Below are 561,815 nucleotides of genomic sequence, written 5' to 3'. Positions count from 1 at the left end.
GGCCTTTTCGAGTGCTTCCACTTTCCTTTCCGAATATTAAGTCACTCGTCATAGTAATCAGCTGAAAAATGTAGCTCTAATCCTAAGTGGCTCGGTGGTCTTGGCCAGCTGAGTGGCGGCTTGAAGGCCGGACAAGTTGAGTAAAATATTGGCATTAACTTGGCTTGGAGTCCGGCCAAAAGCGCAGTGAGTCGAAAACTTGAACGGGAGTCCGGGGCCTCAGTTTGGGGATATCTTGCTTATTAAGTTGGCCATCTAACCGCAGTCAGGAGATCGGAAATGACACCGGGGACGAGGATTGGGATGGGAATGGGGAGTGAGGATTGGAATTGGGATGTGGAAACTGCCCACAAGGAAAACGGATGGTATCCAAGGTCATTATCCTCTTGTTTGACTGCCTCATCATCATCGAGTTAATCAAAATGCCATTGGCAGTACGGCAAAAATTGTACGCAGCAGCAGCGAAGAGAGCGAAAAAAATTAGCTTGAAAATTATTATAGCATTTTGTGGTTGTTCCTCTCACCGCAGAATCAAATCGGCTTAAAAACACGCTGAAGAATTCCCTTTCATGTCGACGCGTCTTCATGCTTTTTCTTTCATTACTCTGCACTTGTTTTCATTTGCTTTTTTTGGTTTTATTTGTTTTTTGTGTATTTCTGCTAGCCGACTGTGTTCACTCGATGGAATTCTAAAGTTACTTGACCGCAACAAAGCGTTAAATTGTGCCGAGTTGTTTTCACCACTTATTTATATCAAATTTGTTCTTAATCAGCTGAAAGCGTAGCCAACTTTGCCCGCCCCAATGACGAGCAGTTTATTTTTGAGCCACGCTACAATTGAGTCCACAGTTGCCTGCGAGGCAGCATATTTTAAATCTTTTCCAAGGGAGACTCACAGCTCATCATAAGTATCAGCATAAAAGTTCATTGAATAAGAACTGTTTAGTCACCTGAATTAGACGCTCTCAGGAAATTTATAAATCAGCAATCTATCCCTTAGAAAGTTACTAACAACATTTATTAACCTGTGATGTTTAGTCTGGAAAGAATACAAAATAATTGAAATCTATTGAAACCCTTAAAGACCTTAATCGATATACAAACTCCTCCACTATGCAAAGTAGTTGTTATTCAAAGGTAAACAATTGGCATTTGGGTGAACTGCCACGTAAAATATTCTGCTCATTTCTGGAACTGATTACAATTGAATTGCCGAGGAGAATCCTGGCTAATCAATGTTTGCGCCGCACAAAAGCTTCAATTGCTTAACATGCCGCTCGCATTATCCTTACAGCTGGATATCCTTTGACCATCTTGAGCTGGAGATTGTTGAGCCAGAGGAAACATTCGGACGGCATAACAATAACAGGACGAGGTGGAAACCCTATCCCATCAAGGGATACGTGCGTGGCATGAGCACCTGGTTCCAGGATGCGGCATTACGTGCCGGACAGCCCCAATCGCCTCCGATTTCTCCTCCATAATCCTTTCGCGCCCCCAAGTAGACTTTGTAAAACTAAGAATGCTCAGAGCTGCTCAAGTGTCACTTGCCTTCAACATCTCGATTCGATTCGTTTGTGGCCAGGAAACTTACAGGAGGAGAAAAGGTAGATAGAAACTAGGTCAACTGGGCGGTTCCCCGCCCCCTTTGGGATGTCCCCATGGGCTTGTGAAAAATATAAAGCACTAAGCTTTTATGAAGCAATTAAGCCCGGTTAATAAAATCAACCTTCTGCTGACGACAAAAACAAAGGCAGATAAGAGTAGGCAAAATGGGTATCCGTTCCCGGCAATTAGCCTTGAGTGTGTTGCATAATGTATGTGTCCAATGAACTGCCAAGGGGACTAATAGGCACTGACAACGAGAATGGATGATGTGAGGTGGGAAGTCGGGTCTGAAACCTGAAGAAAGTTAGCTAAACCCTAGCTAAAAAGGAAGAGCCTAAGCTACAAAATAAATGGGTATTAATTTATATCATTTCGCTTATGATAGAATATAGTATCTGCTTAAAAGATTTAAAAAATATATATTCATGGGTTTGTTAATTAAACTAAAATATAAAAATGTTTAATAATAATATGTTGGTTTTATGTATATGAAGTAAAGGAAATCGAGATCCTTTCTAATCTTCGTTTCTTGGAATATTATTTTTGTTCAATGATTGTCAGCTGTTCTTATGAAATATTTTTAGGACAATCCTATTTTCGTAGTGTAATTTTTTTTGCGTCTGTGCCTAATTGAGAATGAATATTTTATTGGCGGGCCATAACAATACAGCTACCCAGAGATGCGAGGGCAATATCTACGTGAGCCAACTTCCAAGCGGCAGGAGGAGTATGAGTTTTATGGCATCGGATATAGGAGACTCCCGACTCCCCCAATCCCCGGAATACCCCGCTTCTCACCAGGCTGAAAGAACAGAGGGAAAGTGATAGCCTAGACCCACATAGTGAGCAGACATCAAAAGTCAATCAATGTAATGTCAAAGCTACGTGGCCATCTGCCCAGCTTGGAGTCCCATGAACCAAGGGAAAGATGGAAAAGAGGAAGGAGGGAGCGTGAATGAGGCGACTCGAATTTTCCCCGCGGGGGAAAATCCCAGGGTGGTGCACAGCTTGACGGGAATATATTGCACTCGCCGCCCAGTTGGATGCCTTCACCTGGCCACGCCCACACCCAGAAAAAGTGGCAGCAACTTTACGGCTTAAAGCCAACTCGCTTGGACCAAGCGAACCCAACCCAACCCAAAGAGCACTTTGCAGATAAATGTAGATACGTGCCTGCATGCGGAGATCTCGATCCCATTGTTCTGCACAAAAGACTCGAAAAACAATCAGTGGAAAGTAAGCGTAAATAACACAACAGCAAATATTAAAATGCACTCAAAGACTCACGTTTTTTGCTTAAAAGTTTCATTGCTTCATGGAAGTTTTTCATTTAATTTAGTAGTTGAGATAACTGGGAGTAGATTTAAAGTTAGTAAAAGCTCTTAAATTAAATTCAAACATTGTTATGAATGAATAATTACTTAAACCAGTGCTTGGAAACTTTCCTTAATATTTTAATAATAATTATCCAAAACTTTGAGCTCTTAAACTGTTTAAGCCTTTTAAACACATTTTGTATTTTCAGTTTATTAAATAAACAACTTTTCTGAACTGTTAATCCTTGACTAATGCAAAATATGCATAGACGATAATAGCTTTATAATTATGCACTCCTTTGGCTTCTAGTTTCGCTGCTTCCTTGTTATTAAAATTTAATTAAAATGCCATAAAAAGGCAACAGCTGGTTGAGATAGCTTGGATAACAGGAAGCTGCAAAGTGAGCCGAGATTCTGATAGGAACAAACTGATGCTCCTGGTAAATAGCTGGCTTTAGTAACTCTAGTGGCAAACTATCCAGGATGGGATGCCTTGCCATGACTATGAAGTGAGCTCACAGACATTTAACTTTGACATCGCTGCACTTCATTTGGCACACACTAAAAAAACGAATTTTATCTGTGCATCACTTGAGATATATTAAACTGGGAAAGTCTTGTGGAAAGTGTTTAAAGGGCAGAAATGACTACCTTCTCTAATAAAACTTCAAATGTAATGTAAGTTATTAAATATTTTCAAGCAATTTCGTTTAGTGACAGTATGCTTGTGCTCCATTAAATGTCTCTCCTCTTAATATAATTTACCACAAATTATACTCCCACCAAGGGGAACTGAAGTGGAACCCTCGTCCTTGTGTATGTCCCCTATTGTCCTGCGAGTTCGTGGTGCAGGGTAATGCGAGCTCGAGTCATTTAATTAATGCGGAGCATTAAACGCGATTATGGGGAATAAATGGAGAGAAGAACCGGTAAAAGCGATTACCCTGCAGGATCCGGAAATGGCTAAAACAACTCACTTAATCGTAAACCGACTAAGAGAAGCTCTGCAGGTGTTAAATGAATCGATCCACTTTGCAGGAGTTATTAGCCAAGTTTCCAGTTAAACTTTTCCAAACTTTATTCACTCCCACAAAAAAAAAAAACCTGACGAGCTGGTTGTGTAAATCGAATCAATTTTGGCTACTCACGCATAATGCGAACAGAGGGCAAACAAACAAACAACAAAGACAAACAAACAATGGCTAACAAGCAACATGTGGGATTTGAAAAATGTGTTCAGTCGCGGTAAATTATTCAAATTCCGCCTGTTCATAAGCCTCGAAAGCGATAAGAGATAAACAGAATCGCTGGAGTGCTCTTCCTCCAGAAAAGTGCGAGAAAAATGTGTGCCAAACAAAAAGGATATAAAGTAAACAAGACACAAGTGAAAAACTTCAGATTGCAAATAATAAAGGGAAAAAATACTGCCAGTCATCCCGACATTTTCTGCTGCAGGTAATTGAAGAGGAATGAAAGCAGCCGGGGTGGAAAAAAAGTAAGCGAAATATGCTTTATTGATTGGATAAATATTTAATGCACTTTTGCGTTTCGCTGGAGAAAAACTTCGGTGGCAGTGGGAAATTTGCGTGTGAAATGGCTTATTACGGTCACGTTCCTCCTATAAAAGTTGAAAGCGGGGAACAACGAAGGTTTCCCTCTCCGCTCACAGGACTCTGTATCCTGTTCCACCTGTTCCTCACCATGAAATTTCACTCCTGACTCCTGCGATAGTTAATTCTGGGAAAAAAACACAGTAAGATAATTCCAGGCAAATGGCTCGGAATTTATTGAAGCCGTTGAAGACCCTCGATTTTCCCGGCAAAGCCAACTTTTGTGGCAGGCGAATTAGCTGCCAAAGTTCGAGGGCAACTGTGTATGAAAATACACCTGGAAATAGTTGGGTAAATTGTACACTGAAAAATTAATGGCTTGGTATTGCCAATTTAGATCTATGAAATATTCAAATACAATTTCGATGCACGCACTTTCACGGTAGAAAATTCATAGTTTTATCGATTCTATTTACTGTCAGTGTGATTTTGGATTTTATTCCACATTTCGACCATGAACTTTTAGGTTTAGGACATGTAAAATTAACATAAAATAACCATAATAATTTGTCTGGAAATATAACACAACATTGTACAGCATGTTTTCATAATAATAATAGGTATGCTAGCTAGTTTTTCAGTGAATCTAGGTAGCTTGTAAACTTTTCTCCCGGGAGACCATTAAAGAGCATAGTTTCCGGTAAGCGTTACGAGGTGTTGGCCTAATGAAGAGCCTCTGCTGAATGGCTGCTCCAGTTTATCAGCTTACAACTAGTTTCGCAGCGATCTGTAAGGCATCCCCCCATCTTGTTAACAAACTACCTAATTTCAACTACCGAAAAGGGGAGGAGATGTTTGGCGAAGGACTGCGATGACGTTTAACATCATTAACAATGTCCTTTCATGTTTTGCTGGTCGTGGTCAAGGTAAAACAAACAGTCCGAGAGCAACTGGACTTTCAGGGCCAAAAGGTGGACGAAAGCCATACGAACATGTGTTTGCTGAATTTTCCTGGCGTGAGGAGCCTTCCCTTCCGACGGTTATTTACCCTCGCCGTCGTTGGGGGCCACTTATTTGTCTGTTTGCCGTTCTGCCCGTCCCGGTACGAAATGTAAAAACTGTGTAAAAATCACGTTCATCACATAAACACACACTTCCAGCCACATTACGCACGAAAAGCGGACCTCAGCCGTTGGACGGGCATAATTAATTGCCCCCCGTCCGCAAACATTTTACAGAAGCCGTCTGGCCAACGAAAAACCCCATGAATTTCTCAGGACCCTCGCTTCGGTTTGCCCAAAAATAGCCTGGCAGGATTTAAGGCCATGTCTACATGGCCATCTCGATTTTACCAAAGGGGTCAGGTGTCAACTTGAACTGTCTGCTCGAGGATTCAATTTACCAGTGGTTATTGGCAACCGAATGTTGCTCTGAGCTGAAATTGATTGTCATTATTACATTTCATTGAAAACCGCACTAAATCAATACATTCCAGAAATTTCCCGTGGCGAGAAAGCATATTTGACTAGATGTCACTGCCGAAAATAGATGATTAAACAGAGTACAGAGATAATTAAGTCAATTTATAAATGTCCAATTTGGCTAGACAACTCGAGTGCTGATTAGATGATAATATTTATGCAAAAAAATAGGAAATGCTATGATAGCAAATAATCTACTATAAATATTGAAACTATTTTTTTAAGAGAGATAATAAACTTTAATTAAATTGTGGTATGTAATTAAATATTAATTAAATCAAATAAATACCTTTAGCAACATTGTAATCTTGTTATCTGTAACATTATTTTTTTAAGGTATTAATTGGATTCACAATCCTTTGGTTTTGTATTTTGTATCCAATTTCATGCAGAAATAAACATTGTTGAATGAATTCTCTGACATGCCTTGAATTCAGACACTTGTCTAATTGATGGAAAGTCAGGAACAAATTAAATTCAATCTTTCAGTTTCTTAATTACCAAAAGCCACTGAAGCGTGGCATATAAACTTTGATTGAGCTTGCCAAGAGGTCATAAACAGACAATAGACCATCCGAACTGCATTCAATTAGGAGTAGGAACTTGTTGATTTCCCATCGCACGAGTGCAATTGTCATAATTAAGAGTGAGTGATGGATGAGTCGGCAAATGGGCCAATTTCAGTTGGAATCGTTGAAGGGGATGCGAGCATTGGGTTGTCTTTAGCCACTATTGGATCTCAGACTGGAGATTGCGTGTCTGGAATTTTCGTTAATAGTTTTCAATTGCGTGTTCTTGGCCAAACAGCATTCCTCATGCCAGTGGAAACGGAAGTTCCCAAGTCACTCCAGTTCCTTCGCTGAAGAGACGGGTTGCGACTTCTTGGCTTTGCCGATGAATTGCACAAATTAAGGCTGAAAGTTATTTTAAATGGAAATGCTAAAAATGTGGTTCATGCCTCCAGTTCTTCCTCGGCTTTTTAGCCTTTTGTTGTCGCTGTCTTTCCGTTTTCCTGGCATCTACACTGGTTTTTGTTCTTGGCCAAGATACGGAACAGATTATATGGATAATTTCAATTTGTCTGGCTTAGAAGTGCAGCGAGTGGAACCACTTCGGCGGAATTCATTAAAGTTCCGAGCGCTTGAGATGCACTCAAATCCACTTAAACTGAAACTGAGCAATTTAAGTAGCAGCAGGGTAACTACTTAATTGTAATCCTAAATCAAAGCTAATTGGCGATTCAGGGAAATCAGCGGACTTATTAAAATGTTTGCTTTTCCCCCTGCGACTACTTTTAGCATTATTTACTTCGCACCTTCGGAAATCCAATACTTCATAAAATCGTAATGGTTATCATGCTCTTTTTCCGCCCAACTAATTGGGTTATCAAATAACGCCACAATAATCTCATAAATTTCAACCTTACGTCAGCCCCCCTCAAAACGGAGAAACTAATAAAAGGATTCCGGACTCTTATCTGTGGGCGAAAGCAAACCACAGGTTTCGCAATTTTACGGTCAGTTTCACCATCATTTTCGAGGCTGCTAATATATTCAAATCAGAATGTGTGTGCATAAAACACTAATTATAATTGCTTAAAGGAGTGAAAAGTGGGCGGTATGAATAAAATTCGCGAATTTAATTTTAATGGGAGCTTAATGTAATTCATTTTTCGCATAATGACATTTTCTGCTCTGCTCGCTTGCTGCTTGGCATTGTAATGGAATTTGCATTGTGTGGCATCTGTCTCATTTGTGCCCATGGGGCGTATGCGTAATTTCGTTTTTAACCAAGCACCCAGTTGGACAAAAAACATGCTTCCCTCGAAATACACGAATATAATTCCGTTAAAAATGAGAGAAACGCAGACTGGACAGTAAAATGCTTAAGAGTTTTACTCGAAAAGGCTTTAGTTTGAGTAAACTTGTGCCGGAAACTCTGCATCCATTAGTTACTTATTTTCTGCTCTCGCTCGAGGGTAAATATTTACCATTAATAAAACACTTTTGCATCTTTGCAGGCGGCACGTTCTGGGTTCCTGGCTTCAGTTCACCTCCATTGAGCAGCAGCTCCGAGCTTTCCACTTCCGTTTTTTGCATGCTGGCCGGGCAGATAGCCCTGGCTATAGCACACACACCCAAACACACGCAGATCGGGCGGGAAAAGATATAGCTAGAGCCGCAGCTACGAACACATCGTATTTCTTGGCCAAATGTATGCAGGCCGGGCGACACAATTTGCCAAAACCATCAGCAGCATGGCGTGCAGCATACAGAAGCAACCTCAGGCGCCGCAATCTGTGGATCCTGCCTCCACGGGATCCGAGCCACTGGGTCGTGGAGGGGGAGGTGGAAAGGGAGGAGGTGGTGGCCCCAGTGGAGCTGGCACTGTTCCCTCCACACCGAAAACCACGAAGACCTCGCAACCGAGGGGCTCCCTGCCAACGGATGTGAACCAGCCACCGCTGGAATTTCAATGGCCACCGCCCGTTCCCGTTTCGATACACACGAGCAACCTGCGGCTGAACATGATGAACCAGGATCCCAAGGACCTGCACACGGCCAGGGCCATTATCGAGGAGCTGCGCTCCAAGGTGCGCTTCCAGACCGAGCACATCATGAAGTGGCGGAAGGCCTACGCCATGCAGGTGGGTGCTTTAAAAATAGTTCATGTACTTAATCTGGTATAAAATTGATCATAAAACAAGAATTACAAATATGAAGTTACCAATTAGTTATTTGTTATTGCAAGACTTTAATTAAATTAAATTAAATTAAATTCATTTTTTACTATTAATATATATTATAATTTATTATTACCAACCCTCTGTTATATTTTTTCCAAAGGTGCAGCAACATTATCGCTATCAGAAGGAGAAATCCGACCAGATGAACTCGCTCACCTCCCAACTTCTGCTGCTGGAATCCCGTCTAAAAAGGAAGCAGAAACAAATAGCCAGCTTGTTGAATCACCGCGAGATGACCATCCAAAGGCAGCAGAAGATCATAGACACTCTATCCTCTCGCCTGGTGGATCACGGCCTGGAGACCATAGAAGCCAGCTATGCCAACGAGCTGGACTCCCTGAATGACTCCGATTCGGCTGTGGTTCTGGAGGACATCGATTCGGATAGTCCGATGACCTTGGGAACGCGGAGAAAGAGCAGTGGAGCTGGCGGATTGGGTGGAGTTCTCGGCAGCGATGGCATCACCATAGTGCGCTCCATATCCGATGCAATCGAAACGAATCACAATAAATATGGAGCGGCCAGGAGGAACAACTGCTTTCTGCGACGACCCGACATCCTGGAAACGGTTTACTCCGTCGAAGAGGATCCCGAACCCACTACGGATGTGGCCGAGAAGCGGGACAAGTTCAAGAACCGCTCGGACAAGGCCCTCAGCTCCAGTTCCACCGAGGGTCAGATAGACGCCGCCAGTCCCTCGGCCTCCGACAAAGCCAAAGACTCCTCGCCCGTCGACGGCGGATCCACCATGCAGCGTCGCCAGTTGGGAGCCCTCAAGAGATCGCCAAGCCACGACTCACCCTGCACCACGCTCAGCGTGAAGGTGCCCCAGCTGCAGCCACCCTCTCCTCCGCCGCCGTCGAACTCTGGACAGCAGGAGCCGCCCAACGGAAAGAACCAGGTAAATTCAAAGCCACTTTTTTTTTTTTTTTTGGTTGGCAATTTTTAGCCGAAAAAACTATAAAATAGTTAAAAATCATTATAATTCAATGGGGAAGCACTTGTTTTACATTTTTCTTAACCCTTAAAAATGGTGCATACCAGTTTTAAAAAGTTAAAAAATAAATATTTTTCTCATATTTTTGAAAATCTTTTTTTTTCAAGGGGCAAGATTTTGTTTCACATTTTTGGAGCACAAAAATATGTTGCATACCAAATACAAAATTTTTTCTCTTATATTTTTTGAACAGTTGAAAAAAGGTTTTCATAAAAAAATTGTGATTTTTCTTTTTAAATATATTAATTTTATTTTATTTTTATTTTGTGATTGGTTCTAGGTAACCAACTACAATCGGGTGATGCTGAACCACCGTTCGGTGACGAAGCCGAAGGACGTGAAGTACAAGCGGATCAACAAGGCGAAGTCGAAGAGCCTGGAGGAGTTGCGGGGCCGGCTCAAGAACCTGGTGGAGCGACCGCCCGGACTGGACGGGGGATACTCCGGCGGAATGATGCCGCAGGCGGCGCAGTCGTATGCGTGACATTTGCAGCAGCCGGACGGGGAATCCCAGAGGTCAGCAGAGGAGGAGGAAGGGAAGGGTCGGCAGGAGGCGGAGGCGGAGGCGGGGGCGGAGATGGAAGTTTCAAAAGCTTCTGTTCCAGTAGCTCGTGTGCGAAGGGAGAGCGCGGAGGCAATGACCTCGACCTCTGCCGCTCCAGAGCCGCCGGGTGGCAGACACGGCTTTCCCAAGAGGTCGTTGACCTTGCCGCGAATCCTGGTGCCCCGCCAATCGACGCCGGGATTGGCCAGCTCGAGCAGCGGAGGGGGCGGCGGTGGCAGTGGGCGTGGCGGCTTCTAGCAATTAAAGAAATTTTTCATACGCAATTGTGATAAAAAGTAAAAACGTTTTTGTTCCCCCCCGTCTCTGTAATGTCTAATTTCAGTTTGCTTTAACATGATTCTCTTTTGTAACATTTGTTTCCTTGACAGTTATCCTGAGCTTAGTTTGGTAAACTTTGCATTTACTTAAGTTTAGTTTTAGTTTTACAAACGGAACTGCATTTTAACTTAACCTTAAACATAATTTCACAAACCAATAAATCATTTTTTAAACTTATTCTCTGTCTATGATTTTCTTTACACCAAACAAGAAGCGTATGAAAAATTTCGCAGCAAGTGGTTAAAACCGTAAGTCACACAGATATATTTACATATGAACGGAAAGCGAACTCGAGGACAATATTTCCAAATCCCAAAAGTTGAATGGTGAGTAGCTCCAGTCAGTCCCAGAATCGTGGGTGAAAATAGGCTAGAATGGATATTACTAAATTTACTCAAGGTATTACTAACTACAGATAAGGATACATATATATGCATAAGCAGAGTGTTACTAATTAATATTATATATTTTCCGCAACGTTTAAGAGCTTCTCTCAACTGTTCCGCATGTAAAAAAGTATTCCAGTTTTCGGCATGCTTTCAAAAACTATACAACCAAAAAACTAGAACATACTTGTATTTCTCTATCGATATTCTATTTAGCTGTAAGCTCTACTCCATGGACTGTCTTCTAGATAACAGAATTTACAATTGATCATAAACAAATATGAGTATATTTTCTTACTAACTATTACTAGCTATTTTTAAAATATTTAATAACTTAAACTAGGGTAAGGAAAGAAAAAATCATTTTATTTTTGCATTTTATGAGGATTATTTTGTATTTTGTTATCGACTATTGGGGTCCATGAGACTCCAATGTCCTAAATGTCAGATGTACCTTGAAACTCGTAATATTACTGTAAAGATATATACCAAACATCAGCGTTAATTTAGAAAATGAGCTAGAACTTACTTTGGTGTGAACTTTGACAATGGCTGCTATCAGGTCTCAATTATGGAAATACAAATACTCAAAAGCCAAATCAGTACAATGCTTGGACAACTGCAACATAACAAAGCTATATATTCGGAAATACATATATCAAATTATATCAATATGCAACTCGGTGTTTCAGTGAATGTCCTATAGCAACAAAGTGTACCTACATACGTGTGTGTTATTTAAAATGCAGATTAAAATTGTTAGAAAGAAATCTTTATCAGAGTAGTCCCTTAAGAATATCCATACGTAATGTCAAAGAAAGCTATACAGTCAGATATAAGTAATTGGTTTGACAAGCCTCTTAAATTCCTGGGTCAATTTGGTCGTTAATTTAATTACTTTAAGCTGATTGCAGCAAATGCAAATTTGCCGACAATCGTGGGTAAAGCGTGTTATTCTGAATATAAATGTAATGAAACTTATCCATAAGAACCTTTTGCAGTTTCTAGAAAAGAAAATAGCTTAATTATAAAAGCGTCTATCAACATGCCAAACGCTAATCTTTTGTAAATAAATTTAATTTGTAATATTTTATTTTACCGAATCATCTTATCCATTAATTTACATATCCGAAATATCGGTTGCTTTTTAAAGGCTTAATAACCACATTAAAAATTAGATAAATGCATTATTTGTACAAATTATAAAAATAAATTACTGGTCTTTGGATCATATTCGTTTGAGTTGTAAGCCAATTTACAAATGCTGAAAGGAATATAAAGTCTCAATCAATATAGCGATTCTACTGAGCGTAAAACGGAAATGCTGTAAATGTAAATTAAGATTAGACTAAGACTCGTACTTTATAAATCTAATTGTTAAAGTTATTTGTGTGTTTGCAAATTGTAATCATCATTCGGAAAGGCGGCATCTTTTTTTCTAGCTACCTTAAATAGGTAATCGTAAACGAACGAACATTAATGGCCATTAATTTGCTCACTCTACGAAATTCGAATATACAATACTTGAGATATTTTCTACTTGCGCTTAATAAAACAAACTAAACCTAAACCCCAAGCCGGTGTGGATTGTTTGGATTGTTTGGGCGTGGGTCTTTCAACTGGGGGATCTGTCATTCAGTCTCCATCGAGCAGCGAACACGAAAACATGGCGAGTTCGGAGCGCAGTTCGAGGCTTCTTATCGGCATCGTTTGCTGGGGCCTGGTGCTTATCTGCCTGGTGAGTGGGTTCAAATTGAGTAGATAGCGCACTAATTGATTGCTTTCGATTGCCAGACCCTGGCTGATTCCGCCCAAATACCAGAAAGATCCAATCCCCTCACTGGCAACACAATTCAGGCGGTGGAGAGGCTCTACAATCAGGTTCTCTACTCCACCATCGAAGATGCCCGGCGCAGACTTCCTTATCTGAATGCCAGCGAAACCATCGATCGGCAGTATTTCGAGGAACTCGATTTGATATCGGGAAACGAGGATTACTACAGCACTGCATACTATATCTTCGCCTGGATCAACAGCGATTTAATGTCCCGAAAGAATCCCGACAAACTTCTCGTGGAAGTTCTGCCGGGGGAAAAGATCGCTATCCGCAACTTTTTCGACAAGGTCAAGACGCATTTGACCAAATACCTGAGACTAAGTCGACAGGACAGGTCGGAATTGGTCTCCAATATCACACGGTGGGCCACCGAAACTGAGGATAGTGTAGTCATGTACTACCTCGAATTTCCACAGAACCTTAAGGGCCAACTTCCTGAACTTCATCTCATGGAATACACAAAGTTGGCCCAGGCCTTAATCCAGGGCGTGGCCAGGGGAATCTGGACGATGCTATAGTCTAACTCTTAATATATCATAAAGCAACAATATATGACATGATTTTAAACAAATAGAGATAAATAAAAAATTTCCTATTACCATTACCATAAGTATAAACGATAAAATAGGTTTTTATTCTTGATGTGTACGGACTAAATCAGGCGACTATATCGGATAGCTTGCACAAGAGAGATCGAAAAAATTATCACGCCGTTGATTTGATCATATCGACTTGATTTGGGAGAAACATGAATTTTAAATTAAATTTTATTAAATTCGGTTGACTATCTCATTTTAAAGTACCAGGCGAACAAAATGCATTAGGAGATGGCTTCTCTTTTTATACCCTTGCAGAGCAAAGGGTATTATAATTTTGGCCAGAAGTTTGCAACGCAGTGAAGGAGACACCTCAGACCCCATAAAGTATATATATTCTTGATCAGCATCACGATCTGAGTCGAAATACGTCTGTACGTCTGTCCGTCTGTCCGTCTGTCTGTCTGTCCGTCTGTCCTCCTGTCCGTTTCTGCCTAAACTAGTCTCTCAGTTTTAAAGCTATCTTGCTGAAACTTTCCCAAAAGATGTGTAGTTATTGCACGCAGTATATAAGTCGGAACGAGCCGGATCGGCCGACTATATCGGATAGCTCCCATACAAGAGGTCAAAAAAATAAAGGATAAAAAATTATTACGCCGTTGTTTTTGATCAGATCGACTTGAATTCTTTAAGATGGCGTTTTCTAACGGTTATTAAATTTCGGATTAAATTTGATCAAAATCGAATAACCCTATCATATAGCTGCCATAGGAAAGATCAAAAAATATATATAGAAATAATGGCAAAATAATCATAACGTTGTTGTTTTTTATTCCACGAGCATGATTTTTACAACATCGACTTTATGAACTACCCTTGAACCGAGAAAAATTTCATCAAAATCGGACGACTATATCATATAGCTGCCATATGAACAATAGTCGAAAATATGGAAAATTAATAGAAAAGTCGTCATAGCTTCGATGTTGTTAGCCTTTATGTATTTTGTTCGATATGTTTGATGACTGCAAGGGTATATAAGCTTCGGCTTGCCGAAGCTAGCTTCCTTTCTTGTTTTTTTTTAATTTTCCAATTGTACCCAACTAATGCATTCTGTTCACCTGTTATTTTTAATCTAGGTGTCACAAATTATCTGGTTGAAATAAATTATAGTGGCCGTAAAAATATTCATTTATCATTATTGGTATGAATACTGTTGGTATGAATAATATTGATATGAAAATTATTGATATTAATATTATTGATATGAATATTATTTGAACAGAATGCATTAGGAGGTGGTTTTTCCTTTTTTTTTAATTTTCCATGTTTTAATTCCAATAAATTATAGTGGTAGTAAAAATATTTACATGTCATTTTTGTTATGAATATTATTGGTGTGAATAAATAATCGATAATTACACTTAGCAGCCAAGCAATCGTTTCTCTCGAGAAATGTGATCAATATCAGGTGTTAAATGCGTCTTCCCGGAATTAAAGTCTACTGGGCCGTTTTGTTTTTCCCTACAACTTTATAGAAAAGTATAAATGTAATCTAGATGAGCGGAGCTGGCTACAGTTCCGAGACAATGGCTAACAGAATAACTTGGACGTTTCTTTTCGTACTTGCTGCCTTGCAGTCATCGGTGAGATCCTTTCGGTCGCAAATATTATTTTATAGTAATTTCAATTACTAAAGCTTTAATTTTTATTAACAGTACGGCACTCCACCAGTAAACAGACTGCCGTTACGGGTTGAACCGGGCGACGAACTTTTTCAGATGGAAACCGAAAACCTGGAAAAGTTAAAAAACGTTTTACAACTGGTGATCGACGAAGCGGAACTTACTTTACCACCAGACTCTCAAGGAAGCATTTTACCGAAGCTCAAGGAAATGGTTAGTAGCATGAATTCCGTGGATGTCGGTAATTTTACCAAGCGGAGAAATTATGCGGATGCCCTCAAGGAAATGAAGAATATTCTTGAAATGTCAAAGAGCAAAGAGTTAGAATCTGAAGCCGATAAGGTAACCGTAAACTTATATTTTAAGCACGGAGTTGGCTTAAAGGTGATTCTGGAAAGCTGGTTACTGCTTGAACTGGGCGACGAACTTTTTCAGATGGAAACCGAAAATATGGAAGCGTTAAAAAACGTTTTAAAACTGGTGATCGAAAAAGCGGAACTTACTTTACCACCAGACTCTCAAGGAAACATTCTCCCGAAGCTCAAGGAAATGGTTAGTAAAATGGATTCCGTGGATGTCGATAATTTTGCCAAGCGGAGAAATTATGTGGATGCCCTCAAGGAAATGAAGAATATTCTTGAAATGTCAAAGAGCAAAGAGTTAGAATCTGAAGCCGATAAGGCAATCGTAAAATTATATATTAAGCACGCAGTTGGCTTGAAGGTGATTCTGGAAAAAAATGTGGAAACTACATTGAAAGTAATCGAGAAGAAGATGGAAAGCCATATGAGCACGTGGTCTCAAAGTCGATTGGACACAAATTCGGAACTAGTTAAGCAGTTCAACGAGTTCAAAAACGAGAAGGATGTCTATAGGAAATTGCGTAAAATAAAAACAACTTTAGTTTTGTTTGGTAAGAGCACTACGCTCTAATCTGTTCTTTGATTGTAAACACACAAGTACATAAGTAGTTCTTACTTTTTCTTATCAAAATAATAATCATGTTTTAATTGAAATAAATTATAGTGGTAGTAATATTATTGGTATGAATATTATTGGTATGAATATTATTGGTATGAATATTATTGGTATGAATATTATTGGTATGAATATTATTGGTACGAATATTTAATCGGTAATTATACTTAATTAAAAGTAAAAAGTTATCGCGCCGTTGTTTTTGATCATATCGACTTGATTTTGGAGAATTTTTTTTTTTTTTTTTTTTTTTTTTTTTTTTTTTTTTTTTTTTTTTTTTTTTTTTTGGTTTAAAATTTTTTTTTGGGGGTTTTTTTTTTTTTTTATTCTTCCTATATTCCCCAAAGAATGCCAAACATTTTTTAAGGAAAATTTTCACATCGAAAAAATGCCAACTAAGCATTCTGTTCACCTGTTATTTTTAATCTAGGGGTCACAAATTATCTGGTTGAAATCGTTTGGCCAAGCCGAACATATTCAAACAAAGCTTATTTTGAAGTACCAGGCGAACAGAATGCCATAGTGGGTGGATACTCTTGTTGTAAAAATGTGCAAGACATCAGCAAGAGCAACAACACATTTTGTAAGGTTACAAAACAAGAATCAATAGTTCATTTTTAATTTTTTCGAAAAAATGGGCTTGCTGAAAATGGACCAATTATCACTAAATCTAAGTCCATAATTTTTTTATTTTTATCCGATTTTGCAGTGGCAGGCCTCTTAAAGTAATATTTTTTCATTGAATTTTTATAAATAAGTAATTTGATTAAATTTTATAAAAATCAGACGACTATATCATATAGCTGTCATAAGAACAATCGGTAAAAATATGGAAAAACGACAACTGCACTTACAAAACTCAGAAAATAACGTTTTTGGAAGAAGCTGACACTGACACATATCTTATAAAGATATAAACGTGACTTAGAAGTATACGACTTTGTAATTCGAAAATATATGTATTTGCAACCAAAAATTATATTGCTAAGGGGAAGCACTTGACTAAAACGCTCTTATCACGCTCAACGAATTCTATAGACTGATTACAGCCTTCTGCCGATCCCACGATCACTCACTATTTATTATGGAGGCGTTTTATTTTTTTTTTAACTTTTTATAAAACTTCTCGCTATATAAGGAACCGAGATGAGAGGAAATGGCTACAGTTTTGAGACAATGGCTAACAGAATAACTTGGACTTTCCTATTCGCATTTGCTGCCTTGCAAACATCGGTGAGATCCTTTTGGCTTAGAATATTTCAGAAATTTCAGGTACTAAACCTTTATTTGTTTTTACAGTTCGCAGCTCCACCAGTGAACAGATGGCAGTTACAGTTTGAGATGGCCAACGAACTTTTTCAGATGGTAACCGAAGCCATGGAAGAATTGAAAATCGTTTTTCAAGTGGTCATCGACGAAGCGGAACTTATTTTACCGCCGGACTCCCAAGGAAGCATTCTGCCGGAGCTCAAGGAATTTGTTAGGAGAATGGATTCCCTAGATTTTGATGATTCATTCGAGCTGAGCAGTCTGGAGGATGCCCTCGAGGAAATGGAGAATATTCTTGAATTGTCAGAAAGCAGAGAATTCGAATCTGAAGCGGATGAAGTCATCGTCCAGTTATTCATACAGCATGGAGTTGAAGACTTGGAGGTGATTCTGGAGAAAAATTTGGAAAATACATTGAAAGTAATCGAAAAGAAGATGGAAAGCTATATGAGCACATGGTCTGAAAGTCGATTGGCCAGAAATTCGGAACTAGTTAAGCAGTTTAACGAGTTCAAAAACGAGAAGGATGTCTATGAGAAATTGGATAAAATATCTAACCTTAGTTTTGCCTAGAAAGAGTATTAGGTTCCAATCTGTTCGTTGCTGCTTAACACACATCTACATAAGCAGTACTTACTTTTTCTAATCAAAATATTAGTCATGTTTTAATTCCAATAAATTATAGTGGTAGTAAAAATATTTACTTGTCATTATTGGTATGAATATTATTGGTATGAATATTATTGGTATGTATATTATTGGTATGAATATTATTGAATATATAATCGGTAATTATTCTAAGCCCCCGATCAATCGTTTCTCTTGAAATATAGATCAATATCATGTGTTAAATGCGTCTTCTCGGAATTACAGTCTACTGGGCCGTTTTTATTTTTCCCTACAACTTTATAGAAAAGTATAAAAGTAATCCAGATGAGCGGAGCTAGCTACAGTTACGAGACAATGGCTAACAGAATAACTTGGACGTTTCTTTTCGCACTTGCTGCCTTGCAGTCATCGGTGAGAACCTTTTGGTTGTAAATATTATAGTTATTTCAGGTACCAAAGCTTTATTTTTTTTACAGTACGGCGATCCACTAGCAAACAGGCGGCCGTTACTACTTGAACTGGCCGAGGAACTTTTTCAGATTTTAGCCCAAACCATGGAAAACTACAAAAAAGTTTTTCAACTGGTCATCGACGAAGCGGAAGTTATTTTTCCACCAGGCTCTCAAGGAAGCATTCTCCCGGGGCTCAAGGAATTGGTTAGGAGAATAAATTCATTGGATATCGATGATTTTATCGAGCTGAAAAATCTGGGGGATGCCCTCAAGGAAATGAAGAATATTCTTGAATTGTCAGAGCCCAAAGAAATCGATATTGCAGCCGATAAGGTAATCGTGAATTTATATATAAAGCATTTATATGTAAAGGTGATTCTGGAGAAAAATTTGGAAACTACACTAAAAACAATCGAGAAGAAGATGGAAGGCGATATGAGCACATGGTCTGAAAGTCGAATGGCTAGAAATTCGGAACTAGTTAAGCTGTTTAATGAGTTCAAAAACGAGAAGGATGTCTATGAGAAGTTGGAGAAAATAAAACAAACTTTAGTTTGTATTTTTATTAGGTTCCATTCTGATCGTTGCTTCTAAGCACACATGTACATAAGCAGTTCTTACTTTGATTTCAAAATATTAGTCATGTTTTAATTCTAATAAATTATAGTGGTAGTAAAAATATTTACTTATCATTATTGGTATGAATACTGATGGTATGAATATATAATAATCGGTAATCGGTAATTATACTTGACAGCCGAGCAATTGTTTCTCTCGAAAAATAGATCAATATCAGGTTTTAAATGCGTCTTCTTGGAATTGCAGTCTACTGAATTATTTATCTTTGAGCCGTTTTGGTTTTTCCTTACAACTTTTTAGAAAAGTATAAAAGGAATCCAGATTAGCGGAGCTAGCTAGTTTCGAGACAATGGCTAACAGAATAACTTGGACGTTTCTATTCGCATTTGCTGCCTTGCAGTCATCGGTGAGATCCTTTTGGTTGTAAATGCTCTAGCTATTTAAGATACTAAAGCTTCAAATTATAATATTTTACAGTACGCAGCTTCAACAGTAAACAGACGGCATTTAGTGCTTAAAGTGCTCGACGAACTTTCTCAGATGTTAACCGCAAACAAGGAAAAGTACAAAAACGTTTTTCAACTGGTCATCGACGAAGCGGAACTTACTTTACCAACAGAATCTCAAGGAAGCATTCTCCCGAAGCTCAAGGAATTGATAAGGAGAATAGATTCAGTGGATAACGATGATTTTATCGAGCTGAGAAATCTGGGGGATGCCCTCGAGGAAATTAAGAAAACTCTTGAATTGTCAGAGAGCAAAGAGTTCGAATCTGCAGCCGATAAGGTAATTGTGAAATTATATATAAAGCACGGAGTTGACTTAAAGGTGATTCTGGACAAAAATTTGGAAACTACACTGAAGGTAATCGAGAAGAAGATGGAAAGCGATATGGGCACATGGTCTGAAAGTCGGTTGGCCAGAAATTCGGAACTAGTTAAGCTGTTTAATGAGTTCAAAAACGAGAAGGACATCGATAAGAAATCGGAAAAAATTTATAATATATTGGACAAAATATATAATATATAATTTAATTTTGCTTAGATAAAGTATTCGCAGTTCAAGTTTACTTACTTATCAAAACAATGTGCATGTTTTAATTCAAAAAAAATTACAGTGCTAAAAGTCGTAAAAGTATTTATTTTTCCATTATTGGTATGAAGCCCAAAGCCCATTTGCATGTCTTGCATTTTATGATTCGATTTACTGATCAACCAAATTATAGATTTTTTCATTAATATAGTTAAAAGTTTCATCGTATTGCCTTAATACATTTTTTGACTTTCGAAGTGATACATCCATTTTGGTTTGGTCACTAACCTGTCCCACAAATTCCGTCTCAAGTTCCTCAAGACGGTCCCGCAGTTCCGTTAATCCTCGTCGAAGGACTCCCATCTGCCGCAGGACATGTTTCTTGTGGCAACGACTTCCTGGTTGGCGACACTTCTCCACAAACTTGGCGATATCCAAACCCAGTTGCTCCAGTCCTTTTGCCCATTCGTTTATTTCCTCGTCGAATTGTTGGGCGAAGGATATGCTGGTATTTTCATCCTGCTGCCTCATCAGGTGTCCGAATTTCCGCAGGCTGTCGCCCTTCATCAATACTGAAGCCAACTGGAGCTGAGAACTAAGTACTCGACTGAATAATTACAAAATAGGCGGGCTTCACCTACCGACAATGCAAATACAAAGACGAATATTCCGGAGGGCATCGTTTGTCTTATCACGCTCACCACAGGCCAAGGACTGATTATAGTCTGCTGTCGATCTCACGATCACTCACAATTTATTACCCAGACTTGATTTTATTTGCAAGTTAGTGCACCGCATGACGTAAGAGATGTGGGGTTATTACTTTGTACGTAATTAAGCGGTCAAAGGTAAGATAATTGAGCCAGTATGTTGTTAAGTCATTGGTAAGTTAGTTTGCTTTCAGAATTCCCAGTAATTGATTTTGTTTGACTAAATTGTAAAGCAAACATGTTTGTGTTTTAAAAAAAAACTTTAAAGTTTCCCGTTTATTTCAATAAATTAAATAATTTTCAAATCATAAACGAGTAGCTGTTATTACAAATAATATTTACACCTACACTTGAGTGAGTATTGATTACAATAATCTCATATGAGCCGCAACTAGTTATAATGCAAACCGGACCTAGACAGCCAAATGCGGAAAGTGGAAATCCAGTCACTTTTATATATTTACAACTGCGTTTCGAATTTAAGAGATGGCTCTTTTCATGAAAAGCTTTGGTTAAAAGTTGCGGAAAGAGGATCCGAAACCATCTCGGGAGTCGTAGACATCCCGCTCGATCTGCGGAGGTCCTCTGCCATCGGAAGTGATGCTATAGGACTCAGATCGATAAAAGTTGTTTGAGGAGCTCCCAAAACCATTGGGTCCACTTGGACCAACTGAAAGATTGGGTCCACCCGCAATCAATGGTATTATGGAGTTACTCGGTTGCATAGGTACCTTAAAAATTTTTTATATTAGCTGGTATATATTAGAAATGTTGCAAAACTTACTGGTCTGGGAACCCAAGAAGGCCTATTCGGATTGTTGAACTGTGGTTCAGGAAAGGGCACAGAACTCCTCAATCGGGAATCTGGTGAACTCGGAAAGGGCCTACTGTTGAAGTTGCTATCTCCACGAAATGGGTTCCTTGCAACTGGATCGAAGCGCGTTTTGAAGGAATCGCTCTGGGTCACCGTCTAAAAATGTAAAACGGTGAATTCATGAGTAAAACTATTTCTTAGTCACTCTTACAGGGAACCTGGTATTAAATGTAGGTGCTGCATATTGCCATGATTGATCTTCTTCATTATCGTCACCGGTCACGGGTTCAACTTCTCCACTAGATTTCTAAAACGATAAGACACATATTTGATTATATTTTATTTATTTTCTTATAACCAAGTTAAGAAAAGTTTCAAGTTCAGCTCACCTCTAGAAACTCAACTGAATCGTCACCTCCATAGGTGGTCCCGTTTCCATTTTCCGAAGCTCTATTGGAAATCGGTTCATTATTTGACTTCCTGCCCACGGGCTTAAAAAAATGTGTGGGAATATTGGATGTATCGCGTGTAGTTCTTCCCTGAAATCAAGAAGTGTTACATAAACGGAATGCTTTTATTTCTAACTAACTCACCTTAGTCTCTGGCAATGTGTGGCAGAGCTGAAAGATTGTGGAAGCATTGAAGTACAAATTCGAGACCTTGCAAATTTTTACTCACCCCCTGGGCGATTAACAGACAACCCACTAGAGCGAAATGGAGCGACAACATCTCGCAGATCCGACAGCTACTTGCGTCTCGAACTTCCGACGATCGACAGAACTATGAGTTGACTACTCGGAATGCGCTGCAATTAAATGCCCCGACGATCTCAACCCGTTCGACTGGAAAACATCAAGGTGAGAGAGCCGGGGCCCCGGGTTATCAGCCCGGGGAATACACGACAGGGAAGTCAGATCAAATCAATAAGTCAATTTTCCTATACGATTATGAGCAAATTCGCAATTATCATTTTTCCGAATCTAAAACCCTGTAATCGTGTAAACACCGCGAGGAAAATGATTACAAAGTCTAAACAGACGTAAGAGAAGCCTACGCGTTTAAACAAAAAATATGCGTTCAAATTCTAAACCATAATGAATAATTTAGTTTTTTTCCTTTTAAACTTAAATTTCTTTATAAGAAAATATAAAGCTTAAATAGTTTTCACTTTTGCTCAATATATAAAATCATATTAACGAGAAAATATAATTCAAAGAGTATTTAATAGTATGTTAAAAAGTAAACTTCAAGTACAAAAATAGTTATGTTCAACAATTGACTTTCTAGACTAGGTTAGGTAGTTTTTCACAGTGTATAGAGTATTAGTACCGTCCATATCCGTAGGACGAACCGTAGGGCGAACCGTAGGGTGAACCGTAACCACCACCAGGTCGCGGATAGCTGGGTACAGTGATCACTGGTCGGCGGGGAATGACGTAGACTGGCGGGTAGCCAAAACCAGGAGGCTTCAGCGGCACATCCTCCTTTTCTTTTTCATCCTCGCCAGAAGCCTCCTTGGGCTTCTCCTCACTGGAATCCTCCTCGTGGTTGTGAGTGTTGCCATAACCAGGATGTCCAGGAAACGGGGGATAACCTCGTGGCTGAGGGAACACAGGTGGCTGGTAGGGAGAGTAGGGCGGTCTGAAGATCGGATACGAGGGATAGCCACTCTGCACGGGGGATTCCTTATCCGCTTCCTTGGGAGTGGAGTGAGCTTCCGTGGGAAGGCCAGGCTTGGGTACCGCTGGTGTCAACTGCAATCCAGGATGGGGATAGGGGTACTGCGGGTATGGGTGGGGATATGGATGAGGATGGGGATGGGGATGTGGGTGTGGATGTGGATGTGGGTGGTGCTTCTCGGGCTTGGGAGTCGTCGTCGTAGTTGTAGTTGTGGTGGTGGTCGTAGTGGTTGTAGGTTCCGTAGTGGTGGTTGTAGGTTCCGGGGTGGTAGTCGTAGTGGTTGTAGGCTCCGTAGTGGTGGTCGTAGTGGTTGTAGGTTCCGGAGTGGTGGACTCTGGCAGAGCAGATCCATCGTTGTTCTGGCGCAAGCCATCGTCCAGGTTATCCAAGCCATCATCCGGCGGAGCAAGGGTGCCCTTGCCTTCCTGCTCGATATTGGGTTCTGTAGTAGTTTCCGGTTTGGGAGTTGTTGTTGTCACTTTTTTGTGGGGATACTGAGGATACTGAGGCTGATAGTGACCATAGCTATGTGGTTTCTGGGGATACTGAGGCTGATAATGACCGTAGCCATGTGGATTCTGTGGCTGATACTGGGGTGGAAGGTGGGGCTCCGGCAGGTGTGGATCAGCACCGATCTCCTCTTCGCTGTAAACCGAGGCATCGATTTGTTTCTTAGCCTCCTCCAGAGACAACTGGGCGTAGCTCAGCGCCAGAAGCTGAAAATTATAATATTTAATAAGTAAATCATATATACAGAAGTACTTTATGGTCTGAACAAGATCTTCCACCCACCTGGCTGATTAGCAATAGTCTAATGAACATCTCCAGCGATTAACTGCAAGCAGCAAGGGCCAAGTGAGAACTGATTGGTGTTTGCCGGCCGTCGCTGATTTATATAGCCTCAGAATCGCCCACAATTATGGAAATCGGTAATTATACTAAGCCGCAGAGCAATCGTATCTCTCGAAAAACCCGATCGACATCAGGTGTTGAATGCGTCTTCCCGGAATTTCCCTGCATGCGTTCGTTAAATTAAAGATCGTCATCTATCAGTTGGTCTCAGTTGTCTCGCAATGACAATTGGTTCTGCCCGGTGAAATGAGGCAGCGGGTCTCGAAATCAATTTTGAACTGCTCTAATCGATTGAACCTGCGCAGCGACTATATAAGGTGGCTTTGCCCAGTCGGCGCTTCTGGTTTCGACGAAGTAACGAACATACATGTGTCAGTTGTTGATATGGCGAAACTCGAACTGAAACTGGTGAGGTTCAAAGGGGAACTTCCTCTTTCGTTTTTTGCACATAATCGTGTTTTATTCTTTTCGTTTTAGGTTGGAGTTGTTGTTTTCTTGGTAGCCGCTCTAGAAGCTCAGGAAACCCCTGCAAGTGAGTCAGTTACTACACCGAACTCACAAACAGTGGGAGAAACTCAACCGGTGACACCAGGCAACACCACTTTGGGACCCACAGGAGAAGGTTTAGCAGTAACTGGAACAACTTTGAATGGCACAGATATTACTGGTGCCCCTGATAATTCAACGGTTCCCTCAACAATCGGAAATAATACTGAAAACGGAGGAGATCCATTTGTCAAGCCGGGAAAACATAGACCCGGCTTACGACATGTAAAAGCCCACGATGGCTTCCACAATTTGAGGACCGAAAAATATTGGGCTCACTGGAATGACGCCTTCACTACATCACTTCCTAATATTTAAAAATAATTAAACTTTTTATTATATTATAAATAAAACACACACTATAACTTTATGCTTGTTATTTATATTTTTAAAGTGTAAAAAATCTAACACCAAACAAGTCAGAAGTATAAATATGACGAATTTAATTATATGCCAGTTAATTGTTCAAGACTTCTGTCCCCACAATGCGGTTGGTTTGTTGCTGTTGGGTAAGAAATATTATTAATTGTTTAGGAAAATTTATATATCATATTTTTTATTTTTAGTTCTTCCTCCTTTTCGTCCATTTAGTAATCTCGATGCCAAAAGTGCGTCACATAGTTGCTCACGATGGTTTCCACAACATCAAGAAGGAAAGTCACTGGAGAAATTTGCCAGCACGTGGGAGATCCCACCATAAGCGGAACCACTCCAATTAATATTAAACAAGGTCGGATTCGCACGCGATTAAACCGTTGCAAAAATCATTTATCACTTCTAACAAGATCTCAGTTCTCGGCGAACAATGCGATGCGGAACCTTGTCCATCTATATCTTATGGATTAGATGCATTACTTTTACTTACATGCTGAGAAACTTTCTGTTCATTAAAACTTATTAGTCAAATCAAATTGCCAGCTCAGTGTTCTTAATAACTAATGAGTAGAAATTACTTACCACAATAATATAAGCACTGAACTTTAAAAATAGTTATTTAGCAAGTATTTAAGAAACCCGTTCATTTAATAATGCATCGTAAAAATACCTTAACCAATCAGTTACTTTTCCATGAAATCGGGTCTCGGCTAAAAGTAATTGAATTGTTGTTTCAATTTATCAACGACAGTCATGGGATCAATACTTAGGCATTTTGAGATCCTCGTATTCCTTGTATTTCTACTTGTTTACGTGGACTCCAAAGGAAACCAAAATCACACAGAGAACGACAGAGCTCGCCATCTCCGTCCCCACAACCTCCATCGAAATCCAGATCAGGGTGATAAGTAAGTACCGGTGCCTCGAAAATATTTTTATATGTATCTTCTAATTATTTTCTTAAGCTCCGATACAAACTCGGAGTTAAGTGCCAGGACAGGAGACAACAAAAAAATTGAGAAAGACTTAAATCCAAAAAGAGAAAAACGGCACTCAAGGAGTAAATTTGGGTTAATAAAAGAAGTTGAGACAGTTGCCAAAATGATTCGGACGGCGAAACAACATCACAGTTTGTATGTTATTCCCATTTTTCTTCGATTCCTCACAATAATAAGAAATCATTTCAATTTTAGAACTCCAGAACAGAAAGCCAAACTGACTCCACACATGAAAAAAGTTGTCTTGCAATTCCGAACCATTTTCACAGACATATTTAAAAATGAGCCGGACTATATGGCCGCCTTGAATATGGTAACAAATGAGGTTCTAAGAAAGGTAAAGGCTAGAACCTTAAACAAAAAACATCATCCCTCTTTGCGAACTGATAAACATAAAAAAAAATCGCTTTAAATGTACTTTTTTCAAAGTTCGCAGATCATTAAACTTCCAATAATTTAAGAGTTTGATAAAGAGTTTCTTGATTTCGTAATAAAATTTGTTAAGCTACATGTAAAGGGTTATTAATCCTTGGTCACTCATTCTCTTATTTGCCATATGGATGGGTTTAATTTCATTTTCATAGAGTAAATTATTACTGGCCAATAAATTTGTACGATCGGCTAGGTTAGGCAGCAGCCATAACTTTAATTTCGACTATCTTGCTTTCACTTAATACACATAGACGTCGGCTAACTTAATCACACACAACGGACTTGCTGGAATAGCGGACTTAGTTCTTCCACTTGTTGTTCTCGTAGTCCCACTTGGAGGTCAAACCGGTGACGGGGTTCATTTCCAGGTCGATGATACGCTTCAGCTGGGCCTTCTGGTGCTCCTCGTCGAAGGTGACGGGCAGCTCGTCGTAAACTAAAAGGAATTATAACTTTTTATCAAGGTGAAATCATTATTAAGTATTAATCGAAGGCTCACCGAAAAGGTTCATCAGCACAGCCACCCAGATGGCGGCAGCGCTGAAGAGCAGGGCAACTCCAAGGTGGAGCTTCCACTCGCCGGTACCGGCCTGGACCTCGGCAATGGTCTGGCAGAAGCTGGCGCGGTACAGGGCCTTGATCTCCTCCTTGCTGAGCTTCTTCCAGTCACCCTGCTCCTTGGTGCGGAGAGCGTTGATCTCGTTGGTGGGCTCACGGAAGCGCACGGCGGGCAGGGGGTAATCCACGCGGTCGGCGTAGCAGGCGGTGCCGTTCCAGCCGTAACCGACGATCTCACGCTTGCCAATCTTGTCCAGAGTGTGGACGGCGGCCACGCTGCCCACCTGGGCGCTCTTGGGCAGCTGGGAGGCCAGCTGGCGGAGCACAGCGCTGTTGATTAGTCGCAGGGCCATTTTCACAAGAGATCTGTAAGGAAAGAGAACAAGGTTAGTCATGGTGGTCTGTAATAGAGTCCCAATAAAAGTCATTTTCTCTTCGAGTATGCGTAAGCTGTTATCATAAGTTCGGAAGCTTCAGTGTTTATATATATGAACTTCATTTTTTAGGTTGAGTTTTTCAAGTTGTCTGCAACGAACTACCATTGATCATTTATAACTCTTTGAAGATTTCGATTTAACAAATTGATACATTTTCAACAGAGGCACCACTGTACATTTGCAGCCAATTTCTCACGGGGTTTCAAGTGCGATATATAGAACCATTGGTTGGAGGTTATGTAACAGCTGAAATGCTCTGTGATAAGTGATAAAAGTCATTTCCATAATGCACCGGTTGAGAGGCCTCTCTAGTTTGCTTTCAGCTATACATTGTCCACGATTTCGTGCCGTAGGTGGAATTATTTTCGCATAATTATCTCATTTTTCATTGCTTCCACAGCCGTTGTGTAATCGATGGGCGGTTTAATCTCCCGGAAAACTGTTTTTTTTTTTACCGGTGGCAATGGGTTTTTCTATTATATCAGATAATGTGCATCGCCTTTATCACTGAGAATAGTACCCTGCTTACTATTATTTGCTAATTTCCGCAATTTAAACAATTTATGCTGCACTTTTACCTACTTTGACTCGCTGTTTAATGTTACCAGATATTAGAGAGCAGTAAAACAACAAAAATTGTTGTCCATCCCTCGAAAACTTTTTCACCAATCAAAATTAACGTGGTTGATGTCTTTGCTCTAACATAAATGTTAATAATAGGAAACCTAGCAAATAAACCTGTTCGCCTAGCGAGCACACTCTCCACCTATAGCGAGCACACACTCCTAAAACATTATATCAAAACTTGGCGGGATATTCAAAAGTCCTATTGTTTGGAATTTGCTAAAATGTTAACTCAATAATCACGCATCCATCATAACTGGTAAGTAAGAAAACCACAAATCTTTTTTGATATAATATTTTATTTTGATTTGATGTCATATCTCATAAATGCACACATTTAAATTAGACAGAGACACATAATTTGCTTTATCATATTATATAGTTTTGCTGCTTGTATTGGTAGTAAATGTGTATATCTTTCGATAAGGAATTTCTTGGGGTTCTCGGTAATTTTGCTATTTTCTCAAGGATGGGGCATTACGTATTCACTTTCGCGTATTCCTGTTTTAAAGCGCGGCTTGGCATAATAAATATTTAAATGGTATTTTGCTTTATTGGGCTTTATAAATATGCAATATGTTTGTAACAATATTTAATGATAATTACGCAAATAATTAAACTAAAGTGAAAGCTTTGTCCTTCAACTATACATCTTGTAAATTGGTAGTAGCAAAAACTTATAGCTACATTTACAGTAGAGTTAGATATTAGTTGCAATTTAATTTATATGATCTGCCGGTCGTGGGCTAGGATAAAGGGTATAAAAAGTCTAAACCGCCGGGCAGATTTGCACTTAAGCATAGGGATTTAGTTTGTTCTATATATACAATAATTAATTCTCTTGTTTTACGTTCTTTAACATTTCATGTTAGTAAAGGTTTCTTCTCTCAAGTTTTGGGGTTTAGGAAATCGCAGCCGGAACCAAGATTTTTTTTGGGGGTTTTAGTGCTTTAGTTTCAGTTTTTCGTGGCTTGGACAATTTGCATTTTTAACAAGTGCGCTAAAAAGTGCAATTTACTCTAGATGACGGGGAGTGGTTAGAAATGTTTATGGGATGTTGGTGCAAATGGAAAACTCTTGGAACTGCTTTTGAACCTCGCAGCGAAAGTAGTGCAAGTAGTTTCATTTGTGCAGGGAGAAGTGATTGTGGTGAGAGCAGCAAGTTTGAGGCCCTCGGCCTGCGAATTTCCGTAGTAAGTCCATCTAAATTTGGCATGTTTGAAGTGGTTGTTTATGTAGCTGATCACTCGGCACCGGCAGAACTATCTGGTGTGATATTGGAGTCCAGACTGGCGCAATCGGATTCCTGATCCTGAGCCTCCGAGTAATTTGCAGCCTCTTGAAGGCGCATCAGCATGTTGAGCTGTTGCGAAAAGGATTCCTGATTAGTTAATGCAATTAAATCGAAATATATTCAGTAACCCACCAAGGGATCCTGCTGTTCCCCGTTGGTCAAGGCAACGCCCTCGAGTCCCACATCCTCGGCATTTATCTGCCGCAATGGTGGCACCGAATCCGGACCATAAGGCCAGGGATATGAGTTCCTGATGAAGGCAGAGGGATCGTTCCAGGCGCCTCCCCTTCTTCCGTAGAGCTGCACTCCTTCGCGCACCGCCTCCACCAAATACGGCGACAAGTGGTAGTTCCAAATGTCCGTGAACCACACCTGAGAGTCCTTCAGATCCAGAGGACAGGCGAGGAACAGCCGCGGACCAATGGTCACATCACTGGAGCTGTGCACCTCCAAGAAGCGATTGATGTGCTGCCAAACGGAGGGCAACCAGGCCAAAACTGCGGCCAATTCGGGCTGAGGATGCTGGGTTTGCAGCTCCAACTGGAAGAGTCGTCGTCGAAGAAAGCGACCCAGGAAACCTTTTACGGGTTCCATGTGATTGGCGGTGAGAACCTGTCACACAAGAAGATTTTAATAAATTGTATTATATTTTAGAAGGGTTATGAAGTACTTACCCATCGGAAATTGTGGTGCAGTTGCAGGTTGGTGGTGTTGCAAGTGGCCTGCGACATGGTGCCAATAATGCAGGGCAACTTGTTGGCAGGACCTGCACTCAGAAGACAGGAGAAGACATCCCCCAAAGCGGAGGCATGATGCAGGTTGTCCAGAATAATCACAGAGGGAAGCTCCGAGGCGCCATTGGCAATGGCCGCCTGCTCGGCAATGTGTCCTAGATACTGACGCAGATCCTTCGAGGATTTGTGGTCCACGCTAAAGGAAATAATAAAAAAATTAATAAATGTATTTGAAACAGATTTTATTGTATTCAGAACTCACTTAAACGTGGCAATAGCCTCCGACGGATTTCCCCTGGCAGCTCGAGCTACTAGAAACTCAGCCAATCGGCGGGCCAAGTAGGATTTCCCAGTGCCACTTGGTCCACAGAGGATCAAGCGACGGTGCTCCGTGAGCAGACTTATATACCGATGGACAATGCTGCGCGGGATGAGGCTATCAAAGGCCAGACTTCCCACTCCCTGGAGGCAAATGTATAAAGTTCTCACACTGCCAACGATGTAACCACAGGGCAACAGCTCTGGGAAACCCATTTCAGGACCCCTTTTGGCCTCTCCCAAATGATAGGAGGTAATGGAGTCCGTGTTCAGACCCAAGTTAGTGCCAGGATCAATGCGAGCCACATAGTCTTTAAAGGTCTTTCGCACCACGTAATCCAGATTCTGCCAGGTGGTCTTGCCAGAAATATAAGTGCAGGCGATGACGAACTCATTGCAACTGGCACTGGCATAATTGGGCTTCCTTTCGCTCTGGGATTGCGCATCCGCCTCGTGGCCATTGGCATAGAAGCCATCCAGTTCCTGCAGCTCCTCGCAGTACTTGGCAAAGGCCTCCGGTTGCCCCAGATAGCAGGCAATGGCTATCTTCTTGCCATCGCACACATCCGCGAGTTCCTCAGTGGCACTGGCCATGTGAGCGGGACTCGCCAAGGGAGCAGATTCCAAGGCTGGAGGAGGTGGTGTCAGATCTATGTGGGTGCTGGGACTCAGGGGAGCCACGCCCACTCCATTTGGAGCTGGCGGTGGTGGAGGTTCGGGAGCAGGAGCTGGTGGCAGGCACTCCTCCTCCAGTTCAAGTTCCTCGCTGAGGCGAGCAGGGAGTTCCATGGGCGGGCGATTGCTGCCATCCGCCAGGGAATACCTTCTGGAGACTTCGGAACTTCCGGCCACCGACCCATTCGGGCTGATGGCCTGGCCCAAACTGGCCTCCGAACCAGCCAGCGATCGAGTGGTCACCAGCTTTTGGAGCCTCTCGTTGTTGTGCTTCAGCGACATCATCTCCGCTCGCATCTTATTCATCATCTCCTTGAGGCTCTCCAGTTGGGAAGCTGAGCTTAAGGCCTCCAATCGAATGTCCGTCAGGACGAGATCCTTTTCGCGCAGCTGCTTCTTGAGCTCCTCCACCTGCAGATCCTCCTGTTCGATGGCATCGATGGGCTTGGCGTTCTCGATGAGAGTCACCGCCTTGGCGGGACTGCTCTGCTTGCTGTTTGGCAGCGGAGGAGCAGGTTGGGTGGCCAAGGAGGCCAAGCCCAAGGGTTCACCATGACCATTGGTCAGGGGCACCTTGCCCACCGCCAATTCCTGGTGCGACTGATTGTGGTGATGGTGGTGATGACCGACATGACGACTCGTCTTCGAAATCTTGGCGTTGCGGGAGAAGGCCTTGGTGAAGCTGCTCCGCAACCAGCCCTTCTTCTTGTTGGCCTTGTTCTTGTCCTGCGCCGCCGAGCAACCCGAACTGATGGAGTTCAGGGAGCACATGGAATCGGTGCTGTGTTGCCGCTGCATTCCAAGGGTCATATTTCCATTCGGATTATTTGGATTTATGGGTCGTGGGGCTCCGGATTGCGGTGGCTTTTGGTCCATTCCCGGCTGACCTTGACCCGCCTGATTCTGACCCTGGGTCTGGACACCCATGCTCTGCATGTGCGCCGTGGTCAGTCCCGCCTGGATGGACTGCTTCCTCAGCAGCTCGATGGTCTGCCGCATGTCCGTCAGCTCGCCATCCTTGCGCTCCGCCGTCGCCGTCAATTGCTGCAATCGGTTGGTCATGTTGGACAGCGATTGCTCGAAGGCGGTCACCACATGGGCCTTGAAGTAAACAAAAGAAAATGGAGAGAAGGTTAGATGGGGGTTCTGGCCAGGTCTGCACAATCTATCATCGCTCGTTTTGAGCACATCTCGTTCGTGCCGCGAATTCTGAGGACGGGTGCTTGACTGCTTGGCATGCAAGACGTTGCAACCGCCACTTGCAACCCACCGGCCCATCGGCCCGTCGGCCGCATGACTCACGGACACTGAGCCGGCTTCTAAGCCCGGCTTTAAGAACTTTTAGAGAACTTGTGTCCCTTCTTCTTGGGAGTACGTGCACTCAGAGAACGTGTAACCAATGTTGGCTAGCTATTTGTAACTTCATCATGGGAAACAAAGTCTAGACACTTAGTAAAGTATACTTTATCAATTTGATAACATAAAATAATATATTATGAAATATGAAAATATGATGAACAGAAATATACCAAAACATTCATGAGAATACAAATTTATCTTTGCATAGGCACAAATAATTTTCTTATAAAAAAGTTATCCAACAATTTGACCATTTTTAATGAGTGTTTTTACGTATTTAAAAAAGTTATTATTTAATTTATAGAAATAAAAACCTTTACATTTATTTCTCTGCCTATACAACCCATTCCATTCTTTTTTTGGGCTTTGTTGTGCCAGCACTTTGCCATCGTTGGTTATTTTTTATGAGCCAACGTGACTGGGCGCAGAAAAAGAGAGAACACCGGGTAAATGGTATATTATCTATATATATAATACTATATAACTGCATCAAGTTGATGAGTGCCATTAGAGAAATTCAGAAAAGAAAATGTGGTGACTCACAGCGGATGTTGTAATTGCCGAGGAAGTAATGAGGAAATCTAAGCGCTTGAGACCATCAATTCGAGCGCCAACTTCCCTTCGCTCGCAGAATGATGCACCCCCAAGTAATATGGCCTTTTTATTATTATTAAATTGGGCGACATGCCGGGAATTTCAAGTGCACCAGACTAATTAAATTATGAATTTGCAAACGTGATCACAACAAGTGTTAAGCCCTCCCGCACACACATTACAATCAACACGATTTGCATTTAAAAACCACGTAGTAAACCTCGAAGGGGTAACCCTTTCAACTTTCTCCGCATCTGAATATGCAGAAAAGGGCTTCATTTGACTGGCAAATCACGTAAGCGGCAAGCATAAAAATTGATTACGGTGCGTATGAGTAACGTGACAAACAGGATAAGTCGGCACCTGCAGGATAACTTTCTGCTTTGTTTGTGTCCCGCAATTCTCGGCAATTATATCGCAAAAACGAGCCATTTTCTTGTGAGTGGATTATAAACTGAAAAGCACTTTCAAGTAATTCAATTTAAGAGGAAGGAATGAAGTCACTCAGCTTCGCCTAATAAAAACCTAACCGGAATCGACCTTGAACTGAGAAAACCTCTACGAATGTGCTCATCTACCGATGACGGATTTCCATCTAGAATAAAAAACCTCCTCCTATAAAGCGTGCCAACGCTTTTGCATAAATGAGTGGAAAATTAAAAAGCGAAACGTGCTAGATGGTTATCAATAAACAAGTGGGGAAAATCGAGGGAGAGCCAGAAATACAGATTTGCGCAATTCTCGCAATTCTCGCAATTATAATTAGTTATAGTGTGTATGTGTCTCCATGTTTGTTATTAAATTTTCAAATGGGTGTGTGATTAGCTACCGGCAGCTAATAATTTCGATGAGGTCATTCCGATGTCCAGCGAACTAACTAACCGCATGCCAATGCTAATGTTGGTTTTATGGTATTAAGCGGGCTTCTATTTTCCGGAGCTGAGGCAACTGCGATAAGTATTTAATTTTATTTTAATTATACACCCGATAGCAATCGGTAGCAACCGTAAATGGTGCAAACATTTTGCTACAAAAATCTGTTTAAATATAGAGCGGTTTAAGATTAAAGACAAGAGTTATTTTCCACCCACAAATGGTGGATGCAATTTCAATTACAATTTCGCTTTTGTTTTTATAATGATTTTAGTTGTATCGTTTTACTTCATGGACTTTGGTGGATGAAAAACCAATTTAGAATCAAGTTTAGCAGTTCATTTCATCAGAAGAAAATGAAGAGAACATGCTTTACAAAGGAATTGATTTATGTTTTTGAAAAGAGGCATGAAAAGGTCAAGGAAAAATGCTGCCAGACTTAAATAAATTACTTTGCCCTTAAGTAAATGTTGTTCAAGGGAATACATTTTGTAAAATGTTATTCATTAGCAATTTTTCTTTTTAAATTTGCTGTTATGACTCATCCGTCTTTTTACATTCAAGACCAATCTTTATAGCAGCCAAATCAGCAAAAAAAAAGACAAACGACTTCAATGAACTGACGATTTGAAAAGAAAAAGCGAGCGTCAAACACTAAATGCAAAGGAAAATGGCAAATTGAGAAGGGAAACAGAAGCAGCAACTTGACAAAAAAAAAAACAGCAACATCGAAATTAAAATGAAGGCGAAGCACCGACATCAATGCTGATTTTTCCCCGAAAACCCCCACGCAATGCTTCTCAAACTGCGAAAAGGGGGCTTGGTGTTGCTGCTGTAGTTGATGTTGTTCATGTTGCTGCTGCTGTAGTTGATGTTGCTGCTGTTTGTGCTGCTGCTGTTGCTGCTCTTGTTGCTGCAGTTCATTTGCACGTTGAAGGCAACGAAGCGTAAAACGGTTATGCATCAGCTGCGAGCGACACGCAGTCAGAAAAAAAACGATAAGAAAAACCCCCCTCTTGGAATAGAAGGGGATAAAAAGGCACTCCGTCCAAGGGGCCATATGCTAAATGGCTGAGGCAACAACAACAGCAGCAGCAGAACCAGAAACAAAATTGCCAACTTTAATTTGACTGTCAATGTTGCCGGGGGAGTGTTGCTGGTTGCCAGTGATGCATTGCTGAATTTATCGCTGGCAATTTGCAGACACAATACAAAGTTCAAGTTCAATGGCAGCCAGCAAGAGTTTTACCCACCGAAAAACCGACTGGAAAACAAGCGTTTAAACAGCGGAATTACTGCTGATAGTTACTGTGTGATAATAAACTGATAATGCTGGTTAATTGATAAGACCGCTGGCCTTCGATTAAATGCGCTTTGATAGTGGGTGGCATAAGTAGGTCGCTGCGTAAAATTCAATAAATTCAACCGGCCACCGAAACTGTCGGTGGTGCATAAATAAATCATGCTGCAACAGCAACATTAACATCGAGTGCTGCTGCCCACTTGACAATTGTTGCAGACATCGCAGACATCGGGCGACCATGTGTTGTCCCTTGTAGCGACTGATTTTCGGTGTGTGTTGGTGTCGACAACATGCCGTAGGCGTGTGCACTTTGACCTTTCCAGTGATTTATGCCCCGCACAGCAACACCAACAACCAGCTGCCGGCAACAACCAGCAACTTGCAACAGCAGCAACTGCAACTGCAACACTTGACATTTGCTGGGTTTACACAAAAGAAGCGAGGCAAACTGTAGCAGTTGTCACATGGCTTCCTGATTTATTATTCAACTAGGTGGGCGTGGCAGCATCTCTCCTCCGTATTTGCATTGGAATATTTGATGATTGATGACGCTGGTTATTTTCACCCGGCCTTCGAAAGAAGTGAAAGTTTCCCAAGGATTGGGCGGATGCCCGGGCAGTAATGACTAATTGAAGAAGGCCTGGCAAGGTCGAATGTCAATTGGATCTCGGAAGTTTTCGGCCGGGTCTGATGGCTTTAACCTCACTGAAATATGGACATATTTACGGCCAAGCTGATTGAATTTCCAGATAGTGAAAAATTAATGAAGATGGAAGCTGAAGACTCTAACCTGCGTGACTTTGCCATGATTGAAAAGGCCCCCTTGCGTTTGATTGCCGGTTGAGCTTACAAAAGGTTGACTTGCACTATCTAAGGAGAATTAGCCACTTCAATTAGATAAGATAGCGTGTGCTAAATAAAACTATTTTTAAACGCCGTTTGCGTTTTGCTTAGCCGTTCGAAAATGAATGAAGAGAACTTCACAAAATTAAGTAAAATTTGGTGTTCCCTAATCAGGAATAATTTCCTTTTTGGGACTCCTTTCAACCAACTCCAAATTCGATTCCCCATTCGACTCTTCTTTTCACTGCCGAATATAATTCCTTTCTCGGACCCAATCGAATTCTGAGGCCTGCCACATAATAAAATGATTAACAAACTAATCCGTTCTGATTGTTTGTGGCGCACACACAAAGAAAGATTCAGAACACCAAGGATTCTCGAAGCCGCGAGCAGAGACAAAATAGCAAATCATCATTAAAAATCTTGGACAGCTGTGGGGAGATCGGAGTGGAAGTGGAAGTGGCAGCAAACCCACAACGAAGTTATCCACACACAGTCCGGTCGATTCGAGTCCACTTTGATCCGCCGCTGCAGCTCCAACTTGATTTTTTTCCTCTGCAGAATGGAAGACTCTTGTCCCAGTGGCTGGTGAAAGATCAAGATTGCTGGCTCCATTATTTGTACAATTGCCGAGTCGCTCCCTCTCGCCAAGTCGCACAAGCCAAGCCGAAAAAATAATGCTACCCAGATAAATATTCCATTTGGCTAATGGTATCCGCCACAAACTTACGCCAACCCCATCGCAATTTTCGTTTTAGTCGTGTGTGAACTTACCTGCAAAGAGAGAAAAAGAGATTGCAAAATTAGTTGGCTGCAAATAGCATTGCTGAGATTGGATGTGTTAGAGGAAATATTTTTAAAGATTTAAGATTAAGCGGGAGATTATAAGAAAACCAAAGAGATTTATTAAACAAGTTTTTAGAAACACTGATGGCATATTTTACTCTTATTTAATTCCAAGCATAATAAAGTATTATTTTGTTTGGAACCCAATACTTTGTTTATTATTTATTTAATGGGAGTTCCCTTCTCCATCTCTGTAATGCCTCGCCAATCAAAAGATAATAATGTTATGGCTTGTTTATTGACTACAATCGGATCAGCCCAAACGGCCATTTCCCAATCGATTCGTTTGAATTCACTCCTCAGATTCTCCTCTGTTCTGAGTATCTCTCCCCCAATTCCCCTATCAAATGCTCCCAGACAATCACAACAATGAGTGGCTTTGGCTGCCCATGACACGATCAATGGGCATTGAAGAGCCCAGCCAGCGTTCCCCTTCACTTTCTTGTATTTTTGTTTTCGAACTCGTATTTTATTGATTTCTTGCAAGACCGGAAGCCACAAGAGGCACGTCCACCGGGATACAATGAAGATGCAGCGATGACGATGACGACGATGATAACAATATAATATTTGTGCGGGGCATTTAAATCAACATCAACATCGCTGCTAAAAGTTTCGAGCTTGTTTACATTTCCCCTCTTTGTTGCTGTTGCTTATCAAACAAGAGACAAGCCAAAGAATCGGACTTCGGGTTCTGGTTTCTTCTTTTTTAGCTCGATTCTGTTTGACCATTGTTGTTTGTTTTGATTCTGGGCCTGAGTCGAATTGAGTTTGCTCTGCCAGTCGCTGATTTCCTCGGGGAGACGTGTACACTATATATATATATATATATACAGTCGACAGTCGACACTGAGTCGTCCTTTTCCCCAACAGCTTCATCATGGTCACGTCTTTGTTTTCGAACCTTCTCCCTCGTTTTTCTCTGCTTTTCCAGCTTGTCTTGCGGTTGCAAACAAGTTTTGGTGTTCTGTTTTTTTTCTCTTTGTTTTGGCTGTTGGTCTTTTGGGAGCCCTGCCGAAGAACTACTTGTAGAAAACTGGTTTTGGGCCTCAGCCACCTGTGACAGGTCGAATGGCCACTTAAACAAAAAACGAAGTACAACCGATCCGAGCAAATGAACAGACTACAAAACCGAAACACGTGCCCAGTCCGGAATAATTTGCTGACTTGCCTAGTGAAATAAATAAATATTTATAATTTAATTACAAATTGAACGGGGCGAACTCAGGTGCAGCGGCGTCGGTGAAAACCGGAGAATTATTTGGGAATCGTGTTGAGAAAAAACACACTGACTGTCCGAGAAAAACCAACTTAAAGACACTCCGACAGTCAGTCAGTCAGTTGGTTAGTTAGTTAGTTAACCAGTTTCTTTGTTGGCTGTGTGCCGCAGTGGCAATTATAATCTGAGAAAGATATATAAAGATATTTCATGTGCACCCAGTCACTCGCCACAATCGCCGGCTGCCATCTCGTTTATCAGAGAGCAACTGTTTTAATAAGCGATCCCCGATAGATAAAAGCCAGCAAGCCAACAAGTTATTTAAGGCCAGCTGGAGTTGGCAATTTGTTGGGGTTTTGTCAGCCAAAAGATTTATTAATTATGCATGGCGCAGCTCTTTGAAAGTGGCACAAACGGTTGACGAACTGTCCTTGCCACATAATAAAGTATGAACTGGTTGAAAAATTCTATAAAAAAGTGTTGATACAAAGTGGGAAATATCAATTTAACGGAATTATGAAGGGGAAAAGCCAAACACACTCTGTAAAATTTCCTATATCAGGTGATCTCTAAAAATAAATACCCAATTAAATTAATTCAATTTACATTAATCAATTACAAATTTGCCCTTTCCCCTGTGAAATAATCAAAATCACATCAATCATGTTACAGTCTAGTTATTCCGTATTTCGTTCACGATCACAATGACCAATTGCCAAATATGTAAATTCCAAAAAATAATAACAAAATACCTCAATGAATTAAATCAATTAATGGCAATCAACTGCTGGCATTCGACCCATTGACTCCGCAATAAAAATTCTGATATCACCTCCGAACTGACCATTTGGGATCAGTGCTGCTCAAACTGTCAGCGCCGCTTGTTCACACGCCATCTGACAATTTCACTTTCTTGGCCAGCTCGGGTTACCACTGGCAGCTGCTAGAGCCGCTCATAAATAAACATGAAATGAACATGAAAAACGCCTTAAAAACAGACGACGGCGTCACTGGGGCTAAGCTTAAAAACCGCTTTAAAAACGCGCCAAATCGAATATCAGCAAAAAACTACTAAGCCAAAAACACAAAAAAAATCGAGAAAAAAAAAACTGGCGAGGAAAATACATAAAACGAGTAAAAAACAAACGTACTCAGCGTGCGGCATTAATGGCAACTTTATTTGTTTTGAAAGTTGACATTGATTGGACCCGCAATTGGCGACGAAGTCTCTGGGTTTTGTTGTCTTTAGTTCTTTGGATTGTCTGCCCGAATGAATGAGTAGGGTATGGATTGATATAAATGGGTATATTTCCTCGGGCCTCTTAATTCATTTAACATTTGCGGAATTAATTGCGGTCAGTGAGCACCTGGCTTTTAGGCATTAAAAGGTACTCAATTCACAACTGTTGATTGCCGGCATTTTTGAGGTAAAAACAGAATAAAATAAGTTTACTTATATAAGATTTATTACTGTCAATGGACTTTTTGGAATATGATCTGTATCATTGGTGAGATAAAAATAAAGGTAACTTCCAAAGATATTCCCACTTCTCCAGAGTGCAGATGTCAGAAACAATATTGATGATATCCAATTCAGGTTTAAATCGATTTTATTTCCTTTCCCACTGCAGGGCATTCCGATGCCCGACAGACCCCATCGATGGCTGATTTCTTTCGTGGACATATCAATTGCATGTTCCCCGAAATCAGGTCATCGGTTTTGGTCATCAGCAGCAGGGGCCACCGCTGCAGAAACTATAGATGTGACTGCTGTCTTTATGGCCTTAAGTCCAGTGCTGCTACAACTGTAATCCATGGAACGTGAACCTAATGCAAGCGACTTTGTCTGGCCCGCTGGTTTAATATGCCCAAAGGCCTTTGCAGCTCCGTGTAGCTAGCTTCTCATGCAAGTTTGATTAAATCAATCAGCGCACAAAAGCATCTAACGGCGACTGACAGTTGTTGCAACTGCGAATGGAACTCGGTTTCTGGCCAGATATTCTACTATACGGCCTCTTTAGTTACAAGTTGCAGGTTGAGTTCTTCTTGTCCACAGCCCGATGCTCCGGCATTGCTTGGCCATATTCGATGAGCTGCATTCGCAATGCCAAAGCCGGATGAGGAATTCCAGGTGAAGACATCAGCAAGAACAGAACACGCACGACATTTAATTTATAACCGCAAACGACAAGCCGCACAGAATTTGTTGAATCTTAAGTTGCATTGCAGCCTATCAAGTGGTTGTTGAAGGAAGCAAGGCTTTTTCATTTAAATCCTTTGCTTTTTAATGAACAAGTTTTGTATCAGAAACTTTCTTGACGATTTAAAACCTAAAAACACACAAATGCCAAAAAAATTTATTTTTTGCCATAATAAAAGCTAGTATTTTGTCGAGAACTAAGAATTTTTTAGTGAGAATATAAAAAGCTATATATCGAACAACTCGTAATAAAATTTCTGATCGACTGGCATTTATAGCAACAAATATTTTTTTTTTTCAAATTTTCATAAGAAATGTCATGGTACCCCTTACAAAAAATTCAAAAAATGACCAAAAAATTATTTTTATGGAATCAGTCAAAAGGTGACAGAGATTGATTGCTTAGGTTATCAGCTGCACAAAACTGTGTTTCGCTTAGCTGTGGGTTCGTTTTTGGCCGAGTTCCAACAAAAAATCTTTAAAAAAAAAGGTATATTTTTTCTCTTTTTTAAATCATAGTGAAAACACAATCTACATCACCTGTTCAAGTTCCTCCCGTGGCGAAGTGGCCAAGGTCAGGGATCCGCAGACCACGCCTCCCACTCCGTTTCCACTGATGGGTGGACACGACTGTCGCTTGAAGTCCCTCCTGATGGCCAGTTCGTACCAGGGAATCATTGGCTTGCTCCTCAAAGTGGTCTGGCACCCAATCTTAAAGTCCAACGGGTCCATGTACTCCGGTGCCATTCGGTTTAGATCATCAACGGCTGCCTCCGCGGATGCATAGATATTCCCTGCAGACTGGTTGCCATTCCTGTGCCGCCAGTGACCTCCGGTGGCCATGTCCAGCATTGAACCCGTGGGGACATCCAAGCTGCGATGCAACCCGGCTCCCATGCTCTTGACCCTCATGTGACCCAGGGTGTGATATCTCCTGTCCACCGCATTCGGGAGCATCGGCATAGCACTGGGCATCACCAGCAGTTCGTCCTGGTCGATGGTGGCCAGACTCTGGCTGGTGCAGGACCTCTCCAGCAGCTCGGCACTGCTGCTCCTCTGGGTCACGATGGGCAGCTCGTAGAGATTGAGCCGTGGACTCGTCGGCGGTCGCATGGGCGTGGCATAGATCTTTGGCTTGGCATACAGACTTTCTCTACGAACAGGAGCAGGGGGTGGCAATCCTGTCGGGGATCTGGGCGTCTCGTTCAGGGACAAGGTCATCGGTCGCCGGTGGCCATTCGAACCCACCGAATTGTGACGCAAAGTGGGAGGTCTCAACCTCGGACAATCCCTTTCCTGCATATCGAAACTCATCCTGGGTGAAGGCGAATAGCATCCTCGATCGGAACTATCGTAGGAGCTTCGTATTCCACTATCCAATCGCCTTTTTGGACTCTCGGGTGCTGTATAGAGGAATATGGGTTCCTCCTCGCCAGCTGTATTGTAATCCGGGGTTTTTGGAGTGGCGCTACTTTGCAGGGAATCCAAGGAGAACCGGGAGTTCTTCTTCACATTCTGGTAATCACAGGGCATGCTGCCTCCTCCCGAGGAACTCGAGGCATCCGAAAGGGGTCGAAAAGCCGAGGGATTGGTGTAGATGGGTTCCAGATCTCCAATGGTTGGAGTTCTCACTGGTTTCGCCCTGGCATAAATCTCCTCCGGTTGACCGCCTGGCAAACTGTAGTTGCTCCTCAAAGAAATGGTCCTTTGCCTTCGGGGTTTCTGCAGAATCGGAGGAGGTTGCGCTCCATTCTCCGACTCCGCTCTTATGGAGCGGGATCGGGTTAATCCTCGAGCTCGTATGGTGGCATAACCATCGTATATAGGCACCGATATCGGCGAAGGAGGCGGTCGATTGGCGGCACTGGCTGCCGACATTTTTGATTACACTTTCGATATAATTCTTCTTTAATTCTAAGAGTATTCCTCATAGGGTTTTCATATTGTGGAGTCTCTGTGTTCTGTGTTTGTTCACTTTAAACATTGATTAATTGCTGCGGCATTTAAATTGAGGTTTATCATTTATAATCGGAGAAGTAGTAGAGTTTGCCCCACAAACTCGCGCACTCGATTGTTCATTTGTTCATTGCCGGGAGACTCCCCATTGGGACTTAAGAGATAAGACTGCATCAATCATTTTTAATTGAAGCCGGGATTCATAAATTGAAGCCCTCCGTCCAATGAACTCGGGCTGCCCCGCCCCAAAAACCCTAATAACTCCCCATCATTGTTTAAGCTACACTCGTGCGTGCCCCTCAAATTCGGTTCGTTTCGACGGCCAAGTTGTCTCATTAGCGCCTAATTAGCACCTATTTCACATGACGCACGTTGCGTCGGCTTTTTGACGGACATTCTCCAAAGAAAAATGGAATAAAAGCGAAACTATCGCACCTCAGTGCATTTTAATGGAGCGGCATAATGGCGGGAGTCTAATGGATTCGATGACTTGAAGGTGAAGCCAGGGATTGTGATGAAACTTAGAGTGGGTGTTGGATGGAATGGGGAAATGTGGGTTCGAATGAAATGGAAAGTTGTGAAACTAAGAGGCTATGCTTTATAAAATATTGCTTTGTAAATCAAAGCAGAGCATCCAATAAATTTTTGTTTACCACATCGCAAAGACAGTTATTATTCTGTATAATCTTTGGTAAATAAAAAGAAATATCAATTAATTCATATTTCCCATTAAAAATTCATCTCATATTTCACTTTCAGCTGAGACTCCGTCTGGGTTTTTTATGAGTTATATCATCTGGCTGACACATTCGACTGACACAAACGGGCACTTAAACATATCTATAAGCATGTGGCATCCCGAGATCCATCTGAGTTGCCAAATACCCCATCCCAACTTAACCCATACCATTTCCATTTCCATTCCCATTCCCATTCCCCATTTCGAATCCGATTCCTATTGGCGGGACTGGCTGTCAATTGGTTTGTCGGTTCTGTTCGGTTCGTTGACACTTGGGAACCACGAAGGAGGAGTTCTGGTTCCTTGTGGCGATCGGGATGGGGACGGGGATGGGGATACGTATAGCACCACCACTCGATGACTGCCGGACTTTTGCCAAGCGTCTGGTTAGCTGACAAACGGCAACAATAACAAGGAAATGCAATAAACAACCATTTTCTAATGTCATCAACATACGAACGACGTTTCAATGTTTCTGCTTTATTGTTGTTGATTTTCTCTCTTTTCTATATTTTTTTTAGGTTTTTTTTTTTTTTTTGTTTGCAGCTGTGACTGGATGGGGAAGTGACTGGGGAACGAGAAGTGGGAACTGTGACTGCTTTGGACAGTTGCTGTTGTTTTTAGCGCTGCGTGAATTGGCTGTAATTGTTTTGATTGCAGTTCATGGTGTGCCACACTCGGACTTCTCGCTCAGCTCGGGGCTTCTAATAAAGAGCAACTTTAATTGCGGCTTTCGAGTGGAGTGAATTGAAGTGGCGATGCGACGGAATGTATATCATTTCGGAATTGCTCCATGTGGATGAAGAAATTAAGTATAAATTAACGCTTTCCAGAGATCAAAGTAACACTCTGCAGAGGAATTAACACCAAGAATTTAGTAAACATACTACCAGAAATGTGGTCAAACCAGTCGTGTTAAATTTGTGGTTTGGAAAACCGTAAGTCGGACAAATGGAAAGTTCATGTTTTTCATTACCAATTTTATGATTCTGGCTTAAATCTTTCTTACACACTTTCAAATAAATAAATAAACTTCCTCTCTTTTTATGTCAGTATCTGAGATTTGTAATCTAAGAACTGATTTCATACAAAGAAGGGAATTTTTCCAAAATTGATTGCCTAGAAAGTATCAATGCAATCAATCAAAGCTTTCAATTTCGATCCTACAAAAGATTACAATGTGAATCACCCTTTACACACCCAGACATAATGCTGCAGTGACTTTGCGACAAAGTATATTATTTATGGCCTATGCAAAAACAACGAAGAATAAAAAAAACAGAGAAAGAAAAACTCTACAGTGAGTCACCCTGCGGCTAAAGTTTGAGCACAACTGATCGCAGTTGGGGATGCACTGACCGAGTGAGAAAATTCAATCAGCCCAAACACGAATCGTGCAAATTAATTCGAACAAAGCGGGTATAAATCAAATTTTGTCAAAATTCAATAACTTTCAGCCCCCACAGGGCATCAAAAATGTTTGCTATTTTTTTGTGTTTGCCTCCCTCGAAATTTGACTTTTGTGGGTCATGTGGGCGTCTAATTGTTTGCATTTTTGCATTTTTCTCTCCGTTTTGCCTTTGTCTATTGAAATTTATGCAATTGCAGCTTGCATTGGCATTTAATGGTTCATTTGCTATCTATTGTTATGCTGAAAACTAAATAAAAATTGAACTTTGTGGCTGGGTAAATGGCACGGGTTCAGTTCAACTGGTTTTTTAAGGCGGAGGCGTTCGGTTTTTATTTTTCCTTTGGTTTATCTGTAACGCACCTTTGACAGCATTGACAACTTTCGCCGAAATGCAAAACGCGGCTTGGGAGGCATTTCCAACTTATCGCGAGTGTCTGTCGCAGTCTGTCTAGATTTTTCCGCTTTTCCTGTGGGCAGGCAGCTGCGAAAGGGCTCTGAAGTGCTCTGAAAAGTCTAGACAACGAGGCTGCCGAGTCTGTCTTATCAGTCGGCTAAAATCTCTAAAGGAAATTGCCTTAGACTTCAACGCGAATAACTATGTATGTATACTATATACACAAGCAAAGAAATAGCGCTTAAACGTAAGCAGCTGACTGACAACTTTTAAACCGGGAGGGTAATTTGATTAATGTGTTTAGGAAATGGAACCAAGTTTATAAGATTGCAAAATAAAACGTTGACGATTAAAGCGTGAATAGCCGGCGGCATCGAGAGATCAGCTCAACACATGTTCTCATCCGAAGATCTTGGGGGTCGCTTGAAAAACTATTTTTACTGATGATGTTGACATTGGGGCTCCCATTGATCGATTTTTTTATTCATTTAACAACGCAATTTGGTGGCGCAAAAAAACTCGTTGGCTAATTGTGTCAGGCACAAAGTATCCAAAATATTCTGAGCGTTCAATGGCGAAAACCGCTCGAACAAAAGGCCAAAACAAAAGTGCGCAAAAAACCAAAAGCTGACTTCGCCTGTCAACTGCATAGTTAAGTAGCTCGGTGCTGTTGGGGCGGCAATTTTGACAGGTGGAGGTGTGTGGTTGAAAATAATTTTTTGGCTCACTCGAGAGCTATTCACTTTGGGGCTTTATTTGCCTCCATTCGGCTGATCAAGAAGTTCAGCGAGTCATTAGATCATTCAAGGCGTGCTGAAGTAACAAAACGTGACAATGGGAGACTGTAAAGATTATTAATTAGGAACCAGCAATTTAATGCCCGGCTTTAAAGTGTTTTATGGCTCCCATTTCAAATTTATGAAAATTAGCGCTAGAAAAATATGTGTCTGTTGACAGCAGCGGCGCCTAAATTGCCAAAGTTGTTTCCTCCGAAAATCGGCTTGCCTCGGGCTTATCAACCGAAAGTTATCGCCGCGACTCAGCTCCGATCGTAAAATTATAAAATTTATGTATTTATGCAAAAAAACAAAACAAAATATAGCACAAAAAAAGAGGCATGAAAAGGGAGCGCCAGCGATCTACACAAATAAAAGTTTTTATAGATTTTTTTGTTTTTATTAAAACTTTACCCTGACGTATATCGGCCTGCATTAATTAGGCACGAAACCTGCTGTGTGAGAGGGTCAAGAAATAAAAGAAGGGGCTAAGCCAGCGTTAAAAGCCGCAATTTAAACACTGCTAAAAAATAAGAACTTTAAAATGGGATTTTACTAATGCGTTGTAATATTTACTGATTGTTACTCGGGTTTTAAAAGTTACACTTATCTCATGAGGTAAATGTAACAAAACTATGTTAATTGAATATGCCAACAAACAATTACTTTACTGGTTCTCTACAGAATGTAAATTCCAATAAAAATTAATTGTTGATAAATAATGGATGTAAGTAAAATATTTTCCGTGCATTCTGAGCCAGCTGTCTGGTTTTATTTTTTTAGCGGGTGGATTTAGCTGAAAACCGGTTTGCCAGCCTTAAGTTTCTTAATCGAGAAGGCCCAGAAGACCGAGTCAAGACGATCGCCACTTCCTCACTCGACGCACTTGACAACCGCATAAGCACTTTTGTGGAAATTATAAACAATTGAGGCTAATTTAGGTTTTCTTTTTCTTCTTCTCGAGTCGCAAACGCTGATGTGAGATGTGCAACATCGTGGGCTATATAACAACATTAGCCATGTAACTCGAGAGGATTGCTCGAATGGGGAAATGAGTTTTTGCGTCAGAGTGCTTTATATATAGACTTAATGCATTTCATTAAGAGTCACTTGAGGCGCGAGATGCTGCAATTGCATTCGAGTTTGCCATTCGTTGGGGGTGGAAATCGCCAGCCGTTGCATAACGAAGGTCGATTCGATGAATAAAAGCTATATTCTTTTTTTTATCGAAGTCTCAGTCTATATACACAGCTGATTGCTTCGGCAAAACGCTTGTCTATGTTTAAAGGAATTATCTTTATACATGATGAAGGCTGAGCTGGGATAATATCCGCATGGAGATAAAAAGACTGCAATCTTGAATTAGCCATGCAGTGTTTAAGTATTTAAAGGTGTTTGCAGAGATAATCGGATTTTGGAAAGCGTATGAGTCTACAAAGTTGATGGCTCTAAGTGAAAAATAACTGCAAGCTAATATCCGCTTTTGAGATAATGGCGATTTAAAGTGCTTATCATTTGCAGATAACAAGTTTGAAATAATTATATAAAATGATTGCTGTGGATTTTCGCGGAGTTTTGTTTAATAAAAATTCCTAGAGACACATATAGTTAGTTTTACTGTTGGAAATCATTTCCACTCTGGTTGATATCTTTCATCTTCGGATGAAGGCTCTGTAATTCGCTACAATGCAGGTGCCACCACAGAATTTTCCTGCAGCAGCCGGGGCTTTTGTAATATTGTCCATTGGGCTGCATGTTCGGCAGGCATAAACAAAGTCGAACCCCTTAACCCCGAGCCATTAATACAAGTACACCGAAAAATGCAGAGCCCAAAAAATACAAGAGAGAGGAAAACTTTTTCATTATTATTATTAGCGCTGAAGATGGGGGCCTCAGATATGATGGAGGCTATATTATAAGTGGGGGAAAGGGGGGCCCAAAAACTCATCAGCATAATCAACGGGGGAAAAGGGCGGCCAATGTTGCATGCAACATGAACAGAGAGACAGAGACCTATTACCGACCAACTGACTGACAGACAGACTGACGAGTGGTTGTCGTCATTGTTTTGTGTGCATACAACAATTCCTACAATTCCAGATACCCAGATACTCCCATTGCAGTTGTCCGTCAAGTGGAGATGGCCACAGATGTGGGAAAAGACCCCTTTGAGTCTTATAATTACGAACGAGACGAGTCGAGTGGAACTCCAGTTTCGCAGGACGGGCAGCCGAAAATTTGGATTTGGATTCAGGCGCAGCCTTATCGCCATGCAAACCAATAAATTTCCAATTGCATTTCATTAGGTTGAGGCTTTAAGCATTCGGCCCAGACTGGCCAAGACCGTCTGATAAATTGAATGCTGACGTGATTTGTGTACCAGAGACTCACTCGATTCCCATTTTCAAGGGGCTATCGTTTTGATTAGATTTCTTGACGCTCGCTGCTGTTTTTTATTATTTCGATTTTTTTTGGATTTTCTTTCGCTACTTTATGATTCCACAATGGACTCCTGTTTGTGTTTCTCTGTTTTCTGTTTTGGATCTTATGCAAATTTTCCAGTTTTGTTTGAAAGCAAAGCCGGGGGAAGTCGGGCTCCAGATGCTTTCTTTGCGATTAACAAGGTCCGGACATATTGATGGATGTCTTCAGATACGCCATCTGCCTATCCTATTTACCACTCACATGGTTATTTGGGTGTTACTGTTGACTCGGTAAATCAAGTGGGGAGAGTCAATTGAATGGCTGGCAATCGGAAAAAACGTATTGGTCGAGGCAACTCATATGTTAAATCGCTTTCGGGAGGAAATTATACCTTGCAAATCTCTAAGTTCTTCCCCTGCTTGATCGTTTCAATTTACTAAATTGATCAGAACTCATCTACCTCGCAGAGAACAAGTATAATTCCGGCAGAATGATAATTAAATTTTCAAGAACCGAAGGGAGCGTCTTCTGTGGAAACTCAAGCACTAAATGGAAGCCGCAGATAAGAAGCAAAGGGCTGGGGAGTTGCTCTTTCCGAGAATCATAGTGAAGTGGATCTGGAGCAGGCGGGCCAGAGTTTGATGCTCGCTCAATGGGTTCAGTGTTTGTCAACTGCAATTAGAAATGCGACGGGGGAATGGTTGCATCTGGCAGCTGCCACAATATTAGTTGCAGCTGATTAATGATTGAGTCGCGTTCCAAGTTCCCTATGAAGGTGCCACTCCTCTCACTTAACCCAACAAAAAGTAGACAAAGGGCGACTTTAATGCCTGTTTATTGAGTGCCGGCCAGTGGCAAGGACGGCTGCATCCTGCCGGCAGCTGCCACACGGCAACATGTTGCCAAAGGTGCAGCTCCAATTAGCAGCACACGCCGTCCGGGAAAAGGTGCAACGATAGGGTAAATACTCGTCATTTTCTGAATAAGAGGGGTTTGAGCAGCATTTACGTAATTATTATATTAGCCAGATGACTTTTAGAGTCCATCTTGAAAATCAGCTAAGTCTGCACTGTGTTTACTGGACATTCAAATGTGATAAAAGTTTATTGAAGATGGAACCGAAAAGAGTTACTTCTCATAAACTTAAGTATGCAAAGGTAATCTTTATAATACTGAGCAGAAAAAAACATTTATTTTTAAAGCATTATTCATAATTATAAAAGAGTGTTATTAAATATGTTTAAATGCTTCGTTTTCATATAATATCTTTCAACATTTCTTTGAATTTTTCCCGCTTGTTATGCTCCCTTAGTTTGTTTCGTTTTCCCATGACAATTTTCTTTTTTAATAGTTTCCTGTAGACAATCATTTCTTGTTTCGTTTGGATAATTATCATTTCTCCGGGCTCTGTCTTCAGGCCACAATATTTTTCGGCAATTTAGAAAGACAAAGAAGAAGCCTCGGGAGAACCTTAACCCTTTAAAGCCGACTTTATTGATCGCTGTCGGGCAAAACAGGTAGCGCCTCAACGGGACTCTATGCCACTTAAGCATGCCACACATGCGCCCTGAAGTCCCGATATCTGGGATTTCGAGGGTCATTAGCCCAAAACGACTGGAAAACAGTGGCAGGCAAATCGATGCGGGTCACAAGTTCCCTCGTAAAATTCGCCCATTAATTAAGTACACTACTCCACGATTTATATCTCCCTTCCCCCCATTTTTTAAGTGTTTCTGGGCTGGCCCTGTGTGCCGAGTACATATAGCAATGTTTACCGGGCTGATCAAATATTTACATGGCATTTACATCAAACACGGGGAAATGCAAATCACTCGACAGGGCGACAGACTGTTTGGCGGCATTTAAAGTCGGTATAGTTGCAAAGCTTTTGACATCGTTTTCCTCTTCCTCAACTCAACTCAACGCAAGACAACTCAACTCTCGGCAAACAAAATTGGAGTAGACACCGCCATTTCAAGAGAGTCAATCACAGAAAAGTGAGCGAAATTACGGCCTTAATATCGGTGAGGTGAAGTCGGCTCTTCAGGGAAGGCAGGAAAAGTGGGGAAAAAGGAAAGGCTGGCGATCTTGGGATACTTTCCTGATAGCTGCGAACATGTGTATCTCGGATTGCCCATCGACCGTTTGGCCGGAAATTGTTATGGACTTGTGCGCGATCGGCGATCCGAGGCGGCTAATTGAACTGGAAAACTTGAGCAGTTTTCCTTCGACGATTTTCACACTTTCTCGCCAGGCGAGCAGTTCAAAGAGAAACGGCTATTAGAAATCAAAAACAACTTCAAAGTTGACGTCGCCTGTCGGTGTGCGAAAAATTACAAATTAAAAACTAATTTTCCTCCTTCCACTCCACAAGGTTCCACCTCTGATTTTCAGGCATGACTAAATTTGATTAGCTGCGCATGAAAATTAAGCGCAGCAGGAGCCACGTTGCAAAAATCAATCTTCATCAAGGATGCTGGCAAAAGTTCGCTGCGAGAACTGCATAATTAATTGCAATATTCTTTCAATTAAAGTTTTTTTTTTCGGGGCCATCAGCCTACGTTTTCTTTGTATGTTTTTTGGGGGAAAGTCAGGCCTCATAAATTCACTTTTATTAAGGGGGGAATTCCCCTTCTGGGACTTCCTCCAATAAGAATTTATCACGAACACTTCAAAGCGAAGGATATGGGGATGAATTGTGTGATGGGAACCGTGGCATTTTCCTTTCTCTTCCTGCTTCCCCGATTTTAATTGATCGCTTTTCACACACGCAACGCGAAAAGCGAAATCGTGAGGGAGGGTGACACCTCTTTGGAATTCGGAATTTGGAACAGCTGCCCCGGAAAACAGAGAACCCATATGAGAGGGGAAATTCGGGAGTTTTCCCGTGGATTTATATACGCCAGTACAGCCAGAGCTAATTCGCTTGTTTTTGTTTGGCTTGCGAGTTGTTGAGCCGATGTCATTAGCGGAAAATCAATGAAAACAAAGGCATATTTGTTTGGATGAAATTCGGCAACATCGTAAAGCATTTCCCACCAGCGTTTTGAAATGCAATTCATGGGCAGGAAAAAAAAAAATAAAGTATGAAAACTACTCCACTTCCAGTGGGAATAAATTCTCGCTACGTAACAACTGCAGCAACTGAACAACTGCGACCGAAAACGAAACCTAATAAAACTCCACAATGCAGCAGACAAAGTCTTTTATTATCCCCGTACTTTCGGTTCCCCCTTTTTGACATGTTTGTGCAATTTGTGTGTAGGCTACTGTTCCCTGTACAATTGCAGGGGACATGGACGTTGTTTAAAGGGTGATTTACGGTTCGGTTTGAGGATCATAAAGTGATATTGCATGTTATAGAGAGGGTGGTTGTACTAATGGAAAAGATGCTATCGAAAAGGTAAACGGATTTTATGCGCGACAAACATGCAAATGATCGGTCATTAAAGATCATAAAACCTAGTTTAATGTATAAAGTAACTAATGAGTTATCAGATAAATTTAATAAAAATATTTTACTAAATTAAAGAACCCCCCTTTTAGTTACTCCTCCCATGTTCAAACTTTAAGAGGGGATGTTCAACCTTTTCATCACTTGCACATGTAGAACCGAACTCAACAATTTGCCCAACTCAGTTCGACATGCTCCATTAAACGTTTTGGCCATTGTTGCACATCTCCCTGCACCTACGAAAGTCTCCATGGAGCCCCGTTTAATTTGTAGCTATTTTGGTGGATAAAAAAGAAAACAAACAAGCCAACGGAATGGGGGGAAAATTGGCAGAGTGGGCCAGCTGATATGGCAGTTTTTCCTGGTGCCCATAAAGTACTCCGCTGATTTTGCAATTATTTGCGAGGCTCGAGTGACGCGGTGTAACTCTATAGTAACACTCTCTCTCTGTAAACCAGATACCCTGGGATTGGATTTGTGGTACCCTGGAAATGGGATACCCCGGCAATGAACAATACAATATATGGTTTATATGGTATACAGCTTCCGCTTATTTAATTGGTGCGGCAACGTGTCTGTTTATTTGCTTATCAGTTTTTATCTCGTTCGCTGCGGTTGTTAATTTAAGCAATTGTAGGTGAACTCTTTCGTGTTATCTTTCTGTGTCAGCAGTTTTGTGCCGAAGAACTTTTGCTGACCGGTTTGAAACACACATTTTTTTGTTATTCACTAGTTTCAAGGCGTATTTTGTTTTGTTTTTTCGCACGTCACAAACACGTTTCTCATTTGGCTTTGGCTTTAGCATATATTAATAACTCTGCTCAATGAACCTTTTTAGCTCGCGTAATTCGTAATTCTGTTGTATTTCTTACAAATCTTCACTTCACGCAACACTTCGGTAATCAGTTGGGTAAACAGCCGCCAGCGATCACGCACTAGCAGATACACCCGCTCAAATCAACCCGTCAGATACTCGAATTCGAACTCTCAGATACGCGCTCGTTTTTCACTACAAGTGCTGCTCCCTTGGCAGTCGCATGGAAACTAAAACCCGCCGATGTTGTGCGAGATCAGTTGTGCGAGAGAGAGACACAAAGAGGGAGAGAGAGGGAGAGGGAGAGGGAGAGAGCAACGCGATCAGCATGTTGCTGGTTGCGGCGGCAACATGTTGCTAGTTGCTGGCTTAAAATTACACCCTGTAACTCGCGACTTTTGTGCGTGTGGCTCGACTTCAAATGCGGAACTGAATATGACACACACGACTCCAAAAGTCCTTTGGCATCGAATCCTGCCGCAACGTCGACTGCGCAGCAGCAGCAGCTGCGAAATGACGCCGCCTTGTCGGCGACAAAACAAATAACAGAATCCAAGGGGAAAAACAAAACTGGGGGGTGGATGCTCTAAAATGTTGGGAACAAACGGGTCTCTCCGTTTTCCAGGGACGCTGCAGCAGGACATCACGCGATGAGGAAGTCAGATCCCAAAATTATACAGTCCTCAAACGTGTGAAAAAACTCTATATCTATAATTAAGTTGGGTTCAAATTGGATAATGGTAACAACCAGAGGATATAATTTCACACAAGGGAAATGTGTAATAATTTGAAATAAAAAGGGGTTTAATAATTACATAGAAGTGTTTGATATGTTAATAATACAAGGAGATTTCTATTGCTCCAGCATTCGATTTTTGAAAAACAATTAGTTACTTAATAAGTAAAGTAATTGTGTTTTTTTTTTGCCTATTAAAAATAAAACTTTAGTTATTGATTACCATATAAAATTTAATTCATATCAAAGTATGAAGTAAATTTCTCGTAATTTAAAATGGATTCAAAGTCCCCAAACAAATATATACATTTCAGTATTTAACCTTTAAGTTAAGGCACTCTAGCCCGCAAATAAATACTTATTTACTTTTGCAGACATGCGAAACTTCCTAATCCGCCGCTCAATTCGCAGGGGACTCGGCAAGCCAGGATGGCCTGATCCAGGACATCCTGCAGGACCGCCGCAGACCAAAGTCAGGCGCCAATGTGGCGCACTGCCGGCGGATACGTATGTTTTTGTGGCCCCAGTCGCAACGCTCTGCCCCATCGACTGCTCCTTATTTAGATGTGCGCAAAAACTATGCAGAGCGCAAAAAAAAAGAAAAAAATTACAGAGACAGCTTCCTTGGCGGCCAGGACGAGGAACAACAAAGTGCAAAAAATTGCAAATTTGTGTTTTGTGGCCGGTCGTAAGGCCAAAGTGAAGGACAACCCGGTGGGGACACACAGAGCCGCCGGAGTCGTTTATTTTTGGCGCGAGACTTCGAGGCGCCACAGAAAAGAGCTGTCTGCACACACTTTTCCACATTTCTACTTCTCGATGGAGGCCAAGTCACAAGGACTGGGGCATAATAAAGTTGTAAAAACTTTTCTGGGTGGCTTGCTTAACGAGTCTAGCTGGGCGACAGCTAAAAAATGATTGATTATCTCCAATCGCGATGAAGCCGGGTTATTGGCTTCGCAACTCCCCTACATTTGTCGCCGACTTTTGGCTGAGGCCAGCATAAATTACCGACTTGGCATTAGTTAAGCCGTTTTCATCTAAGCCATTGGCATAAAGCTGAATTGGTTTAATAGTAAATAGCGGACTGGAATTGATTTCACGCTCCATTGGCGACGGCTGCATATATACGAGTGTATATACACATAAACATAAATGATGGATGCTTTGGAAAAATAATTCAAATAAATGGGAAATATATAGGGCAGTTCAAAAACAGAACTCATACAAATAAAAACAAATGGTTTTTAAACATCCCGCACTTACAGCATATCAAAACCTATTTAAATTGCAAAAACTATATATGTACATACCCAATCTTTGTTTTTAGAAATCATAGTCATTAAATGGAATTGTTAACTTACCTGAAAGAAAAAGAGCAATGCATTAGTTTTATTAGTTAAAGTGGTCACTTAAAGGTAAAGCTATAAGGAACTAAATTACTTGTGAGCATGAACCTGAAGACGCTGTCTTATTTTTTACTTGAGACAATCAACAATATGTTTGCTGCCCCCATTAAGCAATTTAGATGATTGCTCAGCCTGCAGCTTAGGGTCACTTAAAGGGTAAACGAGTCGAAGAAGAAAAATATATATGATTTTTGGCTGAACTAATAAAAGAACTTAATATATAACGACCTTAAAAAAAAACGATATTAATACTATATAATTTACTGAACTGATAAAGCATTTTAAAATGTTTATTATTAATTTTACCCTCCTAAACTTTCAAGTGCTTCCTATTTCAGGCAGAAAGCAATTAAGTAGCAGTTGAACAAATTTAAGAAAATCTTTTTCTAGAAGTGTTCTACATTCTGTCTATACCCCCAACTATCCGTATCTCAAAGTAATTCAGAAAGATAGAGTCATCTGGCTTTGCTTTGCGATTTGGCGCGAGTTTTTTTGGCGCTTGAGGCGATCACCCTAATGTTTTATAGTTATGCTTCTTTGTCTTATCTCTCGGGCGGAGAGGGAGAATAGTTCGAGGGGGCTCGATGGCTGGGGGTCTCTATCACGCCTTTAATGCTATTCCATTGGCACGCATGGAGTCCGCTGTCCCCCCTTTTTGCCCCCGGTCACTTAGGTCAATTCCGAGTGCGTGATAAATGGGAGCGTTGCGTGGCGTTTCCCCTTCAGTTTTCTAGTTTTCTAGTTGTCTAGTCTGCTGTTTTTGTTGTGGTTTAGTATTTATGGTCAATGATAAGATTGCTCAATTGGGGTTTTTCTACACCCAAAAGGGCGGCAGGGGGCACGAGCTGAACTGAATGGAGTTCGACTCAGCCGAAAGCTGTTTAAAGTTGATGTAGGTTGGAAGTTTTATAAGCTGCTTGGGTTTTATGCGAGCGTCTGAATAAAGCGTATTATGAACTACCATAAAGCTTAGCCAGATAAGAAAGACGGGGAGCCGAAAAGGTGACTCATAAAAAAGGATGTTCGCTTGGGGGCTTTGCTCAAATTAAAGTAGTGAACAAATAGTGTAAGCCAATTGGAAAGAAAAAAACCAAATAAACAAAATCATGGCCTTGAATTTAATCAGCTATTTATCTACCATTTTTTTAGGGCTCCTTTTAAAATGAAAATTGCAAAACTAAACATTGCAATATTTTTCCCTAAAAATGAGCCACTGAATTCAGAGCCCTTTGAAATACGAGAAAAATGTTCCAAAATTAAAGAGCACAATGCGAAAATATTCGCAATCCTCCTGGAACTACCCACACTTGAGCTCACATCTCGAGAGCATTGCGAAAAGTTCGCAAACTGCATTGTCAGACTTTCAGTTCCCTTTCCACATCTCAATTTCCTCGAACAAATGCGAAAAACCGAACCAACTGCCAATGTGTGGAAGCTTCAGTTTTCCCAACTACCGCAAAGTGAAATTTCATGACGTTCAGCCTCCACAACGGGCGTCTGTCAATAAAAAATACTCGTAATAAAAATAAAAAAATAAAAATAGTGAGCCAATGGCAAATAATATGCGGCAAAACTGCTGACAGACTGGCGAGGAACGTGAAATCGTCGGGGAATATATATAATAGATCGATAGACAGACCGACTGAGGAAGTGCGGGAGCGACATATCGGCATTTATGCCATTATAACCCCTGGCAGAAATTTAATTAACGCAGGAAACTTTGGCCAAGACAATGGCGGGGAAAGCCAAAAGAAACGACATCAAAGTCAATGGGCAATTAAAAAGTTTTTAATCCACAAGGAAAAAAAAGGGGATGAAATGCCAAGGAAGTGGCCAAACTGTAGTTAAAAATCCCAGAACAACTTGGAATTGTAAGCATTTAAAAAGTTTTTTTTTAATGCAAAAGCAGTTGAGTATTTGTTAAACTAAGTGAATTGAGCAAAAGGGGAGTTAAAAAACAAACAAGAGAAATAATACAGAGGGACTCAAACTAAATAAAGCAATTTATATAAACGATAAAGATTAAACTATAATTTACTTAAGAATCATAGAAATGGTACATACAGATATAATAATTTATAGTTTTGCTTGAGGAGCAAATAAATAATCACAATTTGTCATTTTCGCATCTTAGGTGTGATTGCAACGAGGGAAATCTCTGACCAGGCGACACTTATTCTAGTTCAAGTTTTCGCATTATGGCAACCCACTCGCAGATAAATCATGCTCTCGGCGACCCATTTTCCGGCCCACAATCTCTCCCCGCCCAACCTCCTAATCCAGTTAACCAGATCCAGACCGCATATCACACCATATCAGCTGGGAGAGATTCCAGTCGCATAGCATAGCTCCATTGCAATTATTCTGGGTCTCCACATTGTCTGCACTTTTATGGCAGCTGGGCAGCGGAAAGTTATTCGAACCACTTGAAGAAATGCCACTGCGAACGGTGGGGAAATTGGTAAAAGTTGCAATCAGCCTTGAGTTGTTGTCCATCAAATCGCCATCGAATCCATCAGCCGATTTCTGGCAATTTACACGTACGCCTCGACCTTGGCCCCAGACTTTCCCACACCTCGTCACTTCAAATGGCCACGGAAAGTGTGGAAAATAAAAGATTTATGTTGTCTGCCTGTCTGGCCCCGATAAATTCGGTGGAGATGGTGTGAAAGGTGTGGGTGGTTCGGTGGCTCAGTGGTTGGGTGGTTGGGGGTTACCCTCGAAACTCCATAAAATACTTTATAGCCTTCGACAATGTAGACGAGACGAGCATAAAGTGTACAATGACTCCTAAAGGTCCCCGTCCAACGGAATGCAATTTAAACTTTGTTTTATTTTGTAATGAAAATTGTTGGCAAGAAAATTTGTAAATGAAATCAATTTCAGACCCATATGGTAGGTGGTGTATATATGGTATATAAAAAACGAGTCACCCGAAAGTAGGCAAAGTTGGTCCCCATCTCGTCAAGTACTTTTGTCTGCCGCGGAAGTTTATCAGACTTTTGCGTGACTTCTGTTGACAACATATACACACAGCGTTTTATAGACAGTCGCAGTCTAAGTCTTAAAGTCCCTACACTTCGGAAAAACTGTAGCAATATTTTAATAAATAAAAAATACTATGAAGCACATAATAACTTAGGATTGATTTACACGGGAACTTAAGTGCAATTGAATAGTAAAGTTGTGTAGAGAATATTTCAAAAGCTTTTCAAGTCGTTTGAATTTGTGAATAAAGTTCCTATTTAATTTCAGATTTGAGCTACATTTCCCCCAGTGCACCTCGCATCTCGAATGGGAATATGATGGGGGAAGGCAACTTGGCGGAAAAAGTTGAATGCAAGCCGACTGCCTGATAAGCGAAGCGAATGAATCTCACAAAGCGGCAGCGGCAAGGCATTTGGCACACAATTCCGTGAGGAAAGCGGCGGAGCATAGTTGCCACATTTTTTGTGGCATCGCCCCTGGAAGCCTGAAGGTAGGCCATGAAAATGCGCAAAATGCTGCAACAGCTGCGCGAGGCAAATAAATTGTGGCCCAAAGTACAGGGAATAACCACTTAAATTAATGGCCGGGCACAATGCAGACGATGAGGTTGAACTATAAAAGATGGTGGGCCAGATTAGGAGGGCAAATATTTCCCTTTTCTCCGTAAATTATTCAGGTGAAATTAAATGCCCCGCTGGGCTTTCATTGCAGTTTCTTTTTAACATATTCCTCAGCATGCTTCTAGGATTGTTATGGAAATCAGAAAGGAATTACTCGAGCTTTCTAATTTGGCTGTTAGAAAAGGTTACTTTAAATTGGTATTAATTTTTAAGTATTTGTGGCAGCAAAATCCCTCGAACTATTACAATAAATTAAACATGATTGAAGTTAAAAATGTTTGAAGGAATAAAACATGATGCCAAAAGTTTTTGATTCTGTCGCTGGAACTCCTTCACCCAAAAGCGTGATTTTCCCCCAAAAGTGACGGCGGTAAACTTTCAGGCAGAAAGCGCAGCCATGCAGAAGGATTCGAATGCACTCCCAATTCATTTTCGCCTTAACTAAGCACTTCCATGACGGCATACTCACATTGGTTGACAGCTGGCTGCTCAGACTGAGCACCTGATCCCGTGCATCCTGCAGTTCGCGCTTCAGCCTCCGGATCTCGTGCGCCTGCCTTTCCTCCGCGTTTCCGTACAAGGAGCTGCCCCCGGACAACAAGGAGGCGGCACTGCCGTGAACTGAAACGAAAGCGGAAACGGAAACGGGGAAGGAAGAATCGGGAGAAGTTGCATTAATCCGCTTTTAAGCCTGCACTTAAAAAGAGCGTACAAAAAATAGAGGCGAAATTGGTTTCCTATGGCTTTTATGTCTTTAATGCTATGCGAACCTCAAAAGTTGGTTCCAAATTAGCTATTGATTGCAAGATATTAAAAAGGTATTTTGAAATATTATTTGCATATTGATAATATTGATTTATCATTAATTTTATATTCAATGTTTTTTCTTTAGTTGAACATATGAAAAGAAGTTATATATTTAAAAAAAAAAATTGGATTCGATAAAATCAAATAATATGTATCTTTAATTTCTTGAGTTTAAGTTAAAGTTTAAAGTTATCATTTAATTATATCATTATATTCTCCTATTTCAAACTTCTCAGTTAAATTTTTTTCTAGTGTGCTGTGCAATTCCTCACCTTCGTCATTTTTCTTGGGATATGTGAGCCGATGTCCGACCATCGCGCCGCCTGTTCCTCCGCCAGGGCCCGCGAGTCCTGCGACTGAAGTGGCTCCATGGGTGGGCGATAGAACCGAGGCGGCACCTGCTGCTGCTGCTGAATTGAAGGGTCCCCGGGTGAGGGGCGTCGGGGAGGTGGGCTGGCTCCATGCCACGCCCCCCACATTGACGCCCACCCCCGGATTGCCCTGCGCCGCCTGCGATTGAGCCGCCATGGCAGCTGCCATTTGGGCGGTGAGAACGCCGTTTGTGCCGACGGGCAAGCAATAGTACGGCTCGATTTCCACCTCGCCTCCGCGACTCAGCATCGAGGGATACATTTTCTCGGATTTCGTGGATCTGAAATGGAATCTCATTAGTCTCGTGTGGTGCTTCTAATCCGGCAGATTCCCGCCTGACATTGAATGAGTGCGTAAATGATTCAAAAGCAGATGTGTTTGCAATTACGAGCCATTGAAATGGGAAGAGATGCGATTATTAAAGAAAATATGTCATACTCAAACAAAGCAATCACAGCCAATAAAACAAAAACGAATTTCTTTTGAAATGCAATCTATTTTATACCTTTAAGCCTTTGAAGAACTCATATTTCCCTTTAACTCCCAATCTAAATTCGTAATCGATGTAACTCAATTTGCCTCACTTTTGTGATGAGTAAATGTGGTCAGACAGTTGCAAATTTCCGTTGCGTTTGTCCAGCTTATGAGGCCACTTTCATTATGAAAATTGAACACTTCTGTGCTCGTCAAAAACGCCCACATTTCCTTTTAATTCAGTTACAAATTGAATGGGGAAAACCATCCCACTCTATCTGTTTTGGAATGATAAAAGTCCTGGGTGAAGCCGTCGTTGCGTTGGTTTTAAGTCCCTGGACAAATTGTCATAAAATGCAGAGATTTCCAGAAGCCCTCACAATGACCGCTCCCCACAAATAGAAATCGGACTCAGGATACAGGACACAGAATGTCAGGATGTGGGTCCTTCGTCCTGGCCTGTCCACTGGCGCTGCTCTGATAACTGTGACATTAATGGCATTTTGCATGCAAATCTAATATTACGTATAAGTCATGTGTGCGCCTGTCGGAGTGAGTGGCTCTGTTGTTTGCCTTCGGTGGCGAGCGACGTCGCCCTTCTCCGGGGGCTATTTGCCACAAACTTCGGCTGTGGGTATGGCACTGGAAAATTTGATAACAAGCCACCGAACTGGTTTCGGGGCTTTCCACATCCCTTGGCTCAATCCTTTCCACACTTCCCGTTGCATAATTGATGTCGATGTCGAGGCATCGAAAGGAAAAGCCTGGCACATTTAACCGGAGAAAGCAGAATGTGGAAACCAGAGTAGAAGGCGCACTGAGTAAATATTTGGGCAATTTAAAGCAATAGTCCCTATTTGTCTTCCAATTATCTGACTAGTGAATTATGCTTAGTCGTTATGTTAATTTAAATTAAATTTAAAACAGATTTTCTTGATATTTTACTTTAAAACCATTTAATTTTCTCTTAGTTAAACTTATCTAATTTTGGTAGCTCCTCTTTTTCCCCATTTTCCCACTTGGTTAACTATTTTTTCGTGTTCCTCTGTGGAACACTTTTTAATGAAGCACTTGACCGCCGAGAACAGACTGCAGTTGAAAACTCCCTGACGTGGCAAACAAAAAAGCGAACTCCATTCCAACTGCACCCCTGCCAAGAGTTCACGAAACCTATTGACATGTCAAATAATAATCTGGCCATCCACAACACCTCCGAGCTAGCAGGCTGCTCTTTGTTTTCCTACGTTTTCCATTTGCCATTTGGGTTTTTATATTTTCTGACGTTCCTCCCAACTCGTTTGGCCAAAGAGCTTTCACATTGTCCGTGGGCGACAACCTGCCCAAAACAGCATCAGAACATCACGAAAGTTTCCTCTTTAAATTCCTGGGCGTGTCGCCCTTGCCCAGGTTGTTGGTTTTAAGTGAATCTTTAAAACATGCACGACGACACATGAAAATGGAAGCATATGTCCTGGCGACAGGCTGGAGGTGACTTCGCTTGGCTTTTTCCCAGGGAAAACAGAATACCGAAAGTTGTTTGCATACTTAAAGAAGAGCAAACGAGTAAAATACAGCTGACAGGCAAAAAGTACGGGGACGTGTATGGTAATCGAGTGGGAAATGAGAATAGCGAAGGGACTAGTAAAGTACCCTATAAATTTTAGTTAAGTAAAAATAAGATGAAGATCTAATTCTATTAAAATATATTATAGTTATTTATGTAAAGTTTTCTTCAAAAATGCATGGGTTAAAAACAAAGTATCTTATCATTCGATCACAAACTTCCCAACTTAAGCATCACTTTAAAAATATGCAATTCCATAAAGAATACATTTTGAAGGAGACAAAAACTCATATACAAACAAATGCGATTTTGGTTGATAAGCATGCAAAATGCAAGTTGGTGGCAGAAAATTAGTGAAACAGAGGATGATTGCTGTCAAAGTTTTTATGGCTTAGATGCAAAAATATTGTGCTGAAAGTTTTTGGTCACCTTGGATATGTCCGTTCTTTCAAGTAGCTTTTCAAGGTTAACCAAAATCACACAGGAAGAGAGAAAAAATAGATATAGAGATTCATGCAGGAGGGGAAAAGATAAAAAACGTGGTAGTTGAATGAGTACCAACCTTATGCTGTTGCTTCGATTCATTCGAGGACTTTGCACGTAGGGCGACTCATTTCCCGACATTTGACCCGCCATTTGACCCGGAGGTCCTGATCGATTGTGGATCATCTTGTGACCATGTCGGGTCATCGCCGGTGAGCCGATCTGCAGCTGCTCCCCGGACTCTCCGTCGGACAAGCGACTTCCAGCCGTATTGCTGTGCTTCAGCCACATGGCGTATGAGCTATATTCCGGCTTGACCTCCGCGTAGGTTTGCGTATCCGAAAGAGAACCATCGTGACGAGCTCCTACGCGGTTAGATATCCTAAAATTTAAAAGTTAAATATTATAAGAATATAGGTAATAGGTACAAAATATTATTTTAAAATTAAATCCCATTTGTTATGACCTCTTTGCGTAAAATCCCATTAAAAGTTATTTAGTAAATTTGAAGTAAACCATAATTTTTACAAAGAGCTTTTTAGATTGTTTTACTCAGAAAAATATGTTAAACAGAAATGCAATTTTTGTTGCTGTAGAATGTTAAACATTTTTTAGCTATCATTTTTGTTTAGTTTAAATTGATAAACTTCGTTACCTGTGCTGAAAAACATGCAAATCGCTGCCGGGTTTTGGCAAACTATGTGATCCTGTGGCCAGACGCTCTCTAATGGATTGGCTCAGTTGGGTGGCCGTTGGTCCGGTCAACGAAAAGCTACGATGTTGGGTATTTGGGGGTAGCTCTGTAAAGTAAGCAATATATATAAATAACTCAGAGGACACACATATACTTTTGTACTCACTATTCATATCATTGGGCAGAGTTTGAGTACCGCCGGCGACCTTGCGACCGCTGGCGGTCCTCGGAACCGCCGAAACGTGAGCGGTACGTCCACATGGGAGACCATTAACTGCCGCTCCACCGGCGGCCATCATCATGGCAATGTTCTGCTGCTCGGCAGTGGAGGCAATGCTTCCATTGGCCCGCTTCACATAGCCAAAGCTGGGCGGCACTCCTTTGGTTCGCGACGAGGAGGAGGGGGATCCCTGTTTGGAGGAGCTCCCACTCCCACCGCCGCCGCCGCCCAAACTTCGTCTCGATGGCGATGACTTCTCCGACTTTTCCCCCTTCTGCCCGTTGAGCGGTTCCGGCATCTTGCTCCAGTTGTCCCGTCCATTTCGTGATCCTGGCCTGTGATGGGGACTTCCATCCATTTTACCGACTCCTCCGTTATTGTTGTTGTTATTATTGTTGTTGTTGTTGTGGGCGTGAGCGTGGGTGGTGGTGGAGCCGCCGCTGGAGCTCGCCTGACTCGCCGCTGAGCTGCCGTTCGCGGCGGTTCCAATGCTGTCCAAGGAGCCGCGACTATTGCGAATACTAAAAGAATAAAATAAAAGATTTTAGTAAAAGCAAATTAATTTTTTGGTAATCAATAGATAATAAATTATTCAGTTTATAAAAGGAAACTATTTGTATCCACTTATGAACAAGGAGCTTTCGAATATTGCATTAATAATTGAGCTTCCGTATATCCAATTAGCAGACTCTTTTAATTGTACCATTACTGCATTTATAACTTGTTTTAATATGACAGGAACATTAACTTTTAAATAACAACCTTAATTGAGCATATATTTAAATAAACATGTTCAAGACAAATGGTTTTTTATTCCTTGATAAATAAAAATAGCAACCGTTAATTATAAGGCGCTAATTACCCAGCAGCAACTTAAATCAAAGTTGTTGACGGCAAACACATTGCGTATACGCCACATTGGCCCCTTGTTGAATTTATTTTTCGCCATAAATTTGAAGAATAATTTATGCAAGTCAACCAGCGTTGAAATGGCTTTTATCTATATACTATGTAGATAATATTTATATAATGTGCACATCAGAATTCCATTCAAGAGTGAAATTGTCAAACAATGGCCAAATCAGCAGGCAAACAAACGCAATTCAAACGATGAAAAGTCGGGAAATCACACAAAGGCAAGGGCGAACAAAAGATTTGAGAGCTAGATGGCTGACAGACAATCCACAGATACAATTGGCAAGTGGCTAACGAAAGAGGTGTCAGGACGAGAAGGACGAGGACCGTCTCAACGAACGGCTACAATTTTCAATTAAAATGACAAAAGATATTTCCCCCCATCGCACTCAAGAATCAGCCAGAAAATTGCAGGTTTAAGCTGCTCTGCCGCTTTGGGGCAACATCATCTCTCCTTGGCTCGCATATTTCAAAGCTAATTGGCCGTGTCCGTGCCTCAATAAATAATGTTGTTTATTTATGAGAAAAGCAGCTTGTTGGCCAAATAGCTTCTGCATTGTTAAGAACACTAAAAAAGAATGCAAGTTGTTTCTTGATTTAATGTTGTTTTTGCTATTGGCATCAAAATAAACGATATCAACTTAAACCAGCTACCAATTAAGATGGATTTGATAGCACAACAAAGCGAAAAACTATTAAACTAATTAGTGTTTTATTTCACAGCCCTTCTTTAGTCAACTAAAGTGCTGAAATCCTGAATTGTATACTATGATTTAGGGCGGCATAAAGTGAATGAAACAGAAGGGGAAAGGAAAAAAACAGCTGGTTGGGTCATAAAAACCAACTACACCCTCGCAAGCAATTACAGTTTAGATATGCCTCGAACTGGGGGGGAAAAAACAACATTTTCCCTGAAAGTGAGACGTCCATTTTCGGTTGCGAGGGTTGAGTTTGCGGACCCTCCGTAGAATGCGTGACTGTCTCTGCGAATTTGTGGCGCATGTGGGGGTTAAATGTGGGCGGGATGGGTTGGTATGGCCAGTGAAAGTGGCATCAGAAGTGACACATAAAGCTCATAAATTGTCGCGCACTCAATATGCATAAGCTGCAAGGGAAAAGCCGGGGGAAAAGGTAGCTGAAAGGGAAAATCAATAACGATTGCCGTATCAGTGTGTGTGGCTGGTCAAATGACCCACGATGCCTTCTGAACGGCAAGTGGGTGAAATCGATAGACCCACAAGAAGGAGGCAAACTCAATTTCACTTAATGCAAGCGCTTCCACAAATAAATTAATTGAAATCAATTGTTCGACAGCCACAGAACAATATTGACTTAGGCTTTTTACACCTTTTCCATATTTATTTATTGAGTTTCATTAATGGTTTTATTTAAATTGGGGTACGATATGTTCGTTAAAGTAAATAATTCGCATTCGATGCCAACTGTAAGCCAGTAGGAGTGCTTCACTCTTTTCGGCTTAAATTCCACTTTCAATTGAATGCGTGGTGCCATGGCAAATGCGAAACAAATGACGCAGAGCCACAGGATTCTTTTTCTTTCCTTTTCTTTTTTATTCCCCAGTCAAGGATCTGCAAAAAAGTGCGCATAAATTTTTTGCGGGTAGTCGAAGGAAAAAATAAAACTGAACACACACAGAAAACGGTCACCAATTCCAGAACAGACGTCAAAAGCAGGGAATTCGAAAGGAGCAAACGGAAAGCGGATTTATAGCCATTATGTGAAATTGAAGAAACGGAAAATTCGGTGCAGAAAACTCATTTTGGACAGCCGAAGTTTTTTTGCACTCACTGTGTGCTTATATATAATGAAAATGTTTTTAATTTATTTAAAACTGAGTTCGGGCAATCAATAGGATTAAAGGACATGCAGGAGTGGAAACGAATATCTAACAAATAAAAAGTATGGGGGTTCAACAAAAAGGAAAACAAATTTGTTTATGAAAGATTTTCCTTTGACAGTTTTTTTTAGCTGATGAAGTGCGTAATATTTTCCAATTCCTGTGTTTTCACATAAAGAAAATCGATCAGGGAATATTGTTGGTTCATGTTCGCTTTGATGAAACAAAAAGCACGATGCCTTTTCCTGTCATAGCATTCATGTTTGCCCGTCAGCCACTAATGTTTAAAATGAAAACGTCATCGTTCATTGCTCTTGGCCCGCAAATCCTGGTGCATCCTTTCATTTCGCCTCGTCCTTGTGCCTCGCTGTATCGATGTCAGTGCAAAATGTTGTAGTTTTTGAGCCCCACACATATGGCCACTCAGGCCATATATATTGCCAAAAAATAAATGCCTCCCTCGGGCGTGAGTGCAAAAATGAAATTCCATGCATGTCTGCACCGAGCTTGCTTCCACCATTTTTCGGCCATTTCATTTCGCTGGAGTTTCCTAATTTCGTGCACAAAATGTGCTTTGCATGGGAGTGGAGTGAAACCGACCAGGGCGGCCAGAAACAAAGTGAAAAGCCATAAACAAGCGGTTCTCTCTGCGCTTTACCATAGTCTGTCCTGTCGGTCTATTTAAATTCGGCGCTGGTGTTCGTGTAATTTTTAATTTAGTCGCGCTAATTTATTCGCTGACCAAAAGCACGTGTTCAATTTAAATGAGAAGGCCACCGGCACCACTGTTAGTAAAGAGGGTTTGTTTTTCAGAGGTGGAAACACATTGGCGTAATTGCTGCTTTTAATTGACAGGCGACGCTTAAATTCGCTGAGTGGTATGGCATTTTATGTAGATAATTAGGCGTGGAATTCAGGTCCTTGACAAGAATTAGTGACCCTAATTCACGAAGGCGTCTATGAGTATTTGTGTGTGTGCAGGGGAAAGTGACTAATGATGATGGCTAGGACTCTGAGAAAAGAAGAAAAAGTGGTAATGACTTCTACGCAGAAATGCTAATGGAAAAGCTGATGTCAATGAAAGTTTATTTAAATAAAAACCGGTGAAAAGAAGTCAGATTAAATCCCTTACCGCTGATTAAATTCTGTTCTGTAGCTGAGATCAAGTAACGAACTTAAGCTTATTTCGCTGATAGCCACTTTAGATAGCTTTTACTGCCATTAAATATGCAAAGCTCTATTTCCCTTTGAGTCCTGCAATCCGTTCGCAAGGCTTTTCATTTATTAAAACTGTCGGCAAAGCAACAAGCGTTAGCGACAAAGTATTCCGACTTATCGGGCCGGGAAAATAGCGAACAATGAGAACGAACAGTCCGCCTGCGATTCTCCTTCCTTCCTCGCACACAGGATAACATCCTGTGAATGGAATTCTGACAGCTTTACGGGCGCTACAAGCGCATTAATAAAAGTGTCGAACATGTGGGCCGGAATGCGAATGGTTTGGGGGGCGAGAGATGAGTTGGCACGCAACCTTCGGCCGAGCTCCTCCCAGCCCGCTCCTACTATATAGTATGTTTCTATTCCGCGATGGCCTTGCAAATGGCAGCAAACAAGGCGAAAAGGCGCCTAAAAGCAGGCAACACTCGAAACAAGGCAGAAGCGCGGACTGTGTCAAGGATATAATGCAGGATTTACCACCCAATGGCAAGCACTCAGTATCAAAAAGTTTCATAGGGATAAGGTTTATGTTCTAAGATATAATACTAATTATAATAAATGTACGAGTATACTTCAAATGGATTCACAGCTTATACATAAATATTTAATTGGGTTTTGATGGTTGGATGATATTCTTACGTACTTTGAGGATTTCCTTATTCTTCTTTTATAACACACATTATTCTACAAATACTTATTTATTTTATTACCTATCAGTCCTAAGTTTTTTTTTTATTCACTCATTTCACCCTTTCAATCCACGATTACTGGGTAGCAAAAAGAATTGCACACTCGTACGAGCAGGCCCACATCAATTATGCAACCGACAGGAGGCATTTCCCCAAAGCAATTGTTTGCCTTTTGCGATACTCGACCGACTGTGGGTCATAAATTATGGCAGCAAAAGAAAATGGGTTCAGTTGGAGAGACGAAACAGCCTTCAAGTGCAAAAAAAAAACCTTGGTTAACACTCAAAAGGAAAACTTTTTCCACAAGTTTTTTTTTGCGAAATACAAATTCTTGTCCAGTAACTTTAAAGTTCAAGAGATTCCTCAAAGCGAAGCGACAGACGGATGCAAATTAAATTAAGCACGAAACTTTGTTAATATGCTAAACAAAAACTTAATACCTAAGTTTGGTCCTGGAGAGTCCTGTGCTGGGTTTTACTGCGGAATAAGGGAGTTTCTGGTTGCACATTTTAATTAAAAAAGCTACAAATTACAGACAAACAGGAGACAAAGCAAAACGAGCAGGGAAACATGATAAAAACCGGAAATTAGAGAGACAGTAACCTTCGTCCAAGTCGACTCCTTCTTTTGAGTTTAACAATTGGTAAAGGGAGTAGAATAAATAGAAAAATTCTAAAAGGAATGGAGAGAGATAAACAATGCTACTGAATTTAAAGTATATGGTATTTTGTTTCTCCTAAAAAACTAACTTTGTTAATTTTAACTAAAGTTCCTTGCAACCCCTCAAGCTTTAATTATAGAACATAATGACCGCTTCGCCCATTTTCCCCTCAATTTCACCTTTCGAACTACATAGTTTGCTCATTAATAAACTCATTTGTTAAGTTAGTTAGTTTGTTTGCTTCGCCTGTCAGTCGGATCCTTCAGGCAGAATGACACGCAAATGACACGCCCTCTCCGATCGCCCATTTCCTTGGGCGTCTTGTAATTTCGTGTTGCTAATCACATTTCGCCATCGATTTTCCATACAAAGGACACACCTTCCCGCCACCCCGGCCACATAATTGACTGGCGAAATATGTGCGAGTCAGGATAAGCAGGAATATAGCAAGTGGCAAACGGGTGATCCTAGAAGGAGGTAGGATACCTTTGGCAAAGGCACACTGGTAAGTATATTGCAATTTTCCCTATGGCCCTAAATCATGCAAAGTGTGTTTTCGTTGCGGTATTGTTGTTGGTTCGCCACTTGACAGTTTCCACTGCGGCAAAGTTCTGGCATTCTGGCGTCCTGGCGTCCTGGCGTTTTTAGGCCAACTCGTTTAGCCCATTTTATGGGGTCGTTCGGAATATCCTGTCCTGCCTCGTCCTGTTCCGCCGTCCCGATTCCTGTGTCCTTTCCCATTCCCCGTTCACCCCGCTCCCTTTTCTCGGCGCAATAGTGTGAATCTCTCTCGGCTGTCCGATATAAAAGTTTTATATATGCCAGCCAGGCATTTGAGGCGTTTTTATTAGCCTCCGACTGTCTTACATAAATTTAACATTAAATTAAGTGCCGTTTCACCTTGCTCGGGGGTTGGAATGACGAGGAAAACAAAATTAAAGCAAACTTGGCACGAGGTTCATTGCACTTTCATGAAGTCGAAAGGGGAGAGTGAATCATGGGTTAAGCTTTAAAAAAGGATAGGGATTTGAGTCCCTCTGATGTGTTTTGTTTTTGCTAGGGAAAATTTAACCAGAAAGAGAGAGTGTAAGTATCTAGTTGCGAAGTCCTTGAGCAGGAAGAAAAATGATACAGAATAAAAAGCTTTCACAGAAATAGAAAGTAATAAATAAATAGAACCACTATGGTTAGATTACAGATGTAAGATATATATTTTGTATGGATTTTAAATTACTATCAATCAACAAGTGTTTTTTTTTTAATTCCTAGAAATACTTCTCATTTATATGCCGTAATTTTAAAAAGTGTATGCAATAGTATATCAAGTATTTACTTTCTTTTAGAAAAGTTATGCTCTTCTCAAAAGCCACTCCCCAATTGCCCAGCTTATGTTGAATTAACTGACTCCAGTTGAGTCCTGCAACTGATTCGGGATTGAAACCACCTATCCCTTTGCACCACATGGCGCCAGGACGAGCTTAGTGCGCTTAACCCTCTGCGGTTACTAGGGGGTTCTTTGGACCCCAGCCAGGCGTGAGTCGAAAGCCGCTTAGCTCATTGTAAATTCCAGCTAAGGACGAGCACAAAAACAATTTGGATAAACCATTCTTGGGGGATGAGAGGTGAGCTTCTTCGATGTATACACACTGCCTGTTGCTGTTGTTGTCCCCTAAAGGTTAGTCTTTATATATCCCCCTAGTTTTTGCCTTTTTAAGATTTATGGACAGTGAAATGAAACGTCTGGTATTTGAAGTAATTGTGGAAATTGACGGACAGAGCGAGTAAATTGATTAGAATGACATGTGGGAAAATGTAAGCCAGCTCTGCCCATCGTGTTTGTTTACCTTTGCCGGGGAGCCCTTTTTTATGACCCTCTTTGCATACGACTTCCCCAAACAGAAGGACAAACACAAGAACATACACACTCATACACACACATACCAACACACATGAGGAGTAAGTAAACAAAGGCAGGACTTCCATTTGAAGTCCGAGGGTTTAATGCCCCGGGGCAGTCATTGACACTCCACCATTCGCTGCCGAGGGTTCAATCGAGATTGGGGCATGTTAATTAAACAAAATGTACCTTTATCTGATGTCCGCAAATATTGGAAAAGTTTTCACTCCATAAACATTGATATCCGCATGCCGAAAAGTATGCAAGTACCCGCAACTCATGGGAATTCGTTTTGTTTTCGCAGCACTTGAATTTTTATTGCACTTTACTATTTCAGTAGAATTAATATTAACTATTATTCACTACACTTCTCTAAACTTGATTATTTCTACTTTTGGCTGCAAGTTACTTAAGTTTATTTTTCCAACTTCTTCTAGGAAATCAAAATTGTTGTTTTTAAAGCACCAATTATTCTACAAACTTAAGATGTTCTTTTATTTATTTATAAAATATTTGTTGTATTTAATATTTATTTAATAAACTTAAATATTTGAACGAACGCACGAGGTTTTTCCGCTTTTGCCGCAGCATTTTCATGGGGCGACCGCAAAGTCCGAGTGTTCAAATGCGTTTCTGGGGTTGCTCTTCAGTTCTGCCACGGAAAACTCAAAGTTCGAAAAGCAGGGAAAATTCGAACAACCGTTTTAAGAGAGCCAAAAAAGAGAGCAAGCGGGAATAAGAGAACTTTGTCTTCCTGCCTGTCGGCGTTTTGTGTTGAAAGTAAAAGGTTTCCTGACATGCAACGCCAGTCGAATTCAAGACACCTGCCCACCTGACTGCCACTTCTGTATGACTACACATACCTGTCTGTCTGTCTGTTTACCACCACGAAGTTTGGCATTCGGCGCTTTGGGCGTATTTTTTCAGCTCTCTTGGCCACGCACTTGTTTAATAGTTAAGCAGCCCCGCACCACAATAATTTGCCAAGGCTCGCAAAAAAAAACGGAGGAAAGGCGGCAATCGGTGGAAAAGTTTGCCGAAATGGAAGTTCGGTTAAAGTTGGCAACATGATTCCCAAGCTGTCATTTCGCGATTGAAATTTATAGAGCTTTGTTGAGAAAATCGTTAAATGAAGATAAAGAAATTGCTGACTATACACAACAGTTTTTTATCAGAGAACTTGGCTTTTAAATTTATAAGTTATGTTCCGAGGTTGTAAGTTTTAAGTTTTAAATGCAACTAAAGTTTTTTTTTATAAATATCAATAGCTCAAAAATTTTTTTTTTAATTTAACTGTTTGTATTTATGAACTTATAAAACAGTTCTTAAGTTCCTCTATAAATTTACAGCTACTAAAAGTCAACAGGAAATGAACCACTAATAAAACTGTCATATTCCTTTCTCTTTGGGCGACATTTATTCGGGTTTATGGTTCTCTAGTACGAACATATAAAAAGCGGTCTTACATTTTCCTTTTTCCTTAGCTGCGCTTTTTTTTCTTTCAGTTTAATCCTGAGTCCTGAGTCCCGAGTCCTGAGTCCTGAGTCCCAAGTCCTGAGTCCTGCCATATGATATGAATCATGGCCAGGAGCAGAGTAAGGGAATTTCCGACAACCGAGTGGGTTGGTCGCGGTGGTAGTTTTTTCCACCCACTTCGACCCACTCTTAGCCAAGCTGTCTGCCAAAGCAACAAATGTCTTTCAGCCACAGTTTGGCAGAGAGGAAAATTACAGCTGTGCGCTGAAGCTTAAGAGAAAAGTCAAGTTCGAAAACAAATTCGCCTTCTCTCACTCTTATTTCCGAGTCCAAAAAACTGAAACTTGTTTCGCACTGTTTGGGCGTTCGTCAGCCCGGTTTAAACTCCAAAAATAATTGAGCCAAGGGCGGGCTGGTTATTCTGTTGCAATGTAAGACAACAACAAATTAAAAAAAAAACTGCAAAAAATATTCACAAGTGTTTGGTGAATGAAAAGCGAAACTTGATTGGCTGGCAAGTTGCTGAAATCTTGTGGTCGACGATGGAAATTCATTAATTGACAGCGATATCCAAGCACCATATGCACGCATAGAACTTTTTATGGCTTTTCATTATTTTGCCGAAGCTCATTAATCTTGTGAAATGGAGGGGGACTTCAATCAGTCAGTAAATCACTGATTTCCACTGTGAAAATAATAATTATTGTAGGTGGAAAAAGAAAGAGTAGTTGCTATCCAAATGCCAAAGAATCCTACTGATAGAAAGAAATAAAAAACTTAAAGTAGCAAGTGTTTCGAAAATCGTTTATTAAAATACTTAAAGGCTGAAGTTTCTCTGAGGTTTTATAAAATAATAATGACTACTAGACAATCTGTCAATTAAAATTTAATAAAAATGCTTTCAAAAACAAAACAACGAACGTTAAATCTAAGTAAGAAAAATGGCTTGCAGCTTTGGCAAAGCTATTGGAAAACGATTAAGCCAAAATCCAAGTCTCAGACGCTGTTAGCCAGGTCCAAACCGCAACCATACAAAAACACACAAATATATGTGCGAATGTTAGTTTGAGGCATGTGGAAAGGTCAGTTATGGCTTAAAGGCTCACGATTGCTTTGCCACACGCTTTGAGTTGCTTTTAATTGTTTAGCACATGCCGTGGGTGGGTTCGAATGGAAAAATAGTTGACTTTAAGCCACAGCGAATGCAGTTTTATCTCCTTGGTTCTCTGGCGTATGGAAAAATGCAGCTGGTTTTGATTGGCTAAGCCTGACAACTGTTGCAATTTATTTGTCAAGCAAGCAATGTGGTAAATTGCATTTTGCATAATTCAATTGAACAAAGAAAACACAATGAAATCAAAATGAATATATGCTTTTTTGTTTTGTATTTTTTATATACATATTTAACCTCAGAAAGTATATATTCTATTTAGATAATAGTTAAACTGTTATCAGCTTTTTAAATTTCTTTTCAAATTCTGTCCACATCTACTTTGTACTAAAATAAAGGTTGGTATATTTGCTCAGCCAGTTTCGGAACCACATGGCGTGTAGAATATATGTAAAATAAATTTGTAAAATATTTGTATACAACTATTTACATGGGTAAAATATGGGAGTCCTGTTTCCGGTCGTAAGGCTTCAAAGCGATGTCGGAAAACGTAAGTATATGATATAGTTGTTCTGCAATATATACTACCCGTTAAAGTAACAAATCGTTCCGTAAAGTCCTAGCAAAATGTCTTTAAGATTGATAAACTACTTGGCGTAGAAACAGACAATAAAGGTGACAGGTTAACAGCGCATTATCGAATCGGATGGGGATGACGATTGAGAATATATATACGCTTTAAGGGGTCGGAGAGGTCTTCCGGTGTTAATGCCATCATTATAATTATTAAATTTTAGATGAATGCATACAAAATTTGTTTAGTCTTGATAACATAATTGGGAAATAGCCCATGATGATAACGCAGTTTCATCCAGAGTATTATAAATATAGTGGCGTTAATGCTTAACGTATGAGTTTCGATCTATCCGTAGAAAGTGCAAAATCAAAAGAATAATCATGAATTTCGCAATTCAATTGAGGTAAATATTTCTTGAAAGTTGGAAATCCTGTTGCTAAGCGTCCCTTTATATTTACAGCTGCCTTCTGGTTGTTTTGGGATGCCTTCTGGGATTAGGACAAGCAAATCAGAACATAGAAACTGATGATGAAATGGCGAAAATATTTCGCCGCGTTTTAGGAATCCATAATGTGCGTAATGTGCCAACTCGAAGAGGAATGCGATCAAAAATTGTAATAGTAGACTAGAATCTTTTTTATCCCACATGGCAAGTTTTTTTTAGCCACTTAAATAAATAAAATATGTTCTAATGCGTCACACGAGCGTTAATGTGAAAGGACGTCCAAACAAATTGAATACCCCAAAAATGTTCGGTTCATTTAACCCATCTCGACACCAAACCCCAAACAAGGGTTATCCAAAAAAAAAAAAAAAAAAAATAAGAGGCATAACAAATTGGGCCCAAATAAAGCGTATCAAAACGAGGCTGCCGTGGGTCAGTTTGCCATTGAACACTCGAGTGGACAGCAGACAGGTGGAATTGCCCGGTCAGGATACATTTTTAGTCCCCGGCCCTTGGTTCACTGAGTTCCGGATTGAATTAATAAAAACAATTTCCAGGCATTATTTCCTGGTGGTGTGGCGTTGAGTGCGAAATTTATTTTCAATTTGTGCGTGGCGCTGTGGTTATGAAAATTAACAAAATGAGTAAAATAACCTTTAAGCAGCGAATTTAGAGATGAGGGAATTTATTTTAAAACCAGCAGAATGAATTCAGATTTCACTGGGCAAAATATTAAAGGTGTCGCTTAATGTAAAAGGTCTTTTAATATTTCATTCTCCTAAAATTCTTTTAGTAAGTAAAAATGGCACGCTCGTGCCATAAATCAAATGAATTGAAAAATGCTTTATTAAATGAAAGAAGGTGGCTGGGATTTCCAAGGTCCAACAAGGCTGTTGCAGGATACCAAGGATGCCGCCATATGTGCGTCCAGTTGGCCAACTTCCCATTCCCATCCGGAACATCCTGTCTGGCTGGAACCTAACCGTCTGCATCCTTTGCCGCACATTTTACTCCTCTACCCGCCATATCCCTGTTGCATTTTGATTTACTTGCATGGCTAGACAACGCATGTTGAGGCGTCATAAGACCGGGGCTCACTTGTTGGGCTTCGGAAATTATGTCCTGCAGGTGTCTGGGCCGCAACTGATTAGCTCCTGCCCCCGAGGACTCGCCGAGTGTCCTGTGGCAGTGCCACTGACACTAATGCGACAGGTTGCCAGCCAGCGTGCATTAAAATTCAATTACAAAATATTTTCCAACTGCACTACGTGACCGAGGCTCAAAAGTCGCTCCAGGGTAACTTTCTATTTATGTTCTCGGGTTGGTCGGGGGTTCGATGCCTTTGAACTTCGCAACAGCTGTTCCCATTTACAAGGGATCAGTTCTGGTCATGGCATTGCATTAATTTCTCAGATCAAACGCGCTGACAGAACCGCAAGCTAATGAAAATGGGGAAAAGCCTCAGACAGTCCCATTTTCTCATTTAAGTTCCCATCCACAGTCCATAAGCGCTTTTTAATGAAACGCGTTGATGTGTGGGCAAAGCTCATTTCTGAAGTTATTGGTGGAATAGGAAAAATAAACTCACAGAATTTAATTTTATGCTGGAACAGCTGCCCTTGTTGTGATGGGTTTTTTCTTCAAAATCCCAAGATTATATAATCTAATGAATAGCCTAATTTATTTTGTTTTCAGATATGCTAAACAATTATTCGCAAAACGTTATCTCTATTGATTCTTGAAATACAAAATTCTGAATAACAACGTTTCTTCTTAATTTGCAAACAAGGAAATAATAATGTAACAAATATGCATGCTTTGCCTTGAGTACTGATAACATTCAGTGATTTCTTCAGAACGTTAACTGACCTTGATAATCAAAGATGCTGTATATTTATACATTACAATTCTTAAACGGGAAAAATAAAACAAAAACAAAGTAATTTTCATGGAATTCAAGGAAAATCTGTCATGATAACGCAGTTGCATACAGAATGCTATAAATACAGAGGAGTCCAGAGCTTTACATTTGAGTTACAATCGAACATTTGAATTGAGCAGCAGAAAATATGAAGTCCGCAATTCAATTGAGGTAAATATTTCTCAAAGGAATGAGATCGTGCTCCTACAATTTCCTTTAATATTTTCAGCTGCCTCTTGGTCGTTTTTGGATGCCTTTTGGGATCTGGACATGCTCAAAGTAACGCTGAATTCACGGCTAAGGCTCGCCAAATGTTGGCAATCTATGGCAACCCAAAGACCCCTGTCACCACCAAACAACGTAATTTGCCCCAATTGGTCGAGTTCTACGAGAAATACTCCAGTCGCCTGCAACTAACAAATGAGGAGCGGTCTACTTTAAATACTGCAGTAAGGAGATACAGGGCTCAAGAAGCAATGACCATCGATGGTGTTCCGGCTCAGGGAGGATTTTGGTCAATCTTAATCCCTTCCGTTATTGAGCTTCTCGTAACTGGATTAACCAAAGCTTTGGGTAACTGAAAAAGCCAAAGGGTGAAATTCAAGACCTCTGCCTAAAGAATATCTTTTCAACATAAACATTACTTAAACTGTACCTTGAATGTGAATATATATTCTTGAAATAGAACATTCTTTGCGATTTTATTTTCTCATAATTTTGCGCACCAGCAAATAATAATATAACAATAATTACTAAGCATACAAACAGGAAATCTAAGTGACACATTGATATAGCTATATCGAATCGGATGCTGATGCTAAGGGGTCGAAAAGGTCTGGGGCTTTTTTTCGCATTAAAGATATCATTATCATTATTTATTTTTTGACGAGTGCCTATTTTAACCTTTATAGCCTTGATAACATCATTCCCTGGGAAGTAAAAAAATCCCATGATAATGCTGCTTTCTGCAGAGTGCTATAAAACAGAGGCGGTCAAGTCTTCACTTATGAGTTTCAATCTATTCGTAGACAGAGCACCATAAGAAGATAAACATGAATTCCGCAATTCAATTGAGGTAAATATTTTTCGGAAGTGTGAAGTCCTGCAGCTAAGAATCCATTCAATATTTACAGCTGCCTTCTGGTGGTTTTGGGATGCCTCCTGGGAACAGGACATGCTCAAAGTAACGCCGAATTCACGGAACAAGCTCGCCAAATGTTGGCGATCTATGCCAATCCAAAGGCTCATATCACCACTAAACAGCGCAATTTGCCCGAATTGGCAGACTTCTACGAGAAATACTCCAGTCGCCTAGAACTCACAGATGAGGAGCGTTCATCCATAGACACTGCCGTAAAAAAATACAGGGAACAAGAAGCATTGCAAGAAGATGGTGTGCCACCTCAAGGAGGATTTTGGATGTTCATATTGCCTGTCGTTATCGATCTTATTATGGGAGCGGCCAACAAAGCTTTGGCCGATTGAAAAAGTCGGTGGAACTCAAGAACTTTGCTAAAAAATGTCATTTCTTAATGTTGGTAATATGAATGTAAATATAACATAAAAAGAAAATAAACCAAAACTCGAACTTGACAATAAGAAAATCTACTACAATACCTATATATTAATCTCTTTCGATTCTTGAAATAGAACATTCCTTGTAATAACGTGTTCTCCTTATTTTGCATTCAAGGAATTCAAGAAAACTATGTCTTGATAACGCGATTGCATCCAGCATGCTATAAATACAGAGGCGCTTAACACTTTACTTATGAGTTTCAATCAAAGAGTACACAGTGCAACATCAGCAGAAAAAAGATGAATTTCGCATTACGATTGAGGTAAACAGATGTCGAAGTTCGAAACCGAGTTGCTAAGAGCCGTTTAATATTTTTAGCTACCTTCTGCTTGTTTTGGGATGCGTTTTGGAATCAGGACGTGCTCAAAGTAACGCCGAATATACGGCTAAGGCTCATCAAATGTTGGCAATCTACGACAATCCATCGACCGATATAAACATTAAAATACGTCATTTGCCCGAATTGGTTACGTTCTACGAGAAGTTTTCAAAGCAATTTCGACTTACAAGAGGGGAAAATGTGGGTTTAGCCAATTTGGTCAGGCGCTACAAGGCTTATTCAGTATCGGGAGCTGATGAAGGACCTTGGGCTCTAATCCTTCCCTTTAGTGAGTTGGTTGTGGAAGGCATAAAGTCTGCCAGAATATGAGGTAAAGCATTAAAACCGTGTAAAAAAACAAATGAACCAAATTTAGAATAATACAATGTAAAACAAAATATTGAAGGAATATCTCGAACTTGAAATATTTTGGGAACAATAAAGAGAGTGTCTTGTTGTCTGCAGTTCCCTAACCTTTTTTTTGTTTTTGTGGCAGAGGGTCAAGTGTTATTGCCATGGAAATGGGGATTTTCTGCCCGTTTGTGAATCAATATCCTTTGCAAGGAGCATTTCCTGTTGACAGGTGAGCATTGTCGATTGTCAGCCTGCCGTTGACAATTTGTAAATGACATCTGACATGCGGAAACAGAAGTGCGATCCTGGGACCCGGCAGTCGACATCGAGTGGATTTTATGCAAATTGGCAAATTTGAGCCCAGATCCCGGCTCTCCTTTGTCAAGTGGCTGCTCCTGTGTATCCTGCGGGAAGTTGTTAAGGTCGTCAAGTGGCTGCCATCGCAATTAACTGCTTCACATGCCGATGAGAGGCCCTCGACTGACTGACGATTGTTGTTGTCTGCCCCTGACACCAAAAGTGTGTCCAAATTGTGCGTGGTGCTCACAAAAAAAAAAATTATAAAAAAAAAGCCAGCTGGGTGAAATGACACCCAAAACCATACAAAGTGCACTGAGGCCTGAAGTCAAAGTCGTAGCCGACCAGGAAATTCGACCATTTAAATTCCGCTTTATTGCCCACCACTGGGCGACAAAAGAACACGACACATTTAAAAAGAACCCAACAGGCGGGTTCCATCTTCTTGGAAACAACCAGCGATTCCAACAACACAAGGCGATACTCGAACAACGGCGATTTCTGGTTGACTCATTGGTGTCATCAGCGGAGCCAACATTGCCTTAAGACGCAACTTTCAGATGAGTCACGGCAAGTGGCAAGAAAGTGACTGCTGATTGAGAGGGCCAAATAACCAAGGAAGGCTTATTAAAATGTGGTTGGTGTGGGTGAAGAAATAACCCAGAATGTTTTCACTTAGATATAAACAAAAATGTAAATCAATTTAAATTTGTATCTAAATTATTTATTAAACCTCCCAAATGTAAAATGAGTTGAACTTATGCTTAGAGAAAAACATAAATTATTTTTTAACTAAGTAGGTACTCGTATTTAAGGTCAATGGCCAAGGTTTAAAACAATTGTATAAAATATCCTAGGCATTTAAAATACTTTCCTATCCTATATAATTATCCAGTTATATTTCTATGAATTATTTCAGATTTTATACTTGGCTTTAGTATCTTTAAAATCTCTTTCACTCACCGTTCTTCAATGGTTGTGGGCAACTGGGTGCGAGCCCGCATCATGCTGAGGAAGTGCTTTCCATGGGAGATGCCTCCGCCGGAGGAACTGGCTCCACTGAGACCACTGCTGCCCTCCGAGAGGTAGCCATTGTCGATGTCGTGGAACCGAGACGAGCCAGGGGAGTTACCCACTCTCAGGGCATCCCCGTCGCTGCAGTAACCCTGGCCAATGTCCGATTCGCAGAAGTCCAAGTACGACTGATGTGGGTGGTGGCCACCGCGTGCTCCCCTCGTGGGCAGGGTCACATGGGAGTTGTAGCCCCTCAGCAGCGGTCTCATGGGCAGAATGGTGCTGCCACTGGAGGCGGATGGCGGTGGTGGTGGCAGCTGCTCCTCCTTGGACTCGTAAATGGTGCCCACGATCTTCGAGGGAATCGTGTGGAACTTGTTCGGGGAGGCAGTGGGTGTATTCGGAGCCGAGTTGACCAGCGGTCTCGGCAATCCCTGCCGCTGATGGTGCGGTGGTGAGGCCAGTATATGTGGTCCCGCGTTGTACTCCAGCTTTCGAGGAGCACTCAACGCGGACTTGGGTGGCAGGAGGCGACTGCTGCCGTAGATTCCCGAGCTGTGCTGCGGAGTACTAGGCTCACTCAGATACCCGTGCGATGATATGTGACCCACTGGCTGTGGATGTGACTGCGGATGTGGCTGACTATTCGAGTAGTAGGGAGGTGGTGGGATATGTGCGTTGCCCGGTGGTGGCTCAACCACCGGTGGTTGCGATATGTTCGAGGATATGTCGCTGGTTTCCCGCTTCAGCAGCTGTTGATTTGGTTGCCCATCTGGAGTCGATGGAGGATGACCAACTCCTGCTCCCAAGGAGGGCAACTTACTCGTTCCCTTGATGGCGGCAATGGGTTTGGGCAGACCTCCACCACCACTGGGACTCTGGAGCAGCTGCGGCGCCTTCAAAGAGCTCTTCGAATCCGACTTCGAGTGCAGCGATGACTTGGATGCGGTCTTCGGAGTGTTCTTCTCCACTCCACCAATTCCACGAACCAGAGAGGATTTTCCGGTTCTGCCCATCGTTGAGCTGCGCGACTCGTTGCCGGATTCCTCCTTGTTCAAGGACCTCGCCGGACTCTTCTCCTTCTTGTCCAGCTTGGTGGCCTTGTTGGCCTGCTCCTTCTTCTGCTGGGCGGCCAGCAGCTTCGACTGCTTCGTCTTGGGCTGCGGCTTCTGGGAACTCACGCTGATGCTGGGCGGCTTCAGCTGGGAGCCGTGGCCATCGTTCAGACTCAAACTGGAGTCGGATCGCTCCGAGCGGGCGGAACTGAAGCCCGAGGAGGAGGAGGTCCGCTTCGACTGGATCTGCGACTTGCTAGCCACCGAGGCCGCGTTCACCGCATTCTGCTGCTTCTCCTTGTTGAAGAGCTTCAGCTTGTCCAGCATCGAGTGCTTCTGCGGAGCGGTTTGCGGACTGCTCGGCGACGGAATGCCACTCTTCACGCTCGGCGGTCGAAGGCTATAACAAAATCAATATAAATAAATTAGTAAAAAATATTTACTTAAATAAATAAAAAATTATTTAGAAGCAGTAAATTACAGGTTTTATTAAATGTTTTTTTTTTTTTTACACATAACATCTTTAAACTGTTTAAATATGTAATACTAAAAATTAAAAAATTAAATTAGTGATTTGCTGGTATGGTATATAAAAATATAAAAATAAATTCGAACAATAAAATTATTGGTTTTTATTTTTCAATACCAAAATAACCTAAAAAAAAATTATAATTTTATTTACTTTAGTTAGATATTAAAAGATTTGTTTCAGTAATTATATGTTGTTTATGTTATACTATATTGCATTATTCTTTATACTAGTAATTAAAATATTTCCCCTTTTAAAGAAGATTTTCTGGTCTGCCCTAGTAAAGGAGCGACATATTGTAAATCTTACCTGTTATTGTTACCGCTTTTGAGGCTCTGGATCGTGTGATTGCTGGTGGGCGGACTGTTTGGACGGCTCGAGTTGAAATCACTTCCGCTCTTCCCCAGGCCCGGTATCGCTGAAAATGAAAACCAGATCGAAGGTTACCGATTGCTTTAAGGAACTGTGCCAACCCACTCGAATTTACGATTTTCGGCGCCCACTTAACAGAGAGAGTCAGCCTATAAATCAATGCAAAAGGGCAATGCGGACGTTAAAGTTAATTAATTGCTTTGCGTGAGGCTGATAACAGATTGGGAGGAGACTCTGCTCTGCTCTGAGATTTATGTTGGCGCAGAGAACAGCCAAATATTTGGTGTATAAATCATTCAGGAGAGTGAAAATGTTCTATAAATACAATCAAGACTGTGAGTCGAGCGCCACAAGCGACACTGATTAACAAATTGTGCCATAAATGCATTATAAAATGTTGATTACAAGACGAATCACTTGTTAGCACTTTTAAAATAATAATACTGATAAGGTTTCAATTTCTCAGCTTTAATCATTGAAATTTGAATAAGAGGTAAAGAAATTGAATATTCAATTTGAACAAAAGAATTTCGTAATTGAGTGACTTTGCATTCCTTGATTTTCAAGTACTCTCCAGCCTCCTAATTAAATGAAGAATTCAGTTACCTTTTCCACAAATCAACGTCACCTTTTTGGAAAAAACAAGTACGGAATTCTAACCCCAAACGATTCCCCAGGGAGTCCTGAATGCGGAGGAAGGATCTCTTCTCCAGGGACAAAATCTCGGTCACATTTCCATCCAGCGGACTCATTTTAAAGGGTAAAGCTAAGTGCAGTGGCAGCTTTTCCCATTTGAGGGTTGTTTGTTGAGACCCGAGACCGAAATTTGTTTATTCCCGGTAAACAACGGGGAGTCCCTCACCTCCCCCGAAAAACGCACCCCCTTCTGGCTGAGGGCTTAAAATATTTTTTAATAAATTTCCCAAACCCAAAAGGGATACTCACATGGCGTGTGATTCGGTGTGGGTGGCAGTGGACGCACTTTGTCTGGCGGACAGCGACGTTGCACCATCACGGTGGCAGGAAGCGGAATGGCAGTGCCGCCATTGACCTTTGCATAGGCGGGGGCAATTTGTCTGTAACGAAATAAAAGGAATAAAAATATTAAAACTACATATAATGGCAAATATATGATATGAATTTACTGCGAATTACAAGTTCATGTTTTATAAAAAAAATCATTTGTGGCTTCAATGCCAGACGCCCACGCCTCCCTCTCCCTTGTAAATATTTATAGGCAGTCTGCAATTGCAGATTGGCGGCACTGCAGTAACCGTATCTGTAAGATACTTTTAAAAATAATTTCTCGCTTATAAATTAATGAACGTGTCGCATTTTGTTGCCGCCAAGCCCCTTGGTGCAATAAAAACACAAGAAGAGAAAAAAGCAACGACTTTAAAACTCAGCGGTGCAGTAAATTTTTTATGAGTCGTGCTCATAAATTTGCATATCGCGTTGATTGTCAAACGACAAAGATACTTTTGTTTGCAGTCCTGTAAAAAGCGTAGTTAAGTAGCCCATTGAAAATAGTTGATTGGCTGCCATGTCCGAGTCTATAATTGTCGAACAATCAAATTAAAATTTAATTTTATGCCGTACACAAGCTGCATTTGATGGTCATTCATTAGTAGTTAGAAAGGTATGCATTCTGTTAAAAAAAGGAATCTTACAATTGCACCAACAAGCACTTAAAACGATGCTGATAGAAACCAGTATACATTAATAAATATTTTAAGGCCTTTCCTTTTTCTTTTACCATTTTTAAATTACCCAGGCAATCTTAACAATTTTCCGGAGCTTTTCATTTAAGTTAGCGCAATTAGTCATAAGTCTGATTAAGCAGGCAAATTAAGAAAGAAGTACAAAAACGAATAAAAATACAAAACGTACTAACTTTTAATAAGTCGCGCACATAAAGTTCTGGACGGGATGCCGCGCCAAATGGCAGACAAAGCTTGAGATACAAATGTATCTTACGGCTGCCGCTACTCACAATTGTTGTTGGCCATTAATAAGTCAGCCAGAAAAAGGCGGAGAGCGGGTAACAATTGTATTAAATGAATAAAAAGGCAGACAATAAAAACAAAGCTGACAGACAAATGAAGTTGCCGCCGCTTCTACTGCAAATTAAATACGCATGCCGCTTTGCAAAAGGACTTTTCCTCCTTCGTCAAGATAATTTTCCTTGGCGCTGCGCAGACAAACAGCAAACGAAACTTGGCACAATCTTACCAAATTACATTCATATTATTTTATTTGCATTTTATATTGTTCGGCAAGACGTCTGCGGAGTTTCGTTGGCCTTTGTCGGCGCAGTTTTGAAGAGGATGTCGATTTTTTAACATATGAAGCACTCCTTCGAGCTCATTTCTCTTTGAGTTGTAGGTGTATTGCATATGAATAAAAATATGTATAATTTTTGGGAAACACCCGAAAGATTTAATTTAACATAAAAATATCACTGCCCTTGGTCATAAAATAAAATTATTGAAACTTCAAGTCTTTATGTTTAACTTATAAAGTCTTTTAATTTTTTTTTTTTATTTTTAAATTTTTTTTAGAGTGGTAATAAAGGTAAATAAAATATTATTTTAATAACTCAAAAGTGAACTTCGTATCTTTATTCTTAATGATGGATTTGTATATTTTGTTTGACATCCTATACCCACACAAAACTGCTTTAGAACCCCCGAGAACTAGTGTTCAGCTTGTCACGAGTGGGGAATGCAATCCGTATCCGTATCTTTTGCCTGCAATCTCCTCTTTCAGGTGTCGCATGTCAAGAGTGATGCGCCGGGCGCCTCCGAGATCTCTTTATTCGCTTTATTTTCTGCATGTTGTTCCCCTCTTTTTTTCTGCACAAATTGAATTTACGTCTTTAGTACGCATTTTTGATTTGTTGCCGGAGATGCGGAGATTTGCACAGATGCAGAACGAGTGAGGCGGCAGAAACAGCTGCCAAATGTCTTTGACCTTTGCTGGCAGACTGAATGAGCCACGGATGGTGTGTGTATGCTGTGTGTGTGTTTCTCATAATAGCTGCCACTGTGCATGGCTGTATGGCTGATTCCCCCCTCTTGCCACTCGGTGGCATTCACCTGTGTGTCATTATTCCCCATCGCACAGCTCCTCTATTCCAGGCAGCCAGAAACAGAAGCCCACGCAGTTTTGGACCAGTCACTAAACATTTCCGCATGGCGGTGGAAACACTGATGCCATCTGTATTTATACATATGAAGTCCTTGTTCCTTCCCTGCTCCCCCCTAAAAAACTTCTCGTCCTGGCTGGCCATTAGTTTGCATTGCATTTCGCTGCTGCTTTTGTGTACAATGTATCACTTGAGTTGCATTTGTCATGGCAACAGCTTCTGAAAGCCAGACGCTCATTGGAAAGCCAAGCACTGCACTTGAAAAATAAAGGTGAGGTCGAAACAAAAAGAAAAAGTTCAGTTTTCAAAAAGTGGTAAAAAACACTACATCGAAATTTAAGATCGTTATATGATAACTATTCTAATAAGAATTATTAAATTGCTTTATATTAATTTGTTATAATAAATTTGAAGCCATTTTAAAACTTAAAATTCTTACCCTTTTTCTACTATTCAAATAATTAAAAAGTAAAATAATATTAAATATTTACAATATCATATTTATAATGTCAATAGGAACTATCTATTATTTTCAGTTTACTACTTCTTGTTTAATAACAATGAAATAATGTTTTTTGTTCTGTAAGCCATTTTATTTCCCCTGTAACCAATACAATGTTTCCAATACCTCCCTGTTTTTCCTCGCAGTGCAATTAATACGAGAGTGAGGCGACGTGTATGGACATAAGAAGGCTCCGTTGGCTTCGCCTGCTGTGACCATTTTGGGAATCTGCCAGTTGCCTTTTATGCAGCATCTTTCGCTTTTATTATTGCCCAGCACACACGACGGTATTGCATGGAGTCTGCCCGTTATGGTTAGAACTCAAAATCCGGCTTGGCCCTTTGGCATTTGAGTTATTCAACAGTGCGGAGAAGCCTTACTTTGTGCACCTCTTAAAACTCCTCACGTTAGATCGCCTTGGCCAATTTTCACATCAATCCTAACCCGAAAACCTCTTGAACCATTCGAGTTGCCGGCTGAAGTTGCGGTTGCCGTTAAGCGCAGAGAATTTTCATAAATTCGCCACAGCAATTCGGCTGGCTACTGCCAAAGCCAAAGCGAAAGAACCGCTATCCAAAACCAAAACCGCATCCATCGGATACATTTGAGCACCACCACCACAACCGCCAGAATTTTTCGACTGCCCGTCAGCCGAAATCAACAGCCAAGGCCTGTTCGCAATTTATGCGATTTTTGCCTGGCCAAGAAGGCACCGCAACTGGCGGCACTCGAGAATAAGTTACTCCGTCTTAGGAGTGCTTTATTTATACTCTTTGTATCTGGCTTTTCCCTCTCTGCAAACGGACTTTTGAGTAGGTGTTGAATGGCTGGTAATAAGCATAATTATAGCCGATTGATATGGGAAAGGAGTGGCCGACTAACAGAGTGCAGAATCGAATTAAAGAGCTATTCACCAGTGGAGTCGATGGAGTATGTTTACGCCTTGTCGATTGGACATGTTTATTTGGCTCAGCTTCTAATGAAATCACAAACAAATCGAAGCAGCGCACTTTCCAGAAAGGAAACTTTATAGGATTATAAAGACCTCAGCAGGAAGTTTTGTACTTTTAGTTTACCTATTACTATAAAGTAATCTTTAAAAAGTACTTGGGCAAACTCCACGTAGTTATTCGCTTCGCTGATGAAAGTCTTCGGGGATATCTCACTCTTTTATTCGGCTCATAATCAACACGGGCTTTGTTCATAACTAAAAGCCATGTCACAATGTCCCCGCCCTTAGAAATGCTGGTAATGCGATACGCCGGAGAACGTGTTCATTCTCAAAAGTCGTGTACCATCATCTACATAGTGCCCCGCTCCCCTTGGGGATTCCCCTGCCCCAGAGTTTCTGGCCAAAAAGAAACACAACTACAGCGTATTGTGTTCGCTGGTTCTGCTCCTCCGTTTTTCAAGTGCAGACATAAAGTCACGATTTTCAGTTATTAGACGGAGCGCAACTTCTCCCGGCTTGTGTGACTTCTTCGGCGACGCATTTTCTCGTTTTCCCAGCTGCAGATGCAACTGCTGCCACTGCTTCCACTTCTTCGGCTGCCACAAGAAACAATTAATAGCGTCTGCTAAGATACACCTACCCACTCCCGATCGGCGAGCTCAAAGATGCTTCTCAGCCTGCTAATGGCTGTCGTCATCGTTGGCCTGCCACCTTTTGTTGCCCGGTTGACAACTTTAAATATGCAGCAGGTTGGCTTATGCCGTAAACAAGCCGCAAATGGAGAGTGGCCAAGCAAACAAACAGTGCAAATGAAAAAGAAAGAAAAAAAACAAGGCAACAGCCCCCTCATCAAATAAACTTGTATGGCATAAAGGGCAGAAGGGGAGGCTCGTGGAGAGACCCTCTTTGGCAGCTTCCACACTTGGCCAACTCGAGTGGCAACTTCCACTTCTTTGTGCCGGAGCATCCAACCCAGTCTGTAGCCTACATAAGTACGGTTTTACGGTCTTACGGTGGCAGTGAGCCCACCGAATCACAATATTAAAAGAACATTTTATTTAGGACGTCTTTAAATGGTAATTCATGCGAGTTTCTTTTGGCACAATTTAATTTCTTTCCTAATAAAGCTAACCAAGTATTTTAAGAAAAGATTCGTATTTATTTAGATTTTAGAAAAAATAATTTTAAATTTGTAAAACCATTGCATTAATGTTTCTTATGCCATCCTAAATACACTAATTAATTTGGTTTCTAAAATTCACTTTTATCTTTGGGATATATATACTTTTAGGACATTTTCCGCCACTCTAATGAAGATATTATATTTATAGCGTTACCAAACATTACATAAAATAGACATTTTCTTCACACCCAGCGCGAAATGCAGCTGACAACATTTTGTGTTTTATATTTTTGTTTGACGAGCGCAACACACACATGCCTCGTGCGGGGGTTGTTCAAACAAATAGGATTTTCCAAGGGTTGCATCCAGACTTCTGATAAAGTAGCACACAGGCGCTACGCACTCCGAGATTCCCAAGCATTTCCATTCGCTCTCTCCTTTTCAATTATGCAACTTTGGCTAATGTTTTATTTATTGACTTTGAAAGGAGGAGGGCATGTCACACCATTTCCATCATAACTGAAAGGTTTTTGGACACGGTGGTTGATTTTCGGCATGCGTTTCCTTTTTGAAGATTATTTTCGAGGGGTTGGTAATGCAGTGCTCGCATATCAAAAATGCACTTTGAAATATTCGAAAAATATGGAGATAGGGCAGGCAGCTGAACTCAGGCGATCGCTGGATTATGCAATGAATTTCTATTCGGAAAGAGGGCAATAAACTACGAGCTCCAGCTGAATTTAAATTCCGTCTGGCTGTCGGCCAGAATTTCATTGAGCTCCAAGTGTTTTTCGTACTACGATCTTCACTTCGAGACAGTTGCGTGTCATCTTCTGTGTCGCTTTCGGCACCTCCAGACATATGTATATATCAGAAAGGCCAAAAGAAAACCACAAAGATATAGTATAAGTCGGAGCAGACTGCGAAGTCATTAATTATGAATCTGGAGTGAGCTGGGAAAATTTGCACTTGCCCACAAACATCTTGGGAACCACAAAATGTCATTTCCATTAGCTCCCGGAAAAGTTTCTGCCTTCTAAAAATATCTCGCTAGCTTGAGAAATTATCGTAAATTTGGTGGAACTTTGTTTTCATTTTGAGAAGTATATATAGACCAGAAGTCGGGGATGATTGACTTGATTTATTGTGCTGACACTTGGCTCAATTCAAATGCCTTGCGTACGCATGATGACACTCATTAGTGGCCAGAAATGTAAACCGACGTTTTTCTGAAGAAGAATATATAGGATAAAGTTCGATTCGTTACCTTCTGACATCCGGTGAGTTGGGTAGACTGCGACATTTCCGTGAACTTTTCCCTCCACTCGCCGATGAGGATGATGCATTACCCATGATTATTGGATTGGTGATTAGCAATAACTAATTTTTAATTAAATTTGGCATTTGGATGCTACTTTGGCACTGAATTAGCTGCGGTTTTATTTCCTGATTTTTCACATTACACTTGGAAGTTTTTTATCATTTTTATACATTTATTTTGTATAGATTTCATATGAAAATATTTATTTATAACTTCAAAGACATTTAGGTTGATATTTTAATGAATGTCTTTTTAATAGACTCATTTCTTTATTTTTATGGCTTATATGTTGTATACTTTATGGCTTTTGTAAAAAAATTTATGAGGCCTCTCAAAAATTCTGTCAGTTTATATGAAGATCTTTTAGAAGTATTTCTGGCTCTCCAGTTCGTTAAATTCTATACACTCAGTTCTTTTTATACCCAACTGTATTTCCTTCCACATTTTCACATTTAATTACATAAACACACCATTTTCACACTAATTATAAGCTCAGATATCCGAGCAGACTGTTTACTTTGTGTAATTAGTTTGCAATTAAGTGGGGGATGCTCGAATACAGGGACAAATGGACTCGATTCAGACGAATGTCTGGTCGCAACGCCCCCAAGTCAAATAGAGGGCGAAAAGGGAAAAAGTAATCCATTTTGGGATGACCAAAGCGAAATATTTGCGCAGCACTTTGATCTTAACCCAAAAAGAAATGGTGGTTGAAGCACAAGCTTAATGCAATTAAATGAACATATTTGCAACTTCCGTGCAAGACAAACAAAACCGACATTCGTTTTTGATGTATGACTGCCGATGCGGCTAATCGAAAGGAACCAGAACCAGAAAATATATAAATGGGGTAGATTTATAAGGCTTTAAGATTGAGCAGATTCCCTGTTCTTTTTGCCGGTGCTTGGCATAAAAATCAATAACTTCAATTACAAGGATGGAAAGCTGGAACAAAAAGACTATTGCGTGTAAATAATACGCACGTGTGCGTGACACGTGAATGGGTGGCTGCATTTCCCACCCACTGAGAATCTTGCTCCTTTTTTTTTTTTAGGAATTTTTCAAGTGCCTGCTAAATGCTCTCAAAGTGGTCATATTTTTCGCAGCACCCCAAGTTTGGCGAGGGTGCGAAGTTCATGCTTAATCAATTTGTCGTAAAATGTAATGGCCAAAAAGGGCTGAATTCCATTCGATAAATGTAACGAGGGCTGCGACACGTGTTCGGGGATTGTCAGTTACTTCTCCTTCGTCTTTGACTTATGGATACATTTTTTATCGAAAAGTTTGCGGCGGTTGCGTAATCACTCTGTCACAGCAACAATTACGACAATCAAATCAGAACGAGAGCAGCAAAACCCGGAGTAGGCCAGACCGAAAAGCACTCAAGTCAACTCAACTCAACTCCCAACTGACTGCATAATTTCCATAAATTGTTGCAAATTGCTGTTTGTTGTTTGTCACTCAAGTCCTGACTGGCAAAGATGTGGAACAGGAAGCGTCTATACAAATCCATACTGAATGCCACTGAATGGGTGTCTTGGTAGGCAGAATAAATTTCTGGAGTGAAGGCGATGTGCTCCCAAGGCTTTTGACCCAAGAAGACTTGCATTTAAGTGGATAGGGAAAATGTTACATGGAGTTAATCACCTTTTTATAAATAGTTGGTAAAGAAATTATAACTAAATAAATATGGATATATATTAGCTAATCCTATATATTTTTTAAAGTTAACTAATCCAATTTCGAGCAAAAAAATCCCTTGCGCAACGTTGACACTTCCATTACATCACCCATAATATAATTTCCACTTGAGTAACCGATTCCCATCTCCATCTGCCACCCTCCATAATCAGCGATAACTAATCGTTCGATTTGAGGAAAATCACGTTCCAAACTTGAACCGCAACTTTTTGACACACTTAAAATGCCGACGGCCGACAGTCGGGGAAACTTTCCAGAAGAGGAAGGCTAAACTGATGTTCTTATCAGAGCGTTGCACTTTTCGCACACTGCATAAAAAGTGGCAAACAAACGACTTTGCAGGTTCTTATCTATGCCGACACATTGGAGGGCCCGAGGGGCGCTCCAAGGAATTATTAAAATCGGTTTCTGAAAATGCATTTTGCATAGTGCCTCGAGGGGAGGCAGAACTGGAAATTGACGTTTAGTCACGTACAACGGTGCCCACAAGTTGGCCAAAGGAAAATAATTTAATATGCGGCAAAGAAGTGGCAAAAAGTTGTTAAGAGACACGCATACATATTATGGGATGTATGTAAAAACACAGGAAAAAATTAAAAGATCTCTGGTTTATACTAAAAAAAATTCAATATTTAAAATAGAAACAAGAAAAATATTTTTAAAAATTTATTTGATGCTGTCAGCCTTTACAGATAAATTTACATTTACATTTAGTTACATTTTATTATAGAATATATAACCTTTATCTTTTCAGTGTAAAGATAAATTGGTAGCCAGAGGAAGTGATATCGTCACGAAACCGATTTCCTCAAAGTGGACGAGAAATGGGAATAATTGGTGAGTTAGTTTTTGGCATACCCCTACGATAGAATGCAATTTCGAAAAGAAATTCACACAGAAAATTAATGGGTGTCCGAAACGGTTTAACTTCGCCATTGTTGTTACTTATCCCCAAACCGAACCCAGTTTGTAGACCATTTGGCTTGTCTTTTGTCCTGGAGCGTCTCGAAACATAAATCTAACAATGCAAACGTTCAATCACTCCAGTGGAACTCCCTCTATGCTCGTCGGATTTTTAGAAACTCCAACGTGGCGCTACGAGCACATGCAGTGCATATAAAAACCGAACTTCGTCTTTGGCTTTAACAAATAAATTCTGGCGAGATTTATGGCAAAAAAGTCCGCCCCCAAGCCGCCACAATCCCCTCTTAACTGACATAAAAAAATACTTCCATCTAAATATAAACAAAAGGCAAAGGCATAAAAACGAAGGGGCACAAATGTGGGAGTGGGAAACAAATTTAAAACGTGCAAATGCACGTGCTGCTCCAAATTTTCGAAAAACCCAGATGAGAGGTAAGTAGAATGGGGATTTATTTTTGGGGGAGGTGGTTTTGAGGGGGAAATGGGGGTTGCCTTTTGCGCTCCAGCGAACAGCGGGGACCAAAACAAAAATAGACAAGTTTATGGAGCAGAAATCAACTTGAAAGAGTCTTTTAGCTTCCGCTTAAAAATACAAAGTGGAAAAGCGAATGGAAAACAAAGGGAAAAGCGTCAACGAAGGCGGAGATTACGGAATGTCACAACTTTGCGATACCCTTGCGTTTTTAGTTTACGACCACTGCACTTTTGTGGACAGGAAATAAATCTCTTTTACTGCCTTTCAAAGTAGGTGAAGAAAATTAAAAGCCCAAGAGATACAAAACACTTAAGATTTTACAGTCACTTCTATATAAGGGACCACTTTACCAGTGACCAAAAACAAAGAAGAGTTTACTAATTTGCATGGATTTTCAAACGCATTTTAACTACTTTATATTATTACTATGTGATTAAATATTTAGTGGCTAAGTAACAACAATTCATTGTAGCCTTTGTGAGTTCCATCTTACTCTATTTTATAAAATCTACTGGGCATCTTAAAGGAAACCCGAAGACAAAAGCGTTTTTCTTTTTATATGTCAAAGCAAATCAACAATTTGTCACGGCATTTTGCATTGAATGGCTGCAATAGGAATGACGGGAAGCAGGCCAAAGTTGGGAAGGGTGAACAGATTTATACGTATTCCACTGTTTTTGGGCAACTCGAAATGACATTTGTTTTCCGACTATTTTACCCTTTCCAACCCAAACCAATTAACTGCTTGAAAGGGCCGCCAGAAGATCAATGCTCGAGGTGTGGCCCACATCTTGAATGTAAATCGGAGAGATACATGCATATACATAAATATTTCATAATCGTTCGAGGGTCTTTTGAAGTTGCAATTGACATTTCCGTGAGCTGTCGGGAATCTTGATTCTCCGCTCGACTGGCCAATTGACGAGGCGACAAGAAACGCATAAAGATAATCAATATTGCTGATTGAGAGCCTTGGGTGGTCTTTTGACTTATGGCGACTGAGGAATGTAGAGGTTTCAAGCCCGAAAACCCACATGTAAGGCTTACAAATTGTCCAGCAATTTGCATAAAATTTGAATAGTGTGTTGCGAAAGGAAAGGCGAAGAATTTGAATTTGTTTTAAAGGGAGTAATTTGCCAGCTTATAAAGGAGCTTAAATATTCAATAGTAATGAAACCATTAGTAGAGTTAAATAACTTTCCCCTATCTCATTCCTGAAACAACTTCATAATTCCTGCCACCAGTTCGACATAGAAACTCGCATAATTGTCATCAGTTTAACCCGCTGCTTCGCAATCTCCCCGCGGCCATTATCATTACCATAATTAAATCATTAGCGTAACGCTGCCATCAGCTAATAGTACAATCTTCTCCCTCAACTGTCAGCTACCTCGAGTAATTCACACGCTTGGCCCCGAGTTATTGTGCCCCTATCATTAGCCAATGTTTTGGGTTCGAAAGGAGTGGAGAGCTCCTCGGGCTTCCACAATTGATTTTACTCGTTTGGTAATTTGACAGCTTGCCTTGTGATATCTCGAATTTCTGGCGGTGCTTTGGACTCGATTGTGATTTGGATTTTGATTTCGATTCGGCTTCTGCGAGGGTTGCTCATGGCAATCGCCGAGTTCAATGCTCCCCCACAGAAGGATTTTGACAGCTCCTGTTACCCGCTTGTCAGATTGTCAGTTTGTCAGATGTCAAAGACAGAACAGAAGCGCTGGAAAATTGAAAATCCCCGACTTTGCTGCCTCGTTTAGAGCATCTTTGGCTGACTGTGTTTGCCCAACTCTTGGCAACCATAATTAGCTGAATACCCAAATATGGCAACACATCTCCTTATACGCGAAAGCATAATCCTTTCGCTCCCAGCTGCTGCCACTTGAATAAAATTGAATTAGAGGGGAGAGAAGTGGAGGAAAACATGGTTCAAGAAGCTCTTTCTGAAGAGCCAACCGATTCGAGCCGGTGATTAATTGAAGACACGCGTCGTAAGCCCCGAAAAAGAAACCGGTTAACAACCAGTCAGTCATTAGACTTTGGGCCTGCAACTTCTGCAGCATCTGTGATCCCATCCGATGACAATGAAGATTAGCACCCCTTGAGATCCCAATTTCGGTTTCGGTTTGGCTCTCTATCTTTTGTCTGCCACTAATTACCGTTGGGTTCTAAATTATAGCCAACTCCCATTTTCTTTGAGCAGCCTGACAACTTTGGAGGCAGCCAAATGGAAAGGCGGTAAATTAGGGTGAAATTGACTGATAAGAACGCGGATAAAATGTGCCCTTTTCTAAACGATTTCGTGGTTAAAAATGGGTTTGAATTTCCTACTCAGAAATCTAACCCTAACAAACACGTTTATGAAAGCTTTTAAACTATGATAATAACTAAAGGTATGGAATTGTTACGGGTTGCATTACAATATCTCATTGGAAAAATAGTAATTGAGATCAAAGAATGTTCAGTAAACAAGGCACTTCTTAGTTCTAATTTATTTGTTGCTTTTAGTGGAATACCATAAGCTTTAGTTTTATATTTCACACGATGATAGTGTTAATTAGTCGGGTTTAACACAGTCTCATTAACATTATTAAAGGTGTATTTTTCCGTTTTTTAATACGTATAACTTTTTATTCCCAGAGCTCCAGCCACATCAAAAAACTTTTCCCCTGATTTAAATAACGCATGTCCCTTATCTAGGATATATAAAACATTTTGAGCGCCGGTCCGTGGAGACAAAACCGTCTGGACTGGCAATTTTTGGATAATGTTTGGTTTGTTTTTGCTTGGTCATTGTCTGTCCCTTAAGCCTTTTAATTTGTGTGCGACGCGATAAGGCGTTAATTATGGAGGGTGCTAAAGGAATCAGGATAATGCTGATGGTGGGACTTAAAAGCCATAAAGTATGCAACAGCCTGTTGAAATTTTATTCGACCAACTTAATGCAAATACTTTTTAAAATTCCAAGTAAATCCACCGAAGATATATCACTTTGCACATTTGCTTCAATTTGGCACTTCTGAACAATGCTGGTCGTTTATAAATTTTATTCACACACTCTTTGATTTGCCGCCATTTATTCTTGCGAGTGGCACGCGTCGTTTAAAAACCGGCGAAACAAAACAAAACAATCCAAAAACCCGCACGCGAAACTTCCGTCTCGAGGCAACAAAATCGAGCGACCAAAGCGAACTGTTTGTGGATGCTTCGAAAAACTCGCTTTTGCCGGGGTTTTGGTAGTATAGATATAATGTAGTCTCATCGGGTCTGTCAGTTCGTTAGCAGTTTTGCCGGGGGTTTTCCTTCTAGTCGGGTGGAAAACACACGAACGTGTTTCAAACATACTGGCCCAACAATATTTTATCAACCCTCACAATATTTTGTCCTTTTATATCACCACAGCTGAACAAGGGTCATTATTTTTACATTTATATTTTTTGATTAGAACTATTCCGTTTTCAAACGTATTTTGAATTTTGACGAAATTATATCACCTATTTTTATTTTCTAGGAAGGCAATAATTCTTAATAAAGTTTTATTTTATAAATTTTAAAAATTGTATATTTTGCACATTCTTTAAAATTATAAAATTTGAAAGGATGTTTGCCAGCCAGCCAGCAACTTACAACTTTACATGGCAACATGTTCGAAGTTCGATCTGAAATTGGTTGGATTGCTACACCGAAAAAAAATAATGACTATGAGTAGTTAAAATTTTATATTTGCCTATATTTTTTAGAAAGTATTTTTTCTAAACAAAATTTAATAAGTCAAGAAAAAGTTATTTATATATTATAAACTCTGCCAATCATATAATGTTGTACATATTTGGTTTTGGTTTTCAAATCTTATTTACCATAGTGCACTGAATGAGTGGAGACGTTTGTCTTGTTTGCTTGTTGGTTTGCTGCATTTGGCTGGTCTAAAAATACTTGGCACTTGCACTTCTGCGGAGGAGGAGGAAATGTGCAGAGGGGGCCACTCCGAAGTTCAATGCACATGCCCCAGCTGCTGGGGGTCAACCGAGTGGCGAACGAGACCAATTAAGCTCCAAGTTATTGTTAGCTGGCAAACAAATCGCCGCAATTTAACAAAGTAAGCAATTATAGCAAATAGTATCGTGTCACATAAACTGTCGCAGGAATCGCAGCCAGAGGGGCCTCGCAGAAAGTAAAATTGTTTAATCATTGAGCTTAATTTCAATCGGGAAACTCGTTTGACACTAAGCCGATCAGGCACACACTCAACTTGTTCGCTCTAATTTACGACGCCTTCTTTTAGTGGGTTTCTTGTTTACCCTAACTGATGGGAAAAAATATAACAAACTAATTCTAAAACTATAAGAAAATCTCTTTAAACTGATTATATTTTGTGCTATAATTTACAGACAACATAATGTATAATTAGTATGCTGCGAAACCTCTTCTTTTATCTTACTTTTCTTAAATCTAAAGAAATTTTATTTTTACTGTTTATTATGCAGAGCATACAATCTTCGTTTTTACCTCGTTCAAGAAAAATTGACACTTTTTTCAACCTTTTTTTTGTGGTAGGCTTGAAGTTTATGGCCAATGCACGCTGGACAGCGTGTCGAAATATGATTGCAATTACTGGCATGTGCGATGTAGCCCCGAAATCGCAATGATTGAACGCCAAACGAGTTTCGGATTGAAAGTGCTCGGCGTTTGTAACTATAATTGAAGCTGGGTTTAGGTGTGTTCACTAGAAGTGGGCGGCGAAGAAAGTTGCAGCCTGCGATTAAGTTGTTGCAGACAGCTGAAAAAAAGTGCAAGCTCTTGAGCTGACTGGTTTCGGGCCAAAGCTGATTTTCAAATTGAATTTATTGTCGAGATATTGTCTTGGAAAGCCATTCAAGTTCATGTAAGTGTCAGGAATAAATTGAGGTAAATACGGTTGTGTGATTTAGATGGAGAGTGTTAATTGAATCGAAGATAAGGGATATACTTTTTTTTGGAAGAATAAAAGCATTTAACTAGAATGTAATGTTTATATGAAAAACTGTATTTTGTGAATTTTAAGTTAAGGAACTTTCTCCAAAAGTTCTTTTATCTAACCTTCACTTTTACCAAAGTTCCTTTAACTCTATCTCAACTTTCTCCCCTAAACTTGTTACAACTACAATCAGTTTTAAAAAACAACTCACCCCTTCTCCCCCGAAATAAAAAAAAAAAACCAAAACTAGACCCAATAAATCTTTGTTTGGACAAATCCAAAAAGCATGAAAGCCTCTCGCCCGAGTTGCCACACACAACACACGGATAAAACCAGATGTAGCTCCAGACTGACTGCTCCACAAGGCACTGGAAAACCCCTCCCTCTCCTCCCCCTTCTAATGCCATTAAGCCCCTGCTCCAAAAAACACTAAGCATGCATTTTATTGCCTTTTGTCGGACTCCGGTGGAACATTCCGGGCGGAGAAGGCAGCTCAGCTCAGCCGGGCACTTTATCATTTCAATGGCAAACGGCGGACACTGCAATGTTTACTTTTCATTTTATATAGTCTGTCCCCGGATTCCGCCCCCTTATTGCCACCCCCCACCTCCCCCCGTTGCTCACTTGCCCGTCTATCCAATTGTTGAACGCTGCGTCTATGCAAATATTTTTATTTGCCTTCTGGTTATGGCTGTCCAGCTAGGACAAGCCGCAAAAAATCTGATAGAAAAAGTTTGCATGTCCGAGGAGCATCAAAAAATTTCACCCATTCAAAGTTAAACTAGGTTTTCTATAAGACAAACTTTAAAAAAAAAAGAAAACTATTTTAACTTGTGGCATTTCAATTTTATAAAGATTTTTATCTGATTGTTTTATCCAATCCTTTATAAAATATATTTTAAATTTTTAATAAACACTTATTAAAAACCAAAATGCCCTTTGATTGAGGGGTATCATAAATACAGCAAACACAGCTGACAGCATCTCATTTTTCCTTTTTAAAGGAGACTGGGTTCTATATTTTGCACTCGCTGGCACTTTTCACCGGGCTAGTTTTTCATCATCATTCGGAATAATTCTTAAGCCTTAGTCATCAGCTTAATCAAGTACTTCAAATAGTTAATGCTCCCGTGGGAGTTAATTACCCCAGTATTTAGCATATAATTATGGAGTTCACCTGTTTTCATCTCGGTCTGTCCATGTCTTATTTTTCCGGCCCAACTCCCCGGGAAAAGGTCCCCGGAGGGCAGGACAAACTTCATGCTCCGCCCATTGGCAATTCAATTTTCCTTTACGACCAACAACAACAACAAAAACAGTGGGAGGGGAAAAACTGTTGGAAAAAGTAATCATCGTTGCAATTGTTTCACATTTTTCACAGGGCGGCGCAGAGGGGAAGACGAATGCCGGCTTTGATGATGACGACTGAGGTGAGATGGAAGTCCTTTTTGGGCCACCCACTTCTACTTCTACTTCTACTCATCATCGGGATGCCTGTAGTCGACATTTTCCCGCTTCCCAATTTTCCTTTTCTTATGACTAATGGCTAGCAACTGAAATCGAATTGTGGGTCTCGATTGGAGCTTCAACGAGCTTAAAGAGTTGTAGAATCTGAGAGCAACCCTTAGCAACCCCATTTTCCTGGTATTTTTCTACATTTTTAATAATACACCCGAACGCAGTCACTTCAAAAAAGGCGGAAAACTCGAGAAAAACGGGAATATATTTAAGCCCGCTTGAACATGAAAAGCCAGACGAGTTTAAGGAGGATGAGCTGCGGTTCTGCGGACATCGTCCGCTGAAACAAAAGCGAAATTGTCAACTCCTGACGAAAAGGAAAGGGAAACGCATGTCAAAATTTGCGTGGGTTGTCCGCGGACAATGGCAAATTTTTCCGAAAGAAGGATGCATCGATGGGGAAAAGGGAGTTTCTGCGAAAAGGGATGAAAAATCCACAATTAGGGATTTCAAGGGCGGTTGCGTTCGCAAAAAAATTGCGGCTTAACTGGAGATAAAAAGGGCGGAAGCATTGAGCAAACTAATAATAATATTTGAAGCTAATCGAAAATATTCCAAGGATGGTAAACAAAATCATAGCTTTTTAAGGGCTTACTTTACTTTTGCTTTTATTGTCAAAAAATCAGAATTAAAAAAAAAGGGATTAAAATAGCTTACAAAAATGAAGTTTGGCAAAACGCTTGATACTTTGATGGTTCCCGAATGGCGGTATCAGTACATGAACTACAATGTAACTTTAAATTCTTTATGTTTCGTCCATTAATTTATTTATAATTTTATTGCATTCTTAAGGAGCTGAAGGCCATGATAAAGAACGCTGTGGAAAGAGCACCCGATGGAAGTCAGTCAAATAATGCTGTTCTAATTGCTTACTACTCGGATTTCAAGAAACTCTTTTTCCAAACCTGCAACAGGGAACTGACCAAAGTAAACGACTTTTTTGCCCACAAACAGGCTGAGGGGCATCGCAAGTTGGCCACTCTGAATTTCCAGCTATCACTTGTGACCCGTCGACGTAATCAACAGGATTCAGGATCTTTGACTTCTAAGGAATCCACAACTTCAAGAGCTCGCCGGCCGGAGGATAACCGCAAAATGCCGTCGATCAAAAAACTCCGTCTTGCCATGAGCGAGTTTTACCTTAGGTACTTATACTATTTATTATTTTTTCATATATCCTTCTTCAATAATAAGTTGGAGAATTATTTATTGCTTTAAATTTTATCCCAACTTAGCCTCATAATGCTGCAACATTACCAAACACTAAACATAACTGCTTTTCGCAAAATCTGCAAGAAGTACGACAAGAATTTAAAGTCAGAATCCGGATTTGATTGGTATGAGCGTTTTGTAGAGAGAGCACCTTTTGCCAGTAACACTCAACTGGATCGGATGATAGTGACAGTAGAGGATCTATATACTATTTATCTGGCCAATGGAGATCGATCAGCAGCGATGACAAAGTTGAGAGTGCCGCCTTTGGGTCAGCCAACTGCACCAATTCACGTTTTTTGTGCAGGACTCTTTTTGGGTCTCTTTTTCGTTGGTGCAATATTTTGTCTGATTTTATGTAAGTATATATTATTATTTATTAAAAAAAACATATTTCTTGATTTAATTTTTCAACTACAATACTAGATTTCACCCTAAACCAGACCCCAGAATTTCGTTACACATTTGCTCGACTTTATAGAGGACCCATTTCAAGCGTGACTTTTGTCTGCTTGTTGGCTCTTAATATAAAAATCTACGAAAAAGTGGGAATCGATCATGTCTTGATATTCGAAGTGGAGCGAAGAAATGCCATGGGTGCAATAAGATCCTTGGAAGTAACCAGCTTCTTGGGATATTTGTGCACTTTGAGCATTTTGCTATATTTGCTTCATGACGATTTCTCTATAAGTGAACCATATTATATTCCTCTGGCTCAGTGTGTAATTGTGCTTGTCCTCTTCCTCAACCCAATACACATTTTGATGTATTCCTCGAGAATCTGGTTAATGGCTACTATAGGAAGAATCCTTTTGACCCCGTTGTTCTTTGTGAATTTCGTGGACTTCTGGCTGGCAGATCAGTGGACCTCGCTGACAATCACATTGGTGGATCACTATTACCTTAGCCGATTTTATGTGAAATATCTTTTGGGTCGAACTGATGCCTTTGAGTTCGAGCCTGATTATGTAGTTCCTGTCATTCGGTGTTTGCCTGCGTGGATACGACTTTGCCAGAGTTTTAGGCGATTTAGAGACAGTGGATCGAAGTCAACGGATTATTTGATCAATGCATTAAAGTACTTTCTGATCATTGCGGAAGTAGTCATTCACACAATCAAAATGAAAACAAATTGTAAGTTAATGCTAGGTAACCTTATCAAGCAAATAACTTGTTGTATTATTTCTTAGCAGCAAAGTACGATAATATTTTTGAAAATTCCTGGACTTGGGCTTGTTTAACGATATGCATTGTCTCTTCAATTTACTCCCTATTTTGGGATGTGCTAATGGATTTTGGTTTGTTTAGAGTTTGGAAAGGCAAGAAAATGTTTTTGCGCGAAAATCTAGTTTATCCAAAGGTAAATATAATTGTATTTACATCAAAGAAACAAGAAAAAAATGAGATATTTTTCAGTGGTTCTACTTCTTTGTGATTGTGGAAAATACACTCCTACGATTTACCTGGATCTTGGAATTGGTTTTGGTTTATCAGGGGTTAATAACTCCTCATAATGGCCAAACAATAATTTGTTTTTGCGAGATATTACGACGCTTCTTTTGGAATTTATTACGCCTGGAGAATGAGCATCTATATAATTGTGGACAGTTCAGGGCTACAAGGGATATATTTATAACCAGATTGGATCCACAAGAGGAGAGGTTCTTGGAGGATATGATGGATGATCGGGAATTAAGAAAGGAAAGGCTAAATAAGAAATATTTCTAAAATGCATTTTTACATTCTAAAGGAATTGTGTTTTTCTTAAATAGAAATATACTCTTTAATATTGATTTAAATTAAAATATCAAAAGGTGTTTTCTGAATTGTATGCCTATTTTGAACACATTTTACCATCAAGTGGAAAGTTCTGGACACCCACTTCTCCACCTGCGAATGTCTTTATTGAATTGGCCACAACTCCTTTCCCAACTTCTCGCTCCGCTTCGTTTGCCAACAATTGACAGTCAATGAAGCGCTAACACCAGACCTAAACTCCGGTTGCCAAGGATGTGCTCACCCTTTGCACTCCTGCCACACAAATTGAATAAAATTAATCTCACATTTACGAAATTAAAACCACAAATGGAATTATAAATTCAGGACAGAGGAGCAGACCATGTGGAAAAAACCAAGCCCGCAGGACAACAAAAGTTAAGCCAGACGAGGCTGAGGACAACAAGGACTTGACAATTTGCCAGTGGCCGAGTGCAGTTTAGCTGGAGCAGCGAGGAAGCAGGCAGGACAGGATGTCCTGGGGGATTGCGAAGGCTCCTTGTTCATGGTCACGCATAAATGCATGCGAATTAGAGAGCCACAGGAACATACGCACGTGGGCGGATTTATACGATTTAAGGGGGATGAATTCAAGGGGGGTTTCCAACATCCATGGGAATTTCCTCCCCATTAAAGGAGCTCCCAAGTCTTCGGGGGTTACTTTCTAGCCAATTCCAGAAGGAAAGCTCGGTTACAACTGCTATAAATACATTTCGGCGGGGGCAACATATTGTTGGCATGTCTGCCAAAGCAATTTGCAGTTATAAATGGTGGGAGTCCTGCACTTTGGGGTTGTATCGTCATCAGCTGTTGCTGAAATCTTCAGAATATTTAAGACGATTCTGGCTACAAATTCAAGAGCTGCTCGCTTTTAATTATGTGCGTCAGCGCAACATGTTGCTTTTACCAGCAGGTTGTCCCCAGCAAATCACAGTCAGAGCTTTCAAAAAAATAGAGAACCTGTGAAGTGGCATGAAATTGGAATTCCCCAAAGCAAACCGCCCAACCTCTGGACAAAAAAAAATTCAGTAGCTGCTGCCGTTGTTAAAATGCTTTTGAATTTTGCATTTGAAAAATTCCAGCCAACGAATGTCGCTAATGGTACACAGAAGAAAAATATCTATCAAATTGGGGATTTAAATTTTAACTAATTATTAAATGAATAGAATATATTAAAACATGTAATATACATATTTTATTTGTTCTTTATAAAATGAAGAATGTTGGTTAGATTAAACCCAAATAAAATTATATTTGTTTGCTCAAAGGTGTTTGTAAAGTTTCTGACTTTCTAGAACTTTCATTTAGGTGTACCTTTTTTGGAGTTTTTGGGGTTGCTATTTTGTCCCCGTTCCGGGTGGCTGGCGGGGCAGCCCCTCGTCCAGGCTTCACTGTAGGTCGACAGACCGCAGACAGTATAAACAACGCTCTGGAGGGTTAGGCTGCCCGGCTCCCAAGTGAAAGTTTTATGGCGCAACTTTAAATGAACCGCTGCCCTGGGTGTCCTTTCGGTGTCGCCTACCACGAACTAGGCGCAAGGACGACCATAAAAATCCTTTGTAATTTATTTGTCTGCTCCAGCGAAGGCGAACGCAAAACATTTCCGTAACGCATTTAAATTTCATAGTCAGTGAAAGTCATCAACACATTGGCCCGTGCCCCATGTTAAACGACCGTTTCGAAGGATGGGGAAGTGGTGGGGAAGGGGGGAAGTGGGGAATGGGGAGATGGGGGCGCCACACAAAAGCTTCCGCTTCCTGTCTGCAACTCCGAAGGATTTCCCCGAGGGTTGCAAACACGGCGTTCTGAAGCGAAAACCCCAAAAAGCGGAGTCAAAACCGAAGACCTCCCAACAGACATTGGGCAAATAAAGTTTTCTAATTTTGCCATCTTCTTGCTTTGAATTTTGCGCAGAGAGCACTTTACGGAGTTTTTCCCCCTGGCTGAGATTCTCCTCTCTTTAAACTTGTAGCACGCCAATTTTGTTTGCCTTTCTGGAGTTTTTCCCCCATTTTCCGATGACATCTGTTGTTGAAAGTGTGAGGCGGAACCCCCGAAAAAAAAAAAAGCCAAGCCAGGACCCAACTGCCTGTAATTTCCGGCAAACAAACCAATAAATCATATTAAACCGGCTTGGAATTCTCGGAAGGCGCAGAAAGAAATGCGTACCGGATGTCTTATGACGTCTAAGCGAAATTCAAAAGGAAATCTCTGACATCGGATATGCAATGCTTTTGGTTAAACTAAGGGGAGGAATTCGGAATCGATGGGGCGTTAGAAAATGGTGGAATAAAGTTTGGATGGAGCCAGCTGAGTTTAAATAACTGCTGGTGGCAGGGATGGATTTCCAATGAAATTTGGTGTAATTTGTAAGTAATGAACTCTAATAGTTGGTGATTTCGTCAACCACGAACTTCGGAATATTAGCTTTGTGTAAAAGGTATTAATTATCAATTAAAATACAATTTAATCTGCTCCCATAAAATAAATACATTATCTAAATACCGACCATTACTAACAACTTCATCTTCTAATTTTATAAGAATGAACCTGTAAACTTTAGAATAATTTCAAGAGTGAAACCTAAGGTTAATGTCCGTACTAAAAGTATAAGAGTGGAAACGACCATCCACAGCGGAGACGCAAGCCACGGCCGATTAAAAGCTGGTTGCTACGTACCTCCAAGACCCCTTCGACAGTGGGCGCTACCCAAAGGAACACATTTTACATATACTATGTAAAAAAAGTTTTCTACAGCTGTAGAAAGTGGAACGTAACTTTACCCATTTAAGTCCAACTTCAAAGTGGCATACATCCAAAAGATTATAAATGGATTCTAAAATGAACTGGATTTAAAATTTTCCTTTTCCCCGTGGTCGAAATTTTGAACCCTATTTATGTCCGATTTTTCTAAGTTTCCAACGAAGTGCAGGATAGTGACCCATATGGGGACCACCAGAATCCATAACTTCGACAATTTTTCTCCGATTTCAAAGTGGCATATCTCTAAATGATTGTAATCGAATTCCAAAACGAGCTGCATTTAAAATTTTCAGTTTCCAGGTGGTCGAAACTTTGACCCCTGTTACCCCCTTTTGAGGCTTTTATCACTTACCGGTTCACCATTTCATTGCCGTTCTCCACTGACTGGGCCAATTGTTGCGGTGTCTGCTGCTGTTGCTGCTGCTCCTGCTGATTCTTGTCCTGAAGCGTGGATCCCGGGGTCCTGAGGCCGCCGCCCACTCCGATTCCGAGGACCGAGCCGCCGGTGAGAGTCGAGGAGGAGCCCACCCCCGCCGCCGCCGCCGCAACCGACTCCGATGGACTTGGTCTGCTTGGCCTGCTGCTTGAAGCGACTCAAGGCGAAGAAAAGGGCGAGGACGGCTTTCAGGCGACCGGCACAGATGTCATTGGTGGTGATGTTCTCCAAGCCGCCGACCGACTGACTGCGCAGCACATGCAGACACGAGTTGACGTTGTCAAACTAGAGAGGGAAATCGGGGGAGAAGAGCGGGAAATGGAAATCAAAATCAAAGCACGGAAAATGCCAACACTTAAAGCTATTTAAGTACAGCGATGATTCATTGGCGGAGCTCTTTGAGCTGCCTAATATAAATGTAAATCCCCGAGCTGCTTTAATCGCCGGGCGCCTTCAGTGTCGTGATTTTGACATGACTCTCAAATGAGGCTCCCCAAACACCCCGCTTAACAAATGCGTTTTTTATGGCTAATTTGCCCAGGCGTTTTTAACTGCTTCACGCACACGACCAGGCCAGAAAAACCCTTCGAATCAAACCAAAGCCGAACGAAACAAAAAATTGACATTAAGATAAAGTGTTCAGACATCAACTGCCCCTCTTCAGCACCCTTTCTCATTTGTCACCACCAGCAGGAGGATCTAAGATGACAGGTAGCACGACTTCCAAATGCCCTCGGCTGGGATTAGAGAACCCAAAGGTTGGGGTAATCTTAAAACGTTTAAAGTGGAAAACGTTCTAGTATTAAACCACCAAAGTGCTTTTTAAAAGTAATTTTCTTTATGGAAATAATTCTATTGGATTTTTTTGATAAGGGATATTTAATGGGATATTAGAATTCATATAATATTTAATACATAATGTATGTCAAGCAAAGACCCAATGGAAAGATTTTTCAAGGTGTTAAAACCACATACAAAATTCATTACATTTAAAGAAATTTATGTTATTTTCCTTTGACTTACTTCTACAACAAAACGTGGGAAACTAAAAGATAATGCTCTGATTTCTTGTAAACTAAGAAGAAACTTTTCCTGCTTGTAAATGGCATTTCCACACTGGCAACACGATTAACCACTTTGCCGAGATACCCACAATCTGGGAAAATAATGTCAACAATGCTTCCGAAAAGCTCCCCGAATTTGTCCCTTGTATATTGCCGTCGAGAACTATATTTCATATTTCACATGTTCCCCCGGCTTTTTCGTAGCGGTCGCCGCAATTTAAAAGTCACAAAAAGTACAACATATAGTTAAATGGAACTGGGAGGCAAATGTCGAAAATCAAACTTGACAACTGACATGACGGCAGACAAATGACAAACGTCTGCGACTGTGTGCACTCAATTTGCTGGTCTAGTCGAGAAGTTAGATCAGAGAATCGAGAGATGTGAATCGAGAACCCAGAACCGATGCAGAAGCGAAGGGTCCAAAGTTATCTATCCAAATGACACTGGAGTTAAGCTGGCGAAACTTTAAAGGGCTGCCAAACTTATATGGCAAACTTTGTAATAACTTTGCGAGAGACAAAATGGCAGCAACTTTGCGCCCAATGACTTTGGCAAACAATTGAAAAACTCCAATCGCAGATAAGTTCAAGTTCAATGCCGCGTCCGAACGCGTATCTAACAGATACTTTCCACTGGGACTCGCTCCCTGGCTGCTGTCAACATTAATATTTCGCCAAAGTCTCTTAGCCGGCTCACTTTGCTCAATTTGTTGCATTATAAATTGAGTCAATAAATTTACATTAATTTTTGCTCTCCTTACTTTCTGGTCGAGCAAAAAGGAGGCCATTTGTGGAAAGAGGAGACCAGGAGCTCCTGCTTATAATTTGTATCTGTTGCCCGTTATCGATTGCCGTGTATTTATCTACTGATAGATAGGTTCTGTCAAATGCCGCCGAGGAAGAAAGTTTTGCTGTTCTCCGAACAAACTTCAAACTACAATGATTTTGTTTTAATTGGTAAGAGTTTGAGCTTAAGTTTTTAGATCTCCTGTGCAGCACAATCGTTACAAAGTTTCTAATGAGTTTAAGTGAGTTTACAGATAATCTCGCTAATGCGTTGTGTTATCAAGCTTTTGATTTTTTACTTTGCAAACTATATTTGTTCATGAAAACCATTCACATGCACCTGTGCTTTCCTGCGTTCAATCAAACTGTCTAACTGCGATTGAGTCAACAGATCGGACCATTTGTTAGGGGGCATGTTAATGGGGAAACTCCTCCATTAGCTCGCCTTGACAACATCATTTCTCTCCGTGGAGTTCCCCCTTCAATCCCCCTTTCAACCGATTGGAGGGGCAACTACTATCGCTCGATCAATCACGCGCCGCGTTGACAGCTGCAAGTGTCAAACAGAGCGGTGCACTTATTTACTATGCTCCACAATGAACACCGCCCACAGTGGCCACAAAGCCACGGTAGCCTAGAGCACTAAGAAAAAAATTGCTAAATAAAGTGGGTATTATTACAAAAAGGAATTTCTACATTCTTTAAAGGAGAAGAATAAGGAGTAGTTTAACTAGTTTTTATTGACTGAATTGATTGATTGAATGAGGTATTATTATAGTTTCAACTAAGCTAAAGTTTTAGTTTTCAAATCAAGAACCTTTGTTTCTAGCTTAGTTGCTCTCACTTTTTTCAAGTGTAGATACTGCGAAGTCAAATCAAGAACTCGGGTGTGTGTGGCACAGTTAAAACCCATTGAATCGCGTAGTTCGCGGCTAGCAAAGTGCATTGAAACCCCGACTTACGTAATATGCAACAAAAGTCAAATAAACCACAATAGATGGCAGGCGGGGGATGAGGGGAATGTGGGGCAGAAAGTGCAACGCGATGCGGCAGCTGTTGCCTCTCCAAAGAAGACGCCAAACCACAACTTCGATGCAACAAAATCGCGAAACCGATGCGATACTCAAGCAAAGTCTGTGGAAGCCGCAGAGCAAGGAGCCCCACTCAAAAGCTCGTGAGGCAAACGGGTTGAACAACAATATATTGGGAAATGTAATGCTCATGCCGCTCCCTCCTTGCGATCCCACTCCTTTTTCCCGAAAAAAAGAAAACTCGAACGAAATAAATGCAAATAATATTGTTCACATTGAAGTTGTCAATTGCACTGGTGCGCGCGAGTCTTATCAATGACCTCTTCCGAAATTGTACAGTGGGTTGAAAACTATTTGAAGCAGATAAAAACATTTGTAGCGAGATAATAAAAAAATAAGGGTCAATAAAATTATAATTTTAGTTGATTAATTTCTTATACCTTTTACAGAAAACATGATAGATAATTAATTATATTTTTTTAAGTGCATGCACTTCAATTATTTGAAAAATTATAATGATATCACCAATTTGTACCATTTTTTAAATTCCATATTTATAATAATATAAATTATCTTTTATATTACAATAAATATAATGTATTTTCCTATACCCTTTGCCCATGCATTTTAAGCACTGTCAAGATTTGATGGGACCTTTGAACTCGCCTTCTGTGCAACCGAAAATAAAGACAACAAACTGGCCAAGTGACGCTCGTTGTCACAGGATGCAGCGTCATTAAAGCCAAAATGGGTGAAAAAGGAGGTCGAAGGAAAATGTCCTGGAGGAAGGAGCTGCAGCAGCCATTATTGACATTCTTCGATTTTTCTATCTTTGTGTTTGTGTGCCAGGCGCAGAGAATTTCTGAATTGCACTCGACGCATTGTTGGTGGCCATGGCCAGTGAATCGGTCGGTGAATCGGTGGGTCTGTCCTTAACTCCTCGCCAGTTTTCCTCGCCAGCTTCACTCATTTAATGCGAATTTATCGCAGAATGCAGTGCTCCTCTTCTCTTCCCTTTCCCATCATTTTGCTGAAGGATCCGCCAAAGGATTAAGAGTGGTCAACAAAGACGACGCAAATGAAAAGGCAAACGGAATCGAACGGTCGACAGAGGCGGGGGTTGTGGGGTAGAGTCCTTTGTTAATGGCGCTAAAGAGTTGGCCAGAACCGAATCGGACATGTTGGGCCACCGCCAAAGTCAACTTATGCCAGCGCTCCGCTATGACATTTAATTTAATATATATGTACACTCCATTCCATTTGATTTATACACACTTTAAAACGCACTGCTATAAATCAACGTAGGCGTCTGACTCTCTTCCCAAAAAGCCCGTGGCCAAGCCCCTTTTTTTAATTAACCGCCGGCGAAAGGAATTATACAACAAAAAAACCGAGCGTGTGTGTGTGTTTTTGTCTGCGATTTCGGCCACAATCCCCATATGGTTATATCTGTGAATTTGTCAGGTGGAAGAGCCGAAAATTGAATTGTTTAATGGGCAGTCGCCCGAAAAATTTGCTATTAATTTTACACGGCTAATATATAAATCAACATTATTGTCATGTCACAGAGCTTCAGTTCAATTTTTTATTTTGAAAGCAATAACGAATTATTGGAAGCTTAGCAAAATTATTGAGAATTCTTAATTGTTTTAGAAACCATTAAATTTTTATTATTAATAGTGGCAATGAATGAACTTTAAAGTACTTAATTTTCGGACCTCTGTTCAATCTCTTTGTAGATTAAAAGCTCCTCAAACCGATTAGCAACTAATTAAAAGCTCAAAGTCTCACACTTGAATCCATTTTGCAGGCAAGATCCTTGTGCTGCAAAGCAGACTCCTTGGCATTCGGAAATCAATAACCAAAATCCACACAAATTCTTCGAATCACTCAAAATGAGAAAATTCCAAGGCAATGATAAGCAGACAGACAATTGCATTCAGACACTCGACGCTCGATTGGGAATTTGGGAATGCGGAAGGGCAGCGGCAAATGGCAAAACAATTTCAATAATTTCAAGTGTCCTTCGTGGCCGACAGGACTCACTCACACCGACAGCCCCACACCTCCAAGGATTCGAGAGCGATTTCGGACAATTGTCGCCAAAGTCACGACTTTCGTAGTTGGCGATAAGAAATTGCTAAATAAAATAAAAATCAAACGAAATTGTTTTTGGGGGAAGCAGGGGAGTATTACTCGATGGCTAAGACTGAACTGTAAATTCAATTCACGAATGACTGCAAGTGCAACACGCGTACTGCACAAACGATTCTTATTTTTTTTTTTTTTTTGGCTGCCTGAGATGGCCAAAGGCCAAAGCGAAATGCGATTTGATTGAAGTGAAGAAATGTAATTGAAATTGCCGGACATATGTGTGCAGAAGACAGGAAGACAGGAGGAGGCCCAGAAGAGTCGGAGTTCGCAGATACCATTGAGCCAGTTTAATTTGCCAAGTGCAATCGAGTGAAAGTTAAAACGGCAATCGCCGCTGCAATGCGACTAGAAACTCTTAGACGAAGTGTAAGGGAATTTAATTTTATAAGGGGTCTCAAATTTGCTTACTTAAGTAATTCAGATTGAAGAGTCAAGAGAGATTTATTCTATTTATCTTATAAAAGAAGAAGTATTACTTTACTAAGGCAATTTATGTCAAAACCTGATTACATTTTACTCAATTTTACAAGCTTATTTTAGCGCAACAAGAAAGATAAATCGGAACCATTGTTAAACTTACAATATCCTGCCCGAAGTAATAAGTGTTCCGGGGAAACTTAATTCCTGTTCATATCAATAAAGTTAATAAGAAACTTGTATGGTTTTCCAAAGACTCTGGGGGGAGAGTACCTCCCCCAATTTCCACCATTTCCTCACCACTCCAATGAATATCCCCAGCAGCCACATCGTTACTTTCCTCTGTGTTGAAATATTTAGTAAGATTTCAGCGTATTCGCAGCATTTGTAGCAACTTTTCAGCGAGCAAACGAAATCACTTTCAGGGCTTCTCCAGCTTCTATGTTTCCCCAACTCCAAACTTCTCCGGGAAAATCCACCCACTCACCGAAAAATCGTTTCTATAGCGACCTTTGGCAAAGTGCGTGTGCTTCGGCGCATTAAATTGATTGCGATAAAAATTTTTCCAAGTTGAGGCGCGGCCAATTTGAGTTTAAGTTTTGCCCCCACACACTTGGCTTGGCTTCCTTTTACATTTTTTTTTTTTTTTTTTTTTGTTGTTGAAACTGTAGCAGAGGAAAATGAAATTATTGATAAAGCCGGGGGAGCCGCTTAAAAGGCGTCTTAATAAAACTGCAGCCATGGGATGACGATAGCTATCGGTGGCTCAGGAAATGCCGAGGAAGGAAGTCTGGATGGAAAACTAGTGGAAAATGCAGGTAAGCACACACACTACCCCTCACACACACACACTAACACTCGCACACACACGGTCACAATTTAAATATGTATTATGATTATTTACTGCCAGTGCAAGTTAAATAAAAATACAGTGGAGAATAAAAATAAAAATGTGCATAAAGTGGGTCTGAACTCGAGATGATGATAAGCCGGGCTTTCGGGGGGAGAAAGGGGGGGGGAAAAGGGAAATGAAAGGGGGAGGGAAAAAGGGAAAGGGGAGTGGGTGGGGGAAAAGCATAAGCAGGCAAATTGCACACGCAAGCCCCGCAATTTCCGCCCGTAGATTCGAGTCCCTGTTCACGGGTTCAAAGTCTCCCCCTCCGCTTCCTCCTCCTCCTCCCCCCCCTTCATCTTCATCCTCCTTCCTTCTTGGCCAAGATTAGCCTCGGCGATATGGTATGCTAAGGTGCCGCTCCATTCTGCTCCACGTTTCGTTTCACTTCGGGCTGCTTTCAATAGGCGTCCGAAGAAAGTGCAGCGAGGCTAAGAGCATTCGCAGCGAACGTGTTTCCCAATTGCACTTCAAGAAATGGGAGAAATGTGGAAGGAGGCAAGTACTTCCTAACAAACAACATGATTCATTTTTAGGTGTCAAATTTTAGAAATAAATAAATGACTGAAGAAATCAATTTTATACAAATTAAAATCACATTATCACACTCTACTGCTTTATATAAATTTAAATGTTTCATAGGTAGATCTAAAATTGAATAAAAAAGGTGTTTAGTCCATTTTTTGACTTTAATGTATATTGTTCTTAAAATATTATAAATTAGTAATATAATGATTAATTAAAAAAGGGTTACAACTAAAATCTTTTTTCATTTATAAATATATATATAGGTTCTTTTTTTGTAACGTTTATCAAAACTTTAGCTTTAACCGTAAGTTATATTTTTTCTAGTGTATTAAGCGCTTTGTAAAGCATTTGCTATTGGCACACAATTGGGTGAATTCTGTTTTTTTTTCTGCGATGTCGGGTCGCAACACCATCGCCATAGCTACGCCTTAAGTTATGCTGTGCAAGTACCGCCAACCGCCCCACCGACCTCCCATTTTGGCTTCCTGCCCAACAACCCAACAACCGAACAACCCAACAATCCTAACCACCCAACAACCCAGTACCAACATTCAACATCAACATCCAACAGCCAACACGGATGCCGCTCTAAGCTGTTTTCATTTTTATCCTTCGCGCGGCGATGCGAATGTTTAGATTGCGAGAAATTGCAAGTTGCATCAAAATATTTACACCGGCTGACACGGAATGCAAGCTAATATTATGGCAAAACGCGGGGTTAGCTGGTATAAAAACTAAATTCCCCGCAAAACAGCGCACTCAAATTGGCTGCAACGTGGCGCACACGGGATTGAATGCATAAAATTCTGTTAAATTAATTAGAAATATCAATATGCGTCCAGAGTTTGTTTCACGCATCGATGGGCGTATAGAGAATAGAAAATATTTGCCCAGTTCGCAGCATTTTCCAACTCACTAATTGGCCGGCGTTATCAGTGAGCACAAAATATGGCCATAAATATGTATGAAACGGTGCACAAAAATCATATAATTAATAACCAGTCATTTGTTTCGCCGCTGACATTCCACACCCAAAAACGTTCAATGCAAACATTTTAAGTTTAAATTTCATTTTGTTCAGAACGGCAGCGGCAGCTGCAATTTGCAATGTTTGCATAATAGTCAAAGATTCGTTTGTTTTACAAATTTACTGAAATTACTGATATAAAATTAATACAAATACCGTGTCGGTGGTTACGTCATCGAGCCTACTCACCTGCAATGAAAGAGAAGAAGGATTCCTGGTCAGAATGGTTGAATATGGCCGAGTGTTAAGCTTTAAAGAGCGAATATTTTCGAAATGCGAAACAAATGACAATGGAAAAAACATGGAATATATGCTGAGAGCGTGAGCTGCTTTCATATCGATGATAAATCGTGACAACCATTGAAATAAAAACGAGAATATGATGACAAATGAAACATGATTGCTTCACATTTCGATGAGTTTTATGCCGGTTGCCAAGTTGAGCTGCTTACACTTTGAAATTAAACGTTCAATTATTGATAAGTCTGACAAATAACAGAGTAATAATTTTGTGTTATGTTTCATTTAAAATGCGCATATTCAAGGAGATATCTGCACTTCAAACATTATTAAAATGCATACATTTTCTACTTAGATCTCCCCATTGTCTCCCAGTTTTTGCAAAATCGCTTATAATATATTTTCAGCTTGCCGCAAGTGTTATTCAAAAGAGCTTCGATGGAAAAAATTGCTGAAAAATACGTCAATATATTTTTTGCTCCATTTTTACTGCAATGCATTTATCAATTACTTCTTTTTGCTCCGCACACATTTTATTTCGATATTTCATCCGGTTCGGTTTGTCTTTTTACCCAATGGAGAGAGACTCATAAGTTTACGTTCGATTTTGGCGTTTGTTGTAAAACGAAATTGATATTTTATGGCCATGCTCATCTGCAGCAACAACGTGGCAAAAAGGGGTAACAAAAAAGCGGTGGCAAGAAGCATACGATTTTCAAAGTTTATGGCGCGTGTATCTGCTAGATACGTTTCCCTACCGCTTTTTCTCTGTTATTTACATGAATATTTTGTGCGGAGATTTGCTAGTTTTTCTTTTTTTTTTTGTTGTTGTTGTTATTTATGCATGGGGCATTGTTTGAGCCGCACACGAAAATCGCACAAAACTCAATCGACACATGGCCAACTGAAAATGCGCGTTTAGATGCTGCCGATTTGATTTAAAGCCCGTTGCAGTTTGTAAATGGTTTGGCCTTTTGACTTTGTTTAGTCCATGGTTCGGCAATTTTTAATTAGAAAAAACGGCTGCAGGATTACAGCACAAAAAAGGTGTAAAACAAATAGATTCTTTCAGCCGTATTTTGTTTGTATTTCAGGACAACATAACAACTAATTAAAAACAGAAACATAAAAGGGAATATTGTATTTCATTTTCCATTTACTATTATGCCTATATAAATAATATAACTGACAAAATAAATGACGAAAAACCATTGTTTCTGCTTTATCTTAAAGGTTCTTGAACTTGTTTGTCTAATTTCACACCTTCAAATTGGCTTTTTTCCTGTATTTCTTAATGACTTACCAGATGACTACCGGTTACCCTTGAGCTACCTCAAAATCTTTACGAAAATCTCGAAACCTTCTCCAGAAGCCTCTAAGACAGAACACGTGCCATTTGTCAGAGAGCCCAGACTCATTTGATTAGCATGTGACAGGAGGACAGGCGGGCAATGTACTTGTACATGATAATCAACTTCTGGCAGCTTCAAATTGTGTCTTTTTCTTAGGAGAAAGATGTATTTATGAGGCCCATAAATAAAATGGCACAGCCAGCATGCCTTTGGCCAATGAGAAATGTGGATGTGGCGACGTGTTGGGCATACAATCTACCCAAAAATTCAAAATTTGTTTTAGCCCGAACATCGTGGCTCACGTAGGAGAGCCCCGAAATAAATGGACTGAGGCAGGTATAAAAATCCGAGTGGGGTATTCAAACAAAATTTGATATTTCCATCAAATGATATTTGGCTGCACAGTCAAATCGCACATCCGTTCCCAGCATTTTGCATTTTGCTGTGCTAAAACTGCAGCCGAGCGTGAATCTCGCTGGCTCCATTGAAAAAAAAAAGATATATACACATATATATTTTTGCGATTCCACCAAAAGCAACGCGGACATCGAATTGTAAACAAATAAATGGACTGTGCAAGCAAATGAAATATTGAAACTAAACAAGCTGGAACAGGTGTCAACGTCATCGTTTGGAGGTTTCAGTTGACGATTGTACTATTTGCATTTCATTTACGTTTCCCTTTTGTTTACCCGGGTTCCTCTCACTCTCCAGATTTTTCGTTTTGTTCGCTTTGTTATTTTTTCCATTTCGCAGGTGCCCAGGCCAATTTCGGAACCCAGAAATCAATCAACATTCGAATCGCTCACTTATTTATCAATTGTTGTCGGCGGTTTGGCTCTATTGTTTTTCGGCTCTTTTGTGCCTTGAACTTGACACTTGCCACTTGGCCAACAGAGTGGGCAAAGCCGTTAGGCCCCCTTGACCAAAATGGGTCCAATAATGCTGAAAACGTTTCTAATTTCATGCTAATGACAGAGTGCCAATGCAAACGGAAGTCGTGATTTGGGAAAGCTCAAATTGTAGCTTATGGCCGGAGAAAATGTTTCGGCTCGAACCAGATGGGAACATAGATAATTATGGCTAATTGGGTAAATAGGCGCGTCGAATCGGTCAACAAATGCAGCTACAAATCAACTACGCGTGGACAATTTGAGTTAATTAGGTGTGGGTCGAATGAAAGTTTACTTGCTAATTTATAGGCACAAGTATTTAGACAAATCGACTGCCAAATTGTCATTAGATAACTTAAATTGTTAAGGGTGTTAACCATAATTTCAGATTAAATATACTTAAAGATTATTAGGTAGTTTATTTGCAGAAAATGTGTTTATTTATGTGTGAAACTGAACTAAAAGTAATGTGGAAAATTTGTGCCACTTTTAAATACAATGTTGCTGCTGCACAACCATTGATTTTTAAGCCCAGAAAATATTTAAATGATCGATCTTTTGCAACGTTTTGCGCTAAGGTAATACCAGCAATTTAAAAAAAATCAGGTCAGCAATCAAAGGTTGCCATAACACCGAACACCGAACAATCGTTAGAACTCCGAGGCAAAGGCGTTTGTAATATTTGCATTTATGGCAGGCAAATCGAGCGAGATTCAGATACCAAGTTTTCGAGGTGTGTCACACCCAATCATATTTTTTTTTATTTTTTTTCCGTACTTTGTACTTTGGAACTGGCTCCAATGAGCGGCAGCCAGAAAAATATGACATATATGAACACGCGGCGAGATGTCAGCGTCGGCGTTTAAATAATTGCTCTGTCAAAATGCGTTAGGCGTTGGCAAAAGCCAAACTCCTCCGGCGAACCTCCTCCATTTTCGCTATCTGAGTGCGCACAATATTTAATTATAGGCTACATTTAACACAAACTCCCCTTGTTGCTGTTATTTGTTATGCATAATGAACTTACGCATGCAAAATTAATAAAATTTACCACGCAACACGAACGCAGAATATTTTATTTCGCTTGATAGAATTTGATATTTTGGCAGCGCGAAAAAAATACTTTTGCGTGTATGTAAAAAATAATTTTAAATGTAATTTTCATAATTTCAGTTTTTAATACCCATAACTGTATGATTGTGCTGACAACTTAATTATGTATTGATATGCGGTTTTAATGTTTACCGAGGCGTAATGTTTTCTGTTGAAAATTGTTATAGAAAAATTGCACACGAGATTAAATTTAATCAGTAAAAAAGGTGATTAGGTGAAACTCTGTTAATTAGTTTGGTGTTCGCTTTTGAAAAGTGCTGATTAAAAATTAAGCAAATATTTCTACAGAATATAGATTATTGTATTCAAATTGAACTTTAACTGTTACCTCGAAAACAAAAGCTTCTGCTAGCAAATGAAAACATTTGTTAACAAGGCAGAGGAGATCAATGGAAATCAGAGGTTGCATATTATTGAGACCTTTTCCAGGAAGTCGTGTTAACGAATTGCATCTCCCATTCAGGCCATCACGCACAGCTATCTTTTGCAGGTAATACCGAATAGCTGAACTGACATTGGGCTAGGAAGCACGAAATTCCCAGGTTCCCTGGCTGAACTGGCTAGACTGGACACATCCTTGAAGCTTACATTTCTCGGCTGTCAACTGTTTAACTTGGCTTAAACCATCGCCCCACCGATTCCCCCGCATGGTTTTTTGCATATTTGACTTTGACACTTTGCAGTTGCTATTGTGATGTTGTTGCTCTCGCTCCTGTTAACATGTCCAACTGTTCGTCGTCGTCGTTGTTCAGTCCGTCGGTCTATATGTCGGTCCGACTGTCCGACTGTTTGCCAGTCGACTATAGCTCTCTGCGTCCGTTCCTCTTGAACACGCAACGTGCAATTGTCAGTGTCAAGCGTTGTGGCAACTGCAAAAATATATGCATTCAGCAGTCAGCAAATATATATATCTGTAGGGGAAAATAAATGTACAGATGCGAGATATATGTGCAGTGCATGAGTAGGCAGCAATGTGCCAGCTACTGCAGTTGAATTTGCTACGTAATTCAGCACCTTGGTTAAAAGTATATTCAACTTTAATATAGAACATATTTAAATGTAAGAACTTAAAGGGTACCCACTTGACTCGAAAAATATATACATACATTTCAAAATGTACAATATATTTTATAAAGAGCATTCCCCACTTCGTTGTTATTCAAACAAACCATCAATTTGACAACTTTTTAGTGCCACCATCAGTCAGTTCGGAGATAAACTCAACAAATTGAGTGATGGTTCTCAGACCGAATGAGTTATTTTCCTTTTTTTCCCCACCCATCGCTCCGAACAATTGCATCTTTCCGGCCGACACAATAGCATAAAGTTGGCAATTCAATTTAAAGGCCACGACTTTATGGTTCATGGCCAATGCGAATTGCCGGTGGCATCCCGTTTTGCCTGGCCTAATATGCCATTTAACAAGCAAAGCTCTCCAAATGACTAGAGGGCATGGAAAAATCGTTGTACACGCGTTTTCTGGCCATGTTTGACAACTGCCGAAAATGCAATTAACATTTGTGCCCGGCAGTTGTCAACAGTTTCGCAGACAAACACATTCGCATGCGAACACACGCCTCAAGTCAAGGACGGTGTCTCTGAAAATTTATTAAGGGATAATTAGAGATATTAAACAATATCTTATTTGTACAAGGTTGAAACATTAAAGTTACATTTTGAGGAAATACTAGAACCTTGGCAATTGTTTGATGATTCTTTATTAAATTTATAAAATTCTTTCCTGCAAAAATATCGAGAGCTAAGAATGCCTTTAACAAAATTAAGGTGAATTTTGTTCTGTTTTCGGTTTGAAAAAACCTGAAATATCTCCTCCGATATGGGGGAGTGAATCCCCAGCCCCCTTGCCACCTAATTGGGACTGAGCCACTGCCGCGGGCAAAGGTTGTCATGCACAAACAGAGCCAGAGACAATTGCACCGCTAGAACGGCACACAAATGAATGCCCTTTGGCACCTGTCGACATCAACCTGGTTGTCGAAAATGTTGCATAGTTTAGTCGCTCTCTGCGAAATTAGCCAATGGCCCGGTGCCCGCCTCCCAATAACCCCGGAACCCCAGAACCCCGAGCTCCGGATTTGAATTGCACTGGGCCGGGGCGAAGCAACAAATTTACCTGCATTATTTGCGAGGCGGAGGAGGAAGCTCCCAGTGGAATGGAATGGAATGGCTGCTGCCGACCTGGCCGACATTAATGCATAATTTTGCCAAACTATTTTGAGGTTTGTTTGCCTGGCAGGCGAACCGCATGCAGCAGCAGCATCAGTAGCTGCCACCTTTTGCTCTCATCTCACCCACTCCCAGCCAGGCCAATTTATTTGTCATGTCAATATTAACGTCGTGTATCCAGGAAGACGGCACAAATACATGCACTCAGAAATAACTTTTAAATGTTCCATAAACATATATTAAAATATTATGAAGTTAGAAAAATAGTAGGTAATATTATTAAGGAAACCAAACCAACTTAAATGGGAGAGATAGACATAGTTTCTTTAACGGAAATACACAAATATTTTCGTTGAAAAATTATCACGAACTAAACTAATTATTAGTTATTTAAAATATTTAATTATTAGTATTCGTTTTAAGCTCACAGAGCATATTTTCTCTCAGTGTTCATAGAACATGTGGAAGCTGCAATCTGCAACTTGCTGCTTCAAACCGAAACATAATTTACTGTGCCTCTGGTTGAATTTCGTTTGGGATGCGGTTTTTGTTGCTGTCAACTTGCCGAGCTGACAAATATTTGCCAAAATCCAGGCAACCAACTACTCAGCAATTGTGAATTTAATTAGATTTTATTGGATGGGGAAGTTGTTCCGGGCCAGAGGTGAAAATTGTTGACTAATGCAGTAAAACGAAACCATTCTCCAAAGTGTCAGAGTAGTGGACTCGTAACTAATAGTCCCAAAAGACAGATGTTGGTTCTTCGATTGAGTTTCATCGAAAACATATATTACAAGCCTTATTCGTAGAATCGATTTATTTACGGTTTCGAATTGCCAATCTGTATTAGTTTACTGCGAACAAACGAATTCAATTAGCCTGAACAAACGCGGCGCAGCTAGGCCTCAAATTATAGTCTTATGATTTCCTGTCAATCTCAATGAATGTTCCTAACTGCACTGCATACGAGTATTCCATTTGAATCAGCGTCTAGAAATGATTTGAGCAAACAAGTAATAACCATCACAGTGAACTGATTTGTTGGCCAATGAAGCGTGGCTAATTGCCAGCACTTGGACTCCTCAAAGTGAAAACTTGTCGACTGCTAATGAAGTCATAAACAAGATTGCAGACTATGCAAATCGGCGAGGAACCTATTCCCATGTTGGACCTGACATAACAATGGCAAGAAGGCGCCTTTTCGGCCGGGCTAAAATCGTTTCGAAGGCGCAGCCTGTTGCCATTTTCAACCTTTTTACTTCTTGCGATTTTTCAACGCCTTTGCCCCAAGATTTATGGTCGCACAATGCGTGACCAACTGGCGGTGGGACAAAAAAAAAGTAAGGAGTGGTCGCTCTTAGGCGGGGCAGACTGTGCGGCGAGTGGGGCACGCACCTTTCTTCCTTGTTAATTTCGTACGAAATAAGAGTTGTCGTGTTAAAAATGTGTTCAATCAATATTTTGATTGCGTGCAATTCATTTTCACTGCAACCGAAGTAAGAAAGAAAACTGAGAAAGAAAGGCAGATTCTTATAAACGAAATAAATTAATCAGGCAATAAGAAATGCAACTTGAAATTGAGTTTGCACGGAACATTAACTTAAGTTTAGTTTTTTAAAATTCAATGTACAATACAATGTTTTTCTCATTGTCTTAGTCATTCTTTTTGGGCAGCCGGCCAAATTAAAAAGAAACCATAGTGTCGACCAATCCCCCAGCATTTCTAATTACTCAGTTCCCGTAGTTGAGTATTCTTGGAATTGTAAAATGTGTCACACAATTCGCGGATAGAATCGCGTGGGTGTCCGCTTGGATTTTGTCAAATCTCCGGGGAATACTTTATGCTAAAGAGGCGAAAACCGAGACCACAATCTTCAGCTGCAGCTGCAACTGCAGATGCAGATTCAGATTCAGATACAGATTGAGATTCAGATGGATTTGAAATGGAAGTGGTAGTGGCCATGCAACCGGAGGCGGTTGCACATGTGGGTGGCTTGACTGTGTGTCATCAACAGCATTGTAATCTGCGGCACGATCATCATCGTCATTGAGATTTATGTTTGTGTTTATGCTGCTGCCGCTCGACATTTCCGCTGCGCTTCTTCAATCAAAAGACGAAGTGCGAAAAAGAAAATAAAATAAAATAAATTCTGCACGTACCAAAATAAAAAGACAAAAAAAAAATAAAACAAGAGCATTGTATCTGGTCAGAGTGACAATGTGAACCAAAGTGGCAAACAATAAAAATGCAAGCCAGGGCGATAAATGATAAGGCACGTCGAGAAACGAGCTGATTGCAACTCAACTTGGCTCTCCATCTTGAGCTTGAGATTGAGTTTGGGTTCGAGTTGAAGTTGAAGTTGAAGCTGAAGTCAGTACGGCTTAATGAATGGGAGTCTGAACCACTTTAAGTGGCAGGGATTGCAGGGAAATGACGTGCTGCAGCAATTGTCCATCTTGAGCTGATTGAGTGGACGGCTATCTATTCAGCGGAGATCCTTTGAGCGACTCCATAGCCGGGTAAATCATTCACGTGCAATTAATTAAGCCATTACGCTCTGTTCAGGTGAGATCGAGGAGCTCTATTGCCAATAAGGCAAGCTAAGCGAAATTATATTGGCAGTATAGAATACAAATGCTTGATAAAAGGGAGCTTTAGATATTTTGCAGCAAAATATACATTTTGCAGACAACTGCCTTCATTAGACAACCTAAAAGTGTAGCTTTTAAAATCTCTCAAATATAACCTTCAACCAAAATTCTCTTAGATTTTATTCTTTAATATCTATGAAACGCTTTCAAAAAGTTACCGCCCTTTAGCAAATTTTTGCGTTATCTGATCTTCGTGCCACCGTTGAAAAACGTCTACGTTTATATTTTATTCTTCCTAGTTATTATTAAACGTATTTTGATTGCCGGTTAGCTGGGCTACCTAAAAAGTTATTTCCTCGCTAGAGTCCTATATAATTAATGTGAATTTCGCCCACGAAGTTTGCCAATGTTTTGCCCCCCGGCGTACCAGCAACCAAAAAAAAAAAAAAAAACCCGAGCAAAACTGCTGCTGACTGAAGTTCGCCGACCATCGAGGGCCCTCTAACAAGCCCAGCGAAAACCCGAAACATAATAACCGCAAGCCACAATAAATGAAATCAAATAATTTGTTTACTTTTGTCAAGAAATTTGTTGTGGCCACACAGAAAACACCACAGGGTAATCGGAATTCTGATCGAATAGTTGATGGTCTATGATACATATAAACCAAGATTTCTTTAAATTTATTTAATGATTCTTTAGTCTTTGTAACTTATAAAGGGAGGATATTGAATATAGTTTGGAATTTCCTACGCAAATTTAAAAGACAACTTGTTTGCAGATAAAAGCCAATTAAATGTTTGTTAATTTTTATAAACAAGTTAATAATGGAGTTCCTTTATTTGAATTATAGCATTTCATTATCACATTTTCTTAATTCCCCAAATGTTTCTGAACTAGTTTTGTATATAGCCCAATATACCATAAATACTCTGAATTACAGGGTACTTCCGATTTTGGTTCACACACTGCCCAAAGCAAAGGCGAGACATTCGAAGTCGTGCTAATTTGTAGCGCCCATTTCCGTTCTTTATGTGTCGGCGGGGCCTCCGCGGATCCTTTGGTTCCCCCTTTTTGGATTTTGTTTTTTTTTTTTTTTTATTGGCAACCTCCGATTTGCGCTGTGCGGTCCACGAAAGTTTTTCTTTATTGATGCCCCGCAATTAGCACGCCGCAAAGCCGGGCCAACCGCTCTGTGTGTCGTAAACAAAGCTTAACGCCCTTTAACCAGACGATATACTTGGCCAACAAAGTACACAAACCGCAAATAAAGCAGCGACCTTGACTGCAGACCCACGGATGAGGTGACCAGCCATGTGGATGTGGATGACCACTGGCCACCAACTGCAACTGAGTCACTTCTGAATACTGCTAACCGGTTTAAAATTTAACATTTGGTCGGAACCGGCGGTAGGTTCTTTGAACCTTCTCTTCTGAGTTCGTTGATGGATTTATTTTGTGTTTAATGCGGCCGATTGTCGAGTAACGCGTGCCGTTTTTTCCAAAAATTTATTTCAAGGGAAGCGCGCCAGTTGACATAACTAATGGGCTGCGCTAATGATGGGATATTAAAAGAATGTTCTCGGGGTAGCAGTATCTCTGTGAAATCTCCATGAAATATGTGACGGTTTTCATGGCCTAATAAAGTTTTTGGGAACGACATAGTGATATGTCAAAAGAGTTGGGAACTTAAGGCTTCCTAGAAGGGTTTTATAAACGGTTATTCAGATGTTTGGTAAAAATTAATAGAAAAGGAATAAACTTTGCAAAGCTGCATATTTAATATCAAAAATATTTAAAATGTAGTTCAGTTTAATTATGATAAGTGCATTGCTTTCAGGTAAATAAGGAAATATTTCACAATTAATACTTGTACCCGACTATCAACTTAGTTTTTACATCCCAAAAAGACTATGAATGTCATTTGGTTTAAGGCTGGCATAAAATCTGCATTAGCCTCACCCACTGACCTCCTCGACCGCCCACTAATTTAGGTCTAGTGCCTTTCCGCCTAATTGGCAAACGCAATTTATGGCACCGAAAAACACTTTCCACACCTTGGAGGCCGCCACATGGCAGCAATAATTGGGAACAATCGGGCTCCGAGCAATGTTTGTCGTGTGCAAATTGGACAAATGTGTTGCGGAAGTTGTTAGGGAGTTGGCCAGAAGGGGGGAAAGGCGTCTAAATACGAGACAGAGAACTTCATTTGCCATTCCATCGAGTGGCAAATCGGAAACAGACAAAACCAACTGACACGACCGTGTTTCAAGCAAGTTTCGCCTTTGGCATTAATGGGTAACTAACTTGACAATCCGCATCGACGATTAGCAAGAGCTTTTATTTTCCTTGTCTACGCTTTGATGGCAATTTAAATTTCTTTTTGCCTAGAATAGATGGGATGGGAATAAAACAACAGGGGAAAAGTTGGTTTAAAGCAATGTGCTTGGACATTTAAGAATGAGAAAGTTTTTGTGGCAATCATAGAATTTTTTTTTAGATTAAGCAAATAAAATTAAAATACTTTAGTCAAAGTTGTTGTATTTTCATTTTAAAGAACTTCCGTTATTTTGAAAAGAAGAATCATGATTTTATTGCATTACAGTCGAAACTCATTAGTAAGTGATCCACCGAAAAGCTGCTCCTGTATTTAACCCAACTTCTCCGTAATTTCATTTTGGTATGCCGGATCACACTTGTTTGTTGTCATATGTGCTTTGGAAGTCTCAATTAATCCAATTCCTCAGCCAGTTTGGGGCACACATGACGCACACAATGACTCACCATCGAGAGCAACTTCAACTCTGCCACTTTGCAACTTCATTGGCCCCGCGGGCCAAAGTCCACGGAGCGTTGCAACAGCCGTTTGTCTCGTGGCTGTGCGGCTTTAAAATTTATCCGGCTAGACGACGGGCCAAGACCAAAACAAAAAGCCTAATTCCGTCTGGGCCACCAGCTGTCAGCTGTGCCGCACACACATGGCCACCTTTCCTAGTTCTGCCACTAAACAGAGATGAAAATTAAATTTAATACTTGCCGCTAACCCGCCCAAATCTTGTTAAATTAATAAACTTCCCCCAAGTCAGTTTGACAGTTCGGTGCAAGCAGCCAGTCGGGCTTCATTTAACGCTCAATTTGGTGGCTTAGGCTTAGAGGCTTAAGCTAGAAGTCTTAGCCTTCCGCGGATGATGAATCGCCGGCGGTGACCAAGGCTCATCGCAGTGTCAGTGATAAATAAAAGCTCATTAGTTGGCCCAATCTTTTGGCCAACTCCCACCCCAAAAAAAATATTCAGAGAAGAAGAAACTGGCAATCGGGCAATCTTGACAGATAGCCAGCCATTGACTTTTCGGTTTTCCCAGAAAGCCCAGCGGGTAGCTCTATAAAATCACGTTAACTGCACACGAAATCTGGCCAAAAAGCCACCCAAGAGTCGCCCTCGCCGGGGGATTAGTTCACCGAAATTTAATAAGCCCTCGTGCTAACAAAGGTCAATAGCAATAATTATGTAATTTGTAGCAAGAATGGGCATTTTATTGTCAACCTCTGAAGATCGACCGCCATCAAAGCCATTGGCATCGACAATGAGGGGCAATAGAATGACAATAAACTTCGCCAACAATACAGAGAAATGGGAATGAAAAGGTAATTTTATGTATGGAGAGTACGTTAAGAGCGATATTCGAAGCAGTGGCTTGGGATTTAGATTGAAAAGGGGGTACAAATATAGAAAAAGTAAGATGAATTGTATATTTAATTGTTGTTGTTTGATCAATATTAAAGGAAAATAGTTAGGTAATTCTTTAAATATTTCTTTGGTATTATAAGCATATCATACAACTTTAATAATTTAGATGGTAATCTCACGGTTTAAAATTTCACCATCATACAAAGACCTTATCCATATTCCCCGATCACAATTAACAACCATGAAATCCTAATTGACCTACTGACTTCTTTCCTTTTATTACATATTCCTACAACCTTTTGTGGTACCTCCATTCACACCGATTGCAGCTGAACCCCCGTGGCCAAAACTACGCCACTGATCCGTCGCAGCTGTGCCCCGATTTTAGCCGGAATAGATGGGCACGTAGCCGAAGTTTAGCCGCACACGCCTGGCCACAAAAGGCCAAAAATTACCTACATGTGGATGTAGGTGAAAAGGTGAGCCAAAAGGAGGCATCGAGTCAGTCGCGGGGGAAAAATGGAAGGGCAAGGAAAAACGGAAAAAGGTTCACAATGGGGAGGGAAAGTCATAAAAATGACGTGGCTAACAGGACGCAGATCGAGGACGATAGGCTAACAAGGGGCGTGGCCATCGCGCCTGCCAACGAACGGTTTTCCCTATTTCCCCCTTTTTTTTTCCTTCACCTTTTGACAGTTGTGTCATGATAATTAGTTTTGGCCAGGCCTATTCCAATTGCCTCTTTCATTTTCATTTCAACTGACAACCCACGGGGGTGTCATGCGTGTGTGTGGTGACTTCTTTTTTATGACTCCTCGCATTGTTTATGTTGATTTGATGTTAATTTAACGTAAAATTGATAAGTATCTTGGAAATAAAATGAAGAGTGGGGGGAGGGGGGATGCGGGGGGTCAAACATTTTCATTTACCTCTTCAACTTTATTTTTTTGGCTGCTGTTGTGTTAGCTACTTGAGGTTACTTGACCTGCATACGTCGGTGGCACGAAGTGTTTTTCGTTTCTCTCGTTTGTTTTTAAGTTTCTTTACTTCTGCTTTTTTTCCGACTTTAATTGGAGCAAGGAGAAAAAGACACTTGAACGAAATTTTAAATTTTTTAATTGATATAATCTATTGCGGAATTCGCACACACAAACTTATGTACAGTATGCACATTTAAGGCAATAAACGCTAGCAATTAAACAAATGAAATTTTCTTTCCCAAGCTTGAGAAATCATCGACGAAATTTGCATGATATCAGCACGTACACTGGCGAAAAACTCCGGGTTAGTGACTTTATTTATTGGTTTTAATGGTCACTTAGCACTTCTAATTAGCCAATCAGACGCTTTTAATTAGCAATCAATTTATTCACTCGTTTTTGCTTAAATCCCGCGTAAATGTTTGCTTCTATTTTGGAAGAGAGTTAAAAACGCGACACTTTCCTGTTGTAAAAAAAACCACAACTGACTTGAGCAACAGTTGGTTGACTACTGACTCGTAACCGGCAAAAGATCTCCGATCGGGCCATCGATTCCTCGGCTCACTTCGGCTCGAGTTCAGTTTTAACGTTTTGATTGTTTTGGATCGCATCATCTGTTTTTGCCTTTGTTTTGTTTGCCCATTGATCGCCCAGCTGTGCGACTCAAAAGTCCCCAGATACATTTTGCAGACAGGTTTTGTGCTCGTATGTTGCCAGACTACAGATCGCTGGGAAATGTTGCTAAGGTTGGAAATGTTTACTGAAGGTGATGCCGGTTTGGCGGGGTTTTTATGAACAAGCGGATAACTCAGATAGTAATTCAACTACTTAAAAAAAAAATACCTAAAAGAATATTTAAAATACCCTTCTTAAATAAAAATCTATTTAATTTGTTTCACTCCGGTGCAGACGTAATAATTTTCTAGGGCCCAGGGAAATATTTGTATCTCTTTTGTTTTTCTGCAACTTTCTTACGTTATTTATAACTAAATTAAAATACAGCATATAGACTTATTTAAACGTTCATAGTAAGTATTCTGGAAGTAAGATGAAGTGAGAACGGAACCACACATTTATTGAGTAACATATGACTCCCTTCAACCTTGGCAACATGTTGCTCAAATACAATCTACCAATGGACTGTATTTGTTTTTGTTGCCAGGGCCAGACATAAACACATTTCAGTTCTTCAATTTTGATTTCTGTTTTTATTTGACAGTTGTGGGGATGTGCGGCTGAGGGAGGGCAATCGACTGTCTGCTATATCGTTCTGGTTGCAATGAGTAAACAATTTTTAAATGGAATTTTCAATAAGTCATCAAAGAGGTACGCAGACCATACATCCATTCCGCAGCATCGCGTTGCCTTTGTCTTGACGGATCACCTCTTGTTTTTATTTTATTTTTATTTTTTGTTCTCTTGAATGGGCTCGTAAACTTCGACTGTCCCACATGCCAGACTTGCCGAGATAAACCCAACGATCTCGGGCGTAATTCACTGAATGAACAGCAATGAGTTCAATAGTTTCATAAATTTTAATTGCAAAAACGTGCAAGAACCACAGAACCATAGAACCCGGCAAGCCGACTGCCAAAATCGAAAAGTAGGCCAAGCTGTGCAGTCTGTTCTCTTCAGTTGTGATTTACATGGCACAGCGAACTCGCGAGTCAACAGGCAATTAAAGAAACCACAACCACTGCCGAATGAATGGCAAAAGTGGCAATCGATAAATCTAAATGATGATCACGAACTGCTCGCATCGCCAAAAATAAGCGAGACTGGAATATGGATTGCTTTTGGATTATTTAAATACTCTACTGGAATTATGAATAAAAATGTTAATAGACCTGCAGGAAATTTCAACTGTTCTTATATGTACTTCTTAAATGTACAACATATTCATTCAAACATATTTATTTTTTCAGGTTTAATTATACCCTTGCAGAGCAGAGGGTATTATAATTTCAGTCAGAAGTTTGCAACGCAGTGAAGGAGACACCTCAGACCCCATAAAGTATATATATTCTTGATCAGCATCACCATCTGAATCGAAATATGTATGTACGTCTGTCCGTCTGTCCGTCTGTCTGTCTGTCTGTCTGTCTGTCTGTCCGTCTGTCCTCCTGTCGGTTTCTATGTAAACTAGTCTCTCAGTTTTGAAGCTATCTTGCTGAAACTTTCCCAAAAGTTGTGTGGTTATTGCACGCAGTATATAAGTCGGAACGAGCCGGATCGGCCGACTATATCGGATAGCTCCCATACGAGAGAATGGAATAAAAAATTGTTACTCCGTTGTTTTTGATCAGATCGACTTGATTCCTTCCAGATGTCGTTTTCTAACTGCTATTGAATTTCGGATTAAATTTGATCAAAATCGGATAACTCTATCATATAGCTGCCATAGAAGAGATCGAAAAATATATATAGAATTAATGGAAATAAATTGATAGCATCATTGTTTTTTATCCCACGAGCATGATTTTTTGAGTATCAAGTTTTTTTAACTAGCCTTGATTTATAAAAAAAATTTCATAAAAATCGGACAACTATATCATATAGCTGCCATAGGAAAGATCGAAAAATCTATATAGAATTAACGGAAATAAAATGATAACATCGTTATTTCTCATCAGAAACCCATGATTTTTGGAATATGGAGTTTTCTAACGACTCTTGAATAGCCAATAAAATTTCATCATTTCATCATCAATCGGACAACTATATCATATAGCTGCCATATGAACAATAATCAAAAATATGGAAAACTAATAGAAAAGTCGTCGTAGCTTCGATGTTGCTTAGCCTTTGTGTATTCTGTTCGAAATATTTGATGACTGCAAGGGTATATAAGCTTCGGCTTGCCGAAGCTAGCTTCCTTTCTTGTTTTTAAATGAATTTTAAAAATCTCTCAAATTAATTCATTGTTTTAACTTATAAGACCCAGTTCTGAATAAAAAGTATGTAAAAATACACAAAATTATTTATTCACTGTAATTTTCCCATTGCAATTGCGACATGCTGAGATCCCATATCTTTTCAGAGATCGTGAAGATCTCCTTGTGACCCCAACCTCGCCAATCTTAAATCATGTGGGTGGCTTAGGCCACCAAATCCGAACCGATGATAAATTGCAATGAACTTCTCGCTGTGGCCTCCAAAAAAATGATGTCAACAAGCAGTTTGCTGCCCATAAATTTAAGGAAAAATAAGACCACAGTGGAAAAAATCGGGGAAAGAGAAGAAATATGCCGGGTGGGTCAACCTGTAGCCAAAGAGCAAAGACTGCCAAGTGAATATGGGGGCTTTTGGAAGTCTGCATCCCGTCTAAATTTAGACAGAACATATTGCCGAGCACTCGAAATGAGGTCGACGCTATGTTCCGCCTTTTGAAGTTGTTTTTCGAGGAGGCAACCGAGTGCAATTAGAGGAGCATCAGCAGCGACCAAAACAACGATTCTGGGGCCCCGTGTCTAATTAAGTGCGTGAATCTTGGCAAGGGTTGCTCAAAAAACGAGTGCCCGAAATAGAAATGTATTTCCACACATTACAAATTTTGGACTTGGTCCAAACTCCGAGCAGTTTAGCCAGCCAATTGAAGTGTAATTCACTTCCGCTTTTGTTTGTTGGCCAACCCACCGACCAACCAACCAAACAACCAAACAGTTGGCAAACGCCATGGACCAAAACCATAACCGCAGCGAAAACAAAATCCAGACGAACCGAGGACCGAAGACCATGTCCATGTAGATGTCAACTGGCCCAGCAGGCGACAAACGGCAAACATCTGTCCGAGGGCCGGTTGGTTTATCAGTGGAGCTAATGCCAGTCGGACCAGTCGGACCAGTCGGGGTCCTTAGTCCGATTTTGGCCCTGGATTTGCACTCCCCCGAATGACAATTACCGGGGTACGACCACAGTTAAGTACCAGACAGAATCCCCTCATTTCCCCCTGCGAGCTGCTGAAAGAGCCAAACAAAGTTCTCGGAACTCAGAGACAGAGGAACACACACGACCGAAGGGATTTACATTTGTAATTAGAAAGCTTTGGCGAAACTTTGACGAACGAACAGCCAAAAAAAAAAACAAACAGAAAACAGAAAATCCATCGAAACGCACTCGAAATGTTGCCTTTGATACCCTTGGAAAAACAAAACACAAAACAGACCATTTTACACAAGCAAATAAAAACAGTATTAAAAAATTCAAAATAAATTCAAGTCAACTCATGCTGCGTTCTTTATAGTTGTTTGTTCTAGAGATATTTTTCAATCATTTAAATAACTATTGTACTTAATTTTTTAAATTATATATTTTATCAAATGATGCATTACAGTTTAACTCATGAATCACAGACTAACTTCTATGCCCAATCAACCTTTTAAATAGTTAAACAGTACGTTCCCAAGAGACATGTGTTCCCCCCATCCAAATGCAATTTCATAACTTTCGGTTGCCAACTTGTGCATTGCAGTTAATGTCTCCAATTTGCTGGAAGAGCACTTCAAACCGAAGAAACAAACTAATGAAATAATGTTGTGGTCTCACAGTTTTCCCAACGACGTGGCTCAATTTCCCAAGCCCCCGGCTTACATGGCGTATGATAAACAAACTTTCGCAGCGAATCAAGTGCACTTGTCCTCCGTTGACCAATAGAAACTTGGCTTATTGGAGCCGCTTTAGGAAGGCTTACAGTTGAAACGCTTCTAAGTGAAAAGAATTGCCATTTAAGTGGTGGGGTAACTAAAGTTTGGTGCGGAAACTGTACTTGAAAGTTTGCACTGGATCACGTGCCGCGACTAATTTATGCAACAGAAGGCGCAGCCATTGATTGGTTGCCACACCCCCGACCGCACTTTTCTGCCCCACTTTTACCCACAACTCCTCCCAATCTTTTCTTCTCGTACAACTTAATTTGTGTGCCGGAATTTATGGATGGTGCACGTGCAAAAAAGGCGCTGGTTGGGCCTCCCAGAAACTTTTTACCGCCTGATTTGTGGTTACAAAACTTTTTTGTTTTTCTTTATTTTATTTTGTACCCCCATCTCTACTGCCACGCAATTGTGAATTGCAAAACATAGAAAAGAGCACAGTTGAATTTCATTTATTTGTTTAGCCCGCAAAGCTGCAAAGGATTGTGCAAGCTGAAGTCGACTAAATTTATCCAATTGAAATGTATACAGAAAAAAGCTTAGACCCCCGACTCAAATTTGTGCCATTGTTAACTTTAATGTTGCCATAAAAGAACTATGCATTGTTTACCATGGAAACGGAGCAGGAAAAGCCAAAAGAGCTGGATGGTCGAGATGGTCGAGATGGTATGTGGGCTACGAGAGGAATTTCCCTAAAAATAAATCAAAGTCTGCTGCATTAATGAACTTCAATTCGAGGCCAGATGCTGCATCCTCGGTGCAAACATGGAAAAAGGGGTGGCATCCGAAGACCCCATCCTTGGTTGCCTGCCACCTAAGCAGATTTCATTTTAGATAAAGCAAACGTAAGCTTTTCCATTGAACTCCGAACACTGAAAATGTCCGACAGGTGAAGAGATGGAAAAGCCAAACGAAGGAGGTTTACGAACAGGGCTTGTGCACGAAATTTTTATGCATTTGCATTTATCTTAAGTGGGCTTCACTGTGTAAACTGATTGGAGCAGTAATTTTTTAAAAGAGATTTAAAATTGGCTGGATGTTCTAGAGAAGAACAAAAAAATTCTATTGGCAAATGAAGTTCATTAAAAATATTTACCACAATTTAAAGAAAATTCAGAACAAATTCTCTGCTCACTGCAAATCTCTTAATCTACTCAAATTTCCCATCCTGAATCTGCAGCTCATCAAACCACCTCCAAGTTTAAAGTTTTCCTCTTATTTTTCCATATTTTTGCATAACATTTACTCAACTTCTTAAGCACTTAAATCCGCTTAAGTCTGAAAAGAAAACCTCAGCCTCTATTGTTGCTCTTCAATTAGAGCATTTATCAAAAACAACAGGCCAGCCAGGATAACTTCTTCGAAAGGCAAATCAGTCAAGCGCATCAAATTGTGCTATTGTTTTAGTTTAATTACATAATAATTGCCTTGTGCGTTGTTATTCATGTTTGTCTTCTGCTAATAACTGCAAGCAGCTTATGGAAAAACCCACAACAACTCCGGCAAAACGTAATCAATGCAGGACGAATGGCCTTACAAATTGGCTACAACAGGCTTTTCTTGGCCTGCAAAAGACAGGACGAAAGGACAAAGAACCAAGACGGGCAATTATATAAGACACAGCATGTGCTTATTTTGATTTAATTTCCCATTTAAGACTCCTGCCTGTACGTTATTTACATACTTGATTGGGAAAATTTCCATGTACTCGTACGCTGGGAAAAGGAAAGCTATTTGCCATTTTACCTTTTTGGCTTGCAGCTTCCACATGCTCCCTTTGTTTAGTTTGAGAGTGGAAATCAAATTAGTAGCGTAGTAAAATTCATTTGAGTAAATTTGCACAAATTGCTCTTTGTTCCGGCAATGACTCAGCTGAATGGCAAGACTTTAAAGACAATGATAAGGATACTTTAAATTTGCTGACGTGTTCCTGAACGAAAATTCCAGCCATTTGGCTTTAAGTAAATATAATTATTGGTTTGATTTAAGTTTCTTCTCCATAGGTATGTTGAAATTAAGTGCTTTAATGCTTGCTTTCTTTAGGTAATGAAATATTTTACAAAGGGGTAAACTATTGTTTTCATTAACACACGAAAAACAAAGAAAGTCTGACTACATGCTTTTGGAAAACTTTAACTACTCAGTTAACTCCTTCGTCTTAATAAGAGTGCAGTTCAAACTGCATTCAAGTGTTCGAAAACTTTAAGCCACTTTTTCAACTCTTTCTGTTTAAACTCAATTCTGTTGGCCTTTAATTTGGCTGCCTGAGAACTTTGGCTTTCAGTTTTTTTCGCCTACGCGTTGGCAAGTGCCTTCGCTAAAGTTGACTTTGAACACTTTTACGTTTCGCTGATTTTTCAAGAGTTTCGTTTCCATTTTTTGCCTGCGGTTGCAGCCACATTTGACTTTGGTCCTTCGGCTCCTTCGGCTGTTTCAGCTGCTGGCTGCTGCCTTCGTCGTCACTCATTAGAAAAACGTTGCAAAGTCGAAAAAAAAATGTGCACTACGTGTTGCAGGGCAGCAAAGGAAAAAGAAACGGCAATGAAAACCCTCATGTAAAGTTTGCACTGGCAAAAAGTAGCTCGCAAAATCGCAAAAAAAAAAAAAGGTAAAGATGGTGGGAAAAAGACCAAGAAAAGTTTATTACAAAGTTTGGACTGAAACACGCGCCAAAAGAAAGGAAAGCGCAAACTAAAGTTTAATATTTGATTTAAAAGTTGATAAAATTTACTTTAGTCTGCACTCAATGCACTCAGCACGGTGTTATTTGTTTTTATTGAATTTGTTCAAATGTGTCTTGGCCAGATTTCCCCCGCTTTTCCTCATCCCTTCCCATTTCTTGCCCTTTTTCCGAGGTTTTCATTTTTTGGCTGAGCTGCAGTTGGTTTGCGTCCCTGCTATCACGTGGATTTCCCATTTCGCCATGCAAATATGAAAAACAAATGGGGAAATGAACGAGGAGTGCAGTGAAGAGAGAAGTCGCCGGTTTGCAACAAAAAAGCGCTGCCCTGAAAATGGGAAAATTTTCAAATGCATTGTTTGCCGGCTTTGAAATGGAAAACACGAAAAGTGAGATGAAAAGAGACGGAGAATGGGCATTGTTATGAGCCAGGATATGAAAGCAGTGGCAGGACTCACAAGGGGGTTATAAAACAGGTACAAGCCACGGGTGGCACTAGTTTGGGTAATAGATAAAGTTGTAAAGGTAATACTCTGTGGGGAACCAGAGAGACAATGAGCTAAAATTAAATGGCACACAAGGCGAAATTATTGAAGAGGGACCCATTATTAAATTTAGTAATGAAGTAACATTATACTGACATTTATTGGGGATATCATGTTAAACATTTAAGTGTGTTGAAATATTATATATGTAAAGTATAAAGCTTAGCATGAGAAATGTAAAATAAAATGCAAAACTAATTTGTAATGTTTTCTATCCTCTCAATAAACACGAAATGCTTTTCCTTACACTGCTGTGGAACTCTGTTATTGATACAGAAATCCAAACAAGGAACTCTATCAACATGCAGACTCTTTAAAAAGTATCCAATGCATAAATCGCTAAACAAATGCGGCAACATTTCAGCAGAGGCGGATTTAATTTGTGAATTTCATTCTAGCATGCAAATATAGTATATATTTTCCTGTTTTCCTGTTCCGCCCGCAGTTATTTGCATTTCCATTCAGAGCGTAGAGCATTCGTTCGCAGTGCAATCATAAACTTGCACCTAAACGTATAAACGCTCCCCTGCCATTGAAAAACACACAAATTTCGCATGCTACCTACTAATTTTGGTTATACTCCTATTTTTTTATATTCCATGGCGTCTATATTTGAGCGGCAAATTGGCAAATTGAGTTTGTTAGTCCAAGCCCCCGTGCTCGTCAACTGAACACATATCTGTAGATATATAGATATTTTTTGGGGAAAATGTGCAATGCATTGCATGGCTTCGAGCTTCTTCATCTCAAATAAACCCAATTTGGCGCCCATGTCACATACGTCAACGCGAGGCGGAGCCACGCCCACTATGGGCCAAGTTTCGCTGGCAATTTGTCAGCTATTTTTTCGCCGCTTCTTTTTGGTTTCGCTGTTCCGTTTTTGTTGTTTTTGTTTTTCCCCGATTCTTATATTTTCCTTTGCTGCATCACGTGCCACAACGGCGCACGTTTAGCTGAGCTTATCATTTTCTCAAAGACTTTGTCTCTTGGCATCTCTAACTCGCAGTCCCCGACGACTATTTAATATGCAAAACGTCAACTAACCGAAAACTGACAAAGTTGAAATAAATTTTTATTTCATGGACCCGCTTTCAGTCTCTGTTTATATATCGGCAATGAACTTGCCGCAGAATCAGCGCAAAAGCGACAGAAATATGCCAAAAAAAAAAAAAAAAAAAAAAAAAGAAAGAACCTCGGGGAGCCTTTTGGTTTCTAAGCTTGAAAAGGGCCTAGCGAAAGCATTTTTTGGCAATCTTCTCACGTAGCAGACAGAAAAGTAAATGAAAAAAAAAAAAAAAAAAAAAAAAAACGTGAAACACACGACAGTATTCACCGTTGAAGAATCCTTGCGGTGTCGCAAAGCCAAACTTTTTAATTTTAATTTTAATTTCATAAATGCAGTGAAGTGCAGCTTCGAAATCGCTGTCATCATCCCAATTCAATCAGAGGAGAACTTCCCACCTGGCGCCAAATTGCTTAGTGCGGCGGAAATCATCATTTTCCAACTGGTAACTAAATTGCGGAGTTGCCGTCGTCGCCGCCGCAGCACGGATGAAAAAAGTTTGTCATACGCCCCGTGGTACGGCCAACACGGCGTATGACGGATCCACCTTTCAAATGCACGCCACACTCGAACGTTCGTGTGTTTTTCGCGTATGTTGAATATTTTCACGTCGAGCCGGCATTTGCATATGCCGGATAATGGTCTGGCTTTGGCCGCTATTCCTCTCTTCCTCGCTCTGTTTTTCCATTTTCACTGCGATCCTTTTTCTTTTTGTCGTGTAAAAAACAATTAACGCAAAAAAAGGGGAGTGACTCAGGAGGCTTTCGGATGAAATAATCAACGCTTAGATTTTTTCACGTTTTCAAGGGTATTTCACCGGTGCGGTAAATGAGCAAATGCCAAAAAAAAATCAAGCTAGTCATCGTCTAATGGAAGTTTTTCTTGCCTGGGAGTGGGAAGGCTGCCATTTAATTCAAATAAATCGAGTTGGTTTGAAAGGGTTTTTCTTCAAGCAGAAGGTCAAATGAAATCGATTTAATTAGAAATGCCTAATCAAAACGCCTTTAAATTATTTATAGATTTGTTAAAACATTATGTTCTAATCAGGGTAAAAAAAACTTACCATTTGCTGTTGATTTTTCGGCTTCTTGACCAAATCGGGCACCTTGAAGCTGGTGACCGCCTCAATAACCTCGGCCAATAAAAGTCCATCCCGACAATCGGCGGAGAGATCTGTGACTTTTCTTTTCGATTTGGCACGTTCCAAATAATAGTTTGCCCAGTCTGTGTAAATCTGGAAAAGAGATTAAAATACATATATGAATTTAAATGTTTACTAAGCGGCTACCTAATGGTCCATTCAACTTGTAATTAAGAGCCAAGGGAGCCCAGCTGTCTCTTTTGAGCTGCAGAAACTGCAGTTTTCTACGCAATTTGGTTATCAGGAAATCATTAGCCATCCTGCTTGTTGGCCAAAAGCAACATATGCACAAGGAGTTGAGCAAACAAATTAAAATTGAAGACATTTCCGCCCAAAGAGCCCTTGGAAGTCGTTAAGAAAAGCTGTGCAACAATTTTGGCTAAACGAAAAATCCTTTTTATTTCTATGGCAGCCCTAGTGGCCTTATCCTTATCCTATTTCCATCTCCCATCCTTGGCAGTGTCCTGTTAGTTTCATTTGTTATCTTGCGACGTCCTTGGCCTTCCTTCATCCGACTGTCTTTTCGGATTGGGTTACATAAATTTAACTACTATGACTACAAGTTTGGTGATGTATGGTCGAAATGTATAATATAGTGTGCGGGGTATTTGGATTTTTAGATGCCCTAGGTCATTTAAACTTGGTAAAACGTTGGAGAAGTGAATCTTATTTATAGGATTATTAGTTAAATATTATTACTTAAATGGATATATTAGTGGAGATTTAATATGGTTCTCAGATTTTCTACTATATATTGAAGCTACTTTCATACATTGTCTTTACTCTCAACTTTTGATCTTGAGGGTATTTGAACTTTCCTTTTTGTCTCTGGCAAGGGCAATATTAGCTCTCCAGACATTGGCTGCTGCCCTCACGTCGTTAGCCACATCCTTACATAGTTTTATTGTGCCCCCTGTCGAGGGGTAATCCTAATGTGGCCCCCATCTCCACATGATTTCCTGCATATGCATGCGACACATTTTATGTTCGCCTTGCTTGGCAATAAAAATATCTTGCATTGTACTTTTGCTATCTCTTGCCAGCCTTCTGTTCTGTTTGTCTAGCTGCCATTCTGTTATTGTCCTTCGGCTGTGGTCCTCTCTACTGTTTAGCCATATTCCATTTCCGACCAAGTTACGAGCGGGCTTTACATCTCAAAGGGCCAGACACACAACAAACACAATGGACTTTCAGCTTGCTTATGCAAGTTTTCCACTTTTTCCCAGTTGTTTTCTTTAGGCTCAGGATTTGGCTTTGGCTTTGCCATTGGCTTTCTGAACAATAAACTGAAAACTTGTTAGTGGAAAATGGCCGAGCGAATGTCAGTGTCACTGGCTTATAGCACATAAAATGCAAGGACTCCCCTTGGTGTCTGCATATAAGAGATACTTTTGTTTATGAAGCAACATTTTTCCCTTTTCCACACGCGCTGCGTAACTTAAATTAAGTTAGCTTTGCCGGGCATACAAAAAGCTACTTTTTCACTAATTAATTTAGTTCCATTAGTTGTCTCGTCCTTTATACAAACCTCTGCATAGTCACGCGTCAGGATGCCGTTGATATTATCGCAGGATCCTTGGTAGCTCACGCAGCGACCCAACATTTTTTCCAGTTAAAAGGTCCACTGATTGATGGAGTTGATTATTTTTTTTTATTTACACTTTTTTACACATTTTGTTTGCATTTATAGAGGGACTCATTTGTCAAACGGAATGGGAAATGGCTTTAAATATTGATTTAAATATTAAATTCAGTTAAAGCTTTTGATTTATATAATTTTGTTATGTTACATTGAAGAAAATAGATTAATTCAATTGTGTCCCTTAGCCAAAAGATCTAAGCTACCTTTACTACTGTACTACCACAATACCCTCATGTTAGCAAACCCATTTTTTATCCTCGGGTACTTATCACACATTATGCACCTTTCAGCAACAGCCATGTTTATGGGCAAGTCCTTTCAACACTTTTATTTCCTCCAGCCCGTTTCATAAATATTAAATTACTTCCAACGGTTGGCCGCAAGCAACTAAGCTCTGAATGTGTGTTCTTCGCTGTAAAATGGCGTTTATTTTTTTGCCATCCCCATTAAAATGTCAATTATGATAAAGTTTTATTGAAACACCGAGCGGCGAGCACATTAAGCCTTATCAGCGGAGCCAGAAAGGAACCAAAAGCTCTCGTAATAATAATAATAAAAAACATTAGGCAACATTTTCACTTTCACCCTTTTCAAAAACATTTACCGCCTTCTGCATATACCTGATAATTTTGGGGTGCTTTGCTTTCTCGAGAAAGCGGTTAGTGGAATTTAGAAGGGGTTATAAATTTTAAATTATATTTTTCTTGATTTAGAAAAAGATTTTTAAAAATCTTATACTTTGGCTGGCCCAACAGTAAAAAGTTCTTCTACTAAAACTTTTTGAAATTTATAACTAAATAAAAAGTATGTTCTATTACAAATCCTTTTAAGAATATCCTATTTAAGGGGTATTTTAGGTTCGATTAATTTTATTGATGCCATTGTACTTTCTTTATTATGTATTTTTTGAAGTTCCGTGTTGAAAATCACACGCCCACTTGGATAAACTAATTGAAAATGAAAGTGGCACCCGAAGCTGACAGAAACAGCAGCAGCACCGCCCTCATTTTACCGCCAACAGGTTGGTTGGTTGGTTGGTTGGTTGGTCCTGGAACCCGCGTTCCGAAAATGGGTTTTTGGGTCCGGCCTGTAAACCCCCCTTACCAACATCCCACCCCCTCCAGCTTTTCCGCTTTTCCGAGAGGCAGAGCTTATGCATAATTGGGGCTGACACCCTTGTCAGCGACAATTCAGATTTGTGTAGGCCAAGCAATTTTGTTAGCCTGATAAATTTTAGTTTGGCCTGAAAAGGGGTTGACAAATCGACCAGGAAATCAATTTCGCTCCGGGTATGAGGGGTATGAAAAAGGTCAAACAGCCATTTAGGAAATGAAAAACCAGACACGCCCACCTTTTGGGGTTCTCTTATCTAGTGTGTGAACGCTTTTCGGGGAAATTCAGAGTGTGGGTGTGAGTTCGGTTGAACTTTGGCCTCGAGTACTTTACTTTACTTTCTGCGAAATGTCAGTGAAATGTCAGAATAAAAGTAATGCTGATAAAAATTTTATAGCTTGTCAGAGATGTGCAAAAAACAAAATATAACCGCCCCCGAGGGGTTGCTGTCGCTTTCCCTGCTCCTTCTGTTCTTTATCAAAAAATGTCGCGACTCTGGTACTTTAGTTTATTGGAATTTGCATGGCAGTAGCGAAAGCGACAGGTTTTTTTTTTCTTTTTTGAGGGGCGTGGTGGGAATTTGGCCGCAAATTTATGTTAAATCGAACGCCTGTAAATGGCGTCTGCTGGCTGTTAAATAACTCCATTGATGTGTGACTTGGGACGGAGTTACTTTGGCTTATCTTTCAGTTAACAGTCGCTTTAAGCTGCTTTAAGGATTGGCCAAAAGCCGACGAATGTGAATTCAGGTGTGTAAGCTTCTAGCACGGCTTCCTAAAATTGATTTTTTACAGTGCGTTCTATAAATATTTTCACTTCATTGTGTTATTAAAATATATTTCAAACATTTTTTATAACTTTATAAAGTGTCTGTTTGGGTAAACTTGTTATGAATACAATTTCAACAGTTTTTAATTAAAGCTGAAATGATTTTCTACCTTACAGTTACGAACCGCACTGTAAATGGGCTTTCAATATTAAGCGTCTCAAATTCGATGCTCCTGGAAAATCGAACAGGCTGAATGGCCTCCAATGACAACCTGTTGTCAATCTCTTTGATAATGGAGCTCCCAAATCCCAATTTGCCTTACCCACTGCATTCCACCCAGGAACATGGGAAAAAGCCAACCCGAAGTTACGGCTTTGTAGTCACCATCCCCATCTAACCTCATTAAATTCGATTGTATTATCGGCTTTTATCGCATTTGACCCAACAGTTTCAGGCATCTCCACTTCCACTTCCACCTGGAACTCAATTTGCTCAAACTCGATGAAAGCCTCTGAAGAAGAAATCAAATCACAGGCGATTGACATTTGAAAGTAAAGTCAAAACAATCTCGGACACCTTTTGCCCGGCGACTTTGATTTGCCAGGAGACAGGAAGAAAGGAAGTTCGGGGAAATCTGCCTGAAATATCAAGCAAGTGGAGTGACTGATTGGGCAAATGTGTTGATGTGTCCAATCAACTGGGGTTCATATCAATGGCAAGTCCGTTGACATTGCCAAGAGTTGGGGGCGGAATGGGAGCACGAAATATGACATCATTTAAGATGGGTCAATCGCATGAGAGGGCCATAAAACTGCCTTTAAACGATGCACACATCTCAAATGCTTTAAAGTGGGTTTACAGATTACAACCTATAAAAGACATTAAATTCACGTTTTTTTTTTTACGAACTATAAAAAGTCTTTGACGTAATAGTTCCCATTTATATAGCTACTTAAAAAAGATAACCCATAAAATATTAATACTCTCATCAGAATTGTGTTTATTAAAAATAAAATTGCAACTTCAAAAGACCTGCATAAATGCTCGCAAAGTTATGGATCTACTCACAGTAAAAACATGCATAACAGACATTTTGTTTTAATAAAATGCGCAATAAATTCCAATTCTAGTGCCAATTACTTTTCGCAGACAGTTTTTTCAATTACAAAGGAACCATTTTAAATAAATAGGCAATTCAAATGTTTTATGACACTCAAATGGCCGGCAAAATTCTCCTAAAAGGCTCTTTTTTCATTTTCACAAACACATTTCCCACCACACTTTATCGTCTGCAAAGGCCAATAAACTAAACCCTTGTCTTCGCCATATAAACCTCTCCCCCTTTGCCATCCAAACATTTGTGTAGGTGTGTCAAGTGAATAAAAAGCCCAAAATGATTATGGGCAATTTCCAATGCCCACGCAGAAAATGTCATGAAAGAAGCTTCCGAAGAACTGGCTATGTTTTTCTATTTGTTTTTCTATGTTGCTCTCTCATTCATTAATTGATAACAATTCGTGACACAATTAATGGAAAGCTTGCCTCAATTCTTTTATTACCCATAACAACTAGGCGCAACTCAAGGCAAAACAAATAAACAAGAACAAAAGCTGCAAAAAAAATCATCGGAGGCATTTTTGCTGATAGGCAAAAACAAAATGAGAAATGAAAAAGTAAAAGTTGAGACAGAAATGCTTGTCAACTGTCACATAAATAAAATATGTATATAAATACATTTTTAGGCAAAGGCAAGCGGAAATTCCCTCTTCTTCGTTTAGTGACATCAGGAAAATAAGAATAAGAAAAGAAGGTGAGGGATGGCTTTCCGCATTTAATAATGACAACTCATCAAAAATGTATATGACCCAGTTGCCAGAATTTCCACACCCGCATCGAATCAACAAACTAAAAGATGCCAAAAATAAAGGAACAACTTTTACAAATAAAACAGAGCTGATACCGAAAAAAAAAAAACAAAAATGTATATATCATCCGGCAAGTTGGCGAAACTTTCGGTTGACTGTGTTCCGAAGTGCCGGCGGCACTTTTATGGCAATTGGATAAGGTCCTTGGGTGGGGATTCCACTTCCAGCTGGGGCTAAGTGCCGAATTAGCGATTCACGGGGGCGGCGGTCCTAAAAGGTCCCATCGGTGGAGTATTTACGGGTCAGACGGGGGCCAAAAATAACATACTGAGTACCAAACATGGCCAATCGAAATTTATATTGATTATTAATAAGTGTTTTATGCATTTTTTATCATTCAATGAGTGAAAACAACAAAGTGAATTTAAAAATACTTTAAACAAGCTAAGAAATAGGAAGTACAAATTTAATTAAAGCATTTATTAGTTAAGTAGACTCTAAATGCTGAATTCTAATTTGCCTAATAGCAGCAGATAACAACAAAATTTGCCTATCCATTAATGTTATCTCCGAAAATCAACTAAACCTGCCTACTAACATTATTGAGCCAATTATCGTGATTCACACGTCGGCAACTCTTGCATAAACCGAGCATTTTCCTGATAGTTTTCCCGACCATTAGGCTGTTTGCCCTGCCTTCTCTAGTGGAAATCGAATGAAAGCTGCTTTATACAGACATTAAACTAATTGCCTGACGCATCAGCTGCTTGCCTAATTTTGCATAAAATTTGTACGGCAAGAAGAAAAAAATGCCAGTGACCAGGGACCAGTGACCAGAAGCCTCAATGGTTGACCACAGGCAGAATGAGAAGCCCGAAATGACCGCATATTGGACCGCAGGATACACAGGATACACACGAGAGGACTAAAAACAGGCAACTGCGGCAAAGTCAATGGCCATTCGGGCAATTGGGCACAGATGCGAGTTTCAATGGCTCGAATTAAGTGCGAGTGTGAGTGACACGTGGGTCGAGTTGACACAAACTCGGCAGCCTCCATAAAGCAAAACATAACAATGGAAATCGATATGTAGAGGCACCTAAAAATAGAACCCCCAAAAAAAAGTAAAAACCCAATTTGGCAAGTGACCCAAAAAAAAGTTGCAGCCAAAAACGAAGAAAACGTTTTTAATTATGTTTTCAATTAATTATGCGCCGGCATATTGTGGCACCCTTAAAAAACGTAAGAAAACAAAAGGAAAAACTTTTTGGCGTTAATTTAATTACCTCTAAAATGCGAAGTGAGGGACAGGAATGGGCTTAACTGCTTATTATTATGCCACACGAATGGCAGGGCCGTGTTAACAGCTGTTAAGGCCATGGCGTGTTTGGGCCAAGTTAACAGCCATGAGTCACCTGCAATTGACGTCGATGGGGTGAGAAAATCAAGCCTCCTTCAAGGAGCTTCGGGCCAACATTACGCATACGCAACGAGCAACGGGCCAACCGAAAAATCGTCGGCAAATGAAGGCACCCAACAAGGTGAAAAAGTTGCTCGGGGTGGCAAACAATCAAAGTTTGCCACAGGCAAAGCAACAAAAAAAATTGTTTCGCAAAGGGTGCCTCCTTTTAACAGCTTGTTTTTACGTTCGAATTTAAAGCAGCTTGCGGAAAGGGGGAAATCAAAGTACACAGCGTGATAAAGGATTGCCAGTTTTGGGGGAAGGCTAAGTGGAAAAGGAAAATGAGCGGGGCTAAAAAGAAATTGTTGCCTAATGGCTTCATTGGTGATGGGCTAAAAGGGTTTGGGTTTCTGTAAAGAGTTCGTTGGAGCTTGTAATGCGCATTTTGAAGCTGCGTGGGGGATTATTAGAATTAGAAATTAGAAATAGAAAAATAAAATTTAAAAAAAAATTTTAGCCTTGGAAATAATGTGGTTCTCAAATAAGGGTCGAAATTATATGTAATGGAATAAAAAGTGTTTATTAATTATACAATTTCTATTCAAGCTTATGTCGTTGCTAACAATTATTAACTAGTTTCCATTATAATGATCTTAATTTAAATCCAAATTAATTTTACTCATTATTGAAAAATGTACTATTTAATATCCGCATCGACCTATTCCATTAATGGCCATAAGTAGCAGTGGGAAACTATTTAATTTAAAATTTATTAACCACATCAATTACCACCCATTTTGTTCATTATAATGTGTATTCAATTAAATTGTTTGATAAACAATAAGCCCTCGGCACTCCGAAAATTGATTTATTGTTGGTCGCACTATCATTTAACTGAACATGATGATTTCCTTTTGGCGGGAAAGAGGCATTTTCCGCCCCCGCCAACCACGAATTGGGCTTTTTTTATTTACACTTAATTAACTGAGTTTTCCGGAGCACATAAATTTCACTTGATTAAACCATTTGGTGCACTATTTTCTCAGAATGCGCTTTAAACAAAAAACGAACAAAGGGGCAATTAACTTATTAAAATAAGCCAAAGGGGGGAAAACTCTAGGCACGCTTTTCAATTCTATTTTCAACCGAACCGAAGCGAATAGAACTTTTTCCCAACCGATACGCGGCGCGATCAACAACGAACTGAGAAACTGAGAAATAGGAACTGAGAATCCGAGAGATATGGGAGCATCTCTTCCAGTTGGGGAATCTATTTTTGGTAGAATGCCGGCAACATTTCCGATTTGGCCTGCAACATTTCGTTGAAACATACGAAAATAAGTGCAGGCAAAGCGGAAATGTTACTGCCTGTCGGATTAAGCGATCTCCGAATGGAAAATCTGTGCACACTCACCGAAAATTCAATTACTCAAACCATTTCGGTAAAAATCTCAAATTTAAATTACTGAATAAACAATAAGATTTGGGAAAAGTGAGCGATGAAAAGGCAGCAATGCCAAATGCAGCAGCTCGGAAAACAATGGAATGAAAATATTCATGAGGCATGGAAAAACAGGGCAAAACGGGGTTGCTGGTGAGTTCCTGTAACACAATATCACTCAAGATGAAAAGTTTTCAGTTTCAGTGGTGCAACTGAAGGTGCGGAGCAAATGGTGGCCAATGCAAATAAGTCAAGTCAAAATTAATTTACATTTTACAACGGCAGCGCAGCAACAACATGTTGACTCAGGGCCAATGGTTAAGCAAAAAATGTGAAAAGGAATCCCTTGCATACTTTCTGGGGATGTTCCGAACGGAAAATTGATAGGGTGGCCAAAAGGAAAGACGTGAAAGTCAAGACGGAAAGTCAGCAAAGGACGGTAGCTCCTTTTCCTTCTATCCAGCCAAGACACTTTAAAAGTTTTCCAACTTAAACCTGCTATTTAATTTTCTGTTTAGTCAACTGTCAAGCCGGTGTAAAATTAGCACTGCAGTCCGCACATGGAAAAACTACAAGTTGGTTGCCAGTCATGCAACAGTTTTTCCTTCACTCAACCACAAAACATGCCAAGTCACAAGAGAAGGTAAAAGGAGTATATTTGAAGTCCTGGATAAGAAAAGTAGCTTACAAGGGTTTTGATTTGAGTGTCAGATTAAAAAATAAATATAATATTAAATTAAATAGAAAATATATAAAGGTATAATTATAGCAGTCAAGATCTGTAGGTATTTTTTATTTATTTTATTGACTCCAACATTCAACTAATACTTCTACAAAAAAGGTTTCCCAACTAAAGCTGTTGCAAAAAAGAATGTGACTTTTTTCCCTCTACAAAACATCACTAACAACAACATTAGCATTTTGCCAATTTGTCACCACTTTTTTTATTTTTTTTCTAAAACCACCACTTGTCAACTTGCCGCAGACCACTTCTGATTAACCGAGGCTGAAGTTTATCGATGCAACCGATTTAATGGGAAGCCACTCGTGATGCCCCCCCGTTGTGCCCCGCAAAAGCGTTGCTGCCACCTTGACGGCACTTCGTATACATCAAAAGCAATTGTTAAACGGAGACCCCTCTCCATTCAGCGCCACTGAACCCAGACAATGCATCAACAATATCTAAATATATGCAGCTTGTCCACTCTTTTAGACGGAACACACACACACACACATACTATACACCCTGTGGAAGTGCCCCACCAACTTTATGCCAGTGCCACACGCTATTTTTACAAACAATTTTGCCAAGTTGACAAGGATTGGGGAGCAGACGTCTAGGATGGAGCACACGACATTGAACTACAACACGGAACAGGCAGTTCGGATCGGGAATCGGGAGCTCATGGATTCAGAGGGATTCGAGGGATCCGAAGGGAAAGGAGTCCTCGAAACAACATGGCAACTAAGTGGCCCCTTCAAGTGGCTGGATGTAGATGTCCCTCCGGCTTGTTAGTTGTTTTGCAAATTTCCTTCTCCTCTCGACCAAAGTCAATACAGCAAATTTTTGCTGACTGCTGACGTTGGCACTGATGAAGACTAATTGCAGTTAATGTGGCGTGAAAACGGCGTCATCTATCGGTCTTAAAGTGTTGCAAGTTATGAACCTATATGGAAACCACCACAAACACCACCATTCAAATGCAGACATAAACAAAAGGGAAAAGGCGAAGAGTTTACGCCTAATTAAGTAAACTACTCATGTTAATTAACACAAAAGACAAACAAAAGGCGCGGCATTTGGGGTATCAGAAATCGGAGCTATTTATAGGATCCTGACAAGAGCCACTTCAAAACCAAAATTCTTTCAAAAAGCAAACAGTCGGCGGGATTCGAGGGGAAAGTCAACAAACTTGAGAGTGGGCAAATCGTTTCTAAAACAAATTATCTGTCCCGTATAAAGTTCAAGGTTTGAAATAGCTAATGAGAAAGTATAAGAATTTTGGTTTTCTGGGAAAACTTTCTAAGAGGTATTTATAAATTTATAAAATAAATATAGAAACTATCCTACACATCAAATAAATCTTTAAAACTATATGAATTCTATATATGAATGATTTTGTATTGCAACTTTTATTTATTCTATAATTAATCATTAAGAGACTCCCCCTTCCTCTATCTTTTGTGAGTCAATGACTGGGTATTCCCCAATGGCAAATAAGGTGCCCGTTCATTCGGCTACTCGTATTTATAGAAATAACACAACTCGAGGCAACAACATGTGCCACACACTCCCAACTAGGCGTGTCTGTGCATCTTTGACAAAATAAATTGCGTCAAGTTCAACGCCGCCAAATGTCGAAGTTAAAATAGGGAAACTCTCTGCTAAAAATAAATTATAAATAAAATAGCGACAAGTTGCGAGCAGGCCAAGCAGCAGGGAAAAAACTGTCAACGTGCTTCATAATTAATTGCAACACTGCACCGACTGGAGGGCAACTTCCTTCGTTATTAAAGAAGCAGCGCGTGCGAGGGTCTCAAAAAAAAAAAAAAAAAAAAAAAAAAAAAGCTGGGAAAACTTTGACTGATCACATGCGGAAGGAACGGATGCGGAAAATATAACCCGAGATGAGGGAGAGAATTTCCAGCCATCTGAGTTCATGGAGCCATAATTTATGGTCTCTCATTAGGAGTTGTTATAATTTCATAATTTCTCAAAAGAAAGGGTTCAGCGCATGTGACAACGCGCCATAATTAATTCTGCTGCTAAGTCTTTAAACTTAATCGTAAAATAGTGCTTTCGAGGAACTCTTCAAAATATTGTGTCACACTTTTACGCGGATCGTTGCGAAACAAGTTTATGGGCAAACAACTTAAGGCCTCTTTAAGAACCACTCACCCTTTGGGCCGTCATCGTAAATTACGAATAAACCACAAATCACACATTATTACAGCATATTAAACCATTCCGAGAACATCAATAAAACATAAAGAAGGAGGACAAGAACAAGTAAGAGCCATGCGTCTCTCGATTTCTCCCTCTTATCTTTTCACTCGGTGGAGCATTTGCATGTTGCCCGGCAACATTGTTGCAAGCAACCGGGCCAATGTGTTGACAGTTTCTGGCATTTTTACTCTGGGTTCGTGGCAACTAGTGGAACCACGTTGAAGGCATGGATTTATTACACTACCTTCAGTGATTTACTTTCCAATATAATTTTACAAAAATTCTGTACAACCAGAAACTACCATTCAATTTAAATTTAATAGTTTTTCATTATATTATTTCTTGAAATTTTATAAAAGTTTAAAAGATTATATATAAAAAATATATTTATGTATATTTTTTCCCCTTAAAATGTTTTCTGACTATTTTAAAAATGCTTAGTTGGTTATTCATAAATGCTCTTACACCAAAATCTATTTCCTGCATCAACTTCCAAACAACATTTTTGAAACACAATGCCATGGTAAATTTTTTGTGCACTTTGCTTGGTCTCTTCGCCTCTACCCTCAATGTTTTTTTTAAAACTTTCATATGGGAGCCCCGTCGGATGTCACATAATTATGAGCACGAAGCACGCGTCTGAGGCAGCTGGCTTTATTATTTAAGCCTTTATGCGTGAACATGTGAACTACTCGTATATCCACCATGGCAACATACACTCTATATACGTATATTCTGGTTGTGAATGCATAAGTTTGTGTTTAAAAATGCCTGTTTTTTACGATGCGCTAACTAGGATACGATGGCCTCGACAGACGACAGGCGATTTCCTTTGGCTTCCGTGGCCGTGTCTGGTCATAAAGTCAATTAAATGTGTATAAATTTAATGAGGACGCCAGTGGAGCTTAATGAGCCCGTAATGCTCACTGCACAAAGTGCGTTGAAATCCGCTTGTCTCCTGTTTCTAGGGCCATAATGGCCATTTCCATGTACGTTAATCACATGCGAATGACGAAATCGAGACTATTAATGGGTCTGCAGTTCACAGATTAACTACGAGAGATTTAACAGGGCCACATTGCAAGGTATTAAGTCTTTAAGGTTACTCTTTACTATACAAAATGTTTCCAGATGGCTATCTTAAGTTTATATTCTCTTTGCAGCTTTACCTTCTTTGTACCTTCTTTAAAGAGAAATTATAATTAGTAATTAGTCTCTCCGTATTTTTATTCCCTCGAAAACATTTCTAAAACTTAATAATGTGCTCTTGCATAATTAAGGCTTTCATTTTTCCAACTTGCCAAGGTTTTTTGATACGTTTCTAATCCACTTACAACTTATTAGCATCGACAACATCGACGAACAAACAAAATCGCGAAATCGGCTTACCTGAAACGAAAGAAAAGGAGGGGCAAATTAGAATTTTAATAAGGGAACCCAATTAAAGTTCATTTAAATATGAAAATGAAACAGTAAGCTAATTAGCGGTAACAGGCTCAAGTCGCTAGCAGATTAAGTTACGTAGGCTTTGGGCCAAATATCAACAGCAATTAGGAGGCCAAGATTTAAAATACGTAAAATTCCCTTTACCACGGAATCCCATTCCCATTTTAGGTTGGTAAATATTAAGAAATTCCTTGCATTTGCCATGAGCTTCGTGGCTTCATTTTACGCTTCAAGTGTAGTTAATGCCATGAAAATTCCTTTGGTCTGCCAAAAAAAAAAAAAATACAAAAGAGAGGCTACTTCTTGCACTTGCTAACTTTCTCCATTGGCCATCTGGCGACCATTTTTCCACAGAATGGAGAAACGGAGAGCCAACCACGTCAACCAGCTTCCTGTCTAATACTCTAATATCCGTTTTACTCGTTATCCCTTTTCTTTGTATTCCCCATTCTTTTTTTTTTTTTTTTTTTTTTTTTGCTGTCCTTCTCGTAGTCTTATCCACTTTGGTGTTGTTGTTGCATTTGACATGTGTAAGTGGCTGTCAAGCGTTTTCAGAATGATATTTTTCCTGTCGACCGGCACCTTCTGCTTTTTGCTGCCCCTCCATTGTTGTCCTTTTTGTCCTTCCGCAGATGATTTTATTTACATTTCTTGCATTTTTAACTTGCCCAAAAATCCAAGACTCGTCCTAAATTCGGGGCACTTATGCTAATATTTTTTGGGAACGGGAATTCGAGGGTCAGGCAACAACAACAAAAACGAAAAGTATTTCTATTTGCACTCCATCCTTTGGATTGTTGAATCCATTTCACAAATTGTAAATCCTTTCTTCAGGCCTCTCAAAAAAAGGCACTACCTACTTCCGGGCTTTGGGCAAATCTTTTAGTTATTCGCTACCTTAAATAGATCCTTGTCGTTTTCACCTCTTGACGAGGGATGGCAACAAATCAGTCAAAATAACACCTTCGTCACATTTGCCACATGTGCAAAAGGATATAAATTTAAATTGAGATTAAATTACAGGCATAAGCAATCATCAAATTAGGATATTAGAAGGGTGCTTATCATAAAGGCATTCAAGTTTCCTTTAAACATATTTTAATGTTAATTAAATTGGCAAGTTATCAAAAAACTTTTTCAACTGTTTGTGAAATCTTCTCAAAAACTTTGCCATCATGTTCTGGCTTTTAAAATCTAATTTTGCCAACCTGAATAAAATATCGTCTTAAGTTCAAGTTTGAAGCCCAAAACAAATTAACCTTTTGCCACGTATGTATAAATGCCAGGAAACTCCGAGACTTTTAAACTCTCATTTGGCAACTAGACCCTATAACCTTACTAGTCTCAGTTGAGAACTTCCCGAAACCTTTCAAATTCCAGTTAGGAACCCAAGGCAAATAACCTTTCAAGTTTAGTTTTACAAGCTTACACCGAACTCTCAACATTTCCAAGTTTAATTCACTGCGGCCATCGAGGAAACCATATTCTGCACATCTTTCGGCCCAAGGAGTGTGGCCCAAACAAAAGTTTATCATTAAATGGAAACTTTGTTGCATTAGAGCTGACTGGTCCTGGGTCTTTGGGCCAGAAACCGACATGCATATGAGTTTTCCGATCCCCGGAGCAAAGAGAGTGTCTTTAAACTGATAATTGGATTTAATTTTTGAATAGACGTTGAGCATGACTGGACCAACCGGAGCCAAGACAAAAAACCCATTAAAATTTTAGTCACCTAAGCTGGAGTTTGTAAAGCCCCAAAATGCCTGTTTTTGGCCAGCAGCAGTTTTCCTTTTTGAGCTGTGAAAATTTTGACATGTGCTTGCCACACAACAAAGGCTGTGGAAGCGAGTGGCTCCCCCCGAGTGTCGCATAAATATTCATTTTCTTGACTTTAACGTCGGTGAAAGGGTGACTGTTTCACGAGCTTTTCCCCCTGCCGAAATTTCCATGGGCAAAGCAAACCTCTTCTCCCAAATGCGTGTTACATAATCCCCTTAGAGCTGCCAGGGGCTAATTTTTAATTTTTATGGTTCACATGCTTTTCCCCCGCATTTTCCCCACATTCAGCGAGGGCTCATAAAATGAATAATTGCCACTTTTTGGCTCCAGTAGCTCGTTGGATGCTAATAAAGCGGGACCCGAGCCAGACTGGCCGTCCACCCCATCAAACAAATGGAGATTAATTTTATTATAATGTTTCCCGACTCGGGCGACTCTTTTCCATGCATACCCTTTCCCCTTTGGCTTTCCCTTTTCGCTTTGTGTTTGGTGTTGTTTTCTTTTTTTTTTTTTGTGTCCCGGTATTAAATTAATTTGGGGGCTATGTTGGGCTTTGGCCAACGTAATTCTGTTTGACCAACTCCAACGTCTATGGAGTGGCTACTTGATTACATTACACAGGTCCTGAATATCGAGGGAGGACATGTGGGTGCGAGTTTGAGTGCCGGCTTGAGTATGTGATGTGGTTTGGCTTAAAATGAGCGCTTATTTGCCTTTGATATGCTCGGTCCTCGGTCGAGTGGCTTTGTGTCTGGGTTTAAACGGGTCATTAGGGTCTGTTATTGGCTAATAACTTCTTATGCCAGCGCAAAAGAGTACTTGAGTTGGCTAAACAAGTGCTAATTAAACATTCACTACTAATTAGAGAATATTGAATATTATACACAAGTGTTCATTCATTATATCTTTGATCAACTGTTGTAATGTCTATTAAAACTAAATTTATTTATTAAAAAACAATGGATTTATTCATAACATTTTTCTAGTCTGCTGATTTTTTATTAAGTTTTTTGTTGTCAAAAAATATTTTTAATTTTTCAAACCCAGTTTTAATTTTAATAGAAATTTTTGGTATTCCTGCTAGAAATTTCTGTTTCGAAAGGGAATGCATTAAGCTCAAACCAGCCAGACCCCCCAAAAAATGTCGAAATATTTGTTTAATGCTTATGCCCTAAAAGGACGCAAATCCAGACACTCGAAAACAATCATTCGGCTGAGTCAACAAGGACATGAAGTTGGAGCTTTGGGAGCCGGAGCCACGCACTCGCATTTTGGCGAGGCGTTATTTCCATGACAGGTTGAGCGGTTTTTCGGTTTTTGGGGGAGAACGGTTCAGTTCAGTTCGGTTCGGTTCGGTTCGGTATGCATAAATCACTCTCACTTGTTTACACAAATAGGCGCAGAGTCGGGCGTCGAGAGTCGGGTGTGTGTTTCCACCGGAAAATAGAAATATTCCTGCCAGCCAGCCGAGCCGACTGGGCTTAACGCAATTTTCAATTTTTTCCTGTTGCCATTGTGTTGTTTATTTTCGCTTCCCCGGCAGAAAGGACAAAGGACTCATCGGACGTTGCTTTGGGTCAAAAGCATATATATCCAGACCAGTTTCATTTGGCACATCCTGCCACACACACACAACACCCACACACCCATACACACACACTCGCAAATATTGAAAGGGAATAATAACAACAGTTAAGTAAACAATGTGCCGCCCGTTCAGGTCACGTTTTTGGGCTTAAGCCTGTCAAACGGGTTTGGATGTTCGGGTGTTCGGAATTTCGGGGAAAACAGTTCTGGAGTTGTATAAACAATTTAAACGATACACGGCATATTTTCGGTTTATTATTTTCCGACCTGCCAGTCGCCAAATGTTAAATTAATACACCACCCAACGTTCCTCTCATTTTTGTCCCTCAGTCAAAATGGCATTTTGTGAATTTCGGAGCTGCATACTTTTATGTGCCGTATTTATTCTGTTTGTAAGCCGCTTTTTGTACTCCCCCCCATGGAACCGAAAAATAAATAATTAACTCAACGAGATCCGCCTGCGCAATTAAGTTGATGACCTCATAACACATTTGGCTCAATTAAATCAACACACGACGAGCATTCACATCTAAATAAATAAACAATGAAATCAAAACAAGTTCTGACATAAAACAACAACATGAAAAAGTTTTGCCCAAAAAAAAAAAAACGAAAACACCAACATAACAATCCAGCGAAAGGAAGTTTTCTCAAAACTTTGGTAAACTCAAACTTTGCCTGCTATTAGCTGAAACAACAAGGGAAAATGGGAGGAGGTCCTGGGAAGGAAAAACTTCTGTGGGATGAGGACACTGCCCACGCGTCCTGTCAAATTATCTAGGGAAATTATTTTTTAACACGCACCAGGACAACAGCGACAGAATTTCTGTGGCAAACACTTTGGGAATATTGGCTGCGAAGCGGGGGGCAACATCATGTAAGGAAGCAGTTTTATGTTTCCGGAGATGATGTTATTAATGTCACTGCTGAGGGGGATTAAAAATAAATATGACAGCCACTCTCGCCTGTAAATACATTTTTTATAGGTAAAAGTTTACTTTGGTTTTTCACCTTATGAAGTATTAAGTGGCTTTCTGCGAGAAAATGTCATGCAATATTGTCACCTAACATTTTTAAAAAGAGAACTAAACAATTCTTACCATTTCACCTACTGAACTTGATCTTTAAAGTCGAATTTCAAGCTTATTGCCAATCAAGCTAGTTCCGTAAATTTCAGGAAAATTCAGCATATCACCAATTAGTCGAAACTCCGTCATTCCAAGACCAACGCCACAGAACTGTTGCTTTTGGGCAAACGAGTAAAACGCAAACAAGCAACAATCTAAACACTCCCAACAGAATCATCGGAAACAAGTTTATTTCAACTTCCATTTGCCTGGCACTTTTTGGTAAAACGAAAGGCTGGCTGGCGCAGTCAGGGGTATTTACACTGGCACCGAAAACGTCCTTAATTAACCCCAAACAATTTCAAGTGCCAGTGCGGAAATCAACAAAAATATTTGCACTACAATTTAGCACGAGCTGAACTCACTCCGCTGCAAAATCCCTCGGTTTTCTGAGGGGATTTACTTATTCGTTGCGGTTGGCACCTGCGGCTAGTTGGCCAAGTTGTAACTGTTGCCTAGGTAAGTTTGCGTTTGACTCGGCAACAAATCAAGGCAAAAGTTGGAGAATATTTTTATGACTTTCTCATAAGTTCGTCCGCACGCAAGGCAATTTTTCAATTTTGTGCCACGCTGATAGGCTCGCACGATTTCCGCTGACTTGACAAATCGTGCAGGAATGAAATGTAAACCTTTACGAACAAAAACTTTCATTCCAACCCGCTGCCCTCTCTATATATTCATGCCCTTTTTTTATGCTGCTGCTTATTACGTGCGCGTGTTACCAAACACGGAATCGTCACAGGATCCGCAGGACCCTCCGCCCAGGATGATGATGATGATGAGGAGGCACAACCGTCGACCCAAAGGGACTTTTCGGGTGAGCCTAATATGTTCTGGGGCTTGCGGCCTGGGCTTAAGTGAAATCAACGAGAAATATATCCATTTATCTAAAGTAAGAAATCATAAGCAATCAAATGCAGTGAGACTTTCAAAAGATACTCTATGTTTTTTGGGGAATAGTTGAATGGCTCAACTCACTAAAATGAATGTTATAGTATGACGCTGATTAAAAGTAGTTATCATATCTATCATTTTTGGAGGCAAAAATAATGTATCAATCTTTCATTTATATTGGTTTATATATTTTCTCTGAATTATCTGCTAAAAATGAAATACAATTTATGCAAGAAATATAAAAATATACCCCATTTTCTGTGCTTGCAATATAACAAGCTACAAATTCGCTTCAATATATATATTCTATAGCCAATATACTCAGTCTAAGTCCCCTTAAGGACTGCACTTTGGAGGCAAGAAATCACGACCAGGACCACCAGGTTGCCTTTGCTGCTAACACTGTCCATTCATCACTCAGAAAAATTGAGGAAGCAAAAGGTGGGGGATTTAGGTGGCGAAAAAGTTGAGTTCAGTCTGGAGAAAGATGAATGACTTGACAAATGCGCTGGTCATGAATCAAATATCAATTTGACAAGCGGAAAACTCCAGAGAAGCTCAGGTGGCCCATTCCCTTGTCCCCCCCACGAAAATAATCCCAACTTTATTCAATTTAATTGCGGCGGACCCAGTGTAAGTGACGTTGAGCTGTGTGGCCAAGAAATTTTCGACTAGGATTAAACTTCAAATTCGCCGAGGGGCCAAAGATTAATGAAAAACTTTATCGGTGCACTTTGCAATTTGCGCCGAAAGTGTTTATTAAGTTCGGCTGCAAGTTAGATTGGCCTGCTCCCGAACAAAAGAAGCCAAGGAGCCATCATCAAAACTCGACGACGTTTCATTAGCAGGCGGCGAAAAGCTGAAGGACAGATCGTCTGGGGGAATTTGCATAGGCAAAACAGGCAATACGGGCAGGCAAAACACACACATCACATTAATTATAAACAAGCCAGCCGCATCCGCTGGGAATTTCTGTGGGGTGGGATGAGTCCAATCTACTTGATTAATAGTGTGCAAGAGGCAGGAAGCTCGAAATCTCTTCGTCACTCGACTCGACTGTCCCCGCTAGATAAATGGGAAAAAGCAAACAATTAACCCAACAAAGGCAGTGTCACCTGCGTCTCGTTTTCAGGGCGGAGATTGGGGACTAGAATCCCCATTCCCCCATCCCAGGCTGCTTTTCAAACAGCCGAAACTGGACAGAAAACGATGGAAATAGTCCAACTTCCGGGCGCTGCACTCCGGGCGTTTCCATTTTTATTGCCACTGTCCGGGAAAAAAATCAAGGCAGGACCCGAAAAACGAAACCGGAACTCGAACGGATGCCAAATGCCACAGTCAGTTTTTGCAATATGTCGCCAGTCGATATGGCATGGCCATACTCCTATCTATCTATATATCCTCGGAACTCCGCTTCTCGTTCCTCATTGCCATGCAAATCTATGCCAAACCCAACGACATTTATGCCTTCAAAGATACGGATACTTTTTCCGTTATGCATTTCGAAAGTGCGCCGGAAAAAACGATTTAAAGTGATCGATGAAAAAGTGAGATATAATTGAAGAATGATGACTGAGCTAATTAAAATCAGTTTTTATAAAAGAATTTTAAGATCAGGCATCAGTAAATTTTTTTAAATCTACTTATTATTTATTTTCCCGCAAATCTTGCAAACTTTCAAGCCAAGATGCATAGCTTTCCTAACCATACATCTTCTATGTTATTATGGCTTGGATCATTATTTACGCCGTCAACAGTCCTTTCAAATATTTAAAAAATATGCAAATGCACCGAATGCAGAGTGGGTGAGAGAAATTCCACGGGGTCGAGACAGCTTAGCAAAACGAAAAATGCATTTTTCAATGAAGCTCGAGGGCTAAAAACTTGCATTTGCATGCGTAAGCTAGTAAAAGCCAGGGACCCCGACCACGAAACATTTGAAATGAGGTTGGCGCGGTGCTATTGCTCAGTTGAAATGTGGCCAAGTCGGAAATGGGAAGCTGGAAAAGCGGAGTTGAAATGCGGTTGGTTTGGGGATATTATTAAAAATTCCCGCAATGCCAGTGGCTGTGAAGTTTAGCAATGCGAAAAGGTGTTAGAAAATACCCAGATCATTACTCGGGGTTGTCTGTTCCCCAACTCCGAAAGTGTGACAACCCATTTCCTAGCTGGTTAAAACATTTGAAACACTTTGGCAACAAAGTGCTTGGAAAGTGCTGACGAAACCCGCATTCCTCCCTTTTTTTTTGGTCCAAAAAACGGAACCATCAATTTCTAATAATGTAATTTGGTAAACGTCATTTTGCACACCGCCCGAGGGTGGAAAACTTTCTCTGGCCCACTCCCTTTCCACACTTTCATCACGTACAGCTGGGGATAAATTTGAATTGCCAAAGAGAAGCGGGTAAAAAAATGTTGTTTAACGAAGGCAGTTAGTCAAATATTTGCAAGTTGCATCAGCAAATGCCGAAATGAGCAGGGAAACTGAAACTCAATTACTGGCCATGACACCTCACAACAATTGCGTCGGAAAATTCAGAGGGGGTGGTGAAAAATGGGTGGGTGGAAATTGCCAGGGGGATTGAGCCATCCACACCCACATCGAATGCAAATACAAGCCAGAAACATTCGCACGCTTCATCCGGAATAAAATTTGGGTTTTACAAGGGTGGGCAATCATTTCCATGGGTGCAAGAAATTAAAATCTAATAACACAGCTCAGAGCATAAATATTTGTTATACTTTCCATATCGAGTTAAGCCTTAAAATCGGAATAGGAAAAGGGGACGCTCCGGTGACCTTTTCGTTCCACCCACACAACCCCTGTTTATAGTTTATGGTCGCCAGGAAAAAGATGCGAATCCGGAGGAGGGATGAGATCCGGTAGCTACATAAAAACAAATGATTCAACACTCCATAAGCCCCAGAAGGAAAGGTGGGCGGTGGACTGTGGTGGGTGGTGTGTGTGGTGGGTGGTATAAACTCCAGGGTAACTGCAACAGACATCCTTGATATGTCCGCATGATCCTGTTGGCAGGGGCAACCTGTGCAACATTTTCCCGCCGTCTCACCTCGGGCTTCTGCTTCTGTTTTTCCGCCCGTCTGCGATGCTCAAACTCTAACTCCATTTCCCCAGATTGCTCTTTGTTGTTTCGTCCCCCTTTATTTTGCGGTGGGTTTTTCGGTGGTTGCACTGCCGAGGGTTGACTGTATAGTTATCCTTTCACTGATCTAATGATAGATTGTAGTTTATTACTTTGAGAAAGATGAAATCTACCATTGTAATCACTCAAATCTGACAGCTATGAACAAAATTTGTTTGTTTTAGATTTTTATCGCCTAATATGGTTTTCATCAAAATGAGAACTCATAGTATTTGATTACCCTTTAATTTCATTTAAAAGGAGAGCCAAGATATGTTTACCAATATTTAAAACCAAGTAATTTTTAGAAATGGGTTTATATACTGCAAAATGTATGTTTTTCTAGATTTTTTCTGTCCTAGTTTGCTCAAGCAACCCTCTTAATCCGGATGTTAGCCCCCGCATCATTTTAGAGCTTAGACTAGCAGAAACTTCCTGAGAAAGGGGTTGTCTACGGCAGGTCTATTACAGGTAGAAACAACAAACACACACACACACACAGGAGGGTAACTTCTGCTCTTTGGGTTTCCAAGTTTCTAAATGAATTTAGTTCAATTTGATTATGACTGAGGCACATATTGCATTTCATATTACGATCCTTGCTGAAGTTGACGTTTAGTCGATGAGCTTAATCTTTGCAGGAAATTTATTTCAGCACCCTTTTAAAATTTTTCCCTCTGTTCAGTGGGCGTGATTGATGGAATGGAATTTTTTCCTTTTACTGTGCAAAATGTCTTTGAAATTCAATATGCAGCTTGGGTCCAACATTGGCCAACATCCCCCTATCGAAGGCCAATACAAAATCAATTATGGGAATCAGCGCGCCTGGGAACGCACACACACACACACACAGATACCATATATCATGGAGGTCCTTCGAATCGTACGTGCGTGTAAAGCAAGTTCTAAGCCTGTGTAAAACTATAAATGGCACACAGGACGCGGCGATGTCGCCTGCGTAGGCTTAAGTGTGTTTGACTGCGGCTAATATTTATTTCCGGCAAATAAATCCTCCCCAAACCCAATCCCAAGCCCAAGCACCCCTCCCCAGGACGTAAAAAGAACAGGATCAGCAAACAGCAAAACAAAAAAGAAAACACAGTAAAACCAGGTTATTAATTTCTCACAAAGGGTCCCACAAATGTATCTATAAGGGTAACCTTTGATAAAGCAGCGGGTATATCGATTTCAAAGGAAGAAAATAATGTTTTGTTATGCTACAAATTATACTACAAATATTCCTGATAAATACAATATTAAAAGGTTTTTAAATATATAATTTTTTACTAGAAGTATTTCATATTATTTATAGTTTATCAACCTTTTTTATAGGGTATTTCCGGATTCCCTATTTCTTCCATTTTTTTTTTTTTATTTTATTCCCCATAATGATCCTGCACTGGGACACATTTGGGCATTAGTTTTATGGCATTTATGTCGCAACCCCAAAGTAGCAGAAAAACAGCGGGAGCCAGGGACAAAATTCGTTATTGATAGCCCCCTAGTTGGGAGATATGTTGTATGTGTTGCCTACATTTCGGGTGCACATCATAAATTTCCATGTCCACACTCCTCCTACCATAATTCTCTTAACCTTCTTCACCCTTGGTTTCAGTTGTTATTTGCTTGTTATAACTCTTATCACTAGGTTACGTTGCTGGCCATTCATCTTGTCAATTCTGTGAGTTGTTGTCTCTTCTAATTAGCTACAAATCTCAGACATTTGCTCTTGCCGTTCCTTTTTGACAGCTCTCCATGATAAATATTTAATGCTGTTTGGTATTTCCACAAAAACTCAGTGATTTCCCAGCAAGAAGTTAAATTTAAGCCAGTTGGGCAGGAAATCCGATCTGAGCAAAAACTGAGGTACAAAAGAAACTCTGAGTACTTCGCCTTGGAAAGATTTTTACTGCCTTTTTACCTTCAAAGTTCATAAGTTTTTAAGTTGAAGTTAGTTTTTAGTGACGTTATATAAAGGATTATATAACAGTTTGTATAAGTATAAGTATATTTTTTTATTTTTTATTTTTTTTTGGTAATAATCTATTTCAAAAGCAAACCAAAGTTTTGCAGACATTTATGTTTACTTCCATTTACATTTGTGCAAAGTGTGTCAGCAAAGCCATTTTGCTGAGGTAACTCTATCTCTGATTCTCGACTTTGCTTTACCAAAAAAAAAAAACCATACAAGGGAAAACTCCTTTGCCGGCATTTTGCACTGATTTATTTGCCATGTTTTCTTACCTTTCAAATGCACAAATACGAGTATACAACAGCTGGGTAGAGAAAAATGAGAAAGATAAAAGGCATTTTGCGCCAAAAGAAATGTAAATAATTGCGTCGAGGAAATCTTTCAGCTCTTTGCCAAGAAATGCCAGAAACAATGCAATTATTTTATGTGCTCAGCATTCTTGGCTGCATTGACTTGTAAATTAATTGCATATTTTCGAAGCCCTAAGTCTGGCTTATGGCATAAGCGGGCCCAATGCAAGCTGTGTTCCAGCCCAAAGGCGAAAAAACAAAAACTTTTAATTAGTTGTACGGGCAACAATAACAACAAGATGAAGAGCTTTGGGGCTCAGAGTAGAATTTAATAAATAAATTTCCCAATAAGCCAAAAATGCGCAATTTTCAGTTACCCACTGCAACTAGCCGAGAAAGCAGTTTAAAATATGCATTAACTGGTCGAAAGCGCCGGCAAAGTGCCGACTGCAAGCCTCCGTGGAAGCCTGCCCAGTCTGGTTAGTGGCCAAAAATTATGGCTATAATTTTTCACAGCTCCCTAAAAGAGCCAGAACAGCCGGAACGAGGCCCAGGAAACTTTCCCAGCTCCGCTCCAGCGATTATCCCATAAGCAAAAAAAAAAAAAAAAAACAGAGAAAAAGGAAACCTGAAACTTTTCCCTTTTCAACATTGCTGGTCTGATGCATTTTTGCAATAGGAATAGCAAACCCAGGAAGCAAAACAGGAACTGGGGACATTATAAATCTGTCACGATTATTGTTAAATAATGCATAGGACTTGATGTTTTGTTTGGCCAAAGGCAAGGCAACTAAGTCGCCATCCAGACGCGCCATTTTAAATTTAAATTCAAAACTTGTTGGCTTACCTCAAAATTTTAAGTCCTTTGGGATAAACAAGTTTCGCCACTTTTTAACTAGTTAGCACTTTCTTTTGTGCATTTCCTTAAATATTGAATAAGGTGCTTTAACACTTTTTTTATGTAGCTACTTTCTCTAAAAGAATACACATTTTAAGTTACTTAAAAGCCAGATTACAAGCTGCACAAGTTTTTAAGTTTAAAGTTATTATATTTATTTTATAGAAACACCAAGTTTTACAACTTTATGAACCCCAAGCTGCCTGAATTTAATTTCAAGAAAATAATCATTTTTCCAGAAACCATTTGCAGTAAACGCCAAGCGCTTTAGTGAACCATTTCCCCCGAGAACCTAATCTTCGGCTCCTGTTCTATATTCTGCCGGTCTATTACTCTAACTCCAACTATCATTTAAAAGTTGGGGGGGAAATTCCCCGGCTGGAAAGCTTCTTTCTACGTCTGTTTGAGTGCTGTCTGGACGGCCTGACATGTTTTAAGCATAAGTGCAACGCATTTAGCTGTCATGGCTGCATTCTGAATTCTGCAGTGGAGTGCGCCAAGGAGGCGGACGAGGTGGATCCCTCGTCCTGGCTGACTGCCTTTAATGTCCCGCATGCGGCCACTAAGTGACGTCGACGGTGCCTCCGTCCATGTAAATAAAATGGATCCGAAAAACCCGAGGCCTGCAGCTAAGGACACTCCCCGAACGGCCGACGAATTGCAAAACTTTAAGTGTGCCGGAAAAATATGAAATGTGCATTTAAGCAAAGGCATTCTCCCCATTTCCCATTTTCCATTTCGAGCCGGAAAATGGAAGAAAGAGGAAGCCGCTGTCCCTGTCACATGTGCAGCAAACTGTGGCATTAATAACGCCGACGTCCATTAAAACAACTCAGGAAAATGCCTCGAAGGACGACTGAACTGGACTGCAAAACAAATTAATGCAGAAAAATTAAAATTAAAATTATTATTTCACCCCCTGCCCCCCAGTAAGTATTTTCTCTATAAATTGCTGCTTAATCTGTTTCTGTTTTGCGGGTGAGAGGGAAATGCCCAAAGGACATCATGCTGGGCAATGAGTTGGAGCTTTTACAATATTGACAGTCGTAGTTGCAGTTCCTTATCGAGGACATCCGTCCTTGCTTAATTGTTAAATGCGAAAGCGAAATTAATTTCCGTTGAATCGGACCTTTGTTGCCATTTTAATTCGCTGTTGTCTGAAATACAAATGGCAAATGGACTCACGTGAGCTTGATAAATTAAATCCAGAGATGATTAACCTTTTGAAACGAGAATTTTTCTTTTCAGCTCTTATCCAGTTAATCCCTTTTCAGGTTTAGTTAAATGTACTGTATTTTAAAGTAATGTATTTTTAAATAATAATTTTTCCTGCAAGTGTATAACATTACCAATTAACCTTTAAAATCGTTTTGATTTTATAATCCCCTTGTGAAAAAAACATGTATCTGGTTTGAACAGTGCATAAAATGCAACATAATTTTTGCTGCAAAAAGCAGTAAAAACCCAATCCATAATTATGAACAATTTCGCACATATGGCAATGGCATTTTCCGTACATTTGTCGCCGAAGGCGCAACATAATTATAAAATGCATTGAACATTTATTGCCGGTCATAAATCAAAAAGTTATCGAAATGAAATCCCCACCCTTGGCCAGCTGAACATCTGATAATCACCAAGGGAATGCAGCAGCCGTAGTAGCGACACTTTTTACAACTTATTGGACTAATCAGGGGCGTTTCGAGGGGAAACGGGGGTGTGTGTGTGTGTGGGTAGGTCCATAAAGTAGCCACAGGACACGCGACTCGGGAAAGGACATCCCCTGAATTATCCTTCACCGCGGAAGAGCCACCCACCCTCTCTGCAAAGGGTAAACGATATTTGGGTGAACAACTAGCGAAGTAGAGCCACCCTTTTTCGAGGGTGCAGCCAAAGCCAAAGCGGCAGCATCCTGTCGCTGCGGCAAGGACACCAAGGACTATGCCTGACAGTTGACAGCTTAGCGCCTCGCGACAAGTCCTGTGGAGAGAACTTGGTGAAAATTCCAGGAAAACTCGCCGGGTGCGCGGGTGTGTAGTACGGATAGCAAAATTGCATGCCTCACTGCTGTTTGCAATTTGCAATTGAGACTTTCGCTCGAGCAGGGGGCAAAGTCACGTCACAAAATTGTCTAAAATTTTCACTGAAACGGCCAGTAGCCTAAAACAGACCTAGGCCAAAAATCCGTTGACCAATTCCCCAGTTTGTGAAGGAGGAAGGGGGACAGTAATTTATGGTTATGGAAGCGCCAGCCGCCGTTTGCATAAATTCCGAAAATGTTTTTGTTTGCTTTGACTTTGATGGAAAGTGGCATTCGAGTTAAGTCGGCGTTGCGATTCAGTGGCATTCGAACAAAAATGGGGTGGAATATGTGAAGTGGAAAAGTGTGGTTTAAGTTTTGCGAGCCAAACTGGGCAGACAATTACAACACTTGACTCCTGATGCTGCAGCTGTTTGTATCTTGATTGTAACTTCTGGTTTTTGCTGGCGATAAAAATTTCGAAACAAATGAGTTGCTCCAGGGAGGTTTTTGTGTAATTGTGAAAGGAATTCTTTGGTTTAATGGAGCTTGGTTATTAAGATAAAGTTGCATGAAAAACGGGCAGTTTCATTATTTTTTCCAGACATACCACTTGATAAAAAAAATAATAACAAAAGATTAAAGAAATAATAGTATGCTAGATGTGCAACTCAACACATTAATTATACATATTTTCTATTCTTTTTTTTTTTTTTGCGAACGACTGTCCAGTGTGATTTGATATTATTATGTTTTTAATTACAACCCAAGGAATTGTTGTAGCTTAGCAATCATTCTGTTTAACCAACATATGTACATGAAATTCGCACCACCTTCTCGAATGACCTATTTTTCCTCAATTTCTTTTTCTCCTAACTACGGAAACTAATTTTCCCTTCTCAACTACATCCATTGCAGGTATGACAGCATTTCACCTTTGAGCCCGCCAGCTGATCCTGTTCTTGGCCCCGCCCGCGTATATCAATTTACATCCCATTTGGTGCAGGACTCCCTGTACTTCCCCTTCAACCCTCGGCTTTTGGAGAAGGCCTTCATTTGCAGCTCACCCGGCCATCTATCCGACCAACAAACCCGACAAACCCACGAACCAACCACCATGGGCCGCAAGGATATGAAAAGCAATGCACTTGACACTTTGCAGGCCACTCCAGTGGGCCAAAAAGTGTGCTTCACTTGATGTCCTGTCGTCGTTTCATTAGATGGTCCAGACAGCAAAAAATCGCCCCAAGAGCTTCCCATCACCGAGGGTTGTGATGGTTTCTTGCCTTTTTTTTTTTGGTAGCACGCCCGCCGCCTCAAAGCGAAAATGTACGAGTACTACAGCGCGCATTTTCAATTTGCAAATGATAGAAAATGCCTGTGGCAAGGAAAATTCGTAAGAGGCAAGGGAAAGAGCTTATGTGGCCCGCGTATAAGTGCACCCACTCCGAAAACTCAACACTCCATGGCAACAATTTTAATTCAATTCCATTAAAAGTCGCTAAGATTGAAGCGCAGCTGGTGTGTGTGTGTGTGTGGTTGTCGTCGTTGTTTCCTTTTGGCTTTTCCTTTCCCGCTTTTCTTTTCCAACCTGTCCCTCACTTGGGCACACAATCAAACTAATGTTCGGCGGTGGAAAAACTAATGAAGCGCGCAGTGAAAACGCGACGATTGATTGCTCCCCGGGGGCAACAAGAAATGGGGAAACAAAAGCCAGAGAAAATGGGAAAGCCAGATGCAATCCAGCAGAACCAAAAGAGGGCTTCCTGTTGGCAAAAAGCTGCCTGCCTGATTCTGGGAAATCATTCGCAATGCATTCGAGGCAGTCGAAAACTGCACTTCCACGGCCCTGTGTGTGTTTTTTGATAATTTATACCCAACGATTCGGCAACTGGGGGTTGACAATTGCTCATGGACTTTGCGTGGGTGGTGTGCTATCGTCAATGGGGTGGTGAGGGTGAATGTAACACCTCCCCTGGGGTGTTTCAAGATGCATAATAAGACTTGTTAAGTTGCTCGCTCGTTAAGATAAGTGAGCCGGCAAATGGCGACAAGTGCGACATCGGAAACAGCCCGCAATGATTACCGGCTTAAATTATACATATATATATCGTAGATAAGCCGATGCGACCTGCTGTGTGGGGTGCTTCCAGTGGTTAATGCCGCGATTCGCATTACGGTAAGAGGATTATAGAGAAAATGGATGAAAGTTAGTTAAATGCCCTGGGAATATTGCTGAGGGCACAAGAGCCCCAAAAAATAAGCCATAAGGTAACCCGAATGGCTATAGCATTATGTATCCACTTTTTTGGCTGCATCTTGGCATAAATACGCAGATTTACATAAAATAATGTGCAAGTGAATTGAAAATAAAGAAGATTTATATTCCTATTCTTGTCTTAAAAGCTTTCAACAGAAATTTTCTAAATGGAAACTCTCCCAAGCATCCCTTCCCAGAACTTCAGCCGTTTTCTTTCGATGTTCAAGTGGCATAGGGGCAATTTTGGTCCGATTTGAAACGTTTGTAATTGCATTCTTAAACGAATTGCATTCAAAATTTTCAGTTGCCATGTGATTGAATTTTTGACCTTTGTTTAGGTTAGATTTTTCCAAATCTCCGATGATACAGATAAGCGACCCCAAGAGGGGCCATAGCTTCGACAAGTTTTCGGTCTCTCGAATTCTTATTTAAATATATATTTCATTGGCCCAGTAACATAAGTCGCCGGGCCTTAGTAAAAATTATTTTAGACTCATTAGAGTGTCCCTCTCCACGGAAATCTTTAGTAAAAGGCGAAAGATTTATTCGACAATTGAAGAGAAACCAGAGTGATTTCATCCATCGAGCTCTATGCCTATTGCTTTATTATAAGCCAGAACTGTTTGGGAATTATAGAAGCGGCTGATGAAAATAAGTTGAAAGGTGGTAGCTATTACAGTTAGCTACCTGAATAGGGTACCTCAAAGATCCGAAGGGAAGTCTTGGGTTTAAATTCGACATCCATGTTGCGTAGCTGGAGATAAGAATACAATAACAAGATTGGTCTTGGTTATCTTATTGTGAAATTGTATTTAGCAACGCTGTTTTCTTTATAAATCGCGTTTCCGCTAACAATTTTGTCATAAACATTTTAAAAACATTCACGATGAGGACTTTTTCTCTGATTTGCTTTGGCTTTCTTATCAACAACTCAAGCCATTGACTGCCGGTTTAACGTGGGCTGTTTTCCACAGGGGGAATTTGCGTAAATTCCGATGGCATTCCTTGTTAACATAGGATGGTCAACCAAGACTTTACCTAGCGATTGAAACTGTAAATAATAAACTTCAGAAATCATCCCTTAAGGTATACTTCCCGGACTCTCGTGTTATTTTTAAATACACCAATTCCCAACTGGTTCTAGCTCGGCCTTTATGAAGGCCTCTTTCTTTGGTTTGAGGGGTTATCGCTTCTCGGCCCTATGGCTAAGATCAAAGTGTAGTATCTGTTCTTATCAGCTTAACATCTGATAGTTCCTCCATTGGAGGACAACAAATGTTAAACTGATTTTTGGAACCAGACGGAGTGCTAGGGGCTTGCTCCACCTCTGTCGCGGGTTGGCCCGGTATTGCAGTACCGCCGGGACTTCGGCCCAACTGATTGATAAATTTCATTATGTGCTTTGTGCATTTGAATCTCCTTGATAGATGGAAAACAAATTCAAATTTAAGCAAACTCACCTCCATGTATCCTTGGACACTGTCGCACTGCTGGAGCACCAGGATGGCCGGATTGGCCCTCAGTTCGTCGGGCGAGCAAGGCGATAGAAATCCACTGTCCGCATCGCTGTGAGTTGAAAGAGGTCGTGGCTTCCGTATTTTGTACTGGACATGACGACTGGGCACTGGGCCAGGATTGAACAACACATAGTTGGACTCCGTGGGAACTGTGTGCGATCTTTGATCCTTTCGCTGCTGCTGCAAAAGTTGTTGCAGGTGCAACATGTGATCCGTACTGACCAACTCGGATATGGCCCTCTGCTGTTCAGAGGCATCTTTATTGCTGGACTTTTTGCCACTTCGAAAAGGTGAAAGGTTCAGAAAGGTCAGCTTTTTCTTCATCGATTGCTGGGCGGGATTTGGCAGAGAACAGCTGCCTGCTGAACTGGCAGAATTCGTGGAGGTGGAGGACTCAACAAGGGCAGTTGAAGTGGTTTCCGTATCCTTGGACTCCTGACTATTCGACATACTAGCTGTGTTTTCCAGTTCATTGAACAGCTTTTCCAAATTCTGCTGCTCCAGTTTGGCATTCACCAGCTGTTCGTTGGTATAAGGATTTGGTATCCCAATGTCCAGAGAAAAGTCACCCGGTTCAATGATAAAATAGTTGTGGTGATCAAAGCTGGAAAGGATCTCTGAAGTTTTGGGTGTGGGTTCTGCTTCAGATTCGGCTTCTGGCATGCCAGAAGTTTCTATGATAATCGTTTCCTCTAGCTCCAGCTCCTCATTGTCGTAAATGACCTCCGGCACCATTTCATCTTCGTCCTCGCAAACTAAATGCTGCCTAGAACTGAAGAGGGGATCCCGCAAGCCATGCGAATTGGAACTAGGATATCTCATGGCTTTTTCGTTGATGAAGTCCACCGGATCGAACAGGCAGTAGTTCTCCATATGCGAGGTGGCAGCTTTGCGTTGTCTCACTGGCAGATTCTTCAGCTTCTCGGAGTAATCGGCCACGTCCTCATTATTGTTCGCTGATTCCGGAGCCGGCGGTGGTGGCGATATTTCCTGGCTAATTGGACGCTCCTCCTGCTGTTGCAAGGACTTCTGCGAGCCGCGATGCAGGGTGGCAAAAGAGGCCGCGGGCAATGCAGTTTTTCAGCTCACTCACTCGTCCTTTGTAGGGACTTGATTGGGCACTGCTGCTCAGTATGGAGGCCTCATCGATGCCCAGCTGCTTGCTCAGCTCCTTGCGCTCCTTTTTGCTCAGAACGACCTTGCCCCGGCTCGGAGTATTTGGGGCAGAGTGCAGCAGACGCGAGGGCATTTGGGAAAGGGGCGGTGGTGTCGGCGGCGGTGGTTCTCTATAAGGTGGCGGACCCACCAGACAAGTGGCATAGCTAACCGGCAGATCCGGATATGTGGCATTCTGACCCGATGTCGTGGGCTCCGTGGGCAGGAACTCCAGTTCCATATAGTTGGCATGCGGCACTGACTTCTGTTGACTCTGCTGATGGTTGTCAGTTCTTTGGCCCTTGGGCTTGGCGCCCAGTTGGTTCTCCTCGTTGGCATTGCGATCGGGTTTGGTCGACGAACCCGGTCGCAGTTTACCCGCCTGGCTGGACATTTCTACGATTTCATTGCCGCTCTTTTGGGTTCAGCACTTTTCACTCACTCACTCACAAATTTTGTATACATTTTTTTTTTATCCACGCTTGGGCAAAATTAATGGTTTCATAAATCTTCATCTTTATGGTGGGCAAAAAGGCGTTAATGGGTTTTCTAGTCTCACGCAAAAAAAAAGGGACTCTTTCTCTCTTTCTGTTTACATTTGCGCTTGTAATTGGATTTTTGAGCTGATGCATGTCAAAGTTAAATTAAAACTGACCCAGCGAGTTGGGTGAAAAAAGAGTTGTATTTTTATTTTGGATGGATGTTGGATGGTTGTTTTTGCGGGCAAAGTCATGGTCATGGTTACGTCGTGGTTTTGTCTGCTTTTGAAGTGTTTCAGTGCGCCCCAAAACAATGCCAAAGTCGAGGTTTTTATAATTTGTCTACAAAAGCAATTAACAGGAATGCCACCGCTTCAAGGGTTATGAAAAAAGGTGAACAATACATATTGAAGTACTGTATGTTCCGTTTTATCTTAAATGATGGCAATAAAGGTCGATATCCAAATGAAATGTTCCTAAGGGTACAATATCTCCAAATGTCTTTAAACATTTTTAGAAAAACATAGATATTTTCCTCTTTAATTCCATTGCACACATGTATTTCTTTATTCAGTCACCGACAAAAGCAAAAGTATTTTTCCCCTTTTTTGTGGAAATACTCAATAAAAATGATTGTACGTAGAAGGTGGAATCGAAATTCAATACGAAAATGCATATCAAGTGCTCACTAAAGTTTCACATTTGATTAAGTTTCGTTTTACCTTCAATTTCCCCCCAACAATTGCAGACATTCCAGAGATATCAATAACAAATTGCCAGCAAATGGTGCCATGAATTTATCAAGTGTAAAGCGAAATGAACAAAAGAATTGTGCAAAACTCAAGTTCAGGTATCTATTTTATTAAAAATGCTTAAATAAGTTTAGTGGGTAAATAAGTGTTCGAAATAAATAAAGCAAACATTTAGCTGAACAAAAATGCGATTATCTCTGCATTGTTCCCACTAAACAAACCGAAAATAAACTTTTCGCACTAGAGTTTTAATTTCTTTATTTTAGGCCACTCACAGAACTATGACGAGGCAGCAAAACCGGAAAAGAACAATTTTCCTAGGCCACTGTGGGGAAAACAACTGAGAGGGAAAACCGAAATGGAAAAAGTTTTATTGGCAACAAATTGAAAACCGCCTGGCCATTTGAGTCAGTGAACCAACAAGTTGCATAATTGTTGGCGCATGATAAAATTAAACGCCCTGAAATGAGCTGATGTTCCAATGGCTCCCGTGGCTCCTTCTGCCACCTTTTCCGTTTCCGTCAGGCTGCAGGTGGCATAAAATGAAAGAAGTTACTCCACTTAAGTGGAGTTTCCCTGCCGTTTTCTCTGTGTTTCTGTGTGGGTTTCTGTGACTGGCTGTCTGTGTGTCTGTTAGCTTCGCCCCATAAAGTATACACAAAGTAATTTGCAATTAAAATGTTAATTTTTAATTGAATTGCAGATGGCAGTAGGCAATGGCACTAGTCTCGAATACTGAATCAAGTTAATTAGTGCCAGCGAAGGTGGCGCAAAAAGGGATTGCAGCAGTATCACTTCAAGGTTGATTAATCCAGATTGGAGTTAAATATGCAAATGAACAAACTTATTAAATGAATTAAACCTATAAATATTTTGAAAGCTAAACTTTAAGTGGGTCAACACATTACTTATTCGCTTTAGTCGTTTGTTAATTTTCATAACTAAAATATTAGTTAATAAACTTACTAACAGCTTAGGCAAACCATAAATATTTAATATTTGTGAAATAATACCTATTTTTTTTATTTAAAGAAAAAGAGCTTCCCTAATATTCCCTTTTATCTCATCCCTTTGGCTTTAAGTCGATCTGTAAGCCACGTGGCTTGTGCACTCCAGCATCACCTAATCTCTGACACTTTCGGTTTCTATGACTCCTCACATAAAAAAAAGGAGGAAAAGCAGCGAACGAAAGAAGGAAGACAGGAGACAGGACTTAAAGTTAAACACTTTTGCTCTGAGGTTGAAGTTACTCGCACTTCATCTGCTTTTGCTCCAGCCTCCAGCTGGCAGCAGTCAAAGTTGACAAAATACTTGTCAAGATTTCTGCATTGAGTTGTGCCGCAACCTCCCAGTCCTCGGATTTCAACTAGTAATTGCAGCACTGCCGTGGTCTCTTCCAGTTCTGCTCCCAAAAAAGGAGAGGGAAGGGATCCCCATTTCCAACCACCGGGACTCCCGACGTTTTGCTGGAGGCCATCAAGCCGCAAACTTTACGAGTTGATAGCTGAAATAAAGTGGAGCATGCATTGCGGCGCTTTTAGCCCAGCCACCCACTTCATGACATCATTTTATTTGCACTCAATCTCGGCTCCCTCAGTGGAGCTTTCTGCGCCCAACGCGCTGTGCAAACTTCGCTGCCAAGTTGGTTAGAAATGCTTTTGATTTGCTGCTAAGTTGACCAACTCCCCCTCGACTCCTCAACCCCTCCACCCGTCAGCTTCAAACCACTTCTCCCTTTTTTTCCTGACTCGCTTTTCATACGAAACCCACTTAGAAAAGTGCACGCTTTTCTTTCTTTCCTCCAGTTGCTCTTATTTTCACCGAAAGCCCAAGCAAATCTAAAGCGTTGTTTAAACAAAAACGAAAAGTATAAGTATGGCAATGCAGAAGTAATCACTGAGATTTTTAAGTGATAATTAAAGATCTGTTTTAAGTAATAACTATTATTTAAAAGTGCAATTTAATCAACGCTATAAATAAAAATATTCTTTTATAAAACATCTTGGTGAATAATTCATATTAAATAATAAAGCAAATATAAAACATTCTAACATTTTTAGTAAGCTATCCTTTAAATTTTTATACATTTTATATTAATTTTGTTAATAATTGAATATCAATAATCAAATCAATCTCCATTTACCCCAATCTCTTTCATAGAGTATAGCAAAGTAGTAAAGCCTGTGCCAAAAAACCAAAGTAAGAAAACGAGAAGAACAATGCATATGACAGTTTGAAACACTTCTAAAGACTTTTGAGTTATGCCGCAAGTTGGGGGCGGTAGGCGTGGCACCAACCGCTCTAGCTGGAGGGCAAAAAACAATAATAAAAACGGAAAAGAACTAAAGCAGAATCTATGTGCAATTCAATTAAAGCGCAATTTGCAAGCAGTCATCGTATTTTCGTTACTTAACGAGCCAACTGCGCGGAGGTTGAAGGATAATGAGGGGCATTGGGGGGATGGGGGAGATGGGAAATTTAATAAGACCCATCGAGTGGGGAAAACGGAAATCGCTTGAGGAAATTGTGTGTTTCAAGCAAAAGCATACATAATAAACTCATATAAAAGATTGTTGCATACTTCGGGGAGCAACCAGGAGCGGAATGGCGGGTCGGCGGCATAAATACCCATATTTGCAATTCGGAAAAGTGGAAGCGGATGGAGAAAGGCGGCAGGGGGGAGTCTGGAGACAGGCGTATATCCTCGGGCGGACAACGGCGAACAGGAGGAAAATTGCGAAGGAAAACCAGCGGGGACCACGTCGAATGTTATTAAAAAAACGAAAGCAAAGCAACGCTAAAACAGCAGCCCCTCTCATTTCCCCTCTCCGATCCACAAACGAAGTCATAAAATTTATTAAATGCCTAAAAGTATGACAGCAATAGACAATTTATGGTGGGGGAAAGGCGAAAGGAAAACGAAAAAAAAACTGGCGGAGGAAATGAAAACAAGATTTTTCTCTGCTTTCTTATGCCCTCCAAAAAAAATTCTGTAAACATTAGCAGAATTTTAATGGCCCTGTGTTAATTCAAGCTTGAAGTATAAATATTTATCAGGAGCATATTAATAAGCGTCAGCTGCTATCGAAATTAGCTGGAAAATGTATAAATATTTATGGAAGGTCCTCCAAAGGAAAAGGCAAATGAATACTTTCGGAATTTGTAAAACTCTTTTTCAAAAAATTATAAAGTTCTGAAATTCTTTTAAAAATATGATGAATACTTTAATAATTAGAACCCAAAAATCAATCACTTCGAGAAGAGTTTTACAAAGTTTCATATTTATTTTTATTATTATGAGAAATTTGTATCTTTGCACCAAAAATATCAAAGCTTATTCCCCACCGAAAGTACCCTTCTTTTGTTGGGTATTTACGATGACTTGTTTCCCCATTAGCGAAATAGCCAGCACTTGTCCCCCATGATAGCAATCGAAAAACCTTTGAATATTTATAAGCTCGACCGCATACAATTTCCACTAATTTAAAGTTACATCTACGCCCCGCCTCGACAATTTTCCGAGCCATTGTCGACGTGGACGGCAAAAGCATATTTCAACTTCATAAATTGAGCAAATAAACAGGCGGACCGGAGCGGACCGGACCCAGAAGATCCTGAAGCGAAGTGTCCCTGCAGACGGATGTGCAACCATATGGTCACGCCTCAAGCTCATAAATTAGCACCATACGACGGACGCACCGAGGACTATTCAATTTGAGGACGGCAAGAGGGACATTTGTAAGGATTTGCCAGCCAGGTGCACGAAAGCCATTAACATAAATGGCACCGAAAGCTGCTAACAAGGATAACAAGCAAGTCGCATTTAGAACTCGCCGCTCCTGGCTTTTTAATTACGTAAGCGGAGAAGACATTTCCAACTTTTTACGTGTCTTCACTAATCCGCTAAGGACGAAAAATTGCGTACAATCAATTCTCGGGATTTCACAGTGCGAGGAAAACAATTTTCCCTAGCAGCTTGTTTCGCATGGCGCAATTTTCCACTACATCGGATTAAAATGTGATATGTTTGGGATTGTTTACACACAGTTCGGGGGGCTTTTTTTGGTGGGGGTGGAGGGAAAGGGGGGATCCAAGGGGAGCAGACAGACGAGACATGTGTTTGTTTACGAACTTTTGGCAGCTTTGTTTTTCGGGGGGCGTGGCCCGTTTCACTGGAGTGGGTCTTAATTTCCGCTCCGTAAGCATTTCTTTTTCACACACAGCATCTTCTTTTTCCGTCCTTTTGCTTGTACTCTGTTCAGCTTCCTTTCTTTTTTTGTTTTTTTGTTTCTTTGTATCCATGATTTTTGTTTATTTTGGATTTGTTTGCCCTTTTCCCTTTACATGCTTGCTTGAGTACTTCCGGTTGCGCCGGAAGTGAGAGGAGCACATATCAGACACAGTGGGACACAACGCACTTGGGGGGATTTGAGTGACTGGACTGGGGGGCTTTAATTGCTACCAGTGGAAAATTGAATTTAACTGACATGTCCATGTTCGTTTGTCCATATGTGTGAGAAGTATGTTCCACAGAGCTAAAGCAATTTAAACTGGTCAAGAAGAAACTTCATTACGAGCAGAAACATAGAAAAAGAACACCTACAAAAAACTTTTAATAAAAAAAATGTTTTCAAAAAACGAAGGTCTTGGGTAATTAGAAGATTAAAACTAGGTTTTACTGCTACAGCAATGAAATTATTCTTTGTAGTGATTACAAAGGTTAGTAATTAAAAAAGGTTAAAAATTAAATTAAATCTTAGCGGAAAAAAAACTTACTGCTAAGCCAGCTTTATAAAATCTTTAGACTAATTCCTTAGGCATATGCCTCTGAATGCATTGTGTATAAATAACAAACTTCTCTAAGTTTTAGCAAACTCCTTAAGATATTGTGAAAGCATATTGGTTGCATAAACTTTAACCAGATTTTGTGCTGCTCAACACGTCCACGGAAGTTTTGGCTTCCGAAAATTAGACAAACACGTTGTATTCTTGTGCTCACTTCTACTTTCGGCAACATTTGATGCATAATAAGTAAGGCAAACACACATAATGAAAAGAAATGCCGATGGATGTGGGAAGCTTCAAGGATGTTCTTAAATTTAAATTTGTTTTGGATAGGAATAATTGAAATAAAAATAAGCTTTAATTATTTTTTAAAACTTTCAGATAAAGCTCAAATGTGTGTTTAAATAGATGAACATTTGGCTGAATAATTCATGCGAAAACCCTAGGGCCTAAAAGCTCACAAGCTCAATCTAATTAATGCAGTGAACTAATCTTCATTGAATTTTAAACAAGTTTGCATAACTAAACACGCACAATTTATGCCATAATACATTGGCTTAACAAAAAATCACCAATCAAATGTATATTTTTTTCTGAATTTCTTTATAAATTAAATTTAAAATAATAAAATCGCTGTGTTTATATTGAAGCGTCTAGTGTTTATATCAAGTTTAACTAAAACTGGCAATAAACATTTCCCCAATCCTTTCGAAATCCATTCCACAGTAAGCCCTCTCCAATGTCGTACAAATTAATATACCCTATATCCTTTGACTCGGCAGAACCGCCCACACACGCACTCCAAGATCCTCATTATGGCACGTCATCCAATCTAATTTAAGGCACGATGATGGCCTGTTTGTTTCTTGATACATTTTCAGCGAACGAGAGATTTGGTCGGACTGATTTTTATTACGCCCACAAGCGCAATAATCGGGAGAGGGCACGCACCAAATGCCAAAGGAGACTTCCTTAAAACGAAACATTCGCATTCCGGGGTCCTAAGCCAAAAAGACGACATTACGTTTTATTATCTATTATATCGTGGCGCCTAAAATGCCACTACATTAGCTAAAAAATCCATACCCACACATGTGACAGAAAGAGAGAAAGAGAGTGAGAAAGAGAGAGAGAGAAGGATATGTTTTCGCCGGGCATAAAATAAAGTAAACATTAAAACAGGAAACGGAAGTCACGGCGGTGCCAAAACGGCAAACCGACATTCATAGACAATGTCCTGTGGCGGTGGTTATGATTATTTCGACTCGCTTATCCTGGCGAATGTGTTCTGGCATTTATGATTTTTTCCGCGTCCCTTTTTATTTCACATGTTTGCCGGGCGGGAAAAGGGTTAACGGGCTGGTGTGTCGGGGGTTAATTTACTATGCACAAAGTGTTGCCTATGTCGCGAACTTCTTGCCACGTTTGCATAACAAATCACTTGACGATTGCACATATATTTGTTAATTCTTCACTTTTTTTCCGCTGGTCTTTGGCGCTCGAAAAAAACGGAAGACATTTCTTTATGATAATCCACAGTTGGTAAAGAATGCCGAGTTCCTTTCGGCCGGGACCCAAACTCACGAAATGACGTAAAAAATAACGCAAGAGGCGGCGAACTGAAATCCTTGTGAACACGTGCGTCGCGCGTTGTGAAAACGAAGCGCGCGCCACCACAGACAAATAAGCACTGGCAGGAAGGACCTCAAAGGACTCGAAAAGCCAAAAACACCGAGCAACAGGGAAATTTCCCAAGGACATTTCGCCGCTCACTGGAATCGTAGCCGGGTTTCCCCTTCGCAGACTGCAATTGACCTTAGCCTTCGAGGATATCCGCCCTCTAGCCGGCTTCCTTTTGATGCAACACCATTTCCAGGATGAGGGTTGATGGACTCTCTCTCTCTCTCTCTTGTTTGGGGAAATTTTCTCCCCTTCAGCCTTGTGCTAGGTCCTTGCTCCAACTGCCGTTGAATGCCACAGGTCTAACAGGTTGATCCGTGACGTCACGGCTAAGCAGGGGAATTGTCACCAGGGATATTTCTTAGGGGTTCCAGGATATTACTCAATTGGACAAGGAAGACTTAAGTGTGTTAAGCACGATAATGATTCTTGGAATATTCATGATTCAACATTGTAAAATATAATATTTATTCAGTCAAAGAGTTAATTTAGTTAATTGTGCACTTACGTTTATAAAATAATAAAAGAAAATTGAAAAAAAAAATATAAAAAAATGTTTAACAACCTCTTTGAATTCGAATACAAACAGCAGACATAATGTTAATTTTAAATTTAAGCTATCTATCTTTCAACGTTTTCATAAATTTGTTGGTTCTGTAATGAAATTCCCCCCTTGTGGCTCGTAGTCCTGCCCGATTCCAATCGGCAATTTACAAACCTTATTCATTTTTTACCGCTAACTTGATTAGAACCATTCACAAGCAAAAGCCCTCCATAAAACCGAAGAAGGCCTGTCTCAAATGATGTTTGTTTTTCCACCCCTCTCAGTCTGAAAGTCCCCCATCGTTTCGCCATGACTGGTTCATCATGTGTCTAGGTCTATGCATTGATAACTCCCCGTCGCGACCATAAAACAATAGAGCCCCAATTTCCATAGAACGGGCATGCACATTCATACAAACCGAATAAAATAGAAACAACATAGAAAATGGATGAAACCGTCTAGGGAATTTTCGGGGCAATAACTATAAAATGTCCGCCGAGTCGCGTCGCGTGTATGCAGTCAACCAGGACGCAGGACAACACAAACAAAAAAGGTCCTTTGCTGTCGCAGTCAATGGGTAAAGGATTAAAAAACAAGGCAACGGCGACAACAAAATATTATCTCAATAGAAAAATCTCAGGCACATGGACAAAACAAAAGCCAAGCCAGAAAAAACAAGGAGTTGAAGAATTAAGGACAGACTTTGATAAAAACAAAGTGAAAATTTATGCAAAACGTAGATAGAAGGCCTCGAAACGAAGTGAATAGCCGGAAACGATGAAAGAAAATTGAAAATGGGAATAGATAAAAGAAGGTAAAGGCCAAACTCTGAGAGTTGCAACACTTTTTAAATTGTTCTTTTAAACTAAGCAAAAAATCTCAATTGATGAGTTTCTCTTAAAGAGAAAGAGTTGACCATTTAATTTAAGTTGTAGTTATCTATAACTTAAATGTTACTATGGTTTTATCTTTTTATACACTTACTAGTAAACCCGGCGAACTCCGTTCCACCACCAGATGGCGATAGTTTTATGTAAAATTTCGTTGGTGTTTAAAAGATAAAAAAATTTTTTTTTTATATATGAAAAGGAAAAATTTTATTTCGATACCATTAAAACTTTGGCCATTGCTGAGTGTTTTGCAATATTACACGTTGGTTCTTCAATAATTTAAAGATTTAACGGTAATTTTAATGCTGAATGAGCCGTTTGGCATCCTTCTAACAATATGGCTGCTATTCCCGAAGTAGCAACTGCAACAGCTATGTTGGATCTCGCCCGAACAGTTGCTAAAGCTAATGACATGAGGAATGTCTTGTCAGTACCACCAGGGGCATCTAGGAAATATAAACCACCATTTTCTTCATCGATTGCCTTCATTAAAGTATTATAAACTTTCTTCTGTTGGGAATTCAACAGGGGTACATTCGCTTGAACTAATAAATTTAATTCCTGGTGATCATATTCACGTTCCCGTTCTAATTCTCGATTAAATGCCTCATTCATTTCACGATTTGGCGCTGGCATTTTAACCTGATTAATAAATTACCGCACATGAGGTAACACATATCTTCGATCAAGAGTAAAACCCGATTATGTACCTCATTCATCTCAATGTCGTGATTTCTGCCCAGTATCGCGACGTTTGAGCATAATATCTCGGTTTCCAAATTGTTCACAATCAGGATGGCGACTTCGTCTATTGTTGGAGCATTAACTGTCCTTTCATGTGTTCCAGATGGTCGTTTATCTGCTTTTATGACAACTTTATAGTCATCATTTGGCATGCGCTCTAAAGCACTCTTAAACAAACTGACCATCGCATGATGTTCATGAAGTAGACACTGCAAGTCTTGAAGAATTGCTCGCTTCATCCCTTCATTGATCGTTAGACGTCGATCAAGTTGTTCTTCCATGTTGCCCATGAAATATATTTGTAAAAAATTTTTTTGTGTATCTTCGAAAGGTAGTAATGATCCAATTCGATGGTGAATCTGCCCTTGCATTTATGATAAAGTAAGTTATTCTTTAACTAAATTCTATGTAATACCAAAAAAAAAACCTTAAATGTCGGATTAAACCTCGTTCTTCGATAAAATCTAACGTCATTTGGAAACAACCATTGTATTTTCGAGTATTTGCAGGAAAGTGGCGTGATTCTTGTGTTTCACCACAAAGCAGTGAATACAATGGCTCAGGTGGCGGAGTCAACAATGGCAATTTCACTTTACCATTAAAGCAGCATAATCCAGGCGTTTCTCCGTAAAACTTCAACGCACCGCAATACTTGCAAACAACGTCCATTTGCCCAATGCAAACGCTGGGATGTAAGCTGTAATCAGTGATGCAATCGTATTGAAACACTGCTCGATTCAAATCAGCAATTGATAAATATCTTTTGCGTCGCAAATTATCTATTTCTTGACCTCTGTTGTAAGCTCGACGATTCTGCATTGTCAACCGAGCCGTGTTACGGGTTGCCTCACTTTGTTCTTCTTATTGAGAAACACGAAGTCGACCCATACAAACGCGGCGTTGTTTACGTGCAATGTTTTGTTCCCCTTCAGTCCTTTCATTTACAGTATTTTGTAGTCTTCTTGAATTACGGCTTTGTTGGGAAAGATTCGATCGTCTTGGTTGCGGCATTATTAATTAAACTTCACTTCACTTCAATTCACTAAAACCACGAAAAACTTCACTTCACTTCAATTCACCACAATCACAAATAACTTCAATTCACTTCAAAAAAATTGAGTTAAAATGCTATGGTAGTGTGGGCTTGTCAGTGTGATGAGGTAATAACTCAGTTTATATGCGATTTTTGGTATGTCGAACGGAATAAAAAGTACCCTAAGTCCTATTCCGGGCTCTAAGCTACCTTCCTACCAATTTTCAGCCAAATCTGTTCAGCCGTTCTTAAGTTATAAGTGGTGTAACTAACACAACTTGCTTTTATATATATAGATACAAATCTTGGATTATTTCTTCCTTTTTGGACATTTACTTGTGCTAACGTCGCTTCAATCAATGAGATCTATTATCTCAAAAGATTCTTTAGTGGCTTTGCCATTCAAAAAAAATTTGAATTCATTTCAGTCGGTTTTACCACTATCTACTCCTTTACATCTGGTTTGAGTCCGGGATATTTTCCCATTATTCGTCCTTTACTAAAAACGGGAAAAAGGAATTCCCTATCTATAGCAATAGTGTTCTAGCGAAGTTTGAAACCTCGCAGTCTTTTTTACTCTTATTTGTACGACAAAAGGCATCTTTATATTCAGTTTTCACCAACAGATGGATACTGCAAACGTAAAATTTGATAAAATAGATGGCGCCTCAAGCGGGTTGGAGTCCTTGTCCATCAAATGTGTTGGGCAGATTGATAGATGGGTCAGAATATCCTTAACTTAATTACCGGATGCAAAATTTTTAAAGGTATTAAAATATACAGCTTGCATATAACACGACCATCATGAACAAATCTGTCGTCCCGGAATTACAGTTGTGAATTGGTGTATTTAAAAATAAGAAACACGAGAGTCCGTGCAGTATACTTTTAAAAGTGATTACTGAACTTTATTATTTGCAGGATAGTAAAATACTCCTTTACATACCAACTTGCGCTCAGCGCCCTCCTCATAGCAGAAAATTGGCCATCTGGCTTGAGTTGTTGATAACAGAACCGAAGCAACTATCAAAGAAAAAGTCCTCATCGTGAATGTTTTTAAAAGGTATAAGACAAAATTGTTTGCGAAAACATGACCTATATAGAAGACAGCGTTGCTAAATACAATTTCACAATAAATTAACCAAGACCGAACTTTTTATTGTTTCCTTATCTCGAGTTACACAACACGGGTGTCAAATTTAAACCTTAGAATTTATCACAAATGCAATGTGCGAAGTTTAGAACTATTTAAAATTCTACTTAAATTGTGGGCTGTGGAAAATCTTTTGTTTTTGTCAACCATCGAAGACTATACTTATCATACCTTTTTGGCTAAGTTGGTCAATTTAAAAAGCCGAGTTAGACATCAAAAGTTCTGTTGCAAAGCAATCAACTTATTCAACTGCAACCAAAAAAGGCAGAAAAACTCTGCCCATAGAGATAGAAGTCACAATTTGCGCCGTCAGCAAAAACGACTATGATCTTAGCCATAAGGCCGGGAAGCGATAATTCTTCCAAACTCAAGGCAGAGGGCTTCATAAAGGCCGAGCTAGAACCAGTTGTTAACCAGAATTGGTGTATTTAAAAGTAAGAAACACGAGAGACCGGGCAGTATACTTTTAGGAGTGATACCTGAATTTTATTATTTGCATTTTTAATCACTATGCAAACTCTGGGTTACCATCACTTGTTAACAAGGCCAGCCTTCCCTTGATACGCATTCCCCCCTAGAATTTACATCACAGTATTGAAAAGCGCAGTTAATGCCGGCTTGAGCTGTTGATATGAAAGCCAAAGCAACTATCAGAGAAAAAGTCCTCATCGTGAATGTTTTTAAAATGTTTATGACAAAATCATAAGCGGCAACGTGATTTATAAAGAAAACAGCGTTGCTAAATACAATTTCACAATAAATTAACCAAGACCGAACTTTTTATTATATCGTTATCTCGAGTTACACAACAAGGGTGTCAAATTTAAACCCTAAAATTTGATCACAAATGCAATCCGCGAAGATTAGAGTTATGCAACTTTAAAAATTCTACTTAAATCGTGGGCTATGGAAAAGCAATTTTATTTGCCAACCATCGAAAACTATACTTATCATATTTTTTCAGGTCTTTTTAGAAATTTTCCAAATCACTTGACATCGACGAAATGCAAAACAACTTTCGACAGACTGCCGCCAAAAAAGGCAGCTTAACTCTGCCCAAAGAGATAGAAGTCACAAATTGCAGCGCCAACAAAAACTGCGACGTCAAGCGTTCTTCGAGTTAGCATGTCACATAATGAAATTTATCAATCAGTTAGGCCGAAATCCCGGCGGTACTGCAATACCGGGCCAACCCGCGACAGAGGTGGAGCAAGCCCCTAGCACTCCGTCTGGTTCCAAAAATCAGTTTAACATTTGTTGTCCTCCAATGGAGGAACTATCAGATGTTAAGCTGATAAGAACAGATACTACACTTTGATCTTAGCCATAAGGCCGAGAAGCGATAACCCTTCAAACCAAAGAAAGAGGCCTTCATAAAGGCCGAGCTAGAACCAGTTGGGAATTGGTGTATTTAAAAATAACACGAGAGTCCGGGAAGTATACCTTAAGGGATGATTTCTGAAGTTTATTATTTACAGTTTCAATCGCTAGGTAAAGTCTTGGTTGACCATCCTATGTTAACAAGGAATGCCATCGGAATTTACGCAAATTCCCCCTGTGGAAAACAGCCCACGTTAAACCGGCAGTCAATGGCTTGAGTTGTAGATAAGAAAGCCAAAGCAACAAGCAGAGAAAAAGTCCTCATCGTGAATGTTTTTAAAATGTTTATGACAAAATTGTAAGCGGCAACGTGATTTATAAAGAAAACAGCGTTGCTAAATACAATTTCACAATAAATTAAACAAGACCGAACTTTTTATTATATCGTTACCTCGAGTTACACAACATGGGTGTCGAATTTAAGCACTAGAATTCCCTTCGGATCTTTGTTGTACCCTATTCAGGCTAACTGTAATAGCTACTACCTTTCAACTTATTTTCATCAGTCGACCCTATAATTCCCAAACAGTTCTGTCTTATAATAAAGCAATAGGCAGAATGCGAGATGGTTCAACTCACTCTGGTTTCTCTTCAATTGTCGAATAAATCTTTCGCCTTTTACTAAAGATTTCCGTGGAGAGGGACACTCTAACGAGTCTAAAGTAATTTTTACTAAGATCCCGGCGACTTATGTTACTGGGCCAATGAAATATTTATATAAAAATTGGATCGAGTGAAAACATAATGTTGGGCACTGGTGCTTGGACCAGCCCGAACTTTTACGTTTGAACGGGAAATTTTAAATTCAATTCAATTTAAAAGACAATTATAAAAGTTTGGAAGTACTTTTCAATCTAAAAAAAATTTTCGAATTTATGGATTCTGGTGGTCCCGCCTTGGGTCACCTTTCTGCATTCGTTTTGAATCTTGGAAAAAACTGACAGGGGTCGAAAATTCCACCACTTCTGAAAAAAGAATTAAATGCAGTTTGTTAAAAGGTATGCTTTTTTGAAACTTAACAAACATTTTTGAAGCTATGGGTTCTGGAGTTCCCGCTTTCGATCATAACTGCAATTTATCCGAAACTTAAATAAATGTGACATAAACAAGCAGGGCTAAAAAATCTACCCTCAACAATTGAATGCAGCTTGATCAAAAATGCAATCCGCAACGTTTAGAGCTATGCTATTTTTAAATTCTACTTCAATTGGACTCTGGAAAAGCAGTTTTTGTTGCCAACCATCGAAAACTATACTTATAATATTTTTTCAGCTAGGTTGGTCTGCTGCAGAGGAATCAATCCATTCAATTTTCCAAATCACTTGGCAACGACGAGATGCAAGACAATTTTTGATAGACTGCAACCAAAAAAGGCAGCGTATACCCACCCAATGAGATAGAAGTCGTTGTAAGCTCAATGGCACAATTTGCAGCGTCAGCAGAAACTACGACGACAGACGTTCTTCGCATTAGCATGTCACATAGTGAAATTTATCAGTCAGTTAGACCAAATTTGAACATTAAACATTTTTTTTTTTGCTGAATTTCGATAACGTAACCCCTTATTTTTTAATAAATCCATGTTTCGCTTAACGGAGGGATTTAAAAAGAAGTGTATTTAAAATTAAGAAACACGAGAGTCCGGGCAGTATACTTTTAGTAGTGATTTCAGAACTTTATTATTTGCAGTTAAAATCACTATGTCAACTCTGGGTTAAACTTCACCCGTAACAACTGAAGCCATTCAATCTTACGCAACGCCCGTGTTTTTCAATACAACCGTGATATCCGCAGTCAAGTGCAGCTTGAGTTGTTGATAAGAAAACTAAAGCAAGTATCAGAGAAAAGGTCCTCATCGTGAATGTTTTTAAAATGTTTATAACAAAATTGTTAGCGGCAACGCGATTTATAAAGAAAACAGCGTTGCTAAATACAATTTTACAATAAATTAACCAAGACCAATCTTGTTATTGTATTCTTATCTCCAGCTACGCAACATGGATGTCGAATTTAAACCCAAGACTTCCCTTCGGATCTTAGAGGTACCCTATTCAGGTAGCTAACCGTAATAGCTACCACCTTTCAACTTATTTTCATCAGCCGCTTCTATAATTCCCAAACAGTTCTGGCTTATAATAAAGCAATAGGCATAGAGCTCGATGGATGAAATCACTCTGGTTTCTCTTCAATTGTCGAATAAATCTTTCGCCTTTTACTAAAGATTTCCGTGGAGAGGGACACTCTAATGAGTCAAAACTAATTTTTTGTAGGCCTGTCGGCGCTTAAGCTGCCGGGCCGATCGAGAATACATTTGAGATATAGGTTTTGTAAGGTATAGGTATCCATAACTGGAGCGCTTGTTCTCGTGCGGAGAAAGTAAGAGCGCCAAAAAAACTCCATAAAAAATAACACCTTTTTGGCATTATGAAATTAAGGTTATGTTTTTTTAAGATAACTAAATCCTTCAAAGAAAATCCTCGAATAAAAGATATAAAAAACGCACCTTCCTTTCTGCCATACCCATAAATTTTAATTGAATTATTTTATATCCTGCATGGGTTTTCCCAGGGCTCAATCTCATGGCCTCCGCTTTATTCGACGGCATCTTCATCAATGTGGGATTGTTTTGCATAAATAACGCATAAATTGAGGCGATCCAAGAAAAGGCCAACAATCCAAATCAGTTCTACATGTTCGGCATTGACAAAAAGTAGGCTAAGCGTAAAAAATGAAATATGTTCGGGGTCAGGGTTCGCTTCGGAATTACATTTGCCAAGTTCATAAAAAGGAATGGAATCCAGCCGTCAGTCTCTAGAGTTAAGGCGACGTTACGCATCGGAAAATCTCAACTCAGAGGAGGGACACTTATTATTTGGGCGTCTAAATTGGCTTAATGCCGAAAGGAAAAACCAAAGAGGCTCGGCTGAAGTTTTTCGAAAGCCAAAACTAACCAAGTAGTAAATTTACATGGAAGTTAAAGGTTTCCGTTTATCTGGTTTTCTCCACCCCGTCGAACTTGAACTATAAAAACACAAAAATCTAGCCGGAGGAAAAAAGTTTCCAGTCACATAAACATAAATTGCGACAGTAATTTTCGGTCAGGAACGTTTGGGAAATTTTCCGGCTTTCACACAGGCATTTGTATGCACAGGATGGTTATGTAATTTAGCTGGAGTAGGCTAAATGGGAGTTAACATTAAGTTTAATTTGTCTAATGTCCATGAACCCTTTTTCCGGGATCCAAAGAGCTCAAATTAATGGCTCAAGCAAAATAGTTTTACACAATGATTTGCCATTTATTTGGGTTTCCTTTCCTCTTTCTCCCGAACCACCAACTTAATGTAGTCCCAAGTACCTTAGTTATATGGTCATTTAATGATTATGACTCATCAGGATTTGGTTCTAGTGGCGTTTCATTAACACATTTTAAGTTCATCGTTAAAATTCAGTGATGAGCTTAACTCGTCCTTCCTAGTTCAAGGTGATGGTAACACTTAGGTGGTATTTTAATGTATTATTAAATGGCCCTCTCGGGCTCCCAAAAATTGCCGTAGTGGACGGTATTTCACGTCCCCATGGCGGGGTATTGGTTAAAGTTTTCAACTAGCAATAATCGCACCTCAGTAGGACTTCATTGGTTACGATATCGCCTCTGCGCAAAGATAACTTTCAACCCCGATTCAATCCCTATTCGATTCCAGATGCGCTAAAACAAGTTGGGAATTACAAGAGCAAAGGGTGTGGCACGATAGGTGCCGTGTTGCATACTTTTCAAGGACGTTTTACCTGAATAGTAGCTGTTACCTACTGTTTTGAAATTAAACGTAATGAAACTTAGGGGTGTCTTTTTAAACATATGGATCCTTTTTATACGGTTTATAAGGATATACGGTATATTAAGATTTGCTGGAAAAAAGTATCTTATTTTTATAGCGTTTCATGTTTTAAATATGTTTCTTATCTATACCTCACATAAAATTAAATCCCATCATCTACAATCATTGCAGAATTTCGTTCATTTAAATTTCCATTTGTTCTTGTATTTGGCACCCCACTCGAATTACAATTAATGAAAAATTCAGAGGTCCCGGGCCGCAAGGAATCAGAGAGGAGTTCGCCGAGTGGGGGGCACAAGGTTCCTTGAGGTCATGTTCGCCTACTCTAAAATGCTAAATAGCCACTTTTGCGGCCAGGCACGACAAACTTTTTTTTCTTTGCGACTTTCCATCGTTCTTCGCTCCTCCACGGCTTTGTCATAAAAAATTGAACAAGTTTTCCGAGGGAAAGCCAAGTGGGTTGGGTGCGGGGGAGGTGGGAGGAGTGGCAGAGACAGCGACGACAATACCGGAAATCCGTTTCATGACAAATGCGTCACATTGTCCTGGCGTCCTGGCTGAGTGTTAAGAGCGAGGAGCCCCGCTTTTCTTTTTCCGGCTGCTCTCCTTTACGACCAAGCCGGCAGTGAAATTCCTTCAATGGCAGCACGTGACTTGGCCCAAAAGAGAGCCAGCAAATGGCCAAAAGAGAACACGAACTTGACATTGGAGAGCGAGCATAACAAAGCGAAGGCGCAAGCGCCGCTCTCGCAGGACTCAAAGGACTCGCAGCATTTCCATCTACGTGCCGGCATAACTTTGGCAGTTTAATGAGAAATCCATATTTATGTTGTTTGTTTTGCCAAAAAAAAAAAAAATGGCCAAAAAAGGCATGTTCGAAGCGGGCAGCATATGCGGCGAAAAGTGAAATTACTTTCGTGGGTGGTTGTGCAAAGGCATTTCTGTAATCATTTCTAATGGGCCGCGGCGTCTGCGGGTATTCTATATCGTACAGCACGGCATATGGCCGCTATTTCCGTGAGTATCTCAGCCTGTTCAGATAAACGGACGTAAGGCAATAACAGAAAAGTGATAATGGCGTTTTGGCGGTAAAGGATGGCAGTTCAGAAGTATAGATATTGCTTAACAGAACTTCTAAAACCAAAATACTTTTAATTTTTAAATAGGTACTCATGTCTTGCAGCATCTTTTCAGTTTGCTAAATATTTGATGTTTAATCTAATAAGTTATTGTATGTATGATAACCTTGATTTTATTATAAAAGTTATATGAAGCTTAAAGTAGTATAGGTCTTGTTAAACAGGACTCCCAAAAACCTAAATACTTTTAATTTTTTTGTTAAGTACTTAAAAGTTTTAGATAGAATGTCTTACAGCATCTTTTAAGTTTGCAAAATATTTCATGTTTAATCTCATAAGTTATGCTATGTACAAAACAGTGCTGAAAATATTCTAGGTTTTGATAATTTTATGATGTATTTGATTTTATAATTATATTTGTACAACGGTTTCCTTATATGTATATAAAGTTAGCATTTTTATTTTACCCACAAATCAACAAAAAAATTATATATACCTCGTTTTTGTGATGCTTATTTCCTGAATAAGATCCAAGCATCCATCCATAAGATCCCGGATGGCCAGACATTTTAACTAAACCACGTTCGCGACTTGTCACAATGGAGTCATAACGTTATCATTCCAACGCGAAAGCCATAAAAATAGCGGCTTAAATAGCAACAGCCAGCACGTCTAGCATGAAAGAGGGATGCAATTCCCCGGGAAAAGTCCACTTCACACATTTTGCTCTGTCGCTTTTTTTTCACCCGGCTTTAATACTAGAAGAGCAACTCTAGCGAAACGAAAAAAAAATCGTTATGTTTTTATTGTGCAAATAAAAGCACGCGGAAACTACTTAATCAAGTTTCAGAGACGGAGTTTCCCCTTCCCTTTCGTCCTTGTATGTCCATCTCGCTTTAACGCAGGACCAAAGGAATCCGGAAGCCACGTTCTCCACGAAGGAAAAACCAAACAAAACAAAAGCAACCGAGGAATAAAAAGCAACAGCAGCCAGTTCAGCACAGACTTTTCCGACGTTGTTTTTAGCGATTCCGCTTCTGGGTGACAAGGGAGAAAGTGCGGGGAAAGTCGGGGAAAGTGGTCGCGAGAAGAGCCAAAGCTGAGACAACATGCAAACCAAAACAAATGGGAGTTGAGAAATAACACTTTTTTATTGTGTCGAATAATATGATGCTCTTTAAAAAATAAATGTACAAAATGCAGAAATAGGAATTTTTGTTACTTTAAAACTTGACTTGTTTATCTCTCACATTATCTCTAAATCTATTTCAATTTTAAATTAAATTTTGTTCAGATAAAACCTTTAAAATAAAACATTTGAGTGAGCAAAGAAGTAAAAGGTATTTTTAATTCCTTCAAGACCCCTTTTCATTAGGTTATTTCTTGTTCTAATTGCTCAATCTAGGCGACACCCTTCCACAACCCTTTGGTAATAGCGCATCTACCCCCTTAAACACCCATTTCCCCCCGAAAGAGTGCTACAATTTGGCGAAAGAATGTTTCCCAGCGAGTTGAGTTCAAAATTTATGACAGCAATTAGCGGGACAGTAGGCGTGTCCTGGGGGTTGCTCCCAGGTTACCATTGCCAGCACTTCATTCCCCAAAAAGAACGGAAAACACGAACGCCCTTCAATTAATTTGTTGAGCTCTTCGCAAACAGCAAAACGACGTGGCACATCAATCAAGTCGAGGAGCAAGTCAAACGTAAGGTCTCCATTCGGACTTGGTGTCCTGGAATCTTGGGTGTGAAAAATCGACAAGATGGATAAAACTAGGACCGCCCACAACTTTGGTCGCGTGCCAGACTCCTCGGCTCGTAAATTGTTCGTTTCATTTTTAATTATCGCACTTAAGTTGTATTTTTTAATGCCCGCCAGCAGGCGATTTGGCTTAAATGCTAAGGAAATCGCCGGAGCAGAAGGAACTTGGAGCTTGGCTCACCTGAATCGTTTCCGTGGCGGAATACTTTCGATTGTAGTCGACGTGATGGAGGTTCGGCATGTTTGCTCACAGCTCACAGCTCACTGATAATGACTTTGGATAGGGCTACTTAACACGTGTCCTTCGGCTGGTGGGTGGTGGGTGGTTCTTCCGGTTCCCATTCCTTTCCGTGCTCATCAAGATAGGCCAGTTTATGAGGCATTTGTGTTAATTTCTGTTGTCGTTCCACTTTTTCGCCCTTTTTTTCCGTGGGTTTCCTGCAAACGGGAGAAGGAGACAGCAAAGTTTGTAAAGTTCAAGTTGGGAAAAGTGTAAATTACTTTGAGCAATCTAAAGACTTCTTCATTTCCCCCGTTCCCCGTTTCCCGTTTCCCCTTCGGTTTCGATCCCCCTTGGGCATTTGTTTACTCATGTCGATATTGTTAATACGCCACGTGTTCCGCAGCGGGATGCGTGTAAGTCAGGAATACGGGGTGGTCCACGGACGGTTGGGCTTACGGATTTATTGCCAAGTTTACGCTACGTGCCTTGACTAAATTTATAAGCCGAAAACGCACAAAGAACCGAGCGATGGCCCAAAGGCACTGGCAGCAACAAATAAGCACGCACACACAAATATGTACTTTGGAAAGACATCGGAATACACTTGGATCCAAGCAATTAGAATCGTTTACGGGGCTAAGCGATGCTGGGGTATCGATTTTTCGTTCAGTGATTAATGCCTTCTTACGAATCTAATCTTAGTCTAGATTTGTAATAGTTAAAGGTATTTTCAAAGCAACTTACTGATTTCCCACAACGCTTTACATCATTCTTTGAATAATGTAAACTTATTTGTTTTGCTGACTTTTTATCTATTGTTAATTTTATATGGTGGATTCTACTTTATCTTTATCTTGAATTTTTACAGACATTTTAGAGAACTTTATTTACCAATTGAAATTTTTTCAAACACCAATTTTAATTCTTTAAAAACTACCCCAATTTATCGTTAACCTTTGCTGTCAGTAAATGTATTCAAATCTTTCTAAATGTATCTCTAAAGTGCAACTGTGTATTTCAAGTTTGCCAAGAGCAAACTTACCGCTAAGCTGAAGACAATCCCTCATGCTTTCAGAATTCATTTCCCTGGCGAAATATCATTTCGTTGGAGTGCAACAAACTGCTTAAGCATTCATCATCACGGTTAAGACGCTTCAAATAACTAATTAGTAAGTATCCTAGCGATACTGAGTATCGGAATTTCCCTCAAAAGAAGCATCGTTTGTTCAAGGCTAATTGACTTTTGTTGCCGCCATAAATGTTGACATACAAAATAAGGACGATAAACAAAGTAATATTCGTAGGAGGGCAAAGGGCGTGCAACAGCTGTAATTTTGTAATGCCCATTAAGTTTTATGCGTAGAGCGGCTAAATTTACGTCCGATACAAGCTATGAGAAATTATATCGTAAACTGGATGTTATGCTTTCGCTTTCCGAGGTCTCATAAAAGTTAAGTAGAGCGGAAACTTGTTGAGCTTTCATAATAAATAGAAAAATGGTATTCAGAAAAGGTTTAAAAGTTTCCCTACTTCAGAATTAAAATGTAATTATCGTGGTATTTAATTTAAATTTTAGATCCGTTATATAAACCTATACCTCGAGCTTTAAGTCTTATTGGTTACTATAAATTCTTGCACTTTACATTAACGCACATTAAAGGAGTAAAGAATCCTTTTTAAAAACATTATCGTTACTCTTACCCATTAATGTTGTAATATTTTATATCCGAAACTTGGTAACAAAGTATACATACATCAAGTTGCAGCCACCATTAATAATATGCCGCAGTTCCCTCGGCCGTGCTTTAAAATTAATGATGCATTTTATTGGCCGGGCCAGAAGAACTTTAATCATAAATTGCGAAGTGGTTTGGTGGTTCCAGTCATTTCACTAATTACGCCCAGAAACAACACAGCGTCGATGTTTGCCCTCCAGGGGAGGTCCTTTTCGGACAGGATACGAGCTGAAACTCCGCCCAAAATCTCTCCGCACGATGCATGACCAAAATTTATTAGCTGCTTACGGATTAGAAATGTATAGCGTATGTGGGAGTGTGATTATTTGTGGGGTGTACGCAAATGTGTTGAGGACATGTTAATCTCAAAACACTCAGATGGCCAGGAGCAACAGGAAGTCGAAGGCTCGAAGTCAAACAGTGCAGGCCAAATTAAATTGTTCAATAATTGAGTTAGTTGCGGAAATTCCCCTATGGCTCCCGAGGCACTTAAAGCCGTCCGATAACGTGGCTATATATCAATCGATTTACAAACTGATTTAAGACTACGCCATGAGGAGGTCCTGTTTCGTCCTGTGTTTCTGTGTTGTGTATGTTGGCTAACAAAAAACAGCTTGAGTGCCAGTCGGGCCAGTAAGCAGTCATAAATTATGCAGCGACACAGTCAAAGGACAAGAGCCCAGGACATGGCCCCGAACGGCAGGGATACTCGTATGTTGCAACTTGACTATGCAAGTTGTCCCCTTTCTAGGTTCCACACACCCCCCGCCCCCTTCTCCACCCCTTTCAGGTCCGCCCACCCCCCTTTACGGTCTATTAACTCCTCGGGAGAACTCAAAATGGCTGAGCAGTTAATAAGAACAACTTGTGCGGGCAGCCGAAGAGGAGCAGTGCAGCAGTGCAGCAGTTGCAAATTATGACAAAGTAGTGAAAAAGAGCCATGGCAGTTGCACAAGTTGGTTGAACGGGTTGCACGGGTTGCACGGGTTGAATGTGCCCCATGGCGGTGCAAAGGAGGCCCCAGAGAGAGGCGCCAACTTATAGAGGAATACACACTGTACAGGATACTATTTTCAATTAAAACACTGCGGCTTGCATGGCGCAGCCATACGGAAATTGCAGTTCAAAGTTAGCTGAATGGGATCAAAGAAAACTAAGCCTCTGTTTCCCTAATTAATCTTTAATTACATTCAAATATATAAGTCGTAAGCCATTGTAAGCTACTGTTTAAAGCCCCATTATATTTACACAATTTATAAATTTAATAAGCTTAATTTCAGTTAATCGGATTACAGCTGTGAAAAAGGTGTCGGATTAAAACCCATTTTAAAAATAATAAAAAAAGGGATGAATGTATACAGTCTACTTTCCAAATTACTGTCTAACACTTCAAAAACTTGCAACCCCATTTGATCCCGTTTGAAGTTTTAAAACAGCACAACATTTCCATTATCTTTTTGGCGACATTTGTTTCCTCAACAAGTTTTCTAAACTTCGTATCCCAGTCACAACAACTTCATTCGGAGGCACAACTGCGTTGCCGTGGAAAACCATATAGAAGAGTAAAAACAGGCAACAGTTGTAAGTGGAGAAGGCCCAACAGGTTAAGGAAAAGCAGACGCTGATGTTAATTACAAAAAGTCCCCGCAGTTATGACAATTTGCACAAGTCAGCTTGCAACCCCGCCCATTATCCTCATTTACTGTTGTTCAGGGACATTAACTTGGTCCTGCTGCTGCAGACGGCAAATTTGACAAAGGGAAAAGAAAACAACAAAAATTAAAAGCCAAATGAAGTTTACAGTTTACTCTGCAGTTATTTAATTAGATTAAATAAAGTTTCGGGCAGTCCAACCGGCAAGAAAAAAGTCGCCGACAAAGTTGAGATCATTTGTCAGCCACAGTTATTGCCGCAAGTATTGCCAAAAAAAAAAGAGGAAAAACTCAAACGAATTCCTTCGCATTCGAAAATTCAAACAAAAATCAATAAATGAGAGGGCGACCAGACAGAACCAAAAATACTTCGGGAAAACAAACAAACAAGTAAAAACGAAATGCGGCCGTAACAACAATAAAAATTGATGGTTATCCCTAAGAGAAGTGAAACAATCAGCAATAAAAACAAAAATAAAAATCCGAAAAACTGGCAGCGTTTTGATACCCTAGAAAAAAATAAAGAAATCTTTCCTAGTTTAAAAATGCAATCCAAGAACGTTTAAAGTTTCTTGAGAAAAGTCTCCTTAAACGCAATTTTATTGGAAATTTAATTGTTTTGTAAATCAACTAAATTGTTTTTCAGGATTCGACAGGCTTTTTTATACTTTACTTTAAGAGCAACCCACTTTATCTAGGACCCACTCATCCCTCTACCAATCAGTAAAAAGCAGAGAAAGTTAAACAACATCCAGGAAAATCAAAAGATAACACACATTCTCCCCTCGATGCGTCATCCCACCCATCCTCCCAATTTTTTCGGCAAGTAATTGTAGCGTTGCGTACTTTTAGGCCGCAAAAGCGCGTGCAAATACCGTACTTCGTTTGGAATGGGAGGGCGTTTAGCCTAATCCCGCAAGGACTTAGCACGGCTGTTAGGTGTATCAAGCTGCTACTCGGAAATATAAGGCAGATGAAGATTGGGATTCCGGGAAAATTTGGGGTGGAGCCAAGGAGCAAAGTTGCCGGCTCGGCAGTTTAAACTTGGCAAACTCGTAAAGGGCCATCTGCGATTTTTAATCCAAGTGAAAAGCAACACGAAGGTCGTAAGAAACGAAGGTGTAATGCCCTTTCAGGTGGAAGGAACGCCCAATTTAAAGCAAAGTTTGCTCAGCATATTTTTTACTAATTTAAAACATCAAAAAATCTACATCTTCTGCCAAAAAAGTAAAACAAAAAGAGCAAAGAGTATCATAACAGGTGTACAAACAGAACCAATAATAAAGTACACATAACTGAAAAAGCACAAGGGTCCTAAACTCACTGTTTTCACTTTAAATTCGGGAAAAAAGGAAAAAACGACCCGAACTTCAAATAGAAAAAATAACTTGAAACTGAAGTGACGCCGAACAAGGATATGCAAGGATGCGAGCCCAATGTTACCCCACTTGTTTACGCTTGTAGTGTTTTGATTGAATTTTTTCGCTGGGGAAGGGAGTAGCAAATGGGGAAGAAAGCAACAATCTGCAGGGGCAACAAAATTATAGAAACTCGGCAGACGAAAAAAAATAGTGGAGAAAAAATATAAAATCCAGAATGTAGCGATCCGAATTCGAGTTTGGCTCTTGTCCATCTGCAGGTGGACAAGTGGGCTTATCTACCCGCTCCTTCAACCGACTCCTTCCATGAAAATGTGCAGTGGGAAAATCCGAAATCAAAATGCGCGCAAAATGGAGGCCAAATGGGGTTACAAAAACCCAAACGCTGTCAATTCCCATGAGGGCCATGGTATTCAGGCTTTTAAGCACTGGTACAAAAATAGAAAAGAAATATGTATGTAATTTCATAAAAAAATATTTAAAGAATTCATAAAGGTCAAATACAAACGTATGTATATCTTGCTTTAAAAATATAATATTGTCAGTTTTGTATTGTATTTGTCTCATAAAATTAAAATCAATAAATAAAATAACATAAAACGAACACCACTGTTCAACCAAAGCCCTGGGGAATTTTAAGAGGAGGAGCATTCGCTTCAAATGACAGCGGTTGAAATTGAAGTTGGCAACGATTTTTCGAGGGTGGATTTTAAAATGCAAACACACTCGATGGCGAAACATGGGTCAGGGGTAGCCACAGGTCCTGGCATCCCAGGATCCCGGTGATTCGGCGACCCGTGGCATTGCTTTACATGCCACTGGAACCCGAACACGTGTCCTGCCATTTGGCCTATGTCCTGGGCAGCTGCCAATGTTCTTTCTGGCTTTCCTCAATTTATGTTTATCCCCGCTCTGTGCCGAAGCCAAAAATCACAGCTAACAGTCAAGGAGCACAAACAAAGACGAAGAACTTATCTCGAGGCAGTTAAATCAAGAACGTTTTCCCATCGCGTGCCAATGAAAACAACGAAGAGCAAACAGCAAACAGCGAATCCTGCGGATGGGGCTAATAACCAAAGCTAAACAATAGCGGAAATAATTTTATTATACTTGGCATGCTATTTGCATTAACAAGCAGACCATAAAAGTCGCCTGAGCAACGGATGAACGCACTTTTTGTTCCACTCTCTGGTGGCCTCAATATTAATGTCACTCGAAGTGCTAATGAGAAAAAAAGGTCAGGGAATGTTTTTCCTTCTCGCAGCCAAGCGGCAAATTATGGTAAATAGAAAGAAAATCTAACTATGATTAAAAGGTCATAAAATATTTTGTAATGGCTTAAAGTTCTCGAGCTTTTTCTATTTATTTTCTATCTAATTTAAAGTTTTTCCCGACTTTAAGGAGCAGCCAAAGTAAATAGATGATGCAGCTAGAGTTTCAATTCCACTCATATTTTATTCAAGTACCGAAAGTGGAAAGAAATAGAAGCCAGACTAAGTAGAGTATTCTGTAAAATGAAAATGGATTTATGCGTCTTTTGATAACTAATTCCCTTTGGGCAGCTGTCAACAAGCAGATAAACTGCTAGGCAACCCAAAAAAATACACAACATGTAACCAAACTCATGCTAAGCCGAGAATAGGAAGCTGCCAACGGAGGGGAATCCTTAAAGGGCTTTTGGCAATATTGCGCCAGGGTACTTTGACTCATATTAGTTTCGTATTAAATGGAAAAGAAAGAATTCCCGACATTGCCACCCCCTCCAATCCTGTCACAGTTAAACGCCTGTCAAATGTGTTCGAAAAAATGGGCGAAAACAATTTGAGGCAATCAGCTGGCAAGAAGTACGTGACAAGAGCTTTTTGCCCACTCCATTTCCGATTGTGGCTAACCATTTACACTTCTAGGAAATTGAATTTAATAATAAATATTAAAAGAATAAATATATGATATGTATTTATATTTATAAAAGAAAAGTATTGATTAATCCTACAAGGGAAACATTAGAATATCATTTAATAACAAGAAAGGAAGCTAGCTTCGGCAAGCCGAAGCTTATATACCCTTGCAGTCATTAAATATGTCTAACAAAATACAAAAAGGCTAAACAGCATCAAATCTATGACGATTTTTCTATTAATTTTCCACATTGTTCATATGACAGCTATATAATATAGTCGTCCGATTTTGATTAAATTTAATTTGTAACTCAAGACTCATAAGAAAACTCTATATTCCAAAAATCATGATTGTCTGATGAAAAACATCGAGGTAATAATTTTATTTCCGTTATTTCTATATAGATTTTTCGATCTTTCCTATGGCAGCTAAATGATATATTACTCCGATTTTTATGAAATTTTTTTCTCGATTTAAGAGTATTTGAAAAACTTGATGTTCCTCATGCTCGTGGGATTAAAAACAAGGACGTTATAATTTTTTTTCCATTATTTATATATATATTTTCTGATCTCTCCTATGGCAGCTATATGATAGAGTTATCCGATTTTGATAAAATTTAATCCGAAATTCAATAGTGGTTAGAAAACGCCATCTGGAAGGAATCAAGTCGATCTGATGAAAAACAACGGAGTAAGAATTTTTAATTTCATTCTCTTGTATGGGAGCTATCCGATATAGTCGGCCGATCCGGCTCGTTCCGACCTATATACTGCGTGCAACAACTAGACAACTTTTGGAAAAGTTTCAGCCAGATAGCTTTAAAACTGAGAGACTAGTTTACATAGAAACCGACAGGAGGACAGACGGACAGACAGACAGACAGACAGACAGACGGACAGACGGACAGACGTACAGACGGATTTGGATTCAGATGGTGATGCTGATCAAGAATATATATACTTTATGGGGTCTGAGGTGTCTCCTTCACTGCGTTGCAAACTTCTGACTGAAATTATAATACCCTTTTGCTCTGCAAGGGTATAAAAAGGAACTGATTAAGAAAATGCTGTCCTGACAACTTAAATAAATATTGAATGGAACTATAGTTTTAAAGCTTTGTACTTGTACTCTTTTATCTAAGAACTCTATAACTTTTGACTAGTGTATTGTAAGGAGAAACTCAGAACTTGAGTAGTGCAAAATGCAAACATCTGCTGCCCAGTGGCTCCACCCGAGACCCAATCGAGAAGGTCCCAAGGATTCTGGGGGTTGCTGGGCGAGTGTCAATGACCTGCTGCTCCTTTGACTTGATGCTAACGAGCACGTGAGGCAAGTGTAGCGGAAAATGAGCTAATTTGTGCTGCGTTTCTTTTGGTTAACTCCAACTGCCACGTGTGGCTCCCCACTTTTCCTCCAGGACTCTGGCTAAGGAAGAAGTCAAGAAATTCAATTGCGAACATAAATCATGCCCGAGACGAACTTGCAGGACACCAGACAGGATGAACACGCAATCAGCTGTTTGTCACAAAGCATATCGGGTGAACGAGGATGTGTTCGAGTGAGTGCTTGGCTGTGGGGCTCTCCTTTTCTAGCGGGGGGCATGTCAATCAAGCCGCAAGCCACCACTAGCACCCACAACCTTGGCTGCACCACCAAACGCCCACCCACAAGTTTTCGAAAGGGAGTGAGCTAAAGAAAAAGGACTCAAATCGGGCCAGTCTCAAAATCATGCTGAGGGTGTCAAGTTTAACTTAAGGTGAATTGACTACAGTTGTACCCAAGAATATTTGTTAATATAATATATCACATCTGAACTTATAATAATTACTGTCTTAAGAACTTCAAAACTTTTATACCATTGATTAATTTTGAACTAAATTAAATACAGAACGTCCTTAGTTCTTTATATATTTTTTTTAAGATTGCTTATCCAAACTAGTAAGGTACCATTAACCTCTTTCCTTACAGGGTATCACAAAAGGCAGACTCAATAGAAGCGATTTCATCGATGGCTCTCCAAAGCGTAGGCGATAATTTATTTAACAATGTGTGGCATGCGTTCTTCTGGGGAGCCCGAGCCAAGGCTTTTGTCCATTGAAATGTAAACGCTTTGGGATCTGATGCCCTGGCCAACAACTGTGAGCTGGCTGGATGGCTGGGAAGCTGGGAAACATTTGTTGCCCCGGGGCTAGAACAAAGGAGAGAATCGTTTTTATCTGCCACAGCATTCACTCCTTTATTTGCCAAGTGCAAATTGCAAAATGATATTAGGGGGTGGATTCATCGCTGCACCAAGGGGGTTGGCCCCCTTTCGGAAAAGCCGTCAGAATGGTAGAATGGCAGAATGGCGGGGTGAAAGTGGAAAGTGGAAAGTGCGTCCGGCACACCAGCTCGCCCGTAATGAGCACGAACAAAATTAATGTGATTTGTGTCGAAGGGTGCAACGACTGTATTATCGAGCGGGAAAATCCCAGGAACACAGGAAGCCCAACGATGCTGGTATTGTGGCTGGCAGCAGATTTCTATTTGCACTTGTAATTGGCGCGCTGGTCCGGGGGATCAAAACCAATCCATAAGCCCTAACACTCCCCCCGCCGATTTTGCTGCACAGTCATCGACTTTAATAAATAATTGAGCGCACAACAACTCCCCAAAAATAAAAGTGAAAAATGTTTGATACGTGAAAATTTTCGCATTTTATTGCTGCTTTTTTGCTGTGGGCTAACAGGCGTCCCCTTTTATCAAATTAAGTCCATTTGCCGGATTGTTCGAATAAATATTTTATCACAAACATTTATTTTAAAATATTGTGCAATTGGAATTGATTTTTTATGCGGTCGGGCGTAACAAAGATAAAAAAGCTTGAGCTTAATTACTATAGTTGGTTTTCAATATTGAATTCGAGCAAATAATTCTTTAAAATTTTATTTAATCCTATATTTTGTATTTTTTATAACAAAAGCGCAATTTTTCGCTCCTTCATTATTAATGTCTGTTGTCCATCATCAACTCCCATTTAATACACATTAATGAAGATGATGAATACGTTATTGAAATGACCACAGCACTTGACCGCAACAACTTGTCCCAAACAAAATGCATTATAATGATTTATGGAGGCGAGCTGCTGTCCAAAAAATCAACCCTCTAGACAAATTAACAAGGATATATGATGATGATGATGCTTCTCTCCAAAACACACACACACACACACACCCGCCCAAAAAACAAAGGCTGTCAAAGCCACAAAGAGACACTCGACCCAAGCAGATGCCCGAAGGTGTTTTCCCCACCAAGTTTAAACAAAAATTAAAACACCTACCCTCCCCCATTCGATGGCCACGACCTCTCAGTCCCTTTTCCTTCCCTGAACTTGAAGCTAATCAAAAATGTTACACAAAAGACCGAAAGGAAGGAAAAAAGGAAATAGAGTTTAAGCTTCGATTACAACGAACTCATTTTACACTCTCCTTTGAGAGGTTACTTTAAAGGTTTTGGCTTTAATGTTTGGATATTTTAATAAAATTTAAGACTGGAAAAGAAATAGAAATTAGAAGTAAATTTAATGTTAAAAGGTTCTTATTGTATCATTCTCTTTATTACGTTTAACTACGTTTCTTAATACAATATATTTTTTTTAGTCTTCCTAAAAGTTATTCTACCCGATCCTGATGGAAAACAAAAACATAAACGCAAAACTTGTGTTAAGCGAAAGTGCAAAAGTTGCTTAAGGAGTTTTTCTGCGCAAACATCAACCACCGAAAAAAATCATAAAAAAAATTTACCAACTTGGATGAAACTTTTTGTTGTAGTTGGCGAGTAAGCCAACATTGTTGCCATGATTAGCATTTTATCAGCAGATCCTTTGGCTCATCATGCCGTGTCTTAGGACAAGCACTTGGGCATCTTTATGGTAATTTAGTTTTTGCTAAGATGCGGCAACAGCTGACAATGTTGCAGGAATTTCGCTCCTTCAGAAAGGAATAAGGAAAACCCCCCTCCCCCAGCTCACTCCCTTAAAGTTGACTGGTAGGCAAGTCGTACTTGCCACATGAGGAAGCTGCGTGTCACATAATCAAAATCGAGGCAAACACAACCTGCAGGGTGCTTTTTATGTTTTTATGTGCGGATCCCATTAATTTATTGCCAGAGACATTGAGACACCTCCAGCCGAACAAAAGGCGACATTATTATTTCATTATTATGCCAAACGCATCAGGATCTCGCTCCCCGTCCCCATTGCACGTGGGCGGGTTCATGTTACCATGTTACATACTGTACGGTGATGTACGGGATTCTGCGAGGATGGAACCGGAATAAAGGCCTCTGGAGCTGGAGGTGGCAGATGATTCATGCGCTGGCAAATTTTTTGACGCCCGCCACATAAATAAAACAGGCGGCCCGGGGAGCTCAGACATATGTTTGGATAGTCCCCGGGTCAAAGGTCCCCGGTCCAGAGGCTGTAATATTTACTCGTAAATATTTTTATAGGCACTAAGGTTTCCGCTGCGGGTGAACAAAGCGCGAAAAGTCCACAAAAGCAGGTGCTCTATAGAATTGAATTAAATATTTGCTACAAAAGGAAAACTTGTCCCTCTCTTTACTTAGGTTTTGGTAAATTCACGAAAATTCATTCGGGCTACGCTCTTGCTAAAAAGTTTTTAATTAATAAAGTCTTTGCTCTTGGTTAACTAAAGATTTCAATAAAGTGGAGGAACTTAAGAAAAACAAGGCAAACAAATTTAATTGCTTTTTATCAATTATATCATTCAATTTCAAACGGTTTATAAAGCCTTTTATTAAGTTTCTTTTTCAAATGATGGAAATATTTAAATTGCAAATCGTTCCACATCATAAAAGCTCGGTTTTCCGATTGACTGCTTTATTTTCCACAAACACACTTCATATTCGCCCTGCCAATTTGTTCGATAAATTTCCAATTTGCCAAAATCAACAACGTTAAATACCTGCACACACACACAAACATGACAACCCACCTTTTTCCACAGCGAACTTTTGACTCCTGCTGCTAATCCTTTTGTGCGTGCGCGTGTGTGTGTAAACCATTTAGCGCCAATTAAAACATAATTGCGGCATTCGCGGATAGCGATCGGACACTAAATCATTCTCGGCAATTTTCGTGTTCCGTTTGCCAGGACGAAAATTGCGGCACATTAACGTTGAGAAACCACATCAAATTGCAAAAAGCGCGGGCGAAAAGGCGAAAACACTTGGGCGCCATTCACCGTTTAATGGCGTCAATTCAATCTGAGGCGCACTTTAATCTTATTGCACTTGTAACGTTGATTAAAAACACAGAACCACCGTTATCGCCCACACAGGCAAACATTTTAATTTAAGGACGTAAATCCGACGAGAGATTTTTGGCTGGAAATCTCGAGCGCGGAAACCACCCGCAAAACCACCACACGCCGCCGGCTAAGAGAAATAACTGTTATTTCGCGCTGCTCCTTTTGGGGATATCACCCCGAGTGGTGAGTTTCGATCAGCTGGCTTTGGGGTAGCATCATAATAACGGAAATAGGGGTGGAAAGCGTTCGAAATTGCCGGGCTTTTAACTGGTGTATATAGGAATTTACATACAAATTTTACTGCTGGTATTCCACCTGGTTATGGACATTGACTGATTTATATTTATTTATAAGTCTCTGGTTCAATAACAATAAATAAAACAGTGTTTAATTCAAACACTTCAATAACTTTTCTTTTTAATTTTTATACGTTTTGCGATATTACCCTATAGTACTGCACATCGCAAAATTACCCACCTCTATGTATTTGTTAGAGCATATTTTTCGTGACGTCCGAAACGGTCACACTGCGTCGCACATTTTTTGGGCGAAGTGAATTGATTCGAATTCAGTTGTTTTACTTATTTGCCTGAAAAATCAAAATGCCAGCGGTTGTGCGAATTAAGCGACGCATCGACGAGGAACCCCACACCGCATTTGTGCTCAATGGCAAGCGGCGGCGGCTTCACAACGATGAGAATTCTCTTGAGGATTCGGGAGCGGTGGCGGGAGCATCGGCATCAGACAAAGACGAATTGACCACCGTGCTTAAGTTTGCCGGCACGCTGGAAAATCAGGTGAGAAATCAGCATCCTTAATTTTTTACGTAGAAGCAAAGTTTAATTTTTACTAAAACCGAACCGAAGTCCTCCCTAGTCATTAAATATGTTATAAAAAAAACTGTAGAGGTCGATGTCCTTCAAGTTCTTCAATAGTTAACAGTACTAGTTCAATGAACTTACATATGTTTGAGAAACTACAAAATTTAAGATTTTTCACAAAAAAAATACAAGACAGAATATGCAGAATAATTAAATTCTTATCATGAAAGGCTACACACATATATGGACTTTTCAGATATATGTATATGTACTACATTGGGTAAAACTGATTTGAGCTGAATGCCCATGTTTACTTATCTGCACATATTTCGAATCAAATTAAAGCATAAAACTTTTCTTAATTCCTCTTTAGGACGACTGTGCCACTCGTCAATTTGCTGCTGCCAGGCTGAACAAAACTACGGCCCGTGAGTTGGTGCAACAGCAGCGATCCAATGATGCAGCCATTGCCAGTGCCCTGCGGCGTGACCGCCAGCGCCAGGAGGCCCAGCAAAATGCTCGGGAACAGCGTTTCCGGGTGGTAAACTGTCTGCGAAGCACCCTCGAGGACAATGCCACAGAGGCGGAAAGTTCGGAGAACCAAAATCAGGAGGCCAGGAGTCACATAACCATTGTGGACATTGAGTCACAACAGCAGCAACAGCAATCGGGAGCACAGAACCCCGATAATCAGGATCCCCAGCAGCTTATAGAGCCCAACCATGATCAGCAACAACCCGCCGACTCCGATGTGGGTTATGTTTACGATCTTTATGTTCCTGAGAATGAGATGCAGGCCGCCTACGTCGATATGATGGACGACAACTATCTAAGGTTCGTCATACATATTGAGCCACAGAAAACGTTCAGCCTTACCAATTTCTATATGTAACCGATTACTATATATAAATATTTACATATGGGATATATTGTGTAAGCGGTTTGTCTGTGTGTCGGTGCTAGCGTATCTGTGTGGGTGTGCGTGTGTCTGTTTTCGTAGTCCTCGGGCCAAGTCTCATTTTGCATATTACCTTTTACCATAAAGACATAACTGCAATCACTGATTATAGCTCAATAATTACGATTCGTTCTCCATAAGGTTGTATTATCCGTTTAATTACTACAACAACTGCTACTGGTAAATCAGGCAAAATCAATCACACAAAGAGAGAGAGAGACAAAGCCCAGGCAATTAAGAAGTGTGATGACACCCAACATGCCACCCACGACAATAAAAAGGACTGCAACTGGCCACTCACATCCCGAATAGTTCATTAATAGCAGCATCTGACAAATGCCTAAAAAACTACCGATTTGATGGAATGTTTTTATGAGATTAACACGGCAGGATTGTTTCGAATCTGCGCTGGTCTAAAAATTAAAGCTGCTGAAAACAATTTCCTTTTAAGAATCTGTTGACAAATTTGAGTTTGTGAGATTCCGCCAAACGTTAATAAAACTATGTTATTCCATATTACAATTAACAAATATGTTATGATACAAATAAATTAATTAATAAATCATAAATATGTAATATTTTCATAACTCTTGCTTGCCAAAGTTTTCTAATAAAAAAATTAATATTTTTAAGAATTTTATTAAATGCGAAAAATAGTTTTCATTCACTTCTTCGATAAATAATTCAGTATAGCACAATTAGTGTATTCTCTCGATAGAATTTTAGGCAAATGTCACATTACCATAAGTTTCTAGATTTAATTAGCTATTAGATTAGTATGATTTAGCTTCACACGCGCACACACACACTTCGCACACTCTAGAATCTTTTCACTGTGTATTTTTCATTTATGTTTCGCCAGTTGTCAGTTGCCTATTTTGTTCCTTTGTTTTCATTCCCAAAAAAACACAGAAAACAATAGTGCTGAAGTCTAATTAAGCACATAGTTTTAGTTTAGTTGGCTTCAGTTTTGTTGGGGTCTAGCGTTGCCCGAAATCGAATGTAAACTGAATAAAGAAATCAACTTAAATACATGACAAAATTGGCTGTGTTTCTTTTTCAAGTGCTTCACAATCGAGGCTCCCAAATAAACCCATTAATTATTTTGACTATTCCACAGAGTGATTCCTGTGGGTGAGATTGTGCTAGAGGATTGCTACAATGATCAGGACGAGGACTACGATTCGGAGGACTCGAATCAGGAAAAACTACTTTACGAACGACTATCCCGATGATGAGGAAGCGGAGGGCATGGGATCTGATGACGAGCTGGCGCGGCAAATGAACAAGTTTATGCTCGGTAAGCTCTTGTTAATTGTTTGTATTCATAAGCCTAAATTGTTCTCTTTTAGATGATGATGAGGATGATTATCCCAGCACCAGCGACGATGAAGATTATGCCAAGTACCACGATCCTTACGTCCATACGATTGACACCGAACAAGACTCGTTTGTGGATGATGTTGACTTTTATAATGTTGATCGAGAACGGGGCAGCGCCTATGAACGCTATAAGCGAAGAGTTCTTAAAGAATTGGAGGAGGGTCACGAAGACGATGATGAGGATTCGTTTGCCAGTGCTGATGAAGAATGAAAGCTGAAGAAATCATTAAAAAGTGTAGAAATGTAATTTCTTAATGTTCTATTTTGTTTTTCGGCTACAAAAATGAAGTTGTCGTTAGATTTTAGTTGTGCTTAGGACTGTAATTTGTAAGAAATGTATGAATAAGAGTTTCTCTAATGCTCTAAAGATTATTGCACTTTTATCATCTGTACTTTTTGGTATCCTTTTTTTTCTCAGACTTGATGTGTTCAATTTGGGGTTTTGGTGCACAACCCTCCATATAAAGTCGCAGAGTCTCTTCATCCATCTTTTCGTTATCTTTGGGAGGTTTGTAGTCCGCTACATGATCCACTCTCAGGGTTCTATCGATGATCTTAATGCCATTTAGGTTGTCAACGGCCAAAACTGTGGATCTCTGGTCCTCGTAGCACAGGAAACAAAAGCCCTGCAATGTTAAAAGAAAGCCGCTTTTATTATCTTAACTTTTTGTATAGAAAAGTACTTTATTACCTTGGATTTCCCAGTTTTGGAGTCGCGAACTAGATTTATGTTGACCACTTCGCCGTACTGGGAAAACACGCAGATCAAATCTCCCTCGGTAAGCACGTACGGAAATCCAGCAACGAAAATCCAGGCAGAGTCCTTGTACATGTCGTGCCAGCTCTTTTTCCCTCCATGTTGCAGTTCGTGCTCGCTCAGTTTGAGCACATTTTTCATATTTGTCAGCGGATTCATTATGAAATTATAATTATTTGATGTTTTTGTTTATGATTTGGAGATAGTATGACCGTTTGAAGATTAGTAAAAAACCCTCCCATATACAAAACTGGCTATGTTTGGTTAATGTACTCGCTAGCTCAGAGGGTGTATCCGCTAACCTAACATTTTTTAGTCTAGAGACGGTAGAGCATCGATAGTCGTTTAGAAAAAATCGATTTTCTGTTTTATGGATCTAAGCATTGCCATCGATATTTTCTTACCACCTCCAATTTGTTGTTGTGTCGTAAAAGTCTGGAACTGAGTTAATTGTGCGGACGGCGAAAACTGAAAATGTTGTAATATTACCACGGTAGCACGGCCAGTGATCTATTCGGAAAAAAAGGTGTGTACAAATGCGAAAACTCGGATTACATAGCTCCCAGTCTGACTGTGTACGGTTAGTGCCTGTGCGGGTGTGTGTTCCTGCGTACTCGTGTGCGTGCGAAGGAAAAAAGATATGCTGAAAAAAGTATCTCTTCTCTATTTAAAAATGTGTGTCAGTGTATTGTGCGGCAGCAACAAAAATAATAAATAATAGCTGCCGCTCGGCGACTGCTTGCTGAAAAAGAGAAGAAACCGTTCAGCGTCTTTGGGGTCTTTTAATTGTGCCAAAGCCATTGTTTTATCATTTTCTCATCATCATTCAAGACGCGTTCTGTGCCGAATAACAGCGAATAACGCCCCGTCTTTTTTTCGACTTTATTTTGCGAAGGAAGCTGAGTGATTTTCCCTCTCTGTCTGGCCCACGCAACTATGCCTGCGCCTTGCTATTGGAATAGTTGGTACGTAAAAGATATAAGTGCGACATGTCCGTTTCACACTAGATTTTTGTCACCCTGTGCCAGCCGCACTCACACCAGCATAGCTACAAACACACACACACTCTCACCTGAGACAACTCCACCATATGTCTGTCTGTCTTTCTGTCTGTTTTTCCTTAACACATTCACATTCCACCCCATTAGCAGTGCCTCTCTTACGTACAGCTGCAGTCAAAATAATAGTAATGGGCCCTCGGCCGTTACGTATCTTGCTGGGTTTTTTAAAGTCCTTGGTAATGGGAGAAGAGCGAACAAAAGCATTCCTTCAAAGCTGTTTTCTTTTGTCTTACAATTCAACCCCAGAAAGAAGTGGGTTTTGAACCCTTAGTAATACCAATTGAAACTTTACCACGTTGTTCTTTTTCGAATAAAAAAATGTTCCTAACTTTTCAAATAGTTTGGTTATTTGTTCAAACGCCTACTGAGACGTTTGTGTGTTTTGCCATTGTTACACTCAAAAAAAAATTCTCTTGAAAACTTTTCAAACGTATAACTCTGACAACCCTTCAGAAAACGTTGTTTCTCACCCCCTTATAAGCATTTGATAAACTTTTGAAAACACATTTCCTAAATCAATTCAAAATATTGACCTCCACTGTACGGGCAGTTTGTCTTTTTGTTTTTGTCCACGCAAAAGGAGGAAATATGTATTTTTCTTTGCTTGTTTTTAATGTTTAGGTGTGGTCGTGCTTTAGTTGCGGGCTTACACATATCCAGTTGTATGTACTTCTTCAAGCGGAAGCGGTCGTAAAAAAAGTTTTCGTGGCGCTGCCCACACGGTTGACATTGAACTCTCGCCTGTGTCTCCACAAAAAAATCTCGCTCTCTCCTGCTCCTGCTCTTGCCCATGCCCCACTCCCCATCTCCTGCCACCCACTCTACTGACTGATTTTCGGCTTGCTCTGTTACTTTCCAAAAAAGCCAACTCCTGGCCTTTCATTTTTTTTCGCTCGCCGGCCACATTTACTTTTCTTTATACCCTTTTGGCAAAAGTTTTTGTGAAAGGAGTGTTGAAGCAGGAATAAAAATCACTTAGCAGATATTTTTAGCCGAAGACTAATTGTTTGGGCGGATTTGACTTTTGCTTACCAATTTTATGCTCATCATCGGAGTTGAAGGATTTCTACAGCTGTTGTATTGTAATTGCATAAAAATATATATTCAATCCTAAACCTTTTTCTTTTATTTACTTAATGGTTATAATATAAAAGAAAATCAGAGTGGACTCGTCATATATCCCCGCCCAGCCTTATATCTCCCCCATAAATCGAGCTACATCTATTCTGTGGGAGCATTTTGGGTTCATGTTGACTCATTTTGGCCGTTGTGTGCGGGGGCCTCTGCGAGCAAGCTTTCTCGTTATTATTATTATTACGAGATATGTACAGATATGTACTGGGGGAAGCGTACATATGTACATGCGGCTCCTACTGTGTGGTTATTATGTGGCTCACGTCTCTGGGAAAGATTCGCGCCGCGACTGCGCACGATTATGGCACAATTCGAGTGACGAGAGCAAAGTTGACTGCGCTGCGGCCGCCTGTTGCAGAAAACGTGTCAAGTTGGCCAGATACATCTACTATACTATATGTTTATTCGCCGCTGCCTTATTTTTCCGTGCGGCGGCTAAATGTGCAAGAGCATAACCAACCGAACCGACCAACTGCTGCCCCCGGCGAGAGCCCCCCGAATCCGAGTTCGATTAATTTCGTTGCGCCTCGGTAGCTGTGCACTCAACTCAAACATCCGCTCAAACGGACGGCGGCGGGCGAGCTCACACTAATTCCGATGGGGAACGTTTACCTCGCCGTCGACCAACCCATTACACATTACCCACTGCCCACATCTGCCGGTCCCCTGGAGTCCCCTTCTTCGGCGGCATACCTTCCAGAAAACCCTTTTTATCTAGGGGGTGTTGCGAGCGTTGCTCGTTTGACGACATCTAAAACACTGGACTGCAGGGCATTGGTTCACTGAAATGTGTGCAGCGAACCTCTGAGATATCGTGTTTTCTTCGATTTTGTAAGCTCTGTAACTGGATCTTTGCAGTACTAGTTTTTGATGTCCTAGAAATTACTTTAAAAACACAATTTGCAACCATATCAAATAAACAATACTTTTCAAATGTAATCTAAAGATAAATCTTTATAATCTCACATATTAAGTATTACATCTGAAGTATTTCTTAATGTTTATGATAGAACTTCTAAGTGATTCCGTAACTCCATAACCACTTATTGTGTTGCCCAGTGCACATAGCTTACAATAGCAGAAACCCAAAACATTTCAAAGAAACTGACAACAACAATTCGCTGCTTTACGCTTTTTACCTTGTATCTTATTGCTGTTTACACCTGTTCATTCCGACGCCGTCGTCGTCGTTTTATACCCGCATTTTGTTCTTGCTTACATTCATGTAAAAAATTCTTTTTAAACGCTCCATATTTGGGCGATTGACACGCCTTCTTGGCTTTTGCGGCTTTATGTACCATACGAGCGGGGGAAATGCCAAACCCACACGCAGAGTGCAAGAATTTTCGGGTTGGCGGGCTTTTGTAGCTGCTGCTGATGTTGTGTTTCATATGCGTATCAAATAATTGAGCTCAATTGATTTCAATTAAAACTGACAAGTCGCTGGGGCTTTTTTTGTTGTTGTTGCTGCTTTTATGGTTGTTAGTGCTAAGTCATATGAAACAAAAACCATCAAAATGCCTCAAATGTGCTCTGTGTGTGCTGCATGAGCTGAGTCGAATGAGAAATGCGCTAAGAATTATTCGGTTCCCTAGGAAGGCATTCAAAAGTTGAACTTTTGAGGAACACAACAGCTGATAATCTGAAAAGTAAATAAATATTAATACTTTATTGACACTTATTGATCAAATAGTACATCAGTTACACTATCATTTGTTCGTGTATTAAATTAACATGATCTCGGTTGGATGAGAACATGATTACCTGCTGATAAGACTTTAGCAATCATTTAAACTGAATGTGATTGCTAGAAGTTCTAAAAATATTTGTAAGCTTTAGTTTTTGATAACAATACTTTTGGTGGTTTGCTGATTTGGTTTTCAATTATATATCCAGCTATTCATACCGAGTCTAAGATAAGAGAAAGTCCCCCCTTTGGTTTGTGACTCACCAATGTGACACAGAATAATTTTAAATAACATATAATTAATCAGTGAATCACCTTAGCAAGTAGAAGGAATGGAATGTTGTCGGATTTGAATAATTGGAGCTTGAATTGTTATAATTGCACATTTTTAATTTATCGATAGACAAGTTCTCTGATTTCTAATAAGCATACAAGCACTTACCTTTGTATCGCAAACAATAAGGTGAGGCACCAAATTGGGAAAGCAGACTCTTCTAAAGGCAAACATTTTTATATCGAGCGCCCCCGCAAATGTAAAAAACTATTATAAAGATTTATAGGTTCATTCCCATTGTGGAAAGATCGTTAAATATATAAGGTTATGCCTCAAAGAAGAAGATAGATTTGCGGATTAAATTCGTTACCCAGAAATGTCTTGAAAATTAGGACTTGGTTTTATTTCTTTATTTTTAGAACCACAAAACCCTAAAGAATTCGTACGAACCGCTGTCCATCTAAACGATCTTTCGCTTTGCTACAGGAATAGATATTCAAGAATAGCTCCTCGAAATGCCACATTCCTATAAGGGAAGATCAACCCTTCAAATGTGCAAACAACTCAACTTATATGCCCGGCAATTCGTAGAGCACAATTGTCTATTAATACGAACAAGTTTCATATGGAGGGTGATATTTTGTGTATATTTTCGTATTTGTTTATGAATTTCAACGCTTGTGCCAATTGCCCCCGTTTGTTGTTATTGCCGTTTGTCTTATTGAAATTCAACACTTTATTTAACAATTCATATGCACGGCCACTCAGTCGTTCCATCGCTTGGATAGAAATGAATAATAATTAAATTATATTGCTTCTGTCTGTGTCTCTCTGACGTTTGCTTCTAAATATTTGGCCACTGCGCTTTCTTCCAGCAGCTGCTTCGCATATTTGTTAATGTGATTTTTATTGTACGACTTTTTTTTGCTTTTGTTTATTTTTTTTTTTGTTCAAAAATTTGGCATGCCGGCGCCACGAGCCTAAGACAACGTAAAGAAAAAATATTTGGATATTGGCCGGCCGCGTGTGTTTGGCTTTACTTTTGTATACGTATATATTTTTTTTGATGCGCGCAAAACTTTCACTTCCATTAAAAAAATATAAAGTCTGCTCGGCGGGTTTCTGTGTGTGAGTCTTTATGTGTACCTGTTTTGTCGACAACGTTAAATGACATTAGGCTAGGTTTTATGGTTCGCTGGAAGAGATGAGAGATGAGTTTGGGGGCAGGTGGCAGGTGGAGTTCGAGTTGGAGAGCAGGCGAAATTCTGCACAAATGTCAAAGTAGAAAATTTACATGGGCAGCGGAATTGAACGATTTCGCTTTTCTTTTCTACCCTTTGCTTTCCCATTTTTTTTTTTTTTTCATTTTATCTGATGAACTTTTTTATTGCCCTAACAATGCGATTTTAATGGTCCGTTTGCAAGGTAACTTTAGAAATTCGCTGTTGGTACATTTCAAATGTTATGCAATCGTAAACAAAGTAGTAATGTTGAAATGAAACTGAAAACGTGCATCACCAATTAGTAATTGCTTTAAGTATATTTTAAACATTATCAAATTTAAATATAGCATTCTGACAAAAAACTTTAAATAAGTGACTAATTTTACTTAATATAAAAATATATTATTATGTCACAACTTTAGTTTTATTCAAATGCTTAATTTTAGCGTATTCAAACTTCTTGCAATAGATCAACTTTTTCCTATTCCAAGGCACCTGCTTTATGTGGCTTGCATTTGTGTGTGCAAGAGTCCATAATTGTGTGAACGGAAGTTGAAAGCTCGACAATTAAGCTGGCCATGGGATTGTAAAGTTTGTCCGTCGCCCAGGTAAAAATAATAATAAAGCGGACTTGGGCAGTCCGAACCACGAGCACTGACTAACATGCCGGTTAGACTAATTGCATTTCTCACTCGGTGGCCCCCAGTTTTCCTTTTCTTTTTTTTTTTTTGTATTACGAGTCAGTTGAGTCAGTGGGGTTGTGGTATCGATTCGGGAGCACTCCCCACAAAGGGCTCTAAAAAAAAAAAGACCAAGTATAGATGTAAGCAAATCTGCCGAATGAGTCAGCCAAGCGAGCCAAACTGATCAGATTTCCAAAAGCACAAGTGCCACGGCGGGCTGTCAACTGGGGCGTAGATTGATACCACTCTGTTGAACAGATTAACGTAGCCAGCGGCAAATATAGTATAGCGCATATAGCATATATAGCTTATAGTAGCAACCGGATCAGCCTTGGGCTGCAATTTGTTCATGCTGCATAGTTTATAGGAGCGCTGGCATCAATTGGCCAGTTTAATGACTTCATGTTGGCCCATTAGTCACTCTGTCTGTGGCGAAATTGCTTTCATTCGACTTGCTGTCCCGCCTGGATACATCATTAGGTTATATAATGCGGATCTGCCAAGGCCAATTATAATGCTTATAGTGACAGTTTATTGTGAGTCAGGGCTAGAAAGAGTCAGCCAGCAAGACCTCAAAAGGGTAGTCATTGATCTTTATTAGCTAATTGAAAAACCACATTCTAAATGTAAATAAATCCTATTTTAATGTTTGATAAGCTAGAACCAAAATAGTCTGAATTGCTTGGGAAAATCTGAATGGTTAGTTTGCTTAAGACAGTAAAGCCATTCAGTATCCTGCCATAAAGTGTGATATTTGTTGCCAGTCCTCTGGCATTTCCCTGAGATAAACTGGCGCGGATCTATTTAATTGTCCGTCAGCGTATCCGTCTCATTTAGATGCACACCAGCATCGTTTAGCACTTGCCGGCTGGAGCGACTGACTGGCTGACTCTGCCTGGCTGACTGACTAACTGAGTGAATGAATGTCGAACACAAACAAACACCGAGTGTCGGTCTCAGCAAGTAGGTTTTTTAAGCACATTATGCATGCATTTGCAGCCTCGTAAGTCTTTTATGGCCGACAACCGACAACCGACATCATTCGCTATTCGCTGCAATTGTTCGCTCTAGAAACCAGTGAGTGAGTGACCCACTTTGGGCCATAAATTAGCACAAACAACAGTAGTAGCAGCAGCAGCCTAGACAGGCAACTTTTATTCAGCTTATTAAATACGTATCTGTACGTAGAGTACGTCTAGTTAGGCTGCAACACTCCGGCTCTCGGACACACGCACTTACAATTCCAGTCTTGTTTTTTTATAGATCATTGTCATGTTTAGCTTTCGGTTTCTCGCCGCTGCAAACCAATTGGGTCAAGCCCGAGAAAAGCGGAGCGAACAAGCCGAAGCCGAGGTGGAAAAAGTAGCCTGAAACCTGCCATTAAAAGACCATTAACTATTGTCCAATATTAAGTTATTTCATAGCACTAAATTAGCCTGTTGCAAAGCCGATTGAAATGTTTGCTCCTCCGAAGCTTCGGTGCTCCGGTGCTCCGGTGCTCCAATGCTCTTTCACACACTTCGGACATAGACAATGTTGTTTAATTGATTGGAGAAAGTTATCGGTTCGAGCGGACCGATGGGAAAATGTCTTCATCGGGTTCGTTTTTTTGGCCAAAGTGCAATGGGCAATCAAGGAAATTGAATATGCACACCGGGTAAAACCAAACAAGTCTACTTTGCTTTGTATGAGCTTCATTTAACTTTGTTGGCTCCAATCAATTTCGAAGCAATCATCATCTGCTTAATTATACATGTTAATTTTCTTTCCAAATCATTAAAATTTCAACTGCAACTTGTAAGACCGTTTATGTTTTTAGGTCAAAGTTAAAAACAGATATGTATGTTGTTCAAGGGTAATATCTTAAAGGTTTAATAACAATGTTTTGCAAACATCTAGAATTATATAAAAGGAAATAGTTAAAACAAATGGGATAAATGTCCCGTGATAACACATAAAAAAATTGAGGAAATGTAAACAAAAAGGTAAACAATAAATCTTCTTAAATAATTTGCATATCCAAATGGAATACATCACTTAAACCTGAATCATATGGTAAATATCTGAAGAACGTGCTGACTTAAAAGAATTCTTAAGATATTGATGATGGGCGAACAACAGATTTAACAATAAGAACCCTAATTAATTCATAAGAATACGATCGTAAGCCAGTGGATTGCGGTTTACTTGGAGTATTATCTCACCCATTCATTCAACCATTGTTATAAAGCGCCCGATTACAAGATCAATTTGATGACATCGTTTCGATCTTTTGTGTTATTCGTTATATTCGTTATTTTTCCCAGGTCGTTGCCATGTGGTTTTTGTATTTGGTTTTCCACGATTTGATATGCACACTTTACATTTCTGTCAGTTTGTCTATTGGTCTTTCTTTATGTGGCTGCGTTTTGAGACCGTTAGCGTTAACAATTTTTAATAGTTTTGCTGCGCTTTGGCTGCAAGTGATGGACGGCAGCCAGCTCAGCAGGCTCGATTTTCCTAGGCGAGTGGAAAAACCCGTTTCCGTTTCCCTGCCGCTCAAATGGTTTCGCTTCGGCCAAACCAAAGTTGTCCGGTGTTCGCTTAATTTATGAAAGTTTAAATGCTGCTGCCTGCAGGCGGCGATTGCATTTCGTGTCGCCTGTAAATCAGAACTACCGCTAGCCATCCAGATCCATCCACATCTCCCCCTGGTTTGGAATCGCTATCCGAATTCGAATCCCAATCCGAATCCGAATCCGAGTCCCGTTCTCATTCCTCTTTCCAAATGCGAGAGTCACCGCGACTGGTTTGAACTTTATAAATATTTATTGTATATATTTGCGGAGCCAAGTCGAGTCGAGTCGATTGGAGCGGAGTGGAGCCATACCTCTACATGTGCCACATCCTGCCGCATGTCTGAGCCAGTGACCTTATTTATTCCACCGCCAAGACAAGGAAAATCCACGCCAGAGAGAGTGCAGCTCTTTTTGCTTTTTGCGCGCCCCGAAAGTAGAACATTTGGCCTGGCGAGACTCCAGGTCGCTCGGCTTCGCTGATGAAATGATCGCGCGTGCCATTAGAAAGTAAACGCCACTAAACGAGGCCTGAATGTTTAATTTGGGTTTGGCTTTTGGGCACTTTGACTTAAACTGCACTCAATTCGGGGTGGGAATGTCTAAGCTGGAAGTGGGTCATACGAAAGGGAAATATTAAATCCGGATTTGAGCTCAAGATTCTAGAACAAGAGCGTTTTGATTCTAGTAACAAGTAAATAAGTTGGTGATTTTGTGCTACAGGTTTATCTACTTCAATGGTAATAAATTATTCCACAAGAAATCCAAAAAAAATATCTTCTTTAACGATGACTATGTAGGGTCTGTAAATTGCGTATGCAAATTAAACCGAAAGGCCTGAGAACAGAATAATAATGATGGGCCTTGTGAATGGAAGAGTTGTGGGAATACTTGTAACCCTTCCATTGTGATTTGTGGTTGGTTTAAGCACAAAGTAATGATCGTGCACATTCACTAAAATTTGTATTCCTCTGCCCATTTCAGATGTTGCAACTGGCGTAGAGTGATCGAGTGCCCAACATGTCGGACAAGGTGAGCACATCCCTGGCAGCCCAACTGCATTCCCATGCCCTGGCCTCGGCGGACGTTGGCGGTGGTGGTGGTGGAGTGAATGGCGGTGCTCCTCTTTGCCATGCCAGCACCGATAAGGACATCCAGGCACCGCTTCAATTTGAAATGGATGCGCCGGCGGCTGCGATCAGTGCGCAATTGAACTTCAAGATCCTGCCCGCCGACAGTTTGCCCGGGCTGAGCTACCAGGACATGTTCGCCTCCATGAACACATCACAAATCTCGAATGCCTCCACGGAGTCCAGCTGCAGTCCGCCAGTTCCGGGCGGAGTGCCGCCTCCGAAGCCCAGTCGCCACATGTCCGTGCAGCCGCTGAATAGCGTAAGTCAAAGGAATTTTACTCCTTTACAAACTGCTTGAAATTCAAGGCTAATCTTCTGTTGCTTCCCTAGAAATCCTGCCGCTTTCCCAAGCTCGAGGAGTGCGCCCACTTCCACTATGAACGTGTCCAGCTGGGTCCGCTATCCGTGCAGCTGTTGGACGATAAATCGGAGCACATGGGCAGCAGCATTGCCTCGCAGTCAATTGGAGGCGACCTGCCACACAGCTCCCTGAGAAGCTTCTCGCCCGAGAGCTGCTGGTTCATCATTCGCGTGTGCCCGCAGCGCTGCGAACCCTTCCTGATCAAGAGGAGCTTCGAGAACATGCAGCTGCTGGACGAGATGCTCCATCGATGCGTCTACGATCGCAAGATCAGCGGACTGCGCAACATGGAGGAACTGGCGGCCGAGCTGCCCAGCGAATCGGATGTGGAGTATGCGGTGTCCAAGTACCTAGAGCGTTTCTCGAAGATCGCCTCCGATTCGCTGACCTGCGGCACCATTCTCACCTGGCTGCAGCTGGACAACAAGGGACGAAGACTCCCGTTGGCAGATGGTGAGACCCAGAGGACCATCAACACGCCGGCCGTGGGTGCCGCCTATGGAGTGAGGCGCTATCAGGCCCAGGCTCCCGACGAGATCAACATCGAGGTGGGCGACATGATATCCGTGATCGATATGCCCAGTCCGGCGGAATCGATTTGGTGGCGTGGCAAGAAGTCGCATCTGCAGAAGTCCCTCTACGAAGTCGGTTTCTTTCCGCAATCCTGTGTGGCCACCATTGGCGACAAGGTGCCCAGGAACTTCCCCATGCCAGCTCCGCTCGTTGGTCACCTGGATGCTTCGCCCACGAAGCCGGTGCTTCGCAAGCACGGCAAGCTAATCGCCTTCTTCCGTTCCTTCATCCTGTCGCGACCTTCGCGTCGTCGCTTGAAACAGAGTGGCATTTACCGTGAACGCGTCTTCAACTGCGATTTGTCCGAGCATCTGCTCAATAGCGGCCAGGACATTCCCATGGTTCTGCGCTCCTGCGCGGAGTTCATCGAGAACTATGGCGTCATCGATGGCATCTACCGGCTGTCGGGCATCACCTCCAACATCCAGCGATTGAGGCGTGCCTTCGACGAGGAGCGAGTGCCGGACTTGGGCAATCCCGAGATGAAGCAGGACATCCATGCGGTCAGCTCGCTGCTGAAGATGTACTTCCGAGAGCTTCCGAACCCGTTGTGCACCTACCAGCTGTACGACAACTTTGTGGAGGCCATCCAGGTGAAGGCCGACGAGGCGGACGAGCGACTGCGGCTCATGAAGGAGACGGTCCTCAAGCTGCCACCTCCTCATTATAGGTGAGATAATAATAGTAATACTCAAAATGGTAATAGAAATGGAGTGTCTTGATTACTTAATACTGAATTAAATGATTAAAAAGTGCTTCATTTTATCTGTTAAGTTATATTTCAAGTATTTACATGCTAAAAATGTTTTTATAATTTACAGAATAATAATGAATAGTAAAAGATACTTTAAATAGTATTAGAAACGTAGTGCGTTGATCAATGATTACTCTATTAAATGATAAGAGACATTTATATTATATTACATATATTATTCATTTGATCTGTTAAATTATATCTGAAGAATTTAATCATTACAAATGGTTTTATCATTATTATCAAAAGTATTTAAATGCAAAAAAATGTTTTTATAATTTACAGAATAATAATGAATAGTAATACTTGAAATATTAGTAGAAACGTAGTGAATAGTCTATTAAATGATAAGAAATTTGTATATTTTTGGTCTGTTAAATTATATCTGAAGAATTTAAACATTACAAATGTTTTTCTTATTTTCAGAACCCTCAAATATCTGGCGGAGCATCTGTACAAGGTGTCGCAGCACCACGAACGCACCGGAATGACGGACAAGAATCTGGCCATTGTGTGGGCGCCGAATCTCCTCCGCTCGCCCGCCCTCGAGTCGGGGGGCGTGGCCGCTCTGCGAGGAGTGGGCGTGCAGGCGGTGGTCACCGAGTACCTGATACGGAATTGCCATAACATCTTCGATGCTCTGGAGGATCACCCGGCGCGTCACAGCATGGTGGCGAGTGCAGTAAGTGCTGCAAATGCCGGCGGAGAACTGCGCCTGGAGTCGCTCACCGATTGCGAGAGTCTGCTGGTGGAGCAGCGGGAGCAGGACCAATCCCTGGGCATCGTGGAGCGGCCGAAGAGCCTGAGCACCGGTGGCGCCAAGCTCATCAGTCTGGAGGAGGCGCAGGAGAGGCACTCGCGAGTGGAGGGCGCCGACCTGAAGCAATCGCTGCCCATCAGCATGTTGACCAGTGCGAGTGGCAATGCGGCCTCCAACATTGGATCCTACATCGAAGTGGGCGGCGGACCATCCAGCCTGCCGGATAAGTACCACACGGTGCTCTCCGCGCCTCGCAGCTGGCAGAAACGGAAGCCGGACAAGACGCCCTCCTGGAAGTCGATATTCACGCGCAGCCAGCGGCAGGGCAACCCCGATCCTGGCCAGAAGATCACAACGGACGTCAAGGATTCGGTGGCTTCGCGCGTGAGCTTTGTGCAGGCCTCGCATGCGCATGCCAGCAAGGAGCTCACCAAGCACGACAAACCCAAATCCATTGAGCTGCTGGAAACGACAAGCAACGAACGCGATCCCAAGCCAATGGACCTGTGCATCCGCTCCAATTCGATCGATAGCCTGCGCACGGTGGGTCACTCGAGGAGCGTTTCGCACGACTCCTACTTTGATCTGCTGCAGTCCCCGCAACGCGGGCACATGACCACCTGCCCGTCGCGGGAGCTCTCCGAACTGGGACTGAACTTCGATCGCGAGGAGCCGGAGATGCGCATCTTCTCGGAGAGCGAATCCCTGGTGAGCTCTCCGCGCGTCGGCAAGGAGAATGTGCCACCTTCCTCCGGCTGTGCCACACGGCGCATAATGCGCGCCCGACCCGAGGAGTTCTCCAGCCAGACGAACAGCGTTAATCCCAGCCCCAAGAAGCAACCGCGTCTCAATCTACTGTCGCCCAGCTCGGCCAGGACCATGCCACCACCGCCTCCTTCAACGGCTGCGGCAGCTGCATCCTCCTCCTCGTCCTCCTGCGGCCATGAATCCGCCGGAGCGGAGAACTGCTGCAAGCGCTACAAGCTGGAGGATCAGTTGTGCGACATCCAGTTCATTGACTGCGGCACTCCGGAAACCGTGCCCACGGCTCACCAGCAGTTCGCCAATGTGGAAGTGCACCCGCCTCCAAAACCAGCAAGGGCAGCCCAATCAGCCCAATCACCCGTTTCCCCGTCGACTGGTGCATCTGGTGGCTCCTCCTCCTCATCCACACGCTACAGTTATCCCTCGGTGCAGCTGGGGGCCAAGCGCAAGGAGCAGCAGGCTGCCAAGGAGCGGTTCAGCTACCAGGGAACCTTTCCGCAGTCGGGATTAAAGCAGGAGCCATCTGCTTCGAGGAGTGTGCAGTGAGTATATATAATTGGCAAATGAATTTCCTGTTTTGAAGGTGATTGATTCAATTGCAGTAACAACAACACCGCTCCTTTGAGAAAACCACGAGTGGAACCTGTCGAAGATGGTCAGATCAAGCTCTCTGTGCCGACGCCCACCACTCCTGCCCACAGTCCTCGTTATTCCTTGCTGTTGTGCGACACCGAGAGCTCCGAAAACAGTTCGGCAGTGAACACGCCGCAGTACGACATGGAGCCCCTGATGCTCACCTCGGCCATGTCCGGTGTGTCCGGAGTGTCTTCCAATATGCAGCAACAGCTGCTCTTGGGTCTGGATGCAGCCAGCAGTTATCTGGGCAGCTCGCACGAGAGTCTGGGACAGCATGTAAGAAATTTGAATATAAAATCCAACCTAAAACTGATCATTCCGTATTTCCAGTTCAACAACCTGCAGGATGCGGAGCACCGTGATATGAATGCTCTGAAACGGGAGCTTTCGCTGGACTTGCAGCCACTGCAACCACGTTTGCCGCAGCCAACGAATCGAGCTGCCACATTGCCGGTGAAGGAGCAACTGCAGGCAGCGGCGGCGGCGGCCATGTTGTCCTCGCCGAACAACTCCAATTTCACGGACCACACTAGTCAGTCGGTGACGCCCAGCGAGTATGGCTACCAGCACCTGCAGCGACAGCCGAGCATGCACTCCTTACTGGCCACCGATGATAGTTCGCCGGTGTACGAGGACTTTGAACAGACCCCCGTCAAGATGGTGGCCACCAGCCCCATCAAATCGACCATTAGCATCACGTACAAATCGCCGGAGAAGGAGAAGAAACCCTCGACTCTGTTGGAGACCAATTTCGATGAGAATATCGTTTATGAGCAGGTTAAGCTGTTCCGCAATTCGGTCACCGAGGTGAATCAAATGCTGCACGAGCGAAGCAGCCTGAAACAGATCGCCGAGGAGGAGCAGCAGCAGGATGGAGGTGCCTTCAAGGCGGCGGAGATGACGCAGCAGCTGCTGCAGCTGGAACAGGATCACCAGGAGCTGCAACAGCAGGAGGCAGAGCCGGAGGACGAGGAGCAGTCGCAGTTGCTGTACGAAAACATCGAGCTGCGAAAACCGAAAACAGTTTACGAGAATCTACGTGGCGAGGAGATGAAGTTCAACATTGAGGAGCCGAAGCCGAGCAGTGACAGAATCGAACTCGATAGTCTAGACAGTTTGCCGGACAACATGGAGCACGAGCAGTCCTCACCGAGCAAGTCGCCTTCGTTCAGCGTAAAGGAGCTGGCGAACAAGTTCGAGGCTTCCCCCGTGGAGCAGCTGCCCAATTTCGATTTCTCGGTGCGCGGCGGCTCCATGAAGAAGCCCAACGAACTGAGCGTGCCCAAGGCGATGCCCGCTCCGGTGCCGCTCAAGAAACTGAACAGCAGTGCCCAAAAGATAACGCGTTCGCTGGACGAGAACGCCTTTGTCCGGGAATTCGGAGGCAAGCAGCTGCAGGACCTCTCTCTGTCAAGCAAGCTGCCCGAGGCGATGTCAGAGGTCAACAGCCGGCGCAAGAGCTTCGACTTCACGCGACCCAAAACCCTGAATCCACCCAAACGCTTGCCGGGCATGAGCATCACCGAGGAGATTTGCCAGAAGCGCGGCGGCGAACCGGAGCCCATTACGCCCACCACAGAGAATCGCATTTCGCTCATTCAACAGAATAATGTGCCCAAGGAGCAGCAGGTGGCAGCCAATCAGTTCCTGCCTCCGGCGGGACGCAAGAGCGTGCTAACCGGCGTGATCCTGGATCGCGAACGCATTGACAAGATCAAGGAGGAGCGTCGTCAGCAGTTGACGCAGAAGTACTACGGCGACACCTTGAAATCTCGCTCGCGAACGGAACTCAATGCGGAGGACAACTTCCAGACAGCGGAATCCCTGCGCATCAAGTCCAAGTCTCGTGGTGATATGCACGCCCTGCAGAAGGACATGGACATGAATCTGAAGCAGTTGAGCCGCGTGACTGGCGGCGGATCGGAGAGCACCCTTCACATGAGCCTGAGCCAGGGCAATGGCCAGGAACAACTGGTGGGCGGTGGACAGCAGCAGCGGGTGCGCCGGATTTCGGACGAGAAAAATCAAAATTGTGATACCAGTAATGGGAGCGTGGGTGGAATGACCGCCACTTCGCTGCTCAGCGTGAAGACGGCGGCCCAGAAATATGGAACTACCAGCAAGGCGCCGGCGAATAAGTTCGAACGTGGCCAGCCGATGCCGCGCGAGCGTCTGCAGCGGAACTCGTTGGCCGAGAGCAATGCGGGCACCAAGTAAGAAAACTATTAGTCCTCCAATGAATCTGCATTAATCACATTTCTATTTACAGCAACAGAGAAAAGATCTCACCACAATTCTCAATACGCGACGTGACAGCGATGTTCGAATCTCGTTCACAAAACCAATAGGCTAAGGCAACATTAGCAACTAATTACATCGAAATAATGAGACCGCTACCTACATATAATCACAATACTGGAGAAGCAGCAGTGTATATATGCCTATACCAGCATATATATTTTATTTAGTTTTTAAACATTCACTTAAGCGCATTGAACTTCTCGAAAGTGTTCTTGATATATCAAGATATAACCGGCGCAAGCGGCTCCAAAGACATTCAGATTTATAACGCCGCGCTTGATTGCAACCACATTTATATTAATCATACTGATGATAATCATAATGACGACGCTTTGCGCCTTGAATCATATGCAAAATTCAATTTTGTTTTGGAAAAGCATAAAGAGAGTTTAACTAAAAGACCATCCTCATCGTACCCCGAAAGTCCCTCGATCCCGAACAGCAAATGCATATTGTTATTGCATTTTAGGCGTTTCTTTACGTAGGTGTTAAGTTTCATTCGTTTAACCTTAAAAAGAAAAAGAATTCTTAAGTTTTGAATTCTATTTTGGTTTGTTTATGCGTGAATTGTGGCTCGAATGTTTTATTTTCTTGTTTATTTCGACTAAATTGTGACGCGCGTGTATCGGAGATGATATTTTTCTTCATTTAAAGCTAATGCATTTGCAACAACTTTGAGCAAGTTGTCCTAAGTTAATTATTATACGATTAATTTATATATATTTTTTAAACCAATAAACTCAATTGCATTGTCACTCAAGTACTCTTTCTTCAACCAATCCTTGTATATACTCTTCGGCTTTGCTTTTAAAAACTGTTGCTTATGGAAACGGAGATTTGTATGCAGTACAACTTAAAAGTCTGTGTACGCGACTTAATCGAAATACCGATTAAAAACTAGACTTCCAGGAAGCTTGATATAAAAGCAGATGTTTTGTCAGAATGTAAGCATTATATGCCTACTTGTCTTTCGTACTATGAAACACAAATATATATTTTCTTTACAAAAACATATTTAAATTGAGTAGTGAAACTAAATAACAAACAATGGTTGTCTATAAATACATAATAATACCTATACACTAACTGGAACCAGTTCGCTATATAAGAAAAAGGAATATTTAATCTATAGAAGGATTCACTAAATTCAGTAAATGGAATGGTTATCTACTATTAAGGGCTAGAACACATGTAACTAAAGTTTATCTTGATGCAATTTTATTTATTTTGTTTGCTTATTTGAATTAGCTTGGAGGATATTGTGATCCTAAAATCTAGACTTACTTGGCTGGAAATCTGCTGAATAAAATTTGCCAAAGGCTGTTCGATATTGACAGGAAAATTCCAATTTACTTTGGTTGAGATACATTTAAATTTTAAAAGATTTTTTTTCACTGACAATTATTAATTTAGTTTTATATAATCTATAAAAAGTGCATCCTTGGAAGTCATTAGGCGCGTACACAGCAAGCATATATTACAATATATACTACAATTATGACCAATAAAAGGCACATCTGATGCATAACTAAATAAAGAATTTTTATGTGTGGCTAGTGCTTAGATTCGACTCGTAGATAAAATTGATACTATAAAAAGAAAGCGTGAGAAAAAATGCAAAATATTTATCCCCCTTTTAAATTACTAAAGAGCAGCTGCCAAATCTTTTATATTTCAAATCAAAATTGTTAAAGGCGACGGACTACAAAACTTTAAAACGAAAGCATAACGGAGATTAACAGAATTGTAATACAATAACTAAATAGAAAGCTTTAAAACATAAGTTAGCATTTGATATATTTTGATAAAAACAAAAGAAACCCACAACATAGTTATAAACAATTGTATTTCATAATGACTGAATAAAAGGCAAAGGAGAAGAAAACCATTTAAGCAACGCTTGTGAAAGTTCAAGTAAAACCATTTATATATGTCATACTTACAAACTGAATACAAACTTATATTTAATAGAGCAAGGATCAATCAACAAATAAAGTGAACGGAATATGAAAAGATTATAAGATGAAACGTCGAGCGATGAGTTCACGATTTGCATTAAAATTTTTGTAAGCCATAACATACGAAATGTTTAAAACAAAAAATACTACTTTAACGCATTTAAATAAAACATGAATATTAAACACATGCAGTTTTGTTGTTTTGCAATTGGTAAACTAACGCTTTAACATGACCGCAGTTTTGTGTTTTTATAATTATGTGGTTTTGTGATTGTGTAACTTAAATTCATCTCTAATTTTCAGTCCAACAATTTTAACTGACAGATTTGGATTCAAAAAATTTTGTTTTATTTACAAGTGTATATTTTATGAGCGCTTTCTTTTCACAGCTTTTGTTCAACCAACTGATTGTAATTTAAATAAAGCCAGAACATTCCTGCTGATCTTTTCTTCCAATCCCTGGCTAATATTAATTCTTCTCTCAAAGAATGGGCGTTGTACCCCCCAAAGAGAGAGCATAAGTCCATAATTTTATTAGCTTTCTGCATTGTCCTTTGCATTCATTTTGGAACCTGCTGGGCGGCGGCAAAAAAGAGCACGTGAGAAAATTAATTTGATTAAATTGCCATGGAGATGCGCAGCAGGTCAGAAGTGTGGCAGGAGGAGGGGCGCAGCGATATAGAATGTCTTATCGCAGAATCGCTTGTTTTTAGCCCGGCTACTTAGCGCGGATGTCGAGCCACCACCAAAGGACACAAAGCACATCCTTCAATGCGGGCTCACAGCGGTGAACGCACTAAATGATGTGCATAAGTGCGAAAACGTTTTGCACATGGAATGCCTCCTCGCCTCTGATGTTTTGCCTCTTATATTCCTTTCGTTTTTTTTTTTTTTTTTGCCTGCCTGTCTGTTTGGGTTGATTGACGCTGATAGGGCACGTGCTGGCAATTATTTTAGAATAAACATAACAAGCCTCTCCACGGGGCCAAATCATCAGATGACTTCTCCTCTTCAGCTTCTCGCTCTTGGGCACGGTCAAAAAATGTTTTCTTTCACAAAAACGCAGGCAGATTAGAACAGGCGATAGTAAATTATTTCAATTGATAATGGTAGCCTGAATAAAATATTCAAATATTCAAACTTTTTCCTGATAAGGTTTTTAAATAGTACTCCTTATTATTTTCACAAATACTTGTTAAATAAATAAATTTATTCGACACCTAGATATTATAAACAAAATGGTATAATGAGAAACATGAAACGGTCAAAGTCCATTAATCTCGTTAGTTCATTTTAATTTTAATGCATTATAGTAATCTCATAATTATAGGTTCCAAAGCGGGTAAAATATCGAAATCAGTGAGTTAGGATCATTAGAACACCCACTATTTTCATCCTCTAGGGTATTCGAATTCCCAGCCGCTTCAACTTGGTGCTTTTAATAATGCTTGGGTTTTGGGGCGGTCGGCTGCTTATTAAAAGTCTCTTGTTGTGATCCTAGGCACAGTAACCTTTTCGTCCTGCCCCTCCTTTCCGTCCTGAAATTAGTCCGCCCTAACAATTAGAGCACTAACAAATGCAATTATCCAGGCACCTCCCTCCACTTGGGCACCACTTCGTCACCCCTTGCGGCACACAATTGCTCTCATTGGGAACAATTGTAGATGAACCCGGCGACCGGAGTCACAAGTCCTTCGCAAGTCCTTTTCCCAGCCAACAAACAACGAAAATTCAAAGGCAAAAAAAAAAAAAAATACTGAAAGTACGTGCAGAGTAGCAAATGCCGAGATAGCAGAGTGAAAACAGCCAAGGAAAAAGTTTCCCGAACGCGTGCCACATATTAAATTACATCGAAATATGTGCACACGATGATTTGTCGAAGGGCAGCTTGTAATTTGCTGGCATTTTTCGATTTTATCAGCATCAATGTTATTTTGATACAGTTGTTAAATTCTACGGCCGTGTAGTGTGCTATTTAATTGAATTTATCTCGCGCAATTATAGTGAATTTACTGAACAGTCAAGTCGTATAAAACGGGGGATTGTTCAGACCCGAGATTTCCGGATACGACATTTATGGTGGGCGTAACTTAACAATTTGAACATATTTCTTATTTAAATGCAGCCGAATAGCCATTTTATTGGAATTTAAGGGAGAGTTGTTTTATGGTTATATTGAATAGGCAACTTAACAATGCTTAATTGGGGTTTTTAAACTAGAGTCTTTTAGTAAAGATTTTGATTGGTTACGTTACAAAGAAATTAGTCCACCTTAATTCTTTTCAGAAGTTTTTTATTTAGAAAATATAAAACATTTATTCATTTTATTTATTATTTAGTATAATCTATGTACCTTATTGATTAAGGATATATTTTTTATTGAATCGGTGGATTTCTCTAACAAAAAGGACCCATGTAAAGGAAGTGCCACTCGCTGAGGATGTAGCCACTTGAGCCTGTGCTCTGAGTCGTGCTCCCAATTACAAAGGACCCGCAAGGATGTTCAAGTTTGTGTTGCTTGTAGCAGAAGTTAATTTACCGAGAATCAAACTTAAATGCGGAAAAAGGATCTGAGACGATGTGCCGCCGACATTCACCCCCTATTTTGAAGACAATCACGACCTTATGGCTTATGTAACCTGATCGGTGACACACTTCAGCTTTGATTTCAGGGAATTATGCTAACGCAAAACAAAAAAAAAACGAACAAGGAGACGTCGATGTCGACAATACAAAAGGATTTGCCCAGTAAACTGACACAAAATGTTGTAATTGCCCCAAGGAAGCGCACCCTCCAGCAGACTCAACCGCAAAGTGGCTGGCAATTCGATGCCTCAAGTTCGGTAGCATTTTTATTATTATAAAAATTTGGCTTAGCCCGAATGACGGGACACGTGCAACAATGGAAATTAGGCGAACTAAATGATGGCTTACAAATATGATCAGCTTTCAGATTTGGCCATGGGAATCGCTTTTCGCAGATCCGTTTACCTCGAACTAAGGGAAAATCAATAAACATCGCACCGTAGACAACGCATGCAGCCTTAAAAAAGAGGAATTTATACAGGGTTTTCTCCATCGTCCTTTGGCACGTTCATGTCAGAGGGTTAACAAAGGATGACAACGCAGTGAAGTCCGTTCGCATGGAGCCATGGAGGTGGAGCAGCAAGTTAAGTGCTTTCAGCCAGGTGAGATGAGCTAAGGAGTGTTCATCTCTTTTGCTGAAAGCGCCAGCTGACAGGTCCTTTTGTATTTTACCAGGTCATTTATGATACAGCATCTATTGAGTTGTGCCAAATTTCTCAGATCGATATTATGTTGAATAGCTAAAAAAAAATTAACAGAGTTATTAATATTTCGTATGCATATTTAAAAGCAGAAAAAAATACATTCAGAAACATAAAATTTGTATGTTAAAAGTTTTTTTATATAATAAACATTTTATTTTATAAAATAGATACCACTATAGATAACTATTTAGTATATAACATCTTTTTTTATTTTTAAGGATTTTCTTTAATTTAAATTTGTTTTTAAATAAGTATATAAATTTGTATTTGCACCTCTTATCTCACCTTATTTTGCTTGCATGACTTGCATGTTCTTACTTAATTGTAGCAAACCCATAATATTAAAACCCACTTACCAGTAATTAAGTCTCGAAAAACATAAATGATTTAAGGTCCTTAGAGCAGCAGAGACATCCTGACTCCGGGGGCTGCACATCCAGCTCCCCGGCTCCACATCCTCTCCAGCGATCGCTCGAATGCCAACCTAATGCGCCCGTTTTAGGGCTTTAACCTAATAATGACGTTCGACTTAGTTTGCGTGACTTATTTTATTAATAAAACGAGCAAATTTGTCTTGCTTTTTGGTCGCATCCTCGTCAGGCTCTTTCTCTCTCAGTGATGTCCCGTTATTCTCCTTCCTTCCTGCTCTCTCCTTTAAGGATTCACCACCCCACCGATGATGTGACCTCTCCTCGAGAAAACAGGACGAATATACTGGCGAAAGTCACCCCTTGGCGAGCTCTTCGCTGATTGGTGGCTGGTTCTTAAAGGACACACGCCTCCTTTTTTTCGGGGGTGGCAATGGGTGGGTGTGGGGCGTCCTTGTGGGTGGTGTACGACTATGTGGAGCTCTGATTAAATTAAACGCAACGGGACAAAAAATATGTATCAATGCGAGCGGGCGAATATGCCGCCCCCAAAATGCCCCCCAACCCCCAAGGTACAGTTGCGTTGGCTCCACCTAGCAATTATCCTGTCGCAGCAGAATCGATTGTTTAATTCAATTATAATAATTGTGGCATTTAATGCATGCACATCATCAGCCAGACAGACAACAATGGCGGCCGTGACACGTTAATTATTACAGGAGGGGCGCCAAAAGGCGGGATTCGATGGGGATGAGAATGGGGATGGCGATTGGAATGGGTCACACAAAATGGCGTCGGCGGAAGGACGCCGGGAATAGTTGTGCAAATTATTTATGCGGCTAACTGGGGTCAATTAAGCTGGGCTTTTTCGGGCAAAGGATATGGCGGGGCTAATCGGATGTCCAGCGGATGCCAGCAGAGAAACCTTTTGGGAGGTAGTGGGGGTGGTGGGGGGTGGCTAAAATCCATAGAGAGAGCAGGACAACCGTATGCGCATGCAAATCCATGGGGGTGTGTTCACTGATGCGGGGGATTCCCCCGAATTGCCGCTCTAAACGGGCACCGCAAAGCGGCAGCCAACTGCAACTGGATCGTTGAAGGGGGTTGGAGAACGGGGTTCCTGTGTCCGCTTTTCCTCCTTTCTTTTTTTTTTTTTGTATTTTTCGCAGCATGCAGGACTCTATTGCCGGCTCGCTCGCACATGTCTGCGCTGGCAGCTCGTTTAGAGCAATTTGCTGGTTGATGTGCGGTGATTGCCGCAAACTCAACGCGACCGTCAACGAGCAAACAACATAAGCGCGCGCGGCCCAAGGACACGGCACATATATCGTAACACACTCACACACACATAGATATATATATATATATATATATATATCCTGGGACATTACGACTCCGCACTCGTTCCATCGCAATGGCAATGCTTAATGAGGCCAGCTTGAGTCCTGCGGACGCCCATGCTCATGCGAATGCCACCACGCCCACGCACAGCAAGGCGGCGATGGCCAGTGCCACCACAATGCTGACCACAAAAACACCGTTCTCCATCGAACATATATTGTTTCAAAATTTAAACAGTGCCAGCAGCAATAATGCCAACAATATAACCGCTAATAGCAATAATTATGTGCAAAAAAATGGCAGCAGCAAAAATGCGGTGAAAAGTGCCAGGAGCAGTTTTGCCCACGACAATAATCCACACAAGCAGCCGTCGCAAAGTTCGCATTCGTCGGAACATTCGCATCCGCCGGCATCCGCATCCGCATCCGCGACGGCAACCATTCGCGGTAGTCAAACAGCGACGGGATATGCCAGCGAGGACTACGCCAAGTCCTTGCACAACTCCCAACGGTTAGTTTCAAAAAACTATAAGTGTTTTGTGGACAGATTGAACATAAACCAAATTCCGTTAAAGTTAAGAATAACCAACTAAAAATCTCCGAAAATTATCAATGTAGTGCAATAACTAAAAAAGGACAAATCCAAAATGTTAACATAAAAAACAAACCATAAAAATTAAATTGTGAAGAATTATTTCAGGGGATTTGATAGAGTTTATGATTTAATTAAATTCGGATTAACAAATATTTTAAGGAAAAAGAGAATTCAGAAATTAGACATTTCATCATCAAATCAATTGCTTCAAATAGTTAAACTCTGATATAACTTAGAAAACTCTTTTCATCATATACTTTCAGGTCGAACCACCACTCTCGTCCTGGAGGTTCCCATTATAGCTCAGATCAAACGTCTCAGCAATTAGGATCCGCGGCAGGACAACATCCACCAGCTCCTGCTCCTCAGCCACCGCCTCCGCCGCCATTAAATGGAGGAACTGGTGGATCCAATGGAGTGCTATACCCAAATGCCCCTTACACCGATCACGGATTTCTTCAAATGACCCTCGGCTATTTATCACCATCGTCAGGAACTTATAAGTCAGTGGATCCCTATTTCTTATCACAAGGTGGGTAATTCAAGGGAATCATTCTATAAACTATATTTATCAATAAGGAACACATGGCGTATGAGTGATATATATTTATTTCTTAAAACAACAAGTTTGTAGTTTTGAGGATGCTTGCAAACACGTTTTTCGTATGAGTTTTTGGTTTGATTTTTTATTTTCTAGACTTCTGCAAGTGGTGGTCAAATTTGTTAGGTTCCTTTTGCCAGAACTGCATGGTTGGTGTAAATAGCCATCAACACCGAAAGTTTCAATTTTTGTCAACTTTAACTAAGTTAACTAATTTGGGCATTTGACCTTTCAGCCAGCCTTTTCGGGGGGCACCCTTTTTCGGGGCGCCTGGATGCGTTCCGGAATTGGCCCTCGGATTGGGAATGGGCGTGAATGCCCTGCGTCACTGCCGCCGGAGGAAGGCCCGTACGGTGTTCAGTGATCCACAACTGTCCGGCCTGGAAAAGCGATTCGAGGGGCAGCGATACCTTTCGACGCCGGAGCGAGTTGAATTGGCCACCGCATTGGGACTCAGCGAAACGCAGGTGAAGACCTGGTTCCAAAACCGACGCATGAAGCACAAAAAACAGCTGCGCCGACGTGATAATACCAATGGTGAGTGTTAACATAATTAAAATATATATTTCATACTAAAGAAAGTGGAACTCGCTTAGATAGCATGAAATCTTAACAAAACTAGAACACTTAAATCAGCTTTTATGTTGAGTCACGAAATACAATTGGATATATCTTATATTTCAGTGATATTTTTTTATTCGAATGTCAAACGTTTGTTCTAAAATTGTAATAATTTAAATAAGTAATAAAACCAAGACAACTTAAATATAAGTTGTCTGCGGTTTGCAAATGCTTTACAAACCTTAAAATCCTAGTCCACTTGGAAATAGTTAAACAGACAAGGGAGTATGAGTAGTTTCTTTGTGAAACTTTTGGACATTCAATTAGACCTTTTGGCTTTTAGCCTGCCTCCTTGAGTTGCAGAAAGTTTTCTTCAAGTTTCTCCGCAAATTAAATTAGCTCTAAATTTTGTGCAAATTTCTTTGACTCTTCCATGCCGCAGAGCCCGTTGACTTCTCACGCAGCGAGCTGGGCAAGCAGCCGGGTGAGGCCACCTCGTCCTCCGGGGACTCCAAGCACGGCAAACTGAATCCCGGATCCGTGAGCACGCCCACTCAGCCCACAAGTGAGCAGCAGCAGCTGCAGATGTGCCTCATGCAACAGGGATACTCCACGGACGACTACTCCGATCTGGAGGCGGATAGTGCGGATGAGGATAATTCCAGCGACGTGGACATCGTCGGCGATGCGAAACTCTATCAGTTAACATAGATAGTTTGAAATCCGAATCTGGATCAAAATTAATTGTAGTTTTCGGTATTTTAGTTGAGGAAATACAACCTATGAATAATTCTTTAAAACCAAGTGGCAATTTTAATACTCTAAACTCATTTCTTAAGTTTTTATTATGTTTATGTTTAAATATCTAAATTATTTTTAACCACAAACCAGCAATGATATTTATTTTGGTTTTTAGATAAGAAAAAAGCCGTTTGTTGGAAAATTACACATTTTACTTGTTATCAATTGCTTTACCACAATTTTGTGCTTACCTACATAATATATTATTTATCAGCGCCAATATGGTTTATTTAATCATATCTAAATGCTTACCATTTCCAATTGAATGATAGTTCGTTTAACATTATCTACTTTTACCCCTTAATTGCAGAAGCCTTTTAAAAAGCAAATACAAAATGTACACAAAATTGTAGTTGTATTTCCCTCAATTTTAAAATATTAAAAAAATGACGGTGTAAATACAAACAAGTTCTTGAACGAGCTTCATTCTAGTCATGTATTGAATCTTAAATCTAATCAAACTTAGTGATTGTATTCGAGAACTTCCATTTTAAGATATTTTAGTTCCCTACCCGCTCGACTTCTTATCCAGAACATAGTGCTTACAATAAACAGAAAAGAGCAGAATTATGTGAGTAACCGAAAACATTCCTCCTTCCTTGCTGGGCAATCAAATCCAATTGACAACATAAAGTAGCTACTAATATGGTTAAGCATCAGGCATTTCAGCATGGGGTTGGCCAACTGCCACGCCCTGCGCATGTCCAAGTGCCCAAGTGGATGGGCGGAATCGGAAGAGATTGAAATGGATTGAAATGGGGTGGATATCGATGGAAACGCACTCAACAATGGAAAAATAATTGCGGGTTTTCAGACAGCCATTTTAGTCAGACACCCGATGTCAAGTGTGGGCGGTAAATGTTAAATGTTTCAAATTGATTGGTAATTATGGGTTAATAGGAATGCTCTGCTTGGTCGTCTTTGTCAACGTACTGCGAAAAGAAATCAAATTAAACTTTTAATAATTATTCTGATGCTAAAAAAAACCATACAAGAAATTTAACATATGCTTCGGTAAGTATTATACTTTCAAATAAAAATAGACCTTTAAAGCTTATGGGACTGATTAATATTTATTCTAAACATTTCCTTTTATATAATGTATTTTTAATCAAACATATAAATATTTAAAATATATATTCCAGAATGTGAAATCGTTTCTTGACGTCAAGGAAGCAAAGTGCAAATCTCTTCAAATCTATTCTATTTTAGTGATTAAAATTGTAAGTACAAACTTATAGACATTTATTTTAGTTATTTGTAAGCGTGCTTTGTTTTATGTTGAAATTGGTAGACACACTCTAATCGGACGCAAATTAACAAAAAGAAACCGAAAGATTGCTGTGAAATGAAATACTATCTGAGGTCGAAGCAATGACAAGGCGCAGACGCCTTAGCCTCTGGCATTTTCCAAACGAATACATACTTTAATAAGTTAGTAGTGCTTAAAGGCTTATCTTGTTGTTGATAAGGCTAAAACGAAAATAAATTACGGGAGGCGAGCCTCCAATGATTAGAATGGGTTGGTAATAAAAATCACAATTGCCACTTAGTTCCTTTAGCCAATTTATGGTTTGATTTGTGGGCTTATTTCGTTGTAAATAATAATAATAAAATGTCACTTCAATAATGGTCTAATATATATTTCAAGAAGATACTTCCACTTAATAACAATTTTTAATGAAGCAATTTATTCCTTAAGCATTAATATATCTCATTAGGGACGACAAAGTTGGTATGCTCCCCAAATGCTCCACTCTCTTTATTTTTTGACTCCCTCTTATTTTTTTTCAAGCCATATGTCTGCAGTTTATGCTCCCCATCCGCACTCTTTTTTCACTCCAACGCGCTCTTCTATATATTTTTCCTGTATGTATTTTATTTACATGCTATCAGTTGGCGATGCCGTCGAAAACAAAACAAAATATTAGGATTAGTGTTTGTTCTTCGACTTTCCTATACCCTAATATTTTAAAAGGTAAAATAATAAAAGGCTGAGCATGAATCTAAAATTTTCTACAAGTTCAAAACATAATATATTCCATTTGATTTTTCTTAATTTGTACATTTATTTGAAAGCATTGATATAAAATGCTGATGGTAAGTAGTATTGGTTATACTTCACAATCAAATTGTTTGTTATAGTTTTATAATAGTTATCTTGCTTAAACATTTGATTACTAGGGTATATCCCCAACCCGATTGACTAAGCATATATACCTTCTGAGAGGGCGTGGCAAGCAGTGACGTCTCGCTTCGCTTTTTTCCGCTGTCGTCGTGGCCGTGGACTGAAGCCAACAGGCAGTCTCTTCAGTTCAGCCGTCGACTGCGGTTCGTTGTCTTGTTTGCCAGTCTTCCCCGTTTTGTTGTAAGTGAAAGTGCATTTCGGTCTCTTCTGCTCTGCGAAGCTCCACAAATGTTGGGGGTCACAGTGGTGTTAAGGACAAGTCTGAAAGTCATTTAGATCTCGTCGATATAGATGAATGGAAGAGATCTATATATATTTGCCCATAGATACAGTGTTTACTTATACTCTTTTCGTTGGTATATATACTCAGCTAATCGGCCAGTTGGAGACGTTCCAAAAATAAATAAGGGGGCACGTGTCGGTGTATTTAAACGACCGGCAGAAATATTATTTTGCCGTTCCGGTTCTCTAACGTTTTCCATGATACACTTGTATGTTTTTGTAGAACAAACAGGTTATCAGCTAGTCAAAAAAAAAAAAAAAAACAACAACCAAACACCAAAGCCACACAAACAAACAACCATGCACACTCAGAGTGACAAGTTTTTGATAGTGATTTTTTATGCAACAAGCCCCCGAAAAAACAGAGACAGAGAATTTAGAGGGTCATTGTATTGACCTTCCTAGGAAATAGCAGACCCTTTACTCTACTTAACTGGTAATTGTTTTTATTTTGATGGATCCCCACAGGAACCGCATCCTATAACCAACAATGGCGGCCAGTAACGGTGCTTGTAAGTGAAGTTGCTTCCTGCTTTTTGCTCCTTGAATGTTGCCCGACTCCTTTCTGGTTTTTTTTTTTAACCAGTTCGCTTTATTTTATACCCGCCTGCATTTCCATTTATTAGCAGTTCCCCAAAACTTGTTCCTTAGATCCGAGATTTTAATAACCTGTTGCTGCGCTGAAAATTATATCGACTTAATTGTGCAAATTCCTGCTGTTTTTAATCCTTGTGAAATCCCCTCCAAATCCTTTCCATTAGAAATTTATTTTGTTCTTATATTTGTTTTATTTAACCAACTATAGATTTGATTGGCTATTAGTTACCATACATAGCAATAATATGTGTGTCACTAATTCTTTTAAAAAAATTCTTTAGAATATCATTATAATATTTAATTTAAATTTTTTGTTTAGCCAAAATGAGTCAACAGGGACCAGCTTTTGACTCCAATGCGATGACGCTAACGCGTTTCGTGTTGCAGGAGCAGCGTAAGTTCAAAGGTGCCACTGGCGATCTGTCCCAGCTGCTCAACTGCATCCAAACTGCCATCAAAGCAACTGCCTCGGCTGTCCGAAAGGCAGGAATCGCCAAGCTCCATGGAATCGCCGGGGACGTAAATGTCCAGGGTGAGGAAGTCAAGAAACTGGACGTCCTCTCAAACGAGCTGTTCATCAACATGCTCAAATCCTCCTACACCACATGTCTCATGGTTTCCGAGGAGAACGAGAAAGTGATCGAGGTGGAAGTGGAGAGACAGGTATGTCTACGTATGGCATATAAATTTATTTAACATATTCAACAAGTATGAAGGTTTTAATTAAAACGATCAGATTGATATGAAATTTGGTATGCAGGTGTTAATTAGCAAAGCAGAGATTTTTTCTTCAGTTGCGATATCTCTATCTTTAAAGTTAAATAAGGCATAGCATATAAAGATTGCTTTTGAGATTTATACAATCTAGTTCTTCAATAGAATAATGCTTATCAGTAGTACAACATATATAAATAAAATTCTCCTAACTGTTTTCAGGGAAAATACATTGTGTGCTTTGATCCTCTGGACGGATCCTCCAACATAGACTGTCTGGTGTCGATCGGATCGATCTTCGCCATTTACCGCAAGAAGAGCGATGGACCACCCACCGTGGAGGATGCCCTCCAGCCTGGAAACCAGTTGGTTGCTGCAGGATATGCCCTCTACGGTTCAGCCACTGCCATTGTCCTTGGTCTGGGATCCGGAGTTAATGGTTTCACTTATGATCCGGCGATCGGAGAGTTCATCCTGACCGATCCCAATATGCGAGTGCCCGAGAAGGGAAAGATCTACTCGATCAACGAGGGATATGCCAGCGATTGGGAGGCGGGTGTCTTTAACTATGTTGCAGCCAAAAAGGATCCCTCTAAGGGAAAGCCCTATGGAGCACGTTATGTTGGTTCCATGGTGGCCGATGTCCACCGCACCATCAAATACGGAGGAATCTTCCTGTACCCGGCCACAAAGTCAGCTCCCAATGGAAAACTTCGCCTGCTCTACGAGTGCAATCCAATGGCCTATCTGATGATTCAGGCTGGTGGACTGGCCAGCGATGGAAAGATCAGCATTTTGGACATTGTGCCCAAGAACATTCACGAACGCAGTCCCATTTTCCTGGGTTCCAAGGCCGATGTGGAAGAAGTGCTTAGTTACTTGAAGTGATTTTTGTAATATCCGTAATTTATAAATAAAGGAGATCTTATTTTTTACTATATAATCATGTCCCTCCAAGAATACACCTAAATTAAATTGTCTAATGATCATTGCTGCTAAAAGCAGGCTCAAGTACTAATATCACTTCCCGGATTACTATCTTAATGTATTATGAATTGGCCCAGTAACATAAGTTACCAGGCCTTTGTAAAAATTAGTTTAGACTCATTAGAGTGTTCCTCTCCACGGAAATCTTTAGTAAAAGGCGAAAGATTTATTCGACAATTGAAGAGAAACCAGAGTGAATTCATCCATCCAGCTCTATGCCTATATCTTTATTCTAAGCAAGAACTGCTTGGGAATTATAGGAGAGACAGAAGAAAATTATTGAATGGTGGTGGTTTTATTACAGTTAGCTACCTGAAAAGGGTACAATATACCTAGATCCGTAGGGAGTTCTAAGGTTTAAATTTGACACAAATGTTGTTTAACTTGAAAAAAGAAATCAATAACAAGTTCGGTCTTGGTTAATTTATTATGAAATTTTATTTAGCAACGCTGTTTTCTTTATAAGTCATGTTTTCGCAAACAATTTTGTCTTATACCTTTTAAAAACATTCACGATGAGGACTTTTTCTCTGATAGTTGCTTTGGTTTTCTTATCAACAACTCAAGCCGCCTTTTTCTGCAGTGAGATCCCGGTGCCGGGATGCATCTCTGCCCAGTCCAGTAGCGTTACCGAGACCTCACCTAGCGAGTAAAACTGCAAATAATAAAGTTGAAAAATCACTCCTAAAAGCATACTGCCCGCACTCTCGTGTTTCTTACTTTTAAATACACCAACCAGTTGTGAGGTTCTAGTTCGGCCTTTATGAAGCCCTCTGCCTTGAGTTTGGAAGAATTATCGCTTCCCGGCCTTATGGCTAAGATCATAGTAGTTTTTGCTGACGCCGCAAATTGTGACTTCTATCTCTATGGGCAGAGTTTATCTGCCTTTTTTGGTTGCAGTTGAATGAGTTGATTGCTTTGCAACAGAACTTTTGATGTCTAACTCGGCTTTCCAAATTGACCAACTTAGCCAAAAAGGTATGTTAACAGGCCGGATGAAAAGTCCCCGGTCTGACCCATACTAGATTTTACTAGATTTTTTTCCATATGATTTTCATTCAGTACCAACCTTCAAACGATACGTGTCAAAATTTGACAGCAATCGGACAATTAGTTCGGGAGTTATATCGATTTGAGTGAAGCTACTTTTGTTATTGTTGAAAAGATGGAAAAAAAAAGAATTTCGTGTGTTAATAAAGTATTGCTTTTTGAAAGGAAAAAATACAGTTGAAGCCAAAGTGTGGCTTGATAAAGAGTTTCCGGGGTCTGCACCAGGAAAATCAACCATCATTGATTGGTATGCTAAGTTTAAACGTGGTGAAATGAGCACTGAAGACGGTGAACGCAGTGGACGCCCAAAAGAGGCTGTTACCGACGAAAACATCAAAAAAATCCATAGAATGATTTTGAATGACCGTAAAATGAAGTTGAGCGAGATAGCAGACATTGTAAAGATATCAAAGGAACGTGTACATCATATCATTCGCGAATATTTGGGCATGCGAAAGCTCTGTGCAAAGTGGGTGCCGCGCGAGCTCACAATCGATCAAAAACAACAACGAGTTGATGATTCGGAGCAGTGTTTGGAGATGTTTAAGCGCAATAAAGCCGAATTTTTCCGTCGATATGTGACAATGGATGAAACATGGCTCCATCACTACACTCCAGAGTCCAATCGTCAATCATCTGAATGGACAGCAAGCGACGAACCCAATCCAAAGCGTGGAAAAACGCAACAGTCGGCTGGAAAGGTTATGGCGTCTGTTTTTTGGGATGCGCATGGAATAATATTCATCGACTATCTCCAGAAGGGACAGACAATCAACAGCGACTATTACATTGCTTTATTGGAGCGGTTGAAAGCCGAAATCGCAAAGAAACGGCCGCATTTGAAGAGGAAAAAAGTGCTGTTCCACCAAGACAATGCACCATGTCACAAGTCTGGAAAAACGATGGCTAAAATTTATGAATTGGGCTACGAATTGCTTCCTCATCCACCGTATTCTCCAGATCTGGCCCCCAGCGACTATTTCCTGTTTGCGGACCTTAAAAGAATGCTCGCTGGCAAGAAATTTAAGACCGATGATGAAGTGATAGCTGAAACTGAGGCCTATTTTGAGGATAAACCGAAAGAGTACTACAAAAGTGGCATCGAAAAGTTGGAAAATCGCTATAATCGCTGTATCGCCCTCGAAGGCAACTATGTTGAATAATAAAATTGAATTTTGCAAAAAAAAATTTTTTACTATGGTAAACCGGGGACTTTTCATCCGGCCCGTTAAGTATAGTCTTCGATGGTTGGCAAAAAAAAAAGATTTTCCACAGACCACAATTCAAGTAGAATTTTAAAAAATTCTAAACTTGGCAGATTGCATTTGTGATCAAGTTCTAGGGTTTAAATTTGACACCCGTGTTGTGTAACCCGAGATAAGGAAACAATAAAAAGTTCGGTCTTGGTTAATTTATTGTGAAATTCTATTTAGCGACGCTGTTTTCTATATAAGTCATGTTTTCGCAAACAATTTTGTCATAAACATTTTAAAAACATTCACGATGAGGACTTTTTCTCTGATAGTAGCTTTGGCTTTCATATCAACAGCTCAAGCTCATATTGACTGCGCTTTTGTCTTGGGCTGTTCTGGAGATGGAAAGGGGGGATGCGCATACAGGGATGGTCGTCCTTGTTAACAAGTGATGGTAACCCAGAGTTTGCATAGTGATTAAAAATGCAAATAATAAAATTCAGGTATCACTCCTAAAAGTATACTGCCCGGTCTCTCGTGTTTCTTATTTTTAAATACACCAATTCCCAACTGGTTCTAGCTCGGCCTTTATGAAGTCCTCTTTCTTTGGTTTGAGGGGTTATCGCTTCTCGGCCTTATGGCTAAGATCAAAGTGTAGTATCTGTTCTTATCAGCTTAACATCTGATAGTTCCTCCATTGGAGGACAACAAATGTTAAACTGATTTTTGAAATCAGACGGAGTGCTAGGGGCTTGCTCCACATCTGTCGCGGGTTGGCCCGGTATTGCAGTACCGCCGGGTTTTCGGCCCAACTAATAAATAAATTTACAGCATAGTAGAAATATTATTCCCGACATAATGTAAGATGTTACAGCCTTTGATCATCGAATCTTTAGGGGTCACTACTAGGTATATTAGATATTTTAAAACTATACAAAGTGCACAGTTCTTTGATTCTTCTCTCGCTGTTTAAAATTTAAATATAAAGGGCAATGGAAAAATGCATTGATAAGTGAAGTGGAGATTTAACAACACAAATTTAATCATAAACAAGATATTCTACAATATGTTGTGTACTCTAAGAACGATATCGAACATACATGTTTATGTACATTAGGATCTTAAAAGGCGTTCGCTTTGTGCTTGGGCACAAAGGTGAATCCATCTGGGACGCGTCCCAGCAGCGATTCGCTGAGCTTCACCCAGTCAGCGGCGTTTCCGGAACTCATAAGCGTTTCCATTTCATCGCGCCCCCGGTATTTCTGCGGACGAGCGTTGATCTTTTGCGGCGGAGCCTCCTGAAGGGCCTCGGGTATGTAGCGGTACAGAAACGACTGCCACTCGAGGAGGAAGCGGCGTGTGGTCTCCACACCCTTGGTGTCCGATCCCCAGTGTTCCAGTCCGTAGTTGCAGAACTTTTGCAACATCTCGTAGCGTTGGTTAGATAAAGGAGACCACGCCTGTTTCTCTTTGATTTCTTGGAAGATCCAAGGCTTAATCAATGCGCCACGCCCAATCATCACGGAGCTAACGTGCGGCGCCAGCGTTCTTCGCTCCACATAATCCTCGTAGCTGAGTATATCTCCATTGCCGATCACCGGCATATTTTTGGCCTTGGCGGCACATTCCTCGATGTAATTCCAATTGGCGTGTTTGGTGTACCGCTGTTCCCTGGATCTTCCGTGAAGAGTCACTGCCGAGGCGCCCCATTCCTCAACGAGCGGCAGGAGTTCGTGGGCCACACTCTTATCTGCATAAATACCAGTCCGCATTTTCACGGTGAAGGGCAGGCGATCCGACAAAGCAGCACAGCTGCGCACCGTCAGCTCCAAGATATTTGTTCGTCGCATCAAAGCACTGCCTCCACCCTGCTGGTAAATCAGATCTATGGGGCAGCCAATATTAAGATCAATGTAGTCCACCTGCGCCGTTTCATGAATAACCTGCGCCGCCTGGTTAAGCATATTTGGATTGTTTCCGCACAGCTGAACTCCAAAGACGTCCTCGCTCTTGTGACGCTTGGTCAAGGCCCACTCCTGTCCCATGCCCTTCAGCAAGGGTTGGGCACAGGCCATCTCGCCACATGTGATATCTGCTCCGAACTCCTTGCAAATCCTTCGGAAGGGCAGGTTGCCCAAGGTGGTCAACGGGGACAGGACGAGCTTTTCGCGAAAATCAACTGCTGGTTTTTTTTCAGCATCTCTGCCGATAGGGGAATCATCAACTGCACACCCAGTTGGTGTTTCCTGTTCCTTGGAGTCTACTGGTGGCTCCTTCCCGTGTTTATCGCTGTTTTCACTAACTGCAGATTGGTTTTCTTCGGCGGCTGATAGCTTTTCCTTGTCGTCTTTTTCCTTTTGTTCCTTTTGCTTGCGCGCATCTCGCAGGTTCTCTGCTAATTTGATCAGCTGCTTGCTCCGACTAAAATCATACTCATGTTTACGCAGGCGCACTTGGAGTTCTAAGAAGGGTATAATATTATAGTAAAGGCGTTTTGATTAAGCAAACTGCAACCTACCAGAACTGACTCCGTTGAATGTGGTCGGAGGAGCATTTTCGTCGTAGTCCTCTCGTTTGATATTCCTGCCGTTTTCATCCGTGTGGGCTTTGGCGAACCGACAACTAACCCCACGGGCACAATATCCCTTGGTGCTGAACACATAGCATTCGGGCCCCAAATCCTCTCCTTTGGCGGCCAGGAAGGCATTCAAATCGTGAACATAGCGGCAATTGGCCAGGGAACATGGTTCTCCACCGGTTCCATCAATCAACGAGTGACACAGATGCGAATACCGCTCGTCTTTAAAAACTGGTCGATTCTGTTGGTATCAAAGTAAATGTGTTAAAATGGCGTTTAGGAAAGATTTATATTTTAATGACAAGCCTTGTTTTGTCCACGCTTGCGTTCCTTCTTATCCCACTTCTTTTTTCCGCCGGTTTCGAGTTCGTGACCATCATCGCGCTTTCTTTTGTTGGTCTCGCTGTTTTCGGTGGTTATTGCTTCACTGTTGCCATTGCCTTCAGTTACCAGATATCTGATATGTTTAAATAATAGTTTAAATTTCTAATTTATTGCTGAATTAGAGTACTTACTCTGGTTTTATATAGCAAATACCCGCTTCCATTTCAACAACAAACAGTCGCACGTGTTGATCTGCGTCTTCTTCTTCCTTGTTTATGTCTGTCAGCTGAGTAATATCGATAATTTCAAAGTCACTGGGCGCGTTCCCCGCGAAATCGTGATACAAATATAATTTTCGAGGTAAATTTTACTCACAAAATTTATATAAGGATACGTTAGCACAATGAAAAAACATTTTTAAAAAATTAAAAACTTTTTTTAAATAAATTAATTCATTAATGCGAAGTTTTCTCCACATTTGTAAAAAGTCACTGTTAAATGGAATGCTCATCACTGTTGTATAATGCTGCTGGTGAGATGGTGCAGCTGTTTTTTTTGCATGTGATGTGCCGATTATTGCAGTCGTCTGGTTGCGGATTATTGCAAATACGGTCACTCAGATCCGAATTTGTACTACAAATTGCATCTTTAATTGTTAATAACAAAAAAACGGTGCAAAAGTTTCACTCTCCTCCAAAGGATTTCGAAGTTTTAGAAAAAAACACATCGTTTCCATATTTTACTTTATTTTTTAAGCTGTATTTATCGTGCACCGCACTTGTAAACAATTACCAAAAATAAATTGTCTATAGTTTTTAATATACCAAATTCAACAAGATAAGTAAATACCAAACTGCCGGCTTGGCGCGCATTTCTTGGTCATACCAAATATAAATATCCGCTTGTAAACAAAACAATTGGTCATGGAATCCATTTGCTCCACTTTGGAGCTGCAGTTTCCCTGTCGGGAGGCGGCAATTGGCACCCTGGGTGGGCTTATTGGCGACTCCAAAGAGCCTTACCCTGCGGCTATTTACTTGTTCGGCCACAGTGGAACCGGCAAAACCGCTTTGACCAAAGCTTTCCTTAGGGAGTGCAACAAAAGACAGAATGTCAGGATTTCCCATTTAAATGCCATCGAATGCTACACCACCAAGATCATGTTAGAGATCTTGCTGGATTCCCTGGCACCGGAAGAAGTGGACTCTCTCAAGGCGGACAATATGCTGGATATTGTGGAGCAACTGCGTCGATGGCACAATGTTTCAGGGGTCGGTTCCCAGAGTTTCCTTATTGCTGTCGATAATGCGGAACGCCTGCGGGATATGGATGCCAATGTTCTACCAGTACTCCTTCGATTGCAACAGCTGACCAGCTTGAATCTATGCGTCATTCTTTTGTCGCAGCTTCCCTTCGAAAAGTTTTACAACAAGACAGGATTGAGTGAAGTTATTGGACTGCATTTGGCACAGTACAACAAGGCTGAAACACAGCGTATTCTGGGATCGGATTTCGCCCAGGTGCGCACTCAACTACTGGAGCAGTATGCCCAGGATAATAAGCGCCTGGAGATTTGCAGGGAAGCCATCACGGAGGAATTCTACAATAACTATCTGAATCTCTTTTTAAGCGTGTTCTACAAAGCTTGTCGAGATGTTCCTGAGCTCCAGTTGACGGCTAGGAAATGCATGGACATTTACCTAGAGCCCGTTTTGGATGGCAGTGTGGAGGCCACGGATATCTCCCGACTTTGGCGACATATAGCTGGACCTTTGCGCTCAGCCCTCACACAGATTTATATGCGAATAGAAAAACCGCCAGAGGAGAGTTACGATTTTACCGCTTTGGAGGATCAGAGCGTTCGCAAGATGGCGCAGTCGTTGGAGCTTCCATACTATGCAAAATACCTCCTGATTGCCGCATTTCTAGCCAGTCACAATGCAGCCAACCAGGACAAGCGGTTGTTTGTGAAACATCATGGAAAGCAGCGGAAACGGATGCAGACGGTCAACGCCAGAGCAAAGGTTGGTTATTAATTATAGCACAAATAAAGCCTATAATTTTCATACCTTCTACATTTATTTCCATTTTAGACTACGGAAAAAATGTCTACCACTTTGGGACCCAAATCCTTTAGCATCGACCGCTTGCTAGCCATTTTTTACGCTATTCTTGAGGAGAAAGTAGGCTTGACCTGCAATCTCCTCTCTCAGATCTCAACCCTGGTGCACCTTAAGCTCCTAAGCTTCGTTTCCGGCGAGCAGAATATTATGGATGGCTCTGCACGGCTGCAATGCACCATTGGTCTTGAGTTTGTATTGCAGATTGGAAAGGTTGTGGGCTTTAATGTCCGCCAGTACCTCTGCGATTTTATGTAGTCCGTTTTGTTTTTTCAGTTTTTAAATATATTCAATAAATAGTCCGGTACATCGCTTATGTGTATGGTCTCCGCCAGTCTGGTGTCCCGGCTGCGCAACTGCATCAGTCCATTTTTAAGGGTTTGCTCGTTTAAGACTAATGTATAAGGTACGCCCAGCATATCCGATTCCAGCAAGTGATCTTTTAGCTGTGATGTGTTTTTGGCTGAAGCAAATCCAGTGCCTTCACGGAGTCGCAGACCAGCAAGATGTATAACGTGCTTCAGGTGCAAGCATAGATCGGCCAGGTCACCCGATAACTCGGATTCGCCTTCCACACAGGCGATTCCACATTGGTATGGTGCTAAAACGCGGTGAAGCAACAGGGATTGCGCATCTCGACCATGATCGCAGCCATCCAGGAGCAGAGCTAAAAGAAATCGTTATGTATACAATTTATAGTTAAACATTTTATATGAAAACATTTTTTACCACAAGTGGCCGTTTCCAGCTCAATCACAGAACGTATAACAGTTGGTTGTATAAATTCACCCGTTCGCGCATCGGACAGACGATAGCCATTATCTTCCACAATCCGCACCAGACTCAATTCTTCTACTGTAACATCACCTGCTTCGCCGTAGCTTGATTTGATATCGATGGCTTGATAGTTTTTAGGATTGTACTCCTCCCCCAAATCGCAAGGGACAATGCGGTAGCGACTGGGATTCGAGGATAGTCGCATCCACCAGATTTTACTCTCGCGTTGCATGTTGTAGAAATGTTCTAGAGCGCGATGTGGTTCCACCAGAAAGTCTGTGGTTAACAAAGTTGCAGGAGACTTTACCCCGAAGAGGGGATTGACTTTTGGGGAGGAACTTAAGCTCTGGTGCTTGATAAGAGTGGGGCATTTAGCTTTGCGGGGATGATCTTTGATGAGTTTTTGAAAGTTGTTACCGAATTGCTGGCTTTCGGGGAAGGAAAAACGGTGCAGGTTGGAAGGAGAAATGGTTTGGATGGAGTCATCTAGATGAGCAGCCAAGGGTCGCAGACGTAGCCAGTGCTGTTGGAGCAGCTTAGCATATTCTTTCCCGTGGCAAAGTAATTCTAATATGTTGTCATCATGGGAGCGAAAAAAACCAGCGGACTCCAGGGACTTGAAACATCGCTGTATCCGGCTCATTGCTCAAGCGGAATGTTGCCCGGCGGCGAGACGAAGTAGTCCTCGTCCGTTACCTTGGCGTTTCGGAGCACCTCCGTCCGGCTATCGCCCTCGGTCACCTGGTCGTTGCGTAACTGGAGTTGCTGATGCTCCAGAACAGTGTAAAGTGGACGGACGTGTTCCGTGTCGATATGGGCTATCTTGTCCGCGAACTGGATGCTGCTTTTTAACGTGGCGAGTGCACGATCACTATCCAAATCGACCAGGGACAACCGCTCCAGTAACTGAATGGTCTTCGTGTCGATCTCGATTTCCGGAGAGCTGGTGTCGGGAAATGCCGTTTCCACAGGAGTCTGTGGCACCTTGGTTGGATGCGTCAGCTGCTTGAAGTCCAATTTAGTGGACTTTTCATTTGCCTTTGTTGCAATTTTGCAATATAAACGTTTACTTAACTGGCGCAACATTCTTAAAGCCGAAACACTAGTGATGCAAAAAGCAGCTAGGTGGATTTGAAAGTAAGCTATATATTTACAAATTTTTCATCAGTTTTTTTTATTGTTTGCTAGTAATTCTTAATAACTTAAGGTAAAGATGCTCGTTAGATGTTTTGCTAAAAATGGCTTTGGAAATTTTTCCTTTTTTTTTTAAGAGTTCCCTGAGGCGTAAACATTATTAAAAAAAAGTGGCAAGAAATATTTAAGGCGGCTAGAAACCTGGTATTTGCCAGCACTAGCGACGAACAGAAATCGAAATCGTATGTATTATCGCCGGCTGTTATCGTTACAGTGCCATCATTGGCTAGACTATTTTCCTTAGTTTTTCCGCTTTTTTCTGTGTTTTGTCTTTTATTTAAACCAAAACAAAACAAAGCCGCGATGCCGTACGCAAACCAACCGTCCGTGCAAATAACAGAGCTTACCGACGACAACGTAAAGTTTGTCCTGGAGGATACGGAACTTAGCGTGGCCAACAGCCTGCGCCGTGTGTTCATCGCAGAGACGCCGACTTTGGCCATTGACTGGGTACAATTGGAGGCAAACTCGACAGTGCTTTCAGATGAGTTCCTTGCCCACCGCATCGGCCTCATCCCACTTATCTCCGACGACGTGGTCGAGCGGTTGCAGTACACCCGTGACTGCATCTGCCTTGACTTTTGTCCCGAGTGCAGCGTAGAGTTCACCCTGGATGTGAAGTGCAGCGAGGAGCAGACGCGGCACGTAACCACCGCCGATCTGAAATCAAGTAACGCCAAGGTCCTTCCCGTGACCTCACGCAACCAGGGCGAGGAGGACAACGAGTACGGCGAAAGCAATGATGAGATCCTGATTATCAAGCTGCGCAAGGGCCAGGAACTAAAGTTGCGCGCCTACGCCAAAAAGGGGTTCGGTAAGGAGCACGCCAAGTGGAATCCTACGGCGGGTGTGTGCTTCGAATACGATCCGGACAACTCTATGCGGCATACACTTTACCCAAAACCCGATGAATGGCCCAAAAGCGAGCACACCGAGCTGGAGGACGATCAGTACGAGGCGCCGTATAACTGGGAGGCCAAACCAAACAAGTTCTTCTTCAACGTTGAATCCTCCGGAGCCCTAAAGCCGGAGAACATCGTGGTCATGGGAGTCCAAGTGCTGAAAAACAAGTTGTCCAACCTGCAAACGCAGCTCAGCCACGAATCCCAGAACGATGCTCTGGCCGTTTGATTTATAACAATTTATTTTTAGTTTATAAAAGATCCTCCGTCTAATCCTTGAACAAACTGTCTATGTTGATTCCCACGCCGGCATCTTTTTTCGCCTTGGGAGGACCTGGTGAAGTTGCAGACTTCGTCTGTTGGGTGCCAACTGCTTCCTTAAAGTCGCTCAAAAGTTGGCTCTTGGATTCGGGATCCAGATCGGGAAGTGATTCCTCAGATGTAGTGGACTCTAGTCGGGATTGTTGACGCTGCTCGGCCAGGAGATCCAGAGCAGTCTCGTAGATCCTCTGTTCATCAAGTGCTCCCTGGGCCTTCAGATCCTGGTAGATTTGCACAAATTGCTGCGACTGCGTGCTGCGCTTGTGGTCAAACAGGGATATCGTTTCCTGGGGCTTGTTCTGCTTGTGGAGTTTCCTGTAAATATTATATTTAAGTCATTGTAAAAATTGGGGGTATATTATTGACATACGCTCGCACCACATCCTCGGCATAAAATATTTTGCGAATGGGAATCTCGGGAGCAGGTCTGTCGAATCGTGGTTCTAGTTTCGGTGGAAAGGCGGCGTAAACATCATACCAAATGGGTTTATCTTCAGTTTTCATGGCCCCACCGCGCAACAGACCCTGAACTCTGTAAAAATCAAGAGTTTATTTTCCATAATGGTACTTTAAAGATATTCGCTTACCTGGTGAAGATGGTGCCAATCTTTTCAAGCCTACTCTGAGCCATTTTAATAAAGTTTTAATTGATTAATTCAGTAATTATAACAAAATACGATTACGACATGCGTTTTACGCTTATCGATGAACAGCCGGTGGACAATCGATAATTTCAGAGTTGTCGAATGGAATGTAACGGAATTATTTCCTATAAGAACATAAGTAAGGATCTTAATTGCGTATAAGAGTTTGATTTTGTTATTTTTGATGGAATTTTGAAAAGTTCATCTTTAATTTTTTAAATCAATCAGAAAGAGATGCCACATTGATTAAATACTTTCATTGTTTACCTTTTGAATATGCACTGTTTATATGACTAGCCAATCTGAGCTTCCAACCAACAACTTTCTAGGTGGAAGAACAAGTTTCGGGGAAACCTGGATTTTTTAGTGGGAACTTATGGAGGTTAGAGCCTTTGGGGGGAAAGCCAATTCACCATCTGACAACACTGATTCCAGCAGAGAAGAGTAGAAAAAAATGCTCGACTCAAATTGTCGCACATTTCTGTTGGATTGCTAGTAAATTTTCGCGATTTCGTCTTTAAATTAAAGCGCTACAATCGGAAGAAGATTACGAAAAAATCCAAAAGAACTTACTGACAAACAAAAAGAAAATAAGAGATGAAAAATGTCATGTTGTGGTGTACTTTAATATCGTAAACCGAAGTGTTTTGATTGTTTGTGCAGGTGCAAAATCGATCTAGTGAACTGAAAACTGCGACTCCAAATCGGCCGAGTTAGCGCATTATTGCCCCGATTGTTGTTATTGGAAAATGTTGTTCGTTTGGGAAAATTGTGCCATCGCTCTTTTGTAGTGTGCGTGTGCCGTGTGTGTTTGTGTGCCAGTAAATTAAGTTAATTAAAAACTTAGCTAACTCTCGATTTTGCCGCCCCCGCCATGAGCAACTATCATCCGCACTCGCATCCGCACGCGCTCTCGCATCCGCATCCGCAGCAGGTTCAAAATCAGCTCCAAAATCCCCTGCAAAACCAGTTGCCGCCCCCGCAGCGCCATAACCATGCCACGCCCACCATTGCCTCCGCCTCCGGAGCATCATCATCATCAGCATCCACATCCATCCTGGTGGCCCATCCTCCCCAGCCGCTCATCAGCAATTCACTGGCCATCCGCCAGGAGATCCAGCGATTCGAAAGTGTCCATCCATCGATCTATGCCATATACGATCTGATCGATCTGTTGCCATTGGCCGATGCCCAGATCGCCCAGTCCATTCGAGATCATGTGGTGTGCATTGAAGGTGAGTTCGAGATCTAGTTTTAAGAATTATCAAGAGTGGGATAACCCATTTTAAAGATTTAAAATACACCTTTATTAATCTTTAAAACAAACACTTTTTTATGAAATTCGAATACTTTCTCGTCCACCTGTCAACGAATTTCATATATAGGTCCCCTTGTCGAAAAAATTCCACCTGTTAAGTAGTGTTTAAAAAATTAAATAAATAAGGTTGTTACAATAGTTGAACATTTCAACCAACTGTTGCTTACAGTTATAATACATCTTTAAGATTCATTTGTACCATTTGTGTGGCGCCGATCTTATTATTTTTAACACAGCTGTACAAATGTTACTAACAAACTTAAAAAGTCATTTGCCATCATAAAATACTCTAGTTTGAGCGGACTTTTGGTTGGAATTTGTTGGGAATTCTTTCACATTCAGCTGTTTGCAATAAACTTCGCTATGTACTTATTTGCCATAATAATAAAATTCTGTTATTCTGTACTATTCCTCTATCTTGAAATAGAATTTCGCCTTCAGAAATTATTTTTAACTTAATTTTGTACCAAACAATTCGTTGCCAAAATTATGTATACACACAGAAATTGATTTTTATGTCAGGAAATGGTATCCCTCTGGCATGACTCCACAAGAGTCATGTCTGAACTTATTGAATGCCATCACAGGAACGGATGGAAATCCTTTGATTAAACATGTTTATCGCCGCAATTGTATCCACACCTTCATTGTTGTTTGTTATCGCAAGCGTCTGGACTTGTGGTTGCCTTTGTTCCGAGTGCTTCATGCTAATCTCTGACCAAAAATCTATGAGGCAACACATCAACCCCCGTGCGAGGCGGATTATTGTTGCCGAAATGTCCATTCAAGCGAACCGGGGCCATTGAAAGTGTTGTCGTTTTGTCCCTCTTCGCAAAAGAAAGAGCTTCGCTTTTTGTTTAAAACAAGCTTTTCTGCCCAATTTCCAGCGTGTGTGTTTGTGTGTGTGGTGTACATAAATGCGGGGCCTGAAATTTGATGCCCTCTTCCTCGGTTGTGGCAGCCACCAAAACTAAAAACCGTTCACGAAATCAAAACGAAAACCGGTTCCTGAAATGGTTTATTAGAAAATCTCTTGTTGAGCAGCAGTGGCAGCAACAACAAAAGGCTCACCAAAAATGTAAACAAAATTGTCAGAGGCCTCTGCCTTCTCGAACATCAGAATACTCCACTTCGTTCCGTGCAAACCAGATATGAAACCCGAGAATACGATCTCGTAAACCGTTTTGCACGCGACTTTCTTATTGGCATTGACCCGCAACACGAACACGATCTTTCGGCTATATAGTATAAAGTACGAGTATCTGACTATACCGAATACCGATTCTAATTCGCTGTCAACGTGATGAATGATATTTTCGTTGGACTCCTATTGCCGTTTTTCCCGTTCTAAATGCTTATTTATAGGTTTCGGTAACGGTGCCCATTAAATTGAGAAGGTCAAAAGCATCTATGTAGCTTGGAGATGAACAAAAATAAATAAAAGAAATTGAGAACTTGTTCGTTAACCCTTTCCGTTTAATGTTGCTTTAATAGGCTGAACGTATATATGGAATATCGGGTCAAAAAATGTTATCGTTGTTGGGCAAGATACTAAAGGATTTAATAATAATGACTCATTGTTATCATATGAAGCTTAAAAGCACTGTAAAATGATCGTAAAGTCAATGAACTTTTTTCGCAAATCAAAATAAATGTATAATTTACAGCTTTTCATAATACGTTAAGGGATTCTCGGCAGTCGATTATTTATTTTATGGATTAGTAATAAAATACAAAACGAAATTCTGAATTAAGTCTTCTCATACATGTTAAGAAGAGGGTTAAGGCCTAGATATTTTTAGACGAATTTCAGCAACAATAGCTGCTTTGTGTAATCTTTTGACTATTGTGTGTGGCTACATATGCCATCTAAAATTAGCATATGAAGCTATTAAATTGGGATTTATAAACAATAGACAGATTGTGCATTAAGATTCTTTTACACTCTTCATTCGTCTTCGACAGAACATAAATAGTAAATCGATTACACGATATCAGCATATCAATGGCAATATTCCTACAAATTGATAATTGTTTGGCGGGGTGTTCAATAGCCGGTGGACATAAATAACCTACCTGGAATGCGCGTTCGTTTGTTCGCGGTGTTTATACAAATACAAAGGCGTGTTGTCTGTTTGTTTGTTTGTAAATAGCCAAGTAATAGTCGGCCCTAGATACAACAACAACAACAAAAGTCAACTGAAATGCCGCTGGCGGTAGTGAAAAACAAATTTCCGCTCTTATCTCAAATGGCTTGCGACTCACCATTAAAGCGATTGCAATTAGCCCCAAACGAATTTTTTTTTGTTGGTCTACCCTTTTGTTAGGTGGGTCCATTCATTTCTTTTCGAGCTGACTTAACTTAGAATTTTGCGATTGTAGTATAAATTATTTAATGATTACCAAAGTACTTTACGAAATTTATGGGAACTTTTAGCTTACAGCTTTTCTCTACCGTTTACGACCCAGTTTCTATTAGCTTATAATGCTTCTTTTCTTGATTCTTACCCATTTTCTAATTGAGTTTTAATTACTTTTTAACGTGCAATACTCTTGGCATTATTCAAGTTTTAATTTACTTTTCTTTTGTGTTACTATTTATAGATTTTTTTTTCGCTTTTAGCCATTAGATTCCTTATCTTTTTATGGCAATTAATTGAGGTGATTTTGTCAATAAACGCATTAGTTGCTACTTTTCCGGATTCAACAATTGTTTGCTACCATACAGATACCATTGGTTTTTATTTGCTATAAACTTCGTTATCATATTTGGCACAATTCCCTCCAACTGATAAGAGTGCAGGTTATTCAAAACTTTGGTACCTACCCTCCTATTTAAAATTGAACAATCTCATCTCAACTTGTGACCTCTTATCTGTCGGTGGCTTAGCTTTCTGTCTTTATTGCCGTCTCGCCTTAGGGCAACGTTTGTTTATTTATTTTTAATTGTAAAATAATATTGACGGGCAGACTTTTGAGGGAACCGTTTGCCACTGTCATTCGCATATCACTTTTGTTGTTGTTGTATTTTTGAGCTGCTGTTTGATATGGCTTTTTGTCTGTGCCATTCGGAAGTGGAAATTGTTGTTGTGCGTCGATACGCTCGAGAGCGTGACATGGAGATGCCATTGGGGCCACAAATACATGTATTAACGCACACAAACATGCTTCCAATGCACTGGTAAAAATTTAAGAAACATTTTGATACTACTTTCTCTTTAAAAAATAATAACTACCGTATGTTATGTTAAAATACCTACCAATGAAATGGATAACATCATTAACTGAACTTAACGCTTATAAATACAGTCGAACTTATTATTATAAATATCATGTACTTATACCTGTAAAACTATTCTCAAAGAATTTTCCAATGATAAAAAATGCACCAAAATTGTTGAATAAATTGGATTTTAAAATAAATTTCTTGTAGTGCACAAGAGCGGATTTTCAAATATCAGCGACACATGTGCAACCGGCGGAGTTGAAGGCATGCGTGTCCGCTGTCTGCCGCCCCCCTCCACATTGCCACACCCCTGTTCGTCTCCCTTTTTCCCATGAAGTACCCGTTTATTTTTAAAGCAAATTGCATTAAAAATATCTTGCACTTTGCTTGCAATTCCTATTTCAGTTTGAATTGCACAACACCTTATTGTTGTTATTATTTTGGCTAAATGATTTTCGTTCTTGAGTGACAGAAAAAAGTTAAACAAAAGGAATGCGAAATCGGAAGAGCTTCAGCGTTTTTGCAATTAAGTCATAATACTCGTATGTCCAAATTTGGTTGTCGTTTCGAATGATTCATAAAATCGTGATGGGTGTATATGAATTTATCATTTCATTAAAGCCGGCTGAATTGTAATACAGATGGCTGCAAAGCCAATAAATCGTTTTAAATTAAAATCACTGGATAGGTTGTGGAATTTCAAATATCTTTAAAATATGAATACGTCTGTTGTAAACTTAACCCGCCTACAGTTTTGATTTACACCTTAAATGTACCTTTAGTAATCTTTGATGTCTGCGGAATACCGTTAAAGTGTGATATTTCCGCTATTTCCAGCACTATAAGACGCACTCCAAAAATACAAAATTTTAATTTGGAAATATAAATGTGTTGATTCAGCTTGGTGTGGGCTTGTCAATACTTTTTGACTACGTTGCTGGCATAATTATTATGCGAAATAAGACATAGCATTTGATCGATTCACGAGTGGGTTTATTGAGATTTACGACTGGTCAGCGTTTGATAATTCATTGCTAACGACTCTGCCACTGAGCTTGGTTATTTTCCAGAAGTAATCAGCCACATCGGTCACGAACTTGGCAGATATATCCTTTAGTTTTTGACCGGTAAGTATCTGCTTGTATTGCAAGTCGGTGAGACCAGTTTCAGCTTCCCGGTTAATCAGTAATGGAGAGGCACTGAACTGAAAGGATAAATGGGGACACATTTTTATAATTTATAGATACAAACTAGGAGGGATTTTTTACCTCGTCAAAAATCTCCATCCACTTTTTATTTTTCTCGTCCATGTCCGTTTCTTCAATGGCAGCGTTCAACCGAGTTATGTAAAGATTGATATGCTGAGAACGCTTCGTCTGGGGATTCAAAGCAGCTTTCACTTCGGTGAAATAGGCGATCTGAGAACGAAACAGGGAATTTAGGAGATTGATAGTCTCCGCCTTTGCCTGCCGTTCCAGTTCCTTTTGCAATGGCACCCCGGATTCGGGCAATCGAAGATTGGTGGGACTGGCTGCCGCTATTAAAAACTGAAGAACAAATAACAAGGTTAATTGGAAGATAACACTGCATTTTTAGCTTAGCTCACCTGAGCCAGCAAAAGTAAAGGACAATATTTCAGCAGCATTTTTTGAGATAATCGCCTTTAAGCCTCCGTACTCAATGAGTGTTATTTATAAACTAATTGCTGAAAATAAAAGGCATGCTTTGATTAGCAATGGGATGTTCGAATCTCTCAGGAAACTGATAAGCTGCCTGGGGTTTCTCATGCCAATCATCTAGCAGCGTTCTCCGATCCGCAGATGAATAAAATTATTTTCAAACCGATTTGAGAGCTCTTCTTCCGTTTAATTGCGTTTCAGCTAAAGTATTTGCGGCACGTTTTCGGAAACGGAGAGCATATTGGCAATTCATCTTTCTTTTTCAGTCAAGGCCTGTCTAGCTGCCTAGGTGGTATGTCACTCGGGTGATTTTATTATTATCAGCACTTTAAGAAACATTGGTATAACCTTGGCAAGGGTAATGAATACTTAAGAAATGAATGAATCTTTAAATTTGGTGTTAATCTGCTCGAGGTAGGTTTATATTTTTAGAACTTTCAGCACACAAAAACAATATCTTACTTTCAAGTTTCATCACTTTCTTAATTTGAATACATATAAATAAAATCAGAAACTCTTACAAATTTCAAAATTTACATGCCTAACTTTACATTTTAAATTCTTTTTAAAATGCCTTAACATTCATACAACCACTGAAAAGTATGCAATGAAAGTTAACAGTTAATACCTAATAAACTCACCCTTGCAAGGGTGGACAAGGCCTTGTCTGAGGCAATATAATTTTGTACAGTTATTTTGTTATTCAGCCAAAAAATATGCCATGCCTTGAAAGAAATATTTGAAAAAACTGTTATTAAATAATATATTGTCCAGCATTTTCTGGACAAATAATAATTAAAGCTGAAGTAGTCAAAAAAATAACTTAATTGTGTGTCGTACACTTAAGAGCGCCACATGGACAATTGGATCATAATATGTCCCAATTTAGTTGACGTTTCGAATGATTCATAAAATCATGATGGGAATAAAAAAAAACGAGTGATTTATTGAGATTTACGAACTAGTTAAAGTTTGATAATTTATTGCTAATTTGCCAATTCTGCCACTGAGTTTGATAATTTTCCAAAAATAATCAGTCACATCGATCACGAAATTTGCGGATGTGTAATGAAGTTTTAGAGGGTAAGTAGCTTCCTGTGCTGCGAGTTGATGGGGTCGAAATTTGGTAAACTAAAAGGGGGAAATACAAGAACTATTTTTATTATTCATAGATACAAATTAAGAAAAATTTTTTTACGTGTCCAAAAATTTTTTATGTTTTGCCATATAATCCTTCTCATCAATGGCAGCGGTAATTCCATTTATAATTCGATTAATTTCCTGGTAACTCTTCGACTGAGGATCCAAACCGGCTTTCATTTCGTTAAAAGAGTCGATCTCGGAACGAAAATAGTCATTTAGTCCATTGTTAACCTTCTCCATAGCCTGCTGTTTTTCGTTAGGATTAAACGGACTGGCTGCCCCTAATAAAAGCTGAAGAACATAGAAGATAAGGTTTATCGGATGATTATGCCGCTTGCTTCATCTCACCTGAGCCAACAAAAGTAAAAGACAATATTTCAGTAACATTTTTGTAAATGATCGCTTCTACGCCTCCGTACTCAATGAGTGTAAAATTTTAACTAATTGCTGAACATAAAAGCCATGCTGTGATTAGCACTGGAATGTTTGATTCTCTCAGGGAATTGATAAGCTCTACTCTTTCTCTTCTAGAGTTCATCTTTTTGCCTAATCCCTTAAGCAGCTTTCACTTGATGATTTTATTATTATCAGCACAAAACATTGAAAAAACCTTGCCAAGGGTATAACATATAAAATAATTGAAACTAAAAATTTGTTTATAAACTATGTACTTATATTATATTATTTTTTACTTATATTCTTAGCACGCGGTCCTAGCCTAATTTAACAACTAATGCTCACCGGAAAATGCTCAAAAAAATTTAAAATCGAAACATTTCCAAATTTTTAAAATTTTCAAATGCCTTATTCAAGTTTAAGAATTTTTTAACATTACTTAACTTATTTATTACAACCCCTAAAAAGTGTGCAATGAAATGATAATATTGACTCCTTAATAAACTTACCTAAATTAATATAATTTTAATAGATATTTGTTGATCAGCCAAAAAGTATGCCATATTTTGAGAGAAACATTTGAAAAACCTAAGAAGATCTGGACTAACCCGAAACATGGATTTAGCCACCTTTTTACACCAGTTAAAAAAAATCAAAGCTGAAGTAGTTGCTAAAATAAAAATCTAACTAAACCTAGACTTAAGCGACTTAATGTTCTTGCAAAAAAGGCTAAATTTGGTGGTCGTAAACAATTGAAAGTTAATAAACCCGAAAACCTAGTTGTGTTAATCAATTTTAGCAAAGGAAATGCTATTATAAGCCTAATCTGAGTGATTAGATTAAGCAAATAGCCTGGTGTTTTTGCGTGTTTTTCAGCTGCCGGTCAGCCGACGAATAAAACGAACACCCATGGTTTATGGCTCCCACGTGTTTACCCACCGAAAATGGAGTGTAATACTAAGGGTTAATATAGGTTAACCAACCAAAATTTTAAGCACCGCAAAATTGAATGCAATATTTATGTTGGGAAAATACAAAACACTTTATTGTTTCCCCACCGAAAATTAAAAGCAATAACTAAGTTGAGATACTGGTGACTTTATTGTGTGTTGTTAGTTGCCTCCCGTGATAATAGCAATAATATCACTCAGAGTACGATCTCCAATGAGATCGTTGCAAATGGGAGTGGCCTGTTCGGAGACCCAGGACGCGACAAAATCGGTGTTGTCGTTGATTGTCAGGGTGACGAACTCCTCGATGACCTCGTTCAACTTACGGTTGAAAATGCGGTACTTGGAGAGGTTCTCGATCTGCGAGTTGACATTGCCCACCGAGGGATAAATAAGGATGTCCTTCACGCGAAGGTTTCCGGATAACACGCCCAGTGAGTAGCTGACCCTTCCACGGATGTTTAGGTTTTCAAGGGCAAAGAAGGCTCCACCGTCGCGCTTGAATCGATAGCCGCTGCCCATATCCAGATCGTAATCGGTGGTCACGTTCACGCTTCCGAAATTAAACTCAAATTCACAACGACTCCTGATCAGGTCCATTTTCAGGGTAATGACTTCGTATTGATCGAGACCCTGCAGCTCAAAGCCCTCGACTCCGATGGTACCACTGAATTCTCCCGAACTGAATTCAAACGACCTTTCATTAAGCTTCATGGGGGCCATCACGGGAACTCCGTACTTGGGGCTTCCATTTTGCAGGACTCCTCTAAACGCTTCCACTCCCTCCAGAATCACGCTAGAGAAAGAACGGTCCTGAGCTGTAAAACGTACAGGATTATTAATTGTTTAAGGATTCCTTTTATTTAATGCTTACCTGCCAAAGGTTCGGCGACTTCGGCACCTTGGCAGCTGCTCAGGGCCAAGATAAGTGCAATCAGAAATACAGACTTCATTTTTATTCAAGCAGGACACACTAGTTAACCCTTTCAGCAAACAAACTTCACTAGTCGAAGGCTAAGAAAGCCATTCCTCTTATATAGGAAAATGTCCATTCAGATAAACTATCTCTACACGAAGAAAAATTTTAGGTTCTAACCGAAGAAATTGGTTAAAGTAGCTCAAAAATAAATGATATATTTATGTATAAAAAACAATGATTTTTAAAATATGAAAATTACCTTTTGCAATATTGAAATTAAAAAACTTTTATGAAGTTTATAATAATTGAAAACTATTGTCATTTGCTTTGATTTGGAAAAAAGATATCTGGGCATTCCTGGGATTTAAAATTAATAACTCTCTTGTATGTTTTGCCGCTCACATTTTCTTTGGGCTTTATATTATAAAAACTGATTTGTTGTTTACACACATCAAATATTTTACTACAACGCTGGGATCGATATACTTATGGATTAAAAAGTATCTTATTATTTTGTCTATTCTGTAAGTTGTAGCAAACATTTATTTTCCGTGTTTGCATTGAAGTACCTTCATTAATCGGCAAATAATTTGGCAAAGTGTTTTATTGCAGATAAGACACGAATTGAGATTAGGCCGCCTTTGAAATACGACAATAGGTGATAGGTATTGTAAATGTTTAGCTACTTAAAAGTTATTTTAGTACTAGTACTACTATTATGAAAACAGAAAACCCAGTTGGAAAACCCCCGCAAACAAAAAAGACGAAGTGAGGCGTACTTGATTCAAAACGGTTGTTTAATCACCGAAGGTTCAATTACCACTCCAACTCGGGAGGAATGCAGACCTCCTTCTCACCGCCCTCGCCACCGGAACCGGAAATCACATCGGCGATGCTGATGTCGTCCAGAACGCTGTTCACCACGGGCAGGGCAATGGTCTCGATGGTATCGGCAATCAGATCCTCGTTCTCATTGATGGCCAGCTCCACAGCCTCGGCGAGGTATTCGTTCATCTTCTCGTTGATGGTGCCATCTCCCAGGATTCCCTCGATCTCGGAGTCAACCTCACCCAAGTGGGTGCGCACCTCCAGGGACTTGAGCTTCAGGTTGCCACTGATCACGCCCAGCGAGTACTTCAGAGTTCCCCAGATAACCATATCCTTGATGGCGAACTTGGCGTGTCCGGCACCGATCAAATTAACGGTGAATCCAAACTTCTTCAGCAGCACACTCAGGTCGTATTGGGTGTCCACGTTCACGTCGCGGAAGGAGAACTTGTAGGTGACCTTGCTGGTGATGGCGTTGACCTTCATCTCATCGACTTCGAAGTCGTTCAGGCCATTTAGACGGAAATGATCGACGGTACCCTTGACCTTCAGCGCGCTAGTATCGATGTCGATATTCTTATGATCGATTCTGAGGGGAGCCAATGGCGGAATGCCCAGACCGGCGAAGCCACAGGGCATCTGCTCCTTTAATCCCTCGATCAAATCCACAATTGTGCTGGAGATCGATTGGGTTTCTAATAAATAGATGTTCCATTAGGTAAAGGTTTATAATCATTGGCTCATTTGGGATACTCACGAATGGGCTGACCCACGGTAGCCGCACTGGCAACGGCCACAAATGCCAACAGAGCCACGAAAATTTTCATTATTGCTTTGACTGAGAGTCCTACCGACTGATCGTAGTACCCACGGTATTTATACTACTCAATCGGCCAACCGCACGAGCGGCTTTTTATAGACGATCCACCTTTCAGGTGGGGTTTCGATAAGGCAGCTTTGGAGCCGAGAACGATTTGATTAGCCACCGGCCATTCGATCGATGCCTTATTGCTGTCTTATCTCGGCCACCGATTTCGCGGTGGGCAAATTTTTTAATTTTAATGATTGTTTATATATACATTGGGGCACTTATCCCGAGGAAATGATCAGATCTGCAAGTGGGATAAAAAGGTAGATAGTTCTTGCTCACTCAAAAACATTCCCTTCCTGTGTGAGTGTGATCAAAGTCTATTTGGGTTGTGTCACCTAAGATAATGGTTCTAGGTTTATTTTAAATAGTGTTTTTAAAAAGGGTTCATTCAATAATTCGTTTGAGATTGATTTGACCCACAAACAAGTCGTTAATCTTGTTTCTAAGGGAAATTATCTCAGTTGATATGTCGGGGATCTAAAACATACGATCCGATAATTTAAAAAACACATTATTAAAAGCACTTTAAACAAAATGACTTTTTTAAAGTATTAAGTTCAAACAACTTAAAAATCTAAGGAAATTTTTTTTTTTTTTTAAGTATCAATTTTAAATGCGCCAAAGCCCAGAAAACCCCAAAATGATAACCTTCTTAAGAAGTTCGTTTTTGTATTAAAATAATCCCTGCACTTCTGTGGATCTAAAGTCTGCGGATATTTTGTTTTTTGATTTGCAATCTAGCCTTTTTCGAGTGCGTTGAGTGATTTACGACCAACACTTTGAGTGGGTTATTAAAAGGACTTACGGATGAAGCTATTAATAAACGAAACCAGACGATTATTACTTGATGTCTGGGCAAATGCTCTCTAAATGAATTATGAGCCCTAAAGTTTCCGACTGTCCTTGCTTAACAAAACTTCTTAACAGTTCGTCAGCAAATGTGTTAGTTCCCATTATAAAATCTTAATCAAATCCGCCATAAATCACTTATTAAATAGCTCTAAATGTTATGAAGAGTGCCTGACAAGTCTATGAAACTTCGATGTCGACTGAATTTACCCCCAATCGAGTGATAGAAATCAGTCAACATCGGTAATCCGTGGACACCTGCAAAGAGTTTGACGCAGTTTTCACCGGTAGCCCAGCTATTTGTCTTTAAGCCAACTGTTTTTATTTCCCAATGATAGGCAATATACATTCTCTAAATGATTTGACATCGATTGGCCAATTGCCTGTCGAGATTAGGCCAAAACAAGCCACTTAAGCGATACAAGTGTTCTTTTTGCTTTGTGGTCTTACAACCCACTTGCCGTGTGATTGAATTCCGTCGAGTTAAATCGGGAGCCTATCGTGAATCGGGCCCTGCTAATCAGTACAAATATGTTAACCCGACTAAGTGATCCCGCCTCCTCAACCCCCGTCCTCAAAACCCCCAACATTTTTGTATAAAAGCCACTGAACGTCTGAAACAATCAATCAGGTGGCTGGCTATACAATGAAAGCTATCGTTTGTGTCTTTGTGGCCCTTTTGGCCTGCGCTGCGGCTTATGATGTTGAGCTCCTTAGCGAGGAGCAGTGGAACCAGCTGGTCGAGCGTAATCGTAAGTGCTCCAAACTAACTCTTCAAAATAAGAGGGCTAATTAGGTTGTAAACCACCGTCAAAACAGCTGCCAAACCCGATACTCAGGGCCTGATTTTGAATGGATCGGCCAAGAAGGCCATCCAGGGTTTGCTGTACCAAATGCCATGCGGCTGGCCAGAATATGGAATCCCCCCATTGGCGCCCTACACCAATGCCGATCTGCGCATCCACTTGGCTGAATCTGTTGTCGAGTAAGAACTTACTAATAATATATTAAAATGTTTGTTAGCTAACCTAACTCTCTGAGTTAGCTCCCTGTTGCAGTTCCTGCGTTTCCGCTTCGACGGCCTGGAGAATATGGAGATCAAGAAGCTGAAGGTCAGCTACACCTTCAGCAAGAAGGTCAAGTTCCACTTCAACTTCAAGGAGCTGAAGGCCAGCGCCCACTTTTTGGACACCGACACCTTCGTGGATCTGCTGAAGAAACTGGGTTTGTCGGTGCGCTACGAGAGTTCGGGACCTTTGAGCTTCAGCCTGGAGAACCTTTCGATCCAGGGCGAGTTCAAGTACAAGATGCCCTTCATCTTTGGCTCCATCAAGATCTACAAGTTCAGCTGTGTCGTCGGTCTGGGCGGCGTGACCTCCAACATTGGCGGAATTATGGGCAACGGAAGGATCAATGAGTTTATCAATGACATGATCGACAAGGAGGTTCCGGCCTTTATCAATGGTTACCAGACGGCCATTAGCGACAAGATCGAGGAGATCTTTGTGCCGCTGGTCAATTCGTATCTCACGGGTCACAAGATCTGGTATCTGTTCAGCATGCTGGGTGCCGTCACTGGGTCCTGCAACCCAACTCCCGCTCCCTGGTTGGCCGTGGAGTCCAGGAAGATTGAGTAGAAAGCAGCACCAACAACAACATCAATAAAAAGCAATCCAAGCGAGTCCACCGATCTACGTTTTAATTAGTCCACCATTTCGACTGCTATCTTCTCCACAATAAGGCGATATTGGCTTATCGCCCGGTATTGATTTCGGTATATAAGACTCTGGCTGGGGGTTTGCCAATTCAGTAGCAAGTTTAGTTGCTAAAAAGCCATAATAAACCATGCGTTTCCTGGTAGTCTTGGCCTGCCTGGTGGCCGTTTGTGCCGCCGGCACTCTGCCCAACAAGGTGGAGCAGCGTCTGCGGGAGCTGGCGGATCAGAACGGTGACATCGATCTGTTCGCGGAGCCCCAAGAGGGAGTTGAAGGTGAGACAAGGTCAAGAATATAGGAATGCAGGACAATTATTTGTGTATATTTGTTAATCGTTTGAATTACTTTGAACTTAAGTTTTTTTGATGCAAAATATCTATTTGAAATTCTTTAGTAAGAATCATGTATATTTCATTTCCGTTTCTTTAAAACTATTATAATTAAAATCATCATTTATAATCAGTATTTTCTAATTTGAAAATGTTTCGTGTTTACAAATAAACACTTTTTGCGGTTGGACTTAAAAAAAAGATTAAAAAGAGTAACAAGACTTTACCAATGTTTAACTTTTCCAACTAAAAATCAAAACCAATTCCCCAGTTGCCCCGCAGTTCATTGTGTCCTGGCAGGCGCGTCGCTTCATCCGCAAACTCCAGAAGCAAATGGAGTGCGGATGGCCCCAGTACGGCATTCCAGTGCTGGCTCCTCTTCGCATCAACGAATTCGATCTGGACTTCAAGAAGGGCATCTTCGAGACCCTGAACAACGTGTTCCACCTCAAGATCGCCGGATTGGATGACTTCAAGATCCAGAAGTTCAAGTTGAACGTGATCACCAGCAAGGTGACCTTCGATTTCCTGTTCACGAACATCGACACCACTGCCCAGAAGTACAGCACCGACACCCTGATCGATGCCCTGCGCCAGTTGGGCTTGTCCGTGGAGTACGAGGGATCCGGAGAGCTGTTGTTCGATTTGGTCAACCTGCGCATTGCCGGCACCCTGAAGTACAAGCTTCCCATGCTGTGGGGATCCGCCAAGATCACCTCGCTGAAGACCACCGTTTCCCTGGGTTCCGTCACATCGGACATCACCGGATTCATGGGCAACGGCAAGATCAACCGCGCCATCAACAGCCAGCTGGAGAACATCGTGGTGAAGGCCATCAACGGCAACCAGGACACCATTTCCGAGACCATTGAGAACGCCATCGTTCCCCGCGTGAACAAGATGCTCAAGGGCAAGGACTTCTGGACCCTCGTCGACCTGATCCTCTCCAGCAGCGATGGCGAGAGCGAGGACGATCCGATTGTCGTCGACTGCGATCCTGCCGCCGATCCCTGGGCTTAATTTCAGCACGGGATGTAAATAAACACTTGTCGATACTTTCAAACCCTGGTCTACTTTTGGGGGTAAACTCTTTCTATAGTTATATTTAACTATTATTTGCTGCTTCTAATTGAAGAACAAATCAATACATTTTAAATTACGAAAATACCGATGAACTACAAAGATATACAAACATTGGTGTGATTATGTCTGTAATTAAAATCTGAATCTGAAAACTTTCAATTCAGTTCTGGTTGCGAAAATGTATTTTTGACTTTTAATTTAAGTAACAACTTTATCCTGATTGCCATTTTATATTCTAGTGCAATTGGGATGTGCTTTTAAATATTGTTAAATTCGAATTCCGCACGATTTTGAGAACACAAACCTGTGTCTCCTTTGCACCTGCCTAATCCAATCTAATCGATTTTCGCCTTGAGTGGCTAATCGTTATTTGCTGATTAGTTGTCAGAAAAAACGACTTGGTTGTGTTGAATCATTAGCAGTTTCTGTTTGGTATTCGTGATGAGAGCTTCGTGTGTGATTTTTGTGGCCCTCCTTTGTTGCTCCTTGAGCTGCGCAAAGCTTTTCGATGACGAGCTTCGTGAACTGACGGAGTTCCTTCGTCTGCAAATGCGATGTGGATATCCTGCCAGAGGGGTTCCCATTTTGGCTCCAGCTCAGATGGCCTACAAGGAAATCAATACAAGAACTGAGAGCTTTGGGTAATTAAATTATTGTTTTCATTATCCGTATTGCTTCTAACATGGACAGTATTATCTTACAGTTGTCAGGGAAACTTTACTGAACTGATTATCGAGGGTTTGGATGGCTACGAATTTTCTAAGCTGGAATGGAACAACGTTTTGCACACCATCAAGTTTGACATAAACTTCCCCAAGATTTCCCTGAAGAGCTCAAATTATAAACTAAATATTTTGGCTCGTCTGTTTGGCGCCGATTTCTCCCTGTGGGGTGATGGTGTATTCAATCTAGAATTAATCAACTTCCGAGCTTACGGAAAATTCATTATTCGTCCAAAAACGGCCACCAGTGGAGTTTATGTTAAAAACTGGGATGTCACCTGGGAATTGGAGGAGGCTAAATCGCAGACAACTGGCATTATGAACAGTCGTTTGTACTCGAAATTTATAAACGATTTGGTCAAAGAATATCTGGAGCTGCTGATCAATGATAATCCCACGGAAGTTTCCCAGTTTATGGAGGAACTGATCGTTCCACCCATGAATTTGGTGTTGGATAATGTGGCCTGGTATGAGATTGCCGCTATCATTGTGGGTCTGGTCGATGGTATTTTGCCAGTGGAGCCGATTTGTTGAAGTGCTGCCGTCGAGGAAGTGGACTGCCAGGTGTTTCAAGTGTTTAAATGTGAATATATGTGAATTAAGTCAACTGCCAGGTGTGTCAAGCGGTTAAAAGTGAATAAATGGCTTAGCAAACATTTGATAAGAAACTAATTGAAATTATGTGTGGTCTTTTTGGTTCAATGTGAAGGTTTTCTTTAATTTTTTTTGAGGGGATTAAATCACAAGAGATATCGTAGTTTTATAACTAATAACGAATTTATAGTAAACACTTTTTTTAATATAAAAAAATCTTTTAAACTACTCACATTCTTATTATAAATTCAGTACTAATAAATCATTTCTTCTTGAACTCTCTTTTTAGGTAAGTTCGATTAGATTTCCCGTTTATTGGCAGTGAGTATAAAGTATAAAGTATTCCCGGCCTTCATCACGAATTTCTATTTTTGGGGAATACCATTTAGTGTTCTAATCGTTTCAACCATAAATTAATGTTGATCTTTGTGCGTTGAGGGGAGGCGAAAGCAAAGTCCATAATCGGATTGGGAAATGTGGAAAACGCAGCCGAGCAGCGCCAGCAGGACATCTCAATCGTCGGGTTCAAACCGAAGCACGAGTCCTCTCACAGCAGGACATCGACGGGTGGTCCTGCGAGTTTCGGTCCAACACTTTCTAGCCTCAGATTTGCGAGTGGCTTCGCCAGCAGCTGGTTTTTTGTCACTGTCTCCTATTTTTTTCCAAACAATCTGTTCCAGATTTCGTTGAGATTATTTTTTAAAATGCGGTCTAATGTCATCATTTGTTGTTAATTAGTTCAGAATACTGTGGAGCATCTCCTTGATCTTTTTATCTCTGATAACTCTCTTTTCAAACTCTCCAGCATTCTTTCACCGCAATGAAATTCGTTTTGGCTCATTTCATTTGCAATTTACGAGCCATCTTTCTCCCTTCTTTACGTATTTCAAGGCACACCTTGCGTCGTCTCAAGAGATTGTCATAATGCAAAAATAAACAAAAAGCCGTTTTTCGGTTTTGTCACGAGTACGTGCTCAGTGCCCATCTGTGAGATGTCCTGCTGCTTGCGGTATTGTCTCGAAGGAAGGTTTACGACCTACCGGACAGTCTGTTGCATTGTGCATTGTCCTTGCCGACTAACAGACTTTTTGGCCACATTCGGAGCCCAAAAGAAGCCAAGCCAGGCGAAATCGAGAACCAGAACAGAGAACTAGCAAGAGGCAACCCAACCCCATCCATTTGTTGACATTTACGATGCAATTTTCCAAAAGCCATTAAATTCTTTTTGCTCGGAGCCTCGCTTTGGCCTAGTTTGATTAGCCTCGATTTGTATATGACCACAAAAAATCCAGTGAACTCATCTCGTCGTCAATGGGGAAGCACTTAAGTGCTGGTTTTTGCATATGCTCTAGGTTCCCTGTGATGCGGCTCGAGGATCTCAGCTGGTGGTAGAAAATGTTTCAAAAGGATCTCAAGCTTCCTTTAATGGTACCCCATAATGGAAAGGTCTCAAGGGTGAATCTTTTGTAGGCGCATCTTAAGATTCTCGTTAAGTATATTAAAACCTGATATTTTTATTTATATGCTGTACAATTTATTTTGTTTAAATAACTTCACATCAAGAAGTATATACATGATATAAATATTTAACCAAAATATTTAAGAAACCTAAAGTTGTTTTAAACTTTTTATAAACAACTCCTTCACCTTTCAACTTAAGTTGTTAATTAGTTTATTCTTCTTTAAATGAACTCTTTGTTGGGGGCTTTTCAGTGTGTAAGATAATTAGCTGGAATCCCTTTCATAGTTCCGTTTTAGCTCTCAAACCAACCCCTCAAAGCGAGTTTTAACCACTTAACAGGACCGTAAAATCCCCACTTTGAAGTTGCCCACATTCCTGTACACCACCTTAGACCAACTTTAATTGCCAACGCTTGGTTTTTGGGCCTCCTGAGCGCTTTCAGGCCTCACCTGTTTTCCACCAGTCTGCCTCCACCAGGCTAATTGAAAGAGCGAGTGCAAAGCTTTGCTTTTCATTTTCCACACTGGTGAAAGACGTAAATATTTGCATTCGAGGCAACTCCTTTGCGCCAAGGATTGACTGCCAGAAATTGGGGTTAATTTAAAATTTATGTTGCACTGAATTGTTGAACACTCGAATTAGGCTTCATTAGAGAGCAGCTCTGAAGAAGGGGGAAATAAATCATAGACTGCCAAGCCAAGGAACGAGATAAGATACAAAATGGGTTACGACAAAGGTCGAGATACTCCGTCCATATGGTCCATATCCTTTTGTTTACTTAAAGAAGCTGCCGTCGTTGTTTGCCCTCTTGTTGCGCATTAAATGGGTTTTAATTTGAAACGTAGTATGATCGCAACTTGTGCGTCCCTCGCCCCTTTCGCGTCAATTGTCCTGGCCAAATGAACGGTGAAAACGAGATGTGGAAATTCAAAATACCCAACGCAAGGATTCGCTGTAATTGAGCAGCGCAATTTCGTGAAAATCGCACGCGAAGAAAAGGTGCGCTGTCCTGTAAATGAACAGCCGCCACCGTACAAAAAAAAAGGAAATATAGGAGCGAAAAGGATGCGACAGGAGGTTGCAAGGATGCGGCTCAGTTTTGTACGCTTTACTTTTATTTTTTCAATTAAGGTTGACATGCCCCTGCTCGCATCTCGAATTTGTTTGGGCCAAGTCAAGCTGAAAATTGCGCATTTGCTGCGACTTGCAGATGGCTTGCCATGGCACTTCGTCCTCGAGGAATGTCGAAAGTTTTGCCTAACAGGATTACATCTTCTACTTGCAGTCTGTTCGTCCTTACTTAGTTGTTTCGTCTGCAACTTGGGCTTATCTCCCTTGTTCAAGTCCCACCGCTCCTTCTCTTTAGAGATGAAAATGATGGGAATCAATCAATTTGTTGCTCTGCTGGTTGCTTTAATTGAGAAATTCCTGGAAAGTGGGTTTGTCAGGGAGTTTGGCAGCGACTTAATTAATTAATGTCCCCCCAGGATTTGAAGTTTGCAAGGTCGGACATTTCGTTTCATTTCTGTAATGAACTTTATAATCCTTTATTATTATGAAGACGAAGTGAATTGTCAAGCAACTTCAACTAGATAAAAAATAATAATAAATTTTTGGTTGGGAAACCAATTCGTTAAGAATGTTTAAAACAATTTATTTCTTGGAAAAGTAAATAAATATATTCTCTATATCAATACTTTTTATTTTATATATCAATCTCCTTATAGATTCCTTATCGTTTGTTTTTACTGCTAATCAATATACCGATTTCATATCTGCTGGTACCGCTAATGAAGCCCACATGTGCGTTAGCTTTACTCTTTCGCATTCCGGCGAACCATCAATCAATCAATCAGTGATTTCAATTACACTCCTTAATCCTTGCCTGGCATGCACAAGGAGGCACTCGCTGGCAAACACTGAATATGACTTATTAGTCTTTTGACAGCTGTCAAACCAAGGAACGCAGACACTTGCAGTTGGCCGCGATTGTGATTCCTTTTCCGTTTCCGTTGCCATATCCAAATCAGATCTCGTTCAACGGCAAGCTGCTCCATTAGCATGACAAAGAGGTAGGTGTCCTGCCGATTTCCTTACGGCTTCTACCACCATTCCGACTTCCAGCAATGGACAGCTGTTGCAGGGCACAAAGTCGTATCTTTGATGTGACACTTTTGACAAATGTTTACACCTTTAACCCTTTGGCGCCATTGTCTTACGGTTCCTGGGGGTTAAGACCCTCGAATTTGAAAGTGGTACAAAATACAATCTCTGTTCGAATTGTTTACGAGTCTTTGTACATTAAATGTTTCATTAGGGACATTTGTTAGGATTTTATAGGTTCCGAAAACCAAATTCGTTTGAAAACTGTTGAATGCAAAATGTATAAAGAATATTTAGAGCAAGAACGTGGATATTTAGTTAAACCATACAAAAAATGGAAATTATAAAGCATAGATTCCATTTAAAAATTTAAAAAACAACTTCTGGCTACATTTTAGTTTTGAAAACTATAGTTCGTTAAAAAGTTAATGATAAGTTTTAATAAATTATCTTTACAACAACACACAAATTCCTTGTGTATTTTATGATACTTTATGTGGTTTTCTGCTTTTCTAAGTGATTTTTTTTGCAATGCCCTCTTTAAATTCACCCAACTCATTTGCAATACCATCCAACCTTGACGAAATAAAGTTATTGCCGCTTGTCAGCAGCTATGGCAACAATTTCAAACCCATCCCGAGTCATTCATCAAAATTATGTCAAATCATGCTAGCGGCTGTAAAAAATTGCCGAAAATCCTCCATGAGGATAAATAAAAAATTTTCGGGGGAAAAAAAAAAGGAAAGCGGCAAATGCTAATGAAAATCAATGCAAAACTGCACAAAAATCCGTGCAACCGCCAAGACATGAGTCGCATCATTCACGGCGCATGCGCAGCTGCCTCGGGACCACTACTCACCATTCACTACTCACTACCCACTGCTCACATGAAGCTGTCATGTTTCTGGGCAGGCCACACCGCAGTCATCCTCATCCTCATCCCTCAGTCGACAGACAACAATTACAATTTCCCTCCGCCCAACTGCAACGTCATTCCTTGTGCCTGGACTCTTCATATTTTTCCTTGCGGCTGCCTTCAGCTGATTTGCATTTTTAATCTCATAAGGATGTGCTGCCAGGCATTGTCCTTCGAATTGTGATGTATTTTTTTTTCTCCGTGCTCCGTGCGGTTACTCAAGCTGCAAGCCGCCAAGATGGAAGAAAAAAATCTCAGTCAGCCAAAAACGGAGAGAAAAAATCAGCCCCCCTGGCAGGGGTCTTCCTTTCCTTTCCTTTCTGATCTACATATGTTTAATCCCGGATTTCTGACACGACAGACGAATAGCTGTCCGTCCTGCCGGCTTGCTCCTTGTGTGAGAGTGTCTGTAATCCTGGCTGTCTTGGGACGCCTCATCCCGTCACGTTACGCTTGAATAATTAGACGTAATTAAAGTTCCTTTTACTACACGATTCTCAGTTTAGCTTTCGTGTTGTCGGGATTAGGAGTCAAGCCGATTCCCAGCGCGCATCTAATGTTTGCCGACAGATCCTGCGGATGATGAGGAGCTACCCAGCGGAAGATTCTCATCCGGGAGGTGTGAAAGGAAGTTAGAGCATTGATTTTAATTGCATTTTTTTAAGGGGAACTGTTCATTGGGAAAATAAAATCCTAAAACTTAGAGTTTGGGATTTAAGATTATACCTAATGAACTATTTCCTTATGTAATATAATTAAGAGAATTTTATAATCGTAATCAACAGAAATTTTGAATTATTGTTATTATTAATAATGAACGCTGGACTTTGTTTATATACTGGTTTCTGATAACATAATTGCTTTCCTTAATGTCTTAAAATCCCTCGATCTGAGATAATATTCTTTGCGGTTGTGGTTGATGATGAGTTTAACTTGGCATTGTATCTCTGAAGTTTCCATTACGAGCGAATAGCCTTTAGGGGTTTTTGTATTTAATTCTTTTGCGGCTAAATCTGATCCGATTACGACATGCTCAAGACATCCGAAATCGATCTGTTTTATCTTTTCAAGGGGGATGAGGACAAGGAAATAAATCATACAAAACTTAACAAAATCGATCGGCCGAATGCCAACACAAATTATGTGAAAGTAATTTCCTAGATGAGAGCGCATTGATAAAAGACACAAAGAAACCAGGCTAAGAAATAAAAAGTATCTCGAAAAAAGCGGAAGACAGCTCAAAAAACGTAGAAACTGTTAGCGAATGTCATCAAACTTCGATCAATTTGCGGTTTCGGATATGATTATTCGTAACGGTTCAGTGGTTGCACTTGAGTGCTGCACTTCGGCGCATGTCCTGTAACAGGACTCAGGATCATTAATCATCCTTCGTGTGTCGAGTTTTTGGCTAATGATGGGGATCTTTTTCGCCACTAATGGAGTGGACAGGCAGGCAAAAAATGTTTCGCTGCACGACTTCTTTGATTTGTTCGACATCAGGATCAGGATGTGCCAATGGCCCAGACCATTAATGAGCAAATCCCGATCAATGAATTGAACTTACATTCATGGGTTTCACAGTTTAGCGCAGACTTTGATCATCATTAATCACTCAATGAGAGTTTTAGGACTGGATTTGTGGGATTTGCAAAAAGGAAGTGCATTAAAAGAATGAGAGTTTAAAAATTAAATAAAAATGAATATATTCCTATGTAAAAAGTAATGGTAGAGTGGTAATGGAAATAATAATGTTGGTATTTCTAAATTCACAAAATTATTCCAAATAAAAAACTCTTAAAAAATATTTGCTTGCATTAGATAATTTAAATATTGAGTGTTATCAACTTTATTGTTAAACTTAAACATAAATGCTATAATTTTGTTTAAATAAACCACATTTTCTTTTAAGCAAATTAAAATTTTCTTACTATTCTCACCCTAATCAATACCTATCCTTATTTTTTTTCCCACTTAAATTATTCCTTTTCCACAAATTACGATAAATCGCACCTATCATTGGGTTGGGAATGTAAATATTCCGCCTCTAGATCAGATCTCAGCTATTATGCATTTGAGATCGACAAAGTTTGCCCAAATTGACTGGGTGGAGTTGTCGCTGTTTCCCTATTAGTGTGCAGATCCTTAAAGCGTTTAGCCGTAGGAAGTCCTGAAATACTTTGGGTTCAAGTTTTTCGTTATACAACTGAACCCTTTCCTAACCCAAGACGACCGCCAACTGTGCGAGAGGGCACAATTATTAGCACTTAGGCGACACATTCGAGCCTACGCCGTGTGCTCTTCATCCTGGTTGCTCCCTCCAACGATCCTGTTCCTGTTCCTGTTCCAGATCCAGTTCCTTTTCCCCCCGAGGAGCAGACGGAGGAGGGAGGGGGGCACAACCCTTAAGGCAGTTGCACAAGTGTCGATGACACTTGGAGGGATTTTTTCGGTTGCCGCTCACCGCAGCCATTGCAACGTCGTTGCACGGTTTGGGATGTCAGGTAAGGAAAAAGGGGTAAGGTCCTGGCACGTCCTGGCAAACACTTAAGCCAAAGTTAAACGCTTCGAGTGCTGTATTTTTGTTTTTGTTTGCGTTTTCCCCCCAAGTCTGTTCTGCTATAAGTTTTTTTCTTAAGCCACAGCAGGAGATGTCCTTCGTCCTTCGCCGTTCGCCGTTCGCTGTTCGGTATTTCGTTTTTATTCGGCGCTGGGCCAAAAACCTAAATCAATACGAACTCCGTTTTAATTCGCTTAAATTGCCGGCAGGACATCCCAGGGATTCTTTGTGCGAAATCCCAAAAGGATTGCCCTACTTCCTTCTGCTCCGCGATTGTTTGCCCCGCTGTTGTCACAGCTCTAAGCGCTTTAATTTTGATTGCATTCGATTTGTTGTTGCTCTTGTTTTCGGCAAAGGAACCCAAACCCTTTCCCCCGAATGTTTGCACAACTCTTTGACAAATTCACACACAGGCTCGCCATCCAGGATTCAGGATCCAGCATCCTTGGCCTGCGCCTTCAGGCGGTTTTCGCAATCTTCTGGCGGGCCCAAAAAAGGAGGAAAAAAGGATTAACTATTTAGGTTTTTATGTCCATGTCAAGGAAGTAGCCGACCGAATGTCTGCCTTTGGCTTCCCTCCTGGTAATTCCTGTTCCCGCGCCTGTTGTTCCGTCGTCCTGGAGACGATTGCAATTGAGGCTGAAAATGTTTTGCCGTCTTGCAGTGAGCCCATTACATTTACAATTCTCTTGGTCTTATTTTTTTTGTAGAGTCCTAAAAACTGCATTTCGTTCTGTGTGACAGTCAGCTCACAATGGTTTCCTTAGGAATTTTCGGTTAAGAGTCTTTTTGGAGGTTTGCAGAGAGCATTTAGGTGGCCTTCTGTGGGTTTTATTAGACCACAATAGTCATAAAGTTTTCTATTCAAGGAAGCTTCTTTATGTTGCACATTAAACAACAAAAGAAAAGTCCCTTTAAAATTATTCTCTTTGTTTTGTAAATAATTTGGGATTGATTGTAATGTGATAATGTGAAGTGTATTATAGTTTTATATTTTCCGTAAAAATAGTAATGCTAAAATAAAATGTCTTTTATTCAGCAAAATAAAATGTCTTTTATTCAGCAAAATAAAATGTCTTTTATTCAGCAAAATAAAATGTCTTTTATTCAGCAAAATAAAATTTAAAAATTAACTCTGCCTTTTGGTCTAGTATAAAGTACAATATTTCAACTCTTAGGTTTTTTCGTTTATTTTTAAATACTTTGAATACTTTCCGGTCTTATATTATCACAAATCCCGTTAAGACTGAGAACTAAGATTTTACTATACTTTATGATCTTCGAACTCTAACCTTTATTCTCCCAGAGTTTTTAGAGCTCTATGTTCAATTATATCAAATCGATCGTCACAGATCATCAAATCGATCTAAGCCAATTACACAGGCAGCTGAGTGAGCCTGGTCGATTGGGACTGTATCGTAAATCAGAGGAGAAGGTGTGAGATGAGGGACAAAAGTCCAGTCGCATTTAAGCTAATTTGTTCTGACGTCGCCTGCGACGTGTCGGGAATCGGGATTTCGTATTCAGGAGATGGGAAGAGTTCCATCCTTTACGGCGAAGTATGTCAGAACATTATTGTGAGTTGTGCTCGGAACAAGGAGACAGTTTTGCGACAACAAACCGCCGACCCACTTTGGCATACAATGCCGTCAGGATAAAAGGGGCGATGCAGGATAAAAAGGAGCGGCTCTCTGCATCGCATCGACTTCAATGTAGAGCAAAACTCATTTAGTGGCTGCTGTCGTTGATGTTGATGTTTACAGTGTTATCCTTTTTATGCAGTCCGTAAACGGGGGCAGAGCCCACTTCTGGCCCATGTGGATAATGGAGGAGCTGCAGCACATGGCGATTTCACATTTGGCACACACAATCAGACAGAAACATTGCATCGAATGTGGGACATTCCCTGGAAGGCGAATCTGTCGCACATTGTTGCCTTTTGCCGCTGATAGATTACGCCTGCCGCAGGACATTTCTACTTCTACTGTGTGTGCGCAGGTGGCAAATCCCGGTTCCCGGTTGCCGGTTGCAGGATCCTAAGTCGCAGCACAAACCAAACGCTGACAGGCGACTAATTACTCGCCAGAGCAGAGCTAAAAGGATTTCAGCATCAACAGGATCAAATTCCGAAAATGGCCAGCATTCGCAAACGCAGCGGAATTTCCCGCATTTGGACAAGTCCATGAATGACAGTCGTCGCATGTTGTTTTTCCTTTTCCCTTTTTGTTTTTATTTTTTTGTTGTAACCCGGCCTACCTGCCAGGACATAAATCCCGGGCTGACAGTCTGTCAACGTCAATGTGGAAAAATCTTTCGGCTTGCACCCGTTGGCCAAAATAGAGCACGCCCCGTGTGGAAAAGTGAAGTAAAAAATTGCAAAGCGAAAACATTGAATCGATTGGATTTATGGGGGATTTACGATTCAACAGTGATTAAATGTTTAAAGACAAATGAGGCGGAGACACATACAAAATATTCGAAAAAGAAATAAATCACCTTATTAACAACAAAAAAAGACTTAAAGATCATTGGCAATGTATGTTACTAGGATTAAAAATATTTTTGTTATTATGTATTCTTAAAAATGTTGTTGCTGACAATTACAATAATTTTTTGTGTAAGCTCTAAAGTTTAGTTTAGTTTTAAAACTGTACAAATATCATCAACTCCTTGTTTGCGTAATGCTTAAACTTTCGATCTACTTAGCGTTAAAACTCGAACCCCTCCTGTTCTTAATACAATTATTTCGATGCCCCTTGTCAGAATAATCCGAAATGCATGCAAATGAGACCCAAGTACAATTGACAAATGGCATTAGGCCTTGATAGCCATTAAGTCCACTCAACGGTCAGTTGAGTAATCAATCAAACTCTCTGGTTCGGACTTCAATGTCAACCCCTCGCAACTTTTGCGCGAGTTGACCGTTGGTCAAATGACTGACTGTTTGACCAGCTAACCAACCCGGGTTGAAGAAAAAGCGTGCTGCACTTAAACTGTCTGCGCCTGCGCTTCGCTTAAAATCCCGCACAGGATACGCGGCGCAGGACACGCGACTCGGTGCAGTTCATTAAAATAAAATGCAAGCGTTGTAATGAGGAAAATGCACCGTAATGAAATTAATGCGAGCACGCAAGGTCCAAATAGAGAGAGAGAGGGTATATCGGGGGTTATACATGACTATATAACTATGGTGCAGGAATAGGGGAGATATTGGACTGCCCGCTGCTCAGGCATGTGCAATGTTCGCCGATCAGAAGTCGGAATGCCCATCATCCCTCCGAACGAACCACTGGGCATTTGTCAAGTGCCGCGCTATTTTTTGCACCTTGACTTGCCCGATCGGCCCGCATAATTGGAACATTTTCGCTAAAAATGTTACCACTCAGCGTGCAGAAAGTGCACTCATTAGTTCTAGTTTGTTTAGCCAGGACAATGCTTTCCGGCATGCAAAAAAAAAAAAAAAACAGAAAGGGAATATAATAATAAACGGGAGCATTATGGACTTTTGCGGTCTGTGGAACGTGCCGGTTGTATGAAAATGTGGGCTTTGCATTTCACTCATTGTAGGTAAATCAACCAAAAATCTTCCAAAATAATAAGCCCACACACCTAAGCCCGGAAAATGGTGACCAGCTTTTGACAATCAAAGTGTCAAATAAAAATGTCAAGTTTATGGACCACGCGGCGATCGCCACTAATCTGTCAACAAAGGTGAATCGAGGCATTTCCTGTTTCCGGATCAACCCCTTTTTTCCCTTTTGCGCTTGTGTGAGTGGCTGTTGCGTGTCCTTGTTCCGGACCGACTGCCGAACCGACTGACTTACTGACCGACGAGTACGGCAGGACTTTGGAACGGCAGGACACAGCGATACGCCCCGACAGAAGGGCAGGAGTCCTTTGCCTCCGCCGTGTTGGTCGGCTGTCATAATTAAAATATGACGCGTGTCTCGTGCGCAGGACAATTGCACCGCGGGATGAGGGAGAACAGTGTATCCTGGCAGTTGCCAGTCGATTCGACACGCAAGCCTCGGCAACAGAAGCCGCATTTTGACCTGGTCAACCTAGCACACAAATATGAATATGGCCATGCGGAGTTATCCTTTTTGGTCGGTCATTGTCCTGCAACTGGGACAACTGCAGCAAATCGCTTTTAGCATGCGCCAATTATACAGATTGTAAACGGAAATTGCCTCAAATCAAAAATTATAGCCTAGAAAATAGCTAAAGAAATTGTTACCTTTTTGTTTGAGCGGAAGCCGAAGAATGTCATGGATATATGCGGCAAAAGGACAAAGTTGATTGCGGCAATTTAGATGTTGTCCGATTTGGCATGACAAAAAGTAGAAGGTTGGATAGGTCGTAATTGTACTTGCAAATGAGGTGTGATTCATAAGATAAACGACGTTGAAATGGACAGCTCACTGCGGTGTCAGTTTTTATTGTTCCGAGTTTATTTGTTGAATTTTAAGTGTGTGCAGATTATTAATGTAAAATACTTACACCAATAAATAAACACCTTTCACAAATTGTATTTTATTGGAGTGACTAAACCCAGGGGATTACACAAGTCTTAAACTTAACCCCCTTACAAGTCACAAGCTAACAAGTTAAAGCATCCTATTTCATCCAGACTGTACGTGACCGAACCACAAACATAATAAGTTGGCTATCCCATTAAAGTATTCCCCGAGCATCTCCGGTTAGGGATAATGTGTTGTGCATGGCACACTTTCGGGACATAAACAATTAGTTTGCATAACGAGTGTTTTACTTTCCAATTGATCAGGACAAAGGACCTCGCTGGTCAACGGCAGCTGTAATAATCATAACAAACCCGAAATGGCCTATCCGAAAACTCATCTACATACGTTATTATTCATCACTTTCACCGGCTCTTTCCACACCGGCAGACCAGCAGAGATGAGATGCTTTCAATCCGGCAGACCAACCAGCTGCCACAGGACCCAAATCCATCCCAACTATGACCCAACCACCCAGACGACAGGCGCTTTGAAGTAGGTGATGTTTATGCAAACATTAAAGAGGGAAAGCGGATGATGGAATCGGGTTGGCAGGATACGTATCCTGGATGCTGGGCAGTTGTGTGTCTGCCCGATGATTTTCCATAAATGCTGCGGTGGACATGAAATTTCATAACATCAAGATATGAGCTTTGAATTATCTCAGATCGCTCGAGGGGATGAGCCAGGCGATGGAACGTGTCTCTTTGATAAGCGAAAAAAGTGAAATGAAAAAAAAAAAAGTAGAAATAAATAATTCCGAGGCAAAAACGTGCACTGCATTTGATAAGGATAAGCTGCTGCTGTTCGGGGGTTTCCAAAACATCCAACCCTTCCTTTGCTAATGAGCACACTTGAGCGAGTCACGGCTGCAATTGTTTGTTCAGTCCGCTAATGAAGAGCGGGCGAGTCCTGCTATCCCGGTATCCGTTTGCAGGACATGCATTGTCCTTCGGCGACAAAAGCGACGCATGTCCATCAAGTTAAATCACACAAAACGACTGAGCGCGGGGGTTGCTAACCATTCTGGGGCGCGAAATTGAATCCAGAAACCAGAACTCAACCCGCTCATCCAGTTGTCCTTTGTCATGGCTTTTCAGAACCCGTACCCTTCCAACTTCCAAACGGACAGCTTTAAATGAGGTTTTTCTGTTGGTGTTTGGCTGCATTTTTAATGCCGTGTAAACTTTATTGTTTAATTGCCTTTTTTGTGGGCCGTCCTCCCTTGGCGATTCCACTTTCAATTTCAATTATTTTAATTACGCCGCGAGGGAATTTTTCGTTCATTCCGTGGACATAATTAACTAATTTCCAGCGATTTGTCAGTGGAACCCACAATTATGCATTAGGATGACTGGCCCAAAAAAAAAAAAAACAGGACACGCGTCATGTGCGCGGATAGAAGTCGGGAAAAACCTTTCTTGTGGTAGTTTTTCCTCCTCTTTTTTAGGGGTAAAAGTATCAATTGCATGTCTTTTTATAGTTTGGGATCTCGGTATCGCGAAGCCTTATCGCATGTCCAAGAAGTCAACTGGCAAGCCGCAAGATGAATGTCCCCTTATGGGGGGTTGCATAATATTCCTCAGATGTCCCGCAAGATCTTGACAGTGAAAAATTCTACGCAGAAATGATCCCCCGATCGAAGGCTTCATTTATTTCTGGCCCTTTGATTGATTTGGCAAACAAATTTCGAACGTTTTTGGCACAGAAAACTCCGCATTTCGGCTTCTGGGTTTCGCATGAAAAATGGGTTTTCTTTTGCCAGAAATTGAAATTTCTTTTTCGGGCAATTTGTTTGCAATTTTCATTGTTGATTTAGGTTACTGCGGGGTGGCTACGGGAAAATTAAAAATTGGGAATAGATTTATACTTCAATGGCTGATGTTGAATAATTTGCACCAATTTATTTTAGCCCAAAGACATATGAAAAGCTGCTTCTCATGAATCTAACTAATTTGTACCTATTCATTTTTTCTTTTTGCAGGTAAGCTCGATTGCATCAATTACTTATTCAGAACCTCGAAGATTTTAAGTCATCTTGTGACTCACCACTTCAATTATAAATTCGCAATCAGTTTTCTTAAACTCTGATATCATTGGACAAGCTGACTCAAAGGTTGTATTTATTGTATGAAATCACCCATGATCCATTGCGAATTTTACTGAGCAAAAAATATGGTGTACTTACATAAATTCTTTGGCAAAATTATCTCCTTAAGACAGCCGCAACAAATCCTCCAAAAAAATAAAACGGCGAGGTAAAAAGTGAACAACTTGGGATACTTTTTTACTCCGGTAATGCGATCATAAAACCGTCATCTGATCTCACAACACTACATAAAAAGTAGGAAAGAAAAAGAGAATTCGCATCAAAATGTCAGAATCATTTTTTCAATATTAAATTTTGCACGCCATTTAAAAATCACATCCCCAAGATTACGAACCTTGAAAGATCTGCCAAAAAGATTTTGCCGTTCCACCCCTCAAAATTATTGGGCCAAAAAAAAACAATAAAAGAAGAACGAAATTCAATTTATGTCCAAAAATATTGGAAACATTTTTATTTGCTCTTCTTTCTTGCGAAATTCTTACCCCTACTTAGTTCGATTTCTCATTTGAACTTTGACCGAGTCCTGGAAAAGAAAAATCACTCGAGCGTGCCCTTATTTCGGTTTAGCCCACCAAGATCTGGTTGAGAAACACCCTAAAAAAACTGTACATGTGAAATTTTAATTAATTTTCTTGCGATCAACCTTGGAACAGAAAAAAATTTGTTCAGTACAAGTAGAAATGTGAAAGGTCTTTTCGTATCAATAGGATGGCTTATTTAATAGTTGAAAGTTAAGTAATGGAAAAATAATACCTTTATTTCATCTTAATTGGAGATCTGTAATATTTTTTAATTATTAGGGCAAATAAAACTATATTGCTCAATAAAAACTTAACGGAATTCAAATATCTTTACCCCCTGTGTCTTTTATAAATATTCATGTAACCCAATTCGTCAATTACCATTGGCCACATTCAATTATCATATTCGCATCTAATTTTAGACGGCTCTTTCGAGTACGTATATGATGTATCGCATATCGGTTCTTACACAATATACTTTGATATTTAGCCCTCTAAATCCGTCAACAAACAATTTTCGAAAGATGTTTCGCGGTCCGCAACAATTGTAATGCTTTATTTACAGAAATAAAATAAACAGAAAACAAGTAAAAATACAAAACAAATACAAGGGCCAAAACAACAGCCCCCTGGCTCTCCTCACCCACTGACCCTGAATAAGAACAATTTATAGTACACCCTCCACACGCCTTCACTACATGATGTCAGTTCAGCTGAGTTCAGTTGCTGGCAACTTGCGTCAGATGTGCTCTTGCCGAATTTACGTATGTAAATAATTGAGTTTTGCATATGAAAGCGAAAATAATTTAATTGTTTCAAGAAACGCAAAAAAAAGCAGGAATATACAGTCACTTGCAATTTATAATTATATTTCTTGATATTTCGGCATGAATTGGCAGTGGGCCTTATTCGCCCAAACCTCTTCTGGGAAAATTGCCGCGGGGTGAAAAGAAGAGAAAAAGAAGCAAGTGATGGAAATTATATTTAATATTTGAGTGGAGTTCTGTACTTCAAAAAAGGGAGTTTAAATAAATACCCTGCGGATTTATACGAATACATACACATTTGGCGGTTTTATTTTGTTGAATAATATTTTGGTTGAATATTTTCGTTGAATTACTACATTATGCATTTTCAAATTAAATCGAAAACATTAAAACAAAAAAAATTGACAAGAATAAATGCTTTTCCATCTCTCCTAATCTTAAATTTCAAAGCTCCAAGTCCGAAATGACTTATTGAACAATTTCTTTTGGCTGATTAAAAATATATTTAAAATAATTTTTTGCATTCTTTAAATTTCTTAGAGTATTAACACCTTCTACTTGTATACTGTAAAATTTCTGTAAAATCTTTTTGGAGCGAAAAATTGAATTTGCCTGCTTTGCGCCTAAGGCAACTCCCCAACTAAGTTTTTCTTTTTTATGTAAGGGCTCCTGAAGTTGAGGAGCTAAAAACGAAGTTTTGGTGGCTGGCACAAAGGTACAAGCCCTGCTCCTTTGCTCCTTCATGTTCATCCTCACCGTTCCAACGGTACTTAACATATTTGCATTAACAAGCGGAGTTCCATACAGATACAGATACATATAGTACATATAAATGTACATGTTTTTTAGGTATTCAGTATTCATATGTCTGCATTTGATGGAGCTGGGTTTTGGGATTTGGGGGCAAGCACGTCTCTGCAGGCTGGGCCATTAAAATTATTGATTTTCTGCCGTCTGCAATTCTGCCCTTTGGCCAACACAGTTAACCCCCTCCGATTCGCCCCCTTCCCACTTTTCCCCCCATTTACCGCCACATTTAAATTAATCAACTCAATTTGCGTAAAAGTGCAATGTGGAGAGAGGCGACGAGCGTTGATTATATGAACAGACAGCGATGTCAACTTGAACGAAAGGGGAAGTTTTGCTCGCTTTTTTCCCCCCGCTCAATACCCGTAACTCTTGTAACCCTAATAATTATGTCATGTCTCAAGAAAAATCGCCGTGCTGCTGTTCCCTTGGCAATTTCATGGATTTCGCAATTTTCGCTAATGTTTCTTTCACGCTTCATTATCAGGGCTCGTAAAAAATTGGCAATTTCAGGAACTTGCCAAAACCTTTCGATATATTTTTAAAGAAATTATGAATTATTAATTATGGCAGGGGTTTAAGTGAAGACTCCACTCCACCCCTTTTGCGGCCCATGTCCGATGTGTAAGCGCATTTGGCGTGAGAACTAATTCGCTTGTAATTGCAGCCGAGGAAAATGGAAAATGTGAGGTTGCCCCTGCACTAGGGTTAAAAACTGTAAATGACTTTCCATGCAAATTATGAAATTATGAATACGAAATTAGTTTTGGATGATGAGTATTGAATGGAAATTGCAACAGAATCTGAATGGGGTTAAAAAAGGTTCCTAAGACTTTTGTAATTCGCTCTGTAAGTCTTCTAACTCCCTTAAAAAATGTTATCTAAACATTATTTATTAATAGGTATTAGTTTATTTACAATACTCGGTAAAAACTATTACGCAGTGAACAAAAAGAAAAAAGACAAGCTATATATTCACTTGAACTTTTGGAATAAAACATGAATCATATTTCCGCCCGCACAAAAAAATGTGTGAGGCAAATGCTGACCCACTAATAAAAAGAAGCGTTCGTAACACATTTATTTCCATTGCAAATGAGGCATAGTTCCCTTGTTTCTCCTCATGTTTCCAAATCATCTACGGACTCTGCTTCCTTTTTTGCATAGCAAATAAGATTATTAAATATTAATCAAATAAACTTCAAATGCACTTAACTAAATCAAATAAATGGGTTGTCACACATCATGACAAATCGTACGCTTCCGCCTTCAACCCTCGGGAAGACCTTTTCTTTTCGAAGGTTCCGAAGGGGGTGTCAAAGTCACCGCAATGAACTTTGCTAAGCCCGGCAAATATTGGCCCAACAAGCTCCGAGTGGGTGGACCACTGCTGCAAAAGTATCAAATGTCATTGCAGGGGTGCAGGATTCGTGGTTGGCCATTGCCACTGAGGGAAGCCTAATTTGTTTGCAGAACACAGCCGAACAGGGTAGTAGTACTCGTTGCCTAAAGAGGGTTTATATTTTGTAAAAACAGCTAAAAAAAAGAACCATACTAGAATTTAAAAATACATAGTTGGTAATAATCTTAAAGGGTTTTATTTACGAACTAACAACTTTAACATAAACTAATGTTAAACACTACTACAACTATTTAAGGTTATTATCATGTCTTAGAAATTCAGAGAGTTAGCTACCCAAAAATTAATTTTACAAAAATCTAGGCACTACATTAAAGTAATGAAGCTTATTTATAAGGATAAAGTGATCCCTTTCCAATCCTCCTACACCCTTGACCGAAACATTTGCTGGCAATTAAAAGCGCTAACGAATTGCGCTTGTGTGAAAGGGGATCTGGGCAGGAGTTGGAGTAACCAGGAACACCCTAAAGCCACATCGACCGTAGCACCCTAGGGTTATAATTAGCCCGCGGCAGTTTTTAGAGGGGGACTTCAAGTTGACACTAGATTGAAAGTTTTTTAACCCTTAACACCCAAATAGCAGTTTTATTAACGTCATTAAAGTTACTTTTTTTTTTTTTTTTGCTGTTTTTATCTCGATGATTTCATTCGGGGAAAAACGAGCTGAATTGGGACAATTGAAATGGAAAGTGTCGCACATGCCGAAGGGCAGACTGTGACCCACCCACAAGTGCAACCCCCTGGCGAATACAGTGCGTGCCACTCGTGCAACATTCTTCGATGAAATCTGGGCAGGTCTGCGACTCCCGGGGAAATCCTTACGGGGTGCGACCCAGACGACAGCCGCTCCCTTTTGCCAGCCGCGTCTTGTGTCGCAGGTTGATTAGAAATTCCATTAAAATTCCATAAAAAAATGTACGTACAGTAGCCGCCACTCCCAGCTCCTGCTTTCATTACACTTATAATTATTGTGGCTAAGACAGAAAGTAAAGCGCAATATCTATTAAGCTACTTTGATAATTTTTCATGTTTTTCATTAAAATTTCATTTTAGCTTACAAACAAGCTGTTACACTGCGTCAAGAATTTTAAAATCAAAAAATCAAAAAATCTTAATAAATGTTTTCAAATACAAAGATAATAATAACATTTTTAGGAATATTTATTTGTGTGGCAAATTATTTTTTGTTCTTTTGAGAACATTAGCTACTAAACTTATTTTTTGGTTTCAGTTTTTTGACTCTTATTTTTTTCCAGTGCTTAGTTTTCCTCCGATGGGGTGGTTTATTTCCGAAGAACCCACCCACCCGGCGGAACAGCAACTTAGCGCTCCTCTGCAATCGCGTGCGATGTCTTGCTGTCAATGGCTGTACCTCCTCCCTCCTTCACTTTTCTTCCGAAACTCCCAACTCCTCCGCTGATTTGTATTTCAATGTCGCTTGCCGCTGATGTCGTCTAATTAAGTCGCAAAGTGTGTCCCTGCTTGGGATTCGGATCGGGTTGGTTGGATTGTTGGTCGCTTGGTTGGATGGTTGGTTGGTTGGATGGATGTTTGGTTGCTCCGGTTCTCTAAAGTGCGGAGTGTGGCCCCGATAAGTGAGTCGAGCAAAAGTGGCGAGCGTGTCCAATTATCGAGCATATAATGCAGTTCACGTGTCGCTGGCTGCTTTTGGGATTCGCATTTTAAGGCAATCTATGTATGCGGGAATGGTGGAGATGTAATCTTGAAAGCAAACTGCAGTTTGTTATTCAACAAAAGACTATAATTTATAATGGTTTACCGGCAAGTTTGCTTTGGCTTTTGATAAACTAGGGCAACAAAGATGATCTTCGGGATTAAGAAACCTGGGTTATGGTTATTACTTCAGTTTTGTGATGTGCCAAATCCGAAATGAATGGGGGTAATAATCGATGGTATAGTTGCGAATGGGAAACAGGAAATGCTTTTCGATTATCATACCAATTTTTAACTAATAAACATACTACGAATATCCAATTAAACATCATAGTAACTCAAAATACAATTAAAGTAACGAAACAATATATTTTTATACATCCGGAAAACCCGTATGTTTATACAAATAAATCATTGAAGAACTAATGACCATGCCTAAATTCCACCTGATTGCATTTACATGTTTAATCCCTGTATTTCACTGTCCATTTTGCTCCTCCTCCACCCCCCTCCAAATGCAATTTACACCTTGTGCACTTCGCACATTGCATAAAACAACAATCGACAAATTATTGTGCATGGTAAAATACGTTGAGCACATGTTCGTCCAAATCCCCGCCAGCATCTATGTACGTTCGCTGCTCGATAGGAAGTGAATTCGCATAATAACAAAACATGTCGAGGAGCCCCCAGCGGCCCACTAACCGAAACCCCAACTAAAAACAATAACCACAAAACGTTGTCTGCACACTTTTCACGGGGCGGAAGCTGGGGAGCTGCAGAGTTGGAGTTGGAGATTTTGGAGGTGGAACCACCACACAGGTCTTCCATATAATATCTCCCCCCAGCAGTATTATCTCCCGTCTTCATCATCATCATCGTCAACAGCGGCAAAATGTTTATTATTGCATTTTGATTTCCGTATGATGTTTTCTTTATAGCCACTCTCTGCGTCATTGGATTTCTCTTCGAGGCTCTCTTTTGCGTCATCATCCCCAAAGTGAAAAACACTTTGGTTTTCCCGCTCTTAGGCATTTAACATAGCTCTGTTACTGTTAGACTTGTCAATACCCCTGTTATTGGTGTTCATTTCAGGTTCGCTTACATTGGCTATCTCAGATCGCATTTTATTGGCAATTATGAACTTAGCTTCGTCTTATCTCGGCCAAGTCTTATGATAATTGAGATTGTTAACCGGCCTTTATTTTTGAAAGCAGTGAATCAGTCACTAATTGCGTTGCAGCGAAATTAAGTTGTCGCTTTATTTATTTTAATACACGGTATTTGTGGAGTAGAAGGTGTATGTATATATCTTGCAAACTAAAAACTTTTGATCCCTTGTAAATAAACCTGAAAGTAATAAAAATTAACAACAAAACTGTGATGTATGACTTCACTAATATGTATTTTTAAGTAAAAGGGATCTAAATATAATTTATACAACATTTTTAAGGATTTAAAACTAAAAATATAATCATTATTTTTTTGTTGTTAGACATCCCTAAAAAAATTTTTGAACTTACTAGCAAAGTAATAATATAAAAAACCCAATTTGAATAAGAGAAGTCATAAATATATTTCCAAAAAAAAAAATAATCGGGATGTTGCAAAAAGGCTCCAAACGAGCGTCCTTATTTGTGTTTTTTTTTTTTTACCATAAACGTTACATAGTAGTTGGGTGACTTCCGGAAACAAAAGTATTATGTTTCGAGTATCGGCAGGCAGCAACAAGCTGTCGAGGAAACCGGGCTCCCCTGCCATTTGGCTTACCTGCTGTTCACCTCTGCAGCTGCTAACAGCACGTGGCAACAGCAACAGCAACAGCTGCTGTTGGCTAACAGAACACTGTTATCCGTTAACCCTGCGCTGTGCCGCCGGGGTGAGAGCTCCTCGCAGTGTGCCTCTCAAATTCAGTCGCGTTTCGACCAACACTCGATGTAGACGTTCCGCACGGAAACTCGATTTTCCAGTTAGGGCCCTCGCGTAATATTTCGCGAAACTATTTCGGCTTGTCACTTTTTTTGGATACTTGATGAAATACCGCCAAATAACAAATTTGCCGGGACAAGAGCAGCAGCAACAAATTGATGTCGTCAGTTGTATGAATACCCAAAATAAACAAATATTCACCCAGAGTTTTTGTGCTTTTAATGCAAAGTGAACAAATGTGTTAGTCATCATACAGTTTATTTATGTGCTAAAATGCAAATTCAAAATCACAAGACCAAACAAGTTGCTAAAATGTGGCAGAGGAAGCCAATAAGTGCAAATAAAAATAAATAAATAAGCGAAGCGAAGTGAAGCGCAGCAAGCCAAGGCGTACAAAAAGGATTACACCAGATAAAAAAACATACAGGCGGCGTAAAAATAGAAGAAAGACGCAAAAACACTTTTCATTGCCAACAACACGCGCAGAAAGCAGCAACAAAAAACAGGGCCAAGAAAAGCCGCCAAGGGAGAAAAGCAACAGTTGAAGCAGCAAAATGTTGGCGGTTAAGAACTTCTTTTTGCCAGAGCGGGCAAAAGCTCCGGAGACTCCGCAACGATTCTCCCGGATGCCGGAAGCCTTTCTCCGTTCCATTCGAAGACGATCCTTGAGAGTCAAAAGGGCCAAGAGTCTGGTGGTGCCAGATCGCAGCGAAAAACGTAAATCAGGTGAGGTACAGTGTCGATGTAAAGCGACCAGATTGGGAAACAATGGGTTAAAGTTCAAGTTAAAAACCATCTAAATATTAGATCCCCATGAACCCAGTTAAAATAAGTTAATTAGAGGTGGGTCTCTAATGCTTAACCAAAGCAAAAATCACCGAATCAAAAAGTAAACCCCTTAAAAGCTTCAATAAATTTAACTTTTCATATCCTCGACCCCCCCATAACAAATGCCATTTTCATTTAACACCTCTCAACAATTTTTCCCACAGTCCCACCTTAAGTACTCGCCTTTTTGCAGACCTTGTCTACTAACAATCATTAACCAAACCAAAGTCCTTCTCACACATTTATTTTGCCACTCACAGCCATTAAAATATTTGATAATTAGTTCATTATGACTAGGAAATCGTTTAAAGTTTTATGCAATTTCGATAATTACATCAGGCGAAAGAAGAAAATCGTAAACGAATGACCTTGCCAAAGCTTTATTTTTAACATTTAATGTGCAACAGTCCAAACAAACTTTTATTTGACTCTATTAAATGCACAAAAAAATAATAATAGGGAGAAAAGTTACAACCTTTTGAATGTGGCACATCGCGTGTCATGTGTCAAAGTGTGAGGCAAACTTTGGGGTGTTGTAACGAGCCACAACGAAAATAATGCAATTTGGCATAGTTTCACTCCGATACTTCCTCAGTTCCGACTCAAGTTTTTGGGCTTTATTATGCCAAAGTTATGACAGCATTATGTCTTATTTTTCAAGCTCTTTTGCATGAAAATTGCACATAAACAAAAGTTTGCCAAACTTCTTTGTTTCTATCAAAAAAAAAAAGCTGTGAAGTGAAAGGTCGATAAAAAAATACAGAGTAAAGAGCGAAAGTGAGGGGTTAATACTACAAAAGGAGGTTTATTTTTGGGGAAGGTATAAGTTTTGTAACACTGACTCGCATTCGATTTGGTCGACATTGACTTCCAGTAGCCCTGACAACCCAAACGAACGAGGAAAGTTTGTCTACCTCTCACTTTGGCACTTAGCGTGCAATTATCGATTCTCGAATAATGCGGGTCCAAGAAGCCAAATGAAGGTAGCATTGACACAGTGCAATCAATGCCACTTAATGACGTCAATCGGTGGCAGAAGGCTGTGTGGAAGGTGCCAAGTTCTGAGGCGTTGCGATGTTCCTCGTTTATCGCGGATATCAATCGGTTGGCTTGTTAAGTATCCGCCACATTGCGTTGATTAAAGATGGGATACAAGCCAACGGATGGACAAGAAGCTGGTTGAGTCTTAAAAAACGTGTCAACTGGTTCTTGCCTGCTGAGATCTGGGCGAGAGATTAGATTGATTGATCTGCGAGAGATTATAAATGTTTAAACTTTCATATATCATCTGTCTGGCAATGAATCATAGAGGGTGCATATATAAAAAAAGCTGGCAAAAAACAATATTATGGAAATTTAATGGTGAAATTCTTGGTCAGTTTGCCAACGCATAATATCTTACAATATAGAATGCGGTTTAAGTTCTGGGAAACTTTTTCTCCCCTGAAATTCAACGCTTTTTATACTCTTTGCATCATAGTTCTGCGTTCTGTTTTTTATTCGTTCAGCAATGGCACATCAATAACAAAATCCCCACGTCATTATTTAATACTTGCGTTTCCTCGTTCCCTGGAAAACGCATACCATAAGTAACATTAAGTTTAATTCTATCCCTTTGCCGATCATTTTCTATTTTCAACGCTGAATGATTATTTCTTTGCTTCATTGCAATTTTTCTTGCTGCAACGCATTCTTGCATGTGTGCGCAGATATTTTTTCCTGATCGCCTCATTAATTTCAACTCAAATTGCGAATTCCATTCGGAATCCCATTACTGTAGAATGTTTCAGCCTGTGTTCTATTCTTGCTTGTGTGTTTTATTTTTGCTGCCCCTATTGGAGCCCCAAGTCGCGACATGTATTGATAAGATAAGAACTGGACGGTCTAGGGTATATACATGATTTACACATAAGTTAAATGTGCTCTTATTTATTTCCGTTCATTCACTTTGCTTAATTAAAAAAAGGCTCAATCGTATCCCCAACCAACTGATAGGTTTAACAGCCGAGATAAGTTGGGAATACGAAATACCTGAGATTTAAAGATATGCAAGACAATGTGCTCCAATTTCCTATTCTACTGACAGTTCTCTGACTTTTGAAAGACCTTGACAGACTTATGTGTTAATTTTTTTTTGCTCCCCTATGTTTGCTCGAAAGTCCCCGAAGTATCACGTCAAACGTTGGACAGATCTACAGTAAATGTTTTATGGGGGAACTGGCTAGCGCAATATTCAACCCATTTCAATAGACAGAAACTCTTGGCGATCTCCTCACAATCTGTTCCACGCAACACTTTTTATGTTTTGTGTATATTTTTTATTTGTTTTGCTTCGTTTTTTTCCTGTTTTTGTATACTTAAACTTTTTATTTCTTTAGCCGCTCGTGCACTCAACGCTAAAACAAGATAAATAAAAAGTCAACAACAACAGCGAAATAATACGCTCAACACATTTTGTGCGAAAAACAAATACAATCAACGAAATTTAGATTATTTTTACGAAAAAAAGAGGAGGAGGAACACATATGATTAAAATTAAAACGCAATTGTATTTGCTGGGGGCAAACATGGATGTGTGAACGGGTTTCGGTAGCTGTGTAGATATATCCACACATCTAGAACTATAGTATCTGCATTTCGTATTGTATCTACGCGGAGATGGTAATCATTTTGATGAGATCACGTCTCGTTTGCTCTGCGACTGGGACAAACGAACTCAACTTGCGTGTGTATATTTTTTTGTGGGAAAGCTTAGTTGCTAGGTCTAATCTGGTCAAAGAAAGTATTCAATTATTTTGTACTTTGACGACAGATAACAATTTTCGATCCTCAGCCCACTCGTTGACCTTTTGTAGACCCACAGAGATGCGGAAACTCACACGCGTGCCCTTAATTAGTCTCCATCATTTCTGAGTTTTATGAGCGATGAAGTCGCTGTGTTTTCGAGTTGAATTAATAACCCGCCCACATTAATTAACCAACCGCCCACCAAGCATAGATCGCAGTATTTGGCAAACCTTAAAAGGCAACTAAACTCGTGAAGCTTTTGATTTTATCGCTACTTTTGGTGTGGACCAGGAGTTGAGTCATCGAGCGGCACGGCTTGGATTATATTGTTTTTAAGTGTCACTCTTAGATGGTGTCAATCATTGATTGACTCTCATCGGGCATCGGGCACGCGCAGCAATCGGAGGGAGTTCATCGATCGGTTCTACTCTATGGTCGCCAGACCATTAATCATTCTCCACTTCACGGTCACCGACAAACAAGAAACTGGGATGTATCTTTATATGGTCTTGTCTCTAAATGGTTTGAAGCATTCTTCTTCTATTGTTGCTACCGCAACGCACGCGCCTTTTTTTAACTCGGCTCAAAATGCACCTTTTCTTATTCGGTATCTTTTTAACTGTCCAACACGCCTTATAATTATCTTACGCACTTTCCTCTTCGTTTTCCGCATTGTCTTTGAAAAGTGAAAACCTAGGCTAACGTGTAATTAATGAAATTTTATGATCTACGGCAGTAATCATAAAAATATGATAATTTTAATGTGAATCTAGTTTATGACGTCTCTATCTTGGAAGATAATATCATATTATTAATAGCTTAAAATTGAGGCATTTCATACTTCAGCAAGTCACGGTTTTTTGTTGAGGCAGATGGAAAAAGAGAAACATTTAGTAAGTGTAGGTTTTCTTCAAGAAAAAGTGTAAGTTGCATTGGCTATATGTTTTTCTTTTTAGTTCCCAGAGAACTCCCACTGAGCCAAGATCATTTCAAGTGGAACTTCATAAAACACTTCCTCTTTCTCCTACACTTTTCCTCCGGCTAATTCCAAAATATCAATTTAATTTGTTGATCATTCTTGGCCTGGGAAAATGAAACCAACACACATGCCTTCGACCATGACCAAATGCATCTAATCCAATCTAAGTTGAAAAACAAAACATTCCCAGCAGAACTCGAGAAACTATTCAAATTTATTTCGTCACTTTTTACAGCAACGGTCGGAAATAAATTTGCGTATTTTCAATTAAATCATATGAAGACCCCTGTCTCAAGACAACCTGTCAAATGCCAGTGGAAAACGGGGGAAATTTAAATGCATTTGCCTGTAATGAGAAAATAGCTGGAAAAAATATGCAAATTAGTTGGAAACCGACACGTTTTCAAACGCCGCTTCCGCCTCGAACAGTGGGACACTTGTTGGGAAAACAAAAATACCTATCTATCCACCACCAAAATGCGTCAATCGCTGGTGGCTCGGTGGAGTTTTCTCCCCAAATACAGATGGGAATGGAAAGGCGGCTTGGTTTATTGGTCAAACTCCATTCAGAATGCAAAGTGTATCTGAACAGAACGATCGAAAATTGAATTTTGAGTAGCAGGTTGACCATAGAGGGGATTGCATTTTCGTTTTGCTTTGCCGGCCCTTTGTTTTTCCACTACAAATCCCAAAAGCCACATCAGACCTACGCTTTACTAGTTTTTTTTTTTTTTTGTTCCTATATGGCATAAACGCATTCAACAGCGGAAGTTCTTATTTAGGTTTTGTTCCCGCTCCGCTTCAATCTAAGGTTTAATGCCCATTGAAATTCTAATGTGGCGTTGACACCGCCAAATTGTTGATGGCGATGGGGCGCTCGGTCCCTTCTGCTCGTACACAAAAATAATAATAAAATTCCAACATAATTTTTACAATGGCAATTCCAAGGTTCGAATGTGTCTGTCGCCGATCATTAAGTTAAGCATTGAACATCCCATTTTGGGGAGTGCCCTTCGTTATTGCATTGATTTCCTTTCGGCTTGGCCAAAAGTTCAGTCACACTCAAGTGATTCTCTTCTCGGAAACTTACATGAATCTTACATAACCGGTTCGGGTTTTTTCTTTTGGTGTTTTCCTCATCTTTTTCGCATTTTCGGTTGCCCTGTGGGTTGTTATGATCTGTCTGCTTCTGCTGGAAACTTATCTCTACACTATTCTTGAGATTTCTGCGGGTTTTCTCGTAAGATCACAATCATAACAGCCATAAAGTATAAGATTTAATTCAGGGTTTCAAATAAGGGTAATGACAATAAAAGGTGCTGTAGATAAAATTATTCGTAGCTGGTTATTAAAAAAAAATTGTAAATTATTAGATATTAAAGGGTATCTTAGGATTATTGGTTGTATACCTATATTTTATTATCATTTACTCCGAAATATATTACAACTCTAGACAGTAGAAAGTAGCAAAATTTGTTATGGCTAAAAAGTTTTTTTTGCACATGTGCAAGTTTTCGTATAAGTTTCGCCTGCTGTCGAGTGTAATTCAATAGCCTTCCCATGCGGAATATTGCATTGGCGTTTGACTGATAGCAGTAAGTTTCCGTCGTATCTGGGCAGAAACAACACCGACACCAGCTAATGGCCAGCAAGTCATTGAACTGCGAAAAAAACAGTGGGACAAGGAGACTCAGATCTCAGGCACCCACGGAAAAAACTTTTTCAGCACATACAAAATGATGCAAAGCAGAAGAAAAATGTGATTTGATTCAGTTACCCAAGAACATGCTGGCAAAATGCAACAAATCTTGGCCAGAGATGCGAACGCACACGATGCCTGTTTAGTTGACACTTTGGGCCAAGACACTCGCACACTCCACTCTCTTGTACACCGAAAAACACCCATAAATAAGATTGTAATGGATGAGGAGCCTCGTGTGGGAACAATGGTCATCATAATTTTTTTTTGCTCTGGAAAGAAAAGATGTAAACGAGCTGCTGGACAATGGCAGATGAGATGAGATTTCTAGGTAACTGGCCGACAGCAAACTACCGCTAAGGAGGTTGCCAAAAAAAAAAAGTAGAGAGAGATGGAGGGAAATAGCTCGTGTAGAACGTGGAAAAGTAAAAGTAAGCAATTTAATAATTTGTTGCGCCTGAGCGACTAGAGAACCGTAAAAGAAAGGAAAAAGTCAGCTGGTCAGTTGGTCAGTAGTCGAAGATCGTAGTGTTATCGTGGAATATTATTGGCCAGCTGCCTATTCTCTAATGAGGCGCCTGACCATTCCGAATCGATTTAATTAAATCGAAATTTATGGGACACAAACGACATACGGAAATCTCCTTCCAGAAGTTCGCAGCGATATTTGTATTTTTGGCAAATCCCAACCGCAAAAGGAAAAACCTCAGAAGCGAAAGGACAATCAAATGCTCATCATTGACAATCTCACCGCATAAATATTAAACACAAATACGATTCGAATTTTATCCTATATTGATTTTACGACCGACCATCAGCCAAAGAGCAGCTGACAATAATAACAGGAATCCCAGGAAAAATCCCATTTCCCATTGCACTTTTCTTTCATTTTTTCCAGACTTTCTTCCTTGGATTTTTGAAGGTCCATTGTCTTCGAGACTGACACTTCATAAATATGTCATATTTAATAGAGTACAGTGAGCTACTGAGTAAGTGAAAGAAGCCACCACCGGGAGTTGATGTCCTGCAAGTCCTTGGGCTCTCTCACTTGCTTTCTTTCGACTTTTGATTGACTCGCACGAGCTGAAAAGATTCTTCAGCCGGGTGTCTTTTTTTTGCGCTGTTTCTGATTGAAAAAAAAATCATTCTTAGGGTGGCGGGAAAATGTTCTTTTTTTTTTTGGGAAAAATTAAGAAAAAAATATCGTGTTTTCTCTGATCGTTGTAAGATGATCTTGGGACGGAGTCATGTCATAAATTTGACACTTAATCGTTTTGGGATGGGAAAAAAAGAAATTTACATTTCCCTAAGTTCTCAATAGAAGTCGGTTGAAATTCGTCATGACACCATTCTTATTAAGTTAAGCCTATTGAGTAAGGTTAAAATATCCGCTCTGATGTCATAAACAAGATTCACCCAATTCAAATGAAAACTTTACGGTACAGATTAGATTGGCTTTTGATAAGATTGGAGGAACTTCGACTAAAAAGAATTATTTCAAGAGTAAGAACGCATTTTTAGGTAATGACGCAGTTGCATTTTACTTTAAGGAGTACAAAAAAATGTTTCAACTTCTTTTGAAAGTATTTTTCCATTAAAAAAGTAATTAAATTAAATTACTCTTGCTTTCAGTGCAGAAACAATTAGAGAACTTAAGTTTGTAATATAGGAAATTGGTTTTACCAATATTTTTAGAATGATAAGGCACTACTTTGTACTCGGCACTTCCCCCATTATGTGGTCTTAATTTCTGAACGATAAGAAATCATAGCTTACAGCCAAGTGATTTTCTCTTTATTTGCTTTCTGTTATACTTTATTATTTTACTGCCGCGTGTTTTGCAATTTACTCTTCCTGTGCTCGCATGATAAATGAGTTTCAACACAGAAACAAATTCAATTCGGCCCCAAAACTGATAAACGACCCAAAAATAAAAAAGCCAAATAAAAAAGCGCCAACAAAGAAATCGTCTATGCTTATAGATATTTTTTTTTTTGGCTGCAAATGAGAACAAGTTTACTGAGGAGTAAAAATGGAGTACGGAGTACAGAGGAACACTCATCAAGATGCTTTATTACCTGAGTGCATAAATCTCCCAGCCAATGACAGCATCCTAAGCAGAGCATCCTTAAGGGATCGCAGACTCAAGGAAAAGGAATCATTTAACCCTTTCCTTGGCTCGGGGCGTGGTCTTTTGAGTGTAGGCTTTAATCTTCAACTGTGTGTTTGGACAGCAAATTGAATGAAATTGCTCCTGAATCTAATTTATCAAAATCCAACACATGTTTCGCTTTTGGGAAGATCCAACGAGAGTTCCGCCATCTGCTCTTCTGTTTGTTTGGATGTTCGCGCTATTCGCTAATGATGCGTGAATTTCTGTGTCAATTTGAATTGTTTTTGCGATGGATTTCTGGCCGATGAAGTCATGTTGTTTCGACGACGCCACCCGCTACAATATTCATACGGAATGCGGCTGCACGTGACACTGGGCGAATGTATCTAACGGATACAGTTTCAGGTACACACCCATTCACATCCCCAACCCCATCTCCAAACCCATTCCATCTTTCTCGAATTGCGTGACGCTGATGATGATGATGATGCCCCAGGGCGAACCTTGAAGTGTCACAATCATTCGTGCAGAACTTTTCTAGTGGAGGAGACCTCTCCGAATAAGACAACAGTTGGACGAGTGGGTTTCCCCTCCCTCAGGTGTTCGCCTTATTGTTTTGTTTGTTTTGACTTGTAATTAATTGGTAAGTGCGACTGTTTAGCTGCGTTATTCGAGCCTAGAATGGAATCGGGGAGTGTTAAATAATTTGTTTACCGAAGTTCGACTTAGGTGCGCTTTAAAAAGTAAATAAACAACATTTAATCCAACATAAATGATTGCTAATAAATGCAATTTGGGATGTGATAACTGGTTACTTAAATATTTTGAGGTTTTCTAAATATTTTAAAAAATACATAAATGTGTTGTTACAGTAATATCTCTTAGTTTATTTACTTTATTTATGGGATTTATGCAGTACTTTCAACTCGCTTAATTTTCTAGTATTTTTTATATTTCTTTCTCTGTTAACCTTTAGGGCGCCTTTCACTTTGTTTATTCCCCATTTTAGTTACCTTTTCCTGTCTGCAACTTCCTCCTCCTTCGCCAGATTCACTGGTAATCTTGTTTGTGCGATCGCCCTTTTTGCCTCGAATCATTTGTGGGCTTTGCTAATTTTCTTTGCCTTTGTTGGGTCGTCAGAAGCAGAGGATCTGGTAGAAAAGAATCGGAAAAGAAAACCATTCCCTGTGTAGGCTACTTTTTTTTTTTTGCTGGTTGCTAGCGACTTTGCCACCAGTCGCCGTGATCTTCTTTCACCGATCTCTGGGCAAATACAAACGGCGAGCGGGACAAAAAGAAAGTAAATCTGGTTTTGGAGCAGATGTGCAGTAACTCCGGACGTCTTTCGACTATGGAAACGCCAACACCGAGATCATCTAAGGACAGGGAAGGAAAAAGAAGGGAATCGAAGGGAGATGGATAGAGGGGATCCTGAGATTTATGGCCTGTTGTTCGCCAGATCTTTTGAACTGGACACTGTCGACACGGTCAGCCTACCTAAATATTTTCGTAGGTTTTTCGTGGGCCAATGCAAATATGCAACTCGTATCCATGTGATTTATCCCATAAGATCGAACTGCTCTATCGCCATTCATATTTCCCTGAAAGGCGAAGCGAATGGGGAAAATATTCCTTTATTATGGTTATGGCTTATTAAAATCTCATTATCTGACCATTTTTGGGCACGACCAAAGTATCAAAACATTCGTGGCACGAATTGTTTGCCATTTGTGGCATCTAATTAGCGGGAATTTAAACCGTACTCAAGGCTAAAATGTTGCAGCTGGTTTAGCCAAAGCTGTTTATTCAGTTTTAAGGTTTTTTTTATATTTATATTTGATGTATTTATCAATTTTGTGTTTGTGGTTTTATGGGTTGGCCAGCCATTTAATGGGATCTCTCAGCTGTATTTGAGCGAAAGGATAGTCGTAAAATGCGATGACAGTTCTAACTGCTTCTTGTTGTGGCTACCGTAAACAACTAAACGGTTATAAACATTTTACGACAATTCCTGCGATAATCCTTGGCGCCTCCTGGACAAATAGAATTAAGGTATACGTCATTCTTGGATGCCCGGCACGCTTCTGGGTGATAAAACTCAGCCTGGTTTTTCAGTTCGGTTACAGCTGCTGTCAGTCATAAAACTAAGCCATCTATATCTTGAAGTTTTGGGTCATAAGGTCACCTGGCTGTGTAAGGAAAACACGTTTCCAAGGAGAGTTGGATTGAAGGACAAGAAGGGGAAAATGAATATTTCATATTGTTCGCTAATTAAAATGCTTAACCCACATCAAGAGCTGTAAGTCCCGAGCCTTCTTATCGCCTCAATGGCCAAAGTATATAAACACAAACAAACAAAAACTCAAAGAGTAAAAAGTAAAGGCCAAACACAAATCCAAACCGAGGAAAAACCCCTTTCAAACAACAAACACGGACACTTTCACCTCCCTTGATTTGATTTGGGCCTAGAACAAGAAATGCAAATGGAAATGAAAAAAAACGGAAATCGAATGTCTTTTGGGTTCCAGCTAGTTTGCATACGTAATTACTTCGGGAATTTTGACAACGATGGCGACATTTGACATGAGTTTGAGTTACGATCCCGCAGAGATAAAGATGCAGCCAGGGGATAGTTACAAGACAGAATGGAAAGAAAGAAAGGGTTGCCCTTGGGCTGGTGGTTTGAACTTCACACATAAGCCGATCGCCATCCCGCTCTGGATCTTAAATTCCCTATCCCCGATCCCCGATTCTCGATTCCAATCCCTCAGGTGATAGTTAACCCCAGACCAGCGGTGTGTCAGACATTTGACATCATTAGTCAAACTTAAAGACGCATTTGTAACTGGCTTGTAACTCTAAGCGCTTTAGGCTAATGACGAGCCATTAATTAGGCGGGATTGTCTATCGTGTTGGCCCACAATTTGTTACAATTCGAGCATTGGGAACCGAGAACCAGTCTCTGTTCGCCATCTTTGATCCGAAACCTATTTCCATTATACTCAAAAAAAAAAAAAAAAAAAAGGAAGAAAAAAAGGCATGCAAATTGCAAAACCGCGCTAATTTTTACCCTGCCATATCGCTTTCAATTGGACTCAACAATTCTTGGCCGGATTTATTTCGGTGTTTCCAGTATTATATAACAAAAGGCATATTTATTTCGTTTTAATTTGTAATTTTGCGCTCTGGTCAGCAAGGCGAGTCAGCAAGAGAGTGCAAACCAGTTGAACTTGTCTTGTCGTCCGCTGTCCATCGGCTCAGTCGATTAACAAGCGGCTGAGGAAAACAAGTTCCCAGCCCTGTGACAAACCCTTGAGACACGCCATACACATCCTGATCCATATCCATGTCCATGTCTGCATATGTTTCTTTGGCCATGTCCCTGTCGTTCTCAATCCAAAGGCAAAGTCCTTACTGTTTACTTAAGCAACTCTTAACAACTCATAATAGAGCAATTTTCACGTAGCCCTCTGCCTTTCAATCCAGTAAATCATCACCGGGCAACCCGACCATTCAACTGGTCAGCCATTGTCACTCCTTCTACCCCGAGTTCTCTCCCTTGAATAAAAGGAGTAAAGTAGCCTGGTCAGCCGAAATCCCCTTTTGCTGAAGTGAAATTGATCGCGGGCACTTGGAAATCTAATGGCTCGGGCTTGGCCCTTCGCTCCTTCCAGAAGAGATTTATGTTGGCACCTTAATGGTGTTTTCATTTTTGGTTTAGCAGATAGTTTAAATCGGGCGTGATGTGCAGAGGACGGAGATCTTTCGAAGGAGCCGCAAAAAGCTCAGCCGCAAACAGCTGGTCCACCTTGATATCGGGTTCCTTGGGCATTTCAATTAGCTACCCATTTATGGACCATTTCCTAGCCTTGAAGCCCTGAAACCTCGAATACCTTAAGTCTGATTGAGTGACTGCGACTTGACAATGAGCTAATTTAAATCAGAAAAGTGTTCGAGCAAACTGACAATTTAAAAGTTTTTTTTTTTTTGTATCAGACAGACAATTGCCAAAAATTGAAAAGAAGGCTTCCTGGCAAACATTTGTGCTGTCAATCAGGCCAGCAGGCTAAACATACGCTCGAAGGATGATTTATGTGAGTTAGGGCATCCTTTGGTAAGGATACATTTGCATAATGATGGGAGGATGTATTCCTGAGAGCTCGAAACTTTTGGCCGCGACATGTAGGTCAAAATGAAACGGGTTCGTTCTTTTTTGAGATCGCTAATTACGCTGCGGGAACTTGTTTTGTTTTTTTTCTACTCTGCTCTACATCCCAACTAGAAACAGAAACCCTTTGGCTAATGATAATTTGATGTTTTCTTACAGATTCGTTTGTGAACAGTCAGGAATGGACGATTTCGCGCTCGGTACCCGATTTAAGGCTGGGAATCGTGGGTTCACTGAACTCGGGAAAGTCGGCACTGGTTCATCGATATCTCACAGGATCCTATATGCAGGAAGAGTCTCCCGAGGGCGGTCGCTTCAAAAAGGAGGTCTTCATCGACGGCCAGAGCTACTTGCTGCTCATTCGCGACGAGGGTGGAGCTCCCGAAATGCAGGTAAGTCCTTGGGGTTTGTTTTTTTATATCCATGAAATATTCATGGGTATGGGAAAATGATGTATTGCTGGGGGTAGCACTTTGACGGGAAAGTTTGCCGTGCCGTAGACAAATAAATTTTCCCTTATCATCTTGTAAATATTTGAATTGAGGTCAACGTGGGATCAACTGGGCGAACATCTGGGGGTTGTTGCCCCCCTCACTTAGTTTTTATTTATCAATATAATTTGATTGAAATGCCTAGAACTTTCCCATTGCGGCTCTCTCAGACATATTCCTTCCAACCAATTATCCAAGTTTTGGCCACTCCACTTGCCTTTAGTTTACTTTTTCTGCCATTGCGCTAAACTTTTGCCTTGACTGGTCTTTAGGGAGTTGGGGGGGGTTTTTTCTTTTTTTTCGGCCCGGTCATGAGTCACTCGCAATCGAACTTCGACCTTTGGCAGACGAGAGGCGACTTTGTCGCACTGCCAGATAAGCGATTTCAACGTGTCCAGTTTTTGTTGGCCATTATGGCAGTACGTGATGCAGCATCACATCGCCATCATCCCATCATCCTCTCCTGGCCGAGAGCCAATAACTTGGCCCGCAGGGCTTGAGTTTGCCCAGTGCAAAATACACACAAAACACAATGCCGCCGAGCGAGCTCTCAGCAGATTGCCAACCCCTCAGCTGCAGTTGGGCAATCAAAAGTTCCTCCGGCCCCGAACCGAATGCAATTGAATTCGTCTTTTGTCAATACGAATACAAATACGAGTATACTCGCAATTCCTGAGATTGGGTTGCGTAATTAAAGGCAACTTAACCACGGGCTATTTACATTTGAACACGGGGCCTTGACTCATTGATTCCCCCGAGGCTTCTGTGGCTCAAGGAGCTTTTGTTCGGCGCTCGGCTTTGATATTTCATTGCTCTACGTACTGTATGTACTGTTTGCATTTGCATTTTTGCAATTGCAATTTCGCATTTCGCTAATACCCTTCCCCCTGCCAAATTTTCCCAAGTTGGCGAGGCCTTCTGCGCCTGCGGCTTAAAGGGTGAAAGTGAGGATTATAAATTTTAAGCTGCTTTTGCTTTTCACTAGTCTCTCTCATTTTTTATTTGCGGTTCTATTTACACGACTCGAGGGGAAAGGGGGAGGGTCGCTGGGCGGTAGCTAGGGGGTTGCTTAAAAAAAAATGTGCCAGACACGCGACCCTCGAAATCCCAATAATATCCCTATAATCCTTGCTCTAGTCCCGCTGACTGACAGTCTTTCAATATTTGCTATCTCCCGTTGTTAGCGATTCTTATTCAAATTGCATTTTCTACTTCCGTTCTGTTTAATTATAAGTTTGGAGAATTTTTGCAAGTCAAGCAGATGATTGACCTAAATTATCGCTGGGATACATAACAAAGGATTAAGACTCAAAATGGTTCAAAAGGGAAGAGTTTTTTATAAACAGTTCGAGAGGCGAGGTTTTAGAGTAACTGGATTGTAAGGAAACAGTTTTAAATGACTTTAAAATATTTATTTGAAATATTATGCAAATAAAGTTATTTTTTCGTTTAACAGTTTTAATTAAACAAGTTTTTTTCATTATTTTGATAAAAGCTTGAGATTGACACATTTAATTAACAATTTTTCTCGCTTCACCGCACTGTAATGCAACTTTCTCCCAATGCATATTGCATAACCATTGAATTCGCTCCATGTCAAACTGTCAATCAGCCCTTTCACTTCAGCGCACACACTCCAATCGACCTCCCACTTTTGCTTCATTTGTGATTCTTTCCATTTCAGAAAATCAACTAATTTTATACCACTTTCTTCGGCTAACTCTCGTGTCAGTCACATCTTTATGGGACATAATAAACCCATATTTCATCAGCAAAATAACCCTCATTTGTGTCGGCAATCGGCAGAAGTTACGTCAAGAGTAACTGTAACGCTAACCCACCCAAAAACCTACCCAACAACCCAAAGTTCCACCCTCGCAGGAAGAACAGTCACCCAACTTTTGGGTGGAATCAGTCATTCAATGGTCTACTCGTCGCCACTCTGTCGCATTTGAAGTTGCTTTTTTCGGTTTCCCCAGCGAAGGATATCATTACCATATACGAGTCACGAGACGTCGGCGAAAACAGCGACAACAATGTTGCATACGACCAGAAATGGTCGATTTCTTATTGTTAAAAACGACGAATGGGGGGTGTACACTCGAGGTACTTTGAATAGGAACAGATACGAGATAACTAGTTGAGAATAAATATTTTATATAAAATTTGCAAAAGGGGTTTAATATAGGTTTATTAATTTGAGTTATTGAGGAAGTTCATATATTTTATTGAACTTCAGTTTTAATATTTGCATTAATGAAACGATCAAATATTTCTAAGAGATTGCTCTTGAAAAGCAAAAGTTATTCAAAATTTTTTTTTTTTGGTGAAACTGTTTCTTTCCTTACAAACCAAACTATTTTGGCGACCTGCTACTTTCGTATGCAGTTGTTTTTCTTCATCATCAGCATACATATGTGCATTAAGGACCCCGCTCCCACACACATAAACATCCCCGAATCGAGTATCTGTGTGAGCTCGAGCCTGTCGTCGCCGTTTGGTGCAACTTTTTTGCGACCCCCTTTGCGCTGGTGCTTCGTTTTTGCTTTCCTGTTTCCTCTGCATACATTTTCACAACAAATCATAAAAAGTGGCAATGATGGCGGCGCCAGAAGCATTGGGGAATGCGGGGAGAGGAAGGATATCCCAACCACCCACCACACACACACAGGCACACAACACAATGCACACAGCAACAAAACACAGACGACGAGTGTCCTCGTTGCCAGGACATTCTAGCAGCCAGTTGTTTGTCGACTGGCGTCGCGTGCGGGCGGCTTTTTTTCCATCGCCGGATTTCTGCTCCTGTCACACAGGATAAACTCGAACGACCCAGCGACTCCATGAGCGAGTTACATAAATAATTCAGCTATTCTGTCCAGGTAAAATGCCTGCGATGCATTATTAATTGATTCGAACCGAAGGACAGTCAATCAATATTAACTGGAAAACTCCATTTCCTGGCGTCGCCTTCAATGGGAATCCTGCGCAGAAACGGCAAAGCCTGTTTACATGCCACATAAAAGTTCATTATCCTGCCAAACTGTGTGTGCGTGTGTGTTTGCTTGTGTGTGTGTTGGGCATACAAAAATCATTAAAAAGTTTAACACACGCCTGCCTGGCGAGCGGAGTAGAAAGAAGTCTTCAAGTGCTTCATTAGCGACTTTCTCAAGTGTGTGTGTTGAGTCCTTCGGCCCAGCTGAAAAAAAAATGGAGAAAAAACAACAACTCAGGCTCAAACTCCTCACAAGGATCTGCTATATATACATATACATATAGGTCCATTGTTTTGTGCGCTTCCGCCAGACGCCGCATTTTGTTTACTCCCCATCCCACATCGTCCAATACCAAATCCAAGTCGTTCCTCCCCGGAATCCCTCGCAAAGTCAAGGACTCGACGCGTCCCAAAGCGCGCTATGTTTTCGCAGGACTCTCTTTGTTTTCAGTTTTTTTAGCTTCTACTTTCCCAAACCCTTTTTCCATCGGTCTCACAAAATGCTTTTTCGTCTTTCCTTACAGTTCGCTGGCTGGGTGGATGCGGTAATCTTCGTCTTTAGTTTGGAGAACGAGGGCAGCTTTAATACCGTCTATAACTACTATACTAAAATGGCGCACTTTCGAAATGGCCAGGAGATACCCATGATATTGGTGGGGACGCAAGGTGAGTCAACAAACTTTATATTGCATAAAAAATTAACACTCAAAGAAAGGTTTTCAAGGTTCTTGATTTTTTTGATATTTCAAATTATATTATAATAATTCCATTCTTTTAACAGATGCCATTAGTGAGCGCAATCCTCGCGTGATTGACGACACCCGTGCCAGGAAGTTGGCCAGCGATTTGAAGCGTTGCTCCTACTACGAGACCTGTGCCACCTATGGCCTAAATGTGGAGCGTGTCTTTCAGGATGGTGAGTTTAAAAACTTGTTCAATAAAATCACAAATTTCCTAACAAAACTCCTTACCTTACCTTACAGCCTGTCAAAAGATCCTGTCGCAGCGCCTGCCTCTGCCACCTCAAGTGCAACCGGCGAGACCGACGACACCGCAGGGCAACCGCATGGGATTGGCTACCTTTCAGGCACCCACCAATGGACAACGTGGCCAGCAGCAGTTGCCACTGAGGATGAGTGCGGATTTCGCGCAGGCGGAGCAGAAACTGTGGTCCCTGCAAGCGACCAGCAGTTCCACCACCAACGAGAACAACAACATCACCAAATACAATCCCGGAGCTGCGAATTCGCTGCAGGGCGATTGCTCTCAGGTGCAACTGAGAGATCCGCGGGATCTGGCGCCACCGCCGGGAAAGGAGCTGCCCACGCCCACCTCAACGCCCACGACGAGCCGAAAGAGCCGGCGGCGTTCGAACCTGTTCAATCCCTCCTCCTCGAAGAAAGCGGACAAGGAGAAGGAGGCAAAGAGCAGCGAGCTGGGCAGTGGACGCTCCATTCCCATCAAACAGGGTTACCTGTACAAGCGATCCAGCAAATCCCTGAACAAGGAGTGGAAGAAGAAGTACGTGACGCTGTGCGACGATGGACGGCTCACCTATCATCCTTCGCTGCACGACTACATGGAGGATGTGCACGGCAAGGAGATACCGCTGCAGTACGTCACCGTTAAGGTGCCGGGACAGAAGCCTCGTGGCTCCAAGAGCATTATCACGAACAGCGCGCTGACCAGTTCCCTGATGGCCAATGGCCAGCGGGCGCAGAATGCACTAAGCGATGGTATTGGATGCCTCACACTTGCCAAGGACAATCAGCGCAAGCTGAGCGAGAAGCTATCCCTTCTGGGAGCCGGATCCGGAGTGGCTGGCGGTGGCGGGGAGCCGCTGAAGTCGAACAGCTCACAGCAGACGAGCGGGGACGAGGGCATAGCCATGTCCAATTCAAACTCACAGACTTTCACCGTCGGAGAGGCGGTCAACACGGCCAATAAGTTGGAGGCCCAGACGCCGAACGTAAAGAAGCGACATCGCCGCATGAAGAGCAGCAGTGTGAAGGCCAACGAGGCGGACGACAACGATGGCTACGAGTTCTACATCGTTTCGCTGGACTCCAAGCAGTGGCACTTCGAGGCCGCCAATTCGGAGGAGCGCGACGAGTGGGTGGCGGCCGTCGAGCAGGAGATCTTCAAGAGCCTGCAGAGCATCGAGAGCAGCAAGACCAAGCAGGCCACCAGCACGGATCTGGCCGCCATGTTGGCCATTCGGCAGCGAGTCCCCGGAAATGGGTTCTGCGTCGACTGTGGAGCGCCAAGTGAGTTTAATGGCACTCTATAAAAATCATTTATTCAGTAGAGGATGCCTTATCTAAAATGTTCTTTCGTAAAATTGAGAATTTCTTTGTATTTTACTAATGTACTTATTTATTCCTTTTTCCAGATCCTGAATGGGCCAGTTTGAACTTGGGCGTACTTATGTGCATCGAGTGCTCCGGAGTGCATCGCAATCTGGGCTCGCATATATCCAAGGTTCGCTCTTTGGGTCTGGATGACTGGCCGTAAGTTTATTGTAACTATATCCTCCTTCAAATCTTAATAAACATATTCTTTATTGCCGTATTAGATCGCCGCATCTCAGTGTGATGCTGGCCATTGGCAACAGTCTGGCCAACTCCGTTTGGGAATCGAACACAAGGCAACGGGTGAAGCCCAATTCACAGGCCAGTCGGGAGGAGAAGGAGCGATGGGTGCGCAGCAAGTACGAGGGCAAGGAGTTCCTGACGCCACTGAGCAGTGGTTCCTCAGCGCATCCCAGCCCGAGTCCGGGTCAGCAGCTAATTGAGGCTGTGATCAGGGCGGACATCAAGTCGATAGTTTCGATCTTGGCCAATTGTCCGTCGGAGGTGACCAATGCGAACGTGAGTGCCAGGGATGTGCGCACTCCACTGTTGCTGGCCTGCGCCATAGGCAATCTGGCCATCGCACAGCTACTGATATGGGTAAGTTTACTAAAAACAATTAGTAATTGGAAAGTAAATTAATATATTCCTTACTCTTTCCAGAACGGCGCCAATATCAAGCACACGGACCACGAGGGTCGCACTTGTTTGGCCTACGCTCGAGCGGCTCAATCTTTGGCCACCGCCAAATCGATCAAGGCAGCAGCGGCTGCGCAAGCGGGCACCACGATTCCGGCACCCGCCCCACCCACAAACGGTGGCATTCCTGCTCCCCAATACAATGTCGAGGATACGACGGCGCTGGTGGAGCTACTCGAAGGACTGGGTTGTCCGGAGGCAGCTCCTTTGACCGCCAGCGGCACTTTGCCCAGGAGACGCGACACGCTGGGCACGCCCTACGAGAAATCCGTGTCGGGTGTGATCTGAATTAGTTAAAATTTGTATTAAGATAAACGTGAATTTTTGGTAGCAATTGTACAATTGATTAGATTTTGTTGTTCGTAACGGAATTAGTTTAAATTCGATCGGAAAAAGTTTGTATAGCGATTAGTATTTAGGTTTTTAGGAATGTTGTGCAAATGTTTTATATATATTACTATTTTTATTTGGCAAACGTTGAATGGAAATTCACAAGTTTTATTTATGTTTTTTTTTAGTTTGTTTAGTTTCTAAGCCAACAAAAAACCTGTACAGCCTTGTTGTAATCTCAAGTGTATAATTTATTATTTTCGTATTACGTATTACTATTATTATTGTTTTTATCTTGTGCAGGTTTTTTAAATCGTTTGCAAAACAATTATTTAGTAATATTATCTTGTAACTCTCGATAACATCAGCAGATTGCAAAAAGACTTTACGTAAAACTCGAAAAAAAACAAACATACTTATACACCTTTAACAATAGACAAAAGCTGATGCAAAATATACGTATAAACGAAATGAATCTAAGATTAAAGCCAAAAACAAACTTATACTAAACAATATACACGAACATATATATATTTATATACATAAATAGTTGAAATTGCTTGATAATCGGTTAAAACAAATGAACACGCCCAAAACGTTGCTTATGCTGAACCAAACTCACAAACCAACAAAATTCTTTGCTATATAAATTCCAACAAAGAGAATTCGTTTCGTAGATTTTACTGCCGAACATTCTGTTGGTATTAAATCTGAGTAGACAAAAATTAAATTGAAAGTATTTCAAAACTATTATACAAAATAGTTATAAATCAATCTATTAATATTACTATATGTATACACCCCCCTATATTGTGTACGCTATTTGTACGAATTACAAACCACACAACGTGACAAACTCAATCTAATTGGAAGGAAAAGTAGCACACAAAAATCACAAAAAAACAACAAAAGAAAAACCCTTCAATAAAAATCTATTAAACTTTTAAATATTGGTGTTTTATATACAGTTATTAGGTCTGGGAATGTATTTTCTTCAACTTGAATTAAAACAACTTGTTTGTGGTCGGGCGCTTTATTAATCAAACAAAATCTAACAAGCTTTCAATTTTGGAAACATTTAAAATGATGTAGAATTTCGTTTACATATGTGCGGCATTTTTTCTTCATTCTTTATGGGAAATTGTATGGTGTGTCCCACAAGCGAGACTTTAGTTAAGACTGCATTTAAATGTAAGTTGTAATACATATACCATATATTTTGTTTTTGTAGAGAAGATCACGCGGATTGCCTAGTCAGAAGCGTAAAAAATTTAAATTTACTCCGTCTGCCAAACCGAGAACGAAACACAACTGCAGGAAAGATCGAGGGGCATTGGATCCGCGGTCCAAACTCGACGCAGGGAGGTCACAGTATTGAATACGGATTGGTACATCAAGCGATTTAACCGATTATATGGTCGATCTATCCTGACTATCGCCGCCATCCCGCGCTCTCCTTCCTCTCAGCTGCTTCACGAAGAACTCGTGTCCGTTAACCGCTCAGGCCTCGCCTGCTGTTATCATGAAAATTTGTTCGTTTCTTTTCATTTTTTTTTTTTTTTGTAGATTTTTTTTCCGTATCATTTTTGTTTATGTTCTGCATTTGCCATTTGTCCATTTAACACTAGCTGGGAAGTCGTCATCATTGTAGCCATCGAGTTGAAAGTGAACGATTTTGATTGGTATTTTGTTTTAGTTTTGGTCTAAACACAACAAGCAAATTCCACGCAATGCTGCTGCTGCATAGGCTGTTTCTTGGGGGGATCATGCTCCCGCTGATGGTAACATTTTCAGTTTCTTTTTTTCGGGGGAAACACGGCCACAACCGAGGCTGCAGCAGCGATTGCTGGTTTGGTTTTGCCGTCGTCCACGGCTTGTGTCGATTTGTGGTTGTACAGAGAGAACACGCTCGCACCCTTTTAGATTGCATTGCATCTGGTCTGCAGTTGCCTTTGCCGCCTTAGCGCCCGCTACCTTTGCCGCTCCACTTGGGCCCGTTCATTTTTTGTTGGCCTTGAACTTGGCGTAGAAGCTCTGGATCTGGGCATAGCGGACGGGTATCGAGTCCAGGATGCCGGTGTAGCTGAAGTTCTGCTGCTGGCGGTTCTTCTCGTGCAGATTATCGCCCGACAAGTACGTGACCACGCTCTTCTGCAGTTCGCTTACGTGCGGATCGGCATGGTTGGCCACCAGATGATTGCAGAACTGCGCAATCTGAAGAAAAACCGAAGCGTCACGATCTGTGCGGGAAAGCACACAAATAATACTATTAGTTAGCACTTTGTATTGCGATAAAAATTTAACCAACTCACCCATCTTGCGTGATATCTTTAGTAGCGAAAGCGGCTGACTTTCGTTATCGCGCTGGGCACGCAAATGCCTATTGCCCTGTTTAAACTCCTGCTCCAGCCAACGGATGACATGGCGAACATTCTCGCTGCGTTTCTTCAAGTCATCCAACTCATTGAGCACTAAGTGGAAAAAGATAATCGATTATTTTGGGGTCTTTCTCCTTGGGTGTAGGTTAAGGTGATTCGATTTATGTGGATACAATTGGAAAAGAACGAATTGCACTACTCATTTGTGAGCCATAAACTTCATTGTTTTTCAGTTCGTTTAATTGTATAAATGAATAAAGGTTCTCTAAGATGACTTTGCTGAGTTTGTGAATTTTTTTTCTTTTCGCTTCGTTGATTTTGTGTCAAACTAATCGACCCACCCTGCGATAGGCGCACTCACCTGCATTCGGGATGAGGACAATGCACTTCTTGGTCCTCACCAACGACTTGACAATGCCATTGTATTCGGTCAATGCCTTTGAATCGACGACTACAAATGGGGACATAACCACATGCGGGGGACTATCCCGCAGCTCCTCTTCCAGGGTTTCGACCTCGTTCTGTAGCCACAGTTTGCCCATCAGCTCGCACTTCTTCGACTTGGCCTCCGAGCGCTCCTCATCGGCCCCCGAACTGGATTGCACATTCAGTTTCTCGATGACGCTGTTTGTGGTTGTGGAGGCGGACGTGCCGCCGGCCACAGAGGTTCCGGTGGCACTAGCTATGACCGCGGCAGCCTTCTCGGCATTACGATTCCTTAGGTAACCCTTGCGTGGCACCTTCCGGCACTCCTCCACGGTGTCCTTCTCCTCGTTGCTGGTGTAGCTCTTGCGGACGATGCCGTTCTTGCGGTCCGAGTAGCGACGGGTGCGTCCTTCATTCCTCTTTGTTCGGTTCGTTTTCGGAGCGGTACGGCGCTCACGACGGCGATTTCCACCTCCCTTCTTCTCTTCGCGCTGTTTCTTCTTCTGGGTCTCGGTGAAACGGCGTGTTTTCACGCAGAACCTGTAGTTGAACTTCTTTTGCTTGCAAATAAAAAAACCAAAGTCGACCATTTTGAAAATACGGAGTATAGACTCCTCCTGGGGAGTAACGCGCTCCCGGATAATGGTCTCCCAGTCCAGGGTGATCTGAGTGCTCTGGAAAATGTCGAAATTCTTGAAGGCAAAGTCCTCGGTAAGTGGAACATTGGCCCGCACATCAAAGAGTTCGACCAGGGAATCGCGGACATTGGCGGTGGTCAGGAGCTCACGCTCAAAGTAAACCTTCCTGGTGAAGACGTCGATGTTGCAATAGTTGAGCAGCTTCATTATCTTGTGCACAAACTCCGGATTGGAGTGATAGCAGCCAATGAGGATCTCTGGATTGATACGCAGCCAGTCAAAGAGCATTTTCAGGGCTCTGATGGTCGGCTCATTGTGGAGACAATCAATTATTATATTGGGATTGATTTTGGTGTATTTGTTGCGGTACACCAGCTTTTTGGGTGGCTCTGAAAAGCTGACCGGTGGCGGGGCAGGTTGGGCACCCTCCACCGGATTAGTTTTGGCCTCCTCGGCGCTCTTAAAGTTCAGCTGCAGCACCTCAAAGCTACGCAGCAGTTCCTCAGAGTCAACCTCCTGTGAGTTGGATCTGCGCTCCACTTCCTCGGGATACACGAGTTTCTCCTCTTCAATAACCACATCTTCATTGTCTGAGTAGACCAAGCCGCCTCCTCCACAGCCGCCAGATTTGCGATCTTTCTTGTTGTAAGAAGCTGATGAAAGAAATATATTTCAATGTTAGTTAACATATATAAAGAAAAAATTCATTTAATGACTAACCTGCTTCATAGTGCTCTTCACCGCAAGGCTCGCCAGGATCAGCGGCATCGATGTCACTGAAATCGGTGTCGAAATTAGAGCTCAGATCGGTGTAGTCCTCCTCATCGCTGTAGAAGTCGGTGTCCAGTTCACTCTCGCTGTCGTAGCAGGAACTGTCGTCCGACTGGGCAATCTTGCGACGACGGCGACGCAGACGCATTCCACGTCGCTTGCTTTTGCAGGAGAGCGGGGTCTTAAGATCCGACTCCTTGGCTTCGTCGCTGGAGCGCGTAGAAACGGCCTCACCGATTTTATCGCCATCTGGTGCCTCCTGGGTCTTCGCTTCCTCGCCAGAGTGCTGACTATCGCGCGAGTCGGAGCTGAATTCCTTTAGAGAATGAGGTCTTGGCATCATCTTCTTGTCCTTGCGTTCACACTCGCCTACGGCTGCCAGCCAATTCTTATACTCATTCCGGGATTTGCGAACAACGGTGTCAAACTCCTGGAAACGCTGCTCATACTCCGCCTGGAAGCGTTCGTTGTCCTGAGCGCGGGCCAAGATCGTCTGCTCGATGCTGACGATGCAGGCGTCCATAAGATCCGAGCAGGCCGCCACCAAAAAGGCATGCAGCGAGTAGACTTTCGGTGAGTTTATCATCTTTAACTTCGATAGGCAGAAGAACAGGATGGACACAATCTTGAAGATGCTGGGTTCCGGAACGCGCAGCTGCTGAGAGCAGAGGATCTTGCGCAGATCAATGAGGACGCAGTGGCACAGAGCATTAAAATCCGGCACCTCCTTGTCGAAGAAGAAAATATCCACAATGAGATAGAACCTGGCGAAGAAGTCCTCAATGCTAAAGTCTAGCTTCTCGGGATCCATTTGCTCCAGGTATTCAGTGTGCTTCCCGAAGAGCTTATTCAAGTTATTTTCGCTCAGTTCGAAGGGTATGATGCACACGAGGGAGTACAGATAGTGGTAAGTAGAATCCAAATCGTGGTTCTGGCCGTAGTATAGAGTGCCCAACTGATTTTGGGCCATTCCAATGGCCGGATTCAGCTTAAAGGCCTCCAAATAGTATTTGGCCACCTGTTCCTTGCTGATGCTCAGCTTGCTATCGATGCGAAAGTCGAGAAAGTAGCGATGCAGATCGCCCAGGCTGAGGAGCGAGGAGTGTATGGTGTCTAAAGCAAAGGACACCGCCTCCAGACTCTTGTCGACCGCGTGAGTTCCCGAATGCGACACCTCCATGGAGTCGCCGATCATGTCGCTTATGTAGCCATCGCTGATGATGGAAAAATCAATTAAATACTTGAGATCCAGGTCGTAAATTTCTTCCATGCGGGCCGACAATCGCTTGTAGTTGAATATTCCGGCGCAGAGAAATCGCTCTAGCTTCTGCATGTTCTCCTGGGCGGTGGCCGCATCCTGGCCCTGTTTGTGCCAGCTCTTCTTGACGAAGGCGATAAACTCGTAGTAGCCACGACGCCACATCACTTCGCGCACTTTCTTGCCCACCGATTGGTAGTCCTTGAAGATGATTTGCTTGCATAGTTGAACCAGTAGTGAGCGCTTCTCCTCGATTTCGTGCTGGAATAGCTGTCCCACGGTCTGGACGTTCTTCTTGGCATCATCCAGTTGCTTGGAGGCGGTGTAGAGGGACCTATTTGGATTTTACGCATGTGATAAGGTAATCTATGGAGTGGGTTGTAAACGATGCAGAGGTGACAGGGAGGAATCATTGCATGTTAAGCCCTGATTCCTTGCAAGTACAGCTACCGCTGCGCCGTTTACAAAATTATTTTCTTACCTGTAGAGATCCTTTACCTCCTGGCTGAGGGTACAGGTGCCATTATTCGGCTCCAAGCCTCGACAGCGATTCGTTCCGCCATCCATGGCGCACTCGCTGGAGGCATTCGATCCTCCAGAGCTGAGTGTCGCCTCCATTTCAAGAGGTTCTGCGATGAAAATGAACGTAAAACACACGGTTTACAAAAATGATAAGTATCCACGAAGCAGCTGCTTTTTGCACAGCTGGCAACTCTGCTCGGTTGGGGAAAAAGTAAACACCCACTAGACGATGCCCGGATTCCTCCAGCTGTTTCTCGAATTCTCAAAATTTTTTGCTGACGAATTGTTTTTCCAAATAAATTGTTACTTTATTGTACGTCTATGTTTTTGTTTTTGTTTCAACTGGTGACGCACACAAACACATGTGTGCCTTGTTTTTCGAGAGTGTATTATGGCGTAGTTTCGTTTTATTGAATAATCAATTAAACACACACACGCACTTCGCTTTTGCTTTTACTTCTGCTCGATGCTCTGGTATCTTCGATACTGCAACGGCAGTTGCGAAATAACTATGCACTTCTTTTACCCGCTTCCCTCAGGTAGAATCCAACGGCGGGGGATTAGTGTTTACCTGGGCGATTTGCATTACCTTTTATTCGATTCTGTTGCTGTTGTGTTGTGTGTAGTTCTGCAAATTTCACGTTTTTGCTCCTCCTTTGTTGAACAACAAAATGGCGCTTGCACGGTCAGACTGCGCGGGAGAAAAATAACGCGCACGATGTATGGTGGAATTGATTAGTTTAATAATATTTATATCTGGAGATATATTTCCATTATGTCGATTTGCAAACCGATTTTAAAAGCAAGAGCATTTGAAACCGAGCCGTTTTGTTATAATGTTTTGATCGCATGATCATGAGCTATTCAGTGTTGGTAAGTATCGATAGCTATCGAATGCGACATATCGATTATTTAACAATCGCCGCCGTTTTTAAAATGCATAAGCAAAGCTAAAGGTAAGGTATAATTTTCTTTGGCTATAAACCGCAAAATGCTTAATAAAACATATTTGCCAAAAACTAGAGCCAAGTAAAATAACTAAAGCTCATTTGTTTTGATTGTTTGAGGCCGGGTATTTTTTTCAGTTTTTAAGAGAAGGGAATTTTCGCTAAATATATAAGTAAATAAATAAAACCAACTAACTAAAAGAATGAAAGAATGAAAAGAGCATTGGCCACCGTTTTATAATGGTTTTTTCTGTAACCCAAAGGAAGATTTTTACACATTAGTTTATTTTTATATTAAAAATTATCACCCTTTTGTGTCAACTCAGTTTTTTTTAGCGCCTTCAATATTTGCCAATGAAGCCAAATGTGAAGAAATGTGTCAAGCATATTAATGATCTTCCAGATGTCGGCTTATCTTTCCTTCTACCTGGCCGAGAACCTCCAATACGTCTGGAAACCTCAGCTGCGGCTAAGCCGAGCTCGCATTAAAAATAAATAATGCTCGCGTTTATCGGACATTTCTCTCGGCAACGTCGTTTGGTCACTTGATTAGCTTTGGGCACGTCAAGGGACAGATAGTCCCGTGTCACACAACAAAAAATTTATGGTAAATTTTCAGTTTTAAAATAAATCTTTTCACACTTTCAATACAAAATTACACTACATTATTCTTTAATTTTGTGAATTTCATTTTGGCTAACGATTATTAGATAAATCGTTTACAATTTTATAAGTCAGCTTGAAATGCTATTACCGCTTTGGAAACTAAAAATTTTACTTGGTTCAAATTATTTTTATTTTTATTTTCTTTTAAAATGTAAGATATATTTCCCGTAGGAAATTTTGTTACTTAATTTTTATTTTGTTTATATGTTTTCTATTCGGATAAGAATTCTGCTGATCATAAACATGCAACATTCAATACCTACTTTGTTAATGAAATAATCCTCTTATTACATTACTACATTAGTATCAGCAGAATTCATAATTGGGTAATTTATTAGAATTTAAAATTTTATTTGATATTATGAAATATTTGTTTCAAGTGGAATTTGCCGGCTGAGTCTTCGGTTGCTTCGCTGCTCTTGGCTATAAAACTCACGCAATCTTACCCAAGCGTTCTCAGTTTTAGTTCAGACCGCTTGCGGACCGGTCACGTTCGATCCGTTGGGAAATAACGACGGAGACACATCGCAGATACTCGCAACGTAAGTTTCTCTTTCGAATTTGAAAAGCTTGATACAAGTCGTTCCCCCGATCGCAATTAGCGCATTTTAATTTAACCTTAAGTAGCCTTTAATTTGAATCGTAATTGAAGCTTGCAATTTATTTGCACGATGTGATATAATTACTTTGTGAACTGTTCCGCAAAATATTAAAGGTCCCGTTCCACCAGTCACTATAATCCCTTGATAATCTTATCTGGATCATGCAATGCTTGGATCCTTAATATTTGCCGCCGTCATTTCGGTGGACATGGTCATAAATTCTTCAATATCTCACACACTTTTACGGTGGTTAGTCGACCTAATCGGTTATATTTATGATCTTGATACGCATCTGTGTATAGTTTGTTTAGGCCTTTCTCTGATGTTTGATAAGGTTGCCTTTAAGATTATACCTGTAAAAAGAAAAAAATAGATTGAACTGTATTAAAGTAGTACCCATGACTTTAAAAAACCTTTATCGATAAGCTAGTTCACTTTTTAATTGGTATGATTACGAGTAGAAATCAAAGGGAATATCTTATCATCTATTGGCAGACTTGTTCAACACAAGTACTTTCTTGCGATCCATAACGAATCTACACGCTTACTTGAGGTATATAGTATATATCGTGCCGATCTGACCCCAGAGTCATCCGAAAATGAGACATATTAATCAATTGCGCAGGAGACTTCGCTGCGACAAACTGATAAATCAGATACGTCATCGAATTGGCGTAACAAACTGTCGTAGAATTGGAACGATTCTAATCAAAATTCAAAATGCTTTCTATAATTCCCAGGCGAGAAAGTTGATCACAAAATGAGACTGTTACTGGTAGCCCTGCTGGCTACTTTTGCGGTGAGTTAAAAAATTGATCTAATGGATCTTAGAATCCACTGTAACGCCTTATGGTTTTTTTTTTAGCTGTCGCAAGCTTTGGTTAAGGAGGAGATTCAGGCCAAGGAGTACTTGGAGAATCTGAACAAGGAGCTGGCCAAGAGGACCAATGTCGAAATCGAGGCTGGCTGGGCTTATGGCTCAAACATCACCGATGAGAACGAGAAGAAAAAGAACGAGATCTCCGCGGAGTTGGCCAAGTTCATGAAGGAGGTGGCCAGTGACACCGCAAAGTTCCAGTGGCGCAGCTTCCAGTCGGAGGATATCAAGCGTCAGTTCAAATTTCTGACCAAACTGGGATATGCCGCTCTCCCAGAAGCCGATTACGCGGAGTTTCTGGAGACAGTCTCTGCCATGGAATCGAATTTCGCCAAGGTGAAGGTCTGCGACTACAAGGATAGCACCAAGTGCGATTTGGCCCTAGAACCGGAGATCGAGGAGGTCATCAGCAAGAGTCGCGACCATGAGGAGCTCGCCTACTACTGGCGCGAATTCTACGACAAGGCCGGAACCGCCGTGCGATCCCAATTCGAGCGGTACGTGGAGCTCAACACCAAGGCGGCCAAACTGAATAGTAAGTGGATATATATCTGTTTTTCTTGCCAATATATAACAGCGATTGCGGTTACGAAGTTTATGTATTGCTTGTTTTAAATCAAGAAGATAAAATGCTTGAAAACTACAAAGTTGCATTTGCTTACAGAAAATAATTGCCTTAGAAATAATGAATGCAAATAGTTGTAGCATTTACTTTCTCAAAGGTTTTTTATACCCTTGTTTTAAATTACAGTTATTTCCTGTAATATTTTACTCACAACAGATATAATTACAGTGCAGTATTTTATCTTTTAATAACATAATAAATAAAACAATAAAAAAACAAAATGTTAAAATTAATAAGACTTAATGGCAGTGCAATTTTTTACAAAACGTTACGATAATGAACCTTTTTAATGTATTGCGCCTTACAAACGCCTATTAACAAATTATATTTACTTTTCCTTTTCAGATTTCACCTCTGGCGCCGAAGCTTGGCTGGATGAGTACGAGGATGCGACCTTCGAGCAGCAATTGGAGGACATTTTCGCCGAGATCCGTCCTCTTTATCAGCAGATCCACGGCTATGTGCGATACCGTCTTCGCAAGTATTATGGAGATTCCGTGGTTTCCGAAACTGGACCCATTCCCATGCACCTTTTGGGTAACATGTGGGCCCAGCAGTGGTCCGAGATTGCTGACATTGTATCCCCCTTCCCCGAAAAGCCGGTGGTTGATGTGAGCGAAGAGATGGAGAAGCAGGGTATTACTGCTCTGAAAATGTTCCAAATGGGAGATGACTTCTTCACCTCCATGAACCTCACTAAGCTGCCACAGTAAGTTTATATTAAAATCTTTACTTAATATCTTTAATAACTAAGTAAACCTTTTTAGGGAGTTCTGGGACAAGTCGATTATTGAGAAGCCCACTGATGGTCGGGATCTGGTTTGCCATGCGAGTGCCTGGGACTTTTATCTGACTGACGATGTGCGCATCAAGCAGTGCACTCGGGTTACCCAGGATCAGCTCTTCACCGTCCACCATGAACTGGGTCACATTCAGTATTTCCTTCAGTATCAGCACCTGCCGTTCGTCTATCGCGCTGGTGCCAATCCCGGTTTCCATGAGGCCGTCGGCGATGTCCTTTCCCTCTCCGTTTCCACTCCCAAGCATCTGCAGAAGATCGGTCTGCTGAAGGATTATGTTCAGGATGACGAGGCCCGCATTAACCAGCTGTTCTTGACCGCTCTGGATAAGATTGTGTTCCTGCCTTTTGCCTTCACCATGGACAAGTACCGCTGGGCTCTGTTCCGCGGTGAAGTGGAGAAGGCCAACTGGAACTGCGCCTTCTGGAAGCTGAGGGAGGAGTACTCCGGAATCGAGCCACCAGTTGTGCGAAGCGAAAAGGACTTTGATGCCCCGGCTAAATATCACATTTCCGCGGATGTGGAGTACCTGAGGTAAGTAACCATTAACTTGAGTTTATTTAGTTACATTTTATAAATGCTTATTTTTTTTATTTTTCAGATACCTGGTCTCCTTCATCATCCAGTTCCAGTTCTACAAGTCCGCTTGCATTAAGGCTGGTCAGTATGATGCCAACAATGCTGAGTTGCCTCTGGATAATTGTGATATCTATGGCAGTGCTGCCGCTGGTGCTGCTTTCCAGTAAGTTTAAAATATAAATAAATATTAGTAGCATGTATATCTTAATACTTTTCCTAATACTTTTAGCAATATGCTATCCTTGGGCGCCTCGAAGCCCTGGCCCGATGCACTGGAAGCCTTCAATGGAGAACGCACCATGACCGGAAAAGCCATTGCCGAATACTTTGAGCCACTGCGCGTTTGGTTAGAGGCCGAGAACATCAAGAACAATGTCCACATTGGCTGGACTGCTTCAGATAGTAAGTTTTGCCTTTAAAATGATCTTGAAGATATGTATTAATTCCAATTATACTTATTTCAGAATGTGTGTCTTCTTGAATGAAAAGATCCAGGTGTTCTTACACAGTTCTTTGATCAATAAAGTTTCACAATGCCTTACTGGTTTTAAAATACATGTGGAAATTTTTTAATTAAAGATACAGTTTTGGGAGGATTTATATCTTAAAGTAATTAGGAAAAAGAGCTGCTTAAATCCCTTTAGAAAACCAGGAAAAAATATTTTTATAGTCTTTCCGTAAAAGTAATTTATAGTAATGTTATAAAACAAGTTAGTAACTTAAAGTTTCTTAAGAGGATTTTAAGAAACATAAAGTACTCCCATAAATTACGACTGCCGGCTATAATTGTTTGTTAAACAAGTTATAGAGAGACACCGTGTCTGTATTACTGAGTTAACTCGAAGTTGTGCTTGCTAAGTGGAACACATATAATTACAAATGGCCAACTGGGCGCCCAGTAAAACCACCAATTTGCTTCACTGACCGCAGATTGTCGTCGACTCAAGTCAGTTGACTTCGAGAGCTGCGCAAGCGCAGAACGTTTGATGAAAGGCTAAGGAAAAGAAGTGCCGGGAATTTCAATGAGATAATAAAGTTGCGAAAGTGAATTTGGTAGAAAGTGTGGGAATATGAGGATTTTCTTGGTTATTTTGGTGAGTTAAATTGGTTGGTTTGATATGTAAACCTATCTTACTTTAAATCCTTTAGCTTCTGTTGGGATTTACCCAGGCGGAGTCCCCACCCGATCCCTCATTGGAAACATTTTTGAATGAAACCAATCAACAACTCGCTGTTATTTATGATCAGGCTGTTTTGGCCCAGTTGTTGAATGAGTTACGCGGACCCAATGATTTGGTTGCACTTTTGGAGGTCGAGGTCACCGATGAGAAGCTCATGAAATATGTGGAAACCCTATCGATCCGTAAAGCCAAGTTCAAGCGATTGGGATTGGGAGACTCCCGCCAGCGGAGGCTGCTCTCCAAGTTTCCCCAACTTGGCTATGAAGCTCTGGGCGACAAAGATTTGGAGCGAGTCTACGCACTGGCCTCCAATATGAGCGATAATTACCATAATGTCAAGCTGTGTGCCTACAAACAACCCGAGAATTGCACTTTGCGACTCATACCAGAGGTTCAATCGATAGTTCAAGAAAGCCGAGATTTGGAGGAGAAAATTTGATTTGATATTATTAAATTTTTGTTTAAAGTGGAATTTGCAGGCTGAGCCTTCGGTTGCTTCGCTGCTCTTGGCTATAAAACTCAGGCAATCTTGCCCAAGCGTTCTCAGTTTTAGTTCAGACCGCTTGCGGACCGGTCACGTTCGATCCGTTGGGAAATAACGACAGAGACACATCGCAGATACTCGCAACGTAAGTTTCTCTTTCGGATTTGAAAAGCTTGATACAAGTCGTTCCCCCGATCGCAATTAGCGAATTTTCATTTAACCTTAAGTAGCCTTTAATTTGAATCGTAATTGAAGCTTGCAATTTATTCTGCCTTAAGATTTTCCGCCGTCATTTCCGACCTAATCGGTGATACTTTGTGATCTTGATACGCAAAATCTGTGCATAGTTTGTTTCAGGCCTGTCACTATAATGTCTTGATCATCTTATCTGGACTCATGCAACTGCTTGCGATCCTTAATATTTACCGCTCATTTCGGTGGACATGGTCATAAATTCTTCAATATCTCAACACTTTTACGGTGGTATAGTCAACCATAAACAGGTTAAATTTATTTGATCGTTTGATAGCATCTGTGTATGTTTGTTTAGGCCTCTTCTCCGATGTTTGAAATAAGGTTGCCTTATCGATTAAATACCTGTAAAATATTTGAAAAAAATAGATTGAACTGTATATAAAGTAGTACCCATGACTTTAAAAAACCTTTATCGATAAGCTAGTTCACTTTTTATTGGTCACTGATTACGATGTAGAAATCAAAGGAATATCTTATCAATCTAATTGGCAGACTTGTTCAACATAAGTACTTTCTTGCGATCCATAACGAATCTACACGCTTACTTGAGGTATATAGTATATATCGTGCCGATCTGACCCCAGAGTCATCCGAAAATGAGACATATTAATCAATTGCGCAAGAGACATCGGCAAAAATGCGACAAACTGATAAATCAGATACGCATCGAATTGGCGTCAAACTGTCGTAAAATTATGCCAAAAAGAACGATTCTAATAAAAATTCAAAATGCTTTCTATAATTCCCAGGCGAGAAAGTTGATCAAAAAATGAGACTGTTACTGGTAGCCCTGCTGGCTACTTTGGCGGTGAGTTAAAAAATTGATCTAATGGATCTAAGAATCCACTGTAACGCCTTATGGTTTTTTTTTAGCTGTCGCAAGCTTTGGTTAAGGAGGAGATTCAGGCCAAGGAGTACCTGGAGAATCTGAACAAGGAGCTGGCCAAGAGGACCAATGTCGCAATCGAGGCTAGCTGGGCTTATGTCTCAAACATAACCGATGAGAACGAGAAGAAAATGAACGAGATCTCCGCGGAGTTGGCCAAGTTCATGAAGGAGGTGGCCAGTGACACCGCAAAGTTCCAGTGGCGCAGCTTCCAGTCGGAGGATATCAAGCGTCAGTTCAAATTTCTGACCAAACTGGGATATGCCGCTCTCCCAGAAGCCGATTACGCGGAGTTTCTGGAGACAGTCTCTGCCATGGAATCGAATTTCGCTAAGGTGAAGGTCTGCGACTACAAGGATAGCACCAAGTGCGATTTGGCCCTAGAACCGGAGATCGAGGAGGTCATCAGCAAGAGTCGCGACCATGAGGAGCTCGCCTACTACTGGCGCGAATTCTACGACAAGGCCGGAACCGCCGTGCGATCCCAATTCGAGCGGTACGTGGAGCTCAACACCAAGGCGGCCAAACTGAATAGTAAGTGGATATATATCTGTTTTTCTTGCCAATATATAATAACGATTGCGGTTACGAAGTTTATGTGTTGTTTGTTTAAAATCAAGAAGATAACCTAACTAAAAATGCTAGAAAACTACAAAGTTGCATTTGCTTACAGAAAATAATTGCCTTAGAAATAATGAATGCAAATAGTTGTAGCATTTGCTTTTTCAAAGGTTTTTTATACCCTTGTTTTAAATTACAGTTATTTCCTGTAATATTTTACTCACAACAGATATAATTACAGTGCAGTATTTTATCTTTTAATAACATAATAAATAAAACAATAAAAAAACAAAATGTTAAAATGAATAAGACTTAATGGCAGTGCAATTGTTTACAAAGGTTACGAAAGAATCTTATTCAATTTATTGCACTTTTACAAACGTTTATTAACAAATTGTATTTATTTTTCCTTTTCAGACTTTCACCTCTGGCGCCGAAGCTTGGCTGGATGAGTACGAGGATGCGACCTTCGAGCAGCAGTTGGAGGACATTTTCGCCGAGATCCGTCCTCTTTATCAGCAGATCCACGGCTATGTGCGATACCGTCTTCGCAAGTATTATGGAGATTCCGTGGTTTCCGAAACTGGACCCATTCCCATGCACCTTTTGGGTAACATGTGGGCCGAGCAGTGGTCCGAGATCGCTGACATTGTATCCCCCTTCCCCGAAAAGCCGGTGGTTGATGTGAGCGAAGAGATGGAGAAGCAGGGTATTACTGCTCTGAAAATGTTCCAAATGGGAGATGACTTCTTCACCTCCATGAACCTCACTAAGCTGCCACAGTAAGTTTATATTAAAATCTTTACTTACTACTTATAATAACTAAATAAACCTCTTTAGGGACTTCTGGGACAAGTCGATTATTGAGAAGCCCACTGATGGTCGAGATCTGGTTTGCCATGCGAGTGCCTGGGACTTTTATCTGACTGACGATGTGCGCATCAAGCAGTGCACTCGGGTTACCCAGGATCAGCTCTTCACCGTCCACCATGAACTGGGTCACATTCAGTATTTCCTTCAGTATCAGCACCTGCCGTTCGTCTATCGCGCTGGTGCCAATCCCGGTTTCCATGAGGCCGTCGGCGATGTCCTTTCCCTCTCCGTTTCCACTCCCAAGCATCTGCAGAAGATCGGTCTGCTGAAGGATTATGTTCAGGATGACGAGGCCCGCATTAACCAGCTGTTCTTGACCGCTCTGGATAAGATTGTGTTCCTGCCTTTTGCCTTCACCATGGACAAGTACCGCTGGGCTCTGTTCCGCGGTGAGGTTGAGAAGGCCAACTGGAACTGCGCCTTCTGGAAGCTGAGGGAGGAGTACTCCGGAATCGAGCCACCAGTCGTGCGAAGCGAGAAGGACTTTGATGCCCCGGCTAAATATCACATTTCCGCGGATGTGGAGTATCTGAGGCAAGTAACCATTAACTTGAGTTTATTTAGTTACATTTTATAAATGTTTATTTATTTTATTTTTCAGATACCTGGTCTCCTTCATCATCCAGTTCCAGTTCTACAAGTCCGCTTGCATTAAGGCTGGTCAGTATGATGCCAACAACGCTGAGTTGCCTCTGGATAATTGTGATATCTATGGCAGTGCTGCCGCTGGTGCTGCTTTCCAGTAAGTTTAAAATATATATATATATATTAGTAGCATATATATACCATAATACTTTTAGCAATATGCTGTCCTTGGGCGCCTCGAAGCCCTGGCCCGATGCACTGGAAGCCTTCAATGGCGAACGCACCATGACCGGAAAAGCCATTGCCGAATACTTTGAGCCACTGCGCGTTTGGTTAGAGGCCGAGAACATCAAGAACAATGTCCACATTGGCTGGACTGCTTCAGATAGTAAGTTTTGCCTTTAAAATGATCTTGAAGATATGTATTAATTTCAATTAAACTTATTTCAGAATGTGTGTCTTCTTGAATGAAAAGACCCGGGTGTTCTTACACAGTTCTTTGATCAATAAAGTTTCACAATGCCTTACTGGTTTTAAAATACATGTGGAATTTTTTAATTAAAGATACAGTTTTGGGAGGATTTATATCTTAAAGTAATTAGGAAAAAGAGCTGCTTAAATCCCTTTAGAAAACCAGGAAAAAATATTTTTATAGTCTTTCCGTAAAAGTAATTTATAGTAATGTTATAAAACAAGTTAGCAACTTAAAGTTTCTTAAGAGGATTTTAAGAAACATAAAGTACTCCCATAAATTACGACTGCCGGCTATAATTGTTTGTTAAACAAGTTATAGAGAGACACGGTGTCTGTATTACTGAGTTAACTCGAAGTTGTGCTTGCTAAGTGGAACACATATAATTACAAATGGCCAACTGGGTGCCCAGTAAACCACCAATTTGCTTCACTGACCGCAGATTGTCGTCGACTCAAGTCAGTTGACTTCGAGAGCTGCGCAAGCGCAGAACGTTTGATGAAAGGCTAAGGAAAAGAAGTGCCGGGAATTTCAATGAGATAATAAAGTTGCGAAAGTGAATTTGGTAGAAAGTGTGGGAATATGTGGATTTTCTTGGTTATTTTGGTGAGTTAAATTGGTTGGTTTTATGTCTAAAACTACCTTACCTTAATTCCTTTAGCTCCTGTTTGGGATTTAGTCATGCTGAATCCCCACCTGATCCCTCATTGGATACATTTTTAAACGAAACCAATCAACAACTCGCTGTTATTTATGATCAAGCTGTTTTGGCCCAGTTGTTGAATGAGTTGCGCGGACCCAATGATTTGGTTGCACTTTTGGAGGTCGAGGTCACCGATGAAAAGCTCATGAAATATGTGGAGACCCTATCGATCCATAAAGCCAAGTTCAAGAGATTAGGATTAGGAGACTCCCACCAAAAGAGGTTACTCTCCAAGTTTCCCCAACTTGGCTATAAAGCTCTGGGCGACAAAGATTTGGAGCGAGTCTACGCAATGGCCTCCAATATGAGCGATAATTATCATAATGTCAAGCTGTGTGCCTACAAACAACCCGAGAATTGCACTTTGCGACTCATACCAGAGGTTCAATCGATAGTTCAAGGAAGCCGAGATTTGGAGGAGATCGAATATTACTGGTTTGAGTGGCGAAAGCGCACGGGCTTGGCCACCAGATCTCAGTTCGTTGCCTTCATGGATCTATACAAAAAGACCGCCAAGCTGAATGGATATGATCGGCCCGAGGATTACTGGTTTCGATCTCTGGAACTGAATGGTCAGGAGACAATGGCCTTGTTGGATAAAGTAATGCATGGCTTGAGACCACTGTTCCTTCAATTTCACGCTCATGTCAGAGGATCTTTGAGGAAAATGCATGGCGAGCATTTGGTGCCCAGAAACAAACCATATCCCCAGCATTTGGCAGAGGTCTTTATTGGCAATGCCTTTAGACGGGTTCAGGCCGAATGGTATGTGGATTTGCCCTCACCGGAGGTGGGTTAGCCAACATTACCCAGGAGCTACATAACCGGGGATTGAGTACCACTCAAAGGGTTTTCTGGAATGTGGCTGAGTATTTCAGAGCACTGGGTCTTCCGCAGTTAGAAAGGTAAGTACAACGATAATAAGTCTATATTTCCAATATTCATAAACTTGCAGAGGGAACTAATTATAAAGCCCTTGAGAGCCCATAACTTTTCCTAATGATGTACGATTTTGAATTGGTATACCCCAAAATTTTTAGACAAAGACCTTTTAGAAGCTGCATTATTAGTTTGGTTTCGATTTTTGGTTCGATTTTTTTACATTTTTATGACGTGATTATTAATAATTATTATTAACTATTTAACAAATACCAACCTATTGCAGCTCCCTCTGGACATATGCACAAAAGGTATCCTCCGAAGACGAAGATCGTTGTTGGCACAAAGCCTGGCGGTATTATGCTCTACCCAGAACCAATTTTACCTATTGTCCTTTGAACGACGAGGAACGCTTCTTTAATATGTTTGAAGCTCAGGCAGACTTACATTTTTATCGTGCTGCCTCGATTCAGCCAACTCTACTTCAAGAAGAGCCCTTTCCCAATTTCAGTGATGCAATTGGGAAATGTTTCTCGATGTCAGCAAGTTCACCACGTTTTCTGAGGAAATTGGGACTACTAAAGGATAGCAAATGGAAGGAGTTACCCGCTCGCTTGAATCGTCTTTATGTTCAGGGACTTCGGATTGTGTTCCTCCTCCCAGTTTTCTATGTACTGGATCGTTATAGAGTCGAAGTTCTGAGTGGACATATTAAGGCAGATGATAATGAGGCATATTGGCGATTTACAGAGCATTATACCGGTGCTGCAGCTCCAACAAAACGGACCAACGAACAATTCGATGTTCCCGCCAAACTTCTCATGGAAGTAGATGACCAATATGCAAGGTAAGTAAATTAACGAACAAATTGTATTATTTTTAACTAAACTTTTACCTATTTTAGTCACTTTCTAAGCATTGTTCTGCAGTTCCGATTGTTAAAACACTTTTGTACTAAAACAGGACAGTTTGACATTTATAATCCCAGCAAACCTTTGGATTTGTGCGATTTATCCGATCAACGAGGCATCGGCAAAGTTCTCCAAAAAGCCATGTCCCTGGGATCTTCAGTTCCCTATAGAGAAGTACTGCAGGAACTTGTGGGTGAATCTGAAATCAATATAGATGGCTTACTGACCTACTTTCAACCATTGCAAGAATGGTTGCAACACCAAAATCAAGTGAATAACCTAGAAGTGGGTTGGACATAGATTGCATACTATTTGTATTGATTAAATGATAAAAGATAGTTTATTTATTGGTATATATTTATTTAAAGAAAAATTGTATATATGCTTCTACTGGGTGCATTCTTCTATCGAAATAACTTTTAAATGTTTTTTATCGACCTAAAAGTATGCGATAGAAACCGAAAAATAATCAAATTATACATACTTGTAAAAAACATGTAAAAATCGTTATTTACCTAAAAGTGTAAACATTTCATGGAGATAAATGTTAAGTAAAAAGTCTCGAAAAATCCTTTCTTTTTGTTTGAAGTCAAAAATATGTTTTGTAACGTTATTTCAAGCTTGAAAAAATTTGACCAAATTTCCGAAATCATATGGGTGATCGTGGCGATGGCGGCCCAGGGTGTATACTCCTGCGAATTCGAGGTGTTTGGTAAAGTGCAGGGTGTCAACTTTCGGCGGCACGCAATGCGGAAGGCCAAAACCCTGGGACTCCGCGGATGGTGCATGAACTCGCGCAGAGGAACAGTGAAGGGCTACATCGAAGGTCGTCCCGCCGAAATGAACGTGATGAAAGAGTGGCTCAGCACCACGGGAAGTCCCCTCAGCAACATCGAGAAAGTCGAGTTCAGTTCTATGAGGGAACGCACTCGATATGACTATGCCAACTTTCACATCAAGCCCGATTTGTCCGAAGAGGTAACAAACCAAATTGGCAGTAGTTCGAGCCACAATGAGAGTCATTAGAGGATTTTTGGCGGAAAAATAAAATTAAAGGTCATTCAATTTTCCACAATTTTATTAAGGTTTCCCAAAACTATGTTTTTTAATAACATGAAAATATTTTAACCTAAACCGATTTTGGGAAATATTGAACAAAATGTATTAAGTATTTATAAAATATTTTTTTAATAAATAATGTAAAATTCATCAAAATCAGTGTAAATCATTTAGGAAATGAATTCGCAATCTTGTCAGACGGAACTGGGATGCTAAGAGTCACACTTCGATGAGTTCTCATTCCTAAACCAATCAGTCAACGCCTTCTTAATGATTATTAACTTGTGCATTGTTTGCTTTAAATAACCGGAAATAATCTAATCCAAATGCAAAACATAAGCGGGCCCTGTAATTAAAATGCACTTGATTTTAATGACTCCCAGAGGCTCCTCACTCAATAGCTACTTATTAAAACCATGCAAATGGCTATAGTTGGAAAAATATAAATAAAAAGTATCTACGTGCTTAATGTGCGTCATGCTAAATGGTTAGCGATTCGTTGGGCGTATATGATAGACTTACACAAACTATTCACTCGTGTAAATTCATTAGTTGCAGGCGGTTAGCCATATTTTCCCACGGTTCTTGGCACTCCAGAACTTATATAATATATAGTAAAGATCTGGTATAGCCCAGTGCTAATTGAATCCGACTTGACCTTGACTGGTAATTAGATTTTTGACCGAAATATGATTGGTGTGTTTGGAGGGACCATTTCCAGGTACAAAATCACGGGGCAGCCAACCACATCATAAAACTTCTAATATTTATGAGCTCATATCCGAGACATATAGACTTCGCAGATGGCAATCTAATTACTGCCTGAATCACATATCTCTGCGCATTAAGATACTATATGCACTCTCATTTGTATGCCGGCAGATTGACAATCAAGGCATCAATCAGCATGCCAAGTCATTCAATTCATCGGGGTGGAGAGTCATGCACCCCAGTTAACACCTCTGTGGATATGGATAGTTCTCTCCCCATTTCTCAGCTTCCCTAGCTTCTCTAGAGATCATTTACCTGAGTCACAACTTTTTCACATGCCGGTAGGTCAAGATCGAGTGTGCAAAATGCACATTCCTAAGGCGAGGGTGTAAAGCTAAGCCGACAACAGAACTTGATATATTCCATTTTAATTACATTACGTAAAACTAATCCCCTCCTTAATATCAATAATGTTTATGACTCGACCCTTTACTTTTTACGTTTGAATGATTAATTCAAGTGGTGTATTTGCTCAAAGACATTACTTTATTCAGATAAAACCAATTTTAAAGAATGTTGCTTAACAAATTTGGTTTTCACTTGAAACAATATTCTAAGCCATAGAACTTGGCATAGATGTTAATTCGATAAGTTTGATGGGATGTGGAAATAAATTAAAGCTTCAAAGGCATTAAAACAGATTGCACTAGTCACAGATCAGGGGCGGATACAGGTATCTGCCTGGGGGGCGATCAAAATTTTTTTTAAACAATGCAAGTAGCAGGTGGCAAATAATCAAAAATTATACGCAGTTTTATTCAAAACACTCGTTACAAATAAATTAATTAATTTTAATCTAAATGGCGAATTCCATTATTCTTTTCCCTCTTTTTAAAAACTTTTCTATAACTCTCTCGATGTGAATACTGATTTCGGAATGCGTATGTAGCAATGCTAGGCTAGTTAGTCTTAGGAGGAGCGATAGACAAGGGAAGAAGTAGGGCAAGGAAGGACTGGCGACACGCTGTAACACGCAGGTTTCCGAAGTTCACGCCAGTGAAGCACCTTTTTCAGAAGCTGAGGGGGGCGATCGCCCCTATCGCCCCCCTGTATCCGCCACTGTCACAGATGGAACTCATTGACATTAACTACACCTGTTTTTGTTATTTGCCAGCATGAGTTAACATACTTGCAACACTTCGTGGGTCAAGAACGACAATAACAACAAAGCAAATGCGGGTGGAATTGGACAACACGAGAGTTATTAAACCTTAGGATCGAATTTAGTTTATAGAATACTTGAATACAAAAATTCTTCATTTTATAACATTTTAGTACACTTTTCTGGGCAAACTTAATTTTTAATTGTAAAATAGACAAATCTAAAATTTCATTATTAATGTTTATGGTTATAAATACTTCCTTAAACTGATTTGTTATGCGACATTCTATTTTGACCAAGTGGCAGCCGTGACAATATTTCAACTTCTTACTCACTTTGAGTGATTTGCAACCTCAGGGAGTCGAGTCAAACGTCTTACTTTCTCACAGTCGGCGATTATTTTTATGCGGTTGAGCTTTTTGCCTGATAAGTACACGAATACATATGCATATGTGTGCACCTGTGGGGGGACCCTTACCCTCCCTTTTTTAATGGCCAACATGCATGGCGAAAAACATTTACATACCACTCACTCACACAATTGGGGAGGCAACTCATTGTTGTTCCCAGGTTTATGGAAGATCCGATTGTTGTTGTTGTTGTCGCTGGCAGTGCTAATTGCGATTATCTCACACGAATATACAAATATATGTATATAGAGAAGTTGGCAGCGACGTCAACTGCAACGACAACGGCGACAGCGACTGCGTTCAAATTTGAATTCATTTTCGAGTCGAAAAAAAAGTGGCAAGTAATTTCGAAAAATATTCTTACTGTCTAGTCAGTAGAGTTTTAGACGTGATACCGGACGTTACGTGGGCGGCACTTAAAAGGAAAAGCTGGCGAATGAATTCGTTTGCGGAGTGAAAGTGAAAACGGAAAGATTTCAGCTACTGCAAAAGTTCTCATTACACCTGAGAATCTCAGGGGGTTCTTACAAATATATAACGAAATCTTTGCAGAATCTTGTGATCTTGTGTGCTAAATATACTGCCAGTGGCTGGCAATTAAAATATTTAATTGCTTGTGAAAGAGTTAATAACTAAGCTGTCAACGGCGACCTTGGCAGTGTGGCAGTGGAATATAGATCCTAAGATAAACGCAATGCACAGTGTTTCGGTTCTAAGTTGCCTTTGCCTCAGCCTGAGTTTAATCAGGGCCGTTCCGCAGATAAATCTCCCAACTCCTCAACCAGAGGTTTTCTACAATGGGTATACCCCCAATGTGGCCACTACTCCTGCCCAACTTCGAGCCGATCGGGATCGGGATCAGCGTTATGGGCCTCCTTACTCCGATGAAGCGAGGAGTGGCAACACCGATGATGGATTAGATGATTTTAGGGTGGGTGTGGCCATCTTTAAATCACTGGAAAAAATTCCATACAGTACCAAGAATGTGTATTCAAGAGTGGAGTGTAAGAAACTCCATGAAATGATTCTTAATAGCAATCAAAATTTAATTTATTAATTTAGTAAATTTCTTTATGGAATCTAAATAATCCTAAACTTAAAGCAAACAACACATTTTAAATTTATATAAACAACATTTCAAGCAATCTTGGTACTAAAAGGATATTTTTTCTAGTATTTGATTGCTTTTTGAACTCCTCGATCCTTTGCTTATAGTATGGCCAGACGAATGACGAACGCATGAGGATCGGCTATTCCTATCCCTCACCTCGAGTGAACTTCAGTGACTCACCGTTCAGTGGGAATAGGTATTCCAATCACAACTACGGACCCATTTCGAGCACCACCGATCGAAACTACGGGAACGATCCCAACCTAAACGGAAGATATTCAGATGTGCCCTATTCAACTCAAGGAGAACGGAACTACAATCCCAACGATCAATACAACTACAACAATAATCCCAATGTGGAGTTTTTGGGCAACAATCGGAATCGCTTCGAGAATCCTTTCCTCTCAAATCAGGATAGATTTAACCTAAATCAAGGTTACTTGGAACGACAGCGATATCAGCAGGATCGTCGCTATCAACAGGAGTTGGAGAAGCTGCGTATCCTTCTTGTGGAGTCCGATCAAAAAGGATCTCTCGAGTGCACCGCCAATGTGGCTGCCCAGTGGAACTTCGAGACGAATGTCAACGATTTTACCCAAACGGAAGCGGTGAGTGAGCGGTTTTTGGCCAAAAACAAATGCCAGTACTATGTTAGTAAATCGCGTAATTGTGGTTGAATGGCACGCGATATTTGCGGTGGTGGTGGTTCAGTTTTTCTCATGGTTCGCTATGGTAGTTTTCTTACACACGCACACACATTCGGATAAGTCAGAAAAGTCGCATTCTGAAGGTCGAATCGCCTTGTCAGATTCCCAGGCAGACATGCCAATGTCAAAGCGATGTAGTTTTCCCAACCACGTTGTAAGTGTGGACTAATCGCTGCTCGAAGGTAGATTTATGAGTTGGATAGAAGTTTTATACCATTTCTAACAACCTCTCGGTTTTATAATAAGAGAGGTGATAAGATTCTCTTACCTTGGTTAAGCTTAAAAATAAACCCTGATATAGGAAATACTGCAATTTTTAATTAAAATATATTTGCTTTATAAAATTAAGATGATTTCTTAATATTCAATGTAAAAGCAGTTAATAAGTGTATAAACTGTTTAAAAAACGCAGCAAATATTTAAAATTTTATTAATAAATGTAAGTGTTGTAATTTCATGTTTAATTTTTTTAATGGATTTGTGATATCGCTAGCGACTGGTTTTTATTTTTTTTTAGAAAAAGATATAATTTTGATTGTTTAATATTTTTCTTTTTAATATTAACTAGCTCAATGCTCAGCAGCGATATGTTGAGTTTCAGCGCATTACTGCTGAACAATCTAAAAGGATCAACAAGGATCTCATCTTTGATCGCCGACTTTATAGACAATTAATGCTTCAATCGGAAGTAGGACCCAATGCTCTGCCCCTAGACGTTTTAGACAGAGTGAGTCATGTTGTTTTTTTTATTTAATAGCAAATTTCTAAAGTTTTTGTTATTGTAGTATAACCGCCTGCTGAATGAAATGCTGTTCCTGTACAACAGTGCCAGCATTTGTGCTTACCAGCAGCCCTTCCAATGTGATCTTCACTATATTCCCCAGCTGAAGGACATTATGGCTAAAAGTAGGGATTGGGATGAGTTGCAGCACACTTGGGTGGAATATCATAGAAAAGCCGGACGTGGAATGCGAGATAGTTATGAGCAATTAATTGATGTGATGCAAGAGGTGGCCTATGTAAACAGTAAGTATAATATTACAATAATCAAAGTCGCAATTTAAAAACATTCCTTTCTGCAGACGTCACCAATGGCGGTGAATACTGGTATCTCGGATACGAATCGGGTAACTTTCGCCAGGATATGGACATTGTTTGGGAGCAAATAAGACCTCTCTACGAAGCTTTGCATGCCTATGTTCGTCGGAAGTTGAGGGATTACTACGGACCAGATCGCATTAACCGAATAGCTCCGCTTCCCTCGCATATTCTGGGCAATATGTACGGCCAATCGTGGTCCAATGTCCTGGACATTTTGATACCCTATCCGGGTCGCAAGTTGATTGATGTGACACCCCGAATGGTGGAACAGGGATATACACCCCAATTGATGTTTCAGTTGGCCGAGGAGTTCTTTACCTCGATAAATATGTCCGCCGTTGGTCCTGAATTCTATCGCAATTCCATATTCGAACAGCCTTTGGACAGAAGAGTTCTGTGTGAACCATCCGCCTGGGATTTCTGCAATCGACACGATTTCCGGGTGAAGATCTGTACGGACATCAATCAGCGGAGTTTGATTAGCGTTCACCATGAGATGGCCCACATTCAGTACTTTCTGCAGTACCGTCATCTTCCCAAAATCTTCAGGAATGGCGCCAATCCGGCTTTCCATCAAGCTGTGGGTGATGCCATTGGACTTTCGGTTTCCACTCCAAGGCACTTGCAAACCTTGGGACTTTTGCAAAGGTCCCTCGACGAGTCCAGCTATGATATTAACTATCTGTTCACCATGGCCATTGATAAGGTAAGTTATTTACATCTGTTTCTACTTATTGCAAGTTTTACTTGCTTTCAAGCTTTAAAATATGACTAACTCGTTTGAGATAAATCGAAGAAACAATGGAAGTCAAAACCTATCCATGTAATATTTTTTAATTTATAGTTTCATAGTGACTCATTTAGTATTCGATAAAAGAGAAATGGCTTTTTGTAGATAAAGTGGACGTTTTTAATGAATCACTTAGCAAAGCCATACAAAGATACATATTTTATACTCTATTATGTTTCAATAAAAGGTAAGGAACTAGATTACTAATTGATTTTATTGTAATTTTTTTACAGGTTGCTTTTTTGCCATTTGCTTTATCTTTGGACAATTGGCGCTATGATGTTTTTAGTGGAAATGCAAATAAACGAACCATGAACTGCCACTACTGGAATATGCGGTTTGTATATAATTCTCGAAAAATATCTTCAGGTAGTTTTAAATAACCTTTCTTTTCTAGTGAAAAGTATTCCGGGATTAAGCCTCCAGTTTTGCGTTCGGAAAAGGACTTTGACATGGGAGCCAAGTATCACATACCAGCAAATATTCCCTACATCAAGTGAGTGTTTAAAATGTTCTATGATCAGTTATATGTTGCATAATTATTTGGCAAACCATTCTCTTATCTAATTATTTGCTGCATAACCGGAGCAATTAAAGCGTCAATCAGCGGCACGTTATTAATTTTGCTATTTTTGATTACAATTTACACACAATTTCAAACATTTTCCGTCAAATTGCCGGCGATTACGCGTTGCGATCGCCGAGATCGTCGAACCGGCCATAAAGTTGGCCCACTAACATCACATAATCTGCACAACATACACACACAAAACACATACTTCGGCTCGGTGGAAAAGAAAATGAAATGAAACTGAAAACTCACATGTCTGCAATGTTTCCCGCATTCACTTTCCACTTGGCTGCGGCCAACAAACAGAGCGGGTTTAGTTGGCCATCATTTGAATAAGCCCGGTCGAAAAACTGTTACGAAAATCCCGCCCAGACGATTTTAACTGTGCAGGCCTGATTGCCAAAACTTTAGACGTTGACCCAGTAATCCACAAATATTTTCTGTCTCGAATTTCCTCTTTGTTGCTTCAATAACAAAATACAAAAGAAGGTGTCAATGTCGAATATGATTTTTTAAGTTGCGTAAAACCATGTTGGCTAAGGTTTCACTTAAACAATGTTCACTTATGTGGTTTAGTTCTTTTAATGGTTGTTAGATAATACAATTACAAAAAATCATTTATATATTATACATTTTTTAATAAATTTCCCTTTTCTCTGCTGTTAAAAACTATCCAAAGTTAAATAATTAAATTAAATAATTTCCTTTTTTCTTATCTTGGGTTTGAAATCCAACTTGATTGTATTTTTCTTTAAAAATCAAAGGACTTTATTTCCACCAATTTAATGGAGTGCAAGCTGGCTCTCCCATCAGCGCCATTAGCCAGATTTTTATTGCGGCCATTCTTTTGGCATTAGCCACACACTCGGCGTGGAAAATAGAGGGCGGTGAGGAAGGAGCATTACAACACCAGTTCGCAGCTTGGCCATTGTGCTGGCGATTATTTATTGCATAATCAATAAACTGCAAACGCTACAGTTACATAAACAAAAGCTACCAGAAACAACTAGCCACCAAGAGAGTTAGACCCAATATGGTAATAAAACTCGGCTCAGCTTAGCTCAGCTCGAACCTCGACTCTCGAGTCGACGGGTCTACGGCTCAAATATCGGTTAGCAGCACATGTCCTACAAACCGACTGGGGGAAAAAACGTGATAAATCCGTGGCCCACTTTATTTAACCCACTCTGCAAATTGCAGCGGCTTCAATGAAGCCGAAAATGCAAATTGAAACCCAATCTTTGTGGTCGCTGCAACAGGCGGTGTTTACTTTTTGTTTTGTTTCTGTGGCAGCCACAAAAGGAGTGCAAGAAACCAAGACCTAAACCGAGACCGAAACCGAAAAACCAAAGCTGGTGCTAATAAAAAGTAATGCCCACACCGCAAAATAAGCGCTAGGAAATGGACACGAGTGCATAGTATAGAGTGCCGTAGCCCGAGGAAAGCGAAATGATGGTGTGGAAAATGTAATAAACATGTTGAACTGTCTTAGCCACGTCCTCCAATCCCCCCAACCCAAAAACCCCCTTTTGCCTGTCTGTCTGGCTGTCTGACTGTCTCTCTGTGGGCGAGACACTTTGAATATGCAATTATGAATGCAAGGCGATGTTTACCTCATTTGAAAATTAGATAAGACATTTATGGGCAATGAAGGAACGACTTGATTCGGCTCCCCGCCTTCCATGTTTGGTTTTTCTGTGGGTAGAGCGGTTTGGCTGAAAGTGAATTTGGCCAATGCAAATAGCTGCAGAATGTGGAAAATGTTGGGGTTAAGCTGCGATTATAATAATGAGGGAAATTACATTTAGAGGGAGCTTGCTGTCTAGTCTGCCGCCACAATTAGGACCTAAGCTCAACATTTATGGTTATTCCTCCTCTTTTCCTACTTTTTAATACATTGTTTGTAAATTACTTTACCTTTATTTATTTCTCAATAAAATTTAAAAACCATTTTATTGCTCTGGTGCTGAATTTTCTTTGACAGATTTTTTTGGTTTAACATTTATTTAAGTTCTAGAAAATAATTGTGAGACAGAAATAAGCTTATAAATTTTTCTTTTTATATATAAAGATTTCCATTTGCAACTTTTGATGTTTTTTATTAAAGCTATATAAATGCTAAAAGAAAACGTTAAACAATTTTAAAGTCAATTATATTTTTTTTAACAAAATGATTCATTCATTCATAATTTTTAGGTTGACATCCAATTAGATCAATTTTTTTAAAGCCACTTTGTTTTTTTCTGTAAAATTCTAAAAAAATAATAAAAAGCAGTTTTATTTTCGTTTTGATCACTTGGTTTTTCATTTATTTAATTGTGTATCATTCATCAGCTTCATTTTGTATGAGATTTTGTTTGTGTGTTTGCTTTTATACAGAGTCAAAAGATATTTGGTAAATGAAGTACTTTTTATAAATCCGTTTCGTCTGCTTGCTGCGAACAGGCAAATTACATAGACATACTAACAACTAGGTAGCGAAGAATATTACAAAAAACTAATACAATACGTTCGTTTACAAACTGACTTAAATAGGCGTCTCCCCTATATCTCGAATATCGCACAAGCTTAAACACTATCAGTAGTCTTATCACACGCTCACAACGCTGGGACGCTGCACACAACTGGATGGATATATCCCTATTCCATATCCAAATCCGTATCTTCGATCTTCGGATGAAATGGGGATGGATCGATCTCACTTATGAACCTGACCGGGTGCACGAGTCGGGGTGGACCAGAGCAGAAGAGGGAGGAGCCGCGGCTGGAGGACAAAACAGCAGCAGCAACCACATCGATGATGCACCCAGGTGGTGTCGCTTCCTTCCTTCCAAACAGAGTTGTCCACTACAGAATCCTTGAAATCCTTCAATTCCTGGTTCTTGGCAACTGTCTGTGTGTCTTTTGGAGGGTCGGGAAGTGGGTTTTGTTGTTTTTAGATCTTGATCTTTAAGTTGATGTTCTTTCTTGTTGTTGTGTGGGCTGTGCAACCCAAATGTGTCGCTTAGAAGTCTTAAACTAAAGTTCCTTTTACAATCCACTCATTCACAGTGCTTCACGGGTTTTTCGTCAACGTTTTAAGGTATCCTTTTGTGTGTTTCTTTTTCATATCGTTTTTTTCTTTTCTTTCTTTTTTTTCATTTTGTTTTATATGGCTTACGGCTAGAAGAGAGTTCGGTCTAAAAGCTAAGTTCGTCTATTACTTGTCTGGTTTTTCTCTGAATCTCTGTCGGTTATCACGTTCTGCATAGCAAAGTGTGTTTCTTTTTTTTTTGTTTTTTGTCGGGAAAGAGTTAGGATTGTATGATATGGTTTTTGGAATGATGTGATGTGTTGCGGGTTGTATGGTTTTCGGTTTCAGTTTTTTTTGTCACTTTGGGAAATAGTGGAAATGGAAGAGTCTTAGCTTGCCATCCCAGTTCATTCTCAATGCTGCAAAGAAAAGCGAAAGAAGAAAGTGGGGGGGAGAAAGAGAGAAAAGGACGGTGAACCAGTTTAGTAGCCGTGATATGAATGATAATCATGAGAGGCAAAATCATGCTCCACCTCGTGCTCATGCTCCACGATGGGATGCGAATGGTGCGAATGGTGATGGATGGGGGCGTGGTGGTGGTCCTCCTCCTCGATGTGCTTGTGGTGGAACTCGGGCTCCTTGTAGGTGATGTGCTTCTCATGGTACTCCGGCACGTGCTTCTCGATGTGAACATGAACGGGCTTCTCCACGGGGATCTTCACGGGGTACGGAACGTGTTTCTCCACCTTGACGGGCACTTCCTTGATCACTGGATATGGGGCGGGCACATGAACCTTGACCTCATAGGGCACTGGCTTCTCAACGTGAACGGGAACGGGACGATCGTAGGGCACATGGACGGGCACCGGAACCTTCTTGATAACGGGCACTGGCACTGGTTTGTCCACATAGTGGGGCACTGGCTTGTCAATGTAGTGGGGCACTGGCTTGTCGACGGGAACCTTCACGGGGTAGTGGACCACTTTCTCAACGGGATATGGCTTATCCACATGCACGTGCTTCTCCACATTGTAATGGACAACCTTCTCAACGGGATAAGGAGCAGGGACATGAACCTTCACAGGGACATGAACCTTCTTTTCAACGGGATAAGGAGCGGGCACATGAACCTAAGAGAGAAACCAATAATTAGCACCCCTAAATGTTTAAGGGGGATTCCCAAAACCCACCTTAACTGGCACTGGGCGATCGTAATGCACATGGACTGGCACATGGACTTGTTTCTCCACTGGATAGGGAGCTGGCACCTCGTAGGGAACCTTCACGATCTCCTTGACCTCGTAGGGAATGTGCTTGATCACCGGATAGGGCTTGGGCACCTTGACTTTCACGGGCACATGGACGTGCTTCTCCACCGGCACATGGACGATCTTCTCGATGGGCACGGGCACTGGCACCTTCTTGATTACGGTCAGTGTCTTCTCCTCGTGCACTGGGAAGTGGGGCACATGGTGGTGGTGGTAGTCCTCGTAGTGGTGCAGTCCTCGCTTCGACTTGGTGGTGTCCTCGCTGGCCGCTGGAGCCTCGGCAGCCTTGGCCTCCGGCTCGGCCTTCTTCTCCTCAGCGGGAGCGGCGGCCTTCTCTTCCTCGGCCCGAACGTAACTGGTGGCCAGGAGCAGGACCAAAGCCAGCGATGTCGCTGTGCGCTGTAAATTGAAGTGGTGCTCATTAGAATACTACTAAGAGATATTTTGACTGATGACAGAAGCATTCAGAGGCGATTTAAAGTTAGATCGGAATCTTTCTAACAAAATTTGGCAAAATGATTACTTTTTTCAGAATAAATGCAATTCTTTCAGTTCCTAAGTTGCTTAATTCTCTTGCCGTTATTGATGCTATTGATGTAATATTTTTTATAAAGTGCTCTTAAGCGATTTGGAAAAATATTAACTTTTATTTTTAAAACATTTTTCGTTTAGTATCTAAGCTGGACCAATGGTTTCGTAACACCTTTAAGTGCGTTTTAAGCAACAATTTTTTAGTTGAGTATTAGTATAGAAAACATACTGTTGAAATCACTGGATTAAACTTTCTTTATGATTCTATAAGTCTTTTCTTTTTAATGCATATTGTGCGTTTTTATCACCAATTCATAAGATATTTCTCTTGCATATTCTCGAGTCCTTTTTATTCCACTGCACTTCATTCTTCATTCGATACTTACCATCAACTTCATGCTGCTGCGTTTATCCTTCGATGGACGGGAGTGAAAATCCGTATCCCAGGTCTTTTTGGGCCGCGATTCGAGAACTGGGCGAGAACTGATCCCGTTTATATCGAGGGGTGTCTATTGATCACTAGCTCACACGTTCCGTACCACTCTAGGCTGTAGACTGTTCGACGGTTAACGGTTTAATGATGCCAACTGCAGCGCCTGCGCGCACTTTTATAGTTCCCAATCGAAAGCAAATCCAAGCCGCCGAATGAATGGATGCACGAAGTTAGCCAAGCCGAAGAGCAGACGGCGGCCAAAACCATCGGCAACACCAATAATAATCGCAATGGCCCAAAACACATGCGGCGCAGCGAATGGTGAGCGGTACCCCGTACTCTTGTGGTTGTTGTTTTTGCTGGTTACTATTGTTGTTGTTGTTGTGCGGTTGCCTGTCTACTTTGCCTTCGGTGGTCCGCTGGCTTCGCTGGATTTTGGAGGCGCGAAGTCAACGCAGCCAAGCGCCAAATGCAGTGCCGTCGTCACCGCGAAAAAAAAACCAAAAACAAGAATGGCAATTGTGCTCCGAAATACGAAACTTTGTATACCCTTTAATAATTAGTAACTGCGATTAGGAAGAAATTACTAAAAATGTTGATTTGTGATGATCACTTTAAATTCGATTGTTATTTGCAAAGACTTATTTAAATAACATAAGAAGTTCATTAAATGCATTTTCAAGGATATATATCCTGCGCTTGTTAGAATAAATAAACACCTATCGGTCTTTAGAAGGTATACGAAGTATTGAATACAGTTCTTAAGTTTTTAAAGTTTCTTAGGTAAATTACTTATAACTAGGAAATTAACCTTAATAAGTAAGCTGTGTACCTTTTGAATATTTCTTAAATCTTTATAACATTTTTTATTACAAAATGTTTGTGTATTCGCAATTAAAAATATTTTAAAGGCTTCTAACATTTAAAGCGCACTCCTTGACAATTAATACGGTTTATGGTACCCCATTAGTTAAAGTTGGAACACCAAGTTGATCTTCAAAGTCGTAAAACCCCTTTTGAGGGGTATAAACACAGAAATAAGATTGCAATATCAAGAGGAGACAGGGGGGGTTTTCGGGGGAAAAGGTGGAAAAGCAGACGAGGGTCTATGGATGCGTGCCATTTTGCTGTTTAATTCGACTACCGTCAGCTGCCTCTTGTATTTTTATTTTTTGTAGTTTTTTGCTTCTTGTGGCTGCCGCAAGTCAGTGCACGTAAAAGGCTTGAGAAACGACGGCGGCAACTTTAGCAGCAGGCACCACAATTTCTGGCTGGTAATTGAATAATACCCAAATGGATGAGCCGCCTTCAAGCCACTTCAAGTGATGAGCTGTTCGCTTTGTTGGCGGTTTTCATTTCAATGTTGTTTTTATGTTAATCACTGATGATTATGTACTTGCTGCCGCTGCATTTTTATTTGCTAGCTCTTCGTGACTGGGGGATTGTTCTGCGGATTGATGTTTTGATTGATTGGAAATAGAAAACATATTAAATCTTGTGCTGTTGTGTTAAAGAAACTGAGATTAAAACATAATATATTACAAAATACATTTGGAATTAACCTGAAAAAAAAACATTCTTCAGATAGAGCTCTATAGGTCAAACTGGAAGATATACAAAGGTTATATCACTTTTATGCTTTTGTGATAATTACTAAGTAAATGTAAAAGTAGAGTTTTTGGGTCATCTTATTTATTTAATTAATTTCTACCCATTAACAAAGAAGTAATCCAAATAACAATTATAATCTTTTACCATACCCTAAAAAAACTACTAATCTACTTTAGCTTTTCCTTTCACCGATTTAAACGTTTTCCTAATTGAATGGTCTATTAATCCTGTTGAGTCTTTCCTTTTATACGGAGTCTTTACCTCTCTCACTTTGGTTACACCCCCTTTTTTTTGCCCCGTGTCACCTGTTTTTCCCCTTCCTCAACTGACCACAGACAATCCTCTGTCTGGCTGTCATCTGTATCCTTTTACTTTTTTCCCCAATCGCATTATGCCATTATCCCATTCACTCGACCCAGCCCCAGTGATTCCAGACCAGTTTTTCTGAGCTTGGGGGCCCGATCCCCAGTTTGGCCGGGGAGTGTGTCACTCGGTCATTCGGTTGTGTCACCGCTCCAGATTCGAGTCACCAACAACCGCAAACCATAACCTAAGACAAAGAGCGGCCAGAGTTACAGAAGTCGGCGAACCGAGACGCCACTCCAATCCATTCGCCGTTGGATTCCGTTTCCATTGCTGCGTAATTGATACCACCAATTTGATACCACCGCCGCCGCAAACAGTAGCGCCACCAGATCCAAGTGGACCCTGGTCGGGGCGGGTCCAGTCTTAGTCCGATTACCTTCCTCGTTATTATGTCAATGGGTCTTCAGTCGGCCGCCGCTTGGCACACATATCGCGTACAAATATATCACACTTAGTGTAGGATACGAGTTTAAGGTGCAGACCATAACGACTTCTATTAAATATTTAATAATAATAAAATAGTACGTATATAATAATAATTAATTGAAGAATATCTATAGGTCATGAATTGTTGATAACTTAAGATTAATTTTATTTTTGTATATTAAGAGTAAAAGATTAGATAGAACCCATTTAAAAAGTATTTTGTACATATTTAACAAATGTTAAAATTAAATTATATTAATTAAATATTGTGTTGTGCTTCCTAATTCAAATAATTCCTTTATCATATATTTATGTTTTAATCCTTATTCTGAATAGATATTATTGGTCTGTGGTTGCCTTACAATCATGCTTTGCACCTTACAATCCAAGACTTGTTACGATAGCAAATATTTTCTCGCTTTCGTTGCATGCATGCAACTTTCGATTTCGTTTCGATTCGCGTTTGTTGCATGTCTGTACCACATTGTTCGGAGCACATTTCCACAATCGCTGGAAAGAAATGGTGGAAAGCCAGAAGAAAAAGAGGCGGAGAGTGTTTTCGGAGGCTGCCCCAGCTGATGTGGATATTATGTCATATGTTCGTATGTTCGTTTGCTGGGGCGCACGCCTACCGTCAAGGAGATGATTTCGAGTACGTTGTCTAAGCCCGCCATAAAAATCGGCTGGAGTGCACTTACTTCCTCGACTTAATTACCATATGCCTCCATTTGTATCGCCAAACAAAGCCAAACTCTTCGCTATTCGCTTTACCCCTCCTCCAATTGTTTTGCCATGTCTTTTTGAAAATCATCTTTCGATTGGAGCTCAACTTCTTTGTGGCGATATTCAGGCTGCAGCTCGTTTGTTTACATTGTTTGCTTGGCTTGACCTTGCTGTATTTGGCGATAAAGTAAGCTTTACATAAATTCATTCATCCATTTTGATGCGGCTTTATTGGCCGACAAAGGTGTCAAAGTTGAACCATCCGCCGATTGATCATCCATAGAAGTAGCTGGCTTCGATTTGCATTCGCTGTCTGATTTGTGTAACAATTTATTGTCGTCACTCGGTCGGGTATTCCATTCCACTTCGTTCCCATTTTGAGTTTTAAGTGTGATGTCTCAAATATTGGACGACTTCCAACAATATATAGAGCTGTAAGCCATGTAGGCGAAAATGACAGTTATGACACTTTATGTGCCGTTTACCAAAAGTCGCATTCAGCTCTTTGTCACCTACGGTTGTTGGTTGTTCGTTGTTGTTAGTTGTTGGTTGTTGGTTGTTTTGGTTTCGCTTGTGGTTTCCACCTGCCAAGGTGTTCGTATAACTGTTTTTGGGTCTCGGCGGTTTAACCGTTTCGCGTTTTGTTTACTGCCATTTTGGATGGAACCGCCGGAGAGTTCATTGCATTACTGGTCAAGGTCGTTGCTTGGGCTCGGTACCCCGTCCACCTGACTGAAAAGTTGGCTCAGAAAAACTAATCTCGCAATTTGTCACGGAAAACTTAATGGTTGAAAAGTTTTTAAAGAAAAGAGTTAATAGACCAATTAGGAAAGCTCTCAATAGGAAGCTAATTATATCCAAATGGATTTACCCCAAACAATTGTAAAATAAAATAAAAGGGAATAGGGTTTATAATTTTTAAAAATTTCGATATGTGTTATATTAATACTTAAAATTATTTTATGTTTATAATATGCACTTAGATGTGAGTAGATATCCTATAACACCCAGTGGATAGTTATTAACCATTACATTTTCTTTTGAAACAGAAAGTGAACCTCCTTGGACTTCAAAGGGAAACCCCCGAAGTTCAATGCCACCCAAAAGGTTCATTAGGCAAACAAAATATTAACTATCCCCACGATCCGTACACTATTCAGGTTAATAACCATTCCAATGAACTTGCAAGACGTGTTAACTGCAATTACTGCCCCCTTACAATCGGTCGGCTGCGATCAGCTCTCGCTTTTCATCTAAGACAACCGCTCCACTCCAATGATCGCTGCAATTAGGTTCCAATCGGGGTTTACGATCTCGGTTTAACGCATCTTTGAACCGATCGGCGAAATACCACTCAGAAATAACAAGCCAGGAAATGGGGTCAATGGCAAAAGCATTTGAACTCTTGCCTCTTTTTTGTGGCCAGAGTATTTGTGCCTTCTTTTATCTAGATATGAAAACGGTTTGGGCCTTTATTGTCCGAGAAGCTAACTCGCTATTTGGTCACATTGTCACGCGCCGACGAATGCTTTTGGCTACACTCAATTAAGCCAAAAGCAAAACACAAATGTCTATATTTCTTTATGCATCTGCAGCTAGCCGTGACGTTCACTTAATCAAATTTGTGGCTAGGAGTCTCTCGCCATTTTTGTGGGCAGTTTCGCTAAGCCAAACTGATTAATAAGGAAGTTAGGCCTGCGACCCACCTGCGAGTTTATGCAGATTTTTCGTGCGGTAAAGCCAGAAAAACCAGTCAAAGGAAAATATTTATTAGCATAATAATTCCGCCTGGCGGCCAGCTTCATTTTGTCCGGCTGTTAAGGGGTGTAATAGTTGACCTATTGACTTGGTCAACAAATTTCACATTTCGAGTGAAAAACTAGCGAAATATAATGAGGAAAATCCTCAGGCTGTCGCCACTTCTTCAGCAGAAACTTTAATTTCGATTTCAGTTTTGGCCACAATTCACCTTTGTTTTTGCGGCCATAATTACAACAACACCCGAAGTCTGAAACAAAGTTGGCAATCAAATAGCCAGCTCGTGTTGTTGGTGCAAATTGCGTAAATTGAATAAACATTATGCTGTAGTTTCGCCCAGGGTAGCAAGTAGACACATTCGGGCTGGTCCGTTTCTTGTCGGCGTTTTCGTTTTACATTTGGTAAATCTGTTTTGGCAGCTCTTGGCTTTGTTGCCTTCCCAGACGCAGTGGGGCGAAGCCGAAGTTGTAATTTGGTGTGAATGTGGATGGGCAATCGAGGGGTGCTTAAGTGGTTCAAACTTAGGGATAGAACAGCAAATACCAACATATATAAAAAATTATTTTATATGACGGGTCTATCTTAAGGGAAAGCATTATTTTAAGCTTTCGTTTTGAAGAATGTTCTTTTATATTTAACAATTTATTATACAAATTTTGAGCATTAATAAGGGGACTTAAAATTTCTTTCTATTTTTAATCATATTTAAAAAAAGGGTGCGAATTTGATCTTGGTTAAAGCAAACAGAAAACCTTTAAAGGAATTTAACTTGCTTTTACCATTCCAAAATGAAAGGAAACTTTTCACAACTTTTGCCACCAACCTCGGCCAGTCTAAAAATATAGAGCGGAGCGTAATAAGGCAGCACTTAAATGACTGTAATTAACAAAACAACAGCAATAAAAGAAAAATACGAACATTAAGCAACGATCTTAGCGAAATAAAATACGTAAATGCACCTAAAAATACGAACTGAAGAATTCAACTGAAAAATTAAATGTTATGGCCAAATAAAGGTAGAACGCCTACTTATTGGTCAAGCGTAATTAACAGCACGATAAGTCACGGGTACATCAATCAAATGCTCTTTACCGTTTTCCTATATTTTGAAAAAACATGCAATAAGGCAGTGAAAACCTGATCGAACAAAGCCACTTCCTAACAGGCAAAATTAGCGCACAAAGAAAGTAAAATAAAGTACGCATGAAAAATGCATGCCACATTTTAATCACACACTGCTTAACTAAATAAAATTAAGTAATTAGGTATACGAGGTATTTTAAAATGTAATCTATAGAAGCGTAAAGTGTTTATTGTTTATAAATATAATCCCTTCATTTTCATCACCGCTTAATATTTAGCACTGTTCGCTTGCAACAGATGAAAGATCTGCTCTATGATAAATGCCAAAAAATTACCCACACAGGTTTCCTATCTAACTTATATCGCTTTCGGCGGTTGCTCATTAGGCTCTGTGGGACTGTCGAAATGTGGCAACACATTTGGGTTTGGAAAATTTCTTTGCAACCGAAATGTTGCGCGCAAAAGAAATTGCAAGTCAATTACCGTTAGACGGTTTGCATGGCGCCATGACGTAATCGCCACATGTGGCAGCCGCATACAAAGAAATCTGAATTTACAAGCCACAATAATATCAGACAAGTCGACGTCATCAGCATATCGCTAATTGATTGCGTCTGCATTCGTTTTTTTTTTTGCTGTTTTTATTATTATTGCTGTTGTTGTTGTTTGTGTTTTTTTTTGCCGTTGCATTCACTTTGGTTATTGCTTTTTGGGTCGCGCCATTCTCCATTACCACACGCGTTCGCAATCGGGCCAACACGAAGCAGCGCTCAGTTTCTCGGGTTAGGACAAGATCAATGTTGCTGGCGTTGGTCAATCCAAACAGGCAACAGGTTCTCCCAAAACGAAAGACTCAGGCAGCGAACTTGAAACGCCTATCGGCTCTTTCTGGATTGCCTGTCATTGCAGTTGATTGCGCCGATAAATGTTGCTAGTCTCGAGCTGGCGAACGCTCGCCAACCTCACGTGCATTAATTGTTGCATCACTTTCCACCGGCTCGCTTTTCGTTTCATTTTTGGCAAATTACCTGCTATTTCTGTTTTTGCCTAAGTGCTTCACAGATTTTGAGCGAAATCGTGGAACAAGAGTAAGGTAATTCGATGGCCGCCTCGGGCTGCTATATTCGAAATTTGGTTTACTTTCTTTATTGATTCTAATTGTTATTACATGAAATTCTGTATTTTAATATATATTTGTAATATCAATAAATTGCATGAATGAATTAAAATTCTTCATTTCCTACTTATGATAATTGCAAAATTCTTTTGAAAACTCATATTAAAAATTATTTTTAGGGAATTCGTGGTTCTGTATTTAATTATTGTGAATTGTGTTTCTCAAAATATTTATCAAGAACTGAATATCTTAAAATTATGATGAAATATAATATCGTTTTACTTTCGCAGACTTTGAAATCCACATTGTGAATAATCATTCATTCAGAACAAAGACTTCAGTTATTATCACGCCCACACTTCTTATATTTTTATCATTTTTGTTTTTTTGTTTTACGGAATGTCGAACTATTGTGAAATTAATTTATTTTTTCATTTCATTATAAATGATAAGAACAGTGCTTCACATGAAATGTGTAGTAATATTTTTTGGAATGTTGAGCGATAAGTTTGAGGATTTATTAAATTTCTAATAGATCTCTTTGCATGTCAGTATCGAATTTCACCTCTTGGCATTCAATATCCATCACTCCTCGGCGTCTGCGAATTCGCAAAGTAATCACAGCCGCTATACAAATTGCCAAGATACAAATACCACAAATAATGCCCCAAATTAGCGGGTTGTGGTTAGAACTCTCTTTTGTAACTAAATTAGATGCATTAGTTTGTGTTGGTTGGGTAAAGGTATCCAAAAGTTTTGATGTAGTAGAATCCTGATATTCGGTAGTAGTTGCTTTAGTCGTAGTTGATGTTGAAGTCTGAATCATCACACATTTTCCATTGGCGGACTTTATGTAGTTTTCACAACATTGTAATTGATCCTCCATTTTGGTTTTCGTCTAGAAATTTTTTTTTTCTTTTCTTAAAACCCATTAAAATTTTTTAAAACTTAGAGCTTACCACTGTTTTGTTCCCCGCCGGTATGTTTAACTGCTCGAAATATTTAGCCAAACTTCCATAGTCTTGTATAGGCTTAGTAACGATTTCCGTATAGTTTACAACGACTTGCTTGATGCACAAATGCGGATCTGCTTGGCAATTGGCCATCTTGTACATAGATAAGGTTAACACAGAAAATATTATAAACTTGAGCATTTTTGCAATTTCAATCCGCTTCCCAAAACCAATAAAAAGCAACTGAGGAAAGAATTTGGGATAAGTATTTCATTATGTTCCGGAGAAAAATCAGTAGCGTCGCGGAATTTACTCAAAAGGGAGAATGTTCTTAAAATTTGAAAAAGCCAGCATATATTTTGTTCAGACATTCATTTATTAAGCTATTTATAAATAACTGTATAAACTTTAACCCCTGTTCAACTTATATCTCCTACATCACTGTCCGAAAACGATATGGAAGCTTAAGCAAAGATTACAGAAAGCTTCAGCAGCTTGTATCTATGAAAAATTACTTTAGCGAGCTTTATGCATCGATATTTTTTTAATGCATATTGCTGGGGATTAAATGGATTTTTTTCTTTTAATTTTGAGCTAATTTGACAACAAATCTTATACGTATTTAATTAATTAGTGGGTTGCTTAATTAAATATCAAGTTTTTAATATTATATATATGATGGTTGTGTTTGGCGGTGATTAGCTGCTTCGATTTGTGTTTTAGCGTGCAATTATAGGTTTATTTTAATGTGACAGGTCCTTAATTACAGTTTAAAACGAACAGTTTCATTTACATATCAGGATTTGATCACGGTATTCTATATATCTCTAAAATGTGTATTGTTTGTTGCATATCTTAAGGCTATTCAATGAAGTTACAGTTTTGAAGTCACTATAAATTCTACGTTACATTATGAACTACCAATTTTTTAAATTTTGTTTGTTGTTGGGTTTTATGGGGATTAAAAAGCTTCTGTATATTGAAAATCAACTTGTAATGTACAAAGTTTAGTTATTAAAAAATTACATTTGTTGCATATTTATGGGGTAGCCAAAAAATTTGAATTATAATCTGTCACCACACATGTACATATATTGTTCTATCCTTTTTTTTTTTTTTTAGGAAATTTTTAAAAATTTAGCAAAAAAATAAACTTTATTTCAACTTTGTGTGCCTAACACTTAAAAGTTTTCGAGAAATACAAAAAATGTAAGGACCCTTAACGATTACTTAAGAGCTGCACGTCCTAGAAATATTCGCTACAATTGTGATTTTACGAATCAATCTCAAGCTTAATTAATAACAAAATGATAACTCTTGCAGTCTTTCCAACATAAACTCAATATAAGTATGATTAGTTCTGGCAGCAAATATCAATTTCAAAATTCCTCGTATGCAGAACTTATTTCGACTAAACTGTACCTTGAAGATTTGAGTTTTCATTTTGATTCCTGTACGCAAAATTCCTAAAACTTAAAAAAAACACACATTTCATAATTTTTTTTTTTTAATTTTCGTTTTATTTACATTATTTAAATATGTACAAACATTTCATAGAAAAGAAATTGACATGAAAAAGTCGAAGGAGCAACTCGTCAGCAGTTATTTCTCAGTGGTTGTCTACAAAAGAGCTGTACACTCGGTGGAATCGGAAGCCAGGAGACAGGCACTCGCTAAAACGCCCCATAGAATGGGTTTTGGCAAGCTTTCTAGATTGGTTTTGCGTTAGATTTGAGTGTTTTTCTCCAGCTTCAGATCCCACCAGAATTTCGGTTGGTATCACAAACTAAAACTAAATTTGTAAGTCGTACGTTGGCGGTTGCTGGGCATTGGAAAATGGGTGTGGGGTTGGTGCTTGAATCTTGAAACTTCGTTTTGGGATACTTTTATCGACTTGTTCGATGCGATGTTCGACTGCTCACTCGCCTTCACCCGATTTCACTTCTCAGTTGGCCCTCGACAGCATTTGCGAAATTGATCTACTTTTTGTGGAGGTAGCCACCGTGTCCGGAGCTTCCGTACGAGGAGATTCCGTGTCCGGAGACTCCATACGAGGAGATGCCATGGCCGCCATAAGAGGAGATTCCATGGCCGGAGATTCCGTGGCCGGAGATGCCGTGGCTAATGATAGCGGGAGCGGCGGCAACGGTGTGGGTGACAGCCACAGCGGGCTTGACGTGGCTCTCAACGTGAACGGGCACGGGCACGGCCACCTTGTAGGGAACGGGACGCTCCACATGGACGGGCACCTTGTGGATCACGCGCTTCTCAACGGTGTATGGCACGGGCTTCTCCACGGGCACCGGGTATGGCTTGTCCACGTGCACGGTGTATGGGCGATCGACGGGGATCTTCACGGGCACACGGATCACCTTCTCGACGGGATAGGGCTGGGGCACCTCGACGGGCACCTTGACGATCTCCTTCACGGGCACATGGACGATCTTCTCAACGGGGTAGGGCTGAGGAACGGGCACCTTGACGGGATAGGTGACGGTCTTCTCCACGGGATAGGGCACATGACGCTCCACCTGGTAGGGAACCTGCACGGTCCTCACCACGGTGTTGGTGTGCACCTGAGTGGGCAGCTCAGCGACGGCGGGCGCAACTGGGACACCGACTCCAACTCCAACTCCGATTCCGGAGCCCAGAACGGCACCGCCGGCGGAGGGTCCGTAGCCGTAGCCCAAACCGTGACCAATGCCGCGCTTCTCCTGCTTCTTCTCGGCGGGCTCGGCCGCCTCGACTGCCTTCTTGGGCGCCTCCTCGCTGGCGCTGGCCACCAGCACGCACATCGCCACAAGGCCGAAAATGAGCTGCAATTGCAAGGTAATACTTTAAATTCCATCGAAACCTAATTTGGGTTGGCTACTGTTATGCAATTGCAGTCGGCCACTTCCGCAAAACGCCCCCGAATGCTACTCCATAATTTGGAATATGACAATTATGCAATGGCTGGAAAGTGGGCTGGGCACTGGGCATTCAGCCAAGTTCAATGGTGGCCTAGGCCCCCTAACATATTGGGCATGCGGCGTATACGTAATGTGGATTGAAGTTTTCGCAATGCTTTGGGTAAATGACATTTTGAAACAGGCAAATGGCAAAAACGTAAAGTTATATAAAGTTGCTTCAAATAATGAATAATAAATAGCAAAATGTTGATAACTATTTTATATAATTTATTATTTTGATATTCTAACTGTTTAGAAAAACTTCTTCAAAGACGGAATACAAGTTGAAAATTTAATTTATATTGCAGTCTTTCTAAACTTTGGACATACGATTAAATTTAGTTTCTTGTACTAAATAGCTGATTTATTCCTATAGTATCCTTTTTTTAAATTAAAAACAATAGTTCTTTATTTTCTTTGCAAAATAAAAAGTTAATTAGTCCTGCCATTAAAATGCAACGTTTTAATTGACAGCTAAGAACATCCGTTAATTCATTGTGTTTAAATTGAGTGATTTAAATCATGGAATAACTGGTTTTTATATTTCTTTTGATTGCCACACCGACGTGTCTGCATTATAACATAAATATTATTTTTTTTGCCGAGCCACTTTATCTGAAATCGAGTTCTTCAGGCACAATTATTCTAAGTAACACTTTGAAGGAGAACACACTGAGCTTAGACCGAACATACCATGGATTTCATTTTGCACTAGGTTTAGCTCCTCAACACTTTGCGATCAAGATGGGCTTGTATGTCTCAACCAACCCGCAACAGTTAACTGAATAATTTCGCACAGACGCTGCGAGCTTTTATATGGCCGATGCTGTGGCGGGATTGTCTTCAGTCGCGGCTGCGCAGTCGCAGCGCATCTAGATCGCAGCAGCCGGGCCAAAAAGCTCGCTCTCTCTTTGAGCCCCACTGACGTTCGCTCTCTTTTGGCCAACTGTCCGTGTGAGCCGTGGCCAAAAGGAAATGCGTCAGCAAACAAGCTTTTCGCGAGGGTGCCTCACACGGACACTGTCTGTGTAATCCGTGTGAACGGCTTTTGTGTGCGTGCGTATCTATGAGTTTTTTGTTCGAACCATAGCGATCTTAGCGGTCCGCTAACAGTTGGCAGATACTAAGTAGTTGGGGCACAGCTCAGTTCAAAGGAGATTAGATTTAATAAATTTAATTTTAATTTGAATAAATAGTTAACAATATAATTTTTTGGTCTTTCCGAATTTTACATTTTCAATTTTTTCGAAATACTGCACTTCATCGTAGAGATTAAAAACAAACAGTACTCTGTGGAAGAAGTCAATTGTGTTTAGTTAACCAGAGAAATATCTAGAAGTTTTAATTAACTGAAACATTAAAACAAATAAAAAAAAACATTTACATATAGTGTAACTTGACCAATTTTTAAGCACCCAAAGTTAACTATTAATTTTCATTTTTTCAAAACATTACTTTTTCACAATTTCTTATATTTTATCTTACTTTTTTTAACTAAAAAAAATTGTAATTCCGGTCATGTGTTATTTGATTAGTTTTCGTATTAATTTGACTTGGGTATTTTTTTCTTTTTATCAGTTTTAAATCTTTTATTGGTGCGAAATTTCTGGTTTTCTTTTCGTATTGAAATGCCTTGACAAAATAATAACGAACCGCGAGCACTTTAGTGACATAATCAAATTAGGCGCAGTGGCCAAAATGTACTGCTGGCATAAGTCAAATTCACATTAGCCACACATTTTCGAAAATTTCGGGTTGCAACTCCAGTTCGTCGGTGGATATTCAATGTAAATTGGCTGGCTGCAAAAAGAAACATGCGCCGCATAGTCTGCTTGATTCTGTGTGGCTTCGTGACTGAACTTTTGATCTCTGATTTTAGTGTGTTTGGCTCAGTATTCTTGTTCGCTTCGGCTTGTTTTTTGCTGCCTTTTGGCCAGGTTTTAGCGGCTCAAGCCTTGATATGGGTGCATTGATTGAATGCTGCGGCGGTGTGGGTAATTTGACATTTTAATGCTGCAGAGGAAATACTCGCCAACGGCCATGTAAATGGAACGTGTGAACAATGAGTGGACCGCAAACGCTCACAAAAGGAGAACAAACGCTGGCCAAATCATGTTGGATTTATGTGCATTAAATTAATTGTGGACATAATGCCCGGGCATAATGGCGGCCGAGCGTATTAGGCTTTTTGTAATGTGCAGTTGAAGGCGAAGGTCGCCAGACATCAACGCCAACATCGCCATGATCATCGCGATTATGGCTGTCATCAGCATCACAATCGGTGGCAAAGTCTGACTCAAAGTTGAACTACATTCACGGCTTTTGGGAGCGGCGGGTGGTGGTGGCGTTGGTTTTGGGCTTAGGCCTTGCCTTTGCTTGTGGCGCTTCTTTTGTGGCCAGCTCTTTGACTAATGTGAGGCTATACAGTTTGAGCCGCAGAATCACCGGACTGCAGTCGTGCGGATGACTTAAGCGCCTTAATAAAAATATGCAAACCAAACACGAAATCAACGGCAACAAAAGACCCAAGACAAGCCACCAAGCTCAAGTTCAAGTTTATGCATCGGGTTTTGGCCGGTGCGGTTTCTTTTTCTTCGCTCAGTTTTTATGGTTTTTCTAGATCACTTTCATTTTGTTGTTGATTCGCCATTTGTATAAATGGACAGAGATAAATCGAAGGTATTAGATGAAGCTGTTGATCTCGATTTGTTTACCTAGCACTTAATTTTATGGATTAAAAAAAACATTTAAATATATAAGAGTGCTTATAAATTATGGGTATAATTATATAAACATAAAGACAGTTTTATGATTTTTAAAATAAGTTTATGAAGCCAACGCAAAGACATAAAATTCTGAGTAAGGAACAAACAAAAAGAATTAAATTTTCTAGCTTTAATGGTTCCCCGCAAATGTATTTTTTATGATACTGTTCCTCCACTATTTGTTAATTGCCTATGCAAAGTTTTTAAGCGTGGGCTGTGCCAAAATTGTTAAAAATTCAGTAAGCAAACGAGAATAATGCTAAGTGAGTAATAAAATCGGACCAAAATCTATATTAATGGCTCAAAATAAATTAGAAAGTGGCAGATTTTCACAAGAACCGTATGATAACACTGAGAAACTAATTATGAATAATTGAATATTCAATTTTCGTTCATATATGCAAGGTAATGCTATTTTCAGTCTACAATACACAGATCGCCAACTCATTTGCATATGATTTTATCCGAGTCTTCTAAAGAGGAGGGTCTTTCATTAGTAAATTTGCTGTTTGACATTTTGCGTTCACTGGCCGCCAGTCTTACTTATATATTTAAATGATGCAGAAATGACGTCAAAGCTCAGCTCGTAATCAAGAAGAAATGATTAAACATAAGATTAACCACGTCTGAATGCTTTTACCAAAAGATATGTAAGACTAATGATTGACATTATTATGTATTTATGCAACCCGTGGAAACCTTCTGAATTACGTATATGTTTGTTGACTTTTTAGGTAATATTCCCACTTGAAACTTGTTTTTTCTTTCTTCAACTTTTTTTATAAGTTGAATAAAGGTTTCCTATAAACCAGAAATTTTATTTCAGCCAGTATTTACACAAAACAATATTAACCGCAGACTAGTCTTTCATTCTAGAGGAGTCACGCCCGAAATTTATGGATATTTTGGGGGTTTTTTTTTCTTAAAAAATAAAGATTATATAACCAAATGATATAAACATGTTAAGAGTAGATTTGTTTAGAAGCTTTCAGTCCGTGAAGCTGGCCAGTAATGTTCTTCTCGGCAAGCCAATTGTGCCATTAAAACAGATTTAAATCTTAGTCAGCAAACACCTTTCGTGTTAGCAGGCAATAAATTATACCATATACCGAGTAAAAAAAACAAAGCTATTCAAATTTGCTTAAGCTTTATTCGGCTTTCGGCGGTCAAATGGCAAAAAACCCGAAAGCAAGAAGTTTGCTAAGAGGAATAAAACATTATTTATAGATGGTAATTAACAAGCCGCAAACAAAAGATTGTCATTTATTATAGGGCAGAAGCACTCATGAATTTCATTCAAGCACGTTCGATTTATCGAGCGCTGCTTAACATTTGTCATTTGCCATTTGTTGGCAACTTTTTTTTTGTGCACCTTCGATTCTCTCATTGCGTTTGCTCCAGTTTTGAGATGCCACGCATTTGTCAATCGAATGCCGAACATGTTTCGATGTCTGATCCGCGCAAATATGCCCCAAACTGATTAAGTTTGCTTTGGCTTTTTGGCCAATCAAAAGTTTGGAACCACTTTTTGTGGCGGAGCCAACTAATTGCGCTTAATGGCGTTCGAGTTGATTTCTAAATTGTCCAAAGTGGAGTCTCCGAAACTTATAACTTGATTGAATTTACGCAGATTGCAAATACATACTTTATATGTGGAGAATGTTTGCCGAGTTTTTTTTTTTTTTTTTAATCAATGTGACAAACTCAGAGCAGTTTGATCGGTTGATTTGCACAAGGAAGCTGCTGATACCAATCAAGTCTCATTGTCATCCACTTCATTTTCTCCCTGCTCATCAGCGAATTTAAGCCTGGTCAATTTATCACAATCACAAGTTCCGAAAGGAAACTGCGAAGGTAATGCCGGCAAACGCTGAAAAAGTAAGTGCTTTATTTAATTGAGCACTTCTTTTTGGCTGTTTGTTACATTCAGTAGTCAGGGTCTTTTCTCGGTCGTAGATCAGCCAGAAATTTATCATAATTAAAGAGACGCCGAGCGACATAATTTGACCCAAATTTTCGGAATTGAGATTGGAATGCGAATGAAGTGGCAAAAGATTTTCCTTTTGGATGGCCATAAACGGTTTCGTGCTGGAGCTAAGGTCTTTTGGATTTTTAGCTTGAGGTTGAGCCGAGTTCGACTTGACTTGGGTTTGAGCCCGGGCAAATAACATTTGTCAATTGAAATGGCCAGAAAAACAGAAACTTGTACCAACTTCGGGTCGAAGACAATCGTGCAAAACCTTCGACATTTAATTTTGTTTCGCTTTTGTTTATCTTTGGTCTGCACGTTTGGTTAGCAAAGAAAATTGTCTAGAAAAAAAAAAAAACAGTTTACATGCAGCAATTTTTGTTGCTTCTTTTTTCCGTTTGATAATTGCCCGCAAAAAGGTCAACGGAGAGCCGAAAACAAATTTTTGATTCGTTTTTTGATGGACACTCTATTTTTTTTGCCACTGTTTTGACCTCAACACCCACGAAATTAACAACAATAATGACCTTTGACAGGCTGTTCGCACTTAAATCTCTTGCTGTAATATTTTTTGGGAAAACTCCGGTTCGGACTAACAATGGGTTGCAGAGAGTAAAAGACCAAAACGAATCTTTCGATTTGACATTTTCCGTGTAATTGGCCAAATGCGGTTAGGGGCCCGGCCCCGCTGAGAACCTTGAATTATCAGACCAAGACAATACCGCCGCTCCGCCCTCGATTGCCGCCGAACACGAAGTGCACACGGAACCAGACTTCAGAGCCTCCAAACAGAACCTGAGTGTCAGCCCCCGATTTCTTACCGATTTTGGCGGCTGATTCCAGTAAAGAACTGGCTGGCACGCCCCCTGCAACGCCCACTTAAAACACCTACTGCAGCCAGTTTGGCTGCCCGAAAATCGTAAATAATGCAAATAAAGATATTAGTTGAGCTTTGTCGTGAGTGCCTCCGCAAGATAATTAGGAATCTAGATAGCAAATACTGGTATTAAATATAAAAGAGGAACAGAAATTATTTAAAATATTTAAGTTATTTTTTGGTTGTGTTCCAAACTTTTGTTTATTATCTAAGATCCTGAGAAGTTTTTTTTATGTCTAACCGTCATTCCTGCGGTCATTTATTTCGCCTGCCGACTTCATTGACATTCTTGATTCCATGTTTGAGGCGAACTCGTGTTTGGCAAGAAAAATAAATAAATCATTTTGAACTCTGGCCATTGTTCGTTTGTACGAAAAATCCGCAGCAATTAGTGCAAAAAAGTTCGCAAACAATAAGATCAGAAAAAACAGAACTCAAAATCCAAAAAAAGGAAAAATAAGAAACGAAACACAATCGTTTGGTTGGCCTGGGAATTATGTCGTTTGCTCGACTTTTGTTTTTGCATTTTATGCAAGACGACAAAGTGTGAGAGTGTGTGTAACACCCTGCAAATAGATGTAAATTTATAGTTTAATGAAGCAAGCATTCAAAATTCCCAAGCAACAAAGCTGTCAACACAAAAAAAAAAAAAAAAAAAAAACTGAAATGAAATACATGATGAGAAAGGCAGTAATTTTATAACTATAAAATAAATTAATTTGCTACACTCAAAAAGTACATTATGTTTATGGATTTCTGTAAGTAGGTAATTTGAAATGAACTTTACAAATCTTATATAAATGGAGCTTTTGGGTTATTTTAACTTAATTTGCCTAACTAACCCAAACTAATAGGCAGCTTCAATTGCTCGATTGACATTTAGCCAAGTACCCGCCTGCCACGCCCACACAGATCAATGAAAAATTAGTCAAATGATTCAACTGCAACAACATGTCATGACTCGACTCGACTTTGTGAAATAAAAAATTACTAATATCAACAGCAGCCATCCCACAGAAGACAATGAATGGACAGAAAACGGAGCCAGTTTGCTGCAAATGCCACAGTGACACACTAACTGGGTGACTCCAAAAGCCGCCACAAAAGCAGCAGCAGCAGCAGCAACAGCACCTAAAATGCAAAAACAAAAATTATGCAACTTTTCCAAAGTATCGCTTAGTTTTTTTTTTTTTTTTCGAGCAGCTGCAGCAAGTCGCAGCATGGTAGTTGGCTGGACTCCTGCAGTTGCCTGTTGCAGCAGCCAGATTTGGGAATCTGCCGCTGGTGTAGTTTGATTTTTTGTTGGCTTTTGGGAAAGATGTTTACCAAGAGATTTTTTCTATTCAATTTGGAACTGTTTGGATGTTGAATGGCATCCCCACAAAAGGCGTTGGTTCGTTTGGCACAGTTTGTGACTTAGATAGAGAACTTGAAGGAGTGTCCACAGCCGCGGAGAAACACTTTCAATACGGAAACTGCAAAATGCAATGGGAATAAATCGCGCTGGACTCGAGTTCGTTGCCTGAGTCTTTTGTTTCGTTCAGTGGACGCAGGTGAAAGGATTCGCGCAGCACACACCCGTGTTCGAGACTAGGCCAGACCAGACAATTTACAGCCATAATTCAAAAGAGCGATTGCATAATGCGATTGAATGCGATGCGGTAGCATTTGTGCGCCTAATTGTTTGCAATTTGAATGCACCATCAGATGGGGCGGAGATGAGTTCGGACAGGCAGTTAGCCAGAAGTCAAGGAGGTCGAGTCGTAAGCCGGCGTCGAGATATGATCTGGAGTACGACATGGATGGAGTGGACAGGTGCTTGGGAATCCAAAAAAGGAACTCTATTCGAGAGACTTTATTAACTTAATAGTTAAGTCTTAACCTGAAAAAGGGGTGAGCTTTTGAGCTGTTAATACTGGTACGTTAAAAGTGAGTGCTAAATAAATGGTGATTTTAATTTAATAAAATAATACAGATAACAACTTAAAAAATAATTATAAAAAAGTTAATCTAATTGAAATAACACTTTACAATTGTTGTGTAAGCAAGGGAACCATTAAACCGAAATAAAACCAGCTATTAAATTAGTGCTACATTAACCCAATTGTAGCTAATAAATAAATCGTTCAGAAACGACACAGTTATCTGTAATTAACAGGATTATATTGCCAGCTTATATAGCTTTTGCTATTATTCTAATATATTATCTTGAGTTACAACTCTTCGTGGCGGGGTCAACGGCTTTAGCATTTAGCTGAAATGCGATCATGCACCATGTCAATTGCATTGTGGTTATAACTAGTATTTCAATTGCCGTTGGCTGGCCAAATGAAGCGGCAATAGTACATTTGCAGGGCCTGCAAAAATAGAAGACACATACGATACTCGGGGAGATCTTGTGGGAGGGTCTTTGGATGGGGTTCAGTGCGGGGGAGGGGGGTTTCGGATTGGGTAGGAGTCACTGGGATTTCCAGATTGCCAAAGACGCTCGCTTCACTTGACTTGCGCACCGGCGACTTCGATTACGTTCGCGATTTGAGTTTCGGTTTTTGGTTTCGGTTTTGGGTTTTGAGTTTTTTTCGATCGAGAAACTGGTGCAAGTTAGTTTTTTTTTTTTGTCGTGATTTCTGTGCAAACTGCTGGCAGCAAACCGACATGCATTTTGGCAAAAGGAAAAAAAATCAAATACTAAAATTAAACCAATTCATTTCGCAATCGGTCGACAACTGTTTGACGTTGCAGACGCATTCGGCTTGGATTTTGGCGATGGACAAGTTGGCGGTGACCTTCAAATCGCCGACGACTGGATAGTTGCTCATTAGAGCAAAAGTTTCGCATTTGGCAACATGTGGAACGTCTTTTCGGTGGCCTTTTCTCAGACGAGAATTGCGAAAAATTCAGTTTTCAGTTTTCAGCTTGCCATCTTTTGTCGTCCGCCGTTTGCGATTGTGTCTCCATCATTTTGTGGCAATTAATTAAGTTTCAGCTTCCAGCAAATATGCGTACCTCCCCCATCATCAAAGTCATTCCCACCGATACCGATCTCCCCGCCGCCGCCGCTGATCGACGCAAGAAATATGGTTTTAATTGGCCACCGTCGGTTGCCGCAATTTGTTGTCTTGTCTTTTAGCCGGAATGGTTATCATTGCGTAAATGCTGCAACTCAGGCAATTCCTCCAGCAAATCGATGCGGCGTGTGTGGGATCTATTTTTCGATTATGGGCGGATACTGAGCCAATAATTCATGAGTTGACAGTGCTCCAGTTATGAGCTTCGCTGATATCGCGGATGTTGCTTATGCATATTGAAGTAGAGGTTGTACAAGGAAAACATACATCTACATCAGTATAAATTTAATTTAAAGAGCGAACCAGTTAAGATTTAAAATTGAGTATTTTACTTATATTTTCCATATTATAAATAGGGTTCACCAGCAGTTGAGATCAAGTTACCTTAAGATAGGGCTTTATTCACTGCATGCAATTAACAACCATTAAGACATACTAATTACTATGTAGCAAATGGAAATTGACCAACTTTGGCATTCTTGTTCTAACTAATTTGATGTAATTAGACCCTCAGCTCCGTGACAATTAAGCTTGGTAGAGAGATCCGCTTTATAATTGCAATCGTTGCATAACCCGAAACACAAACCAAGTCAAGAACGAAACTAATGCAGTATGCACTACATACAAGTATGAGTATAAGAATGGGAATATGCACATTTGCACAACACCTACGGGTGGCGTGCACAAGAGTCGCAGTCAAGAGCAGAGAATATAATTCTGAACAAATTATGGTTAAAAATACTGAATTACGAGTGCATGTAAGTGCGGAGTGCCCCAGCCACGCCCCCAAAAAAATGGATGTGTGCAAATGCTGTCCGCAAAGCCGCCGACCTTCGGGCAAATCGAAATGAATTCTTTGGCCTGGAACTGGTTCTAATTCTGTCCCGCCGGTCAGGCGGATCGGCTCTCTTTTGTTTCTAAATCGAATCGTAGTCGAAGGAAATTAAGTCAGAGAATTAACAAGAACGGGTGATTTTTTATTAGAAAGTTGTTTTAGTTCCGTCTTTGGCACGAGCAACGTCCTTGGGATCAAGAAACCAAAGTCTAACCCCAGAGGGCTTTGGCCCCTGGGCATTAAAGCACAAACGGATCATCCCGAAAGTAAATGCGCTGATCTTTAATATATGGTAAGCAAGTTTAGAAAAACTGTTTTAATTGCCCTCGTTTGGGTAATAAGTAAGATGGCCGAACCGGATTTTTCAGTTTTTTTTTTTGGTTTGAAGTAAACAAATGCTAAATAGCCCTAAACTTAATTGATTCAATTCATCAAAAAAGCAAACATGCGCTCAGAAGTTTTTGCAGTTTGAAAGTTGATATTTTGGTATTTGATGAGGAAAAACCCCGCTTAGTTCGTTCACTTGTCGTAAAAAGCTGAAAACCGACATTAAATATCATGTGTCTACTCTTCTTTTCTTTTTTTTTTTTTGTTTGTCCGTCCGTCGGTCAGTCGTCCTACGCACGCGGCTAAAATGTTACTGAAATTTACGAGCGACTTTTAAATGAACCCGACTGACGTCGACTTGGGAATGGATAGGATTGGAGAAGTGCACGTCATCTTTGGCCAACACTGTGGTCGACCTTGCGCACGTCTCGTCTTAATCTGATCACTGCTCATCTTGGCTTTTTACATCTGTTGGCCTGTAATCGATTAGCCTATGACTTTACGTCTCCTTCCGTCTGATTGCAATTGCTTCGCCAATTTGGGTCATGTCATCTTAAATGACTGGCATGGTGAGAGGATTTTGGGATTTAAGGACCAGGAAGGTGTCGAGATACAAGTATTTTGACTAAGTATAATTGATTTATTAAGGTTTAAGCTGCACTTAATTACAGCCATGAGGAATTCACATTTGACTGTTGTAAAATAATTACTGGTATCCCTTTTTGTTGCCTTGAAATTTTCGAAAGTATTTACTTAAAAATTTATTTTTGCTTTTGAAAACATTGAAAAGGTATTAAGTTCATTGTAATTGGATATGTGACTTTATGTAGTTTTTAAAACTTTTTAAGGAAATAATTTGAAAACCTTTTTTTGTTTTTCTTTTTTTACATGTTTTACTTTTTTTTACTAATCTGCGATAACATCTAAAAGATTACAGCTATTATCTAGTAAATACACAGAATGTGTACGATAAACACTAACAAATGTTCAGGAAATTACTCTTTATTAAAAAAAATTTAAAAAAAAAAATTGCTTGAAAGCGACCACCATTCAAAAAACACTTTTTTTAATAACGACATACTCTTTATTTACAAAATATATATACAAGATATGCGATAACAAAGAACCCGATGGTAAACTATTTCCAGCAGCGAACCAGTGACAAAGACAATGGGATATATATTTTATACATTTTTATTTTATTTGTCCTTAATAGATTTTCACATCGATATTTCTGTTTTTATCCATTCAATTCATTGTGCGGCGAAACCTTTCACTGATAAACATTCCCGGCTAAACTGTCCATAAATGGTGAAATTTACAAACAGTTAGCTGGTATTTATCCTAAACCTGGATTTTTCTGCCCAGCACAATGGCTTCCATTGGATGGCTGGATTGGAAATAATTTACAAAAGGCATTGTTTGTTGTATCATCTTGGGGGGGCGTTCTTAACAGCTACAGAGAGTGGCAGGTCGGAAGTTGGACTTCCTCGAGGGTATTTTTTTTGTATTTTTTTGTTCTTTTGTAGTTTTTTGGATGGGTTCGGAGAGGGAGGAGGCTGGAGTAGAAGAAATTGAAAATGTTGCTAGATTTTTGTTTCCTTCGGCTCATTTCCAGACAGTCCAGACAGTCCGTCCGTCCGCTCGCTCCAAATGGAAATTATACCTTCTCCGCTCTACTTGTGGTAACCGTGATGATCGGCGTAGACGGTGGAGTCGTGGCCAATGGAGCTAACTGGATAGCTGCTGACGGCGATGGAGGGAGCGTGCTTGACCACGGAGTGCGAGACGACGGGCACCTTCACGTAGACGGGGTAGGGACGGTCCACGTGGACGGGCACCTGCACGTTGACGGCCTTCTCCACGTAGACGGGATAGGGCTTGGCCACCGGCACGGGGTATGGCCTGGGCACCTCGACGGGAACGGGACGATCGACGGGCACATGGACGGGCACCTTCTCGTGGCGGATGACCTCGTAGGGCTGGGGCACTGGCACGGGCACCTTCACGTACTCCTTAACGGTCACGGGCACCTTGCGGATGACCTCGTAGGGCTGGGGCACCGGCACCTTAACCTCGACGGGCACACGCTTCTCATGGACCACCGGGTAGGGACGGTCGACGTGGACGGGCACCGGGATTCCCTTGGTGATGGTGATGGTCTTGTGGACATCGGCCTGCTTGCTGATCACATAGGGGGCGGGGGCGTGGTGGACGGCAACGGCGGGAGCGGTGTGTCCCACGGCGATCGCCGGTCCACTGTGACCCACAGCGATGGCAGCGGGAGCCGAGTGGCCGGTCAGTCCGTAGCCGTGTCCGTAGCTGGAGCCGGAGATGGAGCCGTGGCCCAGGTAGCCGGTGTCCAGACCAGCGTGGCCATAGCCGTAGCCCAGGTCGAGCAGGCCGCGCTTGTCCAGCTTCTTCTCCAGCGGCACCTTCTCGCCTTCGGTTTTGCTGGCGCAGGCCGAGGCCACCAGCAGCGCGGCTAAGCAGATCTGCAACGGAATTGCGCTTGGTTAGGAGTGGTTAAGAGCTAGGATATCCTCAAAGTAAAATTCCGAATAAATATTCCTAAGTGTGCAGAGGTAAAAGTCTTAAACAAAGTCTTTACCCAAATATTTAATACTGCTTTTTCTTTCCAAATTGAATTTTTCTTATATCTCAAGTGAGATTTTGTCTTTATGGTGAGGATTAAAATCTATCCTTACATTTTGTTACTAGTGGTTTTAAACAATTTCGGATCTTTTCTGTATTGCTATTTTAGAGGTTTGGTAGTCTAATAAATTTGTTTCAATGTTGTTTTTTATTGACTGGTAATTTACTTATTTATTTACTATATACCTGTATATTTATTTATATTTATATACATCCCCAATTCTCCACTTAAAAGCCTAGCTAAGCTGAACCGATTCTGTGTAAAAATATGCAATACCCATTACCCAACCGAAAGGCAGACCCATTTTATGACCCATTGCCTAGTTTGATCGATTAGGTAACCGCATTAGAAAGCGAGGGCGATATGTCGCCCGATTCGCATTGTGTGTCCGTTGTCTCATCGCCCTCTTTTGCGATTCAAATGGTCAAGTGAAATTCGTGCGTGCGGCGCATAAATAACGCATTGCAGAGCCACGCCCCAAAAGTAGACTTCGCCCACTTTCCGGCTGCCGTCGACTGGCGGCGTCGCGTTACGCATACGCAGTTTGTGACTCGGCGAGTGCACTCGGATTTGTCGGAGTTGGCTTTAATTGGGCACATGAACCCAGTTGATTACGGCCTGCTATAAGACGTGGCTGGCACTCCAATTATGATCGTTCGCTTAATAGACGCTTATTAGCCATTTCGCTCAAGTTGAAGTTGCTCATTTGCGAGCAGTTCAACTCTGGTGTATGCAATTTACCAGATTGAATGCTTTAAGGAAGTCTATGAAGATGGATAGGTAAACAATTGCAAACAGTTCACATGAGCAGTAGTGCTACATTAAATCTAATGAGTATTGTTCTATATGAAATCAATTGCGGTTCTATGGTTCTGTTTTCTAGACTTCCCACGCTTAATTACATGTTAAATTGAATTTCTTGCTCATCAATCAGAAATTGATGGTTTATCTAACAAATTAAATTCTTTATGTCTATTGTACTTACGAATACTTTCATTGTGGATCTGTTGGAACTTGCCAAGGCTGTAAGTAGACAAAGAAAACAATTGAGTTATTACTACAAAAATTAACATAGATTTTCTTGAAATAATAACAGCAGTAAGAAGTTTAATTTCAATGAATGAATGAATTCTCTGAGTAGTTAAACTAATTAAAAAGCACACACGTGAACACAAATTTAAATTTTTTAAATCACGGCTTAAAATTTGACTTTGTTTTCACAAAGAGTTATACACGAATTTTAGAAACTAACAAAATTTAACTTCACTTACAAGCAACTCAGTAACAGCTAAATAGACTGTGGAAGGATTGTAGAATCACAAGCGATTCCAAACCTTTGACTGGATGCTGTCTGTGGTCAGTGGCGCGCTTTTATACCCCCAAAGAGTTTTTGTGTCAAAACGAAACTGAAAACGCCGCCAAACCAAGTCGCTGAGCGGTTTCCAAAAGCTTTTCCCAGTAAAAGCCAGGCTAAATGCTCTCTTGAAAGCTCTGAGTTTGGCTTTGTTTTCGCGTGTGTTAGTCACCTTTGCAGGTGTGTTAGTGCAGCTCGGAAAGTGGCAAGCGGAAGCACTCACCAATACCAGAAAACCTTACCAACACTCTCGCATTTCAAGCCCTGCTTTGTTGGTATTGGTGGTTTTAGCCGCCGACTTGAAAGTGGCTCATAAAATATAGGTGCAAATTTGATCAGATCAATTTGGTACCATAAAAAAGCAAATTAAATAAATTACTAAAATCTTGAATTTGAATTTATCTTGGGAAAATCCCAGAGAACGTACTAGAATTATTTCTTGTTTATGTTTTTATTTCGGTAAAAAGTCTTCGGGTTTCTTAGCATTCTGTTCTGAGGATATATCTCCGCTAAAGGTCAAATGTCCATCAAAAGTGTTATGTTTTGTTTGCCAAGCTTCAGAAATCAGAAGTTTTATCCAAACCTGATTCTAAAAATCAATAACATTGTGTCCGCTCAATACAAATTCTATCAGCTTTTGTTTTGATTCCATTAAGACACTCAAAATATAGCTTATTAATAACATATTTATTAATCAGGATTGCAATTTAAATTATGGAGCTATAAATCTGGAAAAGGGGGAGGTCGTTATCTTGTTTTATTTAAAACATAGTACCTACTTAGAATTTAATCAATTTCAAATTGATTATAAAACGTTTATAATTATCGGACTAATAAATAAAAAGGTTAAAGAAACCATTATTATTGCATAAGCTATATAAATCTTTAAACAGTTAAGCAAAATAAATAAATAAAAACAGATTTAGCGGTTAAAGGATTTATTGAATTAATTTTGAATTTATTGAAGCTGACAATTAATTCGTTTTCATAAAAAAAGTGATTGCAATTGTTCAAGTATTTTTGAACATTTATGCAGTTGCTTAGATATTGTGATACCTGTTCACATAAAATTAAATATGATATTCAAGTCTTCTTGTTTCTGAACCATTTGATAATGCTTAAATAATCGAAAATTTGATATTCAAAGCTTGTGCTTTCTGCATCATTTGATAATATTATCACCTGAGGAAAGGTTTGTGGCTACTCAATTTCCATTGATGTCATAATAAGGCTGTCTGGTTTTCTTACCACCTTCGAATGTCTCACATTTCTAGTTTGCATTTCCTGCAGCAACAAGGTGAAAACGGAAGCATCGATATTGGAATGTTTCGGCTTCTTTGATGGATAATGTCTTAATTCGCGTGGCGGAAAGGATTTCATTCAGTTGGGGGTGCTGCAAGCTGATGCAACAACGTTGCAAGCTGGGCATAACCGTTGGGCCGAGAGGGATCGGGTTTCGTATTCGAAACCAATTATCGGCAACGCACCGATTGGTGGGAGATTGTGGCGTGGAACCCCAACTGGGATTGCAAATGGATCTGCAACTGCGACTGGAACACTGTAACTTTGGATCGGGTGGCATGCGTGAGATTTGCACTCTGCCGCAAAAGTGAAAGGCCTTTATCTTTGTGGGTCGACGCTGCAAGGGGACGGAAAATTGCCGCTGCATTTGCACAAAATCAGATTACATATCAGCCGGGCTGAGTCCGTGATTTGGCAATTGCCAGCATAATTATTTGTTAATGCGCAAAATGAAACCTGTTGAATGTTGGACTCCACTCCATCCAACCATCTGACAGCCAAAATGATATGCGTGCACCGTGATTGACTAATCCTATTGTCTAGTCTTAGCTGTCGGGAAAGAAATTAGCATTTTCTATTGTCTAACTCAGATTCTACAAAGGCAATCAAACTAAAACAAACATTTAGCGATCGGCATATAAAAAGCAGCTTTCCAAATTCAAAAATGTTTTGTTTTGAGTTTTTTTCGAGCTGGACTAATAAAATAAAACAGCTTGTCTAAAAGCGTGTTTAATTTGTATCGAGAAACGATATTTGCTATTCCGAACCATTAATGGTTTATTCCTTATTGACCCGTTGGACAACTATCAAAAATATATGACATCTTTGCTGCCGTTATTAGCGATATTCTAGAACACTTTTTAGATTTCTGGCAAGCAAATGATAAGCAACTGGTAAATTTAAATTTTATAACACTAGTTTGAATATTTCAATCTCTGAGCTTTGTATGCAGATCTTAATTATCGAACAAGCAGTGGCTTTATTAACAAGCTTATTATTCAAAATGCACACTGCTCTCTTTATATCCATATCCATTTTCCAAACATAATTAGGCTAAGTTTTTTCCTAGTTTTGTTTTTTGACGTCAGAAGCAGACAAAACTACAAAGCTACTGATAACAAAATCCATTTGGCCGCCTGTTAAATTTGCATATCATTCTGTAATCACCAAAAAACAAAAACACTAGAATGAATATTAAGGCGATCGTTTTTAATGTAAGCATTTGATAATCTGTTATGGGTTATCTAACGTTTTTAATGGCGACTAACTGGATTACGTCTATGGGCCAACTTGATTTGCATTTGATTATCGCCCTTGACCACAAAAGAGCAATGTTCTGGGTCTTTACTTCTGTTAGATGGCTTTTCCGAGACTCGAACGCAACCACAGTTTGCTTGTGCAGTTAACCACTTTTACTTTTCTGCAGAAAATGTGTCGTTTTCTGTGCTTGGCCACTTGGAACAGGGCCAAGTCAGCCGAGCTCCCACTGCAGCTGTTTGGCCACAACAGCTAGCGTTACAATTCTGTCAGACGTAACCACCAGATACTCCGATTCGGAGGGTGGTCTGGGCGCAAAGGTAAAGAGAAGGGGGCGTGGCATGCTGCTTGTGGATGCGGTTGCAACATCAAAGCCAGGCGATTGAACCTCATTCGCCTCCCTTAACCCCTTTCCCCTAAAAGCTGCTGCCGTTGCATTTCGGCTTTTGGCTTTTGGCTTTTGGCTTTCGGCTTCGAGTCAGTTTGCATTTTTAGTCGCTGTGCGGATTCTCATGTTCGAAGTCGCCATAAATTGTGGTCAACCGATGCGACGTAATTCATTGATTATAACGACAACAATAACTGCAGTTAGCCCAGTGTCCACAGCCTCTTCGTTGCCCCCTTGTTGCATTTGCCGCCTGCTGATTTATGGCCAATTGTTCGGAGTGTGTTAATGGTCGGCTGTTGCGACTCTTGGGCACGCTGTTGCGGTCTGTTTTCTAGAGCCCGGCCAAGTGACTTGGTCTTCGGGAATGCCAAAGAGGCCCCAAATTAGCCAGATAATAATTAGGCTTATTAGGGCCGCAACTTGGCCGGCGTTCGGTGGCAATCTTCACTCATTTGCGACGCCAAGTTGCACGCGATTATTCACACAATTGTAAGTTGGAAAGCGCTCTGGGATTTTTCAATCTGCAATATGTTGACTTACAAGACAAACCAACGTGTAACGAAATTTTTAATCAAGTCAATCCAAGCCATTGCTTTTTGGCAAACTTTTTATTTCCAAAAAATGTACATAAATCAATAACCCTACGAGGTAATTAACTTAAACACATGTAATAAAATTTTTTTTATTTTTATTAACCATTTTTTGAAAACAACCGGAGCGCAAAATATTCAGCTTGACCTCAGCATTAAAGCGATCCTCGTCACTTTTTCGAACCGTCCATCATCATAAAAGTTATGAGCTGCCAGCGCAAATGATTCTTTTTTAAACCGTTTTATTTTGCCTACCTTGCCAAACGGCAAACACTTTTACAACTTTTTGCAAACCAGCCAACCTAAAAAAATAACGTAAAATGATAAAAAATAAAAATAATCATTACGGCGAACATAGCCGCTTTATGGCGATTCCAAAAGGAATTAGATCAAGTTCGCTGGCACGAGTCTGGGTTGCCTCGAGTGGATTGAATTGGATTGGATTGGATTTGTTTGTCTGGCGATTGGGCTAAGTAGATATTGATTTATGCGCACGGATCTAGCGGCGACAATCGAGACACAAACAAAAGTGAACTCGAATTATATGCTAATTAGGCACCAAATAGCGGATCTAGAACAATAAATAATGATACAATTAAGAGTGGAATTACAAAGCAATTGGCTGTGTCGTTCTCTCGAAAATGAGCAATGTGCTGCCGCGAACGGATCGGAATTGGAGTTGAAATCGGAATCGGAATCCGAAACTGAAAGTGCATTGTGCAACGTACTGAATCGCCATCCACGTCGACATCAACTCGAACTCTATTTATGGCCAAGACAAAAACCGGACCGACTTCTTGCCGACTTGGAGCGACTGCATCCGCAATGTTTCTAAACGACAAGAGAAAAAAAGCAGTCGGCGCGGTAAAAAAAAAAAAATGAAATAAAATAAAACTAAGCCATCTGAGTCGCGATCTTTGAAGGAAGCTGTTGGCCATTCGTTGTCGTGGTCGCCTTAGTTTGTTTAGACCCCACGCCCATGGCGCTTAAATGATTTGCTGGCCAAGAGAGCGGTGTGGCCAACAGGGCGTATGCCTAATACCCCGGCCATTGGCTTCACTTCGGCATCGGGCCACGTTTTCTGTGCAAACTTTTTGGCATTTTGACATATCAAGTGAAAAGCCTAAACGATTTCCGACAACCAACCAGTTTTTTTTTGCTTGGCTTCAATTTTTGTTTACAAAAAATGCACATTACAAATGCGCATAAATTTTGGTAATATTTAAATAAATCTAAAAGTTGTGAATTAGTGCGGCCAGTGGGAGATTGAAATTATTTTATGGCCATTAAATATTCCGAAAGGAATCAATTTGACATTTCGGGCTTAATACAAAAAACGGGACAATATAATAACAATAATTGCATTGATGAATAATTTTATTATATAAAATATCGTTTTCATTTTTATACCCAGTGCTTTAAAGTAAAATTTTATCAGAAAATTTGTTTTGGAATTTTTGCAATACAAAGTGATCTTACAAAATTAATAGTACTAATCTGGGCCTTAAATCAATGTGGGAAAATTCACAACATTAAAACCTCATGAACCAAATGTTTTGTCGCAAAATTGTAACTTGAAAGTCATGAACTCGGAGTGTTATAATTAATTGATATTGCTCTCGGATTCCCCCACTGCCAACTCCATTACAAAACCTGACCCGTTTCCACCCGATGAACATGCTCATGAAAGTCAAGGTCGGCCGTAAAAAACAAAACAAAAAAAGAAGAAAACAAGAAACCCAAAAAATGTGTAACTCTCAAGCAATTTTCGCTTTGTCAAGCGAAACAATAAGAAGTGATTTTTTGGCCTAAGAGTAACAACATTAGCAGCAAATTACAGGCGGCACAATAATTTGAGGCAGACCGAAAAGTTTTCGCGAAACGATTGAATGCACTCATGGGTCCGCCAGTCAATCAGTCAGTCATGGACATTGAACCACTTTAGGGGCATGGCAATCAGCTACTGGCAACTGGCAACTGGCTAGAAAACTACTACTGAACTAAGTAAGAAAACTAAACCAAAAGCGATCCGAGACAGCAGTAACCCAGTGTGACCTCAACGGGCGACATTCACATCAGTTGGAAGAATCAAACTTGAATTAAATTATAAGCTCAAACTAGAAATCTATAAGCACGCCATTTACGGAAAAACTAGAGTACTCGATTCGTTAGTGTGGGTAAGCCAGGCACTCAGAAACTAGTTAAATGAAAATTTTCCTCTTTGCTTTCCTTGAGTGGAGAGTCACAAATCGCGAAAAACGAAAAACCGGCATTGTGCAAGAAGTTAGCGGCTGAAGTCTTTTGATTGTCCGCAAAACAAGACGGACAGAAGCAGAAATGTCAATTGCCATCGATCGCCTGCTTAAGGGGAAAATGGCCAACGATCGCTCAGCTGGCTGGTCCATTCAACAATTGGCCAAATGAATGGCTCGGCAACGAGACGAGAACCCGAAAACCGATCATTAGCAGCGATCGCATAAACGACATCGCTCATACGCCCCGCGGCCATTGGATAATCGCACTCGCTTTGTGGTCTCTCTGAAAAATTAAAGATTTTTCGCATATTTTTCATGAAACACATGTTCCATGTCGCCAAGACGTTGAAAAGAATTTTCGCAACATTTAATTTTAGCACAGAGCAGCTTAGGTGCTCTGGCAGCAACAAAAATTGGACTAATTGCCGACAATGTTGGCTCTGATTGACTGGACCAAGACGGCCAGACTGGCCGAGTGTTTGATTGAATGATTGAACGAATGAATGGCAAGCAGTAAAACAGTGGAGCTGTATAGCAGTACAGCACAGCAGCAGCACCACAACGAACCACACCAACTAAAGCAGCTGCCTAATCCCTGTTATTGGGTCATGTCGCGTCTCTGGGAAAATGTGGCGACGATGTGGCAATGTGGCAACCGCTGCCAAGTGCCAAAAACATAACACACCACCAGAGCCAGCGATCCACCGATCCACTGAGCCACTGAGCCACTGAACCACCAAGCCAAGTGGTTGCAGTTGCAGTTGCAGTGTTGCTGTTGTTGTTACTGTTGCCGATGCTGATGCACTTAATGGTGCCGGGGCACGTTGTCTCTACGTCTGGGAGTCTTGCAGCCGTGATCGAACATTGTGAAAAGTGAGCATTAAAAATGCCATTTTTTTTTTCCTCAACCCCACTTGCAACATTCTCGCTGGGAGGAATGTACATTGGTATTATGTGGGGCGGGGGTGATAATGGGAATCGAACGACCCAAGACCTCTATTTTAACACTTCAACTTCATGTTTGAAACTCTGAATGGGGAACCCCCAAGCAGAAGGCCGAAAACAAATTATAAAGTCTTCCCTCTCATTTAGAAAAGAAGAGAAACAAAAGAAATCCATTAGTTGAACTTGTTCTTGGCCCTCAACTTATTTGCTAGTTTTGTATGCTTAAAAAATCCCCAAACGTTCCCAACATATTGCATAATGATTATAAATCAATAAACAGTGACTTGGCACAAAAGAAAAAAGTGTTTCTTCGAAATTATAGTTCCTATTTAAAAGCGAAATTTAGCTGCTTAGGATAAAGCCAATTCGAAGTTACCTTTTGTATAATTGCTGCTTGATTGCGCAGCCGTCGCCATAAAAATACAATAAAAATGCCATAAACATAAATGTGATTAAATGAGCATAAAGCAAATGGCAATTACAAGACCACAAAAATTGACTTTTGCATGATTTCGAAACTGCAAGAGAACGACTTTGGTTTGTCCGCCGCAGCGAATTGCTTCAGTTAAAGGCTTCAACTGGAGCTCGACCTTGAGCCAGAATGCCGCTCGTTCGGACAACTCGTCGAGTGCAGCTTAAAAAACTGACAACCGCCAACACCAAACTCACAAACTGATTCAGCTCTCAACTCTCACTTGAAACAAATGACAATATTTACATTGACCAAGAAGCGTGACCGCGGTCTAACTCGAAATCGAAATCATGAATTAAATACATGTTTCCCTCTACTTGCAGATACTTTTTCTCCACGGTTCTGCAGTTCCAAATCTATCGAGGTCTTTGCCGTGAATCTGGACAATACATCCCGGGGGATCCCAGGAAGCCACTCCACCAATGCGACATTTACCGACAGCCAGCAGCAGGAAATATTCTCAAGTAAGTTGTTTACAACGCTTTTATATGACAAATATTTATTGAAAATCAATAATTTAAACAAACAAACTAATATTTATTAAAAACACCTGGAAAGCTTTTAAATTTCATAATATAAAAGTCAGCAACATCATCTGAACTTGATCAAATTCTAAAGAATAAATTAGCCAAATGGTGTATTGCCGTATATATTTCTAGTTTTTGACGTAAGCATTAGGCTGTTATTGATTTTTAATTTAAAAAGAATTAATGTATGGGCAAAATGTATTTTTGATGTTCTTTTTTATATTGATTTTAACATAAACCCATTTCACAGATTCGCGTTACTGCCATCATAAATCGTTTTAAACTACTCTTGTCCATTTCCATCCATTGTTTATATAATGAAGGCTGTTATTGTATTTCAATTTAAAAAGTATAAACGTATAACTAACATGTGTTCTTGTTTGGTTTTTTTTTTTAATTTTTATTTCAACATAAAACCATTTAACAGATATATGTTACTGCCATCATAAATCTTTTTAAACTACTTTTGTTCATTTTCATTCATTGTTTATATAATTTTCCTAAAAAAATGCTTAAAGTATTAAAGCTGCAAGAAAAATTATGTAAATAAAATGTAATAAAACTTTGTGTTGTTATTGATTAGTGTTTTACTAATTTTCTCTTAACAACTTTAGAACTCTGATGTCCAAGGGAGCCTCTCAACCGTGGCAAGAGGTCCTTGAGGAAACTTTCAGGGATGGTCGCTTGGATGGCAGTGCTCTTCGGGAATATTTTGCTCCTTTGGAGGAATGGCTACGCCAGGAGAATCTGAGAACAAACGAATATATTGGATGGAACTACGATGGAGACTACTGCAAACGGAGCATTGAAACTGCCGGTCTTCAAGTTTTCGGAGGATACTACAATGCTGGCTTCATGCAACAGCCATCGTCTTACCTTTTTCCACTGATCTTTTCAATATGCTACCTTTTTTAAGAATCTGTAAACAAACAGTCAGACAAAATGTTGTTCCACTTACTACTTCCGCTTATTCAAGTCGCGCCTATAACCAAGTTGAACTTGAATCAATGCCAAAAAATACACACACACACAATTCTAAAATTAAATAAACGAATAAAAAAAAATAAACGCAAATCTGACAAATTGCCCGACTGGCTGCACCCTAAAAATTGCAACAAAATGGAAAATTAAAATTGATGATTGATCGAAGTGGGGATACCTTGTGGCTTATTAGAATAAAATAGAACCAAATTATTATGGATACAAATTGAAACTTATTTATATAAAAAGTAAACCAATTTAAATCACTTTCTAGTTACTTCAACTCTTTTGGATCCCTAAAGATTTCCATAATCCTGTCATGCACTATTGTTCTTGGGTTACCCCTCTTGCAAAACCAGTATCGAATGAGAGAGGGATTTCGGGGGCTCTGGGGCAGCTTAGAGTGCAATTGCAATTGCAACCCATGCGGGTCATTGGAACTCCGGCGTCGCACGCACATTGCTCACTCATTTGTTGGGTTTTTGTTTTGTTTTTGCTTGCCTCGTTGTTGCTCACAATTTAATCAAATAAAATAAATAAACCTGATGCAGTTTCTGCTGTTGTGCTTTTGTTTTTGCTGCAGCTGCTACCCCAACTGCGGTTTCTGGTGAAGTGGCCAACTGGTTTTTTGTTGTGTATAAATTTGATTTAATAAATTGCAGGGGCAAAAACAACAGCAACAAGAGTAGCAACTTCGGTGTAAACAAGACAATCAACACTTGTGTGGGCGTGTCGGGTTTTGTTTGGGGCGGTGGTGCACGGTCATTTCAGTGGCATTGTTCTAAAGTTTATCTAAGAAATAAGACACTTTGGCTAAGTGAGTTGAGTGGAGCCGCATACTTTCCGTCAGCTTGTAATCATCTTAAATGAAGAAGATACTAATGGCGGGGTGCAAAGTACTTTAAATTCGCTTCAACCAGTTAAGTCTGTATGATCTTTATTAATCTGAGAAGATTTCATTTATACTGACTTGAGTAAATTTATTAGTTAATTTGTTATGATATGTTGACAGCACAGGTGCTACTGGTAAGCGGATTGATTAATGCGAAAGTTGATTATGAATTAAGTAAACATCATTGAAATTAAGTTATTAAAATAACAGGTAAGGTATTTTTTGTTTTATCAAAACAATTATATTATAGATAACAGAATGTTTTTGCATTCACTTAAGTTTTGAGAGACTTAAAGGCAAGTTTGACAGCTTATAGATAAACAAAATAAAATAATTAACTTGTGAGTAATCAATTAGTAATCTATCACTCATAGAAACATAAGAAAATGGTTGGGCTTTGAGCTTAATATTTGAATGTATATAATTATTTTTCCTAAATAAAGAATTCTGTAGCTATATAATTTGATCTTTAGTCATGTTGGATTACTTCGGTAGAATTCTCCCACACATCTGTGGTTCCAGTTAATCAAATTAAGGCTGAAGAAAAGCGCAAGGCGAATCGAAACAAAAGTGACAACGAAAAATGCGTTGAGAGTCGGGTTTTTGCCCCGCAATGACAGCCGCATGTTAAGGACATGATCAACATTTCAATTAGATGCAATCATCGCCCTCGTCGAAAAATCGCTTTGGGGAGTTCAGTTTTATTATTCGCTTGCAGTGGAGACTTTTCCGTGTGTTTAACGGGGTGCTTTACATTTCACTTTCGCTTTGTAGAATTGTTGAGCTGGATGTGCAGTGCGTACTTCCGCTCTCCACTCTCCACTCGCCGATCTCCAGTCCCTCACCTCCCCGAACGGCCTTTATTGGCTCGACGACGACGACAATTTGCAATAACTACTGTATTTGTTGGCGTTTTTTGTCGTAGTTTACTTTATTTCGAGAAGGAACATTCGGGTGAGTAACAGAATCAGCGCCAACGGGGAAACAGTTTTCACGAGACTCGCGATCCATTCGTACACGCAGCGCATATCAAACAAGTGAAAAAATATTAAATCCTAATTGGGATCAGAATTCAAACAGAATAAGAGAAAGTGAACTGTTGTTAGGGATCAAAAAAAGAATAATTATACATAAAAAATTAAAGATTAACTTTCATTAAATGGACTTCTTAACTTAATCCTTTATATTAATACAACATCAATGGATTCCTAAATATAATGACACATAAGTCATTTTAATTGAAATTGTATAAGTGCTTAAAAAACTGTGTTCCATTAAAAGTATTTTAACTATTTTAAAAAGTCTTTTCTAAAATTTCCTTAAATTCCAGTTTTTAGATCTATTAAAGCTTTAATAATTTAAACATCCTGTGAAATGATGTGAAACTGTTATTTCATAATTTTTCTATCGAAATAAGTAAATCAAAAATGCCTCGTGAAAAGTTGATGAGAAAACTGCTGCTGCTCCTTGCAATTGTGATACCTTTGGGATCCGGTCAAAACAGCAGCCTAAAAATCAATAAGAACCTTAAAGATATCGAAGCTGGGGCCGTGGCCCTGCCCGCGATTCAGAGTCCCGGGAATATTTGCATCCGCGAGGAGCCCTACGTGGAGCATGTCCAGGTGCCCGAGATGCAACCGGTGCGCGTGCGCACCTCCAGTTGGTGCATGGAGATCCCGCCGCGATGTGCCACCTACAAGACGGAAATGCGCGAGGTGGTGAGGGTCCAGGTGAGTTGAATTCGCCTCCGGAGCACCGAGGGGTATCCACCAAATGGTCGCAGGTGTTCCACTGCCGGCTCTGCCTTTGCGGGCATCTGTTGCATCATCGAAATCCCAGCCAGTGGCAACACCTTCGCCGTGGCCACTTTTCCCGCCATCTTGGGGCAGTCTGCGCCAGAAACCTGATTTCGATTTGCCCAACCAGGAAGCCGCTCGCGACGTTATCCATAAATTGCCCCGATTCGATGACCGACTTTGATTACTTTTTCGCAGCGTATGTATAAATATCGCTCGCTTTATGGGTTCTGTTCGCGACCAGTTGAATTGCGCAATTCTGGTCAATCTGGACGGGGTTTCCTGTCCTTCTGCACTGGAGAACGGAAGCCGCAATGAGTGGCACTTGTGGCAGCTGTGCTCTTGCCACAGGAAGATGCAGATGCACTTCACCCGGCCGAGATGCATGCGACCGGTTTTGACCCGAAGAATCCAGTTATGTGTGTCCTTGACTGGCAAACTTCTTGAACAACTGGGCACATGCGGCGTATACGCGTTGTTAATGTATTGATACATTGGTAGAGAGATCTAAAATTTGAATTAAAATTTTTTACAATTTCCGGTTATGAATATTTTTTGTTGATCATCTTAGAAAGAAAAAAGAGAATATATATACATTCAATTTTATTAAATCTAGTAAACAAAACAATATAGTATTTATAAAAATAATAGTCATTACATTAATTTATCAAATTCTTTTTAATGATCCCTCATCATTTATTTAAAAAAAACAAGAACGACTACACTTACATCACAATTTGTTAAATGCAACATTGATAAATGATGATAGCTGATCCCCCATTAGTGTCAATAAATAATTATTATTTTTCGGCAATTGTCTGTGCCACACAAGCATACTATTAGGCCCACACTACCCACCGCCTGACCATTTTTACCATTTTGACCATTTTGCGCAGTGGGAAAAGCGAGGAAAACAACGGCAGCGGCCAAGTGTTGACCAAGCTTGGCCAGAATCCGGTTGCAATTGCCTGATCCGAGGGGTTTAATCAGGCTCGGCTGGTTATTTTTTTTTTCTATTTATTCAGTTATTTATTTTGTTATTTATTTTTTGTATGCTGCACTGGGGGTTGGCAAAATAATTATGTCATGGTGTCAGTGATGGAAAGTGCAAATGAAAAGCGGAAAATCCAGCACTTATGGCCAGGCTGGATGGCCTGGCCAACCGATCAGCGGCATTAAGAGCTCCACTTGTGCGCGGCGACTTGATGCCAAAGCTGTTGACACACTTTCGATTGCATCACTAAGCCGAGTTGCAAGCGTCGCCATCGCCATCGCCATCGCCATCGCCATGACAAGAGGCAGCCAGTTTTGGCTTAGTTTTTTGGCTTTTTCTCTCGGTTTCGTGTCTAATGATTTGTGCGAGTCGAGATCGCTCGCTCGCTGCCTGCCTCGAATTAATTTCATAATTATTTTAATTGGAGCTCTCGGGGCTCTCGCCATGTGAGAGGGTGCCTGCGGAGAATCGTCTTAATGGCCCGCACCCCAAAAATACATATTTCACCGATTGTCGCAATAATTTTCTAACCCTGCCGCATGCATTCCTTGCGATTTTGGTCAACGCCTGCTTGGCCAACACTCGGCTTTTGGTCAGGAAATGTTGCCACTAATTCGCCAATTTAATTTAATTAATTAACATCAACATGAATGCCTTAAGAAGTTCGAGTCAAAGAGGGAATAGGATCTGATACCTGGGCTAGTTGTAATTTGAGCCTCAAAGTGCCGAAAGATTTTCGATAGCTTTCCAAAGAAAAATTTTCATTGCAGCTGATTGATGGGCAACAACAACAAGAAAATTAACCACCGGGAGGGGGTGGCGGTATTGGGTGGTTTGGTGGTGCGGTTAGTCGAGTGGCACATGTAGAAAATTGCTCAACTTGTATTCAATTACTGTATATGACAAACATTTGAAAAGGCAACCGTAATTATGCAGAGGCACAATGAATCAGAAGACCAAACTCGAATCGAATTTCACTGTTTATATTAAAATTTCCGCCTCATTCATCTGTGGTGGACACATATGCAGGCGGTTACAGACGCAGATACAGATACACATCCATCGTTCAGATACGAATCCATCAACGAACAATGCGTGAGTCGGGAAACGGACTGGGATTCAATCTGGAAGCGGAATGAGTGTGAGAAGCTCCCCCGGATAACTGATTATCCAATTAAATTGGCAACTCAAGGGGTATTCGGGGGCGATGCGTGTGCTTCTGGAGGGCGGTACTGTGCCCTTCACTCAACAACTTACAATAATCTCCATCTTAATTTTGTAACTGAGCGGAGATGGGTTAAAGTCCACAGGGGCAAGTGACACTGAGGCGTTGACAGGGCTGATGGAGAGCTCTTGGCAAGTTTATCCAATTAATGGACTCTAGCAACGATGCCCTCTTCAGCGTCGCAGATCAAATGAATTTCTGTGGCAGTCCAGAGGTTTTTAAACGAACGCTTATACGGCATACTTTTTGGCTTTGGCTGATGTATGATCACTAAGAAAAAGCTCATTGTTATATCATTAAATATTTAAATTTAAAGATAAAGATTTTTGCCATATTTGTCTTTTACTATTATTTCATAATTTATCTATGTATTTTTAACAAAATTGAGTATTTTTCACCTACTTAAAAAACATAAAACAAATGTAAAAAAACAATTATAGACACAAAATGTAATTGTCATGTTGTAATAAAAAAAAGTTTAATTTTGAGCAAATAATAATTTTGTAAAATAAAATTCTTTAAAGTGGTTTTCACAATTTGTTAAATATTTTTTCAGAAATTAAACAAAACGCGAACTGTTCGCTTTTGCTGCCAAGGCTACGAGGGAAATCTTTCAGACAGCCAAGCCACATGTAAGCCGATTTGCCGGGGCGGCTGTGGGCGTGGCAGTTGCGTAATGCCCGACATTTGCAGTTGCGAAGAAGGTTACATTGGCAAGCATTGCACACAACGTAAGAAATGATTTTAATCTATATAATTATGTGATTCAATGTGTTACTTTCAAAGGTTGTGATCACGATCGCTGGGGTTTGGACTGCAAGAATCCTTGTCAATGCCAAAATGGAGCAGCCTGCGATAATAAATCGGGCTTGTGCCACTGCATAGCTGGTTGGACAGGGCAGTTGTAAGTAATACTTTTTACTTTTGAAGCCTTCAATATAGTTTTGTTATGTCTTTCCATTACTAAGTTGCGAACAGCCTTGTCCTCAAGGAACCCATGGCATAATGTGCCGCAAGGCCTGCGATTGCGATGAGAAACCTTGTAATCCCCAAACGGGTGCCTGCATCCTGCAGGATCATCCACTTGAGCTAAATGTGAGCCATGTAATCGTAGAGACTGTTAACTCCACCCTGGAAAAGATGGGTATTATTCCACGACCCACAACGCCTCTTCCAATTCCCGAAGTCATCTTGATTAAGCAGCCGGTGAATCAGGAGAATGCCCAGCACTCCCCCAAGATAATAGTTCACCAATCGGGCAGTGAGCTCCTCGAGAATCTCCATTCGGCCGCTGCTGCTGGTGTCCCAACTCCAGAGGTTATCCACGTCATCACAAATGGGATTACTTCGCCGCAGGAACATCTCGCAGGATTTGTGGGATCCGATTCCAATAAAAGCAAGGCGGCAGCGGATCATCAATCCGGTTTGGTAACAACACTGGTCTGCATAATGCTCCTTCTGCTGATTGGAATCGCAGTGGGATCACTTTACGTTTACCGGAGGTATCTCCACAAGAATTCTGATGTTTACAATGCCAATGGAATGGTAACCACATTGCCAGCCAATCCGGAAGTGGTTCTCACCGAAGCTGCTATTTTGGGCAAGAACTTTCACGAACCTTTGCCCGAACCTCCAGTGGTCTTTGCGGTCAAGCCCCAAGCGAACGAGGGTATGTAAGTGTCTCGGCCGACCTTAAAATAGCTATATATATTTTCAACAAAAAAAATATACAGGAAAAATATATATTTTAATACCATTATTATATCTAAAACACAAGCAAGGAAACCCTAATACTATGTTTTTATAAAAGATTCTTATGTCTTTACTAATAATAGTCCTTTCACTGACTTAAATGTATAAATTAAATTTTAAATTAAATTAAATTTTTTGTATTACGTTTTTTAGCAACACTTCCAGAATTATATGACACACCCAGCAATAACTCATCGATTAAAACGCCGCCTTACGCTTATGCTAGAAAGGAGTCTCTCTACTCAGTGGTTTCACCAAAATCGCGAAAGGGCAGTTTGGATTCCCATCTGTACGACGAGATCCGTTACCACCAGCAGCACCACCACCAGAATCAGCACCACCCACGGAACCACCAACACGTCCAGCACTCCACAACTGCCTCCGCATTTCTGCCGGCCAGGCCACAAGTGATGCCAGTAAATGACCAGTTCTCCAACGGAGGTCATCTTCCCCATCAAAGATCCCATCATGTCACCCACTTGATAATCCCCCCTCAGAACTCAAATTTCTTACAGGTCCCAGCACAAATCACAGCCAAAAGAGTTGCCCATCTATAAGAACACAGTCTATTAATATAAATGCCTTACCAAAACATAAGTTTTTCCTGTAGATATTAAAGACTTAAAACTTTGGTAAATTTAACGAACTGTACAAATCATTTTTATTATATCCAAATATGTTTTTGTTAATTAAGTATTTTTTTAAATATTACATATATTTTAGGTAAGCTTAATATGCCCATAATGCGTGAAATATATTTGAAAATTTAATTAATAAATGTACATTACAACTCAGAATTTTGTTTATGTAAATTTTTTTATTTTTCATGCATACAAAAAGGAATAAAATTTAAACTTTCTTGATAAATGCGGTTTAAATAAGTCCTCTATAAGGTCCACTATCTGCCATAATTCACTACGAATATTTAACTGAATAGCTATAAGGCCTGAAATATATCTTAAATTTGATGTAAAGCATTTTACTAAGGCACAATATTTATAGCTTAAATTGTGCGCTCTTTTCTGTGGTGTTTTTGGATCGTTTTCTGAGAATGAGAGCCAATGCTGATAAGGTCCCATAATACATCAAAATCCCATGTCAGCTCGTTCATTCGCTCCTCGACATCGAAGCTCAAAACAATAAGGCGGCATGCACTTTTGCGGACCGTCGCTTGTTTTTACCGCTCTGCTGACGCTGGCGGCATTTCCTGTCCCGATTGATTCCGATTCTACGGAGCTTTTCGGGGATATAGTGAGTCTGGGAGAATTCGAGTCTCTGAGTCTGACCCGGGAGCACCAACAACATCTTTGCCATCGGGAGGTGCCGTAAGTTATACAAAACTTTTATGCTTTTTCTCGTCATGAATGATACAAAATTTAACTACTTGTAATATTGTAAAATATTTCGAATCAAACATCTACGCTTCGATGTATAAATAATACATTGTATTATAATGTAGGCTATATTATAGGCTTAAGTTTCCGGGAAACGTCAAAAAAGATTAACAAGATTACTCGATTACAGCACTGTGTTTTTCCAAATCGAGAAGGATTCCCCGGTGCGCGGCAATGGATCCACCATTTACTACCATCGCGTGGAGGTCTGTTGTGCGGGTTACCGTAGAGATCAGTATTCCCAGAAATGTGTGCCAGACTGCTCGTCAACTTCGCCGGACAACTGCCGGAATGGATTCTGTCGCGATCCGGGAAACTGCGAATGCTTCGAGGAGTTTGTTCGCAATGAGCACGGAGCCTGCATTCACACCTGTCCAATTGCCTGTCAAAATGGCAGGTGTTACTTAAATGGCACCTGTTCCTGCCACCAAGGATTCGTTCTCGATCAGGACACCCGAAAGTTCTGCCGACCCCTGTGCTCGCAGGCATGTGGCACCCACGAGGAGTGTGTGGCACCTGGGAAGTGCGACTGCTCCCCCGGGTACCGAAGAACTCCGGAATTGGGATGTCAACCAGTCTGTGCTCCAGACTGCGGATTCGGAAAATGTGTGGCTCCCAACCAGTGCGAGTGCTTCGCGGGATTCATAAAGCGGCCAAACCGAAATGTCTGCGAAGCAGAGTGTTACCTGTAAGTATTTTGAACCCGAAATGATATTTTTATATATCTATTCGACTACATGTTTAAGTCAAATATTATAGAAGATACAAAAGTAAGCTAAACACAAACGAATGTATTAATTAATAAGTAAAAATAGTTCCATTATCATCAGAGTGAAGTATATTTGTAGTTCAATGTATTGAGTGAACTTTGGATTTGTTTATTGAACCTACTAAAATATTCCGATTATTTGTTAGCTTTAACTTTTTCAAAATTTTACACATTAATCTTCTTATTATTACCTTACCATCTTAACTAACCAGCTAAATGTGTTTTTTATTTGAATTGAAATGTATTTATTCTGTTCAAAATACTTTCCAGAAATTGCGAGAACGGGTTCTGTGAGTCGAGGTACAAATGCCACTGCCGCGAAGGATATCGCTACGACGTGAACTCCACGAGCTGTTTACCTCAATGCCTCGACAATTGTGGCCAGGGAAATGGAGTGTGCATTGCGCCAGGAGTTTGTCGCTGCTTCGAAGGATACGAAGCCCACGGAACCGAGTGTAGACCCAAGTGTGAGAGGTTTGTTTTGCAAGGTCAAGGCTTCCCCCATTCATGGCATTATTCATTCGCAGATCCTGTGGAAAATACGGTCGCTGTGTGGCCCCCGAAATCTGCGGTTGTGGCGAAGGTCAACAGCACTGTCTAAACGGAAGTTGTGATGATGTGGAGCACTGTAATTGTCCCAATGGCGAGACACACTTCATTGATCGCTGCCTGAAACCCAACCAACTTAGCCAACAGTTCTACAGCGTCGAGAGGAGAAAGCATTTCAATCTTCAGCTGGCTTACGAGTTTAATGCCCTGATCGGGCGTTTATTCAATTTGGTCTAAGAAGAAACAATAAAAATTTTAGGTCGAAATTAGACGGCCTGGCACGTTAAAAATTAAAAGTCGTAAGGTTGTGTCGTTTAATAAAGGGAATTTATTTGGCTTTTTGCTGATTTCTTAGATATAACTTCAAAACTGCTCAATAAGTAATGTGCTTTTTAGTCCGCTGCTTAATTAATTATTAATCAACAAGGGTGTTTCAAAAAACCGTGTTCGAATTGAATAAACCTATTTCCATTTAAAGTTCCCATAAAGTTCCGAGTAACTGATGGACCAAATAGAAAGATTTTGATTTTTCGGCATCCGAACAATCGAGTTGCATCTCGAACAAAATCTGAGTTAATCAATTTTGTAGCATGCAGACCGAGCACTCTGATTCGCGGACAGCCTTCGAGAATAGTCAACACTTGGTGGTTGGTAATTTCAAGCGTAATCAGGTTAAGAATTTCCAAGTTTCTTAGTTTACGCAGGCCACTCAAGGGAACAGTATCGCAGCGGAAGAAAAGTTCCCTTAGCGAGGCAATCTCGCAGAGTTGCTCCACCTGATCGGCACACAAGCGGTTTCCATACAAACTGAGGCTTTCCAGCGGAGTGCCCGTTTTGTGGATCAGTCCCTCAATGAAACCTGCCCTCAGAAAGCGAGAGTGAAAAATCTCCAAGTGCGTCAGTTTGGGCAACTGACTCACGATTTCGTAGGGCACATTTAAACCCATAAGACTGCTTAAGTGTAAACTGTTCAGATTGCCACAGTTGTTCACTATTACCCTAAAGTTCTCCGCGGTGGGTGTTTTAATGAAATTCTCAATTTCCAGGTGGCGGAGTTTTTTCATTTTCAGGCAGGCCATGGCCAAACACTCGGCATTCATTCCTGGAAAAATACGAATCACGAGTGATTCTAAATTCTCCAGCACATGCAGACCATCTCCACTATAGTTTTCTGCCTCTAAGTTCAGTTTCCGGAGGCAGGGCAGTTTCACTAGGCTAAGAACAAAATTTCTGCTCGTCTTTGCCGTCGAGAATTCAAGATTGACGTGCAGGGATGTAAGACTCTTCAACTGTAACAGATCATTCCATCTTGGCCGTTCAATAATCATTCCCAAGTGTTGCAAACGTGGACAAAAGATCCGCAGAAGCCACAAACTCCAATCTGCATCTACATGAAAACTCAACCATGACTCATAGCTGATCACATTCTCATTAACGATTTCCAGCAATTGAAAGAGCTCGTATACGCTTATTTCCGACGTGACGCTTTCTGTAATTCGCTTGTATTTCACACATAAAGTTTCAAAAAGCGGTTCAAGACGCAGATTTGATGCAGCCAGTCTCAGTTGGTCACCCACGCTCAAATATGACAAAACTCGTTCCCAGCAGTAGGTGTTCAATAAAAATATTTCGGGTGTTTTCGAAACCAAAGATCCAGCTGCGTTTTTCTCCTCATTTCCATCGGAGATTGGTTCTAAAACCGAAGCGTTTTTGACTGTGATTTTGGGACGCTTTGTTCCCCGAACATCTTCCCAATGTTCTGACTCATTTTTTCTTGTTTCTGGTAAAGTCTTTTCCCCATCACTCGTTTGCTCCTTATCTCCACCACTTTCGGCTTTGCCGATTCTTCCGCTCATTTTTGAAAACCACACGCCTCGGGTTTCGGGAACGACTGACCAGATCGGCCCCATCATGGTACAATTATACAAGGTAGTCTCGTCGGCTGCAAAATTGTTCGGGTTCTTTCCCATTTTGATACTATCGATGGTGCTGGGCATTTTTCACATCACTGAAACTAACACTAAATATGAGGTTTGGTTGAAAGATTTTGGGTAAAAGAAATAAAAACAAGAAAGGAAGCACCATCGAAGCTTTGACGATTTCTTTTATTAATTTTTTATATTTCCGACTATTGATATAGTCGTCCGATTTTGATGAAATTAAATTCGGTATTCAAGAGTCGTTAGAAAAATCTATATTCCAAAAATCATGCAACAGCACTGTCTAAACGGAAGTTGTGATGATGTGGAGCACTGTAATTGTCCCAATGGCGAGACGCACTTCATTGACCCAACCAACTTAGCCAACAGTTCTACAACGTCGAGAGGAGAAAGCATTTCACTCTTCAGCTGGCTTACGAGTTTAATGCCCTGATCGGGCGTTTATTCAATTTGGTCTAAGAAGAAACAATAAAGATTTTAGGTCGAAATTAGACGGCCTGGCACGTCTGGCGTCCCTTAATGCCGCTCTTGATGAATCCCGGCTTGCAGATGCAGAAGTTGGGGGCACTGCAGAATCCATTCTGGCATCCTTGGGCGCAGTGGGGCTGGCAGATGTTGCGCTGGTGTTCGTCCTTCACGTATCCTGTCCGGCATTCGCACTGGTTGTTGCCCACGCAGACGCCGTTCAAGCAGGGCAGGTCGCACTTTGGCACACACTCCGACGACTTCCGGTCCCACTCGAAGCCGGAAGTGCACTCACAAACGTCCGGGGCAATGCAACGGCCGTTCTTGCAGGGGCTAAGTTGAAGGGGATAAATTAGGAGTTAATTGGTTTGGTTAAAATATATCAAAATATATCAAATTAATATAATAGATTTGTTTCATAAAACTTTATTTTTAATGCATCTTCTGAATAGACAAACACCTGTTTTTATTAGCTTAATTGATCCTAATTGATAATGTTCGAAAATTTAAGAATTTGTATTTAATCTTGAATCTGTGTCTTTCTGGCTTGGAAAATATTGAAGCTATATATTTTGAACTTCTTTTTAGGCCAGTGTTAGCTTTTTATGCCATTAAAAGTAACATAAAATTCTAGTTCTATATGGCTAACATTTAATGGTTAATTCTACTTACACGGAGCAGATGGGCTCGCAGCGACCTTGCAGCTTGAGGTATCCGCCGTTGCAGGTGCAGTGACCCGGAGCGGTGCACTTGCCGTTCTCGCAGCTGTCGCAGACCGGTTCGCAGGATCCGTCGGCGGCCAGGCGGTATCCTTCGAGACAGGCGCACTTGTTGGGCGCCACGCACTTGCCGAAGGTGCAGCCGGGGTTGCACTTCGGCTGGCAGTACTTGCCACTCGTGGGCTCCAAAGTGTAACCTTCGCGGCAAAGGCACTCGTTCTTGTCGTTGCAAGCCCCATTGCCACATCCCAGGGGACAGGTGGAGATGCACTTGCCCTCGGAGGTGCGAACGTGGCCGGGGATGCAGACACAGGTGTTGGGCGCCGTGCAGATTCCATTGGGACAGTCATCGGAGCAGATCGGTTCGCATCTGCGGTAGATGTGCGGGTTGCGCTCGTATCCCTCGCAACAGACCTCGATGCGACTCATGTCCGGAGTGGTTCCGTTGCCCACAAAATGATCCCGCGAGTTTCGCAGAAGGGAAGCGGTTCTATAAAGTATCAAAAAATAATTTCAAAAGTAATTCATTTATGGTAAAGCGCATAAATAAAAGTCTTTATTTTGAATAAATAATTCTTCAATTTAAGAATATTTTCGAGAGGCGAACTGTATTTGAAATAGCTTTTAAAAACATGCATAGCCGCAATTTAGTTGGCAGCACCGCTTTTTAAGCACTGTAGTTTTCCCTTCAGAATACAAAAATCTTTTATTTAGGTTCTATATAAATGCCAAATATTTCAGATTATCAAAGATGTCCAATATTAAGCCCTTTAAATTAGTTAAACTAAATCGCAAAGCACTAACTTTGAGCTTATCGTGGAACTTTCTGCCCGTTGCATATTAAATTCAACCACATTATTAGCTTGGCATACATACACTCGTAAAATCAAGTCGCATTTAATTATCAGGCCAGCGGAGGAAGTTGAGGTCGTTAGTTCACTATTTTAATTGTTTGCCTTGTTTTTGAATGCCCTCCGAAATGGGCGATAACTTTAAGTGGAATTACAAAAATGTTTTCCACCCGGTTGGGACTATTTTTTCGGTTATCCCCGGAACACTTACGGAACTTCCTTGAAGCACACACCGCTGGCCATCGCAGATCGGGTTTTATTGATGAACAGGGCCGTTTCATCGAGGACTTGAGGTTGCCGGTGAATTGGTGGAGTCACCGCCTGTACGTAGTGTCCATAAAGTGGAGGCAAAGTGGCCGGTTGGTAGGTTTCGGCCGGCACAGATCCACTGGAACCCTGGTTAACTTGGTTTTGGTTGCTCCAGCCGTAGTTGCCCTGGTTCTCATTGTTCCAGGAATAGTTGCTCTGGTTCTGTTTGCTCCAGGAATAGTTGCTCTGGTTGTAACTGCTCCAGCCAAAATTGGTTTGATTGTAGCCATTACCATTTGTGGAAAGCTGGAGGTTTCCCGATGCCGGCTGGCGTGTCTTGATGCCAGATGTCTTGAATTGTCCCTGGCCCAGAGAACAGATGGCCAGCAGAACACTTAAAGCCAGAAGCTGACACGATGACCTCATGGTGATGTCACTCACGGATTACGGATTACGGATTACCAATTACGTTTGGAAACTGATGAAGCAACTGAGTCCACGTCCGGTGGCGACTGTAGTTGCACTTCGACTAATCGACTCCCGATGCGAAGCTGGCGGACTTCTCAGCCACATATCGCCTCCGGCGACCTCTGGTTCCCCTCCTAATCAGCACCTCGCCATTGGAGCGAAGGTTTGCTCTCTCTCGGCAAACCGAATCGATCGCTTCTATCATTTGTGCGGCTCGTAAACAAAACTCATTGCTGCTGGGCAATTCCAAGAAATGTTTTGCGTATGACTTCAGGTACCCATGAGATGTAGATGAGCACATAAGATGATAAATGGCTGGCAATAAAGTCGCTGAACATGTTGATGAAAGTTCTAAACAACAATTGGGGAAGCTTTTTAAAATATATGGAAATATTTCAAGATAAGAGATTCGGCAAAATTAAAGACCTCGGTAAAGGTACTTTGATTTTAAAACTTATATAAACTTATTAAATTAGCTACATTTTTGGTTTAATTTTCTAATATATTCTTTTGTTTATTAATCTTCATCGTAGGTTAAGCGACAACGTTTTCTTTCTCTGGAGTATCCCGGACCACATTGGCAATTTCCCGGTGCTAAACACACACCATTCGAGCAATCCTCCAAACAAATGGGTTCACACTTTAGAATCTGGGAAGTGCCCTTATTCACATAGCCATCGCAGCAGTAGGAGATCTGTCGGTTTCTGGAATTCGGATTGACGGTATCCACGCTGAAAGCAAATAGATCTTGAGCTTCATTCCGGGAATCAAGATTTATATTTCACCTACCTAAGAGTTTTGTAGCAAATACCAGAGGGTCTTTCGGCCAGAAGTTCCCTGTGCCAACTTGGAGCGGTATCCACTCTCTTCCAAAATTGGGCGGCAGTGGGCGTGGGTAGCTCGATCGCCAGACCGGCGATAAGAAGGCCAATCAGCATGGATGTCAAGTGCATTTCGCTCCGGCTTTCAACTGAGAGTGAGGTCGGATTTAAACGCGAGCGCCGTGCTCGCCAACGTCTCGGAGCTACTAAATTGTAGTCTGTGTCAAGCTCGACTTTTAAGTGCTCGGAGAAAGAAATGTTCTATATTCGTCTGAAGATAATTACTATTTCCACACCCGGCATTCGTGGGGTATATTGCTTTGCCAGATAACAAATAAAATTAACAAAGTTTTATTTGATTAAAAGCTACTGTTTATTCTTTATGCTTTAATGTAGTTTTTATTATGTAAATAAATTTTTAGAACAATAAAAAAATGTTGACTTTTAAATAATTATGATAGAACAAAAATGGCCGGGTAAATAAATGAAGTCAACCAATCTATATACATATGTACCTTATTTATAAGTTCAACTTTTTTGTAGATAAATCAATTTCTTAGTTATTTTATTTTCAAGAGTATCTCGAAAACTTCCTTAAATAAAAAGAGATGAACCCACTGATAAGACTAAGAGTTTTTAGAAATGTATGAGTATTTATTGGTGACTTCTTTGTGACTCTGAACACTAGCGAGTATTTTTTGGGGGAACCTTATCTCAGAGCCACCACATCAAGCTGTTGGTGCTCAGATTGAAGTGCCTGCCCAGCAGCAGATCGAATTCCTGGATCAGGGAGGCGTTCACCCGGATCGGATTCATCGAGGCGTAAGTGGTCACCGTATCCGGAGACATACACTTGTCGATAAATCGCGTGGTGCCCACCTGGCAGCGACATCGTCCCATCGAGTTGCACAGTCCGTGCTCGCAGCGCTGGTAAGTGCGATCTGGACCGGGAACCAAGGCACATCCGCAAACATTTGGGGCAATGCACTTCCCGTAGAATCCACAACCTCTGTCGCAGACCGCCTCGCATCGCTCGCGATTCCGAACGTAGCCCTTGAAGCATCGACAGTTTCCCGGGGAAATGCACACTCCGTTCTCGCAGTTATCCCCGCAGTCCGGCAGACAACTCGTTGTGTTTTCATCATAGCGGAATCCATTTTGGCACACACACGTTGTGCTGTTCGCACAGAAGCCGTTCTCACAGCGCCTAAAAACAATTAAATTTTTTTAATTTTAAATTTAATGAACTATAGCACTCTTTTAGACGATAACAGAATATTTCTTGCCATGTCACTTATTTAAAAATTTGAAGCTCAACTAAATTTAATGTTCTAATAAACATGAGTAGAATTTTAAGCTTGGTTTTTGCTTACTAAATATAAAAATTAAGCAAAGGTTTTGATGTCGTTATTGAAACATTTTTAAAAAACATGAACGCTTTTAAATCGCTGCATTTAAGACAAAATGTGTAAGATTGGTTCTGTATAATATAAATCTATTCAATTAAACGAAAGCCAAATTAGTCTAGCATTTAAGGCCAAACACCAAAAATAAGTGTTTTCCCTTTAAAATTGTGAATAGTCTACTTTCATTCAGTGGTATAAACTGATTTTTGTATTAAACCAAGGTTATTTCTTCTTTTGAATTTTCAACTTATTCAGTTTGAATTCCGTATCGTCGTGGTAGCAATCAAAAATACTTACTGGTAACATGAGCTTTCACAGGAGATCCCGCCATTCCGTTTTAGATATCCGGGGAAGCACTTGCATTGGTTGGGACCCACGCAGTAGCCATAGCCGCAGTCCGGAATGCAGACGGGCTGGCAGCCCAGAGCAGCTGATTCCCTCAATCCTCGGGCATAGCCCTCGGCACAGGAGCACTTTCCCGGCTCCAGACACACCTCGTTGTGGCCACAGGTGGTGTTGCACTGCGGTTGGCAAAACTTTCGCGATCCATCCAGTTCAAATCCCCGATCGCAGAGACACGTGCCGTTGAGGAAGCACCTTCCATGCGGGCAGCCCAGTGGACAAGTGGGCACACAGTTGTTGCGATAGTTGAGGACAAAGTCGTCGAAACACTGGCAGATCCCTCCGGCCACACAGAATCCATTTTCCTGGCACCTTTCTCCGCAATCGGGGACGCACTGGCTCCAATCGTACTCGTACCTCCGCCATCCCTTGCAGCAAACCTCGATCACGTTTAAGTACCGATTGGTGGTGCTGTTGCCCACGATCTTCACCTCCTTGTCGTACTGGAAGAAGACGGCTCTGGCAAAGGGATAATGGCATATTTTATGAATTAAAATATCTTTTAAATATCCTTTAAAACTAAAAGGTTTAGTTTGATTAGCAAACAATTTCCAAGATTTTTTTAGGAAAAATTTAAATGCTCTAAATTTTCATTTGGCAATTTTTAGAAAATATTTTAAAATATATTTTTTTAGTACTGTTTGATATAAAGAATTTTGATTATTGTTCGTTTTTGCCATGCAGGAAAGAACAACAAAATTTAAATAATAATGTAAATAAATATGTGGCTATGAAAGCTCTTGTATCCATTCACTTACGGCACTTCGCGGTAGCACTTGTCCGGATGTTCCCCCCTTCTTGGCAGCGATAGTCCGTTGGGGATGATGTAGGGCTTGCGACTGGTGGTCGAGGAGGAGAGGCGTCGCTGGATGGCCTCCTGCTCCCGCTGGAGGTCCCGCTGGTGCTGCTCCTCGCGCAGGCGCAGCTGCTCGTCCCGCTGCTGCTGCAGCTGCTGCTCGTGCAGTTGCAGCTCGACGGCGTGCAGGACGCAGAGGAACAGGACCAGGAGCACCGATTGGATGCACAAGGATCGCAGAAGTGGCGACATCGCCCAGAACCACGGAAGAGACTTCTTTGCGTCTCGCTACCGAAGCGCTCAAGTCGCGCTTGTTTACTGCTCCGGCGACGACGCAGTTGGACCAGTCTCTAATCACAGCCGGGGGCCAAGATAAGAGGGCTCTCAGCTTTTAATTGGGAACCGAGAGGAGGAGACCCAGGGCCCACAAGGCCAATGTATGTCAAGTGAGAACGACTATAGATTGTTTTATGTGGTTTCATTGCTAATTGTAATACCCGCTTTGCTTCTTTCAACAGATAGAGATGGAACTTAAAAAAAAGTTTATAATATATAATAAAAAATTTATTAAAAAGAAATAATGAATAACTTAATAAATAATAAAGGACTTAAAGCATTCGACTAGTTTTGATTCTATAATCATTGGCACAAAAAGTGATTTCCGATTTCGTTTTTTTAAAAGCTGCAAGTTTATATAATATTTGTGCGACTAATTCTGTGGTTACTTATTTAATTTAAAATCAATTAAAAAAGATAAAAAATGCATATGACTAAGGTAAATTCAAGTCGTAACTATTAAGAAATCAGCTTAACATATTTTTGATTCCCTCGGAAACGAAATGGCTCTCTATTTCGCCTATGCATCGAATATAGGTTTTCTGATAAGCCAACAAAACAAAATCTGTGTTCAAGCGGGAAAAATTAGTAGAATTTTAGCTGGCAAATTGTGAGCACATTGAAAACAAAATGTCGTTACTGGATGTGGGCCTTTGTCTGGGCTTTATTCAGATATTGGTTTGCCTGCCCACAATTTACACAAATGTGCCCAACTACTCGGATCGATACAGTCGCAGGCCAGTATCTCAGGATCCAGGTGCTGGTAGCTATGGCCGCGGCGGGTACTTGGAGAACAGGCAGTTGTCATATAATCGAATGGCCCAAGGAAGTCTCGAGGATCCACGAAATGTGGAACGGCAGCCAATGAGTCGCGAATATATGATTCGATCCCATGAAACGCCGACCGTTGGAGGGCAGCACAAGTGCCGCATTTGGGTTCCGTAAGTCTTGGGTTACACTGCAAAATAGGCAATAAATTGTAGAAATACTTCTAAGGAACAAATCAATTATAAATTTCACCTTGAAAAATTGTTGTAAAGTAACCACTCATATTAAGAAAGCCATTCAATTATGCTTATTATGATATATATTAAGACGTTTGTCGAAAGGGAAATAATACTCAAAATAACTTAAGAAATTTCCGAATACAAACTTAATACGATATACGCTTGATTTGCAAGCTTTAAACAAAAACACTTTCCGGTTACAACTCCCTCATATCCTTTGCAATAGTAACCAATGCATTAAGGAACATTTTGGAACTCTTTCCAGACCGGACTCGGTGGAGAAGTTCGTGCACCACAGCTTCATCCAGACGGACCAGGCCAACCGGCTGTCCCTGATCGAGGTCTGTTGCACGGGCTACTCGGCCAGTCGCCTGAAGGGAGTAACCGTGTGCCGACCACTATGTGGCTGCCAGAATGGGAGTTGCAGGAGTCCGGGCGAGTGCGAGTGCTACGAGGGATTCGTGAAGAACGACAACGGCGACTGTGTGTTCGCCTGTCCACTGGGCTGCCAGAATGGCCAGTGCTTCCTGGATGGCAGCTGCCAGTGTGATCCCGGCTACAAACTGGACGAGACGCGCCGCTACTGCCGGCCAATCTGCAGCAGTGGTTGCGGCAGCAGTCCGCGGCAGAACTGCACCGAACCGGAGGTCTGCGGCTGCTCCAAGGGATTCCAGCTAAGCGACGACGGTTGCCAGCCAGTCTGCGATCCCGACTGCGGAATCGGAGGGCGTTGCAAGGAGAACAACGAGTGCGATTGCGCACCCGGCTACAATCTCAAGGACGGCGTCTGCCAGGCCGACTGCTATCAGTGAGTCATGCTATATATATAACATACAATATAACTAGATTAGTCATGCCCCCATCTTTCGCAGAAAGTGCAACAACGGGGTATGTGTTAGCCGAAACAGATGTATCTGCGACCCGGGATTCACCTACCACGAGCAGTCGACCATGTGTGTTCCGGTCTGAAATTGAATCTATATTGTACTCCTTGGTATTATTGTGATTTTGATTCAACACGATTAAAAACTTATGAAATGAATTGTCTACTGCCTTTTTGCTGAATTTGTTTGTCACCCTATTAATAGAGTAATCAGTGAAAAATGAACGCTTAAATTTATTCAAGTTGCTTAAAATCTCTTATAATTTGCCACATTCCTTACCAGTATTAGTAATAAGTAATAAAATAACCCTTTTTTCATAGTAAAGTTTTCTAAAGAAAATTAGAACATTTATAAAAAATAGGTGAGTGGGACACTTCGGTACAAATTTTATTAATTAAAATCTAAAGTCTCAGAAAGCAATTCCATTATAAATTAAACGAGCTGATTTTAAAAGAAACTGTAAACAAATCATAAAATACAACTTTTCAATATCTTTTTTCTATTAATTAAAAAAAAATTTTTTTTAATAATTCTTTTTTTTTAATTTTTAATTTAATAAATAACATATATTTATTAAATTTTACACGCACTGCGTTGAGGATTATATTGACAATTTTGTGCAGTAGGGGACCTCTGGTTTTTAACAGAATAATGTCCACGGCGACAAAAAATTAAGTACACCATAATGGCTACAATCGCTACAATAAAAATGATGCCAAAAATCCAAAATAAAATCGTTTTCCATTCATATGAACCTTTTTGTGTTGTCGATTTCGGAGTGGGAGTGGCATTTAAATTCGGTGTGCTTGATTCTTCCAGTGTAGTTGATTTCGGAGTAGAACGTGTATATAAACTCCTTGTGCTCCTTGCTGGCCCTTGATATGTATTCTTTGTAGTAAAATCTATATTTGATTTTATTGTGGTTGTATTATATTTTGTGCTCCAAATTGTTGCAGGCGTACTGAGTTTAAAATGATGCGACTATGGGAAAACAAATTTTTTTTTTCTTTTTTAGTACAATAATTCACGAAAATAGTTTGCATTTACGTACACTTCTGTAAACATTGTAGCTAACAATGCTAGTGGCACAAAATATTAAACAGAGAAAAGTAAGTTGAAGCTTAAACATTTTTTTCTTAAAAGTCGACTGCTCTGCGCTGTTGCAAATAAGTTATAAAATGGTGAAAACGAATTTTGCTTAAACAATGTGCATATCAACCGGAAGAACGACTTCCCGCCAACAAATTTATCACTGGAATGTTATGTTATTTCAGAATTGGAATTCCCGGGGTCTTTTAGAACAAAAAGCTAAAAAAAACTACTTTTATTTTTTTACCACATGAGTTTGCATGGGTAATCCAATGAACTCAACTTTTATATTTGATTCGAAATTCAACTATTTAAATATTCCTGATTACAAATATAATTTGTAAAATAAATTTAAGAGACCAAAACAATTATTTATAAAAGTAAGTTCGTCTGCTATAAGATTAATTCTCAATTTTTAAAAACTTGAATAATTTAATCTTCAGTAAAATTCGACTTTTATTACATAAGGAGTACATAATATGTGAACAGCCAGGAAGTCGGATAAGACTATATAGTACTGTTCTGGTAAATGGCATCATCGGTTTCGTAGGTGGTGCGTCGATAGTACTTCCTGGCCACGGCTGCCAGAGCAACTCCAAGGATGATTCCTGCGCAGCAACCCGCGATGACCATCCACTTCGTGGATGGCGTAGTGCCTTGGGCAACAATGGGATCGGCCTCCGATTTTGAACCGTTCGTCTTTGCCATTTTGCAGACGTATCGCGTGTCCTCGCCACTCGATTCCTCGTCCTCATAGCCCTCACCTTCCTTGCACGAGAGCTGGCCACTGGGCAGATCGCAGTGGCAACTCTTCAAGTTCAGGCACGGCTTGTCCTGATCATCCGCGCAGAGTTTCGCGCACTTGGCCGTACTGAGGACTCCCTGGCCATCGAACTCCACCCAACACAGGCAATTCACGGAGCAGTTTGAGTAGTGGACCATGTCAGCGGTTGCAACTGTGGTGGTTTCAGTGGCCGGAGTTTCGGGTGTTGTGGTCTCGGGTTCCTCAGTAGTCGATGTTGTCTGCAGGCGGCAGCCTTCTTCCGTTTTTTCGAAACCCTGCCAACATTGGCACTCACCGGGCGCCACGCAATCGCCAGACTCACAGCCACCGGTACAGTGGGGCCTGCAAGTGGTGTTCGTGGATCTTGTAAATCCCGCCAGGCAGGTGCATTCCTCCGGTGCCGAGCAGGTGGCATTCACACAGGCCGTCTGGCAGACCGGCTGGCAAATGGATTTTGTGGGATCTGGATCGTTCGGTTGATAGCCTCCATGGCAAATACAAATGTTGGGTGCCACGCAATCCCCGTTGCGACAGCCAGCCTCGCATACCGCTTGGCAGACGTGCTGGGAGTCCTCCCGGAAGCGGTAACCCGTTTCGCACTCACACACATCCGGCTGAGTGCATCGGCCGTGGACGCACTTCAGCCTGCACTGCGGCTCACAGGTGCTGTTCGGTCCCATCAGATAGCCCTCTTTGCAGGCACACTGCTCGGGACTGAAGCAGAAGCCATTGGGACAGCCACTGCTGCACTTGGGCTGGCACTTCTTCTCCTCGCCGGCGATCTCGTAGCCCGGATAGCACTGGCACTCGTTGGGCGCCACACACTGCTCGTAGTCCCCACAGGGCGACTCGCAGAAGGGTTCGCAGCGATTGTCCCGCATCACGTAGCCGGGATCGCAGGCGCAGACCTCCGGACTAATGCAAATCCCGTTCTCCGGACAGGCGGAGCACGAGGGCTTACAGTCGCCCAGATCGTCGGCTACATATCCTTCCAGGCAGGAGCACAAGTCCGGCTGCAGGCAATGCGAGTTTTTGCCGCATTTTGGCTCACAAATCGGCTGACAGGCGGTGCCGTTTCCCAGCATCTCGTACGAGGGAAGGCACTCGCATTTGCCGGGCGCCGAGCAAAAGCTAAAGTCCCCACAGCCGGCGGAACAAATGGGAAGGCAGTTCCCGCCTGACGAACTCCGATGGTAGCCATTCTGGCAGCTGCACCTTCCGGGACTCCCGCAAAACTCGTTCTTGCCACAAGCCTGTGGACAGAGCGGATGGCAGTCGGATCCGCCATATCCTTCGTAGCATTTACATTGATTTGGAGCATTACAGAAGCCGTTGGTTGGACATTTCCCCTCGCAGACTGGCTGGCAGTTGTAGATGGAGCCAGTGTATCCGGCGCAGCAGTTGTATTTGGTATCCCATTTGTAGGCGATCTGGGGAATACCACAAATATACCATGATTAGTTCGACATAATTAAGCCAAAACACACAAAAACATGAGTTATTTAACCAATTTTACCTGGTTTTCCATATGGACTTGTTGTCTATACCTTGTCGACCAACCTCCATAGCCATAATACTGATATGGTACCATAGTAGTCTTGCGAACTGGAACGGTGTACGAAACCATTACATTTTGGGGGCAAACATTATTGCCATACCACGTTCCCGAAATTAAGCCAAAACTTAAAGCCAGGCACAAAAAACGTAGTGTTTGGGAAACCATTTGCATTAAGTTTATTAAATACGATTTTTGTCAACCACTCAGCTTGATGATTGTGAAACAAATGGAACAAAAACGCGAAAGATTTTATTTTTTGCTTTTGTTTTTGTTCTGATACAATTACATCCTACTTAGATATCTCTGGTTATTCATTCGAAATTTGTTGCAGTACTGAAAACTTATCGATGTTTCGATGAGAGACATTTTTGCTGACCGCTAAAAAATGTCTGTTTTTATTTTTTTTAGTCTACACATATTTCCTATAGTTTATTTACAGTAAGGCGAGTTACTTACCTCGTCTTCCTCGTAGTGCACAGTTCGATAATCTGTGTACCAACCGCTCCAAAACGAATGCTTTTGGTATGGTTCCGATTTAGTTTTGGTTACCGCGCGTAAATAGGTAACGTATTGCTCTTGACTACAAACATTTGGCCCACGAAAACCCGAAACCAATACTATTAAAAGCCCCAAGTACCCGAAAACCAATTGAATTAGCGCCATTATGCCAAACGGAGTTAAATTGTGAAATTCTAGGGAACTGTCTTGATGTAATTTCCAGTTTAGCTTACCAATTACAACTGAGCTCCCAATAGAAATAACATAAGAATTTTATTTCTATACTTTTAAATACATCCGTTGAGCTTGAGATAAAGTAGGCTTGCGGATATCAAGAGCTATATGCTCTTTTAATTACATAACCATATTGGAACAAATAATTTTTATATGTGGGTACAATTTGAAAAGCTCTACACTTTTTAAGGGATTTATTTTTACAAAAAACACGAATTTTACAATGCAATGTAAGTCTTGGAAATTCAATAAACTCTATTGTAAATAGATTACTAAAGAAAATATCGAAAAGGAAAAGAAATTTTTTTAAGTGTAATAAACGGTATTTGGTGAATTTCATATTGGCTTGCCGGGTTGCAACAGAAATATTTTTTTTTTAAGAAATGAGATTGTAAATAAATAATAATGCCTTTATAGAAGATTGACCGCCTGCAATAATGATTAGGCCTTATCATTCATACACATGTAGTTATTGCTTGAAGTGTTGTTTTTTTTTTTTTGTCGCTGTTGTAGAGAAGCTTGCTCTCTCAGTTTTAGAATTGTTTACCTTTTTCACAAAGAGCCAGGTAGCTCAGCTCTCTCGAGGGCCTGATTAACAACAGAATTGAGCAGCTACAAATAGAGCGCGATTCCCAGTTCGGCCGCAGACACTAAACAGAGTTCTTCGCGTACGGAGGTTCATTTTGAACGCGGTTCGGAATAATGCTGATTACTTTGACCCTGGTCTTTTTGGCGCTGGGACTGCTGTACGCCACTCTGATATGGAACTACGGTCACTGGCGAAAGCGAGGGGTGCCGGGTCCCAAGCCCAAGATCTTGTGCGGAAACTACCCCAACATGTTCACGGCAAAGCGACATGTCAGCTACGATTTGGACGACATATACAGGTGAATATTAGGACTTCAGCTTATAAACACGTAATGAGTGAATAGTATTTTGGAAAATCTTAAGTGAAATTATTTTTAAATTTATTTCTTAATTTATTTATAATATTCCCTCATTTGTTTCAGGAAGTACAAGAACAAGTACGATGTTGTGGGCATTTTTAGTGGTCGAGCTCCTCAGCTTTTGGTGGTCAGCCCCGAAATGGCTCGTCGGGTATTTGTGACCAATTTCAAGAACTTCCACGACAACGAATTCTCGAAGTACTTTGATGAGAAATCTGACTTTATTTTTGCCAATAATCCGTTCTCGCTGACTGGTGAAAAGTGGAAAAATAGGCGGGCCGATGTGACACCCGGTTTAACAATGGGACGGGTAAGCACCACTTCAGTTATATATCGATACATTCATAAAACATGGAATGAATTCACAGATAAAGACGGTCTACCCGGTTACAAACAAGGTGTGCCAGCAGCTAAGCGAGTGGGTGGAAAAGCAAATACGTGTGGGTTCTCCAGAGGGCATCGATGCCAAGCATGTAAGTTTTTTTCTTATTCGGAATTATTATGGTATACAGAGTAATGTTAAAGCTACAAATAAAATCCCACAGATGAGTCTTTGCTTTACAACGGAAATGGTTACCGATTGCGTTTTGGGCCTGGGCGCTCAGAGCTTCACGGATAAACCCACACCGATTGTGGAGAACATCAAGGACCTCTTTAACCAGCCCTGGACTTTCATGTTGTTCTTTGTAGTGATCAGCGCCTTTCCATCGCTGAGTCACCTGATTAAAATGCGCTTCGTACCGAAAAAAGTGGAGCGTTTCTTCGTCGATCTGATGGGAAGTGCCGTCGCAGCTCGCCGCGCTCAATTGGCAAATGGAAAGCAGTTCGAGCGAACGGACTTCCTGGATTACATTCTGCAGCTGGGGGAAAAGCGATCCCTGGACAACCGTCAGTTGCTGGCCTACTCCATGACCTTCCTGCTGGATGGATTCGAAACGACGGCCACGGTTTTGGCCCACACCCTGCTCAATCTGGGTCGAAATAGTCAGGCCCAGGAGCTTCTGCGGCGGGAGATACGCGACCATCTGCAGGATGGCATCATCGCCTTCGATAAGCTCAACGAGTTGCCTTACCTAGATGCTTGTATCCAGGGTGAGGTTTTTAAGGATAATAACTCGACATTCTTTTGCTAACTGTTTTTGAATTTGCAGAAACCATTCGCCTTTATCCGCCGGGCTTTATTGCCAACAAACTCTGCACCGAATCGATTGAGATTCCCAACAAGGATGGCCCCAACGTTGTCGTGGAGAAGGGCACCGTTGTGGTGGTTCCCCATTATTCCTTCATGGCAGACGAGGACTTTTTCCCTGAACCACAGTCCTTTAAACCGGAACGCTTCCTGGAGCCCGACGCGGCGAAAACCTTTAAGGAACGTGGTGTCTTCATGGGTTTCGGAGATGGACCGCGTGTGTGCATTGGTAAGTAGACTTCCAATAAAACTTTATCAATTTTCGCAAATTAAATATTAAATAATGGCTATCTGGACTGGGTTAGTTAAAAGTAAATATACGAACTTTATGAGAAATCTTGGTAGAAAAAAACTTTGAAATTAATTATTAAATCAGATAATACTATACTTAAAAGAATTTGGCATAACATACAAATTACTGCCTTAATAATTTTCAAAAAGCTTTCAATAGCAAATCAAAATCAGTTAAATAATAGGTTCCATAAATATAAATAAAACCTAATACCTATTTTTATCCTCTCCAGGAATGCGATTTGCCACAGCACAGATAAAGGCAGCCCTCGTGGAGCTGATCTCAAAGTTCAATGTCAAGATCAATGCCAAAACCCGCAAAGACAACGAGTTTGACCCCATCAATATCGTAACTGGCCTGCGTGGGGGCATCTGGTTGGACTTTGAAAAGCTGTAGAGATCCAAATTCTCTATCGCAGACCTCCGAGCGACGAAATCAACACTTCAATCAACGAGGCAGTACCCCAGTACACCACAATATAATACATTATACATGCTTCTGTGCGCTAGTTAAGCTGGCAAATGCTTTAAATTTGCCATTGTTTTTTCTGTACATATTTCTATTTTTATTAAATGTTATGTTTAATCAATTAAGGATTGAAATTCGTTTTGCTTAAGGGTAAACGTAAGAATGAATAAAAAATATATAGAAGGTTTTTTGTATAATATATTTTTATTAAGATGTTTGTACGCTATTCATTAAATAAAATTTTAAGAAAATCTAAACAAATACTTTATTTGGAGAGAATTGAAAGTTCTTAAGAATATGCTTTCTTTTGCTGAATTTAGGTTTTATGTGGATCTCGATTTTTTTAGATATAAAAAATGTAAAAATTTTCCAGAGCGGATAGAGTTTAAGTGCACGGACACTGAACGATAAGCAAATTTGAAGTAAATTATTTGGCAAATTGAACGTTAAGGATCTGAATGCGAGTGGACTGCACTTGGACTCGTATCGCAATCTGTGGGGCTATTGTTCTCCCTGCATTTGGGTTCATTAAACACATATGATTATAACGCATGGGTATCTGTTTCATATGAATGGCGATAGAGAGAGGGAAATAATACGTTAAAATGATAAGCGCTTAAGTCCGAGTTACTTGCCCATCGAATCCATGGAAAGTCAATTGTCTGATCATTTGTCAAGCGTAACTTAAAGTGAACAGTTGTCTTAAGTCGTTAGTTGAGTCATACATTTTCAAGGACTAAATCTCAATATGTTTGTCGTTTTGCTGGTTGTGCTGACGGGTCTGCAGGTGCAGGCCTGTGTTAATCGAGTTCCGTGAGTAGAAATAGTCGAAATCTGTGAAATTTTGATTTCAAGTATTCCGTTGTGAAATTCAAGAGTTGTGAAAATGCGCGGAACTGTGGTAACAATGCGGAAACACCAAAATTTGCCTAACTGCACTGCAAATTGTGGTCCCTTGGTGGGGAGAACCAGAACCGAGGTAAGCTGATGTATAAATTTCTAAAATAAAAATAAGGTTTTTGGTGACAAGTTTATAAAGTGAAATATTTATAAAAAAAATTTAATAAACACTTAGTGTAAATCATATGTTCATTTTTGGCGCGAAGAAAGATTTACTTTGTATATTAAATTTGGATTGTGGATGTGAATAATACATTTTAAAAGTTTTTAAATAATTAAAAAAAATGCTAAAACTAGAATTTTTAGTCCTGATTTTCATTGAGGTTTCAGATTGAAAAACGCGTATGTTGAAAATCTAATAATTTTGCAGGTGTTAAAAAGTGTAATTTTTTTTTATTTTAATCCAGTATTGTACTCATGATAAGAAAATAATTTTTTTGTCCTGGCTTAATGCATTGGCTTATCTTTTCCCAGACCTACATGGGGTTCCATGACCTCTGCTGCGATGGCTATATCCGTAATGAAGAAAAGTAAGGACATTATATTCAAGGAGCAGACTCCCTAACTTTTTATTTTGCAGCGAGTGTGTGCCGCAGTGCAAGGATTGCGGAGCCACAGGGAAATGCCTTTCGCCCAATGTGTGTTTATGCGACAAGGGCTACTCGAATCGCCAGGATCGCAGTCATTGTGAGCCGGAGTGTGGCGAGTCCTGCGTGAATGGGAGCTGTGTGGCTCCGGACGAGTGCGACTGCCTGCCTGGCCATCGGTTTGTCAACGGATCGCGGACGGAATGTGAGCCAATTTGCGCCGAGGATTGCGGCAACGGTCGCTGTTTGGAGTCGGGAAAGTGCCAGTGCAACACGGGTTACCAGCGGGACGACAAGCTGAAGAAGTGTGTGCCCATCTGCCAGGACGTCTGCTTCAATGGCGAGTGTGTGGCGCCCAACGAGTGCCGCTGCTCTCCGGGCCACGAACCGCGTTTGGGACAGCCGTGGATTTGCGAGCCGATCTGCTCGAGCGGCTGCCTCAATGGAAATTGCGTTCAACCGGAGACGTGTGTCTGCAAGCTTGGCTTTGCCCACAAGGATAGCGGTCTGTCCTCGAGCTGTGAACCGATCTGCAGTCCTGGTTGCGTGAACGGCACCTGCATTTCACCAGGCCACTGTTCCTGTGCCGAAGGTCATGTCTTCGCTGAAGGATCGCGAAATGAGTGTGTACCCACGTGTCGCTCTGGCTGTGAAAATGGTTTTTGTAGTGCCCCCGGTCGCTGTGAATGCCACGAGGGCTTCGAGAAGGTCTCCCCGCACCGCTGCTCTCCCATCTGCAGGCCAATCTGCGGCCGCAACGCCCGCTGTACCGCTCCGGACACTTGTGACTGTGACTCGGGCTTCGCCTTCGTCAACGGAAGTTCCACCGAGTGTGAGCCCTTCTGCCCAAGGAGCTGCCGGAACGGAATCTGCAGCAGTCCGGGCGTCTGCACCTGCCTGGATGGCTACCAGGTTGGCATTTAAACATTTGCTATTTGAATACAGTTCATAGAAACCATAAGGTGAAGTACAATTTTACTTCAAAGAGCTTCTATACACTTTGAGGTTTACAAATCAAAATCGGACATTTTTAAGGCCGTTTTAGGCCATTTTCCGAAAAAGCAATTTTTCGAATGACATTAGGAAAATGTAAAAAAAAATTGACACGAAAATCAAAACCAAAACTAATGATGCAGTTTCGTAGAGGACTTTGTCACAATCATTTTGAGGTATACCAATCCAAAAGTTATGGGTATTCAAGTGCTGGTTTTGGGCCATTTTCCGAGAAAGCCATTTTTCGGATTTCTGACAGGGGTAACATCATAAAAATGTGAAAAAAATCGACCCAAAAATCGAAACCAAACCAATGATGCAGTTTCTTAGAGGACTTTCTCACAAGCATTTTCAGGTTTACCAATTCCAATTCGAACATCATTAAAAAAAAGTTATGGGGCATTAATTTTGGATTAAACATTATTTTTTTAAATACTTTTCTAACGACACCTATTTTCTTACCCGATTCCCTTTGCACTTATCTTGTTAATAATATTCCACCAGGCTCTCCTCTCCTTCTACTGCATCCCGATCTGCACGAGGTCCTGTTTGCACGGCAGCTGCGTGGCTCCGAACGAGTGTCGCTGCTTCACGGGTTATAGGCCAAGTCCCACCCAGGGATCGAGTGTCTGCGAGCCGATCTGCAGCCAGTCTTGTGGGCATGGTCGCTGCATCGCCCCGGAGATCTGTCAGTGTGACGTAGGTTTCGCTAAGAGATGGGCCCGCGGTCCCTGTGAACCCCACTGCCCACAGGGATGTGTGAATGGCCACTGCGAAGGATCGGGACTGTGCCGCTGCTACGAGGGCTACAAACTTAGGCAGGGATCCGCTTCCATCTGCGATCCGGAGTGCTCGCCTGGCTGCAAGAACGGCACTTGTGTGGAGCCAAATAGTTGTGCCTGTTTTCCCGGCTATGAGGACACCAAACTGTCGTTCGAGTGTGTCCCTTCCTGTTTTCCCAGGTGCGAAAATGGCCGCTGCTCTGCTCCAGGTCGCTGTGAATGCGATCCTGGTCATGTCGTCACCAACTCCAGTGAGCCGAACTCGTGTCGTCCGCAGTGCCGGGAGCAGTGCATCAATGCCGAGTGCTTGGCGCCGGAGAAGTGTACTTGCCTGCCGGGCTATCGGTTTTTGGCCCAAAGCACCAGTGAATGCGAACCCATCTGCTCGAAAGGATGTCGTTCTGGCGAAGAATGCACGGGACCAGAAACCTGTGAGGGAGGCGCCTCCTTCATTAGTCCCACTACCGGCAAGCATCTGGTCTTCCACTGGTCCATGTTCATCCTGGCCATTCTGCTCTGCTTGGGCTTGGTGATGACACCACTCCTGGTGCTCCGGGAATTGCAGAGACGTCGTCGTGGAGGCGACAAGCAGAGGAGCAATCTCATCGAGAACCCCTCGTATGGAATCATGCAGGCCAACAGCGAGGAGGCCGATGAGCTGGGAATCGGTTTGGGGGACTAAGCAAGGCTCCTGGATTATAACTTCAATTCTTTTAACATTACATTTAAGCCTATATATCTACAACATATTTACTTAACCTTTTAGGAAAAATTGTAGTTGCCTAATATTTAAATAGAGATCTAATTGAATTCGGGGAAAATATGTTTTGAAAGCTTCTCAACTGGGTTGTTTTTTATAAGAATCTTATATATCTTCAATACAACTTTCTAGTTTAAGTAAGCATAAAAATCAACTAAAAATTATTTTATCTCATTAAAAATCAAAACACAGATTTCAGTATGTGGAAATAGTTTAATTTGAATGTTTATGGCTTGGTTTCGTTTACAATCGTTTCGTTCGATTAAGTTCTACACCGAAAGATGCTTGGCATCGTCGAATATAATACACACATTTACATAAATATATAGTTATGCTAAACACATATGGTTAAAAGTTAAGAACGTAAGCTACCATAATAAATTATGTAATACATAATACTCTTTGTCAATTTCGCCCAGTTTCTCAAAATGTTGTCAGGGTACCCATTTGGGTTAAATGAAATGTAACTAAATTATTTTTCCGTTTTTAAATTTTTTTAAAAGATTTGAAATAATATTTTCTACACAAAAAGGGGGTTTAAACGAAATAAAAACATATCTGCATAGAAAACTTACTGATGCAAAATATAGTAAAATGTTGTGACTTGAAAAATGGAATTTGTAAAATTATTTTTTATTTCATGAAATATTAATAAATGCGACACCAAATCAAGAAACTAGACTCGTGACTAATCCTTTCATCTTTTGGAGTCAAGTGTTGGCTTCAAAAAGATTCAATTGGATCGCGATCTTCGGTATGATCTTACTTAACAAATTGGCTACTTAATGCTAAAACTATTTCGTGTTGTTCAGATGCCTAAAGCGGGTTTTTTTTACTTTGTGTCTTTACTAGAGTAAGTGCCCAATCCCTCGACCATCCCTGCTTCCTTAAGCTTCCATACTCCCCACCCCGCCCCGTATACAATCTATGAACACAGTCAGCTTTCGTCCTGTTCCCTTGACCTCTACAGAAAGGTCTCCCGGTTGGATGCCCCCATCCTCCGCCAGCGCCAGTCCCACCATCATGGTGGTGCGTCGTTGGGATCGGGCGGTGGCTTCGCCGGCTGCAGCACCACCGGTGGTGGTGTGGTGGCGCTGTTGGCAGTGTTGGCGGTGCTGGTGGGAGCAATGAGGAAGCCACTGGAGACTCCGGGAAGTGGCATGCCCAGAAAGGCGGCGCCTCCCGTGTTGTTCGAGTCGCCATCCTCCATGATCACCGAACTGTCGGCCGCCGAGGGAATGGTGGGCAGGAACCGCACTCCCAGGCGGGGTGGCGACGAGTCCTCCTCCTCCTGGACAGCCTCCTGGCGCACCAGACGGGGCTTACCCGCATCCAATTGCGCCTTGCCGTTGTGGGCTGTGTGTAAAAAGAGGTCACAAAAGATAAAAGTCAATTAAACAAAATAATTTTTTATTCAAAGAATACCAAAGAGTATTGTATTATTGTATCACGGTAATATTTATGACAGAGAAATATTAGTGTCGTAATAAATTTTAGATAAATATATATTAGATTTACATACAACTTTTATTAATTACTTATTAATTATTAATTGATTATATCTATTATTCAATGTTGGCGGTTGCATTGTAACTTATTGTTAGCTCTAGATAAATTAATAATTTATTAGACTTGGTTTAGCTTTATTATTTCAATAAAGACTAAACAAGTTGGTGCTTGAAATTAAAGTGTATGCTCTTTTAAACGGACTCACATTAATAGTTATTTTTTGTTATCGTTCCTTAAAAGAGCGTATCTTATATGAGTAATGGAATATGGAATTACTTACCGATAATCGAGGGCAAGGGTGTGCTGCTTCCCGCACTCGATCTGGACAACCGGAAGGTGGAAGTACTTGCAGTTGTGGCGGAAGCAGAGGAGTCGTTCCTCGAGCTGGACAAGTTGGAGTCCTGCGACGTCTTGCGGGTGATCAGCCAGGCGGAGTGGCGCCTCCTGCCGTGCGCATGCGCATGTCCATGTGGCTCCAGCATTTTCAGCGGCATGCTGCAGTTTCCAGGCGGCACGGGAGCGGAGGAGGGCGGTCCATGCCGCCAGCTGGAGGATCGCGAGCTGCAGAAGTTCTCGCTGGAAATGGAGCTGGCTCGGTTCTGGCGCTGCTGCCTCAGCTCAGCAAACTGATACTGATAAGGATTCGCAGCGGCAGCGGTGTAAGCCCTTTGCCGCCTCTGCTGCGGCTGGCGTCGCTGCTTGCGTCTCCGTCTGCTCTCCCCGCAGCAGAAGGTCCTCAATCTCTGCCACAAGCTCGGCGTCTGCTCCATCTTGTGCCAGTTGGGCATCTCACTGGGCAGCATCCTTAAGCAGCGGCAACCGGGCGGATGAGCAACCGCTGCAGCGGGCAAAAGCGGCGGTGGGAGTTCACCCCTCTTCGTGCGAGCCACTGCGCCACGCCCACCCTGACCACCGCCGCCCACAACGCGGGATTCCTCGAAGTGTTTGCACAGCGTCACACAATCCTTCTTGAACTGCTTGGTCATGATGGCGTAGAGAAAGGGATTGCAACAACTATTCAGAGGTAGCACAAAAACCGTGAAAATCTTTGCCTGCTCCAGGGAAATCAATTGCAGGCCAAAGATCGCGGTGATGGAGAAGAAGGCAATGGGTGACCAGCAGAGGAAGTCCGTGAAGACCAGCAAGGCCATCCGTTTGGCAATCCTCGAATCGTTGGTATTCCACGCCTGGCTGCCCCTGATGGCCCAGTACATCTTCAAATAGCAGCCCATCAAAGTGAGAAAAGCACAACCATTGATGAACATCAGCGAGATCACGTAGGTCAAGCTGGCCGGCCCAGTGGTGGTCTCGAATGGCAGGCAAACGGCGAACTTCCTGTAGTCCGAAACACCCAAGAGAGGCATCAGTGCCATGAGAAGGGCAAAAACCCAACCCACACTCATTATATAACCCGCCTGCTTCAGGGAAAGTCTCTTGTTCAGGTGAATCGCATGGGTGATGGCGTAGTTTCGCTCCAAGGTGATCACCGCCAATGTGTAAACCGAGAGCTCGGAACTGAGCACCGCCAGAAATCCGGACAACTGACACAACAGCGACATCTGCCACGGAATGGCAAACATCCGGAACTCGCCCAAAGTTGCCGCATCCACAATGGCCAGAATGCCCAGGTAAATTCCCATAAAGAAATCCGCGGCTGCTAGATTGCAGACCAGGAATCGAGGTACATCCATCTTGGATCGCGAGCAGAGCAGCACAAAGACCACGGTTCCGTTTCCCAGAAGGGAGAGCAGGAAAACCACCCAAACTCCACATCTCAGTGTCCACCAGTCGAAGAGGTCTGCGCAGGGGAGGAAAGGTCCTGGCATCGGCAGGCATTGCACTGAACCCGGCTGAAAGTCTTCGGTGGACATGCCGGAGAAGAGTCCCGTTCCGAAGCCATATCCCGTGGCCGGGCCACTCATCTCGTGCTCCTCGAAGTACTCCTCCATGTAACTGGTGGCGATTTGTCCTCCCGACTGCGACTGCAGCTGCTCCTCGTTGAAATTGGCAGCTGTTTCCCAAGGATCGTGCATCGCGGCTCCCAATTGTTTGCTGAGATTATCTGGGGAAATAATTCTATGTTTTATGCTCCACCATATCGATATATACTATTTCACTGAGAAAGTAAAATGTGATAAGGTTCTTAAGGGGGAGTGAGAATTAAGTCTTATTTTGAAACTAGAATATATTGATTTGTAAAAATGAAAATATTTTTAATTTAATAAATACATTTACCCAATAAATATAATACAACTTTTACGCGGAATAAAAAGTACCCATTTTAAAGTCATATGATATTTTTATACAAATAACTGATTTAAGAAGTGCTTGACTCTTAAAAAATTATTTGAACTTTTATAGAAAAGGCTTATTTGTTATTATTATTTTAGTTTAAAATTGGAAATGCCTAACTTACGCATTTGTGGCCAGATGTTCATCATGCTGTTGTTCCACAGGGTCATATCGAACTCGGCATCCGAGGGAAAGAGCACCGCCTCCTGAACCTGGGAGGTTTTCTTCTGGGCAGACATGGCCACCAAAGGCAGAAAAGCACAGCAATGATAGGCGTATGAGAGTATGAGCGTTTGGATCCGGGGAAAGGTGTCAGGCGGCGGAAACTCCCGAAGTTTCGGATTGTTGAAGGTCTTCAGGTGGAGCAGAGCACGCAGTCCATTTTCGGGAAGCTCAGGGAAGATGTTGTTGCCCAAATTGAGATCCTCGAGGGCTGTAAAACCAGAGAAGGCCTCCTTGTGTATGTACGAGATCTCATTGCCCTCCAAATCTCTAAGAGTATAAAAATAAACTTTATAGGATCTATGCATTATCTTGATTTTATATTGACCCACAGCAACTGGAGCTTGGGAATGCCCTGAAAAGCATCTTGTGGCAGGGACTTGATTCGATTGTAGGAGAGCAAAAGATCGTGCAACTGCTTCAGTCCATTGAAGGGCTTTCCCTGAATCGCTTCAATTTGATTGCTCGATAGATCTCTGGGTTCAGAATTAACTTCATTATATTTTAAGCAACATTATTTGATAGTGAGATACTCACAACAGCCTTAAGTCTCTGCAGCTACTTAAATTTGGGATGCGCTTTAGGGAATTAGTTTTTAGTTCTCTATTAAAAGAGGTAAGGGTATTTAGTTTCTAATACATAAAACAAATACTTTGCCTTAACTTACAAACTCTTCAGTCTTGGCGTTTGACGGCATAGATTCGTTGGCACCTCCTGAATGCCAGCCCGATCCAGTTTCAGTATTTCCAGGGCGTGACAAGCCTCAAGTTCGGGAAATGAACGCAAAGTTCGGACATCCGATAAAATCCTGGGAAAGGAAGGAGCTTAATTTTCCTGGCACCTCTTTAGTGTGTGCAAAAGCCAAGCACAACTCGGTCCGAATCTCGTAAAGTCAACCCCTAAGAATACTCACAGCTTCCGCAACTTGGACATTCCCCGAAAGGCTCCTGCCGAAATGGTCGACAGGGGATTGGCCCTCATGTCCAGCATTTGCATGCTCCTGGGCAGTTCCGTGTCGTTTATCCAGCGCAGTCGATTGCTGGTGATGGAGCTGGAGGGTCAGAGTAGAAGAGTGGCAGAAATTTAATAAAAACGTTTATCCAATGCCAAGAAAAGTATCTTTCGGATACACACTGCTGGCAAGTGGCACTCGGATGCAGCTGCATTTAAAAGTCAAGTTGCAAGTCTTGCAAACAAGCCAACGGAGCCAAAAATAAACTGTGACAAGAGCATACTTTTGGGCGTTCATATTGTTAACGTCTTTCTGTGTTTCTTGGCCAGCATTTTTGGAGGGGAAATCAGGCAGCAAAGTGTCGAGCTGAGTTCACTTAGAAAGCAAGCTGCCAGTGCGAAAATTCAGTCATCAACCACAAAGCTTATTCAATTCTTCGACACTTCCTTTAAATTTTCAAAGCACACAAATTAACTTTATTTTGCGACTGGCAAAAATCTTTTTGTTTATCTCTTCTAGTTTGTTGCCCTGACTTGGCTTGACTCCCATTATTTTGCGAGTGGAGTCAACAGAACGCAGACGCTAACTGCATGCTTTTAATCCTTTTAAATTTGATTTTTTGTTTGTGCCACTTTGCCGCTGCCATACAAACCGCACACATGTCGTCGAAGTGGGTGGACATTCTGCTGCCACACTCGTACAAATTTATTTACCCGCTTAATTCCCCAATCATGGATGCACTGACTCTGGGGATGCAGCGCAGCGTGGCTTTTATCGCAACATTTAACATGCTCATAATTATCCTGTTTACCAGAAATTGAATTTCCTTAGGGAGTTCTTGCAATCGCAAACGATGTCAGCGTTGCAATGACAGTTGCAACGGACCTTCTTTGTCGTCGTCGTCGCAATGTTGCTGCTGTGGCAGCGATGTTGCTGCCGTACTAGCGATATTGCTTCTGTGCTCCTTCTTCAAGGAAGCAAAAAACAAAATGCATAGCCAGCTTTCACAGGATATGGAATAGAATCGAGCCGGTTGCGGCTGGATGTGGCCGTAAATTCGACAAGTAATGATGCGTTATGATTTTCGGTTTCCGCTTGTTTGCCGCCCCACAAACTGGGAAATGTCGTGGCAAGTCAACAACACCAGTGGCAGTGGCAAGTGCTCCCCGCTCTCCCTCTTCCCAACTTTGACCAATATTTGTCGAACACCTGTGCTTTTGGGCAATCTGATATACTTACAGCTCCTGCAGTTGCGACAATTTGTTGAGTCCTTCGGGCAGACTGCTTATTAAATTATCATCCAGTTCTCTGCGAAGGAAAAATAGTAGAAGATGGTTTGAAATACATTTCTTGGTTTCGATTATAGGAATTGAGTTGCAAATTTTGTTCCCGCGTTATATTTTCAAAAGAAATCAGAGCCATTTGCATGACTTTGTTTGGGGTCAGTTTCGATACGTGACGTCACGTAGTTCGAAGCGGTCGGTTTTCCATTTCCGATAGGGCGACTCCTGGTTGAGGATGCAAATTTATGCGTGAACATAAAGCTTACGAGAGTTTTTATACAAACTACATTGATTTCAATTATTTATAAAACTTTCAAGCAAATCCAATAATGGTGAGAGGATTTTACTCTTCAATTTAACAATTAATTACTCAACATTCAAAATAACAGATATTAAAAAGAACAAATGGCTATTTCAATAAATAAATAAACTATGTTATGTGTGAACAATATTATTTAACCTTTAGAAAAAACATAACTATACCTTAATGGTTTTGATTTATTATTGTAACAATTTTTATGTAAGCATTTTTTCTTTTTTTGTTAAATATTCAATGTAGTACAAACTTACACATACAATATTTATACGACATGATTGTTGAACTGTTTTTTTTTAGTAAACTTGATAACTACATGGCGAGTGGGGATTGGAAACAACAGATGCTCTCGCCAGCAACTTTCAATCTCATTTTCCACCGCATATGACCCACTCTGACTCCTTTTTCTGTGGGCGTGACTCCGCTCCCATAAATCTGAAGACAAACGGCAGTATGCACAGGGAATATTTCCCTCATTCTTCGCAAAGGTTTAGATTTACGCGATGCACGGGGAAAGTTTTTCACTTTCACTTAATGCATTCCTCGAAAGCCCGGCCACGCCCCCTCCTTAGTTCGCTCAAAGAATGGAACTCTGTCAGCCACAACATAAATTTGCATATTTGTCTCCTGCCTGCCGTGGGTGGGAATATATGTATGGCAATATATGTATATGGCGGATAAGGAGTCGAGCGGATTTTATGGGCCCACGGAAAAGCGTGCAGCGCAAAAGCCAAAAATTTGCGGTAAACAGCAGCGCAGAACGTCAACGATGGCGACGACAATTTAAGCTGTCGGATCCGAACCAAACTGAACCCAGCGCGCAAAGGGGGAAAAAGAAAAGCGAAAAGTTTTCCACGCTTTTGCTGTAAAATTGAAATTTATTCGAGCCATGGCCGCAAAACGGATAAACACCATTTCCACTTGCCACTTGTGTTCGCTTGAGGTATCATAGCTTTTTTTTTTAACACTCCTGGCACATTTAATGGGGTATTTCGGCTGCTTTTGATTAAAAATAAAAGTGCTTAAAGTTTTCAAGCCATTAAAATCTTAGTTAATGATAACTTGTAGTTTTTTTTCTACGTTTGATTGATTTCCAATCAGAAGAATAATAGTTTTACTTCTAAGTTTAAAATGGTAATTTCTCTTTTTCAGAAAATTAATTTAAACTTTTCCTAGGCAGTTCTGTTTTATCTCAAATTTGAAATTTAATTAGAAACCTTTCAGTGGCTTATTTCCATAATTTAGAGCATTGAACCATCATCTAGCTTTTTTTCCCAAAATAAGTAATTTCCTATTTCATATCAATTGCAGTTTTTTGGGTCGCCTTGGTGTCAGTGGGTTTATGTCAAGTCTCGTTGGTCTATGTAGTGTGTTTGGGCTTCCTGAGCAAAGTTCTTAAAGTATTCGAAGTTCTCTTGCATGGTTGTTGCTACTTACAAAACTTTTAGGGCGGTTAAATTTTTTAGAGCTCCCGCGGAGATTTTCATGATTTGATTTCGCTTCAGCAAGCTGCAAAGTGAGGAGAAATGAACGCTTCAACTTGTGCACATGAATATAGGTGGCAGGAGAGTTCAATTACTTACAGCACGATCAAGTTTGGCATTCGCGGAAAATCCTCGTCGTTTATTATTGTCAACAAATTGCTGCCCAAATTGCTGTCGATGGTTCAAGTGGAAGCAGAAGAGAGAAATTATGAGCAGTCGCATGGTTTTATGATCCCCTAACTTTCGTTTATAATTCAATGCTTTTTAGTGGCTCGAGTAAGTTTATAGATTAAAAATGGTAATACTCTTCGGATGAAGGAAGTTAGGGGGTCAATGTTCGGTATAAACATGCACATAAAATTATTATTATTGGCTTTGGTTAGTTTATATGGGTTCCCATGGTGAATGGTTTGTTGTCTTTAAATCAACTGGATTTTTGAATTAAATAATTTTCTAGCTAGTGAGCCAGATTTCTAGCCCATAAATTAGTAAACATGTAACATGAAATTATAGACAGTCCCCCCGCACATAAATTAAATGATGAAATAATTAGCCTAATGGGTTTGTTTAGTTCAACAAAAGTGCATGCCAAAACATAGAAAAAACATGCATAATGCGACCAACTGCAACACGGATTAAATAATCAAGTCAACATGCGGTTCTGGCCAAATTCACTGGGTTACAAATTTTCAGGACATGCAGGATGATATTATAATTAGTTTAAGGAACTCTTGAACGGAGGCAAGTCAAACTGCTCACAGTGCTTCGAGTGTTCTGAGTCCGGCGAGCGCATTTGTGGGAATTCGATAGAAGAGGTTCCCCTCCAGTCGCAAGGTGCGCAGTTTCTGCAGGTGGCCCAGGCAATCCCCATCCAGGCTGACCAGGGCGTTGCCGTTCAGTTGTCTGTGCTTTCAGCCATTGCAAAAATATCAAAATAAAGGCGTCGGCGAAAAACAGCACGGAGAAGCGAAAAAAAATATGAGAAAATAGCGTGTAATTGCTCGGCGAGTGCAAATGCGTGTGTTGCAGTGTGTTTGCCCAAAAACAAACAAATTATCCGGCTGAGAAGTCCTGGCAGGACACTCTTATCCTCCTCTTCCTCTTGGCGGTCAATCCTCAACTTAATTGCAGTGCTTAAAAGCAAACATAAACGTCCACGTACACTCAAACACACACACACATCCGTGGATCGTATTTACTTTTTTTAAACAATTTTCCTTGCATACTTACAGGCTGGTCAGCTGAGCGAGTCCTTGGAAGGACTGCGGCGGCAAGGACTTGAGGCCACAGTTCTGCAGGCTCAGGCGTTTCAATTTACCCAGGCCATAGAATGCATTGGGATCCATATTAATGATGCTATTGTCGGACAAAGTTCTGCAAATAAACCTTCCCTTGGTCAACAATAATAGTAAGTATATCTATATCTATAGCTATATAGCCGGCATAAAGTCAAACTAAAGTCGAGTGTCGTCGGCGAAAGTGCAGGAAATTGCAAGGATAGCAAAGTCGGGCGTAATTAATCGTGCCAACTCGCTGAAATATACAGCGTAATCAAGTAATTTATATTACCAAGGGTCGCAACCTAAATCGGGGTTGGGGATCTGCGGTTTGGTTTGGGTTCGTGGGTCTAGTGTTGACCGCTGTGATTTTTTTTGTTGCGGATGGGTTTGCTGTGAAATTGAATAATGAGTTGCCATGTTGGCCGGCGAAGGCAACTTTGACTGCTGAAATGACGAAAGTTTCTATACTGTTGTCATATTTTTAGTCTCGTTGCTGCAGTCCAGTACAGATTAAAAACGGGGAAGTTTTGCGGTTTCTAAAATACCCCAAGGGAGCTGGGTGTTTTTACTGCGGCTTAATTAGGAATGGGAAGGATAATCTGCACCATGAATGAAATTGGCAGATTTATCATTAATTAAACGAAACCATAAAACTGCACTGTTACATTTTTACACCAGCTTTTGGGTACATTAATCAGGGACTTATACTTACAGCTCCTCCAGATTGGGCACCATAAAAAATGAGTTTGCCTCCAACTTGGTTAAGTTGTTGTTGCCCAAATCTCTGTTGGCGAAATGAATGACAGAAACAAAACAATAAACAAATTAATAACTGTATTGGACCATTCTCTATGCCAAAATTTCATCCATCAATAAGGCAAAGAGAAAACATTTGCCATTGTCATGAATTGAAAACGAGGCTTAAATGATTGGGGTTGGGCGCTAGTCTCTGTGGGCCATCAATCAAACTGGAAATGGCATGGAAACATATTGAGCTAACCCTCTGATCTCCGCAAAGTGGAAAATGGCATAAAAATGAAGATGAACCGCCAGGCAACGAAAAAATGTTTCGCTTGCCAAGAAGTCTTCAAAAAAATCAGAAGAATCCAATTGAAAGTGAATGTAGGATGCAGGTTTCAAGTGATTTTAATGGCTTATGACTTGTGTCTCAGAGCGATGCGTTAATTAATAAATTATTTATTTATTTATGGACCGTTCGAGTTGGCCATTAATCAGCTGAAACTTTGGCTTAGCCAAAAGCGGTTCCCAACTCCTTTGAGAGAGCCCGTCGGCGGCAAGAAAACGTGACTCACATACGTGAGCAGTCGCAGATCTGACGCTGATGATGACGGGACGGCGATGGTGACGATGACGATGATTGCGAAACGCTGCACAACGTGGCGTATGTGTAATTAGATTAAACCGCATGCCAAAATCGTCCGCCACCGAATCGGACCGAAGACTGCGAAATTGACTTGTAATTATGCGATTTGCGGAATTCCAGCTGCGGAAAATGGTTCAATACCTCGGATTGTGAGTCGGCCTAATATAATAATCGCTTAATAAGGGGAGTTTGGGAATTATTAATCGATACAATTAAGCAGGTATTAGGGGTTTTTGGTGTATAGGGTTTACCAATAGGATACTTAACAAATGGTTTGCCCAACACTTTCTTGAAGTTGAAATGATCAAGCTGTATTTTAATCAAACCTTAAAGGAACTTTTATTCTAAGGCAAACATTAAAATCAAATGGGTGTAAAATGTTTCGTTTCGCATAAAAACTTATTTTTACAACTCTTAAAGTAGTTAGTTTACATGGTTATGAATAAATAAGTGTTTTTCTTTTGAAATTACACTTTGATTTTTAACATGATTATACGAACTCAATTGGAGTTACATAGTTTAGATGTTTAAGAGATGCATCTCAAAGTTAAACATTAATTTCTTTCGAGAATTACTTTTAAGATTACTTTAGATAAGTATGATTACTTGAGAGAAGTATATATGATAATGGGAAATATATCACGTGTTTTTACTCTGCTTATATCTCTGATCATATTCCTTTTATCAAATTTAAATAAAAGTTTTAATTTAGGTTTAATACTCACAGTACTACCACTTCGCCGGGCAGGTTGACGGGCACCGCCAGGATGCCGATGCCGCGGCAGCTGAGCCGCAGGACCTCCAGGCTGCCGGTGCAGTGGCAGTGCTTCTGCAGCCAGCGTTCGCAGACGGCGTGAAGGGTTCGCTTCCCGCCGATGACGTCAGAGGAGGCGGTGGAGGACAGCTGGCTGCCGTGGTACTCCTGCAAGGACTTTTCGTACAGGATCTGGGCCTCCCTCTCCGGATCCGCGGAGGGCAGCATGACGTTCTCCCTGATGCCCGAGGGCGTGGCAGTTGCAGGGGCAGTGGCAGTTGAAGTTGTGGCACTTCTATTCACAGTTAGTTGGGCGGGCTGTTCGCTGGCTTGTTGCTGTGGCTGTGGCTCCTGTTGCAGGTGGACGTGTGGCTTCTCCACCCGGCGATTGAGGGGATTTTCTTTGGTCTCATCATGGCCAGCTGCAGCAGCAGAAGCCAGCAGAGGCAGTGCCACAAGCAGCAGCAGCAGCGGCAGAAAAGCGAGCGCCAGGCGCCAGCTCCACCGGCAACGGGCTGCCATCGTGGCTGTCGTCGCTTTTGCTGATTGATGCTGTCAAGCATTTGTCATTTGATGACAGTTTTGTGTGCGATTCGTTTCTCGCTCATGATTCTCGGCTGCCGTTGCGGTTTCTTAACACTCGCACAACACACTCACACAATTCTGTGTCGCAGTTCGAGTCTATTTCATTCACTTTGCATTCACTTTCCGCTTCAGTTGCACTTCATTGTTCGGTTCGGTTCGGTTCGGTTTGGTTTTTTATATATGGCTATTTTATGCGGCAGCAAATGGAATTCACTTTGATTGCCAGCGTTTTTGCGCTTAACGTGGCTCAAACGCAGCACTTTGTCGGGTTATCACGGTGATTGATGCTGTCTGAGGGGATGCGATAATGAGGCGTCACTCACGGTTTTTTAACTATAATTTATTGCCTCTTTACGGTTAAAGTATGCAACTTGATTTATAAGCGTTTGAAAATCTAATAGATATTCTGTTTGGCAACTCTGCAAAAATTTATAAAAGTTCGAAGGGTTAAAGATTACTTGTTGAAATTTAATAATAGAATCCGTCAAACATCCACAATATTGAAAAGTTTTTTGTCACATTACCCTCATCATGGCTGCATAAAAGAAAGTTTTTCCCTCTTTTCAACCCATAAACGTACAAAATTAGCCAGCAGCCCATGAAACACTTCATATAAACAATGGGCCAAAATGAGGAGCTGGCCAAAACTTGTGACCAAAGGACCGAGCCTTGTTCCTGTCAGAAACAAAAGGCTGAGGGGCCCACACACAAAGCTGATGAATGACAAATTTGACACAGAATGTTTCCTGCTGAACCAGTGGAATAAGGCCCATTTTTCAGCACTATGACCGAGAGTCATAATTAATGAGTCCGTTGACAGTTTTAGATTTGCGATGGGCTGCAAAGTGTCGACGAATCGCTTTTTTTGTATGTATTTTCGCCAGCCAACTAAATGAATCTTAACTTCACATTCTGTGCGCCCCCTAAATGTCACGATGATGTGTTCGGTGCAGGATGAGGAAGGACAAAAATATGTCCGAAAATAAAAGAGATTTCCCAGCACGAGCCACCGGCAGAAACACCTCCTCCTCCTCCTCCGCCGCCGCAAAATCGCTCACACTTTTGCCGGATGATTTATGGCATGTTTATGTTCCACTGACCTCGCCACTAGCAACCGAAAACAGCAACAACTGCGCGGATAGTTGGCCACCTCGGAAACGTGGCCCGTGGATAAGGCAAAAATATACAAAAAGACGCGGAAAATACTTGACAATGTCGACTTAAAGATACCTGATATAAGCAATTTATATGGCCTATGGCAAAGTGTAATAGGAAAAGAATGATTGTCTTTTATGCCGACAAATCAGAATTATCGTTACATTTCGACAAGATAACAAAACTATTCAATAATATGTTTTAGCAGAAACAAATTTTGCAAGAAAAACCTTTCCCTTCCCTTTAATATTAATAATGCTTTTGTAACATACTGAATGCAAGTCCAAAACACCTTTTTTAATCCTTATGATAGGAAACAGAAATATCAGAAGAAATACCACAAACGATGACTATGATGATTTCAATTGCCTCTAATCGAATCTGGGGAGTATTTTATGGCCCTGCCCGTTTCCATTCATGAATAATAATCTATTCGCTCCTCTCGCCTTTGCTAATTGTAAACAAACATCGATTGTTATTTATTTACTATGAAAATCGATTATAAACACTCGAATATTTAGCATCTTTTATGCGAATTTGAAAGATTTTGTACAGGTTGGCGACAAGGTGATGAAAATAGCAATGCGTGCTTCAAAAAAGCAAATAAAAATATTTGTGGCGAAGAACTCAATCCGTTATGCATTAGATCTCTATCTAATATAAAAATGGTTTTGTTTTTCTTACCCTACCCTGATTTTATTTTCCCCTAGCAACAAATCTTCGAGGTAAACTTTTAGCCCAACCCTATCGAAAACTTTAAACCATCTGCAAACGAATGGGAAAATTCAAATATTTACACCCTCAGTTGGGTGTGAAGAAAAAGGAAAAGGTAAAGCAAAACAAAACAACAGAGTAAAAGAGGTGGGAGGAAAATCAAAACCAAAAGGCAGACAAATGCAAGCACACGTTTTCCAGATTGTGATTGTTTGCTGAAATTGGCAGGCGGCTAAAATCGCTTTTCATGACTCTATAAGAGGTAGCCAAACATTCTGGCTCCTGTTAAGTGTTTCGGAAAATTGTTTGTTTGCTTGTCAATAACCTGTGAAAGTGCTTTGGAGTTAAAGTACATAAGTTTTTGCCTATTTGTGCGTAAAGTAAAGCAATAAAACAGTAATAAACAATAGTTGTTTCTCGTTTTGCTTTTCCTTTCCCTGTAAATTGGTCCAATCCTCTTTGTTTTCAATCCTCAGATCTCCTCCAAATCAATTCCCAAATCCAACACAAATTGGACAGGTCTTAATTAACTAATTATATCGCTATTAGCCGCCTGGCTGATTAGTTGACATTGACTGGGTATTGTGACAGATCAATCACAGTGTTTATCACATAATCGTTAAAGCGGTTTATCGCAATTGCGATTTTCGCTGAGCCATGCAAATTCTCACAGCTGAACGATTGCCAAGTCAATCGTTTCGGTATTTTGCGGATTTAATTGTCACACGATTTTGTTGTGACTGTGACTTTAATTGATATATGGTCAGTTTGGCACATAGTCGCCGCGAGTGTTTTTCGGTTTTCCACGCACTTCAATGCCAATCCGCGGGCAACCCACATAACTCCGCAGAATGCTTCAAAATCTCATGAAAATCTCATAAATTTTTGCATTCGCAGCGATTAATTACAAGAGCTCAGACACACTGACACGCCCCAAAAAAAAAAAGAACTCAGGCATTCTATCGATGCGAGTGTAAATGTGAGTGCACGTCGGTGGGAAATATAATATGAAAAATATGAAACCCGATTTGGCAAAAGCTTAATTTTCTTGTTGAAAATTGATTTTGACATGGAGTGAATTTATATTTCCCCAAAAACAGTGCGTCGGCTAGCTCTCCTCAATCTGAGATGCAAACTTGTGTGTGGCTTGATTAAATCGAAATCAATTTCAGCTCACTCGGTGTGTAAAAGAAATCAATAGGCAATACAAAACACTCGAACACTCGAGTGCGTTTTTCGTATATCTCTGCTTGTGTGCTTTTTTCCAAGTGCACCTTACCAAATAAAAAACTGGATTTTCAACACAAAATGCAACTTCAATTTGCCGCAGTTGTTGCTGCTGCCGCTGCTGCTGCAGTTGCATTTATGCTGTTTTACACTGACCTTGATTCATTGTGGGATATTTTCGATTTTTTGTTGCGTTTTGGCTTTTGGCTTTTTCGCGCTCGACTTTATTAATGACAGCTGTTGCATAATTTATTTAATTTTTTGGCGCGCTCGAATCTGTTTTAAGAGCAAAATAATTAAATGTGATTTCTGTTTAAGGAGAAAATCAATTTTCTACTAAGTCTCGAAAGGAGAAACGCGGCTGATGAGTATGAAATTTAACTAATTAAATAGTTTGTATTTTAATACGAAAGAATTTGTTAAGCTTTATATCATCAAGGCAATAAAACACCAAACAAAATGTGAATACCTTTTCAAAATTATTGCCTAGATATAAATCATCAATTAAAATGTTCAGATTTTGTATCATTTATCCGAATATTATTATAAACATTGCTAGCCCATAATCTGAATGTGAATCTATTTTTAGAGCTGCCAAACAATTATCAATTTCAAAGCTGAGGCCACATAAAAGTTCACACCTCCCAGCCGATAATTTTTTGGCCTTATCCCACTGATCGGAGCACTTTGATCGCTTTGATCTCGTGGCTTCTTTCTTTTGCCCCATTGTTGAGATGCTCATATGTATTTTGCGATGTTATTGTTGTGCGGATTGCTGTCGAATCGATATCGTGTATCTTTGAGATGGCCCCAGGGAGTGATGGGAACAACTCGCTGGCAGCTCTCATTATTGGCGATTATTCAACTGTTTATTTTATGGCTTTCTCATTACATTCTCCTCGGCGGTGTGCGGTGCAAATTGGCAACGTCATCGCCGTCATAATCAAGCTATTAGCCAGAAAGAGAGAAGGCTTCTTATTTACATTTCATGCTACTCAATTTTATTGGCAGTTTGGGTCAATTGTCTAGCGAACGAAATGTGTCTGAAATCGCTTTTCGAATCTTTGTTTGAGGAGATTCCCAAAAGTAATTAATGCCCGAAATCTTGACCCTTGATTCGCTTTTAAACTTTTTTGTTCTTCGCAATTTCCTTCTCATTTCTGGAGAAATTACGTGCACGCAATACATTTTGGCAAATGGAAATGCCACTTTGTTTATTATTGTTATTTGTATCATTTTTTTCGGTTCTCTTGGCTGGCAATCAATAGAGTTTCGAGCACAAAGGCAGCTGCCAACTGGCAACTGACCTGAAAATGTGTCCAAAACTCGATTAAGTAAATCGACCCGCAGAGATCGGGGCTTACTTATTTGTGGCTATCTTTTTGAGAACGTGACACAGCTGCAGCAATTGATTACGCATACGACCCGTTGAACCCGGTTAACTCTGACCGCTGCACTAGATAACAATACCGAAAATTCCCTTCTCATTCATTTCTCTCTGTTTTGTTTTGCTGCAGACATTTTTATAGCTCCCAAATTGGTAACAGTCGAATGGGTGGTTGAAGATGTCAGTGGCAGGCCACTGAGGATGGAGGAGGTTCCCTTTCTAGTACCCCGTAATTGCCGACTGACATTTGCGGTTTGCTTATAACCATTTCGGGGAACTAAGCCTGAAATGATGTTGAAACTTTAAGGACCAATAAATAAGACGGAATATTCGCTTATCAGCTTTAAAATGGGCCTATACAGAACGTTTATATTCATTAAATATGTTAACCATTTTCAAAAATGATAACATTAAAATTGTAAAACTTAAGACAAATTAAATAAAATTAAAATATAGAGAAAATTTCCATCTCAATGATTATTTTTTGTCCTGTGTACTGTGAATTAATTGATAGAACAACTTAATTACGCATTCTTGCACACCCACTTTAAGGGGTTATATACCTTTTTCACCAGAGAAATACATGGTTTTTATTTATTTTTTTTTAGCATGTTACCATTGTTTTATTTAAATTCAATAAAAATTTTATCAAAGTACGTGTCCTTAACTTAATTTGTATAAAATTTCAGTGAAAATTTTGAGTATTGTGGAAGTTATAGTCCTTCCCGCAGAAGTCCTTTTTCATTAGAGGCTTGCGGTGAGCATGAAAACAAGAAAACGGCTCAACTTAAAAAAAAAATGAAAAAAACTACGTTAGTATATAGTGTTACCTAGTTCGTGAACGAAGGATTTTACGAAAAAAATTTTTTACAGTTACAGCGATTGTTTTTTCAAAAAAATCGATTTTTCGAGGTCTAATAATTTAGTTTTTCGCCCCAAAAAAATAGAAAAAAATTCGAAAAAAAAATCCTTCGTTCACGAACTAGCTATTGTATCTACAAACAATCCCCCAAAATTTCAAATCGATCGATGTAGTGGTTACCGAGATATCGTGCTCACCGCAATGACCTTTTCTCAAAAATGCGACTCCGAGATAATCGCGTTTAAAGTTTTAGGTGGACATTAGGTAGTCATGTTCACCGTGCGCTACGAACGGCTGTATCTTAGGTTCTAGTGCCCCGATCTCTACAAAATTTTGCAGAAAAATTGTTGAAAGTATGTACATCAAAAAAAATAATAAAAAAATTTTCGATTTTTTGAACTTGAAAAAAGGTATATAACCCCTTAAAGGGAATAAAGAAAGTGAAACCTCATTTTGAGTCAATGAAGGGTAAATTTTCATCGTCACACCTTGAGGGCTAAGGGTCGCCATGGAAAATGCTCCAAGCCAAGTAGAAAATTTTCCATTTGTGGCAAATGCGCAAATTGCATTAGGGCAAAAGTTTTCCTTTCAGCTTGAACGATTTTGTCAGCATCTTCTTCTCCTACTCCCTTTGCGTCCCGTTCCATTTGCCTAATTACACCAATGTGGCAACATCATTAAAAAACTTGCACAGCTTTTTTGATTAACACCATGAAAAGCATACATATACGGTTTATGGCTGAGTTTTTCCATATATCGCGACACATATTTCGGGAATCGTGTCAATTGCTTGAGCACTTTTTCCCACTGTTCAACAATTTCCGCCAATGACGATCGAAAAAAACAGAGAGGCCCACGCCCACGCTTGAGTTATCATATCAAAAGCGATGTCGCCATTCAATAAATATAACATTTTAAATGAAAATGTTTATTTTTGCGCTACCAATTTGTGATTGCAGTCGCCAGACTTGTTTGCTAGCAAAGTACTCTAATTTAGAATGTATATGTTGGTTAAAAGAATAATTCAAGATAATATAACAAAAAATATAAATAAAATTAAATTAAATTAAAGTTGTGATATATTGTTTTTGTAAGCGGGTAAATTATCTGTTTCTTTATTGAATCACGATACTATTTTAGACTGAAAGGATAACTCTTAGTCGACTTTCTTATCTTTCGCATGACACTTCTGTCTGTCATTGCAGCGCTTTTGTTTTTTTGTGTCTGTGGCTTTTCATAATGAAAATGAGTTTGTTCATGCGTAATTTTTATAAACTGTCGTCATCAATAGAAAACCCCGCTCGCCACCCAAAGCAAGCGGCTCGTTAACTTGCCCCAGCTCGCCTTGGAAATGCACTTAGGCTTCGCTTTTTGTAATTTCGTTATTTGTTTTGTATACATTTTTCAATTAGCTGCAATTTGCGGCAAGCAGCGGCAGCTGCCCAAGAAAGAATATTTGCCAAAATTGATGACGCCTCGAGGCAACCTTTTTTTTTTTTTTTTTCTTTGGCTTTCCGAAAACTTTAAGCTCGTAAATTAAAGAAGAAAAGGGTTACGCTATGACCGCTGATGGATTACAAATTAAGTTGAAACTGATGCGCACTGCATCGTCGAAGAGACTTGTTGGCTCTGATTAAATATGCTGGCCAAGTGGGAATTGGAATCGTGGGGAATTTCGGTTACTCGGTTGCTCTGTTCGGGGCCTAAATGGCAATCCAAACACGCGTCAACACTTTGTGGCCCGTGGTCAGTGGGTGGTGCTGACCAGGGTGATCAGTTCGGACTCCTTCTTAAATTTTTTGCGTTTTTTCTTTGTGTCCAGCTTAATGAAATGCATGAGATTTCGGCTGTCTGGTTGGTATCTTTGGCGCTAAAGTGATGTGAACATTTCTGGCTACCAGATTGGCATACATAATTAACAATTGCACTCGGGGCGCGCTCTCTAGGTTGATGTTGCCATACTTGATGGCTTTCTGAGACTCATTCTGCCCCGGGTGCATTGACACTTTTTTGGGGGTTTCCCTTCGCTGCTAAACGAAATCTGACTACAGATAGTCGTAATGAATGCGAAGCATTCACATGCATTATGCTCGCCTTGGGAAATTTGCTCTGAAGACATTCAACTGCGCGCAAATTGTGCTTAGGGAGTTAATAAATCTTTCATTTTGTTTTAGGAACTGCTTTGTTAAGAAAACCATTATGTATAAAGTTTTATCAACATCCTGTACAGAATATTAAAGATAACTATTCAGGAGAATCTAAAACTTATGATAAGTTTAAAAACTGAAAAGCTGCTTGAGCTTTCATTTTCTGATAGCGTTCACATTTTAAACTGCTTTTGAAAATATTTTTAAGCTATTTAAACACACTTTTAAAAGTACATTTGAATTTGTAACACCCTTTTTTTTATGTTTTATTTTAAAAGACTTCTCCATATCCGTCACTTGATTAACATGTGAATAATACCACTATCTCGATTAACTTTTATGTAAATTTCAATTCCATATCACTTTACGATACCGAATTTGAAGTAATTATTATTTTTTGCTGGCACAGTTTTACACTTATCACCAAAGCGCGTGTCGTATATGCATTCGATTTTATTTTATATATGCTATCACGATCACGATATTCTAGGCATTTAAAGCGTCACGAGCTGCTGCGTTAAATAAATCGACGTCATAGATCAGTGTGCGAACTTTTATTATATTTTTGTGCGGTTTTGGTCGTTTTGTGTTTTTATTGAAAATTGAAAGTGTGTTATAAACACTCACACACACGGGCATTTACACACTCGGAGTGACAAATGCAGGCACCAATACAAACACAAACGCTGGGGAGATGAAAATCAAAACAGCAACAAAAGTTGTTGATGCCGCCAAAAAGTAAACGACCTTTAACGCCAATAAAAACACACACCAAAACAGAGGCAACAACAACAACAATTCGGCGGCAATGTGGAGAGGAAAGCGGCAGCGGTATTGTCGACGACTCCTTGCCGCAATTTGCCGCCGTTGGATCCGTTAAAAACGCGGTCAGCGCCCAGAAATTTAATTTATGCGTAACGAGTTCACGCGCCTACAAAACTTGGTGGCACCTCAGCTGTTTTGGAGTCGAGTAATCCGTTTGCTGGACAATCCGCTGCTCGATTATTATTTTTTTTTATCCGTCAGAGTGAACCGCACGCGTCGAACGCACAAAGCGAACTGAACCGAAAAGCGTTTTCGGAGGAGCCTCCAGTTAGCAGCAGCAGCAGCAACAACAACGGCAGCAGCAACTGCGACAGCAGCAACATATATCGCAGGTTGCCAGCAACATGCAGGAATGTTGCCAAAACGCCTGCCACTGCGTCACTCCTTTGGCTTCTTTTTGGATCGAGGTTTTGTTTTGCATTGGGAGAAGTGGTTTTAGCATAAAATTGACCACAAATATAATTCTAATTCCTGATTTAAACTATAAGCCTCACTTTTAATGTTTAAATAAAATTTACTTGAGGCTTACCGAATAAGTGATTAAATTAATTATATCTTTATAATATTTTATTGAAAAAAAAAGTTTATGACTGCTGTTTAAAAATATTTTTTTTATTTCAATAAATTAGCTATTCAATAAATTCAATAAAGTTATTTATACCTTGAACAAACTATTTTCCTTTTAGAAAACTTGTCTCTTAACAATTTTTAATGTTTTTTCAAACCATTTGGTATGGCTTAAATGATTTCATTTATCCCAAAAACAGATCTTAGTTTACCTTAAATTTTTGTGTCCTATTAAAATGTTGCAGAGAGTGCGCAGTAAAGGCGGTAAAGTCGTGTTGGCCAACCTGTGCCGTTCCGGTGGCCGTTGTAGCTGCGGTCCCGGCTCGTAAATGCTGGGAGGTCCTTCGGCGAGCCTGGCTGGGAGGACTGCTTAATGCAAGATTTACGCCGGCATTCATTGAGTGGCCATAAACACCTGTTGCTGCTGTTGCTGCTATTGCTGCTGTTTCTGCTGCTCCTGTTGGAGTCCGCTTGTCGCTTTTCCGACATTTCCTACATCTGCTGGCTACAAAGAAAACTTTTTTATGGCCCACTGCGAAAGAGGGGAAAGTTTCTTTTATTTTTAGTCATTTGAAAGCGGCTTATGTGAGAAACTAGAAAATTGTATTATTGCTGGGTAATTTATTTGTTCTGTTGCCGCTATTATTCCTAGCCGCTGGAAATATTTTCCAGATTTTCTATTTCGATTTGTTATGCCGTGACAGAGGTCAGAAAAATTTTACTCGCCAACACTGCCACCGAAAAATGTGTAAATTGTCAAAAAATCAAATAGAAAAACTGTCATTTGTTAATTGAACACATTTAGTTGGAAATGTTTGTGTGGCCAAGAAGTGTAAATTTAAGTTTGACATGTTTTTAGTTTGTGTAATTATCAGAACATTTTTTTAACGACCATTATTTTCAATTAGTCCATGATGTCACTCAGTTATTGTGTATTTTGGGTAATTATTTTACATTTATGTTTTATATCGTACGTTACCGAAAAGATTTATTATCTTGTATTACATAGCATTAGCATATTATCATAATAAATCTAATAAAAACAACCCACAAACCGAGTTTTAAAAATTGAAATTAAATACTTTACATTTCTTTCCCCTTCATTTGCAAATTTTCCCATTTCACTGATGGCTCGTAACTTGCAGCCGTGAAGGGACTGAAAATCGGGATGGTCGAGCGCATTATGCATAAATTTACGTTAATTAAAAGCGCCACAAAGTGCACAAGATAGCCATGGCATGGGGCAGAGAAATAGATATGGGCCGAGAAATGGAGAGCGGAATTGCGAGATCTGGTCCTTAATGCAGGCCCAATATAAAATATGCGTGTCGGTAATTTGAGGAATGCAACAGAGGACCAAAGGCCTCGTAAATTTTCAAGAGCTCGCCACGCTGAGAACTCAACTCCCCCTTTCCCCCTGCTCTCTTCTTCTTTCACTTTATTCCCTTCCTCCATTGAGCTCGGCCAACCCAAACGGAAGCGGAAGTTGCAGCAAATGGCGTATGAGATTGAGTGTGTGAGTGTGTGTGTTAGTGCGGGATATAGAACATTAGGAGCAGAGGGAGTGTTCGAGGGGGTGAAGGGAGGAACTCCTGCCCTAGTGTCCTCGTAACAAGAGTCCTGACCATGCACACACAAACAGGATAACGACGATAACTACAACAGGGAACCTTTCATGTTGAAGGGGGCCTTTGGAGAGCAAAATATTTACACATACTAAATCAGGCACAAGTCCTCGTGAGCGTGTGTGTAATGACCTTGTAAGGATGTTTGCCCTGTGCACTTTTTGCTGACCCCAGACTTCCCACAAAAGCTGCTTTGCCCACAATTATGCAATTAGGAGAACAGCAGTTTGACTCGAACTTCACCGAAGGCTGCTCTTTAAATTCTTTTATTATTTAGTTTTTATATGGTTCTTAGTAAGGCCGCCCATGGTTTGACAAATTGCCTCAGGGGATCACAACTCATTTTGCATATTTTTCACTCTCAGCCATTCATTGAGCATAATAAACTATTCATTAGCATTGGAAAAACTGCCAAATGCAGAGAATCGCGCATTTAACACATAATTCATCAACTTTTCATTGGCCCCAGGAAATCCAATGAGTGTTTTTGAAATTATCATAAATTAGACAGGGCTGAAAAGGGGACGGTTATATTTATAATGATTGATTGTCCAAATTGCCACCGCCTTCGGATTTTAATAGTTTTAAGGTAAATCGAACGGTTTGTTTAAAATTTAAAAGGAAGTTTACCCACATACTTTAGTTTTGGGTATTAGAATTTTTACATAGAGGAGCCTTTTCATTGATTTTTTTAACTAAAAGAAAAAGTTATCTTTCGTTATTTAAGCAGAATATTAAGGCCGTCAATTTTCGTTTAATTCTGGTTCATTTGGGAAATAAGGGATCAATATCCACACAATAAACATGCAGCAAACAAGCAACATTTTAACCTTCTCTTCTGCCCTTTCACCCGTTTTACCCACATCGACCTACTTATGAACGCTGACATATTGATGGCCAGGATGGAAAATATCCAAGACCGCATCATTTAGCTCTCATTCGTTATGTGTGTGTGACAGTTGACTGAGAACCTTTTGGAATGGAGAAGGGGAGATTCCATGGAGAAAGCAAGAACTGAAACCGAAGACAACCGAGATGAGCGTGGAACACACAAAATTGCATGTCGAGTGCTGCATAAAACTCGAATTACAGCAAATTTGTGGATATCGCTTGCCAACCAAAAAAGGTTCTCTAAGCCATGAGGGATCTGGCAGAAACTCAGCCAACTGCTCGAATGCATTTCGTTTTTATTTGACAAATACTTTATAGTGTAATAGGGAGCAAAACATCATCAACTTTAAGTTCAACAGCTGTTTAGATAAAATTTAGTTATATTTTGTTGAACTATTTGTTCATGTTTATATTAATAAATTACAGAAACTGCTTTTTATATGTATATAAATACAGAAATAATTAAAACCTTGTTCACTGCATGTTACACTTTGCTGACCAATGAACTTTTCTGGCTCACGTTGTGTCCTTTTCGGCGAAAGAAAGATAAACAAGCTGCATTGTCGGGGACAATTAAAAGTGTAAAGCAACACCGAAGGACGAGACGAGTCACAACATTTCTGACATTTTAATTGCCCCCGAAATGTGAAGATGCAGTGACAAGGACGCAAGGATACGGGGAATGTCCTGCGAATCAAGTGACAGCGACCACATAATTTGCGGCTCTCGTTTGACTTTAATTGCATTTAGCGCTATTCGATGAAACTTAATTTAAACAATTACAGGGTCGGGCGTGGGAGCAATCCGTAAAGAGCTTGTTGTTTGGGGAGTTGGGGTAATGCATTCGCAGACGCCATAAAATGCAAATTCCCGTTTATCCTGTTTGCCGATGCCAATGCATGTGCTGGGTCCCTGCCATTTAGCCGGGTTAACTGGGGATGCCGTCTGCCCGTTGGCCCGATTGCAGGTCCGCCAGCTCGCCAGTTTGCCAGTTTGCCAGGCTGCCCTGTCATGTCTGCTCAGCGCCAATTTCCATGCTTTCCACGAGCGGCGTTCCTGGCGCGCTTTAGCACAAACCAATCTAAGGATGTTGTTAAGCCGGCAATCCCATTGCGCCTGCAAGTGGGCGACCAGTGGGTGAGGTAGTGGGTGAGGTGGTGGGTGAGCTGGTGGATGGGTGGTAGAGGCTGACCCCGGCCTGCTCCACTGGGCCTTAGCACAAATATTTGATTTGAATTTTCGTTTCAATTTTTTTTTTTAGCTATACTCAACAGTTGTATATGATACACCGGTAAAAGGATTTGTCAGATGCTCTTAGAAAAGATTTATTTAAATTCAGTGAGACATGAATCATGGGCTGTTTTCCCTAATGGTATAAAAAACCAATAAGTATCATCAAGATATGTATTTTAAATTATAAAGAATTATAAAATATTTATTTGTGTTTTCTTTAAAATATACAAACAACCAAAAATCGAAATTACTGAATATTTGTTTTATTTAAATAAACAGCAATATCACAATAATTATATTATTTTTATAGGTTCGGATATTCTTTTAGATAATTTATTAATATATATTATTTTTTAACAATAATAAAAAGATTTACCATCTGTAAATAGCTTCTAAAATATTTCTATATTCAAACAAGCTTTATTTTTTTCGGTGCACATTTTTAATGCAGCTTAATATAGCTTTGCGACTATTCTGAAACTGGCTGGGCATAATCCCCGAGTATTTTAGCGCTGGCACTGCACCTTTGACCCCTATTTGCACATCCATTGCACACGCCACCCCCTGTGAGCAACTCATCAAAGTGCCATTACTTTTACCCCCAGCAAATCCGACAAGGGCGGTGGAGATGTTGTCACCAGTGCTCCGAGCCTTAGATAAATATGCAAATAGACTGCATGCCAGTCAAATGAAGCCCCCTTCTAGATTCCATTTCCACCCACAATGGCTTAATGTTAAGTCAACGAATGGTTTTCACACATAAACTCCGATTAGCCAGGAACTTGGCTATTAATTGTCCTGATTCCATATCTGGCTTATTCATAAGGTTCAAGCTCATTAGAGGAGCCGAGTTCATTGACCGACACACGCGCCTTGGACTAGAAAACTTTCGAATGGATCCGATTTACCCTTTTGTGGAGGGGCGTCTAACCGAAAAAAGTAGGCAACACAACACAATTTTTATCGGGCCCACGCACGTCAAAGTCCCAGGGCCCATGTCACGCCCACTCCGCCTCTTTTGCGGCGTTATATATGTCCCTCTATTCCTATATCTCTATTACTTTTTTGTTGGCTCTTCCTTTGCGGTTTATTTATTTATTTTTTAATTTAGTTCTCCTGTGCGTTCGGTTCGGCTTAGTTTGGTTTGAATGTTTTAGGGCAGGAGAACCATAATTCAAACTGGAAATAAATAGCAAAAAGTGTGGTAAGACATATATTTGAACATTGTACATGTAGATTGCTTACGGCCGCATAAATTGTGTGACACAACTAAATTTTATATTTATGATTGGTGCGAGGTAACAATATTTTCTTAAAACCAGATTTTGCTGTCCATGATTGTACAACTCTCGACATACCCATATTCAGATTTTCATTAAGATGTGTTATAGATAGCACAAAAATGCGTCTGTAGGAGTTTATTTACTATCTCTAACTAAATAGTGGCTTTTAGTTGTTTGTTGTGTCATGTAAGATGTAACTTTAGTAATATAAGGTTGGAATAAATATTTATTTTTTAAACTCAATTAGCTGCTTATTTTAAAAGTAAGTCTTAAAGTCTCAGCTTTTCTATTTCGTTAACGCCTAAAAAAGTTCCTTTTTATTTACTTAGTGAAATAAACAAGCGTCCTTGGGAAGATATATGTGAATTTACCCAACTCATATTTAAGTTAACTGAAAGTTGTTATCTTCTTATAAACTATTCCCATCACCATAAAAAGCAATCGTTTGACTATCCTCTGACCCGACGCATTCTATTCCTGGTTTGTTCATTCTCTTTTTCCGAGTACGTGTCCTGTGTGTTTTGTCGTCCTTGAGGAGGCTCAACTTTAAGCAAGTCAAGCCGAAAAAAAAAATCTGCCAAATCATAGGCCATTTCAATTTAAATGTCCCCGAATGCCACCACCTCGTCCATTATCCTTCCCCCATTTCCACCACGTCTTCGGGAGGAGTCCAATGCTTAATGTGCTTCCTGTTGACGATGCCAAATCGGGGAAATTCTGCTTGCTGCTCGTTTTCCCAAGCCCCAAGCCGGAAAATTTACCCCCTGACTTTGACCAGTTGGCTTCGAGTGACACGTCAAACACGCAACTCGGGATTTTTCTACTTGCCAGTGTCTTTTGGTCGTCTTTTGCCACCAGAGGAAATATTGATTATTATTATGGTCGTTCAGGGCCTACCGCGGATTTGGTTAGGAGCTTAGGAACTGGCCCTTGGCCATTGACCTTATTCCAAGAGGAACCTCTGACATTCTGGCCCAAATGAGGCGGCAATTTTTCCACACTTTGTGGCTTCTCTTCAGTGGGCGTTAATTTGTTGATAAATTGCTGCAGCTCAAAGAGCCACCAATGCTGGCCGTTTAAAGGTTTAAATTTCTGGCTTACAAATCCCCGGATGTGACAGTACGTTTTTATGGTGGTATTAAATTTGTCAGAACGATAATCGCGATAAAAATGCTAATTAATTTAACTCGGACTTTAGTTGGCCACAAAACGATATTAGAGTTTTATCCGAAATTTGGGTTGACATGTTCACTACTTGATGAAGAGATTATTTAGATTTAAAGGTCTTACAAAATAAGAGCAAAAATTCCCCAGAAAAGGAATTTATTTAAAGATACTTAAGCAGAAGTTATTTACTTCAACTTCTATTAGGCTTTTCCCCAATAGAATGTGTTGCCTCATATAACCCTTATGTTTTCTCATAAAAACCAAAGTTAAGCACTCGAATGAAAGTTTTTGTAGGAAAACACAACAGAAAAATATTTATTCATACAAATGCATTCACTTACAAGCACTTAAAAGCGGCCACAGCGAAAAATTGCAGCATTCATTTTTTATGAAAATTGTATTATTGGTTTTTGTTATTGCATTCCGGTTCGTTTTTTCGGCGACTTCTCATATTTGTTTTTATTGATACGCTTCATAATTCTTTATCGGTCCGATTTATCAATCCCAAAAAGAGAAAGAAAATAAAATCTCAACGATAGTGAACCGATGAAAGGAAATTGTTGTGCGAGAAAACCTGCAGTTAAATGTTTTCTTTATGCAAAGTAAATGGAAAATTTGCTTTCATGGTCGAGAATAATGGCAAACGTGCTTGGTCAAAGTTGAATGCGACAATTCTTGGCTTGAAAGTTGACAAAGATAAGACCAAATTTTTGGAATCAAGTAGGGGTAGAAAAAAATATCTTGAAGGTCGTGGAAGCAAATGTAATTCATACTCAATACATTGTCCAACGTACAAATTCGTAGTTATTTGTTTTAAAATTTTGGTTGATGTGCACAAAATTTTTTGTTGTTTTACAATATATTTGTTGTATTTTATTTTTACCATATTAAATAATAATGAACAGAAAACGATGTAAGGAAATAAACCGTGAGCAAATCGGCCGCCAAAAATACTCCGAGTCGCTAAATGACCTTTTGTCCAGTCTTGGAATTCAAAGTAAATCGGATTGGCTAAGCTATATGGAAAAAATTGGTAAGTGTAATGCGCTTGATGGCAGTTTAACTAATATGTTTCATAAAATTTATTTATTCAGCAAAAAATGAAGCGGCTAATACAATCTCATCGGATTTGGACAGAAAGTGTGTTAAAATGACTGAACAAAAATTATCTAACAGTACTAAGAAATGGAGTGGTCTTATTTATCAACCTTTGGCCGATAAAGAGTATAAAGAGCTCAATCGCATGCATTATGGGGTAAAGAAACTGTTAAAGCAAAAACTACTAATGACAGACATCCCTGAAAAGGAAAACCTTCTCCAAACATTGGGTGAAGTGATTTGTAGGCACGGACCGATCGAGCTTATCAGTAACTTTGTGTTCACGATGTTGAAGATGGTTGAATCGATGTTTCATGTGGATGAGAGTATGCTACTTATTCCAGTGGAGAGAGCAACCCATGGTTCTGGATTCCCTTTGATTCCGCCAAGTATTGATGAGCCAATTATTCTGTTTCTGGATAGAATAAGGAACGCCCTTAAAAAAACAAGGCAAGATGATAAGACAGTTGGTTATTTAAACAACGATGATTACAAAGATTGATTATTGATTGAATCTAAAAAAAATGTTAACAAATTTTAGTTTCCTCGTAATTTAACTTTTGGACTGCCATTTGACTTAGATTATAAACAGCAAACATTTTCTAATCAATAAAAAGAGATGCATCATAATTCAGGCGTTATTTGCGTTAAAAAATAATTAGATGACCCTAAGAATCCCCTTAACTTAAAAAATCAATTTGGTTTTCTGAGCACGATAAATCCATGCAGTCATCAAACTGTCGAGCAGCATTAGTGATTAAATTTAGCAACCCATGTGATGTTTGACCCATTCTGGTTTTAATAGACACCGCGAATGTTCACTCTTGATTGCATCATGTGGAAAGTGCGAATGGGGAGGAAGGCCATAACAATCGCACCTCGCCACATTAAATGCAATCAACAAAATTTTTGGTGAGTTTTTATGTGGGAGCGAGTCAACGAAGCGCATGAAATAAAAGCCACGAGACGAATCCCGTTTAGTTTTACGTTAACAGTTTTCCAGCTAACCTGATCCAACCCAACTCCACTCTTTCCCTTCCATTTTTTTATCTCAAAAACAAGTTCACCGAAGGGGTTAAGAAAATCAGCTGCAAAATGTTCGTCTTTGTTGCTTGTCTGGCTTATCGTTGACAGCTTCAGTTTGTCTGGCTCACGAGCTAAATTATTGAAATTTGACAAGTGAACTTGAGGATAAATGGAGCTGAGGGGCAGAGGGATTGGCTGCTGGTCAAGTGGCCAGCTCTCCAATTCAAGCAATCCAATTAATTAGCTCTTGACAGGGCGACACTCGAGGTATGAAATTAAAGCCATGCGAAAAGTCAATTGTTACGCAATTTGTCAAATATCGATTATTGATTAAGGTTTCCTCCGCTTGCTATTATTAGCATCCAGTGTTGGATGCCGCATTTTCCTTGTACGGGCTCTATTGTTGGAAAGCACAGGTCAAAGGACAACAAACCAAGTTATTGAGGGGCCAAATGTGCGGAAAACTTGATCACAAATTTATTGTCAGGGCAACATTTGGATAGAGAGGATTAATACAAATTTTTCACTTGGAATCCAATAGGGTTTGAGTATACCTTTATAAAAAATAAAGTTATTTTTCGTCATCTTATTAAACTATCGTAATAACTGTAGTTAACTACACTTACCTAAAATACCATATAAAATTATCAATTCTAAAATAATTTTATCTTTGTTGTCATTCCTATATAGTCTGTATTTTATAAATTAAAATATTTATCATGATGTTTATAACCTTTTCTTCACCGCATATAAAGCGAACTCTAGTTTTCCTCATTTTAACTGCAACCCAAAGATATAAACTTGGTGGCGACGCTGCTGCTGGTTAAACACTCATAATGGCCAGCTTAGTGTCGGCTAAAGTCAAGTATACGCCCGGTCTGCTGATAGTCTCCATTTTCACTGTGTGTGAGATGCCCGCCATGTTGCCCCAAAAACTTTAAGCTGACAAATTATTCAAAACAATGTTGTTGGGGCCAAAGTTGGCAGCCAAAGTGGCTAATGAAAGAGCTCCACATTTTCAATTGTTTGGCTTTCAGGCATTTTCGTATCTCTCAGCGCGAAATGAGTTGCCACTTTTTATGGCCAATGCCGTTTTATTGGAGACCCAAAACTATTCGTTGCAGTTAAAGCTAAAAGGAAATAACAGAAGCTGAAATGGAACTGAAACCCAGACAGAAGCCCTCATACATATGCAAATGCAACTGTCTGTGTGTGCTCAGTTGGTTTGTTTGATTTCACGTTGAAGCCTTGTTGTTAAATTGAAACACAAAATCCCGTGGCCAAAGACAGCCGTTTCGGATTTGATTGGTCAGTTGCAAAAATGCAAGAAGCAAACAATGCATTTTTAAACTACACCGTTTTCGAATTTAATTACGTAATTTACGACAGTGCTGAGATTAAACTGGAATATAAAAAAACATATAGAGAAAAGATAAGCAAAATAGAAATCACTAGGTTCTACCGAGATTTGAACTCGGATCGCTGGATTCAGAGTCCAAAGTGCTAACCATTACACCATAGAACCGGGTGAAAGCTGAGCAAAAAGTTTTAGCCCTGAATCAGGGATCGTTTGGGAAAACCAAATAAAAAAGCTTTCATAGCATTTTCACTTTGATATAAATGAAAACCCGATAATGCCATAAAATTAAAAACAATTTTATGTTGTTGCAGAATTTTAAATATACACACAATACTTTGATTATTTGAAACAAAAGCTATTAATAAACTAAGTTTTATTATTTTCAAAGCAGAATAACACAACTTATTTAAATCTAGAATTTTTGTTTCATTACAAACAAAAACGAGATAACCTTTGCATTAAATTAATCGCAGTTCTCGCCTCTAGAATATCTTTTCTTTTCTTTGTTTGGATATTTTGTTGGGGGCGTGTCAAGTCAATTATATGCAGTTCACTTTCGTTTGTCTGACTTTGTTTGTGACTCTGTCTTTGTGCTGGTGTCGCACAATTAAACGGAGCTAATTAGCCAAACACTTGTAATGCCAACCCAACCGTTTCACCCCTCGCCAAAGGACACCTTCCACCCTCAGAATATTTCGAAATGCCCGGACACGTTCATTGCTTTGCTTACCTCTCGTTTAAATGGGTTTAAGCATTATTTTTAAATAACCCCCGGTGAACATTCATATATGTCTGTGAGGAAAGGCACCTCCTCGATTCCCGTTCCCCTACCGACATTATTATCACATCATTTGCATGCGTTTAGTGGGTCGGTGGAGGAGGTAAACAACTGGAACTTTGTGCAGCTCAGGCGAAAGTAATCCGATGCCAACTTTGATGATGACAATCTCATTAACATGACATCGGAATCAGAGCTCGGCGGGTTATGTTGTCATATAATCGGGAATAAAATCCGAAAGCCAGTTCAATGATAGATGCGCACTTTCTTCTCGGCTCTTGTTGGAATAAACGGCGACTGCCAATCGAATTGCAACTGCCAGTTTCACTTTAGGAATTGATTTAATTTGCTTTGTAAGAGAACAAAGAAGGTATTTCAAAATAAGAAAGATGTTGCAATGATTTTTCATAGTATACAAATTTTATAGTATGGTGGGGAGTTGTTTTTTTCCTTTTCTTAAAATAATATAAATAAAACTAATAAAATTATATGTGATACATCCAAATAGTGTAGGTTTAGCTATTTTAAATTAGAGCTATTTAGTAACGCTACCTTAAGGTAATAATACCATAAGGTATTAATAGCAAATATTACCAAAGAAGAAAAAGAAATTTATTTTTTTCTGAGTGTTAGCTTTTGTGTTCTTGTTTATTTTACATTCACCATAAAGCTTTGTAAAGTATTCCGCCGGATGAAATGTTGGCTAGGCTTTTAAGCTTATAAAAGCTTTTACAGTATGTTCGAAAAGTATTCACCAATCCCTCTGTTACGTTTAACAGATTTCAAATGCAGTTTTTTCTAATTTAATTAATTTCCAATTACAATATGTTTTTTTTTTTCAATGGTCAGCAGTTGGATTAAGTAAATTGAAAAATAAATATATGTAGGGGAGAGTGGGGTAATGTCGTCAGTGGGGCAAAGTCGTCACTCGCTATTATCTTAAAAAATATAAGGGCTACCAACCCAATTTTTTTAGCGTAAGTGTATTGCACTATTCCTACATTACCAACGGAGTTTGGGAGAATTATAGGTTATGTGTAATTATTTATTCATCAGAAAGTGTTTCGGAGCCTCAAAAGTAATTTTTCTCCGGCGCAGAACTTTTTTCTTCCAAGTACATTTTTGATCAAAGAAGTATAAAGATGAGTTATTATTGTTGAGAAATGTTTGGCGAACACGAGATGGTAGGTTGTGTAACACCTGATTCGAGTTTCGATTTGTTATTCATGTTTTTATCAAAAAATGTCGCGTGGGGCATTGTCGTCACTCAACGGGTGGGGCAAAGTCGTCACTGTATTATCTCAGACTGAAATACAAACTCGTATCAATTTATTATTGTTTTGTGATTGTTTATGTAAAGTATTAAATATAAAATATAATTTCTCCAAAATGTTCTTCAAAAAAAATAAAATTCTAAAAAAGAGGTCGCCCAAAGAAAAATCTTAAAGAAATTCTGATTTTTGCTTTCTATCCTTCACTTAGATCTGAATGTGTCAAATTTTTGCAAAAAATAGATATAGTGTTCCACTTTTTTATATGTATGAATATCAATAAATGTGTGTTTGACAAGTTGAAATAGTTTTGTGCACATGGGTTCCTATATTTGCATTCATTATTCTATGTGACGACTTTGCCCCAGGGGGTGACGACTTTGCCCCACGATTTTTCAATTTTCCAATTTTGACTTCTTTCAGATAACAGTTTCGTATTAATAAACAAGTGAGAGGATGTCCGAAATACTTACTGCATTTTATAGCCAGATCTTTTCCGAATCCAACCATGTATATTACATGATAAAAATAAGTTATTTTATCAACAAATTACGCAATTAAAAAAAAAGTGACGACAATGCCCCACTCTCCCCTACTATTTTGTAAATATTGTGACTACCAATTGTTTATTGAAGCCCAATTTAAATAAAAAAAAAATAGGATTTCAAAAGAATATTTTAGGTCTAGGCGGGGAGCCTAAAAAAATCGGAAATTTAGTATTATCAACGACTTGGGATGTGGGATGACCCACAGGTGAAATCCCGTACTTGGAGAAGCCACGCGAATTTGTGGACATGCTTTCGGCAGCTGATAACAAAAAACAACCGAATAATTTTGGCAGTTTTTTCCCAGCACTCCCATAGGTATTGTTTTAAAAATATTTCTAAAAATATTATCGCATATTGCGTTAGCGTGTAGGCGATAAGGCTGCACTTAACATCACAATTTTTATATAATCTCCGTGGAAATATAAACCGCCGCTAATCGAATAAACGTACATTGAAGGGAACTGCATGAACTGATTAACTAGTAAAGATTTCAATGGAGATAGTCGGAAAGGCCATAGACATTTTAATCGGGGAGATCCTAGTAAGCTGTGATTTATACGGACCGGGAGTTGTACTATCTAATCGGTTACAGATAGGACCTCGTTAAATTTCACGGGATAATCAGCTTTCTGGTAGAACCGTGACTGTGCCAAATGAAATTCAACTGGAGTTGAACCGTTGGACAGGTGGAACTATGTCCACGGATGTGGCATAAATTTTAAAGGGAATTGCCGCTTTATATATTGCATTAGTGGCAGCAGTTTAATGGCCTACCATTGGTCAAGTGTTCCGTGTTTATCAGATCATAAAATGTTTTCCAGCTTGTGTACTTCGATAAGAGTTATAAAAACGCCGAAAATGCCACCCAATAGGTGAAGAACCAACGATTGGCAACAGTATGAATTGATAGGTGAATCTCCCTATTGTTTATATAGCCCTCATAATTATTGACGTGGTATCGGTATCAGCGTTTATCAAGCCCTCCAATTATTTACTTACAATTTGGTTAATTTCTGTGAATCATTTGACTATTATCATCTTGCTAGTCACGGCTTATTATTTGGCATTTGGATCAGCTGTTCTTCTTTTTTTAATTAACTATCTTATAATAATCTGTTTTTACTTTCCCGGAATGCCAGTTATCTTGGCCCCCTTTGGAATAAAAGAGCCTGACTTTGCCGAATTTAAATAGTCTATAATTGGCTGAACACCTGCATAGTTCAAACTTATTTTTATAAGGAGGCTTATTTGTGATAACTAACTTTAGTTGTGCGTATTATTAGGAAAATCTTGAAGTACACTGATAGGAATAAAAAAAAAAATGGTTTTCCAGGTAAGCATTTTATTTGTATTATTTTAAAAATAATGACAAGCCCCCCAAGTTCAAGTACCGTCTCAAGGTTAATACATAGTAAACTTCATTATATTTAAATGCGTAATTGCTAAAACTACTTTAGCAATCGCAATCATATACTATAGGCTTAATATTTCTGAGGTTATCAGTGAGATCGTTACATGTATTAATTTAAACAAAATTCTGTGTAGCTTCGTATTTTGTTATCGTATTTGAAATAGAATTGCATGTTATGTGATACAAAAAAATTTGTAAAACTACATCCAATTGTAATATCAGCGACAACCAGTCTTATCACTATAACCAACCCCAAAATATCATGTTTCTTGTAATATCCAAAAAGGATCCATCCTAGTTTTATGATATTCATTGTAAGGGTTCCGTCACGCCCCACTGATAAGAAGCTATATGGTTATTATTGGGAAAGATTCGGTTGTATTCCCGCATAGTTGGAGCGAGCGGGACGCCGATCGCATGCTGCTGATAAGGGGGTACCAGGTAGCGCCCATATCGACATCGACGTCGACGTTGACGCCGACGCCGGCAGAGCGATCGAAGCCCCGACGGACAGAGTCTTTTCTATAGCATCCGATCCTGAACGCGTTCAGTTCACGCTTTGCCCTCGCTGCCTGCGGTCGTGTGTGCTAACGTATCGGTCTCGAGCTTTATAGACGAAAATCGAATTGCGTGGCCGACAAATAACTTATATCGAAAACTCTATTAAACCCAGCTAGTTAATTATGTAAGTTCGTTAGGGAAAACAATAGAAACTAGAAAGAAATCTAGAGAACAAATGTGTGCCTAAATTGGATAGTTCGTGACTTCCGCCCAACACGTGAGATTCGTATTGTCTTAATCTAATTTGTGGGTCAGTGCACTTTTTCGGTGGGTTCATTGTCATCCATCCACCGATTTTGCTCACCCACCGCACAGATCTGAATTCGCCGCACGAATTCCCTATTTCTTTTTCACCTTGCCTTCGATCGAGCCTCTTTTACATCACGGTCAAGCGTTAGCTTTTGAGTTCTCCATTTTCAGATCATTCTCTGTGCTCTCGCTACCCACACTTTCGAAATGTCTTTCGTTTGGGGGAGCCGAATATTCGCCGAATAGTTGCCAAATATTTTTAGATGCTGTGCCCCATTATCGGTTTTGTTTTCATACACAATTTCTGCGCGGCAGTGCGTAGTTTTGCTTTTGGTTTGGTTTGGTTTGGGCACCCAACATTTCCACCCGATCATCACGCGATGACAAATGTCTCCGAGTTCTCTCTTATCGGAAAGCCGGTTTTTTATAGTTCCCTCTACGTTTCATTTGGTTCCCGTTTCGCTCACTTTGAATCATAAGAACATATGGAACAAACAGCATTTTTCTAGACAGTTGTTCAGTTGTATAAGGAGTCGTTGAATAGTGCAGTTCTTCCGGTCCAAATGCTAAAAACACTAGTTTATAAAACAAAAATTTCTAAAAAGTCTTACTGTTCTTGGATTGACTTTTGTAGCGAAAATTACTCACTCATTTCCATGCCTCGATTGCGTGCGCCACTTTGAGTACTTTTAAATATTATCAGCAGACAGCTATTTATTTGCCCATGATTTATGATTTTCGAGTAAACTATGTTAATGTCTGGAGGTGCCTCCCATATCTCCCGAAAGTTGGGAAGGCGTACTTCCATTAACCTGATAATGTTTGCCCCTGGGGTCTTTCCGTGTAAATCAATCTAAAACTAACAGCACAATTTAGCTGCCAATCATTTTTGCTGTCTATGCCCATCACTCGGGTAAAACTTCATAAAATATATCTAATAATTATTATTTTCAGCTATTCCAAGGAAGTAATTTATTTTGCGACCCTTTGGACTCAGTTGACTATTATGTCAGCTGTTACTGCTATTTTATTCTTAATTTTCCAGCCGCATGTTGCTTATTTTGGTTCTTATCGCCGCTCAAATGCCTAGAATTTATTGATTAATAAAAAAAACAAAAGCTGCAAAGTAAAACAAGCAGACATTATTGTAGATATCAAGAATTACGATTCTTGGCCTTTGTACTGCAAAAATAAAACCCATTCAAAGAACTTACCAGTGTCGAATGGCAGCGACTTCTGATATACCAAATTTGATAAGCGCCAGAGCATGATAACTTATTATACCATAATCAGGGGAATAGTTTGGGACTCTAATGAGTCTTTTTGTTGGTTTCTATGGTTAAAGCAATTTGTTGTTTAATGTTTCCCTTTAGAAGTGTTGAACACATACATTCCACCTTGACATTGCTGGTTGCCACCTAATAATCAAGTGCTACGCATAAGATAAGAAAAAGAACACCCCTTTAAACGGAAGCCTTGACATAGGCCTCCTAAAGTGAATCTTATCTCGAAAGTTAAAAACGCAGGTACTTGAGTCATAGATCGTACGACTTAAGGCGACAAGGCAATTTCCATAAAGCTGGATTAACCATGGTGTTTTGATATGTCACTGCCACTTTAAATAAAAATATGTTATGTTTATGTTGCTTACATATGCGTTGTGGCGTGGAAATGTTTTTAATCACTTTGTAAACAGTTAAAAACATATCGCAGAAAGTAATTGCACAATTTATGCCTGAGGGAATAAGTTCTTCATATTTATTAATATGCAGTGATTATTTATTTAACACGTGTAATGTAACACTTTTCAATCAACATGTTTTCTACAATGAATTATTTAATTGGCTTAATGTAGTTTGTGTATAAAAAATTAATAATTAATCTATAGCCATGATTACTTAATTCCAGACCTACACGATGTCCGCGATAGACGCGCTCTACAACCGTCCTGGCCCGAACCGCCTCAGGCAGGCGGACTCGTACCGCACCACCAACCGCCAGGATGCCGTCAAGATTCGGCTGGCGAAGGAGGGAATTGGCGCCGAGGAGCCCATCTCAGTGCCCGGCCTCCTGAAGCGCACCGTCAACAATTACGGCGACTATCCGGCCCTGCGGACCAAGAACGGCAAGAACGGCTATCACACGGTCACCTACAAGTGAGTACCGCTAATCGCATTGCTGGCCAATTGCCAATTTGGGCCCGATTCACTTAACGCTAACCGAATTGTGAACCTTTACCACCCGCAGACAATACGAGGAGAAGGTGCACCAGGTGGCCAAGGCCTTCATCAAACTCGGCCTGGAGGAGCACCACTCGGTGGGTGTGCTGGCCTTCAACTGCGCCGAGTGGTTCTACTCGGCCATGGGTGCCATCCACGCTCGGGGAATCATCGCCGGCATCTACACCACCAACTCCGCCGATGCGGTTCTCCACGTTCTGGAGAGCTCTCATGCCCAAATTGTCGTGGTGGATGATGCCAAGCAGATGGAGAAGATCCACTCCATCCGCGACAAGCTGCCCAAGCTCAAGGCAGCCATCCAGATCCAGGAGCCATATGCTCCTTACCTCAAGAAGGAAGATGGCTACTACAGGGTGAGTGGGTTATACCCATTTTAAATTGAAACCAATCTTAAATGGTATTTCGATGTGTGAGAAATTTTCGCTGTCCACGAAGCTGTTTTAATTGCATTTGTTTAACTCATTTCATTAATTCGATTGCAATTTCTCGTTTTAATTGCATTAATCACTAACTTTGTTAGTTTAATTATTATAATATCGACAACTGAAATATACATGGAAAGCCAAATAAGCTTTAGCGTGCATTGGGTTCGATTAATTGTGTTTATTTATTTTAAATCCTCAGTTGTCCAAAATATAAATTGATGCATTTAATTGCTGCTTTTATTCAGATATTTCTTATTCCCCACATAATTATTAAAAGGAACTTTTAGTATTTTTTTTTCTTTGTATTAATAGTAATTTCATAAAATAATTTTCATAACGATATACGGCTTTATGGCTTATCCTATATAATATATACTTATATGGTATTATGGTGTTTATAAAGCAATGATAAAGCAATATTGCTTCTTCATTCTACTTAAAATAAAATGGCTTCAAGAATATTTAAGACCGGGATAAATCAATAAAATTTAGAATGTTGAGTTTACTACAATGTTGTGTCGTACTATATAAAAATAAAATATAATATATATATATTTATTTATTATGTTTTATTTGTTATCCAGTGGTCGGAGATCGAATCGATGAACGTGGCCGACGTGGAGGAGCAGTACAAGACTCGCCTAGAGAACGTGGCGATCAACGAGTGCTGCTGCCTGGTCTACACCTCCGGCACGGTGGGAATGCCCAAGGGCGTGATGCTCTCCCACGACAACATCACCTTCGACGTGCGCGGCATTGTGAAGGCCATGGACCGGGTGGTCGTGGGTGCGGAGGCGATCGTCTCCTATCTCCCTCTCTCCCACGTGGCCGCCCAAACGGTGGACATCTACACCTGCGCCTTTGTGGCCGGTTGCATTTGGTTCGCCGACAAGGATGCGCTTAAAGGAACACTGGTGAAGTCCTTGCAGGATGCTCGACCCACGCGATTCATGGGAGTGCCGCGTGTCTACGAGAAGTTCCAGGAGCGAATGGTCGCGGTGGCCAGCTCCAGTGGAAGCCTGAAGAAGATGCTCGCCAGCTGGGCCAAGGGCATCACGCTGAAGCACTACATGGTGAGTCAAGGGTAAGTATTCCCCAATGGAACCTCCACTACTTCTACTTCATCTTCTACTTCAAATACTTAAACTCCGACTTTGTGCGCGCATAAATTATGCAAAAAGGATGCACAGTTAAAGTGGCTGCAGCGACAGAATTCCGTTTCCAACTCCCATGCCTGCATTTTTCATGTCTCAGTTTGCTTTTCGGCCAGCTTTCTAGCCATGAAGCTAAATCCTGGCAAGGCTTTAACGGCACTGGAAGAAAATAATGCATTAGCAGGGTAGGATGACTAAATTAATTTGAAAAGCCTAAAGCAAAACATAATGATTTTAAAGGCAGTCAATTAACAGATATTGTAACCAAGATTGTGCTGAATCTATTTTGTTTTTTTTTTCTGTGCACCTGTATACCGTGTTTCGGTTGCTGCTAAATTATGCAAGCCAAGCAGGAACGGCAGCGTTCCTCGCTCTGGTTTAAGCGAAAATCACTGACAACAACATTACTCATACGTCACGTGGAACACGCAGGCAGCTCCCGCTGCTGCTGGCATTTACCAGCAAATAGAAAACAGCAAGTGCAGAAGGAGCAGGATCAGAACTGGGAGAAGCGCCAGGACACGCCATGCGGGCACGTCCTCCTAAGTAAAAGAGGATGCATGTGGGAGTAGAGATAGAAAGGGATGGAAAGGTCCTGTTAAGTGGAAATACTTGAGCAGTGATTGAAGCATTGCGAAGCCCATCAGGAGATCCAAAAACCAAGCAAAAATAAAAAGTAATTCAAAAATTTAAAATTAAAATGGCAAGCAATTCTAAAAACAGCTTGAGAAATTTTTAAACGACTTGGAGAAGCACAAATAAAAGTTTACTTCATTTTACAAGGAATTTAAAAGGAATATTTCAGTAGAACAAAAAAAAAACCTTTCCAATTAGTGTGCATTTCCATTAATGCATATTTCCATTTGCACAATCGGCTTATGTACTCTTGTTTATTGAGGTGCACCTAATTCGCAAGCACCACCCACCTCATTATCACCCACCACCCAACCACCCTCCGCTCAGCCTTCAACAAAAACTCATCAGTCAACAAAGCTAATTAAACTTTTCGCCCGCAACTTCTCGCAGTAAGAGCTCCGGGGGATTTCGCTACAAGATTGCCAAGTCGCTCATCATGTCCAAGGTGAAGCAGGCCCTCGGCTTCGATCGGGTTTTGACCCTGGCCAGTGCCGCAGCTCCCATGTCACCAGAAACGAAGAAGTACTTCCTCAGCTTGGACCTGAAGATTGTGGATGCGTTTGGAATGTCCGAAACAGCTGGATGCCACACCATCTGTCTGCCCGATTCCACCGGCCTCAATACAATTGGCAAAACCCTGCCTGGTTGTGAGTCCAAGTTCATCAACAAGGACAGCAATGGTCATGGAGAGCTCTGCATTCGAGGACGTCACGTTTTCATGGGCTACATCGATAATAAGGAGAAGACCGAGGAGGCGCTGGACGACGACTGCTGGCTGCACTCCGGTGATTTGGGTTATGTGGACGACAAGGGATATGTCTCGCTGACTGGACGATCCAAGGAGATTATCATCACCGCTGGCGGAGAGAACATTCCACCTGTGCACATCGAGAACACCATCAAAAAGGAGCTGGATGCCATTTCCAATGCATTTTTGGTGGGCGAGCAGCGCAAGTATCTCACTGTGCTGATTACCATTAAGGTGAGTTATTTTAAAGATTAAATATCTAAAGTATAAGTAACACCAATAACTAAAAATCGGTGTTTTGCAGACCGAAGTGGACAAAGAAACTGGTGAGCCTCTGGACGAGCTGAGCCACGAATCCTCTGTTTGGGTTAAGTCCCTGGGTGTGGAGTACAAGACCGTGTCGGAGATCCTGGCCGCAGGACCCTGCCCCAAGGTGTGGAAGTCCATCGAGGACGCCATCAAGCGGGCCAACAAACAGTCCATTTCCAACGCCCAAAAGGTGCAGAAGTTCACCATTCTGCCGCACGACTTCTCCATTCCCACCGGTGAACTTGGACCCACTTTGAAGGTCAAGCGCAACGTGGTTTCCAAAATGTACGCCGACGTGATCGAGAAACTATACGAGTAGATTCCTTTCAAGAATCGATGATCAGAGAGGATAGAGTTAGCCGCGGAACTTGAGCTTTAATGTGAATTTGAATTTATCGGACTTCCAAGCCAATTGAGTGCCACTTTTTATAGGATTTAGGCTGATGTTAACTGTTGGATATTATACTTAGGACGACATTAGCTTGCCTCCGTTAAGATCCATTTAGATCTTTCAACTAGTATCTAAGTTTTATTTTGTATATGCTATTTGGTTGTACCAACTGAACAAATGAACATTTTTTATTGTCTGAAGAGCAACAATAAATTCGTAACTAGATGTTAAACTGGGATTCGTATTTTGTGTTCTTGCTCGTGAAATATATTCGTTATTTCAATTGAATTGTTACTTTACTTAACTTTGCTTTTATTTTAGACAACTTTAATTGTGAGACTTTTCGATTTTAGTAGTTGAATTAAAGTTTGTTGTTTTTGGATCAAATTTCACTTGAGTATTTTATAAACAAATCTAAAGGTAATACAACAAGTTAAAAGCTTTGAATGGAAGCTCTGCTTTATTAAAAAGTTTGTTACATAAAATATTGAAGATTTTGATTGAATTAAGAAGTAAGGATTCACCTCTCCTCACTTTACGGCTTATAGGTTTCCGTGGTGGCTTCTGTTTCCGCTTCCGCTTCAAGTCCTTTGGCCAGTCGCTCGGCCACTCGCTGCATCAGCTCCTCCATGCTCATTTCGATCTGGACACAGGCGCGTCTTCCCGGATCGTATCGCTGCTCGTGGCCACACTGAATCCTCTCGCAGCGGAGGCTCATGCTGAACCAGCTGCTCGAGTCCTTGAATCCTGGCCGGCACTCGCACTCATTATGAGCCACACAGTGGCTGTGTTCGGGGCAACCACCTTGGCAGATTGGTCGGCAGACCAGCTGATGACCCGTGGGCCGGTGGGTGGTGTGGTGGTGCGATGGCTCGTAACCTCGTTGACAGTGACATCGATCGGGTTCCGCACAGTAGCTGTGGGCGGGACACGCCTCCTGGCAAACCGGTTCACAGAAGCCAAACAGAATAGTCCTGTAGCCCGGACAGCAAACCTGGATGTTGTCCCAACGCACTCGCTCCTCGAAAACCACGTAGTTATCCAAATCAACCGGATGGCTGGAATTTAAAGTAGCTGCCTTGCGGTTCTTGGAAACCGGCACCTGGTACTTTACACTGATGTTCTTCTGGCAGTGTCCATTGGTTATGGCCATGCCGCCCACCTTCAGCTGCAGGGTCACCAGGACGAGGACCACAAAAGGACACAGCACTCGGAGCAGCATCGATTCAGCGATTCACTTTGGGCTGGGCTCAAGATTGTGCGTACGTCGTCGCAAGTGCACTAAACGCAACAGCCGCAGATTAAAGAGAAAGCCAATCCGATTCTTTTGTTATTGTTCACTTGGAAAAAGATGTATCTCAGGTTCATTACCCCATTCATAAGTACATTTGTACTTCAAAAATGCTTTATTATTAGTAAATACATTAATGCTAATGCCTTACAAAATAGGTTTAATCAATAATGTCCTTAACTAATTCTCCAAAAGTATCTTGACTTGCACAATACTACTTCAACTTTGTATTTCATAAGCTAATTTGTAACTTGGTTGATTTTTTTTCAAGTTCAGTTTTTGTTTACGTTTTAAATTCATTGAGATTTTTTTAGGTGTGCATCTTGCAGTCTTCAGTCGTACGATAAGTGAGTCTGTCGGTCTCTTATTATTATTACTTTTTGCATCGCCCGCAGTCCTTATCAACAGCATTGGAAATGTACCGAGACGACCGTTTGGAGAGTGGAGAATCGGCCTTGGTTCGAACATGTTGGCTGTGGTTGCGTCGGAGTGGGGAAGGTCCCAAGTTTAAGTCCAGACCTTCGATGGGCAAGCCGATCGATGCAACATGTTGTTTGGGCAATACAAGAATTACCGAAATTGGTTATAAAAAGCATTGCTTAAAAATAACATAAACAATTTTTTCCAGATTATTAATTTTTTATTTTAAAAATAGTTTAAAAAATGTAGGAAAGCCTCAAAAATATTTTGTTTTGGTCGACTCCTATGTGTTATCTCAAAACATATACTGCATATAATAAAATAAGTAAAAAATTATATTTAATACAAAACCAGAACGTTTTCATAAAAACGTTTTACAATTTAAGAAAAATTTATAAATATTTGGATTTAAAAATATTTATTTATTATTATAATGACTCGACACACTTTTGTGTTATATAAATTCCGCACAAATAACATAAACGATTTAAATCAAGACTTGCTATCGCAAGCACTTTGTTTACTTTATAGCCTTACTTAGCAATTGTGTTTAGGTACGTACTACGTACATGACTATGTATGCCTCTCTCTACACTCGTCTACACGAAATCAGCTGAGCAAATGGGTTCCCCTAACTGGTTCTAAACTTAAACATACGTAAATACTTGGTCGTCTGCTAGCATACTCTTAAAGCTATTTGACTAAGATGGTATGAACGCATATCTTACACTTAAGATAAAAGTTTTGATTTTGTTTAAAAATAATATAGAGATAAAATTTAAACTTGTCAATAATTTCTTCCAGATTATTAAATATATTTCCTCAAAATTTGTCCCAAGTCATAAAATATTTTCTGGAACGTTAAAATGTTTAATGGTAAACATTGCAAAGCTAGTTACAAAATCATTATTCAATTAGTGTTTGAATTGGCTAGTTAACACACCAAATGTGGCAGCTGTTTTAGAAATTCAATTACTTTCACCTTTGGTATATGTCATCTGAAACTTGTAAATTGGTTTATTAGATCGTTTCTCCGAGTGGACAACATACAACCCGCCTGTGAGACGGACTAGGCAACCAGACACGTGTTCGTTTGTTAGTCGAGCTCTGATGGATGCGGATGCCTTCCGGCGGAGGGTGGATGGGGTTTAGAAGGGGTAGAGGGGGGGTTACGGGGGGTTACCGAGCTGTACGGGGTGTCTGGGCTGTACGGGTATACGGGTGTAGTATATCGCTTCGCAGCGGTAGAGTAGAGTTGTATGTGCCGGGCGGGTTTTGCATATGAGCTTTGTGCGTTTGTGTTGCTCGATATATACAAATAAACATAAGCAGCCAGCAGGCGAGCAGAAACGATTAGCAGGCCGAAAGACCGGAGGAGCGTGTGTGTGGTGTGCAATGCTCCGATGTTGTTGTTGTTGCTGTGACCGTATTGTATGTGGTTGCGGGGGGAGGGCGGTTGGTGGAGGGGTTTGTCCGGAGAGGGGGGATTGGGGAGGGGGAGGGGCGGTTAATGTTACCCCATGAAAGCTAAAACGGTAACGGGCGACGTTCTCACAAATTCGTAGGTATGTAATAACGTACACATGCTTACACACCCGTCTATCTACATTCTCTCCAACGTGTGTGTGTAATGAGCAATAGCTGGGGCAGCGCGAAAGCCAAAACCAGAAATGGAATGAAACTGAAATGTAATAGGTGACGCCGAGGAGAGTATTCAAATATGCAAAGCTACACTTAAAACAAATTTATGAATGCACAAATCATATACCGAAGGGAAATACAGTTAGTGTTAATGTGAAGAACGAACGCTAGTATGCAAATGGTCTGCGATTGGTTTTTTTTACAAGCGTGCGATTATAATTCTCAAGTGCGATTTTAATTGCATGACAAGTGCTTCAAATCAACTGCATTTTATAAGCTCAAATTCGAACTGTAGGGATTGTGATAATCCGAATAACTTATCAGGACTTAACACTGTTGATAAACACAAGATTATCAAATGCAAAGAGTTAAAAAAAATTATCAAATTTAATATGAAGTGAAAACATTTATTATATGCACTTTTAAAAGTGTCTTCATTTGCTTTTCTTAGTGTATAAACATGGTAGTATGTACGACATATGTAACTGTATGTAGGCAGTGCGACCTGTTCGCATGCCAATCAGCATGTGTGTTGTTGTGTTTGTTGTTCGCCGGCGCTGATGACGATGACGTAGCAGCTCTCATGGAAATTGCTCACCGGCACGCCATCATTCGCAGCCAACGTCGCTGCTGGCGTCGCAAAAACAGCAACAAAAACAGAGAAGCAACAACTACATTTGTTGTGATTATCAGCTAAAGGCGTTTAGAGAATTGCCGACAGTCGCCACCAGAAAAGTAAGATATGTCTTCCACAGAAGCGGTCCGAAAAATTGTTCACAATATTAAAAGATCATCCGTGTTCCCAATTTCAGAAAAAATATACATAAACTTAAGAAATAAGAAAAAAATTTTAAAAACTATTAAATACTTTCAATATCAACGGAAAATATTAGTTTTTTTGTTGTTATTTTTTCGGCTTCGCTTTTTAGGATTTTCAGGATTTTAGGAACACAAATTATCATTCTTAAGTACTTGCACTTAACCTTTCCGATTCCCATTTAATTTTTAATATTAAATCAATATGTCATGCTTTAATTAAGTAAAGACAAATGGCAAAGAAAAGCGTTCTGCTCCAGTTGAATAAATTCTGACAGTTATGGTCACTTTCCATGATTAAGCACAATGCACAATCTCCGCTCTTCTGCAATCAATATTAACCATTCTAGAAGTGACTTCAGAATTTTCCACTGATCAAGTATGACGACAGAAAAATGCAGGCATCATCGAAAACAAACAACGGGCCTTGAAAAACAAGACAGAAGAGAGGGAAAGTGTGACTCCACAATCGGTGCGTGAATGATGGCTGATAATACGACGACTATTCACTATCGCCGGGTTTAGTGACAGTAATGATGACTATTGCATGGGCTTCTTAGATGCATGCCCGGTGCAGTTGAACCGATTAAATTATAGAACTTATCAGCAAAAATGCACTCAAGCTGAACTTTTTGACTCCACTGACGACAGAATGGAAAAGGGGGTCACGTCGGACATGTATAGGTAATAAATTTATGACTGTATGTTTAATTACAGATGAGATTGCATTTTTCCGCTTGAGTCTAGATTTTCTACGCTTTTTAGCTGTAGTTTGTGGAAATGGGCTGAAAACTAGATTTCAAAATTATTTATAAATAATTTAAAAACCTAACAGGGTCTCAAATGTACTCGTTAAAATCACAGTTTATTAATACATATTTGAATTATCTTAAGAAGTTATATCTTCAAGCTTATAATCAGAAAAATGTATTTTTTTCGAAATTTACAAATGTTAATCTGAAAGCTAAAGCAATTTAAAAAAAATGTTACCTTATAAATCTTTTAACAAACTTTTATGTATTGCCGAGAAAAAGGTGAAATATTCTTTAACAATATATACCCACTACCTAGGGTATCTCCAAGTCGGTTTAAAATGTATATTCTTTATGCTATAGCGACGATTTCGTCACCTGGGCATCAGACTCGGGTTAGACTTGATCTCTGTTTCGTGCTAATGTGGGTATTGAAAACAGTTTTAAATACCGGTTGCTATTGTAATTGCTACTTATGCGGCTGACCAGCGAGTTCCGATGGAGGGGAAAAGATATAGAACCAGAATCGGGGAGAGAGCGAGAGAGGGAGAGAGAGTAGTGGGTTCCGAGTACAGCTGATGATATGTTTGTATAGAAATGAGTTTGAATGAGTTGCAGGGGGACGAACGAGTATGTACGTACATATTCGTACATATTCGTACATACTTGTACTGGTTCGTGTGTATGTCGCCCCTCCGCTTGTTTGTCAATATGTACACATGTTATTTGATTTTCGTTTCGCTTTTTATGTCTGCGCTGTGCTGCTGTTGTTTCTGTTGTTTTTGTTGTTGTTGCTGTTTCAGTTTTTGTTGCTGGTGGTACATGAATATAAATGCTGTTTATCTGTACCGCCCCCTTCGGCCCAACCCCACCTCCCCTTCTAGTCAAGTGTGTGGTGTGTGTGTGTGTGTGTCTGTGCTCGTGTTTTGCTCTTGTATGTGCACGAATGTGTTTCCTTATTGTTGTGTGTACTTGTTTGTTTGCTGCTAGTTGTTATTGTTGCTCTTGCTGCTGCTTTGCTCGCATGAACTTTTTGCTTTGGCTCGGCTCTTTCACGCCTGCTAATCAATGCTGTGCGCCGGGTGTTTTCGCTATATCTATATGTACACAAACAAATCTACAAAAGTCCCAGACATGCGCCACCACCCATCTGCCGTCCGCCGCCCATAGCCCACCGCCCCGCCTGCCACGCCCACTGCCCGCACATTAGGTCACTCGATGTGCGTGTAAATATGTACAGAACATATTGTTACACATGCCGGTCCGATCGGATGAATGGGTGAGGGATTGCATATCGATATAGTCCATAACCACAGGCGAAGATATGGCAAATCACTTTCAATATGTATACGCCAAGTGCGCCCGTCTCTATTGAGTGTGTGTGTGTGTGTGCGCATAAGTGTGTGCGTGTCAATGTCCCGATTTAGAGTCAAATGGTTGACCGAATCAATGTGCCACTCTATTTAGGCTGGACCATGTCGTTACTTTGTATGCTTTATATGCATTAGATAAAAGTGGAAACAACTTTGATTTCTGTGCAACGACTATGGGATACAGTTTCCATCTTAATCAGAGAGATAATTAAATGTAAAACTAATTTAACACAAATATAATTTAAAATATTTATTATCAAATATACATATATGTATATATAATATATTATTTAAATAATTAGAGGCAATAACCTTTTTGTTCAAAAGAAAAGGTATCAAAAATAACTAGCAATTCCAAATTTACTCAATGAACGGAAATATTACCAAATACTATTGTTCCTTAACTTAAGCTTAAGCATCCTCCATAAGCCCTTCGGAATGAAAGCCTTTAAGTCCCACTTTCCAAGCTACCACGGCAACATATAATGTTTGTTCAATGTCCATTTTATTGTTGGCTTTATTGCTAGTTCGCATTTAAGGTGGGCTTTTCCTTTCTACATGCCTATGCGGCCATGTTTTGCACCAGAAACCGTACATACGATTACATCTGCTTTGGCGCCCCTTCAAACCACTGCCCGCAAATACATATATATTTGGATTTTTATTCTTTCCCGGCATTAGTTGATATAAATCCCATGTACCGTTACACATGCCCCACTCTCACACTCGAAAAATACATATATATATTTATATAGTTGCGAGTGGAATCAAAAAAATAAAAAAAAAACCAAAAAAATAGAACAAGCAAGGAAAACAGAATATTGCAACTATTTGTGTTGTAGTTTTGATGCAATAAAGCTCCCCCCAATGGCGTCGTAAGCCCCACAGACAATGGGTGCACTTGTTACGGATTCATGGGCTGCTGTTCATTGGTAAATAATTTCATAATAATGTTGTTGTTGCGAGCATAACAAAAGATAAGCTGCAAATTGCAACAATTACAGTTGAGTTAATAATATTTTCATTTTATCGCGTGTGCCCAAAGTCACCGCACATGTGTGGCGCCTAAGTTTCAGTGTATGCGAATGTCCGACTCTTTTGACACTTAGCAATAAAATAAATTAAACAATAAATTATAAATTTGTACAAAAAATGACTGTTCGACGACCAGGCGCCCAGAAACGTGAAGCCAGTGGAAACTCGGCTGCGATTTGTTGTTTTCAGCCGGCCTGTGTGAAAGTTTTTTTCCTCTTCCTATGTGACGAAGTGCGTGAGTGTGTGTGTATGTGTGCGTGTGTGTGGCATACATCTAATGTGCCCGACTGACCAAAAGGGGAGTCCGGGTTCTGGAGGGGGATTACCGGCCGTAAAACCATGATTCCCGCACTGCTGCAATACCTGGTTACGGGGCGTATGGGTCTTTTTCCACATATGTGATGTCTGGCGCGGGTAACCCAGTTCCCACACTCAAAGAATTAAGTATTGGAACTACCTGAACCGCTTGTGGAAGGTCAGTTTTTAAATAAAATAAAAATGCCATGTAATACTATACTGATATTATACCAAAATATGTTTATTATTAAAACAAATACTTAATCACATAATAGGCTCTTAGCTTGCTTGAACGCAATTTGATTTATAAATAGTCTTATCCTAACTCAAAAAGGTATAGCGTTATTTTTTTTTTTTACAAACACTTTATGACCGATTTTGAATATTCATATCATTATGTTTTCTTGTTGCTAAACGGACATAAAAAAGAAGAATAATAAATACTACTTATTGTATGATTTTACAATGAAAAAAAAAAAAACAAAAAATACGCACTCACTTACACTTTCTTTTAGAAACCTTTGGACCCGCGAGATGCTTGGAAATATTATTTGAAAGCAAGCAGGATTCTTCTAGACAAAACAAAAGAACCAGATCGCTTAACGGCTGATAAGAGTACCGGCATCATTCTTACAGGTTTGTTGCTGCGGGGAGCGAAGCAGCCAGACAATATGCTCTTATCTGCCAATTACCGATGTCACCCCGAATCTTGGCACATGCTTAAAGGTCGGCCAATGTATTTGAAATGACCGACAAGAACTCTTGACTAATCGTTGCTTGTGGCTCAAGTGATTGCCAAAGCCGCTAACCTATTTATTGCGTCTAAGCACTGTGGTTTAAAAGTGCTTAAAATAATAATTATTAATATGGAATTAATAAACGAAAAAGATTTGGTATTACATGTTTGTGAATTTAATATTATTATCACTACTATTGAATTTGATTATCTATCGCGATTCTTCTAGATCTTTATTATTTTTATTTAAATAATTTATTTTTTCGAATAAAGAACTTTACTGCCTGCGTTCCTTAAAAATGTTTATGACGTTTATATTACACCAGGATCTTCCGCAGCGTCTGTTTCTTCATTTGTTTGTCGTTCGTAAAATCCCATTCATCCACGTACTTGGTTTAACCGGAGTGTTCGGGTCGGATCCCCGGCTTCTCTGCCTGCTTCATATGTCCGTTCTTATCAGCATCTGGTGGCGATGGCATAAAAACCCGTGACCAGAACCCCACCGCGTTTATTCATCGCGATCGCCTTCAGCATGAACGACCTCAAGCCGGCATCGAAATACACAAGTACCTCGCTTCACGAGGCTGTAAAACTGCGCCTCGATGAGCCGGGATTCTTAAGTAAGACAGTCCCGCCGCAGACCATTCCGCAGTTCTTCAAGGAGGCATGTGAGAGCCATCCGGAGCTGCCCGCCTTGGTGTGGGAAACCCCAGGATCAGGAGTTGATGGATGGACCTCAATAACTTATGCAGAATACCAGGAGCGAGTGGAGCAGGCCGCTTTGATGCTCCTGAGCGTTGGAGTCGAGGAGCGCAGTTCGGTGGGCATTCTGGCCTTCAATTGTGCCGAGTGGTTCTTCGCGGAATTTGGAGCTTTAAGAGCTGGTGCTGTTGTGTCTGGAATTTATCCCAGCAACTCAGCGGAGGCAGTTTATCACGTCCTTTCAACCGGAGAATCCTCCATTTGCATTGTTGATGATGCTCAGCAGATGGCCAAGCTGAGAGCCATTAAGGATCGTTTGCCAAGACTGAAGGCTGTGATTCAGCTGCATGGACCTTTTGAAGCCTTTGTTGATCAGGAACCTGGCTTCTTCAGCTGGCAAAAGCTGCAGGAGCGAAGCTTCTCCGAGGAACTCAAAGAGGAACTGGTTGCCAGGGAGAGCAGGATTCGTGCGAATGAGTGTGCCATGCTGATTTTCACCTCTGGAACTGTTGGAATGCCAAAGGCAGTGATGCTGTCCCACGACAACATCGTTTTCGATACCAAATCCGCGGCGGCAATGATGCAGGATGTGCAGATCGGCAAAGAGAGTTTTGTGAGTTATCTGCCACTGAGTCACGTGGCTGCCCAGATTTTCGACGTATTTTTGGGTATTTCCCATGCCGGATGTGTTACTTTTGCGGACAAGGATGCACTGAAGGGCACTTTGATTAAGACCTTCCGCAAAGCGAGGCCAACAAAGTTGTTTGGAGTTCCACGCGTTTTCGAGAAAATTCAGGAGCGTCTGGTGGCCGCTGAGGCCAAGGCGAAACCCTATTCCAGATTGCTACTAGAACGGGCTAGAGCTATTGTGGCCGAACACCAGATAACGCTGATGGCAGGGTAAGTTGAATCAAAGCCGATTATCTACAAGAAATCTGTGCCCTTAAAGTGTCTACTATTCTTGCTTTCCTTTTCTTTTTTTTTGTGAAAGATTAGAGTTTACAAAATGTGTTTTTATTCGAAACTGCAATTCAATTTTCAGTCTATTAAACGAAACTCTTAAAAAACAATTGCGGCAACTGGTTGTGATCACAACTTTAAAAAACGCAAGACATCAAAATTTAAAATTTGGAGTAATGAATGATAAAGTTAACAAAAAGTTTTTAGAACAACATTTTCTGTTGTTTAAAATTATATTTATAATTAATGTTGCTTATAATTTGATTTAATTTTCAGAAAAACCCCCTCGATTTACGGCAGCACAAAATATTGGCTGGCCTCCCGCGTCATTAAGCCCATTCGGGAGATGATTGGTTTGGATAACTGCCGTGTTTTCTTGACAGGCGGAGCTCCAACTTCAGATGAGATGAAGCAGTTCTTTCTGGGACTGGATATTCCACTGGGAGAGTGCTACGGAATGTCGGAAAGCGGTGGAGCCATCACTCTTAACATTCAAATCACCAATTTATACAGTGCGGGTCAAGCGTGCGAAGGACTAACTCTGCAGATCCAGGATCCCGATTGCAATGGCCAGGGGGAAATCCTGATGCGAGGACGAAGCATTTTCATGGGATATTTGGGATTGCCGGAGAAAACAGAGGAATCGATAAAGGAGGATGGCTGGCTGCATTCCGGTGACTTGGGTTACCTTGATCCCAAGGGAAATTTGGTGATATCCGGAAGACTCAAGGAACTAATCATCACCGCCGGTGGAGAGAATATTCCACCGGTGCATATTGAGGAATTAATCAAAAGGAACTTCCCTGTGTGAGCAATGCATTGCTCATCGGTGATCATCGGAAGTACTTGACAGTTTTGCTATCCCTTAAGACAAAGTTCGATGGCAAGACGGGGATTCCTTTGGATGCCCTTCGAGAGGAGACAATTGAGTGGCTCAGGGAGCTCGATATCCACGCCACCCGTCTTTCTGAACTCCTAAATATTCCCTCCGATCTGCAGCTTCCCAATGACGAAGCTGCTCAAGCTGCCGCCTTGGAAATCACAGCTGAACCCAAACTTCTGGAAGCCATCGAAGAAGGTATCAAGCGAGCGAATAAACATGCCATCTCGAATGCCCAAAAGATCCAAAAGTTCGCCCTCATCCCTCATGAATTTTCACTGGCCACCGGTGAACTGGGTCCCACACTGAAAATCCGTCGAAATATAGTCCACGCCAAATATACCAACGTTATAGAACGTCTCTATAAGTAAAAATAACCTCTTCAAAGGGATTCTTAGCCTAGGTTTAGATTTTATTGCTCAAAGTTTACATTGTAATCATTATTGACAAACAATTCTCTTATTTTTTAAGGCATTCTGAATCGAATATATGTGTTTACTAAATCGATGCATTTTATTTTTAGAGTGGGCTACGATCTCTCTTGATCGTTTCTGACAGGCTGCCACTGAACTTTGCTGACGTACTGAAATAAACAAGGGGGTTATTGATAAGGCAGAAAGTCAAGCCAATTAAATTTAGTTCTCAGATCGCAATCAAATTACTTAAAATCTAATTTAATTTGTACATAATATAAATAACATAAAATAAATTTTGAAGATATTTTTTATAATGTGTCAAGAATTTTAATGTTATTAACAAACCACATTATTTAGCTGCTTTTTTCCCTGTTTACGTTTCTCATTGCGATCCACGAATCGTCGCAGCCAACGAAGTCCTGCAAAAGCTAATGCAATGGCCACCAGCATCCAGATTATCACTGATCTCGAATCAAAGCGGTCCGTTGGTATCTTGGGCCAAGTTAGAGGAGGTGGCGAAGGGTTAAACTCATCGTAGTTTTCCTAAGCCAAAAAATACTTTAAAATTTATTTTCCATTTATAACTTTTAGTTTAGCTTACCCCACATTCACAATTTTGTGTCTTTTCTTTGGGAACCGTACTCACATCCAGAAGAATAATAGAACGTTTACTTTCACCTTCTGTGCAATCCACACCCTTGATATTTGTAATGTTTTCACTCCAATTATTAATAACATTCCAGGAACGGGCAAAATTAATAGACCTCGGAAGTTTTCGCACCAAATTCGATACCAACCAAGCGCAGTTCCATTTGTTATCTGCCAGATTTATATAACGAAAACGGAGAAGACTGCTCAGATTAACAGATTTTAGACGATTCGAGCTGATGTCCACGTAAAGGGAAAGACTATTGAGGGATGGAGATAGTCTTTGGAGGAAATCAGCATTGCCAAGTGCATTTCCGGCCAATTTTATGTATCGCAAATGGTTTTGGTTGTGCAACAGTTGTGGCGACAACTGCCCGATTTGATTATCGGACAGTATAATATCCTCAAGCTGAGTGTTGGCATGAAAAAGAGTCTCTGGAATCGCTGTCAGTCGATTATGACTTAAATCAATTCTAAGAAGGCCGAGAAGAGATTCCAGACTATCAACATCCATTATTTGCAAATAGTTATTGCTTATGTTGAGACGCTAAATTGAAAAGAACATTTTTGTTTTATCGACAGATACCAGAATTTATTTAAAAACTCACCTCCAATGAATCCAGTCCCAATAAAGTCTCCTTATTAATCTCAGTTAAATTATTAAAACTCAAGTCCAGGTCCTGAAGTTCAAAGTTTTTAGAAAATACAAGTGGCTCCAGTTTTTGCACTACATTATTTGATAGGTTTAAGTGAACCAATCGAGCAAGACCTCGTTGACTAAGAAATTCCAAGCTACTCAAAATATTTTGATCCAGTCGTAGACTTCGAAGATGGGTATTACTTTCAAAGGATGTATTTTCTATACCTTCAATTAGATTATGCTGAAGAGATAGACTGGAGAGGCGATGAAGACCGTGAAAATAATTTCCATCAATGTGCTGCAGTTGATTTCCACTCAGGTGAAGATGTTTTAAATGTGATAATCCCAAAAAGGAGTCATCTTCAATTTCACTGATTTTATTATTTCGCAAATCGAGTTGCTGCAGCTGAGGATATAGTTCAAAACTCTTGGCCTTCAGTTTGTTTAATTTGTTGTAACTTAGATCCAAGTTTATGAGGGCTCCCAAGGGTTCGTTTGACCACGGCCTCAGCGAACTCAAATTGTTGTGAGAAAGCGACAGAGATTGCAGTTTGGTCAGACCATTTAGTGAAAAGTCATCCAAATCCGTAAGTCCGCTAAATTGCAACTCCAAACGGAGCAGATGGTCAAATCGCACAAAAAAGGCATTTTCCAGATGTGGCAAGCTGCAGTTGCTCAAGGTGAGTGAAGTCAGGAGCTCCGTATCCCGGATCAAGGTCACCTCGGTGCGATTGCAGTTGCTCAACTGCAAACAATTAACCACGAAGCCGAGGCTAAGGATCCACAGCAGGAGAAAAAATGGGAGCGGGTACATCGCGTGGCACCAATTGCCGCAGACTAAACTCATGGATCCGGGCATCTGTAACTAAAGCCCTTATCTTATTGCAGCAGCTCACGAAACCAGCCGACAACCCGTCAAGATAGTTAATCAGTTGATCAACTGGCAGCCGTTTGCCCACGGAAAATATTTGCCTACATTTCAGTTAACAGGGAAGAATCTCGGCTACTGTTTCAAGAACATGCAAAATGCATAAACCGAATGGTTTGAGGCCTTGCATTAGTTAGAATTATATCTTTATCTGAATGCAGCTAAAAATAAATACAAACTTGCCTCACTCACTTTTTGTGAATACTAAAACAATTTATTTCAAGGCCTTATTAATATTATTTTAATTGAATTTTATGTAGCGCAGTTGAGTATTAATAAATTTTAATTGTCCACTCAGAAATCAATTAGATTATATACTGATAGTTACTCAACACATATTTGTATAGTCGGTCATTTATTTTACTTACTCCTTGACAAAAACGAAGAAGTATGGTTGTTAAACAATATAATTGAATGCAGTTTCAGCTGGAATGGAATATTCATAATGCTCTTTTGTCCAATTAAAACGAACAACTGCAGAGTTGAATTCTCTTCACTTTCTGTCCCTCCTTTTTTATATCTGCTGGTTGGTTTCGGTTTCGGTATGGTTTATTTGTCTTTCACCTGCATTTCAACATTTACTCTATTCTATTTGCTGATTTTGACGGCATTACGAAATTGCATATGAATGCAAATGCTGAATGCTGAATGCGAGTGCAAATGGGAAGAGGTTGACGTATGGATGGAGTCCTTGGGAATGCGATGACCACAGCAGAAAAGCCACAACAAGTTCTGCAGAGCAGAGAAATTTTCCGGGACAGATATTGAACGAAACCATAGCCACCCCAAATAAAACGATTATGACTATGCAAACACGCCTATTGCCACATTGTTGCCATGTTTATTATTGCAAAGGTTGATTCTGGGCCAAAAATGTTGTTGTCCACGTTGCTTTAGTTGGCGTGCAAATTGAAATTGAAATGTGGAAAAGTTCCGGGCAGACGACGTAAAAGGCTTAGCAACCGAGCGAGAGCTCAATCCTGAAACAATCTCAATGCCATCGCAATATAATTGCAGTGCGGTGAGCCTGGTGAGCCAAGAACTCGGGCAACTGGGCGGTGAATTAAGTGCAATTTATTGCACTCAAGTAAATGATATAATAATAACAACCCAGCCACAATCTTCAGAGGTGGTAAGCAAAGCCTTTCAAATTTATCCTACGAATTAAGTATAGTTTTCTTGTAGCAAAGTGCAGTGAAATCATGAATTTAGTTTTTATTCATGCAGATTAAACATTAAAAAAAGCATTCTTTTATGCGACCATTAGAATCATAATCAAAAATTAGTTGTACGCCCAGTGGCATGCATAATTTTTATTATTTTTTTTTTATTTTTTAGCTTTTTTTTTAACAGCGAATTGCATTCGATTTGCCCGCTAAAATGCGGTTTTAAATACCACAACAAGTTTGAGCGGCGCACGAACTTTGACTTCAATGTCCCCATAGATATAAAGTCGGTCCTTGCGCTAAAATGACAAATTTAATATGTACTCCTTGTCTGCCGCTTGTTTGTTTGCCTTCTCGGCGCTTTAGCTGCATTTTCCTTTTTGGCCAATGCAATAAAAAGAAGAAAAAATTACGGAGACTTGGCCAAATGCCAGCTGCAGCACGCAGAAGGCAGAGGACGGCCAACACATTTGCCAGAAGCATTGCAGATGGTTTGGGCCAGAATTGCGGGGAGAGGAGGAGCGAATGGAATATCCGCACACTTACCAAACTGTTTTTATTTGCCAGCAAGTCTGGGATTCCCAGCTCTATTGCGGAGACTCTCAGTTTTGGAGTGTGTATATATGGGTATTAAAATATTTTCCTACATATTTCAGCTGCCAAAATTATTTCAATTTAGTTCCGCAATATAAATTTCCATTTTTTTGCTCACTCTGCTCTTGAGTATCTGTGATTTCCTTCATTTTCATACGATGAACATGAAAGAGCCTTATTATTTACTTATACGTATTACATTTGTGACAAATTAAGACTTGGAACGGATTCAACTTATGTCACTTACAAATGATAGTAAATTAAACATTTTAGTAAGATGATTGGCCAAAATATAGTATATGACTTACTGCTGGTTCTGGTGGGAATAAAGTAGCCAAAAAAATAAACAGGATCCTTTTTAATTTCATTTTCAATGAAATAAATATAGAGCGGTCTTTCCTGTTGTTAAATTTGTAATTGAGCTCCTTTACTGCTGCACAATAATTTCCCCTGAAATCGGGCGATTTGAAACCCTACCACTCTTTCTTTCTTTCGTATTAATATTTCAATAAGCGCATTGTCCTTTTTATACGTTTTCGGTTTTCCTTGGCCAAACTCCCACACAGGACTCATCCGGAATGCATGTCCCTAACCAAACTCCTACTTCCTCTGTGGAAAACAAGGTTCTTTGTAATTGCAATTGTGAAGGTTGGGAAAGTCCACTCAACGACTAGCAAAAAGTTAGCTGCTTCGCCAAAACATTTCCTTTTCACGTTTAATACAATTTTTTCGTTATTTACTAAGACAACAAACGAAGTAGAACACGATGCGGAATTTAAAAAATGGTTTCATTTATCATTGCCTTAAATTTTTCTTAGCATACGTGGTATTTGATGTAAATTACATACTTATATTTTTAAAACCCTTACCAAGTTGACTTTGAATTATTGAAAAATTAAATGAAAATATGATTTCCAAAAAGAAAAAACCTGCTGACAAAGAAAATTCTAGAGTTTCATTGCCGGAAACACACGACTGCATTTAGTTTGTGTTTCCCAACTGAGCTCGCAGTCACAATTTCTCCTGGCTTCGTGTACATGCCAGTGTTTATTTATTTGGTGTGCAGTTAAAATTTTGGCATGCCAACAATGAACGGGGGAAAGGATTCTGATTCGGATTCGGACCCGGACCCGGACACGTATGCGGATACGGATAAGGATACAGGGACACGGACCTGAAATCGCTCCCAAACTACTGGCTGACTTTCAAGCCACATTCACATGTATTTTTGCCCGCTGGGCGGTGGTGCTTTTCCGGTACCATGGCTTTTCGTATTTAATTTCATTTCGGCTCCCTCTAACCGAGTCCTAGTTCCTATTCCAATCCCGGTTCCAGGCCTGTAAAAACACATTCCATTTGTGGTAGCCCGACCAGCCAGGCCGGGCTTCAATTTGTTTTTATTCAACGACGACTCTCTGTTTTTGTTTGCCGTGCTGCACAACTCTCGTAATTTCAGTGCATTTTTTAGTGGCTGGAAAATGGGGCAACTGGGGGGCGTAGGCGGTGTTGTTTTAATTGCTGCTGACAACGAAACTTTCAACAAATCAGAGTCCTGTCCGTCCAGCTAAAAAGGGATTTGCAAAATGGATGATGGAAAAATGATTGAATAATCGACGTAATTTTCTGGGGATTTGCGGTGGTAGTCGGACATAAACCGAAATAAAATGAATATGAATTGAGTCGAAAGTTTTGCATGCAAATTTGAAATCAGAGCTTTGTTTAGTTATGATAATAACCAAAGCGAAAATGTTCGTAATGGAAAAAGTATTAAAATAAGCACGGAAAAGTGGGTTACAAATTTATGTTTTCTGTTAAGACTAAATAACTTCAAAATCGTTTCTTATAAGACGTTTCCGGTTGACGTTTCTTCTATCAAAGATGAAGCCATTAAGCGCCAGACAGCTTGGAATGTGAACTCTGTGCTGCTCTGTCGTTGCAGATGGATGCTGATGCAAATTTGTTGACAGTCGTGTGCAAAAGGCGAATTGAGTGATATCTCAGCTTACTCCGTGGCAACAGCCGTAATAAAGCCGCCCTTCCGCCCACTCCACCCCCTTCATTTTCCTTTCCTTTCCCTTCCCTTTCCAAAATGGCTGACTGCACACACATTTCCGGAGGAGAACGCCGTGTTGCATGCCAATAAATCATAACGCTCCGGCTGCAGACTGCATGTATATGCACATATATATCGGAATATATACATATATATCCATATAGCTGTGGCCATCGGAAGGAGAGGGAAGAAGAGGAGGGCTGGCAGAGCGGTAATGGTGCAATCGGCCATGTTATTATTGTTGCTGTTCTTATTATTATTGTTCGCCATCGGCACGATTGAGTTCGTTTCGTTTGGCCCTTACGTTGTTGCCGGATAACTGGCTGCCCGCCGTTGGATGGCTGGCCAAGTTGACTTGTCATAAAAATTGAAATTGTTATCAACTCGTTCGTGCGTCCGACATTCAAGGATTATTGCATTAAAGCAACCAGAACGAAGCACTCCGAGTACAAACAGAGTGGTCGAACAATGAAAATACTGCGCTGGGAACTGCAGCATTAAGTACCCTAACTGAATGATTGCTCTTTGAAAATCTTTTAAATTGGTATTCCCCAGCTGCACACAACTCACATAAATAATAACATGAACCTTTCAGTTGAAAATTATAGAGGTAGTGGAAATGTTTTATACATTGATAGAATTTAGATTGTCAAGCTAAATTAAGTTTGAGGTATAAATAAAATCATAATTAAAGGCAGAAGGAGCCAATTATTAAATAAATAATTTTAGACTATACTTTTAGACCACTTCATGTTTATTAGCCTGCTCTTATAAACCATTTTATAGAACCCACTGAAAACGAAATGCGAAATTGAGTGGCATCCAAGAGCTTAATGCAATATTCGCGTTCAGGTGGCTCGAAAGTAGCTGCAGCAGGTTGAACTTCCTGCTCCTTGCGGATTAAAATTGCGATAAAGTCTTTGTCCCTGTTTGGTTCACTTTTGCATTTACCTTCGCTGGTAAGCCGGCTATCAATACCGCTCACTGAATCGCGATGGTATCGCCCTTCGAAGTGCCAATAAATTTCGTTCCTTCGCATATCATTTATCGTGTTTGACTCGGATGGAGATGAATAATGTGCAGCCAGCATCGATATGAAACGCCAAATGAGCATTGAACATCAAGTGCCAATGCAATTATGGCAGCCATGTTCTTTAATGCCTTAAGTAATGTGGAAATATGGGAATGTAAAAGGAATGGAATATATCGACTGACTTACTTAAATGTTTTGATGGCACAGTACTTATCCTTTACTTTAACCTTGTGTTTACGCCAAGATATTTTCTTCTAGTGCAAACTGAATTACTTGGCTTCCTTTTCCTTTCATTACTCACTATATCTTGGAGTCAAGAGAACAAATTAAATTCCCCAACTATTGGCCAAACTATTTTTAAGTGACGATGTCCTCGACACAGTTTTCGGTTAATAGCCGAGGGCCAAAATCTGAGAGAGGAATTCTCGCCCGGCGACAATTCATTGGACAGACACGAAATCAATTGGAAAAGTGAATAAGCGGAAAGTGAGAAACGAAATCAAGCTGCATAAATTATCGAAAAATCAGATCAGCAAATTGAAACAATTGAGTGTCACGGAAAATTCCCAGGAACTGTCAATTTGGCGAAGCCTCAAATGGAGTTCCTGTGCGGCCTTGTGAAAGTGCTTCTCCAATTTGCCTTTTCTTTTTTTCCGCTATTTTGGCACTTTCTACCTGGCTAAAAATGCAACTTGGTTTCACTGGCTGCACTCGGTGCAAAATGGTGTCTTGCAAATGGCTCGTGAAATCAGCCAGATGCCTCTTACTTTTAAAATAAAAAGCCTTGCCATGTTTTTCACATAGTGAGTTCTCCGTGGTCGCCGCTCTAAATTGCAGTTTATTTGCGGCTGGTTGATTTTATTGCACAACTTTGTTTACAATTCTGCTTAAATTTCATTACACGATCCCAACCGAAAGGAAGTGGGCCAAGGGAAAAGAGATTTGCGGGTAGCTGTGTGTGTGTGTGGTGGCGTTGGATTGAAAATGAATGCCAAAACCTTGATATGAATTAATATTTGAGCAGGGCTGCCAAGTGGAGCGGACATCTAAAGGGACTGGGGGGTTTGACCGAGGCAAATGGACATTGGTTTGCACCGAATGGACATCGGTTAAATGGGTCAGCGAAGGGCGATTGATTGGCGCGTTGCTCTCGGCAAATATTAAATTCGGAATCTGCATTTAAGGAACCTTCAACGTTTCGAGAGTTAACTATTCAATTAGGATGAAGAATTTCTGGGTATCACTCGCAAACACTCTCACAATCAGTCAGCCAAGGCAAAGGTTAAGACAACTGAAAAGCAGCCGCCCACAAAGGCAACAAACAATAAACTGGGAGGAAAACCCAAAACGCCAGCGAAAACACGAAGCATGAAAAATCAAAACAAATAAGCCAACAGGCAGGCAAACAAAGTGCCAAGCAAATTAAATAAAATCCGCACAAACAAAGCAATGTGGACCGGGCCAAAAAGAATGAGGATGAGGAGCAGGAGGGGTAGGGGGAGCCAATGGGGGGCAGGACAGAAGGATACACATGCACAGAGATACTGGAGCAGGCCACTTAGATGACGGTTGACACAGCCACAAGAAGCGAGTGAGTGTGTGTTTTGTTTGTGATAAAAATGAAGCAATTGAAAGAGTCCGCGACAAATGCCAACAACAATGGGCCAAAGCCACTGACTGAAGGAACTCAGCCGGAATGTGATGGAGATAGAGCAAAAGAGATAGAGAGAGAGAGAGAGAGAAAATTAATTAGCCCCTCGCTTAGCTTCGACTCTAGTTAGCATTTTTCATTTAATTATAGTGCGGTACCTAATCGGAAATAATCAGGTTCAATTAGCTGTTGGTATTCTCTTTCTCTTGGCTAACGAGAGCAAAAGGTATTTGCCATGGTTAATGATGAGAGCTGACTGTGCTATGATACAACTTAAATGAATAGTTTTACAGAAATATATCTATATTTGGGTGAGGTCTTCCTTATGAGAAACCAATCAGCCCTTTCAAACTCCCTTTATACAAGATAACTCTTATTTCATGTTTGACCATATTTTAATTTTATAACAGTTTACCAAACATTTCGTAAAAGCTAAATTACAAACTAAATCCTTTCTGTTAACTGAAACAAATGCGCGCCTGAAAGTATGCAACAATGTTCGACCAACAAATGAAGTATACGTAACTAAGTAATGAATGCAGGGGTTGGCTAAGCTGGATAATCAAATATGCAAATTCATAAGCAAGCCATGCGCCATGCGCTGCTGCTGTCGCTGCAAGATCGTCCTATCGGGTTTTTTTTTTGGGTGCGGCAGGGGCCGGAAAAAGGAGCGGATGCATATCCTGCGGCCACAGCCCGTCTGCACCTCGCTGCGTTCCCGGCGCAAATACTGGCATTATCAGCAGCCTTCATTCATGGATACCAACCGATGGCAGAGGTGTGAGAAGGCGGTGAGCATGGAAAGCCGAGCAGGTCCTGTGGCTCCTTTGTCCTTCGTTCACTTTGTGGTCGGGTGCGCGACCCGAAACGGTTTGGGAGCCACTGGAAGGGCAAACAGGGATAACTGCAATGGAAGGCACCGAAGAGCTTAAAGCTTCCCGAGAGCGAGCTCCTTAAGAGACAGCTGCCCACAAGTGTCCTGGCCCGAAAGAGAACCGTTGGCCATTAGAAAAATTAACAGTTCTGTGCAGCATCCTGCTCTCTCTCTTACTTTCTCCGCTTCCTGCCCCTTTCGCTCGCAATTCTCTCGCTCTGCGGGAACCCTGTAGTTTTGCGTTTGTAAAAGCCATTTTTCATTCATACGAACTTACTTTAAATTAATTTTTTTGTGGGGTCATAAATCATTTTTGGCTCTGGACCTACGCATGCTGCGTCTGTGTGTATGTGTGTGGGTGTGGAAGCTTGTCCGTGTGTTCGTGTGTCCGTGTTATACCCTATTGGTATGAGTGTAAGCTCTTGTATCGTGCATTCGCCATTGCGTGTATGAATGAATGTGCTCCGTGTGTTTGCAAGACTTTCAAATTAGTTTCGATTGAATTGATGAAGGTGAGAATCGGCAGCAGTAGGTCAAGTTAGCTATAGTAGCAGAAGCTTGAAAAAACGAGGGAAGCTTGTGGTCTCATGGGTATGAGGGAAATGGGGGAGTACCATTTATGTAGATGTTATATTGAACAATATTTCATTTAATTTAAGGCAATACGAAAGGAAATATTTTAAGTTGTGAACTAATTGCTTTGATAATAAATTGATTTATTGCAAGCTATTTTTAAGCTATTCCTATAGATTTGAAAATTATTTTATTTTTTTAAGTATTAAAATAGTTTTTTTTATTTATTTATCTGAAAAACATACTAATAACAATAAGAGTTGTTAACACATATATCGTAACTAAGAACATTAAAATTTGTATTCTTCAATTGATAAGAAATTTCAATAGCATCTGCACTTAAGAGTATTCAACTAACACCTCTTAGCGCACCACTGTGTTTGCTAAGCCTTAATTCATTTGTATCCAATTTTTTTCGGAAAATTTCCTAACATCTTGAGTTGACCACGCACAACCACCAACGCAATGGACATCGACAGGAGCGCCCCGCACCCTGTATAATTAAAGCTGAGGACCAACCAACACAAGTGCAGAAAAAGAGAGAGAGAGAGCGCATCTCCTGACGTTCTCTTACAGCCTCCGAAGAAAGCTCTCCGGGAAGAGCTTGAAAAAGCTGTAGCCAGAGCTCCACACATATACAGATGCACATAGCGAAGGCTTTCCAGGCTCTGTGGAGTCACGAGTCCTTGCCATCCGTCAGGACTCGTGGGGCATTTGGGGTTCCAGCCCGTGTTCACATCGGCATCGCATCCCCAAGCAGGGCGCTCGGATTTTCGAATTTCTGCACAAGGATGTGTCGTGGGATGCCGAAGCTCGTGCTCGGCTCCGCCAAAGGACTCTGCAGTCACTTCCAGCGCCGCCTAGCTGGCAATGCTGCACGGGCATCGGGCTCAGTTGGTGTTCCGGTTTCGGGTTGTGCTGTCAGTTGCCTTTTGCCTCCATGCACAGCGGCTGAGCGATTGAGCGATTGAACGATTGAACGGTTGGACGGTTGAGCGGTTGGACGGTTGAGCCGTTGAGCGGTTGAGAGTTTGCCACCGGAGCCGGAGAGTCCTGTCGCGTTACCCGTGGTCTGTGTCCGCATCCGTATCCGTATCTCCGTGTGCGTCTCTCTTCGGGTGTGTGAGTGTGTGCCTGTGGCTGTGCGTTTGCTTGTTGTGCGTGTGCGTTTGCGTTTGCGTTGGTGTGCCTGTTGTCTGTCGCTAACGGTGCGCGCGCTCGTCTGTCTGTGTGAGTGTGTGACTCTGTGCGTGCCCCAGCTGCCACTGTGTGTGTGTGTGTGCACAACAATACTATATCCATATATATACTAATACCAATACAAGTGTGGCCCGCACTCACACACGACCTGCAAATAAAATATTTGAAAAATATACAACAATTCCAGCAGGTAAACCCAATGAAATGTTCTTCTTGAAACTTCTACTTCTTCTGAGGCAAAGATACTGAAACAGAAACAGAAAACGAAAAAAAAAACAATTATCGAAAGTATCCTTTTTGCTCTCTTTTTCCGTCCGTCTCTCTCTGGCCCAGAGCTCGTGTGTGTGTGTGTGCGTGTGCGTGTGTCTGTGAAAATTCCATCATCATCGGTTTAACCATTATCATTCCCGTTATAGCTGTACACATATTTTCGTACATCCTTCCTACCTCTATTTTATTTTTATGTCATCGACTTTGTCGCTTCTATTACTTTCGAATTTCTGCGAAGGAAGCGTGAATGCGAATCGCTAATTGACCATCAAGCCATCAATATTCAAAATGGAAAGTATCTTTCAGATACATGTCAAGTGCAACTCTCTCGCTCTCTTTCCATCATGCTCGCTCTCTGTCTTTGTCCCCGTCTCCATTTACATATGTGTGTGTGTCTGTATAACAGGTGCCAAAAAATAAATGGCAATGGTTACTTTTATGTTCACATTGTGTGGGCGGCTGGCTGCCGGAAAGGGGGAACGAATGAATAAAACCGAATGATATTCTGGGCCATTATCAACAAGTGAGAAACTCGTGATTATTGCTTATTGAATAATATATGGCTAATTTCATTAACTAAATTAAACGTTGTTCTCCTCCACTTTATAGCCGTCGACACGCATAACACACGCAATGGATGTCAGAACTAAGACCGGATATCTGCATAAATAAATATAAAACTTCATACATACAATACCTTATACTAAGCAATATTTAATTCGGTTGAGTGAAAATCACAACAAAATAAAATACAAATTACATTTTAAAGTAATGAAATAAAAACCAACCGTGAAAAATTTTTCAATCGCTTTACTGAATAATCACAATTACGGGCGAAACGCATAAAACCATTACTAAAGCAATTTTGTAACTATAACAACCGCAAAACAAATGGATTATGATAGTTATTAATTAATAATGTTCAGAGACGCAAAAGTGAACATTTCAAGCCAGTTGTAAATATAATCACAGTCATTAACCATAGAAAATGCATACATACAAAAAATCGTAAATCGTAACGACAAAACAATTTTAATATCCATTCAAACACAAAGTATAAACAAACAAAAACAGAAATCCATTATTAAAAAAGTGTTCTATTATATAGAAAACTCATTTGATGAGTAATGTTCAAATTCTCGATAAGCAACTGAAACGCGCACAAGATTAATATAAATTTTTAAAAATAATACGATTAAGATTAAGGTCAAGTCAAATAAAACCACAGTTCAATTGGCTGAAGAATCTAAAGTGGATTAATTCGAGAGTTTTCTGAAAATCTTCGATTAACTGAAATTGAATTATTCGATTTATATCGATACGTACATACTCATATTTCAATAATCGCATCTAACTAAATAATAATCATTATTGAACTTAAATTAATTGCATTAACTTCATTACTTATCAAACAAAAAATCTGGGAGACAATTTTGATAAAAAGTTTGATAAATTATTATAATACAACGCAAACTAAAAATCAAGCAAGTTCAATACACAAATAAGTAAACGGAATAATTCTACAAATAAATATTCAACACGATCAGCTCAATCCTAATATGCCAATTGGAAAATATTTTGATTGCATAACAAACGGAGATAGATAATAAAGGTGAGTAATTCACTGAAACAGTTTTATTTGGAATTTAATATAAAGATAAATATATTAATTTGAAAAGAAACTGGATTAACTAGGTTTTTGAATATCGTTTTAAATAAAGTGATTAAAAATAACATTTTGTTTGCACTACTTTAGTTATAAAAACGGTTTTCAACCGTTCTAAAGAAAACATTTATAGGATGTTTTATAAAAAATATTGCTTTACTCAGAAGAGAGTAGCGAGTTGCTCTAAATCGACTTTCTTGTTTTGGTTTAATGTTGTGTAGAGAATCTTTTTGGAATTTCCTCAACCATATTTCGAATCCACGCCCTTAAAATTCGCCATAATCACGGAGAGCGTTCGTACACTCAGCGCCATAGCCGCAGGCATTATTTCTGTTTTCCCCAGGACCCCCTACCCCCCTTCCGCCAATCCCCAAAAATTTGGTCCCCGCCGGAGATCCCCGTGCACGCAGTTGGACTTGATTTGCTTTTTTGTTTCACTTCTCGGGCAAGCATTTTAAAATTGTTCCATTGACCTTTCGACGACCACACAGCCACATTCAAATACCCAGCTGGCAAGTAAGTGGGTGGCCGGATGACGGCTGCTGGCAGTAGGTGGGTGGGTGGTTTCGGTGGGTGGGCGATGGTGCGTGGGTGGGCGGGTGCGCTGGGTGTTCCGGAGCAATGCCCAAAAGCAAACAGAGCAGCAGCCACTCGGAGGACAATAAAAAGCAGCGCACAATTGCCAAATAAATAACTTGACGCTCGCTACGTCGTCGGTTTATTTGCTCTGGTGCCGTGGTTTTTGGGCTTTGGCTTGATTTTCATTTTCATTTCGGAAGGAACACTCACACATACACACACTTACACACACGTGTGGCCTACCAAATACGCACACACAAACACGCACACATAAGGACTGGCAGAGACTGTTGCATATTAAAAGTGCTCCGGCTTCCTGTTTTGTTTTCATCATCTGCACTCGCTGCTCATTTTGGCCCGGCTCTTTTTCATTAATAACATGACACAATTCGCGCTGCATTGTCCCGAGCTGGAAGCGCCCAAGAGCACTTTCGGCTTTGCCGCCTCCTTACGCTCATTATGCCCATTTGAGGCTTTGTCTTCTTCGGCGCTTCAGCCCAGACCCAGACCCACTCTTTGCCCGGCCAGGCAGCATCTTTAGCCATTTCTTTCATCATTCATTCATGCGGACTCCGGCCCAGTCCCACACACTCCCCGCCAGTCGTCAAATCGGAATGCAAACAGCGGGGCGGTCAGATGAAAAGTGCAGCTTTGAGTGGGTTGTAGATTTATACCCTGGAAATCCATCTACATTCGTCCGGAAAATGCTAGGGGGTACTACTTGAATTGGTGGGCAATGAAGTGTTTCGATTTGTGAAGAAAAGGAAAACAGTTTTACATTTAATTAAGATCTTAAATTCACGGAAAGTGAAGAAATGGAAAAATTAGTTCTTTAATTTTTCTTCCATTCATTATTAAATTAAACAATTTTTATTTGTTTTAATTTAATATTTTATTCGCGCACTTAGACGCATTACATATATTTTTTAAGTTTTGTGTTCTTAAAAAATTTGTAACAAAACCCTTATATATTTTATCTATGAGTTTAAATTATATTATATTCATTTATACTATATATAGTATTCATTTATATTATATTATATTCATTTATCTATATATATAAAAGCAAGTTGTGTTAGTTCCACCACTTATAACTTAAGAACGGCTGAACAGATTTGGCTGAAAATTGGTAGGAAGGTAGCTTAGAGCCCGGAATAGGAGTTAGGGTACTTTTTATTCCGTTCGACATACCAAAAATCGCATATAAACTGAGTTATTACCTCATCAAACTGACAAGCACACACTACCATAGCATTTTAACTCAATTTTTTTAAAGTGAGTAGAAATTATTTGTGATTTTGGTGAATTGAAGTGAAGTGAAGTTTTTCGTGCTTTTTGTGAATTGAAGTGAAGGGAAGTTTAATTAATAATGCCGCGACCAAGACGATCGAATCTTTCCCGACAAAGCCGTAATGCAAGAAGACTACAAAATACTGCAAATGGAAGGTCTGAAGAAGAACAAAACATTGAACGTGAACAGAACCGCGTTAGAATAGGTCGACTTCGTGCTTCTCAATCAGCAGAGCAAAGAGAGGCAATCCGTAATACGGCTCGGTTGACAATGCAGAATCGTCGAGCTTACAACAGAGGTCAAGAAATAGATCATTTGCGACGCAGAAGAAATTTATCAAGTGCTGATTTGAATCGAGCAGCGTTTCAATACGATTGCATCACTGATTACAGCTTGCATCCTAGCGTTTGCATTGGGCAAATGGACGTTGTTTGCGAGTATTGCGGTGCACTGAAGTTTTCCGGAGAAACGCCTGGATTATGCTGCTTTAATGGTATGTCGAACGGAATAAAAAGTACCCTAAGTCCTATTCAGATACGCACATTATTCGCTATCATAATTTCGACATGTACTCCCTCAAACCCATGTAACCTGTGGCACAAATACAAGGATAATATGTCAGAAGATATTTTACATCAAATTCGTGTCAGTTCCAGAAATCACGACATTGAGATGAATGAGGAGATACATAATCGGGCTTTACTCTTGATCGAAGATATGTGTTACCTCATGTGTGGTAATTTATTAATCAGGTTGGGAATGCCAGCGACATATCCGGCGAACTTTGTTCTGCCTTTTTTTGGAAAAAAATTACAAAAATAATCAAAAACCTACATTAATATTTAATTTTTATTTCTGTATTTTGGTACATAGGCGTCGATCAAGTTGTTCTTCCATGTTTCATTGCTTAATGATACATCTGCTGAAGATTTCTCGAAGCAATTGCTGACTATCGGCAATGGTCAAGTACCTGTCGATGAATCGAGCGGATTAATATCATTTCGAAATAATTTTTGTAAGTGGTAAGCCAGGCACGTCCAAAGAGTTTAAAAATTTAATTGAATAGTTGGTGGCTTCATCTTCATTTGTGACTCAGTCAATAGATTTGAATGAATGCATTGTTCCAATGATCTTATTTTGAATTATGTAGTTCAGGTCATCAACATCTTTATTCTTAGCCGCTAAAATGGCTCTCTCACTCAACCATTCCTTATTTTTGTAGTTAGAAATAATGTTTGCAAATACATTGTTGATAAGTTCCTTTTTGATGAGACAAAATTACAAAAATTATTTCGAAATGATATTAATCCGCTCGATTCATCGACAGGTACTTGACCATTGCCGATAGTCAGCAATTGCTTCGAGAAATCTTCAGCAGATGTATCATTAAGCAATGAAACATGGAAGAACAACTTGATCGACGCCTATGTACCAAAATACAGAAATAAAAATTAAATATTAATGTAGGTTTTTGATTATTTTTGTAATTTTTTCCAAAAAAAGGCAGAACAAAGTTCGCCGGGTTTGCTAGTACTATATAAAACTATGATAGTGGTATTTGATTCCTATTTGTCGTTGTAGGGGTAATAACTTTCGGTTCCCTTCATAAATCCGATTCAATTTAATTTTTTTTGAAGCGAAAACAATCAAACGTTAAAGTTTGCCACTTTGGCTGCGAAAGTGAAAACCACAAGCCTATTGTCCTTGGACCAGTGCCATTCAGAAAGAGTATCCCCGAAAGTAATTCACTTCGCGCTGCCTCCTCGCTGCCTCCTCGTGTTTGCCGACGATGTCCTTAATTATGTGCCAGCAGCCCTGACTGACTGCCACACTGCCACAGTGACTGCTCAAAGGACACCCACTCACCCACACACACACACACACATACAGTGGCAAACACTGGGACATAGGCGTTGTCAGGATCTCGGCAGTGGCAGTCGCGACTGTTACGTGGCGCTCGTGTATGATGACGATGTGTCATGTTTGGACTCCGGGTCTCGGGTTTCAGAGTCCTTGTTGCGCTTGTTTTTATCGCCCTTGTTTGGCCGTTGTTGATGAGTGTCGCTGTTGTTGTTGTTGCTGTTGTTGTTGGTGGGCGCTTTTGAAGAGCGCTCTTCTAGTGGGTGTCATGTCCGCTTAGTTGTTGTTGCTCCTGCCACTGCCACTGATGTTTGCCGCCGTGCTTTGAGGCGACGCCGCTTTGCCTACTGCTTATTTATGTATGAAGGACCTTAAACTTTGCAGCGGATGAAAATGGCCGCAGCCGAGGAAGTGCGAGATGAGGATGGGGATGAGGAGCCAGGGAGCCAGCCCATGAACCAAATTATATACATATACATTTAGTACAACTATACGTATACAAGTGTGCAGATCCAACAAATGGCGTCGCTACTTTTTTAATCACAGCCGGCGACGCAGTTTTCAGCTTTCAGTTTTCAGTTTCACTTTTCCATTTGTAAAGTTTCTCACGTGTGTCCCCCAACCTTCTTCCTTGGTGTCCTTTTCTGTGTCTCTTGTTGTTTTCGTTTTTTTTTTTTTTTGTCATCGTAGTGGGGCCAACTGGCAGCTGGCAAGTCCAACGCACAAAAGCTGACAAACAATGCTCACCTTTTTTTTGTTGGACGTCTCTAGATTTGTGTGCTTGTTCTATTAACCTTCGCTGCGCGAATGAGAAAAAGATTTAAGGTTAACAATTCTCTGGCAGCATTTTTTTCTTGAACCACTTAATTTTAACCGTAACTAGGCCAGTTGGTAAATTTAGATATGGATAGTTGGCGAAGGCAAGAGGTCAGAATGCTAAAAATGTCTTCGCTCAGGGGAAGAAACATTTGTGAGTCCTTGAACGAGGTTTAAGTGGTTCAACCACTTAACTAACTGGTAGATATTTAACTACATAATTATTTTACAAACTAGAATAAATATTTTATTACTTTTACTAATGATTATTAAATCTAATGTTAGGAAGCTTTCACTTAAAAAGCAGTTAATTAATGGTGTTTTTGGAACTATGTATTTAAATGGTTCCTGCACAAACCAAATATTTATGTTCCTAAAATTTCCAGGCCTGAACCAACAGTTTTGTAGGCCAACGTTTCTCGGCTGTCATAATTTGTGAAATTTTAGTGCTCATTCGAGGATTTGTCTGCTAATCTATAATTAAAATTATTGTCGTATCATTCGGGAGCTGGAAACTTTCGTGCCACCAAAACTTTTGCCCTGAGTGGTTGGAGGGTGGGGCTTCGGTTGGTTGAGGGTTTGCGGGGTTTTGGGGGCTTGGGGATAAGAGAGCCTTGGTGGTGAGAGAGGCTTAGCTATGAAATGGCCTAACATGCTGCCAGTTAAACTGTACATAGCAAACGAACCCCCTCACTCAACCCGATGGTTTAAGCCAAAGCTACGTGCCTGTGCATTTGAGCAGCAGATGTCACACGGGCTGGGCCAAAGTTTTTGGGGCCAGGAACGCCAGCAACTTAGATAATTTAACAGTTCAACGGAAGGGCAGAACGGAACGGAACGGCAGACGGAAGGAAGGAAGTTCCTTGAGCGCTCTTCAAGGGGGTTTACCTACATGAGATAATGCAAATTTATGGCTGGCAATTAGCGAGTCGCGAATCGCAGCCGAAGCCTGGCAATAATTCACGCGGCTGCCGCAACTTTGACTAGTCCCTCGGCCTAATTGCACTTGTCGACGTGAGAAATCTCGGCGAGAAATGGAGCTGGATGGCTTCCATTTCGCATCGTTTGGGGAGTTGTGGCAGCGCAAAGACAATGACAAACCAAAATCCAGTTAGCGAAAACCAGCAAACCATTAATTATCTTAGGCGGCGGCGCTATATGTGCATATAGTATGTGATGTGGGCAAACCGGCGGCTTCAAAAGAGATATGTACGAATATATACGACGCCAGCAGAAGATACAGATACGGGCCGACTGTCAGTGGCAAGTGGCACATGCCGTTTCGTTTATCTGTTATCCAACAGTTACACTTTGCACAACCAGAAAACACACACACACACACACACACGCATACACTCTCTTTGGATGGAAAAGAAGAAGCCCATCGTGCCGTATCTGTATCTGTGATACAGCCCGAGCATCTGTGAGATACACACTGAGGCGAACAAGGCATCAGTTGCAATCTGACTTCAATTCAATTATTTTAGATTAGAATGTGACTGTGTCACACACACTTTTGTCTCTATGTCAGCTGTCATTCATCCGTTCGTTCATTCGTTCGTTCATATGTTCCATAAAGGCAGCCCGCGGGGCGAAGAAGTTGGGGCATTCTGCGGCACAGGATACGTGCCCTATACGCCGACTCTTCCTGCATTGATATATACACACACACACATACGTATACGTATATGGGGTTTCGGGTTCACTGTGAATGTGCTCAACAAAACATTGTCCCAGAGATCCCGACTCGCAACGAGCGTGACAAAAGTAACAAATGTGCGACTGCCACAAGCCCAATGACGTCAGGCTTTCTGGGGGGCTAGAATATATTCAAGTGCCTCAAACATTTATGTGCTTCATCCTGCCAAATTTATTTGTATTCTGTAAAACCGGAGTAAGCCTGTCTGCCAATGACTGACCTTTTAAATGCTTGGGGATCATATTTCAATTGAGATAATTGTCCGCCCGAGTTTGGTGAGAAATTAATTATAAAAGAAAACTTCCATATGCAAACTGGTTGTGAATTTAGTTATACATTCTGATTAGATAGATCAAAACTCCAAGGAAAACATTTGGGCACATTTAACGATTTTCCCATGAATTAGATTTACTTACGGACTCCATAACATAACAGCCTCGTTCCTTTTTATTGTTTCTCACAGATTTAAGTTAACCAAATTAGCATATGGAAACTATTCTTTTCTAATAAATTTCCTACAAATTCTTTTTTCTTTTCACTTAAAATACCAACTCAAATCCAGTTAAGCAGGTAAAACTCTAGAAGAGCAGGTACCAAAAAGGACCAGTTGATAGAAACGAAGTGGAAGAAATCTTTGAACAAATAGTTTGAGCACGAAAAATATTTTCCAGCCATAAAAGGCAAACGCACTGATAGAAAAAGCGCTGGTGCTACAATTATTATTATTTCCTATTAGTTGTGAAGGAAGTCGTGAAGTAAAAATACATCCATGTAAAGCATTTAGTTCCGCTCTTTGTGAGTCATACGGAACCGATTTTCAATGGAAAACAATTGCGTTTTTATGGTATGTTGTTTTCAGCCTTATCACTGTCTTCATGCGGGCTACTTTTGAAGCGGGCATTATGATAGTAGCACTAAAGGGACTCAAATAGAGAGAGGCACTGCGATAAAGAGGGGAAGGTTCAAAGTCAGGCAATCCAGCGCGGTCGCATCAACACGAGGGTGACCTTTGGCAGCGGCTCAGATATGCTGCAACCCTCCGGGATCAGAGCACTGAGGGAAATAAGGAAAACTTTACTGGAATTGTAAACACATATATGTATAGAACATTTTTTGATAAATTTAATAAATTTGTTATTAAAGTATTGGATCGAATTTTAATTAAGGTGTGATTGTTTCAATCTAGTTTTAGGATTTATATGGATTTATTTGATTTATAATTAGAAAGGCTATACAATAGAGGTAAAGATAAATTTATCTCTCAAAAATCTACTAAAACGTTTGTGTACCTAGGAGCGATTTTAAGTTAGTTTTCTTCAAGTGCAGAGTGAGATTTTATCTAGCTGCGGATGTTGTTGTGTCCTATCTGGTGGCCTGCATGCTCTCTCTCCGCCGATCCTCCCCGCAATCTGCTGCCTGAGTGACCATTTAGCTCTCGTCTGCTCGTTTATTTCCGAGAAAATTCAGTTCTGTATCGACTGTAGTTGTGAACGGACAAGTAAACTGGGAAATGAAGTTGGTTTGGGCTGTGATTCTGCTCCTGGGCACTTCTGCTGTGTCTGCCCAGCGGGAAAACTACTGCGAAAGGAACGAGACGATTCGAACCCGAACGCCGGTGACCAAACAGCGAACCATTGTGAAGCCGCAGCCAAAGTGGAAAATCTGGAAAAAAGCCGAGAAGATTACCGAGTCGTATGACTCCGAGGAGGAGCTGGTTACCCATCGGATGATTAAAGAGTGCTGTCCTGGCTACTTGGAAGTGGAATCCGGCTTGTGTGAACCCATTTGCAGTCGCGGCTGTCCCGCTCACGCCAGTTGTGCCGCTCCCGATCGCTGCGAGTGCATTTCCGGTTATGTTTCGGCCAGGAATCACCAGGATGGCAGCCACTACTGCGAACCCATCTGCCAGACTCTCTGTCCCGCCGGAGCCCAGTGCATTTCGCCCAACACCTGCGCCTGTCGCGATGGCTACACTCAATTGCAGCCAGCTGGCGATGGTGTGAGTGCCGATTGTGCTCCAGTTTGCCAGGTGGGCGATGGCTGTGCCAATGGGAAGTGCGTCGATGTGGATCGCTGTTCCTGCAATTTCGGCTATCGGTGGAACAAGGAGGAGGAACGCTGCGTCGAACTGAGTGCGGAGTCGATATCCGAGGAGCAGGAGACCACCGAGGAGGGCTCCACATCCCTGGACACCAGCTCGACGGCCGCCTTCACGGCCACCGAGTGTCCCGAGGACTATGTCCTCTTCCGTGGCGAGTGCCGCGAGAAGCAATTCAATAGCAATGAGGCAGGCTGCCAGAAATCCGGCTGTGGTCCCCACCAGACCTGCCTGGATTCGGGCACTTGCCACTGCTCGGACGGCTATGTCCCGGAGGAGAGCAGCGAGTCAAGCGGAACGCTCAGCTGTCGCCGCACTTTGTTCGACCAGATACTCGGCCTGAACGAGGCCACCGACGACGAGGACGAGCTGAATCCCTGGACCATTCCCATCATCGGTGTTGCCAGTGGCGTGCTCTTCGTCCTGCTGATTGTGGGCCTCCTCGGCGGCAGGCGGTATCGCCAGGAGAGAGCGACGTCGGCCAACAAGGAGATGGAGTGCCAGTACTCGCAGAAGACCGTCGACGTGGACGAGTGGGTGCCATGAAGGAGTCTTATATCCCTCGGCTTTGGGCTGTGTTAGATCACCATTGATTGTTAGTGTAAAACCATTTTTCATTTGAGAATAAAGCATATCGAGTTAATACAAATTTGCACTAAAATATTTTATGTGAAGCATTTATCTTAAACTTAACCAGTATACTAAAGTACTCTTGGGTTCCGTGTGCAAAAGTCAGTATGCGTTTCCATTTATGCAACAGTCTGTAGGTTACGTTTTAATTATTATCTAAACTTTGAGAAAATTGCATTCGACTCGCTTTTAAAATCATTTCTCTTTTGCCCTTTCCCGGAACTCAAGTTTAATGTACGATATCATGTGTATTTAATCGAACCAAGTATTTTTCTCTTTTACGCTCATTAACAGCCAAGAATGTCTTTAATCAGCAGAGGAAAACCTTTCACTCTCACCGATAAATACGAACATTTTCCATTAATCATTAAATGCTTTCTCCTCTCCCTGTTGTGATTTCTGCTATCAGCTCAGGACTAAGGTTCATTCACACACGTAGATAACCATTTGCCGAAGGGATAATTATAAGTACATTCTTAAGCCCAATAGTCCGACAAAGATTTTCCGAACAAAGAAAAGATAAGCAAATATGTTTCCAAAGGTTATCATTCTTCGGAGCACAGGGGAAATTTGTTAAGCCTTTGATAGTTTGATGCTTAACCTCTGGCAGATAAATTTAAACAGTTTATTACACATTTTACTCCATTATGTCTCGCTTACGGATTGTGAGTCCCTCAGCTGTAATACGGACTCATATGATGATTACTGGCTTATGTGAATAAAATATTCATAAACATTCGAGGCAAGAGTATTCAGCACAACGGCAAACACGCTGAGTTGTAAGTGGCTAAAAATACTCAGGCAAATGAACAGACAGATTTGAGATATTATGGCTTAGCTCACTAAATGGTTAAATAAATTATTAAGTAGTGCAAAGAAGAAATCAAGTATTTAGTTGCTTTACCTTAACAATTAAATAAAAGAATTCTTAGCCAGGTTAAAAAAGGAAGCATTTAATCCTTATTTATTGTTCGAACCCAGCCATATGCATCAGATGTCGAACGCTTTTGTGTATCCGTATTTGTATCCTTGCCCCGTGCAAAGTGTATCTGGCGGCGGTGGCACAAGGATCTTTTTTGGCCATAATCGCTGCACATTTATATGTGTTTCGCACAAAGGCATAGAGCAGAGCTTTAAGGTAAACAGGGAGAGCAGAGCCGGGAAAGAGCCGAGCCGAGCCAAATCCACCGCAGAGAAAGTGCCAGCGAAGAGAGTGTCCCGAGTCCTGAGTCCTGAGTGCGTGAGAGCGAGTAAACGTTGACAGCGTGCAAATTCTAAGAAAAAGGACGAAATGTTGCAAGAGGAAGCGGGCCCAAACCCATACATCTGCGCCTCCGTGGCTCTGCAACAGAAAAACAACGGGAATACTTAAAGCTTCTTTAATTTTTATGTTGTTTTCTTCTCTCTTTGTCGGTGCGTTGAGTGCGTGTGTCCTGTAGCTGCGCTGGTATTTGTATCCTGTATCTGTATCTGTGTGTTTGTTTCAGCCATTCTCTTTGATTGCTTTCGTTCCTGCAAATGTGTGTGTGTTGTATTGTGTGTGTGTGAGGGTGTGTGTGTTGGGGTAACCTTTGCTGGTGAATATTTTTGCGTGGGAAGTCGCCCAAGGACATGGCCTGGCTCAACTCAACTTGACTCGACTGGACTCGCTTTTCCTTTGCCTTTCCTTTTGCTTTTCCTTTTGCCATCGCCTTTCCTTTTGCTTCCATATCTTCCGCCAGCTCTTCATTTTTACACATTTTTTTTGGCTTTATTTTTCGCACAGTTTGCTCTTTCGCTGCTTAGTTATTTATTTATTATTTGTTGCTGGCAAAAATTGTTTTAGCTTCGCAAATAAAAAGCGCTTGGCAACGGCCGGGCGAAAAACCTTGGGAAACTACCAAACGGAAAACAAACTTTTTAAATTCATAAACGAATTATATAAATAGTTACCACAAAGATGCCGCGCTGATGGCGGACATTTTTTCTAGATTTTAAGTTGAGCATTTTCACGGTTCGTTTGCTAACAAAAAGAGATTGTGGAAACTGGAATAGGGCTCAAAGGGCTCGGCTTGGGGCAAAAGTTGTCACAGTTGCAGCTAAAACCTTGAAAGCAATTAAGGGCCTTAATCAAAGTGTAATACAGTTGGAAAATCTAGTTTCATTCGTTTAAATAAATAAGACATATTTAATTTTATTTCATCCAGAAGGTTAAGGACAAATTTTAGAAAAGGAAAACCAGTTAGTCTGCAATGAATTTTGATTTAGAGCAAGGATTAAAAGATTATTATAGATTTCTTCTATTTAAATAAATAAAACATATTTAATTTTATCTCATTCAGTAGTTTAGGACAAATTTTAGAAAAGGAAAACCAGTTAGTCTGCAATGAATTTTTGATTTAGAGCAAGGATTAAAAGATTATTATAGATTTCTTCTGTTGATTTATTCCTTATTGTAATCCTTAAACAGTTTTACTTTTGTTTTTACTCTGTTTGAATGGTAATGGAATATGAATTTGTTTGCGTAGACTAATGGAACTTCTCTATCTGCTCTGCCAACTTAATATTCTTGGGAATGCATTTATTGTTGTAGCTTTCTTTATGGGCAGCATCACTTCAGTTGGCTGAGATATGAAGTAGAATCAACAACCAGAGCTCTTACTCATTTCCCCCTTGCATCCTAGCGGGAGTCCTGCAAATTATTCAGTGTGTACTTGTTGATGCAGCCCTCGAATAACACTTACCACCCACCACCCCAAATCCCCCATACACCACCCCCTCCCACTCCTCCCCTTTCCCCGTCCCTCTTCCATTGAATCCCCCAACCAATGCAACCATCCACCCTTTTGCTCTGCAATTTCTGCAAAAATGCATTGTCGGAAAGTAGGTCGCTGCAGTTTAGCTCGGATGCAGTTCGCTGTTGCAGCTGCAAGGGAAAACGCAAACAGCAGCCATCAAATATTAACCACTAGTTGATCCTATGCAATTTATGTGTGTGCGAATGTATGCCCCCGTGCCACGCCCACAGCCAGCCCAATTATGGTGGGGGGCGTAAGGGGAGTTGGAAGGTGGGGGAGTTGCAGAAATATGCGAAACTTGGCTGAATTTTTAGGACCAGCTACTTTATGGTCGAAAGCTTCAGGGCGGGAATTTCAGCTGGGGAACGCAGCCAGAAAACCAGAAGCCAAACCAGAAACAGAAAAGGGATACAGGGGCGTGGTGCATGCAACAACTTCAGCTTGCCACTTTTACCGTCACGCCCAGTTTAACGGCAGCAGCAACAACTGCAACAACAGCAACAGCAACAACAACAAAAACACTGTTGACCTATTTTTCTCGGCGGTACGCAGACTTTGAAATTATTTACAGCAGAGCAGCAGCATAGTGGGAGAGTGGGAGAGAGACAGAGAGATCCGTAGAAAGAGAGAGGTAGAGGTAGAGGACGAGTGCATGTGAGTGACGAGGGCTCTGTTTTCAATAATCACAAAACCCGTTGAAATCCCCGCGCCTTCGCAACGCATTCTGCGATTTGTGCTGCTCCTTCACAATTTTTGCAAGCCATGTTTTCAGTCTACTTATTGTCAAGCCGTGGCAAGGCCAACATTTGTGGACGCCGCAATTAGAGGCAGCAACAGCAGCAGCAGCAGCAACAGCAGCAGCAGCAGCAACAGCAGCAGCAGCACTCGCACACTTCTAATGCACATCCTGAAGTACGTTAATAAGTTTCGCATTTGAGAAAACCCCGCCAACTTCCAAAGGGAAATTCTCATAAACTGTACTGCTTATTTGTGAGTGTGTCTCGCTTCTCGTGGACGAAAGCCAAAGAAAAAGTTATGTGCACCTGCTCAAACACACAATTTTATATTTGCCTCTACATTCGTATTTTTATGATAAAATATTCGTGCGCTCTTGGCTGACCTAAAAAATCGTTAAATGTTTGAAAAAGCATTTTTTACCCAGCTCCTTTTACCTCATTTTACTCCTCTGCAGCGCTGGCTACAGTGAACCCCCTCTCTTTTATCCAAGCATTTTATTTTATTTTCGTTTTGCCTTTTAGAGAGCAAAGTGCCCAGACCGCAAAGCATTTTAGTTAATGCACACGGATCACTTGCACCTCGCCTGCATAGTAAAATGCAGGTGCGTACGGGAACATGGTTTTAAGTACATGTTACCAGAATATTTACAGCCATGTTGATAGTTGGGCAAACAGAAAAGCAAAGCCAAAATAATGGTGTAATGGGAAACATGATATTCTGTGTTTGGGCTTTTAAAGTTTTACGCTAAAATACTTTTTAGAAACTATACAATTTAGCCATCTCTGAATTTTAACAAAAGGGATGGATTACAGCTTTTAATATTGACAGAATAAAAATACTATAAATAATGCAGTACTGAAGATTTGCTTAAGCTCTACAAATACATCCCCAACTCATCTCTGAGTTTGTTTTTTCTATACGTTAAGATACACAAGGATGTATAGATCAAACAATCACCTTCTTAACTTAAAACACAATTTCCATGTTGATAGTTAATTACAAGTTACACTTTGTGGAGCTGCAAAGAAAACATACAGCGTTACTGCAACACTTTGTGGCATGGGTTGACTTTGGCCAACAGCTGCGCTTCGAATAACTCAACTGTGCGTTAAGGCCAACGCAAAGTTCCATCCGAGGGGTATGTAAATATGTTTGTGCCCAAAAGGGGGTTGAGGGGGAGGGGCGGTGTTGCAAGGAGGGTAGGTCAAGGGGTGGGCGGGTTGACTGTCGCGCCCGTTTCTCCACTGGCAACGTAGCCCGCCTGCTTATTGGAGCAAAAATTAATTGAAAATGTTGGTCAATTGCCTCGCTGGCAGCTTCGATGGAGGTTTACGGTGGGTGGTGAAGAGGGGGAGTGAGGGGGAAGGGGGTGGTGGGTCTCTGTCTACGGTACGCAATCTGCTTTGACTCTACGCTGAATTACCGCCCGTGGTGGGGCAAGTCGTGGAGCAGACTGTAATCATCACTTGGCTGCAGCCACGGTATTAGTAATTATTATTTACTACAACGCGAAGCAGAAATTGCTGCAATCCAGCATCCTTAACCCTTCTCCGCTCACCAGCAACTATGTTAAACGCCGCAACATTAATTAGTTTTAATGGAGTTTCAGTTTAGCTGAGCAGAAAAGGCTGCAAGGCGGAGTATCGGGAAAAAATAAAGCAAGCAAGGGCCGCATTTAAAATGCACTTAAGTCGTGCAAGCTTCGATCAGAGCACAAAAGACGAGCTCTACAAGTATTTACACTGCTTAAGCTTACACTGGGCTAAGCGGAATGCAAATAAGTTATTACCAAAATTCTTTGGAAAGACCCTCCTGCTGGCGAAAACAAAGCAGAAGATAAATTATTTTTAATGCATTTTATGGAAGAAAATGTTTTATTTCCACACTACATTATTTATTGCTTGCAATAAATTACCAAATATTTGTCTCGGTTCAGTCCGACAATAAATTTAGTATATTTAGGTAAATTCAACATTTCGGAATATCCTGCAAAGCAGGGGCTTAATCTTTGCATTAAAAGATTTGTTTACATTCCCATTTCTTTTTAAGAAATTGTTTAAAAAACGAGTCAATACAAATACTTCATTTACCAATACATATTTGTATTTCCCTCGAAATAATCCAGAAAAAATGTTCTCACCATATCCATAAACACATAATAATATCTATAAATTGTGGCTGTAATTGCCCCAAATTGATGTCGACCTGGATGTCGCTTCTCTATTCTCCCCGCCTTGCATTTTCGCAATGGAGCACATAAATAACATGCAATATCGTCGAGATATCGTTGGAATTCCATCTTAATGCATTCTGCCGCTCACAACTGCCACAGCAATGAAAATCAAAATTAAATTGCGTGCAGTTTTCCTCGAGTTCCTCCGGATCCGACTTTCCTGCCACCTCTCTCCCTTCTTCTAGGATTTTCCTATTTTTCTGCTGGCACGAGGCTAACATTAAAATTTCTATGCGTGCCTAAAAGACGGCATCAACATTCGGGGGAAGGACAACATTCGAGGAGGCTAGCGAAATAAGAAGGAACTTCCAGCAGCATCCAGGGATAAAATTTTAGCAAAAACGAGCTTTTACCCACCCACACTCGCACTCGCACACGCACTTTCTCCACTCGAAGAGAGAGCGAGTGAGTGAGAGAGAGAGAGAGTTCCCTGCAGAATAGAGAGAGCGGAGGCTCTCTTCGATGGAGAAGGTAGTGGGTGGGGTGGGGGGTTAAGGGGAAAAAAGAATAGAACAGCAACGCTTAATTTGATTTTGAAACCGAAGCACCCTGTACACGCTCTTTAAGTGTTTGTTTATGCGTGGCCAAGTAGGACAGGAAAACTGATGATGGGGATTCAAGAAGGGAAAGTAAAAGGGAAGGGGAAGGGGAAAGGGGGAGGGGAACCAAGCCAGCCAGCACATCTGCCTAATAAAATTCATTTAAAAAAGCTAAGGCAACGTTGTTGCTCCTCCTGCTGCTCCTTGGCTGTTGTGTTGTGACATTAATTTTTACTTAATTTATTTTTGCGCCGTCGCAAAAGCAGCATCCTTGCCGCCCCCTATAACCCCCCAAACCATCATGGGCATTTCAATGGTTTTCGGTTTTCGCTTTTGCGTTCGTTTTTCGCTACCAACAAACCTCTGTGTGTCCACACTCACTCACACACCCGTACACACACAAACAGATTTATATAGATTTACGTGTATATATATTTATTTAGCAGGACCCCCAATGCCATCTCCATCCACCATCTTCCAGCTCATTTGCCGCTTCGACGACAAAATTTCAGTTTTCAGTACGTTAATGTGCAGTGGGATAGGATATGATGGGTGTGGGTTATGGGGTGTGGGTTGTGGAGTATGGTGTGCAGGGGTACTAGAGGTTTGGACAGGGGTGTGTGAGCTTTAAGTGCCGCTGAGATTGTGTTGGTGAGCGGGTGTCAGCTCATTGGAAATATGGGTCAAGTTGTTGCCGTCTGCGCTAAAAATTAAGTTGGCATGGCAGCTGCAGTCGACGTCGACGTCGACGCAGACGTCGGCATCATCCGCCTGGCAATAATTGCCACAGCACATTTAGGGTTAATCCTATCGGGTTAATCCGGCGAATATATACAGACGCATATTGGAATGCTCTTGCGCCCTTTGTTCGCCCAGTTAATCGCCCCCCAAAATGATTCTTATTTATTGTTGCAGTTAGTTCAAATTTATATTGTACCATAAGCACAATGCTGTTAAATATGTTTGGGAATATACATCAGCGGGGGACTTAAGATCCGAGCAGGGGAGGTTTCACTGTACATGTTATTATTACGTGAAATTTATTCAGGAATTTCGTTTAATTCAAGTATCTCATTCAAACAATTCAATGTATTTTTGTCTAAAACCATTTAGTAATATTTTGTGGCAATGATTTAATTATAAGTTTTTTTTTAAATCTTAATAAACGCTATTTGAAATTATTTATAAATGCATACCCTTATCTCTCTACTTTATCCATCTTACTTAAATATTTAGCATTTATCTAACAAAAGGTGTGCAAGAGAAGGCTTCAATTGGGAAACCTCTTCGTTGTTGTTCGCTTCCTATCGAATTGACTATTAAGGATTGTATTAGCCATATTTTAACGGATTTCGGTTACGGCCAATGCCATTTGGACCTGCAGCAACACTAATTTGCTAAATCACGTTCTGGCCAAGTGGTGGCCATTCAAAAGGGGTTGGAAAAGTCCAATCCCCATTCAGTTTGTCTGTGTGCCCGTGAACTCGGTGTGTATCTACGAAAATCGGATTCTTGGCCATAATGGGCATGTAATTTATTTTTGGTCCTGGACATTCTATATTTGGTCTTATGGGCCATGTTAAATGCCAAGCTGTGCTGTTGTTAACGCAGTTTCCCAGGGTTGAGGTTTGGTGAAAAAGGGGGTTCAGATAGGCGAGGCCGTACCTTTTGTTGTGCTTTTCTTTTATTTTATTGTTAAAAAATCGCTTGCTTTATGATATTTTGTTCGCCTTTTCATGTTTTCCCCCTTGTCTGTGCGTCGTATCGTGTTGGTCAGCAAAGTTTGCTTTTTATGATTTTTAGTTTCGCCCGAGATGCGTTGAAAGGGTTCGGACCTCCATCTCATTCCAGCGGTAATGTGTCAGGAAAAAAGGGGCACGTTGTCTTTGGGGTCGGGTGCGTGTTCATAAGCTTCATATGGTCTGGCCCATTAAATTGGCCATATTTTTTGGTCATAAGCAGACGCTGAAATCGCATAGTTTATGCCTTCCTTAGGTTTTGTTTGAAAAGTTTTGCTCAATGAGTCGGAAGCATATGGTTTGGTGGACGGGTGGTTGTCCTTTGAGCTTATAGAATTTTGTTATGGAATTTTTTCCTTAAGAAGAGAGTACAAAATTCAGTCTATCGCTATCTTAAGCGCCCCACATTTAATCGGAGCAAAGTTGACACAGCTGTGGAAGTACAGTTTTGAGTCTCCATCCGAATCAGAAAAATCTAACATGAGCAGGGATCAAAAAATCAACCTCAAGAAATGAAATTTTGTTTATATGTAAGTTTGTTTATAAATGCAATAAAAAATGTTGAGAGGTATGCCACTTTGGAATCAGATTAAAATTGACAAAGTTATGGGTTCTAAAAGTCCAGTTTTGGGTCACTAGGCTGAAAACCATTATAAACTTGGAAAATTTGACATAAGCATTGGTCAAAATTTCGACCATTAAAAAATTAAAAACTTTGAATGCAGTTGTATCAAGGATGCGATTACAAACGTTGAGAGGTATGCCACTTTGGAGTCGGATTAAAAATATCAAAGTTATGGACTCAGGAACTTGAATTTTTGGTCTCCATTTAGCAGATCACCGTAAAACTCAGAAAAATCTGACATGAACAGGGGTTAAAAATTCGGCATCAAAGAAATGAAATATTTTAAATGCAGTTTGTTTATAAAGGAGACCACAAGCCCTAAAAAAATTGAGGTATGCCACTTTGAAATCGGATTTAAATTCTCGAAGTTATCGGTTATACACAATTCCAGTTTGCGTTTTTCACCGGTTATATTTCATTCTTTCGTGCTTTTTTGCCACCCGTTTACGTCTACCATTCCAATTCAATTTCCTTTCAGGGCAGGAAAACTTAGAGTGATGAATTGCATTTCCAGCCTCATTGCCAACTTCTGCTCCTAGTTCGATTCTTGCTTAAGTCTATTGAACTTTGACTTCGGTCAATGACAATGCAGTTGATGGTGATAATGATGATGATGGCATGGCCAGCATCTCGGCTCCGGTTCGCAGTGTAAGTGCAAATAAATTATTTTTTGAACGGCAGGCAGAGAAATATTTTACATTTGAGGCGGACGGGACCGAAGTGGGCGTGGTCCTTACAGTTTGAACTCGTTTGCATTCCACACTGCGAGTACGAGTATATATGTTCCCATTCGTATCTCCCGACAAGCTCGTGAATATTTCTGGTTGTTGTTTTTGTTGTTGTTGTCGATATGCTGCTTGTCTGGGCCCTGTTTGTTGGCCATGTTCGGTCCTGCCTTCGGCTGATCATTCCAGTTCTTGCCCTGCCCGCGCTTTTGCTGCCATTGTTGTTTCCATATTTGCATTAAAAACGGCAAACACTTTTAGCCAAACACATGTAAAGTGGTGTTGTCTCTCTGCCTCTTTCAATGTGTCGCCTGTCGACAAATATAACCGAACATAAATCATCCGTAGCAGTCGCATAAATAATAAATACACACCCTCCTGTCCGCAAAAGGCGATGTGCGGGCTTTCAATGGTTTTGTGTAAATTGTTTCTACATTATGGGCTTGAAAATTCTGTTGATTTCCGCACTTAATTTTATTTATGGGATACTTTAAAAGGCAGCTGAAATACATTTTTAGAAACTACATTTATTGATAGTTTGAAATTGTGCAAAGCAGTATGCAATGTAATGTCATAAAGCTTATTTCTAGCAATTAAGTCATTATTCTATACGTAACACCCCATTGCCCATTAATTTTCCCTTATAAATAAAAATAGCACTTAAAAGGACACTAAATTCCTGTCACATGCAAAAGTAACAATTTAAGCACACTTTCTTCATATCCCTTCGAAAGTTTTCGCAGTTTGTCATCAACTTTTCGCGGTTTGCTGGAAGCCGAAAAAAAAAGGAAAACAGAAAAATATAACTGAAAATCCACTTGTACAAATATTAATTTTCCAACATTGCGAAACTGTCGACAGTTCTCGCCGACTCTAGAACAACAAGAAATAAAGCCGCCAAGTAAAAGTCTGGTCGCAGCATGGCTAAGAACATTCAGCACATAATTCTTTTCCAAGCCGCAAAATAAAAACCGGCCAGAGAAAGAGTCAGGCTGGGGTAAAATACCAAAAAAAAAAAAAAAAAAAAAAAAGAATAACAATTTCCACTTTTTGCCAAGCGAATTCATAATTCATTGAGCCGGCTGTTTTGAGGGGGAAGGTGGCGACTGAACTGGCGACTGGCGAATGGCGACCACACCAAGGGTTGGCTATCATTTACATCATGCAGTTTGCCCATTTCCATCTCTAGCCGAGTTGGCCCCGCTCCCCGTTCATCATGCAAAAACCATTTTTTTGCTCTGCTCGCTGAAAATTAATTTGCTCACGCGCCAAACGGAAAAGTCTCTGGAGTCCGAAAAAATGGTTTCATCTGCAATGCGACGCCAACAGTTGCCATTTTGCCCCCATCCCTCCATCGTTCCAGTTCCCCCCACCCATTTTGGCCAGAACTCGTGTCTGAGCTGGTCGTTCATTTTATGCGACGACCATCGCATAAATTTTCGCAAAATTTCATACATCAATACGGTTGGGCGAAGTGGGCAAATGCGAGTAAATGGCAGAAAATTTCTGCGGTCTGCCACTTCAGCTGATTAGACGGCCGCAAGCTCCTCGAATATATTTCACAGCGATTGCAATAAAAGCGATACCTTTTTCGGCTTGTGTCCACGGGCCGAATGCGCAATATTTGCCACTGGGCAGGCAGCCAAGAAATATATAAAAAAAACGCTGCCTGCTTTTCGGCGCCCTGCACCTGCGATCGCACAACTAAATATTTGAGTGGCACATCGCCGTTGTTGTGACGGCCCCAAAGCCAAGTGACCCATAAAATGCCACCGCCAACTGTTGCAACTCCGCTCCGCCACAAGCAGCTGGCCCCCCGCTTCCCTTTCCCCTTTCCCCTTCACCATCTCACGATTCATCGCTTTATGCACACCATTTGGACTTGGTCGTTTCCTCGCGGACAGGTTCAATTGCAGTTTAAACGCTCTTTTGAGTGCTCACAGCGGGATATTTTCGCGAACAGATTTTTTTCGGCTGCAGAAAAGTATTTTTTCGCAAATGGTTTGTTATTACTTGCCTGTTGTGTTGCCTATTTTAGCTCCAAATTAGGTGAATTTCTAGTTTCCTGTTTAAGGGAAGAAAAGAAAACCCTCTAAAACCTATTTAACTTGCCTGTATATTAAGTGTATTTTGCAAAACACACTTACCCAAAATGCACTCAAACTAAGTGACTTCCGAGCAATACGATATAACTTTGTTTTTCAAGAAAGTGTTTTTCAACAAATATTTTGAGCTGGCAATCAGAGTGAAACAGTGCGGTGATGTGTGTGTCACAGAGCATTTCAGATGCAAAACAATATTTCCTATTAGATGTCAGAGAGGAAAAAACCCACCCACTTTGTGCTAGACTAAAAACTATTTTCATTTCTTGCCATTCAAATTCCACTGACAGTTGCAAAACTGAACTTTGACAGAAGAGCAAACCAGCCAGGGGAATGAAATTTTCGAAGGGGGACAGAAACGAGTCTGTTTGTTGACATTTCTATTCTGTGCATTTATTGTTTCCCCTCCGGCAGATGGGGACATTTTTGATAGCTGCCAAAAATGGTCGGCATTTGAAAGGAAAAAAGAATTCAATTGACATTCGGGCTTCTCTCTAAACGGGTTCCAACCACTCGGCTTATGCCCGAGGTCTGGCCAAAGTAATTGCGTGGACCCGTTTTGATTGTCTTTTTCTTATTCAAAAACTTTCGAATGCAAGCTGTACAACTTGTGGCATAAATATGCATAAGCTCCACGGTCCATTCTCAGTTCTCAGTTCCCAGTTTTCAGTGCCCAGTGAATCCCGGTTAGAAATGCTGGAGTTCTGCTTAACAGGACATGCCATAAATGTCCCGCACATGTCCGTCAACGTCAGGATGGCATGGTAAGTCCTGCTGCCCGCCTTTACGTTGTGGCATTTGCATTTTGCATCCTGCAGCTGCCTCGATTCCTGCTCGGCCATTTGCCAGGATACTCGGGCCCTTGTGTGTTTATCGTTTTGCATACGCATTATTTATTGAGATGGCCAGTGAGAGTTGGCCAGGAGTCCTGCGGGAATGGAATCAGTGCAGTACTTGGCATCAAGTAGGCCTTTCGGCCATTCCTGGATCTTCAGTCATATCCTTAAAATGGCCGGCAGCTGCGCAAATTCCTCGGAGTGATTAGCATGCAAAATGTTTGGGGTTTATTGTTTTAGCAAAACTAATTAGTTTGAGTAATTGAAACTCTAAGTCGGACAATTGCTCGGAGAGCTATTCGCTTTCAACTGCAATTCGTGCAAGTCCTATTTCCTTTGTGGTCAACTGCAAATTCGTGTAGGCTGTTGCCTCGGGTTAGTGGGTAGGTCAAGGGTTTGGGGTCCCATCCAAATTCGATACAGACAAATTGAAATGGCAGATGCCGCTGGGCAAATTCCTAATGCCAACAGTCGAAAAAGGAACGATAATGCAGATTGAGATTGCGGGACTAATGGAGATTGGCTTGGGATTTCCCTTCGATTGCAATTGCAATCGAATCCCACACATCTGCTGGTTTAAAGATTAAAGACCAACGTACTCAATTAATTGAAATGTGCAGCTCATATTTACCTTACAAGTAAGAAACAATTAAATGTACATAAACCACAAGTCTCTAAAACAACAAGCTCAAATACACAACCACACAGATTAGTTTATACAAATTAATAGGATACATATTTTTGATCTCAACTAATGTGCAACTTTGTCTTTCCCATTACAGCCGCCACTTTTGAATACACAAATAAGGAAGAGGTCAAGTAAATCAATAGAAACCAAATGCTACAAAGCACTGCCATATACAACTGCAACGGATTGCATTAGGAGAACTAACAATTGAATAGCTCAACATTTATAGCAAAAGTACTAAAATATAGGATAATATAGCAACTACAGAATAGAAAAAAGCCTATACTAAATCGGAGACCACGAACAAATGAGAGAAAAAGGCAAAAACGGAACATCAACAACAAATTAAGAACTTGTAAGATGGTAGGATATCGTAAGGACTACCTTTCTTTCTAGAAGAAAGAAGCGCAAAAAACGAGAAAGGAAGTTGGGGAATAAACTTTTATTGTAAGAGAACGCATAAAAAGAAGAATAGAAACACGCTCTTCGGGTTGTAAAGAAAATAAGAAGACAAAAGAAAGACATAATAATGTTGCAAACAATAAAACATATACTTGCCATATTGATATAAAAGGAGAACGTTAAAAGGCGGTGAAAATTTCATAAGATTAGTAGGTATTAAGGCCAGCCCACACACAAAAGGGAACTCAGCCCCTTTCCCACAGGAAGGGACAATGTAAGCTGCAGCAGCTGGATAAGGCCGAAAAATCCGAAAATTAAATCATTGTAATCTAGTAGAGAGCAGACAACATATCCGCTGGCAACAACCAACACCGAAAGAGACTATGAAAAATGCACAACTGAAACTGACTGAAGTTGACGATGATGAGCTGTGGCTGGCAGTAAGATTAGCGCACTGCAGCAGCAGCAGCAGCAGCAGTAACAGCAACAGCAACAGCAACAGCAACCCGAGCAACAGCAACAACAACCAGCGGCAACACCAGCAACTTACCCAACTGCAACCAAGGAGCTTAAGTACAAAACACCACAGCAACATTGCAAGCAAACAGCACAATAGCCAAGAACAGAAGCCATCGCAAAGAGGGGAAGATGTAGCCACCCACGTGAGCAGCAATGACCAGCTAGACAGCAGCAGCAACATGTTGTCGCCGAAGACAGCAGCGGCAGCAATTGCTGCCTGCAATCAAGCAACAACCCAACAACCAACAAACATAAGACTGTGTGCACGCAAGCGACAAAGATTGCGTCGCCGACGAAAAAAGAAAACCAGCAACCCCATGCGAATCAGAGGCATTTGCATTAGCATCAGCAACAACAGCAACATTAGTAGCAGCAACCACTAGCAATAGCAACAGCAACAGCACAAGCAACAGCAACAGCAACAGCAACAGCAACAGCAATCTGCATCCAACGGCCACCTACATGCAATGTCGCACCAGCGACAAAGGAAATCAGCACTCGAAGATCGAATCCTGAACTTTCATCGGCAACATTCGCGTGGCTGTTGCAGATGTTGCTGGTGTCGCTGCAACAGTGGCACCTTCACGTGCAACAGCCGGCGGCTCGGCTGCTCAGAGCGATTGCGATCAGCACCACCGCCTTCATTTCCTACTTAGGCAGCTTTGCGGCGCAGCTGAGGAGCGGAAGCGGCATTCACGGCAGCAATCCCAGCCAACAAAGCAGCAACAGCAACAGCAGCAGCAGCGGCACGCAAATAATCAACGGACTTAATAAACACTCATGGATATTTTTACTGATATATTTGAATTTATCTGCTAAAGGTGAGTGCCATTTAAATTATCTGAACAGCCATTGCAAGCAACAGTTGCCGCATATCGCATCGTTTGGCAGAAGCAACAGCAACAGCAGCAACATAATGCACGCCGGCAACATATTGTCACTTTGACACATAAAACCACTCACGGGTGGGATATATATTTTGCGGGCCTGTCTGTTGTTCGTTCGTTCGTTGGGCTGCTGCCCCTAGTTGATGTCATTGTTGTTTGCCAGTTGTGACATTTACGACAGCCTCAAGTGAGGCAACAACAGCCATCTCAGACCGGTCTATGCCACTTGAAAGCGTCTGCGCCTAAGGTTATTTTCTTTCTTTTCTTTTCATCGCATCCATCCCTCGCCCCCACTCGAGAAGTCCTTAGTCCTTGTTCGTGGCTAACGCGTGGCAGGCCGCAGTTGAGGTCCTTCAAAGGGCATGTTGCATAAACGTTGGGGGGATGCTGCCAGATGCACCTGAGCGAGGCCTATTGAAGGATAAACCCTTTTATGAATATAATTGAGAAGCTTCCACTTTAGAGCTTTAATTGCCACTTCCCCGAACATAAACGGTATCGTTTTAACTCGCCCTTAGAGAACGGAATTTATTGGTTAATTAAACTAAATTCCCTTCTATAGTTGACCCACATTTGCCGGCATCAAAACTATTTGGCCGAAAACTAAGCAAAGTCATGTCGAACAATGTATGGTGGTTGGTAGTAATGGTGGTGGTTGTGCTTTACCGAAAAGTTGCAATGCCATAAATACTTTCAACAAGCTGCACAAAAATTTCCCATCTCAAGTGGTTGTGGCAGGGGCTTGGCAAAATCTTTTTTAATGGTATTTCTTGTTTTTTTTTTTTGCCGTTACTGCACAGTGCACTAAAAGGTTAAAAATTCTTTGTCACGGCAACAATATTTTCCAACAAGACAAGGACCAAGTTTGGTTAGCAGCTCAAATGCCTGCCATTCCATTAGCAGCAGCTAAAAAAAAAAAAAAAGAAAGAAAAAAATATCCACCTGAAGATGGTGGCAAGGAGATGGCTTGACTGCCACTTACACATATTGGGGTTATTAATGGCTACCCATTTGGGTTGGGGGCAGCAAAAAGCACAGCATGGGAAGTGTTGCCAATGTTTCAGGCTGGCGCTGAGTAAGTCGCATTCGCGTGTCGCGGTTAGCGTGCCACAGTCTGTGGAAGCGTAAATAAGTACACAAAAGCGTTGTACGGTGGTGCCAGGCTTTCAGTTTTAATAATTATAATGGGTTTACCACTTAAATGGACGTCAACATATACAACAAGTTATGTAATTCGGTACACTTTTAGCCACACATTTTTTTCTTATTTTGTTTGATTACAAAAGTGTTATTAAGGAATTAGTGTGTTACTTAGTTTTAATACATCAAGAATATCCTTTTAGTTTATTTTTCTCTTGGAGTTTTTTCAACCTAAAAATAGTTTTTGAATATCTTTGCACCACTGTTCATTGGCTGTATTCATAAATTTAAGCCATGTGTAACCGCTGTGGCAACTTGTGTGTCTGCAGTCGAAGTCGTTCGTTCCCTACTTCGTTTTTTGTGTCTGTCCTGTCGCTTTGGCTTTCAGTTCATGTTTCATGCAACACCAGCGGCAGCGACGAGCGGCAGCAGTTTCAACAACAATTGCCGTCTGTCCATATGCGTGTGCATGTTTATGATTTTATGGCAGCACTTCCGTTTCCGCCCGGCCATATTGTAAAGCCCCTCGTTCCTCGTTTCTGCTGGCTGCCATCGCTAATCAGATTTAAACTTTGCACAACGTCAACGTTGCTTACACCAGCTGCAGTCGTGTGTGTGTGTGTCGAGTGTGCGGTTGTTACTGTATTCATGAGTGTGTCGGGTATGCGCTTGCCCTATGACATCGTTCATACGCCCCGTTGGCCAGCCAAGTGCCCTTTCTGCCTCTGCTCTTCTCTGGTCATGTCCTGTAAGTATGACATTTATTGCTACGGAAAGGCTTTTGGCATGCTTCAAGACTTCAAGACTCTCAGCTTCTGACAGGCCCCCGTTGTTTCATTTCTTGTCTTTCGGCGCTAACATGAGACGATAGAATTAATTTGTATTTTGGCAAGAGGCAAAGCCGCTTTTTGTTGGGCTTTAGTTTAAATGTTCATTTTAGATTCACTTCAATGGTTTTATATTTTAATTAAACCGGACAGCTGCAGGTCTTGCACAGGATTACTGAAAAGTGGTTTAAGTTTTTGTTATGTGAATTTAAAGTAAACTTCGACATGGCTTTGTTGCCACCAACAACTACCTTTTTGCAACTTTCTTTTACAAAAAAATGTTGTTCCTTATCTATTGTGGAACTCCCTTTAGTACACCCACAATGGCATGCATTATTCAGGCATTTTCAAATGTCAACTCCCCCTCGGTTCTATCAATCTATACGATAAATGTCACAAGTTCCCTTCCATCATTAGCTAAAGGGTTGTACAAGAAAGAAAAACACAATGTCATGCCTGCCATTTGCATTATGGAGCCCATCCAGACTCACAGACTCACAAATATCGCACACATGCCACTGAGACAGATGATGGGCCCATCAGCCCAGCACAAATAATCCCCAGCCCATCTGTATCCAGTATTAAAAAGGATCAAACGTGAGGCAGGAGAGAGACTCACAAACGTTGCCTGGACCAAAATCAATCATTAAATGTGATGGCATTCATAATTTTCAATAGTGGACACAAGGCACTTTGATTGATGGCCCTGCCAGGGAATTGCCGGGAATGCCAGTTACTGTTTTTCACTGCGAAAAAGTAATATTCGACTTAGGAAAATAAATAATATGTAAATACAAAACAAATTAAAAAACTAATATAACTAATAATTTTTATATCTGAACTGAAGAGATAAAGGTCACTGTAGAGAACTTAAAAGTTAAATGGTAGATACATTCAATACCTTTTGTAAAACACAATGTTTTTCCAAGTAGCGCTGCTCTTTCACTTCTCTCAACTTTGCTCCCCTTCAGAGCTGTCTATCGATTTGTTTCCATTTTAAGGCTACTCTCGTCTCAGGTTACTCTATCTGCCTCGTCCGTGGACGTAAAAAAAGAAACAGGGAAAAGGAAAACAAGAAAGTCATAAGCAATTAAATGCTTTCCCAGCATCCAAGCCCCATCCAATTAAGGGCAACTGTATGGGTGTGTTTGTATGTGTGTGTGTAAGGTGGGGAGAATTGGGGGTGACTCCGAAGGGGCGGGTTAGTGTTGGAATTTTTATTGCATAAATTAAGCTTTGAATGGTTAAGCGTCACCTTGGCGCTATTAAAACGCTCGCTTCTGAGCTCTCTCGTTTCCCAAAGCCCCGCATTCTCCTCCGAAAATCCCTGCTCCTTCCCCGCAGCCATTAGCAGGTGGGCCGCCCGTACAGTGTTCACCCTTCTGAACAGACAGCCATCAGGCTTCATCACTTTCGTCCCCTCGCCGCTTTCTCCAACGCGGCGAATCCCACCCCATATTGTATCGGTTTTGGGAGCTTAAGTGGTTTGGCGCCCCGTCAGTTTTCATTTTGCTTTCAATTTTTAATATCGGCGGACAGCGCGAGTCGAAATATTTCTGACATCTCTTTACTCTTATCTGAGGTTATTTGGCCAAGGAAAAGAAAGCGGATAAACGATAGAAAAGAGAAAAGAACTTGCCGAAAAAAGTGTTTACATTCAGAATTTAAGAAGTATTTGTAAGTTTCTTTACATTAAGCATAAACTTTTACTGTTTAAGCTATAAGTTTTAGAATTACAATAATTTGATGCGATGGGAGTCTGGACTCCTGGATGAATTTTGTGTAACTCGGATTTTTCGGTTAAAGTCCTTGCCAAATTCCTTAAAAAAATTGTTATTTAGGTAGTTTAAATTATTATTTTAATAATTATATTTTAAAGGGTATTCCATCATTGAAAAGCTTTCGAAAAATTCGTTTTCAGCGAACTTCCTTTTTTTGGCTCCTATTTTCTTTTTTTTTTTGGAGGAGCGTCGGCCAATTTGCTGTCGTTATTATTGGTGTTGTTGCGGCGTGTGTTTCGTAGGCAGCTGCATTTTCTAACCAATTTCGGTTGTTTTTTATTTGGCACATTAAATTGGCCCGCTCGAGTGTGCCGCGTTCACCCGCCGTTCTTGCAACCCACAGTTCTTGCAGCTGTTGCCGCACTTCCTCGCGCTGTCTCCCTCTCTCTCCCTCTGTCTCCACCGCTCTCTGTCTGGCCAACGACTTGGTTTGGCTTTGTGGAATAGCAATTACTTTTTCATGCTCCACTGCAATAAAATTGCAATTTTATGCGGCCTGCCGACGGACAATAACAACAACAACAACAAAAAACAAGAACGACAACCAAGCTGCCGGGGCATCAACCAAAAAAATGAAAATGACGAAACGGAAGTGCAGCCATTGAAAAGGCATTTCGAAATGGCCGCAGCCTGTTGGGAAAATATAGAGAGAGCGGAAGAAAGCCAAATTTAAAGATGACTCGACTTCGCGAAAAGCTAACGACTCTAAAATGGAAAGTTAATGACTCCCTGACTTTTTGGCCGAGCCACTAATTAACTGGCTTTATTTTGACTGACGCGATTGCAATTTTTGGAATAACGAGAGACATTTTTGGTTAGAGTTTTAAATAAGTAAACCATTATCGAATTTTTGATTTAGGTTTAATAAAATAACCCAATTAAGTTTTTAGCTTAATTTTTGTGGCTCCCAAAATAAGTTTTATCCTTATTTTATAATTTATACATATCACTTTTTGTTCGTTGCTTCTCTGTTTATGATGGTTAGACAACAAAGCCAAATAAAAACAAAAGCAGCAGCTCGTGATGTCGCAGTCAAAAGTCGGCAAAAGTCGCCTTTGTGAGCGGCTACAATGGGCGGCCGATACTCAGGATCGCTGGCAGGCCCTCATATTTGTTTTATTATCACATTCATTTTGACACTTCATCAGACGTTGGCCTCTTTTTTTATTTTGTCCTGCTGGTTTTGTCTCTTCTGAGCCGCTGCTGCGCTCCTGTTGCTTTGTTCTGGGCCCACTCCTCCGCTCTTCTGGTGTCAATGCTTTGCCTTAAAGGCCTAACTAGGTGCCCTGTCCGCCGACCCAACAACCCACCCAACCCAAGAACCCAACAACTGAGAAACCAAACAACTGAACAACCCAACAACCCACTCATTGTTGGCCTGGCCCGTGCTCGTTAGCTGCAGTTTTTCCTTCATCTGGTCCCTCCGCTTCTTTTTTTTTTTGGCCCGCAGGCTCGTCATTTTGTTTTAATATTAAATGAACAAGGAAGAGAGAGCGCGTGAAAAGCGAATGAAATATGCAAAAACGACGTAGAAAGTGGCAGAGCCAGAAGAAAGCCAGCTGGAACAGGACCAAAGACAAATTAAAACTAAAAAATTCATGTGCATAATTTCTAAACGCTGTTCATTTCGTATGCAAATCTTTTGGGTTAAGCGGGCTTAGTTCACTGAAAGTGAAAAGTTTCGCAACGTACAATAGTTTTCCAACTTTTACCGCTGCACCCACAAAAAAAAAAAGGAAAAAGAAAAAGGTGCACGGTGCACACAAAGCAAAAGGTGGAATAATTCGAGAATTTAATTACCGTCAAGCTCTTCGAATTTAGGGCAAATGCCGCATTGCACATCAATCTGGGATTAAATCAATTTGAAGAACCCCACGAAAAGCAATTTCGCCAGATTATTTTCCATTGCCACATGAACTGCATTCTCAATCGCTCAACTCAATAAATCCGCCACTTACCGCTACTTAATGTCTGCTTATAGTGCTTTTATAGCAAAAAATCCAAAAAAAAGGAAAATAAAGAAAAGGGGGGTTCTGCGCAAAAAACTGGGGGAAAACTCTTAAGAAATTATCAAATTGAGAGGCAAAGAGCAGGCGAGCAACTTGGATCCCTCCTTCAACTTCATCTAGTTTCTTTTGTAGTTTCTTCTGCTGCCCACATTCATGCATAAATAATTCCACGATAACGATGCGAATATGTCCGTGTTTGTATGTGTGTGTTTGTGTGTGTGTGGGTGTGGGTGAGGCAATCTATTATCGCTGGGGAAAAAACGTAACAAGAAAATTTGTATGTGAAAAACTTTTGCTCAATAAAAGTTTCCTTTTGTTATTCGCTTGCCAGAGAACAATGGTCTCTTCACACACACACACACACACACACACACAAGTTTGCGACTGGGAAAGACATATGTGTGTTGGGAAAGCGAGGAAGAACAAAAAACTTTTCTTTTGCCATCCTTTCGAACTCCATTCTCTGTTGCCTTTCCAATTCGACGCCGACTGCAAGGCCCGCATCCAAAGAGGTCCTGAATTTCCCCTCGAAGGAAAGGACCAAGCCAAGTCCAAGGACCGAGCAAAACCAAGTTGCAGAAACCAAAAACCCGTAAACTTTTGCATATCAATAAATTTTAGTTGTTGTCTTCCCCACGAAGCCACTTGCCCTTCTTCCCTTCCATTTGCCGAATTATTGATGTTGATTTGCGGCGCTCCTGCGAAATGGCAAACAGTTGCTGCAGTCCTTGTGCAGGACTCGAATCCAAGTTTGCCGAGTAACTTGTATGCACTAATTCGAATTTTATCTACTTGCAGTTTGCCTAGCAGGATATCATGAAAAGAGACTGTTACATGATCTTTTGGATCCTTATAATTCACTAGAACGTCCCGTTCTCAATGAATCGGACCCGTTACAATTAAGCTTTGGTTTAACTTTAATGCAAATTATCGATGTGGTAAGTACTAGTTATATATGATACAACTAATTAATTATTTAAGTCCGCTTAAGTACTGACTAATTTTAGTGTCAGTGTTTGAAGAAAGAATCTTTAAATTCAAGTAAAAACCCTTCGCAATACTCAGTTAACTTAAAGCATTCACTGTGATTAAGATCGCGGAACTAAAAGCATTTCCTTAATTTCCCGTTTTAATTACCGCCAGTTCTGTGTCAGCAGGGAACTTTCGGTTTCAAAACTCTTTTGCACCTTTCAAAAGGCGCCTTAAAGTAGGCAGCTCGAAAAAAGAATCCCTGATGACACAATTTGGTCCTGGGCAAAAAGTGAATTGCCAAGAAAGTGAAATTTTAATTATTTGCCGGAGAGCAGCGCACACACATACACACACTTACACTTACACCCATGTGTGTCCTGTTGGCTGTTCCTTGAATGGCAGCCCCTTCCCCGCCCCCCCGCACTTTTGGCCTATTTGCAGACAGGACACACACATATCCTGGCTGACTGGCAGTGTCGAGCAAATTACATGCAACGTCATGTGGCATGTGCGGCGTTTGACTCATTTTCACCTTTCGAGCGGGCAGGCGTTCGTTCTGCATTCATCAGTTGCGAAAACTTTTCCCTAACTTACAATTGCGTTGGGGGTGAAAAGTCATGGGATAGGGGGGGTGTGGGAAAGTGGTTTGAGGAACCTGCAGAAAGAACTGGCGAGCGAATAAGGTGGAAACTGTCGGAAAAGGCGACGCGAGGCGTTTGCCTTTGTTAGTGAGACAACCTCAATTCATATTAGATTTGCATTGCATTTGTCCGTATGTGTGGCTTGTTTGTTTGGCCATTCCCCCGCTTTTCTCTCCCCCTCGGAGTCATAACTAAAACCAGGACCAGCTCCTGAGCCAGGCAGGAAAAAAAAGGCAGGCCTGGTGTCCCGCACAAAGTTGGGATTCAGCAAAATGGAGCGCACAAACAAAAGGCACTCACACATGAGGCATGAAAAGCAAAAACAGCAACGCAGAAAAGTTGCTGCTGGCATATATGGCTGAGCAAAAAAAAAAAAAAAAACAGAAAATAAAAGCGAAAACGATTCCAGACGCTAGAAAACTGCGCATTCAGTGACGCGCTAAAAGTCGCACATACACAAACAAATACACTCACACAAAGGCAAACAGTGAAAGGCAATGCAAAGCACACTAAGAGAAATGGGATATCAGAAAAAAAAAACTTAAGCTGAAAAATGGGAAAAATCACCATTAAATAAAATTGCTTTTAAAAAATTAAAAATAAAATCTTGTTTATTTTTTGACACACATTTGGTTTCTGTTCTTTAATTTATTTAACTAGAAATGTTTATCTTCTTTAAATAAAATACATAAAACCGATTTTCTTACAATGCCTGCCTAAAAGGCAGCATTTACCGATTTTGAGCCGTGCATTTACAATAAAATACAGCCGTACACACTTGGCATGCAAATAAAATGAATAAATAAAATTTGCACATGTGCTTTTCGCACCTTGTGCCAAAACATATAAACCCGAGGGCTGCGAAAGGGGGTGCGGGTTTCGAGGGTTTCGAGGGTTCGCGGGGTTTTTCGAGGGGGTTTTTGGGGAGGGAGTTTTTCGCGCGGGCAAAGCAATGAAGTGCGAGTTGCTGCTGCTGGTGCAAAATGAAGTTGAAAGAACAGAACGAATGGGCACAATGCGCTGGCGGTCGTTGTTTGCTGCCGTTTCGTTTCGTTCCGTTTCGGGTGGCATGTGGCAGGTGGCAGTAAAAACTGCAGCACGCACACTCGACTCCAAAACGCAGCAGGAGCGACAGGCAAGCAGCAATTACTGGCGGCAACTGGAAGCGGCGAGGAGGGCAGCCGAACGCGACGGGGATATAAACCCAAAATCGGGGTCATTCGGGCAAAATGAGAGGGAATGACGACCGTTGCCACCTTTCGGATGCCAAACTAGAGTTTACGAGGCCCGCGTGGCATACTCAAACTTTTATTGCGCACTGTTAGTGGCCCGCTTAGATGTCACGGCAATCAAAAAGTTGTTAATGCTTGACGGGGAATCGTAATCGTACGGAAATTAGTTGCATATGGTGCGATAATAAAGGATATGACTCTCCAGCCACTCCCCATCTCAATTGGCATTGGCGTTTATTGCACCAGAGTATAAAAAGAAACGGGAAAAAGTCATGAAAAGCCAATAAGAATTCGTTTTCTTTTTTCATTTGAAAAGTGAAAATATCGTTTCTTAGCTTGACAAATTCTGAATTTGTTCAAAGAAGATTCCAGTTGATATACATTTTAAATTGCATTTTTTAGCAAGTTGATCTGTCATTTTTATCAAACAAAAAAATTGGTTATGCCATTTGTTCAATCAATCGAATCAGAAAAATTCAGCGGAAAAAACGTCAAAAAGAATTATGTTCTTTTTTTTCCTGTGAAAACGATTTTTCTGCCAGTTGCAGGTCGGCGATGCCATTAGTTGTCCGATGGGGATACGCCATCTTTCGACGGTGGCAATATTTTAACTGTTAAATGCAGGGCTCCAGCTGCATTTGCATATTTTTTTCACCCTCCTCCAACTGGGTCTCCAAGCAATTTAAAGATTAAGCACCTGACAGGGAATCCCGAGCAGCAGAGGCTCTGCAATTGAAAATACTGCACCCACAGTGCCACTGAACAATGGAAAAATGGATACATGGAGGCCCTTTTCCTTCCATCAATTTCACTTATCGGGCAGTGTCAACAGCTCGGCTCCTTCGGCAGCTGTGCAGAAAGTGAGCTTAGGAGGATTCTAATCACAGGACCATTCAAACAATGGCAGTCCTTGTGTAATATGGTTTTTATCCCCATTTGATTTATGTAAAGCACAGGTCATAATTGCTTTTCCCGGAGGTCGTCAACGGGTCTTTGAAAAAGGACAAAGCCATATCGCCACCCCCTCGATTTACTTCCTGTTGGCAATTTTTGCCGCTGGAAATTGCATTTTCTTGAGTCGTGTGCTTGTGTATGTGTCCGGAAGAGCTTTCCCTTTGTTATGCGCCACGCCTGGCAATGAAATTAGAATGCCTTCGTGCAACACTTTGCCAGCGGTTTTCTATTCTTGGCCCGGTACACGTAAGCCATCAATGGTCTCTCGTTGGTCTGTCGGGGGCTTCTATCAACATAAACAGGTTTCCCATGTGCATAGATGGTTATGGACATGCTTGGCATACTTTCGCAAATGCTTTCAATGCATTTTCGGCCGTGGTTTGAGGGGAAAGGCTTCTCCTTCTGCTTTGGCTTCTGGTTCACTTTCGCTTTGATTGATGTTGTGCCTGTGCAACTGACTGCGACGGAGGATCCATGTGCCTCCTATCCACTCCTCCATATCGTTCCCGTTTCTCCTGTGCAGATACGACTTTGTCAAATGAGCACAACGTCGCCTGGCCACATAAATACATGTAAGTGGTGGCAGGATGGCTGTCCGGTCCAGAGGATTGCTCAATGGCTTGTGGCTGGCATGGAGTTTCGCTGGAATTGGGGCAGCACTTTGACCCACTGCTGAGAAACCGTACCGCGGATGCGTTTTAAATTGAATTTTTACTACAAAATTAAATAAAATTATAATGACATGCACCCCGCTGTTATGTAAACGTAACAACATGGTAAATATTTACCGTCAGGTCTCATTTTTATTTTTAAATTGTCATATGATTGTTATTTAAACCTATCAATACACAAGTATATTTGCTTAAGGGAGAAAAGTAAGCTCTCGAAAATATACAAACAGCGCCAAATTAATTGCATATTGCAATTACCCAAGTATTCCCCTTGTTTCCAAATATAAAAGCAGAGCACTGTTGAAATCAGTTCCAATTATTTTCCCAGTGGAAGAAATGAATACTGAAGTGTATTTTAATTAAATGCGCCGAGTGAAAGCAATCTCCTGGCCGTAATACATTAAGAGCAGGATACTCGCATTCAAGGAAATAATGAAAACAATAATCGAAACCACTTAACAATTTAAAAACGAAACACTCTGTGAAAGAAATTAAACATTTAAAGGCAAAGAAAGGAATTTCGCGAGTTCTCAATACAAAGGAATGAATACTCCTTAATCTTAAGTGAGTGGGATTAAACAGAAAAGGAAAAGGATTTATGTAATTAAGACGGCTCATTCTCTCCTGGCAGTAAATACCTTGCATAAGTGACTCCCAATAGTTTTAGAGAATATCCACTGATTCGAAACTTAATACCAAAAAATGTAATCCATTTTAAAGTGAGTCAAATTGAAAGCTAGGCTGTGAGTAAGCCAATAAGCATTCTTTTGCCGTTCAGCACAATCAGCCGGCATGACAAATGGAATGGGGATTATTGAGAACTATTCTGAAAAAAAGCCAACTGAAAAAAAGAAAGTGAAAAACAGGCCAGGGAAAACAGGATACAAAAAGAAGTTGACTGTCAGGGCGAGGAGGTGAAATTACAGGGCAGGCGGAGTGAAAGGCGGTGAAAGTACAAATAAAACAACTCCCAGGCGCATTAATTAAAAAGGAACAGACAAAGCGAGGCGCAGATTAATTGGCATCAATGGGGGAAAGACAGCGGCGGGGTGGCGGCGGCGGCGAAGAGGGCTCAGATAAGGGCCAAGACGAAGGCTAAGGATGTGGAAGGATACGAAAGGAGGTGGAGGGGAAGGGGGCGGAGAAAGGGAGGAAGTGATTAAGTAGGCGCAGGACGACGGAAGGGCAGGGGTGAATATCAACGGATATCAGCGGAAAATGAGTAATGAAGTCGAGATGGGCCAGCCATTTTTTATGCATACAGGACAATGAGAAACTAGGCCTGCGCTTCAGTGTATGTGTGTGCTTGTGTGTGTGTACGAGTGAGTAAGTGTGAGTGCGTGGGGAAAAAAGCGCCGCGCTTTATGCCACAGTTTCAGTCGGCTTCGAGTTGGCTTTCCATTTTTTAAATTCCCCGAACGTTGTTGGCCTGCCATGTCAATGAACTGACTTCGTTTGTGTGTGTATTTGTTTCGGTGTGTGTGGATTTTGCGAGAATATGTATTTGCGCGGCACATATGCAAATTTCCACATAACGAAACTTGTCTTTGGCCCCGTCGAAGGCTGTGCAAAAAGTGTGAGCGAGGGAAATAAAAACTTTGGGCTGCAATAATTTTGCCGTTTGCTTTTTTGCTCATTTAAAATTCAACAACTGCCGCTCGTAGCCGCCATTTATTTATATATATGTTTTTTTCTTCTTTACCTCCTTTAGTAGACACACATAAGCCCATATACATTCATATACACGCACACTATTTGAATGCGAATAAGCTTCGTTTATACACGGACGGTTCTTCTGCGGCTGCTGCACTAAGAAACATACAAAAAACAGCCAACAGGCTTCGAGCACTCCGCCTTTTTTTAAGGATGCATCAAAAACCTTTGAGGCCAGACGACCGACGAGGCACAGAGAAATAATATTTATTACAGGCTTAAAATAAGAGTACCATACTGCATATAAAATTCAGAACTTTAAAATCATTTATACACATTATGTGTTTTTTTAAATGCTTTTACAGAAAAACTTGTTCAATATATTTTCAGAGAATTCCCTTCTGTTCGTTGCCAAACTCGTTACCTGAATTTAAAATAAATACACAATTATAAGTTTTTACAGGATGACTTCCATTTTGTCTGGGTTTTTAATTAAATATTTCACGCTCTCACGTTTTGCGGTTGTTAGTTTTATAATTGTGTGCACCGCTTTTACTCCAAATGAACGTGCGCATTCTAAATTTAAATTGGATGGGAGGGAAATAGGAGTTTTGCCGACAACTGCAGTTAAAATAAATAACCAGAAAGGCAACGTCCTGTCAAAAGAAAGCCGTTGATGATGATTTGCGTCTGAATAAGAGTAAATTAACAAATTAAAATAGGATAGAGCTCTATTCAGTAAGTTTGAAATGCGAAATCTTTAAAGAGATAAACCATTTCGTTTCCGTGGCCTGCTAAGCGAATTATTCGAGTGGCGCGACTAACCAAAAAACGCACTCAATGTGTAAGCCGGCGAAATTATAGAGCGTCAACAGAAACTCAATTTGGAAAACGGAATTTTATTAGGTCGCTGTCGACCCTGTTTCCTGCCATCCGCTTTCGTCCTCGCAAAAACCATGGCATACTTTTTAGCGTCAGGCATTTGTTTGTCTGCTGTGGCCGCAGTCGCAAAGTGCACTGCAAAATATAAGTATGCAGGCGGCGGGAGGGCTGTTTGCAGGCGGGGTGGCTGGCCGAAATGGACTCTCTGCTGCAGTCAAGTGCAATAATGTAATGGCTATATTTAGCCAGGCTTACACATACACACACAGACACACTCACACACTCACACAGGGACACGTTTCGTGTTTGCCTTTGCACCGCGTTATGGCCGCAATATTACCAAGTCCTGCCACGTCGCTCCTTTACAACGTTATATTTGCCGCATGCTTCGATTTTGTGGGCCTCCAGAATTCCTCTATAGTCCCCACCCCCCTCAATCCCTCATCAGCCGATCCGATTTGCCCGGAAAACATATTGGCGCTGGTTGGGTGGAACCGCCTGCGGGTTTTTCGGTTCTCCGATGGGCAAACGCTGGGATCCATTTCATCTCCACCGCATTTCTGTCGCATATTTGAGCCCAATTTCTGATTGCACTTGCACCCTGACTAACGAAACATGCTCGGACAAAGTATTCGAGCGGCGCGAAGCTGCTGCTCATCCCGAGTCCTTCGACCTGCCATCCTGCCATCCTGCCATCCTCGCCACTTTCGGTTCCCTGTGGTCCTTGGCTCTCGCTTTGTTAGTTAAGCGCCCGAGATTTGCTTTTCGCCAGTTGTTTTCATTTTCCCAGTGTGCACTCTCGCATTCGCTTTACGATTTCTTTTTCGTTGCTGTTGTTTTTGTTGTTGTTTCCTGCTCACCGAGTGAACCATGAATATTTCAGGCATTTAATTGTAAATTACACATACGCCCTGTGCGCAGCAGTTGAATTTTTAGGAGCAGCTGCCGCTGCGGCGGATTCGGCGTCTGGTTTTCGCTGCAATGCGCGGATTCGGTTATTGGGCCACATCCCCTGGGCCAACCGACTAGGCTGCATTTTAAAAATTCAACTATCTTGATTAAAGCTCAATTAAAGTGAAGAGCTGTGGATTTTTTAGCAGCCGGATTTTGGTTTTCCCGTTCGATCTTCCCCCTGGAGAAAACAGAATACGTAATGAGTTGTATTTTTCTGAATGACTAAATACCAAATCTGAAACTTAAGCAAAATCGTTTTTGAAAAAATCCGATCACCTAGTTTATTTCCATATCCGTTAAGCAAAATGAAAGGTAAACAGTTTTTTAGCTGGTTGAGGAAACAACCATGTCCAGACTTACTTGCATTGGTGCAATTGCCACATTTTTATGAAGTGAGTGAGCTGCCGACCAAATCCCACAGCAACTCGCATCCGTTGCGGCAGGAAATCCCTTGTATAAAAAACACACATTCAGTGCGAATTTTCAGTCAAACTTTTCACTCTATTAATGCAGTTATATATGCCAGCGTTTTTTACGCGTTAATTATTAATACTTGGTTCCGAACGACGTGTGTAATTAACTTCCTGTTTGTTTTTTAATCCCCCGGCAGGACGAGAAAAATCAATTGCTAGTCACGAATGTGTGGTTGAAGCTTGAGTGGAACGACATGAATCTGCGCTGGAACACCTCCGACTACGGCGGCGTGAAGGACCTGCGAATACCGCCGCATCGCATCTGGAAGCCGGACGTGCTGATGTACAACAGTGCGGATGAGGGATTCGACGGCACCTACCAGACGAACGTCGTGGTGCGGAACAACGGATCCTGTCTGTACGTTCCGCCGGGCATCTTCAAGTCGACGTGCAAGATCGACATCACGTGGTTCCCGTTCGACGATCAGCGGTGCGAGATGAAGTTCGGCAGTTGGACCTACGACGGATTCCAGGTTTGGTTCAGTCTCCCAAGTCCAAGCAAGGCAACCAGGAAGTACTTCACTTACTGACCGAAAGAACTCGTAGTTGTTATGCTTGACCGATTCGATTCGAGTAATAATTATCATTTACTTTTCTGTTTGTTTTTTGTTCACTTTTGTGCATCTGATGCGAGTGAGATATTTACATTATTCTACCCTCTCCCCGAATATATCGTATAAAAAGCTGGATTTACAATTACAAGATGAAACTGGCGGTGATATCAGCAGTTACGTGCTCAACGGCGAGTGGGAACTACTGGGTGAGTAAGCCAACGTCGTCCTGGAGCGACTCCTTCCTCTCTCTACATACTTCGACATCCTCAGAATTTGAGACTCCGTTCCTTGCATTCACAAAAAAAAAAGAAAGATATGAATTCAGAAATCACTACTTAGTGCTCCCGATTGCAGTGTGTGTGGAGGTGGGGGAGCCCACATCCTCCGCCGGCGAAAAGACAATGGCAAAGTGCTAAGGAATCGCTGCTCCTCCTTCGCGCAGTTCGGCCTCTGCGGCTGTTAATTCGTAGCATACTTTTCTGTGCAGCACACTGGCACAGTGACACACACACACACAATAGCAAACTTCAACTCTCACTCTCTCTGTCTCTCTCTGTCTGTCTCTTACTTACTCTCTTTCACTCTTGAGCAGGGTTCAAGCTGCGAACTAAAGTTCCGAACTCGTTCCGTTCGAAACTACGACTGTGTTGCTCATCGATACGTGATTGAAATGAGCGTTCAATCATTTAGAGATGAGTCGGTTTACATCACCCCCTTTTAATACTTTTCTATAGTTCGTTCATTCAATTTCGAGGTCAATGAATACGGAATTAAGTAAGGCACTCGATGAACCCTGTTGTTGTTATCCCACCCAATTACTAAAATACTTTCGTACTCCACCCAAATCACACGCTTATCCAGTGTTCTCCCACTCACTCTACTTTCAAAACAAAAAACAAAAAATAACAACCAAAACTATCGCAAAAATTCTTTGGGCGCTTTAACTTTTAAGTCCGAAATAGCCGCGTAAACATTTCGTTTACTCTCAGTGTAAGCAGTCTGATTGGAGGAGCATAACTTTGGGCTTCCGTGCAGCCTAAATATGCTGCTCCAAGTGCAGGCCAAAATAAGTTATAAACCTAATACCGAGGTAAGGCTGGCCCTTGAATGCATTAACCTTAGATCATTTTTTCCGGAATATCTGAATCCTTTTTTAATCGAAGCTAAAGGCATGTCGATAGCGTGTACGATAAGAATCTGAATGCTGAATAGAAAACGCTTAAATGCTATAATCCTAACTTATACTAACTGTCCTTAAATACTAAGGCAGCCATTAAGATATACGGAATTTTTTTTGCATTTTGATTAACATTTTAGATCGAAAAACGGGAATTTTTATAGAAACGCGAACGCTGCAACTGTACATTATAAATTTAAACTAGAGCGAATTTAATATTACTTAATAAGCATTTTGGAAACAATATTTTTGTTTACATTTCGATCAAATACCTTTTACCCTCAATAGAGAACTTTAAAATACATTTGGCGAACTAAAAACATTTCTTTAGAAAAGAAAAATTATGAAGATGTTTACTTTAAAAAAATATACATATTTGTGCGAACTAAAAATGGTTCATCCATCTATGGTTGAAGGTATTTAAATTGCGTTTAGTTTTCGTACATTTTAAACAAAGTTTTAAAGTGAGTTTACCCTGTATCAAAAACAAGAAGATATTTTAAAATAACAAAGCGAACTGAGCAATGAGAAGGCGCAGTTAGAGCAAGAAATCAACTAGCTAGCAAACTGGAGTAAAATAACAAAAACACAAAACCCAAAAAGTTTCAATGAAGGAAAGACCAAAATTCGTTCGCAGTCAATGCGAAAATGGAAGCATCCTGGTGAAAAACCATGACAGCTGAAAATCCAGCCACACCCTCGTTTTTGTCTGGTGAAATTCCGAACTAGCTGAATAGATAATTAAAGGGAAAAGCGCTCGGCTCTTAAGATTGCCGTTAGTACCATGCACCAGAACCAATTAAGAAATTAAAAGACAAATACTTCTGCATCCTCGCACATTCACTCGTATGCACTGTAAATTAGTGCCTCTACAGACACAGAAAGTTTTCAACTCAACACTGGCCACAAAAGTGCAAAGAAGAAAAATGTTTTGCAACAAATTTTAGTTTCATTTGCCAACTCCATTCGTTTTTGTTCTCTTTTGTTCTCAGTTCTCGTTTTTTCTGTTTTTGATTTTTATTTTTGTGTGCGTAATTTTACGGGTGTTTTCCAAAGTTTTTCAGCGGGGTTTTCTTCCTTTTTTCCTTCCCCCTCCGATCCTTTTCTTATGCTGTATGCGCATTTGCGGCTTTTTTTCTCTACCAGCTTATGCAAATTATTTTGAGTTGGCCAAGTGCTCCCAGCCAGACGTAAGAGGTAAACGCTTGTGGGAAGGAGTTTGGAAATTCGGGGAGGGACCCCAAAGTAGCTAGGTCATTTTTAAATACGCTGCCAAGGCATTTTGTTCGCAGTCTCTGTCTCTGGTAATCCCTTTGGTAATCTTGGAGTAAGTTGAGCAGATAATTTAGCTTGAAGTTTTGTTGTCTACCCACTGCCACTTCCATTTCCACTTCCACTCCCACTGCCACTCCTACTTTCTATTTTCTTTCTTTCTGCATTTCTTTTGGGCATATGGCAAATGCTTTCGCCAAAAGTTTTTATTGCAAATATGATTGCGAACATGTCGGAAAACGGTTGGGGGAAAAGCAATTAAGCTGAAGTTATCGGGGAAAGGGGTACTATGCCTTTTGAATGGGAAGTACTTTAGAATTCGAGGACAAATTTTCTTACAGGAAGCAGATTAGCAGAAGTTCGAGGAATCTTTCAATCAGCGAGGACCATCTCTGGGACAACTATTTAGTTGAGCTGTGGTTTTAGTTTGCTTTGTCGCAGTTGGCCAATAAAATGCGAGCTAGGTTAAATATTTCTGGAGCTCAATTTCAAGTCATAATAACAAGTGCAGTTTACACAACCCTTAGACACATCAGGAACTCTCGATTTACAGCCAATAACTCTTTACACTACACCACTTTCAACTTACTAACTTTGATTTTGTACATGTATATGCATACTTGAATAACCCGCAAACGATTTCTTATCTCTACATACTACATACTTTTCTACTACGTATTTACATTTTGGTAAAGCAAAGTGCATAAAACTTTTCCCCATAGTAAATTGCTCGGCTTTTCTCCACTCTCTGCTCTGCTCTTACTTAACTTTACTTACAATTAGTTGCCTAGACAAATAAAACTCTTTCCGAAACTATGTTTACCCTCAACTAAACCTCAACCCCTTAACCCCGAATCCAGAATCCAGAATCCAGAACCCAGAGCCCAGAAACAGAAACATCCAACCAGCATGCAGAAACACACAGCACACAAATTTACCAACCACTTCTCATATCTGTAAAACATTGAAGAACTGTAAATGGCAATAATGCTTCAATTACACTTACCAGCCACTCTAGTCTTTGATCTGCTCTGCTCTGTTACCAAACACGCTTTTGAAACTCTAAACGCTACTCTGCCACTCCACTGCCACCAACTATCCATACTCCACTCTACTCAACTCAACTCAACTCCCCAACTTTGCTCAACTCTTGTAATATGCTCAGAACAAGATGCTCAGCCCGAGTAGCAAGTAAAGTCTGCCACAGACACAAATCTGACCAGAACATAATTACCGATTCAAAGCCTATATGCAATTGTTTAATGACACGCTGTGTACAAATTGAACCATCGCAGGTGTGCCTGGCAAGCGTAACGAGATCTATTACAACTGCTGCCCGGAACCCTATATAGATATCACCTTCTCCATCATCATCCGCCGAAGGACGCTGTACTATTTCTTCAACCTGATCATACCCTGTGTCCTGATTGCCTCGATGGCCCTGCTCGGATTCACCCTGCCGCCGGATTCGGGTGAAAAGCTATCACTGGGTGAGTAAACGGGGGAAACATTCTAATCCTAATTCTAGTGCCACCAACTAGAAGGGGAAAGTAAGCCACATTAATTTCAAACCACTTACGCAACGCAAATACTTAGGGAAAACAAGGGAAAGCGAAAAGGGAAGGGGGAGAATCCCCAACATGCATGCAAACAGCTGAAGAGCCGCTTGAAAAGTATTTGCCAAGTACTTTTTAAATAATGACAGCCTAGTCGGCGGGAAAAGCAGCGAATTTCAAATAAGATGCCTGCCATAATCGCGTCAACAAGGATGAGCTGTGGCTCCTTAGCCAGCTGGCTCACTTTTTAGAAAGACTAACCCACTGACTGACTAACCGACTAACTGACAGACTGACTGACTGACTGACTGACTGACATCGCACATTACCAGTTATTGCCGTCGTTACAAAATTCCGCTGATGACGCCACAGTCTCGGAGATGGTAAACAAACTATTGAACTTTTAATGCCGCCATGGCTGAGTAGTAAAAAGTGTTCAACGAGCCGGGCGGAAGGAGCGCTCCTCGAAGAGTGCCGTCAATCGGCAGGACAGAGCATTAGTGGCTGGCAAAATCAGTTGGGACTCGACCGAAGGACTGTAACTCCGTCGATGTCTGAGTACACAGAACTGAAATAGAAATAAATGGCTAGCAAGGCAAGTGGGTGTTGGAAAGTGCACGACATCAGTATTAAAAGCTTAGCAAAAGGTTGTAGAAGTTTAAACCGACTCCCCGGAGGAGTGTGACTGATGTGGGCTGTCGAGTGAAGTCGAGCTACATGTTTTGACAAGGGCAAGTGATTTCGGGAAATAATTACTCAGGAAAGTGGTGACTATGCTAAACAATTTACTACAACTAAAAATGGGAATAAATAAAACAGTTTATAGGATATTTGTTAAAGTTTAAATTTGTCATTTATGTTTAGAATATGAATGGTGAGTTGGAAAGAATTTTTACAATGAAACGTACATTTTTCATATAATATAAATATTTTGAAGTACCCTTAACCGACCCAACTTGCACAAATTATGCCTGCCTTGAATTATACATACCACAAGGTAGTACATCATACTTAATCGATTTTTCCATCTGATATCTAGGTGTTACCATCTTGCTCTCGCTGACCGTGTTTCTCAATATGGTGGCCGAAACAATGCCGGCCACTTCCGATGCGGTTCCACTATTGGGTAAGATAATTTCGTTAACCAATTGTAGTCGATGGTAGAGCTTCTCGTAAATGTAAACCTAAATCATGTTATCGCTGTGTGTACTTATTGCTTTTGAGTTCAAGTGCTCCTCAGTTGTCGTTCTCTAATTGCAATCCATTAAGTAAACACTTATACTGTGATACTCTCATATACCTATGTACTCGTTTATAAATATATATCTCTCTAAAGTTGCAGTTGCATATTCATTTTATATATCCATGCATTTCTAAAATGATTTTAAAATCCAAATAAAATCCGATGATTTTATAATATTAAAACTTTGACACACAATTAAAAAAGAACCCAAAATATTTTGAAGCACAGCTGTCGATTTATATTTCCTTTGGCATTAAAGGCAAATGTTATACAATAGTATTTGGCTTTGAAGTCTTAAAGGAGAATACACGCTGATGCAACAAAAATAAACGCTTCCAAAAGAACGTAGCGAAAGAAAACCGATAAATCATAACTAGAGGGGCATATAAATTTGAATAAAACCCTTAAAAACTTTGCAAAAAACGTATTATCAGAACCCCAAAAATTAAAACCCATCAATACAATATATAAATACTTAAAACACGAGTTGGTTTGACTAATGCACACATATTTGACAACGAGTTTCTTGCACGTTATAAATATTATTAGTCTCGGTTGTTAAGGTATCTGAATTTGGAATATAGTTGGGTTGTTCCTAGTACAATACAAATTAATACAAAATATTACAAATCAAGGCAACAGAAGGAACAGCTCCACTATATAAGCAACATCAAACTTGAAACCAAATTACGACAAACCGAACCAACTTTGTTTTTAACTCTTTCATAATTTTGTTTTTCCAAAATTAAACAATCTCAAATTCGAATTCTCTTCCTCCAAAAAGTGCTTACAAAATTAAAATCAAAGTTATCTTGTTGAATTTTCCTCATTACGTTTTGGCTTACACTTTTTGGTGTCTAACTTCTATATATACCCTACCTATGTCTAAAGTATAAAAACTAAAGTTAACCTCGTGTGTGTGTGATTAAAAACAGATAATAAATCTATATGTATTTTTCTCGAAAATAACATTTGCTATGCCTTTTAAAAACTCAACGATTAAGAAGCTAACAAACCGAACATTTTTGCATTTAATGTACTAACTAAATATTTTGTACATATTTCTTGCCTTTTTCTTTCTTTCAAACAAACTATGTACCTTCCGCAAAAATTATATGTGCTCACAAAATGCATATAAAACTAAACGAAACCAAACCGTACACTATGAATAAAATCTTTGAAATATGCGTTACCCCAATCGAACTAACACAACAACAAACTTCAATCCAATAACAATAAAACTAACCAATAATCCATGCACCACTACAACAATTACAATATATTCCTACACCGAACAAATAAATATATATAATATTTATATATATATAAATATATATATTGACAACACGCCCAACCAACCAACAGGTACATATTTCAATTGCATAATGTTTATGGTAGCTTCATCCGTTGTGTCAACGATTTTAATATTAAATTATCATCATCGAAATGCTGATACGCACGAAATGTCCGAATGGGTAAGTTGCAAATAGGTCAACCCACCAAACAACCATCCCAAACAACCACAGCAACCAAAAAAAACTCTCTCTATAACCAACCAACCAACCAAAAACAAAAATATCAAATAAGAAACAACTGCAAAAGCGACCATCACTCATCATTTATAGCTTCAGCTAGTTTTCGGTGGCCACAGAACGGCAGCTTCAGGGGATCCTCCCATGTCCTGGCCCAATGTCCTTCCTACTGAAAGGACCTCTCCCCAGAGTCCTCCTCTGTTGCTGTTGGATTTGAGGCCACTGTCGCATAGAATTAGCATTTTTTATATGATTTATCTCTGCCAAAGGAGAAAAAATTGCAACATTTTATGCGAGAGCCATGCAAAGATAATTTATGTGTTAGCTAGCGAAATGTTTTTGTGTTAGCTATTTTCACATTGTTTAGTTACTTGTTGTAATTTGTGTTGTGTTCCTTTGTTGTAAAAACAAATCCCCAAAAAACTAAACATAAACAAATAAAACAAATTAAAAAATGCATTTCATATAGAGTCAAAACTTAATATTCTTAAAAGAGTTTGAGAAAGGGTATTTCAATTTTGGAAAAAATTTACTCACATAAGAAAAAGTGGCTTAACTCCGAAATCAATATCACAGTGGCATATTTCTTAATAACAAATATTTACCCTCCAAACTAAATCTTATAAGTACATAAATATTTGTCTTGTTAAAGGAATTTATTTACGTAACATGGAATATTTTCCTGATGTTCAGCCTTATGCCGCTTTAAATTCATATTTCCGTTAATTAACATACAGCTCATTGTCTTCCTGATAGCCAAAGTTCAGTGAAGTGGAAACCATAATCATTTCAAATCAAGATGAAAAACATTTTCATGTCATTGCTCACCCTATTAAAGAGCCTCCATGGAAACTATAAAAACATTTAAATTACTTAAAATAACTAAAAACGTATTTGCAAATAGTTGCACAAATAAATGTTGTTCGATATTACCCTAATTGTTATTATTATTGTTGATGTTGTCGTGCATTTATGTTTCATACACAAAAACATCCTTTTCCGTTGTTCGGTTTTTCTATTGGTTCTTGTTAGTTTTTGATGCCTACTTAGAGGCTGTTATGCAAGCCGCAATTTCGTTTCGCCCCATTTGAGTTTGTTAGTATGCATAACTATATCCGCAATTTAGCTGGAAAGCCTAAAGCCGAAAGCCGAATGCATAAAAAAAAGTCAGTTGAGTTGAGGTTTAGGCCCTGTGTGTGTGACCCAAAAACGTAAATCAAAAGGGCCAAGAAGAACGTAACGTAATGTAACGAAGCAGCGCGAAAGTAAGGGAATACCGAATACCAAATACCGAATACTAAATACCAAATAGCAAATACCAAATACCAAATACCGAGCCGAATAATGTGACGGACGGATGTACAGAGTACGAAATGAATGTTGTAACCATCCAACATGTCTAGCTACTATACGTGTCTACTATAAAATAATTTATGTAATGAAAAATATCGTAATGTTGATGTTGGGCCCATAATTTGTACTTACGTGTATGCCAGCCACAACCTCGATCCCCGCAAGACTCCCAACTAACCAGCATCCCAGCAACCCATTCCCATATTCAATCCGAATCCGTATCCCTTTTGCTCGTAACTTTGTCACCAGTTGCACACACGCTTTTGTATCTGCATCATTATACTCGTACCAAAGTGAATAGGTTTAACAAACAAAAAAGAAAAAAAGAAAGAATATAAATATAACCAAAGCAGATGGCGACGTCAAAACTGCTGTCCAATTATGCATTATGTAATACGTTGTGCTGGTGCACAAAGTTCTGTAAATGGTACTCCAGCCTCTCTGTTTGCCTCCCCCAATATCTTTTTTCCCCCCAAGTACATATTTATCCATATCTCTCTGTACATAGTCTCTATGTGTGTGCTGCTGTGTGTGTCTGAGTGTGAAATAGTTTATAAAGCCTTTGACGGGAGGCGTAATTATAATTGGATACAAATTATAGGGGTCCAGTTGTTTAAAGAGAAAAAAAAACATTAAAAGTTGCTATTGTTAAAGTGCTATTTAGGTTCATCAATTTTTATTGGGGAACATAAAGTATCGCCTTACATTCTAATACATTTTTGCACCTCTTTAAAAATAATCATAAAAGATTCCAGTTGGTATATTTTAAGCACAAGTAGCATCTTAAACACCCGTAGCTTTAAATATTCTATAACAAAGTACTTAGTTACTCTAGTAAATGTTACTACCACATACTCAAATCTCGTTGCCATGAAATATTGGCAAACAACTTTATTTTCCGTTTAGATATCAAAGATTTCATGACAATATTTTTGCAAGACAGTCAAGTGGAAAGCAATTCCTGCACATTATTGCGATGGCCTCCAAGTGCATAATGAAAAGTTTCGCTAGACGAGAGCCAGAAAAGTGGGGAGAAGTCTGGAATGGGGGCAGCTCCCTCGAAGTCGAAGTCGAAGTCGATTGGCTTTCAAAGAGTCACTCACATGCGAAGTTTCGTATGGTTTTCTCGCAAGAATGTGGTGGATGGGTCCGCCCCTCTCGACACACAATTGAATTTGGAGCACTTGGGTAGGGAAAAACCAAAGCCGGGAGTCGTCTACACACAAAGAAAACAGGAGGCGAGTTCGGGGGGCCTGACAGTTGGCCCAGTTGTGAGTTGTCCTGACACGGCACCGAAAATTGAGCCAATTGGGGAGGGCAGGTGCATTAGAAATGTGCATGCCCAAGCAGAAATCCCTTCTCCTTGCTGCCAACTGTCGCCTGCCACTTGAATTGGCCCCAGAGACTTTCTGCCACGAGGAGCCCGCCTGGACCCCGCGCCTTTGTGCGATAACAACAAATCAATTTGCGCAAAATTTGCACAAAGATGGAGGAGGTGCATTGATATGGATATGGCAAACGCCAGTTGCTCGATGGCAATGGTTAACTTTGCATTTGGTTTGCATGCCACGTCCTCGAGCGCATTTCCATGTAAGCTTCTCGCTTGTTGGCCAAAAAAAAAAAGGCAGAAGGAAAAGAAGGAGAAAAACCGCCAACAAGGCGGAGCCGACATGATGGAGCAGGCGGCAAGCCCGGCCAAAAAGGACGAAGGACGATGGACAGACAGACAGAGAGCCAGGGACAACGACGGTTTCAGACAAACTGCAAGCGAGCTTGTCAGCTAAGAGCCTCGCTTTTTCAGCTCCTAAATTGCAGTGGTGGAGGGGAAGGGGGGCTTAGGGGGGGTTTGAACACCGATGCCTGGGGATAAACTGCAGCGGGGAAGCGAAACATGTCCTGACTATCCCATCGATTGGGGCTTCTGCGAGAAAAAATCGCACTTTTTTGCGGTGGTATTTGAATTCTGTTCGAACACTAGCCCAGTTAACCGGTTTACCCACTCTCCGGACAACTTGTTTATAGTTAACCAGGTGGCAATCTATAAGGATCAACTGAAATATTTAATCAGCCTAGGTTCTTATATAAAAAAAATAGGAAATCACCAGAAAATATACTAGTAATATTTTGTACAAATGGAACACATTTTAAACTGATTTAAGTAAACAAAACTTTAGGGGTTTCAAATCCCTGCAGCGTGTAGATTGATGGGATATTAAGGTTTTTAAATGCAAAATAAAATGTGCAATTTCCAACCTTTAAAAAACTGGCTGAAAGACCAACTTTAAGACGAGCATAAATCAGGGAATCAGTGTGAATGTATTCGGGGGGAGAATTGTTTACAGCTTAGCAGCTTTGGGCTAACTACCATCCAAGATGTTTGTTGTTGTTGGTGTCGTTATAGCTGGTGTTGTGTCTGAGTGTTTGTGCCTCGTGTTCTATACGTGTTAAATATATAACTGTGTTTTTGTAGTAGATCATAAATTTTGCATGCACCGTAGCTATAAATAAGCAGAGACCATGGCGAAAAGCGAACACACTCCATTTCTCGCACACGAAGAACACCGAGATACCCACATAAATATTATTATAAGTGTAATAACAAATCACCAGGCATACTGACAAACACCCACATGTTGCTTTCTCTCTCTCCGGAAAGCCGACTCCAAAACAGTGTTGCTTTAGTTGTAATCAAAATCGAATATAAATCATACTTGTGGTCATCTGTCTGGGTGTGAGTGTCCGTTTCATGCAAAATAGCCATAAATCGTGGAAGGCCCGCTCGGGTTTTCCACACATTTTTCGGGGCCCGAAACACATTTTGCACCCAGGCACAGAGACACACCAACCAGAACCAGTCATCATCCTCAACACGAACTTTTAGCACACGCAATTGGAGCATAAATACATCAAGTTTGATTTTTTATCGGATTATCCTGGGGCCCGTCCCACTAAACGTTTCCATTTCGCCACCTGCCGTTAGATTCGCATCGTATTTCTGTGCTGGCTGCCGTGGATCCTGCGAATGAGTCGTCCTGGCCGACCGCTGATCCTGGAGTTCCCGACCACGCCCTGTTCGGACACCTCCTCCGAGCGGAAGCATCAGATTCTCTCCGATGTTGAGCTGAAAGAGCGGTATTTAGCATTTGGTTTATGTGTCTACAAAACTTGTTTTCGGTGTTAGATGTTAATGATTGGTTTAATTAGTTACTCAAAAATATAGTAATTATTTAACAAGCTTTAGATTTTTTGATTTTTATATGTTAATGTATAAGAATAGCAATACAAAAATATCCTGCCTTTCAGTATTATATGCATTATGCTGTAGCTTTATTTTAAATATATTTCTTATATAAAATACTTTAAGCAAATTTAGTCAGTCTTCAATTTATGGTGACTAAACATTTGAAAAAACCAAAGTATTTTTTTAATTTGAGTTATTTCTAATAATACGAATACGAGTTAAAAGATATTGTGAGAAATTAATTAAAATATAAATTTCAAAAAGATTGTTAGTTAAACAACAAACTCTATTTAAATGCAGAATAGACTTTCGGATCTCATTAGTTTATATATATGTAATATTATATTTTCTGAGTGTTGTCGTAGTTTCGTGCTCTTGCTTTCTCTGAGTGTAAGGCGAGAGCAGGCAGAGTGCCAATTATTCATATTGTATCAGATACTTCTTCTGAGGGCACTAAAGCTGATTCCTTTCCCCCAAAATGAAGCTCGTCGAAATCACTTCTGGCCAACGTACTAGACATCGACGATGACTTCCGGCACAATTGTCGCCCCATGACGCCCGGCGGAACACTGCCACACAACCCGGCCTTCTATCGCACGGTTTATGGGTAACGAGTCGAAATTGGCCCCCGGGCCGCATTCGGGTTAACTGAATCCAGCCACTCACGTCACACATTTCTCTCTCTCATTTTCGGCCGGGTCCAAATGACACAACAGACAAGGCGACGATGGCAGCATTGGGCCAATTGGCAGCACCCGAATGCCGGATGCGGTCACCCATCACACGTGCATCAAATCATCAACAGAATATGAATTAGGTTTAATCTTGAAGGAAATTCGCTTTATAACTGATCAGGTAAGTGGGTCATAGAAACTCTAGGATTTCTATAAAGATCACTAGATGATATCTACTAACTAATACCTTAATTATTTATTTGCATTCTATTCATATAAGCTATGCATGTTGAGCCTAGAATTAGCACTCGATAACTAGTTACCTACAAAGTTTAATTATTCGCTTCATCTTTTCTCTCCAACTTAACCCACTCTCTCTCTCTTTGAATAAATATAAAAAAAAATATCAAATAGCTACGTAAAGATGACGAGTGCAATGACATTGCCAATGATTGGAAATTTGCAGCTATGGTCGTTGACAGACTGTGCCTTATCATATTCACAATGTTCACAATATTAGCCACAATAGCTGTACTACTATCAGCACCACATATTATTGTCTCGTAGCCATATGGGCGAGGTGGTTATTGTTATTGGTTTTATTATAAAATCAATTTGTTAATTATTAAATTAATAACGAAACTTTTTAAGTAAATTAAAACTAAAAAACAATTTAAAAAGCACAAAAAAATAGGAAAACACATGATAAAAAACCATTGACTAAATAATACATCAAAAAAAAAAACTAAAAAAAAAAACTTATAAATTCGTCTCTGAAAACACAATAATTTATTTATAAAAACTCGTTTAAAATGTCTTTTATTTAAATCAAACAGACACTAAAAAAAAAGAGACTAAACCAACATCATATACTAAAACTTTAAAAACTAACTAATTCCAATTTTCCTAATTCTATACAAAAAAAAAATCTAAATAATGGTAAATCGAAGAAATCCCCCTACTTCCCCGCAAATCCCCACAAGCCAGTATCTATATTTCTTCCATTGAATATATATATATACATATATGTTTGACAAGCAAGCAAAACGGGTATATTTTCTTTTTAGATTTTATATTTTATAGAATAAGCGAGGAGTTTTCATAAAAAATAGTCACACGGGTTTTCGAAACTTATTTTTTTGACAGACTTCAAGGGAAATTGCAGTATTTCAAAGCAAAAACAAAGCCCCCAAAAAACAACCTTTTTGGAAGACTTCAATTTGTGAGCTTTATAGTAAGAAACGTAGATGAAAAATTTGCAGTGTGTATAAGATATGGAAACCCAACGTTTTTGTATCCACAAAAGGGCAACTAAATTTGTAATCTTCTTCAGCATTGAAGTCAGTCCAGAGATTTGTTCCGAGCAACTTTTTGCTAACCATTAGTACCTAGGCCAGTTAAGAAAATCCGCCACATTCCCCTCTCTAGACGAATCTGCATTTCCGAAACAGAACCAATTAACCCTACATATCCTACACTGTGTATCTAGTAATCCCTCTCCCTGACTTTGTTTTAAGTTCAAGTCTAAAACCAAATGATAAATCCAAAACCAAGCCCCGACAACTAAAAACCAAACCCCTTAAAGCTTACCAAAACCAATAGAATAACCAATCTTAATTGGAATTACGAAAATTCAATGGAATATAACAGAGAAATGAAAAGAAAAGAATAGAAGAATCAAAATGAAGAAAATCGATGACGAGAAGAGGCACAACAGGTAATGATGAGCCCAGAATGCGATCAGTAAATGAAATGTATCCGAAGGACTGCATTTCATGTTGACTGGCGCCGCACGAGGAAATGAATTTATGAAATTAAATGGTTGCGAGCAATAATATCTGCGTGTTGATGAATTGCATGATTTTTGGTGATGCAAACGATGATCGATCGAACTATTGCTCGAAATCACCGACGAAGGGCAAGAGTTCGCTCCTTCAGCGCATTGAGAACAGCGAACCTCTAAACAGTTTAACATTCAGTATTGATTTCACTTACCCTTTGGTTGTTTACTATTATTTAAATACTAAAAGTGAGGACACCAGAAAGCAATTCAGCACAGAACACAAGCCAATACAATCGATTGGAAGCAGGCAAACAAACAAACACAGTACTTGAGATATACCAATAACAATGAACATCACAAGACCCTAGAACACGTAACATGCCGGTGCATCGGTAATTATGTGCTTGCTCTAGTGTAGAGCCCACTGAACATACTTGATCACAGACCACAACAACCAAAACATATAAACCAAGGAGCTTTATACAGATATATATGATGGAGTTTAGCGTGAGTCAATCTGGCCCAACTTTTCATATATTTGTACCATATACAAATCCACACACAATACTCACTCACACACAAACACACACTCGGTTGTTCGATGGCCAGTTAATCGCAATATTATAGTCTCAAAGTATGTTTCTGTCCGCTTACTAGTCAAGCACACAATTTCAACAACAAAACCAAGGAATACAAGAAACAAAAATCTTAAAAATTAACGCGGTCTGGGAATTGAACGGGGAAATGCGAAGGAGAAGCTGAGGAAGCTGCAATCTAAAGAATCTTTTAATATCCTTACTCTGCTTCACATTTCCTCGATTCACGATCCCACGATCAGGAATAGATACAAAAAAAAAAAGCAAAGCTGCGTTGGTCGAAATTTCACACTGACTTTTCTTTCCACACAAAAGCAAAGAAACGTTCGAAATGGAATTAGCTTATTAATTTTTAAGTTACAGTTATTCTGCTTCTAATTGTAAATCTTGTGCAATGTAAACAATCAGAATTTTCTTTGAATATAAACAAATTGAACACACCAAAACCAAAGCGAACAAAACATATAGGTCACAGTAAAAATGCAAAAAAAAAAAAATTCAAACATAGATAATGGAAATATGATTAGCAACTAAACGATGTCATTCAACTTAGACTAGGCTACACAGAATCCCATAAATTGTTAAGACTCTATCCAATGAGCTAAAAATGCGAACTCAAAAATCATACTAGAAATAGATTTACATACAACCAATAAATATATATTTCACATAACGAACCAAGCGAAGAAATAGTTGAGAAAATATGAATAATGAATAATTGGTTTTTGTTTTGGTTAAATGACAATTTCAAACCTCAATTTATATACAGATTTTGTATGCTAAACTATACAAGCTTCTGACTTAATCTTTTTTGGTTGTTTTATTTTTTGAATGTCTCGAAACATTTATATATAAGGTTTAGCTTTTGATAAACGATTCCAAGTGTAAAATAATATGAGAGCTCGTTATATTTTGATGAAAGGTGAAATTCTTTTTAAATTTTGTTGTACTCACCCACAAGAAATGATTGAGAGCCAATGGACCGGAGAGAGTATACATTTGTGGGTACTTTTCTTAATGTTTTTGATAAACATATATTTTATTTTGTATGCTTTTCCAATGCGAATGTCAGTGAAAACAATTAACGATAGATTTCAATCCTAACGCTTAAGAATATTAATGAAATAATAATAGAGAACATAGCAAACAAGCTGCCAGCATGAAAAATAAAAACAATAACTAATTTTAAATCTTTTATACATTTCCATCAATTGTGCTTATTTGAACACAAAAGAAAGCAAACAAAGAAGCCCAACTGAAATATCTGATGGCCGTTTTCAAATAGCAATCAATAACTGGATTATGTTCAACATCCAATTAGCTGAAGTTGAACAAAAGTTTTCATATAAGCAATTTTAAAAGAAAGTGTCACCCCAGTAATAAATACATAGGAAATAGTACGGCTCTCTGGGCTGAGTAAAATTAATCGGCAACATTAGTCGAAGCCATGCAATTGAGCAGGACGATGGAGATTGAGATTAAAACTAATAAAGTTCTAGTGCATACAAGGACAGTTTGGAAAATAGTTATTTCATCAACCACACTGTATACATATATGTGTATATTTACATGGATATATGTGCATACGTATATACTTCTTTTTACACAGACAAACAAGTATATATATAAATATATAGTATACTATGTAATAAATTATAAAACAAAATATTTGAAGCAAATGATGAAACTTTTTCCTACAACTAGTTGCATTTAAATGAATTTTAAAAAATATACATAAAAAGTATATATTTCTTAAAAAAAATACAAAAAAACAAAAACCAAACTCCTTTCTCTATTAAAATAAAAAAAAAAACACAGAAAACTTTAAATTAATATTTAATTAGTCATTTAAAAAGGGTTTATTGAAACCCAAATCAAGCGGGATGAAATCGTAACCTAGTAAATATTTAAATTAAATTAATTTTAAAAAGTGAAAAAGAAACAAAGAACACAGAAAATAAAAGAAAAGCGCTGATTTTTTATGTCGTTATTAGTATTTAAATTTAAATAATTGCGTATAAAGAAACATACAGAATTAACTAAAACAAAACCAGAAAATATATGACATAAAAAATTAGAAGAAAATTTAAATTGGTCATTTTGACCTAAATAGTAAATTATAGAAAAATAAAATAAAAGTTGAAAGGAAACAAGAAGAAGGAAGAAAGAAGAAAAACCCGAGTAATGCGATTGTAAAATTTTAATTATTATTCAATAATAAAATTCAAAAAGAAAAGATTTGACAGAAATACCAAAAAAAAACAAACTAGGTTTCATTCTCCCCACAAATTTCACACTTGGACGGAAGTCTTGGATGAGGATTCTTTAGGACCCTTGAAGACGAAAATGAAGCTGCGACCAAAACAAGGAAAGGTAAATTGTGTTAAGCTCTAGAAACCACTGAGAGTTAGGCTTAAGGTACTCTATCATACATTTTCACACATAACTTATAAAAATGTATATATATTGTATCAATGTTCATAAAAACTAAATTCATAATGTCACAAAGTCATTGCAAACAACACTATTACACTGTAAAAACCAATGCTTATATTACGTAGTATTTACGTTGTAACAAATGGACAAAGAAACGTAATTTACTAAACAAAAATAATGAAAAATAGTCGCTTAACAATTATATTCAAAGTGGTAAAATTTCACAACTGGTTTTCCAGAAGCACAATTTTGGTAAATTTTACTAAAGGAAAATTCTGATCCCTAGCGCAGTTTGTCAACAACCAGCTGAAAACTAAATTAAAATCCAGTTCCTTCTTTACAATACATAACAGAAAGCAAAATATAAACAATTTAGAAATCCAGATAGCCAAGCAACTGAGTTAAAATAAAGAACAGCTGAAGGAATGCTGCGTGTATGTATGACCAGTTATTTTTATTTTTCCATTGTGGAAAGTTTAACTTTATACAAATTTTCTCTATTTATCCCAATATTTCGGCATGATTTCCTTACATCTTTCTTCTATTGATTTCAAAAGTCCAATCAACAAAACTTATGTTTCTAAAAATGAACCAAAAATAGATAGCCACATTTACTCCTACTTATGCACTTCTTTGTATACATTTGTTTATGCATGGTATGATCAGATCTTTATAAAATATAGCTTTCCCGACTAAAATGTGTATTTTTATCTAACCCTTTTCATGGTTGCCTAAAAACTTGGGAGTATTTGAGGTGAGTTGCTCAAATCTACAAACAGATGAATATTTTATTGATGGTTTTTTAATTCTAGGGACAATTTTCGACTGCAGCAAACGAAATATTTTGGAGCATCACTATTTACTACCAAAATGTCTCCCTTTTATATTTATTTCAAATAATAATTGTGACTTTAAAAACTTTGTAAATATTATTATTTTACCAAATAAAATTTGTAACGTTTAAAAACGTGTTTAAATTTTTTCAACATTCATAAAAAAGGGAAACAATATCTTGGTCCTGATTATCAGTGGTGTTGGGAACATGATTATGTTTGATTATAAGGAAATGATTATGTTTGATTAACCCCCTTACAAAGTTTATAAAAATCTCAGAATAATTTGATGTAACGGTTTTGTTTTTTTAAAATAGCAATATATTGAGCGTTGCCACAATGCGAGCCGCACCGCCAGATTCGTTGCCAGATGTGCAAAAATAAATCGTAGAGCAAGGCCGCCAGAGGCGCTGGACTCTACATTCTTTTCTTTACTTTACACATACCTACACGCTACTTATAATCTACATACTTTTTATGTCCGCATTCAAATGTGGATTGCAAGTTAAAGACACCAGGTGGCGTATTTTTATTAGTAACTAAATTGGGCACTAGAGTATCGTGACAATGCTTACCAACACTAATATCAGTGCTGAAAGTTATAGAGGAATATGTGGGATTGAAACTAAAATTCAAATTTGAATTTAAAATTGAAAATGCAACGGTTTTTTAAATATAAGATCCATGGCAGCTAAACGAAATTTCTAGTAAAGATGTTATTCGATGTAATATCCACTTTTTTTACCTATTTGATTCGTAAAATATCAAGTTAGCGAATAGCCGTCTAACACACGACTTCCTATTGCAATATGTTCCAAATAAATGTTTGTTTTGAGCCAAGTGTTTTTTTTGCAGCACTTGTATGCCCTCGCAAATCAAACAAATTCGTCGATAAATAAACAATCATATGGATGGGTGTACATACACACGCAAATGCGGAAGCCCTCTCAACTGAATATTACCAAAGGCAACAACAAGCTCCTTTGTGGTCAATGCTACTGCTGCAAAAAAGTGCATGGTAAATACCCCCACCAAAAAAAAACAGGGTCCACCCTTTGACCCTCACCCCGCTTAATGATAAGGGATGTTACCTCCGGGCGACTCATTCAATGCCTATGGCAACCTTTTGCAACATGCCACAGATTTTCATTTTTTTCCATCGACTTTTCACATTTTTGTGCGTGAAAAAAACAGTGAAAATTATTCCTTTTTTTTCGTTAGCATGTTGAACAAAGCGATTTAAGGTTGTACATAACTATGATATAGAGATAAATAGTGGTTGTTGTACATAGGGAGAGGGTGCCACCTATATACCCGCACACAATTCCCTTCTGCGGCAACAACAACAATAACAATGCACTTTGTTGTACATTAAAATCGCCGCCTGTCTCCCATCGAATCTGTGTGTGTGTTTGAGTGTGTGTGAGTGGGGTTCCCGTATTCGTGTGTGTGCGTTTGTCGTGTAAAGTATATAATTAACGGCATTTCACATATGTATGTGCCAGTGTGCGTACACCGATTCGCGTACATAGGTTAACCCCTTCCCCTTCCCGTTTCCCTACCCCCGCATTCCTCACTTACCTCATTACATGCGAAGAATACATAAAGTAAATGTCAAAAGCGACACACAGATACCCGCGCACGCACACTGATGCACTCTGTCGCGATGTTGCCGATGCCCTTCTCGCTGTTTGTTGTTGTTGTTATTGTTGTTGTTGATGTTGTTGTTAATGTTGTTGTTGTTGTTGCTGCTGCTGATTGAGTTTGAGCTGATGATGAGTGCAAGTTGCGACCCCTGACTTCCCATTCCCCCCCTTCCCCCGCAACTCCCCACCCAACCAACCATTCAATACAGCGGCCTACCTCAATATTAGCACGCACACACAGATACTCCGCCACTTAGTTTGGCTGCACGGAGAGAAAATGTGGGTTCTGTAGAGTAAAAACTGACCTCTCTGATCGGTATTAATTGGAAAATATATAACATTTTTAAATAATGGTATTCTTTTTTTTATTTAGAAGGATTCCGTTTTTAATTGTCCAATTGCATATAACAAAAATAACACAGCAAATGGAGTACAAAATGTAAAGATACCAGGAATTTCAAATGGCGTAGTTACAACTGGGGTACAAGTGCTTATTTTAAGTTTCAAATACTTTTTTAGTTAAAACTTTTTGGATTTAGCATAGACTCAGTTTCATAGGTTTTGCTTCATGGAATATATCCGTGTAAATAATCTTTAATTTTTCCTGTGCATGTCCATGTGTGTTGGCGGTGCGGGGTTCGCCGCTGTCCGGTTCTTTTGTGACTTCGGTTGCATCTTGGCACAGTCTCGAGTCTCGTGTTTCCACTCCCCCGATGACCAGCACCGAGCACCCATCAACCCCATCAGCACCACCCACCGCCCCCTGCTGACTTGGCCATCGGACTTGCACAATAAGCACAAATTACGAGTACGCATCTCGCCCAAACGAAGGGAAGAGCGGGGGAGAAAGTTACTTAGGAGTTTAGGGGGTTGTCCATGGGGGTCATCGTCGTCGTTGTCGTTGCCGTTGTCGTTGGGTCTTCTTGGGTGTCGTTTCTTATGGCAAAATTTATGTGCAATTTTAATTTATGCATTTGCCGTCACATTCTGGACAGTGTGTGCTGAATTTAACGAGGTTTAAGAAGAGTGCTCAGTGCGGGTGGTGAGTGGATGGATGGTGGATGGTTTGGAGAAAACTGCGGGGGGAATTTCCTGCGACTTGCACTTGAATGCCAAAATTTAGAGCAGTTCCTTAGATTCAGTTGTGTGATTGCAAGCACACACAAGGAAAAGTATTCCTCAGAAAATTAAGCATACTCCCTTTCTTTTAATACATAATTTATATTACATTCTTGCTCAGCAGCTTTGCTCAGCCATCTTTGTTTACTAGAAGAAAAAATTATACTTGTTTAAAAAAACTGCTCGACGGGCATCGAGACTTCCCTGGTATGTGACAAACCAGGCCATCCAAAACGACCTACGCCTTGTTCCTGTGGGCGACCTCCTAAACCAACACAGCCGGCGTTACTCGGATAGGCTAACGAGCCACCCAAATCCACTGGCAGGCAGGCTGGCCGACCCGCAAACCCTCAGACGCCTAAAAAGATTCCCCCCCAGCGATCTGTCTTCGCGTATTGTAAATTAACATTGTAAATAGTTGTAAATAATTGTATATACCATAGCCCAGGTCCATATCCCATATGTACCATACCTACCCCATCTTCTAAACGCCCGGTTATGCTCAGATGGTCCTGAACGATTCCGGCGACAATAATAAATATCGAATTAATTTAAAAAAAAAAAAAAAGTTTAAAAAAAATCTATACTAAATAATTCACACTTTTTTCATTTTCAATTCAGCATGTTTTAAGTAATAAGATCTGACACTTAATTGAAATATTGTTTAAGTAACTGTCAAAGAATGATAAGCGTCATCTGCACTGACTTGACTTTCTTTAAATGTACTCAATGTTGTTTAATAACATCCAAATATGAAAATATAGATAATTTTTCTATGTTATTAATCAGCACTTTGAGTAATTACCATTTTAAAGCACAATATTATTTCTAAAACTATTATTTTTGCTTATAATTAAAAGGGAATTTTTTTTGGGCACAGCAAACAAAAAAGCCATGTAATCGGTTTTGCAAGCAATTCATTTTAATGCAGCAACACGCACTTACGCACTTGAAGGCTTATGTAGTGCAACGCACTTTGTGGTACATAGAGAACTGTACCGGGCACATGGCACATCCTAATTATGTACAGGACGCCCAGAAGAAGAAACTTATATGTGCCTTGTGGCTGGTCCAGTGGTGCGATGCAAAAACCAAAGGAAATCGCACCACCCAACGCCCAACCGCCCAAACACCCAAAAAACACACGCACGCAAACACACTTGAGTGCGAAATGCAATGTCTAAGCATATGCAGTATATTTTCACAAAATGCAAAGACAATGCAAAAGAGGGTGGAGTGGAGTGGAGTGGAGGGGAAGGGAAAGGAAAAGGGAGGGGGCAACTGCTGGTAGGCTTAAGATTTTCTTCGAGTGGACAGTGCGAGCTGCAAGACAAACATAATGAAACATTTTTGGACAAGATGCAGCCACCTCACTTATATACACGCAAATGTCTAGAGATGCAGCTGCACTTTGCACTTGTGCGCTCGTGTGTGTTTGTGCTGGGTTTACTTTACTCATTTGCAATGTTTTTGGTAAAATGTAAAATTGAATTATTTAAAATTTAATAGAAAATCTTTGACTTGCTCAAAAATACACACACAACCAACACACTCGCACAGCAGAAGAAGCATATCTTGCTGCAGAATATATGTGAATATTTATAGAGGCATAGAAATATGTTTTAAGATTTGCTTGCGCAAAGGTATGAAAACTATCTCGAGATGTTTGTCATTAGAAAAAGAGGTTCAACAAATTGTGTTATGGAAAGCGATTTATAGATTTTCGGTTGGGGTGCGTGGAGTATTTTTTAGATTACCTATTTGTTGGTCTTACGAATTTCGTCTCTTAGTTTTTGGATGCTAATGTTTTTTTTTAAATTTATTCAAAAAACCAAGTAATTCTAGTACAAAAAAACAATCCAGAAATAACCTTAAATATAGAATCCATCCAAGTCTTGTATTTTCAAGGTATTTACAAATCGCATACTGTATTTTTTGGGCACTTGTATATTAATATATATTTTATGCTTCACTTCACCCACACACACACCTACACGTGCGTAGGCGCATACACACTTGCACACGAATACAGCCTTAGCAACATCTTGAGCTGGAAAAGCAAAGTCCAAGATGAAGGACTCCGTCCATTGTCCAATGTCCTTCGAAGCCTTATGCGCTCGTAGGCCTTGTTATCATTTCGGTAATTGCATTTTTGTGTTTGTCGTTGTTGTTGCACTGCACTGCTCTTGTTGCCACTGCACTTTGATGCAGTTTTTGCATCCTCTGCGTATTTTCCAAGGAGCTATGCTGGTAAACTTTCTCAAGAAAACCCAAACCACAGCTGCAAAGGACCATAAATTCTTGACTTGCCTTCCAGTTTGAAACGCCCTCAAAGGCATACAGTGTATTGCATCACTGTTTCTAATTTCTGAACGAACCGAATAGCATTAATAAATATGCACAGCATGTCTTGAACGCTGAAGTGTCCAGCAGGAGCTTTGTAATTTATTTTATGATAATAACCATTTTTTGTTCGGATATTTTCCTAGCTAACTATCGAAAGCAAAAGAAATTCAACATTTCGCTGGACTTTCCACCAAGTTACCCTTTGCGTGTGGATAAATGCGATTTAATTGGAGTTCCAAGTGTAGGTTTTATGGCAAACCTTTTTCTTTTGTTAGTTTGTTAAGGGAAGAACATCTTTGGACGTGTTTACAATAGCTGAGTTTGAAATGTGCAACGAAAAAGTCACTAAATACTGCAATAATAATGAAGATGGCGGAGAAACAATACTGTAATTGGTAAAACTGGTAATGATTAAACATTTAAAATTTATTGAATTATTTATAATATTAAATATTCCAAAAAAGGCTTGGAAATACATTTATTATATTTATAAGAGTGACATTTATTTAAATTGTTGTATATCTGTTGTGCTCTAATGTAGTTTTAATATTGTATTTATGATTTGCAAACTGTATACAAAATATATTTTTAAGGTAATTTATTTGGATAACATAGATGTCGTTTCGTTTTAAAATGGGGTTTGTCTAAAAGTTTCGCAAATTAGAATAGAAAGAGCTGAATCGCTAACAAATAAATTCTTTAATATATATATTTCATCGAGAGAAACCCAAAAATGTATTATTGGAAACAAAGGCAGTTTTTTGCGAAAGGAAGCTGTGTTTTTTTAAGCTGTCCAAAACGCGTTAGAATTCATTTGGCTTTGTATATTCGATTGGACTCCCTGGCGGAGTTCGCAGTGCGTGGAAACCTCTCGATAAATTTCAATTACTAACCCAATTAAAAAATGTTGTGCGCTTTTAGGCGAACAAACAGTGAAAAAGCGAATCAAAAAAACCAAATAAAATAATAAATGTAGGCATAAAAAAGGGAAATATTTTCAATACATTTGCGCAGAGCTTAACAAAAAAAAAAAAAAAAAAAAAAATCAGGAATGGAAAAGAGACGACAATGCAAGTGGAAAATGCAGCAACAACAGCAGCAGCAGCAGCAACAGCGGCTCCAACCGTTTTTAATTTATTTTTCCTCTCCCGCTGCTGTTGTCGCCCAACATTTGCCGACGTCACACATACGCACCATTGGCCCCGGCGACTGTCCTGCAGTTTTTTATGGTCACCGCTGCCGTCGCTGCAGCAGCTCAACCCCTTCTCTTCCCTTTTCCTACCTCCAGCCCCCTTTAAACACCCACCATTCTCGATGGAGGCAATCAGTGCACCTATGTACCCCGATCCTGGCCATCGCGGCCGTGGCCATCCAGGACATCCAGGACATTGCTGGCCCGTTTGCTTGCACGCGCTTTCGCATTTGGGCATCTCTCTTGCTTTTTGTTCATTTTTTGAGCGTTCGCGGCCATCGAGGCCAATGGTGGCGTCGACGTGTTGGAGCGGTACCGTTATATATTTTTATATATTTTATTTTTCATTCGCGCACGCATGCAATAAAACTTGTAAAAAACAGCGCTGCCGCTGCTGTGCCGTGGAAAAAACGAACAAGAGGTAAATAATGTACAGGCAACGCGAATGTGCAGTGTGGATATATTTGTGCCACTGTGTGTGTGTGTGTGTGGTGCGATTGTGTGTGTGCAAGTGTGTGTGAGTGTGTGATGATGGGGGAGGGCCGGGCAGACAGATGGGCGGCCGATGCGTTGCATACTTTTAGGCGCATCGATGCATCCTTACAGGAGTTTGGGGGGCCAGCATTTTTTGCAGCATTTGGGGCGTTGTCGGTTTTATTCGTTTTTTGTGCGTGCAATGGCCACGGCGAGCTGAAATAATGCGCTGTACTGGCACTTTTGACAACAACAGCAGGATGTTAATGATAACAATAACAACAACAAAACAGAAACAAGCAAAAGCAACAACAACAACAACAAATAATTGAAACGCTGGCAGCGCAGCCAACATCGCAGTCCGTCGTCCGCTTTGTGCGCCTTTTTAAATTGCAACTGAAATATGCGTTAATTTATGTTGCGTTGTTAAGCTTACACCCCCCGCAGCAGCAGGCCCCCCTCCTTTCTCCAACCCCCTCTCCCTCCCTCCAGTACTCCCCGCCCTCCCTCTCTCTCATCGTCAACTCTTTTTTTGTGCGTAAAATTGCGCCTTCCCTTCGGCGAATAATGCCACTCCCGCCCCCGTTGAAGCCTCATTATCTGCCTGTCGGAGCCGACAACGAATCAGTTTTCCCAGCTGCATCGCCACCCCCTCCCACTCCATCCCCTGGCTCCTCCGAACACCCAGCAGCATTTTACCAAAAGAATTATATAACCTCTCGTTGCCTTTGTTTCCTCTTTTTAAATCTCTAGAACTCGCAGCAACAATTTAATAGTTTTCCAAACAAGCCAATATAATCAATATTGATTTTTGTTAATTGCATACAAGTTCTTTCTTTCTGATCTGGTTTAAAACTATGTGGCGATGTATCTACTACTTAGTTTAATAAAAATCAAACATGAATATATTTATTAAAATATATTAGAATGGGGCAGCGGATATCAGATGAGTAAATTTAAATCGTGCTTAGTCTGAATGTTAAATTGCAAACCATTAACGAAGTATGCATCCCAATGCTATTTGTTTCTTTTTCTCTTATTTCTGATGTACAAAAACCCTAAAAAGCATCCAAAATATCCTACTCAGTAACAGGCCATTCAGAAAACAGAACAGGTTTGCACTCATGCATTGCCCCTTGTCCTTTCCCATCAGAAATAAAATCTCTCATGGTGGCAAGACGTGTGGACTTTTTATTGGTGTCCTTTGGCACAGCATCAGCAGCAGAATCACATCCATACAAACGCAAATAGCAAGGAGTTCGGGAGCAGACAAAGAAGTGACCAAAACTGGACATTATCTTTGCCCAAAAACGCAGGAAAACGGAGTCATGCGGGCCAAATCATCGGCAAACATCAGCATCATCGCAAAACTGGCGATCGGCTGGTGGAAAACCACCCCGAATTGAAGAGAAACCAAGTGACCAGCGGAGGCTGAGGATGGAAGATTGAAGACTGAAGACTGACCAAACAGAAAACTGGTTGCTCCGCAGATGGAAAGGGTTGATCCGGATGCTCATCTTGGCCGGGATGCGTGTCAAAGTTCAGCGGCGGTTGATGCTGTTGTCCAGTTTGGAAAACCGGCCTGCTTCTGGGTACGAATCCGTTGAAATTTTTATGTGAAAGTTCAGCAAAAAGAAGGAGGGAAATCTTATAAAAGTTCCCTGTCCTGCCAAAGATGCGGATGCGGATGCTGATGGTACCGAGCGTGAGAAAGTTTCCTTCCCGTTCCCAAACTTGTTTGCATCTAATGTCCTGCCGCAGATGCCAGCCGAAAACCAGTCGCTCCTTTTGGATCAACTACTTAGCCGGCAAGTCTATTTGCTGATGCTATTTGGTCAGTTGGCTAATTGCTAACCGAATGCCAAGCAGCCGGCCGTTTTAGCCAACCAGCCAGCCATCCAGCCATCCAGCCAAACATTAGCTCACCAAATGGGCAAAAGCCATCCATTGTTTGTCTATAAGTTGCCCCGGTAATTGTCCTCGAACGGAGTCACCGCTTAACTTCATCCGAATCCCGGTGGATGACGTGCTTCACCTTATTAGCTTAGATATTCCATTAGGCGCATCGATTACTCAGACATGCATTGATTTTTTCACAAGTGACTGCCAATTTCAATGCATAGGCGATGAGACCACGGCCACTAATGAGCACTCCCTGTTCAACCCCCAATTTTCAAGAGCTGTAAAATTAACTGATTCCAGGGACTTACAGGAAAAAGTCAAAATCAAAAAATTACAATAATAAGGTCACTTGAAGCAAAGCTCTTGCGGGTATAAGGTTAATATTAGATTAATATTCAAATAATTAAGTATTTATTATATATATGTATATATTCATTAGATCTATTTATTAAAATTAAAAAATTGCGCGAGCTACAGATTTACTATTTTGTGTTTTGATGAACAGTAATTGGTGTTATTGTGATTCTTATAGGTATGAGTATGCTTAAGACTTTTTATAAAATACATTTCTTGCCAAAATTGAAGTATCAAATTATATTGTTACAATATAAGTTTTTTAAATCAATAATATTATCTTGAGAGCCACACATTTCTTTTCCATAAAAAAGATTCGTTGAACATTTAATCTACTATCTTCTAAAAAAATCCTGTTCTTTAAAACATTCCTGCAGTTTCTAAAAGTTCGTTACAGACTCCGGCTGTCCCTTTAATATTAAATTTATTCAGGCTGACCGATATCAACCAGTTTTCGGTACTTTCAACGTAATTTTTGGCTGGGTCCAGTAATTAAGCTGAACCCAAAGACTCAGATGCTGAGATGCAGACAGAAGTCAAGTTGAAAAAGGACCGTCTCATCTAAAGCCTGTTCCGGGACAGGGCTGGCCAATCGCAAGCCAAGATAAATTTGGGATCACAAAAAACAAAGACGAATTCAAAGAAAACGCGAACAATATATAATCACCCCTAAGATGAAGTAACCACCACATAAGGACATCCCATTTCCGAATAAGATTTTGATAGAAATTTTAAAGCCTGCTTTTTGGCGAGACGATATAGTGTCCTGCTAGTTTTATTCTCCTCCTGAAATATTTTCTTTCAGAAACTTGTGTGCTTCTGTGCTTTTTCCGTACAACACACTATTTTTTCCGCATGATAAAAACGTTGTTATTAAGTGGCGCAACTTGTGACGCTTCGTTGGCAAGCTCAACGCAAAACAAACAACACAATGTACACTCGAAGGCAAAAAGAAGCGCAACAGGCGGCCTTTTGGGAGTGGAAAAGTGGATGGTGGGTGGAAAATGCCGACCTCTAAACATCATCATCCTCTTCCATTGGAAAACAACGAGCTCTCGTGCTTCTTGAGCGCTGAAAAGTATGCTGCTGAAATGCAAAACAACCAAGGTTCCCTTAAGGGTGAGTTTGAAATCATCTTCGGTTTGGTTGGCTCAGCTCGGCAACAAGAAGTTGGCCCAGGATTTGCCGGCCAGCAGTTGCGCAACTTTATTTATTGAGGTAGGCACCACGATTATCTGCGAGATGCTCGGGCATCTGAGGAGCTTGTTCCGGAGGGCTGAAAGCGCGCAGTTCAAAGTTCAAAGATGCCCGGTCAACCGGTTTGTATCTGGACCAGCCTGTCTTCGCCTGGACCTTGGGATCATCTTCTCCGGTGGACTGGCATCCGCATCTCCTCGAGATCTTCTCGGCGGGACGTTGATCACTTGGCCAGTCAGTTGTGTTTGAACTTTCATTCGGTCGCGTCGCGTTCGCTGTTGTTCATTTCTTTTTCGGGCTTTGGTTATTTGTTGAGCCGAAAAGATCTGATCGCTTGTTTTTCGTTTTTGTGGGATTTCTGTTAATTTTTGATATTGTTAAAAAAGAACACTGTTTTTGTTAAATTTTCGTTAAATAATCGTTTTTTAATTTATTTGTGTTTGATATTGGGTTGAAGCTTATTAAGCATACTTATTTTGCATCAAAAAGTGAGTTCTCAAAATCTTTAGTATTAGATTTCTCTGAAATCATTATCTTGATTGAAAACAAAAAATATTTTCTTGTGGTATAAGTGTTACAGTTGGAGACAGTGGCGGATTTACGGGGGTGGTTTTACCGCAGAGCGGTAAAAATGAATTGAAACTATTCGTTTTTTTCGTATTCGTATTTTTTTTCAATCGAAAACCCCCCCAGATTGAAATTCTAAATCCGCTACTGGTTGGAGATTTATACCAAGTGCCTGGAAAGGAAAATGTTTTAACTGAATGCTTTAACATTTTGCAGGACATTCCTTGAAATCCCACCAAACGAAGAATAGATTACAGCTGAAATTCCAATTTCACACAAAATTCTTCCCCTATCAACCAATGCAATCGATTATCGTTGGGACTTGGCTTTGATTGTGCGAGTTTTTCAGTCAGTTAAAAAGTGTGTACTTGAGTTTGGCCCTTGAAAAGCTTGCACCATGGAGCACTCGAATGGCAGTCGCAAGGGGAGTAGAGATCAGTCCGACCCACCTCAACCACAGTCCTCGGGGACGATTCCCCCATCGGAAAGCTGGAGCGGCAAGAGGAAGCTCTATGCCATCGATGAGCGCGAGGAGAGTTCCCCGGTGACTGTGGGCAAGGCGGAGGCGGATCTGGCCTACGATGCGGATGTGGACGAGCTGGTGGAGCAGCCGACAGGTGAGCGCGAGATCATCTACGAGCTGTTTCAGCCATGGGCCCTCAGCACATACGGCGATCAGGCCAAGACCAAAACGATTACGCTGCGCAAAAAGGCGCGGATTCTGAAGGCCTTGGAGGGCAAGGAGCACAGTCGTCCGGACAGCTCCAAGTTCCGCTTCTGGGTGAAGACAAAGGGTGAGTGGAGAAGAGGCAACCTGTAAGGACTACCCGATAATAACTAACTTTGCTCATTAGGTTTCACCACCAACCGACCTGATGGCTTTGAAGAAGCTCCCGGCAGTCGACGCCGATTGAAACCTCTTCCCAGTTCAGCCATTTTGTCGGATAATCCCGGCGATGTGGATCTCTTTGCCGCTTCCACCAGCAAGGGTTTCGGTCGCCGAACTTATCGCAAAGTGGCTTGTGTGGAGGAGTTCTTTGACATCATCTACAATGTCCACATGGAACTGGGAGGCCGCAGTGGCATGCACGCGGGTCAAAAGCGCACCTACCGCATTGTGAGTGTAGTGTACAAAGATCGTAAAGATTACATTTCAAGTTTAATACAACCTAGTAACATTATTTACATATCAGAAAAAAATTCAAGTTGGACAGATACATTTTTTAGCATTTACAGATAGTTATATTGAGATATTCAAAACTTTTTTTTAATTACTAAAAAAGATAAAATTAAACTAATAATAATAAGTGTTATAAAAGCTTACAATATTTAGGTAACTTTAAAAATGTAGATTAACAAAACTGTTTGGTTCAAAAAGATTTAATATTTTTAAATACGTTTTTTTTTTTTTTTGGGTAACACACAACTAACAGCCTCTGCATTTCATATAAAACAAATGTATTGCAATCACACTATTGACACATTTAGGAAGTATGTTTTTGTGTTTTTTATGAAGAATAATTAAAACTTGATAGTATCTCATATTTCCCCCATTTTTTTCATATTTTATTAACGAATATTATTTTCTCGAATTTTCCGCTATCTAGATAACCGAAACTTATGCGTTTTTGCCCCGCGAGGCAGTCACCCGCTTCCTGACCATTTGTCCCGAGTGCAAGAAGAACCTGCGACCCTCGTCGCCGTCGGGAGGCGGAAAGGACTCCGATCTGGCAGGAAACGAAAGCTCCTCGGAAGTGGAGACCTATCTGAACTACTCATCGCACACGGAGAGTTCTTTGGAGGCGGGACCCACGGCAAAGCGCCGCCGGCACTCGAGTGCCGATCTAAAGGCCTCTTTGCCAGCGGTTGCCGGTGGTTCTGGCCTCGGAGTGGGCGTGGCTGGGGTCGGCACCGGCCTGGCCAGCAGTTCCAGTGCCAGCCAGCTGGATGTCCTGGGGACAGGACCGCCGGCGAGCCCCAAGCCACCACAGGCGGTGCAGGCGGCTGTTGATACCACGCCGGTTAGCGTGGCCAAAATCCGGGTGAAGGCCCAGCTGCAGCGTCCCTCCAGTCCAGCAGATCAGTCCCTAGTCGAACCCAAACTAAATCTAAGTCCTACTCCCCAAACTCAATCCCAATCTCAGTCCCAGAACCAGAACCCAACCAATCCCCAAAGCTTTGATGCACAGCTGCTGAAGTCGCGGGATAATCTACTGCGATACTATGACTTCATGCGGCGCTTCTATGCCGGCGAACCGGTTTTAGCGCCGCCTCTTTACGGCAGCAGCCTGTTGCAGAGCCTCAGCTATCCAACCACCACCTCGACAACCCCTACGACCCCTTCTGCCACCACCTCAGTCCCTGCAAAGATGCTGGCCCCTCCCAAGGCGGCCACTCCGCCACCCAATCCTTCGAAAATCAAGACCTCACCTGACAGTTCGATGAGGGCACGCTCACCGGCGCCTTCAACAGCCCCGAATACCGCCACCGCCGCCAAGGATAACACCCTCACACCGATCAATCTAACGAAATCTATATTTTCCAGCCTGAAAGCCGGACAGCCAGCTTCCACATCGACTCCAGTTCCGCTCAAGCTGGAGCTGCCCAGTCCGCCGAAACCGCTGCCCGAACTTCGGATTCCCCAACTGCGAGGCATTCCTCCGGCGGAATTGTCCCTGCCGCTGCCACCGTTGGACTTGGAGCGATTGAAGCCCATCACCTCGACCTACTTGCAACTAACGCGCAGCATGGGACTCAGCGATGAGGATGCCTTGCGATTCGACAATCTGGTGAGTAAAGACTTCAAGTACTCGCTATAAAGTTTAAGAACAGAACACATCTATTTGGGATTGGTTTTCCTTATAAGGAAATTATGTTTATGTAGGCCAGGGAATTATCCGATCTCAAATAAGCAATCAATCGATTTACTTCGCAATTTATTCTTTTACTCAATATTTATTAAGCTGGGCAACCAATCAGTATTCATTATTCCCCAGTAATGCCATATATATTTCATGTTTTACTCTATATTATACATTTGTCAGCCCTTGGCGATTTAAAACAATTGTTACAATCTTTCACAAAGAAAAAAAAAATTAAATAAGTTTACATTCATACACATATTTAAAAATCGTTGTTCAAACAAAGGACACATTGAAACTGTTCAAATATTTATGCTTTTTGTCACATATTTTATGAGTAGTTGAATTTTAACAAACCGCCTGAAGGAAGGCAATGCTTTTTAATTAGTTCATATTTATCAACGAGCGAGTGGCAAATTGTTTTTGCTTCGTATTTAGATTTAAGAAAAACGCTTTTACCACGACATTCATACATTTGATCAAACAACAATTTTTTACTAATCTAGTTTCTCTTTTCTCTGACATGCTTGGCTTATAAATGTAACCCAACTAACGCAATGCTAACGAGCGAGAAAGACAATGACAGAAAAACACTCTTGTCGGCCGAACCAATACCACCACGCAATCAGCCACACGAACAACTACTACCAACAAATCATCCATAGCCACAATGCTTTCGGCCACCAAATGCGTTTTGCAATGAGCTGCGCACAAAATTATGCAATAGTTTTTTTACGTATTTTAATCATTCCGCCGTGAAATTCCAATTGAATTTCTCGTTCCCGCTTCCCTTTTGTGCTTTGGTTTTTTATAATTTTGATCTCTTAATGCTTGAATTATTTTTGGCTGCAATTATTTTTTGTCTGCTAAAATTATGTTGTTAACCATGCTTAGTCCACTAATGTTATTATTTTAATATTATTTCGTTGATTTTTATTATCGCAATTTTATTTTTCCTTTCTTTTTAATTTTTTACAGCTCAGTTGTTAGCGAAAACAAAAAAAAAATGTTGTTATAAATTAGCTATACAAAACTATTAATGCTTTTTTAATTAATTTGGCCAACGATCTGAAATAAAGAATATTTAATTTCCAAAATGTATGTATGCGAGTAGTTTTTGAATAATTTAGAGAGCTTTGTAGTTGCTTATATAATTATAGGTGCGAATATTGTTACAGGTAAGTCAACGAATCACACTTTACTTTGGGAAAATCCAAACAATTTAGTAGGAAATATTCTACTTTGCATAAACAACCTTATCAATGTGTTAGTTATACTTTGACGCAAGATTGTCTCAGACCTCTAAATTTAATCTGTGAGCTAAGCCTCAGCTGATAAGCTTTTTTATTGAACAGCGTAATTTTTGTATTACAAAGCTCGGTATTATTTGATTAAAGCTTTCGATTTACTTGGTGGGTTCTTGCTGGTTGAGTTCCTCCCCATTTCCCTTGACGGTGCTCAGTACAAATTTGACATGCAGAATTCGACCATTTCTATCCACGATTGTCTTGACCAACTCGCCGTTGTTGTTCTCAATGTCCGAAGCAGTGAGGTCCACCTTTTGCAAGAAATCATCTATGGTTCTGTCACTTCCGTCGCTATTTGAGGGCGAGAGCGTGGGAAGGGGCACCAAAGTTCGCTGGGTGGTCGAGGTTGAATCCACAACGGGAACGAAGACAGGATCGCGTTCGTTTTGGCGGGTCACAAATATCGAGTTGGTGTCGAAGGGTCCAGCTCTGGATGAGGGGAAAAGTGCACTGGGCGGACTCGGTGCAAAGCCGGGATTAATGGCACCCGATCCCTTCGAAACATCGGGGAATGTCTGGCGGAAGACATTGGTTCCTGGATCGAGGGTGCCACTATAAGTCCTCGTCGTAGTGGTCACCTTTCGTCCTTGACCGTCCACTTCGGTTTTGGTCGTGACTTGCGGTGTAACCCCAGCAGGAACCTCCCAGCCGGGAAATAGCGGAGATCTGGGAAAACCGCTGCCGAACAAAGAGTCGAAATTGGTTGTCCCGAAGCTGGGCTGCTGAACCGGACGGACATGACGATCGGGATTGGGCACGTACTCCCAGTCTTCCTGCGGCTTCGCGTGGCTATTATCCTCCAGTCTGGCAGGAAGTGATCCCTCCGTGACCTTGCTCCTCGAAAGGGAAGTGCCATCCGGACTCAGATTGTAGGTCACCGTGATCAGCTCTCCAGTTGGACTCAGGTTCCTGATAACCAGCGGCTGTCTGCTCCGCCACAACTCACGCAAACCCACTTCGTCCAATCCCATTATCCTGGCCGACTGTTGAAGGGCCTCGCTGGGTCCACTTTCAGTGGCTGTCGTTGCTGCCATCTATTATAGAAGGAAAGCATATTGTATCTTCTAGATTTTTCAGGAACTTTTATAACCTACCTCCAGTTGGAGCAGCAAAATGCTGGCACAGATTGCCAGAAGATATGCGCTATTCATTTTCGATCTTTTCACTTCAACTGCCTGAATCGAACTGAGCTTGGGGTTTATAAGCATATAGATTGCCGAGTGTATATGCAGTTATCATTCAAAGGTTGTCGGTTTTTTTCACAAAATTAAGAGTGAGGAAGATTCGCACATTCTCTTAAAGATTAAGAGTCGATTTGTTTTTTTTTTTTTATAATCATGCCGCTGATTACTAAGTACAAACACAAAGTACAAACAAGAGCCAACCACCCATCACAAAATCAATAACACAAATTCTGCAGATCTTACGAGTTCTGCAACTACACAAAAATTTACCAACGTCGCTGCCAACTAAAAACAGCGAGGCTGCCGCCGAAGTTTACGTCGCTGCCCAACCCACAGCGTTGATCAGGGTATTGATCCGCAGAATAAGTCAGTCCCGACTTGAACTCCGAATAAATATCACGTCTGAATTGAAATTGCAAGTCTTTAATTATTTGGAAATTAACTTGTATAAGCCTACGAATTGTAATTGAGCTGTCAATCAGGTTCATCGGTATTTTCTTGTAAAACAAATCAAAAGGGTACCGTGAGTAGCGAGTTTATACTTTTTTTTTTAAAAGAATAAGGGATAAATATAAAAAAAAAAATGGAAAGGTACCGCAAGTAGTGAATTTATACATTTTTTCAAAAGAATTACTGATATATATAAAACAAATCAAAAAGGTACCGCGAGTAGCGAACTTATAAATTTTTTCCAAAAGAATTAGTGACATATATAACTATATATCATTTAAAGATGCTCAGATCGTCTAAGACGGCTGATCGTTGCGTCCTTTGCCAAGTTTGAAACTGACACTCAGGACTCGACCCTGTTTATCGACAATCGTCTTGACCAGCTCCCCATCCTCCTCCTCGATGTCAGCTACAGTGATGCGATGTGCGGCCAAGTACTCATCGATGGCAGTGTCGATGTCGTCGTCTTTGGGCACCAAATTGAGCAGGGAAGGTTTATCCGTCTCTGGGTACCAAATGGGTTTCGTTTTGTGGGGAACACCTGGCTGGGTTGGGTTTCCAATGAGATTCTGTTCAGGAACATTATCTGGATCGCCTTCATCGAGCTTAGGTTGCTCTTCTGCGGGAACATTCATGGGGCGGCATTCATTTGGTGTAAAAAGTTTTACAACGTTGCGCCAAAGGTTTTTAATATATTTAACGGAAGTGAGGATTGAGTTGTAAAAGCCTTCAGTCCCTTTAAGCGTTGTTTGCCGTTGGTTATCCGTAACAGGTGGAATATCGTGGCGCTCTGGTACTCTGGCTATCGGATACCTCGCCTCGTCTTTCCTTTTCCTCAGTAGCTCCTTTCCATCGGGAGTTATCTCGAAGACCAACCTGGTCACCTCACCGGCACTTTTAGTTCCTGGGACAAGCCGCGGCCGATATTCTATCCTGAGCGTATACAAATGGATTGAGACTTTTGTCAGTGACCCTCGCTGGTACCTAGAAAAACGAAATATAATCACGTATGAGCAGATGTGCATTGCTTTAGCTTACAACATTTTGGAGCATTATGTTGCTAGCATAGATTAGCAAAATCCTCATTATAATTTTTTGCGCAGCATATTTAATCACTTTTGCTGTCGAAATAAAACTTTCGCAGCATAGCAAGCAATAGCCGATCACAACTGTTTTTAATCTGAAACAAAGAATAATTAATTTCCAAAATAGATGTTTACGAGTGTTTTTTTTTTTTAATAATTGGAATTGTGCACGTACTCCCAGTCTTCCTGCGGCTTCGCGCGGCTATTATCCTCCAGTATGGCAGGAAGAGGACCTTCCGTAACCTTGCGCCTCGAAAGGGAAATGCCATCCGGACTCAAATTGTAGGTCACCGTGATCAGCACTCCAGTTGGACTCGGGTTCCTGATAACCAGCGGCTGTCTGCTGCGCCACAACTCACGTAAACCCACTTCGTCCACTTTGGCTGTCGTTGCTGCCACCTATTACAGAAGGAAAGCATATTGTATCTTCTAGATAGACAGGAACTTTTATAACCTTTTATAACCTACCTCCAGTTGGAGCAGCAAAATGCTGGCACAGATTGCCAGAAGATATGCGCTATTCATTTTCGATCTTTTCACTTCAATTGCCTGAATCGAACTGAGCTTGAGGTTTATAAGCATATAGATTGCGAGTGTATATGCAGTTATCATTCAAAGGTGGTCGTTTTTTTCGCAAAATTAAGAGTGAACTTTGAGAAAGATTCGCACATTCTTTTAAAGATTAAGAGTCGTTTTTTTAATAATCATGCTGCTGATAAGAAAACTAACACTATGTTCAAACAAGAGCCAGCCACCCAGCATAAAATCAAAAACACAAATTCTGCAGATTTTTCGATTTCTGCAACTAGCAAAAATTTACCAACGTCGCTGCCAACTAAAATAGCGACGCTGCCGAAGTTGAAATCACTGCCCGACCCACAGCTTAGGTCAGGGTATTGATACGTAGAATAAGTCAGTCCCGGTTTGAACTCCGAATAAATATCACGTCTAAATTGAAATTGTAAGTCTTTATTTATTTTGAAATTAACTTGTATAAGCTTACTAATTGTAGTTTAGCTGTCAATCAGGTACACAGATATTTGCTTGTTAGACAAATCGAAAAGGTACCGCGAGTAGCGAATTCATAAGTTTTTTTCAAAAGAATTAGTGATACATGTAAAATAAATCAAAAAGGTACCGCGAGTAGCGAACTTATACATTTTTTCCAAAAGAATTAGTGACATATATATCAATTAAAGATGCTCAGATCGTCTAAAACGGCTGTTCGTTTGTTCCATTGCCCAGTTTGAAACTGACACTCAGGACCCGTCCCTGCTTGTTCACAATCGTCTTGACCAGCTCCCCATCCTCATTCTCGATGTCAGCGACAGTGATGCGATGTTTTTCCAAGAAGTCTTCGATGGCAGTGTCGATGCCGTCGCCTTTGGGTGCCAATGTGGGCAGGGAAGGTTTATCCGACACTGGGAACCATATGGGTTTCGTTTCGTGGGGAACACTTGGCTGGGATGGGTTGCCAATGGGATTCTGTTCAGGAACATAATCCAGATCGCCTTCATCGAGCTTAGGTTGTTCTTCTGCGGGAACATTAATGGGGCGGCATTCACTTGGTGAAAAACATGGTGGACAAAAACACGGCGGTGGTCTTGGAAATTGCTGCCTAAAAAAGTTGTGGAATATGTTATCGGAACTAGGAAGTCCAATCCGATTGAGGAAGGCGTTGTTGAAGAAATCAAAATGTCTAAGCGTTGTTTGCCAATAGTCATACGCAACAGGTGGGTAATTGGGGCGATCTGGTACTTTGGCTACCGGATACCTCGACTCGTCACGTATTTTCCTCAGTAGCTTCCTTCCATTGGGAGTTATCTCGTAGACCCACCGGGTCACCTCACCGGCACTATTAGTTGCTGTGACAAACCACGGCCTTCGGCTGATCCACATTTCATCTACGATCGCCCTATTCAAGTCCCATGCTTTAGCCTGAGCGTAAACGGTAGGGCTGAGTCCATTATTAGTGGGCCTAGCTGGTGCCTAGAAAAACCAAATATAATCACGCATGAGCGGAATGGGCATTGCTTCAGCTTACAGCGTATTGGAGCAACAGAATGCTAGCATAGACTATCAAAATCTTCATTGTTATTGCTTCCGCGGCACGTAACAACCCTTTCTGCTGTTGAACAAAAACTAAAAAAGCTTTCGCAGCATAGCAGTCAATAGCCGATCACAAGTATTTTTCAAAAAGACTCTCATATTTTTAGCTCTGCTCAGGTCTCTCGCTTATAAAAAATATAAGTAACTCACTCAGAAGTTTATGAAGGAGACACCTCAGACCCCATAAAGAATGTATAGGGGAGAGTGGGGCATTGCCGTCACTTTTTTTTTAATTGCGAAATTTGTTGATAAAATAACTTATTTTTATCATGTAATATACATGGTTGGATTCGGAAAAGATCTGGCTATAAAATGCAGTAAGTATTTCGGACATCCTCTCATTTGTTTATTAATACGAAACTGTTATCTGAAAGAAGGCAAAATTGGAAAATTGAAAAATCGTGGGGCAAAGTCGTCACCCCCCAGGGGCAAAGTCGTCACATAGAATAATGAATGCAAATTTAGGTACCCATGTGCACAAAACTATTTCAACTTGTCAAACACACATTTATTGATATTCATACATATAAAAAAGTGGAACACTATACCTATTTTTTGCAAAAATTTCACACATTCAGATCTAAGTGAAGGATAGAAGGCAAAAATCAGAATTTCTTAAAGATTTTTCTTTGGGCGACCTCTTTTTTAGAATTTTATTTTTGTTTGAAGAACATTTTGGAGAAATTATATTTTATATTTAATACTTTACATAAACAATCACAAAACAATAATAAATTGATACGAGTTTGTATTTCAGACTGAGATAATACAGTGACGACTTTGCCCCACCCGTTGAGTGACGACAATGCCCCACGCGACATTTTTTGATAAAAACATGAATAACAAATCGAAACTCGAATCAGCTGTTCCACAACCTACCATATCGTGTTCGCCAAACATTTCTCAACAATAATAACTCACCTTTATACTTCTTTGATCGAAAATGTACTTGGAAGAAAAAAAGTTCTGCGCCGGAGAAAAATTACTTTTGAGGCTGCGAAACACTTTCTGATGAATAAATAATTATGCATAACCTATAATTCTACCAAACTCCGTCGGTAATGTAGGAATAGTGCAATACACTTACGCTAAAAAAATTGGGTTGGTAGCCCTTTTATTTTTTAAAATAATAGCGAGTGACGACTTTGCCCCACTGACGACATTACCCCACTCTCCCCTACTATTCTTGATCAGCATCACGATCAGAATCCAAATATGTCTCTACGTCTGTCTGCCTGTCCGTCTTTCAAAAACTAAAGAAGAAAAATATTACGCCGTTGTTTTTCATCGAATTGACTTGATTAAAAAGTTTGATAAAGTTTTAACATTTAAAATGCGGATGGTGTACGTCACCAAAAAATAAAACCAGTCAACAACTTTCGACTTAAAATGATTAAACAAATACGTGGATTTTTTCTGTACAGTGTGGGACAGCGAAGGTAAACCGTTGCTGGTATTCACGTTTTTAAAGTTTATAATAAAACTTTTATGTTATATCCGGGAGATGCAACTTGCTTAACGCAGTTAAATTAACTTGTTTTGTGCAGCTTTTAATTACTTTAATAAACTAGCTTTTGTTCGCGGTGAGCAAGTGTGATTTCCGATTAACAAGTAACTTGGTTACAGAAAATACTAGTTAAGACAATTACAAAACGACTCAGAGAGCAATAAAATAAATTTTCTCACGCTTACAAAATCATGATAATCAATTTTTAATACAATTCAATATTGGTTGGCTTGAAATTCATAAGGAAAAAATTCAAATCAATTTAAACGATTTAAACATATTGTAAGGCTTCAAAATAAGAACACTTACAGGGTTGAGTTTTTGTAGGAAACTGATTTTATTCTTTCTTGAGTTCGGTTTATATAGGCAATATTTGTATGAGTCTATGGCCTACGCAGAGACCGCGTTTGCCATCAAAGCGGGAGCGTTATCTTTGATATTTTTAGAGTAAAATAGCCTGTACTTGAGACTATGAATGTCAGAAGCACTCACTTATTGTTAGTTTTTTATGGTACAAGCCTGATGCACACGCGCATAGATCTCAATAGTGTTCGTCTAAACACATATTATTTTTAACTTTGCAAATATGAAATGTTACTTAATGAATTTATAAAACTAGTTAGGCGAAGAATGAAAGCATAGTAAACAGATAAGTTTAGTATGTTGCAAAAAGTGATCCCCTTTAATGTGTGGTTACCGACACAATATTATACGAGAAATAATGAAATTCTATTGGCTCTTCAAGTGAATCAGTGGAAGTGAGGTTGTGGATTGATGGTTCTGATAGGATATTAAAGATGTAGCCCCAACGATAGAAGGGCATGAGTTAGATTCTGGGGGAAGGGGGTGGCTTGTCCGGAAAAGTTCGGCGAAGGGTGCAACAGCAGGACCGGACTTCAGTCATGGCAGTGCAGGATTTACGCTAAAAAGACGCCATAAACCTTGAATGCCAACAGAGCGGAGCAAAAAAAGGGGACCGAAATTGGAATTTGATAGACGCCGGGACCTCTGGTCCTTGTTCTGGTCCCAGGTTTGTGGCCCCGTGGCTTCTGCTCCCCATCCTGGCCGGAGTCCTTGCTCAGAGGCCGTTGCACGTATCCCCAAACCCTTTCGTCCCTTTCCAGGAGCGATGAGGAGGGGTGACGGCAAGGCGAGTATTGACGACTTTTTAAAAGGGTCGAACGAACGTCGGTGTTGTCAGGAATAAAAAGGAGTTGGGGGGGGAAGTTGGGCAAGTTTGGGGGGTTGGAGCCCGGACGAACATGGCTTAGAGGGGGCGGAACGAGGGGGTTGCGTTGGCGCGTGCTATAAACCAACCGATTTTAACGCTTTACAGGTGAGGCCAAGCGAGGCGAAGGTGTCTGTGTGTGTGTGTGTGCTTGTGTTTGTGTTTGTGAGGGGGCGGCGATTGGGTGGCCGGCCAAAGTTATAAAACTTTACAGTTAACTAGGCTTGGCAATCAAGCTAAAAGCAAAGGCGTCGTCCTCGTCCTCGTCCATGTCCTGTTGCTGCCACGGCTCCCGTTCGGAGTCCCGCCTGGCGCCATCTAGCGACAGTTGCCGCAGTCAGGCGATTTCATCCCCCCTCCCTTTCCTCCTCCAAAAAAAAAAAAAGGAAGAGTCCTTGCCCCTCTAAATGTGGACAGGTCAACACCCACTTGACCGTATGTGGGTGTAGCTTGTAGCTTGTGTGTGTGAGTGTGTCCTACGAGTCCTCGTCCCCGTTGAATGAGTCAGTTTGGGAACCTCACGCTCACAATCGCACCGCCATCCACAAATCCTGCGCCACCCAAAGGGTTTGGCTTGACCAATGCTCCGTGAGTTTGTCCAAATCGCTTTGGCTCCGCTTTTTGCGGGCTGATTTTTTACCCGTTTCGTTTCAGATATTGTCATTGGGTTCGGGACATTTTTTTACGATTTTTTTTTTTTGGTTGCGGGTAAAGAAATCCAGTTAGCTTCTAGTGGCTGTGTAGGTTTCGGAAACGATTTAAAATTTTGTTCGCTGTCAAATATTTCTATATTTTGTAAAAATATTAATTTTTTGCTTTATATTCATTTTTAAAAGAATTTTTTTCATAAATAACATTGCCATAAACTTGTATATAATTTACTAATGAAATAATTCCAGATAAAAACCTAAAAGTTTTCATTTGTAAATGAATGTTCAAAAACCAAATTAAACACCATTTGTTTATTTAAATTTTTAGATCTTTTGGAAATAATTTGTATATTGTACTAAGAAACTTTTTTACCTTACATGGCCAATATACATTTAAGGGTATTTAAACTTTATGTATTAGGTATAGGCCATAAGCCACTAAGAACGGAACAGAAGTCCAGAATTTATGTAAATCCCACTTTAGTATTAGGGGACCGTCTGAAAATTGGGGGCCAGCGGCCATGGGCACGCACCCCCAAGAGGCGTTCTGGGTGCCACGGACCCACCCGAATTCGTATCCAACTCGAACCCCAGATCCCAGATCCCAACTCCCAAGACCCCAACCTCTCGACTGGGAACCGGAGCGACTGTCTGTCAGTCGGTCGATGGGCGGGGAGCGGAGTTTTAGTGCCTTTGGAACATGGGTCGGGCACTTCTTCATTAATTTTCATGGCGGCACAAGAACAATGCCACGCCCCCAACCCAACGCCCCGTCGACGCGGAGGAAACAGAAAATGTTGGAGCGGCGAAAGCGAAAAAAAGTTTCTCCAGTTCGGACCAAAGTTGTGGGTGTGTTTTGTGCAAATGAGTGAAGGTGGGGAGACGCGTTTCTCGTCCTTTTCTCGGCTTGTGTCTGTGTGGGTATATCTCTACAGCTGTCTATCCGTGTGTGTGTGTGTTTGTGTGGGTTGATTACTTTCTGTTTAGGTGCCCATCCAAGTCGCCACCCTTCCCCCACCCTACCACCTTACTTGCCTTTCGAAAAAGGACTTCTGAAGGCAAAAACGCATTTTTATGTTTGCTCGCCTGCCCGTCGTCTAGCGGTCCTTATTCCCCGCCCTTCTTCCCCTTTTATTTTTTTACCGTAAGCAGGATGCGAAGCCCTTTTTGCGCCCAGCCACACCCAAGGATCTGGCAAGGGAACGAGGCGAGGGGGGTGGGGAGGGGGGTGGTTGTCTACCACCGGGCAGGGCAGGGACTATCGTTCCAACCCCATCGATGTCTGGGCCCTGGAAAAATTGCAATTTTCGCCGAGGAAAAAAGCCAAGACAACGTCTTGGAGTCGCTTTGACATGGCCAGGGACCAGTTACCCCTCTCCGTCGCTCCCCTCGAGGCTGCTCTAATGAATTTCCGTCCAGGCAACTGGGCAGCATCCCCTTGGCAAAGGGAAAAATAAGAGAGGCGAGCGAAAAAAAACAATTAAAGTTGGATTTGGTTGAAGGAATGGGCCAAACGCACCCATAATCATAATTGCGCGCCCGAAACTTGTCGATTCTTTAGCCCTACGCTTTTTCCAACCTTCCACCGGCCAACTTCCCCTTCCCAACTCCACCGCTTCTCCTTCTAATTGTCAATCCCCCTTTTGCTTAATTGTCCACTGGGCTCCCAGCTTGTTTCCTTTTCAAAGCACTCTTGTTCTTTATTCAGGGTTTTCGGAAAATTTTCACTTGCTTTTAATTTGTCAATTCGGTTGGTGTCCTCCTTGTTCTACCCGTTTTTTGTTTTTTTTTTTGCTCGGACTACTTTTAGACAATTTTCCTGTTTGCTGATGAGTTGTCGAACACGGTGGCAATTACTTATTTTGGCTAGCCTCGAGACTTGCGTTTTAATTACTTGTTGGATTTGAATAAGTGCTGCGTTTATGGCAGGGATTGAAAGGAGTTTAATTGAGGCGTTGTTTAATTTTGTACTTTAAGATGGGATGGAGTGGCCCTGCCTTTTCTTTACAATTATTCATTATGATTAAAAGGGTTTCAGATTAACTAGAACAATAAACTGTTTTGATTTGGCAGAGATTTAATTGAGTGTAAACATTAGACATTTTGTTTTTAAGGTTACAAGTTGGGTTTATGTTTGAAAGAAGAAACTATTTTTTGGCAAGGCTTTTAAACTCGATCAGTGCTTGGGTTTTACCTAAGTGAAATATATCATTTATGGTTCTTCGATCTTCGTTTCTTTGAATCACTTGTTTTCCCCAATCAACAGTCCATCGAATGCAAAAAACAATTTGACTCCAATTACCGAAACACGATAAAGAAGTACCAAGCGGAGCAGTAAAAGAAGGTAAAAAGAAAATGTTCATTGCTACCGATTGAACTTCCGATGCAACGACAAAGCGACAACATCAGACGACACGAACGATGACGTTGATGGCAAATAAACAAAAGATTAAGCCCAGACAATAGTAAACAAACCGCATCAAAGGGGAGAAACCGGAAGCGACGAAAAAGAGGACAACAATCAAATAATGAATTCCTTTGGCAAACGACAAATTGATAAATTAAACGCCACTTATGGGCGTATGACTATATGTGTCAGAGTGTGTAAGCCGGAAGAAAGTGGAAAAAGAAAGCAAAATAACGGCAAGGACACGCAGACCCAAAAACAGAAACAAAAACAAAAACAAGAGCAACAACAACCGCAAAGTGCACGCAAATTGAGGCGGCAATAAAAAACAACATAAACAAGTAGCGCCAGAAAATAAAAGCAAAAATAAAAGTCAAAGGACTCACACACACACACATAGACGCATTCACTATCTCACTCGCACACACACACAAATACACGCACGCATACAGGCCAGACGAAAAAAATAGAAGCAAAACAATTAACGTCCTTGACGAAAATGTATTTTTTATTTCATTTTATTTTGCCGCCATCGAAAAAAGCTAAAAAAGAACAAGTTGAAAAGTTGAGCCGTGTGCGGCATAATAAAAGCACAAAAAGCCAAGCGACCAAGAAAATTATCCCCCGGAAAATCAAGGGGCGGGAGGGGGCGTGGCCAGCAGGCAGGTGGGCGAGGAAGACGCACAAAAGAAGACAGGAAAACCAAAAGTGGAGGCAAAACAAACAAATAAACAAACAAGTCGAGAGACGTTCGAAGAGAGAGAACAAGTGCCGAGAGAAGATGATGTTCATAGCCTAAAGGATAGGGGCCCACGCACACACACTCATGAACTCACACACACACATATACCCACACATGGGCAGCGGAAAAGAAATGCGAAGGCAAAAGTGTTTGGAGGCAGCAGACAAAAAACAAGCAGCACGAACTAGAAAGCGAGCAACAACAGAAAAAAGAACTGAATGACAATGGAAGTCGAGGAGGCAGAGAAGCAACAGACACAACAACCTGTTGAGTCACCGCGCTCACACTCACACACACACACACGGACACACTCACGCGCGTTCGAGGAGAGAGTCCTGCAGCTCAAGCGGAAATGCAAATAAACAAACACGAGGCGAGAAACGAGGACGAAAAGGAGCAAAGAGAAACTCGCGACGACGACAACGAAAACGACGATGAGCGGCTTTGCCATTGTATTGGTAACCTGCTCTCGCTCTCTTTTTCTACCCAACGCACTCACACACACACACACTCATATGACTTTGAATAATATTATGGAGGATCCTGACTTTCAACGTTTTTTTTTCATTTTTCTTGGCCATAAAAACAGAAACAAAACAACCAACCAAATAAAACAAGAAAACAATTGAAAAATAAACAGCGTCGTCGGCCAAAAGGATGCAAAATTCAACGAGCGAAAGTTGCCAAAGGAATTTACGACTTTCGGCGAAATCAATTCAAAAGTGGAGCAGAAACAGCAGACAGCAACACAAAAACAAAAAAAGGATCAAATAAAACCAAAGCCAGCCAAAGGGGTCCTGCATGGTAAGATATTTCTTTTCTATTTGCATATTCGACTAGGGGATAAAGGATTTTCGCATCATACTTTTTTCGTTTGTTAGCGAAATTTTTTGATTTATCAGTCGAGTCAGTTTTGCGGTTGACGCGAAGTCCTTTTTATTGCTGCATTTCGTATGACCGATTGATTGGGCTGTAATTGCTTTTTATTGAATTGAAATGGCGCTGAAAACTGCTAGTAGAGAGGAGGAAAGATTTATAGATTTAAAGATGATTTGGCTTTTGATGTGTTTCAGTCCAATTTAAAGCTTGGTGTGGAAAATTAGGTTGCTTAGATCGTTTACATTTGATGATTTTATATTGAACATCTTAATACCTTATTGTTTTCAACTGTGAATAAAGTTAACTCGATGCTACTGGCATACCTATATGTATAAGATAAGTTGTTCTCCCTAATTGCCTTAAGCCTTAGTACAAAGATCAAAATAATAAGAGCCCGGATTTCAATCGATTTTAGTGAAGAGGTTTGGTTTTTCCGAAGGAAAGGCAGTGAACCCTCCCCCCAAAGGTGGCACACGCACAAAGACGAAAGTACTAAGCCCAGAACTTGAATTATATTTTGCAACTAATTTATAAACTGAACGAATCTCCTTCTTCGACCTTTTTGGTATCTTTCTCTCTCTCTCACACACATTCTACGGCGTAGACAATTTTAAGAAAATGCATTGATTATGCATGCGTAAAGCCCAAAACTCAACTGTGGATGCATAACTCTTCCCAGGACCCCATCCTTTGAACTAACGCTCAAAATGAGAGGTGTGGTGGCTTTCAAGTAAAAAGATAAGACAGCACTATGCTGACTTCCTTCTCCCTTACGCTGATATCTCCCTCGCTCTTTCCCACTGCAGTTGGCCAAACGTCGTAAGATTTTCCCAGACCCAGAAAATGGCTTTCTCTTAACTCACCCAACTGCCCAACTACCGACTGCTGAATTTTCTTCAAAATTTTGCACTCCCTGGATCCTTTTGTGTGCTCGCCCTGTGCAAATTAAAAGCATTTATATATGTATGTGATTGTGGGCGACCTCCTGGGAGAAATTACGCCCCTTACCTTGCCCCTTTCTCCATTCCACACCCAAACGAATTATGCACAAACGACGTTCGTCCAACATTGCGTATACGTAACACACTGCTTTGCCATGCGTGTTTGTGTGTCTGTTGATTAGATTTTCTTGCAAGAAAACTGACCAAAGAGTTTCCCATACATCAGTTGACCACATACGCACACACATACACAAATATGTGTGGGTGTGTGAAGCTATATAGAAAGAGAGAGATTTGCACTTTTGCTTGTAAGAATTTTCGGGGACTCGTGTGCATTTGTATGCTTGTATTTTAAGAAGCTGACCACACACTTACACCCGGCTCACCCACAAGTGCATATGCAACACCCCCACACACGCACACCATCACCCACACACACACAGAACACAAACACACGCACACCCACTTGCAAACCGCATGCAGCTGCAACAGCTTCCGTTTACCACCCCCTTTGGGCGTCCAAAAAGTTTTCGTTTTGCTTTCTTGGACTTTGCCTAATGCACATTTTTGCATTTTGCTCTAGACAGAGTCGGCATGCAAATTGCCAGAGCGAGAGGGCCTAATTCGAAAATTTCTTATTAGTGAGCAAGTGAGAGGGAGAGCGAGTGCGGATGTGTGCGCTTCCAGAGGCGAGAGCGAGACAGCCATAGGTACGAAGAAAGTGCACTAAAGTTTTTGGGTGCCGGGCATAATGATTCAAGACTCAAGGTTTGGGGGTTATGTGCATCAATTGCTGACTGGGCACAACAAAATCACATTTTTTTCCTTAGCCACATTTAATTGTTTTCTTAACTGTAGAAGGGCGCTTGGAAGAAGGATCCCTAAAATTAAGCTGTCTTATGCAAATTTTAATTTTGTAATTTGCATTTAAAACATTTTGATGTCAAACACTTAGAAAACTTATTTTACCCACTCTAATCCAAACCATTAAAATTGCATGTATTTCACAAGAATAGCCATAAGTCATTTAAAGAATTCCCATTTAATTGGGTAAAAAGTCTTGAGAAAATGGAAATTAATGCCGATAAATCGCCTATCAAAAATCAAAGTAAATTGCTCATTTATGTACAGGAGTTGCCACACCTCAAGCGCCCAATGAGTTGCATTTATTTTCGTTGCAAAATCTTAAGACATTTGCAAGAACCAAAATATCTAACACGACACCTCAAACCCATCACAGGCCGAACCGAAAGTGATACATAGAGAGCGAGCGAGAGGCACTGAACGATAGAGCGAGATGGAAAAATCACACGTGTGTGTTGGTCGAAAATTTTAATCAAAATTTATCTTAAGAAAAATGGATTTCCCCCTTGAGCGTGGGTGTGTGTGCTTTGTGAGTGTGTGTGTGTTTGAGGGAATGTGTGTTTGTGTGCGAGCGAGATGACGGCTGAAGCAACAAGGCCTACAAATCGATAGCATTGCCTGCTTTTAGGCCTTAAGAATCCTGCTGGGGTTTTCCAGAAGAAAACTCCATAATAATAATTACTCGTATAAGAAGACCATGTTTTTTGCCGAGAGTGTCCTTTTATCTGCATCTGTCTCGAAGACATTCCCGAATGTTTTCCATTTAATATGGTAATAATTGTGGAAGCAGGCGTCTTGTGCCTCGCATGTTCTTAGGTGGCACCCGAAGTTGCCCCTTCCCAAAAACCCTTCGTTTGTCTGAATGGGACAGGCTCCCCCCGAAAATAGTGCCTGCTTGCAAAGGGGGGTTGTGTGGGGTCCTTTGGACAGGTTGGATAGGGGTTACGGACATGGTTCTGATTTGGTTTTGGTTCTGGTTCTGGGTCTGTGCGTGTCGCCTTTGTTCTGCGATGATGCATCGTCGTCATTATGATTTTCTATATATTGTGTGAACGTTGGCCACTGAGGGCATGGGATTGAGCGTGGGCGTGGGTGTTTGTGTTTGTATATAATTTTCCACATATAAATATGCACATGGGCCTCTGTCTCCTCCATCGACAGCACATCCGTTTGGTTTCCCCGCCACCGCCCCCCTCACTTTTTCCCACCCGCTGTTTGTGTGTTTTCCTGCGACTGAGTGCGTGTGTGTGCGAGTGTGTGTGTGTAAGCAATTATGTGTGCTTTATGTTTGTGTACTCGATTCTTTTTTCGCTGGCTGTTTAATGTTTTTATTGCATTTCTGTGTACAGGTTTTTAGCGCTGGGCCGCTGACAGCACATATGCCTATACGGCTATTCAATTAAACGCATTAACTTGATTTTCAATTAACTTTCAATATGACCGCAACAAGAGATTTTTCATGCTCTCCTCCTAGAAATTATGGGCAAAGATGATGCGAAAAAAGCGTCCATAACCTTTTTGAATTATTATTGTGATATCATACGATACGCGGTTAATATGATTAATGATGTGTGAAGTGGTAGACCAAACAGATCGGGGTCCTATAAAGGTACGCTTCACCTGACTGAAATGCAAATTAATAATATATAACAATATTGAAATTAACAATATTATAATAAAATATGGTATGGGTTAAACAGTGTTTTAAGTTGGTTAAAAATTAAATAATAATATATTCAGAAAATGTGGGTTCAATACCTTTAAATCCTTTGTTCTCTGAAATACTTTGATGAATGCTTAAAATAGAAACTAATGGAAAGATATACAATATTTGATATACCAAAAGCATTGAAATCTAAACTTATAAAGCATGACATCCGTTGCTGAGATATAATCGTTAAAACTTTGTCTATTTCGAGGAAATTAATTCTGTATCCTAAGTAGTAGCGCACCCTCATTCCCACCAAAATTCTTCGCTGCTTTCTGATTCACATTAGCATGTGATTCACAAATGACTTGGCACAAACTACTTCCGCATGTGGGTGGGAATATATTTCAAAGAAGACTCAACCCCTTTACGGGCCACCCCCGTATCTTTTCCCACCACCGAATCTAGAAATTTCACCGCTTTTCCAGCATTATTCCCATCAAATACTTGAATGTTTTACTCGAAAGCCAAACACAATTAACTGAAATTAAACTAGGCACAATCTCAGGCCGAGCAACCCTTGCCGGCTTACCGACTGCCACCGTTCCATCACTCTACCCCCGTCCCAAGCCCATAAGAAAGGTTCTTTTTACCCGCACCCCTCCTTGAGGGTTTCACCTGCATCTTGGTTCCCTGCACCCCGACTCCAACCCCTTTTTCCACACTTTTTAATCACTTTGTCACCCCTTAAACGAAGCAGCGCCGAACCCTTTTCTGTCAGGCCAACCCAAATGCAAATCAGACACATTTTCCTACTTAAAATAAGAAATTTCGAGCCCAATGTGAATTAAAATTGCGACAGTTTTTTTTTCCTTTTGAGAACTGGTTTTGTGTACACTTTTAGTTCATTAAATTTGATGGATTTTATTGATTTCAAACGGGATTGTTTTTTAAAACGTATGTTATCAAAAAAAAACATTTTTTATTAAGCTCCATATTGTGTTTTATGTAATCAAACTTTTATCAGAATTTACTGATGAAATATTTGTTTAAATATTTAAAAATGATTTCTGTTCAATGACCAGCAATGATATTACAATTCATTCATTTATTTTATAGAAAATGTTTGGAATAAATTAAGAAAGTAAAAGGGCATTAAAATATTCGGCTTAGCAAACTGTTTCATTCTTTGCACATTTTTTTGTATTCCGTTGTCACTCGGTTTGGGAAAGTAAAATGTATTTTTGATTAGAAACGACCGGCACAGAAAAGGACACGGGATAGAGAAACGGACTGGAGACGGGACCGTATCGCAGGACTGGGACTGCGGGCCAACTCCACCCATTAAGCACAGCTCCCCCATCATCATCAAACTTCGTCGCACAAACTTATCCCCAAAGCAGAGTCCCTACCGAAAGGCAGAACCTCTAACTCCGAGTTGTTTCGGAAGATTTTGCGCCTTGTTGTCATGACGGCGAAGACGAAGGGGCGCCAGTCGCACTTTGCCAGCCCCGTCCTTCCTTCCATTATCCTGTCGTGCCCACCATCGCCATCTCCATTGCCATCGCCATCATCCAGTGCCATGTGCCGTAAGCCTCCACGCTAAGCGTAAACTGAGCTCGCGTCACCAGAATCGTTAGCGCCGCCAGGGGGAAGGAGATGTCTTTGTATTATTTTCAGCATTTAATTTGTTGCCTGCGACGACGACGACGAGGATGCGAATGGGCGAGGGGGTGCCGGCAGGATGGGAAGGTGGGAGGAAGGGGAGGGGGATGGGGGAGTTGGTGTAAGGACAAGCTTTATGGACGACGTCACCATTTGGCCGCGTCTCTGTTACTTTGTTTCACATTTTTCGTGGCCGAAAATAAAAGAAAAATGGGCAGAGCTGCACCCCCACAACCACCTTCATTGACCCAAAGCACCACCCCTCACATTGTTTCGTTGTGTGTGTGTGGGTGTGTGTGTGTGTTTGTTTGCGAGAGTGAGTGTTCCGAATTTTGGACGCTCGTTTGCGCTTATGTAATAACCTCGAATCTAATTACTTTTTGACAATATCGAGAGAGGGGGCAGGGGAGGAGTCCACCCCGGGCCACAATCCTACACCATCCCATCCCCTCAAGAGTTCCCCTATTCCATTTTTATTGGGTCTGTGGTGGGGGCAGCCTAAGGAGCATAATTGAAGGACTCCACATGCAAGAGCTGAAATAATATTGCTTTCGACATTGGATTAAGCTGGTTGGCAGGGGGAGATCAGAAATTGGTTGGTAGACCTAAGTGGCCGAAGTTTCGACTTTCAATTTCGATGGTTATGAATCGCAATAGATGCTGGAAGCCCTTGAAAACTTCTATGACAATCATTCTCCTGCCGACCTGTCATGTTTTCGTCTTCATTTCCAACCCTGCCACTTTATTTAGCGTCTTGCTTACATTTTCGTTGTCTTTTGTAGCCCTAATTTTGGCATCATCTTTGTTGGACTAGGAAAAAAGCACCCTTGCCAATTTATCGCCTTCTTCTTGAAGGTGGGTCCAACCCCATTCAAACTCTTTTTTTCATTCAACCGTCATTTTATGCAAAACAGCCGGCGAAATATTTGAGGAAAAGGTAAGGGTAAGGAAAAGCCGAACCCAAAATCCCCATGAAAAGCGGGCCAGGAATAAGAGGGTGTTTTCAACCCACTTTTTAGGCCTAAAACCGAACTTTTTTTTCGTGTGAGAGCGGGGAAAAGTTATAAATATATATATAAAAAAAAATTTTAAGAAATGTGCTGGGACTTTTGGGATTGGGTGCTTAGAGGTGAGCCATGCGGCATATCCTTCATTAAATCGAAGAACAAACGAGCAGACGGGCACAGCTGGAGTTGGGGAGCATATGTACCCGAGTCCGGGTCCAATAACCCCGCCCCTGCACTGAAAATAAAATGTTATCGTAAATGATATCTTTGAAAATTTAGTTGCTTGAAATTGGGTTTTTTCTCGGTTTATAGAAAACTGATCCTGTTTTTATCCCATTAAAAATTGTTTAATTTTTTCCCACTTAATTTTGGACTATACAATTTTAGTTCAAGTGCAGGGTGTTCCTGTCCCCGGATTTCTTTCATTTTAGTTTCCCATTTCTTTACTTGCCCCTGCTCCTCGAACCCAGGCGATGTGTGCGACCCTCTTCAAATGTGTTGCCTTCGCTATGGCCAGCCATGTGGCCAGCTCCTCCTGCCTCGAGTTGCAGGAGGTGGAGGACACGAGTGCCAGGACGAAAGCGAAGACGAGAGGGCGTCGAGGACGTTACGACTGACCCCCTCGCAGACCGATGTACTCCCACCCACCCCAGTGTGGCTGCAACAACGTTTCAAATTCAACGACAATGATGATGAGGACAGAGTTGGGCGGGTTTCACTGGGGGGACGATGTCGAAAAAACTTTTTCTTGGCATTTGTTGAGCAGGAAACGAGCCAGGAGCGATGGGGTGGGTCGGGTGGTATTTTGTGTGGCCCTTTGGTTGGAGGCGGTGGCACGAGATGGGGGCTTCTCTGAAAAAAAGGCGGTGAGCCACCGTGCTAGACGAAGACTGCTCTGATGTGGGCTGGTTCCTGGCCCGCCTTGCCTTTCCGAAGCAAAAAGGGAACTGACTGACTGACGAGCGCGCGATTCCATTCTGTCTTTGTGAGAGTGAGGGCCTCCACTAAGAAAAAATACTTTACAAATTTAAGAAATTTAAGGTATGCCACTTCAAAAAAATCGTATTGACGTTAATGAAATTGGTATTAGCAAATTTTGTTCAATTTTCTGCAAACCTATTTTTTAGAAATTTGGAAAGGGGTTATCATTAAATTGAAACTGAAAAATTTCGGGCCAAAAAAAAAACAATTAACCAATGATACAGTTCATTAGAGGATTGAAATAGAAACAGTTAGAGGAATGCAACTTCAGATAAACACTAGAAAAAGGTAAAAAAATTAAGAGTAGTACACTTATGGTCAATTTGTCAGCAAACCCATTTTTTCGAAAATTTCGAAAGGGGTTGTCACATCAACTTGTTTTAAGTTAATTTTTTGAACTCAAAAAAACCTTGTTCAAGCACATGTCTCAGATGTAAAAAAAAAGATTACATTGCTAATCAAACCTTGATCAGCCAAATTATGTAAGACATTTCTTAATGTCGCTTAAAAGTCTGTTAATCTCATCAAGTATTTACAGCATTTGAAAATAAAACTTCTTTCAGAAATTTTCTTTATAATACTTTTGAAAAGAGTCCTTTAATATAAAACATTAGTAACTGACCATCAAAGGTAACATCCTTGCTGCTTGCTGACCAATTTTTTTTATACTCCTCCAGTTACTAGACTCTTTATAATTTTTCTGTGTGTTGCTCCTTTTCCATTTATTTTTTGTTCACTCAGTTAGAAGAGGAGTGGGCGGGGTGCTTTTTTTGGGCAAGCCCGCAAGGATCTGCCAGGGGACCGAACGGGCCAACAGAGTGTTACTTCGAGTCGAAACCCTCTGGCAGCTCGAAGCGTTCGCTGGGGGTTCGCTGCGGTAACCATGTCGCCTGATAAGACACAATGGACATATCAAATTGTGGCTTAACCCGTGTGTGTGTGTGTGTGTGTGTGCTGTTTTGGGAGTGGGCGGGGCACAAAGGAGACCAACTTTGGGGCGCGGCAGTCGGTTGAAATATAAATGGAATTTATGGGTGGCTGGCCGAGAGACCCAGCTCCTTTGCCTTGCGCGAGAATAGAGACCCCCGTTTGATATGGAGCCTTAAAAAGCTGTACCGATTTCAAATGCTTTATGTATATCAAATACAACTTTGACCAAAGCGGTGGGCAGTCGGCGGGGAGAGGGGTGGGGGGATTACAAGTGGAGGGGACGCCTCTCCAATCCATCAACTGTCAGTTTGTGGACGCGAAATGCCGTGGAAAGCATAATGCGCGTTACATGAAATGAGTTTTGATGTGCGGCACGGGTCCGAGGGCCCATAGCCGTCGGCTCAACCTAACATAGTTATCCTTTATGCATGTACCGTGTGTGTGTGTTTGTAGGTAGGTGGGTGTGTAGAGGAGGGTGTGTGAGTGCAGCGAGGGACAATTTAATGGCCTAGGGTTATTTGGGAATAGGTTGAAAACAAAGCGCTGGTCAAACACTGCAACTGGGCAACAAAAAGGGGGTCGCAATCGGGGGAACCAAAAACTAGGCACCCAGCGCAACGAAATATCCCCAACCAAAAGCGAAACGAACTGAAAAAATAACGAAGAGAAAATACGGGAAGGGGAGAAGTATATAGTACGCTGCAGCACAAAGAGCAAATGGTAAAAATTAATGCAACACGGGGAATGGTAACCGGTGGTGGGGTTCTTTGGCCAGAAGCCAGAACCTAGAACCCAGAACCCAGAAGCCAAGGTACAGACACGAGGGGAATTGATAGGGACGAGTTGCCCGTAGCACCGTTTCGCTTTCCCTGCTCCCTAATAACGGGGATCGTCCCTTTCGAAAAAACCCCTTTTCTTCCACCACCCACACCACCGAGTGGTGCAACCTCCACTCTGACTTATGTCAATGGGAATCCTGCGAGGCAGAACTGTGGAAGTCTCGTGTAGCCCAGTTAAATAACACAATTAAAACTTTGTGAACTTGTAACACAAAGCTGTAATCGCAACACACCTAACGGAAGTCAATCACTTGTAGCATTCTTGCTTAAACATAATTTTTTATAGCCTTTTAACAAGCTCCATTAAAAAAGGTTTTAGTTCTAATGTTAATAAATATCTCAGCAAGCCTATTTGCGGAGAGCACTATGCATAAATAAGATTAATTTAAAGGAATTAATGAGTGTATTAAAGGTCTAAAAATTCCCCGTCCCTTTATTTGCTTATATTTTTTACTTGGGAACTTTTTTGTTATAAGCTGCTTTGCAATATTAATTATTGAATCGTAAACCTAAAGCATTATTTTTATTTGAGAGTGATGGGGACTTAAACACCAACTGTCCCCACGGTGCCAACACGGTGAACGCCCGCCCACAAACATCCAATGTGCCCCCACTTCTAAGCAACCCCTCGACCACCCACCCTCTTATGACGATTATTTTTATACCATTTATACCCCAGCCCCGAAAACTTTTCCTCCTGCCGAAATTTCAGCGAGTGCTTTCGCCCTTTCTCCGTCGCTTTTCCATTCCACTCGACCCTCGGAACATTTTCCGAGCTTAGCGCAATGGAAAAGGATTTTTGGTCTTTTATTGCACGTCAGACTTTTTGGACCGCTCGCAGGACTTCTTCTGCTGTCCGGGTGTGCGGACTCCAATGCTCGGCTCACTCATTCCCCCATCGTCCTTTTTGCCATTATGCTGCAGAAGCAAGAAAAAATTTTACGTTTATTGCTTGCGCCAATGAGCTGGTTCTCCTTTGCCGCCATCCTTTTGGCCCACACCTCGTCCATTTCCACTTCCAATTGAGCTTAGTCCTTTCGCCTTAGCGTTTGGGGCGCCAAGTTCGCTTCTTTCGTCTCTGGCGCGACCATGGCGATATCCTCAGACCTCCATTTCCGTTCATCCCCAACCCTCCACCCCCCTCCAAAACCAATCCTTCTGGGTAGCCTCCCCTCCCCCTCCCCCTCCCCAAACTCCGCATTGCTCCTCGATTCCTGTAGCGACTGCTTTTGGGGTTTTTCTTTGGCTGCCTTTTCGTCCTCTGGCTGGGAACCGCCATCTTGTTGTTTTGCTGAAATGCGAAGGACATTTGATGTAATGATGCCTGGAGGCAGCCACCACTGTGTCTATATGTGTGCTAGGGTGTATGTGTGTGTGTGTGTGTTTGAGGGATCAGCTCGGTGAGGTCCTGCGTCCTTTTCTGCAGGAGCACCCCCGAGTCGCCAGCTCGCTTTGTTTGAGTTCACTTAAGTTCAACGCTTTGGGTCCAGGTCCTCAGTTCCTTCGGTTTCTCGGTGTTCCCCTCCGCCCACCTAAAACCCACTCTATTGCAAAGTTCTGCTGCGTGCTGCTTCTGCTGCTTTCATTATCCTTTTGGCGTATCCGTGCCCTGATTCATGTGGGCGTCTTGAGAAGCCGTCGCCAAGGCGCAGGGAAAAAAAGGTCACAGGACGCGGGGGCTTGGGCAAAAGGAAAGCAGAAGAAAGCCAAGAAGGTGGCGGGATGTGGGGGTGGGCAAAAAGGACAGGAAGGACGCAGAGCGTGGGTGGGGGAAAAAAATAAGATGAATTACTTCTTTTGGCCGCAGCGCCAATGACCAAACTGAATCTGGCAAACACCCCGCACCTTGGATGCCAGAATCCGCTCTCCTAAACCTAAAAACAGGACGACCAGCAGACCCTGGCTGGTCATCAATTTTCGTTCTGGCCGCAGGATGAAGAGCAAGAAGGCGAAGATGAAGAGGAAGAAGAGGAGGAGGGCAGGAGAAGCATTCCAAGAAAGCTGTCCGCTTAGTTTTTCGAACACTCAGCGCGGGAAGGGATTTGGTGGGTCGGCAGCCAGAAAAAAAAGGAAAGGAAAAAGGGCAGGAGGGTCAGAGTCCTAGGCAACCAATGTCCAGCATTCAGTGTTCGGTGTTCAGTGTTCGCTGCTCGGTGCTCGGTGTTCAGTGTCCAGTGTGCATCAGCAGCAACGCTCTGAGATTAGATTTGATGGGTTTTAGGGTGCCCCAGCGCATGTGTCCCATCCGGGCTCATCCTGCTCAGTGGCCCCGTGTTCCCCTGTCCCAATTCCAATCCTAATCCCGGTCCCGGTCCCTTTTTCCAAACCCTCTTCTTTTACCACTCTCCAAATTTCCGTCGCATCTCCTTGACTGGCTGCGAGATTTTCGAGGGATATGTCTTACGCCATTATATGCTCAGCTTTTTTTTTTTTTTTTTTTTGTTCCGTTGCCCTTGCCGTTGGCATTGGGCACGCAATTTATACTTGTATTTCATTTTGGTCGCATTTTGTTGATTCTGTTGGTTGGAGTCTCAATACGTGGGAATATCGGGGGGAATAGGTGTAGGTTTGCGATGGAAAAACACGAAAGAGTCTTGATTTTTTCAAATATAAATCATATCCAAAAAAAAGTTTGACCGAATGGAAATCATTATTTGTTCCTAAATTTTGTATTTAAAAGTGACGGTATTAGTAAACATTTAGCTAAATAACTATATTGTTAATAATATAAAGAAATAATACAGTGGACGAACTTAACAAAAGTTTTGAAAGCATTTATTGCTTTCAGGTACAAATGTTTTTCGTTTCATTCTATTTTAGTTTTACCTATTATTGAAACAATTATGGATTTATTTAATTTCGTTGAGCACCATCGAAACATGTGTACCGAAGGCACCGGACTTAAATATTAATTTGTAATTTTCAGCACGGGGTGGGTGAGTTTGCCATTTGCCGAAGTGTTTCTGTCTAATGTGCATGAATAAGCATCCAATGATTTGACGAAATTTGGGCAGATCTTTTTTACTGCTCAGCGCCAGTTGCAAATTTAATGCTGCCCCCATAATATACAGAAAATACTTTGCACAATCAATGGCCGACCAATCAAAAGTTGAACGCAATTAGTCTAAATGCTTTTTGCAGGGAGAGGCCTGCTTAAGAGTGGAGCTTTAATAAACATATATTAAAATTTTAGTTATTTATGTAAATCTCAAGCGGGTTGACAAAGCAAGGCAAAACTCAACTCTCGAAATATATTCTCCATATTATGTACTGGAGATATCTCAAGAAAGTCCCCTGCCCCGGCAAGTCCTTTCGGAAAATTAAATGGCAGGCACATAGGCCCGTCGCCCGAACCTTTTGCAATTATTCACATATTTGAACAAAATTTTAAGAAAATGCAGCAGCAACAAATTTTCCAATCCCAAAAAGACGTTGCAATGCCAGGCCATCCGTTCGTTGGTGGAAGCGAGAAGGTAAGCCGTCCTGTGCGAGCAGTGCGGCATGCGGCATGTCCTGGCAGGATCTTAAGAAATTGCACAAGAAATTCGAAGATGCAGTTGCAGATGCAATCGTTGTAGTTGTAGTTGTAGTTGTCGTTGCAACACAGCAGCAGCAGCAGCAACAGCAACAGCAAAAGCAACTTGGGGGGTCTCTCAGGGCAACCGTGCGTATGCGTAATGTGTTGGACGGCGCCTAAAACTATGCAAAAGTCGTCCTGTTATTGTGCCAGTGTGGGTGCAGTCTCCCTTTTTTGTGTGTGTGTGTGTGTGTCCATGCGTGTGTGCTAAGGCCGAAGTGAGTTGCCGAAAATGCATTCGAAGAACTCTTTGGGGGCCAATGGGGGTGGCGTTCTGTTTACTTGACATTAAGTGCATGGAAAACTTATTATTGCAGGCTCTGACAAGCACAAAAAGCAACTACAACATGCACGCACTCTACAGCTCACACACACAACCGCACACACTTGCATTTGGGATGTACATAAAAAGATTTGGCTTGCAAGTAGGCCTAAAGATCTGGTTGCCAAGAGGAGTTCCGGCCTTTGGTCTCTCTCGCCTTCTCGCTCTATTTCTCGGCAAACGAGTTTCATTAAATTTTAGACAACTTGGCTTTTTTGTTGTACATAAGTATCGGGAGAATAGGCGTGCATATGGCCATGTATTGGCCGAAAAGGCAAGGCCCAAGAAAACCCACACTCGGGCATCATAAATTTCCAAAGAGTCGGTTTCTTAGTTGGAAAATCACCGAGCATGCTCGGGGTTCGTGGGGCTCGGGGGCGAAATGAATGCACTTTGCAAGGTCGAAGGATGAGCACTTGTGGAGGTGGCACTTGCAATTGTCCGCCCCTCGATATCTTGTCCCCCCAGAATGCGGCCCGTGCAGTCGACGCAGCTGCAACTGCTGATTCTGCTGCTTCGGCTGCTGCTGCTGCTGCTGCTAATGCTGCTGCTTCTGCTTCTGCTGTCGTTGTCCTGTTTCGGGTGCAGAGTCCTGAGTCCTGCGAACTCCCCTGTCGTCTTTAATGCATTATTTTGTGTGGCAACACTCAGCGGTAATAACCTCGAGATAAACCCACACCTGCAACGCTCAGCCAGGTGACGTGTGTAAGATGCGATGAGTGTGCGAAGTTTAAGATGTCGTCCATGTCCTTGTGTTTTCGGCTTTCGGTCTCTGTCTCTTCCACTGGAGATGCGTGTGCATCTTGCCACTGGACTTGATTAAAATTGATTGGAGCAAATAAATGAAATTGGATTTTTTTTTTCCGGCTCACTGATGGCTGGCAATAGTTGCGATTCGCAATGAAATCAACCAAACTGACTTGGTGAAAGATTTATAATTACATTTGGCAAGCAGAGGTGACCAAATCACATTGTGGCTTCCCAGCCTGCTTGTATATGAAAATGTATTTCTAGGGATTGAACTTTGTAATATTATTTTGGTAGGGATTATGATTTTTAATGTTTTTGTGTTCGAAATTATATCCATGAATATTAATATAATATAAAGCCTCAAATATTTCCAATATTCTAGTGGCAAACAAGAGCTTTACAAATCTTATTATTTATTTTTGTTGAACTGAGTTGATTAAAATAACTAGTAATTCGAAGAATTAGAGCTATGATTTATGATGACACATTTGGGTACGGTTTCTGGGATTCCTTAAATATTTCTAAGTTTTTAGAATTTTTAATTATAATAGCTCATAACAGGTAACAGTTCATAATGTAAAATTTGTTCAAATAAATTGGCACTTCCTCATAGCACCGCTTTAATAAATAGTACGTGCGCAACCCATAATTTTAGACCACACCCACATATGGCACTTTAAGCTGATTAACAAAACATTTGTATGCGCGTGCAGTTCATGGTAGCACTGAATATATACCGCACTCAACTGCTTAGCCTACCTCAACAAAATCGGCATCGCTGGAAAGAGCCCACGCAAAACAAGCAACAGACCAGCCAATGGAACGCAAGCGGGCCATCACACCACAATGATAACCATAACCGTGGTCTAAGCTGCACCACAATGCACCACAGTGCCGCCCCCTCAACCTCCTTCACCACTCCACCGCTGCTGCCCCTCTGAAAAACCCTTAACCCCTGTCGCCCCCATCGGACAAAGCCCATTGGCAATTTTTGGTCGAAGCGTCAAAGCAGAAAAAACATCGACGGACACAATAAAAGTTTTGTAGGCGCGTGCATAGAAGGATTGGCAGGATGTGGAATTTTCGGGCAGGAGGTCCTACCTCTCACCCCATGCGATTGACTTTTTTCTATGGCCTCACCGTCAGGATGGCGCAAAATATTTCGATCAGGCGTAAAATGTGCGCAAAATTCAAACAGCATTTTCAGCTGAGCTTTTTTTTGCGTACTCGCCCACTTTCCTCCCGACAAGTTACCCTATTTTTTGTGTGCATGTGTGTGCCTGTATTTTATTATTTATTATGACCGCACAAGCACACACACACACATTGCAGTTTAGTGTTGTAGTTGGCGGACCAAAAAAACATAAACAAAATGCGTTTCGCCCCCATCGCGAACCTTTCCGTTTTTACTCCTGGTCAGGGAAACGGCGAAAAAAAACACTAAAAATAAATTCAAATAAAATTTTTGTTATATACACCATTGAGGTTGTATGTGTGCGGGATGTTGGTGTGTGATGGTGGGGAGTATTTTAGTAAGTGGGGCTGTTGGAGGTTCCGCAGAGGGATGCGATCTTTATTCAACTGAGCCGGCTTACAACGCGACTCTATATAACGATAACAAAAGAGTGTTAGTTTTAATATTAACTAAAGATCAGTTAATATTGACAAAACCCAAAAAATTTTTAAATATTTCACAAGCTTCCTAGGACTTTAAAAGTTCTTAAATAACTTACAATGAATACATTGTGTATAGAAAACAAAAGTGGATCAAAGGTTGGTCAGTAGTTTAAATGGATTATTATTGTATAATACTGCTGCAAATATTCTCCGCAATTATGTACGATCTAAATTCCGGATTCAGCTAACTGCAACATTTCTGGTCAGAGCCATTCCGCTTCAATTCTATTTCCAGGGGGGCTTAAGTGGCAGATTTTTAATTGAATTGGCTGCAGTTGCTGTTGCACTGGCCCTCACCCTTGAAAGTTGACAACGAAACCCCCCTCGGTTTCAGATTTTTTTAGCATATTACTAACCATTTGTTTTTTGCATTAGTTTTTTGTCAGCTGCAGCCGGGACAGAGGGAAAAAATAGGCGAACAAACAAATCATTTGACATTTTATACATATTCCATTATATATCCGCGGATGCATATATGCATGCACATATAGGACCTATAGACCCCCTATAACGCCCCCTCAATAGAAAAATAGAGGCGACTGCGCATTTCACATTTTACGCTGGTTTTATTTTTTATGCAGAGCTGCGCATTTTTGCAATTTATATAAATATTTTATATATTATTTATTTTACACATAGCATATTTTTTTAGCTGATTCGAATTTTTTTGCCATTTGGCGCTTTCATTTTGTGCGCTATATAAATATTTCATTAATTCAACTTTTTCTATTTTCTGTTCTCAATTTTTTTCTCGTACGATTTTATTATTATTTTATGCATTTTTGATGAAATAGTTTTTGGATTTTCTGC

General features: G+C 40.7%; 63 protein-coding genes, 4 long non-coding RNA genes and 9 other non-coding genes across 92 annotated transcripts in view; 39 read left to right on the top strand and 37 right to left on the bottom strand.

Moving 5' to 3' along the window:
* Positions 1–756, bottom strand: part of LOC108098343 — an 833-nt gene extending 77 nt beyond the window's left edge. The window contains exons 1-2 of the long non-coding RNA XR_001771834.2: positions 525–756; positions 1–394 (exon numbers count right to left, since the gene is read on the bottom strand). The exon at positions 1–394 is cut by the window's left edge and continues 77 nt beyond it. This is a non-coding gene — a long non-coding RNA (uncharacterized LOC108098343). The remainder of the gene's footprint in view (positions 395–524) is intronic.
* LOC108098342 overlaps positions 1–12,537 on the top strand; it is a 46,301-nt gene extending 33,764 nt beyond the window's left edge. The window contains exons 4-6 of the mRNA XM_017201184.2: positions 7,976–8,602; positions 8,802–9,602; positions 9,979–12,537. Of these exons, the coding sequence (XP_017056673.1) occupies positions 8,168–8,602; positions 8,802–9,602; positions 9,979–10,182 (1,440 nt within the window). The 5' untranslated portion in view covers positions 7,976–8,167 and the 3' untranslated portion in view covers positions 10,183–12,537. The remainder of the gene's footprint in view (positions 1–7,975; positions 8,603–8,801; positions 9,603–9,978) is intronic.
* A 41-nt stretch (positions 12,538–12,578) lies between these two features.
* On the top strand, positions 12,579–13,428 carry LOC108098302. The gene is made up of 2 exons (XM_017201112.1): positions 12,579–12,705; positions 12,762–13,428. Exons 1-2 carry the CDS (start codon positions 12,634–12,636, stop codon positions 13,320–13,322), a joined length of 633 nt encoding a protein of 210 aa, XP_017056601.1. The 5' UTR covers positions 12,579–12,633; the 3' UTR covers positions 13,323–13,428.
* Positions 13,429–14,484: 1,056 nt separating this feature from the next.
* On the top strand, positions 14,485–16,065 carry LOC108098301. Its single transcript, XM_017201111.2, has 2 exons — positions 14,485–14,986; positions 15,059–16,065. The coding sequence occupies exons 1-2, from the start codon at positions 14,900–14,902 to the stop codon at positions 15,956–15,958; spliced, it is 987 nt and encodes a 328-aa protein (XP_017056600.1). The 5' UTR covers positions 14,485–14,899; the 3' UTR covers positions 15,959–16,065.
* A 1,114-nt stretch (positions 16,066–17,179) lies between these two features.
* On the top strand, positions 17,180–17,995 carry LOC108098306. Its single transcript, XM_017201118.1, has 2 exons — positions 17,180–17,236; positions 17,303–17,995. Exons 1-2 carry the CDS (start codon positions 17,180–17,182, stop codon positions 17,843–17,845), a joined length of 600 nt encoding a protein of 199 aa, XP_017056607.1. The 3' UTR covers positions 17,846–17,995.
* Positions 17,996–18,231: 236 nt separating this feature from the next.
* LOC108098369 lies at positions 18,232–19,964 on the top strand. The gene is made up of 3 exons (XM_017201219.2): positions 18,232–18,292; positions 18,358–19,318; positions 19,390–19,964. Exons 2-3 carry the CDS (start codon positions 19,262–19,264, stop codon positions 19,939–19,941), a joined length of 609 nt encoding a protein of 202 aa, XP_017056708.1. The 5' UTR covers positions 18,232–18,292; positions 18,358–19,261; the 3' UTR covers positions 19,942–19,964.
* Positions 19,965–20,032: 68 nt separating this feature from the next.
* Positions 20,033–20,831, bottom strand: LOC108098370. 5 transcript variants are annotated; one of them, XM_017201223.2, is made up of 2 exons: positions 20,586–20,831; positions 20,033–20,539 (listed from the first exon to the last, which is right to left on the bottom strand). In XM_017201223.2, exon 2 carries the CDS (start codon positions 20,509–20,511, stop codon positions 20,116–20,118), a length of 396 nt encoding a protein of 131 aa, XP_017056712.1. In that variant the 5' UTR covers positions 20,512–20,539; positions 20,586–20,831; the 3' UTR covers positions 20,033–20,115. The 5 variants fall into 5 exon arrangements, with proteins under 5 accessions (XP_017056712.1, XP_017056709.1, XP_017056711.1 ...); XM_017201220.2 differs by having other exon boundaries at positions 20,033–20,532; XM_017201222.2 differs by having other exon boundaries at positions 20,033–20,526.
* An 84-nt stretch (positions 20,832–20,915) lies between these two features.
* On the bottom strand, positions 20,916–22,267 carry LOC108098368. Its single transcript, XM_017201218.2, has 6 exons — positions 22,147–22,267; positions 22,062–22,088; positions 21,858–22,007; positions 21,680–21,775; positions 21,439–21,624; positions 20,916–21,385 (listed from the first exon to the last, which is right to left on the bottom strand). Exons 1-6 carry the CDS (start codon positions 22,195–22,197, stop codon positions 21,167–21,169), a joined length of 729 nt encoding a protein of 242 aa, XP_017056707.2. The 5' UTR covers positions 22,198–22,267; the 3' UTR covers positions 20,916–21,166.
* A 405-nt stretch (positions 22,268–22,672) lies between these two features.
* On the bottom strand, positions 22,673–24,030 carry LOC108098297 (proteoglycan 4). The gene is made up of 2 exons (XM_017201107.2): positions 23,941–24,030; positions 22,673–23,864 (listed from the first exon to the last, which is right to left on the bottom strand). Exons 1-2 carry the CDS (start codon positions 23,968–23,970, stop codon positions 22,791–22,793), a joined length of 1,104 nt encoding a protein of 367 aa, XP_017056596.1. The 5' UTR covers positions 23,971–24,030; the 3' UTR covers positions 22,673–22,790.
* A 206-nt stretch (positions 24,031–24,236) lies between these two features.
* Positions 24,237–24,916, top strand: LOC108098366. Its single transcript, XM_017201215.2, has 2 exons — positions 24,237–24,408; positions 24,478–24,916. The coding sequence occupies exons 1-2, from the start codon at positions 24,247–24,249 to the stop codon at positions 24,862–24,864; spliced, it is 549 nt and encodes a 182-aa protein (XP_017056704.1). The 5' UTR covers positions 24,237–24,246; the 3' UTR covers positions 24,865–24,916.
* Positions 24,917–24,925: 9 nt separating this feature from the next.
* LOC108098364 lies at positions 24,926–26,427 on the top strand. 2 transcript variants are annotated; one of them, XM_017201211.2, is made up of 4 exons: positions 24,926–25,055; positions 25,113–25,829; positions 25,887–26,054; positions 26,115–26,427. In XM_017201211.2, exons 1-2 carry the CDS (start codon positions 25,032–25,034, stop codon positions 25,263–25,265), a joined length of 177 nt encoding a protein of 58 aa, XP_017056700.1. In that variant the 5' UTR covers positions 24,926–25,031; the 3' UTR covers positions 25,266–25,829; positions 25,887–26,054; positions 26,115–26,427. The 2 variants fall into 2 exon arrangements, with proteins under 2 accessions (XP_017056700.1, XP_017056699.2); XM_017201210.2 differs by lacking the exon at positions 24,926–25,055 and having other exon boundaries at positions 25,295–25,829.
* A 114-nt stretch (positions 26,428–26,541) lies between these two features.
* LOC108098365 lies at positions 26,542–28,001 on the bottom strand. Of its 2 annotated transcripts, none has more exons than XM_017201214.1 (3): positions 27,929–28,001; positions 26,851–27,275; positions 26,542–26,787 (listed from the first exon to the last, which is right to left on the bottom strand). In XM_017201214.1, the coding sequence occupies exons 2-3, from the start codon at positions 27,260–27,262 to the stop codon at positions 26,651–26,653; spliced, it is 549 nt and encodes a 182-aa protein (XP_017056703.1). In that variant the 5' UTR covers positions 27,263–27,275; positions 27,929–28,001; the 3' UTR covers positions 26,542–26,650. The 2 variants fall into 2 exon arrangements, with proteins under 2 accessions (XP_017056703.1, XP_017056702.1); XM_017201213.1 differs by having other exon boundaries at positions 27,876–27,946.
* Positions 28,002–28,503: 502 nt separating this feature from the next.
* Positions 28,504–173,621, bottom strand: LOC108098314 (protein sickie). The gene is given in 18 exon segments (XM_017201127.2): positions 28,504–29,333; positions 29,397–29,876; positions 29,939–30,194; positions 30,261–32,092; positions 58,419–58,570; positions 59,029–59,408; positions 61,729–62,031; positions 62,305–62,449; positions 62,510–63,084; positions 78,844–80,349; positions 80,788–80,896; positions 81,796–81,926; positions 103,569–103,744; positions 103,746–103,937; positions 134,599–134,769; positions 164,732–165,844; positions 165,846–166,458; positions 173,544–173,621. Coding segments are annotated over 17 exon segments (8,133 nt in total). The 5' UTR covers positions 166,338–166,458; positions 173,544–173,621; the 3' UTR covers positions 28,504–29,213.
* LOC108098317 (protein Turandot E-like) lies at positions 75,289–76,018 on the top strand. The gene is made up of 2 exons (XM_017201140.2): positions 75,289–75,502; positions 75,561–76,018. Exons 1-2 carry the CDS (start codon positions 75,480–75,482, stop codon positions 75,910–75,912), a joined length of 375 nt encoding a protein of 124 aa, XP_017056629.1. The 5' UTR covers positions 75,289–75,479; the 3' UTR covers positions 75,913–76,018.
* On the top strand, positions 76,287–78,138 carry LOC122320658 (protein Turandot E-like). Its single transcript, XM_043208804.1, has 2 exons — positions 76,287–76,341; positions 76,440–78,138. The coding sequence occupies exons 1-2, from the start codon at positions 76,287–76,289 to the stop codon at positions 76,814–76,816; spliced, it is 432 nt and encodes a 143-aa protein (XP_043064739.1). The 3' UTR covers positions 76,817–78,138.
* On the top strand, positions 97,246–100,979 carry LOC108098315 (xenotropic and polytropic retrovirus receptor 1). The gene is made up of 6 exons (XM_017201138.2): positions 97,246–98,195; positions 98,258–98,610; positions 98,701–99,035; positions 99,104–99,811; positions 99,871–100,037; positions 100,094–100,979. The coding sequence occupies exons 1-6, from the start codon at positions 98,127–98,129 to the stop codon at positions 100,403–100,405; spliced, it is 1,944 nt and encodes a 647-aa protein (XP_017056627.1). The 5' UTR covers positions 97,246–98,126; the 3' UTR covers positions 100,406–100,979.
* Positions 163,717–163,844, bottom strand: LOC122320663. The gene has a single exon (XR_006245767.1). It is a non-coding gene; the product is annotated as a U5 spliceosomal RNA (small nuclear RNA).
* On the top strand, positions 164,457–164,652 carry LOC122320666. Its single transcript, XR_006245770.1, has one exon. It is a non-coding gene; the product is annotated as a U2 spliceosomal RNA (small nuclear RNA).
* Positions 173,622–177,432: 3,811 nt separating the features above from the next.
* LOC108098318 lies at positions 177,433–179,701 on the bottom strand. Its single transcript, XR_001771833.2, has 2 exons — positions 177,797–179,701; positions 177,433–177,735 (listed from the first exon to the last, which is right to left on the bottom strand). It is a non-coding gene; the product is annotated as an uncharacterized LOC108098318 (long non-coding RNA).
* LOC122320661 lies at positions 179,152–179,347 on the bottom strand. The gene has a single exon (XR_006245765.1). It is a non-coding gene; the product is annotated as a U2 spliceosomal RNA (small nuclear RNA).
* A 257-nt stretch (positions 179,702–179,958) lies between the features above and the next one.
* LOC122320664 lies at positions 179,959–180,074 on the top strand. The gene has a single exon (XR_006245768.1). It is a non-coding gene; the product is annotated as a U5 spliceosomal RNA (small nuclear RNA).
* Positions 180,075–181,552: 1,478 nt separating this feature from the next.
* On the top strand, positions 181,553–181,672 carry LOC122320668. Its single transcript, XR_006245772.1, has one exon. It is a non-coding gene; the product is annotated as a U5 spliceosomal RNA (small nuclear RNA).
* Positions 181,673–182,907: 1,235 nt separating this feature from the next.
* Positions 182,908–183,047, bottom strand: LOC122320667. The gene has a single exon (XR_006245771.1). It is a non-coding gene; the product is annotated as a U4 spliceosomal RNA (small nuclear RNA).
* A 15,815-nt stretch (positions 183,048–198,862) lies between these two features.
* LOC108098329 (probable RNA polymerase II nuclear localization protein SLC7A6OS) lies at positions 198,863–201,641 on the top strand. The gene is given in 5 exon segments (XM_017201157.2): positions 198,863–199,059; positions 199,457–199,917; positions 201,162–201,246; positions 201,248–201,341; positions 201,394–201,641. Coding segments are annotated over 5 exon segments (1,077 nt in total). The 5' UTR covers positions 198,863–198,864; the 3' UTR covers positions 201,636–201,641.
* Positions 201,642–201,668: 27 nt separating this feature from the next.
* Positions 201,669–202,430, bottom strand: LOC108098330 (RNA-binding motif protein, X-linked 2). Its single transcript, XM_017201158.2, has 2 exons — positions 202,116–202,430; positions 201,669–202,050 (listed from the first exon to the last, which is right to left on the bottom strand). The coding sequence occupies exons 1-2, from the start codon at positions 202,338–202,340 to the stop codon at positions 201,808–201,810; spliced, it is 468 nt and encodes a 155-aa protein (XP_017056647.1). The 5' UTR covers positions 202,341–202,430; the 3' UTR covers positions 201,669–201,807.
* A 145-nt stretch (positions 202,431–202,575) lies between these two features.
* LOC108098328 (GTPase-activating protein CdGAPr) lies at positions 202,576–218,836 on the top strand. 3 transcript variants are annotated; one of them, XM_017201152.2, is made up of 8 exons: positions 202,576–202,707; positions 203,077–203,146; positions 211,783–212,190; positions 212,262–213,535; positions 214,046–215,686; positions 215,747–216,056; positions 216,111–217,993; positions 218,050–218,836. In XM_017201152.2, the coding sequence occupies exons 3-8, from the start codon at positions 211,819–211,821 to the stop codon at positions 218,126–218,128; spliced, it is 5,559 nt and encodes a 1,852-aa protein (XP_017056641.1). In that variant the 5' UTR covers positions 202,576–202,707; positions 203,077–203,146; positions 211,783–211,818; the 3' UTR covers positions 218,129–218,836. The 3 variants fall into 3 exon arrangements, with proteins under 3 accessions (XP_017056641.1, XP_017056643.1, XP_017056644.1); XM_017201154.2 differs by having other exon boundaries at positions 203,013–203,146; XM_017201155.2 differs by lacking the exon at positions 203,077–203,146.
* Positions 218,837–224,881: 6,045 nt separating this feature from the next.
* On the top strand, positions 224,882–228,081 carry LOC108098307 (brain-specific homeobox protein). 2 transcript variants are annotated; one of them, XM_043208803.1, is made up of 4 exons: positions 224,882–225,548; positions 225,896–226,168; positions 226,469–226,770; positions 227,237–228,081. In XM_043208803.1, exons 1-4 carry the CDS (start codon positions 225,112–225,114, stop codon positions 227,503–227,505), a joined length of 1,281 nt encoding a protein of 426 aa, XP_043064738.1. In that variant the 5' UTR covers positions 224,882–225,111; the 3' UTR covers positions 227,506–228,081. The 2 variants fall into 2 exon arrangements, with proteins under 2 accessions (XP_043064738.1, XP_017056608.2); XM_017201119.2 differs by lacking the exon at positions 227,237–228,081 and having other exon boundaries at positions 225,896–226,164; positions 226,469–226,632.
* Positions 228,082–229,889: 1,808 nt separating this feature from the next.
* LOC108098344 (fructose-1,6-bisphosphatase 1) lies at positions 229,890–233,056 on the top strand. 2 transcript variants are annotated; one of them, XM_017201185.2, is made up of 4 exons: positions 229,890–229,963; positions 230,534–230,577; positions 230,982–231,325; positions 231,599–233,056. In XM_017201185.2, the coding sequence occupies exons 2-4, from the start codon at positions 230,556–230,558 to the stop codon at positions 232,262–232,264; spliced, it is 1,032 nt and encodes a 343-aa protein (XP_017056674.1). In that variant the 5' UTR covers positions 229,890–229,963; positions 230,534–230,555; the 3' UTR covers positions 232,265–233,056. The 2 variants fall into 2 exon arrangements, with proteins under 2 accessions (XP_017056674.1, XP_017056675.1); XM_017201186.2 differs by lacking the exon at positions 230,534–230,577.
* LOC122320662 lies at positions 232,438–232,560 on the bottom strand. The gene has a single exon (XR_006245766.1). It is a non-coding gene; the product is annotated as a U5 spliceosomal RNA (small nuclear RNA).
* A 2,171-nt stretch (positions 233,057–235,227) lies between the features above and the next one.
* On the top strand, positions 235,228–235,423 carry LOC122320665. The gene has a single exon (XR_006245769.1). It is a non-coding gene; the product is annotated as a U2 spliceosomal RNA (small nuclear RNA).
* Positions 235,424–235,619: 196 nt separating this feature from the next.
* Positions 235,620–237,803, bottom strand: LOC108098371 (tRNA-dihydrouridine(47) synthase [NAD(P)(+)]-like). The gene is made up of 4 exons (XM_017201226.2): positions 237,700–237,803; positions 237,491–237,641; positions 237,125–237,425; positions 235,620–237,067 (listed from the first exon to the last, which is right to left on the bottom strand). The coding sequence occupies exons 1-4, from the start codon at positions 237,729–237,731 to the stop codon at positions 235,728–235,730; spliced, it is 1,824 nt and encodes a 607-aa protein (XP_017056715.1). The 5' UTR covers positions 237,732–237,803; the 3' UTR covers positions 235,620–235,727.
* Positions 237,804–238,372: 569 nt separating this feature from the next.
* On the top strand, positions 238,373–239,944 carry LOC108098361 (origin recognition complex subunit 5). The gene is made up of 2 exons (XM_017201207.2): positions 238,373–239,532; positions 239,602–239,944. Exons 1-2 carry the CDS (start codon positions 238,432–238,434, stop codon positions 239,884–239,886), a joined length of 1,386 nt encoding a protein of 461 aa, XP_017056696.1. The 5' UTR covers positions 238,373–238,431; the 3' UTR covers positions 239,887–239,944.
* Positions 239,901–241,048, bottom strand: LOC108098362 (DNA polymerase subunit gamma-2, mitochondrial). The gene is made up of 2 exons (XM_017201208.2): positions 240,358–241,048; positions 239,901–240,295 (listed from the first exon to the last, which is right to left on the bottom strand). Exons 1-2 carry the CDS (start codon positions 241,046–241,048, stop codon positions 239,901–239,903), a joined length of 1,086 nt encoding a protein of 361 aa, XP_017056697.1.
* LOC108098363 (glutamyl-tRNA(Gln) amidotransferase subunit C, mitochondrial) lies at positions 241,045–241,535 on the bottom strand. The gene has a single exon (XM_017201209.2). It carries the CDS (start codon positions 241,489–241,491, stop codon positions 241,045–241,047), a length of 447 nt encoding a protein of 148 aa, XP_017056698.1. The 5' UTR covers positions 241,492–241,535.
* A 273-nt stretch (positions 241,536–241,808) lies between these two features.
* Positions 241,809–242,782, top strand: LOC108098381 (DNA-directed RNA polymerase II subunit RPB3). The gene has a single exon (XM_017201245.2). It carries the CDS (start codon positions 241,903–241,905, stop codon positions 242,728–242,730), a length of 828 nt encoding a protein of 275 aa, XP_017056734.1. The 5' UTR covers positions 241,809–241,902; the 3' UTR covers positions 242,731–242,782.
* Positions 242,726–243,551, bottom strand: LOC108098382 (probable 28S ribosomal protein S23, mitochondrial). Its single transcript, XM_017201246.2, has 3 exons — positions 243,410–243,551; positions 243,193–243,354; positions 242,726–243,137 (listed from the first exon to the last, which is right to left on the bottom strand). The coding sequence occupies exons 1-3, from the start codon at positions 243,451–243,453 to the stop codon at positions 242,771–242,773; spliced, it is 573 nt and encodes a 190-aa protein (XP_017056735.1). The 5' UTR covers positions 243,454–243,551; the 3' UTR covers positions 242,726–242,770.
* A 340-nt stretch (positions 243,552–243,891) lies between these two features.
* Positions 243,892–301,262, top strand: LOC108098320 (centaurin-gamma-1A). 2 transcript variants are annotated; one of them, XM_017201144.2, is made up of 8 exons: positions 243,892–244,701; positions 293,608–293,840; positions 297,459–297,600; positions 297,716–297,850; positions 297,918–299,201; positions 299,327–299,444; positions 299,510–299,885; positions 299,949–301,262. In XM_017201144.2, exons 1-8 carry the CDS (start codon positions 244,341–244,343, stop codon positions 300,270–300,272), a joined length of 2,973 nt encoding a protein of 990 aa, XP_017056633.1. In that variant the 5' UTR covers positions 243,892–244,340; the 3' UTR covers positions 300,273–301,262. The 2 variants fall into 2 exon arrangements, with proteins under 2 accessions (XP_017056633.1, XP_017056634.1); XM_017201145.2 differs by lacking the exon at positions 243,892–244,701 and adding an exon at positions 280,850–281,600.
* On the bottom strand, positions 248,982–249,726 carry LOC108098327. The gene is made up of 3 exons (XM_017201151.2): positions 249,617–249,726; positions 249,279–249,557; positions 248,982–249,214 (listed from the first exon to the last, which is right to left on the bottom strand). Exons 1-3 carry the CDS (start codon positions 249,653–249,655, stop codon positions 249,014–249,016), a joined length of 519 nt encoding a protein of 172 aa, XP_017056640.1. The 5' UTR covers positions 249,656–249,726; the 3' UTR covers positions 248,982–249,013.
* Positions 250,625–251,370, bottom strand: LOC122320659. The gene is made up of 3 exons (XM_043208809.1): positions 251,181–251,370; positions 250,888–251,123; positions 250,625–250,820 (listed from the first exon to the last, which is right to left on the bottom strand). Exons 1-3 carry the CDS (start codon positions 251,217–251,219, stop codon positions 250,766–250,768), a joined length of 330 nt encoding a protein of 109 aa, XP_043064744.1. The 5' UTR covers positions 251,220–251,370; the 3' UTR covers positions 250,625–250,765.
* Positions 252,307–253,171, bottom strand: LOC108098326. Its single transcript, XM_017201150.2, has 2 exons — positions 253,053–253,171; positions 252,307–252,996 (listed from the first exon to the last, which is right to left on the bottom strand). Exons 1-2 carry the CDS (start codon positions 253,129–253,131, stop codon positions 252,341–252,343), a joined length of 735 nt encoding a protein of 244 aa, XP_017056639.1. The 5' UTR covers positions 253,132–253,171; the 3' UTR covers positions 252,307–252,340.
* Positions 253,874–254,813, bottom strand: LOC108098323. Its single transcript, XM_017201148.1, has 2 exons — positions 254,683–254,813; positions 253,874–254,620 (listed from the first exon to the last, which is right to left on the bottom strand). The coding sequence occupies exons 1-2, from the start codon at positions 254,750–254,752 to the stop codon at positions 253,914–253,916; spliced, it is 777 nt and encodes a 258-aa protein (XP_017056637.1). The 5' UTR covers positions 254,753–254,813; the 3' UTR covers positions 253,874–253,913.
* LOC108098322 lies at positions 256,263–257,327 on the top strand. Its single transcript, XM_017201147.2, has 3 exons — positions 256,263–256,397; positions 256,465–256,630; positions 256,691–257,327. Exons 1-3 carry the CDS (start codon positions 256,292–256,294, stop codon positions 257,280–257,282), a joined length of 864 nt encoding a protein of 287 aa, XP_017056636.1. The 5' UTR covers positions 256,263–256,291; the 3' UTR covers positions 257,283–257,327.
* On the top strand, positions 257,458–258,752 carry LOC108098321. The gene is made up of 2 exons (XM_017201146.2): positions 257,458–257,635; positions 257,961–258,752. The coding sequence occupies exons 1-2, from the start codon at positions 257,491–257,493 to the stop codon at positions 258,707–258,709; spliced, it is 894 nt and encodes a 297-aa protein (XP_017056635.1). The 5' UTR covers positions 257,458–257,490; the 3' UTR covers positions 258,710–258,752.
* On the top strand, positions 259,208–260,166 carry LOC108098324. Its single transcript, XM_017201149.2, has 2 exons — positions 259,208–259,413; positions 259,476–260,166. The coding sequence occupies exons 1-2, from the start codon at positions 259,214–259,216 to the stop codon at positions 260,026–260,028; spliced, it is 753 nt and encodes a 250-aa protein (XP_017056638.1). The 5' UTR covers positions 259,208–259,213; the 3' UTR covers positions 260,029–260,166.
* Positions 301,263–301,331: 69 nt separating the features above from the next.
* LOC108098319 (protein SMG5) lies at positions 301,332–307,152 on the bottom strand. 2 transcript variants are annotated; one of them, XM_017201142.2, is made up of 6 exons: positions 306,897–307,152; positions 306,267–306,414; positions 304,477–306,119; positions 303,054–304,409; positions 302,627–302,785; positions 301,332–302,554 (listed from the first exon to the last, which is right to left on the bottom strand). In XM_017201142.2, exons 2-6 carry the CDS (start codon positions 306,401–306,403, stop codon positions 302,313–302,315), a joined length of 3,537 nt encoding a protein of 1,178 aa, XP_017056631.1. In that variant the 5' UTR covers positions 306,404–306,414; positions 306,897–307,152; the 3' UTR covers positions 301,332–302,312. The 2 variants fall into 2 exon arrangements, with proteins under 2 accessions (XP_017056631.1, XP_017056632.1); XM_017201143.2 differs by lacking the exon at positions 306,897–307,152 and adding an exon at positions 306,531–306,823.
* A 1,181-nt stretch (positions 307,153–308,333) lies between these two features.
* LOC108098367 (angiotensin-converting enzyme) lies at positions 308,334–311,958 on the top strand. The gene is made up of 8 exons (XM_043208806.1): positions 308,334–308,462; positions 309,263–309,321; positions 309,388–309,934; positions 310,370–310,733; positions 310,792–311,358; positions 311,426–311,566; positions 311,633–311,805; positions 311,868–311,958. Exons 2-8 carry the CDS (start codon positions 309,283–309,285, stop codon positions 311,882–311,884), a joined length of 1,848 nt encoding a protein of 615 aa, XP_043064741.1. The 5' UTR covers positions 308,334–308,462; positions 309,263–309,282; the 3' UTR covers positions 311,885–311,958.
* Positions 311,959–313,148: 1,190 nt separating this feature from the next.
* LOC122320657 (angiotensin-converting enzyme-like) lies at positions 313,149–316,769 on the top strand. Its single transcript, XM_043208800.1, has 8 exons — positions 313,149–313,213; positions 314,073–314,131; positions 314,197–314,744; positions 315,190–315,552; positions 315,611–316,177; positions 316,245–316,385; positions 316,444–316,616; positions 316,679–316,769. The coding sequence occupies exons 2-8, from the start codon at positions 314,093–314,095 to the stop codon at positions 316,693–316,695; spliced, it is 1,848 nt and encodes a 615-aa protein (XP_043064735.1). The 5' UTR covers positions 313,149–313,213; positions 314,073–314,092; the 3' UTR covers positions 316,696–316,769.
* A 323-nt stretch (positions 316,770–317,092) lies between these two features.
* Positions 317,093–319,502, top strand: LOC108098294 (angiotensin-converting enzyme). The gene is given in 5 exon segments (XM_043208811.1): positions 317,093–317,145; positions 317,362–318,191; positions 318,194–318,308; positions 318,569–319,129; positions 319,187–319,502. Coding segments are annotated over 5 exon segments (1,866 nt in total). The 3' UTR covers positions 319,494–319,502.
* A 248-nt stretch (positions 319,503–319,750) lies between these two features.
* LOC108098310 (acylphosphatase-1) lies at positions 319,751–320,401 on the top strand. Its single transcript, XM_017201122.1, has one exon. It carries the CDS (start codon positions 319,791–319,793, stop codon positions 320,217–320,219), a length of 429 nt encoding a protein of 142 aa, XP_017056611.1. The 5' UTR covers positions 319,751–319,790; the 3' UTR covers positions 320,220–320,401.
* A 2,828-nt stretch (positions 320,402–323,229) lies between these two features.
* On the top strand, positions 323,230–365,744 carry LOC108098337 (angiotensin-converting enzyme). The gene is made up of 9 exons (XM_017201177.2): positions 323,230–323,466; positions 323,751–324,254; positions 324,922–325,080; positions 325,139–325,379; positions 325,436–326,160; positions 326,478–326,581; positions 326,642–326,740; positions 364,432–364,572; positions 365,250–365,744. Exons 1-9 carry the CDS (start codon positions 323,230–323,232, stop codon positions 365,548–365,550), a joined length of 2,511 nt encoding a protein of 836 aa, XP_017056666.1. The 3' UTR covers positions 365,551–365,744.
* LOC108098338 (MAGE-like protein 2) lies at positions 329,096–332,195 on the bottom strand. 2 transcript variants are annotated; one of them, XM_017201179.2, is made up of 4 exons: positions 332,014–332,195; positions 331,019–331,495; positions 330,362–330,958; positions 329,096–330,247 (listed from the first exon to the last, which is right to left on the bottom strand). In XM_017201179.2, exons 1-4 carry the CDS (start codon positions 332,023–332,025, stop codon positions 330,242–330,244), a joined length of 1,092 nt encoding a protein of 363 aa, XP_017056668.1. In that variant the 5' UTR covers positions 332,026–332,195; the 3' UTR covers positions 329,096–330,241. The 2 variants fall into 2 exon arrangements, with proteins under 2 accessions (XP_017056668.1, XP_017056667.1); XM_017201178.2 differs by having other exon boundaries at positions 329,096–330,958.
* On the bottom strand, positions 339,158–340,320 carry LOC108098341. The gene is made up of 2 exons (XM_017201183.2): positions 340,104–340,320; positions 339,158–340,042 (listed from the first exon to the last, which is right to left on the bottom strand). The coding sequence occupies exons 1-2, from the start codon at positions 340,296–340,298 to the stop codon at positions 339,665–339,667; spliced, it is 573 nt and encodes a 190-aa protein (XP_017056672.1). The 5' UTR covers positions 340,299–340,320; the 3' UTR covers positions 339,158–339,664.
* On the bottom strand, positions 341,595–343,835 carry LOC108098339 (MAGE-like protein 2). The gene is made up of 2 exons (XM_017201180.2): positions 343,742–343,835; positions 341,595–342,913 (listed from the first exon to the last, which is right to left on the bottom strand). Exons 1-2 carry the CDS (start codon positions 343,751–343,753, stop codon positions 342,077–342,079), a joined length of 849 nt encoding a protein of 282 aa, XP_017056669.1. The 5' UTR covers positions 343,754–343,835; the 3' UTR covers positions 341,595–342,076.
* On the bottom strand, positions 354,068–356,931 carry LOC108098340 (zinc finger protein 512B). Its single transcript, XM_017201182.2, has 3 exons — positions 356,817–356,931; positions 356,531–356,568; positions 354,068–355,384 (listed from the first exon to the last, which is right to left on the bottom strand). Exons 2-3 carry the CDS (start codon positions 356,540–356,542, stop codon positions 354,566–354,568), a joined length of 831 nt encoding a protein of 276 aa, XP_017056671.1. The 5' UTR covers positions 356,543–356,568; positions 356,817–356,931; the 3' UTR covers positions 354,068–354,565.
* Positions 365,745–367,764: 2,020 nt separating the features above from the next.
* Positions 367,765–385,489, top strand: LOC108096763. Its single transcript, XM_043208810.1, has 17 exons — positions 367,765–368,238; positions 371,080–371,254; positions 371,310–371,427; positions 371,492–372,192; positions 372,429–372,817; positions 373,278–373,302; positions 373,420–373,600; positions 373,800–374,357; positions 374,709–374,912; positions 374,966–375,221; positions 377,477–377,677; positions 378,158–378,303; positions 378,364–378,473; positions 381,219–381,322; positions 384,041–384,381; positions 384,713–385,255; positions 385,320–385,489. Exons 1-17 carry the CDS (start codon positions 367,936–367,938, stop codon positions 385,414–385,416), a joined length of 4,452 nt encoding a protein of 1,483 aa, XP_043064745.1. The 5' UTR covers positions 367,765–367,935; the 3' UTR covers positions 385,417–385,489.
* Positions 377,341–379,736, bottom strand: LOC108098355 (delta-like protein C). The gene is made up of 3 exons (XM_017201200.2): positions 379,174–379,736; positions 378,065–378,601; positions 377,341–377,725 (listed from the first exon to the last, which is right to left on the bottom strand). The coding sequence occupies exons 1-3, from the start codon at positions 379,635–379,637 to the stop codon at positions 377,416–377,418; spliced, it is 1,311 nt and encodes a 436-aa protein (XP_017056689.1). The 5' UTR covers positions 379,638–379,736; the 3' UTR covers positions 377,341–377,415.
* Positions 380,047–380,711, bottom strand: LOC108098356 (nephronectin). The gene is made up of 2 exons (XM_017201201.2): positions 380,469–380,711; positions 380,047–380,410 (listed from the first exon to the last, which is right to left on the bottom strand). The coding sequence occupies exons 1-2, from the start codon at positions 380,630–380,632 to the stop codon at positions 380,197–380,199; spliced, it is 378 nt and encodes a 125-aa protein (XP_017056690.1). The 5' UTR covers positions 380,633–380,711; the 3' UTR covers positions 380,047–380,196.
* On the bottom strand, positions 381,134–383,428 carry LOC108098354 (fibrillin-1). The gene is made up of 3 exons (XM_017201199.2): positions 383,067–383,428; positions 382,204–382,767; positions 381,134–381,707 (listed from the first exon to the last, which is right to left on the bottom strand). The coding sequence occupies exons 1-3, from the start codon at positions 383,354–383,356 to the stop codon at positions 381,215–381,217; spliced, it is 1,347 nt and encodes a 448-aa protein (XP_017056688.1). The 5' UTR covers positions 383,357–383,428; the 3' UTR covers positions 381,134–381,214.
* A 1,164-nt stretch (positions 385,490–386,653) lies between the features above and the next one.
* Positions 386,654–389,490, bottom strand: LOC108098378 (multiple epidermal growth factor-like domains protein 10). 2 transcript variants are annotated; one of them, XM_017201241.2, is made up of 2 exons: positions 389,219–389,490; positions 386,654–388,634 (listed from the first exon to the last, which is right to left on the bottom strand). In XM_017201241.2, exons 1-2 carry the CDS (start codon positions 389,423–389,425, stop codon positions 386,928–386,930), a joined length of 1,914 nt encoding a protein of 637 aa, XP_017056730.2. In that variant the 5' UTR covers positions 389,426–389,490; the 3' UTR covers positions 386,654–386,927. The 2 variants fall into 2 exon arrangements, with proteins under 2 accessions (XP_017056730.2, XP_017056728.2); XM_017201239.2 differs by lacking the exon at positions 389,219–389,490 and adding an exon at positions 388,721–389,159.
* A 637-nt stretch (positions 389,491–390,127) lies between these two features.
* Positions 390,128–392,511, top strand: LOC108098379 (probable cytochrome P450 28a5). Its single transcript, XM_017201242.2, has 6 exons — positions 390,128–390,381; positions 390,505–390,751; positions 390,810–390,914; positions 390,987–391,533; positions 391,593–391,859; positions 392,155–392,511. The coding sequence occupies exons 1-6, from the start codon at positions 390,197–390,199 to the stop codon at positions 392,316–392,318; spliced, it is 1,515 nt and encodes a 504-aa protein (XP_017056731.1). The 5' UTR covers positions 390,128–390,196; the 3' UTR covers positions 392,319–392,511.
* A 627-nt stretch (positions 392,512–393,138) lies between these two features.
* Positions 393,139–396,334, top strand: LOC108098292 (multiple epidermal growth factor-like domains protein 10). Of its 2 annotated transcripts, XM_043208798.1 has the most exons (5): positions 393,139–393,203; positions 393,267–393,369; positions 393,765–393,820; positions 393,871–394,789; positions 395,375–396,334. In XM_043208798.1, the coding sequence occupies exons 1-5, from the start codon at positions 393,139–393,141 to the stop codon at positions 396,332–396,334; spliced, it is 2,103 nt and encodes a 700-aa protein (XP_043064733.1). The 2 variants fall into 2 exon arrangements, with proteins under 2 accessions (XP_043064733.1, XP_043064734.1); XM_043208799.1 differs by lacking the exons at positions 393,267–393,369; positions 393,765–393,820.
* Positions 396,335–396,607: 273 nt separating this feature from the next.
* LOC108098380 (leucine-rich repeat-containing G-protein coupled receptor 6) lies at positions 396,608–417,003 on the bottom strand. Its single transcript, XM_017201243.2, has 15 exons — positions 416,916–417,003; positions 407,860–408,764; positions 406,463–406,534; positions 405,701–405,844; positions 405,230–405,373; positions 404,570–404,641; positions 404,424–404,495; positions 402,627–402,695; positions 401,349–401,486; positions 401,103–401,243; positions 400,973–401,038; positions 400,768–400,911; positions 400,338–400,705; positions 398,202–399,983; positions 396,608–397,768 (listed from the first exon to the last, which is right to left on the bottom strand). The coding sequence occupies exons 2-15, from the start codon at positions 408,408–408,410 to the stop codon at positions 397,434–397,436; spliced, it is 4,098 nt and encodes a 1,365-aa protein (XP_017056732.1). The 5' UTR covers positions 408,411–408,764; positions 416,916–417,003; the 3' UTR covers positions 396,608–397,433.
* Positions 417,004–424,311: 7,308 nt separating this feature from the next.
* Positions 424,312–425,284, top strand: LOC108098304. Of its 2 annotated transcripts, XM_017201115.2 has the most exons (3): positions 424,312–424,589; positions 424,651–424,811; positions 424,863–425,284. In XM_017201115.2, exons 1-3 carry the CDS (start codon positions 424,454–424,456, stop codon positions 425,154–425,156), a joined length of 591 nt encoding a protein of 196 aa, XP_017056604.1. In that variant the 5' UTR covers positions 424,312–424,453; the 3' UTR covers positions 425,157–425,284. The 2 variants fall into 2 exon arrangements, with proteins under 2 accessions (XP_017056604.1, XP_017056603.1); XM_017201114.2 differs by having other exon boundaries at positions 424,315–424,589; positions 424,651–425,284.
* Positions 425,285–426,120: 836 nt separating this feature from the next.
* On the bottom strand, positions 426,121–426,607 carry LOC122320656. Its single transcript, XR_006245764.1, has 2 exons — positions 426,307–426,607; positions 426,121–426,234 (listed from the first exon to the last, which is right to left on the bottom strand). It is a non-coding gene; the product is annotated as an uncharacterized LOC122320656 (long non-coding RNA).
* Positions 426,608–427,133: 526 nt separating this feature from the next.
* On the bottom strand, positions 427,134–427,205 carry Trnaq-cug. The gene has a single exon. It is a non-coding gene; the product is annotated as a tRNA-Gln (tRNA).
* A 4,394-nt stretch (positions 427,206–431,599) lies between these two features.
* Positions 431,600–437,999, top strand: LOC108098357 (very long-chain-fatty-acid--CoA ligase bubblegum). The gene is made up of 6 exons (XM_017201202.2): positions 431,600–431,733; positions 433,767–434,014; positions 434,106–434,451; positions 435,108–435,607; positions 436,704–437,295; positions 437,366–437,999. The coding sequence occupies exons 2-6, from the start codon at positions 433,776–433,778 to the stop codon at positions 437,687–437,689; spliced, it is 2,001 nt and encodes a 666-aa protein (XP_017056691.1). The 5' UTR covers positions 431,600–431,733; positions 433,767–433,775; the 3' UTR covers positions 437,690–437,999.
* Positions 438,000–438,225: 226 nt separating this feature from the next.
* LOC108098313 lies at positions 438,226–439,033 on the bottom strand. The gene has a single exon (XM_017201126.2). The coding sequence runs from the start codon at positions 438,981–438,983 to the stop codon at positions 438,297–438,299; it is 687 nt and encodes a 228-aa protein (XP_017056615.2). The 5' UTR covers positions 438,984–439,033; the 3' UTR covers positions 438,226–438,296.
* A 7,591-nt stretch (positions 439,034–446,624) lies between these two features.
* Positions 446,625–449,167, top strand: LOC108098372 (long-chain-fatty-acid--CoA ligase heimdall). The gene is given in 3 exon segments (XM_017201227.2): positions 446,625–447,724; positions 448,061–448,572; positions 448,575–449,167. Coding segments are annotated over 3 exon segments (2,043 nt in total). The 5' UTR covers positions 446,625–446,654; the 3' UTR covers positions 449,036–449,167.
* On the bottom strand, positions 449,056–451,188 carry LOC108098373 (insulin-like growth factor-binding protein complex acid labile subunit). Its single transcript, XM_017201228.2, has 4 exons — positions 450,337–451,188; positions 449,682–450,275; positions 449,426–449,623; positions 449,056–449,247 (listed from the first exon to the last, which is right to left on the bottom strand). Exons 1-4 carry the CDS (start codon positions 451,180–451,182, stop codon positions 449,194–449,196), a joined length of 1,692 nt encoding a protein of 563 aa, XP_017056717.2. The 5' UTR covers positions 451,183–451,188; the 3' UTR covers positions 449,056–449,193.
* Positions 451,189–460,124: 8,936 nt separating this feature from the next.
* On the top strand, positions 460,125–513,637 carry LOC108090043 (neuronal acetylcholine receptor subunit alpha-7). The gene is given in 15 exon segments (XM_043208797.1): positions 460,125–460,358; positions 461,320–462,322; positions 484,446–485,568; positions 485,570–485,755; positions 485,757–486,093; positions 492,715–492,854; positions 500,486–500,821; positions 501,033–501,108; positions 504,647–504,841; positions 505,947–506,033; positions 507,516–507,625; positions 512,016–512,167; positions 512,761–512,883; positions 512,993–513,131; positions 513,365–513,637. Coding segments are annotated over 13 exon segments (2,466 nt in total). The 5' UTR covers positions 460,125–460,358; positions 461,320–462,322; positions 484,446–485,136; the 3' UTR covers positions 513,518–513,637.
* On the top strand, positions 470,079–471,368 carry LOC108090068 (multiple epidermal growth factor-like domains protein 11). Its single transcript, XM_017188579.2, has one exon. It carries the CDS (start codon positions 470,132–470,134, stop codon positions 471,263–471,265), a length of 1,134 nt encoding a protein of 377 aa, XP_017044068.1. The 5' UTR covers positions 470,079–470,131; the 3' UTR covers positions 471,266–471,368.
* A 3,868-nt stretch (positions 513,638–517,505) lies between the features above and the next one.
* LOC108090042 lies at positions 517,506–518,736 on the top strand. The gene is made up of 2 exons (XR_001771325.2): positions 517,506–518,519; positions 518,578–518,736. It is a non-coding gene; the product is annotated as an uncharacterized LOC108090042 (long non-coding RNA).
* A 10,049-nt stretch (positions 518,737–528,785) lies between these two features.
* LOC108090059 lies at positions 528,786–533,450 on the top strand. The gene is made up of 5 exons (XM_017188567.2): positions 528,786–529,316; positions 529,612–530,189; positions 530,250–530,512; positions 531,003–532,184; positions 532,763–533,450. Exons 2-5 carry the CDS (start codon positions 529,793–529,795, stop codon positions 532,919–532,921), a joined length of 2,001 nt encoding a protein of 666 aa, XP_017044056.1. The 5' UTR covers positions 528,786–529,316; positions 529,612–529,792; the 3' UTR covers positions 532,922–533,450.
* A 113-nt stretch (positions 533,451–533,563) lies between these two features.
* Positions 533,564–534,752, bottom strand: LOC108090060. The gene is made up of 2 exons (XM_017188568.2): positions 534,658–534,752; positions 533,564–534,597 (listed from the first exon to the last, which is right to left on the bottom strand). The coding sequence occupies exons 1-2, from the start codon at positions 534,712–534,714 to the stop codon at positions 533,662–533,664; spliced, it is 993 nt and encodes a 330-aa protein (XP_017044057.1). The 5' UTR covers positions 534,715–534,752; the 3' UTR covers positions 533,564–533,661.
* A 741-nt stretch (positions 534,753–535,493) lies between these two features.
* Positions 535,494–536,807, bottom strand: LOC108090010. The gene is made up of 3 exons (XM_017188511.2): positions 536,751–536,807; positions 536,458–536,681; positions 535,494–536,130 (listed from the first exon to the last, which is right to left on the bottom strand). The coding sequence occupies exons 1-3, from the start codon at positions 536,805–536,807 to the stop codon at positions 535,494–535,496; spliced, it is 918 nt and encodes a 305-aa protein (XP_017044000.2).
* A 428-nt stretch (positions 536,808–537,235) lies between these two features.
* LOC108090061 lies at positions 537,236–538,417 on the bottom strand. Its single transcript, XM_017188569.1, has 2 exons — positions 538,327–538,417; positions 537,236–538,271 (listed from the first exon to the last, which is right to left on the bottom strand). Exons 1-2 carry the CDS (start codon positions 538,372–538,374, stop codon positions 537,495–537,497), a joined length of 825 nt encoding a protein of 274 aa, XP_017044058.1. The 5' UTR covers positions 538,375–538,417; the 3' UTR covers positions 537,236–537,494.
* Positions 538,418–561,815: the final 23,398 nt, after the last annotated feature.

Source organism: Drosophila ficusphila, unplaced genomic scaffold (assembly GCF_018152265.1).
Source record: "Drosophila ficusphila isolate 14025-0441.05 unplaced genomic scaffold, ASM1815226v1 contig_712, whole genome shotgun sequence".
In the NCBI taxonomy this organism is placed as follows: Eukaryota; Metazoa; Arthropoda; class Insecta; order Diptera; family Drosophilidae; genus Drosophila; species Drosophila ficusphila.
The sequence above is the reverse complement of the archived record's forward strand: the minus strand, read 5'-3'. Positions and strand labels throughout refer to the sequence as shown.

Bases quoted from the DNA above. Each gene is read 5' to 3' on its own strand.
- LOC108098370 (XM_017201220.2), bottom strand. From the start codon at position 20,624: ATGCCCTCCGGAATATTCGTCTTTGTATTTGCATTGTCG. The intron at 20,533-20,585 runs GTAGGTGAAGCC...CTTAGTTCTCAG, and splicing joins TCTTTGTATTTGCATTGTCG to CTCCAGTTGGCTTCAGTATT.
- LOC108098304 (XM_017201114.2), top strand. From the start codon at position 424,454: ATGAACAGAAAACGATGTAAGGAAATAAACCGTGAGCAAATCGGCCGC. The intron at 424,590-424,650 runs GTAAGTGTAATG...TTATTTATTCAG, and splicing joins AAGCTATATGGAAAAAATTG to CAAAAAATGAAGCGGCTAAT.
- LOC108098319 (XM_017201142.2), bottom strand. From the start codon at position 306,403: ATGGAGGCGACACTCAGCTCTGGAGGATCGAATGCCTCCAGCGAGTGC. The intron at 304,410-304,476 runs GTTAGTCATTAA...TTCTTTCATCAG, and splicing joins TGAAGAGCACTATGAAGCAG to CTTCTTACAACAAGAAAGAT. The intron at 302,555-302,626 runs GTGAGTTGGTTA...TTTCCCGCACAG, and splicing joins AAAGATATCACGCAAGATGG to ATCGTGACGCTTCGGTTTTT.
- LOC108090010 (XM_017188511.2), bottom strand. From the start codon at position 536,807: ATGAATAGCGCATATCTTCTGGCAATCTGTGCCAGCATTTTGCTGCTC. The intron at 536,682-536,750 runs GTAGGTTATAAA...CTTCTGTAATAG, and splicing joins TTTTGCTGCTCCAACTGGAG to GTGGCAGCAACGACAGCCAA. The intron at 536,131-536,457 runs GTACGTGCACAA...GTATACGCTCAG, and splicing joins AAGCCGCAGGAAGACTGGGA to GATAGAATATCGGCCGCGGC.
- LOC108098313 (XM_017201126.2), bottom strand. From the start codon at position 438,983: ATGCTGCTCCGAGTGCTGTGTCCTTTTGTGGTCCTCGTCCTGGTGACC.
- LOC108098320 (XM_017201144.2), top strand. From the start codon at position 244,341: ATGAGCAACTATCATCCGCACTCGCATCCGCACGCGCTCTCGCATCCG. The intron at 244,702-293,607 runs GTGAGTTCGAGA...GTTTTCTTACAG, and splicing joins TCATGTGGTGTGCATTGAAG to ATTCGTTTGTGAACAGTCAG. The intron at 297,851-297,917 runs GTGAGTTTAAAA...CTTACCTTACAG, and splicing joins GGAGCGTGTCTTTCAGGATG to CCTGTCAAAAGATCCTGTCG.
- LOC108098301 (XM_017201111.2), top strand. From the start codon at position 14,900: ATGAGCGGAGCTGGCTACAGTTCCGAGACAATGGCTAACAGAATAACT. The intron at 14,987-15,058 runs GTGAGATCCTTT...TTTTATTAACAG, and splicing joins TTGCTGCCTTGCAGTCATCG to TACGGCACTCCACCAGTAAA.
- LOC108098306 (XM_017201118.1), top strand. From the start codon at position 17,180: ATGGCTAACAGAATAACTTGGACTTTCCTATTCGCATTTGCTGCCTTG. The intron at 17,237-17,302 runs GTGAGATCCTTT...TTGTTTTTACAG, and splicing joins TTGCTGCCTTGCAAACATCG to TTCGCAGCTCCACCAGTGAA.
- LOC108098354 (XM_017201199.2), bottom strand. From the start codon at position 383,356: ATGTCGCCACTTCTGCGATCCTTGTGCATCCAATCGGTGCTCCTGGTC. The intron at 382,768-383,066 runs GTAAGTGAATGG...TCCCTTTGCCAG, and splicing joins AAGTGCTACCGCGAAGTGCC to AGCCGTCTTCTTCCAGTACG. The intron at 381,708-382,203 runs GTAAGTATTTTT...AATTGTTTTTAG, and splicing joins TGTGAAAGCTCATGTTACCA to GCGCTGTGAGAACGGCTTCT.
- LOC108098365 (XM_017201214.1), bottom strand. From the start codon at position 27,262: ATGGCCCTGCGACTAATCAACAGCGCTGTGCTCCGCCAGCTGGCCTCC. The intron at 26,788-26,850 runs GTGAGCCTTCGA...AATTCCTTTTAG, and splicing joins TGTGCTGATGAACCTTTTCG to TTTACGACGAGCTGCCCGTC.
- LOC108098327 (XM_017201151.2), bottom strand. From the start codon at position 249,655: ATGCTGCTGAAATATTGTCCTTTACTTTTGCTGGCTCAG. The intron at 249,558-249,616 runs GTGAGCTAAGCT...TTTGTTCTTCAG, and splicing joins CTTTACTTTTGCTGGCTCAG to TTTTTAATAGCGGCAGCCAG. The intron at 249,215-249,278 runs GTAAAAAATCCC...TTATCCTTTCAG, and splicing joins GGATGGAGATTTTTGACGAG to TTCAGTGCCTCTCCATTACT.
- LOC108098330 (XM_017201158.2), bottom strand. From the start codon at position 202,340: ATGAATCCGCTGACAAATATGAAAAATGTGCTCAAACTGAGCGAGCAC. The intron at 202,051-202,115 runs GTAATAAAGTAC...TTAACATTGCAG, and splicing joins CCAAAACTGGGAAATCCAAG to GGCTTTTGTTTCCTGTGCTA.
- LOC108098321 (XM_017201146.2), top strand. From the start codon at position 257,491: ATGCGTTTCCTGGTAGTCTTGGCCTGCCTGGTGGCCGTTTGTGCCGCC. The intron at 257,636-257,960 runs GTGAGACAAGGT...CCAATTCCCCAG, and splicing joins GCCCCAAGAGGGAGTTGAAG to TTGCCCCGCAGTTCATTGTG.
- LOC108096763 (XM_043208810.1), top strand. From the start codon at position 367,936: ATGCCTCGTGAAAAGTTGATGAGAAAACTGCTGCTGCTCCTTGCAATT. The intron at 368,239-371,079 runs GTGAGTTGAATT...ATATTTTTTCAG, and splicing joins GCGAGGTGGTGAGGGTCCAG to AAATTAAACAAAACGCGAAC. The intron at 372,818-373,277 runs GTTGCCCATCTA...CAATATTTATAG, and splicing joins CACAAATCACAGCCAAAAGA to CTTAAATTGTGCGCTCTTTT.
- LOC108098356 (XM_017201201.2), bottom strand. From the start codon at position 380,632: ATGCACTTGACATCCATGCTGATTGGCCTTCTTATCGCCGGTCTGGCG. The intron at 380,411-380,468 runs GTAGGTGAAATA...ATTTGCTTTCAG, and splicing joins ATTTGCTACAAAACTCTTAG to CGTGGATACCGTCAATCCGA.
- LOC108098338 (XM_017201178.2), bottom strand. The intron at 330,959-331,018 runs GTGGGTTTTGGG...TTTCTCTCTTAG, and splicing joins ATCGCCCAGTGCCAGTTAAG to GTTCATGTGCCCGCTCCTTA.
- LOC108098357 (XM_017201202.2), top strand. From the start codon at position 433,776: ATGTCCGCGATAGACGCGCTCTACAACCGTCCTGGCCCGAACCGCCTC. The intron at 434,015-434,105 runs GTGAGTACCGCT...TACCACCCGCAG, and splicing joins TATCACACGGTCACCTACAA to ACAATACGAGGAGAAGGTGC. The intron at 437,296-437,365 runs GTGAGTTATTTT...GGTGTTTTGCAG, and splicing joins CTGTGCTGATTACCATTAAG to ACCGAAGTGGACAAAGAAAC.
- LOC108098369 (XM_017201219.2), top strand. From the start codon at position 19,262: ATGGCTAACAGAATAACTTGGACGTTTCTATTCGCATTTGCTGCCTTG. The intron at 19,319-19,389 runs GTGAGATCCTTT...AATATTTTACAG, and splicing joins TTGCTGCCTTGCAGTCATCG to TACGCAGCTTCAACAGTAAA.
- LOC108098362 (XM_017201208.2), bottom strand. From the start codon at position 241,048: ATGAGCCGGATACAGCGATGTTTCAAGTCCCTGGAGTCCGCTGGTTTT. The intron at 240,296-240,357 runs GTAAAAAATGTT...GATTTCTTTTAG, and splicing joins GCTGGAAACGGCCACTTGTG to CTCTGCTCCTGGATGGCTGC.
- LOC108098302 (XM_017201112.1), top strand. From the start codon at position 12,634: ATGGCGAGTTCGGAGCGCAGTTCGAGGCTTCTTATCGGCATCGTTTGC. The intron at 12,706-12,761 runs GTGAGTGGGTTC...TTCGATTGCCAG, and splicing joins GCCTGGTGCTTATCTGCCTG to ACCCTGGCTGATTCCGCCCA.
- LOC108098364 (XM_017201210.2), top strand. From the start codon at position 25,675: ATGGGATCAATACTTAGGCATTTTGAGATCCTCGTATTCCTTGTATTT. The intron at 25,830-25,886 runs GTAAGTACCGGT...TATTTTCTTAAG, and splicing joins AATCCAGATCAGGGTGATAA to CTCCGATACAAACTCGGAGT. The intron at 26,055-26,114 runs GTATGTTATTCC...TTTCAATTTTAG, and splicing joins GCGAAACAACATCACAGTTT to AACTCCAGAACAGAAAGCCA.
- LOC122320658 (XM_043208804.1), top strand. From the start codon at position 76,287: ATGCTGCTTTCTGCAGAGTGCTATAAAACAGAGGCGGTCAAGTCTTCA. The intron at 76,342-76,439 runs GTTTCAATCTAT...GAAGTCCTGCAG, and splicing joins GGTCAAGTCTTCACTTATGA to CTAAGAATCCATTCAATATT.
- LOC108098326 (XM_017201150.2), bottom strand. From the start codon at position 253,131: ATGAAGTCTGTATTTCTGATTGCACTTATCTTGGCCCTGAGCAGCTGC. The intron at 252,997-253,052 runs GTAAGCATTAAA...TACGTTTTACAG, and splicing joins AGTCGCCGAACCTTTGGCAG to CTCAGGACCGTTCTTTCTCT.
- LOC108098379 (XM_017201242.2), top strand. From the start codon at position 390,197: ATGCTGATTACTTTGACCCTGGTCTTTTTGGCGCTGGGACTGCTGTAC. The intron at 390,752-390,809 runs GTAAGCACCACT...ATGAATTCACAG, and splicing joins CCGGTTTAACAATGGGACGG to ATAAAGACGGTCTACCCGGT. The intron at 390,915-390,986 runs GTAAGTTTTTTT...AAAATCCCACAG, and splicing joins AGGGCATCGATGCCAAGCAT to ATGAGTCTTTGCTTTACAAC.
- LOC108090059 (XM_017188567.2), top strand. From the start codon at position 529,793: ATGGAGCACTCGAATGGCAGTCGCAAGGGGAGTAGAGATCAGTCCGAC. The intron at 530,190-530,249 runs GTGAGTGGAGAA...TTTGCTCATTAG, and splicing joins CTTCTGGGTGAAGACAAAGG to GTTTCACCACCAACCGACCT. The intron at 530,513-531,002 runs GTGAGTGTAGTG...TCCGCTATCTAG, and splicing joins AAAAGCGCACCTACCGCATT to ATAACCGAAACTTATGCGTT.
- LOC108090061 (XM_017188569.1), bottom strand. From the start codon at position 538,374: ATGAAGATTTTGATAGTCTATGCTAGCATTCTGTTGCTCCAATACGCT. The intron at 538,272-538,326 runs GTAAGCTGAAGC...TGGTTTTTCTAG, and splicing joins TTCTGTTGCTCCAATACGCT to GCACCAGCTAGGCCCACTAA.
- LOC108098337 (XM_017201177.2), top strand. From the start codon at position 323,230: ATGCACAGTGTTTCGGTTCTAAGTTGCCTTTGCCTCAGCCTGAGTTTA. The intron at 326,741-364,431 runs GTGAGTGTTTAA...CTCTACTTGCAG, and splicing joins GCAAATATTCCCTACATCAA to ATACTTTTTCTCCACGGTTC. The intron at 364,573-365,249 runs GTAAGTTGTTTA...TAACAACTTTAG, and splicing joins GCAGCAGGAAATATTCTCAA to AACTCTGATGTCCAAGGGAG.
- LOC108098361 (XM_017201207.2), top strand. From the start codon at position 238,432: ATGGAATCCATTTGCTCCACTTTGGAGCTGCAGTTTCCCTGTCGGGAG. The intron at 239,533-239,601 runs GTTGGTTATTAA...TTTCCATTTTAG, and splicing joins CGGTCAACGCCAGAGCAAAG to ACTACGGAAAAAATGTCTAC.
- LOC108098344 (XM_017201185.2), top strand. From the start codon at position 230,556: ATGGCGGCCAGTAACGGTGCTT. The intron at 230,578-230,981 runs GTAAGTGAAGTT...TTTTTTGTTTAG, and splicing joins GGCGGCCAGTAACGGTGCTT to CCAAAATGAGTCAACAGGGA. The intron at 231,326-231,598 runs GTATGTCTACGT...AACTGTTTTCAG, and splicing joins AGGTGGAAGTGGAGAGACAG to GGAAAATACATTGTGTGCTT.
- LOC108090068 (XM_017188579.2), top strand. From the start codon at position 470,132: ATGAAGTTGGTTTGGGCTGTGATTCTGCTCCTGGGCACTTCTGCTGTG.
- LOC108098366 (XM_017201215.2), top strand. From the start codon at position 24,247: ATGAGGCAGCGGGTCTCGAAATCAATTTTGAACTGCTCTAATCGATTG. The intron at 24,409-24,477 runs GTGAGGTTCAAA...TTTTCGTTTTAG, and splicing joins CGAAACTCGAACTGAAACTG to GTTGGAGTTGTTGTTTTCTT.
- LOC108098317 (XM_017201140.2), top strand. From the start codon at position 75,480: ATGAAGTCCGCAATTCAATTGAG. The intron at 75,503-75,560 runs GTAAATATTTCT...TAATATTTTCAG, and splicing joins AAGTCCGCAATTCAATTGAG to CTGCCTCTTGGTCGTTTTTG.
- LOC108098380 (XM_017201243.2), bottom strand. From the start codon at position 408,410: ATGGCAGCCCGTTGCCGGTGGAGCTGGCGCCTGGCGCTCGCTTTTCTG. The intron at 401,039-401,102 runs GTAAGTTAAGGC...CTCTTTTAATAG, and splicing joins ACGCCAAGACTGAAGAGTTT to AGAACTAAAAACTAATTCCC. The intron at 400,706-400,767 runs GTGGGTCAATAT...TTATACTCTTAG, and splicing joins ATTCCCAAGCTCCAGTTGCT to AGATTTGGAGGGCAATGAGA.
- LOC108098373 (XM_017201228.2), bottom strand. From the start codon at position 451,182: ATGTACCCGCTCCCATTTTTTCTCCTGCTGTGGATCCTTAGCCTCGGC. The intron at 450,276-450,336 runs GTGAGTTTTTAA...TTTTCAATTTAG, and splicing joins TGGGACTGGATTCATTGGAG to CGTCTCAACATAAGCAATAA. The intron at 449,624-449,681 runs GTAAGCTAAACT...TTTTTGGCTTAG, and splicing joins CACAAAATTGTGAATGTGGG to GAAAACTACGATGAGTTTAA.
- LOC122320659 (XM_043208809.1), bottom strand. From the start codon at position 251,219: ATGTTACTGAAATATTGTCTTTTACTTTTGTTGGCTCAG. The intron at 251,124-251,180 runs GTGAGATGAAGC...TATGTTCTTCAG, and splicing joins TTTTACTTTTGTTGGCTCAG to CTTTTATTAGGGGCAGCCAG. The intron at 250,821-250,887 runs GTAAAAAAATTT...TCCCCCTTTTAG, and splicing joins CATAAAAAATTTTTGGACAC to TTTACCAAATTTCGACCCCA.
- LOC108098324 (XM_017201149.2), top strand. From the start codon at position 259,214: ATGAGAGCTTCGTGTGTGATTTTTGTGGCCCTCCTTTGTTGCTCCTTG. The intron at 259,414-259,475 runs GTAATTAAATTA...ATTATCTTACAG, and splicing joins ACAAGAACTGAGAGCTTTGG to TTGTCAGGGAAACTTTACTG.
- LOC108098328 (XM_017201155.2), top strand. From the start codon at position 211,819: ATGTCGGACAAGGTGAGCACATCCCTGGCAGCCCAACTGCATTCCCAT. The intron at 215,687-215,746 runs GTGAGTATATAT...ATTCAATTGCAG, and splicing joins TCTGCTTCGAGGAGTGTGCA to TAACAACAACACCGCTCCTT. The intron at 217,994-218,049 runs GTAAGAAAACTA...TTCTATTTACAG, and splicing joins GAGAGCAATGCGGGCACCAA to CAACAGAGAAAAGATCTCAC.
- LOC108098322 (XM_017201147.2), top strand. From the start codon at position 256,292: ATGAAAGCTATCGTTTGTGTCTTTGTGGCCCTTTTGGCCTGCGCTGCG. The intron at 256,398-256,464 runs GTAAGTGCTCCA...CCGTCAAAACAG, and splicing joins CCAGCTGGTCGAGCGTAATC to CTGCCAAACCCGATACTCAG. The intron at 256,631-256,690 runs GTAAGAACTTAC...TCTCTGAGTTAG, and splicing joins TTGGCTGAATCTGTTGTCGA to CTCCCTGTTGCAGTTCCTGC.
- LOC108098355 (XM_017201200.2), bottom strand. From the start codon at position 379,637: ATGAGGTCATCGTGTCAGCTTCTGGCTTTAAGTGTTCTGCTGGCCATC. The intron at 378,602-379,173 runs GTAAGTGTTCCG...GATACTTTATAG, and splicing joins GTGTGCTTCAAGGAAGTTCC to AACCGCTTCCCTTCTGCGAA. The intron at 377,726-378,064 runs GTAAGTAGAATT...CCTTCAACTTAG, and splicing joins TGCGAGCCCATCTGCTCCGT to CCCCTGCAAGAACGGCCGTT.
- LOC108098292 (XM_043208798.1), top strand. From the start codon at position 393,139: ATGTTTGTCGTTTTGCTGGTTGTGCTGACGGGTCTGCAGGTGCAGGCC. The intron at 393,204-393,266 runs GTGAGTAGAAAT...GTGAAATTCAAG, and splicing joins GCCTGTGTTAATCGAGTTCC to AGTTGTGAAAATGCGCGGAA. The intron at 393,821-393,870 runs GTAAGGACATTA...TTTATTTTGCAG, and splicing joins TATATCCGTAATGAAGAAAA to CGAGTGTGTGCCGCAGTGCA.
- LOC108098367 (XM_043208806.1), top strand. From the start codon at position 309,283: ATGAGACTGTTACTGGTAGCCCTGCTGGCTACTTTTGCG. The intron at 309,322-309,387 runs GTGAGTTAAAAA...TTTTTTTTTTAG, and splicing joins CCCTGCTGGCTACTTTTGCG to CTGTCGCAAGCTTTGGTTAA. The intron at 309,935-310,369 runs GTAAGTGGATAT...TTTCCTTTTCAG, and splicing joins CAAGGCGGCCAAACTGAATA to ATTTCACCTCTGGCGCCGAA.
- LOC108098378 (XM_017201239.2), bottom strand. From the start codon at position 388,933: ATGCAAATGGTTTCCCAAACACTACGTTTTTTGTGCCTGGCTTTAAGT. The intron at 388,635-388,720 runs GTAAAATTGGTT...GGTATTCCCCAG, and splicing joins AAGTCCATATGGAAAACCAG to ATCGCCTACAAATGGGATAC.
- LOC108098307 (XM_043208803.1), top strand. From the start codon at position 225,112: ATGGCAATGCTTAATGAGGCCAGCTTGAGTCCTGCGGACGCCCATGCT. The intron at 225,549-225,895 runs GTTAGTTTCAAA...ATATACTTTCAG, and splicing joins TCCTTGCACAACTCCCAACG to GTCGAACCACCACTCTCGTC. The intron at 226,169-226,468 runs GTAATTCAAGGG...TTGACCTTTCAG, and splicing joins TATTTCTTATCACAAGGTGG to CCAGCCTTTTCGGGGGGCAC.
- LOC108098382 (XM_017201246.2), bottom strand. From the start codon at position 243,453: ATGGCTCAGAGTAGGCTTGAAAAGATTGGCACCATCTTCACCAG. The intron at 243,355-243,409 runs GTAAGCGAATAT...TGATTTTTACAG, and splicing joins ATTGGCACCATCTTCACCAG to AGTTCAGGGTCTGTTGCGCG. The intron at 243,138-243,192 runs GTATGTCAATAA...TAATATTTACAG, and splicing joins GCCGAGGATGTGGTGCGAGC to GAAACTCCACAAGCAGAACA.
- LOC108090060 (XM_017188568.2), bottom strand. From the start codon at position 534,714: ATGAATAGCGCATATCTTCTGGCAATCTGTGCCAGCATTTTGCTGCTC. The intron at 534,598-534,657 runs GTAGGTTATAAA...CTTCTATAATAG, and splicing joins TTTTGCTGCTCCAACTGGAG to ATGGCAGCAACGACAGCCAC.
- LOC108098368 (XM_017201218.2), bottom strand. From the start codon at position 22,197: ATGTTGTCGCTCCATTTCGCTCTAGTGGGTTGTCTGTTAATCGCCCAG. The intron at 21,776-21,857 runs GTGAGCTGAACT...TTATCGTTTTAG, and splicing joins ATTCAGTTGAGTTTCTAGAG to AAATCTAGTGGAGAAGTTGA. The intron at 21,625-21,679 runs GTAAGAGTGACT...TTACATTTTTAG, and splicing joins CATTTAATACCAGGTTCCCT to ACGGTGACCCAGAGCGATTC.
- LOC108098381 (XM_017201245.2), top strand. From the start codon at position 241,903: ATGCCGTACGCAAACCAACCGTCCGTGCAAATAACAGAGCTTACCGAC.
- LOC122320657 (XM_043208800.1), top strand. From the start codon at position 314,093: ATGAGACTGTTACTGGTAGCCCTGCTGGCTACTTTGGCG. The intron at 314,132-314,196 runs GTGAGTTAAAAA...GTTTTTTTTTAG, and splicing joins CCCTGCTGGCTACTTTGGCG to CTGTCGCAAGCTTTGGTTAA. The intron at 316,386-316,443 runs GTAAGTTTAAAA...TAATACTTTTAG, and splicing joins GCCGCTGGTGCTGCTTTCCA to CAATATGCTGTCCTTGGGCG.
- LOC108098315 (XM_017201138.2), top strand. From the start codon at position 98,127: ATGAAGTTTGGCAAAACGCTTGATACTTTGATGGTTCCCGAATGGCGG. The intron at 98,196-98,257 runs GTAACTTTAAAT...TGCATTCTTAAG, and splicing joins ATCAGTACATGAACTACAAT to GAGCTGAAGGCCATGATAAA. The intron at 99,036-99,103 runs GTAAGTATATAT...CTACAATACTAG, and splicing joins AATATTTTGTCTGATTTTAT to ATTTCACCCTAAACCAGACC.
- LOC108098363 (XM_017201209.2), bottom strand. From the start codon at position 241,491: ATGTTGCGCCAGTTAAGTAAACGTTTATATTGCAAAATTGCAACAAAG.
- LOC108098297 (XM_017201107.2), bottom strand. From the start codon at position 23,970: ATGTTCATTAGACTATTGCTAATCAGCCAG. The intron at 23,865-23,940 runs GTGGGTGGAAGA...TATAATTTTCAG, and splicing joins GACTATTGCTAATCAGCCAG to CTTCTGGCGCTGAGCTACGC.
- LOC108098341 (XM_017201183.2), bottom strand. From the start codon at position 340,298: ATGCTCAAGTTTATAATATTTTCTGTGTTAACCTTATCTATGTACAAG. The intron at 340,043-340,103 runs GTAAGCTCTAAG...AAAAATTTCTAG, and splicing joins CGGCGGGGAACAAAACAGTG to ACGAAAACCAAAATGGAGGA.
- LOC108098310 (XM_017201122.1), top strand. From the start codon at position 319,791: ATGTTTTGTAACGTTATTTCAAGCTTGAAAAAATTTGACCAAATTTCC.
- LOC108098371 (XM_017201226.2), bottom strand. From the start codon at position 237,731: ATGGAAGCGGGTATTTGCTATATAAAACCAGA. The intron at 237,642-237,699 runs GTAAGTACTCTA...TAAACATATCAG, and splicing joins ATTTGCTATATAAAACCAGA to ATATCTGGTAACTGAAGGCA. The intron at 237,068-237,124 runs GTAGGTTGCAGT...TACCCTTCTTAG, and splicing joins ATTCAACGGAGTCAGTTCTG to AACTCCAAGTGCGCCTGCGT.
- LOC108098323 (XM_017201148.1), bottom strand. From the start codon at position 254,752: ATGAAAATTTTCGTGGCTCTGTTGGCATTTGTGGCCGTTGCCAGTGCG. The intron at 254,621-254,682 runs GTGAGTATCCCA...TCTATTTATTAG, and splicing joins TACCGTGGGTCAGCCCATTC to AAACCCAATCGATCTCCAGC.